At 37.6% G+C, this 576716-nt stretch overlaps 3 protein-coding genes across 9 annotated transcripts; 1 reads left to right on the forward strand and 2 right to left on the reverse strand.

The window, feature by feature from the left end:
• Positions 1 to 172321: 172321 nt before the first annotated feature.
• TMTC2 (transmembrane O-mannosyltransferase targeting cadherins 2) lies at positions 172322 to 426379 on the reverse strand. 2 transcript variants are annotated; one of them, XM_056341389.1, is made up of 12 exons: positions 425920 to 426379; positions 325548 to 326118; positions 282442 to 283270; positions 263493 to 263607; positions 250981 to 251066; positions 249959 to 250143; positions 248181 to 248259; positions 236836 to 236957; positions 219804 to 219885; positions 205894 to 206008; positions 198644 to 198707; positions 172322 to 175002 (listed from the first exon to the last, which is right to left on the reverse strand). In XM_056341389.1, the coding sequence occupies exons 1-12, from the start codon at positions 426000 to 426002 to the stop codon at positions 174823 to 174825; spliced, it is 2511 nt and encodes an 836-aa protein (XP_056197364.1). In that variant the 5' UTR covers positions 426003 to 426379; the 3' UTR covers positions 172322 to 174822. The 2 variants fall into 2 exon arrangements, with proteins under 2 accessions (XP_056197364.1, XP_056197365.1); XM_056341390.1 differs by lacking the exon at positions 325548 to 326118 and having other exon boundaries at positions 425920 to 426024.
• Positions 426380 to 465822: 39443 nt separating this feature from the next.
• METTL25 (methyltransferase like 25) lies at positions 465823 to 555524 on the reverse strand. 6 transcript variants are annotated; one of them, XM_056338983.1, is made up of 12 exons: positions 555266 to 555524; positions 547316 to 547477; positions 542444 to 542544; positions 536226 to 536855; positions 533188 to 533332; positions 514002 to 514096; positions 511465 to 511494; positions 510271 to 510344; positions 507722 to 507815; positions 493260 to 493334; positions 492574 to 492645; positions 490787 to 491056 (listed from the first exon to the last, which is right to left on the reverse strand). In XM_056338983.1, the coding sequence occupies exons 1-12, from the start codon at positions 555522 to 555524 to the stop codon at positions 490958 to 490960; spliced, it is 1836 nt and encodes a 611-aa protein (XP_056194958.1). In that variant the 3' UTR covers positions 490787 to 490957. The 6 variants fall into 6 exon arrangements, with proteins under 6 accessions (XP_056194961.1, XP_056194958.1, XP_056194959.1 ...); XM_056338984.1 differs by lacking the exon at positions 511465 to 511494; XM_056338985.1 differs by lacking the exon at positions 493260 to 493334.
• Positions 555525 to 555663: 139 nt separating this feature from the next.
• On the forward strand, positions 555664 to 562823 carry CCDC59 (coiled-coil domain containing 59). Its single transcript, XM_056338989.1, has 4 exons — positions 555664 to 555798; positions 557166 to 557385; positions 559839 to 559938; positions 562573 to 562823. The coding sequence occupies exons 1-4, from the start codon at positions 555669 to 555671 to the stop codon at positions 562732 to 562734; spliced, it is 612 nt and encodes a 203-aa protein (XP_056194964.1). The 5' UTR covers positions 555664 to 555668; the 3' UTR covers positions 562735 to 562823.
• The last annotated feature ends 13893 nt before the right edge of the window (positions 562824 to 576716 follow it).

Consider the following 576716-nt stretch of genomic DNA (forward strand, 5'->3'; position numbering starts at 1 on the left):
TAGGGATTAAATTCTAAGTGTCTGTTTAGTCAAGGTAAAGAAGAAAGTAAGCCATGATACTTTAAATAATTATCTAGTATAAACCTTTAGCAGTAAATTTTTGGCAAGCACATCGAAGCACCATTCAAAAGGGGTTTTAACAACAGGTGATTTTTTAGTCACATCTGTTTCACTGTGGTAACTATGCTGCAACTGTTATAGGTAAGCATTCTTGCATATTAAGACTGCCTTTTAGTGGTTTTCAGCTTTTCTCTGGAGTTGTGCAGAAAAACGGAAGAGATCATGGTGGAGATCACACAAGACTTTTTAGCAAACATGCAGCAGTGAACAGCTGTAGACTTACAGTCTGGATCGTTCTGCCTTTGCACATCTGGGCCCACAATTAGCAGAAGAACCCAATGCTCAAATACTTGCCTACAGCTACTGTCATTTTCACAACCTAAACTGAAAAATCACAAGTCTGACTTGGATTTTTTTCAGATAAATAGTGTGTTTTGAATGTCTTTTGGCTTCCATTTTAGGAGTTCCTAGGGATATTTTTTTTCCTCAAAAACAGTAAAGACAGACGGATCTTAAAGACAAAACTAAATGTCTTTGGTATATGAAAGGCTTCTTTCTAAACCTTAGGCTCAATTTAGTCAGCAATACAAGCAATTAAGAACCATCAATGACAATGGGTACAGGGCATGTAAATATCTTCGGATTTGGACCCTACCTTCTATGTACCTCAGCTTCCCAGCTGAAAATGGAGATCACCAAACACTGTGAGAAAAAATAATAAATATGTTAATCATTTGTAACTACCATAAAAAGATGTATCAATACCTATACTACCAGAAAAAGATGTATCAATACGTAGGATAACAGAATCATGGGTGACGAAATTTACTGACTGAAATTCTTATGTATTCACAAGACTCCGGAAGCATAAGACCTTAAAAAAAGAAAACTCTACATCATATCCCAAGATTCATGAAAAACTAGTAATAGTAATAGTAGGTAACACAGGCATTGCAACACACAGCTCAACACTTATGTTGAAGAAGTATTGGATTAATTTATAGTAGTAACTCCAGCATAAGCAGATCTGGAACTATTCAGCACATTCCATTTTCTCTCTTATTACAAAAATAAAAACAAAAATTAAATTGCCAGCAACTGATCACAGAAAATACCAGTCTCATAGAGTTACCTTTGTACTTTTTAAGTGTGCATAATATTACAGTGTCACCATGGTTATAGAAATATTTCTTTGCACGGTTCATTTTAGATACACAAATAACATGCAGAGAAAAACAACAGCACAAAGGAAATTCAGCAATGGAATGCAAAAAGAAGACTGAGTGATACCAAAGATACAGGCATAATAACATGCAAGATCCAATTACCAACAGCTGGCCTGTATCCAGGCTGGGTTTGTGAAGGAGGTATGAACGATACAGCCAATACTTTATCACACAGCATTATTTATGAAAGCCACTAAAATTGTAACTTCACATTAAGAAATATTTGACATAAAAATCTAAAAAGAATTGCCTGGGTTTATATACATAGTTTTAAGATCATGCACAGAACTGCTGTATTATAAATGGGGTGTCTTTCAAATGGAGTTCACATCTATGCTAAAGCTTTCAGGTATGTTTTTAAGAAGGGAGATTACAGCGAGTGTATCCATATGTGATAGTTTCAAATTGTGTTTTGTCATTCTGATCTTCTTCTTAATTTAGGTGGCAATAACACAACTGCTGTACCTTTTTGTGTGGTTTCTCCTAAACAGAAAATGAACTTGCAACTAACAAGCTGTGCATATTTGTTCTGTTTCAGTTGCCCCATGATATATTGGTAATAATAATTCAAGTAAGAAGCATCTGCAGCCTTTGTAGGTTTCTTCCACTAGCAAGAGCTTCTGCACTTCATTTGCTTTCCAGTAAGTTGAAGAAACGGTCAAAAATGAAAAATGCTGACCATGGCACTCTCAGTCTTTCACAAGGACGTGAAATCACTCATGAAAATCTTTTCATATAATAGCAAAGGTAGGATCTACAAATTGCTTTCTTCTTTTTCTTTTTCTTCTTTTTTTTTTTTTTTCAAAAATGGTCTCGCTTTTCTTTTTCTGAAGTTACGTTCGTTCTTAATAACCTAAGGAAAGTATTGTAACAGCCTTTCCCTTTCCAATGAGCTGTTGCTACTATGAATGTACTATTGTTTTTGTTATGGTCTACATATGAAACTTGTTTTATTTACGGTCTGCATACGAAATTGAGCTGGCATGTTTCAGTGTAATATTACAGCTTTGAGGAATAAGTTCTGGCTGTTTGAAAACCCTGAAAGAAGGTGAAAGAGTATATGAGGAATAAGTATCAGACTGAAGACTCCAACATTTCTTATTCTGGATATTGGGTTCAGAAATTTAATCTTTTTTTCCATTGGTTATGTCCACTTTGAACTATCCTTTGGATCACAGATGGCTCCACAAGTTCTCTGGCAACCTGTTCCAGTGCTTTACCACCCTCAAGGAGAAAGATTTTTCTCCCTTGTTTCCCTGCACATGTAATAAGCTCTGTCTCCCTGATTGTTTTGGTGGCTTTTCAAATAGTTTGCTCCAGTATACCCATGTCTTTCTTGTACAGGAAACCCAGAACAGGACATTACTCCAGATGTGTCACAATCGATGTCAAGTAGAGAGGAAGGATCACTTTCCTGGACCTCCTGGCAGCAGTCCTGCTAACACATCCCAGGAGGCGGCTGGTCTTTTTTTGCAGTGAGGACAGATGACCTAATCATGTTCAAATTCTTAGGCAGTAGGACCCTCAGATCATTTTCTGTAAAATTGCTTTCCTTCAGTTTCCAGTACAGGTGCATGGCATTATTCCTTACTAGATGCAGACTTTACATTTGTCTTTGTTAAACGTTGTGTTGTCTCTGCTAAGCCATTTCTCCAGCCTGTCAAGGTTTCTCTGAATAACATCCCTATCCTCTACAGCACTGATCTCTCCTCAGTTTGCTGGAGACAGCAAACTTGCTGGTCCCACTCTATCCCATCATCCAGGTCACTAATAGAAGTGTTAAACATTATTGCCCTAGCAGCCATCACTGAAGGACACCAGCTGCAACCAGCCACTGACTGGATCACAACCCTCTGAGCACAATGCTCCAGGCCAGTTTTCCATCCAACCTGCCACTTCTCACTCCATATCTCACTAATTTGCCTGTAACAATATTATGTCAAACAGTGCCAAAGTCCTTGCTAAATCAAGGTACACACAACAGTCAATGCTCTTTCTTTAGCCTTGCAGCCAGTCATCTCATCAGGCAAGACAATCGGGTTTGTAAGGCATAATTTACCCTCGATAAATGGATTCTGCCTGTCCCCAGTCAATCTCTCATACTTCATGTGACTGGAAAACGTAAAGGCTATTTTTGAAATCTGTGTAGGCTTTTCCTGATTGCTCCCAAGGCCTGGATGTGGAGATACAGAAAAGGCTTTGTTCATTGTCTGGGTGCTAGGCTGCAGAGTGATTATGCCTTAAAATGTAGTGAGGGTCTCCGAGCTCACCTGCAAAGCAATTCTGTGCACACCTGTCTGCAATGAGGGGAATGCCCAAAGCCTCCCACAGCTTAAACCCTGATCTGGGAAGAAGAGATCTCCTCCAATGAGCATGGAGGAATTAAACAGCTTGGTGGAGTGTGAACTGGCTGCAAAGGTATTTTGCTGCACGTAGGCACATTCCAGGGCAGAACTTGGATGGATAAGCAATTGTATATAACTAACACTTACGTATGCAGTAAAGGAAAGGATGTCACTTGGGGTCTGTGCCTTCATATGCCACAAGAAAAGATTTTGGGAGTTCTCAGTGACCAGGGTGAGATTGTCCAGCCTGTAGTTCCCTGGATTCTCTTTCTCACCCTTCCTGAAGATGGCTGTGATATCCATGCTGCAAGCAGTCACTTCATGAGAATATGACTGTAGATGGGAACCTTCAGTAGAAATGGATGAACAACAACCATGTCCCAAACAACCTTTATTCAGTGTATGAGTTTGTTTCATGCAACATAAAGTTTAGTTACTATTTGAAAGGGACACAGAAGACACTAGCAGTACTTAAACTTCACAGTCTTGGACAAAAAGAGAAAAAAGAGGTTTCTTCCCACCAAATTGCAGGTCTTAGTAGCAGTTAGACTAAAATGTTCACAAAGTATACAGAAGGGTAGGATTCCAATCCCTAAACAGTCACATGAAGACTTCAGATGATGAGAACATCAATTTTAACATGTTGCTTTAAAACAGTGAGAATAAAGAAATTTGTTATTACTTCTTTACAAAGTTATCATGAGCTTACAATGCAGCATGTCCTCAGCTTCTAGGCCTCATGTCTTGCATGAGTTATACCCACACATTTCACAGTTTTTCAAGGTAGCGTTCACAATATTCTTTTAAATGCTAACTGTTAATAGGATTAAATATTAAAAGGTCCTTTTTTTTTTTTTTCTTTTCAGTAAATTTAGATTGAATACAGACAAGTTGCAGGTAAAATCAAACATTTAATTTGAAATACGTGCTTTGATAACATCCTACAATATGTAGCGGAGTATGTTTAATGTTAGTATATTATCCAAATCTAACATTGTAGTCATTTCCAGTATTCTTTCATGACCCTAGCTGAGCTGCTGTCATGCAAGAATTAGCACTTTACCTCCAGGTTTTCAACTTTATTCCACATGTTTTTCTCTCATATTTTTTTTCAAATATATTTTGGACTAAGTAACTATCCAAGGGTACTTTATGTACAGCAAAGACATGTACTTCCTTCTCGGTGTGCTCACTGATTTCTTATTAGTGCTAATGGAAGATAAGTGCATGCATATTACTCAGAAAGCAGCCCCTGATGAGAGAACAGAATGGCTGGATAGAGCAGGTTTCACTGTTGATATCACAGTCATCATTTGAAAAAACAGAAAATTGAATAAAGAGAGAAATACAATTTCTCTACTTACTCCACACCTATCTTCACTACCCGTGGGAGTTACGCTGCAGTTTAAGTGCTGTCTGAGAGCACAGATTGTGCACACACACTTTAAAGGTGCACTTCGATCTAATAATTCTAACAGAATTCAAATAGACACATTGTCTCAATGATAAAAATTTTGACCATTGATAAAAATGTATTACTTTTGTATGTGCAGTCCAAAAAATTTTCAAGAGGTCTGAGGAGTACTGTTGCCTCTTTCAGCAGATTTTCTCTATGGTTTTGAACAAGTCACTGAAGGATAGATGTGTGCTGCAGCACTCAGTGTTCATGCAGCTGAGGATCCGTTAAAGATTCATAATCCTGAACCTTCTCATAAATTGTTGAGCCCAAGAGTTTTCTGTTTTCAAAACATGAAAACATGCAATAGTACCAAATGGGATAAACAGAGCACCCACGACTGCTGGGTTCAGATTTGAAGGAATCCACACCTACCTTCCAGGACAGTGCTCTATCAGTAAGTAACCTTGTGAGAGGTTTCCATCATTCCTCACAACTATTGTTTTTTAACTAGGCTAACTAATTAGGCTGTCGTCCTTACCATAAGCTTGTAGCAACAACTTTAGGCTTTTTGCCTGAAGCAGTACAATCTCAGGTTTCATTCTCTTCCCCAAAGAATTCTATGGTATGATGCAGTAAAGATTACTGCAGCAGTAGTCTGAACATAGACAGCCCATCTTTTGGAAGGAAGTCTTACATCCAGCTCCTTAGAATCATTTTAACATTCTTCCTTGTCTTTGGAGAAGATACTCAAGCACAGGTGTTTTCCCTGTTTATACCCTGAGTATTATATAAAAAACAACTTGAGGTATATTCCTCCACTGTACTGTTATTCAAGGAAAAACACAAAATGCTAATCAGTATACCACTGTGTCTGTGGTCTTATTTTTACTTTCCTAATAATGGATAGTTACCTTCTATGCTTCGTAAAAAACATGATTTGTTTGGTATGCAAGTGTGAAAGAGCAATGTTTAGTTGGTGAGTTCTTGGGAGACAAGTGAACTACATATCAATCTGCTCAGAGCTGTTGAACCTGAAACTCTACTGAGCACGTCTTAAACCAGAAAGCTGTATGTGTACTCCAGACTCCATTTGGGCTTAAATAGCAGCCAATGGGTACATTCGAGACTAAACTGTCTTCAGATTCCTCCGTATGTCTTATTGTGGATGATCGAATGCAGCAGTCAGTGTATGTGCCTATACCTACATAACTTTTATTGGTTGTGGCCAAATGTGGACTTATATTTACCTATCACATGATGGGGGTGCAGTAGGTGTGTCCATACTGATTAAAGGGAGAGTCTGTAGACGATTCAGCACTCCCTCTCTCAATAATTCTCCTTCCTTTTTGGCTTATTCTGAACTGCAACCATAATGACAGCTACTATGAAGCAATTTGACAATCAGAAAATTTTCAGTTGAGCTCTACAGCTAGAGCTCTAAAGTAACCTCACAGTGTTGCCATTGTTCTTGTGTTTGCTTCAACTGCCCTTAATGAGGAATAAATTAAATAACATCAAGACAATACAGCAATGTGTCAGTGGCAGAGTTGACTAAATATCATACGGGTAGTTTAGATAGATGGGGGCAACTTAAGTGTTGTGACAGTATCCTTCCTGACTTGGATATGAAAGAATTCCCTTGACAGAAGACAACTTGCTAAATGAAAAAAAGCAGAGAAAACCAGTTCCTGCCTTGCCACTCCCTTGTATACAAAAGAACCATGAAGGAATGGAGACATTATCTTGGTAGTAGGAAGAAACAAGATAAAAATCTTGGTTTGCCCATGACAACTGCAGACACACCAACAAAATCATGAAGAAGCAACTGAGAGTGTTTTGCCTACCTTGAGAAAACTTGAGAAGATAGCTGATTTAATAACTGTTTCACCCACTCTTCTTGGATCCAGTGTTAATCCTGGACCTAGACAATCATATTTATGGCCTTGTTATGTCTCCTAGTGTTTGAATTCTGGAATCATGCCTTTGTGCCATTGGCAGCTAGCATTAACAACACATCAAAGGCTGTAAATGGTTCTTTGTAAATCCCTATGTCTCTGCTGTTCCCTGAAATGCACTTTATTTGTACCATGCACCTTCAGGATCTGGGCTATTATCTTCAGGGGAAAAAACTTCTGCATCATATAAAAATGTCATAAGAAAAAAATTAATGTATTTCCTAAGGTTTGTAGAAGGAACACCAGATGTGCACTGAATCACAGGTCTCCATTTAGGATCTTAGTGATCTTTAGAAATACTCTTTTCAACTAATATATTGACCACCTTCCTACAAAATCTGCATAGAAGACTTACAGCTTGTAAAATATGCAGAAAACATGATGTTGCTATGTTTCCCATGGTTTTCTGTAAGACATACTTCAGAAGCAAAAAATATTCTCAGAGGGATATTTAACAGCCATGGTATAGCCACAGCTCATATCACAATGAGTTGCTAGAATACTTCAAATGTGATTTACTTTACAGACCAAAATGGCAAAGTGAGGCGTTCTGTGAGGGGTTCTACCTTTACTAACTTACACTGACTCTTTTAATGAGTTTAGTTTAAAAGAGACATTTTTTTTCTAATTGTCAGTCGTACTTATTAGCCTGTGGATACCTGAAAATACCCTTCTCACTATCTGGAAGCCAAATGATGCTTTCAGTTTTAGTTGTTTAGTCTCATTTTCTTCACTTTATGCCCTCAATTATACACAGGGAAATCTGTAAATGATCAGGGGTGGACTCCTATGTTTGATGGTTTAAATGTCAGCATTTCCATTTTACAAGAAGTCCTGTCTACATGCTCCCAAATTATACCTCAGTTGTACACAAATATGGCATTGATTTAATTGCTTTTTGCTTTTCTGTTTAATGGAATAAGGAAAGCTAAAGAAAGCATTTTCATGACCACACTTGTCATAAGTCAGTAGACAACTAATTTCTGTATGTTCACAGAGTTTTACAGTGGTTTAATTAGACCAACACACTGGAGTTAAAATGGAACGCCTAGCCTTCAAATGACTAAAATATTGTGGCTAAGATCCCTTCCAAAATAGGAATATAATCCTGTTTTAATTTGTTGTGCAAAAGAACTTTGATATATCTACTTATCTGATCTCCATAACTGTGGAAACTAGGAGGCTACCAGTAACACATTTACCCTCTCTGAAGTGGGGAAATACTGTGATTGCCATTTCAGTAATGGAAAGGTAAGAGAGATATAAATTAAGAGCTAGCCCCATAAAGGGATTTTGGCATGCAGCCACCAGAGAGGAACTCAAAGCTCCAACTCAACTTTCTATGCTGTACCTGGAGGAAATCATCCATTCAAGAAAAGGATTCATAGCAGTCAGCATCCTGAACCAGGGATATGCTTAAAAAGGAGAATAGGAAATGATGGAGGAGTACATAATTTGACTCTCACAGCTCTTTTTGACATTGATATATCATCTCTGTAGACTGCAACAGAGTATGGAAGTATATGATCTAGCTCTGTACTGGAAGTATCTCAGTGTGAAAAACAAGCCAATGCTTAGCTCCCTTTGATGATGGTATAGTGCTTAATCTGAATAACTTAGGTCTTTATAAACTTTACATTAGAGTACATTATTTTAGGCTGGAATTTGAAGTCCTGAACCTTTCCCCTGAAGTAAAAAACTGGCTGCTTCCCTGGGAGAAAAGAAGCTAATTTTCCTTTAAAACATGGCCAGTGGTAAAGCTGCATTTCATTTAGAGTGCTTAAACCCAGGGCCTTCCTCAGCATTGGAATATTAAGTCTGATTTTCTCTGTCTCCTAGATATATGTCCTAACCGTAAGCTTAAAGGGCAAGCATTCTGCACCAAAATACAGAAACAACCCTAGAAAAAGCAACTGAAAACCAAGACTCATATTTTCATGGGAGAGCTGTAATCACTAGGCTAGTGTAATAGATCTGTAATTTTTGCTTCGTAGTGGCACCACGTTAACATAATAGGTAGAGTTTTGAGGCCTCATTACTAAACTGCATCCTTTCCTGCATCTGGCAACGTGTTATTTCTATAGTACATGTATATAGAGGGAGAACTTGTTTTTTAGTGTTTTACAGACATGGAGCTCAAAGGAAAATCCTGGCATATATTCCTCATATCTCTCTCTAGGTTTGTGGTAAAGTACTTGGGGTAAGAAAACATCACCAAAAAAACCCCACCAAAAAACCAACCAAACAAACAAAATTATAAAAGCTACCTGTGTTCAGCTTCCTGTATTTGTGATAAACAATATACACGCACATGTACACACACATATACACAGACATATATATAAAAAAATGTATGTTTAAAAACATATGTAGTATGATAACTATATATTATAGCATTCTTCTGTGTTCACATTATACTGGAACTTTGTTTTCAAGAACATGGGTAAAAAAATAAATATTTACTCCTTTTAAACACCCAGTACATACTTGCTGGTCAACAACAGCAATACAGTGAGAGCAACTGGACATAACTCGGGTTTTTATATTTTTCAGGAAGATGCTAAAGTCTGATGGAAACATACAGACTCACTTGCAGGCTTAAGGAAGAGTACTATCATACAGAATCCATAATTCTATTCTTCATAATTCCTAACTGGTTTATGAACTGTTGAGATGAATGCATGTCATTCAGACCTTTAGGTATTAAATTAGATGTGTATTTCCATATGTTTTTATATGCGCATTTGTGTGCTGAAAATATTTGTATACTGCAGTAGAAAATATCTATATTTGCTTCATAACTCTGATTGATTCTTTTAAAATTACACCAGGCAGAAGACATAATTTTATGTATAGGCAAGTACACATGAAAGTGTACAAGGATGACTGCACATCCTTTTCTTTTTTCTGTGGTTAGGGCTTTGAAATTCCCTTGTAAAAGATACAATCCATTCTATTGGTTACAAACATAGGAATGAAAGCAATTACATTTCAAAGTCAAAGACAACTTACAAAAATACATATCTGAATTATCTGTCATAGCATAGTGTATATTATGAATTTGTTATTCTCTGCTATTACAACACAGCTCTTGTATCAGGGACATGGTTATTGTTGATACATCTGTAAAACTATTCGCACAGAGAAATTTTAACCGATGGATAGTACAAATGTGTTTACAGTTTGCTGTTTCCTAATGTTACTGGATTTTTCACCTAGCCATACACAAATAGAAGTAAATTAATGTTTTGATATTTCTTTTTTATTTACTGCATGTAGCTATAATTCAAGTTCTGTTCTCTACTCTAAGGAAGAGGTTTTGATTGACAAAGGGCTTTTTACTGAAGAATGGTGATATCTGGGCTCCCAAAACTGTTGTGTTTCTCAAAGACAGATGGTAAATCTGTCAGCAGTAGCATTCTATACAACAGCAGCCCAGATGCTTTTAAGCTTTCTGTGTGACGCCTCTCCGCCCCTCTAGAGTACCAATGGGCCACTTGCCAAAGAAAGGTCCCCAAAGCAATTAGCTGCCTCTGAATTCAAGTCCAGCTGTCTGAGAAGTCAAATGAAGGCAGCTTGTTTGGTCATACACCATTTAATGTGAAGAGTCTGCTTCTTTATAATTAAAGCAACCTTCTATATATCAGTCCAGCTGTGATCTGAAAAAAAAAAAATAATTCTGTGACCTTGATTGTCCACAATAGGAACTTTTGGTTTACAGTATCTTTTATTTTTTATTTAATGAAAATTATAGTCCTAACAATTATTGGGTTTTAATTTTTCTGCATGTATATTTTTGCCATCCACAGGGTCCTGTAACCACAGTACTTGTGAGTCATTTAGTGCAAACCAAAGGACAAAGAACACTGTGAAACCTCTTTCACAGCATCCTTCACAGCTGAAGGCTTTGCACTTCGGCTTTACTAGATCCCTGGATCCATCTTTAGTATGATTAGAACACATTGTAAATTATTAAAAAGTAGAAATTGATGCTAGCAATTAGAAATTAGATAAAGATTGCATTTTTGGTGAACCTAATTGTCAGACATACCAGAGAAATTGAATTACAGGCTAGATCCCATCTTTTATATGCTATCAGTACAGAATTATTAGATCTTTGCTATGCACCATCTTAAAGTCAACAAAGGAATGTTTCCTTTCAGTGATTGCAGTTTTAGGTTTACATGGCAAGGTTTTGATAGCAGGGGAGCTGCAGTAGTGGTTTCTGTGAGAAAACACTGGGACCTGCCCCCATGTCGGACAGAGCCAGTTCCAGCCAGCTCCAAGGCAGACCCACTGCTGGCAGAAGCTAGGCCCATCAATGAAGTTGGTAGCAGCTCTGTAGTAATGTATTTAAGAAGGGGTAAAAACTGCTGCACAACAAAGGGCAGGAGAGAAGAGTGAGAAAATGTGAGAAAAAAAACCTTGCAGACACCAAGTCTGTGTAGAAGAAGGGGGAGGAGGTGTTACAGGTGCCAGATCAGAGATTCCCCTGCATCCCATGGTGAAGACCATGGTGACACTTGTCCCCCTGAAGCCATGGAGGTCCATGGTGGACCAGATATCCATGCTGCAGCCTGTGGAGTTCCCCACACTGGAGCAGGTGGATGTGCCCTGAAGAAAGCTGTAGCCCATGGAGAGCATCCACAGGAGCAGTCTCTTGGCAGGAAGTGTGGTCTGTGGAGAGGATCCTACATTGGAGAAGGTTTTACGTCAGGACCTGTGACCCCATAGGGGACCCATGCTGGAACAGTCCATTCCTGAAGGACTGCACCCCGTGGAAAGGACCCACGCTGGAGCAGTTTGTGAAGAACTGTAGCCCATGGGAAAGACCCATGCTGGTGAAGGTATTGAAGAACTGTATACCATGGAAGGGACCTTACGCTGGAGTAGGGGAAGAGCATGAGGAGGAAGGAATGGCAAAGGCAAAACATTATGAACTGATCACAACCCCTATTCTCCATCCCTCTACACAGCTCTAAGGGAGGACACAGAAGAGCTGAGATTGAAGTTGAGCCTGGAAAGAAGGGAGGGGTACAGGGTAGGTGTTTTTAGATATCTTCTTATTTCTCATTAACTTACTTTGATTAATTGTCAATAAATTAAATTAATTTCCCTAAGTCAAATCTGTTTTGCCATGATAGTAATTGGTAAGTGATCTCCCTGTCCGTATCTCGAGCCATGTTTTTTTTGTCATATTTTCTCACCTTGTCCTCCTGAGAAGGGGAAGTGATAGAGTGGCTTGGTGGGCACCTGGCAGTCAGACAAGGTCAGCCTACTACAGTTAATGATACAAATGACTATACCAATGTTGTCCTTGAAATATGAATACTTTTATAGAGATATACTGATTTTAACATGCATAGAATAATGCTAATACTTAGACAAGCACTGTGCAGAGTCTCCATACAGTAACATCCTGAAGACATTTCATTGTTTCAAAAGAAATTAATTTGTTCAACCGTTGAGCAGCAGCCATTACTCAAGAAGCATGCTCTTGACTTCAATGACTACTCAAAAACAACAAAAGAAATCATTAATTTCATTGTCTAGTCAGTAGAAAATTTAACATTTTTAATAAAGTTGATGAGTTTAACTTTTCTTTGGTTCCTAAGTAGTGGAAATCTTGTATTTTCCCTCTAACGTATGTGGTTCTACAGCTTCCAGAAGGTGTGATTTCTATGTGAAGACAAACACAATTCAAGGGAACATAAACAAACATGAAAAATATAGAAAGCCTCTGTGCAGGAAACATTGTGCAGAAGCAATGCAGTTCATAAGGACATTTTATATATACATCTGCATATCTGTATCTATCTACATATATATGTATGGTTATACAGATATACATACTGACAACACCAAAAATTAGGATATTTGAATCTATGGGTCAGATCAATTCATTAGTTTGCTGATATTAAGGTATATGTCATTGTATTAATAAAGTATCAGGCAATTTACTTGAATAAAGGGATCCTGTATGGACACTATCTGCCTTACAGCTGGTTAAAGGAATCCCTCATTATGAAAATGCATATCTATATGCAAAAGTTTGATGCTTATCTCTCCTGTTACAGTAATACAACTTCCTAAAAAGGACTAGTCAAAATACCAATTCCATTCAAATAATAGTTATATAGTTTTTTATTCACATGAAAGAAACTAAAAATGTTGTAGAAACTAAAAATACCAGTCCTCTGCTCTCCTCAAATCAGTCATATCCTGCCTTCTCTTTCAAACCACAATGACCTGTAATCAGTTCATGGAAGAGAGAAAATCCATTGCAAGATTATGGAACAAATCCTACTCACATCAAAAATAGTATTAAAACTCTCCTAGTTTTAGAGTAGGGTCAGTACTTGAAAATTTCATCCACAAAATGAGGAGGTTGCTATATGCACAAGTGTAGATGCTACATAAGATCTTCCAAGATACAAACAAGAAGTAGCTAAATTATGGAGGAAACAGGACAATAATTCAATATATAAATTCAATTTAATTCCTTCAAAAACAATAGGAATGCTTTGATTTGATACCAGATGTTTCCACTGCCCAAGATTTTACACAGCTTAATGTCCCCAGAAAAATGTGACCGTTAAGAGAAATGATATTGTAGTTATTTTAAGAGAGTAAGTATTAGTGTTACAGAGAGGAAGAGTTTAAGATGATGAAAATGGTAATGAAGACTGGAAAAAAATGGTAATGCCAAAATCAATGAGCCAGAAGATGTCAAAAAGATCACAGCTAAGAAATAGGGAAGATAAATTATGCAAATAGGGAGCATTCATGAGAATGAATTTTTGGCAGGAAATAACCGGATAAGTAAGTATTCCCTTTCTAGGAATGGAAGGGAGGAAAATAATTCTTAAGGCTTATGAGATAATGGAGTGGCATCAGTCATGCAACAGTGATGTTATCAGGAGCAGAAACAGAAAGCAGAGAACCCCACTGAGCTCGCAGGCGCCCTTCTTTTCCTCTGTTCCTGTTAGGATCAGTACAGCAAAGGCACCGTTAACATGAGTTAGCTTGGCTGCAACCTAACACTTGGTGTGGAGGTAGCACTGAAATTATGGCCTTACGATATAAAAGCCAGTGCCTGAGGCCTGTGCTTCAAACACAGTGCAAGATCAGTCTGAGAACTCTAAAACTAATTTAAAAGAGTGACCACAAAAGTGGCACAAAGAGTAATAAAATGTTACAAAAGGAGCAGCCGCATTTTCTGGAATGTCTAAATCAAATCAACACTGTCACTAGAATTTTCTCCTTTGATTTCAATAAACCTTTGATTATCTTCAGTCCTATCTTGAACTTGCATATTATTTCATTCATCCAGCTACTAGTAGGGTCTGCTGCCCTCGTAACAGGAGACAAAAACAACTAGAAAATCAACTCACAATCACAATTCAATGTGCACTGATCTCAATGAAATATTGATTTTGGAAGCACAAGAAATTTCTGGTCCACAGCAGTCTGGCAAGATATACACCACAAGAAAGTCGGAACCATGCTTTCCAAAGTATTTTATGAAGCATCTACTCCTTTTTTATGCCTTGCATTATGTGCTTTTGCCGAAATGGATTAGTAACTCAGAACGGTGGACATCCACACATACAAATAGATAACAAGTGAAAGAAAAGATTTTTAAAAAAATAAATCTACCTTCTATCCCATCTGTGTAAAGCAGTCAAATCCCATGTACTTCTCCTATGTGTTGACACTAATTCTGCTTTGTTACTGTAAATACAATTCAAACATCTCATCTTTTGTAGAAGATAGAAGGAATACAATGTAAGAGACCCTTATCCCTGTGTTACTGATCAGCTACACTGCAGACATCCATAATGCACTGATTTAACTGAAATCCCTCACTGGTCATGTCAAGGCTGCATGCCCCAGTCATTAGAACTTCCTCAGATGAAAGCTGTAGATTTAAATACTTTAATGGATGGCCATTGGGCTAGTTTAGTCTGTGATGAAAAGATGGAACATAACAGTGTCTTAAAGAATGATGCAACACAAGTGTAACAACACATGTGCTGTTACATACATCCTTCCTCTAACGAAGAACCAGTGCTGTAAAACCGACTCTGCACTCAGCCTTTCAGCAGACCATCAGCATTTATTGCTGGTTATCAAAGCTTCCACTACAACAGAGGATTCATGTCTGTGAAAGAGATGGTGGTAAGTTTGTAGATTTCAGTAGGGAGCTAAATGTGAATCCATGTTGTCAAAGCTGCCTGAACATATAATAAAGCTGATTGATTGCCATCACTCCCCAAAGAAAATCACCTCAGCAAGTCTGTGCAAGTAAGGGGGGGAGGAGGAGAGGAGAAGGCATGCTTCTGGTCAGCTGGATACAAGACAGTGTAAATACTAAAGTCAGCATTCAGATATCAGCAACTGTCACCTAGAATGAATTCTCAGCGCATATCAATACTATGATTTAATCCTTTAAATAAGGGATATTCTTTACAGAATGAAAAATAGGAGCATATTAGCAACTGACCTTAGTTCAAGTTCCATCTCTAGTAATCCCCACCTTCAGTAGGATTTTGCAGAGTATAACTCAGCACAGGATATGATACAATACTTAAGAAACTTGTAAAGCTTGAAGTAAAACAAAAACAAAAAAAACCAACCTAAAACACACACAAATAAAACCCCAACAAAACAAACCATGAAGTCATTAGAAGTCATGTGCCTAATTTCTTCTTTTTTAAACTCACCGACTATCTGCATTTTTATCAAAGGCAAAACTCTTCTTTGAGAGGAATTTAATTTACATATTATGAAAATTAACCAAATGTAGTATTAAAAGTAACTTTACAACAGGACCTGAAAGTTGAAGCAAGCTTGCGGCAAAGTAGAGAAAACTAAGGATCAAGTGAGGCTGGTAATTCTGCTTTGTGCAGAATTTCAAAATAACAAAATTTGTTTTCATTATGAATTAGAACAAAGACAATATTTTTTCATTGTCCTTGAAACCAACATCTAACCAGAAAGGAATTTGAGAACAAAAACTTTGTACTTTCTGTCAAAATGTAAGCAACCAAATAGAAATTGAATGTAGCCAGCTGGCTGCCACGCTGACTGCTAGGGATTCGGATTCCTTTTGTTCACCAGCTCTTTCTAACTCTAGCCTACCAGCTTAGCTGTTAGAAATCAGCATGTTTTTCTCATGAAATACATTTCTAAGAATTAACAAACACCAAAAAGCTATTTATTTCATCAGTGATGCTATTCAAACTCTTGGGAGAATTTGGCACTTTTCAGTGCATACCCTTATGTCACTAGGTATTGGCTAATTGGTTGGAAAAGTGTATGGGTCTTTCTGGTGATTAAGATGTATTACAAAGAAAATAGATAATAATTGGAAAAATTGAATGTGAGGACAGTTTTATTAAAAACAAGATAAGGAAGAAACTGATTAGACCAGCTATCCTGTAGTCCAGCCATGTACAGGTTGTTCGTTATGGTATTTGGTCAAATTTTCTTTGAAGAAGTCAATAGACACACTATTTTTAAAGGTGTTTGCGACGAGCGAGGGAAAGCAAGCAGCCGACTCAATGTGAGTGATAGAGCAAGCTTCGATTTATTACGGCGCGATTATGTCTTATATACAGTTCCAGTTAATTATGCCTACAAATCATCTGCTGATTGGCTAAGCTCTAAAGGGTTACACTTTCATACGTCCTCCTACTTGCGGTTTCTGCGGATAGCTAGCTACATTTTTTTTTTTTTTTCTCTCTTGTCTAGGCAAATTCCTCGAAGTTATTTACAACATTAGGCACAAGGTCAGCATGACCTTATCTCTCTTCCCTTTTTAGCAAGCCTGGTAATTTTCCATTTTTAGCAAGCCTGGTAATTTCCCACTGCGGCCTAGCTTGGTTCACTCCAGACTTATGTCAAAAGCTGTATCACACAGTCCTTCTATGGAACCGTGGCCGTTCTCTTTCATCCATTCTGCAACAATTCCCCCTTTTTCTTTTTGGACAAGGAAAACTGGTCCAGTTACACGCTCAAATAATTTTCGAATACAAGAGAGAGCACAGCTTAAACATATAAATCCAATGATAACAATTATTACTATAAGCAACACACTTTGCAACAGTCTTTTTAACCAGCCTCCTATGCCAAGCCAATTTGTTAAGCCTTCAAGGCCAAAAAATCCAACATCTTGTTGAATTTTTGAGAATGTTCCATCAGTTGTTTGATTTCTTTATGTACGGAGATTGAATTATCTTCAAGGTCCATACAACACGTGCCTTCAAAATCTTCACAGCCATGTCCATGTGCTAATAGTAAAAAGTCAATGGCCATGCGGTTTTGCAAAACAGCATGTTGAACAAAAGTTAAACTATCAGCTAGGTCTGATAAAACTCTGCTGGCGAGGTTGGCTTGTTTAACCACCCAACAAGACAGCGTTTCTAAATTTTTGTGGGCCCGAGCAGCGGCGGCACCTGGGATAAATAACGAAGCAAAAAATACCTCCCATTTGTTCCAAAGTTGAACGTTATCATCACAGGTGTTACCAAGGATCTGGGAAGTGTCTCTTCTCCATCTCACTGGATTTGATTTGTTAGGATGAAAATGTGGTAAGGCTAAACTCAGATGACCGATGGTACATGGACCACCTACAGGCATTGAGGGTATTCCATTCCATGCTCTATTACCACAAATAAAAAACAAACCAGGGGGTAATTTCCTAGGATATAATACTCCAGATGCAGGATTAGACAGATTTCGACGGGTATGGTTACACCAAACACTCCAATTAAACTGATTCTTAATTGGATATACGGGAGTGATAGCAGTTGTACTACAAGGCATGTTAGAGGCTTCACCAGCACAAGGGTACCGGGAAGAATTCAAATATACACAATAAGAGGCATTTAGTGAATCGACTAGTTCGATTTCTTGAGGGCTAGGACCAATAGGGAGTTTGTCATCCCAGTTATCAAATTTTTCAAAAAAGCTGCTCATATTATTACCTCGAGCCAATATGGTAACTTTTGGCATCTGGTTAAGAGACTGGTTAAGGGTGATCCAATCTGAGTCATTTAACGGCACACCTACTAAACAAGTTAAAAAGGGTACGCTAGGGGTTGACAAACTTGCACAAAACGTGGTTGTGTTAACAGCTCTACTTAAAGTTACCCATACATTTTCTCGCAAATCAAACAATGATTTAGGCACAAAAGCTACAACTACGACAACAAAATTAATTAACACAACAATTCTCAACATTATGCTTAAAATATAGCTAAAACAATATTAATAAATCAATCACGAGTTGACATTGGTTACTGGAGCATCAGTCACTGCTGCTTTGGTCCGTTTTGCTGGGATCCACTGCGGCCCCGTGGGGGTAAGTACACACATATAACCTCTTCCAGCATACTTTACTTCTGCTGGCCCTTTCCACAAACCAGTTGAAGGATCCCTATACATAACAAACATTGGAACATCATCTTTACATGTTTTAAGATACCCATGTAACCGTGCAGGTGATTCTTGCTGTTCTGCAAATACACATAGATGATTCAACACAAAACGAACTTTAGCAAGTGTCTCTTGTACATCTGTAATCTTCTCAAACTTTTGTAAATATTGCTTTAATGTCTGATGTGTTCTTTCAATGATTGCTTGTCCCGTGGGAGAGTGAGAAATACCTGTAATATGTCGCACTCCCCATGCTTGACAAAAACGTCTCATTTTTTCACTGACATAAGCAGGGCCATTATCAGTCTTTATTGTCTGTGGCACTCCCATGACAGCAAAACAACTTGTTAAATGCCATATTACATGGAGTGCTCGTTCCCCTGTTTGTGCTGTAGCCCATACAAATTTACTATATGTATCAATTGTAACGTGTACATATTTTAATCTGCCAAATTCAGCAACGTGAGTGACATCCATTTGCCACAACTCTCTGGCTTTAAGTCCTCTGGGGTTCACTCCGATACCTAGTCCTGGTCCATGATGACTGCACGTAGGACAAGCTCATACAATTCCTCTAGCTTCTTCCATTGTAATGTCAAATTGTCGATGCAGTCCCCGCGCGTTTTGGTGAAATGTGTTGTGTGATTCTCGTGCTTTAACAAACTCGCTTAGTGGAGCTGCTACAGACACGAGCTGGTCAGCGTGCGCATTCCCTTCCCCCAAACCTTCAGACCATTTATGACTTCTAACATGTATAACGCAGTAGGGTTGCGTGCGCTGCTGTATTGCTGACAACAGTTGCCTAAGGAGTTCAAACAGCCGTTGACTTTGCACTTCTTTAGGGCGAGCATCTTCAATTCGGCTTACGATTCCTGCAACATACATCGAGTCCGTTACAATGTTTAACCTCGCATGTATCCATTGGGTACATACCCATACAACAGCAGCTAGCTCTAAAGTTTGTAACGAATCTCCTGCTTTCGCAGGAAGGATTTGGTGGTGCCATTGATTGTTCTCGTGCCATGTTGCTGCTGCTTTTCTTGAGCGTTTCCCTGCATCCGTATAAACTGTGATAGCATCCGCTAAGGGTCGCTCACTTCATTTTGGAAGCTTTAACCAGTCATAATTACTAATCCATTTTAATATAGGTGCTTTTAAAGGCTCAACTTTAATCTCCAGAGCTTCACTTAATAAACTTAATTGTAAAGCTGATGAATTCCGCAACCACCACTCCAAGTCTTCTCTGCGTATTGGTAGATACACGACATTTGGCTCCATTCCGGTAATTTGTAAAATTCGCGTTCTTCCTTTTCGAATGATTTCTGCCAAATTTTGTGTTTTTTCTTGGATGGTAGTCTTTGGTTGCATTTTGGTAAAGATCTACTCTAATACTGTCACAGTCTCCCCCTTTTTCTTTTTGCATTGTGTAAGTGCACCAATAAAGCGTGAGGGACCGTTTAACACAGTGAGGTCTACAGGAAGATTAGGGTCAATTCGATCTACTGCACGCTCTACAACCCGCTCACTGAGTTGTTGAATCATAACTTGTTGATCCTTAGAAACAATAACAGGATTAGATGGATCTGTTCCTTTTAATAAAGGTCGTAACACGTCTAGTTCATCATTGGTGATGCCTGCTACTGGGCGTAGCTATTGGAGGTCACCTAATAACTTTTGAGCATCATTGAGGGTATGCAGATCTTTACAAATGGTTAATTTTTGTGGACTCACTTGTGACTGAGTAATATTCCAGCCAAGATATTTCCATGCGAGTGAACGCTGGACCTTTTCAGTTGCTATGACGAGATTTTGCGTCTCTAACTGTCGTAAAAAGGTCTCCTGTTGTTTAGTGAAAGGCTGTTTTTGAGCAAATAGAATATCATCCATATAATGGTAAATAATAACATGAGGCCATGCTTTTCGAATAGGTTGGAGAGCAGCATCAACAAATAGCTGACACAGGGTAGGGCTATTTTTCGTGCCTTGAGGTAACACAGTCCATTCAAATCGCTGGTCAGGTCCCTCTCTGTTAACCGATGGCAATGTAAATGCAAATCGTTGAGTGTCATTGGGGTGTAGCTGAATTGTAAAAAAGCAGTCTTTTAAGTCAATTATTAATAAATGCCATTCGGTGGGCAACATAGCAGGATTAGGAAGACCTGGTTGTAAGGCTCCCATTGCTTGCATTTGTTGATTCACCGCCCGTACATCATGTAAAAGCCGATATTTTCCTGATTTTTTCTGGATTACAAATATCGGTGTATTCCAAGGACTGGTTGACGGTTTAAGATGACCTTGTGTTAACTGGTCTTGAACTAGCAAATGTGCTTGTCGCAGACTTTCCTTTTTCAACGGCCACTGTCGGATCCAAACAGGCTCTTCTGTTAGCCATTTCAAAGGAATCGGGAAAGTCCAATTGACAGTGACCATTCCTAAAAAGGTGAATTTGTGGTAAGTATTACTCCTAATTGATTCAACACATCTCTTCTGATGAGTGCCTTCACTCCACTAGGTAAGGGCATAACAGTAACATGTAGTATCACTGTTTTTCCATCTATGATGATTTGTATTCTTTGTTGACTGCGCTGAACAGGCGCTATTCCCCCTACTCCTTCAACTCCTCCAGGGACGTGTTACAGTGGCCAATAAGAAGGCCACTGACCACGCACAATGATTGTGATATCGGCACCAGTGTCCAAAAGTGCAGTCATGTGTTTTTTATCAGTCCCATGTACAAGAATAATTTGGGCGAGTGGTCGTTGATTCATAGGTACAGTCAACATCGCTAAGCCTCCTGTGGACCCAAAACCATCTGTCCCGTGATCGTGATTGGAGATTGCAGACATTTGGTGAGTTAAGTGTTGGAGTGGTATTAATTGAGCAATGAGACTACCTTTAGGAATATATATAGGCAGAAAACTTGTTTGAACAATTATAAAAATTTCTCCTTTATAGTCACAATCAATAAGTCCTGGTAAAACAAAGAGTCCCTTAAGGCCACTGGAAGAACGACCCAGCAGCAAAGCTCCATGAAGTTGTCCGTTTATCATTATAGGTCCTTTGATTCCTGTGGCAACTTTCTGTGGACGGTTATCAAGTAGAGTAATATCTATTGCTGTTGCCAGATCCAATCCGAGGCTCCCTCGGGTTGCTGGTCGTAAATTTGTGGCTGGTTGGAGGCGGGAGGTGTTGGTTGTTGGTTGGGGAGCTGGTTGGGGACAGTCATCGGCATGCAGGTTGCTGGAGCCGCTATTGGGGTCGGCGCGCCGCGACTCCTGGCGCTCCGCTTCCCGTTTCCCGAACGCCGGCAAGCTGCGGTATTATGATTATTCATTTGACAGTTTCGGCACCATACTTGGCGTTCTTGACACTGCCGGCGCGTATGACCCGAACGTCCACAACGAAAACATGTATAGTCCCTTCGATGGTGTATTCTGTCTCTATGTTCATCCGGAGGTTTCAGTGGAGCGGGGGCTGCAAATGCTTGCTGCTGAGCCTTAACTAAATTGTCCCCTACCTCTCTAAGCGCTTCAACTAACAGAGCTTGGGCTCCTACAGGAACTCTGCTCATTTGCTCTACAATGGTTTCAATAGAGGCATCTAGAGGAAGAGTAACTAAAATGCCTTTTGTATAAGAGTTACAATTTTCCAGCACACATTGTCTTAACAAAGGTCCTTTCATAAACTCAGCCATATCTGCACGATTAATAGCATCTGTAACCCTATCTACAAAAGAGGCAAAAGATTCATCCCTTCCTTGTTTGACTGACATATATGAGGGCGTAGCTGGTGTAGTTTTGACTTTTTGTAAGGCTTCTCGTGCTAGCCTCATAGACTCTAATAAGACATCTGGGCCAGATTGCATCTGCATTTCTACAGAAGCAAAGGGCCCGGTTCCCATCAATTGTTCTACTGTTAAACCCGCTAAACGATCATTCGGTGCGCGAGGCATATGTACAGATAGTTCACAAAGTTTCTGCCAATGGGCTTGCCATAACAACTGTTGCGATTGTTTCAAAATGAGTCTCATTATATTTTTAATGTCTTCTGGACAAAGCATTCCGCTACTCCAAATATAGTTTAACATTTGTCTTGCAGGTTCGCCATGTAAACCTGACTCATTAACTGTACTCCGTAACTGATTTAATATTTTCCAGTCTAAAGTATGATGTTCTCCTGTCATTACTCCTGCATTATCAACAGTATAAATTACTGGATAGGCTTGATGATTAATTTGAGCTACGACATCAAAGTCTTTTTGTTCCATCGCTTCTCGGACTATTTTGTCCCAACCGACTCGAATTAGTCGTGGCTGCGGGTGAAGGCAAGGCGGTTTAAAAGTTTTATTAGCTGAATCAGTTTTTAACTTCCCATCGTCTGCCCTCTCATTTTTGTCACTTGTCTCCTCCTCAGTTTCACTTTCTTGTGATTCTCCCTGCACCTCCTCTTGAGGTGGTGCCAAGGGACAAGCTTTTTCCTCCGGAGGAGGAGGGGGAGGAGGATGGTCCAAGGGTCGGCGAACAACAGGAACAGGGATTCCCGAGGCAGGGGGGGTAAAATAATCACCTCCTGCCGTAAGACGCCCAGCAGCCGGGTCAGACCGTTCGAGTCGGCTGGAAGCAGCTGCTGCCATTTGTTTTTCAACTTTATATCTTTTTAAACAATTAATAACTTCTCTCCAAGGTTTCATTAATTTCTTAGCAGCTTTATCATCATCAATTACTGAATCCCATAAACAATCCCCATAATTACGCCATTCTTCTACTTCAAACATATGCTCAGGATCTGCAAAATATCCTTTTGCTTTACCTAATGCAATTAACCCGGCCAGATCTTTTAAAGGGCCTACTCCTCGCTTTTCTAAAAAGCGTTGTAAAAGTGCTAGCGCTACCTCTTTTTCCATTGCGCACTCGTTAAAGTCCTCTTTGTTGCAGCCTTTTCCCTTGGGTAGCAGCTCACGGACGGCGAACCCCTTCTTTAATTATCCTGGGCTCAAGCATGGATCGGGTACGATGCCAGCATCAGCCGATCTTCTGCTCTCAGGTCGCTGCTACCAGTGCTTCTCCATCCTCGCCGTCCGGTGAAGAACAGGGATTGGGGGTTCCTGTTCGGGTGCCACTTGCGACGAGCGAGGGAAAGCAAGCAGCCGACTCAATGTGAGTGATAGAGCAAGCTTCGATTTATTACGGCGCGATTATGTCTTATATACAGTTCCAGTTAATTATGCCTACAAATCATCTGCTGATTGGCTAAGCTCTAAAGGGTTACACTTTCATACGTCCTCCTACTTGCGGTTTCTGCGGATAGCTAGATACATATTTTTTTTTTTTTTCTCTCTTGTCTAGGCAAATTCCTCGAAGTTATTTACAACATTAGGCACAAGGTCAGCATGACCTTATCTCTCTTCCCTTTTTAGCAAGCCTGGTAATTTTCCATTTTTAGCAAGCCTGGTAATTTCCCACTGCGGCCTAGCTTGGTTCACTCCAGACTTATGTCAAAAGCTGTATCACACAGTCCTTCTATGGAACCGTGGCCGTTCTCTTTCATCCATTCTGCAACAGGTGTTTTGGGGTTTTTTTCAGCTAAAGATGGCAACAAAGAGTGGCATGCATTTCCATCAGAATGCTGACCTGATCTGTTCATAGAATATTTTAATGACTGATTTATACAAATTAAACACACACATTGGATTTCCCCCAGCTCATTTGATTAAAGAACATCATACTGTGGCATAATCAGAATAGTTCCAAAGGTTTCCAATGTACTTTTAGTTAAAGACCACCAGTGTTAATATAACAGTTAAAGATTATAGATTGTTAATAAATAATGTTTCTGCCTTGCATTGCATGCAATGGCAATCTGGAAATTGCCCTGTCATTACAATTCAACTTGTTAGTGGATAAATTGAGATTCGCAAATGACACAACTGAAAGAAACACGTGGTCAAGATATGTGGCTAAACTGCAAAGCTACCTTTGGAAATGTTTTAAATCATCTGTATTGATTAATTGGCCAGACCTTAGGTGGGGTAAATCAAAATAATGCTAATGACTGCAATGCAGCCATGTCTTCTAATAGAAAGAGGAACTTTTCCTTGAAAAGTTATGAAATTTTCACCCATCCCTCAAGGGGGGTACTCAGCTCAAATGTTTCATCCAAAGCAAAGGTGCTTTCCAGACAGTCATCCACCAGCATACTTGGTGGATGGCGTTGTTCCTCCCCAGGTGCAAGACTTTGTACTTCCCTTTATTGAATTTCATGAGGTTCCTGTCAGACTGTCAAGGTCCCTTTGGATGGCAGCATGACCCCCTGGTGTATCAGCCACTCCTCCCAGTTTTGTGTCATCAGCAAACTTGTTGAGGGTACACTCTGGCCCATCATCCAGATCGTTAATAAAGACATTGAATGAGACTGGACCCAGTGTTGGCCCCTAGGTTACATCATTAGCTGCAAGCCTCCAGGTAGACCTTGTTCCACTGATCAACACCCTCTGGGCACATCCATTAGGCCACTTTGCAATCCACACCACTGTCTGTGCATCCAGCCCCATACATCAACAGCTTGTCTATGAGGAAAAACAGTGTCAAAGGCCTTACTCAAGCCCAGGTAGACAATATCTACTGCTTTTCCTTCATCTACTAGGCCAGTCATTTGTTACTATTTACACAGTAGTTTGCACTGTGTATAGTTTGCTGGCCTGCTGAGTCAAAAGAAACTTCCAAAGTTGCAACCACTCTTCATAAACCAAGTATACTTCTCATCTTACAAAACCTCCAAAGTACATTCATTTTTTCCTACACATCCTGTTTTGGATCTGTGCACGAAGGGAATAATCTGTACTCCATTTAGTGGAGAAATGGCAACCACATCTAAGCTACGTGAAAAGCTGTTAGCTTGTATGAGAGACATTTCATGATTTCGCAGCAGAGCTCTATGGTCTTGTTTCCATTCCTTGTGACTCCACATGCTTTATGATGCTGGCTGATCTTTGGCTGACCTACAGCTACCACAGTGTGTCACTGACACCACTGAATCAGATGATATTCAACCTACTGATGAAATGCATCTGGCATACAGGGTCATAGAGTGGAGCCAGAGGCTACAGCATGGCAGTAAGCTGGGGGCTGTGTAACTTACTGGGGTCACTGCAAGGCACAGTCCCTGACCTTGACCCCCACTGCCACCCAGCCCTGGCACACAGCTCATGGTGCTGCCTTCCCTCCCCTCACACCAACACCTTTGCAGGTTTTGGCTAAGCGCAGCTCCTTGAGGAATCGTACCACTGAGAAGGCAGACCTTCCAAAAGTGCACATTAATCAGAAATAATGTGCTTAACATTCTATGAGTATCAGTGTTCTTATTTGTGATATGGTAATACCTAGGAGCTTCCCAGTCATTAACTAGAACTCTGCCATGCAGCAGATGATGGCCTTATTCTGTGTGGGGAAAAAAAAAATAAAAAAAAAGCAAAAAAGGGAAGAGAAATAGGGAAAACAAAGTAAAAAATAGAAAATTAAAAAAGGAAAAAGAAAGAGGAAGAGGAAAAGAAAAGAGAAAAGGAAAAGAAACATTTAAAAAAAGAAAAAATAAAAAAAAAATTAAGGGCAGATTTCATTTAAAATTATAACTTCCAAATCAAACAATGTATTTTTTTCTTAAAGGAAAAAGTGTTCAGATGCAACACAAAATCAAACACCTTCTGAATTTTCTTCTGCACTGTCTTTGTGATAGCTGCCTTTACCCTAACACCAAAAAGAAAACCTCCATCTCAGTAGCAGTTACACAATATATAGCAGAGAATTAATTCTGTTTTAGTAAGTACCAACCTGGCATTCAGCCTTTGTAAATTGAAGTCTTTATGCTACATGCAAGAAGAAAAGATGTTCGCTACAGAAAGTAATGCACAGAGAAGACAGTTATTACTACAAGAGTGCTAGCTACAATTTACCTGTAGTTGTAGTACTGAGAGGGTAAAGAATTGGTCAGAATCATTACATCAATACCAAGGAGGCAAATCTGGATTTATTTCTTTGACTTCTTTGCTGCAGCTGTTGTAATCTATTGATTAATACAACCAACAGAAGATTGTGTCACTGAAATTCCAATCTGCATCAGGGGGAAAAAAACCAACAGACTGAGACTTTCATTCTCTCTGGATTAAGAAAAGTAGTTTCAAAACAAATATTTCTGTTGATGTTCATATTACTGTCACTTAATTAAATTCCCTGCTGGCCAGGAAGGACATCACACTCAGAGTTATGAAAAATTAGACCTTTTAAAAAGATAACATTTCATCCATTAATGTTAATCTCTAAGCACTGGAATTTAGTCTAAATCCTTCACAGACCAGATTATACCATCCCTGCCTTTCAGATATTTTGTCATTGTCTCCGGCACAGAAAACAGATATGGATTATATGAGCCCAAGATCTCATTCAGGATTGCAAGCACTTCATAAATATTTAAGTCACAGATGTGTTTCTTTAAACAGGTATAAACAAATTATCTGTAAGAAAGTTGACTATTTTCCTCTGGTCCAACCCAGATATGTGAAAGCTCCATTGCAGCCGGAGACTAGAAGGACTGGGGAACACACTTAGTGCAATGAAAGTTACACAGTGAGGCAGATACATCAGTAAACTGAATTCAAAGCCAGGTAATTATTTTATTTCCTTCATAAATGACTGACTTATAAGAAAGCATTTCTTTCCTATAGCACACAAGATTTTCCTTCCTTTTTTAAACTTGCAACTGTTTTACCCAAACTGTGTTTCTGTGGCACAAAATTTACCACAATTTCCCTCAGTCACAGGGCAGGTTTCTTTAAAATGCAATCCTACCTTGAAAGTGATTATTTAATTCTCTGTTCATTGTGCCTCAGTAATTCCAGTATTAAAACTGCTAGCAATGAATATGGAAAAAAATAACTACCAGCCACACAGACTCAACCTGAAAGCCAACCTACTTCCTTCCTTTAATAAAGTAATAAAAATTCTTCAAACCAAATTATACTTCAATTACAAATGTATGCCTTCATTGTCTTCTGATTATGTTTTGTGGCACCCCATTGCCATCAATGTTTTTATTCATGTATAATCTTAGGTAACTAACGAATCTGCTTAATCTTTCCCTGCCTGTTGCTCTAGAAGAGATTGCATCATGTTCCTCTTTTTTAATATTTCCTCAAGGTTAGTGTAGAGGAAAATAATTTTAGAAATCCTACACCTATTGTAACTACCTTTTGTGCTGGTTTTGGTTGCAGAAGGGTTAATTTTCTTCATAGTAGGTACTATGGGGCTGTGTTTTGGATTTGTGCTGAAAAGTGATGATAATCCAGGAATGTTGTAGTTATTGCTGAACAGCACTTGCACAGAGTCAAGGCCTTTTCTGCCTCTCACCCCACTGCTCACCAGCGGGCTGGGGGTGCACAAAAATTTGGAAGGAGACACAGCTGGGACAGCTGACCACAACTGACCAAAGGGGTGTGCCATGCCATATGATGTCATGCTCAGCGTATAAAGCTGAGGGAAGAAGAAGAAATGGGGGGACATTTGGGGTTATGGCATTTGTCTTCCCAAGTAATGGTTACCCATGATGGAGGAGCCCTGCTTTCTTGGAGGCAGCTGAACGCCTGCCTGCTGATGGGAAGCAGTGAATGAATTCCTGTTTCTTTCAGATAAGTAATCTAAAATAACATGCTATATTCCTATCAACATTAATGACATGAGGAATAAATATGGTAGTTCTTTAAGAAGAGTGAGTGTATAAAATGCAATAAATTTTGAGGATAAACATTTATTTTGAAAACCACTGTTTCAAATACTGTATATTTTTACTGTTGCTGATCAAAATTTCTCATAAAAACTTTTTTCTAACAAAGCAGTGAAAACAAGTTTGAGGCATGGCATTTTTTAAGTTTATTTTCCTACTGAAACAAGAAAGTTGAAATCATTGTTATTTTCAACAGAACAGTAATTTTTATTTATTTGTGTAGTATTTGTGATGATGTCTGTTCCAGTACTGCTAAGTGTGTGGAACCAGAACAAGATAAAATCCAAATATGCTCCGAATACAGATCATGAAATTTTTCTCCATTGGTAAGACATCTGCTGCTACTCAGGAGGAGGAGAATGACCAGATTGAATTAACTAAAAAATGCTTATAGCTATCCTGAAGAGCTGAAGAAAGTTATAACCTGAAAACTTAATTTAAGAAAAAAAAAATGTGCAAAAATGTTTTTTTAGTATAGAAAAAAACATGCATGTGTCTGTATTAATTTAAGGCTAATTATTTTCGATTGGGTTCTAAATGGTTTCCTATAAATAATTGATAGTATAAAGCATGTGGGAAATAATCTTTTTAAAAAAAACTTGTTTGAGGGATGGTTGAGAAACCTTCAATTATAATAATCATGATATTAAGTTAAAGTTTACAGTCTTAAGCAATCAAATCTGTTCTTCAGATTTCTTTGGAATACCTTCACTGTTATCATGTATCATTCCTTCTGCCAGCCTCTCAAAAAAAAAATATTAGGTTTTCTGCTTCATTAGGTCTTGAACTCATCACTTTAAATATCCTATCAGCTCTAAAGCCCTCTGAAAGTCTAATTTTCTGTCCAGGAATTTTTTTGTCTCATGCCATAAAATCATCTATATCTTATATAATGAAACCTGAAGTGTAGCTGAGGGCAGCTATAAATGTAATGCAGTATAATCAGAATGAAAAAAAAACTTCATTTAGAAAACCACTTTATTAAACTTGGTTTATACAAACAAAACAAATATAAATCAGGAAGAAATTCACATACAGGTATTTTACCCCTCTAAAAGATGAGTTATTGCATACATACAATCTCAGATCAACTCTAGTCCAAGCATCCAATGAATAATCCCCTTTCAAATATCCTAATCTGCACAAAATATTGAAAAAAAAGTGCTGCTGGGATGGGAGGAATTTATGTTAATGAGACATCTGCCAAAGGTTGAACTTGTATGTATGTTGCATTACTACACTTAAACTACTATATCTACTCTTCGTTTACATTGCCATTTGCCAGCTTTAAATGGTTGTCTTGTTGACCTACACTGTCGTTATCGAAAAAAAACTCTCACAGCTTTTTTGCTGTGCACTAACTGTGAATGAAACTTGAATACTCATTGAATTTGATTAAAAAAACCAACATTTTAAATTCATGTATAATAGATATAGGCATAAACTTTCTGTCTTTTAACTCTATTAAATAGCCTTTCACTTGCTACTGTTAAACTTTTTTGTCAGTAAACAAATCAAGTACTACTTCCTAACAATTTCCTAGTTCAATCTCCAAAATAAAGTTATTCAGGTGATCTTATCTGGAATGAACTACTAAGAAAAAATGAAAAGCTGAAACTAGAAAAGTAATGGTAGACTTAGTTGTTAACTCATGTACTTTAGAAGATTTTACCTAAACTTTATATAAATAAAGTGTCCCAAAATAAAAGTGGTCATCATAAGAAACACGAATGCTATTTGAAGATACCTGAGGAAATTAATTTTCTCTTGCTCACTCACTTGCCTCCCTACCACTCCCACCCCCCCACCCCCACCCCCCACCATAAGAATTACAAGGTGTTAAAATGTTATAGTGCTTGAAAGAAAAAAATGTTCACAAAACCATCTTCAGCTTCTGAGCACAAAGAGAAACTCAATTAACTTGCTGCAGCACTCGAAACTCCAAATAAAACAGTGATTCTCAACATTATACAAATAAGATAGCAGCAGGATGCTGTGAGGTAAAGAAGTGCTCCAAAGAAAGAAAAAAAAATTAGAGGTTTTTATATGAAAAACAGGTAGAAGTAATTTTGGAAAGGACTGTAGAAATCCCATACACATAATAGAAGACAACAAATGAAATACAGCAACCATCTTGATCCCTGGAAAAGTTGAGACAGACATTCTTGGAGTTTTAATCAAAGATTTCTGGAAAGCTACCAACTGCGGTACAGCCAGTTGGATACCTCTACAGCTGCAAAGAGGTGTTCAAAAGAAAATTCACACTTATACATCACAACCGTGTATTTCAAATTTGAAAAAACTCATACTTCAGCTTTTCCTCACATGTTTGGACATAATATACAGTGAATAAATAGCCAGTGATCAGTGGAGAAAACTAAGTTTATCAAAGCTGTTAAATAAAAGAATGGAAGTCTATTTACACTTGCGTATTCTGGCTTCGTTGTCTGATTGCTTTTGTTTTATCCTTTCATAAAATGTACTGTTCAACTGTGTGTAATCCTCTCCATGCTTCTAACAAAAGAAAATAAACCACCAGGAACCATTGCAAACTACTAATTTATGTTTTTCAGTGTATCTTTTCCTAGATGTTGTAAAAAATGGCCTCACTGTAAATTTTTTAAATTGTGTTTGAAACATTCAGTATGGTCCCCATTAGAAATGTTACACTTCCAGAGGAAATGAAAGGAAACGTTTCTTCCTGACCCTAATTACTGAACAAGTTGTGTTCTGAAACTTGATTGATAGACCTTAAAATATTATCCTAGAACTACTAGGAGAATGCTTTTCTCATTTATGTGGTGCTGGAATATGCTTTTTAAATTTACTAGGCTGCATACCTAATTCCTATCTTGCATTAATGAGCTCCACACAGCAATTACCTGTGTAAACGTTTTCTTTCCTCTGCATTTTAAAATTAACTGGTTTAACATTGAAAATCCTCTTATGCTTTCTAATGTGGATGGAAGTAAATAGGTGCAATTGACTAACATTTCTCTGTTATGTATCCTTGCTTTGTATATAGCCCTGGAGTGATTTATATATGAAATATTAAGTCAATATGCCTACAGTTCTTGAATCTGAGAACTGAACTCAAAGGAAGTCTGAATACTCAAAAGTGCTTAGTCATTCCTGATCTCTTTTGAAATTGGTTAGGGTTTCACCATTGATTCCTTGGGAGCATACTGAGTATTATTAAAATCCCAGGAACGACACTGTCCAATGGCACTACAAGTCAACGATGAACGCTGACATCAGGTTCTCTACCATGGGCTGTAATAAATAAAATAATTAATTAAATAAAAGTATTTTGTTTGTAGGTTAATTTACAAATTATTTGTATTAATATTTATTATTATTACTTCATCTTTTATGAAGAAATTACTGCCTTTATTACTGATTTTCTAGAGCATTTCAGTATAAACGTTCTGACTTTTTCTTTATGACGCATTTGCAAGAGAAATCAACATGTTTGGACCAGCACACTCACATACTGTAGTCTTTTTTGGTTGTTGTTGCTCAGGAGCACAATAGCTGCATTGTATCTCCCAGCTCACCTGATGCTGTTCATCAAAACAATAATCAGAAATCTTTTGTCTTCTTTCATGTCCTATCTGCAAAGAGACAAGTCCTTCTGCTGTAGTGATGACCACAGACCCAGCTGCAGGAATAGGCAAACGGTATTTGACTCAGAATAAGTAGGCTGTGACAGCACTGCAAAAAGTTCTTTTATTGCCTTACAAACTGAATAAATGGTATCTAAAGATAAGTAGCTAGTTCAATTTCCTTGCTTTTCATTCTCTGGAAACTTTAATCAGATTGCCAGCACTGTTTCTACGTAAAGCTGATGCTAATGGTAATATTTAGTCTACACCTGGGTGCTAGACTGACACAACCAGACGGTGGTATGCTTAATTATCAGAATGATATCTTTTCAGTAAGTGTTACTTAGGGTTTTCCTGTTAAGTCAATTATCTGATGTTTGTAACATGCCTAAATTTCTTAGCAAGAAACTAATACAGGTACAGATACTACATATGGATGTAAAAATTATGTTTATGGATAAGTTTCCCTGACCATTGTTGACATCTTTTTTTGTAAGACTTGTTGTTTGTTTACACATTTAAAACTACTCCAGATATAAATCATCCAAGCTGAAATACTTTCTGTTACACAATGTTTCTTAAAAGTTCAACAAATCCATGCTGCAAAGCCAGAGTACGGTTTCAAATTTCAGCAAGTGGATCAAAATAAGCCCAGGAATACTCCTTTGCCATTCACTTGATAATCCATCCACTGCAGCCTGGACAACATACCAAGGTACAATCTTCTGACTGTCATTGTCACATACTCCACATACACCTAGTTAAGCATTTTGACTCAGTGCAATAATATTGTTTTGAAGCAAATCATCCACTCTTACTATAGGTTGCTCAAGTGCAGATTAGTTTTCATACTCTTGAGGTAGATTCCTGCCAGGGTAAAATCAACCAGAAGCTCCAACACAGATGCACACCAATTGTGCTCAAACCTCTGATAGGTACGTAAGGGTCCAAGCCAAAACCTGGTTCTTTGAAATGGCTTCAAACAGCACACATATAGGCATTCAGTGGATGGAGATATTCCGTTTGAGATCAAACCTTACCTCAGCCTGTGCTGGTTATCTTGCTGTAAAGTCAGTTTAAGCACTGCTGCTTGCATCAGATGATCCTCCCACACCAAATTAGTTCCTAATGATATACCTATATACATAGGTACAACCATAAAATGTCCTAGACTTTGGGAACATAGTTCTAGAAACTTCTGGCATCTGTCTTTCCTTTATGTCTCTTGCTTTCATGAATTTTCTGGTTCACCTTATTTATAACTTACATGCAGGTGGAATAAAGCACTTAGTGTGTCAAAATATTTTTCTTGGTTTTCTTGATTAGTCATTCAAATTCCTCTACTCAAAATTTTGGTTACTTTTTTTTCTAAAAAGCATCATCTCCATTCTAATAATTTACATGCATATTATGAGTTTGGAGGATAACTGTAGGGCTTGTGAACAGTTACTAAAGAATCAAACTAGTAAAAGACAAAAAAGTTTGAGAAGTAGGTGAAAAAGTGAACTTTGAATTTTTTAAAAGAAAACAAGACACAATAATAAAATTAATCTAAACATGGTCTCCCTCATTAACCATGAACTGACCATACTCAATGAATTCCCTTAGACTTAAATAACATTTATGACTTATTATATTGTCCAGTGATTAGTAACAGTTGTGAAGCTTCTTTTTTAGACATCCTACTTCCAAAGTTGATAATTCAGGCATAACCAGAAAACATTGTAAATAAGTTTTGGGGAGTATGAGCAGGAGAATATAGTCTCCAAGGAACACTAAAGAGTTTTAGCTGCAAAAGTACAAGAGGAAAAATAGAAAAAAAACTGTCACATTTTTAGAAAATTAGGGCAACCCGAACTGATTGATTTGCTATATGAAACAAACCATAATAATAAAATAACATAAAGCAAATTCAGTAGGTGTGAGCCTGCTTAGTAAGCTGCTGTCCAACTGCTACTTAGATTTCATTTCTAATTTACAATGACAATTTGGGCTGGCAAGTATCTGCAGTATAATTGTCATATTTTTAAAAGCATTAATAGACAAGAGCTACCACAGTTTCTTACAGTTATGTATTGCAGCAGTAACTTGTAAGAAAATTTTGGCAATGAGCTGCATTATTTTATTACACTGGTATACATTTCTTAGTTACCTGCATCTATGGGTTTGATAAACTTAGCAAGAAGTGTCAAATGACAGGTTTCCTGGCAATCTATTTCTTTGGCTTTGATATAAGTCAAGTCATTAACGTAGTATTTGTAGTATACTTATGAAATGGGCTGGTAATTTGTATTTTTCCTTAACCTTCAGATCTGAGCACTCCAGATTGGTATGGAATCCTTGACATATAAATTATGTAGGATGCATGCTTTCCAAATATTTTTTGCACTGTTTATATAAAAATATGCTTTGAGTTGAATAGCAAATTGGATTTTCACAGAGACTCTTTCAATCACCATGTAGGTAATTATCTATTGTAATTTAAAAAAAATTAAGCAGAACTTTGTATGTAAATTTCTGTAGAATAATATTACTTCCAGTAGCAAAACTATTTTAATACTTAAACTGTTTTACAATTACACATTGCATTTCTGTTTACTGATGTACACAGCTGAACTATTTAGTGATGTCTATTGCATTAGAGTCACATGACTCTTTGAAGGTCACCGAATGTTATTAAGTGACATGGCATATTTTTCCAGCATACATATTTCTGTTCATACACACTTAATTCATCAAGCTGTAATGATGAGTGGAAGTGATACCTCTAAGTATTCATGTCAGGTTATTTTTCAGTATTCCAAACAGGAGTGCAAGCCAATCATCCTGAAAACCATCTGAATAATGTGGACCCTCTAGAGCAAGTCCTGGTACAAGTGGGTGAGTGTCATGTTTGTAGTTCTCCAGGCTGGTCAAGTGCAGCCTCCCTCAGAGCATCCACTGGCTTTGGGGGAGCTTAGCCAGCAACACCTCTATGTGCTCCAGTTTTGGGGAAAGAGAACCGAGTGCTGCAAATATAATTCCCCCAAATAAGTAATTGCTAGAACTAATAATTTAATATGCAATTCCCTTAAAGTTTGGGATTAAAGATCAATCTTATCTGCATGTCACATTTACATATCTGCTATCTCACTTAAGTCTGAGGCTGTTTTTTCTGTTTCCTATCAAGTTACTGTTCTATACTTCTTCACATTACTACACCGTCTGCCTTAATATTTTCCCCTGATGCTAAACTATTGTTTCAGTTTATAGCTGTTGTGGATGTCTTGTTCTCTCTTCTCAGTCAGTGGGCCTGTGAGCCAATTTCAGAAGTGATATGTAAGGTGCTGTAAGACAAATCACATAATATTCACTTGAATTCCCTCAGTATTTCATACACTACTCTTTGTAACGTGAAAGGCAATGTAACACTATGTAATTCTCATACAAAGTAGTTGAAAGGAGTTGGGTAAGCTAAAGCATCTCCTTCCATAAATTATCTTTTCCCCCAGCTGTTTATTATGTGAGTTAACTTTGATTTAAGTACAGGAGGTCTGAGGGAGAAAGTAAGGTAGTAGACACAAGCCTAAGGTAATTCTCTGTTAGTTCTGAGTGCACTGGCAAGTTTATAGATAAACCATGCAAAAAAATAGGCTCTGTGTGGGCTAGTTCAGCTCAAAGGCAGTTTAGCTATGTTAATTACAGATATTCCTGGCTTCATATATTTATGGAGACGTTATGTTCCTAAGTCAGCATAATCAGGCCATCCAAAACCCATTTTTTGTGGGAAACACAAATGAGACACCCACTGCCTCATGCTGACTCAAAGAAGGGAGGTTATATTGAAAAACTGTCTAGATTGTTTCCGTTATTTTCAGTATCTCATCTTCTGAGTCAATAAAATGGAGTTGACTATAAAATATGCTGTCTGCATTATTCCTTGTGTTTACCTCACGTACCATTTCTGAATTCAACTCTACTTCAGTTGAACTATGCACATATGTGTGAGAAACAAAATTAGTTTTATGCCAGTCCTACTTATTAGGTAAAATAAAATATCTGCTGTTTCTCTGCTAATTTTACTTAAAAAAAAAAAAAAAAAAGTTGCTTGTTTTTTAGTTTTTTCTGAAAGAGAAAAAAGGGCTTATTTTTTGTGATGATCTAAGCAAACCAGTCCAAATTCTCAGGACACAGAAGAGACTCTTCTACAGAGCAGCTGGTGACAGACTGAGAATAAAACATGCATCAGAGTGTCCAGAAGCTCTGGACAAAATGCAGAAATAAAGAAAAGTAAATATATGGGGGAGGGGCAGTGGAAACAGGTTGTGAGCATGAAGGCTGAAGAAAAAAAATGAGGCAGGTAGTTCCTCTGAAATATATTGTTATTACCTCTAATGAGAAAAAAAGTTAAAGCTCAGAGAAAACTGCTAGGTACCTCCTGTTTAAAAAGTTATTGGGGGAAGTGGCAGGAAGAAGAAATCTAATTTCAAAAAAAGAGAACAGGTTTGCCAGAGTGAGTTTCTGCACTAGTTTCTGCACTCTCCCTGCTCTAGTGGCTCAATCCTGTCTGCCTGTTTCCCCCAGGTATTCATTGCCTTTCATGACATTTCAGTCTGACAACCCACGTTACATTGCAGAGTAGCTTACAGGAAATGAAGTATACATTAATAGGCTTTCCATATTCATTTTTCACTAAAGGTGAATGTGTTTCCAATAGATCCCATGCATTTAATCTTTTCTGTCACAAGAAGACTGAAAATTGTGTCTTTATAAATTCTAACCCTGTTGTGGAATTTTTAACAAAAATTTCAGCATTGCTGATATGACCATATTATTAAGGAACACATATCAAAGAAAGAAATGGTGCTCTAGATCCCACACAGATTCTCTGTATCTGAGAACTTTGTACCATACATATATATATATATATATAGTCATAGTAATTAATAACAGCAATGCTTTATCATTTGTCTTTAATATAAAGGTATTTGAATGTAAAAGTTATTTGTATCTAAATTAATCTCCATTTTCTGTGCTAGTCAGTTTTCACTCTAGCAGTGTCCATGATAGAGAGCTCCTGCAATACCTGCTTTGTGCAAGCATCCTGTGGACATTGCCTAACTTGGAATTATTGCTAAAGGAGTGGTGGTATATGAATTTAACATGCAGTCTCACTGTTAGAAAACACGATTTTTTTCAAATTTTAAACTTGGATTGAATATAAAAAGGGTGAATATTTGCATCCTACTCAACTTCAGTGCAAGCATCAACATTAAGAATAGTTTTCATGAAGCTTCAGTTTTATATACATTATAGAAAAATGGTATATAGAAATATTTTTATTGTTTTTAAAGGAAAAAAGGAGTCATCCAAGTATTTGGGTTTGGTTTTTGTTTGTTTGTTTTTTTTATAAAAGGCTACACTATTTGTTACCTTTAATAATTCCCAAATAGCCTCTTGTCTGAGAGTAAAAACGTACGAAGTACTAATCTGGAAGCAACATCAGACTAATGAGAGCTGACATTTTGTGTATATTGCAGGTTTAGAACTTTATGGAGTCAAGATGGTGAGAAATTCGATCTCCTTCACTGAATTGATCATGTTGATGTGAAGATTCTACTATCCACATAAATACATGTTTGATTTTAATAGTCCTATCAATATCACTTTTCCCTTGCATGTATATAATCCTTATTCCATAACAAAAAATTAAAGACACTTAATATTTTATGGGATATCCATGGGTATTTGAGGTCTTTAATTCTAGAAGTCCCCTTTCTCCTATGCGGTATTCCCTTAGTGTACCCCAGATTGGGGATTGGAAAAGCCCCATTATATGTTCCAGTTCCTATTCAGTCAATTAGTATATACTTAGGAGTTATTCTTCTGTGACAGACCTACCCATAACTGAATTTATGTCAGATAGGATGTTGTACTTATACATCCACTGGGAGCAGAAATGAAGACATCAGCCATAAAGCACACCAAGATTTCCCTATAATCTCAGTGAAACAGCTTCTGTTTGTTTTCAGACTGTTGTGCAGATGCCTAAATAACCCAGGGACTGATTTAGCTGACTCTTCTTAGAATGCTCAGTCATTGCTCCAGCTGAAAATATATGAGGTCAGGCTATCCCACTGCATGAAGATGATAGCTGGTAATGTTTTGCCAACCTATACCATTATCATTGTTGTAAGAACCACCTATGTACTATTTCAGAAGTGACAAATGTTGGGGTAATTTACAATGGGTTTGGGGCATTGTTAGTGAATTTACACACTTTCAGACTTGAAACTTTAATTAGTATATCTGTATCGGTTTTTCATCTCAGGAGAACTGATATGTTTGCAAAATTACAAGTAATTTTCCAATTCTAAACTGAGGAATATACAGCAGGAAAACAACTTTTTTAATGGTATGGTGTCATTTCTTCTTCTGGATGTAAATATCATTGTGAATATATTCAAAGGGGAAAAAAAATTATTATTAATAAGTTGTATGAGTGCAAGACAGCATCTAATTGCAACATGTTCCATCCACAGGCCTTCCATCTCTAGGCCATACAGACAATGAGGTCACCTGGACAAGTTGACACTGATTCATCCACATGGATTCAGACCAACTCAAGATTCCCTTGTGTCAAGAGGATCATCGCTTGTTTTTTGCTTTGTTTCTTTGCAACCTCTTTATACAACCCTTGTAGTGCAAAAAGGCAATGAACAATATTAGAAGCTTGTCTTTGTTTGTAAGATGATGTGCAACTGAAAGTGAAAAAACTGAAAAACAATCAACTCAGATAAATTAAATTAAATTGTAAGAAAGCTTCCATATCATTATAACAGGACATTCAGTTACTACCTAAACAGGTAAATGATTAACAGTTCCATGTTGTGGGTCAATTTTCTTGCATAAAGACAAAACAATGGAAAATGGCTATGTGCCTTTAATATTTTCAATTTTGAAGAGTTAAAAACTTCCATATTCTGAAGGATTTATTCAATTATGAGAAAAAAACTCGTTAAAATAAATACAGCATTTTAGTTCACCCTGTGAGAAACTCCTATTAAGGACAAATGTTTGAGACAGAAAATGTCTTAAGCTTCAAAAATAAACCATATGACTAAAGGAGATTCTTCAAAATGCACACTGAAAGTGTTTGACTCCTCTTCTGTTTTTACAGATGTAAATTGCATTTCGTTTAAACTGGTAAAAGAAAGCAGAGAATTTGGGCCACGCTGTCTAACCACACAGTACTCCTGTATGAAATTTATAATGCTTTAGTTTTATATTTTTTTTCACTCAACAGAGGTAGCATTTACAATAAGGCACAGCAGTTAGAATCATAAGAAAATACCCTATAGTCAGTGATTGATTGTCCCTTGATTAGATTCTGCTCCAGACTGCATTTGTTCACATCACTTGTTTCTATTTTCAGGATCCACTATTGCAATCAGATCTCAGACATAAACAAATAATCACTGTCTACTTTAGCTGAAAGGAGAGTTCTCTTCACACAGCAGGGAGTCCTACTGTCTTTTCCAAAGCATAGAGAAGGGTTTTTTGCCACACACATAAAGAGTCTGAACCCTTCTTTTTCTTTCTGACTGAGTGCCACAAAGTCTGTAGGGGTATGTTAGATCAAGTGCAGACTGTAATACCCTGCCTTTAATATTACTCAGGGGTGGTCTCTTGGTATCTGACTGATCTGAACTCAGTCTTAGGAAGTATAAACTGCCTTGCCTTATCTAACAATACTACCCAAACCAAACACTCTAAAAGCTATCATGAAAATGATTTTCTTAAAGGAATTGCCTTTCAATTTTTAGTATGCTTCAAATTGCTCTAGACTAATACTAGTCCAAAATAAAAATAAAGGTGCTGACTGATTGTAAATTCTACAAATCCTTTTCCTCTGGCTACAGTATAATCTTAGTGCCTTTGCTTATGGGTAAAATAAAGTGTATTTTAGGATGTGATCATTTTACTTAATCAACACATTTTATTTTCCACATGTTCTGCAGTAACTGTCAAAAGCTGAGACTACTCACTTGCTATGGGATTAATCATGATTAAACACTAAACCATAAGAACATAAAGTAACTTGTCAAACATTAACAATCTCTATAGATTTAGCAGGCATTACCACAGAATCAGTGCGTAGGCCATCTTTAATGGCCACATGTCATTATAAATGTATTCAAATTTCTATGCCCAATCTATGATTGATTCATTTTACAAATGTATTAAATCCACTAAAGTAGCTTGCACAGGAGATTGCCAGAAATTAGATAGCTGAAAAATGAGTTAAGAATTAACTTGTTCATTGAATGTGCTCAAATAAATATGAAGTTGTCATGCTCATAAAATCCATTAACTTTAGTACATAACATAGTTATTCATGGAACACTTCCAAGATTGCTCATTGTGTGGGCCCTGTCCACAGAAAGAAAAAAGACAGAACATCTCTTCTTTCATCCACAGGTTTTCAGACCATGCCCACATTCTGAGGATGATAGATACTTCAGTAGCATGTATAGCATAGCCTACCAGCAAACATTAAAAATGAACTTTAAGGAAATTGCGTTACTTACCTACAGAGTACTGTTACATTTCCCAGGATGCCAATCATCCTTTCTTGTCAAACATACACTACAAGTCAGATTTTTAGCCAAGCTGAAGGCTCCATTTACAGCAGATGCTGAAATTAAATATGTCACATTCTTTCAAGGCCAAAAAAAGGTATGTCAATAGCAACTTATTTGATGAAAGTATCTTGGACAATGATTCCTTTACGGAATAGGGACTATGTGGTGGAAAATACAGAATTTTAGATACAGAACCAAAAATGTGTAACTTCAATGAATAAATTAATTGGAAGAAGACTTCTAGAGCCATAGAGGCAGACCACAAACAGTTTGCTCCCACAGGGAGCAGGGGCAGCCAAGACAATTAGCCACTGTGTGAGGGTGAATACTGACAACGAAAGTGGAAAAAGGACTCCACAATGTGCAGAAGCAAGACATGAACTGAAAGACTCTGGAGATTCAGAGGACATGGATCAAACTGCAATGCAGTGAGAAAAAATATAAGCATACTTTGCCTAGGCCAGTTTACCTCTGCATCTGTTTATCTATGTATAATACTAAAGAAAAAACAATTGGAATCACCAGTGCAAACGTTATGATTAGTATTCAATATTTGCTTCTGAAGAGTTAACCCATACAAGCCAAAATTCAGAGTCAAGGGGTTCATAAACTCCAGAAAGTATTGACAGTCCCAGGTGCCAGTAGCTGGGTTATGGGTTGTCAGCTCTCAGGAAAGTTGCCTCCAAGGTCCCTGACAAAGGGCTGTAGATGCAGGAAAACTTGGTTTGAGAGCAATCACAGTAGCCTCAAAAGTGTCCTGCCATGGAGCACTTGGCTATGGTTCTTGGAGGGTCCTAATAACCCCAGGTACCTTAACACATCACACTCAAGGAAGAAAACAAAGGCAAAGGCTAAGCCTTATATTACAGTAAGAATACAAGATAGCCACAGAGATTATCACAGTGGTGCCCTTTTAAATGTCATTAAATCAAATCTCCACAAATCAATTCTCATTGAAATTACATCCATCTGGCCTTCTGTTCATCCTACTCTGAGCAATAATCCTATTTGCTGCTATCCTCAGTGACCCCTGGGATAATAACATTTCCTTTGCTTGCTCCACACATCTCATGATAGTAATAAGTTGCCCTGTGCATGTGTACTTTTAAACCCAGGTTAATAGGGCAATCACTTGTTTATGAGAGACAATCACATTTGCTCCTCTCACTTGACGTCTTAATGTGGCATATTGCAAGAGACAAATTTTATTTTCTGGGAGTAGGTGGAATTTCAGTACGTTCAAAAGCTCTGAATCACATATATATTTCCCAGTTTTTATTCAAGACCACAGAGAAGGGGCCAAGTAGTATTTATTTTGTTTCCCCAGATCCAGAAGGCTATCTGGTGAAGGTAGTACTTTTTGGGTTAGCAAACAGAAAACTTCATTAAGAGAGAGAGAGAAAACACAGATTGATATTTTATTGGACGTGACAGATAATTTCTTTGTACTGCTGGTTTGTGGATGTGAGACATAAACATTTACATTACAGGTCATATGCATGTTGAGGACAACACATTAGCATTTGATATCAACAACTGTTATGTTAAAACAGGTCTCCTGCCCCATGAATCTTAAAGCTAAAGGACTTTCTGTGCTGCTTTATAATTGTGCCAATTTATTTTAAACTTACCATTTGTTTTCTGAGTTCCCTTTGATAATGATAATTATTTCATAGTCTCCTAGCTTAAGTTGTCAGTCTTATAAAACAGCCTTAGAAAACAAGTAATCATTAATGCAGAGTTCTTTACCTCAGAGTAACCTGAGAAATCAGAAGAGACAATCAACCACTTCCACTGCATGAAAGTTAGTTCCTTTCCATGTAAGCCAGTTTCTATTAAAGAAGAGGACACAATAGTAATACTTACTTTTAATAAATCACTTTTACTGATGTTCTAGCTCAGTTCAACTGGAGACTGTATTAGATGTGCAGAAACAGTTCCCAAAGTCCCTAATCTTTGTTCTGAAAGGTAGAAAAAACATGCAAAATGTTCTTTATCCTATATACTTGGATCACAGATTAGGGCAAGTCTTGCTCAGAAGAGGGTTTCTTTACTGTCTTGTGTGGAACAGTCCAGAATTCAGTCCTTATTAATAGCTATAAAGCACTATATTCATACCTACAAATAATTAAATATTCATATATTTACTGATTTAAGGAGTTTACGTAATAGCAAGAATGTTTCTAACAGAGTTTAAATGCTATCTTATTTAAAATTTATCTATATATTTAAATATATATAGGTAAATGCCTAGAATCCCTAACCTTAAATGTTGCAAGTGTGCTTACTGCTTTAGTGGAAATATTAAGTAATTGGCCAGAGAAAATAAAATATTTGTTCTAAAAACATTTTTTTCCTCTGACTCATTTAAATAGCAAAATTAATTTTTTTTAATATTACAGAAACATACTCCCACACATCTATAAAGTATGTAGCAAAATACAATATTTTCCTGTATTTCAGTGATTAAAGGTGATTTTATTATAAGACTAATAATTTTACCATTGCTAAATTCATAACTAGCACTTCCTCCTACTTTTCCTCTGAAAGACACCACAGAAGAACTGAAATGGTCTTTCTGCAATGGGAATGTTGAAGCTATTACTCAAGCAAAATTCCATCTGAGATCATTTGGAGTTTTCCCTAAAATAAAAATTTAAACATCACCTTAGCTGAAAATCCTGAAAAGAAAATTAACAGATACTTCAGAGTTTTTGGCTTGTGCATTACATCTGTTCATACAATAGAAAACACCATGGAAATTTAAGTCCAAATCTATGCCCTAATGTACAAAATAACCCCATTAGTTTTGTCCTTTTTTTCCTCTTTTCACTAACTCTTGTATGGAGGCCAGTTAGGTTTAAAGGTCCATCTTTAAGGTTGTACTTTTGTAAATTATCTTGCAGTACCAGAACTGACATTCTGGTAAAAGGTTTTTCCCAATGTGTAGCAGACAGCACTTGTATTTCTTTTCCAACCAAAATATCCATCAGTGACAAAATAAGAGATTATTACTGTGCAGAAAGGAGAAGACATATTTTTTTACACTGAAATTTTAGGTGCTTAGTAATTTTGGCAACAGTTCTTTTCTTTATATAAGACTCACATTTATATAATTCACAAAATTCAGCAAATGCAATAGCACAGGTCTCTAAACCTATACAACTAAACGGTGTCATTTACAAAATTTTCACAGAAAATATTTTTTACTAATTCCAGAAGAAGTTTCAACACAAAACTCTCTATTCAGGGTGAGAGCTCAGAGAATATTGTATTGCATGTGGATCGTAAGGGATCATATCCCAGCATTCATTAGTACAGCCTAAAATAAATTTGTATACTACCTAAAATATCCACCCAAAATCAATAGAATTCAAGCCTAAATAATCATACCTTTCTTTATTTTATAACATTTTGTCAGTATTAAATTTTATTTGACTGCATAGCAGAACACAAGCTATATTGGTAACCCATCATAAACACTGTGAACCAGTTTCTTACATTGGCTTTATATAAATAAATTGCTATGCTGTTACTATGTGTTTACTGCTGCTTGACAATAAAGACTTCAGCCCGGCAGAGATAGTTTTAATACCTGATTTGTCTACAAACATCCATCAATCATTGGAAATCTGACCATAAAGAACAATGAAATAAATGAGAGTGAAATATCACCCCAAGTCAAGCTCTGACCTTCTTCCTCAGTTTTCACTCCGCCTTCAATTAGGCAAGCTTCTTCTGAAGACAGTGGAATCCAAAATTAATCACAACCTACAGCTCATAACATGGCTTAGTCTCCAGTATCTACCGGACAGTTTGACTTGCATTGCTGTCCTCCTCGCATTGGAGAGTGGTCAGTAGGACTTACAAGATTATGCACCCAGGATGTTTTTTTCGAGTTTTCTGTATTAAATAATGTTACCCCTGCTCAAGAATGTTACACATTTTAGTCTGAGATCTATCACATTATCAGCAAATGCATTGGCCCCATTAATCTATTCTGAAAATGGCGAGTGTACGTAAATTACCCACAAGGCCACTGCAGCCTCAATCCTGTGATGCAGGAGGGTCAGTCTCAATACTTCCCATAGCTTATATCACAGGATTTGATCCTCTAGGTCTACTGCCAGAATTGGGACAGATGTCTGCTAATAACAGCGGGCCCAAGAGCTAATTGAATGTGTTACCCACCAAGGACGTGATGTAGGATCGCTCGTGGCTTGCACGGTGTCTGTATGGGGATTCAAGGCATCAACAGACCAGGCTTCTGGAAAAACACAGCCAAATGAAACAGGCAGCAGTTATTGAAATAATGGTGAATTATTTTCCAAATCAGCAGACATGGGTATATGCCTCCAAGAATACTCCAGTTAACCTGCCCAAGTGAAATGCAGGAGACACATGGAAACACCTGCTGACTGCTAGATACTGAATGCAGACTGATGTCTGTGAACATCCCTGAGCTGGAGGTGGCACCTGAATGCAGATCTTCTTCATCGCATCTTGTTGGATGTTCTCAGGTGGATCTTCATCCTGGAATTGTCCCAACATGCAGAAATTATTTCAGGTGTACTGCAAGAAGGATCTGAGTCTCAGATTCCAGCACCCTATGTTCACAGCTGTGACCTACAGATTCACTCCCTTTGACCTCAACATTATTTAATTACTTGTGCAGCTCTAAAACCAGAGTTTTTAGAGACAGAAAGGAGAAAAACGGAAGAAGTTGTGAGACTTTCATAAAAATATCTGACTTTAGTGATTTATCAATGTAGGACTGTAAAAAATAGGTATAAATAGGAAATAATAAGGTTTTAAACTAGAATTACCTACAAGCAAACAAGAGATCTATTTTATTGACTGTTACGATGTGGCTTGCTTTTCTGTATGCTGTTTCTCTCCTTTTTGTCAAAACACCTGAGTTTCATGCTTTTTCTCCTTTATTCTCATTATATCTAGTTTGTTTTCTTCACTGAATACCTTGTTCTTTTGAATTCTGTCTTGCATACCTAATACCACCTGTGCACTGTGCAGTGATGGAGATGACCTCATTTAAGACAGGGGCTCCTACTAGACAACAAAGAAACTAGAAATAATAATGGCTGAGCATTCAAGCTCTACCCAGTTAAGCATCTCTCTAACAATGGTGCATAAACCATTAACTGCTGTAAAATGTTTGTATCTTTGGCTCTTTCTGACATCAGTGAGGGGTGCAGGACTCAGCCCTGTGCTAGATAAGATGTTGAATTCCTATTTGTTCAGAAACTGTACTTAATTTCTTCAGTCACCTTTAAGGTATTTGGAAAGGTACACACATTCTAAAGGTCCAAGATGGAGACCAGATCTAACCTCAGTACACAGTAGCTGTGGCACAATGATGGTTGAAAATAAGTTTGTGGGGGGTTTAGCTTCATTGTAGCTTTTTTTTAAAAAAAAAAAAGAAAAAAGAAAAAAAAAGCTACCAGATAACAAAACATTTTATAAGTATTGCTTCCACTACATCTTTCTTATACTACAAATACATCCAACACAACAATCTGCTAAAAGTCCAAGCTACACTGTACCCTTTTCTTCTTTATTTCTTTCTGTTATTGCTCTCACTACTTAACAGGTCAGTTACAGATTTCACCTCACTGAACCACCTGCAAGATTGTTGAAATCTATAAAGCACCACTTGGCTCCATTTCTGTCAAAACTGCTAAGTCACATTTGCCCAAGTTCTAAAAGAGATTATTCATAACAAATGTATTGATCTGTTCATAACTATTTTAGCTGAAAGACTGCTCCATAAAAGGAACCTCCACTGTCTGCAGATTTATAACCCCACAGTAATGAGATGTTTGAACTGCCTTAAAGACAGCCAATGTTTTTTTATGAACCCATTATTTGAAGCTACTGTACTTTAATGCGGTATCCAGAATGGAATGGAATGGTTTAATTTTATTTGTCTTACTTAAAACTTTCCACTTATCTGTGCAACTGGGAGATTCAAATCATGGATTTCCTTACACATCCCACAAAGCAAAGCCACTAGCATAGCCAGCATCTTCCCTCTTTAGTTGAAAAAGCATATATATCATGTCTGTATGTTGCAAAGTCTATTTTCAGCTAAAGTATTTCAGCAAAATTTCATGCCAAGTTCAGTATCTTTATATATTTCTGTATAACTTGAATACCATTTCTTGGAATAGTCAGATGTTATTTTTTTAAATGTTATGACATGCATTTTGAAAACCCTGCATAAGACAAAGTGGTCCAGTCAGAAATCTTCCATTCCCTCTATTACTTTTTCCAAAGAAGAGAAGTGACCACCTGAACAACATGGGCAGCCTCTACAAAGAGTATCTCTTCATTTGCTGAGAGGGCATAGTTAAAGCCCCACACACTTCTGCCTAGCCCCTACGGGAGGATGGGGTGAACAGGAATCCTGCTGTATTAGCAGTTTCACCTCCAACCCACAGCACTGTCAACACCATCTGGGGCAAGGCCTCAAAAGCAGATCAGGTCCCAGTGGTTTATGAGGTTAAGATATGTATAAATGCTTGCGCTGATGCTAAAGAGTAAGAATCTGTTCTGTGCCAGCAGAAATAGTGCCTGGAGATGGAGGGGGGAAGGGCAGTTTTCTTAGAGGAATAGATCTGGAAACATCCCCCACAACTGCAACAAAACTTTGCGTGCCCTGATCTCCACAGGCATTTTAGAGATGTGTGACCATTTGGGGCTTAGCAGTTGAAATCTTTACCCCAATAACTGAGATTTCAATATATTACAGAATTGAATAGCTTCTCCTCTATTTGATTATGGGATGCCAGACTCAATCTGTATTAAACCTTATATGTATTGGATTTGACCTAATATATTTTAGACTAAGCACTTTTAGAAGAGAAATCACAGGCTGCCAATAGAAGACACTGCATCCAGTTGCAATGAGAGAACAAATGTTGTCACTTTAATCACATGTAATCTGGCAACCTAACAGCTGAAACTCTGCTGTAAACTAGAACTATGATTTAAATAAAGAAAAGATAGTTAGCAATTTCTGATATGGGAAGCATCCACAGCTGTTTCAGAGAAGGAATGAAGCATGAAGGACAGAAGGAAAAGAGAGAGAGGTGGCATTCGGTGGGGAATGGTTACAGTGCAGTCCTTCCTTCTACATCTGCTTTCTATGTTTCCCAGCTTGATATCTCCCAAAATGATTCCTGACAACACGGGATGGCGGACAATTTCTTAGATGTCACTAGGCTCAGATTCTACTTTGTTTGCTATGAAGGATATTATTTGGAAGTTCTATGGTTTAGCACTACACAGTGCACACAATATATATTTTGTGGGTTTCTATGGCTCTTGTGATATTCCCTTGTTGAAAGGTTCCATTTGCCTGAAGATTATTCCTCTTCTGTCATCATTTAGTGAACAAAACAAGGCAGAAACCACCCTTGAGTTAAAGGGAAATTTTTAATAGCCCCAGGATAGGTGATAATTGATTTTAATGTATTTTGCTTCAGTTATATACCCAACATACACTCTGTGTATATATAATGAAAAAACAGAAAGACAAGGAAATAAAGAGGAGTTAAGAGAAGGGAAAAAACCAACATCAAAACCAAAAACCCCCAACAACAACAACAAAACCCAAAATCAAAAACCAAAACCACAAACCAACAGGAATGATCCAAGAGTGCAACCATTTAAAAGAGAAATATAATTTCTTACTAATTTCTTTTGTTTACTCTTCCTTTTTCTTCTTCATTCTGCTTTATTTCATTGACCCTTTACTGACTGATCTTTAACTAACAAGCAAGATCAGATCCATCCCCTCTCTTGCATATTAGCTTTGCTAAAACAATCGTCTGCAAAACTGAATAACTGTACCACATTCAAAAGGGCTATTAAAGGATAAATCACTACTTCACATGCATAAACCTATCAGGAATTAGGTTTTCACATTTTGGGTTTAATCTACTCTTAGCCTCCAGGCTCTGAGATCCCTGAAAGAGCAAGAGCATGAAGGTTTTCCCACTGACGCCAGGATTTCCATGTAGCACCTCACCATTCTGCAGCTCCTGAGACAGTTCCACCATCAAGTCTGCCAGACAGACTTGAAATTCTGAATACAGCACATATCTTGCCTGCCAGAAATCAAGATTATACTTTAATCACAGCTGCTAGGCTCCTTCACTTTCTCCATTCTCCCCTCTTCCATGATATATTTCTTCACTGAGTCACTTTAAACATCTGATTACCATTTGTGAGGGTTCTGGTGCTGCAAACAGTTTATTCCACCACAACCAATCACTACTGGCATAGTCAGAAGGGAAACTACGTTGTTGCAGTTGTGCGTTATTATGTGTTAGCTGAAATGACTGCACCTCTTCTCCTCTGGTTTTATGACCTTGTAGGCACAATAGCTAGAAAAATTGACGTACTCACTCTGGAAAGGTGGCAATAGGATTCAATAACTTAATACAAAGAGTTGTTTTATCCTAAAAGGCACATGAGTGTGAATACTTCCAAGATGGAGTGTTACCAGCAACTCCAGTGACTAATGGACCAAATTCCCGACATATCAACATGTGGGGAGCTCTAATGCTGCACTGACAGCTCCACAGCTGTCTACCTGATAGTCTGTGACTTATTGGAATGCTCCCGTCTCCACAGCCCCATCATCAACCCAATGACCACAGCTTTTTTTCTTGTGAATTTGGACTGAAATGGAAAAGAAGGAGAAAAGCAGACAAAGGTTATTGGCAAGCGTAGTCGGTAAAAATATAAGAAGGTTGGAGGGCTTTGTTGAGTTTGGTATTTTTTCTCTTCTGAATTATAAAAAAGTCTCAGAAAAGTTCTATTATTGCCAATTTGGATACATTTGCTGAAATGTTTATGAGATTTATGAATTGAGCTTCTGGCCTTTGACATTCATTTTTCAAAACAAAATCAAGTGGTATTTCACAGAAAGTAAGTGCAAAAGTGAAAAGGGTTGTCTTGTAAGGATTTCTCTTCTTTTTTCTTCCCCTTTTTAGCCAAAGCCTAGTTATGCTCTGAAACGGGAAACCAAGAAGAATACAGAAATGAGTCAGAAGTGGCTTGGCAAAAGGGTTTCTTTTCTACCTTTGATATAGCACAAATATTTATCAGACCCTATCACTATCTCCTCCTCTACAGAAAAGGGAAGTAAGAACTCACTGCCTTCTCCAGGAAGTAGCAGCCAAACTGATACATCATGGCTCCTTCCCAAGCACTGGAGTCCTACCTTCTCGTGGAGATGATCCTCATCATTCTTGCTGGATGATAAAGGAATCGGTCAGTCTGAATCCAGCACATAAATAATTTTTCCATCTTCTCTCAGCCTCTCATGGATGGCTAGCACATAGCCTGGATCTCCATAACTTCTAGAACTACCTAAATGCTCAGAAAGAAATTAGCTGTGTGACACCACCAGCAGATTTCCTCTTGAGTACAATCAGGAGACAAGGGTAACCCTGAATGACAGAGGTTTTCCTGTAGATGCAGCTGGTTTCCTTAGATACTTGGATATCAATGCAAACTGCTTGCTTAGATTTAAGATGATACAGTTCTGTAACCCATTACAAAGATGTTGTCATTGCTAGCAACAGGCCACAGGCTTGTTTTAGCTGTGCCAGGCCTCAGGGCTAGTTAGGGCTTGTTTTAGCTTTGTAATTTAAATGCAACAAATTGGTGGAGAATGCAGTCAAACCTGCCTGCACTGTCTTACAGGGCAATTGTGTGGGACTTTTCTGGTAATGCTTTTTGGGGGTACCAGCCCACCACCATCACAGAAGGCCAGAACATGTTCTTACTGCACTATCAAAAATCTAGGCTGTTAAAATTTATTGTAACAAACTGGTGGAGAATGTAGGCATTATGGGCTCTAATTTGGGTACAACAAAGAAGACTGAGTGTCAGGTTCATTAGCTTTTCCGAAAACTCTGCAATATTCATTAGCTTTTCCCAAAACTCTGCAATATTCTTTGTCTGCTACAGTATTCACATAAACCCAGACCCCAGAGTCCCGATATACCCTCAGAATGTAAAAAAACCTCTACTAATCATAAACTTTCTGTAGGAAGGCCTGGTAGCTTTCAAGACGCGCTCTCAGCACAGAGAGGGCTGCTCCATAGATGAAGGCAACCTGGGAGCCAGGAGTGGCAGCCAGGCAAGGCACTGCCCTCCCTGGTACTCCCACCCTGCCCAAAACAGCAGAGCAGACTCAGTCTGGTGACAATGTCCAAGGCCGGCCACAGCCCAGCCAGCCATGCAGGTCTACAGTGAGAATGCAGGTCCCAGGTAAAGCCAGGGAGCCTGTTCAGGAAGGTTAGGTTGGGCTGTTACCAAAAATAGTAACCAGGAAAACTCTCCAGACCAAATGATAGTTTAAAAAGCTGACAGTGGTTTGTTGCAGCAGTGGGTGTGTGTGTGATCTTTCCTCCTAACATGTGCACCAAGTTACTCAAGGATATGTGTACACAGCATGGTACTTGCATATTCATAGTATGTTACACATTCATTTCTATTCACTAACAGCACAGGATTGCTTACAAGTTTCTCTCTACTAACGCAAATTAGTGCACCTCCTCAGGTAGCACTACTGAAAGTTTTTACCCACTATGCATGCTCCCAAAGCAGGAGTTTATGCTCGTGGCAGCGGGGGGTGGGGGGGGGGGGGTGGGGGGGGGCATTTGAGTTGGAGGCCACGATCTCCCATTACCACAGCTATCTTTGTCCTGCTTGCTACTAATTTTCTGAGGATTGCAACACCTTATCAGCTTATCAGCTGGTCTCCTCTTGGGGCCAGAACTTTTCCACTTGGAGACTTCCTTCTGCATAGTTTACATAATGGTGTTCTTAGCATTATCTGTTCTTTGATCAGGATTGACTCCCTTGATCAAAAGTGCTTTCACTCATCAGTTTTGACTACTTCAGGTGGTGGGTATTTGAGAAGGCAAGTAATTTAACTACTTGAGAGGGTGGGTCAACTTGACCTAAATTTTGTGCACATTCTTGTTTAATAGAATCAGAGCTTGATAACTGGGGACTTTAGGTAAGAAGGTCATGGAGGCAAAAGGCACAGGTGCAGGCACCAGCTGTGACATAGCTCAGGCAGGGACCAAGGATGTAAATCACCATCCAAGCAAGGGGAGGCTCCCCTCAGTTCTTTTCACTACCTCTGTGTTTTCCTAGTGGTTGGATACAAGGTTAACAGGGCTGCACCATAGCAAACCTGGTCTTGAGCACCAGCAACCAAACTCTTAGGAGGGGAATTAAGTTCAGACATTGAAAAGCACTTTTTGTCCTCAGTAAGGACATCCACAAAGATAATCCTTCCAGGAACATGATGATAGCAAACATGACTTTGTTTTCCCAAGCATTTCTTATTTCTTTCATTCCTGAGACTCTCCATCTACGTAGGTATAAAACAGATCATAAATGAAAATGTGCCATCAATTAGCACATCTCACCTGTCTATACAAATGGATATGGAAGTACTGATTTCAATCAACACCTTTGAGAGCAAAAGCTAAGTAAAACACCCTGGAAACTTTGGTGATGCTATCAGTAGATTGACCAACATCTGTTGTCACAGAAACTTCAGCAGTAACAACCTGTTGGCATCTTTCTTGTAAGAAGTAATGTTTCTCGCTATACAGCAGAACTAATAACTATGAATTATTCATCAAAAGTTTGGAAGGTCACCCTTAGCTTGATTAACCCCTAAAATATGAATGTTTATCACAAGCTGATACAAAGCTCCAGTGTCAGCAAAATTTGGCAGAAAAATGCACAGTACAATTCTAATTCTGGCTGTTTCTCAGAATTGCAGAAATATGCGAAAATTATAAATTGGACATGCTAGGCAAGAAAGAAATTCTACACTTCAGAATCTGAAAACATCTAGCTTTAGAATTTGTAGAAATGCTTATGTAAAAGAGTGTTTTCATTTAAACCAGTTTCCTCAGACAAGGTGTGTTTAAGTATTTACATATATGAAACTAGAAAGTAAGATTCAGTGTGTGAATACAAAAATGGAGAGAAAGCACTGCAGAAGTAATCTCAGTTGTGTATATGTTGTTAATTAAATAAGAAAAACTAAAATTATATAAAAAAATTGTCCTCAACAGCAGTTCTCCTGCCAATTTCAAGGTTTTTTTCAGAACTGTATTTCTTCCTAAATGTCCCAAAGGCTCCATGCTGAGGGAAGACAGGAACTTTTGAAAACACCCATTCCTCTCCTTTGAAATCAGAATTGCATCTGAAGTCCTCAAGTACCATTGCAAAATACTGGTTCATCTTTCCCTTATATCTAATCTCCTTTTGCATTTATTTAATAAACAGTCACTTGATAACATACTGTAAAATCATCCACATAAAGTCGCAAACTTGCATGTCTGCTCAACAGCATAGTCTGCTGAAGGTATGAATACTGTCTGTGAAACACAAACTTGACACTTCTCATAGGGCCAAGGAAAGTTCAAGATGCCTCTTATCTTCAGCATTCAAGGATAACCTGGCTACCCACCCGATGCACAATGCTAGACAATAACTGCAATTTGCACTTTCATTCATCTGGCAAATCAGACCTTTCAAACACTAGGGGAAAGTCTCTCTGAACAGGAGGTTGCCCTTTACAGAGCACTGGTTCAAGTCTGTCACATGAAGAAATGAAGGATTCTTATATCTGAAAAATCACACACATCTGGAGTTACTGAATTTTATTAATTTGCCCCTCCTTAGGAAAATTTGGCAAAAATTACATTTAACTCTGTCTCTCAGGAATCTTTCAGGAGGTGATAATATTTAGCAAAAGTTGCAGAACAGCACATGTAAAAAAATGAGAAAAAAGCAAAAAGAGAACACAAAAGGGAAAAAATTTAGAAATCATTTAGAATACCCCTCTCAGCAACCTAAAGGAAAATCAAAGCAGCAAGCACAAAATACCCGTCTTTCATATTATTTTTTAAATGATGTAAAGAAAAACTCATAGCACTCTAATTTAAACCCTGGGGAACAAGACACAACTTTAAAAATTATAAAATTGTTCAAGGGGGTTATGTCTTTTTCTATTTTAACCTGCTCCAGACAGAGTGAAAAATAATCTGAAGCAAATTAGAGTAAAGAGATGTCTCTGGAGAGCAGTTGTCTTTTCTGTGTCTTGTTCATCTCATGGCCAGTACAATGAACCTTTGATTGAAGTTCTTATATGCTTCAATAGTGATAATAGACTGAAAATGCAGAGAAAATTAAAGTGTCCAATGTCATGTCCTCAGATAAAATTTGCCAATAAATTCAAACTCATAATTTATAAAAGTATATAATATTTCTGTGCTGTTTTTATAGTACAAGTAATAGGTTTGGGGATTTTGGGACATTTTTATTGTCTCAAGGATTTCCTTCTCCAATACTTTTGAATCTGTATGTTTGCTGGTAGTTCTACTATTTTCCAGGAAAGCCGTGAATCTTATCTCATTTTATGTGATTCTGGATTTTCCTTTTTTGTCTCACTGCCTTCTGAAGCCACCATTATCCTCAGGTTTTGTCAGTATTCCTAGTCTTAATGTAAGGATAGGGCTCACCCTTAAGAGTTATGACTAGCGTCAAGGTGATGCAAAAACATTGCCCCATCCTCTGGCAAGACCCCAAAACTAAGCCTCCACTGCAACCATACACAATTAAATCCACGCTGTATTCTCAAATGTGTTACCCTTTTCTCCTTTTTGTTTTAGCAGCCATAACACTGAGGCATCATGCCTCCCCTTACTTTTTATGACCTAGGGGGAAAATGTTCTGGAAGCCTCGGATACTCAAATCATCAGGCTATTTCACCCAGCTTTCTACCCTTGAACTTGGCCTCCTGTTTCCATCCAATTGTCCTGGATTTATAGGCTTTGGGCAGTTCAACCAAATCAGTCCCCAGGCTGCTCTGAAACCAGCCAAGCTCCAGGAATTCCATCTACATATTTAAGGTTTCCTACAACAAAGGGGGAAAGGAGGGCAGAGGGGACCCAACAGGTTAGCAGGGCTTCCCTTTATGATTCCTCAGGGGAAGAAAAATAACACTCTAATGATTTAAACAGCCTGATGTCTGTTGTCAAGGGCTGTAAGTCAGCACCAAAGAGTTATACGCAATATACCCCACAGCAGCTAAAAAATGCATTTGCCCTAAAACAATACTGTGTTATTCATCTAATATGCTCCACAAATCCAGCCCAGACCCTTTAGTAGGTGACCAATTTAAATAAGGTAAAGCTCTGGAGATTGGTTATTACTATACACTGTACCTTGCAGAACAACTCTGTACTAATGATCTGCCTGAGAAAAAGCCCCTTTGCATGTACTCCTTTTCTCTGGTCTCAGAAACCTAATTTCCACGGTATCAAGGTATTTTAGAATGTAGCTAATTTTCACTGTAAGCAAAGTAAATACTTCTAATCTGAGGAATCTCCACAGTGTTGAACCTGCAATGAATTTGAATAAAATACTTACCTCAGAGAAAACCGGCAATCAAAATAACAATAGTATTGTGTTTATTAGAATTTAAAAGCAATACAATATATGCACATTGTATTAAGCTTTCTTATCATCAGGAACATCATTGATCTGTTAGTAGAGAGAATTTCAGTGTATCTCCATCCATCTGAAGCTAGCATTTCTGTTCTTTCTGATGCACAACACGTGTTAAGGAGAGAGGAATTTTATTCTTACCCCTTTTTCATGACCTGGCATAAACACATTCCCAAACCTGGGAGTGCAGGTTAGTGTTCTTAGTGTTGCCCAGCAACATGCATCCATGCCAGCCCACCACATATCAGCAAGCTGTGTCTATCCCTCACTGCTGCTGCCTGCAGAAGGCACCTACTATGTCAGTGTGATATTTGCTCCCTGGCCAGCGATGCCTGCCACCACCCAGCACCTCCGCTGGTGCATTCCTCCATCAATCAGGTACCTTTCCCTACCAAAGACCTAGGCTGCTCAGAGTTTGCTGTAAAGTCCCACTGAATTTGGCTCTGATTTGAATGGGACTGCTCTTCATCCTCAAGTGAAGTACCATGTCAGAAGAGGATGTGAGCCAAGGAAGGGTTTGTCCCTAAGCATTTCAGGCTTTCTGAAATCAAATGTGAGCTAGCAGCAGATGCACATCAGTAATAATGCTTTCCATGTAACCAATTATTATTCCTGTTGCTTAGCCAAGCAGAGAAGTTGAGGGTCAGTACATTTTAATACAGGCTCTCTTAACTTTCAGTGTTGTTAAGGCCTTGTGAGTCACTCAAGGTAATAATTCCAAATGGGGGGAAAAAGTAAGGTAGATAATGGAACCTGCAGGCATAGAAGAGATTTTATTATTCCTGGGAGACACTACTCAGAAATGTCAGACTGGACACCTACTGAAAATTGCTGGAACCAGTGTCTTTCTGAAAAAGTGAGTAATGCTCAAAATAAATTAATTAAACTAACATTTATTTTAATAAAAGCCAGGCAGTTTGGCGGGGTGTGTGTGTAGGGGGTGGGGGCGTGAGGGTGGGGGATTATGTGTGGAGATTCTTAGATCTGATATTTACTCTGTTTATTATTTTTCTGTAGATTGAGCTGAATGAAAAGTAATTATATATTGCTTTTACTTTTTGGATCCTAAATCACTATAAAAGTACTATTCATTTAAACTTAGGTATGATGAAGTGCAGCAGCCCTTCTGGTGGAAACAGGTAACTACCATGCTACAGAAGCTCCCACTACCACCAGTCAGAGCCAAGTTTTTTACCCTATTTTGCCTCCTTCCCTATGAAAGCTCTTCCTTACAGTATCAGTTTTGGTTTGGTTTGGTTTGTCTTGTAAATATTAACCAAATTCTAAGAGACGTCATGCAATTTAGGTATCCCCGCCTGGAAAGAAACTCAGTTTCCAGAAGTAGAAAGCAAACCCTATTCTGCCTGCTTTTGTAAGGCAGGAAGTAGTAGCTTAAAACCCCATTAGATTCCTCAGTTTCAAAGACAAAATGCTTAATTAATAAGATATAATCAATATTACTTTTAGTAACAAATCAAAAGTCAGAATCACAGTGCTGAGACATAAGTTGCAGCTTCTTTGAAAGTGTGAGTATATTTGCATGTCCAGCAGAAACTACAATTAAGGACATAATCAGAAACACACTTGCCAGCTCAAGAGGTAATTTGTTAAAATAAAGAAAAGTCTGTTAGAAGTCTGTTAGGTTTAACATTAGAAATTGGAGGTGATGTGTCATAGTCATGGGCAAAGGCCCCAGGATACTTCTGGTAATCATTTGGTCTTTAGTCTTTCCTAGTCAGTGTTCCCTCTAACTGTGATTTGCATGTTAATATTTAGAAAACCTATTAGAAAATACTTTTTTTTTGTCTTTTTTTTTTTTGGTCAGAAGTCCCTTTAATATGCACAGAATAGATAGGACAAGAATTTTTCTGGTTATGATCATCAAGTTGGTTTTCTTTTTTATTTCAGAGACATCTAATTTCCTGTCTTCTACTGATCTATCCAGGGGTGACCTGAAGTTCCAAGAAATCCCCACTTCATCACATTTCATTACAGGTCAGGTTTGTGTTTCTAAACTTTATAGGAGACAATATTAGTCACACAGGTCCTTGTGACTGATTACTTAATATATTCATACTTGAGGATTGTACTTGAGCCAGTCCTGAACAACTGCTGGCAGTTCACTGCACCATTATTTAAAGACATGAACTGTGTCTCCAAAGTCCTGTCTTTACATTTCACGTCCAGTTTACTTTTTATTTATATAAAAGTAGGTAATCTGGCAAGTAGGTTACCAGACTGCTTGTAAAGTTTTTTCTGGTTGGGTTTTTTGTTTTTTTTTCTTTTTTCCTGAATGTTCTCTTCAGGTTTCTGCTTCTTTCTCAGTCAATTTGAGATACCATATTCATGTGCATTAATGTTATTTCAGTAGAAACTACATCTAGTTGATGAACACATGCAATTAGGGTTCGGATTGTTCAGCCTGGTTTAGAATATAAGGATTTTTTTGCCTTATACTCCAATGCAAATTGTTGACAACAAGCCACCAGCTTCAAAAGGCACTTATTTCATTTAATGATGCTTCTTTTTTTTTTTTTAGAATAGGAGACTGTCATTATATATTAATTCACATATCTTCACCAATTCATATATAGCCTTCTCCTATTACTATAGAGCTGGATATCAAAAGTAATGAGAAGACTGTAGGTTTTAGCACTGTTTTCTTCTGTCCCCTCTGAACTGTCTGGGTGCTAAATGATAAACTCCAGTTAATCTCTATCTGCTAATTAAAAAAGTTATCACTTCCTGCTGTTCCCTCCTCCTTCTGCAGGAGGTCACTGTCTCCACAGTAATACAGCTAAAAAAGCACAATGTCCACACAGCCATGTTTTAGGTGGGAAGAAAACATGACCCTGTGGCACCTGTTCACAGAGGGACTAAGAAGAAAGAAAGGAAACACAAGTTTTAATCACTATGGTGTGGATCCCCAGACAGCTCTGTGGTGGTTCACCAGGAGCATCCAGAGCAGCACCAAGCCGCTCACAGAGGTGATGGGCAGAAAGATGACCCCAGGACTCTTTTCTGCTGTTTTGCAGGATATTTGCAGTTCCTCATTATCCAGACTTGTTGTTCATTGCTTTAACTTCACCATTTATATATACAGTTCCCAACATCCAAATAGATATTTGGTTATGTTATTTCTGCAGGTAGATTTCTAAACATCCTTCTCCTCCTCACACTCCTTCCTTTGTTCAGACAGTTGTATAATGTTTCTCTGTTCATTATTGTTATTTTATTTTTCAGTTACAGATTCACTTCTGTATCAAGTAATATTTTGACAAAGTGGACATATATTTCCAAAGCATGATGAGGATTCCGGTTTGGATAGAAGGAACTTCTGGGGTTTATGTCTTATGAGAAGAAGAGATTGAAAGCAATCACTCCCTCAAAGCATGGAGCATTTCCTGAAGAACTCCTATCTTTGTAAGTAGGAACAACCTGGTATGTACCTGATATACACCAAAGCAAAAGGTATAAAATGAGTTTTAACCTGATTAGTCTGGAAACAGAAACACAATGAAAAGCTTGTTGTAGGTACATGAAAGAGGTATTGATGCGTTATGAATCTTTGTAGCCCTCTGTGTACCCACTGTTTTGGGCAGGAGAGAGCATCTCTTTTCAGTTATGAAAAGAATGCAAACCCCTGAATCTGCCTGCCTGTCTTCCCATTTGGCACATGGACTTATCACACAATTGATGGAATTCAGAAAAGGAAGCTCAAAATACTAGTTAACATTTTTATTATTTGTTTACTTGGGAAAGCTGCATCTAACCACAAAGAAGTCTATTTCGACTAGGAACACCCAAAACCTGTGTATCCGAGGAATTTGCTGTTTGTATGACAATTTGCTTTCTACCACAAGGGTGAGCTTGTGCCAGAAACTTGTTATGATTTCCCAACATTTTGTAGCATTTGAGGTAAAAATATGCCCCTTTTCAGAAATTACGGTAAATGCATGTGTTATCTGTATTTGTTTTCTTAAATATGCAAAGTAAGATTAAAACTATTTTCCTTCATATCGATCAAACCCAATAAAGTATAAATAAATACAGAAGTTTCTCAGATAATAAGCACCATAAATCTACAGTTTACTTTTCTTTAAAATGTTCTGTTTACATGTAGAAACCTTACTGAAGGAAATGGTAGGAAATGTGGTATCTTTTCCATAAAAACACAGACATTGCAAAAAGCCATAGTGTCCAAGCGGACCTGAGGGTCAAAGTCAGGGATCACTTACACCTAAACAATGAAGTTCCATTCAATTCCGACTTTATAGTCAATTACAGCTTTCACATTCTCCTGCCACACTACCTTCAGAAATTCTGTAGACTTAAGCAAGCAGAAAAACACTTATGGGAATTGTTAGCGTCAGTGCTTACTTTTTAGTGTTAATAACACCATGAAAATGTTTGATAAATTTTTTAATGAGTATTTTTTGATCTAGTTAAAGACTAGCAATGACTAATACACCAGTTCCTCTGTTACTTGTTTTTCTAATTGCAGCAATAACATTGTATCTTCATGGCCTCCATCTAGTTATGCATTTTTGTACTGACAAGGCCATATTACATCACAGATTTGTTACACAAAAACATCAGGCAGTAATCATACCTATCTGCTTATTCTTAAGGCAAAGATTAACATTAATAAGATTAGTAACTCCCATGACCATTGTTCACATGTATGAAAAATATTGGTTTAGATTGTTGCAGATTCTGAGAAAATAGAATTCCTTAAAATTTTCTGGTGTTTTAGAGGTTTGTATAACAAGGGGAATTGCTAGAACCACAATTTTATTGAATGAATGCTTAGAATTTTGGAACAAAATACGACAGAAGTGAATTTCATTAATCCACTGAGTGTAAAAAAGTAATAAAGCAGTATCAGTAATGGTAAAAAAACCAAAAAGTCTTGTTTCACAATGCACAGTCATGTTACATTTGGAACTGAAATACCTTCCGAGTCATTTTTACAAAGATGGAAATTAATTGACTTTGAGGAAACACACTAACATTACATATAATTTGAGGCCATCAGATCTTCCATGTAGTATTGGACCAAGTTATGTACAAGAAAATAAGCAAGGAACTCTGTCAGAAAAGTACAAATGAAGGTGCTGTTTCAGTCAGAGTGGAGAGCTGTACACAGCGGCAATTTCTATTCACCTCTAGGCTGAGTTGTAGTTAGTTCAGAAAAAGACCTGACACAGGAAGGATCTGAACATATCTACTCTCAGGTCAGAAAAACTCTGAAGGGTTTTAAGGCTGCTACATTCATTTTTTGCATCAGATGCTCAAAAAGACAAATATCACAACTTTTTCTAGGTATTACCTCTATCCTCAAAGATGTCTCTGCATTTGCATCTAACTCATATGGAGAATATATTGCTATTAATCAGAGTACTTCCAGTTACATTTTAGTCTGACTCAAGGGACATGAATAGAAGATATCACATACATTGAGAAATATTCTTTATCCATCCACAAACCACAGAAAAAAAATTAAAAAAAAGGACATCACAAATCTGCAAGGATGTGATTCAAACTAAAATGGGATTCATTTAATATATTTCATTTTGCATTTTGTATTAAGTTGGAAGAAGGCATTACTCTATAACCCAGAGAATACTAAGAGGAGACATTATTGTATAGGAATAAAAACTGAAAATAAGTTTATAAAAAAACCAGAACAAATCTTTGTTTTGTGATAGAAAGTTCAATAAACGGCATGAATATGTATTTTGTAAATAAACATTACCATTGATTTTACAATAAAACACAAACAAAATGCTGAGAAATACCCTGAAGTCTGTGGATAAACAAAGGGATTTTCAGAGGACTGAAATAATGCATAATTTGGAAACACTTCTGTTTTTTAAGTAAAAGCTTACAACTTTTTTAAAATTCCCCTTTTAATAACACCAGTGTACCAGAATAGCCTCCAAAGTTCAAGAGGATGAAGGGATGGCTCACACATTTTTATAGAGATCTTGCTGAACCTACGTCAAGAAGGTTTTGTTTTGTGTGGGGATGTGCTGAGAATATGCGCACAGAAAAAATGAAGATAAAATGATGAGGGAAACAGAGCATCATCTTGCATGTGGTGTTATGTGCATGCCTCAGTTTTGCTGCTGTATAATATTTTCTCTGAATGCATAAGCTCAAGTATAATAGAATGTATTAGGGGGGGCAAGTAGGAAACCAATAGCTAAATGAGAATATCAAGTTCCTGTTCCTCAGTGGTCTGACCTACATGTTTTCAGAAAGACTGCAGGTTAATTTTGCCAAGGCCAGAGAAAAAGATAGAACAAAATGAATCATTCAAGTGCCCTACCATGAGGAAAAAAATGGGGGAAAAATAGTGGCTTATCAGAAAAAGAGACAAGCAGAATTTCCTTAGGATGCTTCTGAGACAGCTGTGCTCATTTAAACTCTGAGCAGGTGACAAGCTGCAGGCAATTGATCTAATAGTTTGAACCTTTTTTTCTCTGACTGCTGTATGCAATTGCTGGGTGAATAGAAAATAGGTCTGTTTGTTCCAAACTTAATCACAGATGCTTGAAAGGTAGAACCTGACAAGCCTTAATTGCAATTTTGCTTCCATGTTGATATGGAGGGAAGAGGTAGGAAGTCTCATTTTAGTGTTTGGTCTAAGAAGCTAAAAGAGATTTCTCTGACAGATGGATACATTTAAAGGGCATATATTCAACTAGCGGCAAGTTGGGGCTGTGGAGAAGGAGAATAAAGGCCTCTCCTGGATTTCTAGCAGGGTGGTAGATACTGGAGGTTTGTGATCTTTGTGGGACTACCTAGGGAATGGAGACCAGTAGACCTTTAGCAGAGAGAAAGGCAAGCAACAGTCTATCACTGGGAAGAACATCTACAGTGAAACACAGGAGAGGGAAAAAAATCACATTCTGCAATTACTGAAGTTTCACTGTGCTCTAAGGAAAACACAAAGATTTCTCTAGGGAAATATTCCTAAGATATATTTTGCCATGTAGAAATTTTGTCAAAAGAGACATTCATCAGAGGACTATCTCCTCTATCAAAAAAGTTAATTTATCATGGTATAACTTTGACAAATTTAAAAGTATGACCTTTATGAACTTCTAGGACTCCTTTGCACATATAGAGCAGATAGTTTATCTTGTACTGCAAATACCTGAGCATATTTTGGTGTTGATGTGAATCATAATTAATTGCATATTCCTAACAGCTTGATGGCACTGTAAGCAGATATTATTTGCTATTACTTTTTTTAAAAAGAGGATGCATTTACATGATTGCAAAACATAACATTCTAACAGGCATAGGATAAAGTCAGCAGGAAGGAAGAGCTGAGGCACATCTCAGTATGGGATTGCTGAGTAACACCACATTACTGCCCTTGCTGTGAGCTAGTGACCAGTGTGTTTAGGTGATCTGTTTAGATGGACCTGGCAGTAACAGATTCCCACTGTGTCTGAGTCAAATAGGGTGAAGATAAACTGCTCTGAACGTTGTTCCATGAATGAAGTGTTTGGCAGTTTGTGGACAAAAGAGATTTTGCTATATTAATGTACTAGATTCATTCCTTTTAATGCTGCTGGTATTTCAGTCCTGTTATCAATTCAGCAAAGGAATTAGTAGTAAAAGTGGACTTGTTTTTTTTTCACTAAAACCAAGAAATCTGCAGAAAGTGGGCAGAAGGGAAGGAAGCCTGAAATGGACATTTTCGAGGTGTTGACAAAACAAATACAAAAATCACTGGAAGTTTCTTTTCAGGGTGTCCTTGAATTATTTAGAGCTCTTTAAACCTCTTGTCTTCTTTTCTGATTTACACATGTAAGTCTGAAATGCCTGATATATCAATAAAAATTAAAATACCAATATTTAAATTTTTGATTATAGCTTAAATGCTTCTATACCTCCAAAGTGAAATATTTTAATGTAATAAAATAAAAAAAAATGTTTTTTTTCTTTATAAAAACTTCTCTTCTACTGTATCTGCTGATTTAAAACAAGCATGCAAACACAGATACTGAATCGATGCCTGATTTCAGTGTCCAGTTACAGCATTTTCCACCAAATGAACTCACTGCCATATAAAATTTTTTCCACTCTAAATGCAAGAGTAATTTTGATTGTCTTTCATGCTTCACTCCCCCTCTCTGAGGCATATCAGTGTTCATGGTTGTCACTTCTAGCCTTGGCTTGTACTGTGTAATGATAAGAGGGGACTATGCTGCAGTGGAAACCTGAATAGGGCAGAAATGTAAATTGGAATGGCAGGTTTGCCACCTGAAGAGGTGCAAAGTGCAGTCTTTTCCTGCACAGTAGTGAGGTGGTGTTAGCTTTTGTAGCACCTTCAGTTTCTGTATGTAGAGATGGTATTAATTCTGAGCAATTATCCCAAATTCGTTGTGGCTGTCTCTGTGTATAGAAGACACACACGTGCAAAAAGATATCTAGCCCTTTCTTTTGCCCCAGAGAGATTCCAGAACAATCTAGCTACAATCTTTGCCCATACAATTTTTGGTAAATTTAGAATTATTCCTCCCCTTTCTCATTAATGTTTTCAACACAGTGACCATCATAACTGCTGTGAGCAGTGCCAGCACAAAAGACAAGTTCTTTACTTTTACTGAGCCAGTAACAGAGAGCACAGGATGTCCAAATCCAGTATGCTGCATGCGAATCCAAATGAGAGCCATCTGTAGACGTACAGCAGGATGCATGTTATCCTGTAAGCCCTAGAGCACATATGAAGTTAATTGTTTCTCAGCACAAAAATACCAGTTTTATAAATGCAGTATTATTTGTTTTGAAGAGAAATGAAAAGAAGAAAACAATAGGTTGTGCAGAACAAAACAATTTAATTAGGAAATAGGCATCAGAAGAGTGAGATATGTGCCATATTGCAAAGCTCATTTACCAACAGGGTATTTGAAAAATTGCAATGAGTATTTCTTTAGTACATATGAGTCTTGAAATAAACAATAGCATCCTGAGGCAGAGGGGAAAGGAGAAATGCTGCCCCCTTCATCGAGGGGTGCATGACTTAGCCAAACCAAATACTCAGAGTGCCAGTTCCTGTACCATGATGCCCTGCCAAGTTCTGGCTATGGACTGGCTTACCTCTGTGGCTGTCTGCCTGCCTCAGCGTTTGTAAAATAATTTATTGAACCAAATACCAAACTGTTTTTTTTAACTTGTTGTAAAACAATGGAGTATTAACAACGCTATTACTTCCTGTGTATACTATCAGTCTGAATAGCTTACTCTGTGCCCTCTCTTAGCCTTTCTACAAGCAATGAGAAGGAAGGGCTTTGCAGATGAAGGAAATGGGGCTCAGATCTTTCCTTAAGAAAACTCCTTAATATTCTTCAGCTATATTTTGTAGGCTGTTAGTTTCCATTTTTCTCTTGACTCAGCTTACAGAAAAATTTACACTGCTGTTTCTCCATCATTAGTAACATTCTGATTTTTTAAGTTTCTCTGCACTATCCAGATGTGGCTGGACTCATAAGTAACAAGAACACAATTAATATAGAAGAAATCAGAATCGTACCTTGGCAACTGTCGTGGTTTAACTGCAGCCAGTAACTAAGTGCCACACAGCCTCTTGTGCGCTCCCTACCACCCAAGGGATGGGGAGAAAAATCAGGAAGGAATGTAAAACCCGAGGGTTGAGATAAAAACAATTAATAATTGAAATAAAATACAAATCATAACAACAATAACAACAACAACTATAATGAAAAGGAGGGTGGAATAAAATCCAAAGGGAAGGGAGAAAAGAAAACAAACGATGCACAATGTAAATTGCTCACCACCCGCTGACTGATGCCCAGCCAGTTCCCAAGCAGCAATTGGCAGAACCCAGCCAACTCCCTTCAGTTCATATACTGAGCATGACACCCTATGGTGTGGAATATCCCCTTGGCTAGTTCAGGTCAGCTGTCCTAGCTGTGTCCCCTCCCAATTTCTTTTGCCACTCCAGCCTTCTTACTGGCAAGGACTGAGAAACTAAAAAGTCCTTGACTTAGTATAAACATTACCTAGCAGCAACTAAAAACATCTGTTATCAACATTATTCTCACACCAAATCCAAAACACAGCACTGCACCAGCTACTAAGAAGAAAATTAACTCTGTCCCAGCTGAAACCAGGACCGCAACTTGCATGAAAATTGGGAGGAAAGCAGAAGCACAGGCTGCAAGAGAAAAGGGCTTTCAGAAGGCAGTAGGAAGTCATGCAAATTTAATGCAAATAAAATTGCTCCCAATTACCCACAGGCATCAAAGCTGGAAGAGATGGATTTTTGCCTGGTGATTAAGACGACTCCTAACCACACTTCCAGCTGCTATTCGCTCCTAAGAAGTTATTTACTGAAGAGCTAGGAAGACAGCCTAGCCTGAGGAGAACTGAAATGCTGTAATGTGATCTAAATTTTACAGGAAATTTAGAGAGCAGAAAGAAGAAAGAATTTGGAGGAATCTGCAAGAAGTAATTCTGGCTTACTTTTTTATTTCATGTTAGCAGGAGATGCAGGACCTACAGAAACATCTTTAAAAATGTCATTATTCTTCATCTTTATATATATACTTACAAACACATGCATACATACATCTTGCAATTATGTTGTTACCTCACATGTGGTGTCAGAAATAAAATTTAAGGTACCTAAGTGTCTTTGGAAGACCAAACACAGCAAAAGGATGATGGCTATATCAATTTGTTAAAAATAGTCTGTGGCAAATGTGTGGCATAACACAAGAGGAAGTAAATTTTTTTCATACAAAACACAGGAATGTTTCTATATATACTTAAATAATATCCTTCATATTTTCAGGCCATGCATAGATCATACAGTTCATCTATCATGAGAGTGGATTCACAAGAGCTTTGTTTAGCTGATGACTTGCAGGAAGAAAAAGCTGTCTGTTCCACACAGGTTCTGTATACCAATGCCAGACAAGAAATTAAATTCCCCAGTATGTGCTTAGTGTGAAGAGGAGGGACACAGAAGAGCTGCTTCACTCAGGTTTGGTACTTCAGATTGCAGGATTTCAAGGCTTCCACTGACTTGTAACAGCAGAGCAGCATCAGCCCTTTCTACATTTTTGCTTTAACTGTCCCCATCCTTCATCTTCCTTGAGTAATCAAGAATAACAATCTAACAGCACTGTGGTCCCTGCAATGCTCCATCCACATAATTTGATACAGATCTGTTCTGATGGCTCTGCTGTTCTGGAAGAACTTTGGATATTTCTAAACTTCTGTTCAGGACTTCTACTAATGACATACATGTGCAATAGGTTCTGCACACCATGGATGCATGAACCTATTAAGACTCTGTATTGCGAGCCCTGTAGCAGCTCTCACAGTGCTGTGCTTTGTAATGGAAGCTAGAAACTTGGTGATAACACACCAGTGTTTTGGCTACTGCTGAGCAGTGCTGGCACAGCATCAAGGCTCTGTCCAACATCCCATCCACCCCCTGCCACCCTCCTCCACCATCACCAGTAGGCTGGGGATGGGCAAGATCTGAGATCTTGGGAGAAGACACAGCCAGAACAGCTGACCCAAAGTGACCAGTGGGATATTCCATACCATATGACACCTGCTCAGATATAAAACTTAGGAGAAAGAAGAAGCATTCATTATTTATGATTTTTGCCTTCCAGAGCAACCATTACATGTACTAAAGCCCTGCTTCCCAGGAAGTGGCCAAACATCACCTGCTGGTGGGAAGCAAAATAACATCTTTTGTTTTCCTCTACTTCTACATGTGCAACTTTTGGCATGGCTTCATTAAACTGGCTTTATCTTGACTCACAAGAGTTTTTTCATCTTATTTCCCACCCCACACCCCCTGTTCTGCTGCAGAGGGAAGTGATAGAGTGGCTTGGTGGGCACCTGGGGTCCAGCCAAGGTCAACTCACCACAGACTCGGCTCTAAGACCCAGAAGTGGATCATTCCAGGCTTTCTAGATACTATACAGCTTGGTGAAAGCAGAAAAGATGCCAAGAAATCATGGGTGAACACATGAAGTCTTACAATACCATCAGCACATGACTTACAGATGGGGAAGGAGGCTTTGTTCCAGGAATAATAGACGTATACAAGCCCTGTATATACTACAAAGACTGTAATCTTCTGCATAATTTGTAAAATTTCAATAAAAGATTAGTCCATTCTTTCTATTTATTACCATTTTATGATAAATATATACAAGAGTATAAAATATGGTCAGTTATTTTGGCATTCTATGGCTAAATGAGAATCTATTCTGCTCATGTAACCCTTAAAAAAAAAATAATGAAATTGCTTTCTGTCTGAACACACAGAAAAGCACCTTATTTTTGGTCCCAACTGTGGCAATAAAATAGGAGAAAAATGCAATTATTGCATAACTGCTTCAGCATCCTCAGATCTCCAATTAGGCATTCTACCAGGTGCTAATCCTGTCAAAGACAGCCATTAATTTCTGCATATGCCCAAATACTTGAGCTGCTGGGTAGGTATGAGGTCTACCCGGTTATTATCACTACAGCACATCTTGAGATCTAAAGTTAGCACAGTGATTTCAGGAAAATGAAAGAAGTCACATTCATCATGCTTCTAATTTCTTTCTGTGAATTGCACGAAAAATTTTCAAGTAGCCACCATAGATTTTGGGAAACTTGTTATACTGCTGAGACATTGACCTTCACATTCATTCTGGCTGCTGCTTTAAACTTGGTTTGCTTTGACAAACTAAAGCAGATTGAAAACAAACAAGGAGTTGATACTTCCAGGTAGACTCCAGCCCTGTATTATAATAAAACAGCATTGTGATAGTGGCAAACCAAGACAGTGGTCAAGGTAGAGTACATACTCTATATCATTATGGCTGAAAATGTTCTGCTCAGTTTATCTAGTGAGACCTGAGCTAAGCTGGTTGTCAAAAAAAAAAAATATAACCCACCAAAAAAAAAAAACCCACCCCCAAAAAAAAAAACAACCCCCCCCCAAAAAAAAAAAAAACAACAAACAACCCAGACAGGAAAAACGTAGTGCTTATCCTCAAAACTTCCCAGAGTGTCGGAGCACTGTGATTCTGTAGTACAGTCCCAACCACTGAACTACAACTCCTCAGCTTCCAAGACAATTTAAATGCCTATGTAGAAGCATTTCAGGAACAAGTGCAAAAGCAAAGACTGAAAAAAAATACTCTCCAGAGAAACAAAGTCCACAAAGTTATCAAATCAAGTCACAGATGGTTCATTATATAGACTTTTTTCCTAATCTTAAAAATATTTACACTCAGTTTACGGTGATTTCTGCAACCTCATCAAGCTCCCTGAAAGCTTCTAATTAGAAGCTTTGACTTCAGTTAATTATGAGTTTGACTTGCGTAACTTTGCTGACCCCATTACACATTTCCTTTCAATAACCATTATTCAAAACAAGTTTATAGATTAAAGTGACTTTTCTTTTACCTTTCACCTGCTTTGAATAATGTATTACTGCATAGGAAGATTCAAGATATCTCTTCCTCCTTCATTTATCATATGCACTGATTGATTTAATTTCAAATTAGGCTGCAGGTTATTCTGGGCAAGTGTCCTTTCCAGCAGGGTATTTGCAGAGCAATAACTGCAAATGGGTCTGCTACAATTGGGTGTTAGCAGAGTACAATAACAGATGTTACTAACAACAACAGCAGCTTTAGGTTCAAAGATCAGGTGAGGTGCCGTCTAAAAAACAAATGAGACAATTTCATTCTGCTGGCTTGTGAATAGTGATCGTTTCACAAAATGAATTCAGTGTTTGCAGCTTCTGCTGAGAATACCTGATTGATGGGAGTCTTGGCTGGTGCTGCTTGTCAGAGCTGTCAGAGCATAACCTTGATATGTACGTTTCAGAGCTGCCTGCTTCTCTTTGTCACTTTCACTATGTGCCAAGCTCTAATTTGTTGACTACAAATTGATGGTCATTTTGGCATTACTGATTTTCTCCATTCTTGATGCTGCTTCTCCACCTCGCTCTTTGTATAAGCACAAGAGAGGTAAAACATAAAAGCTAAGAAACTGCATAAAGAAGCTTCAGATTAATCTGGCATACTTGCAGAATGGTAACTTGAATTAATCTAGGATATGTTTCTTTGTTTTGCGTGCTGATTTTACTTTTTTTTTTTGACTAAGCAGTTTTCTAAATTGAAATAAATTGTTACGAATTCAACACACAATACAATACAAGTAACAAGGCCATTTAAATTTTTAAAGTCTAGAATGGCAGCATATTATCATTTTAAGCCTAATTTATAGTGAACATTAATGAAGAGCTATTTGTGTGAAGATTTTAAAAACATCATGTAATGTGTATGAAATTGCTATCTATAATAGCAGAAGCATGACAACTTATCGCAAATTTACATATTAGTCAGCAAAATGGGCAGTGCAAAATTGCTGGAGAAATTCAAATAATATGATGGGCAAAGTGAGGCAAAACAGATGGGATTATCCAAATGAAATACAACTAGAATTAATATATAAATTTTGTAACATAGTACAATATTGAAAAAGTGAAAATATGCCTTGAAGGTAGAATTCTTAATGCACAGTAATTCTCAGGAACCATAAAGATCTTTAATTCTTCTGATAATAGTATAAACATTTCATATAATTCAAAGAAAAAACTCCTAGGTGAATGGCATAGAAAAGCAGTTTCATAGAAGAAAAATCATAGAAAAGGATGTCATATCATATGTTAATTTTTACAAGCTGTGCATGTAAAGTCCAGTGTGTAAAGCAGTGAAACTTCACATCTTCTGGGAAACTCAGAAAGGTAGACACCTGGAAAGTGTTTCAAATGCCTAACTGTAGGGAATTCATGCTATTTTTGACCCTAGAATAATTGCATGTGTCTAGCTTATATGACTTGACCCACAAGAGACACCTTTATTATCCTTTGAAGAAGCTGCTAAATATCAGGCATGAGACCCTTGCACATCTAAAATGGTACTAGATGACTAAATTTAAGCATGTGAATCCTGTGTTCACCCCTGCTTAGCTGTCTTGCTCAAGCAGCTGACAGACATTGCTGTGACTCATAGCCCTCTGTTCTTCTCAAGCAACTTGCTCTTCAAACAAGTTGAAAGCAAGGGTCCCTCCTCCCTTTAAAACAGGCCAGGAAGAAGGACCTAGGGAACTACGGACCAGTCAGCCTCACCTTGACCCCTGAAAAGGTGATGAAACTACTAATCCTGGAAACCATTTCTGTTCATACAAAGGACTAGATGGTGAGTGGGAGTAGTCAGCATGGATCCACAAAGCAGAGGTCATTCTTTACCAACTTGATAGCCTTCTGTGCTGAAATGAGTGGCTTGGTAGATGAGGGGAGATCAGTGGATGTTTTCTGCCTTCAGGAAGGGTTTCATACAATGTCTCACAAGATCCTCATAGACGAACTGTTGATGTATGGGCTGGATGTAGACAGTGAGATGGATTGAAAACTGGCCAGACGGCTGGGCCCAGAAAGTGGTGATCAGTGCACAAGATCTAGCTGAAGAATAGTAGCTGGCAGCATAATCCAGGGGTCAATACTGGGTCCAGTCCTGTGTAACACCATCATTGATGATCTGGATAACAGGGCAGACTGTACCCTCAGCAAGTTTGCTGATGATACAAAACCAGGAGGAGTGGCTGGTATCCCAGGGGATTTTGCTGTCATCCAGAGGGACCTCAACAGGCTGCAGAAAAGGGATGACAAGAACCTCAGGATGAAGTGCAAAGTTCTGCACCTGGGGAGGAACAGCCCTATGGACAAATATATGCTGGGGGCTACCCATCTGGAAAGCAGCCTTGCTGAAACGGACCTGGGGATCATGGTGTCCCCAAGCTGAGCATAAGCCAGTGATGTGCTGTTGTGGCAAAGGTGGCTAATGGTGTCCTCAGTTGCACTAGGAGGAATATTACCAGCAACTCAAGAGGGATGATTCTTTCCCTCAACTCAGTGGTGGTGAGACTACATCTGGACGTACCGTGCCCAGTTGTGGGTTCCTCCATGCAAAACAGACATTGGAGAGAGTCCAATGAAGGGGCACAAAGATGATTATGGGACTGTAACATCTCTCCTACAAGGAAAGGCTGAGAGAAATCAGCTCTTCAGCTTAGAAAAGAGAAAGCTTGGGGGGAATCTCATAAATGTGAACAAATATCTGAAGGGAAGGTATAAAGAAGACAGAGCCAGGCCATTTTCAGCAGTGCTCAGTGACAGGACAAGAGGCAATGGATGCAAACTGAAACACATATAGCTGCCTCTGAACATGAGAAAATACTTCTTTTACTGTGAGGGTAGGTAAGCATCAGCACAGGTTGCCCAGAGCAGTTGTGGAGTCTCCCACCTTGGAGATATTCCAAAGTTGTCTGACCATGCTTCTGGGCAACTGGCTCTAAGTGACTACTCAAGCAGGAGGTTGGACCAGATCACATCCAGAGGTCCCTTCCAACCTCAACTATCCTGAAGTGTCTTGAAGGGAAATTAAAAGACCTTTTGATACTCCATTCAACCCACATCCCTACACACCTAACAAAAAGCAACACCAATCAAGTTCACAGGTTATGAACATCCTAGTATATGAATTCAGGAGTCTTTAACTCTGAAGTTATTCTCAGCATAGAAGACTGTGTGTAATTTTAAATTATAGAAGAACAACTTTGTGTGACTCCTGAAAATGTTCTCACACACTTGGAGAAACTCATGCATTGCTACAGATATGTACCCATCTATGATTCAGGCATACCTACATAGCAGTACATATATCAAGGACACAATTGCATAAACATGCAAAATACTCACCTGCATGCAGAAAATCAGATTCTTAGGATACAACAGATAGAACTTCTGTTTTGACATGCTTCAAATTGCTTTATGTTTAGGGCTGCTTTCCAGTTTAATAGAGTTCAATGGCTAGGTCCACAAATATTGCTTCAATTACTGTGGGAAAAGTTCCAATATTTTGTTATATATATATGAAGCTGAAAGGAAATTTATAGTATAAAATTCTTTAAATTTAAAAGTTATTGAAGGAAATAGATAAATTATTTTGAAATTTTCTTCAAAAGATTTTTGTTATTGTAGAAACAATCAAGGAAATAAGGTAAAAAAGTTTACTTGATCTGTAATATTTGCAGAAAAATTATAAGCATTTCACACTTCTCCATCAAGAATTTCTAAGAAGTAAAGTCCATGTGACATACCTAAAATTTCTTATCATGCTTCTTGGACTATCCATAAGGCACTATGCTGTCTATATGTCATATAGCAACACACCAGAAAGTTTCTCATTCATTCACTAAGATACGCTTGGTGATGTCTGAAAGTTCTGCCAAATCACTTCATCTGTTCCTGTGGAGCACTTTTCCTCTTCTGTGAGCCTCTAAGAAAGTTATTTTGCAATTAGAAGTGGTAAAACAGTATGTAATCCTATCTTATTTACTTGTGTGTGTGTGACCAAGATGGATTATTTTGCATGTTTTTGAGAAAGTATTCTATGATCACATATTATACCAGTAGGTTTCAGAGATAACTTGTGCAGGCTTCATGTGCTGATTCCAGGTTGGTTGCTTATAAATAGCTCTTTTGTATTTCCATACTGTCTTTTTTACACAAATTTCTTGTGATTTGTAGCTGTATAGTCAAATATATCAGACAATATATGGTATGTAAGTAATAGATAAAGAGGACAGCATAACACAAGCCAGCAAAATTAATCAAGAAAAATAAATGACAGCTGCTCTTATCTCCTGCCAGTGACATACTTTTTTTTTTGTTTTTTTTTTTTCCTTAACTGAACTGTGAAGGAAGAATTTAACAGTAATTTATATGGGTGACGTTTATCCACACCACCATGAACATCTGAAAACTGAAATGTAGTGGGCTTTTTACTAGAACACTTTGCATTACTTGCTGTGTAAGGTATAGGAAAAATAGGACAAAAAATGCATGCTAATCAACTATGTGTTTCATATAAGCAAAATCCTGAATCTTGCACAAATTTCAAGTAAGGACTTGATCTACAGTATGCTTTTGATTAATGACACCTATTTCTAGAGGCTTCAGTGGGCTTTGGATTAGGCCCTAGAAGGGCAGAGCAGGATCTGAGGAACAGAATCAAGCTGTTAAAGCAATACAGCAATAAATGATCCACCAAATACCTCCAGGTAAACCCAGCACTACTGTTTCCTCAGCATCTGTATACTTTCTTGTACAGGATAATGTTTTCAAGGTGGATCCAAATAAACCATTACATTGACATACATATGTTGGTAATAACATGGCCAGGCTCTTCTGTACACAACTTCCATCCCAGAAAAGATGATATATTCTTAGAGCAATGATGTGTTTCATTAGGCTGTGGTAAAATATTCCTGAAGGTATAATAGCATGGATGCTGTACTTGGCTAAGCCAACTCTCAAAAGAAACAGTAGTGATGACAACTTAATTCAAGCCTTCCAACTTTGATATTAGGACAGCTGTAGAGTGCTGCTAGGAACATCTTAAATTTTAAAAGTAGTCTTCAGTGAAGTGACCCACAAATATAGCCCTGGAAATATTGGTGACATTACAGCCACTTTCCTTAGGAAAGCTTCATTAGCTTCTTTCAGACCCATTAAGATATCTTCAGATCCAGCTACAAGGTTTGCCACAGAACAAAAGGTTTAGCACAGCGTACCTGCCACAGAGATCCTGCCACAGCCTATTTCCAAAAGGTTTATAATTTCTATTTTCACATGACAACAAAGATGTGCCTTCTGATACTTGTATTTAACAGTAATAGATGAAAAACCCTAAGAAAAAAATTGATGTATATGCTGCACTACCCAAGGAGAAAGCCAAAAATAGAGGAGCTTGGAATCTAGACTGTTACTCACAGAAACATACAGCTGCCAGTGGAGATGAATAATGCTTATTATTTTGAAATTAAACTTTTGCTTCAGACTGAAAAGTTTGATCTGAATAAAATCTTTCCAAATCTTTGGGGGTTTTTGTCTCCAAAGGATTGGACTGCTTCACCCACTCTTTCTCTGGGCAGTGGATTCAGCATTATGAATTCATACTGAATTCATAATTCATCAGCTCATTTGTGCTGCTTCATGATGCAGAGTTGCAGCTTGAATCAATTAGGGTTAAAAGTAGTGGTTTGCATTTATTGCTTTTTTTTTTTTTTTTTTTCCCTCCTCATGTTAGGCCTGTTCACATGGCAGGTGGTTTTTGTAGTACTTACACTAATTTTTTACCTTGCTGTTATGCATCATGGTCTTCAGTTAAGAATGTCTCATCTATAAAACAGGAAATTAATACCTGGCCTAAAGACACCTTTACTTTTCTAATCACTTAATGATACTCCATTTAGAACATGGCTTTCTCGTCTCTTTAAGTTGATGTAAGTCAGCATTAAGGTCAGAAAAACTGTAATTCTCACTCCTGCCCTCTGTGCGCTAGCACAAGCAACTTTCCTGAATGCTGAATTTTTATTCATCAAGATGATTTTAATTCGGGTTATTTCCCCAAATCTGGTCTGTTATGTAGCTTTGTAAATGCTTATACCAACAGAAGGGAGGGGATAGTGGCAGGTAAGTAGGAAGCTGTGCAAGCAGCAGAATAACAGTACTACTCCCTTACTCATCCTGAAGGTACTGTGACTACAGACTGCAGTATGCAGCTTTTCCTTGGATGCTTTACAAAGGTGGTGTAGAAAGTAAAAGCTGGCAGAATATGTAGTTTTCTCCAAAAGTCTGGATTCTGATACTGACTTTCACATGCATATGGTATGAAAAGGGAGCACTTTGGCTCTTGACTAGGGTTGTGGCTACTTATTACAACTATACGGCAGATTTTCAACTATGGAGTTCAATTTCTACATGAGTTGAAGACTTTGTATACAGATGTAAATCAAATGAAGGAATTTCAGAGAGTTCAAGGGAAAATTCAGGTGTCTGTGTACACTTAGCCTTGCTTAGCTCTGTTCATCTTGGATGAATAGTTAGATCAAGTCATAATCAATTTTGGTCAGAAAGCAATTGTGTGTTCTTACAACCAGATGTGAATCAAAGCACCTAAGTTGAATAGGGCATCCATTACTATGGAAACTCAGTAGAAATGCTCATAACAAAATAATAATATTTTAAGGAAAATGTTTTACTGGCAGCATGAGATTCAATAATGTTTTCTCACATTTTCCCAGTGCTCTACCTTAGGTTTACTAGGATTCAGGCGGTCTCCTTTACAAGTTTTTGGTAATATTTCTGTGAAGGTAATATGAATGTTCAACTGCATATTGAAATAGTTTTGAAATGTTTTGAAGTATAGAGTTTAAAATGGAATTGTAAATAATAAATTTCGTAAAGTTTTTTTGAAAGGCATTTACTACACCCAGACAGAAGAGCTTACCTGCTAGACCTCCTTCTTATCACATAAGCTTAAAGTCAAGAAATATCAAAAGCTAGTATGGTTCTGAGCCTATTTTAATAGCAATATCTCAGTATTATTCTTTTCATAGACTTCAAAGTTATTCTGAGGATCAGTACAGTACAGAGAATGTTTTATTTCAAATACTTGAATTATACTGTCTTCCTAATTGTCTACCTAATTTTTATACAATTATACCTAATTTTATATGAACCAGTTTTAACAGTATGGTGAGAATGAAGATATGCTGCAACACCTTTCGAAAATGAACATGAAATGAAAAAGAAAAATACTGATGTATTTGCCCATGCCACTGACATTTTCACCAAGCACAGAAAGGGCAGAAATCAGAGGGGGTTTTTTGGCAAAATGAGAAGTTACTGTTCTGTTACTGTTTGGGTACCAGAAGTTTTCAAATCCCTTCTCAAACAATGCCTTTAGATGTTTTTTATGCTTGAAATATAACAAAACGAAAGGAGATCTTCATATTTAAAGCACACTAAGTACCTGTTTCAAACATGTGGTTGCACTTAGAAATAATAACGTTCGTATCTTTCATTAGTGGACTCAGACATTATTCAATGGATTCCAGCTCTTACTAAAATTGTACAGCTCCTTTGACCTCCAAGACACCTAGAAAATACCAGATGCCTTTTTAGAGGTTCTAAAAAAACCGTAATTTTGGTGCATAACCACTTTGTCAAATATAGTAATTAGGAATTTTTGTTTGTTTGTTTTAATAACTACTTGCAATAACCTAGCACTTTCATATTAAATCACCACTAACCTGGAAGCATATTATATGCTGTACACATCACCCATTGCACAAACGATCTGGCTTTTCTTGGTAAGAAATGTTTCTCCATACATCCTACCTGTGTTTGACAGATGGCAAGCAAATGATTCAGCTACATGAAAAAATATGCAAAATTACATTCAGCTGCTAATAGAGGGGTTCATTTACAAGAATTAACTGGGAGATTTGGAAATGTATTCAAGTAATTAACTATACAAATTACAAATATATGAGGGAACAGAAAATAACTAAGCTTTTTCAAGACTGTGAAAAATGGTAGATTGGTGACCTAAGTATGCCATTGCCAGATTACTTCAGAGTGTAACAGATCCTTGGGTGAAAATTCCAATACATATGTAATGTATTTGTTTTTCTAAAAGATCCAATACATATGTAATGTATTTGTTTTTCTAGTGGTCATGTTTTTGATCCATGTGTAAAAGAAAAGGAAGGTATATTTTATGACTTGAGATGGCAGAAGACTTGGATAACCCTGGCGTGATCCACAAGAAATGGAAACCATTAAATATATAGTAGCCATACTATTTCCCTCTAAAGTGTTTAGGACTTCTGTATAAACCTTTGAAGGTCAAAAGAAAGAACTGAAAGAAAGAAACCTCAGGATAACAGTCTTCAAGATTTATGGCAGGACTGTGTGAGGTTTCTCACTTGTCATACTTATTTTTATTTCATGGGGTATGTCTGGCAGACAGAAAGGAAACACTTACTTCAAAGAGAACTTTGAGGAACACAATGAAAAGACCAAACAATAATCTTTATCTATCAAATCCATCTTAATTTTTAATAAACCCCTCTGTCATTTTCTTCTTTAAAACATCTACAGCTGACTCAAAAATTTCAGCAGCTACTGCCAAATGGTTTTGATATGTCATCAGATTTGTATCCTGATTAAATGTCAGGTTAACACCCACGAATGAAAAGTCATCAGTTTTATCCTTAGTTCTAATAATTTTCAGACTGATTTCCAGCAAATGACTCATCTATATTTGCTTGAATGTAAAGAGGTCAAAATTATACACTTGGGTCCACAGATTCTCCACTTCGGAACTACTCATAGTGCTCAAAGGTGAGGTTCATGCTTCACCAACCTTTAGCATTGTACCAGAAAGCACATCAAAAAACCATCATGCTCACTGCTTATCCTGAGGGACCATGAACCAAGAGAAAATGTGTCTGGATAGGAAACTTAATCACCCAAAAATGTTTTAGGACTGGTTTAGTAACAAACATCTGAGGCATTTCCCAATACTATGGGATCTAAATTTTGAAAGCTAAACATATTTAAGAAACTGAAATTTTGTGGCTGGGTCCATCAAGACCTGCTCCTGTCTTGGCTGGGCAACTCCGTATCTATCTCATAAGCCTTTTGGAGTTTTAGTAGTTAGGTGTTCTTGCATGTAAATGCCTTGAAGATCCTAAACCCTTTGATATATTTTGCATACCTCTCTCTCTCAAAAAAAAAATAGGAACAATACCAAGCAGAAAAACATTTATTCAAAAATGTGTTGATGTCTGTGACAATAGGTGACTGCATTAAGTTGTGGGTTGTCACCCCAAGGCTTATTCCTTCTTCAGGGAGGTGCTACCTCATTGAAGACTTTACTCCTTATACTAGCATGTAACAATACCTCCCTTCAGAGTAATTTCATTTCTTTTACAGGCAAAAACACCCCAAGTTACAGGCATTCAGAAAGTTAGCTTTCTTACATTTCTGAATTTATTTTATCCAATGAAATAAATCCATTACAGACCGATGATCACCAGAGTTCACTTTAACATGCAATTATATTTAAATATATCTTCTTTTTTTAATAAATTTCAGCAAAATAAAGGTTTAATTCTGATAACAGAAAAATAAGAAAGGGAATAGCTGAAAAGCAAATATATCACTAACATGTGATTCCAAATACTATTAAGAATAAAGTTCATCCTTTGACATTGAAGGAGTGGAATAATTCAGGAATCTGGCTTTGCCTTTCTGAGTTCTGTTAGTCTGTATTTTCTCTGTCACTGTGCTCAAACACAATCCTCCTGTCTCTCATTTGTACAACTTTTGAAAATTTATTCTATTGAAATCACAGTTTTTCTATTTATACTGCCTTAAGCTATGATGTCTCACAATTTATCCATCTCCTGCTTTGTGTAATATGTCACATATCAGATAAGAGCATGAGACAGCATCTGTGCCACCCATACCTCATCTAATTCATCATAGAAACTCTTTCTTCTTATTGTGGAGACCACATATGACATTTTAACAATACAGTGGAAGGAAAAGTTGACATTCTGAAAGCCATCCTCTTCGGTTTCAAAAGTTCCTGTCATCATAAACATCTATTGGGTAGTTAGAATACTTCATGAGATTTTGTTGGGATCTGTGGTATTTTTACCTACATCACCAGTCTTTGAAAAAAATATCTAAATCAACAGACTACACAAAAGGCTAAGTAGGGCATGACACTTTGCAGGTCTCTTGTTTAAGCTGAGATACTGTGCAGCAATGCATGGAAAATGTAGAGGGAGAAGTGCAGACAGAAAGAGAGCAAAAATTTCAAGCAGCTTGATTTAATAACCTACTTATGAATTCACTCAGAATCTAATTATCAAGCTCACAGGATAGAGATTCAAGAATATTAAAAATCAGCCATCCTAATTAAGAAAAATAAGTTTGATTATTTATAATTTATAGATACAATTATGGAAGAATAAGAAAACGTACAAAAATATTACATTGCTGAAGAACAAGTTTGCTGGATAAGATCACAAGTCCATATAGACCTGTGTCTGTCCTTTCAGAGTAACTATTCAGGGATATCATGGAAGGAGTTTAGGTTAGGATATACAGAAAAAAATACACCCTCTACATCTAAAGAAATCACTTCCTTTAACAGTCTGTTCTGGGAAGTGCCAATGTGCTGTCATAATCCTTCCCTTGTAAAGAAAAGTGGTGGTGTCACAAACTGTCTTAATCTCTGTGTGAGACTTATAAGGTTCAGCCCAGAAAGGAAGTTCCAGGTTTGCAACTTAAATTTTGTGTATGTTTCCCTTTGGTCTATGTTGAGACCCACAAAAGCAACTCCAACTGAAGCCTCATAGCTGAAACCACGTCAGCAGAAGTGCTACAATAATGCTCTCTGTACATGAATCTTTGTGGGAACGTTCCAGGCTGAATGTGAAGTAGTATTCTCGCTACTCCACCCCTGGGTGGTTCATGGAATATTTTATTTATGAGACTTTCTGTGTTTGCTTACTGTGCTTTCATTTTTATTATTCAACTGTTTTGATCTGTTGGGATATATTGTCTTTTTTAATTAAACTCTATTTATTTATTATTGTTCGGAACTCATAGTTCTGTTGAGAGAGATACACATTAATAAAAATATCTAAATATTATTCTTTCTAATACTGCCTATTATGTTGGTACATTATATATACTGCCCAAACAGCTTTTCTTTAATAGAAGTATGACCTACCAGAAATGGGGGAAAAAAGGCTGCTCAGTAAAGAGAATAAAAAAAAAAAAAAAAAAAAAAAGAAGAAGAAGGAAATGAAAGAAATAATTCAAAGACAAAAGTTGTAGTATCTGCTAGGAACATGAGAGACAAAGAGCAAACTCCACTGGCGGCATGAAATCAGGAAGAGATATCCTGCGAGTGAGGAAAGATTTGTATTTTCTTTGACCTCAATTCATTGACACAGACAAAGTATGAGGAACAGAAAAAACACTAAGCAAAATGTTTCCATAGATTAAAGAAAGTGGCTTTAATGACTCTAATATTTTTATGCAGAAAGTTGTAATGCATAGCTATTGTTCATAAAAATAGGGGACATTAATCCTAATAAACAACAGAACTTTATTTAGTAATGCACCTTTCATAAAAATTATATTTAAGGCACGTCATACTGTTAAATAATACAGCAACATATCTGAATAATAAATGATACAGCAACTGAGGAAGAGAGAAATTAGACAGTATCAGCAAGTGGTGTGTTGCCTTTTTTTTCCTAAGACATATACAAACTAAAAATAATAAAGAACATAGGCACAGATAGACTGTTTTCTATGACAGGAACTGGACTGAAAGCAATTCCACCTGTGGCCAAGCTGTGCTATGGATAATTGTGTTTGGTGAGTGTTGCATAAAAACATAACATGGTAATATGAAATAAAATACTGCAAATTTCAGAGAATGACTGGGGAGAAGAAAACAGAGTCTGGGGGTTGGGGGTTTTGTTTGTAGCTTGGTATTTTTTTATTTTTATTCTGATACCTGATAAGCCATGTCTTCAGATTAGAACCATGTTACATATGATTTTGGCTGTTAGAGATAAAAAATTCACTTAAGGAATCAATAGTTTGTCACTCAAATCCCCAGTTTAGAGGTCTATCATCATTTAAACATTCAGAACTGGAAAACACCCAAGCTGGTATGAAAAGAGAAAATGGTATTATTACTTCTAGCTCAGATGCCCAGATATACATAAGCGCTCAATGCAGATGGAGATGAAAAATAAAAACTCACATCAGTGCATCCTGCCATCCCTTCCCTGACCTGAGTCCATGTTGGAAGTTGAAGCCAGACTTCCTTTGAATGGAAAACACAACCATGAAGTAATTTGTCATGATATGGAAATATTTTTGTAAAGAATTTATTCAATAAAATTTGTAAGCTGGACAATAGAAGATCCCAGTCACCTAAATGGACAATCATCCTCAGTAACCACTCCTTTGGCTTGCTGTCAGCTGGACTGAAAGAAGTTCCTTTGTGCAGCACTTCAAGTGAATCTGAAGCCATGTTTTTATTATTTTCTGTTTAGAGACATCTCTGCTCTTCTCTGAGTTTAGCAAATAATATATATTTTACAATTGATTTACCATCACATAAAACCTCCAAAACTTTTATTTGCCTGCAAAATCAATCTGATTTTATTTGTTTAATCCTACCAAAAAATATAATTTTTCAGTATTTATATTTTACACTCTGTGGGATGCAAACAACATCCATATAACTTTCAGAAGTTATATCTGTGTAATTCCTCTGCAATCACTTTAAATGGAATCCCCTCTGATTATGATCACTGCTTGTTCACTGTGATGAAACTTAGGCTGGGAATGTACATTATTAATTAGAAGCTATTAGATCTTCTTAACATAAGGGTTTCCAACAGAATATCAAAATAGGTTGTTCTTAGCAGGGATTATGTTGTGAACTATCACTATTTCAATAGTGATTTTATAACAATGTTCAACACTGGTATACTCTATTTTTGTGACAACTACAATTCCTTACACCAAAATTAATGTACTAAAATTAAGTAGATTTGTAAACCTCTAGAATATGCTTGGTCCTCCCTTTTACTGAACTTAAGAATGTATCAGTGTTTTCTTTGGATAAATTTATTAATTTTTACTTTTCAGAACTGAAATTCTTTTTCATTGTAGTGGAAAACAGAGAAATACTCATATTAGAAATGCAGTCCTGCCACAGGCTGCTTTTTATTTAACACTATTTGTCTAGCACTCACTTTTCAGAAATAATTGAGATTGTTTTGCTAAGGTACTTTAAGAGGGTCTCAAATTTGACCAACTGTAATTTTTTTCTTAAGTAGTTAGCTTAATTTCCATCTATTCCCTAAACTTCTTATCCTATAAGGTACAATTGTGTTTTCACTTACCCAGAGGAAAAGAGATGGGAATTTGTATTTACAGAACTATAATATTTTTTAAAAATAATTTTAAATAAAAACAGTAAAATTGATTGCTTTCTTTTTTTTCATTATTTTTAATTTTTTAAGTAAATTAAGTAGGCTTTGTAATTTCCACAGGCAGACTGTCCTAACCAGCTGTTCTTTGAGTGGATTGTTTTAGCTACATTAACCATACATATATGACTATTGTATTTTCAGTTCCAAGTTTCACGTGACCCTTGTATCAAAAATATACTCAAATATTTCACTTTCTTGCCCTTTATTATTTTAGTAAATTCAACCACCCTTAACAGGGAAGCACACTGTGCTTTGTGATCTTCTCTATATCTATCTTAAAAGCAGCAAACAAAATGGGAAGTGGTATCATGGACTTGCTCTGTCTGGATGATAGGATCACTTCAGCTATATGAAGAAGTTTCAGTTTTCCACTAGGAAAAGGCTAAGCATGACAAAACTCAGTAGTCTAAAGGTAGAGCTTTTTAAATGCATGGATGGGAATGCCTGACATGGCTGTTGTTTGGGGCTGTGTTGAGGGAGAATGGTCTCCAGTCCTAAACCCCCATTATGTCAGAAGGAAGTCTTCCCTAAGGAAATCTCCCCTTTTCCACATCAGCAGCCCCAAATTTAATTTCTGTGATATTTCTTTTCTGTGAAGTTCCTTTTAATTTCTGTGATACTCTTTTAGGTTTGGAGCAACTTGCCTCCCTTCCCAGATCATTTTTCTGGGCTTAGCAAGTATATGAAGCCTTGTATCGTTTGCTGGTTTTCCCAGCCATCACTGATTTGACTTATTCCCTCTCCAAGCACACAAACTAGCATTATCAGAGTTCTTCTCTGCAGTCCCACAAAGTACGTATTCCCTCTGGGCTTAGCATGGTCTCAACTTACTGAAGTTATCTGTGATTGCTATAAGTGCAAAACTGAAACCCATGTTTGCATCATAGGGGTAAAAAAGGTAAAGAGCAATTCAAAATAATCATTCTGTTACTAACCAGTCTAGCCAGCTGTGCCACTATTGGGGAATAATTTTTTTCATAACTTACCACAAAACTGTGTTTGCCCTATGTAGTGTCTGACTTGTATATTTTCTCAGCTCATGCATCATCTGCATTTGATAACAAATATCTAATCACATGGATGAAACAGTCAAGCATAGGGAAGGAAAAAAAACACCCTAAAAGATCAAGGAAAAAAACTCAAAGATATTAGGGAATTGTTTAAATGTCAGAGAGATGTATATGTTAGCATATTAGTATGCTGACCCATTCTTAAACCTGGTTCAGATAAAATTCCCCAAATATAGAATGTCTAATCTAATATGCACCAGATGTAGAAGGACACAGCACTCCCCAGTACACACATATTGGTTAATACAGTTGCATCAACTCATAGTACCAGCATCGTATATTGAATAGATCATAATCCACAGTAGAACTCGATACAACAGCACCATGAAGAACATTAAGACCATTCCTTCTTTCTGTGAGTGTTACAGACCTAATCATACAGTCATACCCAGGTCAAAATTGAAGAAATATGTAAGGTTTGATATGGTTTCATTTGGATATAAGTACACTGATCAGGAAACCAGGAAAAAGGAATCCTTTAGGATGAAAATATTAGAAACTTGCTAATAGATTCTACTTTAGAAGAATTTTCCTCAAAATCCTCTTTGACTTTGGAGCCAAGAATTGCCTTCTGGAAGAACACTGTATTTCCCATTGACAACACAAGTAGTCCAGATCCCTAACACAGGGACTTTTATGAAGTTTAATTTGAAATTCACTAATAGGTAATTCAGAAATTTTTGAAATTCAGAAAATAGGTAATATTCAGTTAATGAATTTCTTACCCATTCTTGAGAGTAATTTGTAGTGAGAAATGAAACTTTCCATAATTTGGGTTGCTAGTGTTGCTTATGAATATCTCGTATTTCAAAACAGGTAAATCCTCACAGGAGCAGAGGGAGAGAAAGCAGAATATGACACCCCAGGACTTGCCTTGGTTTTGCAACATCTGCCCCCTGTGCAATACCACTCAGTGGCAGTGATCAAAAGCCATCAATCTGAAATAATTTAGTTTAAGAAGAAGCAGCACGTGCTAATACAGTTCTCTGGACTCTGGAGATCAGTTTGCCTAGTCTGATTTTGTGATGCAAGAAAGGACTGAAAAATTCAGACTCGATATGATATTTTTGGCAATGATGGCTGGATTCAAGGACAATAAAGCATACATTTTATTTATTATGTGATTTATAAGATCGAGTTGGTTAACATTATTTCAGCCCAAAAGCTGTTTGTTCTTATTTTGGATCATGGTTTTGTCAGATAATTGCTAAACAGAATTTTTGGATGATAGGAGATAATTTTTTTCATTAGAAAAATGTAATTTAAAAAAAAATGTTCTATCATCTGACAAACTGCTTGTCTTAGATGGATTTTGTACTTAGATGAGTTTTAAAATGTGATGCATGGTTTCACCAACCACTGCACATTCTGACCATTATGTATAGCAGTTCTGATGCAAATACAGACAGTAACATCTTCCCCAATAATGGTGAATGCTGTACTGAAATTAAGATGGGAAGCTATTTTTCCACAGCACTTTAGATCCACATAGCATATCTCATGGAAAAATATTTTACCTAAGAGAAGTTCTAATGAGGTAGTGATTTTGGGAAAGACTAAGGACAATGTTATGTTTTAAATTCAGTTTTGTTAGCATTTGAGTCATTTTAAGGTGAAGGACAGAGGTATAAGAACTCTAAACACATTGCATTGTCTAAAATATGCTCACATATCAAGCATGAAAAAAAATGGTAATGAAAAAAGTCTCCTACATTGAACTGGGCCCTGATCCTGCCACAAACTTTACCCACACAATGTACCATCAATGTTAAAGTATAAGTGCAGGAGTTCATTCTTGTGGACCAGGTTATAGGATAAGACATTCAATTGTCCAAGACTCACTTGCAGCCCAGAAACCAGAAAATCGGATGTTGCTGCACCTCATGATAAACTTATTTTTTTCTTTGAATTTTGCAAGGTAATTTCTTAATGGAGATACAATAAGCTTAAAACATATCATTAAACAGTCTCTGTCCTTTACCAGCTATTCACCTTCATCCTCTTTTTATCTACCTATGTATCTTCATTGTTGCTCCTGAGAGCTGCCTTTAGCCTGTTTCTGTGGTTGGACAGGAAGTTGAGCAGGAACCTCAAGATGCTTTGATTTTGTAAGCATAAAGAAGAATGGAAAGAAAAAAAAAAAAAAAAAAAGGAAAAAAAACCTGCAGAATTTGTGGGTTTGGTATGACAGCTGATGACTTAAGTGAAAACTTCCACAGGGATTTCCAGACTACCTCTTATCATGAATTCTAAACTGTATTATAGTGAGGTAATACAACACTTGTAACCTAGCTTTAACGGTTGCCACCTAAACTATGTACTCTCTCTCACATGCACATAAAGCTTAGAACTTTTATCTCAGTCTCTCTACAAGAAAATCAGCATAGGTCCCATATTCTCATGAGTAAGAAATAGTTATTTAAACAGCTTGACAATTTAGGCTTAATAGTCAGGTAAAACAGATATCTGAAATGGTGTATAAATCTCTGTAGTGGAGAGTTTATAATTTAATTTCTCTGAAACTGCTAGATGACAGTTCACTTACAGATAGTTATATTTCAGTTTGCTAGTGTTGATCCATCATCTATGCATAATTTTTAAGCATTTTAAATTAAATTTTAATAAACTTATTTAAACTGTTTGCAAATTCAGGACACTGGATACAGGAAATTATCTATATAATTACTTGTGTGTGTAATTGTATATGTATATGTATTTGTATACATTCTGTGTGCGCAGGCTGACTATGGATGGATAGGTATATAAGTCTGTACACATTTGGTAGATACCCAATACCTATGGACAGACTGACAGACACATGGATAAATGGATGGATGGATGGATGAATGAATGAATGAATTTCTTCCCTAGTAGTTTCTCCCAAGTGCAGTGGGAGAGTGTGAAATGTTTCTTTTAAAAAGAGTCATTTAAGTGTCTGCAATCCCTGCAGAGAGAAACAGTCCCCAAAGATTGCATTCTAACCATGCTGGGAACAACCTTTACAATTCTCCATTAATCTTAATTTTGCTTATCATATTAACAAGGAAACATTGTGATAAAGTTACTAAGCAAAGAAAAAGTCCCCCCTGAAGTACCTTACTCTCATTACAGGCTTTCAGAGAAGGAAGTAGTTTCCACTTACCAATTTCATGCCTGTCAGAAGCCCTGGAAAGTGTTTCCTTTTTCTGTTTTGGTTTGGGTTTTGGTTTTGGTTGTTTTTCTCCCCCTTGCTCTGTTATTCTCAACATTATTGAAATGATTTTATTTCTTTCATTCTCCCTAGGGTTTCCTGAAGGTTTGCTGATCCCTAGTATGATAAGGAACTGCTCCCCCACTCCAGCTTCTTCATCCCAGGAGTCCAAGATATGAATTGGTTCTCTTCTTTAGGACTTTGGGTGCCTTTTCAAAGCATTTTCTGATAGTGTTTGCAAATATGCAAAGTGAAATTAAATTGTCAGAAAGAATAAAGAATGCCTTAGAATAGCAGAATAAAACAGGTACTGGAAAAAGGATATTTTTGATATTTCCACTCTTTTCCACTTCCCCTTAGACCCCCTGCGGTAATACAAGGCTCTTCCTGTGAATCCTTACAGCAAGACCAACATTGGCCTTTGTCATATCAAACCCCTATTAATCTGAGCACTAGACAACAGCCAAGAAGTGATTAATATCTGCCTGAATCTAAGAGGGAAAACCTGAGGCAGGCCTGGACACAGTCACAGCTGCAATGTCAGGGTCAAGCATGCAAGAGTGCAGGGTTCTCCACTGCTGGAGGAGGCAGAACTCTACCAGGCAACACTAATGGAAGCAGAGTGATTTTCTTCCTCCGAGTACCTGGAGAGAGTATCTGAAGGTTCCTACCTCCAAATAAACATAGATAACCCCTTGTCATTTAAAACTAAAAATACATGTAAAATGTAATGCAGAAGAGACTTGCTTTGGAATAATGTAATAGACAACTTTACTCAAGCACTGCAGATGTCTTCACATTAATGTCTTGCCAGTAACAGATTTTTTCCATGGTCGCTAACAGAACCATCTGGTTTAACAGTCTTACTCTGTCTGTTTAGACACAGTTTCTTTTCTAACCTTCTTGTGAACCTAAGGGAAAGACACAATTGGCTGGCTTTAATTTACATTCTAAACACATCACATGACAATTCAAGGAGGAAAAGTTATTTCAGACTTATAACTAATATAAATATCTGCAAAATGTATGCATGTGTCTAATTTTCCATGTGTTTGGCTTTGATTGATAAATACATACATGTACATAATTATGTATATACTGAACATAGGTTATATACAAGTTTTTAAATTATTTAATAATTAAAATATTCTTAGGCTAATCACAATAGAAAAATCTCGTATCAAGGCATTCGTATTTCTCCATGGGATATTTTTTCTGCATTGTACCATATCACTGAACCCTTAAGGAATTTTGTAATTAAATGGGGAAAAAAATTTTGATTGAGAATTTGTTTTTCTTATGATTTGTGTATGTTTTCTTTCTCTTTAGAACTTCTGTCCTTGATAGATGAGGGATTTGAACAATTCTTTTTAGAATTATGCCACAGATTCTGAGGTCAAAAGTTTCCAGAGCTTCTGGATAGAAATAGATATCACAGAACAGCAAACGCATGCAAAAATATATAGAAAGTTTAGTGACTATGTACAAGAAAAAATTGGGAGTGCATACCACTTAGCTGTGAGAGCTCACAGAAATATGACATTCTGCTAAAACAATTTCAAGTAATCCAATATTAGAATTATAGTGCCAAGTAAGTATGGAATTTTAAAGGAAGATAACAAGGTTTTCGACACCCCTGTCATAATGTGCTAGGGCAGTATGTGCTATTTTGTCATAGGGCTGATTTATAGTTTCTCCCTTTAAAATTAAGATCAGCACTCTGCCCCAACCAAACCTATTTGCACATGTAGAGTATTGATTAAGACTGCTCTTTTTCTATTAGCAATCAGTAGAAGCAAATGCTTGCTTGTGAAAAAGTCTGGAGGGTACCAATAACTAGCCTTGATCTTCAAGATAGTCTAAACAATTCACATTAGAACACATAGAATATAAAGACATTTTTTCCTCTGGCCATGTCAGTGTGTTCCTGCACCATTTTGCCAAATTATGTAATCCAGGTTCATTGAGATTCATCATTTTGCATCAAGTTTCAGCTACCCAAATTAAAAGCCCTGAAAATAAAAACAAAAACAGCAAGAAGAAAGGGAAACTATGCTCTCATCATGGTGTGGACACCCATCTGCAAAGAAAAACCATGAAGATTAAAACCAGTTGAAAAAAGCTGTCTTCCCTTTTTTTCACCTGATGATATGTATCTCAGCTATAACAGTGGTGGTTAATGGTGGTCCAGCTTTTTAACATCTTGCTTTTTTCCTGGGTAAGAGCAACAATACCTGGCAATCAGTTAATCTGAACCAGGAAGTCCAGGATCCATAAGGATCACTGACTTATCCAAGTTTCATAACACACACACAGAATGACCAGGTTCTTCACTATTCAAAGGAGGCTTGGATGATGTTCAATGGAGTGCATAACTGTACACTTCAGAAAGCATATAAATAAGAAATTCAGCTATAAGCAGTGTTTTCTCTGAGCAATGTAATAAGTTAGAAGGTAGCTACCATGATCAGTATTCAATATCAGTTTTACATCTGTAAAAATTACTAGTTTAAATGTGTGTAATTTTTAAATACTTCCAGAAATATCTCCACCATTAATATTTCTCACATCATCAGTTTATAGCACCTATCTTGCTTCTACTTTGTCTACTAAATCACCCTGAAAAGTAAATATGATTTTAAGGTTGTCCCTGGAAGAACACATGGCATCTGCATTCATTACACTCATCCTTGCAAGTATTAAAAAGAGCAGTGGCTACTTAGTGTTCCAAACTAAGTTCTTCAGCTCACTGTGAGAATAAAACCCTTCAGCTCTGGAGAAAAGAAATTTAAATAATGTGACTTTGCTAAAGTGTGGCCTAATTACACATAATGTTAAATGGCAATTACAGAAGATGAAAAACAAGCTTAAAATTATATTTATCTATGAAGAAGTCCTTCCTTTCTTCCCTCAACTGTCTTCAGCAAATCATGTAAATTAATGATTTCTGAATTTTGGAAATGCTTTCAAGAAAAAAGACCTAAACAGATAAAAACAAGATACCATCTGCCAACTGTGTAACCATAACAACTCTACATCCAGATGCAAAATGGCTTTTCCCCCAGCAAACTTATTAGAAAGAAAGCTATTAGCTGTTTTTAACTTGTAGGTCCGTGGGAAATGAGGTAAAAAAGATAATTAGTACAGATCTATTTTGTTTCAGGAAGTGTTCTTCCTATGTTAGCCAGAGTCTGGTACAAAGTCGAATGGCACTAAACCACATGTAATAGCTAGCAGGTAATACAGATTTATTTCAGAGCCCATGATCCAGTCCAACAGTATTTGCAGAGATCAGAGGGAAATGAAAAAAAGTATGTTACAAGACAGAGTCGATACTGTGTTGAGGAAAAGCTTCTTTGGAAATCTTAAGAGTCTGGGAAGAGATTGCAGCTACACCTAAGTGCCAAGTTCTCCACTTTGGTTACAATAACCCCATGCAACACTACAGGCTGGGAAGTAGTAGCTGGAAAGCTGCCTGGCAGTGAAGGATGTCCAGGTGTTAGGCCAATGGCTGGCTGAGCATGAGCCAGAGGTGTGCCCAGATGTCCAAGAAGGCCAACAGCATCCTGGCTTATATAAAAAATAGTGTGGCCAGCAGGACTAAGGCAGTGATTGTCCCCCTGTACTGGGCACTAGTGAGGCTGCACTTCAAATATTGTGTTCAGTTTGGGGCCTTTCACTACAAGCGGGATGTAGAGGTGCTAGAGTGTGTCCAGAGAAGGGCAACAAAGCTAGTGAAGGATCTGGAGAACAAATCTTATGAGGAGCAGCTGACGGAACTGGGGTTGTTTAGCCTGGAGAAAAGGAGGAGGTTCTAACGAGGTGGGCGTCTGTCTCTTTTCCCAAGTAACAAGTGACAGGACAAGAGGAAATGTCCTCAGGTTGTGCCAGGAGAGGTTTAGATTGGCTATCAGGAAAAATTTCTTCGCTGAAAGGGTTGTCAAGCATTGGAACAGGCTGTCCAGGGATGGGGTAGAATCACCATCCCTGGAGGTGTTTAAAAAACGCATTCATGTGGTACTTAGGGACATGGTTTAGTCTGGTTTAGTCTTGGCAGTCCTGGGTAAATGGTTGGACTTGATCTTAGGGGTCTTTTCCAACCTACATAATGCTATGAGTCTATGATTCTACATTATTCTAAGTCTATATTAACCACAATATTACATATACTACTTCTTTTGATGTCACTTTCTTCTTTATTTTGCCCTCTGGACTCTGGAAACAAGCAGAAATAAGGCAGGATAAGAAAACTGAATGTGGATGCCTAAACTAGACATTGTGTAACATTATTGTAAAAGCAGATGGTCTCTTAGAAATGAATTGGTCTCCTACTGAGAACAAGAACCTACTGATCATGAATTTAGGATAGACAGTTTGGACCCATATGGATCTCTGTGTGCACTGAAGGTCTTAGCCTCTCTTCAGCCCCTGTATGTCAGCTAAATGGATTCTCTTTGGACTGCACACAGGCTAAGTAAAAAGTTCAAATATCTTTTCTTTTTACAAATCTTGTTCGGCCCTGAGAGATATACATGCACTATGGGAAAAGAATTGAAAGCTAAGAAAATAAGAAAATATCTTTTAACGTTCTGAGAAAGACTTTCTAATTTTTATTTAACTTTTGTACAAAGTGTTATCTGAAACTTCAGTGGAAACTTCTTTGTTTTGAGAATGTCAGTGACTAGTAGATATTTGTGAGATTTTACATTGCTTTCATATAAAGTTAGTATAAAATATAAAGAGTATAAATCTGAATTGCCTAAATGGAATTTACCCATAGCTATTGCTAGCAGATACTTATTCTGTCAAGCACAGTCAAGATCTTTCAAAATGTTACTCCAAAATACAATTCCCCTGACTCATCTACTCCATGGGCATTTAAACACCTATAGATGCTGATAAAAAATCTTGTAGCTTTGCATAGGGGCATATGAGAAATGCCTTCAGTTCACTGTGGGAATAACATTCTTCAGTTCTGGAGAAACAAAACTTAAAAAATGTCATTTTACCTCTTCTCTTTAAATTCAGGGTAAACAACTGTCTCATCCTTGACATATCAATATTAAGGTAGGCAACTATTTTATATTGTCTAACGTGTCCATGTAGTGACACTCCTTAGAAGACTCGCTTACTCTAAGCCTCATTTTGTACTTTGAAGATTCTTGACAATATTCTGTTATCAGGTTTCATTTGAAATGGAAAATATATTAAAATATGGAAAAACATTTATATATACATATATATACACATCATGCCAAGAAGTGAAATCTTATTTGTTCTTTCTTTCTGTTTAACAAACGTGTCCCTGATCAGCATTTGACTATGCTGGCAAATATTCTGCCCAGTGAGAACGGAGTACTGACAGACCACAGCAAGGATGCTGATTGACTGCTTCAGTTCAGATCTAGGCTGATTTAATTACTGACAAAGGTTTGTGTCCAGGAATCATGGGCTTGCTTTTTTATATCATCAAACTCTAATTCTTATTCCATTATGTTTAGGAAAATCCAAAGAGAAAACTAATGCAACTAGCAATGAATATATCTGAGGATAAATTTGATTACAATTTACGTATACTATTTATAACAGATCTGTAACAGGTATAAATAATCAGTTTCATGGGTTTTGAGAGTGATGCCTATTTACACAAAGCCAAGATGCCAGGCATCTATGTTCTCATATATGTTTGTGACATATTTGGGATTAAATCACAATTTACTGTTTCTTTGCAGAGACATATTCTGGATAGTTGTAGTGTTTTGACTCAGTGAAATTAATCTGTAATGGATGAGAAAGAAATAAAGCCGAGGGCAGGGGAAAGATGGTTTAATATAAATACCCATCTGCTGATGAAAGCCATTAGCAAATCATGCCAAATGATGATCATATTACCCTAATGAGGAATTAGAAGTATGCCTAATAAGGCACAGAAAGTAACAAAAAAACATCTGGCAGGATTTAAATACTTTGCCCAACAATACCAAAGTTCCTTGAATGAAATGGCTAAGGCATGATCTGATTCATGTGAGCAAAGACAGTGGACATGACATTCTGGATTTTGAGGCCAATGTTCAGTGCACATAACTACTCCTTCAACAGTTCTTCCTCTGAAAACGTTGTCCCTACTGCTGTACAGAAGTTACTTTTATTTTAAGAAGACAGTTTTTGTCACAATTAGTGTGTCACAGTTATAAAAGGGAAGAAATCTACATAACTAAATGCAGATGAATCTCACGAGTATCAGCCATTGATTTACATTGTTCTACAGTCCCAGTGCTCCTATATGAAGCAAGACATTTATGGAATTCCACCTAGGGGTAAGTGAAGAAGTCAGGCATGGTGACGACCAAGAGAATTCAGATAATATAGAGTTAATCCCATTTCTTTTGTGTATTTTTCTTAGCTTTACAAATGTATCTGCAAATAATCCTAGCCTAATTATTATTTCTTTTATATCAGAATACTTAAGAAGGCAGCAATCTCAAATTTCATTAAAATATAAACTAACTCCTGTCTGGGATCTTATTTTTATTTTTTTAATGTCAAAGTCTATTTGACAGTAATTTCTAAAACAGAACTGTGTTTCTGTTTTGATTCTGTTGTACTCCAAATTCTGCTTTAAGGACAGATCTGCATATTGTCACCATAGGGAGCAGAATATCCCTGAATGACATGTCCATTAAAAGAGACAAATCAAAACACAGGGGAATTAAATATTTTCTACACACACGCTGGAATTAACAGTGATTGTGAATTACCTTATCTTAATGAGAACCATCATTAAGATGGATATGGATGTTCTTGACGTTTTTCCTTGTAGTTCAGAGACTCAAAATACTAAGATTAAAATTAGCAACATGAAGTGAATGATGATCACAATAAGCAAACTATATTATTTACCTATAACAGATGGTATATGGAGAACATCATATAATTTAACTTAGCTGTGATAGGTGAATTTCGTTGACTGTGAGGTTCCTTCTGTCCCAGCCCTGTAGATGTGAGACTGTTGCAGTTCCTTGTCCCCAGGCCCAAGCGACTGTTGCAGTTCCTTGTCCCCAGGCCCAGCAGCAGGGAGGCCAAACACACACACACGTTAAAACCGGGATTTATGAAGAATATAGAATTTATTGTGGTGGAGAAGCTCGGGACTCAGAGTCGCGTATGAACAGCCAGTACCTGCATATATGTGGCCATGCACTTCTACTATTTTTCTCTCTATTTTCCCACTTTTGTCCCGCCCCAGTCTTGCTTGATCACTCCTTTTCGCTGCCTTCAAACTGTCTCCCAAACACCCCATAGTAATCTCCCATTTGTCATTGACCCTCTAATCCCAGTCTTTGTATGATTTGCTTAATCTTCATTCAGATAATAATAATATCTGAATTTAGTTTACAAAACAGCATTTACAGCATTTATTTTCATTAACTGTTTCCAGCTAACATGCTGGAGATGATACCGTAACACAAAAATTAGCTAATGAAAATTTACCTGGAAGTTTGGTATACTCTGTTTGGTACTTCAGAGCTCCTTACCAAGACAGAAATTCATGGGATTTTTACTTCATTAAAAGATGTACTGCCTTTTAGGAAATAGTACAAGCCTCCATGAAAACCCTGTATTAGGTAAAGAATTAGCTTTTAGGTTTATATTTTTGAACATGAGAAATTAGGATGTATCTCCGTGTTTATTTATGAAAAGAAAGACTGACGCATTTTCATTTGAATGCTAGTTACCGGCCTATTTGAAGCAACAGTAATGTTAGGCATTTGCAGGACTATTTAAATGACTCTTCTTAAGAAAGAAATTATAGAATATATATATTAGAAATCATGAATGTAATTTAAAACATAACTGAAGGTCAAGCCTTATGCAAGACCTCTCAACCATTGCCCAAATAAAATTTTGCTGTCAGCAAAATTTTCTTTCCATCTATTCTTTCCTTTGATGGTGCCTTTCCAGCTCCATGCCATCCACAGCTCTGTCCTTTTTTCCTTTGATCTAACTCTAGCCTTAAATGAAGCCTGAGCTTTACACAAGGACTACTACTCTTGTTATTTAGTTTAGAACTTCTCACAGTGATGTTCCCCTGAATCCCACATTTTCTTTCGGTAGTCTCTTTTCAGTTCTACTCCAACTTCATCCTTAGGTGCCTTCTTTCTATCAGCCCTAACCTCAACCTAACAGAGGAGAACAATCTTTACCATGCAACTGTAATGAAAATAATGTGATTTCATTTAGGAAATGGAGAGTCTTTATTTTTAAAAAGGAGCCCTCATATTTTTTTCTCAACAAAATCACATAATCACATAACTAGTCCAAGCCCTCAACTAGAACAGGTTGCTTAGGACTTGGTCAGTTGAGTTTTGACTGACTTCACAAGCTGTCTGGACAATCTGACTCCTCTCACAGGAAGTAAGTTGTTTCTATGTTCAAGTGGAGCTTCTTGCCTGCCAGTTTGTGCCCATCGCCTCTTGTCCTGTCACTGGGCACTACTAAGAAAAGTCTGCCTCCCTCTTCTTCAGTCAATCAAGTATTTATAGAGTATTCATGAGATCCCCCTGAGCCTTCTCTTCTCCACGCAGAAGAGCCCCATCTCTCTCAGCACCACCTCATATGAAAGATGTTCCACTCACAGGACCGCTCATGTATTTTTGTAAATAAAACTATACCAACACAGAGCTAAAGTAAATTGATGCAGTAGCAGCAAAAATACCAAATATTTGCAATGAGCTGTTCAAACAGTGAAAGATTTTCCCAACAGCAGAAACTGGGCACAGGTCTCACCTGGAAAAGTCTGAGAGAACTAATGTGAGTTCCTGGGAAATGCTAACACCAAAGATTCCCTAGTGGAGAACAACTCTTTCCCTGTAAGCAGTAAAGAACCAGAGAATGGTGTGTGAAAAAAACAAGGTCCACTTGAACTCTGTTAAACTGTGCCCATGCAAAGCCAAAACCAGTTTGTTCTGGCTTTAAATTCAAAGATATTAGAAACACTTTACTGATGTCATATGAATTCTGAAGGAAAAAGCTTTTCCTAGTTTTGTACATAAATAATACAAATACTTAGTGAGTGTGATGCTCTAGGAATTAAATTTACTTGAAAACCAATTTTCCATACATGTTTAACACTTGACATACATGGTATAGATCTGGCTCCACACAGTGAAAGGAAGAATGAGGACCAAACCTCAATCTGTAACCAAAAGATGCTATTTACCATGTCCTTATTTTTTACCTTAATATAGCTGCAAACATTATTTCAGAAAAAAAAAGGAGCTGGTTATGATTATTTTCCATGAGGCTCATAACATCTCAGAACTTTTTATAGTGTTTCAGACTGAATTACAGCCTGAAGTTTTATGAGATTTTAATTACAGGTTATTCATAAAGATTGCGTTTAAGAATATATTTTTTTTTTAAAGCACCTCTTTAAGACTCTTTAGCCCTTGTTTAATATTTTTTGATCCCCAGTTTTGTTAAGAACCACAGATGGGTTTGGTTCCAATCCCTAACACCGAGCTTTCTGTAGGAGAAAGAAACCTAGTATTTGAACTTTGATCTTTCAGTCCCATCATCCAACTTCAAAATACAATTAGTTATAAAACTATGTTGTTTATTCTAATTTTTCAATTTATCAAAATATCCATACATTTATTATATTCATTTTTTTCTTTCCTTTTTTTTTTTATTTGTCAAAAATCTATTGTCTAATACAAGCTTTCAGAAAAATGACCTTGAAAGTGATTAACTCCATGCTGTCTTAAAGCTAAGAAAGTGTATCACAATTTTCAGAGGATTAAGAAAATACTAATTTAATCCTTGGAAATGTTCCACAGTGTGCCCTGGCAGCCAAGAGGGCAAATCGCATCCCGGGGTGCATCACACACAGTGTAACCAGCTGGTCAAAAGAAGTGATTATCCTGCTGTACTTAGTGCGGTTGTCCTCACCTTGAATGCTGTGTGCAGTTCTGGTCCTCACTTTAAGAAGGATGTGAAGGTCCTTAAATTCATTTAGAGGAAGGCAACAAAACTGGTGAAAAGGCTGGAAGGGATGTCCTATGAGGAGCAGCTGAGGACTTTGGCTTTGTCTGGTTTGGAGAAAATAAGGCTGAGGGAAGACCTCATTGCTCTCTACAGCTTCCCGAGGGAGGGAATTGGAGAGGGGGTGCCAATCTCTTGTCCCTAATACCTAGAGACAGGACACATAAGCATGGTTCAAAGGTGCACCAGGGGAGGTTTAGACTGGATATTAGAAAGTATTTCCTTACCGAGAGGGTAGTCAAACACTAGAATATACTTGGTAGAGAGGTTGTTGATGCCCCAAACCTGTCAATGCTTAAAAGGCATTTGGACAATGCCCTTAACAACGTGCTTTAATTTTTGGTCAGCCTGGAACGGGACAGGCAGTTGGACTAGATGATTGCCGCAGTTCCCTTCCAACTGGAATAGTCTATTCTATTATATTCTGTTTGATTCACCAGAAGTGTTATGCCAAAAGCACTGGCTTGTAGTTTTGCCTGGGCTTCAGGTTCTAAGGAATCAACTGGACAGTTGACTATTCAGTGCAATGGCACTGCATCAGTCCCAGTCTCTTATGATCCTGATGCTGAGCTTGTTCTTTTTTTGTTTGTTTGTTTGGGTTTTTTTACTTTTCATTTAACCTGCAATAAAGCTGTAAAGTATTAGCCTGTATCCTCTTTTTTTTTTTTTTTTTTCTCAGAAATTAATACTTACCAGACAAATGGAATAGGGAATTTCTGTATGACAATCTGAAGTAGAGGAAAGTTAAAAGAAGTTAAAAGTCATATCTGAGAAAAGAAAGTTTTCAACAGCTCACCTGAAAGCTTCCCATCAGCTTCACACAAAGTACAAAGCAGAGGCAACCAGTAATTTGGTTCTAGAGCAACCCAGCTAGAACACATCAGCCAACAAGTAAATTGACTCTCCTATTTTGCTGTTGTTATTTTAATATAAGTGTCTGCTTTCTAATTATAAGAAATTCAAGTAAAAGTTGTGTCCAAGAAGCAGAATAAATGTCAGGATTGTAAACTGGTTGTTCAATTATAGTAGCTGAGAAGCACACAGAGATGGAATCTAATCATGGGTCAAAGACATGTATGAGAATAAGGGGTTTGGCCTTAACAATAAGGAGGAAAAAAAATTATAATTATTGAGAATATAGCCAGTCAACTTCGGGTTTGTTTCAATAAAGCATTTTTGGCTAAGATTTTGGGGGGTAAAAAAAAAAAAGAAAAGGAAAAAGAAGTTACTTTTTAGCTAATCAGTTTCTTAAAGTACAACACAGAAGAATCAGGCCAGAAAAACTTCAGACCTGGTAAATTTCAGTCTTTCTTTTCAATTGTTGCCTGTTTTATTAAATACCTAATTTACTCTTGAAAATGTACTTTTCAAATACCAAACGTTGCACTGAATTTCATCTAAATCAATATAGTTTCCAAAACATCTCACACCTACATAAGCATCTGGAACTCCATATGCGTTCCTGGAAAGTGTGCAATAAAATGTAAGCCAGTGGTAAATCTCATTTCCAATAAGCTATCAAATTTTTATGGAACTTCATTCTGGTGTCACAACCCTGAAGAAACATCCTTACTTAGTCAGTTTCATAAGTACTTCCATTGCAGATAGCACGTTTGTAACGTATTTGCCTTTACATATTACAAGCAATACTTCAGAAATCAGATTCAATAATTATTTTTACATTACATTATATTGATTTTTAGTTTTCCAAACCATAATACAGATACTCAAAAATACTTCAAGTGTTTGTTCTACAATTGTGCATGAAAATGAACACAGGAATGACTAGCAGCTTATTTTGTATTTGATATTATAAAATCTCCCATAGTACAAAATTAGGGTAAAGCCTCAACAACCCAGGAAAACTTGTACTTAAGAAATTCTTGAATACAGTTCCATAGATTCCATATTTTTGTCTTGTATTTGCCTAAAGAAATAGATTCCTTAGTCTTTTACAATAGACAGCTCATGAATATATATTATAGTCAGCCTGTCCACTCGTTCTGTTTCTTCACAAGACTGGAACACTTTTCCACTCATCACTTAATTATTTATATATATTTTTTTCCTAGTGTGTGGTAAGTCTCCCTGGACCTTCAGAATAAGGATCAGGGCTGTAGAAAACTTCAGCACTTCCTTTAGCTGTCTGGAGTCCACAGCTTGCAACCTTCTCATACTTTCTTGGATTTTTTCAAAAGTTCTGGTAGTTACAGTCCTAAGTCTTCCCATGTTAAGAGTAGGAAACCCAGTTCCTTATTAATTTATTGCCTCTTATTAACTGGGATATGAAACAGTAATGGCAGAGGCGTAAGCCATTTCCAGCTGTTAGCAGATCTGAGAAAGATCTGAGTTTCTCACTCTGCCATATCTGTCAGGAAATGCCTGACTCAGATGTCATTACTGCTGTTAAGAATTATGAAAATACAAAAAAAAAAAAAAAAAAACACCAAAAAAACCCAAACAACCAATAAAACAACAACCAAACCAAAAAAAACCAACCACACAACTGAATGTCTTAAAGCATTCATAGTTGCATTTCATGATGCCATAGATATAATACTCTGTTTACAATGTTTTATAATGAAGTTTTTGCCTTAGCCCTTTAATGGCAGACCGGAAAACCTTAACTCAAGGTCTCTTATAGCTATTATGAATAGTGATGGTAAGAGTTAAGATTTGTTCTGAGAGAGATTACCAAACTGGTCTTTAACTTTTCAGCAAAAGGTAGTCCCTCATAATGTGCAATTCAAACTTCTAAACACATAATAAAATATTTTAATTTCCTTTACAAGGCTTTTACTTGGACCTTTAATTCTCTTTGTCACTCATGAGATGCCAGGAACTGTCCTTTCCAGAAGCACTTATAATTTAAAGAGTTCAGCCTCGCAGAGCTATTATTTAATCTTGCCAGAGCCAGCAGCTGATATATCTTCTATGCAATGACAGTCTTCAGTGTATAATGTGAAGCTGGTGGATTCAAGTTTTGAAAAACATCCTCATTTGTTTGGCTTAGAAGATTGATAACAGGATAATCCTTCACCTCTGTTAGTTCTGGTGTTTGACTGAGAACAAATTCACAGAGGCAAGAAACTTTGAGTATGTATCGCTGTTCTTGGAATATCCAATTCTGACAACTGAGTTTTTCAATAGCTTGGTTTCCAGCATGTCTTGAAACTCCAGCTACTCAAAGAACTCTCATGAAAGAGAACCAAAGTAAATATCACGAACATGATCTTTTCAGGTCAGAAAAAGATTAATTACTTTCCATGTGGGACACATTAGCAGTACTTTGCTTTCTATATAGAAGACATTTTCTGTCAGTCTTGAATCTTTTACAAGCATTTGGATAGACAGGTGATGGTATTATAGTGGTTTGAGAAATTATGACAATTTTTAGCTCTCCACAGTAATACAATAATTTACATAATGTTTTTACCAATGTTTAGGAAAAGGTAGCATCAATAATAACTCTTTTCTATTTGAATTTATACAGTTTACATAATACAACAACATCTGGGGATTCGTTTCATGTCTTTAATGTTTTGTAATTTATATAATTTAAACTTAAGTAACCAAAGAATGTTTTATTTGTAATATAAGGAAGAAACACACTATCAATTTTAAAAGGTCTTGGAATAAAATTCCTATGAATGTATTTAAAAATCTGTTAAATACCCGTACCACAAATTCTGTTTGGCCTCTGGGAAGAAAAGAATAATATTTACTGTAATTCAGAGGATCAAATTCTCCCTTGATTTGGACATATTATTTAAGGGAAGTACAGAGCCAAGACAAGAGAAGTGTTAGAACTAGCAGATATTATGCGTCACGTTTTCAGACCCTGATGCATTCACATATGTACTCGTTATAGATATCCACGGGTTTTTAATTTCTCTTCCAGCTTTTTCAGTTTATCAGGATTCAAATGTAATATGCAGTTCTATTTCTGCATAGTTTTTAATCAATGAAGAATAGGTGTGCTACTGGAAATCATAGCTAAGCCTTTTTTGCCAACCTATATTGATGGTTTTCTGTATCTGATTATATTTTCTGCTGTAATTCTGATACATTACTAGTAGTACAAATAACATTAAACACTATACTTTCATATCATAATTCAAAAAGCTGTCTATGTAGACAGATTAATTATGCATGAGACTGTAGAATACGTCTGATATAATTATATATACTTATTAGCAAGCAGATATGAAGCCCTTATCAAAAGTCTTTGCTTTTAAGAAAGGGAAGAATACTGATATTTCCTGTTAGGCAATATTTCACTGCTGCACCAAGACATAGCTAGCTACCCTTGAGTCCACTGAGCCATAGATCCATAGAACCATGACTCCAACACAGCATGACTGCATGATTCCAGCTCATACTTTTTCACTGAGTGTCATGGAGAAGGGATTTGTATCTCACCAACTCTGGGATCAGGCTGGTTGTAACTTCTGCAGAGAAGCTGGATTACTACAGACTGATCCCAGGATCAAAAACTGTCTGAATGGCTCACAGTCAACTTTGAATGCTACAAATTGAAATGGAATGCATAAGCTATAGTGCCACACACTTCACCAGCCAGAGCCTAGAACTCAAGCTTATACTTCAAAGCACATTAAAAACTTGTTTGATTAATTCCTAGAGGTTTATGAGGTTGGAAAAGATGAGCCCCAATTTAGAGATGGAAAAATAGCAAATTTTGTTCTTGTGTAAGAAAAATGGACTCCCACTGATTTTATATTAATATCAGTTTCCAAAGCTATCATAATTAGCAGGAAGATAATAGTATAAAAGGGCTAGTGACCCTTTTTCTTCAAGACTCAAGTTGATCTTTTATTGCTAAAAGCAGAGTTAGATCCATCCATACATCCTATCACCCCCTGAAGGATCAAGGGATTAGCTTATACTACAATTAACAAAAAGCAGCTCAATAGGAAGAAACCTGTCTATTGAAATATTTAATAGTGAGGTTTTAAAATATTTCGGGGATTTTACCTTGTAGGATTGGTCTGGTCCCATAACTGAATAAATTAGCTGCCGAAATACTGCACACCTGGAACACATCTTCCAGTGTCATGTCATCAAAAGGAAACCCAGTTCGTGTCCCCTAGTTTCCTCAGTAGGTGTGTGAGAACAATAGACAGATTTCACACTTAAAACACAGTCCTCACCTAGTGTACATCATAAAAGTAGATAAATTCTTAGGTAGCACAGTAGGGTTGAACAACAATAGAGTGGCAAAAACAAGTCTATGATAAGTCAATGATAGCTATGAGATTTTACATTCTTGAAAGAAAGCATAATTCTAAGATTTAGGAAGAAAATTACTACTTTTAGTTATTACTGCAGGCTAACAGTCTAATCCTTATAGGGAAAAAAAAAAAAAAGGAAAAAAAGCCCTTCATTCTAAAACACTGCTTTCATAACCTGGAATTTTGGGAAGGTCAGAAAAAGGATTAAATCTAAATCTTATACTTCTAAATATGAGCAGCAATGGCATTTCCTATGTGGAGAGAATAGTGTATCCAGAAAGTTACCAGATAGTAATGACTGGCAACAACAGGAAGACCTGAGTATATCTTATTAGCTGAACTCAGCAGAAGTGGAATGGATAAATTGATTGCTGAAGCCCTTTCTGGCCAGGGTCAGTGTTAAGCAAGAAATTAATATGTGTCAGCTATCCGTTAATGAAAAACATGCAGTAATAGAAGGAACTTTGCTAGCTATATAACTGAGGCCACATCTACTACTGATACAAAAAGTAACCACCATGCTGAATTTGTTATACAGTATGAAATTTTGGCATATGGTTACTTTGCAAATATTGAAGTAACCTGAAGCAACTCCATGTAAATCAACACCTGGAGTATGACTGCACCCTGAAACCTGATGAAGTATTCCATGATGAGAATATACCTGGGAATTGCATTCCAAGGTGTGCAGCAGGGATAAAATAAAGGTATGAAGGATCATTTGGACACAGTTAAGCTGAGAGACTTGTAAATCTTTAGAGCTCAATCTCATGATTCAATAATAAAATCAAAATTATTTTTTTAAGCAAGGCTAGTTTTCATATTGAAATTAAATGACTACAGAAAAAACCTATGAAAACAGAACTGGCTCTCTCCTTTATAAATTATGTGAATTTTTATTAATCGCATTGCTGATACCGAGTGTATATTATTGGGATATTCCTTCAGCACTCTGCACACAGTGCAAGCAATTTCATGGGAAAAGAAGGACGGATGACTGGGTAAAAATCCTCAAAAATCTGTATAAAACAAAGTTTTGAGTATGCTGCAGTAAGTGCAACAAGTATCCTACAGTGTGTTAAGGGGAAATGATGTGGCAGAGTCTGTAAAGCTATTCAGTAGATAGTAGCTCATTGTGATACAATTGACATCAGAATTCAGCCCCAGATTCACAAAATATGCATGCTCAGATGGGAAAGCTATCCACCTCCTAACACCTCTCTTTGCCTTTTTTTCCAACAAAGATTTCCTTCTGAGTCACAAAGTATACTTTCTTCTTAGGTTTTTTAAAAATGGCATTTTCTGTTGTATTGATGTTCTTTTACACTCCATTCGACACAAGCCTTTAAACACATTGAGATCACTTAAAGGAAACTTGTTGAATAAGTCACTGTAGATGAGTTATAAAAACTGTCTATTAATTACTGATCTACACATTAGTGTCATGTCAGCTACGCAGAACTAAGAGCCCATTAAAACCTATGGAGCTATGATATTTTCCACCAGGTGACAAAGAAGATTACACATGCATCTCCACTGATATCTGGCCACAAGCAGATATCCTTACTAATCTTTGAGTTTTCAGAGTGAGGTGACAAGTAGCAGAGCTTTGATTTAACTACAGAACAATAGAACGTGATGTGTCCCTTGCTGTTTTTAAGATACTGTGAATAAACAAAACAAAACAAAACAAAACAAAACCCCCTAACAAATAGGAATTCAGCTTTCTCAATATCCACTAGTCAAGTTAAAAATAAATCTATTCTACAGCAGATCATGTGGCAGCACTGTTAGACAAATGATAAATAAATTATTTTTTTTGCTATATATTCAAAGAAAAAAAACCGTTGGTATAAATATCCTTATAATATGCAATTTCAAAGAAACAGAAATGCAAATGTATATTAAATATAATTTAGTTATAGAAAAGCTTAATAATTCTCTACTGCTGCTATTTTTATACAGGTTTGTAGGGCTAATCTCTCAAGGGAATTTTTGCAAGTAGTGCTAGAATTTCCATATTACAAAAAGGAAACACTTACTTCAAACTTAGCTCACGTTCTTAGAACATAATTTTATACAACACAACATTAACATTTACTCCTAGATTTATTCATAATGAAGAATGAGAAAACTTTCAAAAAGAAGTAATATTCTACTTGTGTGTTTAAAATGTTAATTCCAAAATTATTAAAGTAGCTCTTTGTAGATCTGACTTCACAAAAACAAGAAAAGCTTTTCTTTAGGTCTGTGCCATGCTTAATCATCACAGGGACACTGGGCATTGTCTTCTAAATCAAGGCTTTTATGCTTGCCTTTGCTAGGTATTCATTCCAGTTCTTAAAATATAGTGCTATGGCTTCCAGATTTACAAGCCTGAGAAATAATGAAAGCTGCAAACCTTTAGGGCAGGAATATGACTTAGATCAAATTCAAACACACTAGTCAACTCAATGTAAAGCAGCCCTATCAGCTTAACATAGAGTTGATATGGCCCTATCAGCCATATGAACTTTCAGCATAAATTTGATCACAGCTCACAATGATTCAGATGTTTAAATCAGATTATTTTCCTCTGGTTTATAATACCTCAGCTGTGTTATGGATGTCTTCTCCATTTCCAAAATCATGATATGCTCCATCAACATGGTAAGACTGCTGTCACTGCACATTATTTTGACTGTGATATATCATACTGACATCGTCACCTCCTTTTGATTTACACTGACAGGACTTAAAATACATAAGTGGAATATTTGCCAAGGCATATAATCAATAGCATCTGCTGCATTTCTGGTATTTCCTTTGCCCTGTTTATACCATTACTGTCTCTGCTGAAGCTATATTACTATAAATGTTTCCAGGAACATATGTTGGCATCAGCTTACAGCACTGTTTCTAACAATTTAAAACTTGTGAGGAATCTCAGAAGTATTGCTACTTTATTGTTTGGATACTAAAGTTATTGAGATAAATAAGATGGTGAAATATACACACTGAAATCCTCTGTAGCATATTCTTGTTTTGTGCAATACAAGAAATAATGGCAAAGCATTTTCAAGAATAATCAAAGAGTTTTACTAGCTTTGAAAAAATTGTAATTAGGCACCTTTTTACTAGAAAAAAATATAGTATTCATATATTAAAACCAGCTGAATGGGGAAAATGTTGGCATAAAAATAAATATTCTCAAGAACTATTTAGAATAATATGACTAACAAGTGAAAAAATGCTCCCATTTTTAAGGAAATTTATATATGCATTAATTCAATCATATTTTCTGATATTTGTATTCACATGTGATTCAACAGCACAGCTGAAAATGAAAGAGTTACGCTAAAGATTGGAGGGTAGAAAGCAAGCTGTAAAAAATTTTCTGATGAGCTACAAGTCTGTAGCTGAACACTGGAGAGGAAAATCTATGCATAATTTAAATTACACAGCATGGTTTGATTTAGTTTTAATAAATGTATCAAACAGTATTCTAAAATATATTGATTTTGGTAATGTGCTAAGCTTAGACACATGATTTATGAAAATATTTCTGAAAAATATAATCTGTTTAACTATGGGTTAAACTTACAATTGCTCAAAATTATTATATTTTTTTTTAGAAAACTAACATTTAATGTGTTCAAGTGAAGCAAGAGAATAGTCAATGCAACTACTTTAGGCAGGCAAAGAAATACTTTGCTGAATCAATCTAAAAGGTTCTTTCAAGGTCAAATTCTAAGAAAAATTATTACATCTATAAAAGAGATCAAATTAGGATCTTGCTGAACTTTATCATTGGAAGTGGTATCAAGAGCAGTAAGACATAATGAAGAACTGAAGAGTTATTTCTGATCATTTATCAGCTGTGTGCAACTTGTTCATGATAGTACTGAACACGCCATAATCTCAGCTGTACCGTACACTGAAGTGTGTATGTATGGGGCCTGTGAAAGTTCAACACATTAAACCTGTTTTCCTGATTAAAGTACATAATTTGTATTTCTTAAAAATCAACTGTTTTTATAAAAATCTTTATAAAAAGACTGAGGATTTCTTTAGACTAAAAATAAGCCGGTATTAAACTTACTTCATATTAAATTTCAGAAATTATTTAAAAGTCACTTAAATGACAATTTAAACTTATCTTTAAAAGAGGAAAGAGAAAAAATATCATGTTATCACTGTATTAAAAAAGCAAGGATATCAGTATTTTCAAGGTGACAGAACATATTTCTTGAGTAAGAAAGGAAAACGAGCAACTTTTGGATTCAGTGCCTGAATCTGGTCCCTTTTATTGAACTCTTTATTGAGATTATGCTGTCAGTTGTGTCAAAATCGTATTTCTTGGCTGGTTTTAAGTTAATTTCTATGTAGGTAAGAGGGAACGGGCAATGGTCATAAAACAGCGATGATTCTGAAATCTGACATTACATATTTTCTAGGCCTGGTCTCACCATCTAAATGTGATGGACACTTTTGCTGGAAAAAAGTAGGTGCTCCGTGGACAGAGAAACATGTCTCAGAATTGAAGATGCATGGTTAATCACCAGCAGGTTAACTTAAAGGCAGACCTCATGCCCCACGGATGCCCAGCAGTGTCAGGGAGGGCCTGGCTGAAGGTGTACCATACTGCAGACAAAAGCAGAGAGTAGATGAAGGATTCACAAGTAGATGTAGAAGAAGATTAAAAAAAAATTCAACCTTGTAGCCTAGAGCATTAAAGGCAATAAATAGTTTGCCTAAGAACTCTGAAACCTGTTCTCATGCTTTAACTTCTGGCTTTTGTGTTTTATACTAAAGAGAAAAGGAGCAAAAACCTAAAGAGAGTGCTCCTCTCCACAGCTGCTACCTCTTGCTAAGAATGCAGGGCCAGGCATGGCTCATCTTATACTGCATCTCCTTCCCAACAAGATACACACTTTACTGGCCCATTTTCAGTGGAAAAGATGAAGAATATTGTCATCACAGAATACACTGAATCCTAGTGGTTAGGATGATCTCCTTGATGGTAGATCATGACAGAAGAAATGTCCAAAAATATGCAGATGTCATGACTTGTGTTTGGATAGCAGTCCCTAAACACTAGGGTCTTACATAGTAACAGCATCACCAACTGCTATTGCTCCAAGAGAAAGCAGTGAAGAGCTTGTTTTCAGCAAGTTCCCTGAAAGTCTCCTGGACTGCATCTACTCAGAAATGTGAACAAAAGAATACACTGGGTCTTTTAGTCTTTTTCAGATCTCAAGCATCACAAACATGCGATGAAAACTAAAATATTTCAAGGCATGTGGGTGATATACTGCAACAGAGACAAAAAGAAAGTGTCTAGAAACTTTGAGATGTTAAGAAGTGCCAAATGATCTGGTTAGGGAGTTATGTTTTGTCCTTGGGCAATTAGGTGTCACAGAAGTACTTATTGGCTTAAGATACCATTGCAGTGGAGGTATCTACCAATGTTTGGTTGATTGATGGTAAAGAACTGTTTTATACATTCATTTTTGGCAAAGCAATAAGCTAAAATAATCTCCTTTATTAAATCAGTTAAATTATACTCTACCTCTGAGTCAGTTATGTAGAAAGTCTCTTATTTATACACAAGTGGATTTTTTCCTTTGCGTGTTTTAACGATGCAAAATTCCAGCTGTTAACACTTCATGTTAGCAAATTCTAGGTACATATATCAGGTACAATATTCAATATACAATACATAAAAATGGTCTGGGCTTTTTCAAGATTAATTTTGGAATAATGTTTTAAGTCAAAAATACAGTAATTGTTTGGCCTTATCATGAGCAAGATTAGCTTCTTGCTTCAAATACATCGCAGCTTTTTAGATACAATAATGGCTAGATCTAAAATTTTAAAAATCAGAGGACTTTTCATTCCTAGCTCAGTTACACCAGTGAATGATGCCACATTTAATGCATCAGTTACTACAGTTAAATGGAGGCTCCTGCCTGAAGAGAAGCAGTGATCAAAGTAACTCACTCTGAAGAACATGTACATTCAGAATAGAGCTACCCCCTATGTCACCTTCGTTCATAACAGTGGAAGTATTGGTTAAGAGTTGTTAGTCCTGTTCTTCCTTAGAATTAACATTAGAGATAATTCAGAGTACCGTTCAGACTATAAATATATTCTTAAAGCTTACCTCAGACAAATAACTAATTGTCAAAAGATGGGCCTGCCCCCAGGAGGTAGAGTGATACAGGGACAAATCTGAAAATGAGTGCATAAACTCTATAAAAGCCAGATACTAGCAGCTTCTATGGGGCATTTATCTGTATGTCAGACAGCAATAGAGGTGAACCCATCTTCTATTCATAATATAATTCAGCTTCAGATTTCCATCTTCAATTGCTAATTTTTCAAGTGTTTATTTCTAGGGTTTGGGGTATGACTTACTTTTAAAATATGGACTACCTGTTTAAAATTCCTCAAAAGGTATCATTCTTACAAACCTCAATGCTTTCATGTCAAATGTACACTGAAATGTAATACAAATGTACATTGAAATGTAATTCAAATGTGGGTGGGTGCTGTAACAGAGTAACAAGAACATTTGGTCTATATGTTCCCTAGAATTTTAAGGAAAATTAAAAATACAGTAACATAGTGCAAGAACAGTAGATAAAGATGACATTTCCATATTACAAGAATCATGATTTTCCTTTGGAGGGCACACACTTTTCCTTAACTTCTAGAAGAACACAGGGTATTTTTGAGGTATCTCATGAAGTCAGCTTCTGCCACCTACTTTCATTGGCTGTCTGGAAACTAAGCTTTCCAGGTTTCAGGCAAATTACCTGCATTCAAAACCCTCCTTTAAGAAAAGAAATGCAGTCAGGGATGAATGAATTATAAATGCATCACAGGATGCACTAAATAGCAGCCTTACAGTAAAAAAAAAAATCTTCCCAGCACATTGACAGCCACAAAGGGAAGCACAGTAGGTGGAGTATCTACTTACAAGCATTTCCCATACTTTCCATGCATTTCCTTTCCTCATTGTTACGAAATTATGAAAATAGATACTAGCTTTAAAATCATATTTCAAATAGGGAAATGTAAATTATTTGTCTATGATTTTCCCTACTTTTCATGCTATCAAATCGGATTTCATTTTATATTGTGCAAACATCAAGTTAAAATTCCTACAGTGGCTTTGCTGGCAGCTATGCATATTTCTGTATCTTGATTGTCAGGTCTATACTTACAACAATTAAGTAAAGATTATGTTTTAAAGTGGTTATTAAACTTGCCACATAACTTGTCTAGTGTTCTGCAGATTTTTTGACATTATAAATATTCAGAAAATGATTTCTTGATGGGGAAATATCTTTTGAGAACTACCTGAGCACAATTTCTGCAAAAAGTAGAAACAGAATACAGATTATATACTTGAGCTAATAACAAAGAGTATTGAGATTGGCAGTCAGCTATGCATTGGGCATTATAGTATTCATAATGCTTAGCTGGTTCACCCTGGGTCTAGGAGAGTTAACTTTCAGTCCAGAACAAAGACAAATGGCCAGGAACATCTTGTTTTGACAATAAAAATGCAAAGCTGCTTTGAAAGAACCAGGGGGAGACAGATTTCACACAGCTTTATTAGCCACTTAAAGATAGTTATAGCAAGCCTTTTAAATGATGAATTTGAGCATTTCTCCTACATATCAAGTTTTTTAGTGAAATCAGTTGTAAGCCTAAAAGGCATCTCCAGTGGTCTGGATTCTTCTGTATATATATGAGCAGATAAGACCATAGGCCGGTACTTAGTGTCTCATTATAGGTGCTTTAAGGACCAGACAGCCATGATAACGTCCTGGATTGTTTTCTTTGATTTAGGTGCCTTTGATCTACCTAAGTCTAATTTTAAACACTGAAGTAGAAGGCTTATGACCATACTTTATCTTCATATATGACATATGTTAGTGCATCTTGCTATATAAAAAAGAGTTGAAATACAGGTAAAAATGAAAACAAAGTATTCAGTAGGTCTGTATTATACATTCTGTACCATTTTGTATTGGTTTTCGGAATGTCAACTTTTAATTCTAGTTCTGGAAAGGAATGATTTTGAACCCTTCCATGTCACCTTCCCAGTTCCCAGAAGGACAAGAAATCCAGTTTTCATTCCCTCCACCACAAGAATTAATTCAGTCTGAGATACCATTTGCAACCTATATGTTATTTCCTGTGTTTTGTGGTATTATCTTATTTTATTTTTCCTTCTTCTTTAGGCATTTACAGTTATACCAATGTTGAAATACTTTATTCTATTTACCTTTCTTAGGTATTGCTGTTAAGATGTTCTCCTGTCTCTTGGAAAAGTTTCTTGTAGATCAAATATGCACATAAGAAACAAGAAAATATAGTTGCAGGTGAAAGTGGTATAAGTTTAAGTCCTCAGAAAAAGTATGTAGACCACTCCAGGTCTGATTAACATGCAACCTGCCAGAATTTATTGTATAAAACAGAGCTCTAGAACAGTGCTGAATCAGACATAGGTGTATTTTAATGACAAGTCTGACTGTAGAACAGAATTTCTTTTTACAAATACAGTTTAACTTCACAAGTTATCTGCCAGTTTATTTTTTCTTGAATATTTAAATGTCTAAAAGCAACTTTTCAAGAAATTAGGGCCTCCAGATGAAGCATTAAAGTACAAGTAAATCTATTTTGAATTGAAAATGAGGAAGTTTCTACTGAACATGCTTTAGGCTGCTGAGCCTGGAGAGAGATGTAAAAAATAAAACAGAAAGTCAGCTCACCAGGCAGTTCTCCTAATCTCACAAACTATAAATCATGTCTTTTTTAATGAAAAAATTCTATTAACTATCACATTTTAAATGATGTGCAATGACATTGAAACAAGCTTATTTTAATACTATTTAATCTTCAAAATTTTTAATGGAACAATTAGATTCAATACAACATGACTTATAACTCATCGGTGTACAGAGTCCAGGCTCAGTATCTGGGTGACTGGATGTAGATTTGCACACGTATTTGGGCAGTCAGGTTCTGCATTTCTTTTCATTCATAAAGTGACTGTTTCCTTCCACTACATCTCTATTAATCAAACAATATTCTTACAGTTAAAATATTTTTGTACACTGGGAACATGCTCTGCAAAAGAACTGAGATAAATAGCCAGCCTAGGTCACTTATGTCTCAGGTATCCAATCTTTCAGCAACTGAAATCAGTTCCTGAATGGTATCTAAACTGCTATATTTACATTGCAACCAAAAATACAATCTAAATCAGAGTCTGGTCTTGCCACGTTTTAAGTACTTCATTAAATTCTTGGATTCTAAGTCCTTAACGAAACCAAACATATTTAATATTAGCCACTTAAGGTAATTGTGCTATATTATAATTTGTATTCCCCATCTAAATGATGTGAAGCTCTCAATTTTATTCAGGAGACAGAAGGAGCCCTCTGCTCCTCGCTTCCACACAGAATTCAGAAGGACCCTGATGTCTGACATCCCGCATCAAATCAGTTCTGCTAGCAGATACTAACTAGTAATTTCTCCCATTGAAAAGTACTGAAAGCAAAAGTGCAGGTATTGCAAGAAAAGACGTTCCCTGCACCCCCTTCAACAACTGGATGTATATATAGCTGAGTTGCATGTAGCTGACTTAGCCGATTTACAAAAAACTTTATGTGGAAACTTTATGTCTCCTTCCTCTCCTCAATACTGTACACCATTCAAACATCATAAAGCTTTTGGCAAAGGAAACTAGTAGGAAAAGATACTATAGTCATGTTTTGTTTGAGTATATTTCCCAGTCATTCCTTGCAATGCCATTTCTCTCTTTTCCACACATGCAGAAACAAATTCAATGAACAGACAGCCTGTGAGTTGTGGCTCCTGCTTAAACAGTAAGAAATGCTTTGTGGTTGTCTCACTGAGAATAATCACTAGAATGAAACTGAAAAATCTCATTCAATAAATGTGTTTTAGTGGCTTTATTTTTTTTAAAAAAATACACATCTTGTATATAATGCACTTTTTGTTTCATTTTTTTGTTTATGCTAAGCTTTTGATTGAGACACTATGAGAAACTTATAGTGCCATCTCAAATTAACGTTTCCAGTTATGACTTTAACAAGGCTGTTATTGGGCACTACAATCAGTAAATACTAACTGATTGTTAAATACAAATTCAGACATGATTAGCTGTGTAATAGACACATATATAGTATTACTATAAAACCTCAGTTTTATAGTGTTTTACTAACCAACTGCTATTTCAAGTGCTTATAAAAACTAACTACTTTATTAAACCTGGTTCTTTAGCCTGAATGTGATGGGTTATGTACTATTCAGTTACTATTTGTGATTGCTATATGTTGACCTGGATGTTGAGATCTTTAGCATATGCCTGTGTTTTGCTACTGCCAGTTAGATGGGCAGTGTCATTCCTGCTGTGCATCAGTGAACACACACTCTGGTAAATAAAACCAGTAACTGAAAACACAGTGCGCAACAGCCCCTTTAGTCCTCATCACCCAATAAAGGCAACCCTTAGTCTTCTGAAAAGGAGAATTCAATGCCTAACAATCGTAGAATCATATAATGGTTTGGGTTGGAAAAAAAACCTTAAAGATAATCTGGTTCCAACCCCCCTGCCATGGACATGTGTAAGACGACTCATACCACCAGATTTAAGGTAACTGAAATGTAGGGTTTGACTCATGGTTTCAGGGAATTGTTGAGGTTGTAACGGACCTCTAGTGATTGTGCAGTCCAACCACTCTGCTGAAAGCAGTGTCAGCAGATGATGCCTTCTCCTAATACCAGCTACATCAAGGAGCTTACTTGACCATGCAGGGCTGGTTCTTTGAGTAAGACAGCCAGAAGGACCCCCCTGTCATTATAAAGTTGTGCCAAAAGAGGCCATTTAAAAGATGCTTTTCAGTTGTATATAGCCACATGTTTTCAGCCCCACCTAAGCTGTTACATTCTGACAAAAAACAAAGCACAGTTCTCCCTTCATACCCTGCTTGAACTTCAAAACCCATAAATTTCATTAGGAAGACTACCAAATTTCTGTTTTAAAGAAAGTTATCTGGCACATGATTGCATTATTACAACTTTGGGATTTATTCTGCCTGAACTGAACAACACTGGCTAACTGTATAGCTCCAACACAGTGTCAAACGTCAAAAGAACTTCAGTAAAAGAGGTTTAAGTTAACATGTTATAGTTCAAGCTGGAATACATGCTCAGTTAGTAACAAATGCTCAATTGATTCTCAGTAGTGTGTTCATATTTAGTTTTATGTCTGAGCCATAAGAGACAAAGAAAATCCAGCACCCATTGCCACTGGAAGAAGTGTCTAATGGAATCTATGCTAAAAAAAGTTACTGACCCTTCAAAATATACCACATCACCAAAACATGTCCAGAGTTTCCAGATGCTTTTTTCTTTTCAGACTCAAAATGGTGATGACTTGAGACCATCCATATAAATGCTTACACACAGTTAAAAGTGTGTCTAGGGTGAATGCCTGCATAACAACTTGCTAGACTTGAGCTGTGAGTGTGAGGAAAATGCATGAACAATAACTGAATCTCACACATTTCCATTTTTAGTCTGGAACTCCCCATCTCAGTCTATTCAGAAAGGTTTCAAATTTTATTGCCCTGGTAGTAAAAACAATGACCCAATAGCAAGTCCCCATCCAGCCAGTGAAAATTCCAAAACTTAAAAGTCTGATCCAGTAAGATATTTAAACCCATGTGATTCCTTAGCACAGGAGTAGTCCCATTGAAGTCAATTAGAACTACTTCTTTGCTTAAAATAACGCATGGGATAAGTATTCTGCCAAACTGGGACCTAAGAGAAAGTGTGTCATAGAAAAGGAAACAGTTATAATTCCTATTTTCTGTTGGGGACTATCAATTATTTTTTTTCCCTAGGTTTTCACATCTGGGCTCAGACTTGCTTACTTAAATAATTAACTGGCATTAAGAATATGTAGACTTTCCCTTTTTTAAGGAAGGCTAAATTGGAGCAGAAAAAAAAAAAAACCAACTTTGATAATAAAACAACACAGCTGAGGAGGACCAACAAGGAAGTTTTCCCTAACATTCTGAGGCAATTCTCGAAATTATTTGTGTTCCAGTATCACCCATATGCAACAGATCACCACAGTTATGGATAAACAAATTCAAAGACCTGGTGAGCTCAGATTGTTCAAAATAAATTAAACCCAAATTATTTAGCATAGAATCTGGGGGAGGCTTTCCTTGATGGTCTAACACATTCCCTCACTATACCTTCAGTATACACTGCTGTTCAGAGATTTCATATGCTATTTCATATGCTCAGATGGCATCCTTTTCAAACCTCGGTCCATGATGCTAAACACTTTAGCAGAAAGCAAACAACATCTTTCTAGTATTTTCTGTGTTCTTTCTTCAATCAAAAGTCAATTCACAAAAACAAGTCAGCATATAGACTTGCATGCTCCTTGTAACAGAATATACTGGAAATTTACTATCACATTTTGTAGAGAATGAAGCTGAGTTAATTAACATTGATAATATACAGCTGTGGGCTGGCTTCAGGGGCAGTGGGTTGGCTGATGTAGATAAGGTGCAGCTGTGGCTGATGAAGTGGTTGAGAGACAATGAAGAGAGAGTGGACGAGGAAGAAGCAAGAGGAGAGAGAGTGTGTCCTGGGTGAGGTGAGGAGAAGGCAGCAGAGGGACTGCATGAAGATTATGCTGGTGTGAGGTGGTAAAAGACCTTGTTGCAGCTTGATAGTTTGGAGAGTGCTGCAACAATATTTTTGGTAATCTATTACACAATTAGGTGATGTTGGGCTTTGCTTTTTGCCCTATTTATAGTCTTCTGACAAACAAAATAATGAATTATTGCTGGATGTCTAATTAATATTACACATTTTCAGAGAAAGTTTTATTACTTATTAAGACCATTACGTCATTTCTATTAGAAGACTCATCCTATATTACTTTGTCAGAAAATACTCATTTATATATCACCTACTGAAATTCAGTTACTTCAATCTGCTTTTAGTTTTAGCACAAACAGGGAAATGCATTTTGTTTTTACATCCCACCCCACTAGTCATACTGGTCTAATACAAAAATATCCGTAATACCCCTGTACATAGCCTAGCATAAATACAATATTTGGGAACAAACATTGTCCTTATGACGCTGCAATGTGTTTATAACAAATGGATTTTGAAGAGCCTTGACCCTGAGAAGGTAATTATATATTTTGACGGGGTCTGCAGTAGCTGTAATCTAATTGAAGAAATGTTCAAAACCATGAATCTGTCAATATCTTCCTTTTTACTCGCAGTGTTTATTTTAGTATAGCTAGATTATACTTTTAAAAAGATCTATTACAGTAATGTCAATCTGATTGTAATGTGTAAGTTAAGTATTTGTGTCACTAATGTCTTCCTAATGTGTTTGGGTTTTTTTCTTCTTATATTTGTTTGTTTTGATTTATTTGCTTTGTTCTTTCAATTTTTTTGAGCCTGGAGTGATGAGGGAGAGATACTATAAATGTTTTACACTCAAATTGTTGAAATGAAAAGTGAAATTAGGCGGAGTGTTGAAGTGTTATGGCACACTTCTTCATGAGGGAAAAATATAGGCTGTTTTTGAGAACTATGAAAGTCATTCTATGGAATAGCTGATTTAAGACGCCTTGAAATATTTATTAAATAGCATTACTAAAGAACTGTTTGTTTGTTCCTATATTCAAAAATCTGAATATGAAGGAATTTAAAAGTCTTTTGACCTTCTGTTTTTTACAGATGCACCCACAGAGGTCAATTAATTAACTATTAGCTATAGAACTTGTCATCTAAAGTAAATATTCTACTCTCTAGAACATCTAGAACATCGTCTAGAACATTCACCTTGCTGTGTAAAACTTCCTTTGCCTCAAAAAGGCATTTTTACTGTATGCGTATATCTCCTTCTCAATAGTGTGTAAAATTAAAAATTCTCTAACCCTTTAAAGTAAAAAAAAATGTAGGTCAGTTTAGTGAAGAAATCTATACAGAAGTTACATCTTTAACTGAGTGTGAGAATAATAAAAAAGTCACAATTTTTTATTTTATAACCTCCATAATATTGCATATGCAGAAATTTATGTTTGCACATAAAAACTATGCTGCTTGTGCAAAGCACAACATTGAAATGTACGATCAGTATGTACAAATACAGTTTGTGTGTTATTTCCATATTTTTTCCCAAGCAAAGCCTTGACTTTGAAGACATATTCATTAATTGATTAATGTAAAATTATCAAGGTGCAGTTTGACAGACACTATAGATGCAAATATGGCTCTAACCTAAAAGTCAGCAAAGAAGTTGCCACATAAAGTAAGTGGGGGTTTTGCAGAGTTTCTACTGTGAACCTAGATACCCTGTAAGACATGCTGAATTCCTGTCAGCTTCAGGAAAACATGCTGTCATTTTCTGCCTAGAAAGTCAAAGCCATAAGCAGTTTGATGGGGAGTAGTTATTTTGGATGCACAACTCTAGAAACACTGAGTTCCTAATAGATGTTGATAAGAACCTGAAGGAGCCATGCAGTATATCAAATACATTTTCTTCCTTTTCAAGTAAAACACATGATGCGGTCCTTCTTATGTATCTTCAAGATCCACCTTAAAATTATATAGGCATTTTTGGCTTCCACTTCTACATGGTAGTTGTTTCCTCCAAAGCTCACTCATCTGACAGTTAAACATGCTTCTACTAATTTCTGCCCTAGACTTATTCATGACCACTTTGCTTACCTTTGATCACACAACAAACAGTGGTTTTCAGCAAAAATAGTCATATTTTTACTCCTTGGTGCTTAACTTCATTAACTTTTTACAGAAAGGAAAAATATTTTCTGATCTTTTATTTTACTACCGTAATTAAGAAAAGCTGTTCTAGCCTCCTTTCGTAAAACTAGCTCTCCAAATGAGTTATCAGTCAACAGCTTTTTTCTATACTTGCGAGAGTTTGAATTTCTTCTAGACTATGGGGGAGCAGAACTACATGTTACTCCTCCGAGCTGAACCCAATATCTAGCACTACTTTCTGTAGTGGAAAAGCCTCTCTCTGCAATTTCTACTATTTCTATTTGCAGAGCTGCATTATGTTAATAGCTCACAGCAAACATTTCATAAATTAAAATACACATATTCTTTACATGCATGAATATGCACCTTATTTTATGGAATGTCATATTGTTTAAATTATTCCAGTCCACTTGGTCATCCAGTTCTCCTTTATGGAATTGCATTTGATTATGCCTTTTATCTTTGTTTTATTGTCACTTTTCTACTTTTTGTGACAAAGCGTTTCATGAAATTTTGAATCCAGTCAATCGAAAGAATAAACACTGCAAAGCTTTCCAAAGCAGTGTATGTATGCAGGCTTCTTTTCCAGTGCCTTCTCCCCATTACCTTGTTCATCATCTTCTACACAATTTTTCTGAAATACAGTTTAAGTAAAAAGTCTTCAAGTGAAATTTTTACCGGTAAATATATGACATCTCCTTTGCTTAGAAAAAAACTGGAAAAGCTGCCTATGCAAGTACAAATATATCATATCATTTTCAGATACATTTATTTCAATTTGAAATGTCTTTGACAGACCTTATTGAAATAAATGGAAGGTGGTTTTGTAACAAATCTAACTTAGTCTTTGAAAAGTACCAGTTTGTAGCAATGGAGAGCCTAGCACTTTAAGTCACATGTCCAACTTTTAATTAATTGCTTCACTGGAAAAACCTCATATTGGTTTCAACAGAAAAAAAGGCAGAGGATTAGCTAGAAGTATATGTATTCTTTGCATAATACAAGAGGAGAGGAAGAAATCAAAGATGAGGTAAGAAGTGTTCCCTGAAAATTTTTAAAACATATGTTAGTAATTTTGGTGAATATGACCAAATGATTAATATGTATAACTTAAATTGCTGAAAAGGTATTAAAAATAATTCAGCAGCTGTTATTTAAATGCTACTGAAATTTCCTTCTTTCCTTAATGATTGATTTCACCTGTAATGTTTTTTACAATAGAGTACATGAACAACATCGGAAACAGACTGATTTATACTTTGAAAAGTATGTGTAGTATGAAAAGATGAAGCAGTAGCTAATGAGTTACAGGAAACTGAGTGTTCAGGCAGTGAATATATTAAAACTGGGAATAAAAAGCATTTAACTTTTATTTTATTATTGATCTTATTACTATATTGTGATTTTTATTTATTAAAAAATACTATATGAATGTGTTTTACATTATTTTTAATAAAATATACTAACAATATTTTTTCATAGTATCTTATAAAAAAAAGTTCAAAAGATACCTTATGTCAACGTCTCTGGCTTGTTTATAATAAAAAAAGACATCTAAAACTTTCCCTCTGGTAATATCACCTGCTAATTAACCACAAAAATTCCAGTGGTATGTCTGACGATGAAACATTGTTTAACTCTGTGTGACTTTCAGAGGCTTGTTAAAAACTGAACATTTAAAAATAAACATGTTAAAGCCACATCCTTAGTTTAGGGGGTTGAATTTGTCTTTCAAGGATTTTGTTTTCTCTAATTTTATCCCCTTGAGGGGAGAAGGTCCTTCCCTGGTCCCAACAAGCTGCTCTTTCTCCTGGCCTGGAACCCTGCTGGTTCTGGTCCCCTACAGTGATCCTTGTCTGTCTCATTCACCCTCTTCCACCCCCACCTCCCCATCTCCATAGCTGTTCCTTTTCTTAATATGTATTAATAAAGTCCTTCTGTGCACCATATTTACGTGCAAGCTGGATACATATTTATGACTAGTTCTGACTCTTACCACACCATAGCAAGAAATCTAATACAATAATAATTAAATTCTATTAAAAAGGGTGGTATTTTATAACAAGGCACCAAGTGGGCAATGAGTTATTCACTGTCTTCCTGAGACAGCAAAGGCATACTGTTAAGCCAAAGTTGCTTGTTTATTCAAGGATACCCCACATAGCATCTTATCCACGTTCAAAATAGAACAGAACAGCTCAGTCATCAGAACTGAAGTGAAAAGCTATGCAGTATATGTCTTACTGCTCTTGAAATTGGATGCTGATTTTTTTTCAGATTTTTTCTAATATTGTTTCCAAGACTCTTTTCCAGTGCGACATTTCCTTTGAAGACTTACATAGCTTTCAAGTGCCAAACTACACCCTCTTGCAAGGTGTCAGTGGCCTGCTTGTAAAAGATAAGGCAGGAGAGGCTGACACAGTCAATGTATTTTGTTTACAGAAATTTTACCTCAGTGATCAATAACTGTATGTAACAGAAAGACGGTTTCATTCTCCCTTTGACATGATGCTAGCTACATTGCCTAAAGACTTTTTTCACTGTCAAACGTGTTTTATTCTAATATCTATAGCCAGTTTAGCAGTGACATAATGTTTTATAGTCAGAGGTGCCAGCTATGCTTTCACATTTGATTTGTATTTATTCCATCAAAATGTTTATATTTTAATACACTGCAGAGCCTAGCTTTAAATCACTGTCAGCAAAGTAAACCTAAGCAACAAGCTCAGCCCCACAGAGGAGATTTCAGGCAGTGCAGGGTTTTGTTTTCTAGAACCTGATCTTCACAACAGAACCTCAAACATTGTGTCAAAGGTTATTATTATCCTCAATGTATTTAGTAAATACAGCTGCTTGTGGAAGCTAGACGTAAGACAATAAAAGGTGCACATTCTTTCTATTCTCAGTTTAGATTAAAATAAGACAGTGTGAATGTGGTTGTAGGCATGGCATAAAAAAGCCCACACTTTTCTGACTGACAGGCAAATGAGCAATCCATTCACTAATCCATATGTGAGGAAAATCTATTTCAGATTTAAGACTTTTAAAATACTAGAGTGTATTTATTTTCCTTTTGTAAAAGCACTTTATTTTCTCTATTTTCATAACTTAAGTTTATGGACTCACAATTAAATATTACCCTCTTACCCTGACTCAATTATTTGCAAGCTAACAGCTGAGCTGACATAACTGACCGGTTACGCATGCTTCCATCCTGCCCTGTTTGTGAGAGAAAATGCATTAGCTCAGCACTGAGGCATGCTAAAAGTGTGATGGTAGATGGGTAAAACATTTCATTTGTTCAGTAGCTCTAATTCAGTTACGCTCAACAATATTTCTGTGCTTGCAGACTACCAGACGTGGAGGTGTAGTTTTGGTAGTAGTAAGTAAGTTCATGCATAAAAATCTAAGTAGGCAAGAGTTTTTATGTAGAAGAATAATTCTATAGAAACAATAAGTTGTTATACTGAAATGGACATGTAGATGAAAGCTAAATTTCATGATTTAGATTTAACGTGAAGGTCTGAGTTTAAATTTTGGTTCATTAGGACAAAAGTCTTAGAATCCAGTCTACTGATGTTTTTTTTAAGAAACCAGAGCTAAAAAAATCCCGTCAGAAATGGTAATTATGTCTATACAGACATGCCTTTAACCAAATTAGTTCAGATATTTTTTCACGTGGGATCAAGCAGCAAACAGCCCGTTTATTGCTGTCCAGATCCTGATGTTAAGTCCTTATTTTCTTTTCTGTTTCTTTCCCTATTGTAAATTAATGACACTTTTCTTTAAATACAAACTATGTAAAATATGTATAAAATTTTAAAATACGAAGCCATTAAGAAGGGAGGAATTGCAACACAGTTTTTTCTACTTTATTTCCAGTAGAGTAAAACTGTGCCATTTTGAAGCACAGAAACTTACTGCCTGGACAAAATAGACTTTGGGATGTAGGGACCAAAATTTGTATTTTTACCCACTGCGTGGGTCAGTGCTGGAGCAAAAGTGCAGAGAAGAGTATTATTTATACACACCTTAATTCAGTCCACTTTGTTAAACCACTGTGTTAGGGATGAACTGTTACCAAGCAGTAGGAAGAAATAGATCAATCCCCAGCCCAGAATCCGTGGAAGACTGAACTGCAGTGAAAATGGCCTTATCCTGTGATCTTTTTTTACTTCTTTTTTCAGTTTGTTTATTCAGGCCCTTCCACTTCTCTGGTCAAGAAGCCCACCATAAATGCAGTCCAAGTTTCAGCTTTAGTTACTTAAAAACAGCAAACTTTTGGAAAAGAGACAGGAATTTCAGATGACTTAAAATTTTACTCAGTTTTTAAGGTATGTGGGGATTTGGAGATGGGCAAAGAACATGAGTGTCACAGCCTCTCAGGTTTTGAGAGATACATTCTTTTTTTGGACAAGCAAAAATCTCTTGCTGATCTTTTTACAGCATCTGCAGTGGAGAAAGAGTTTCAGTTTTGGATATGACTCAGAAGGAATGTCAGAAACCTTGAGCTGGAATTTCTTGTTTACCAGAGCTTCAAAAAGGTAAGGCAGTGAGATGCATAAGAAGAAGCTAGTTTGTGGTTTTGTTTTTTTCCTTATGCAACATAACAGAAGGAAATGTCAGGGCCTGCAAAAGGAAGAAGTTGATAGCCAGGTGCTTAACAAAAATTAAATAAATAATTAGAAATTGGCTTAGCAATTATAGTGTTGAAAGTGCACGTATGTGCATGAGCACATGGTTCTTTCATAAATTGTTTGGCATGTTTAGTGATTATTAAAAGACACTCAAAGGCAATCAAATGTTTAATACAAATGAACACAAAACCCGATAAGATTATTTAGCAACTATGCAGTGTGGTTTTCTTTTAAAACAAAGTTAACTTATCTCTTGAAAAAGTGATATTGCAGGGTGTTGCACCTTATCTGGTTTAATTTTTATTATCCTGTTGACAAGGTAATGTTAATATTATGCTTGATAATAACAAGGGGATGTTTTCCAGGAAAAGCAGATTTTTTTAAAAAAAATTGTTTCATAAAATAATGCCTGAAAGCCACATCAGCTTTATTTCTGCTTATAATTACTTAGAGCTTAACATTTTTTAGAGATCTTCAGGGAGTTAAAATAGTCTGCTCACATTTTCTCAACAACAGTTTAATTCTGGGGTTTTGTTTATGTTTAATTATTGGAAAATCATCTTCATGCACTAAGAATGAACAGAAGAAATTGTGGGGTTTTTCCAAAGATGCACACAGCTAGGTATTTCCCCTGAGTGGTATTGTGTATGTGAAGTGTATTCCCTAGAAGCTTCTGCAGTTTTGCTTTGGTGTATTCTCTAGGGTGCGCAGAAAAATGTGGAAAGGTTTGTGTATATCCTAAACGCTGAAACTTTTCACAAAGGTGTCCTGATCACAGCAGTAGCTTTAAACCATTTTGCTATTATTTTTGAATGAGACTATGCCATAGAAGCAGTCTAGCTAGTTTATGCTATCTGTTCAAAGTTTTTCATTATGAAACACAATTACAGAGGTGATATGCAGGTCACTGTGAATCATCAATCTAATATTTTTCTCATTCTGATATAGGAGCTGTAATCAGCATGATCACTTTTCTACTTAGCTAGGAAATTATTTGGTTTTTATTACAAGTATTGATATAAACTAATATTAAAGTTACATATTGAACTAGAAAAAGTCTGATGTAAAAAGTTAGGAAGTGAGAGTTAAGGGTCCCAACCTATACATATGAAGCAAAAATACTAGAAAACCCTGTCCAACACACCTAGCTGAAAAGACATGAGTGCTTGGCTGAAAGCAGGTTTGTGATGAAAAAACCACATAGCATTTTTACTGGGATGTGTGTACTTCTGAATACTCTGGAAAATACAGAAGAATTTTCCAATATCCAATAGCCTTTAAACTTCACAAAAACCTTCTTACCTTCCTCACTTTTGTTGGTTTACTTCTCATTCCTCACCCCAAATGTATCAAAGAACTAAAAGCAGTTGTTTAGAGGAAGGACTTAAGCTTACAGGTATAATTTTATTTTTGATAGTTCTTAACCTTTATATTTTACAGTTTTCATATCTTTTTATCAAAGACTTTTGTTTTCCCCTATGACTAGTTTGCTAGGTTGAGAGTGGGAATTTTGTTTTGCTTTCTTCTGCTACTACAAGTTACCTTGTGTAACTGCTGTGATTTAATGTGTGCAACAGAGGAATAACTCTCACCTTGTTCTGTCTCTTTAGCCATAGAAATAATCTCTTCAGGGGTGAAGCCAGGTGCCATTTCCTGAATAACAGAATGAAGTTGTCTGGGACCAAGAACATACTTCAACATTTAAATATCAGTTTGGCAATACCTAAAAATATGGAAGATGGAACTTATCAGTCGCTAACAGTCTTTCTACGTATTCATGTGAATATACAGCTGGTGCAATTTAGATAAGCACAATGCAATTAGCAGAGCTGGAATTTGGATAGAACAATGAAGCTATCCCTCTTCCTCTTCAAAACATCATCAAGAGACTATTTTTAATCACCACAAGTAATGGATATCTTAATTATACTCTTCCACCAAAAAAATTAAATTCCAGCATCACGGGTCATTATGCAGGAACATTAATTTAAGTAATATTGGCTCACAGTGAAGAATATCATCTACTAAAATGCCACCATCACTTGTTTTAGAATCTGGAAATATCCTATTTGATCTAAGTATGTTTTGTACCACTGATGCTCAAGGGCTATTCTGTGATGTGTTTTTTTATAGGCCTGTAGAAAATAGAAGCCTTTTGTTGAAGGATAATTTATGGTTTCTTCCCTAACACTCATAGTTAAAGAAAAAAGGAACAAAAAAATTACAAACCCACATAAAATAAGAAGTATGTAATATACACACCTAAATTCAGAGCAGGAATACTATCTTGCTGCTTCCTTAACTGATAAATTACTCTTTTCATCTACTGTTGATACACTTCATGCAAAGCAGAATAGTTTCCAAAACAAGTTGTTCCTTTCAAAGAAAAAAAATCACTTTAGACCTGCCTGATCACAAGAACACATCCTGTCAACAGCTTTGCAATAAGGTCCAGTGCGATGGATGGTGTCCAAAGAATACTAATCAGATTTCTGTATAAACAAAGTGCGTTCTACACTTCAGTTTCTGGAAGCTTATTGTCCAAACATTTTACTAAAGTACTAAGTGCTTTTAAAAAAGTCTTTCTGCACAACATCAAGAACTATCAAAGTACCTGTGGTAAAAGACAAGATTGCACTTTAACTTCCATGATGTGTTTTTGCGAGTACTAACTCTGTCAAAACGCTATCAAGCAATGGCTCAATTTATGCAGCTTCAGTGTTTCCCCATTCAGGGCCTCTGACTGGGATTCTGCCCTTCTAGTATTTTAGCAGTGGAGGTAGTATGTCCATGTGGGTGGTTGTGGGGCAGAGGGAGAATCACTTCTGTGGTCTGTGTGTTGGCATTTAAAAAGTCAAGGTGGAGTCCAATAAAAATATTAGCAATGAAGGGCTACACACTTAACTCTTGCTCATCTCATTTCTCTAAAGCGTAGGACAAAGGTTGCTGAACACATTTACAGCACAGTCCGCTCGCTGAATTGCTGAATACCTAATCTCAATCCAGCACTAGCAAATGCAGTAAATTCCTCTGAGGCAGCACTTCAGTGTATAGATTCAGCAGCAGGAGGTCCAGCGAGTCCGTTCCGACCTCTGAGCCTTCAGAATCTAAGAGGCATGAAGTCTAAAGCATACAAATTATAGATCAAAGCAGAGCTGTGAAGTTTCAAGGTTTTTGTTGTTTAAATATTGACCTACAGAAACGGATGTTGGAGGCTGTTTGGTTTGTATTTCATCTGATTACTTCTCAAGCTATAAATTAGAGCCTGCAAGAGGAACAAGTTTTCTGCAAAACAGTTTGAGGCTGCTGTGTTTCAGAAAGCAGAGGGAGGAACAGGAAAGGGCAATAGTCCCACTTTCTCATTCCACTCACAAACTAAATGCTGTATGGATTCCCAGTCAGGGAAGGTCAAGCCAGAAGACCTCCAAATCCCAGAACCCTCCTCCAGAAGTTCTTAGCCCTGAACTTTCTCTATCTCCCCACACTTAAAAATTCATTCTGGGTTTTGATCTTTCTAATTCCTTCTAGCAGTAGTCTACAGAAAAGACTGGTAGGGAAGGAGAGAGGGAACCTGAAAGTCTTTGAGAATTTCTTGTCATGAAAACATAGGGATTATTCTCTATTTCTTATCCCCCCTTTTTTTACCATGAGCACCCTCTCTCATCCACTGTTGTCTGTTTTCTCAGTTCTTACAAAAGATCCAAGACCCTGTTTCTTTTCTCCCAGTGGATGACTCCTTAACCCCTGAGTGGTTTAGAATAACTCTAGAAAATCTCCTCTGACATTGCTGTGTCTTCAAAGCACCACACCATTGGATCCCTGGCATAACAAAGATCACCGTACCCTGACCCCTCCAAACACCCTTCCTACCACTATTTCCAGGGCTGAAAATGCCTCACCCTGCCACGATTCCCCACTTTTCTCTATCAGCAGTCCATCAAATAATCCTTCACTACTTTCCCATTTCTTCTTGAAGTTTCTTATTCCAGACCTAGGATTATTCGCAGCCTTATATAAACCACCTAAATTTAAGTGCAGTCATGAGCCTTCTGTTTCAAAGAACATGCTCAAGCAGCCAGATGTAAATTCTTATCTGTTTCCTTCAAATTTGGTCTGTCACACCACCGAATCCCCTAAAGAAAGCTGTAAATGCCTAACTCATCTGTCACCCATCGAATTTTCCACTTGGTTCAAAATCCTCTAAAGCCTCCTGAACCATCCTTACAGAGATTATTGTTCACTAAACCCCTATTCTCATCCAACTATTCACCTAGAACTAAAGTTGCCAACCCTATTTCTCCCAGGGAATTAAAAAATCCAGATATAAATACCGAATAGGGCAGGACCCCTAAAAGGGAAGAGACTATAAAGAACACACTTGAAAAAAAAATCCAGAATGGTCCTATTTTGTCTGCTTAGTCACTAGGGAAGAAATCAGATAGAAGGATGCAAGGTACAGAGGCTCAGGGTGTAGGGGTTTCCCTTCTCTTCCTGTAACATGGGAAACAGGCTCCAGGCAATCACAGCTGTGAGAAGCCTCTCGCTTTGTCTCTGACCTATTAATTTTGTCTCCATCTCAGGTTGCCTGCTGCACTACCTGCAGCTGACAAATCGGGCAGCTTTTTCTTTTGCCCTCTTCAGTCTGCCAATTACTTGCACATGACCTGTGGACTCCATCAGGGAGAAAGGCCAGGAACTGCAGAGCCATGAAAAGCTGTGCTCCTCACTGTGCCAAGCTCTCTCAGTATCCAGTCTAATGCATAAACCCCAGCAGGACCTGGGGGGCGGGGACAGGTGATGGTGGGGTCTGAGTGAGGTCTGACCCGGTAAACTGTGTCAAACACTGGAACAAAGGGAAGCTGGTGGTTTTTCACAAAACCCTGAGTGATTTCAGGCCACAAATACTACGGACTTTAAATAACCCTGCACCTTCACAAGATCCAGGAACACTTGCCAGCTGCTTACCTCAGGGGAAAATGAAGTACCCACCATTTTTCCACACATACTCTAATTGCCGTGACAGGAGACCCCACGGTGGGGCTGGAAGTCTGCCCCAGCCCACTCCAGCCACATGTGCCAACACACCAGCCCAGGGACCACAGTGCATGGCACAGAGCACTGCCTCGGTAGCAGGAGGCACCAGGATCATCTCTAGCTCAGTTTGTCACCCTGTGCCGAGTAGCATTGGTTAGGTATGTACTGTGGAAATGTGTGGAACAAAATTTTGTGCCAGTGAGGTGAAATGAGGAAGTCGGGAGTCTTGAACTGATAGCAATTTCCTTGCAGGAAGGCTGCCACTATCGGAAGATTGTTGACCTTTCACTCACCACTTCTCACTCAGGCACAATTCAAAGAGGTCCCTTCATGCAACTATGGGTTAAAACCCTATTTTCTTACACATCTCAATAAGATCATTTGGACAAAAGCATTGATTTCAGAGTCTTTACAAGACTCTTACAACTCGTTCAGAATAGCTATTGTGCTTTAAATCCATACCAGTCAAATCCACAGTAACTTCCATATGGAGAAGCCTCCTTTGGCCAAGGACCCTCTAAATCTATATTGTCTTGCAGTAATCATAGAAACCTTGAAATAAACATCTGTTGAAGAGTCCAGATACGTTGTACATGCGGTGATTTGCTGCTGCATATCATTAGGTCAATCTTACCTTTAAATGGAAAGTAGGTGGTATTGAAAATATTTTTATCTTGCTGTAAGCTTTGGTCCCATTGATTTAATACTTTTCTGGCAACATGTTACTGGTCCAGGGTTATGTGACCTTCTCACACAGGCCTATGCAGTACCACATGTATGGTAATGCCAAGGTGGTAGCACCTTGAATTAACAGAGACTTGACAGCTTCTTTGGGAAAAATCTTTGCTTTTTTAAGCTTTATCAGAATTGCAATGCAAATAAACCACTTATAATGTCATTGACTTTATTGCAGTATAACTGCTGACAACATGTCTATTTTTCTCAAGACTATCTCCACAGAATTGACAAGAAGTTTTTTTCCCATTAAAAGCTCCATCAAAACCACATCATAATGCTAGTAGAAAATAGTTTTAAAATTACTAAGATAATTTCACAAGAATATTCATTAATGTGACAAAATTTCTTTTAAAGTTGTCATAAAACTCCTTTGTTAGAAATTTAAAAATAATACCTGCCGAATACATGTCTTGCTACAGTAGAACACCACTGCTTAAGAAAATAGTCATGCACATACTTTTAGAAGATTCTGTAGGCATCAGCTGGGCATTCTTCAATTATTTTATAAGTGGTATTTTGAACAGACAAGAATAAGATGTGCTTCTGTGATCTCCTGAATTTGATTTTCAACATTTTAAAATAACGTTAATGAGTGAATGTGTTGGCCCAGTTAAAAATTTATTTGTATTAAGGAAAAGTGGTTTTAAAATGCAATAGTGATCTTTGAAATGCATTTCACTTTCAACGTAAATAACTTTGCAATGTGTTCTCACATGGAATTATAAAAAAATAGCTAATTCCTTCTGCTATCAAGCTCTGATGATATTTCACAGCTCCTATAAGATGCAGGAAGTATGATCACCTTTGCACAGAGGGCAAATTTGAAGAAAAATGCCAAGGGAAAATGAAGCCATTGACATGACTTGAACCAGACCTCCAGACGCTCTTACACAGACATTTGTGATCAGCTGTTCATTTCTCTCCCTTATAGGTATATAATCTTCTGCAAGTGCTGAAACAAACTACAAAATTGTGTGATTGAAATTAACAGATTTCCTATCTGTAGAAAATTGTCATATGGTTATATCAAAATTAATCCTACCAAATTTATTTATTGCTGATTTGTAACTAAAAAGGCGTTTATATTTTAAATAAGTGTTGATTATAAGTAGAAAATTCCACAAAGCATAAAGATTCTGATTTTGATAATCAACCCATCATATACATTCCTGAGACAACAAACCAATAACAACTGTTAACATACATAGCTACATACTTTTACTACTTTAAAAATTAATAATCATGCCATAATCATGCTGTAGCTTGATGTAATAGCTTTCTCCCTTAGATCAGTATTTCCTATCTCCTTTTTGTTAACGTTATCTACATAGAATGAGTAATTGTAAATTATTAAAAAGCGTATTGCAAATGTTTTCCACATAGCAGGCTGCAATGCTATGGTAAATAAATTAAACCACTTACACAACTACAGGTTAACTTAGGTCAAAGAATATTAGAATAAACTGAGAGATTTACCTTAAACAAATGACATTATTAGAACAAAACAAAATATTATTACATACGAATCTCCCACTAGGATTAACAATTTAAAATCCATTTTCATTTCATAACTGAACAAATTCTTCATCCAAAACTCAGAAAATTACCACAAGTTTCTTCAACCCCATTGGTATTAAGATTGTTCTTTTACTTTTCGTTCCAATTAAATATAGATGTGGGTGTCCTCTTTCTTCAGATGACAGTTATTCAGTGTACTTGAGCAAAAGCAACTTCACCAGAGGGGGCACTACAGCAATTTCACTGGCACCATGCAAAACTCCAGCTGCTAAATCTGAAATTCTTTAAAACAGTGAATAACAAATGCAATTTGCATAATAAAATCCTTTTGTGTTCATTGAGATTGCTCATATCATTAAATGATTTCATGGGTGAATGAGGAGTTGAAAATCTGGCCTTGAGAAAAGAAGCCTCATTAAGTTTATTTCTCCTTTCTGAAAAGAGAATGGATGTGAAAATATAATGAAGTATCTCTGTCAATTGTGGAGCCGCAGTACATACACACAAACAAACATTAGCTTCCCTGTCTGCACAAACTGCGAGACATTCACATGTACTGTGGGAATTAATCCTATGCAATTCTTTCCGCAGAGAACATGGAGAAGATGTTCACTCTTGGCTTGAAATTGTATTATTACATGAATGGCAAATAATATTAAAAGATGTGAATGGAGTCACTGATTATGTAATTATATCTTGTTTCCTTGGGGAACTGAGGGGTTGAAGGTACTCTTTGGCACCAGCTATTAGTGGTCTAACTTTTCACCTCTGAAGACATGAATTCAAGTCATGCCAAGAGTAGTTTTTGTCCCTGTGCCCAAGGACACAGTCTGGCATGCATATTTATAAAACTTGATTAGAGCAGGACAAGGAATGCAAGCCTTGCCCTGAGGAAATGAATGGCAGCTCTCCTTTTGGCTTCCACCAGCCAGGCTTTCCCCTAAGGCTGAGAATGTAAAAGTGTCACAAGAGATCTCCCTAAACTTTAGCTTCCTCTTTGGCACCAGCTCATCTTGGCAACGTCTCCATTTTTCTTGGCCAGCTTTCCAAATTTCCAGTAAAGAGAAGACAAAAAAAGAAAAACAAAAAAATTCTCGCCTCTTGACTATTTCAGGATGCTGTTTTTCCCTTAAGTTGCATCTCATTTGTCTATTCTTTTTTGCACCAGCCAGAATAGTCCCTTTAGGACATTCCCCGGCTCAAAAGCCCAGAACATTTTGGGTTCCTTTCCCTTCTGACCTGGCAAGTCCTCTACACCAAAGGGCCAGCAGTAAGTGGCCTCCATCCAGTAATACCATTGTTATGCCACCCAGAGGCTTACGTAATTAGAAAGAACAATGGTACAGGAGCATAGAAATGGAACTACAAGAGATATGGTCCTGCTAACCAGGACCATACTATACCTCTCACAGTTGTTTTTACAGAGGACTGAAAAAGAATACATCAGAAAGATTGTCATTTAATCTCAGGATGCATTTTCCTCATTAGATCTCAACCTAGTTGTTGGCACTTAGCTGTTGTCTTCAAATGGAAGTAAAATAAAACATCTGCAGACTTTGTCATATCCCATTTATTTGCCTATTCTTTAAGGTGAATATTCCTTATCTTTTCATTTCTCTCCCCTCCCCACCCAGGACTATGCATATCTTTTCATGGCCTGTCCAAACTATGCTAAATTTACATGTTATGCAAAAGCCCTTGAGCTCAGGCTGTGTGGATGGGTACACTGAGGCAGCAGAGCCCAGCATCATGCTGAGATATTGAGTTACTTCTAGAAACAGTGTAATTGCACTGGTGACATGCTACATCTAAGCCAATAAGCCCCTCTTCTCAGCTTGGGCTGAACAGAGCACAGCCTTGACATGACCGCTGTTACAAGCTGTGATTCATGCTATTTATGTGTCTCCATAACTGGTTGTTATTTTTCTTTACAACATTGTAGCTACTTCTAAAGACTTTATTTGATTTACTTATACACGTGGGGCTTGTTTTTACTAAACTCCTCCTTTAACTGAAATCTCCTTTTCTAACATATTTTCTGTTTGTGTCACTTGCTGTCTTTTTAGGTGTTGGACTTTATTATGGTGTTCAGTTGCTGCTATGGCTTGAATGAGCTTTTTGGTCAGTTACTTCAGACTAAGCAAGAATAGCCTCTGTCTCCATTCTCTGCAACTATCTATTCTAAGCAGAAACCACTTAAAGTTTCAAGAATTTTTCACAAACACTGTACATTCATACATGATGCGAGTGGGTAGCTGAAGCTCCCTGTTACTAGTCTTGTTAGATTGTTGTGGCCTCTCTGATCACAGTGCTGAGCACTCAAATTCTTCCTCGCTAACCCCCCTGCTTTTTGATTATTTTTTTTTCCCCCAGTAGTGGCTAATGAAGCCTTACCTGACATACGGAATTAGACTCTATTAACTCGAAAGTTATAAAGTAGGTATGTTTATTGTGCGCAGATGCACGGGGGATCGCTCCTCCACAAGCGTGCATACCCGAAGTGACGAACCATCTCACATTTATACAATAAAACAAATGAATATTCAATTAACGCCTATACATATTTGTTACCTAAACCCCGCTTTGTATGTTAATTAGCTTATCAGTCCTTTGCCTGGAATGTGGTGGTCTTGCAGGTTTGTAGGTGATTCATGTCCTTGTGACCATCCGATCTTCTCCAGCAAGGGGACTTAGCACTCCCTCCCTCTAGATAGCATTGGAATATCTCTCATCCTTTTCTCATTCTTTTTTAAATAGCCCCTTTGTTAGAGGAAGAAGGGCAGGCGTCTCCTCAAAACTGTAGTCGTCTCCTCAAAGCTGTGTGCCTATGTGACCAGACACCGCACCCATGACCAGTCACCATACCCGCATTCCTTGAGCAGAGCAGACATATACAATCACAATCGATGTCCATTGTCCCCATTTCACACTATTTCTCCATATCATACCAACAGAGACTATTACAGCTTAGGATTTCTAGTCATATAGATAAAACTTTGATAAGATATGGGAAATAAAATGCAAAAAAGAAATATTGAGGAAAGACATTTACATGACTGAAACAAACTTAGCAGTGTAACTAGATCCATGCTGTCAGGAACAGTAGTGGAGCATCAGGTACCAAACAGGTAGCAGTTACAGCTGAGAAGACATTCATTTGTGCTCACTCAGGGCTTGGGAGCTTTTTGCAGTGGGACAGAGCCGGAGAGGACCAGACCACAGCAGAGAGATTTGGCAACATAAACTTGGTCAGGAACACTTAGTCTTACTCTTAGCCTTATGATGCTCCTATCCTGAAACAGATCCCACAGAAAGAGAGCAAGAACTGAAGAAGTTTTTTTAAAGAAGATAGTACATTTTTTTAAATAAAGAGGGAGGAAACATTTCTAAAGAGACTGTACAAAAGAGGTGACAGCAAACCATCAACTTGTGCAAATTTTAGGACAAATTTCAAATTAGTGAAGTATAAAAGCTAATTTTATGTCAGACCATACATGAAAGAGTAAACCAATCATGTATGTCAAAATTTTACTTAGATTTGATCTAAAAAAATCTAAAAATAATACAAATTGTTACTAACTGATCAGCCTAGAGCGCAGGGTGTGGGAAAATGTATAAAGAAGCTGTACTTTCATGGGAGAGATTCTGTTCTTATTTATATATGGCTGATGCCATTTATCCAGGAAGAATTGTATTTAAGGCTTTTAGAAATAAATAGAATTATAAGTGGATATGTATGAAACTGTGGGAGTGACTGATCTACAGATGGCAGTGATTTTCCTCTGCTTGAAGAATTTAGCATGCCAAACCAAGTAACCATTCTGGAAAATTGAGAGTCTGTTTGTTATTTGCCTACTTCTACAAGCATTACTTCTATCCAACTTGTTTTTAAAGAGCTGTCCATGTTGTTACATTTTTCTTTTTTCATGGGAAACTACAAAGATTCCTCTTCAGATCTTCTCTTCCTCTCAAAAGCAGATTTGTATTGCCAGGCACACATCACGCTCTTCTGAACTTCATTTCACTCCCTGAAGGATTTGGTTCTCTGGCCTGCAAGAAGTACTAAAGACTGACTGAAGGGGAATTCTCTGCTGCTGGTAGATTCTCTGTCTCTACACAAAGCCGATAGTGTTTCTAGAGTCAATGAAAGGTGCAGTGTTGTGTGATCTCAATTCATCTTCATCACAGTATGCAGCCAGGGACAAGATAAAGATATACTCTCAAAAATGGAGCAGAATATCAGAGGGAAAACTCTACCCTTGTTGAGCATGTGATTTGTGTGATTTGTATTAAAGAACACAACAGTACTTTTTCTTTGCATAAATAATTTAAATGCAGCAACTACTGTAGCAGCCACACAGAATATAAATTGCTAATTCCAGAGAATAAATCCTCTGATTTCAATATCAAACCATTAAGAAGTTATATTTGTCAGACCACAGCCAGTGCTTGCATGGCAGAACTCAGAGAAACTAATAACCTTTCTGTATTCAAATGGTAATTACACGAAGCAGAAACCCAACCCACCTTAAATCTTTAGCTATAAATGTTCACTTTTCTCATAAACAAATAAAACATCACCATTCTTAAAAGAGCACTTTTGAAGTGCCTGTACAATTAGTTCTAACCATTTTGCATGCACATTGAGAAATGTCCCTCACACTCTGCCAAATCCATTCTTTTGAGCAAACAGGTCACTGCAGTTTACAGGAGTCCACTTCCCCTGGAGAGCTACTTCTTCCTGCCCACAAAGACTGCTGATTGTTTGCCCTCACATGCATCTGATGTAATAAAGAAAGCCAAAACATGAAAAAAACCCCAACCAAACCCAACAACCAAACAAATTAAAAAAACCCACAGCAAAACTATTGGGTATTAGAGGAATAATGAAAATAAAATATCCACATCTGGAAGTCCACTTTTGTGGATAATTTGAAAAATTCTAAGTATTCCTGAAAATTGCAGATGCCAATGGCAGTACCAGCCCTTTTTCTTTTATTATGTACAGTAACTTTTGACAGGTTTTTTTTAAAGATCATTTCCTTTTAAAGTAAAACTTCCAAAAGCACTGTGTCTGCCTATTCAGCTGTTTGTCCATCCCCAGGTAATAACTGCCATGTAATTTTCATCCAAATTCAGCAGAAGAGGCTTGATTAGCTCCAGCGTTCACCATCCTATCCATTTATTTATTTATTTGATGCCATTTAGGAAAACTCAGTTTTCCACCAAAACATCCTTCCAATATCAACCCCTTACATACCCAAAGGGTTGTCTTTGAAACAGTCTTTTCATCTAGTAATTGGTCTTACTTATACTGAACAGTCTATAAGGAACAAATAAAAAAAAATCCTAAACCAACAAACAAGAACAACAAAAAATATCCAACTTCAAGCAATATTACTTCCACTTAAAAATTCCTTCTTTCTAAAGCTCTGGAAGGAATGTTTTTGTCATTCAGACACATGAGAACGCTGAGAAAGACTTTTCTTGAATCTAATTCTTCTTTTTTTTTTTTTCAGGAAGTCCAAGTATCTTCATGTTTTTGCATTTAACAAGAATGAGATGTAGAAATATTTTACATCCTCTGTAGGCACAGATTTTACTCTAAATCTTATCATTTCATAGTAACATTTCCAAGAGACTGCTTCATTGAGGAGACTTCCACAGATGATTATACAACTGTTTGTAAATAAGAAGTACCTGAAAATCTTCCTCTTGAATACTCCTGAAGACAGCTCAGCAAGGACCAAAAGTTGTTGATGTTCACAGACATCATGGCCTTGATTGCTTTAGTTTTGAAAAAAGGCAATAGTTCTATTCATTTAAAATTAATCTAAAAATTGTTTTTGTTTCTGGTTTAGGATTTTGGTTTTGGGGTATTTTTTTCCCCTAAAGGCTCTGATTTTTATGATATAGGAAAACCCAAACACTTATGCATGTCTATCTTGACACTTGGTACAGTGAGATGGGTGGCACATTGACATAGACTTGAGGAATCATGAACACTAGCTATGACAAAGTTCTCAGCTAAGAAACAGCTTCTCCACTGTGGTCTATAGAAAAAATAAATAGCTATAGCATAACAACATATTACATGGGAAGACAGTCTTTACGAGTTTGAGCAGTTTAATAGGCTTAGATAGTGTTTCTGTTGTATTTCTTATTATACAAACTCACTGTCCCTGATCAAGGAAATATTTTTTGGACCATACAAAGTAATAAAATTATTTTCCAGCTGGCAAATTAAGTAATCAAAAATAGAAGCGTTCCTAATACATCTACATGACATTCCAGGGAAAAGTTGAAAGAAGCAGTTCTTAATGGTTAGTGGGTGTAGCCTGTTTGCACTGGAACAACTCATCTTTTATAGAATGATAAACATTCCTTGACCACTTTGGCTTTTGCATCTGAAAGCTAATAACATGCTACTTCAAATGTATTTGGTCACTTTACAGCTGTACGTTTTTTATAATCTTTTATAGCCTTCTTAAAACCAAGGTAAAGAGGAGATAGAACAAGGAAAAAGATCCTGTGCTGAGAAAAACCCCAAACCAAAACAGAAAAAGCCACTGTATTATAAAGCAGCTTCTGTTATATCCATTTGCACTATTTCTTTTATGCATGTCTAGAGCCTACACTGCATGTCTTAACTGTTTTAGTTACTAATCCATGTTTTTTAAATACATTAAAAACTATTACTTTTGCAAGTTAAAACAAGTGAAGAAGATAGTTATCCCTGTGATGGGAATTCCATAGTTACTCTAAAGCTATATTCCCCTTATTTCTACGGTTTTCCTTGTCTCATCTTTCTTTTTATTTCTGTGATGAGATATATAGGGTAAACACAATAAAGAGTTCTGTGCTGTTATATTCAGGACAATTACAAATGCTTATTCATGTGTACTAAATGTTTTGAAAATAAGATCTACATTCATTTTTTTCCTTACAGCTAAAATTTAGTCTGTCAGTTTTACTGCCTGTTAATAAGAAAAGGTAAGAGAAACAAAACAGGAAAAATGCTATCATCTGCTCTCAACAGATTTTTTAGCATATTTCAACAATCTGAGTTGATATTTCTTTTTCATTTACTATAAGTAATGAAAACAGCTGAAATATTAATGCTGAAAATTCTTATACAGTAGGTTTTTCACTGTCGCAAAACCTATCAAAAAAAAGCCAAATTCTTAGGTGGAGAAGTCTGGAAATTGAGCAAGTGACTGGAGGAGAGAGGTAAATAAAAGTGGAATTCTTTGCAGTAAACACTGCATCAGTGGGATTCTGCTGCAGCAAATGCTGCATCCAGAATTTATTTACATGGGCAGATAAGGAAGATAGGGAAGTGAAGATGATGAACAAGGGAAAAAAGAAATACATAAGAAGAAAATCCAAAATGAGGATGCTATAAGAAACAAATTTTAGAAGAAGCAGTATCATAGTTTAAGCGCAGCAGGCAACTAAGCTCCACACAGCCACTGCTCCCTCGCTCCCCATCAGTGGGATGGAGGAGAGAACTGGAAGAGTAAAAATAAAAAAAACTCATGAGTTGACATAAAGACAATTTAATAGGTAAAGCAAAAGACACATACATAAGCAAATCAAAGCAAGGTCACTTGCTACTTCCCATCAGCATGCAGGTGTTCAGCCACCTCCAGGAAAGCAGGGCTCCATCATGCATAACAGTTACTTGAGAAGACAAACACCATCACTCTGAATGTTCCCCATTCCTTCCACTTCCCTCAGCTTTATATGTTAAATGTGACATCATATGGCATGGCACACCCCTTCGGTCAGTTAGGCATCAGCTGTCCCAGCTATGTCCCCTTCCAACTTCTTGTGCACCCCCAGCCTGCTCGCCAGTGGGGTGGTGTGAGAAGCATTGTGTGGGCACTGCTCAGCAAGAACTAAAACATCCCTGCATTATCAACACAAATTTGAGTTTCCAGCACAAATCCAAAACATAGCCGTATACTAGCCATTATGAAGAAAATTAATTCTACCTCAGCCAAAACCAGCACAAGCAGTCATGAAAGCACAAAGGGTAGTTATAGACTCCTTTTGCTTGTATTCAGGAAAAAAAAAAAAAAAGAAGCTACAAAAAAATCTCAATATCATGGCTAAATCAGAGCCTAAAATACGCAGTAATTTTTTAACTTTATATGCTGAGCATGACATTTCATGGTATGGCATATCCCTTTGACTAGTTTGGGTCAGCTATCCTGGTTATGATCCCTCCCAGCTTCTTGTGCATCTGCTCACCGGCAAAGCATGATCTCCAGCACCAGGCTGAGTAACTCTACAACTACAGTCATGGCTCAGCAGCATAAGCACATACTCTGTTATTGTCTGACATCTTGTTTTCACCTGACAGCTGACTAAACTGATTTCAGTGTTTTTTCCTGATCTGATATGAATATTAAGAAGGAAGGAACAACTCTGTTGACTTTCATCCTCTCTTCTTTATAAAAATTTTAAGTTTAACACACTATTGTGAACTTATAGTAAGGACGTTGTGAGGGCGTTCTGACAGTACCCACCTGTTTCCAACCTGAAAGATTAGGAAAGAAACTTTGCTGTTACTAGTGGCCAGCTATAGGAGACACCTGGAATGACTTAATAATTAATAATTAATACTAGCATAGTATGATTTTATTCAACAGTTTTTAAGATTTACTTAAGTTTAAAGCAGAAAAATAATTAAATGCTACTATCATAGTGTGTGAAGACCATTACATCCTAGATGTGTCCTGGCTGGGTCTGTATTTTCAAAACTGTTTATACTAGATTTGTGCACCCAAAAGTATAAATTAAACCTTGATACCACATCATATTTTCATAGAACTAACCAAAGTATATTTTGGCCAGTATCTCAGCCAGAATAGTGGAACAGACAGACAATACCACTGTTACGTCAAAGCTGATTTGTCAAAAAAATATGTTACAAAATTAGGTCCAGCACAAGTTTATCCTACACCAGCATTTTGAGTTGTGCATGTTTGATCCTGTGTAAACTGTCCCAAAGCTAGATTCACCAAATTTATATTGCAGAACCAGGGTTTTAGAGGTTGCATCAAACTTAACCTCATTTCCATCCACATATGAGATGGGCGTCAAGGAAAGATGTGCAGGAGAAGGACCCACTTGTCTCTTAGTAATGTTTGTAACTAAATGGAAACCAGGACTTAATTCTTTTTCAAAAGTGAAACTTCTCCATTTGTACACCTCAAGGTACAATTTTTGAAAAAGACTACTGTGACTTCCTAGAATTGCCCTTAAACATTGTGGTACTAACCAATAGTACAAATAATGGCAACTCTGCCATAATGTGGTTTCCAGCTTTGTTGCATGACAAAGTGGCTCAGAAGCAACACCACAGTGTCTACTACCAAATTCCTCTGGAGAAACTCTTTCCAAGTAAGACATGCTGTTTTTAAAAAGTGATACAGTAGGCATCTTTGTGGGGTAGATGAGCCTGTCTGCCTTCCAAAATTCATATAATGGCTAACTTCAGCCACATTTCAAGTGTGGAAGATGCTTCAGCAATGGCTTCCTAGAAGTTTCAAATAATTTGACTTTAATTTGAGGCAGAACATTAGCATCTTCAACGGACTCAAAAATCATCATAAATCTTTCAGCACCTAGGGAACTAGTGAACTTCAAAGCACGTTTGTACCTTCTCTGGGGCCTTGACAGTATCAGTAGCAACAGGACTCTGTGGTTCAGAAAAACTCTCAGGAAAACTGGAGTCTACTTGATTTAGTCCCCAATACTGCTAGTTCCAGCTGGAGTCTCCAAAAATGAAGTTCATTATTAAGATCTTTAAAGAGCGTAAAAGTCAGGGTAAATGTCACACTCATTAATCACCTTCCTAAATAGACAAAGCAAATAGCATGATTGTCTTAACTCTAATTTCCTGAGAAAACATCATAGATTATGAAGATCAACGCCACATCTGATAGTTTGCTAAACAAAAAAGAAATATGAATTCTTAAGAAATGCAGTGTGAGGCACAAGCAAGTTATTTGTTCGCACCTTTGATAACCCTGGTGAATCAAGTAATAAACCAAATGTTAGAAAGGCAAGTGACATTTCCTATTTTGCACAAAATGCTGAAAACATCTCTGCTTGGCGAAGGATGAAACTGGAGTTGTGTGTGACATGAAATAAGAAACCATCAGGTTTTCAAACAGGTTTAACCAAGTAAATACATACAAAAATAATCAAGGAAACATAGGCTGCTCCATGCATTTCAGGGAAGTATAAATAAACAGTGCTCTCAGCATAATCTAATCTCCAAAATTGTTGAAATTGCATGGGAAGGATGACTTGGCAGCAACTAGACCCAGTAGCTGGCATGGCATAGATATGGTTCTGATGTCCATTTAATGCATCCCTTTATATCATGCCTAAAGCCACTTAGAAAAAGCAATTTCTATATGAAAAATTGTGGTAGATCAATATAATCTGTTACATTTCACATCAGTAATGAGAAAAATCTGAATGCTCATGTAAGAACCTTCTAAGTATCGGGTTCAGTAGACCAAACTGATAGTACATGCTTCTCACATCATTGCTTTGATTGACAGAAATACAGATCTTTGTGCATATAAGCATGTACTGCACCTCCTGCACCTGTTCTGGTTTCGAAACAATAGCAAATTGGTGATGGATGCATAGCAGAATTTGAGATTTAATTGGAGTTTCTAGAAATATTCACTCATATTAGGAAGCTTCAAATATTTTTAATGCCACACAAATCCACAAACAAATCTTGGTCACTCAGACTCTTTCTCTAACATGAACTCTGAATGTGAAGAACAGAAAGAACCTCTTGTCCTTGCAAATAAAACTCATACATTATTACATGGAGTATATTAGTTCAATTCAGTTAAAGGACAAGAAAAATGTTAGCAGAAAGCCAGAGGGAGAGAAAGGTGAGGTGCTCAAGGTATGAATGACCAGAATATACTGGTGTCCATGGGCTTTCCAAGATCTTGAGTGGAATAATAATTTCTTGCACCCAGCATAGAAGCAATCATGTTAAGGTGAGTAAATTTAAAGTATGTCAGATGTGATATGACGAAGCAGCATTTATTTGGCCCAAGTAAATGTAACCCTAGAAGCCTTACAGTAAAGTAAATTGAGGAGTACTGGTGTCACTTCTGGTGTCATGATATTGACTATGTTAACACTAATTCTTGCAGTACAGATAAAGTAGTGCATATTACACAAATCAAAGTAGTCAGGGTAATGAATAGCATTCTTCAGGCCAATGCAATGTGATAAAGTAACCAGCAGACAAGATATTATCAACACACAGTGCTGTAAAATAGCTTATGTTACTAAAGAAAATATGTTGTCTCTTAGCGCTTCAAATTTTCTGCTTGGCCAAGACTACCAAGTCAAAGCAGAGGGGTTTGTGACTGTGCTGTCTACACAGACTACTTCACGCTAGGCTGCTTTGAATCAAAATTTTCCTCTCAGCTGGTAAATTCTCACAAACGATGTGTTTCAGTGCTTTGACTTTAGTCGTAGCTCATTTATCATAGCAGAGGATTGACTGAAGAATTCCAATCAAATGCCCGCCTGCTTTCTGTGCTGTGTGAAAATCTAAAGCTGCAGTTATATACTCAACACTTTTGTGGCAAGCTTGTAAGATCATCCAGAAAAGATGATCAGTGTGCGACTGAATGTGACCACTGCCAGCTTAGTGGCATGGAAGAATGTAGCCCCTTCCTTTCTCCTGGTGTGCGATATGCACACGTGGGATTGTTTTTACCAGTCCTGCTCTGTTTCGGCTTGCTTAACAGGGTTTGTAGTGCCATCTTCTCTAAATACATTCAATCCCCATTTTGCAAGTAATTTCTTCTAAAAACAAACCAAAAATTATTTTCCTATTATTTCAGATTTACCACCACAACCTCAGGCTGTAAAAGAAGGAATTACTTACAGGACTTAGAAAGCTGCAGCTGCTGAATCCAATGTTTTCTCTTCCATGATTTTCCTGGGTCATTTATCTTCTCATCCTCCTGCTATTGTTAAATATTCCAAGACTAACCTGAAACTGCTGATTGTTGATATCTATAATGTCCTTTTCAGCACTTTTCCCACACATTTCAATATATTAAGCTTTATTTCTCCTTTTTTCTCTCTCTTTCTCTCTCTCTGCCTCTCTTTCTCTCCCCCTCCCCCACCCCCATCCCCACCTTTTTTTTTTTTTTTTTCGGGTAGAAGAAAGTATAATAAATAAAATATATTAATTATACATCTAGAATCCCCACTGGGGCCTTCAAAGTACAAACAAATGCTATTTTCTACCCTGCACAAATAAACTTTCTATAGTGGAAATAGAAGATTTATTTTCCCAGAGAAATATTGATTTAAGCCGAAATAAGTTACAACAGTATTGGAAAAAAGAAATAACTTCTGGCTGCACTAACAGATGTATTCCTTGCCCAACTGAAACTTTACAAAAGTATTTTTAACTCTTTCTCATCCACAGTATTTTGTGACCTGTGAAGCAAAGCAATTTTAAAATAGATGACTGATGATACTCTCCTGACAAAGTTCTCCTTACTGCCCTGTTACATCCCATTTTTGGACACAGCAAAAATGTTTCATTCTGTAATACCACACTGAAAGCTCTGAGTTAGAGGTTCAGTCCAGCATAGTTCCACTTAGACCTAGATCTCAGCCAGATAAAAAACAGAATGGGTTTTGCTTCTTATAAGGGCAAAACCTGCACATGATCTGCACTAAACCCCTTTTTTCCCCCACCTATAAATAGTCAGGAGACTGCCTTGTATGAAATCCAGGCTTTAGTCCTCAGTCTTAATTCAGTAACTCTACTTCACTTGTTTGAACTGTCCCACTTTCCATAAATAATTAAATCTTCTTTGGACTACAAAGAATAAAAACTAAAATAAGGATTTTAATCTATGTCTCCCACATCCTGCCTAACCACTGGACTATTCAAGAATTTTCCTTGACAAGAAACTTCAGGCAGCTTTGATTTTTTTTCTTCAAACATACAATTCCAGTAAAAATATTACTCTTGACAAATTATCATTTTTTAAGAGAAAGCATTTGCTCGAAGATGCCCGCCCAGCTTCTCTCAGAAAGGTGACTTCCTTCAACATCCATCATCTGCTGGTTTTCAGCCCTAAGTGCTGTCCCAAACTGTGTTGTGTGACCAGTGATCCGCCTGTGGGGACAGAACCCTCCGCTGGTGGCAGCCCCGGTCTGAGAACATCTGCCTTAGTGCCCCATGGGGAAGCCTCAGGGCTGTAAAAACCCAACATATTGATTTGGATTTAGCAAAACTCTTTATTTTACCTATAGAACTAACTCATTTGGGTCTGGAAGCTTGCTAGGTTTTCGTTTTTACTACTAGTTTTTAAACAAACAGAGTGTCATTTACTCTTGAAATACCATTCTGAAGTGAAAATGGATTCTGAAGCAAACTCCCAAACAATTCCTTTTTAAATTGACAAAATGAAACACTGTTATTTATTATTGGGGGAGGGGGGGCTTTTTTTTGTTTTTTACTAATATTATTCACCATGTTAAGCATAAATTCTCAAAGTTTTTTCCTTTGACCAACATCTACTTATTGATTCACAAATCTATCAGAGTACCTGCACATGGATAAACACAATAGCTTTGGATTTACATTTTCTGTCATGAAATATTATGGGAAACTGTTGACAATATTAAAAAATCTTAGCCATTTAAAGAAAAAATGTGGATAATTCTTCTTCCTATTGAAAAACCCCAAACATTTATCTTAAATGGTACAAGACTGCAGCTTTTAAATGTCCTTAAATTTGGACCACCCTCCCCTGCATCATTTAGGGCCTGACATTGATATTCAAGCATTATTCCAGTAAAATATCTGCTAGGAACCCTTCAATTGTGCATTCTATGAGAAGGTGTGAGATGTGCTATATTTCATATAACAAATTTCTTGCTGGACTAAGTGTTTCAGAAGAACTCTAGTTTTATGGTCACAATCCTGCACTTGCAATAATTGTAAATATCAATTACATTTACACATTTTCAATGCTCAGACAGACATACAAATGCTGACTTTTGCCCTAACAGTTAGCTTGCAGAGATAAAAGTGTAATCACAGTACAAGAAGCTGGTTTACACTCACTTTAGCAATCAGCACCATTGCATCTTAAAAACTCCTTATTCTGGACAAGACCCTCTTTTCCCTCACAGACTTCTGAAAAGCACAGGAAGGTGATTTGTCCTCCTGCTTTTAGACTGCAAGAATTAATACTTCCTAAATGTCTGAATTGTTTCATTGCAATGTACACCTCAAACAATAATTGGGTTTATGCAATGCTTTTTTTGGCTTGCAGTTGTGTTACAGATGTAGAAGTAAGTATAAAGGGCCCATTTGGGGCTAATCTGGACTAGCCTTGCTCCTTAAAATGCCCCATGCAATGAGTAATCATTCAGTGAGCATCCCTTCAAAAGCTGTAGGAGTACACATGATCAGTGTTCTGCTTAACTCCATTCTGGGAAAAACCTCAGCCATCCCCTCTGACGGTGCTGTTTTCAGCATTCAGTAATGAGTAATATGCAATATTTCTGGCAAAAGCAAATCTGAAATGACAAGTTTATATGTAACTATATATTGTCTTTATTGACAAGTGATACACAGAGTATTAATTCCTAGAGTGTGAACCACAATCATATTAGGCACCTAGTAGAATTTAATTTAATTTAATGTGATTTGATTTAATTTAATTATTTTAGAGTTTTAGACCAAAGATTCTCTAGAAAGGGTTGCCTCACTCAGCGAGTAACTGTTTCATTCATTTTACTTTCATCAAAATGCATATTTACTATCTAAGAAAGCAGAGTATGATACTTAAAATACATTTGACTTTTAACTAAGCTTTTATTCATTTATGATTTAGTTGCATTTGTGACAGTTGCATTTTTTCTAAATCTTTGGTAGTTATTCTTCAGAATGAAAAGTTATAGTGAGAAGTACATAGAAACAGTTTAAAAGAAAAAAATAAAATTATACCAATATAGTTACAGCAGGGGAAACAACCATGCAGTATTGTTTACTATACATTGAAAAAGCAGTAAATTAAAAGCACATACAGAAAATAAACGGTCTTATTTTTTATGTAAATAATGTAAATAATGTATCTAGTTCAGAGGGATAACAGGGAGACTGTTAAGGCACTCTATCAGAGTCCTGCAGAGAGGTAGCAATGAACAGGAGGAAACTCAGATATTTTTCAAGAATAAAAGAGGAAAGAAGGATAAGCTGTTACACAGAAATATCACAGAACCTCTCTTCTCCATTTAATTCTGGCAATATTGCCATTGCACATTGCAGACCTTTTTTTTTTGTACCAGACAGATGATTTTTTTTTCTACTTCAGCACCACCATTATTCAAACTCCAAGTCACTTCTGACACTGAAGTTATTTCTCATTTAATCTCATTACTTTGAACTGTAAAATCTATAAGCTATCTGAAATCATACGCTCCAGTCAAACTGTCTTCCTGAATCTGGGAGTTTATAAGAAGGCAGAGTGGTTACACTTTCTTTGTTGGACTGTTTCCACTATTCCAAACTGTGAATTCTCAACAACTCATAAAATATTCAGGAGTTATTAAGGGAAGAGTCTATTTTTTTAAATTAATTTATGGTGAACCACTGTTTAGGAGTATTTCTGTATCCTACAGCTCTGTAATGTCTCTTATTCTATCCTTTAAATAAAAAAGCAATAGAAAGTAAGAAAGTAAGAATAGTGTACTAGGTTAAATTGAAGTGCCGCCTAGGCCAGTACCCCTCAACAGTAGCCCTATCCATTATCTAGAGATGATTGTAAGAACAAATGAAAATAGTACTTCCCCATAACACTTACAAATTCCTGTCATCTTCAAGTTGGGGACATACTGATCTAGATGGAGTTCCTGTGTAGATAGTAACTATGAATTATTTTTTTTTCTTTGAACTTATCCAGTCCTTCCTTGAGCACCAAGTAAAATTTAACTATCCACATTATACTTAGTAAGAGTCCTTTTGTTTTGAACCCATTGTCATCCGTTTTATTTCATTTGCACTTCCATCTTGTGATAAAGTTAAAGTGGTATGCAAGTTGAACCCTCGCATACCACTAAGGAATCTGTAAATCTGTATTACTTCCCTTGCCATCAATCAAGTATGTCTTTTCTAGATTGATGACTGCTGACTTTGTTGTTTTTCATGCAGGAGTTGTTTCATACACTTGATGGTCTTTGTTGCTCATTTGCTGTTTTCCAGATCGTGATCCAGATCAAAATGATCAAGTGGTTAATTCAGAAGCTTTCTGCAAACCTTCAGCACCATTGCTCGCATTTGCTCTCATCAATCATGTATACATACTGTGAAACAATAATTTAGAAAACACAGAAGATGTGTCGTTTTCATGACAGTCTAGAAAATAAATCATTTAAACGACCCACAAGTGTGAGGCGTTCAAGACTTAAGACAGGCAACTGGATTGCAATATTTTTGATCTGCAAGAATGAACAGTTGATTACTGGTCTATCATAAGAGCTGTGAAAGTATCCCCCGCTCCTGGAGGTCTCACTGCTGGGTCTCAGGGACATCATGGCAAGACCAGAGCCAAGAGCTGCCCCTTCCTGGCTGAGCCCTCCCATTCCATAGTTGGGGGTGAGCAGGGTAGGGTCTTGCCAGCCAGTGTTCATCCCACCACTCTTCAGGAACCTCCACCGATGCTGGCACTCCAAACATGGAAATCAAATGAATAAACAAGAGGTTAAGTAGATGTCTGTCCTGACAGCAAGATAGGGAGAGAGAGGAAGGGAAAAGGAGCTATCTGAAAGTGATCATAGAATCATAGAAACCTTTAGGTTGGAAAAGACCATTGAGATAATCAAGTCCAACCATCAATCTAGGACTGCAAATTCCACCACTAAACCATGTCCCTAAGTATCACATTAACATGTTTTTTAAACTCCTCCAGGGATGCGGATTCTACCACCCCCCTGGGCAGCCTGTTACAATGCTTAACCACCCTTTCAGTGAAGAAAGTTTTTCTAATCTCCAATCTAAACCTCCCCCGGCACAACTTGAGGCCATTTCCTCTTGTCCTGTCCCTGGTTACTTGGAAGAAGAAACCAACCCCCCACCTGGCTACAACCTCCTTTCAGGCAGCTGTAGAGAGCAATAAGGACCCCCTGAGCCTCCTCATCTCCAGGCTCAACAACCCCAGTTCCCTCAGCCACTCCTTGTAAGGCTTTTGCTCTGGACCCTTCACCAGCCTCGTTGCCCTTCTCTGGACATGCTCCAGCACCTCTACATCCCTCCTGAAGTGAAGGGTCCAAAACAGAACACAGAATTCAAGGTGTGGCCTCACCAGTGCCAAGTACAGGGGAGCAATCACTTCCCTTGTCCTGCTGGCCACACTGTTTTGGATACAAGCCAGGATGCTGTTGGCCTTCTTGGCCACCTGGGCACACTGCTGGCTCACGTTCACCCAGCTGTCAGCCAGCACCCCCAGGTCCTTTTCCTCCAGGCAGCTTTCCAGCCACTCTGCCCCAAGCCTGTAGTGTTGCCTGGGGTTGGTGTGACCCAAGTGCAGGACCCAGCACTTCTCCACACAGTTGGCCTCAGCCCATTGATCCAGTCTGTCCAGATCCCTTTGTAGATTCTTGCTACCCTCAAACAGATCAACACTCCCACCCAACATGGTGTCATCTGCAAACTTACTGAGGGTGCACTCAATCTCCTCATCCAGATCGCTGATAAGGGTATTACACAGAACTGGCCCCAGTACTGAGCCCTGGGGAACACCACCTGTGATCAGCCACCAGCTGGATGTAACTCCATTTACTGACACTCTTTGGGCTTGGCGATCCGGACAGATTTTAACCCAGTGTAAAATACACCCGTCCAAGGCATGAGCAGCCAGTTTCTCCAGAAGAATGCTGTAGGACAGTGTCAAAGGCTTTACTAACGTCCAGGCAGGCAACATCCACAGCCTTTCCCTCATCCATTAGGTGGGTCATCTTGTAGAAGGAGACTAGGTTTGCCAAGCAGGACTTGCCTTTCATGAACCCATGCTGGTTGGGCCTGATCCCCTGGTTGTCCTGAACATGCTGTGTGACAGTGATCAAGATGATCTGCTCCATTACTTTCCCTAGCACTGATGTCAGGCTGACAGGCCTTTAGGTCCCCACATGGGAGGGATTTGCCTCAAAGGAAAATTATTTTCATCCCATGGAAAAACAAGGTTTAAATTAAGTACTACTGGATCATAGAGAGGCTGGATGGAAAACATAATTATGTATACAAGAATAAGCTGGACTAAAAATTTAAGTTAGATGGTAATTTTTGTTTGTCTGGTTTCTCACTCAGCTTTTGCAGAGTCTACAACAGCCCATGACTTCATGTAGTGTGTTACACTTACAATAGAGATTGTATACAGAAACTACATGAAACACACAGGTTTACTAATCAATCATGGAACTGTGGTGACTGGCCAGAAGAGCAGATCGAGGAAACAGTTTAGCAGACAGAAAACCAACCACTGTTGTTTAGATTTGCAGCTTATACATGTGCTTCTGTTGTTTGTTTATTCAAAAACTCTGTCAGTACTCCTCTGGAAAACATTACATTTGTCTCGACCTACAGCTCTGTTTTGGAAGAAATTCATACTTGTCCTTAAACAAGTTTTAGGTATAGTCCTCAGCAGCAATAGGAGATGATGGGGTCCATCTTCACGTGAACTTTAAAGCCCCCTGAATCTCTAGGTGTCAATTCCCTGCTGTGCTGAGCATGGTGCCAGACTGGCAGCATTGAGCCTGGCACCACCGGGGATCTGCAGAACAGTCTGGATGCTGCAATAACCTGTGCTGAGGGCAGCGAGGGAGCCCAACCAGGCAAAAAGCTTTAGAGCTGTTCTGAAGATGTAGGTCTTGAATATACAACAGGAAAAGTTACTTTGTTGTCTTTGCCAGGGTCTTTTATCATCCATGTTGCTCACTTAAAACATTGAACTTACTGTTAAGGAAAAAGCAGATGAAATTTTAAGCGAGGGTCCAGACTCCTGCTTGTAAAAAAAAACCAAAACAAAACTTCCTCAGCAACTTCATTTTGGATCTGATACTGCTTTAAAAGCCTGCAGTTGAGCAGTGCCCAGCATTTCCCCTGCCCACACAATTCTCTCCCAAGAAAGGAATGAATTTGAAAGACTTTGCACCAGCATTACTTTCTTATCTTCCTTTACCCAAAAAGCATGAGCACCACCTAGCTCCTTGTAAGAAAGGGCACAAGACCAAACTTCAGGCTGCGGTTGAACAAAGAGAAAAGGAAAGATCTTCCCCACAGCACTGCAGAATGGATGCTCATTCACAAAGCTTTAGGTGTAGGCTGTTCTCTCTATCCTCCCATGTCACAATTCAGGTATTTGGCAGCTTCCCAGTGTCCATGCTGAGTGTTTTGTATGACACAAAGAACTGGACTCTTCCTGTGTGTTTGTTATGGAGACTGGGCACATGAAATGGGGTTCTTCAGTCTATTGCATTGATCAGTCATTTTTTTGTCTACATAGTTTGGCCTGTGCTAGATCTAGATACAGCGGCAAACATGCAAAATCGTACGTAGACATAAAGACCAGAGGGAAAAAAAAAATCAAGTTTATCCAGAGCACAAAATCCAAAAAGAAAACCCCACAGCAATGAAAAATTGGCCTGGCTTTATGAAGTGACAGAATAATGCTGAGGCGCAAGCCAGTTACTATAACAGATGATTCAGATCTCCAAATTGGTGATATTCAGGATAATATTAATTTTGCTGGAAATTTAATAAAAAACAAAGTAGTCTAATGAAGAAATGGTAACTGATTAAAATTGAGAGTGAAGACAACATTCTGTAAAACCAAACTGTCCTAAAAATATGCAGAAAAGACATGTAGAAATAAGAAACAATGCAGGATTGTTAGGTAATCATAATACCTTCTCACTTCCTAATATGAAAGAGAATTTTTTTAAAAAACATACTAGAATGCAATCAAGAAGCATCAATGTGAATGATGTGCCTCCCTTTTTGTTTCACTGCCCATTAAATCAAGCTTAGTACTGTAAGCTGAAAAAAGAGAGAAGAGCAGTATAAAAAGGACAAACTGGGAATGTGTGACTTATCAATGAGAAGTAGATTCCACCACACTGTTGCCAAATATAGCATGCTTTTGTTAAATGAAGATGAATTCCTGGTTTCCTTTTGTGCTTTTTCTTCAACCTTCTATTCTGTCTGTAGGGCATGATTTGTTTTTCCTGACAGTTTGAGATTTCTGAGCTACTGCAATATAGTGCCAACACACACTGTGCACAGTAAGTGAAGAAGAAACAATCTGGCTGTTGTTTCTTGCTTTGCAAATAGCAATTTGCTTCTCATGACTGTATTTTAGATCCTGGTACCAGAGGCCTGATTTTAGAAAGCTTAATGTTTCTCTCCCACTTTTATGTGTCTATTTAAGGTGGTTATTCTGATGTGGAACAAAAATTGGTGTCCAGTTAAAATAATGAACTGTGCAAGTGTTTGGAATATGTTGCAATACAACTTCAGTAATTACACAAGCAAATTAAAGTGGTTGTTGTTTCTACTTACTACTGGCCTTGGTTTTCTTAGGAATTGGGCTTCCGATATTGAAAGGGTTCATCAGGAAGAACAGAGCATCAGCAGTTCATTCAACTAAATTTAAATCAAGAAGAAATTCAAAAGCATTTTTTAATAAATTGTATTTCATTATTACTAGCATTAAAATAATAGTACAACAAAAACTTTATATTTACTACAGATGAAGCAACAAAACTAACAGATTTGCTACTACCACTTACTTACCCTATTTAGACATCCATTGGCTATGGCTGATATGAAGCCAAATTTCCAACAATAAATTTTAGATCTTTTGCCAAATAGTAATGATATCGTGTCAAGAATTTAATAAAACATATAGTGCTATAAATCATATGCCATGTGCAATTAAATATACATTTCATTTAGATTTAATAGGCTACTTACTGCATGATCTTCTTATGTCATAAATTATCATGGCTCTATTGAAGTCAGTGGAGCCTGTTTATACCAGCTGAATCTCTTCTCCTTACTGTTGGACGATTAATGTTGCTTTTTAATGTTCAGTAGAAAAATGTGTTGTGATACTGAGAGACATCAAGAAGAGAACAAGCAAATAAACATTAGAACTGCTTTGGGACTTTCCAAGAGATGCTGAAAGCCAATATTTGGGTAGAAAAATAAAGGCATGAATCTCATGATAATTGGTTTACAAGTTATTCTGATTACTTTATTTGAAAACCTTTAAATTAACTCCCATGTTAAAAGGGGAGAGGGAAAAGAAGTAGTACTGAAAATGAGTCCTGCTTAAAACTAGCCATTAATCACACGTGAAGTAAAATGACTGATTGCCTAGTCTACAGATTATTGAAGATCAGACTGATTCTCCAGTAACAACCATTCTTAAACACTGGATTACATAAAACAATCCAGAACAAACCAGTTTAATTACTTGTACTTTTGTCTGCTCAAGAATGTGACAACTTGGTTTGTAAATCGTCGATCTAATGAAGAAAGTCAGCTGTTCACATATATCAGTATTGGTTGCTCAGTGCCATTTTATGCCTTAAAGTAACCTGTTCTTTTTCTTTTATTCTAATAGCCCGCTTGACTGTGTTTATATTTCTGAAAAAGACTGAAGACATAATGACCTTTACAAAATAATTAAATGTGATAATTCAGGATTATCCCTTAATTAAGCCACAGCTTTGAAACACCCTTTGTGATTCTATCAACAACTGATTGCAGATAATCTTGAGATAAAACAACTAATCTTCTTTCCTTTTTGATTACTTTCCTTGCTTCCTTACCTGAAAACAGTTAGTAACATTATTTGCCTTCATTATCATTCATCTGTGTATTTGGACTTTTAGTTTTATTTATAGGTTTTTGCTCATGTTTTCAAGGGATTTTGCCACAAAAATTCAGGACAAGGGGTTGGGCACCTCCGCTCTGTTTCTGCTATTCACCAATGGCTTTCACAGTAGTAGTGGCTCCACATCATCCACATGGGGTTTTTCTTGTGTTAAACTCTTAGACTGGTTCCTGAGAACATTCAAAGGTCTGCTGTATAGATCCAGTAGTCTCAGTACTCAGTGTGACAATGTCCAAATAGCTCCTGTCAAGTTGCCAAGAGAGTAGTGGTGGGGTTTGGAAAGGACAGAACATGTTAAGGAAACTGGAGCTGACGTGAAATGTAACTTCACAGGATTATTTTAATTGCCCTACTTAATTAATGGAAAACCACACAGAATGTCTTAAAACCCCCAGAGATCAATATAATCCCTGTTACATTCTATATGACCTCATTTTGGGAAACAGCATCTGCCATTGAAGTAGCTTTGCTGGACATAAAGGTTTTCACAATAGTTTAGAAAAACAAGATCTACTTAGACCTTTTCTGAAGAGGCTTACACATTTGTTAGTGGGCTATTTCTCTCTCATCCCTATTAATGCCTGTAACGGTTGTTCATAAAGGCCAACATTACCCTAATAAAGCTAATCTCTCCCTTTATATTCAATTAAAAAAGGCAGAGGGTCATTTAGAAGAGCTACGTCAGGTCTATCTTTCCCATTAAATTGTAGCAAGAGTCTAGGGAGATTTATATCATCACTTGTGAATATCCTTCTCCAAAATTTTCCCATGTAAAAATAACTCACAGTTTCAGGCTGTTTCCTGTAAACTATAAAATAATTACAACTGCCATTTGCCTTTCTTTTCATACATTTCATGTTATTCAGAAACATATTAACAGCAAAACAGCAGTTGATTATTAACAGACAGGTTGCAGAGCAGTTTATAATGAGCTGGAATGTACCGCCAAGGTGAAGACTAAGAAAGAGGAATAGATAGAAATTACAGCTCCAGCAGCAGGCATAGGTAGAAAGCAGTTGTGTTACAACTTTTCGTTAAAACATAGCTGTCAAATTGGTGCACAAATTTTCTTGATGGTAAAAGGAAATAGAATTTTTTTTTACATGATACAGATTTTATAATACCTACACACTGAAAACACCAATCTTTGAGGGGTCCCTGGACTTTAAAATAAATATCTATATTAAGTAATTTGTTAAGATGAGAGCAATATTTGAACCAGTATCTTAAAAATCTCTGAAATATATCTGCATTCTGATTATTATTACCAGGAATACAATAGAGAAATCATCATGTTCCAAATCAGATTTCTGCACATGAAATAATCAAGGAGTTTGTGGACTGCTGAGAAAAACTCAAATGCATAACAGCATTGCTAAGTAGATTTATTGTGCATTAAGTGTTATGTCACCACTGAAAATCAACCTATGATTTTAATGGTAAACTAAATTCATGCAAATATTAAATGCATTATTTCATTCCTATGCTTTATGAGCCATGAATGATACCGAGGAACTTTCCCAAGTTTTAAGAAGAAATTTTCGAAAGGTGTTTCCAAAACAAAGCCCATTTCTGCCATAATTTTTTTCACAACTGTGTTGTCATCTCACACACACATGCAGACACACACATATACCCTTATAATCACAGTAAAATAACAAAGGGATCAGAATTTTCCAACTCCATAAACTGCCAGCTGATGCTTAAAAAATAGCCTCAGATTATATATACAAACTTAGTAGATATTTTAGGTAACAAACACAAACTTACACCTGAAATACAGTGGATCTGCCAGCTGGAATATTCAACAGATCAGACTGGCAAACAGAAGCCATCTATCAAATAAATAGACACAGTTATAAAAATGGCATGAATTCAAATAACAATCCTCTGTGCTTTCAGGTTTGGTTTTTTGTTTGTTTGTTTTTTCAAGAGAAACCATTAGTAATGAGCTAGAAATGCAAGCTAAATTGTAAAGTAGTCACTATATCACAGTAAAAGAGACCTCCTGTATCTTGGACATAAAAGAAGGCAAGATGTTATCTCTCAACAGCTATGATTCCATGTGTGACAAGAAATAATATTATTTTGTGGTCAGCTATATAAAGTTTCAATAAAAAAGTCAATATTACATGACCCTTCAAGAAAACTAAACTGAGACTTATTAGAGAAGTGAGTTTTATGCCTGTGATGTTTTAATCATGATTTTGATATGTATATTGCTGTCTTCTAAAAACCCCATCAAACACAGAACATTATCAATAAACATCTAGACAGGCATAACTTAAACTACTGCATACTAATCAAATACTCTCAGGCTTAATTTTTTTGGTGGTTTCTTTTGTTTTTTGGGTTTGAGTGGGTTTGGGGTTTTTTTGGTCTTGTAACACATAGAGTTGGATTCTGCTGAAGGGTGAGCCCATAAATTGATAAGCTCCACCCAAGAAAGTCAGGTATGGCAGGATACTTTTTGGTTACCCATTGTGGCTTTGAACAATCTACCTGTGAAGGTGGGGTTTTCCTTTTTTCTCCTCCTTGTACATAACATAAAGTACTTTACAGGACTAGAATTTGCTACTGGTTCCACTTTTCCTTACTAAGTCTTCCCAAACCATTGACCGGGATTTCAGACTGGGATTTCTTCTGAATGGCTGAGAGGTGTTTGAACACTGCCGTCTCTTCTAGTTAGCTGTAAACTCCTTACAGAAGAGACTGTATCTTGTCTGTGTGTGAAGAGCACCATGTTACCCTTACTAAGTAACAAATGATGGCATTTCCCTTTGCCTGTCACTTTGCATAGCAACAGCCTGTCCTTCACTGTCTCTTTCTTGGGCTAGAGGATGAAAGCCAATGTAACTAGGAAATGGCACCAGGAGTATCTAGAAGGTGACCAATATGAAGACCTATTCAGATTCAAATTGTTACTCCATTGAGACTGTCCCAAACTGATGGCTGGTGACTCTTTTTTTTTCCCCTAAGCTATCAGTTGATTGGCTCATAAGAGCACAGTCCAACACCGCCGAAGTCAATGACAATACAATAATTTACTTCAGAAGGATGGAAATTGAACTCTGTGTGAGAGAAAATGGTTATCATGTTGCTTAGCTGTTCTTTTCCCAGCTCCCAAATAAATATTTTCTCCTTCATGGATTAAGAATATGGGTGTATGTTATAAGTCTAGTGTGTATACAAATTGTGAGGCTTTAAAAAGAAAGGAAACACAATGAGCCACAGGTGGTTCACAGCTCAAACCAGGTATCTGCAGATATAATACTTTCAAGGTATTCAGTCCCTGGCTCAGAAACTTATATCCAACCCTGCTGCAACTTCCACTCAACATGTATGCATATGTATACACACACAATTAGTGCTCTACTTGAAATATCTTCTATTATAAGCTTACTGTGATGTTCCTCTTTTCTCCACAGCCACAACAAAGCAAGTTGCTGAGCAGTACCCAAACTAGAATCAGAAAAGAATGAGAGAATGAATGCAAAAAATGGCTTTGCATTCTAACTTCAGACGGTAAGTAAAGTAGGCTGTGCCATCTGCTGAACAATTTGCCTCCACACTGTCTTGTCTGCCACTTGTTTAACATGGAATGTTATATGTCACTCTGACAAGAGTGCAACATTAACAGGCCCTAACAGGGTATGTCTCTCAATGGGATGACAGCTGACATCGACTCTGCCTCTGAAATACTGCCAGTTTCATTTCTATCCTTCAGACTAATTTCTCAAGATTATTGATGATAGTTGGAGACTGAGTTTGCAGCACGCTGAGTTTAGCTCCTGACAATTACTCCCTGTTCTTTCCAGAAGGGAGGCCTGTGGATGTTATGACAATATCATTTTATTCTTTTAGTTCACATCTTTTTTTCTCTGTTTTTATCACACTCATTCTGTCATCTTTCCTGCCTTTACAGTGATTTTTTTTTTTTTTGGATTAATGCTGCCTCCTCATAAAGAAACCTCAAGCTCCTATGCTCAGTCTCTTCCTGCCTGCCATCCCTACCCTTGGTGCAGAGGTACTCAGAGGAATTGCTGTGGCAGGGTACAGAATTTTTGGACACTGGGTGGCTGCTCTGACATGCCTGCTGTTAACCCAGTGCACTAAAAGCAGCCATGTCATGCAATGTGCTACGATCCCTCCAGATACTTTAAACAGAAAACTATCTACTATCACTAGCTGTTTACTAGAACTGTCATGGCTGCTAGGTTTGTCTCACTTTTGTACACTCCTATCAGACGAGGCTCTTCCATTAAATTTTCCTTTTTTTTCTTCCACCTGTAGAACCAGAAGCTAATAAAACTTTCCAAATAATAATAACTACTGATCACTTTGCAGATCCAGCAGCATATAAAACATTTCATGCTTTCTCTCTTTGAGAATGTGATTTGTGGTCCTGTTAAAATAGAGTATTTTATATAGCAGTTGGAAAAAACCATGGGAGCAACTTCATTAAAAAAACAGTTATAGAGAGGTTACTGAAACAAAAGTAGCCTTAGCACTGGTAAGGCTTATGAGCTCCAGCACAGCGATGTATTAACATGTCTTTATGGCTTCCAGGCCTGAGCTGGCTTCCATTCAGACAGCTCAGTGTGCAAGCAGATCAAACACATGACTGTCTGCACCCGTCTGTGCAGACAAAGCCTCGGCTGCTTTTTTCTGACTCATCCTGCTTAGGCTGGTTTTGATGCTCCCCAATGAAAACACACTAAAGCCATTAAAAGTATTTATGCATGCTCTCCTAAGGCCCCCAAAGCTAAGTGCTGGTGGTCAGCAGGGCTTCCATCTCTTTTCTTGTTGGAAAGGCTCTGCTGAGTAATCAGACCCATAAGCTGTACTACACAGCACACACAATTAAAATAATACCAGCGACTAATAAAGACTCAGTATTAGCTTTACTAAAGACCAGCTCGTCCTACTGAATTTCATTTACAAATGGAGTTAACTACACTTTTTAGCTCAGTATACACATGGACCATCATAGCTTAGGTTTGATCTGGAAGCAGCAGTCAGAATTGAGCATATCATGAATCAGGCCCGTGACTGAAACACACTATCTAATAAAAGCAGTGCATTTTCTCCAGTTCCCAAACTGCAGGAAAACTCAAGGATCTTTATTTTATTAAAAAGGCTCATTGCCACATGCTGCTATCGTGCCACATCTGAACAGCAACATAATGTTCCTTTGTTCTTCTGTTGTGGAATCACCACCCCTTATGGAAATGTTTACTAATACTAAACATACATCATCTTCTAAGAGCTATAGACTAGCAAAAATATATCAAAGTTGTCCTTGGCTTTCTACATTCTTCTCAGTAGAGAGAGTCAAGTTGCAGATAGAGTCAAGTTGCAGGTCAAAGCAGACAGTATTTGCAAGTTTTCAGATATCTATGGCTAGCACATAAAATGTTTACATAAACCCCTTGATAAAAAACATTGTATACAGCTTTGCTTTACTGCACAAAAGAGCACTTGAAAGTAAGGATAAATCTTGCCCAACCAATAGGTGCCATTTTTCCACAGACTGGTCTGAAACACTTTAACGGGCTTCCTCAGGAGCTGAGGTCCAGAGCCCTCACTGGCTTCCACGCTGAGTATAAGATGCTTTTTTACATCTTTTTTTTGTGGCAAAGATGTCCGGCATAAACACACAACAGGGTATTTGTTAATAATAATATTTTAAAACCTACTAGAACAATAACTATAAAGCAGAGTTTAACTCGAAATGTGAGTCATTCACATACATACATACTCCCTTACCCCCTGAGAAGAAAATAAAAATGAACTACAGGTCAGTTTTTCAGCCCGCAGTTTATGAACTACTGGAACATACTCAGATGCTACTGTGAACAAATTCATATAAAAAAAAAAATCACAGAGTAGCATTGCCAATGCTTAAAACTAGATATAATAAACATAATATTAAATAGCAAGGGTGCATGCTCCCACTGCATTTATGTTTTTGCATCTCCAAAGCAGCTCATAAAATAAGGAGATTCCCATTTTTTATGATTTTAAAGTTTGGGATACATTAAGATGAAAGATACAATGTCAAGGTACTGTATTACTGGGTGGCCAGTTCCTAGTTCACTGCTCTTGACATTTTGTTCCTTGATGTAAGCTTCAAAATACAGTTTCATTTATTGGAGGGTTGTTTTTTTTTTTTTTGTTACAGTACTTTACTCTGCTCCTATGACCTCCCTTGATCTCCAGGAATCCTATATTACAATAGGAAGTGGTAACTAACACTGAGCAAGCAAATATCGCATGGCATGTTGAACATAACACCATCAATCAGTAAACTTCATAGGGACTCTCTCTTTCCAAGAAGAAATAAGACAGAGGGTCTTCTCAGCTGTGGTTTCTAAAAACTTTGTGGATCTCTGGTAGAAGAATACGATGCTAACCTCATTATATTTTAAAATTTCTAGCCAGAGAATTGCATCTTCCTGGCCTATATTCCTCTGGCAGATGCAGTTGGGTTTAGTACCATTTCTCATTGACTATCATAAACTGCTTTTGAGAGTTGCTCTGAAGTGTTAAATACTGCTTTGTTTTGCTTCAAAGGCATTTCTGCCATGGGAAAATTATCGCTGTATGACCCTTTTGTATGTTGCAGCAGTGATGGGACATTAAAATATTCTGATAGCCTCAGGAATAGGTATTAAGGAATACACCAGTATAAATAAAAGAGTGAGTGGTGTTTTAAATCTCTCTTTACATCAGAGCTTCTAATGTGACATTGAAATCTATGGAACACACACTGCATGAGCAGACTGCCAGTATTTCCCAGCTTGTTGTACAAGGAATGGGAGTTTTAGAAATATCAAATGCACAACAATTTAACTCAGTGGAATTTTCCTTTGCTGCCGGAAATCAGGTCCAAAATACCTTATGTCACATACGCCAAAACTATGCACCCAGACTGAAAGTCTCAGAAAAAAAATTGCTTGCACAGCTGAGCCTCTTTACATTAGAAAAACAGTCCTGTGGGCTGCAGAACTAATGAGGCTTGGTTTCCTCTGGGTTGTGTCTAATGGTCAGATCCCCTGATATCTAAAAAGTGCAAGCTCCTGTTTTCCCACATTGAGGTTCTCACTCTCCAATATGGATTTGCTTTCAACATTTCTCTCTCAAAAGGACTGGGGGAGCGGGAGGAATGGGAAAAGCACAGTAATAGAGTCTTTTTCCTGTATGCAGCTGCCTGTTTTCAGGCTACCAACAGGACAGCTGTATGTATGTTGCTCTTGGTAGAATTTGGCCACAAAAGATCACAAGTTGGTACAAGTGAGACTCACAGAGAGACATCATGTAAGCCTCATCTCACTAAAAGAGAAGGCGAATTTCATCCGTATTCTTGTATTTTCAGACAATTCTTTCCAAAACCAGCTGGTTTATGCTGTTCTTCCTTAACTGCTCTTTCCATTTAGACCACTATTATTCATCTTGCTGATCACAACAGCATGTGATTCAGGTATGTCCAAGAAAACACCCACTTGAATATGTAAATATGTTTGCTTATGCTAAACTATTAATGAGACAAGAAAGCAGTTGCTAAACCGCATGCGGGACAGTTGACAAATCTGGTTTTCTACCCTGCTGTAGGTAACCTGTTTCATTTTCTGCAATTTGTAGAGGGTTTTCCTTGTTTGTTTTATATGCTTGTACATCATGTATTTTTTTCCCTTCTCTTTACTTTATATTTCTGTCAACATTTGATAGACTTTGTTTAGGTAAGTTCACTTGTTCTGGGGAAATGTAATTCTTTCAACTTTGTCACTTTAAAAACAAGGTAGCAACAACGAAAGATGTAATCAAACCGTTAAATGTGGAAGCTCAAAGACAGGTTAAGCACAAAGATAAAATAAAATCTACTCTGTCAAAACCATGATTTAGACTCTACTGTTAGAGGCTTCTGAAATAGTAGTAGGAGTAAATTGTTTTCTCAAATGTTTGAAATCAATTAACTTTAATGAAATGGAACAGCATAATGATTAGTAATCTTGGTACTTTAAAGTAATAGAAAGAACATAAACTTCCTAAAAAACCATATTTATTGAGCAATTTTAAATTGAGAATATTTTCAAAGCGTAGTATCTCAGAAATGGATTGCCTCTCAACCAATTGAATAATTCAGTCAAAGTCAAGAGCACTTGGGAAAAAAATCTATCAAGTGAGCAAGAACAGTTTAATAATACACTAAACAGAAAGCATGACAAAATTTCTCAGTGATTTTAAAGACTAAATTAAACATTAAAAAATGAAGTGTCAGTATCTTATATGTGCCAAAAACCACCTAGACCATCTTGGACAAATGGGATCAGGAAAAATCTAGAATATTCAACTCACTTGACAAATCCTATCTGCATTAGAAAACACTGAGGTGTTGCATGCTTTGTCACGGGGACAGCAGTGCTTCATCTCAGCTCTCTTACTATTGAAAATGGCCTGCTTGATGTCCTCCAAGCTGGAGACAGAAGTGAGGTTGTGAAGTACCAGTGTTAGAGCTATTACTAAGACACAACCTTGTAAGTAGAAAAAAAAATTCCATTCTCAGTTCAGAAATAATGTTGATGCATTACCCTTAATCTGAATTGGTTATGTGGAAAGTATGAAGTACAAACAACTTTAAAAAAGAATTAAATCCAATGTTACTCCTCTGAATTGTGTGTTTCTATGTTTGTTTACGGAGAGTTGAAGTCAGGTACCATTAAACCACAGAAGAGGAGCAGACCTGTGGATGAAATCAGATCTGCTCTCACTGTGAAATAAGCACTTTCCTTTAAGGTTAATTTTGACAGACTCATCTTTGTCATAAAGCGCCAGCTCCAGAATGCATTTAGCTAGCAGCAAAGATACAGAGCACTCCAGCTCTGTAGTCTGAATGTCCAGCTTCAGTCAAAACTATCTTGAGTCCAAACATAAGGAAAAGAGGAACCCTCTTGCAACCTAAATGTGTTGCAAGATGCAGTGACTAGTAAAATTAGTGTCTCTAGCCTGCTGTAAGAAGGCAATTAAAGCTAATATTTTCCTTTTTCATCTCTGTGCAGAAATTATGAAACAAGGACTAGCAAGTACAGAATTAAACACAGAGCTGGTAGCTATTCGTATAATTTGGTGTGAGTTTGTCATCACCGATTAATCTGTAGTGAACAACAGATGCCATTAACTTTGTATGTTTTTTGTGAAGGTCTTATTGAAACAAAACCATAGCCTATTTATTAATAGGCTAACTTTAGCATGCTTTCCTTTTCAAGCTTGCTGTAACAAAAAAATAATTATTGCTCTTTGTAATTTTTTTTGTGAATAATAAATGACATGATAAATAACGAGTCTTAGGGCTTGATTGTATTTCTACATATCCTTATGCAACTCCATTTTACTTTGGTGAAATTTCTTTGGAATTACAGCAATGTGCCTGAGTTTGTAGTGGGGCCCTATGATTTTTCCAGTTATGAAAGTGTAGTATGTGGGCATTTTAATAGGATGCAAAGGGTGTGGGAGTTATTCTTTCCTGTAACAGACAGCTAGCTTTCAAAAAGCTTAGGCATCTAATCCTTATTACAGCACTTGGCTGAAAAACATATGGTAGAGGGGTCAATTTTCTTATGTTTCTTTAATATATTCTCATGTGACATTTTCTGTCCTTGATTTATTCCATTCCTCCTCTTCTTTGACCAGTTTCAAATGACCTCTGTATTTCAGTTAGTGTCCTGCTACCCTCTAGCCTTTCCCAGCCTAACTTCTACATGTCCTATTTGGTCTTGCCGGATTTCATTAAGTTCATCTAAAATGGGGATGTTTATTTTAAAATGTGTTTTTCCCAGTACTCTGCTGTATGCAAAAAAATATTTCTATGTTTCTCCCCTAAATATTACATTTTCAAAGGATTAGTGATTACATATTCTGGAGTGAGTACTGCAATCAATTACAATAAGGACCATGAAGGGCCTATCAATAGATCCAATCATTCTGGCTTATCAGATGGAATAATTGTCACCATTTGTGTGCTGTAAGCATGAAACACATCATCTGGTACAATTATAGAAGTTGCTTAGACAAAATGAACTTATGAATTTGTTTTGTTAACCCTCTCAAATATAATTCTAGGCCAGCCTAGGGTCAGGCTTTATCACTTCTACTCATGTTCACTTGCACTTCACCAAAAAGTAGATTTTTGCTTTTAGTGTGGATAATATTACACAAGTATATGTAAGCCAGCTGACATGTACTAAACATCCATGAAAAAAATGTCTAGTCAAACATGAAGTTACTAGCCTTACATTAAGCTTCTTGCATTCTTGCTTAATTAAATCAAATTAAATTAGCCCACATTTGCAGTGACTACTGACAGTGACTGAGCCTCAGCTGACAAATATCCTGTAATAGCCACAGAATTTGAAGGCACATTTGGACACTGCTATTATCTACAAATTTTGTGTGGTTTTGTTGGTTTTGCATTTGTTTGGTATGTTCTTTTAGGAGATGCTCAAAATAATCCAGACATTGTTTTGCCTGTAAGGTGGTCCTGAAAGATAAGCTCTTCTGTGAGCTTCAAGCATCAAAAAGTCCATTCTAAGCCTAACAAGCAAGTTCGTAAACAAAAGGTTTGTCATCATTAATCGGTGTGAGATTTGGAGTGGGAAGTTTTTACGTTTCAGATGTACATGCTTAATCTTTTATACTGCCACAAGAAGGTTAAACCCCGATGCTTTAAACTCCATAAAAGCCCACTCCTGCTGTTGCACAGACCTGCACTGAAGGAAGGAAAAGCTACCGGACTGTGAGAGTCAGGTGCAAGTTAAGCCCCTAAGAAGCTGAGAAGTAATCTACACAAAAAACAATTATTAACCCTTCCAACACTTATTTGAAAAGATAGACTTCATCAATATACAAGGAATATTAAAACTGAAGGGAAGGCAAGGTTAACAAATTGTATTTTATATTTTAAAAAACAAACCTACCTAATAATCAACATGACTCATGAATTTTTAAAAAACTAAGTTTCATGCTTCAGTCATTCCTCAACTGAATCTTTCAACTGAGCTGACAAATTATTTGCTTTGCTGTAGCCTGTAAAAGTGGAATCTGCCAGCTGAATGGTTAGTACTGTAGCAAAAAGTGCTTTGCAAAGAACCCTGAACCTATTAAGCAGAAGGGATGTAAACCTGTTAGAAAAATCAGGGAGGGAGATGATGCTTTTAGAAAAATTAAGTGAGCATGCAATAAATTGCACTTGTGATGTTGAAGGTGGAGTCGAACATAACTGTGAGAATCCAACCACTGAAAAAAATTAAATTAGGAAAGAAATAGACATCCATTACTGAAATTATTTTTGGACTTTCTTTGGTAAATAAATTGAGGTACAATATTTTTGTTAAAAGTTAACATCATGCAGCCCATTAAAGTATTATCATTTCAGAGGAAAAAGTTGTTTCATCAAGTCAGCGACAGAGAAAACTATATACTAATATACAAGAGCTACTGTAACTGGACTTTACAAAAGAAAAACAATAACAGATTAAGTGTACATTTTACCTTTAGCCTCATGAGATAGCATATGTAGAACTAGATTATTTGTTTTATACTAACTAGAATCTGCCCTTCTTAGTATGAACTCAAGGTAACAGAAACCCAAATAATTTCAAGAGGCTTGGGATTTATTAAGCGTGCTGGTGGTATTCTTATTTTTCTCTTTTTCTTTGAGTTTAAAACACCAGTAAAAAAAACCTCACCTAACTTTCAGAAATTACAGGGGTTTATTTCAGTTATATTTTGCTAGATCAAAACGAAATTTTAGGCTGAGATTCCTCCCCCCACCCCTTGATTCCTTGGCTTTGTCCTATCAATCACAATTATGATCCTGTTACAATAATTACATTTTTTAGTCAATTTTCAAACAACATTGCTCAGTGGACTGTGAAGTGCAGTTGAAGTCCATCATAAGAGATGTCATAACGAAAACGACCAGAAATAATGCTTTTTGCAAATTGGGAGGAGAAGTTATACATAGGAACGACAGAGAGATCATCTCTACCAGGCTTTAACAATCATTCATTACAGCACTGAAATAATTACAATTGTGCGCTAGGCAAACAAACATGAATTCGTTTTCAGTTGGATACTCTAGTGGCCCTAGTAAGAAAAGCTTTCCAGGCATTTGGAGGGAATATGACTCGCACTAAATTGTCTTTTCCTAAACATGCAAGAAAAAAAAAACATTTTGCAAAGCATCTCTGTTATAATTTGATAATGTGACCTTGCACGGTAAAACAACTCACTGTTAGTGACCAGCACTCACTCTGCTCCAGCACTGGTGTTTTAAAGCAGCTTCTGTCTTGATGCTCATAATAACATACCTTTACACTGCTCAAGTGAGACAGTAGACTCCAACAGAAAAATAAAGTGTACTTGAGGTGTTTTGCATGTAAAAGTTCCTGAACAGAGTAGATGTAAGAATCATTTTTATATAGCTAGGATATCAGAAAAATCATCAGAGGAGCCAATATATAAATGTAAACAAGTCCTTGTCCAAATAGTTTTCTACAGTGAAATTTTAGCCACTCAGGTCAATAGAAAAACTGTTATTATCTTCAAGTGGGATAGGATTTCTTCCTCACAAGCCAGGCACATTCTCTGAAAAGCAGCAGAAACTGTAGGACAAAAAGATCTGTCGGCTGGGAACAGGCTCTCTAGCGGAAGGACCCTTGAGAAGTTTCCTGATGGAAACAGTATGTTTGTTTATTTTTTCCAGGTTTGTCACATGTAGTACTATGTCATATTCTGTTTGGATTTTGTTAATAATCAAAACTTCTCTCTTCAAAAGTCTGATTTATTGCCCTTTCTGGTTTTCAAAGTACCACTAAGACCAAAATGGCTGGCAGGGGAGATTACTGCCAGAAAAGTGCTAACGTATTAAAGCATTTATTTAAAAGGCATAACTATCTGGACCTTTTCCAACATTTCAGTATTTCACACACAGGATAGACTGTATCTAATATAAAAGGATCAGAGTAAATTGTTGCCGTTGAACTTCACAGTTAGTGAGACTGCACTACCCCTGCCCCTCCCTTCAGTTCTTCTTTTTGGGTATCCAACTTTGTGAATCAAGCAGGCTTAGAGGGCTTGACAATATGCACAGAATTATCATCCCACTTTTAGCAGGTCTGCTCTACATGTTCATAGTAATCATCGATGTTTAATTTAACAGATGGTTGGAACTTACACAATTCCTCTTAAGAGGTATACAGTACGGTTATATCATTCCCAATGTTGAATTAGAATAGAAATCCAACACCAAGTGATGCTGCTTATTCAGTATAAGTCAATCTATAATTTCTACAGATTTCTGAGTCTCTCTGATCTGAAATGTTTGAGGCAATTTTATGTTTTAAGTATTACTGCCTTTTCTTGAAATGTAAAAGGCAAAAAGAGATGCATATTAAAAATCTATTAACCCTGCAAATAATTTATATAAAAGTTAGATTTGCATACCATGTTATTCTTACTTATAGTCCCCTGAATGAGGCAGAAAAACTAATTTACTTTTATTTATTTATACAGTCCCATTAGAGTACAGCACTTTACAGCCAACTAGAAGAAACAAATCACTGCTCTCAGGACCGTGCTGTCTGCAACGAATACAGCAGGGCAAGCAGGGACAAGAGCCAAAGGTAGAAGCAAGGGTATGGGAAGGCTACAGTTAGGGAAGCTCGAGAGATGATCTCTTCATCTTATCACTTCCAGAGGTTCTAAGCACGAAACAGTCAAGATGAGTGTGACAATTTGGGATTTGCCAAAAAATGTCATGTAGTCCCATTCAACCCAAATATCTGAGAGACCAAATATCAGATTGTATTTTTACAATACGAAATAAAAATGGGCAAAGCAATCAGTTGCAGTGCAGTTTCCCACATCATCAGTCTGCCTGTTTTTTCCCCTGAGGTAGTAAGACTTGTCCCCAAGAATGTTAAAAAGATTAAAAAAAAAATAAATTCCTGTATCCTTTATTAAAAGCTGCTCTTCCCCTTGTTTTGCCATTGAATGCCTTCTTTTCTGCAGTTTATGTTGAATTAAATTTTAAAAGCCCACATTTCTCTATCATGACATTTTTGCTAGTTAAATCCATTTCTTACCAGAACTTGCATTAAAATTACTTCTGTTCTCACACCATATTTCATAGTCTTGCTTTCAGAAATGTTTTTGGGTTCTTTTGTTGTTTTGGTTTTTTTTCTTAGAGCTAAGACTGAAATGGGGATTCCCCTCCCTGCTTTCTGTTTAGTTGTTAGTGAGTTCTTATGGCTACATTTTAGGTGAAAATAACCCCCAGAAACGTGTCTTTGAACCCTCTAGCAAATGAGGACAGTACCTGTAAGTGTCTGATCTACTGCAGAGCTTTGCAAGTTAATAATACCTGATACAAAACAAGAGGCCTTTATAATTTGCACACTTTCCTTCTAAATGCTATCAGGATGCTTTGGGTCAGTTTTGTTATCGTTTTGCATTTTGTGTCCCTCAGGCCTACAATAAGGTCACTGGGGGTTCCACCCCTGCAAAGCATAAAATTCACATAATCAAGACAGGTGGTCTTTTTCATATTATAATTTTTAAATAAGGTTGATGGAACCTGTGCATGGTTGCCAACTTGTTTTTGCTTCTCCCTCCTGTCTCACTGACTATTCACTGTGGAATTATCAAGGTGCAGCCTGCTCCTCCCAGCTCGGCTTCTCCCTACGGTCAGTTAAGACTTGTCCAGTTTCTGAATGTATTCACAAAAGAAATCATGATTTTGCAGTCTCTTTATGCCCTTTCCAAGCATGCCTTGCATATCAAAGTTCAAATCACACACATGCAACAAGCTATCAGCCAAGGCAATCACAGAACCCAAGCATATCAGCCATTAGAAGGTGATCTTCACCCTTTGTATGCCAGAAGGCTGTAACAGTTTAAAAGATGCAAAAAAAAGAAAAATTTCTGATGCAATTCCTGCCAGTAGTCCTTTTTGAAACTTGGTGTATTGTATTCTAGGTGTTCCAGGTATGACCTTCATTTAGCTTATGCATTGCTTTCAGAAACAGACTCGATCCTGAGACTCAGATGGACTCACTTGATTTCAGGATTAGCAAAATTATGGTAAACGTCCTGACAAACTGTAGTTGGCATGTGTAGTTTGAAGATCCTGCCTGATATTTTTGTGCCTTTTCCAGGCAAACGTGAGATATGTTCCCACCACTTCGGTCGGAGCTGCCTGGGCCCAGGCACATGCATCATTTTTCTGTGGATCACTGTGGGGTTTGTACAGCTAATTATATGTTTATATGGGAACAAAGCTACAAAAGTAACTAAATACAACCACAAGATTTTTCCTTCCTTGTCCTTATTCCTAAGCTTCCTTCAGAATAAAAGGAGTACTAAGAAGATGGTCTGTTTGAGGATATCTTTTATTAGCAATTTGTGAATTAAATTTGAAAAACTATTTCAGATATACCATAGTTTATAAACACTAGATTAAAAAAATGCACTATAACTGAAATTATGATGAAAAACCCCAAGGTAAATAAACAGTAAAACATGATAAAACCTTAACAAGTATGATTACACTGATAAATATAAAAAGCATGTAAGGAAACTAATCTGTCTGTAAATCTAAATATTAACGATCCTATTTGCAGAGACTAGGATTCCTTCTCTTTTCAAAATCATGAGCTTCATTGAGTCAAACAAAAATTTACTTTTATTTGATCACCTCAAACTGACATTTATATATTGCTACTGAGAGACCACAAAAATCCAAAAATGAGTAAACATTTCACATATGCTGACCTCTTTTTCTTCTTCCCATGCCAAATAGAGCAAAGTTTTAATATCAATCAGAATAAACCTTACAATAAATAATTTATTCAGAATCAACTGGGTAAATATGTGCTGTGCTGACAATGAAGATGATCAAACCAGCTGTGATGGTGCCAACAGGACGTGCACGTGTACACGTATATAAAGCATGTATTTAGCATGTTGAAGTACAAAACCTGTCAACCTGATATCAAGTTACTCTTAGAGTATTGAAGCCAACTGTAAGTCAGACATAATCTCATGAGGTAAGCTTGCAAACAGCACTTGCAAGAAACTTAGAAGAGTTTATACCATCTTTTAGCTTTTCATTCAAGTAGTTTTGTTTGGGTTTTTAAACTTGAAAATCAGCAAGAAAATGTTTGGTGTTTTTTTTAGTCATAACACTGCATGCAGCAAAGCTTAACCCATCTGAAGAATTTGCTGTGTTCTATCTTTGCTTCACTTACCTGTACTTTGATTAAACAATGACAGGCAACAAAGGCAGAAGAGATCCAGATGGAAAGGTGCTCTCTTATTAGGTGAGCTGATATTAGGTGAGTTAGAAAAGGTGGACAAGACTTTCAATTCCTGAATCCATTAAGCATTAAAAAGACTTAAATCTTACATGAATGAGAGACTTAGTGTAGACCGAGATGATCCATAGTTTACGGTCTTTGCAAAAAAGGCAAAACAAGTTTTATTCCGTTTTAACATCTTTGGTTATAAGGCACAAAACAGATGTAGAAGCTCAGCTCACACCCAAAACTGTTCGCTGCCTTTAGTTTCAGGGAAAGCAGTTCCTCTTCTAATCTCTAAATCATTCATAAAGCTAACAAAGGAGAAGAGAGGGGGAAACAATTATTTGATTTTCAATTAATGGGGACAATCAGGACCATTATTCCATTAAATCAAAGAAAAAACCAAAACACACCCCCCCCCAAATTTCCAGAAACACAAGCACATTTACAGTTATTTATCTAAAAGATTAATTGCTACTGAAACTTCATAGAGAAATAGCATTTCAGAGGAAAGAACAGTAATTAAATAATGGATTTTTTATGACAGTGCTCTATCCATGAATTTCAAGGCATAAGTGCCATTCATAGAGCTGTTGTTATGAGTAGTATGTTTATTTTTTAAAATAAATCAATTGTTAAAGATTTTCATTAAGGAGTAGCAAAGGACAAAAAATGCTATGAAATGATGGTGGTTGAGAAGAAAGAAAAGATCCTATTCTACAGCAAGAATAAGACATATTTTCTAATATCCTACATCTTCATGTTGTCATATAAAAATATTCACTGCCACAACAGGAAAATCAAGGCTGGATTCCAGAAACCAGTGGGTGTGCAAGTGACTCTTTGTTGCAGTGATTGGCTTTGCATATTGAATAGAAAACAGAAGAGGGAATTGATTTAATATAAGGAACAATAGACTGTATTATACACTCATGTACTGTAAAGAAAATTATGGTTGTGGTTGCAACAAACATGACAATATATAAATCAATTCTATGTGAATTTAATTTCTCATTGTAATAAAGAAAAATCCTGAGCATGCAGGAACATCTGTTTTAAGATAATTAGAGACAATATAAAATTTAATTTTCTCTAGAAAAGGACAAAAATTGCTTTGCTGACAGGAAAAAAATATCTAGAGAAGAAACAAAGGAAGCCTCTCAAATAATCTCTACTTTCTGGATTACTTGGTGCAGCAAACCACTGTATTATTGGGTTGAAAAATCTGTTCACCTGGGTTAAATCATTCCTGAAATCAAAACTGAACTCAAGTTTAGCCATCAAAGCCAATATCCATTTCTGCTTAGCTTGAAACAGAACCTGTGGCTTAAACTATTCAAACTCTGCAGAGATACTGCTTCATACAATCAGGTTCAGAGTTTCAGAAAAACAAAAATATCCAAACAAAAATAGAATGTCAGCAGCTAAGGGACCGGTGATTCAAGGAAAGGTAGGCTCATGCACAAGCTCTATCAAACAAAAAAACCCAAACCCACAACTGTTCTCACCGCATGTGGCTTCCACACCTGTTTCTTCAAAATGAAATCTTAAAGGTTTATAAAACATTAATTTGTGCTCAAATGCACACAAACTGACAGAAATTTGTGAATATAAACAATAATTTAAACTTCCAGCCTTGCACAGAAATATCTGTAAGCTAAAGAATTTCAGTAAGCAAATGTAATTACACTTTGTCACTGAAACTATATTCAAAATAAATGAATATACAGCAAGCATGCATGATTTAATCTATTTTACCTTACTCCTTTCTAGAAGATCCATTGTGATGTTTCTGCCCTTCTGAAATGCTTCCTCCTATGTAACCTTCAGAGCTGTCTGACTCTAGAACTGTGGCACCACCAGAGCCAGTGCACAAAAGGGTAAATATGATAAAGAATATATGGGGAAGGGAAAAACATCAATTTGAAATATGAACACAAATTCAACTGTAAAAGTTTTCTAACCAAGTGGTGTAACTTGAGGCACACACTCAAGACTTTCAAACCAACTGGCAACTAAGCCCCACACAGCTGCTTGCTCACTGCACCCCCCTGTGGGATGGAAGAGAGAATTGGAGGGGTGAAAGTAAGAAAACTTCTGGGTTGTAATAAGAACAGTATAATAATTTTGATTAAAAATCATAATAGTGATGAAAAGGAAAATAACAACAAAAAAGAGAAGAATAAGCCCCAAGAAAAACAAGTGATGCAAAAGAAAAACAATTGCTCACCACCAACCAACTGATGCTCAACTTGTTCCCCAACAGCAGCTCCCCCCAGCCAGCTTTCCCCCTAGTTTATATGCTGAGCATGACATCATATGGTATGGAATATCCCTTTGGTCAGTCTGGATCAGCTGCCCTGGCTGTGTGCCAGCCCAACTTCCTGTGCACTCCAGCATCCTGGCTGGTAGAGCAGTGTGAGTAGCTGAAAAGTCCTTGACTTGGTGTAAGCACTGCTCAGCAACAACTAAAACATCAGTGTGTTATCAATATTATTTTCATACTAAATCCAAACCACAGCACTATACCAGCTTCTAGGAAGACAATTAACTCTATCCCAGCCAAAACCAGGACAATGGAGAACATATTGTGTCTCCTGTACTCTATTACACTGTCTTCTGAGGCCAGCATTTCCAGTTCATAATGTTTGGTTTTGAATTATTATTATACCAAAAGAACTTAGAATTTTTTCAATTCTGTATTGCTTTTGGGTTGTTTGATTGTTTGTTTTTAATTTACTGATGCATACCCTTTCCCATAGCTGATCCTAGCATAACTTGATCTTGGGATTCCTTCTTTGTTGTCAGAATAAAGTCTGTCCCTCTAAAATTCTTACTCATTTTCATAAACATGACTGCATCTCCTCCCTGACACCTCCCTCCTCACCCACTGTATAACATTGGATGTATTCTATTCCTTTAAACACATTCTTCCAATGTCACACTACTGAATCCCAGGGAGATTAAATGTTCAGTGTCCATGTGAAGCAAGGCAGGGACTTTTCCAAATGCAGGTTCAGCCCAGCTGAGAAAGCCTGTAGAATATCTGAGTGGGGTCTCTATTTTATTTATAAGGACCAGAAACAGAAGTTTCAAAAAGGTAAATGGTTATATAGGATTCCCTTTAGATTTCCCATCGCTTATTTCTAAATCTCCAGGTTCTCTCATTAAAATCTCTCCTTTGCAACCCTTGGGGATGCAGCAAAGTAAACATAGTAATTCCACTCTCAGTGACCGTTCTCACACTTGAACTGGAGGCAAAGTCTCGCTCATGCTGCCTGCGTTCAACCCTGCCAGGCAAAGCTGCTACGGGAATGTCTACAACAAAAAGTCCCAAGCGAGACCCAAGTGAGCTGGTATATTTACAGAGAATAGTTTAGTGCCTTACCTTTACACTAGTCTAAATCTCAGAAGTAATACAGCCATCTGTGCCAGCTACAGAGAGCAAGGTCAGATTGGCCTGTGTAAGATGGCAGGGCTAAAAAGCCACTGCAGAGCCATCGTGTGCCTCCATCAGAAATGGAGAGGTATCAGGTATCTGCTGCCTGAAAAGTGTGATGCTTACAAGAACAGAAACATCGGAAGCACAACACAAGGCAGTGTGGTGAAAATTTATTAAATTGATTCCTGCTTATGAAAAAGTCTTTGCCTTTAACTAGGAATCATTTAACTTGGACATTGAGCTCAAGGAGCTCAAGGACAAATTTAATGTGCAGGTGGTGTTTGTCTTGAGCCCCCAGAACAAGCCAGATGTGGGCAGGACCATCCAGACAATAAATACTGTGTGCAGCTGTGTCATGGCGGTAACTCCATCATGCTCAGGCATCTGTACAACATCCCTGGTGTGTGTGTGAGCCTTACGAACCATGAGATAGTGCATGACTGCACTTAGCATAAACTTAAAAGTTTGCACACACTAGGTCTGTAAACTGGTTTTGTTATTCACTGAGTACAAAGGTGGCAAGTTCCAGGACTGGGCCAGAAGCCTCACCTACAGGTGGACACACCACATAGGAATCTTCCCAGTTATGGAGAGACTCCTGGCGCCAGCTGCAATGGGGCTTCCCAGCCGAAGTGTGGGTCCCAATGATGTTAGGGTGGTAATTGATGATGTATCCTTTTCTTAGTCTCTGTAATGCTTTGAAGTAATGATTTGATGCTTTGCTCTTATTACTTTTTTATCATATTGTGCATAATAACTAGTACTGTTTCCTTTTATCATATTGCACGCTATTTTCCTTTATTGTATTGTAATATAATAAACTGCATTTATTCTTGCATTTGATTTGGAATTAATTTTTGCTTGGTATTAAGTCAATCGGCAAAACAGGCAAGCAGAACAGGATCTTGCAGAGAAGGGTTTAGGGGGAAGATGCTAGAGCAGGCATTCAAGCACATGTTTAGACTATTTCCCTGAGAAAGGAGTGACACAGAACAGCTTATTCTTTGCATACTCTGTGTTCATCGTCTCCCATTTCATCAAAACCTATTTAGGCAAGGAATGACCACATCTGAAGGCAAAGCATGACCTTTGATAAAAATAAGGGATGACAGTTGAGTTTGGAAATCAGTGACCCAAGCTTCTCTAGTGCTCTGCTCATGTCCATGAATGTTTTTCAGCTCTAGAGCAAACCTATCAATGCATAGGACCTGAATGCAACAGAACTAGAAAGGTATAAAAATATTAGTATTAGGTCCACTGAGCTAAGGCGGCTCTGTCCATAGAAGATTAAGAGGAAACTGAAAGGTCAAGTACTTCATGACATCTCCTGCACAGGAAGGCAGCAAATTTGAAACGGATCATGTGACATTGCAGCACAAGAGAAAGGTGATCTCAGACACTAAAAAGGCCACGTACATAAGCGAAGTCTTCTTTCCAGCTTTTGTAGCCAATTAGACATTAGAAATGTTTTTACTGACATCATGTTTGTATGTCAATATAAAAATGATCTATTAATATATCTTATTCATCTGCTTTTATGCCCACAGATTTTAGAAACAAAGATCAAATATAATAGTTTCCATAGTCCTTTGGCTAGATTTAGTGAGCAGAAATATTAAAAAATGCTTCCAGAGAACACTTTCGAAAATATCAGCTGAAGTATAATTGCAATAGAGTACAGAAGAAAGCCAGCTGTGATAGGTTGTACTCTGCTTACAGTGTATAGTTCTCCCATATATAACACAGTCAATATAACTCATTAAATTAGAATAATTTTTTTTAGAAATTGTTGTTACAGTAACAGATAAAGGAATGCACAGTGTATTAGTTATCAATGCTTTATTATTGAAAACAAAATTGAAATTCTCTTATCTGGCACATAAACAATTATTTCTACAAAAAGGAAAGCCTACAAATCTGATAATTTATACAAATAACAGTTTTTCAAAAAATAAAATTTTAATTTAGTAAACTTGTCTTGTGCTCTTTAATTTTCTTTTTAGCACTGTCTGCAATAATCTGCCATAAATCCCTGAGCAGAGAGACATATTTTAAACATGTTTTAAATTTATCCCAAAAGAAGAAAGTTATCAAGCCCAGACCTATATTAAAAAAATGTGTTCAGGGACATTCTTGTTAAATTTGCGCTAGTCCTTTTTTCTTTCTTTTCTTTCTTTTTTTTTTTTTTTAAAGAAACAATAAAAACATTTATCAATGCAAGCTTGACACTGCATCACAGGAGTGCTCCCCCTTTTCCCCCCTTTGTGCAACGAATAAAAATTACTAAACAAGAATGAGTACAGGTTGAAGGAAACAAATAACATAGTGAATGGTTAAGACCAAGAAGCCATCAAAGCTTGATGGCTGTTGAGCAAATAAAGCTGCAGGGTACCACAGTTTTATACTGAATTCAGTTACATTTGCTATCTAATTAATTCTATATTTTTTCCAGAAAATCAGTAAAGCAGGAGAATACTTTCAAGCTACCATTGTATTCTAACACTGGTTTCAATGATAAAGTAGAAATTCAACTTTTGACCCTTCAATTTTGCTTTTCCAGCTATAACATTATTCGAGAAAAACTTGACACACTCCACAAAACCAAACGATCTTGCCCCTCTGGCCCTTCTGGCAGGCCAGTTGTAAACTTAGCAACTTACGGTATTTTAGCGAGCAAGAGGAAAGAAAAAGAAACACACACGACTACAATTTTTTACTATACTGACTTCAAAACAGCTACTCTCCAATCTACGTCAATACAGATTTAAAATCCAGGTGTAAGGGGAGAATGACCAATAAGGTACAGTATAACTCAAGCATCCCCTTTCCCATTAGGTACACACACTAACCACAAAAAATGCAAGGAAAAACAAATAAAAGAATAGTAACACTTACAGACTGTTGTGTTAATGGCAGGTAATGTTGCTGCAATCAAGTAATAAATAAATAAATACAGCAAAGTATTCTTCTCTACGCTTTTGCTGGAATGGTGCTCAACAGTTCAAAAGCAAAAGAAAACGAAAAGAAAAGAAAACAAAAAAAACCCCAAACACAAACCCTTTCTCAGTAATAAAGTTTTTAACAGAAGATCCTGAAGAAGCTTCAGTTCAAGGTGCTCTACCACTTAAACATTGTATCTATCATTATGAAAAGAACACTGAAGCAGATACCAACAGGTCATTAAATGAAATAGTAAATTTTCTTACAAGCAATAATACTTATTCCAAAGAAAGAAAGCTGTTAACAAATGGCCTGGAAAAAACTGACTAAAGCTTCAATACACTGCAATTTAAAATAAATTATTTTTACATTTAAAAACTGAAGACTAAAACAGTAAATAGGCCAAATCATTCTGAAACAAAAATAAATTGAATCTCACCAAAAGCATATTTAGATATTTGACAGCTCTGCTGCTAGCGCATGTCAGAATACAAACAGAATGCTAATATTTGGTTAGAATCTGAATAGGAAATATTTTTTAAAACACCATCACTGTGAAAAGTAACTGACAACCCCCTTTACAGATTTGTCTTGATCTACACTGTTTTAAGCATGATCTAATCAAGTCCCTTCAGTTATTTGCTAGCCTCACCAATGTGTAACATTCCCTTTTCTCAGAGTTGCTCATGAAGTCTCATTTGTAGCATATCCAAGCACTAATATTTTCGAATCTCACTTGGCTGAGTTATTGCAGAAATATTGTAGGCAGACAGTTCAAAGTTTTCAAAGTTGGTCTTATCTGACAGCAATGTAAAGAGAATCAAACACATCATTATATAATACTTGTTGGGGGGGGGGGGTTGTGTTTTTTTTGGTTTTTTTTTTTTTCTGAAGACAGAAGTCTGACCACATCCATTTGATATCAGGGCAAATATCAGTCTTGCTTGTATTGCTAAATCACAACTCCAAACTTTTGGACTTTTTTTTTGTTGTTTTTTAACCGCTCTACATACACACCTGATGTAGAAGAATATGGGTGGTTCCTTGCTCATTCTGTCTAGCCCACAGCCATTTGACTGTGTATCTCAAGAACACTGCATTAAAACTTAACCAGCTGAAATAATATGCATATTCTCAAGTAAACAATTTTTAACGCTGTCATCTAATCACGTGACAGGTTTGAAAAAAAAAAAAAAAGGCTATATAAGCTGTGAAATTGGTAAGCAAGTGGTCCTAAAGTGAGATACAGCAGCATTAAGACAAACTGCAAACACACTGGATTTAGTATACATTTTAATGAGTTACAGTATCAGCAAAATACTTTAACCTACTATTACCACTTTTACTCCCATATGGTTTAATGTATACTGTACAATTTTCCCTTAGTATTTCTATGACAGTATACATTCCAAATACACACCTGAAAGTGAGCAATATGGGATTTGCAATTATCAAATATGCCAAAACACCTTCTCTCAAGTACTATGGTTCTAACTATTTTTTGTGGGGCAACAAGTCCTTCATGAATATCTCAAAGTCTCCCTTTTTCTATTTATCTAGCGAAAAAAACTTATGCCAAAAAAGCAGAATAGCTTCTCTTAGCAGCAATTAAGACCTCTGATCCTTGCAGTCAAGTCCAATGAGTTTTCTGATCGGGTAGCTCTGTGGAAATTCTAGTTCATGGTTTTAATCAACTTAAGAAAAAAAATGTTCAGAGTTTTTATCATCATGGTTTGGATGTCTTCAAACCTTGTTTCTCCATGATATTCCACAGTTTGCGAAGATTGGACTGAGTGATGACATCATCAGGTTTAAGTTGAAGAGCAAGGAGGTAGTTTTCTTCAGCCTCTTTCAGTTTACCATTCAGATGAAGAATGGCTCCAAGATTCATTAGGGCAGCTGGATACTGGTACAAAGAAAAAGGAAGGGGAAATATTAGGAGCATTTTCAGTTTTTCTTTTCAGACTATCTTCTTCCACTTAAGCAAATTATTCCCTTATGTTTGCAGACTTTTCATGGAAGCAATTTACCAATTTAAGCAAATAGAGATAACAAGAAAAAGTTGCTGAACAGCTGCTGTATACTTTATGCTTTAAACAGGGCAAGCTCTGGTGTCTACAGACATAGACTTCTCTATTTAATGAGAAAACACAGACCTCATAAAGCTTTACATGTGGTAATGTCAGCATAGCACAGTTTCCAAGAGAAAATTAAAGTAATCCAAGACTGGATTAAAGACAGGAATTTAGTTTTAATTCAACCCATTGCCAGTAAAGAGTTTATAATCGTTGGGAACAGTTAACACGTTGGAATTCATCCCCTTTTTCTCTTTGTCTTAATTATAACTAGTAGAAAATACAATCTGTTCCCAGATTCAGGGGTCTTACGATATCCATTTAAATTCAGGCCGTGGCAATTATTTCTTAATGAACAACTGAATAAAATTAACAGTGGTGGAAACACATGCTATTTTAATAACAAAGATGTGAAAATTTCATAACAAATATGTTGAAAAGCTTCTTATGTTACTAACAATTTTTCCATCTTTAGTGAAAGCAGACTGTTCCTTGTTTTTAATTTTTCATCTTTAGATTATTTTATTATGAAGTAATAGGTTGTTCATGATAATTAAATATGCCTAGTTACTGGAGTTAACAAATATTACAAGGGCAGAAAAGCAGGTTTATGAAGCTGAAGAGAACAGTCTAACCTACCTTTTTGCAAGTACCTAAGGTATTCACATGCTAGTAAGAGCACAGGAAAGGCATTTGCCAAACCAGTACCTTGCATTTCAAAGAAAAAGAGGGGGAAAGTTCTACACAAAGTTCACTATGGTTCTTCCCTTGGGTCACTATCAATTTCAATGAGCTTCAGGAACGCTCACTTTCCAAGACACATTAATTTTGCCTCAGAGGGTAAGTGTTTCAGGACACTACTCACCAGTGTTCGGATCAAGATGCATTATTCAAAATGTGAAGCCACATGGAAACTTGGCTTCAGACTACTATGTGGGGGCGCTGGTTTGCTTTAGAAGCCCTTCAGTGACAATAACTTCAGAAAAATATGGTAGGTAGAAGGCAAATAAAATACACACTAGAACTGGCCTCCCAGACTGATGTGGTAGTAGGAAGTCATTAGGATGAGGAAGACTTACCTATGTTCCAAGCCTCTCCAACTAGCAAGTTAAACTCATTACTCTTATCCTTCTGAATCAATCTTCAAACCCCCTCCTCCCCTCACAATTCTTGTGTCCAAAACCTAAATTTTGTGATGGAAATGTTGTTCAGAAAAATATCAATTTTTATATCCTAAAAATATTTCTTTTTTTTTTTTCCAGCTTTCTTCCTGATTCTTTTCACCTATTAACACATGCATCACAAAAATTCAAGGAATTGTGACACATTAAATTTTCACAACTGGCTTCCAGACTTTCAAAATCAAGCAAAACAAAACAAGTTCAGCCCTCCCTATTGTAAACTTCATAATGTTAACACAGTGGAATCTGAATATGTTATTTTTAGATTTATTTTTTTCTTGCTTTTATCCTGACAGATTATTTCCACCACCCCTAAATCAGTCACTTCATTCTACTAAGAAATCAGATCAAAACAAAACCAGCTGGATTTTACAAAGTTTTCCCATTTACACACTCTCCAAAATTTCCTTTTCAGTAATATTCCATACAGAGAAGGAAAAACAAGGCCCTGAAAGGTAATCTTTGCTATGGACAACACATATCAGCAGCCACATTACCATAGCTCCACCTTGACAGTGCCAGTCTTGCATACTATTTTATAATGGAATAATACACCCCTTAATTACGGATGTTCTGGGTTTTTTGCAGTGATGTAAGTGAAGAATGATCAGAAAACAGCCCCGCTGTATATGGATGGCTGTCTAAATATCCACATATGTTATTTATTCATTTATTTTTAGACATAAGATTGAGAGAATTTTCTCAAATCATGAGTAAGATGGTTCATTACCCAAATTTGTGCTCCTTATTTGTCTAATGAGAGTTTATGAATCAAACAGCTTTTTTCAAGAGCACAGTTACTGACAGAGAACTGTCTCCTCACTTGAAATATAAACATGTGCGTATTTTTGCATCCAGGCAAAGCTTACAATGATTAAGGACTGAAAAATGTTATACCTAGAATGACTCATACTAAATAAGACACACATTAAAATGTGCTCAGGGCTAATTCTACAGCATCCACAAACTTATTGTGTGGGAAGTAACACAGTTGTTTCATATGGCTTCCAGAATTCCTCTCCACTTCCTTCACACACCCCTGAAAATATGGTATGTGTATGGTACTAATCAAGTACTCTAGAGAACGTCATATATATAAGACTATATGCCTAGCTAAGAAAACTCTTCTGCCACCATGCCTTTAATGTGATATATCATTTCACTAGAGCAAGCAACAAAAACATCTAGAGAAAGAACTCGCTGCACACCTTTTAACCGAACTTGACATTTTCCAACTTCTACATGTCATTCCCGATTTCCTGGAGACTCAAGACATTTTAGGACATTAATGCTTTAAACAAATGTATCCGTGGAATGTGTGAACCGATAACTTATTTCAGGTAGTGCTGAAAGTTCCTTCCAACCCCTTCATGTTTCAAATGAGGAAGTGCACAGGATTTCAGAGACTGCTCTCTAACTTTCTAGGGTATTAGCCACCCCAGTATCTATGGTTTATTGTACCAGTTGCAAGAATTTTGGGTGACTGCAAGATTATATATCAGTGCCATCACTCTCTTGAAAGCTATAGATAATGGTCTGAGGACAAGAGAGCAAGAGACATTTACTACAGGTTTTTTTTTTCACATACATTGTCTTTTATTAAAGACAGCTGATAAAATTTTTCAGTACATTAACAAAGGCAGTCAGCAGCTACCAGCGCAATAACATGGGACTTGTCGCACTGTATAACAAATGACACCACCTACTACTTCAGAGACTTTAAAGGAGAAACAGGCCTGCTTTCATTTCCTGTTGGAGACAGATGCTTTACATCAAAAAAAGCTGACTGGCATTTCTATCGGGGTTACAGATGCTGTCTTTTAAGGTCCATTGGGAATTACTCCCTTTATTAGCATTTTTATTGTGGTGTGCTTATTTCCTTAGTGTTGGGGTTTGGTTTTTTGGTTGGTTTTGGGGTTGATTTTTTTTTTGGGGGGGGGGGGGGGGGGACGGACAGACGACGACAACACAGGGGGATGGGTGGAGGTAGGTGGCCAAGGGGAGGGGGGAGGCATAACAAGAGTAGTTAATGAACTACAAAATAGCAAAAGGCATGCATTTAGTTGCCTGAGGTGGTTTTGGTTTACACTGATGACAATTCTTTCAAACTTTCTCTTTACTATACTGCCAAAATAAAAGGAGGGCCTTGGGGCATGCAAAAATTTTAAGGTAAATTAAAGTGCTCTCTAAAATTAGAGAGCTATGGAATCTCCAAATAATTCAAAACAATTCTGAGCAGTATTTCAGGATTACACTAATGTAACCAAATATGGTTTTGAATCCACAAACAGAATGAATCTTAATGACACAGAAGATGAACTGATTCCTTGTTCATTGTCTCTGGCTCCACATATAGCAAATGTCATATCAAAAGAATAGTCCCAAACCAAAGAAGACAAGTTTACTCCTATACATGCCTAAGAACTTATGGAGAGACAAACAGATACACAAACACTTAACCTAGCTCAAAATGCCTCTTCTATGCAGACAAATATGACCAAACAACAGCCCAAACACAAACAATGAAATCCGAAATTGTTTCTCTCGAAGCTCTGCTTACAGATCACCTTCTCTACCCAACACCACAGAGGCAGCTGCCAGGGCAGCAGGTTCTGAGACAAAAGTGCATTTTCTTGCTGCTTGGCTACTTACAAGGAAAACCATGCCAATTTTTACTCCAGCAGAATCACCAGTGAAAGTTACTTCCCACTTAGCCATTTTCAAAGGTCACTTGAAAAGATATTGCCAATATTTCTCTTGTTCTTAATGAATTACTGTAGTGTGTGATCTTGAAGATGTTTCAAAACAACACCAGGATTCTTTAATGAATACTGTAATCGGCATGGCCAACCCATCAGAAACACAGAGGCTAAATGTTTTGTTTTAAAACAGTGCAATGAAGAAGCAGCTTGTTCTTTTAAGGGTTCCTGTTGAGTAAAGTCCATACTTAAAGAAGGACATGAAATTGCATTCACATGTGAATATTCCATCCCAGCACTTCTAGTTAAATATGGGTGAAGAATTCAGATACTTCTCTTTGATAAGTGAAGAGACATAGGAGGTACAATGACCGAGTAGTGAAGCAGCAGAGCATTATTGTAGAATGGCTCAATAAGCATGACAGCAAAACATGGTGACTGCTTCATTTTATCAGTGACCATCAGATAATGTACTGTCATACCTTTTTTATCCTCCTACAGTGATAGCAAGAATTTTCACTTGAACTTTTATTACTGGTGTTATTGCTGTAGCGCAGCATGGTATTTTCTGAAGCCATCAAAATGTCAACAGCTCCTTTTTTATCGCTAAAGACAACTGCGGGCAACAGAATAATTTCAGAGGTGGCACTTGCTTTTGACAGATCTCACAACTTTTGAGTAAAACCATGACCTAGGAGTTGCCCCAAGAGGTAAGGATACTACTTTAAAGCATGGGGGTGTGAAGAGAAGGTAAAAGGAGAGGCAGGGGGGGGACATGCAGTGAGATGGTTGCTGCCAACTGGATCTTACTCTCCAATGCAATACATTGACAACATCGTAAATTCAGTAGTGACACATGGAAGTAAACTTTTTTATAGGAGTGACCTAGTGTTGCCAGATAAGCCAAGTGCCAGTTATTCCTTCCAGAGACTCACATTTCTGCCTGGTTCTCTATGCTATGAGGCTTCTTAAGAACCGCAGTTTGCATATGCTAGGTCTGGTATTTTGTTCCAAACAGCACATGAATCACAACTAAGACGCTGATCTCCAGTAAGCTGGCTAAGATGACATGAGTAAATTGTCTAGGAACAGAAAACTGGGTGCAAAAAGCATGCTGGAACAAGATGACAGGAAGTATGGCAAAACAGTATGCGTCAGAGAGAATAAAAATGTATAAAATTCAGAGCTGAGAGGGATTTCCTGTGTCATCATCAGTCCAGGCAGCAAAGCATTCAGTTCTGCTGCAAAACCAGAAAAATCAGTATCTTTGCAAACTTTTAAAATGGAAGAATGCTCTGCCACTTTTCCTCTACAACAGTTAAGTACATTATTTAAATTGCAAGTCTGCTCATGAACAATTTCAGTAAGTATGCTTTTGTGTTGACAACAGCTTTCAGCTTAAATAGCGAAGAGGGAAATGGAGAGAAAAACATTCTCCCTGCAAGTGTTAATTTGAATAAACATTGCAAAGAGCAGTTTCCATGGTTGTATTAGTCAGAAATGGACCTAAATGCCTCTGCTGCAAAGGAAGATTGCATCCCTATCTAATTACCTTAAGACTGACTAACATACATAGCTATATAAATCTAATTAACAAGCCTAGGCTCTAGAGAGGAGTGGATCCTTGGGTTCAGTCACCACCTTTAAGAGTACTACACTGTTAACGCTGATGAAGAACAACCTACTAATATGTCACTAAACAGAAAAAGACTTCATTTAGTATGATCTTCATATTTTTTTTCACCAAGCTAGTATCTCTAGTGAAGATGAACACCTTCTAGAAGAAAAAGGATACCAAAAAAGAAACACATAAATAATACAGTAGATAGGAAAAAAATAGGTTGTATTGAAAACTATTTATTTAATAGTCTCCAGTTAGGATAATATATCAAGTTAATAAGGTTGAAGAACTGCACGAGTTAATGCCTGTTCACCTTAACAACTGATGATACTACAGTAGCGTTAGGTCATGTACATTTTTAATTTATATTTTTATTATTATTTTACATTTGGACACTCTCCTCTGGACATTCAAAACAGACGACACTTTAACCTGCCTGGTGAAAGGAGAATACACATGGAAATTGTTTATATGCATCTAATCTTGTGTGCTTTCAAACACTGGAGAGTACCCTGTCTAAAATTGCAAACTATAGGATATGTATATTTAAAACCAGGAATTAAAAAGTGAAGACAGGGTGTTTTACTTTTTTTTTTTTTTTTTAATATTTTTTAAAAATTTATTTATGGGTAGCAGATATGGGAATTTTCATCCACAAGCATAATGTGAAGTTATTCAGTTTACCTGTGGATTCAGACGTGGGTTTCATTAAGGAAACCAACAGCCATGAGTCAGGGAGGAGTTCTTGACTTGGCATGGGAAGGAAGCATCAAGCAGTCTACTTTGTTTCTCAAATTATCACATCAATAGGGGACATTTTAGCATCGATGTTCTCCAGCCAATGGAGATTTTTTTCCTCAACATCTTTTTCATCTTAACCTTCAGAGACTGCTCAGAGTTTTAAAAACATAGTTATCCAAAACCAAACAAGTATGTATACATGTATATATCTTGCTGCTGAAAAGCTATCTACCATTGGCCTTTATATAAGTTCAAAGTACTCTTTTACACATCAGCAAGTTAACAAAAAAGCACGTGTTACAACTGGTAAAGCCTGCAGATCATAACAACAGTTGAAAAAGTCCCACAAAAATGTACTTACATTTGTAATTTCTGTGTATCTAGATTTTTTCCTCAATGACCATGCATCAATTGCTTTGATTTGTGCTTAAAAAACCTCCCAGTAACCACTCTCAGTTTATTTAGAAGCTATGATGGACATTTTTAGATAACATAGTTGTATTAACATAATAAAAGCTAAACAGGAACATACGTTATGCATATTAAATAATTACGGTTATACTATAAAAAATAAACCCCCCAAAAACATTTTCCAGGCCTCAAAGTGTTTTTAATTAAAATTCCTGCTTTCCAACTCAAACGTTGTCATCACTATAGGATATGATAATCTTATCCAATTTTCCTAGCATTTTAGGATTTTATTAAAAAAATCTTCAAATGACTTAATTTTTGTTTATAGAAATCCAACTGTGCTCTGATGTCTGTAATTTGATAATTTTAATACATAGCTATGATTATGGTATAAAACATTTAACAACTCTACCTTACCTAACACAAGTATGCTGCGTGCTAATTAGGAAGTCTGTACTCCCAGCAAGTGAGAAACTTGCTGAATAGAAATGTCATCTGTACTATCATACTGACAAACAGAAATTGTTCTAAATCTTTCAGAAACAAAATTTTGTCCTAGTAAGAAAGTTTTTAAAAAAATTCAATTTAGTTCTGCAAATGTATAATTATAATATATCAAAAATGTATTTTTGCATGCACTTTCTTTCTAAATCATGAAAACCAGAAAAATAAATGGCTTTGTGTTACTGCCTAAAGATAAACCCCACTTTTAAATTAAGAGAAATGTAAAGCATTAAAAAAAAAATAATATACTCTGTGTCACCCAGCAGCACACACACAGAGCTGATTAGAATAGATGTCCATATTAACACAATCAAAACGGGCTAATCTTCAGAGAAAACTCCAATTTACAGATCATCTGAGGTTATGACCATAATCATACTCAAAGTATGTACTACTAAAAAAGCTCACGTTTTTCAATCAAATTAAATGTCATTGGAAAACAAAAATGCCTGCTGAGAATCTGCCTGCTTTTGCCCAGATACTGATCAAATACATCAGTACCCACAGAAGGTTGTATAGTTTTTCAAGATGCTAGTCATAGGCATATGAAGTACTGCATTAGAGCTTCCATTTCTGAGTAGAATAGTCAACTACTGAAATTTCAGAAAGAAGTGTTCACTTCTGGCCTTGAAAATTTAGTGAAGTTCTAATTAAAGGAATCTCAAAATCCACATTTCCAGTATTTTGACTCAAGATGTTCAGATGAATGTTAACTGTGAAACAAGGCTTTGCACCTTTGGCTGACAAGTGTAGTCGGCTCAATTAAATGCTTGAGAACTAGATTAATATTGATATTGCTGTGTGCTTTTGAAAACCGTTTAGGTGTTTGCAGTTGTAAGGTATACCTTTCAGGCACATTGTGTAAACCATTATGCAACTTGACATACTTGCTCTGAGCACAAAGAATGAGAAAACTTGCTAATTTGATCAAGGCTTATATCACACACAATCACTATCAAGCCAACCCACAGAAAACATGTTGTGTTAAAGCTTTAAAGAAACAGGAAAAAAGAAAACACTAGAACATTATGAAGCATTGTAGGATGTATTAGGATGAATTTTAGCCTTCATTTCATCCCTCCATTAATACATTTTCTTTCGGCTAACCCTCCCTAGACAACAGAATCAATCATTATTCCTCTGTTGGTAATAATTTCACCGGCAGGAAAGTACAGTTGACATCTATCACATGAAGTAATAGATTTTCCATAGTAACACGGTTTATCGATAGTGTCTGAAGATATTTTCAAGTTGCTCAAAAAAATGCAAATTCAGGATGTGGAAACATTACCAAGGTAATTTTGCAAATACAAACTAACTCCATAACTTTGGAAATAAATAACAAAACTCTTGAGACAATGTGTTGTTCAAGGATCTACATTTTCATTTCAGAGTAGACACAACTGAAAATGCTTGAAAAAAATCTTGTTCATAAATATTTTCTTTTCTGAAATTTCTGCATGGAAAATCTTAAATTATTTGCATATCAATCTTTTTTTTCCTTCCCTTTTGTCCTTTTTCATCTATCACTGCCATGATCGTTGCACAGTGCAAAGTTTGTGCCCACACAGTGTCTTGATTTCAGTTTTACCCACAGGATGATGAGAGCAGCTGAGAAAAGAGGCACATACTATTGGTCCTTTGCAACGTGCTGAATTACAGTGCTCTGTGTAATTCATAAGAATTCATACCCTACTTTTTGGCAGCCAGCAACCTGCAGGTGTTCCCTATATAGTATTTAGCAATTAAATCTACAGTACATATTAAAATTATTAATTTCCAGAGTAAGCACAAGGATTTAATTTTGATTCTTGTAGCATAAAGATTTTAAGGCTGTAGTTTCTAAAATTTGGTCTTTTGGTCGCTAATAGTAAGACCACTGGGCACTAATTGTTCGCTAGGCTTTTACAATGTTGTGACCTGTAAAAAAATAAAATTACTTTCTGCTAGGGCAGCCTTCTTTACTACATCTGATCAGTGACATATATGTTTACTGAGCTTTGTAAGTAATATCAATAGCAATAAGACAGGTTCAGTGGTAGATCTACACATCCTACTCTGAAGGGTTGTACTTGACACTGCATGTGCTGCTTTTATCAAGCAGAAGCTTTCTGTATTCTGCAAACTACATTTTTAGGAAATGGACACATGAAGCAATGCTGTGAATAATATTTTCCTTTTTTAAAAGGTTTAATTAATTATTTCTAAAAGCAGAAGAAAACAACTAATATTTGCAGGATTAGCACCAAGAAATCAAAGTTCAATTCCTGCCTCTGAAATTCAATGTCAAAAATTACTCAATAAAACCAGATGCTTGCTCCAAATTGCCCCAGAAAAAAACCCTCTGTGATGGGGCAAACTATGATCCAGGGCCACCAGAATTGCTATTCAGTTCTGTAGTCAACAGCTCAAGTTAATTTGCCTTCTCATTAAATATTTTCACTATACATACCATACATTCTATATGAACACCACAGGATCCTACAGAAATTAACTTTGGGTCCTACCTACCAGCAATCTTTTCGTTAAAGCTCATTTTTTGACCCTAAATCAAAAGGTTTGCCTCCTATGCAATTTCCATAATCTCTGTTCAGAAAGAATTTTCTTCTTCTATCGTGGGTAAAACACCCAATTTGTGAACTAATCTGCAAAATAAAGTCCATCAATGCAGCTATCAGAACAGAATTTTTCAAACAGAACTAATGAAGGATCATGTATTGATCTTTCAAAAATAATAAAAAACAAGCTTGGTAATTTTAAGCGTATTTAAATGCAGTTAGAATGTGAAGAAATGAAGCAGAACTACTGAGTTACAATAAAACTCCAACAAATAACTCCGCCATGAATGTATCAATTATTTACACCATAGAATCTAAAGAGACATACAGCAAACCTTCATATGGAATTTAGTTTAGGGTTTTACTGTGGATTTTCATGTTTACTTTTGTTGCTATATTGCAAAAGATTTCTATTTTTTTTCACACAGTAATTGTTTTTAGTAAGTTTGAGTGAGCCAGATGCTGAGGCAACTGGCACTGTTACAAACCATAATGTCAGATTAAAGTTACTTACTGTTACAGAAAAACAATCTTTACTGGAGCACCTGAAGAATTAGTAAAACCGTCTCAGTAACAGAGCTGTTCATTATATGGAAGGCATGTTTCAAAAGTGTAGGTACACTTGAATGTATATTTGCTTTCCAGTATTTGCTTTCCAGATCTCTAGGCTGTAACTTTCCCAGGGAAAAATACATTCTAACTGGTACTGATGTTACACTTAAAGACAAATCCCAAGAAAATTACTTCAGCGAGACACTTGCTATGCATCCCCTTCCTAGCAGTCTGCAAACATAACAGTACTCAGGCAGATCTCAGACCAAAACCACCCTTATTTGTAGGGCATTTTCCGCCTATACAGTCACCTAGATACACACAGAGGTATGGGAGGGTGGGAGAGAATACCAGTAATATCAAAACCATCTTGTGAAACAGAAACCTAACTTCTCCAGAACTTGGGGGGTGGGGGGGTGGGGATTCAAATAGGACTGCCAACCCACAACTAAAAATCATTCCTAGACTGAGAAATACATCAGAACTATAGATTAGGAAGAAAATTAGGAAGTTACTTATTGCAAAACATCCTAATAAGAATGTAATTAGAATATACTGTTGCTGGGCTTATTTAATGCTGGGCTTATTTAACTTTCTTATCAATTCTAATTGCATAATAAATTAATTGCATTGTTTCTAGAATCAGCACTAGAATACTCTATTAGGAAAAACTTTGCTGGATTCTCTTTTAATTGAGTGCAAACGGATTAATTTCTGAAATGCTACTCTACTGCCGAGTTCTATATTTCATGGCACTTTATGTTTGATTGACACTGAGGGCTACATTTACAAGGCAAAGCCAATCTTGTACTCTCCAGGAACTGACGCAGGCAGCATAGTACCCCCTGCTATATTACTATCAGACTGTGAATCACAATCAAGTGCATAGGTCTATCCATACATAATAATACATCATCACTTCCATAATTTCAGCAAAGAGACTGCACCTTTACAAACTACTGCCTCCCATCATCTCAAAGCATGATTCCTTTTATTTGTCAGTAGTACAAATCCACACTGTGACTTCCTATTAATTAGTTTTGCAAAACTATTCTTTTAATTATTCAGTAAATGAAGATCATAGTTAAGTACAAGCACAACTGTTGCAGTTATATTCATACTGAAATGTAATCAGCAAAAAAAGTATGTGTCTACTAAGATGTGGACAAAACCCACTAGTATGCTAGATGAAACAAATCTGTGCTCCAAGAGCCAGACCTAGCTGACCTCACAACATTTTTTGTTCAAATAATTTTGATGGTGGACTGAACATATCCCTATACCAGATAAAGACTCCAGATATCAGAGTCATAGAATGGTTTGGGTTAGAAGGGACCTTAAAGATGATCTAGTTCCAACCCCCCTGCCGTGGGCAGGGACACCTTCCACTAGACCAGGCTGCTCAAAGCCTCATCCAGCCTGGCCTTGAACACTGTCAGGGATGGGGCATCCACAGCTGCTCTGGGCAACCTGTGCCAGTGCCTCACCACCCTCACAGCAGAGAATTTCTTCCTAATATCTAATCTAAATCTACCCTCTTTCAGTTTAAAAGCATTACTTCTTGCCCTATCACCACATGCCATGAAAAAAGTCCCTCTCCAGTTTTCCTGTATGCTCCCTTTAGATTCTGGAAAACTGCTATAAGGTGTGTCCCCCAGCTTCTTCCCCAGGCTGAACAACTGCAATTTTCTCAGCCTGTCTTCACGGGAGAGTTGCTCCCACCCTCTGATCATCTTTGTGGCCCTTCTCTGGACTCACTCCAACAGGCCCATGTCCTTCTTATGTTGGGGGCCCCAGAGCAGAACACAGTACTCCAGGTGGTGTCTCATGAAAGCTGAGTAGAGGAAGAGAATCACCTCTGTCAATCTGCTGGTCATACTTCTTTTGATGCAGCCCAGGATACAGTTGGCTTTGTGGGCTGCAAGCGTACACTGCTGGGTCATGTTGAGCTTCTCATCCACCAACACCCCCAATTCTTTCTCCTCAGGGCGGCTCTCAATCCATTCTCTGCTCAGCCTGTATCTGTGCTTGGGATTGCCCTGGCCCATGTGTGGGCCCTGGCACTTGGCTTTGCTGAACTTCATGAAGTTCGCACAGGCCCAGCTCTCAAGCCTGTCAGGGTCTCTCTGGATGGCATGCCCCCCCATCCAGTGTGTCAACTGCACCATACGTGTTGGTGTCATCCACAAACTTGCTGAGGGTGCACTCCATCCCCCCATCCATGTTGTCGACGAAGATGTTAAACAGTTCTGGTCCCAGTACCAATCCCTGAGGAATGCCACTTGTCACTGGTCTCCACTTGGACATCAAGCTGTTGCCCACAACTCTGAGTGCGACCATCCAGCCAGTTCCTTATCTACTGAGTGGTCCATTTGTCAAATCCATGTCTCTCCAGTTTAGAGATGAGGATGTTGTGTGGGACAGTGTCAAATGCTTTGCACAAGTTCAGGTAGATGACATCAGTTTGTCTTCCCTCATTCACTAACACTGTAACCCCGTTATAGAAGGCCACCAAATTTGCTAGGCATGATTTGCCCTTAGTGAGGCCATGTTGGCTGTCACCAATCACCTCCTGATTTTTCATGTGCCTTAAAACATAGTTTCCAGGAGGATCTACTCCATGATCTTGCCACGCACAGAGGTGACACTGAGTGGCCTGAATTTCCCCAGGTCTTCCTTTTTTCCCTTTTTAAAAGTGGGTTTATGTTTCTCCTTTACCAGTCAGTGGGAATTTCACCAGGCTTAGCCACTTCATCTGCCAGTTCCCTCAGGACCTGCAGATGCACCTCATCAGGTCCCACAGACTTGTACACCTTCAGATTCCTTGGTCTCAAACCTGATCTTCTCTCACAGTGGGTGCTTCTTCATTCTCCCAGTCCCTGCCTTTGCCTTTTGTGATTTGGGCAGTGTGGCCAGAGCACTTACCAGTAAAGACTGAGGTGAAAAAGCCATTCAGTACCTCAGCTTTCTCCATGTCCTGTGTAACCAGGTCTTCTGTTTCCTTCCAGAGAGGACTCACTTTTTCCCTAGTCTTCCTTTTTATCAGTGATGTACCTCCAGAAGCTTTTCTTGTTGCCGTTGATGTCCCTGGCCAGATTTAATTCTATCAGGGCTTTAGCTTTGCTAAACTGATCCCTGGCTGCTCAATTTCTCTGTATTCCTCCCAGGCTACCTGTCCTTGCTTCCACTCTCTGTAGGCTCCCTTTTGTGTTTTATTTTGTTCAGGAGCCTGTTGTTCATCCATGCGTGCCTCCTGGCATTTTTGCCTGACTTCCTCTTTTTGGGACACATTGCTCCTGAGCTTGGAGGAGGTGATCCTTGAATATTAAACAGCTTCCCTGAGCCCCTCTTCCCTCCAGGGCTTTATCCCATGGTATTCTACCAAGCAGATCCCTGAAGAAGCCAGTTTGCTCTCTTGAAGTCCAGGGTAGTGAGCTTGCTGTGCACTCCCCTTGCTGCTCCAAGGATCTTGAACTCCACCATTTCATGGTCACTGCAGCCAAGGCAGCCCTCGAGCTTCATATTCCCCACAAGCCACTCCTTGTTGGTGAGAACAAGGTCCAGCATAGGACCTCTCCTCGTTGGCTCCTCTGTCACTTGGAGAAGGAAACACATTCTAGGAACCTCCTGATTATACCCTGCTGTGTTGTCCCTCCAGCAAATGCTGGGGTGGTTGAAGTCTCCCACAAAGACTAGGGCTTGTGAACATGAGGCTGCTTCTATGCCCAGAGAGGGCCTCATCTTCCCAGTCTTCCTGGTCAGGTGGCCTGTAGCAGGCCCCCACTATAATGTCACCTGTCCCTGCCCTCCCTTTAATCTTGATCTATAAGCTCTTTGTTGCCTCCTCATCCACCCCCAGGCAGAGCTCCATGCGCTCCGGCTGGTCACCCTCTCCTTGTCTCCTCTGCCCACCCTTCCTAAAAAGTCTGTATTCTTCCATTCCAACACTCCAGTCTAGGAGCCATCCCACCACGTCTCCATAATGCCAATAAGATCATAGCCCTGCAGGCAGGCGCACATCTCTAACTCCCCTTGTTTATTCCACATATGAAAAACAGAAAAAGAAATGCGAGAACACTAAGATTTCCGCTCAAGTTAATTGAGGTACAGTCCTATACAATTTTTGAATCAAGGACTTGACAATAAAATAGCTCAAGTATTATTTGGTATGAGAATGTCTTCTCTTTATTTACAACTTATCCATTGATAATTACAATCACCTGATGGGATTGGAAGAACAGTGTTCTGTATCTAGGTAGGTGTCTGGAGAGAAACCAGAACCTATAGCTTAATACCAGGGTGAATATCTTCTTAGGAAACATCACTGAATCATAAGAAACATGCATGATTTTTGTGAAAACATGGTCTTTCACTTTTTAGAGTTTTAGTCACATAAACGTTTTTAACACTGAGGCAATACAGCCTACAATGGAAAATGGGTGCATAAAACAAAATAGTTCGGGGTATTTTTTTTGTGTGAATAAAAGACTTTATGAGGAGCTCCAGGCAGCACAAGGTGTTACCACCTGACATACTGAAAACCTTATATGACCTATGTCCTACGCAAATAGTGCATGAATTATTAGAAAGGTTTTTTTTCTCTCAAATTACATTAAGCATGAAATTACTGTTTCAACTGTTCTTGGTAGGAGTAATTGACAGTTTAATGATGATCTTAGGGTTATTTAAGTTAGAAAAGAGAAGTTAGTATATAGTTGCTTATTTCCAACATTTGTTCCCCCTGTTAAAGAAAAGCATGTCTATACATTTTGCAGTTCAGAAAGATGAATGATTCAGAAAATACATAATGCTAGTAATTAGACCATAGAAGGACTAATATTTATGGGAAATCTGTAAACATTTTCATACCTAAAAATGAAATGAAAAGCACTCCAAATTACTATGGCAATAAGTTTCTGGCTTACTTTGCTAAGTGTTTCTGGGTATGCAGCTTACTCTTTGAAAAACTCCGCTAAGAGTTCAGAGCTGCTTGCATAGTTTCACTTGAAGAAATCAGTAACTACAGAGCTCCATTGACCTCTCACACGCAGGAGAAACAGAAGCAGCTATAAAAAAAGTCAATGGTGTTACTGCAATGCAATATCTATGTAAGCAGAAGAAACTCAGATGTATTTTCTTTTCAGTAATTTAGAACTTGCACAGACAAAATACTTATGTATTGATTAGGATGTCAATGTACAACAAATTATTCTAGATGGGAAATAAACAGCAACTTAAAGGCATTTTAATTCTATTCCAAAGCTCACAAATTACACCAAGTGAGCCAATTGATCTCAGCTATTTGCATATTGAACTGCTTGGATAATCAGAAAAGTACAAATGAACTCCCCATATTCTAACCCTCACAAAACTGAAGCTGAGGACTGTAATGACATGATTTCCAGCTATCTCCTATGCACCTTACATGAAGATGGATCACAATAGAGAGACAGATTTAAGTATTTAATAATCACCCAGAAGCATGTTCAATCTTTGCTTTTACAGAGCTGCCACAGCTCTGTAACACATGTAGAGTTTTCTGGGGTAAAGCTATAAATATTCTCATATTTCCCAAAAGAAATTCAGTGTTTTCGATAGCTGAGTAAATTGGTTTTCAAATTACACAACTCATCCTGATATTGCACTTCAGTATTAGAGGTAAATATCCCCATTCTAATAGTCTGTGTTCTTTCTTTTTCCTCTGGTGGAGATCATAGGGATGCGAAATGCTATATGGGGAGTTTTGTTTGTTTTTCCTGTTGTTTTTTATAAGGTGGGAGGCACTAATCTCTGCTGAAGTAGGAATACTTTAAGATTCAGCACAACAGCCTGTACACCAGCAGGTCTTGAAGCTGACAATTGTGTATGACAAAAACCCTAAATGTGTCTTTAAAATATTTAGGAAGACCATGAACAAATATAATTGCAAATATAGAAAGATAACTTTTAGTTCAAAAGAAGACACAGTTTTCCCCAAATAGCTGGATAGAGAACATATCTGCCTTGCACTTAGCCCCAGACAGGAGAGAGAAACTGAGTGTAAGAACCTGGAAGGGGTGAAACAGCAACGACAACAAAAGAAAATTGAGCTGGGGGCCCAAATTAGATTTAAAAAGCTTTCCAGCTCAGGAGGGGAAGAGAAACTTCATGCATGGAATAAACTTTTCACATGGAGAAATGTTGCTATTTTTGTGCAGACACTGAAGAGCCTTTCTACCTGAAATGAAAGGCAGCTTGCATTTAGTTAATATTAATTTTCTTGAATTTCTCCATTCTGCACAACCTTTAGGCCAGGTCAGCCTTTTGCTAGGCAGGCTGAAAAATTTCACAGCTATTCTCATATCAAATCTCAAGAGTCAGTCCTCTATTGCCTGTCAATGGAGAAGTCTACCCAATTTACAGGAACTAAGAAAGTGCTCTCTCATCCTTTTGAAATCAGAGTGGTGTCCTCTTTTCTCTAAGGGTGTTCCACTATCTCCCCATCCAGTGGAGCAGATTCATGCCTAAGCCTCCCATCCCTGTGTCTGTCTGAAGTCAAACTATTAAAATAATGCCAACTGCAAATAAAGTTCACATCAGTAATGCCGACGTTCTCACTAGAAAGCCACAGTACCCTTTTTAGTACCTAAAAGTCCTGCATGCCCTGTAACAATTGGTTCAGTCTTTAGGATGCAACAGAGTAGGAAAAGAGGAAGAACTAGATCCAGGGAAGTCTTCTTATTCCTCACACCTTTACCAGCAGAGAAGAGAAGAGGCATTTTCAGGAGGCCAAGAGTGTTTCTGGGCTGGAAAGAAACCACAGCCATTCACATCATTGAGGCAGAAAGTTTGGCACACTTGAGAGGAAGCCTTCCACAATGTGAGGCTTAGCAGCAGCCGGTGCTAGTAGTGGGAAGCTGTACAGCCCTGGCATAGGGCAGAAGAATCTAGAAGCAGCTCAGAAGGCAGGCAGGCAATCAGTAGAAGCCCCACCTGCCTCACAAAGCCCACTTTTGTATTTTCTGCAAAGGTAGACACAAGCAATGGAAGACAACTTAACAGGTGAATCTGCTGAATGCTGACTACCTAAAAATAAAGTCCTGTGGTCCATGGCACCAACACATAAAGATAAAAGATTGCCATGTGTTCATTACTTTGAATAAACAGGTAAACAGGCAAAAGAACGTTTTAAAACAAGGATTCTCAGCTGGAAAGTGTCATGCTTTGCTGGCAACAATACATGGTGTAAAAATCACGTATGTACTGTTTCTTTAGAGGGCTATATCAGCTTTATTCATGTTATGCTCTGAAAACCAGGAGCATGATGGCAAGACATTCTAATTGGGTTTGGATAACAGGGACTAGGCAGACCTGCTCAAAGAGCTGCAAGAGCAATGGATTCATCACTGGTGAGGGATCTGCAGCATCCCTGGAGCAATGTGAGGATGACACTGGATCCAGTGAAGCATGGAACAATGCCAGGTTTTTGTCAATTGGGGATCAGCTGCAGACAGTTCAAGAATCATTGTAAACCCATTCATTACTGCCATCAGCAGCAGAACTAACATAGCAGGAGGTCTTAAAACTTTTATGAAAATTCTCCCTGGCAGTAACAGGACATGCCCTTAACAAAGCTGGCAAAATGGATTAAAGCTGTCTCCTTCACAATTACTCCCAGCCTGGTAAAGCTATATGAGAGAATTACTGAATGTTCAGGAGAAAGTCAAATAGGGAAATTTGGCATGGAAGCACCTAAGGAAAAAATACATAATAAAGCAGATCTTGGCTGCATATGTTTCAAGACAAAATCCAACATCTACTTTATTTTTTAAAGATGTATATACTATCGGAAGTATATTCATTTTTAGAGGTCCTGCTATGAATAAACCCCATATATTATGAACACTTCCCATAAGGAGGCACTGAAAGCATGTTATCTATAAGGTGGCTATAAAAATACAGTCAATTATCTGGAAACCACCAGCATTCTTCTTTCTACTGTTAGACAGCTCAAGGTAGAGAGCTTACTACAAGCCTGGAGACTTTGACATGAAATCTGTATTCCAGCATTGGGGAAAAAAATAAAAGCAGCACTTGTAGAAACTGCTTTTTAATATGATATTGTGTTAACTGATTACATAAACCCTTCAAGTCAAGAAATGGTTTAGTCCCCCACATCATGACTAAACCATCTAGTGGAAACTGTATTTATTTTACTTATAAGTACATTTCTCCTTTCCCCCTCATTCTATGTGTGTGTCTTTATATATGTTGTTACAGTAAGACATTTAATCAAGCCCTTTTGAAGTAGTAGAGTGGAAACAGCTGTTTCTGACAATGTGCCGATGACATGGGGCTTAAAGCTGTCATGAGCTCCAGATTGCAAGCAGCACTAATATGTGCTTGGGATGGCAGTGACTTGCAGGTCATGGCACCTCCTGTAGGAATGCTTCTAAGCCAATCAGCTCAAGGTGGTGGCTCAAAGTCTTAAGGCTCTGGTGAGCTCTCTTTCACTTAATACTCTTGAGGTCACACTTCAAAGTGCCCTTTCCTCTCAAAAGCCATTGGACATGTGGGGGTTCTAGAGCAGCTTTTCAAAGATTGGCTGCTTCAGGTTCAGACTTAAAAAATTAGAAATGCAGTTCTATACACAAATGATGTCTTAAAAAGTCGAATAAAAGCTGAAGCCAAAGTCAGTATCTCACATTCTTGTAAAGAATGCCAATTTAAAGAGAGTTTCTAGATGACCAGTTTTTCCACAACAAAGTGAGCTTAAAGCTCACATTTTAGACTGCCTAACAACTCGTTAAAACAATTTCCTGATTTGTGAACAGACATAGGGCACCTAGAAACTATCTCTGAATACAGATTTTCCTCAGCAATACTCCCACTCAGAATAATTACTGCATTGATGTCCTGCTGTCCAAGAAACTTACACTTTCATGTCTTCATGCAACTATATTTGTTAAAATTAGACTACATATAACATATATCCAAGCCAACATTGCTAGAACAAACACATATGTGCTTCTCACTGAGAAGGCTCTAAAATGATTTTGGTTTGATCATGATAAACACACAATGTGGGAATGCATTTTTTGGAAAGTATTCAAAAATATCCAGAGTCTAAGGAAGCTAATCTCTGTAGGTTACCTGTGGAGTTGAAGGAGGAAAAGGGAGTCCTGTAAGAAACAATTTATAGCAAATAAAAGCAGAAACCCTCTCTGAACTGCTTCCTGGATTCCCCTCGCCCCCTTGGCTCTCCAGGGGAAAGTCAAGTCTGTGAAGCCTATTTGGGAATAAATAGACGTAATCTTGAGAATGCTTGTTTCTTCAGTGAAATTTAAGACAAAGGATTCCCATCTCCACAGCAGCACTATATTCTACAGAAAATACTGCTGTTCTGAAATTTGACGCGAAGTTACTTTCACAGAGGATAAAAACACCTACTGCAAATAAGGCCAATCATGAACATTATTAAGAAAACATTAAAGTTTAAAACTGGAATAATAATACTAGCCAGATCTGGTTTTTCTTTGCACCCAAACTGCATTTTAGCTGATGTTGCTATTGTACCAAAGTATTCTAATTTTTTTTGCACTCTGCAGAATGAAGGTGTGTATTCAAAAGCAAAGATGATGTTCAAGGTGTGGATATACATTTTAACACCCTGTACACACAAATGTGCTGTATTCAATTGTTCTTTTACTGGGTATATTTTTTTTGCAAATACTTTATTCATCTAACAAAGCTTTTCATGGAGGAAACAAATGGCATTTTCCATAGTTTTCAGTCCTCTCAGAGTCAGTTCAATGATGAATGAATCACCCCCAATACTAAAAAATTAAAATCTTTCTGTTTGCTTTCTTAAAACCAATGGCTTGCATGTTTCAGAGAAGTTACATCTCCCCTGTAACTGAACACTGTTTTTCTAGGGATGTTTTTAGCCTCCTTAGTCACAACTTTTATAAAAATGGATTAGTTGAATGAGAAAGTGACTCAGACTTGAAGGCATATTGGTTGCTCACTGCTGCTCCCCCGTCTTGAGACACTGAAATAAAAGAAGGCTTGCATGGGAGACAAATGCAAGAGTGGAGAGTGCTGTCTGGAAAAAAACCTGAAATAGCCAAGTAGCTCTGAAAGTTATAACTCAGCTGGCCATTTAAACTGGATTTGGGTTTAGAAGAGCTCAGCAGAGCAGCTTCTGGATCCAAACGACTTATATACGGGGAAACAGGTGAGGAAGTATTGTGTATTCCAAAAGCAACAGGAACAGTTGAGAAACCAAAGGAAGGGATGCAAAAGGAAAACAAAGCAAAAATGCTGAAAACAAAATTGTGTCATGAAAGCTCACTGAGTATACAAATTCACTAACAATCAGTAAAAGATTGAGTTTGTAGCGTTACTAACATCTTATTGCTGCTAAGGATGGCATTTTATAGTAGTGATATTAGAGATATTACACAATATGTAATACTTGTAAAGAAATGGATGCAAGAGAGTGGAAATCTGAGTTTTGTTTCAGGCTGCATTAGCTGAAAACCTCTCAGGAGCCAGGCACAGGTCTAATTCTCAAGAATAACTGACAATTGTCTTGATATAGTTAATAGGAAAGAAGTTGGTAACAGAGAAATGGACCTTCAACTTGGGATCTGGAGGAGGGATTGGGGAACCACAGGAGAAAAAAACCACAACATACTGGAAAAAAAAGCAGAGAGACAGTTTACTTGGGATCCTGATCCATAATCAACTAATGTCAACAGGTATCATCTGAAGCACCAGAGGAAGGAAGGTTCCTGTTAAACAGATGCTTTTAGCACTTAATAGTTCTAGGAACAAGGCTGACCCACTGCACAGAACAAGACTTTAGTGCTGCCACTCAGTATTCTCATCGAGAGGGAATTTGGGAACAGACCTCTTAGCAACTAACATTAAACAAGTGCACACTAATATACATATAGGTATGTGTATATATATATACAGAACTGTATGTGTGCATGCATCTGTACATTATACCATGTTCATACACCTAGTATTTTCAATTTTCTGCAAAAAAATAAAATAAAAATCCTTCAGCACTGTATTTGGCTTAAGGATATTTCTTTAGTATCTTGACTCATACAATTTTGATGATCCTTCATATTCACAAGACAGTGAGAAGATATGAAGGCTATATTCAAAATAATAAATTAAATTATGGGCATTTTCAAGCTGTGAAGATGGTTCCTTCACAGCTGTGGATGGGGCCACTGCAGTCTCTCAGGCAGTACCTGGGTATGCTCTGAGGAGCTGGGTGGATCAACACAAAATAGTCCTGGGTGCATATAATTTACCATTACAGATGTAGCTATGTAGTACCAGGGTTTCCTAATTTACATTCCATACCCCTTTGGAACAATTGGGATCTTCCGTCTTAACATGTCTGCATTATATTGCTTAGTACCTAGAAAATTTCCTCAAGTGGCTTCTTTTCCTTCAACTCTGAAACTATTATGCTAAATTTGAGAGTTAATAATAATAAGAAAGATATGTATGACTATTTCTGTTTTTATTTTCATACTTGAGAGACTGCCCTTGTAGAGTCATCAGACAGTTGATGTTGGCAGTGAAAATGGATACAACTTTCCCACTCTGCATCATTAAAATATTTTTTTAAATTCATGAACCATATGCATACTATGCTTAGCTAAAAAGTTAAACTTTATCATCTTGAATGTAAAAGTTAAATTATCTCTTAAAGAAAGCTGAACAGCAGTGCCTATTAGATTTTCATTTAAACTAATCAAAGTCAGAAGAAAGTTGCTATAATAAACTGTTCTGATGATCTTATCCTGCAAAAGGGATACTTTGGTCTTAACATGTAAAGCTTGTCAGCAATACCTAGAAATACCTAGCTTTAATAGTACCACTGCCATGAGCTAGAAGCCCTCAGCTACTTCCAAAGCTCTCTGAGAAACCTCATGCATACAATAATATTAATATACGGTTATATATTTTTTTATAATCTGAGAAACATTTTGAAAATACAATTAATGGCAGAAAAGAGAAGAGGAACTGTACCAATATTCAGGCAACTGAGGGAATTCTTTCAAAATTAAGGTACCCATTCAAAAAAAAAAAACCCAAGTCTTGCATCTGAAAGCATAAGGAATCACCAAATCTAAATTGCTGTCTCACAAAGTAAGAATTAAAGAAATATATAGATTTCAGAGAGTTCTTCTTAAAAGATTGTGTGAAAGTGTGCAATTTCATATGAATAAGGTATTTTTGTTTTTTTGAATTATATTTTGTTAGCTTGTTTTGAGTCTTAGCTGGTGTTGGTTTTGAATCTTAGGCCTCAAAAAAATTTGGTTTAAGCTTGTATTTTTTTTTTACTTGGGTTTTTTTTGTTTTTGTTTTTGTTTTGTTGTTGTTGTTGTTTTTTGTTGTTTTTTTTTTTTTTTACTTAAAATTGCTGACTTGTATCCTCATATTTGGCACTATAGACTTCTGTGACAGGAGCGTGTTCTAGATTTGATTTATTGCACAAAGTATTAGATATTTAAAACAAAAACTGTCCCATTTATTCATGATTTTTTTATTCCAAAATGTGAAGGTAACTGAAAAGAAATGTAACACTGAATAAAAAATGGTAAAAATAAACTATTTTATTTCTTTAGTTCTTGATGCAATAGGATTGGAAATGAGGTTTTCTTTTTAAAAAGGGTCTGTCAAATACTCCTCCATCTCTCTGCTTCAAGGAATAAGCATTTCTTTGTCAACATACAACTTTAGAGGTAAAATAATCTTTAAATTCGTTGAACAATAATGTTTGTCAGAAGTTCATGGCAGAGGAAAAAGCATAAATGTATCATTTTAAATGCTCTGAACGGATCACAGAGTAGCCTTTCATCCTCTTTTATTAGTGAGAATAGATGGAATTAGGAAAGCTTTCCAAAGTTAACACATTTAAAGGTAAAGAAATCTAAATCTAGAAATCTTTTCCAAGTATGTTAGCCAAGTAAGATTTGTTGCTAGAACCTTCACTGAGGTAACTTGAATGTACAGTGATTGGTTTGACAAATTAACAGCTTTACCTATCCAATAATTAACCATTAAAATAACATATATAATATAGGCCAAGAGATCAAATGCTCCAGCAAGAAGTTTCTCCTCAGCAGAAAGGGTTCAGCACTGCAGCATGTTCATCAACTTCAGTAATGGATAACATTAAAGAAGGTACTTACATTAGGTCTTAATCCTGCTGCCATTTCATAATACTTCTCGGCTTCTTCATTGAGACTGGCTTGTCTATCAGGACAGAAAAACACAGTATACTTCATTTTCCTTGGGTTCAAAAAGAAACTATACCTAAAGAATAGCTAAAAACAAAAAACCACAACTACTTCCCACTGTTTAGGGATATTGTCCTAATAAATGCACAAAATATGTCAATCTATAATACTTTTTATAGTTCAGAATGTTTATTATTATCATAAATCCTCTTTGCCTACCTTTATTTTCTGTTTAGTTCTGAAATTATATTAGTACACAACAGAGAGAAATGCAGAAGGTCAAACACTCATCTGAGGCAAAAACAGAGACATACCCGTCTTTCCCAGAGGAAAATCTGGCTTTTTTTTTTTTTATATATAATTAGCTATACTAACAGTAAATCATGAAGCTGTAGATTATACAATAATGCAGTTTTCTTTCTAAGAACACTGTATTCCAGAAAATATAAGTATCAAATACAAAGGTTTCTCAGAAATAGGTTTCCATGATTTGGGGTATTCATTCAGAAAACAGTTCTGATTCCAACATTTACTCACATCAAACTGATAGGGGATTTAAATTTAGATCTCATATCCCAAGGGAACAAGATGAGTTGCTGGGTACCTGAAGCATTATCAGCTCAACTCTTTTTCTTTTCCTTACTAATATAGATGGCATCTACATTCTTCTAGTAGTTTGATTTTTATTTCTTCTGAGTTTTCACTTTAAAGCTTTCAAATGAAAATGCAAAATATTGCCAAAGAAATCTAAACACATTTTTGTCTCAACGGGCCCTTTTTATCTCTTCTCTCAAACTCGTGTTTTCTCCTTTTGTTTCCACCTTCTTATTTTCCTTCAACTATTGCTTTTGGCTACTAGCCCAATGAATATCAGCTGATCACATACATGTCATGAGCAAGATGGTAAACATTTAAGAACAACAAGGACTATCAGGCAGGCTACATATCTGCTGCTAAAGATACTTTTTTTTTTTTCTATGAAAAGTTAGGTCCTTTCATAGAAGAATTAGGACAGATCTTCAGCATATTTGTGTTATGTGAATACAGATGCACTTCTGTGATACAGAATGGAAAAAATAGAAAATAAGCATAATGCTGAGTAGGGCTGGTTGGTGGGATTTTTTTGTTCTCTTTTCTGCTGCTTCTGAGAGCAGTTACTAGCTCAAAGAATATCAATCAACTGAGCACTTTATCTGGAGATTTAACCTTGTTCATTACATGAGCTTTTACATGCTTTTTTATTCAATGATCAAATTGTGTTCTAATTTTATGTTCCCATCCACCCAAATTTTAAATATTAACCACATAATACATGATAGGCTTTTAATCCCAATCAACACATTTTGACAGTTATTAGTCTTGGGAGGCGAAAGGAAGGAAGGATAATCCCTTTGAAGTTTCTCACATAATTCACATGCAAGCTGAAACCACTTCCTGACTAATAATTTGCCAAGTAGAACCTGGTTTATACCTGTTAACTGTTCTAAATTACTTTGGACATGTATCATTGACTCAGTGGTTGCAGTGGTTAGAAACGACTGAATGTCTAAAAATATAAATTTAACCTGCTTCTGAATCACTCCTGCTGGGCATTAGTAGCACTTGAAACAACTCGGAAAAAAATGATCACATACTTCTGAATTTCAGGATTCACTACAAGGCACATAAAATGAAACATGTCACAGAGGTTCGTGGTTTGGTTTTTTTTCCACTTTACACAAAACTGTCAGGAAACAAAACATTTCTAAACATGGTGAAATTCTGTGCAATAAACAAGGTGCTTTATCCAAGAGGCAGATAGAGACAGTACACTTCACCTCCAGAAAGTGTTGGCATGTGAACATGGAACAAATTAAAATCTCGTCCCCTCTGAGCCTAGTGGTAATACATGGCTTGCTTTCCCCCCACATGTACATCTTGAAACATGGATCATTAATTCCTAAGTTGCAATCAGTTTGAATTTATAGTTCTCCATTAAAAATGGTTTATAGAAATGAATGCACACCACACTAATCTGATCAGGAATATGCCAGTTCCATTTCTGGGGCATTCAGCAGCAGTTCCTTCAGTTAAGATACAGCAGAATTCTGGTTCCCATTTTCACTGGAAATCTAAACTAGAAAATCGCTATGTTAAGCCCTGGAATGGCTTTCCCTCGAGAAAAATTAAAGGCACAGAGGTAGGAAATTGCAGTAACCCTATGCCATTGAGCAGGAAAGGGCCCTGGATCAATGTCAAATAATAGGAGGACACTACTAAAGGTAACAAAATTCACATTAGAGTAAAACATTAGATAAAATGTTTATAATAAAATAGGAAGGAAGAAAAGGAAGCAAAGAGAAGTTCAGAAGATAGTCCTTTCCTAGTTACAAGCTATATTTCAACCTCTATCTTAAATCTTTTCATGAGGACTGACCTTGAAAACGTATCTGATTTCCCCCATTAACACCTAGCATTCAATCTTATTTTAAGGGACAAAAATGCCTCATCTTTTTACTCTCTCATATCTCTTAACCTGAGCCTCCAGACCTACCAGTTCCCTGTATTTTGTTCCAGCTTACTGCCAGTGACACCTCATCGATGTGCTTCACAACACATAGCTCTTAGGTTCTCCTGACACACAGTTATATTCAGCTTGCATTCGTTTTGAATCTTTGTGTTGATCACTGCAAAAAATACTGCTTTAAGAGAGAAACACCACCAATTCTGACTGGTTTAGATACATAAACATGTGAATGGTGTAGGGTTATTTTTAACCTGTCAGTTGCTTGGTTGTTGTGGTTTTGGCTGGGACAGAATTAATTTTCTTCTTTGTAGCTTGTACAGTGCTGTGTTTTGGATTTAGTGTGAGAGTAATGTTGATAACACACTGATGTTTTAGCTGTTGCTAAGTAGTGTTTATCCTAAATCAAGAACTTCTTAGCTTCCCATACTCTGCCAGTGAACAGGTACACACGGAGCAAGGCGGAAGCAGAGCCAGGACAGCTGACCTGAACTAGCCAAACGGATATTCCATACCATGGGATGTCATGCTCAGTATATAAACTGGGGGCAGTTGGCTGGGGGCCACTGATCGCTGCTCGGGAACTGGCTGGGCATCATTCAGTGGGTGGTGAGCAGTTGGATTGTGCATCACTTGGGTTTTTTCCTTGGATTTTATTCCTCTCTCTCCCTCTCCTCTACATTACAATTATTATTGTTACTGTTGTTGTTGCTATTATTAATTATTTACTTTATTTCAACTATTAAACGGTTCTTTTCTCAACCCATGGGTTTTACCTTTTTCCAGTTCTCCTTCCCATCCCACCAGGGGTGGAGGGCAGTGAGTGAGAAGCTGTGTGGTACTGAATTTCTGGCTGGGGTTAAACCATATTGGTATAAGGCTTCAGAGTATCGACTTTTTTTTTTAAAGTAAAATCATGGATGTCAGCCCAGCTATAAAGCAGTTTTTTTTCAAAGAGATTGCTGTTTTAAAATACTGAATACTGATACTTGGCATTCTTAATGGACCTTTTTGTGTCACAACAAAATCATAATCAGATTCCTTACATTAACCATTCATTCACATTTTTTGTTTAAAAAAATTACATAGACTATATGCTTAGCCATACATACATATTTAAACACATGGACAGTAATTCTAGAATGAAGAAAATCTGTTTAGACAGTAACACAGAGTGAACTTGTGCCTATGAGACAGTGCCAGCAGCTATCTGTGGTCAGTCAATGTACTTTCAGGAGCCAAAATACTCTCACAGAAATTCATTGAAAAACAAAGACTATGTCATGTAGTATTGTTCTAATTTAGACTTCTGTTTTCAAATAGGCAACAGACATGCTATAACTTCATGTAATATGAGTATTTACCAGAACAACCCACTTATGGAAGTGTGAAAAAAAAAACCCAATTCTTCCTACAAAATGTGCTTTTATGCAAAGCTCTTCTTCCTATGCTTATTTTCATTTAGAAACAACATAAAGCACTTTTCCTGTTTCCAATTAGTACGGTGGTGTCATTCCTCATTCTAAAAGCAATCACCCCCTAGATCACAGGAAACCCATCTCATGGCAGCTCACCTCAGTACACACAAAGTGAAACTTAGCACTGTTAATACATGACTCAGTCACTGAAGCTACAGCAGCCATATGGCAGTACAAATATATGCTTCACTACATTCCATTAAAATGTACCTAGCTTTGCTGAAAGGCTTCAAACTCTTATAACCAAGAGCATAGCAAATACTACAAAAGTAAAACACATGACCAGTTACTGTTTTAAGAAGAACTATGCAAACAGCTACATGATCCTTGAATGAAGCTGTCTGGAAAACAAATTTCTTGAGAAAACAAATCTTACAGGCAAGTACTATGCAAGTTGAAAGTTACCAGACTGTTGCAAAGAAATTAATTACATTCATCCCACATCCCACTGCTATTACAGATGACTTGATTCATCTGGCACTGCATTATCAGGATCCTACAGAAGTTATCTAGGCAAAAGAATTAATAACTATGTTTGTGTAATTAGGAACAGGGAGGTCTCTCAAGACTGCAAACAGAACTAAATCAGGGTTTTTTTTCTTGATTTCAACTTCAGATTTAGTCACAAGGAGAGGAAGCAAACAGTGTTGGAATACCTGACAGAAGGAGTCTTTCTTGTGACTGCTGAACTGAGAACAGTCTATCTACAAATATTGCTACTACATTTGAACACAATTAACAATTCTGTTGCAAATTTAAGAAAAAAAAACAAAAAACCCCCACAGCATTCCAGTTAAAAATTTTCAAAACTTGGTATTTTTTATTTAGGTTGCATTTTAATTTAAATATTTTTCTCAGGGAGTAAAGGCATTAAGAAAAAGGGAAAAAAAATAGCACTAGAGTAGAAAAAAAAAAAAATTGGACTTGGAGGGAATATTGTGATTTTTTTCTATCCAAAGCAGCTATATCCCAAGTTTGAAAGAATTTGCTGGCAATTATAAATAAATGTCTACACGTTTCTGAAACTCGTGACACCCCTTGGGCTCATGGTGGAAAAAGAAGTATGACTGGAGGGAAAGACGACTCCTTTCTAATTCAACAGTACATAACTGGGTAGAATATTTGGTCTGAAAAAAATATTAGAATTTACACAAAAATCTAAGTTGCTGTTATTACTTCCCAGTCATTTTGGAAACCTTACATCATCCACATTAATATCAATTCCTATCTCTTAGACCACAACACAACTTTCTCACAACAGTCAACTTGCTTCCATGCCCTGTGAACTTTTACAATTTATTTTCTACCTCACAGCTGTGTGGTCCATTCAAAACTCTTACACACTTACCAGGCAGATTTTATAGCTGTCTGCAGTGCCTAAAGAGCAGTTTGTCACCTACATGAAGCTACTATATTTAATAATATCAGCCTTTCATTTATGACTGTCTTTAGCATCCATAGTTTCTAGCTGTATCACTCTATACTAGTCTGAGTACTCCCTCCTTTCCTTCCTCCTTTGTATCTTGGTATCTGCTTTCTTCTTGGAATCACCTCAGCTCTCCATCATTTTAAATATCCTGAAGATCAGCCTCTTCTGAAGTCCCACAGACTCATGACGGATTTGTAGCTGCTCTCTCCTAATGTATGAATGTACATTCCCCTTGTGCAATGCCTATTATGTAAGCAATATACTGAATAAACTGCTAAGTAAAGCAGTGAACAAAGGCAGACAACAGAATCATAACCTTTTAGCAAAAATCAGTCAGATCATAACACATGCAGTTTAACGCAAATACTTGGAAGCACTGAATTTAACTTCGCCACCCTGACTTTTGCTAAATCCTCCAGACCACTTTAGACTCCCAGAGCATATTAGGAAGACATTATGATCTCCCACAAAGAAAGCTGAGTATTTAAGTGAAAAATTAGATCAACTGGGTATCCCAAAGGAGCACAGTTGGATTCCAGCTAAACTAAACCACCAAGCCTTTTTTTTATTTTTTAAACTTGCTATGCTTCTCATTGCTGTGAATTTGTTTCATTAATCTAAATGTTTCAAATTACTGAATTCTGTCTTGAGAGGTATCATTCACAAAATAATCAGGGGGAAGAGAAGGATCCTTAAAATAGCTAATACACCTGCAGCAGGACAAACTGTTGTTTACCGGTGAACCATTTGTCTTGCTTTCCTTTCTAATCTACAAGCAGTTAGGAGTTATTTCTCAAAGTGTGTTTTGGGGCTTATTTCAAAATCCTCTTACATTAAGTCTTCACTCTGAAAGACAGGTCACTTGGCTAGAAGCAGATTTAATCTCTGTAACACTATTTTTTTCCCCTTACATTTCAAATTCTAAATGTTAAAAGTATAAAAAGCCAAGTGAGATATCTTCATCAGAGAAATTATCTCAATAACTGTTTTGTGCTAATGAAGTATATTTTTTATTTCCTTTTTCATGCATTTTCTAAGCATACATATAATCTAAATGAAATCAAGTATCCTCATAGCTGTTAAGTGGACAATAGGCAATAACTAGATAGTTATTCTAGAAATAAGCATGGAGGATACCTATTACAGTAATGCGAGTTTAATGATAATGTTCAGGCAGAAGCTTAATTTTACTGAATATCCAGGTCTGACAGCTTTAAAAGGAAAAAAAAGATGTCTAAAATTTTATTCTATTCAGATAGGAGAACAGAATTAGATATAAGACTACACTTTAAATCACAGATTCTGATAATATCACTAAGTGCTCCTATGAGTCTCAAAGTCATAATTAGCCTGGGAATATTTAGATTTCTAATTATTGTAGCATTCCCTACTGATATTAACAAAAAACTTAATATTCTCAGTATTCTCTAGTTATATCCAGATCAGAAATATGGTCTATATTTTCTGTTGCTATGCATGCTGTTTCTAAAAATCAGGGGAAAGGAAGTCCTGCAGAAGGAACACTTGTTCTTGCATGCAAGCAAAAAGATTACTTGCTTGTGAAAAACAGACTTTTCTAAAAGCAAGAAATTATGAGATAATGCACAGAAAATTAGAAAGTGCTAAATCCTAAAACATCGTCACTCCAATCCTCTTTATCTGATTAGCAATATTTAATTATTCAAAAGAGTTGTTGGGCTTTAAAAAGAATATTGTGTAAGCAAAGGCTGTAAAGACTTTTCCTCTAGAAGAAGGGAGGAAAATCAAGTAAGGTAGATGTAAAAGCACTAACCTGAGCATATGGGCTGCATTGAAAACAACATCAAATTCTGTTCTATCAAGTTCAGCTGCCTTTTTTGCCATCTCAGCTGCTTCTATCAGGCGGGATTCTTCTAGGAGGAACTGTCCTGCAATGAAGTGCATGAAAGTGAGCCCACAGAAAATAACTGATGGATAATACTTCAGACAGTTAGGAAAAGGAATTAAAAAAAAAATAGTCTCATGTATTATATTCAATGTTTAGTTATTTGTTGATCTGCTCTTATTTCAATATCTTTAAAATGTAGTCAATATAGAAAAAATGCAATGAATATGACAGGTAATATAACTGCAATATTTGCAGAACATATTTATGAATAGTGAGAAAGCTACAGTAAAACTCAGCCATCAAGAAACAATACTCCAAATCCCCAAGAAGCCTGCTACTTAAGAACTTTCCCTTCTGCCTGTACAGTGATCTTCACTTCCTAAGAACAAAATGAAATTAAATAAAATAGCATCTAATAATGGAATAAATTCCTATTTTAAAGGCATATCTCAAAATCACATTTTATATATATATATATACATGCAAACATATTTCTTCAGCTTTAGAATTATACATGATACTTTGCTTTAAAATTATTATATATGTGTATACCTTGATGAACTGTTATTTTATCAGGTATTTCAGTAACACTAAGAGAATCACAACAGGTAGCTTTTTACAAATGTACTACACGATACTTACACCTTTCACATAAAAAAAAAGACTGCTAAAATCATATGACTGAATTTTTACAAATGACATTATCATAATCAAGTCAAGCTAAAACTGAAAAGAATGAATACTTTAGCATTAACCAAACTTTAACTAAATTCCAGTAGTTTCAAAACAAAACACATAAGAATTAGTAGAACTCTATAAAAATGCGTTTTCCTTTGAAGAAAAGGAAAAAAAAATAATTTGGAAGGTACTCAAACCACTCTATTTCTACTCCTTATAATGATTTTTTCACACCTAATTTGTAAAATATGTTATTTTTGGATCAACAACTTTTCAAAGGGTTTCAGCTGTCTAGACTCTGTGTCTACATAACTTTATATTTGGAATGCTATCTTACAGTATGGCTATTATACATTCCAGCGTCCCATCCTTCCTGTTTTTTTCTTACTTGGTAAAGTAAGATTACTCAACAAAAAGTCCACCAAGCTATCAAAGGTCACAAGACTCTTCAGGAACAGTAAGCAATGAGCAAATGAATTCCTCTCATGGCAAGGGATTTTATTTTTTTCTTGCTTCCTTTCCTCATTCATTCCCTATTACTTTCATGCTCGTTATATGCTTATGCAGAAAACCCACTTAACCACAGCTAGCAAGGTCTGTAGGGGCACAGTGAATCCAGTGATGCTTTGGCACAATAAATACATTTGCAGAAAAAAATATCTCAATACAAAAAGTGATGAGAGACAGCTTTCCTAGCTTTTTGCTTTCTCTGTGGGTACATTTCAACTGGGCAAGAGATGGAAGATTATTTACGTAGTCAGTCACCTATATCTTAGTTATTCAGATCTGCAAAAATCTTGTAAAAACATTCAGGTGCCTTTCTGGATTCATAGCATACGGTTTACTTGCTTTAGTTACATCTGCACTCTAATATGCACCGTCCTTTCATGCGTTATGATGCTTTGTGTTTACCGTGTGCAGAAACACGATTTCCAAAAAAAGCTTTCTCACATAGAACATTAAGTAAGTAAACAAATAAATAAATAAATATAAAACCATCAAAAGAAAAAAATAGTTTGAGAAGAGTTTGGATCACAAGAAATTAATTAGCCTTCAGAATTAGAGATTGTCACTTGAGCCACTAATGCAAGTCTCCTATGAAGGGAAAAAAAACAATAAATGTTTACAAAAGCTACAAATTTGCTCTTTATTTTTCTTTTTGTTTTTCTTTTCTTTTGGGTACCACATTGGAGTATGCCTTATATGTAGCAGGACAAACTAAAAATATGAATCTGAAAAGTCTCAGACAAGTAGATCCACCAACTGCAATAATCAGTTCATATCTCTTGATTTCAGCTGAGTTACCATTTTCTTTAAAGAGAAATCTGTGAAACAAGCTTCACCAACTAGTATTCAAATTCTCTTTCACAAATTAACTAAAAGAGTATCTCTAATCTTTAGGTTCGTGCTAAAGTAAACCAGCCTCAAACTGTTAACATTAAGATTCTTTTGTTAATGAAAGCACTGGATTAGCAGAATGAGACACTAGTAAGTGCATGTCCTATTGATAATTCCAGCCAGGGGGAAGAAAAAGGACATCACTGTGTCTTGAAATTTAAAAGGTTAACATTCAAGATCATTCTCAACAAAATTCTATACCTAATTTAGGAAAAATATTTTACAGCTTAGAATTCAAAAATAATGTCAACTGGTCATAAGGAGAAAAAAACCTCTCATTATTGTTTTCAATGAAAATTACTCCAGGATTTTTAGAGTCAGATCTTTAGAAACATACTTTCGGTTTTCTGTATGAAACACTTAGCACTGAAGCTCAAGAGAGATACTAACTTATGTGTAACTACCCCAATGTAACAAAATGTAATTGATATATTCTACTTCATGTGACAACAAATTTCTTGACTTTAGATTAATTTTATTAAACAGTAAAATTCTCGCGCTTTATCCATGTAATTTCTAAAAATATAACATTACTGGAAAATATTTCAAACCAATACTAATGATTTACTGGTGCTCTTAAGCAAGGTTAATTCTTTTAATAGGTCCCTACCAACATATACTGAAGATACTATGAAACTCATACATGCTTTAGATTTCTATAAGAAGTCTAATTTAAAACATGACAGCGTTATATATGTTTACTGAAAAGCAAATGTACTGTGCCTTAGCTAAAAGCTTGTTTTTATTAATTGTTTTTTCTGAGACTTTGGCTGCATACATTCCATTTGTTGCTAACATTTTTGGTGTGTCCATGTAGACTACTCTAAACTAATGTTTTAAATTGTTAAAAACAGAATTCACCCTCCATGTACTACTAGGTCTCTAAAAAGTGTCTCTATAATAGGATTATTCTTCTATATAACACATTAAAGCATTATCTTTATTACCAAAGTTAACTAAAACCAATTGCAAGTACTGTATGACACTGGTCCAGTATGAGTAAAACTTTCAGTTCTTCAGAAAAGAAAATTCTAGCACTGTGCATCACCATAAACAAGTCTCTCCCCTGTATGGAGTTGATAATAGCAGCAATAAGTCATGCTGAGTGGGTAGGTAGCAGATGATACACAGCACGCCCTCTTAAAGCCAACTATGGCATCCTTCACACCCAAACCTTTATAGAACACTGAAAACAAACAGGAAAGGGGTACACCCCATAATGGACTTAACTCATTGCCTGAGTAGAGGCGATTTAAGCTGGCTGTTGGTTAAGCATTTCGTTAATTGGATGGGATATAAATATAATTGACTGCTATCTTCCCAATCTAGTGGGAAGTCAATACCTGAGTGTACAGGTGTGTGGTGGGTTGTCCCCCACCAGCATCCAAGCACTCACACAGAGTCTCACTGCCCCCCACCCCAGCAGGGTGAGGGGAGAAAACAGGAAGAACAAAAGCAAGAATACATGTGGGCCAAGATAAAGAATGTTTAATAGATGAAGGAAAGAAAAAAAGAAAAACAGTGAAGGAAATCGCTCACCATTTCCCACATGTAGACTGATGCCCATCCAGCCTTCAAACAAAGGCCACCTCAGAAGCCAAAACTGCTCTTATTCCTCTACCCTAATTTTTACTGCTGAACATGATGTAATATGATCTGGCATATCCCTTTGGCCAGCTTGGATCAGCTGTCCAAGCTGTGTCTTCTCCCAATCACCTGCCTATTCCCAGCCTACTGGCTGAGAGGACAGAAAGGGAAAAAGCCTTGACACTGTTCAAGCACTGTTCAGCAACAGCCAAAGACTGGTGTGTTACCAAGGCTGTTATAGCCCCAAATCCAAAACAGAGCATTATCCAGGCTGCCATGAAGAAATTTAACCCTATCCCAGCCAGACCCATTAGAAGGTGGAAACTTTCAGTTCAGAATTGATTTGCCAAGTTCTTCTGAAAGGCAGACTAATTTTATTCACACATCTAAATTTAATTTAAAGCACCTAAGTAGAGCTATCCTAATTTGAAGTGTTAACCACCATTCCTATTAATATGATATACTAAATTCATACAAGAATGAACTGGATTGGCAGTTTACTGCTGCACTTTCTTCATTAAAAAGCAAACTTCTGAACCTTTCCCTGTCAAAGCCATAAAGATGTGTTTTCCCAAGAGAAAAGCACTAGCAGGGCAGACTATTGCCAAGGTGTTGAAGGTGGATTGGAAGGTCTGATCCACAAGCCTCTGGATCCAGGAACCACTTGTGTGGGTCAAAATTTACATGCAGGATTTTCTACTCTAACAGGCAGCTGGCAAACAGCATGATTTATGAGACGCTGCTCAATATCACATACACGGCTTTCTTATTGCAGGTGTCATGACTCTGACTCTTGCCAACAACATAAATCATGGTAGCCCGATTTGTTTTTTGGAATCAGAACCAGCTTTTGAGAAAACAGCTTTCTAGAAGCTCTTATTCCCAGAGTTTCCTTCTTCTAGGAAAGCATATTTTTTCATTACTGTTCTTCTAAAACAGGAGTGGGAAATCCACAGTCCATGTTCAGGTGTGATCTTCAACACCACTATTCTTTGCCTGGAACAATGTTACTTTTTTAATAGAATTTTCCACATTTCTTGCTAGACAGCACAAAGCTGAGACTCAATGTGGAGTCAAGACTTTGTGAAGACCTTTGACAGCAGAGAACTGATTCAATGCTTCACTATCCTCTTAAGTCATTTTTCCATAAATTAGGCTATCTAAGCATCAAAAATGGCATAGAAGCTGACAAATTCTGTACCTACAGTCTTGTTCAAACACGCTTTTTCTTGCAAATTGTCAACAGTGGTTTTGAGTGTATATTTGGCAAAAAAAATGAGGCAATATATGCAATCTACTGAAAAGTAAAATAAAACTATATATGTAATATAAACAACAACAACAAATAATCCAGTTCCTAGGTAGGAGTTGAAAACCACAACTTTCTTTCATCTTCTGTCAAAATTTGTAACAAATATTTATCCACAGAGGCGGAAGCATACCGCTCTCTACTCTGTATAATTGTCTTTCTAAAATGATCATGAACATTTGCAAAGCTTTTTGTTAAGACATGTGCCAACACCAGTTTAAAAGCCATACATCTGAATTGGTAGTTCTGCTGCTTTATTGTAACATAAATGGTATTAATTGGTTGCAATATGCATGTGTGTGACAATATTTTATGTTTAGAGCACAAATGCATTAGTGCCTTCCTCTAGAATCGGCTCAACTACTCCTTACAGGCACTATACGTTTTTATTTTACTAGGTAAAAGTTAAAGTTGCGCCAATCTTTCTTTAATTGAAATGTTCCCTCTCCTTTGTTCACTGGCAAACATTCAAAGATACTTTGTACCAGAACAGAGGTTTCTGAAATAGCTGGGTTTGCTACTGCCGCCTTTGAAATAAACCATTTGGAACGTTCTCAGCATGTGGTTGGTTCTGCACTTACTCAATCTTCAACAACTTATTATTTTGTCCTGATACCTTTAGTAATTCAAGCAAAACTGAGTAAATTACCTTCTGAATAAGAAGGGAAGAACTTCCATTCCCACCATAATAGGGAACAGTTAGCATTTGCTTGGTTTAATGTATGTTTGTCACCAAGTGTTCTGCACCTTATCCTCTTCAAAAAAGTTTTCTCCTTCCATTGCAGCAATGTAAACAACTATATTAACACGAAAAGAAGCTATATCAAGATCATAGACTCAACTGTCAAATATGTTTATAATAAAATTCACTAGAAGTTCTTTCAGCACATTCATCATTGAGAATGTGAAGCTGAATATTTGTTGGTGCTTTCAAAGCATTTCAAGTTTCAATAGAAACCAGAACAGAGATCAGGTTCTGGCTGACCCAATGCATTCTGTCTTGTCTCTGAAGCACACAGTAAAGCTGCAAGATTGTGACTTGAGAACTGAACTACATTCTCACTGGCATGAGCAGAACCACCACTGAAGTCACTATCAACTTTAACTTTGCTGTGGCAATGCAGAGCAAAAGAGCGGATGCAACCAGATTTCTGAAAGGAAAATTTCAGTAGCACTCTGTGGAAGAAATGAGAGGAGGGACCTTGTCTCCAAGTTGATTTCCAAAGCTTTGCAGGTGATGAATCAATGTTGCAAGATGCCCAGTCAACAGACATGACCTAATATTCTTAAAAATCCCACTTTCCAGTGTGTTTAGACAATTTCTTGGTGAATATGTAGGATGTGGCAGGGGAAGCAAAGAGAACTTACATGATGGTAGCAGCATTCCAGTTTGGTTTGTTGCTCCTTATATCCCATTCTACCTTTATCTAAAGCCGTTCTCTGGCTTTCCTGCTGGAAGAGCTTTTCAGGAGTTTATTTCCTCAGTTGGTTCCCATGGAGAAGATTATTCCGTTGCAAACAAAATATACAGAAAGACTACGCAAGGCAGTGGGTGCCGCAACAACAATATACGCACTGGCTTGGAAAAACCTTTTTTATTAGCTTTTTTTCTTTGTTAGAAATACTCCTCTGTTCCAATTGTGCTAAATATACCATTGGATGTCATCCAGGGAATGACCAGAGATAAGAAAAAAAAAATTAAAAAGCAAGCCTTTGGGACTTGATAACTGAACTTGTGACCACATCTGGATCACTGGAAGCTCTCACTAAACCAAAAGATTAATGATAAAAACATGTAATACAGAGTACCTCACATTTTACAAATAGTAAGAAAGATTCTGGGCCCTATGTCATTCCCCAGATACCTGGTGATGTATAAGGTTTGGAAAAGTGAAATTTGGATGAGAAAGAACTATCCAGTTGCACTTTTCTAGCACCTCCATGCTATCTCTTCAAAAAATCCCCATAATGAGCTGGCACACATAGGTCAAAACGTGATCATTAACAAAGAAGTCTCCAAGGTTGTTCATGCCACAGACTTTTTTCAGTTCCTGCAGAACCTCCAAATTCTGGCAACATGAAAAAGCATAAAGCCACATTTTTAGCCCTGTCTCTAATCTGCAATTTCTATACCACATCTCTTGAGCAGTCTAGTATATTGTGCTGAGGAAGCAGAGTCAACCATGTATTTGGGATGTCAGAATGCTTAGATTTAAGGATAAACTCAAGGGAAGGGAAGAAACATCGAAATTCCACAGCGTTTAGGGTCAGTGACCTAGCTTGTTTGGAAATACTCCACTGCATTCCACTTAAGTGACTGGTTCTACAGGGAGTTTGGAATAAGTAGTTATTATAGTGGTTTGTAATAATCTTCTAATGTTGTGTGATAGCAACAGCCTAGGGAGCAACAAAAAGGACTTGACAATTTATGTACATACGCCTTTGTACACTCATTCACAGCTGCCAAGAAAACCAGAAAGATGACTTCAAATTGGTATATTCTTCGGAATAGCTCTGTTTCTGGTAGTAGCTAAAGATTTTCTTAAATCAAAGTTACTGGAGAGAGTCCTGCAAGCAGAAATGTTGGAAGCTTAATGAAACCTTTCCGTGAGTCCGTTACATCTCTTCCTGTTTTGGGTCTAGGAACCATGTCTTCCTGGAATTGCATTCACTCATATTGTATAAGGAGGTATAAGCCATAGTCCAAAGTCAGGGTCTTAACCTGATGGTACTGTATGCTCAAGAAAGACTGACCATTCCTCCAAAGGGCACCTATATTCTATGAATATGAGTTACTTGAGTATCATAAACTTGCATTATAGTTTCCCTACAAAATCATTATAATGTTAGGATTTCCAAAAGATTTTAAATGGCAAAACCCCTTTTATTTGCTGAAATGTTCATGAGTGCATATTGGGAAGGCTGGCAAAGCGACTTAGTGATGGATATACTACATCTGGTTGGCTTTGACCTCATCTCATCAAGGAATTTAGTTTCTCAATACATAATCATCATGTAGCATCTGGTGTTCCCAATGGAGCAGATGCATGCACTCTGTTTTATTTATCATTTGGCATATACTGTATTTAGCTAAACTGTCAGTCAGAAAGGGACAATTCATTCACCAGAATTAGGGATTGTGAAGTAAGTTTTATTCATTTCATTGACAAAGATAAAACCTGACCTTCCTAAGGACTAAGGTGATATTTCTTCCATTGGCACAAAACTCTCTTGAGTAAGACTTCATTACTGGGTATTCGTTGTTATTTCTCTTACTTGCCAATATAACTTTGACATTTTTCATTATTACACTGTTTTCTTCAAAAGATCTTTTCCTTAAATATATGGGAGAAAAATAAAGCTTTCCTAGGCCGTTCTTCAGATAGTGAAGAACAAAGACACAAAGTTCCAGCACCGTGAACAATGTGACTACACGGAAATATTATAAATACATCATCACATCTAAGAAGAAATCTGAATGTATATCTGTAAACATATGTAAACTCTCACACTCACTAACACATGTAACTATGGCTTAAAAACAGGGTGAAAAATGGTACTTGAAAATCCACTGCTATCATGTTTCAGTGAAATTTATTTTGAAGCTTAAACCACAGTAGTTCCAATCCATTTTCAGGCTGAGACTTAGGAGTGGTAAAGCAGTCATCTTTGGAGGCAAGACAGATACAAAGTGCTCATAGACTCAGGTGAAAATTTAGGCATCAAAAAGGGCTAAAAGTCCTGTCCTGAAACAATGATTAGAAAGACTTAGGATGAAAGTGAAGGAAATAAAAACAGCACTTAACCAGTTAACCTTCTGTAAAAAAACCCACCCAGATAACATGAAGAAAATCTACAAAAACAAGTCCTAAATTATCAAAAATTCAAAAGTGAAATACAATAATAAAAAAGCAACCCACAACCAAAACCTTAGAATGTTTGGGAACATGTTAATTTATTCTTCCTTCAATGACAGTATAGCTAATATGATTCAGTTTTACCTAACCTGACAGCATGGTTTTCAATTTCTTTTATATCTGTAACTGGGAATACACTGAAAAAGGCAGCTGATCAATGTGGATTGCCTAATTAAGTGAATGCATAATTAATCTAATGAGGATAATCCTTTTTTCTAATGAAAAAGGAATCATTAAACAATTTAGAGTTATTAGAAACAATGTATTATTCAAAGGAAACTATTTTAAAAGGCGGTCTCAATGGTGATTAATAAAACAGAATTAATTTGAACATCCTGTTAGGTTCTAGATTTCCCCATTCCAATTAAGCCATTACAAATGTAAGGAAGGAGGGACCTCTGTACAGACATTTATCTGGAAACCTCACTCCTCTTTTCTCTCTCTCTTTATTCCCACTCAATTTTCATTACACTGGAGAAAGGCCACAATACACACTTCAAGAGACATGGTAGCAAAGACTGTTTTTAGCAAACAAGTAGAATAAAACTTGCTTTAGCAGTCATTTTTTGGTTTTGTTTTTAAACAGCAAATTATAAAGGAAATAAGACAGTTTGGGAGGTAAAATGTTTGCACAACTTAAATTTCACAGTAGATTTATGGGGGTTTTTGTTTGTTTACTTGTTTAAGTGAAAGATGTTTCAAAAAGCCTTCCACAACACCAAACTCCTCAATTACACTGCATCCTACTAGCCATCTCAGTGAAAAGCGATTAAAGAATTCATTTTGGTTTCTTTTCTAATAGATGAGCACTTAAGTATTTCACTGTTTGCAATTCCTCTCATCTCTGTGCACTGACAAATTTTATACAGAACCTTTCTTCAACTTCTCCTGAGACAGGCTCAGTGCAGACAGAAACAGATCTTCACTTCCTTAGTGGGTGGTCAATACTCTATCCAAAACCAAATAATCTCTGAGCCATAAATGCACTGGTCTGGCCCAGCTGAACATTCCCATGTTTGGCACACTTATTAACAAATTTGACCTACTGACTATTTAGATGCCAAGATGTTCTTAAAATATTTATATGAAAATTCCTTTTGGACTTGATTAGTCCACAGGTATCTACCTGTGGTTTCAAAGACTGACACTCACATTCATCCCACCTAACCATATGCATAAATTGAGGCAACTAGGTTACAAAAAGAGTCCCCTCTCTGGCCAATGGAGACCATTTCAACTATGTCTTCTATCTTTTGAAGCTACCAAGGTCTTGCAGGACCCCAAATGGCATACTTGAATTAAATGCCTGAAGTGAAGTGGGATGCATGAGAGCCAATATCCTGAGTAGATGTGGGTAAGATACGATGAAGAAAGCCCTCCCAGAGAAAAAAAAAACAACAAACAAACAAGATGGAAATTAAAAAATAAATAAGCATTTATAAAGTTCAACTTTGTTTAGTCAAAACTATTTACTTTAAGTCTTCTTTCAAAAATGTGCATTAAAAATATAAAATTAAAAGCCTCAGACTTTATAGGAGAATTTAAATCTAGTATCTGAAATAATCTCCAGTGTTTTAGTTTAAAAACTTGGAGGTTGTGCCAAAAATAACATATTAATTGCCCGAGAATTAAAAAAAAATATTAAAATAATTTGCACTGGTACTTCTGCACTCTTTCCTCTACCATGTTTTCTTCTTTCTGATTCATATGCATTTTCTCTCTTTCATCTTTAGCTTAGGTGTTTCTGGTAGAGTACTGTGTACCTGAGTAGCTTGTACCAGATCACCCATCAAGACTCTCATATTCATAAGACAACGGTTTTACACAAAGTTCAGATGTTCAAATAACTGGTATAAGAGAAAAGAAAAAGAAGGGGAAAAGAAGTGGGAAAAGGGAAAAGAAATGGAAAATGTGGACAGGCTGAACAGCTGCCTGCATTTCAGCCTGAGAGGGGTCTGCCACCTTCTCTGGTCACTACAGTAAAAGCCACTTCCTCTTATGACCAATGAAGTGGCATCATGTAAGCAGCATGCAGGGATTTATATCTCTTTAGCTTTTCCGCTAGTTCTCCCTTCAGACGTCTCTAAGCATGATGAATTTGAGAAACACTGTTTTAAACCTAAATCTACTGAAATCCTAAACCAGCAAATCACTACACAAAACTGATTAGAAACAATTAGAGAAATATGCTGTGGTGGTATTATCTAAGGAGCAACCATGAAACTGTTCACCTCTCCAAATTTTCATGTGATCAGATAAGCCAACTTCTGCACCAGGTCGTATCTGGGAATAGCTTTGGATTAAAGCTTGAAATAAAGCACATTATAATACAAACCTAAGTCTCTTAAAAGTTACAGTATATTGACAGTTTTCCTGATAGCTCCAAAAAAAAGTCCAAATGATTAGAAGTTAAAAAGAACATCTGCACATCCTAGGAAAAGGAATTATAAGTGTGTGGATCCACATGCATTTGGAAGAAAATCTTGTGTCCATTTATTCCTGCTACTCCATAATGTTGTGTCCCAACTGACCATTCTTTTCATTTGGCTGTTCCATGAGGTATGTGGGTTTTTTAGGGCTGATGCCAACTATCTTATTCTCTGTTCCAACATCTTCATGCTGAGAAAAAAAGTAATCTCTAGATTTACATGTAAAATACAGACAGTTTTTCCCCATAGTTTAACTCTTGGCATATAGGATGTAGACTGTACCTGTGAGAAGGTGCTAAAACAAATTAAGAAAATGTAGAGATAAAGCTTAAAATATTCACTTGGGTTTCCTGTGTAACAGCTGGAACGTCACTGTTAACATACACTACAGAATCCTTATCAATACAAAAAATAGGTGGAAGGGAAAAGGGAAAGACAGCAAAAAACCAGAAGAAATGGAAAAGAGAAAGAAAGAAAAGCAAGGAAAATTTATTTCAATTTTTAAGAAGTCCTGTGCCCAAAATGACAACATTTTGAGAATATCTGTACTATATAGACACATAAGCCAAGCAGAAGTAAACAACATCTTTCTCACAGCTACTTTGATATTAACATGGAGTAACATCACTGAATTTGGTGAGGTGATTGGACGTTATACAATCAAAAGAAAAGGTTTCACCTGCATTCAGTAGACCTCTGTGTATAATACTCCATAACAGAGATCTAGGGACCGGTATAGGGAACTTCTTGTGCCTAGAGCCCTTCAGCAACACATTTTACTATGCCGCTATTCCCATCACTGACTAAATTTTGTCCTTCACTCCTAATCTGCTGAGCAAATCCTCTCTATGTTGCAATAGTGACCTCTGCACATGGACACAGAAACCACTTTTTGAACCTGTGACACAACAAAGGGGGAAAAAATGCTAAAGTTTTTAGGGAATAATCTTAATTAGGAAACAACACACCATTTTAATATTGTAGTCTGGTAATGAGGAAATCAATACATCAGAGGTGAATGATTATTTGAATAACCTTGGTTTTAGTTTATAGGGCACTTGAAAATGACACCGAGGGAATACTGCAGGAAAAGACAGGCAAGTTGATGAAGACTTTTGAGAGACAAAAAGAATAAAGACTAGACCTGTAATAAAATATACACAATCATAACTTCAATTGCCAGAGCAGACTGTTGAGAACTACTTTTGAATTTGAATGCAAATTATAATTCCAGATAACTAAGGATAGATTTCTTAATAACAAAGGATGGAAGGGGCTTGAGCAGGATTTCAGGAAACAATCAGTTCCAACTTTTCCTTATTGAGATATCAACTATGCTTATATCCAATTGAAATAATGGAGCTTATGTGCCCAAATACCCCTATTGGATTTACCTGTACAGGCTTAAGTAGAAGACAAGGTCACTAACTGCAATGACCCATAATGCAAAATAATGCAACACTAGGCTACATACACTGAAATATCATGACATGTTCTAAGTAACAGTGTATGCATTGATTTTGGGAGTCTAACATACAGAATTTTACAGTGCATAGGACCAGACAGAAATACAACGTGCAATTCAGACAAAGATATCACACAAAGTGAAAACATGGTTATGATATGAGATTAATTTTCCCTTTTGGCCACTCATTTTTATTTATTTTACATTTCCCAGTTAGAAGAGGAAATTAAAAAAAAACCCACACAACTAACAAACCAACAAAGAAATATATATATAGTATGTCTGTGGTTCCCTACCTTCTTCCTTAATAAAGATGAAGTTTATTAGTTCTTTCTGTATTTTCCAGTTGGGACTAAACAGCTTGCATTTTTAGATTTGTCTATTACCAGCTTTAAAATACAGTAAGAATTGTCCATAAAGTTAAATATTTTTGCTTCCTTGGGACTAATCACATCTGGAAATATTTTTTGCACATCTAGCAAAACCAAGCCAAAGTTATAAAGATACCTTCAAATTAACTGTGTGCTTTATGCACATGCATGACTTAGTATGACAAAGATATAGCCAACTTGTCAAAATCTCTTGCAATATTTATCCATTTCAAGCCATGAAGATGCAGGGAAGAAGACAGATGTAGAGCTGTAAGTCTTCAACAAAAAGCAGACACTTCAATACATAGAACTCAGACACACTACAGTATAACTTCTAGTTGCCCACCCACCGGCAGCCAGCAAAGTTAGGCCAAAACTGTTAATAATAATATTCCAGGCCATGAAACTTTGACATATGGCAATAGTCACCTTTTTTTCTTTCCCAGAGAGGCAGCAATACTGAAATTCCTCTCACAGGAGGAAGGCTATGCAAAATCTTCACCTCTCCCTCTGCAGTGATTAACAAATTGAAATGGGGATGAAGTTATACATAATAGATTAGTTTCTTTCCCAATATATTTTATATATGTATTTTGCCAGTAGCACTTTTCAAATCCTTAATCACTCAGAGAGATTAACAGCAAGCCTGGAATACGTGTGGAAACTTTATCTGAAACGTACCATAATGCATATAGCAGTTCCCTTTGGTAGGATCCAGGTGAATAGCCTTCATGAAGTACTTTTCTGCCTCACTCTTGCGTCCCTTAACAAAAAAAAATAAAGGGGGGTGAGAGGGAAATTATTTTAACAGTGTGTCACCATGGAGCAATCATGTGCAGTTACAATTCCCACATTCCAGGCACTAAAGAAAAGCAACTACTACTATCACTAGACTTAGCCTAAGTAAATATGAATGTTTAAGTGTTATGGTAAGCTTTATGGTCAGCTACTTTATACTGCAGACCTCCAGACTGAGGAAGAAATGTGTCCAACATCGTCAATGTCCAGGAAGTAAGTAAGGAAGGAAGTGGTAGAAATGTATTGCAAAAACTATTGTAAAGGGCTTTGGGTGAACATCAAGCTCCACTTTTCTGGACAGGCATCAGGATGAGCATTACACAGACCCAAGTTAAAACCAGAAAGGAAGGCAGGAGGGAGCTTCAGTCATGCTCTTAAAAAGATGGAGGAATGGGGAAAGGAAAAAAAAAATGTTTTGGTCCTATGAAATCATAGAATATCACAAGCTGGAAGACCCATACAGACCATCAAGTCCAACTCCCTGCTCCTTGCAGGACTACTTAAAACTAAACCATATGACTAAAAGTGTCATCCAAATGCTCCTTGAGCTCTGAACAGGCTTGGTGCCATGACCGCTTCCTTGGGGATCTTGTTCCAGTGACTAACCACCCTCTCAGTATAGAACCTTTTCTGAATGTCCAGTCTGAACTTCCCCTGATGCAGCTTCATTCCATTTCTTGGTGTCCTAAATAACACTATATACACAGCCAACAGTAAAGTCACCACAAAGGTAGGTAAATAAATAGAAAATATTTCAGATTTCAATGTGGGAAGTAAGATTTCATCAGAAATCAATTCTGTCAACCATAAAACATAACTGAAATAGAAAAGGTAATTTTTAAAGACAATGGTCAATGGTATGACAAAATGGACAGAAAAAACCCAAAACAAAACAACAGAAATTATGGTAAAAAGAACCAGAGATTTTCTTATCACTGAAATTACCAAGCCACTGAAATTGCCTTATGGTATACAAGTGCCCGAGCAGATCCATTAGTGGTCATTACTCGTTTCATGAACAGAGTGATATTGGATTAGCTGAGTGTGATACTCAAACACAAATCACCATCAGTTATTCAGTAAGTTACTTGTGATGTGTTTATCCCTATCCCCATGAAATTAGTTTCTGTGGTTTGTGTTATAAAATAGAAGTCCTCCAGAATAAAGAACAGTTAAGCTTAACCACTGTGGAAGAAAGGCATTGTGGTCTGCACCTCTCCAGGTTGCCTTCAGTGTTATTTCACAGATATAAGTGTATAGGCTTTCTCAAGTTTTGTGGTCTGGAAACAGACATTGCATACATCCTGCACTATCCCACAAATTACCATAGGAATAATACCAAGGTCTGTTCATGATTACAGCTGCTCCAGATTCTCAGTAGGGCCTTAGAAACAACAAAATAAAGAGGGAGAGAGAAGTTGTGCAGCACACCAAGAACTATATCAAGACCAGGTTTCATCAAAACCAACATAGAGGCCTTGTTTCCAAGAGATGATCCTGGCAGAGATACATGCAGGCTTACCATTTACAATATTCTAGTTTCATAAAATGAATGTTCATTGGAGGTAAGTGTTTATCCTTATTATTTAGTAAACTTTCTTTGGTAAACACATATACCTTTAAACCATATCCAGACGGCACAAGGGTCCTATCAACCAAACGGTGCCAATACATGATAAAGTACACTATCTTACACTGCAGTGCCTCTCATCCTGTTTTTTTTTTAAAAAAAAACAACAAAAAAAAACAAAAAACCCAAAAAAAACAACAAACAAAACCAACAAAAACTCCAAACTCCAAACCAAAAAATCGTAAGTCATGTAGCCCAGACTGATTTTCCCTCATCTACTACTGCAGTAAAGACACATCTATAGATTATATGCAATGTCTTTATTTTAAATAGCATACAAACAGTGGAGGACAGGAAGTAAAGAAGAAAATGATCTCTATTTGAAAACACAATGTAAAATCGGGTCAATATAAAATAATTGTTCAAATTTAGCGGGGGTGGGCATGTGTATGAACACTACATTTGCACATTTAACTCCAAGGTTGGCATTCTTAGCCTGGCAAATGTTACCACGACATTTGTAAGTCCAGCCTTGAGGCTTCCAAATGACAGGCACCAAGCATATATATCACTAATACTGACAGTATTAACATCTACAGGTTTTGCATAATTGCTTTTTTTAACAGACTAACATCATTAGTTTTAACTGGTTGCACTCTGTGTCTACTTCTGGAACGTAAATGGACAGTTCATTGCATACAGTCACAAAATACATAGCTTCTGCCTACAGAACTATGACTATAAGGCCACAAACATTTGTCAAACATGATTAATTTTCATTTACTGGGATCACCAAAAACACATGACTGCTCTGCTCTTTTTGGCACTTTCTGAATGGCATATTGCACTCAAGTTCAGGCCAGTCAGGAGACCTGGAGTACATAATGATGACAGGTGCCAGCATACATAGCATCAAAGGAATGACTGTGCTATCAACAGGTTCAAACACTCATGAACAGATAAAGGGGAGAAAATCTTACATTATATGCCCCAAGACAAAAAATGGTCTGACTAAAAAATATTAGCACAGTTCCATTTGTTCATGTTGGCCATCATTTTCATATATCCAAATTTGTCAAAAAAAAAAAAAAAAATGATAATAAATAAAGCATTTTCTTGCAGAATGGCATTCTGAGAAACCTTGCATCACACCATCTAAACCATCCCTTTTGGTGCCACCTGTCTGCTGCTGTAATGTCAATACCTCTGCATAGATGTAATACACATTATTGTTGTGTCAAATGATATAAAATCAAATCACTTGACAGAATCAGGCTATTTCACAACTGAAATTTAGCATTTATCCAATTTTTTCAACTACTTAATGTATACCTTAACTACCCTAACAGAACATACACAACATGTAGTTAGATTAAGATGGCAGTTCTTCTCATTGTCCCTTCCCACAGTATATTTTCAGTGTTATAGAAAACACATGGCAGAAGGGAATAAAATTCTAACTTTTAAAGAAAATTCAAATAATTGTTTAAACAGCTGATAAATACCAGTTTGGGGCAGGAAGGCATTTTGTGTGCATGTTCACTGTTACGTGTATTGACCCATACAAGTGTAGTCATTGACAGCCACTGGAAACCGCCCAGCTTCTAGGAGCAGTGCGTGCAGTTGCATATTCATAATCACATGCTTTGGCAATTTTACAAAGCAAAAAATGTAAGTTTACAACTGCATGACAGCACACTTATTTGAAGGATAAAAAAGTTATTCGTAAGGTTTTAATGAATGACTTGATGGCTCTGAGGATTAATAATGGGATACAAAATACCTTTCACCTGTTGGTCACCAGTTCACATACAGTCCAGGTCGGTAGCTACTGAAAAGGTGCTATCTGGCAGCTACTGGTTTGCTCAGGAGAAATGAGTGGGTGGTCCTAGCCCAAGCCCTAATGGAGATCCTCTGCACAGATGCAATGGCTTTTCAGCATGGAGACCAATGAAACAGAATCACAAAATAACAAATTGCAATCTCATTGCTAGGAAAAAAAACCCAACATAATGAAGACACTTGAATAACTGATTTGGAAGATCGTGCTGATATTCACCTTACTGGATCTGGACCTTACTCCAAAGCCTACAATGAGGACAAACTTTCAGCAGTTTTCCATTAATAAGGAAAACTTAATTCCACGCACCCCGTGCCTACATAAAGATGAATTGTCTGTGATTACCACCTTCCAGCAACACCAGTGAATTTAAAAGGAAAAAAGTGAAGGTAACTGACACATGGTTCTTATAACCTAGCACACTGGTTGTTCTGGCTTTCAGAAACACTCCTCTCTCCACAAATCATGCAGACTTCAAATCAGAACGTCTGGTTGCTTGCAGTTTTGGAAGCCAAACAGTTAACTAATCAAACAGCAAAACTGTTAACTTTTGTTTGAAATGAATTCAGGAGCTTGATTTTTAAGACTGTGAGGGTTTTTTTGTTCGGTTGATTGCTTCTTTCCTACAGACCAGGACAATGGATCTGACCTTGCTAATATGGTCAGACATATTGCTCAGCTGGGCCTTCCGACAAAAGACAGTTAAGATCACCACAAAAAACAAAAAAGAGCTAGCTAAGCACAGCTGATACATTCGTAGCAGACACTGTATTTACCCTTAAAACATTAAAAAAAACTGAGGACAAAACTACTGTTTTTAAATCCATCTCAACTTTTTTCTTCTCTCTGCTGGCAAGCTGTGCCAAATTCATGTTGAGGCAGCTGTTGTACTTCAGGCTGCTGGAGGCCCAAGGACCCTGTGATGCTAGTAAAATTGGAAAAGATTAATACAGCTGAGCAGCTCTGAATAACCCTCTTGTGGAAACTATGATGACACAGTGGCAACCAGTAAGGTGGTTCAGCAAATTAGGTGGTCTCTGTAATTTAAACCAACTTTATATTTTGTAAATATTTATCATTCTTCGAAGCAGGTGAGGGTTTAACCATCAGAGCAGAGACTTCACTCTTCAATATAGTTTTACCAGCTTTAATTGGTAATAATGCATTGCATAAGGAATATTTGTGTCACAAATGCAGTTGACTGTCATTCCCCACATCTGCTCTATTTCTTTCGCAAGCATTCACATTTTTAATAAAACTAATTGAATTATGAAAAGATTTCCTAATGGAAGATGGATTAAACTGCTGACACTGAATACAGAAAAAACTATTATTTTACATATTGCCTTCTTACTCTCTAGGATATGTTAAAGTCACAGAGAGGCTATGCAAGGATATAAAAAGGTCTAAACTGAACTTATGCCTTCCTTGCATATTCCTTTGTTATCACAGACCTGCATACATGTTTCACATCCAGTTTCTCTTGCCTTACAAAACTTGTGACAGGACACACAAAACACAATTTAAATGGTGTGACACTGAGTCAATTAGTGACAAAGTCTTAAAAAGTTTTTACTTAGCTGGACTAAGGGAACAGGAACTAGAGTTGCATCTTACAATGAGGTCACTGACACACAGAAGCTCCCCATCCCTCCTGTAAATATTAATACTTAAGAAAAAAACTTTAATATCTAATCTTTAGTAGCTAAATGGATTCTTCTTTTCCCCTCATTTTGCTGTTATTTCTACAACTCTTCCTTCTTCAGTATGAATTACAATATGAATATCTTGCACGATAATTTGTACATGGAATACTAGTCCCACTGATATACAGGGGACTATTGTTATTAACATCAATGGTCCAAAATTTATCTCAGTCTTTATACTTCCTGCATAGTAAAGAGGTAAATCTTGCCTGTTCATCTCATCTTTATTATAATAAAATAAAATCAACTGAACATGGTAGAACAGCAATGACTTCTAAAGGTTAACATCTGGCCCAGAAAAACACACACAGGAGGAAAGACTTGTAACAAGAAATGATTTGCAATGAGAAGCTCTATGTATTTAGTTAGAAAAACAAATAGCTTAGGGCAGCAGGAGGAGTTTACAGTCATGCAAAGTCCTTCTTTGCCAACTAACATTTGAGAGCTTGTGAAAGATGCTATCTTTTCAAACAAAGCTTTTCTTCTCATATCCTTAGACGATCACAGTGAGAAACAATACTGTTACTAGTACTGTTCCTCTCAGGGTCTGGCTCTCTAATAACTTCATGTACACGAGAATATTATTTCTCTTTAGTGTAATATATTAATCTCAGTGTATGGGAGCAAGAATTGGATAATTCTGGAGGAAATTAAGGTATAAATCTGTATGTAATAATCCATGATAATTTACCATATACTAATCTTTACCTTATCATAAACGTGAAGCAACTTTCTCATTATTGTCCAGTGTGACACAATCACACACCCTTGGCCCTGAGACCATGAGCGATGCTCACCTTCCCAGTCATTTCACTGGACCAACATCCTCACATGCACAAGTATGTACCACTTGTGTAATCCAGTAAATTACTTTCAGAAATAAGCCTTGACAGGATAAATAAAATGCAATGACTTGTTTTACTTTAACCCTCTATTTGCACCTTAAGTTGTTTGCTTCCATTACTTAAATATCACATTAGTCCTCCTTCAACCACAGATGGATTTTTGTTGACTAAAAATCCGTCTGCTAGCCTGACTGATTCTACTGAAGTCAGTGTAATTTTTCTATGAGCCACAGTTATTTTAGTGAGCAATAACATCAACTGGGTTCTTGAGTTTACATCTACAGAGATAATTAATGGCATGATAACCAGAGACCTGAGTTTTAAGCACTGCCCATTGACTTTGGTGGGAATCCACTGGAGCTCAAGCATTTTTAATGTGACACCACAGCTTATATATAGGCTAAGGAATCTAAAGCGCAGCTCTTAACTTTTCTGGCTTGTGGCATATTTCAGAGCCTACTAAAGATATTTTCTTCAAGTAAAGCAATATGTATCTGATTAATCAATATAATATTAGAGCTATTTGACACCTCTTTTCTTGTTTTCTGGGTCTCATATCAAAAAAAGCATTCTTGTTTCATTACAGCATTTAAAATGATATAGGAAAGAAATATAGGCATAGGAATTTTTTTTTCCCTGAAGGTTTTTTGATTGTTTCGGGTTTGGTGTGTTGCGTTTTTTTAAGATATACAAATTTTTTAGTCTTTCTTTTGGGGCAACTTGAAGTCTAAAAGGAATTTACCTCATGTTGCATCATTGTTAACACCAAGAAAGACTGTGTACGGTCTTAAGTAAACTTTTGAAGAATAGATTTCATTCCACACCTTGTGAATTATTTACTGTCTAGACCTATATTGAAATGTTCACTGTGGTCACCAAGCTTCATATTATTTTATATCAAAAATATATAATGAAACATTAAGTAAATTTCCATGTTAGGAGTTTCTTTTCCATTCAGTCTGAAGACACATTTTATATTTTCTGATAAAGTAGTGTGTTAATATCTACTGGTATTTCACTGGCCAGTCAATAGAATATAAATTCACTACCTCCACATACTGTTTTCACTGAGTCCTATGGATTTCTTCTAAGCTAAATGTGGCCTGTATCATGCAGTTTTCTATGATTACTGACAAAATTACTACACAGAGTAATTAAAGGTGACTGGCAGCTATATTCAATCATGCAGCAAAACAAAAAGATCTGTTTCTTTCATGAAAGGAGTTCATCCTGTGTCAGTGATATTTTCTATAACATCTTTAAATTTTTGTATAAGCTTTTAATTTTTGTTGAGTAAAGTGAGAAGGTTAGGGCTCCTCTTTTCCTGTACAGGATGTTAGAAACAAGATACAGAAGATGAGATCCCTAAAGGAGGTTAGTGAGGGGTTATGTGCCTAAATACCTGTTCCAGAGTAATTTGCCAACTAGTTAGATGGATATGTTATATTTAAATAAAAACACTCTGTTTTACAATTAATTCTGTCACATTTGGCATGCAGCCAAACATATGTCCCTAAGGGGGCTGAAAAGTATATCTATGGATGCAATACTTATGGCATGCAGCCAACCTCAAAAGAAATACAAGCTTAATAGATGTCAGCTATTTAATTTTCTGTAGTTCGGAAATCCTGACATTCAGCCTGGAGGTGTTAATGCTCCAGATTCACCAGATAACCAAACCCTAAAAAAATAGGGCTCATGGTTCTGAAGTCAGTAAACATGACTTTCCACAATGAAGAGGGAAACTCATCGCTACCAATCCCTACAAGCAAATTGCTTATAAATTAGAAACAAAAATGAAAAAAACTTCTGACATTTTGCAAATATCAGAATGAAAACCAAATTCATGCTTGGATCAGTTTTAACCCTTAGAGGGATTTCAAGTGGCAAGTAAAATCGTAGTGTCTGTGTCAGACTCCAAAGGCAAATGGAATATATGACAGAAAAGTACCAGTGGCTATTGCTTTGCCTATCTTGCTTTCTTGGGGAGGGCCTTCTCGAGGATTCAGGGTCATTTTCACACTGTTATGATAGGAGTTTAACTGAAATATCTGATTTTCATTCAAAAATTCTCTTTAGAAGCAGTACTAACAGCCAAGGGATTTAGCCTCCCAAAATGGAATATCTAACAGCTTTGCTATCTAATGAAATTGACCCACTCAGAAAATGTCTTTTCATAAATTAAAAATTTCTGTATGTGTAGGCATTTCTTTATCATTCCTAAAAGAGCTACTACTAGAATTATTTTTTGTTTCTTTTAAAGGAATTGATTAGTAAAAGAAGGGATAAACTGTTCTAGGAAATCATACCTAAATTTAACACATAGCATTTCAAATGTTATATCTTAAAAACAGTCATGATTCTTTTGACATCATGACTGTTCTACCTCGTCCCTGCTTTCTTCCAATTTGTTTAAATCTAAAGAGACAGAAAAAGAGTAGCAATCAACCAGTGACCTAAAAAATGACAATGACAGAGATGTCCAACAGAAATGCAAATTTCTATTCTGTGCTGGAACATCATCAGCGAGTAATTACAGAAACAGTAAATGTCAGATTAGTCTACTCATTATTGCACTGTGTTCCCCTTTTCCGCTGCTGTCCCATTTCTTTCTGTTCTACCTACCTTCCATTTATTTCTATGTTGTCATTTATTTATATTTATTTTGAGATGACTTTCAAGGACTACACCAGTTATGAATACAGTAGGGTATTTGATTGTGCCACTCTGAGTAATTTCACAACTAACCAGTCATGGCAGGATATCTCTCTGGCCTTCTGTTTGTCAGGAAAAAAAGCAACAAACAACTGCAGGCAAAAACATGGCCACCCACTGAGGAGGGAGTATTTTGAAACTTAAAGTATTTAACTTCAGTGTTGATACTTGAATGTCACAATCGTGTTTTTTATTTTAATCCAAAACACTGCCAGTCTCTATCATGTCTATTTCTGCTCTCTTCCCATCCCCTTTTGGAGAAAACACATTAAAATAGAATCTTTTTGATTTTAGGGTATCTTCTAGGGTAATTGTTGCTGAATTTAATATGGTTTGGAGCTGTAACACAGAAATTTTACAAGGCAAAGTAAGTTTTTCTTACAGCACTTTGGGTGATTTTCCAAGCCAGTAAAAAATAGGAGATTAACAGCACTGTGTGGTGCCGTGTAAAATGCAAGAAAACAGTGTGCAATTTTTTCCAAAGAAATACAGCAAAGCCTGTAATTCCTAGACGCAACATGCTAAATGTTACAATATGGAGCTGTCCCCAAGTATTTTAGCAATTACAGGCACTACTGGAAGCTATAAGAGGTGGCTTGTGGGCTCAATTTCACTCAAAACAGACACCAAAAAAAAAGCTTCAAAACAGATTTATTTATAATTGAAATAAAGCTTCTCAGACTAGCATGCTACTATAACAACCATCCACTGCCTGATGGCAGGGAGGCCAGCCATTAGGAGGAAGGGTTTGTTAGTCTTCTCTTTAAGACTAAAGTGAGAGGAGAAAAAAATTTTAAAGCCTTACATATAAATGATTTTTTTTTAGCATGATAGCCAACTGTTTCTCTTCTAGAAGGTCTGCTCATAAAATGGAAAACGAATTACAGCACATGCTCAAGGCCTCAGCTGGCACTGTCATTTTTGACAGACTCATTTTTATCTTAGAACTGGGAGCCTTGCAATTTTAAAGCTTTTTACAAAAAATATGCTTTCTTTGTGATATAGAAATAAATTACCTAAGCAAGCGATGAGGCTAAGATGCTGCGGTACCTAACTCCTCTGCTACCAGAAGATTGGCTAGGTCAAGTAACATGTCATATTGACAAGTAAATTTTTCAAGTAATTTACGCAGCTTAACAAGTTAAAGATAGGAAAAGCACATAATGCTAAAGCATTGCAGTCCTAAACAGATACACGTTGTTTCTGAAAAATAATTGAAAAAAGAAAAGCATAAACTTAAGCCCCAGACTGGCTATTTTCCAATTATTCTACTAGCTAAGCTACTAATCATTCTTTTCAACCACTAAATTCTGCTTTTCTAATATATTTTCAGGAAAATTGTAGCTTACTGAGTTGTAATTTTTAGATATGAACATACAACATTATCCAATATAGGGGTGATGTGACTTATGATATTAGGTAGGAAGACTGTAAATTCATTAGCTATTCCTTTGGAGCTCTTAAGTTGGTCTGTTTTTTTCTGCATACCTAGCAGTATGCCCATATCCACCTGGCATTTCTTCCCAAAGGAGCTAACAAGCCTCTAGACAGATATTTGCATTAAAATAAGAGTGAACAGGTTTAGTACTAATAAATAGGCTTTTACTCCAAAGGTTTTATTGCAAGCAAATTAGAACTTGACCAGTTATGTATTTCAAGAATCAATGACAAATTAACAGCTATTTTTTGGTTTGTTTTCGTTTGATCGGTTTGTTGATTTGGGTCAATGCAAATTACAGTTATTACAAGATGAAAAGCCTATTCTGAGCTTTACAAATGTCTCTTTAAAGTTCTTCAGGAAGTACACCTTACTGAGAATGATTTTGTGTAGAAATGCGATGTTTAGTATTTAGAATTATTATTGATGGATAAGAGTGTGTCACGAGCAGGTTTTCAGAAGCAGGGAAGTGAAGCTTGTTTTATCTTGGTTTTTATTCCACTTTTTACTTTATGGGGTTACTCTAGTTTTTCATCTTTCCATATTTCCATATACACACATGCAAAAATTTTTGTAGACTTTGGAGAAGAAAATATTATTTCTTCAGGTTTGTCTAATCACCTGTCAGAGACTGGGCTTGTAACACTCTATACTCTCAATTTTCACATATTTCTAAACTCAGAAAAAATAAAATCCTCTCTCAGGAATTCTCTTGTCATTGAATACATACATTTTTAACTGTTCATTAAAGCATTTCTAGAAGTAGACAAACAAACTACTTATTAACACCCCCAAAGGTTGTCAGTGATGTACATCTCAGAAAAGAATGTTGTACAGAAATAACGAAACTTTGTGCTATCTTTTGAAGGCATTTTCTGGAACATGTTAACTTATGAATTAAATAATTTACAAATTGTATGTGCTTTCATTGAGCATATTTTGTTCAGCATTGGTGTGGCCTCACCTTGAATACTGTGTGCAGCTCTAAGCCCCACAATTTAAGATGGTTGCTAAGGCATCCAGAGGAGGGCAACAAAGCTGCTGAAAGGGCTGGAAGGCATGTCCCATGAAGAGCAGCTGAGGACTTTGGCTTTGTCTGGTTTGGAGAAAATGAGGCTGAGGGGTGACCTCACTTCTCTCTACAGCTTCCCGAGGGGGGGAATTGGAGAGGGGGTGTCAATCTCTTGTCCCTGGTATCTAGAGATAGGACATGTAGGGATGGTTCAAAGCTACACTAGGGGAGGTTTAGACTGGACATTAGGAAGTATTTCTTTACTGAGAGGGTACTCAAACACTGGAATATACTTTCTAGAGAGGTTTTTGATGCCCCAAACCTGTCAATGCTTAAGAGGCATTTGGACACTGCCCTTAACAACGTGCCTTAACTTTTGGTCAACTCTGAACTGGTCAGGCAGTTGGACTAGATGATTGCCGCAGTTCCCTTCCAACTGAAATATTCTGCTCTATTCTGCATACAAACTCAAAAGAATTAGCACAACTGAATAGCATAGATTATGCTTTTGCTTACTATTGTTCATTTAATCTCTTACAAGATGCAATTTTAAAATTTAAATTGCCCTTTGGAACAGTAGTGACATTAGCTATGTGCAACTGAGAAACTAGTAAAGCCAACCTGAGATTATGACACGAATTAGTATTTTTCACTTACAGCATGACTGCAATAATTTTAAATTTATTACAGTAGATGAATTGTGATTTACCTTCTTTACAGTTTTACATGCCACTCATGACTTTGCAAAAGGTAACCCATTCTGGTAGAAGCTAATCCTCCTCTAAAATGCCTTTTCAGTAAGGAAGTATAATAGGTATTAATATTAAAAACATGTCTGTACCTTTATTTTGATTCAAGACATTGTGTTTCAGTAAACTGGAACTAGCTTCAGCATGAAAATAAAGAAAGGTATGTAGAATCCTAGAATGATTCATGTTGGGAGACCTTGAGATAGCATCCTGTCCAATCCCCTGCTCAAAGTTTAGTTAACATTTCATTTTGATCAGATTGCTCATGCAGGTTATTGTTCAAGTTAAAAAGAAAACAAACTAAAACCAAAACATTTTTCATTGCTAAGCTAATAAACCTCACCTAGTATATGGTGTCTTTATTTTAGGCATGCTGTAGAACTCAGCAATAAAATAACAAAGAAAAAGACAGGTCACTGTGGATTTAGAAAACATGCAGAGTTCCTAGTTTGTGTTTGACAAAACCAAGGCCAGACAACACGAACAAAATAAACAGTTTATATGCTAGAACACTAATTTGTCTCTACGTCCCTGTTTATGAAACTCTGAAAAGCTTTTGCTGAAAGCTGGGCAAGGATAGCCTGCTGTAACAAGCAAGCAATTCTGCAAATGTCCAGTCTACGCACTGGGCATAGGTCATCCTCACTGTTCCTTAAGGGAAGGCAAAGAAAACAGAAGGTACAAGGAGGTGGTCCACGTATCCAGATTGGCACTAAGGGATTAAATGAAACATGGTAAAAGGAGTTAAACTCAGTTGGCCACCAGTCACAAGTGGTGTTCCCCAGGGCTCAGTCTTGGGGCCAGTTCTGTTTAACAGCTTTATCAATGACCTGGACAAAGGAATCCTATCCACCCTCATTAAGTTTGCAGATGACACCAGGTTGGGTGGGAGTGTTGATCTGCTTGAGGGTAGGAAGGCTCTGCAAAGGGGTCTGGACAGGCTAGATCAGCAAGCCTAGGCCAATAGTATGAGGTTCAATGAGGAAAAGTGCCGGGTCCTTCCTGCACTTGTGTCACCAACCCCACACAGCACTACAGACCTGGGGCAGAGTGGCTGTAAAGCTGCCTTGGGGAAAGGACCTGGGGGTGCTGGCTGACAGCTGGGTGAACGTGAGCCAGCAGTGTGCCCAGGTGGCCAAGAAGGGCAACAGCATCCCGGCTTGTATCCAAAACAGTGTGGCCAGCAGGACAAGGGCAGTGATTGTCCCCTGTACTTGGCACTGGTGAGGCCCCACCTCGAATATTGTGTTCAGTTTGAGCCCCTCACTGCAAGAAAATCACTGAGGCGCTGGAGTGTGTCCAGAGAAGGGTAATGAAGCTGGTGAATGATCTGGAGAACAAGTCTTATGAGGAGCAGCTGAGGGAACTAGGGTTTTTAGTCTGCAGAAAAGGAGGCTTAGGAGAGGCCCTATCATTCTCTACAGCTGCCTGAAAGGTGGTTGTAGGCAGGTGGGGGTTGGTCTCTTCTCCCAAGTGACAAGGGACAAGACAAGAGGAAATGGCCTCAAGTTGTGCCGGGGGAGGTTTAGATTGGAGATTAGGAAAACTTTCTTCACTGAAAGGGTTGTCAGGCATTGGAACAGGCTGCCCAGGGACGTGGTTCAGTCACCATCCCTAGAGGTATTTAAAAAATGCATTGATGTGGCACTTAGGGACACGGTTTAGTGACATGCTTGGCAGCGTTAGATTTATTGTTGGACTTGATGACCTTAAAGGTCCTTTCCAACTTAAATGATTTTGTGATTCTATGTCAAGCTGCTTTTAGCAAGCAGCAATACCAGTAGAAGGCTTTAGGAGGCAGAAAATCTGGGGTTAACACTAAGCCACTTTATTGGAATTTAAATCATGACGTAAAACATAGCTGGATTTGTTAACTTTAAAGGTTTGACACTACTGCTAGGAGGTTTTATACTAGAATTGCCTTTGGCTGGAACTTAGGAACTTGCCTGAAACCTTCTTCCTCTCCCCTCTTCCCTCCCCCCCCTCCCCGATTTCACAGACAGAAAAAAATTCTATCTATATTAGCACCAGCTTCCATTTTTCACTTCATCAACCATCTCACATTTCTCTCCTGGAAAAGAGATGCAGAGGAGTGCTATCAGTAGTTTTGTCTCAGCACTTACACTCAGAAACAGGATTTCAAAAAGTCTGAAGGTTTGGTTCCAATAGATGAAGGGAAAGAAGCCTCTAAAAACATCTCTCCCCTAATATTTGAAAAATAACTGTAGTTAGCTTTTCTCTCTCTTAAATATACAGGCTGTGAGAAAATGATCATGAGCCCAGGTAGCAAAACAGAAGAATAAATCACAGTGGTACCTTAAGTTAGGTATAGGCTCAAACAATGATGCCAAAGGGAGCAGCTCTAATGCTACTGAACACCTAGGAAGTATATACAGACTTCCAAGAAACATGTCAGTTACAGCAATCATATGTTTGTGATGGGAACTAATGCTGGTGCAGTTCAGTATACTGAAAACCAGACAAAATTCATTTAATGTGAATCATTGAACAGATGGTGGGCTGTGCTACTGATTAAGGGTAAGTGACCAACATGGAGACAAAACCCATATTCTCCTGCCAAATCTCTTCAGCCTCCATTTTCATGTTGAATGTCTTTTCAGACTTTGTAGCTGAAATAATTAAATGAAATAAATGCCAAATTTCAATAGATCAAAGATAGGTGAATATTTTTTTTAATGAATGAAATAACCACCCGAAATATTTTCTCTACTTTGTCATCAACATGTGTCTTATTATGTGTTTATAAAGTCCTATGTCATTACCAGCCATATCTTTCAGCTTATGCTGATGTTAATAGAATGGACATGAACCTTCTCTGTACATATTGCCATGAATATGAGATGAAGCAACAGTAATAAAATACTTTTGTATGAAGAGATGATAAAAAAACTTTACGAGAACAGACTACAATTATGGCACAAAGCAAGCATAAGTAAGCAAGTGTGCATTGAGAAAGGATAGGCAGAGTATCTTACTGCCTAACACAGTGCAGTATTCAGTGTTCAAAGTTGTAGGCAGCTCCTGTCTTTTTTGCTAATGAGACACATTCTTCCACAAATATAGTTCAGATCCTCAAGGCACAATCCACCCCACCTGTATCTTACATTTATACCCCTGGAGAAACGTAAACAGTTAAATTCTACTACGAGTATTCACATACATTTTTCATTGCTTTCTTCCCAAAGTTGGGGTATCCCACTGGTGTTTAATCCTGTACCTGAACTTTCATAATGAGGGAACGAAATTTAAAAAAATTATTTTCAGTGGCTCAGAATGTTCGTACAGAGCTATGGGATTTGGAGATGTTGTAATTTTGAAGAAAACTGTGAGACCATGTTTCCCAGAACAACTGCAATACTTTCCCTAGCAGACCTCATATTTCATATACTCAGCAGTTCAGAAAATGTACAAAATTAACCAGAGGAATACTGGGGAGTGTGTGTGGAATAGGGTGAAATAGAAAAGAAGAAAATAAGAAAAGAAAAAAGACATTGGGATTCTAATGGAGAAAACTCTTTCTTTACCCACAGCAATTCTAATAAATTAGAACTTTCACGTCAAAGATCTGCTAAGAAGAAAGCAATAACATTGACTTTGCCCTGTTATTCTTGGGTGCAAGATATGAAGATATCTGCCAGAAAAGCAAGGTAATTTTGGAAATTTTGCTGTATAACCTACTTGCAGTTCTATCCCAGAGGAAGGTAATCAGTGAGTGCATGTATTTGTCAATATCCAAGAAACTTTAACTGTAACTGTAACTGGAAATTGTAGCTAAAAACCTGCCTTTCCAGGCCTGGAACTGACAGGGAGTGGGGATATAACACTACCATCTTGCTTTCCAGTACAAGCTAAAAATTCCCATTTTTAATACAGAGTTTTTAATCAAATTGTATTTGACATTACATGATAACATGGAAAAAATTTTCTTTCTGTGTTGCCACTTCTTACTCATATAGAAAACTTCTGTTCTAATTTTGCCCCCTTTTCCAAACTCAGATATTTCTAACAGCAATGGATCTGCTGAAATTAATTATGAGCTATTTTTATTCACTGGATCTCTACCCTGTGTCCAAGGACATTTTCTGCTTGAAGACTGGACAGGGCATAAGCAAGGTCAGAGTGAAAGCTTATAGACAGGTGAAAAGTTAAGAAAGATATTCAGTTTGAGGCACAATGATTGAAGAGCCTTACAAAGGTGTATCAGTAGAGCATAGAAAGGAAATATGAAACCACTGGAGGAACTATGAGAACAGATGTAGAAGAGATACACAAGCAAGAGGATATGGTCAGAAAAACGAGAATGAGAAATGGAAAAGAAGTGAAAGGAAGTTTTAAAACAGAAATTTTTTTAGCAAATAAATAGAAATCCATTTCCATCCTCAAAATGTGTGAAAAACAAGGAAGGACTGGCGCTCTGCTATAACCATCATATGGACCTAATTTATCTGGAGCTACAAGCTCATCTATACTAAAAAGGCAAAGTGAATTTTGAAGACATGAGAAAGTCGAACTCTTCTGATTATTTTTAGAACTAGCTCTTAGCTGCTGAGAGTTCTCGTCACACGCTCAAAGAGATACTCCGAATGAAGTGTAAATTGAAACCATGAGACATGTAATTCATAAAGCATAGGTGACACCCCTAGCTCTGCCATAGGCTGCTACAACCCTGGGTCAAACACTGAATATCTTTTTGTATTGGTATCATTACTTGCGATTTCAAGTACTTACAATAAAGGCTTTTTCAACCAGACACTGCTGTTAAGAACTATCTCTTTTAAAGTTTCTGTGCTATTATAATTGTTCTCTTCTGGCACAGAGGGTGATATTTCAGGAATGGATACAATGTTTCACAAAGAAACGAACGACACTGTCAAAATCCTTCATAGAAGGTATAAATGAAATAGCGTGACTAACAGGGCAATAAGCAATTTTCAAGACAAACTCTTCCCATCCCCTTACCTCAAAGGTAACTAGTCAAAGGGCCATGGACCAACATCCAGGACCTGCTAATTAACTCACCGTCAGAGCCAGCAGTTTTCCGTAGGTGAGATGAGCTGGAATGTGGTCATTCTTGGATCGCAGTGACTCCACGTACCAGCGCTCTGCTTCTGGCAGCCGGTTCATTCTCATGTAGGCTTCTCCTACAGGGTGAAAGAAATGCTAGTGAGAATGCCCAGAATTTCTCAAGGTTTCCATAATTTACTATCTCATTTATAATTTGCTTTATATTAAATGGGCAGAGATCTTGAAACAGGTGAAACGCTTTGAACACCTGCAATGACACACACACACAAGTCTTACAGACACTAGAGGAGACTGAGTTATGGCCTTATTAGGCTGAAAGAACATAGTTAAGATGAAAGCCCTGTTAGAACAAAATTGCAAGGGAGTGTTCCACCTGCTTAGTTTCACTCAAAAGTCTCAAAGTAACAGAAATCTTATAAATCTACTGTAGAAAAGTTACTTCTTTTCCACCAGTCTACACAATCTACAGCATGAAATGGCAGGAAGGATATGGAAAGTGTTTGCATTTAATCATAATACATCAAGAGCCTAGATATTTTTTTTTATAACTGGGAAAGGTTAAGAAAACAGTCCTGAAACTATATTGGAGGGAGGGACAAGACATTAAAAAAAATTATCTCTGAATGTAGCTAAATTAGATCATCTGCCACAATTAGTCTAAATTAGAATATAGTATCCATAATTTTAAAATTGCTGGTCTTAAGAAGTCATGTACAAAATGACCAAAATTGGACATATTTCAAAGTGAAATCCTTTACTGTAAGAGACTGAGGCAGGTGATGCTGAAGAACAACAGATGAATGCGATGTCAGAAAGCCATATATTGCGGTAGAGAAAATAGTAGTCTTGACGTTTCTGAGAAAGAATTTAGCATACAGAGAAAGACAAGTGCTTTCTCCAAGAAGCAAACAACCAAATTTCTCAAGGGCTGGAAATAAGCAATATCAAACAAGCATGTAATGGTGAAGAACAGCAGCTTTCAGATTAATACCCTGGATTTCCACAGATCTTTCATGGGGGCTCTAGATATAAAAGTGCCCTTGCCCTACCAATGGCAGACTGAAAATGCCTACAGGAGAGTCAGGATTTCATCACCTCGCAAGTTGATTCATTTCAAATAAATGGCTAAGTATCTTCCCAAAAACATGAAGTCACAGTTTACCCAGTGCCACCACAAGAGGATCAAGAGAGGACTACAGCTGACCCAGGTAGAGGTTGGCTAAGGCTGTCTCCAGGTGAGTCACTGCCCACAGTTCCGAATTACATGGGAATTAATAGCTGTGAGGGCATTCAGGAGAGAGAGATAGACTGATGTTCTTTATTCAAGCTTGAAGCCAACTACCACACCCCCAAAACTCAGACAAAAATGTGCCACCTACATGTTCAAAGAAGTAGAAAAGAAGTAACTCTTACCGTGGGAGCTACTCCATTTTAAGTATTTACAGAAGCTATGAAGGATTTTCTTGATCCAAAAAATTGGACAAGGCCCTGTTTGGTTTGTTTGTTTATTTATTTAGCTTTTTTTTTTTTTCTTGGTGTTTTTTGAGGTTTTTTGTCATCAGAGATTAGGGATCCCAGGCAAATGTGGCACATAAGTTTGAGTTTCAGGACTTAGGGTGCAGTACATGCAAAATGATCAAACCACAGCCCACAGACAAAATGAGTGTGATGGAGTCAGAAGTCAAGCTGAGCCATGGCTAAGGGAAGCCAACATGATTTTTATGAGCAAATAAGAGTTTTTCCAAAAAGGGATGCAAGCCTGTAAATATAGCGGATCAAGACTTCTAATTCAAGGATCTACGAGTATTCTGTACTCATGTGCTGGTTTGGGATATCTGATTGCATACACAGAAGTAGATGATGTTTCAGCATCAGAAGTACTCAAGTCATTCTAACCGCTGGTTAGGGCCAAACTAAAGGAACAATTTTAAAAAAAACTCAGGCCAAATAAAAAAAAAAAATCCAAACAGGAAAGAAAACCCAAAAGAACATGAACATTCCCCAAAACCCATGATCAAATTCAGGGTTATCAATGTCACATGCATTTTTTTCCACTATGTCAGCACTCAGAAATAAGTGACGTATCATCATGCCTTGTTATGCACAAAAAAAAAGCCATGAAGTCAAGTGTGGAAAGGATTGAAGAAGCCAAAAGTCAAGTTATATGTTACCCCCAAGTCCTCTCCCTAGCTGTATACTTTATGGCAGAATGTTTAATTACTTGATTGCATACTGTTTTTCCCACAGGCACCTGCTTCATTCAGCATACAGGAAATGAAGAATCCATATTGCCCTTTTCTTTAAGTGGAAAATTCCAGCCCAACCTGCTACAGCTTGGCAATTTTTCAAGCAATTAACAACAAGATCCTTTAAAAAGTAATGTAAGCAGCCATAAGACATGGAGTTATTATCTGTTGGTAGTATATGCTAAATGCACTGCCAAATTTCAAAAAGATCCAAGGTTCTCATTTATTTTCCATGATGGATTCTGATATAAAAAGAGATTAACAACTTCAGAGTACTGGCAAATTCAATTTTTGATAGGTTTTAAGAGCTCAACTACTTTACAAGCTAGCCTCCTAAAACTTTGAGAGTATTACTGAGTGGCACATCTAGAAATGAAGCTACAATATGTCAATCTAAATGTCAAACTGCAGAGAAAGGAATTTTATTCCCCTAAAGACTTTACCAGGAATTCTCTACAGCTGAACATTTTTTTTTTCTGAAGAGCCTGTTTTCTGCTCATAAGCCCCATATTGTCAAGAATTGCTATATTATACGAAATTAGAACATGTCATTACTATAGAAGGATGAATAGGGAGTCGTATTAATTTCATCTTCTAAACAACTTACAATGACATTCCTATCTAAAAAGAAATGAAAGTAAGTTGAAAACTGCCATGGCCATACTCAAAGACTGGAATAAAATCAAGCAACCATTAACTGAATAATTAATTCAATCAAGTGATTTTATGTGTTAGATGCAATTTTAATAAAAGTTATTCCGGCCTAAGATAGTTTTCAACAAAATGACAGAGAAAACATGTATGGATTGACTTCTGTCATTCAGGATGTATTTGTCTGTCTGAGATTAAAATAAGAAAATAATGTTTGTCATTTACAATCATGTATTTTTATAAATTTGCAACATAAATTATTTAGTCATTAGGAAAACAATAGTGTGTGCACTAGCAGCAAATATGCAAAGCAGTGGTACATGTGCACAGGTTTCTGTATTTACTTTAACAATTCCTTAATTTGTAAAATCTTTCAAAACTCATGCTAAAAATCTGAAAGATCACAGACACACTATTTGCTAATGAAACTTGCCAGACCTATAATATTCAATACAGGTAACAACAACAGAGAAAGAAATTCATTGCAGTGGAAACCTTGAGACATAAATTGACAGTTATTTCAGTTCCCTAATCTGTATCAACACGCAGCCAGGCACAGCATTGCCACACAGTGAATGGTGGTAAGGAATTCAATAGCCAACTGGAGTAAAAGGGCACAAATCAGTAATTCTGAGCTCCTTCCATTTTTACAGGGGTTAGTTCAACTAATATTCCTGGGGTTTGTGCACCCATTTCTTTGCTTATTCTACAAGAACATAAGATTATTAAACTGTAACTCTCATTTACTAATGTAGTGCAAGCAAAAAAATATGCAACTGAAACACTATTTAAAGGAGTGCATATATCATTCATTAACACCTCTATTAATGTTTTATGACAAAGAAATGAGTAACGGGCTACCTTTTAACTAGCTTTACACCACTATAATTAAAACCCTGGTACTCAAGTGGATTTTCTTTGCCATAGAGATAGATCAGTTGCAAGATTACCGTTCTCCAAACAATATTGTTCTATATTTCCCCAGAATCCTCAGAATTGAAAAACAACCTTTCAAAATAAACAAAACAAAAAACCCCCAACAAACTAAAACACCACTGAAAAAATCCCCACTAAGATGATGCCAGGACAAATTAATTAAAAATAATTAAAGAACACTAAAAATCATTAAATATTTACATTATATATATATTACATTAAATATAATATATAACATTAAATATTTACATTAAATAATAATACTAAGGATCAGCTTGCTCACAGCTATTTCCCCTGAAAGGCTAACTTTATAATTGAAAATAAAGTGAAATGTGAACTTTTAGAAATCCTTAAAGAAAAAAAAAAACAGGCAGACATTAAGATTTTCTAATATATATACAAAACATTGTTAAAAAGCAAAATTAGGTAGCATTTAGATGAATATATGTTACATGGTTCTAGATTAACCTTTCATCTGCTAATTTCATATTTGTTCTGTTTCAGATGCACGTTGTCATACCAAGCAAAGGCTGTCTCCTTGCAGGGAGCATGTTTTATCAATGAGCAAGTACAATGAAACTATGGATGTAATAGCACTGTTCCTCTATAGGTGTCATGTACCCATACCTTCAGACTAAGAACATATGTCTCTCCTGTGGTCCTTCTCTTAGGACCCCAAACGATGCTACTGAAAAACTATATCCGTAAAGGATACAATGCAGGGTAAAGCTGCCTTGCATCATGCTTGTATATGTTAATTATCTGCCACTTAAATTTATGGGTGGTAAAAATGTAATATAGAAAATATAGAACTTGGCATTGACAAGAGCAGACATAAAAACAGAAAGAAAGATGGAGATGCACTTTGAAAAGGAAAATCATTAACATACATTCAGTCAGAATTAAAATTTCATTTTTCCATCATTTCTTTGAATTGGGAGGTTGCCTTAGAAAATGATGGACAGGTCTGCATCCTTGCATACCATAATGCCACAAGGGTTTTGTGTCTTTCATAATGCAACCATGAAGCTTCCTTGTGCAAATCAAGGCTGCAGGTGTGCTTACCATAAATGCACCTCCCAGGATATATAACTTCCTTCTCTTTTTCCCTTAGGTACCAGTACATGCAATAAAAATAAATCTAGAAGCATAGTTTGAAATTATACTACACTGATGTTTAAGATATACTGCAAAAGATTAACAGTCTTGGTGATAAATATGCAGTGCATGCACATCTCTGAAACAGCTGAAGCATGTGAACTTAATGAGCATGAAGTTCTGCACAGACTGCATATTTTGTTTGCTTTTTTTCTTTTACACAACAATCTTCTTGAAGATTTCAAGGAATGTGTTGTATTTTAAGAGGGCTTTTGACAGATGGGAGTCAATCCATATTTGGTTGAGTAGATTCTTACAGGCCTCAGTTAGCCACAGCAAAGCCTTCGATCTGATTTAATTGGACCACTAAGCTATTTTTGAAGGAACATACCTAAAGTGGAAAACAGATATAAATGAAGGGCAAAACAAAATCAGTTCCAGCATGGAACTGCATGGACTTTGCACAGCTCTTCTCTGTTGTACAAAGACTTCCAGTGAAAGAAGTGTATTGACACAAATAAAGGCAGTGAACTCACCTGAGATACGTAATTTCATTTTCTTTTTCCAGCAGATGTGCAACCAGCACTAAATCATAAGGGCAAAACCTAGAAATTCATAACTGGCAAATGTTTGTACTCTTTTCTTTCCTTTTACTTTATTTACACACATTTTAAAGATGTTGGTTTTTTTTTTGTCAGTAATACATAGCCATTATGCTAGTATACGTTTCTTTAAAACACTCTTAATAGATGCACTTTCCATTAGAATCATGCCTAACTGGGATCCCTGTAGTCCAATTTCAGTATTGGAATACATTTTTGGTTTACAAATGTAACTATTATACTTACTTTCATACAAAACCCCATATGTTTAAAATGCAAATGCATTTCAGGCTTAGACTCTTAGCTTTTTCAGACTATCACCTAAAAACCCTCAAGAATTTCATGTGAAATTATAGATCAATAGTCTAAATAATTTAAACTAAGAAAACCTGAGAAGTTTTAAAAAGAAAAATCCTGGTCCCTAACATCGCACCCATTACCCCTCAGTAATCCATTGCTGTAACCTTTTTAACCAGCTTGAATCCTTCAAATAAAATGAACAAAGTGAAAAAACAGGACACATTGCATTCAGTCCAGAGATTTATACTCAGCTTAGTAAAGCAGATATAAAGTACCATAGTCTGCAAAGTCTCAGCGGGGTAAGGGTTAAAGGAGGAGGGTGGGGAAAGAAGGAAGCACAGCATTTTGCTCCCATCACCACTAGAGTGGACTCCATTATTTCCCTAGCACATGTAACAAAATGTAAATATGAAAGAAAAAAAGAAATCCCTTGTTTTCAACCAAGCTAGTTTTGAAAGAAAAAAAGTTTTTAATGTACATTTAGTAAGAAATTACCAGTAAAGCTTCATGAGATGCATAGGAAGCACACCGATGACTGGAGCTCAGACAAGCGCAAGTATCATGCTCTGTACAAGTTATGATATGGGATATGTATTTCACAGCTTAATCATCTGTGGCTCTTAAAAAGTAAGTCTTGCACAGCATGAACTGTAAAACTATACCAGCAAAAGTGTTTCTTGGAGTTCTAAACAATATTTTAAAGTAATTCAATAAAAAAGCATTTAATGGGAGCAAGGGGCAAATGGGATAGGAGCCTTAACAATATTAACAGATTTGTACAAACAGCCACATCCTCACAAAAGCATAATCAAATAAAGTGATAGTTATGTTATAATCATCAATAGATAAAGTCTCTCTGCATGCTAAGCCTTTGTATTTACGATACAAACCTCTGCACCAGATATAAAATCTGTCTCCCCTTTCCCGTCTTGTACCTGGCTGCCACTTGCATACGATTTGTTTTCTGTCCATGTGCAATGTAGCAGATTAGGAAGGAGAAATCCAAACTCTAATTTGTGCATCATTAACTGTACTAACTCCTGCAAAGTTAGCTTCTTTTTTAACTTGCATTTCTCATTAAAAATGTTTGGTTTGCATTAACTGTATCTGAAAATAGCCATTCATATATTAGCTGGCAAGGGCAGATGAAGTACAATCAAGACATTTGTCTTTATGACAGTATCTTGCCAATCTAAACCTGAACAATGCCACCCCAACATCTTTCTTGTTACTGCTTGGTACTAAAATAAAGCCTCCATGGTCCACCTCACACCACTTAACTGGCAGGAGTATGAATTACTGTAGCAGGTGGGCCAGTGTGGTTTTAAAAGCAATGTAATACAATCAACTGTATAATATCAGATTTCAAGGAACGCAAAAGACATCTAGAGCAGAGGCTGATCGTTAAGCAATCCTAATATTGGCATTAAAGTGTTCAAGATCCCACAGGGACCATTTTATCTTTTTGACCCTAGGCTTTAATTGAAACTTTAAACAAAATATATTACCTATTTAATGCAGCTGAGCTGGACTCTGGCCTTTGTAGTGCATGTTGCCATGCCAAGCAAATTAATCTGAGTAACCTTAGCACGTACTTTTTAATTTACATCAAAGAAATATGACAGAGAAAATAAATACCAAGCCAATCCTATACAGTTTGTTGAATAATTGTTTTGATTCTAGTTTTAAAGTTTTAATTTTTAGCTGTTTTGTGCTCTTTTGAGAAAAAAATTAAAAAAAATAAAAGGTTTTACTTCTTGGTACAAAGCCAGAGGAACATATGGTTTCCTTAGCTGAGTTGTTGCACACCTGGCAAAATAAATCACAGCAACAGGAGACCAAAATCAACCCTGCAACTTTTCATACGCACAAACTTACAACATCTGATGCTGGTATAGTGGCCCTGCCTTTTGTACCATGAATAAATGCCAAGTCAAATGGATGGCTTGCTTCTTGAGCCCAAATACTTCTTGTTGCTTTAAAAGGCAAGTTACTTAGGATGAGAGTCATCAGGGCAGGCTGGCACACCAGAGGAATGAGTCACTGGGCCTGTCAGAGTGAAAGGCCAATAGAAGCATGCACAGGAAAAGATGCATAACGCATACAGGGAAAGCAGGTGGTGTAAAGGCTTAACACTGCTGGAGCGTTAATGCTACCACACTCAGAGTGCTGGAGTTCAAACCTAATTCAGTTTAAATAGTTCATCTCCTGTTTATTCTCTTTCTAGTATGTCAGGTACTCCACAGAGGGGAAAAAAAGCCTCCATAAAATCTTCAGTGACATGATTGGATAATTATTAAAAATTAGAGGAAGCACTGTTTCTTACATCACATGCCAATATCTGGCAATATATGTACCACTGAACCAAGCAGAGTCATCGCCAGAGACTCGGAATACATTAATTACAATAACGGCAGCAGACAGTCCTCAAACTGTAACTATTCCTGGATTTCATGATAAGCTGTGGAGACCTTTTCCACCTGCAGAGAGACAGGGAAGGACCCCTCCTTCCCAAGCAGATGGGGAGCACTCCCCAGTTTCCACCCCCCACACCCTTCTTCCCCAGCAATGAGCATCCAGTGAGTGGGCACAGCTCAGTGTCAGGTCCATGCAGTTCCAGGCATATGAGACAGGACTGGCCTATTTCAGTTCCTCTAGTCTCTCTTTTAAAGGCAAAAAGTAGGCAGACAAGTTTATGCAATGCTGTTTATCAAAGAAAGTGTTAGAGTGAACATGTTTGTAATTTTATCTTGAACATCAAAACAGAAATAAACAATCGATGCCCAATGACACAGTATGAGCTGCTGATGGGATGCACTCCCGATAATGGATGCGGTTGCCCTGTTCTCCTGCCACACCCAATGCAAAGAGATGACTAAATAGGTGTTTTGGATTTACCTCACAAACTTGAGCTAGTAAGTCTAAGCTAGTCATCTCAGTTCCTTTTACAGGAGAAGTATGCTTGCAGGGGATCATTTTTATAATCTAAAATAGATGTCAAAGTCAGAAGGGCTCAATTACTCCCCAGAGGTATCTTTTTCTCTCCACACTATACAGTGATGCTCACCTAGCTCTGGCTTGTCATCTAACCTTTACACTGTTACAGGTAGGAAAGACTAACCAAAGTAACTGCAGTCAGGTACACTCACATGGACACATCCAGGACAGCTTTAAACAAATTTGTCTGAGTCCTGCTGTTAATATAGCTGCACTGCATTCAATTCACTTCCCTACCCTTTATATAGGCTCTTGGGTTGCCTTTGCAGCACAGCCAACAACTCATACCTCAGCAACTAGTGCGAAGCAAGTTCTGATAACCATGCAACAGCTGCCATCACAACATCACCAAAATACAAATATATGCTATGTTAATGATAAGGTGGACTTTACAGAGCTCTGTAATAGCCGGTTGCTCTTCGCAATAGGCTGAAAGGGGCTAAGGTAAGCTCAGTTGACCCTAACTTGTTACACCACTAGGACCTTCATTTGTGAAGTGCTGATGGTTGCCTAAAGGAAACAGAAGCCAGAGTATGGGTTAAGCAGTGGAGGGGGGAAGTGTAGCAGCAGCCAAGCCCAGGCAAAGGACTGAGCTGGTCTTTGTGTTCACTATCGCTTTGTGAATTAATAAATGCAAATCCCAGGAACAGAGTGAACTTGGACGTCATGGACTGTGCTTATAAAGAAAGCTGAGAAAGGCCTCCTGAACCTAAAAAGTAACTAACGGGCAAAAAAGTAAAAAACTGAAGAATTTTATAGGTCATGGTTGTTCTAAAGGGAGCATCTATTCACAGAAAAAGAAAAAAGGTGGCACAGGCCTGCTTTGTGATGGAGCAACCATCATGCTACAAACAGGGTTGGTTTACTTTTCCAATTTCTGTACTTCTGAAGAGCACTTTTATCAGAATTATGAAATATACAGCTGTACTAAAAAGGGCAGTCAAACTTCAGAGGATCACTGGAGCACTGCAGTACTTCAGCAGTCACTAAAGGACACCAATAGTAAGCACAGGTTTAATTCACAGAGGGTGGTGACCGTTGATAACCCCACCAAATTTATCAGCAAATGTTGATAAATAAAACTGACAAAACAATAGTTCCGCCAATACTCTCTATGAAGAAAAGAACATGCAATAATCAACTTGCATATTTTAGTGATTTTTGCCACTTGCATTAATCTGATAAAGCTCAGCAACCAGGGAGAAGTAACTCTCCACTGAAATGTATGAAGTGTTAAGGAAATGTTTATACTATTATTGGCATTAGATGCTTTGTCACTGTGACAAGAGAAGTACTTAATTTAGCATTTACAGAGATTTGCAAACATGTATATCAGTTACAACTACAATTTTACAGTATTTTTTTCCTATGCCTTAGTACTTCTAGGGAGCTAATAAAAGATGCCTTTCCTGTATAAGTAGAGTGAGTGACGCTTGCTTTCAACAATGTGTCAAACCAACGGGTACAACCAATGCATTCCCTCATATATTAGGCATTGGGGGGCGAGGGTACGGATGACAACACACACCACAAAACCCCACATGCTTCCTGTTGATCCTGATTGTTTCCACATATATTTTTAATTGCTCTACTTCAAACTACTTAAAGTATCTTACATCCTTTTCTGTTCCAGATAGGAAATCAGTGTCTACTGGGCCAGACACTGAGTTTGCTTAGCAGAAATACATGCCCTTTCAGAGAAAAATCCAGTTAAAAGCATCTCTGAAATAATGAGGAACCTGCCCCTTCGTTTACAGATCTGAATATTATAAATAATAATTCATATTATCTTCTTCCTTTTATCTGTTTAGTATATGTTCTATAAAGATGTGATGAAGAATATGAGGAGCTGAAGTTAAAGTGTAAAACCAAAAAAACCATCTCAGCTAAATTAATGTTTCTTGCAGTACTCAAAGCACTCTGCTAAAATTTTGAAGACTTCTATCATTGTAGATGTCTTAACTAACAGTACATCATCTGGGAAATAAGCTTTTGGCACAACCTAAAAAAAAATAAAAAAATCCGATGATCTCTGTGGTCCTGTTTGGACATTTTGTTGTTTCAGAAGGAAACTTAACATTCAAAACCCACGCTAAGTCTTATGTTATAATCAATCTCAGTCCACATTCTATGAAGTTTCGAAGATGACTAAATGGGAGATTTTTTAAAAAAATAATTATTAATTGCACATGAGTTCTCCAGGATAGTGGATGAGAGACTGTGGAGGCAGACAAAAACCCTAATCCACACATTCTAAACTTAAAAGTGCTGTATGGACACTCTTAAAGGTATCTAGTATCTAACTGTCTCATCATTTATTGTGCCCTATCCAGCACTGAAGTTACTGACAATTTAAGCTCTGAACCTGGTTTGCTTGTATCTACTGAAGGCATTTTTTTGTTTGTTTTATTACCTAAATCATTTGAGCACCAGTTGCTTGGCTAAGTTTTTTTGTTTCACCCTGCCTGACTCCTCAAGTATCTTTCTGAAACACTAACAATGCACTTACCCATCATGTTGTATAAGCTCTGTGGTGCAAACTGCCTTGGCATTTTCTGTATTGCTTCTTTGTAAACCATAAGGGCATCCTGAAGAGAGACACACAAGTGGGACAAATAACTAGTAAAGCATTGATTTCAAAAGTAGTCTTTCACAGAGAAAGCAAAGCCAGACTATCTTCCTTCCCCAAGTGAAAGGTGCAGAGAGAAAAAACACATCGGCATCATAAATATCATGGAAAATTCAGATTTCTCATTTACAAATATTTTATCAAATTCAGTGAAGCTTATTGACAAGAGATCAAATTAGTTCCAATATTGCAACTTTTTTACCAATCAGAAGTAAAAGGAACATTTTTTTAAACCCCTCAATGACGCATGAGCTTATAAACATATACAAAATTATACAGGATGTCAGAGAATATCAAACTGCAGACAAAGGACCTTCTGATGACTAAGCTACTATAAGTGACCTAAAAATAAAGAAATCATTGTCTACTGTCAAGTAATAACAAAACATAATCCTTACAACTCAAGTCTGCTCCACACAAAGAATGAGATGTACTACAGTGTCAAGAATGCCAAAACTGGATTCCATTTGCAAATGTGCTGTGCCTTGAGTTACTCGAGCACATACTTATGATTCATTCTGCACTTTGGATGCTTACTGGCCAGTCTGTTAGCTCTGCATCATTTTCTACATCATCCCATCTAACAGTCATAGCTTGTGAAGGCTGAAATATGCTTGACAAAAAAAATATCTTAAGTGTGTGACCCAATCAGGGCTGGCTCAGACTGCAATGACTACCAGGCAGAAACCTGATGGTTCATATTCTTAAAATCCCTTGCACCTCCCAGGCATTGAACTCCAACTCTATACTCTATCAGCCATGCAGACAACATGCTGCTGTTCTCTTACATTCATGGATGTATTAGCTGTCTGTGTTTTAAGCAATTAGTAGCTGCCATCTGACAGAACTCGATTCAGCAGACAGATGCCAGAAAATCCATAAGGCTTGTATGCCTAATCTTAAACAGCTGAGGTAACTGCCGTGGTCAAGAAGAGCTATATGAATCAAAACCATGCATAACTCCTATTCTGAAGTATGCCTGGCAATGCAAAGAAAGAATGACTTTCTTTCAAATACGGCTACAGGTCAAAACTCAAACAAATGTCCAGTTTTAGTAATTTCATCAGGGAGAAGGGAGAGGAATCACAGAAGTCACATTTGTACAAGTAAATGAGATGGGATGGGTTGGGTGCTGTGTACAGTTACATTAAAAATTATCCAACCCACTTCAGCACTTAGGTTAAGTTATCTGAAGAGAGCACACAAGTGGGATGTTTTTAATCACTGAAGTTTTGAATTGTTTCAACTAGGTCTTGATTTTGGAGATGCAGAAATAAACATAATTGCACGTTTTCAGCTGAAGATGGGCTTTATTTTGAATTAAAAAGCCAGTACACTTTAGGTTGGCTGGTCTGTAATCAGGCTATATCCTTTGCATATCAGTGACGGGGACAAAGCCAAGAAGAATGAACTAACACATATCAGATGTGACCACTGCTAATGCTGACTCTGACATCAGAACATCACACTGCTAATTAACATTGTCACACCTGTGGCTGTGGAGAATAAATATTCTCTGTAGAGAATGCTAATCTTGATTAAGTGTAATTCAATCAATTTGTGCCTGTGATGTCTTTTGAAAGTCTGGCTGGAAGCAATAGGTATTATTTATGAATGAAGGTTTTATAATGATATTGTAGACAAATCTGGAGTCTTACCTCATAGTGTCCTTGTTCATGAAAAAGTTTTCCTAAGTTATAAAGACAGCTAGTAACAGAGCTTTTATGAGCATGAGGATCTTTCAGATTTTCATCAGGGATCTCTGAACACTTCAGGAAAGTCCTCCTGGCTTCTTCTGTCTTCCCTTGGTTCATCAGGATGATGCCAGTATTTAAATAGGCAGCTGTGAAGAGGGAAATAATGTTATCTTTAAATGGGGCTCCATGATGTTTTATCTAATCTTTGTTTTACTTCAAATTGATATCTGAAGGAGATCCCATGGTTATCTAATTTGCCTTTTGTATAATACAGTTCACTCACTGACATAAAGAGGAACATATAACAGCTAAAAGTTCAGAGATAAGGAAAGCAGAAAGTGGGTATAAAGGTTAAGGAAGGAGGGAAGAGGACACTGGTTAGGCAGGGTGCTCTAATTAGGACTGTATCGAGTATATAGTGCCATTGTTTGAAATGTTACAAAAATATATACATCTATATTTATATATACATATATAAGACTTAATACTGAAGCTAGAAAGAAGTCAGCAATCTTAAAAAGCACCCACTTAATTTTGGAACCATCCGATTTGGCAACATCCTATGGATTATTCCCCATTTCTCCCAAGTAAGAAAGGAAAAATGAAAGGACTTCAAAAATATTTGTATTATTCACTCACACCACATACCATAAAAATCAGGGACCAGCTCTAAGAAACAGCAAACAGAAGCCTGAAAATTTTGGGTAGTAGCATATATGGCTCACCACCCCAGATCAGATACATTTTAGGTTCTAGCAGTGCCGCCCAATGCTAATTCATCAGCTGCTTCTTCCCTGCACCACAATAAATGTAGTTGTTGACTAATAAACGCTTGCTTTCAACTGAGAAGTGCACAATTTCACCTTTTGCTTTCAGAATGAAAAACTTCTGAAAAAAAAAATAAAGTGTTATTGAAGAGCAGGAAGATTTCCTTAAAAAGCTATAGTCAGTATTATGCAAGCTTGTACAGTTGAAATACTTACAAGCTAGTGTGGGTCTGCTACCAATTGCCAGTTTATAGTAATGCAATGCCTCTGAAAACCTGCTGTTTTCCTGAAGTAGTAATCCTCTGCATAAGGACAAAAAAAAAAAAAAAGAAAAAAAAAGAAAAAAAAAGAAAAAAGAGAGAGGGAGGTTACTGCAAAGAGTAACTTCAAGATAAATATTGAAAACAAAACTAAAGTAAAGAAAAATATGCTGACTGGTATTTCAGAAGTATATCAACTCTGCATGTTACTATCAAATTAGTGGCAAAATTATTTTGTGTGAAAACAGGATTAGTTCAGAGACATCAGGTGCATCCATATGGCTTTAACAAAGCAGATGTTAAATGCAATAGTTTTGGCTTTCTTGGAAACCAAGAAATTCATTTACTCAGTTAAGAAAATGGTAAATTGTGAGTTTTTAAAGCAGATGGAGTATGGTGGAGGTATTTGTAACTAAGACATTCATGTTTAGCCTGTCATCTTTTCTTGACTTGAAAAACCAGATATTTTTGAAACACACAATAAAATTAACCACTTAACACTTCACATGTATCACCTTAACGAGCCCCCTTTGGTTGAGCAATTTCACTACATTATTCACTGTATGGCTAAGCACCTACATTAGTTTAATTTTTTCTGGCCTGAACAAATTTAATAACTGAAGAGATATCAAAAATTATACCAAATACTTCCAGTTCTCAGTTAGTTTCATAATCCATGGGCTTTAATTAAAGCTTTTAAGACAAGCATCTTTGGGAATTACAATTACATCTTTGTGCATTACAAAAGCCACCAATAAAAATGCCTGAAAATCAGTGCTCTGGACATCATTGACATTAATTTAGAATTGCACGCTTAAATGAAAACTCAAAGCGTTATAGCGTTCCCAAAGTTTTAGAAGACTGAAAAAAAAGCATATGTAAATGTATTAAGATCCAAAGGATTTAAAATCCTTAAAAATTAGTCATTTCAGAGTGGAGCCTCAGGCCCTGTTATCCAGGGGTAGATGTCCCTCTTCTTATACCTCAAAGTAACCAGGAAAAAATAAATGTAGCTATTTGTTTTAGGTCAGAAGGTTATCATATCTATTTGTAGTTCCACTAACCTACAGCAATTTTCTCTTCTTCCTCTATGCCTTTATCTGCTGATAGCTTTTTGAATGGTAGAGGAGCTTGGACTTTTTCCATCTCCAGTCTCCAATCAGAAAAGATTTTTTTCCCTCCAAAGTCTCAGGAAAACTTTGTGAATTAAACCAGTAGACTTCAGGAGAAGAAAAGAATAGGGCAGTTAGCTAAAGAAATAACCACCATCTAAGTTGTTTGCTTCCTATCATTGAGTCAGGATTTAAGAGTGGAGGAATATATCCTCTTTTTTCTGTACAGTCTATCAGTCCCACACAGCCTCACTTTTGAAACTGTCCCTCAAGTAACTTCAATTAGGTAGTAAATCACTTAATATTAACAAAAATTACATGTAGTTGGTACTTCCAGTAATGTGAGCAATCAGGAAATAAAATTCAGGATACTTCTTGGCATGGCACGAAGTTTTTTAACTACTGTCAAGTGTCTTGCAGGTGGCAAGGGGTATGATGGTCAGGATACTAACAATGTTTTCTAAATTTTCCAGAACATGAATTTTGTTTACTCTAAAAACTTTTATAGACTGTAATTAGTCCAAGGGAAATTACTATTGTTACGGTATTTTGATCCAGTATCCTATTGATGGCAGTAGAATTAACAAAAAAATGACTTGCATGGTCTGACATTTAAGCTGCTTCTTATTTCTTTTTAAAAAATAATATTCTTACAATTTTTGGACAAATTTGTCAAAGAAATTTGATTCTTATTTTAGTTCTAGAATAAATAATTCATATATTAAGTAATACAGTAATTCCTCAACTTGAACAAAATAAATTACTTTGTAAACTGTAAAACACTTGTGCTTTTTGGATTATAAGAACGTTAAGATCTAATTATTACCAAATCTTCTGTATTCACGACATGCTCTAGTACTGGCACTCTTGATTAATTACTTGATCATTTAAGGTCTTTTTTTCCCCCACTACTCTTCCAGAAGACTTTTTTTTCTTTTAAAAGTTGTTCCATTAGCAGACATATTCTCTCTCTGCCCCCTCTCTTCTTCCTTTGCCTAAAAGCCCAGGCTGCTCAGATGCAAGATTTGAGTGCTGAATTCCAGCAAATAATTAGTGTTTTATTTGTACTTATGAGGTTTTGTAAAATAAAAAGAAGAAAAAGATATAATCAAAAATTCTTGATAAGGCATGAAACTGCTTCTCTCCTTGTGAAACTGGTTCTGATTGATTGCTGGTTTTCCCTGTGGCTTCTGGCAGTACAAAAATGACTAGATTTATGAATGTCTAGGTCTAGTTTCAGATTAAACAAAGTCAAGAAAAGGCTTAAAGGAAAATTAAAAAATAATATTTTTAGTTGAATAAAATTAACACTTAGGAAAGTATGCTTCTGAAAGAGAACTACTTTGGATGTTCACCTATGAAGGGATAAACAGTTTTTTAAATAGATAAAAAGTTAAGATGGTGAACATTGCATTAAACTTGCAAAGCATTCCTGAATTTACAGTGAATATTAGAAGACTTTAAGGAGCAGTTATTTCACTTCCAAGATTAAAAAAAAAAAAAAAATAATCAGATTCTCTTTAGCATTAATCTCAGAAAAATGTAGTCATAAAAACATGCTCACCAACCTCTGATTACTCACAACATGCAACTGAAACTACACCCAAACACTTCAAATTTAGTTTCCGCCAAAATTAATACTGTCTATGAAATGTCCTACTACTTTTTTTAAAGCAAGTATTATAATCCCAGTTTCTAACTTCATTACTCCTCACTGTTACTTCCAGAGGTCTGCTGTCTCATTCTCCACACAGAAGGAATATAAATGAGCAATAGTTCAATATTTGCTTCGGTCTCCAGTTTCTACAAGTAAAACACCACTACCTTCTTATAAATATTTACCTTTTGAGCAAAGAAAAAAATAAGCCCCAGGATCAAATGACAAAACTACTGTTTATTTCAAAATTAGTTCAAGAAAACCTGCAAGTCCTCAGGTCCTATATTCTCCTTTCCATTACTACATTTCACAGCAACTAAGCCATTTCCAAGACAAAAATCATGCTGATTTTCAGCTAGGCACCACATTTGAGAGGCAGACCTGAGGTTCTGAGGAACAGCACAGTTCAGCCTTGATACCACATTGCTAAACCAGTGGACCTGATCAGCAGAGACAGCAGGGCCAGTGAAGGAACAGCAGCCCAAGGCCAGGGCCCTGGGAGCAGAGCAGGGATCTTGTTCTCCAGGCTCTCTGCCAGCTGCTCCAACAACTCCAAGTTGAGGCAACAAGTCCCAGGGTTGCCTCTGAAAGCATCTGACCTTTAAAATTTTTCACTGTTGTCAAGATGAACGTGAAGCAAAGAGATGGGCTCAAGTGAGGAAAATCTGAAGGAAGCATGTCCTTCCTTCATTACATGATTGCAAAGAGGTCATTAGAGAAAATACTAATGAAAGGGTCCATTCAACACTTAAAGCTTTTTTTCCAGAGAAGCTTAGAGGCTGAAAACAATTACCTTTGCAGTCTGCTAAGTTATTATTAACAACTCTTCAACAAGCTTCAGCTGGAAGTTTGATGATATATTCTTTCCTTCTCCTTCAGAAATTGGTGAAGTATGGGTTATTTTGTCACAGAAATGCTTCCTTTTTCACGGGAGTTGACTTTGTAGTCTCCTTCACTTCTTAACAGAGGCCAGTCATGAGAGTAAAGTTTAATAGGTCTCCTATGTCTTATTTTCACATGCTTTAGTATTCACTACATTCCAGCCAGAAAATTTTCATCAAGATACTCAGAATTACTTTAAAATCACTAAAAATAAAACTGAAGTGTCTTTATAAAGATACATAGAGGGCAAAATTTGAAATATTTTTTTTTCTATGCCAATTCACCTAGAGAATTGCAAAATATCCTTCAAGCAAACTGACCATGGTTGAACAGAAAGAAGTTGTGGTATCAAAAGCTGGGAGCTAATAGGTGCATAACTACCATAGTAAGCTAAACCTGCAAGAAACAAGCTGACTTGCTACAGAATAGAGAAACAACAACAGAGGCAGATGAAGTGAAACCCACAGGCTGTAACAATGAAAGTCAGGGACCTCCTTGAAGATCTTAGCATCTGTTTGTTCAGCCACATTTTTATAATCCAAATTCCTTCTTCCTTATACAACCCATCATCTGCCAGCTGACTGCTGGGGTTGAAAAACTGGCAGTGGCTGATTGAATCTGTGGTACCTCATCTACTGACTCTCAAAACTTTTACACAAAAATTAGTTAATTAGTTACTTTCCAATCACCTGGTAAGGAGTGATAATGGATTGATGGTCTGGAAAAAATGGCAAACTCCTAAAAAAGGTTTGGTCTATGCATAATTCCATCTTTTTTTTTTTTTTTTTTTTTTTGGTGGGGGGAAGACTAGATGTTTAGCCAATACTTCCCAAAACTAGTAAACTTATCTAAATGCACAATCAAACAATCTAAAGTTTGCTTGTCATTCTTACTACTATCCTTTATTACATTGACAACATCTTTTAAAAGCTCAGGGTGCATTTGTAAAGCTCAACAAATATATAGTTCTACTCCTTTTTCTGTCAAAGGAGACAGTTTATTTTTATCTCATACCACCACTTCCTTTGGCTATAGTAAATGGGGGGGTGGGGGGTGGAGTTTGCTCTGAATAACCAATTTCTACATGCAGAAGAACGTCCCTTAGCTGGAGTTCACAACTTGCAGGCACTGCTGAGTCTCCAGTAGCTCACCCCTTGCAGTGGCTGGGGCAGACAGCAACATAAAGCTTCTCCCATAGCCAGGAGTGGATCTGTTCTTCCTCTTCTTTGTTTACACTTTGAAATAATAACTGCTCTTTGCAGGTTGCTGGCAGAGGGGAGAAGGAGCAGAGGGAAAGAACACAAAAGCAGCAGTACAGCACAAACATTGAACATAAGCCACTGGGTGGAGAGAAGCAACTGGCACACATTGAGTAAGTACCCATCTTTTGTGGTTATAGAGACCTAAAGCCTTCCTTCTTCCTTACACAATGATGAACAAAGGAAAGCACATTCTTGAAATAAGGATGCTTGATACAGAAGAGTAAGCTCGAGTGATAAACTTGGATGAAGAACTTAAAGTCTTCTGGTACTTTTTAATAAACTTTCTACAGTTGCTAATATACCAAGGTCAATAAATAAAAAAAAGCGTAACCCCAAAATGCCCCCCAAAAAAACAAAACACAGGAGCAGTTGCTTTAAGTTTGAAGTTCCAAAACTCTTTTTTTTTTTCCTCCAGTCCAGCTCCCACCTGCCAGTAAGGCACATAAAACATTAATTGAAAGATGGAACTTCAGTTCAAAGAAAGTTTACTGACATAACTGGAAAAAACTGAATTCTAGCAGATGGAGAGACGGTGAGCAGGAACTCAGTGGCTCCTCTAGCCTAGTAAGACTAGTACTGTGGAAGAATATAGTTTATCCCCAGAAACACAGAGGGATGAAATTAATTAGAAAAGAAAAAGCTACGTAAACCATAGAATACAAAGTAAACAGGTATAAATTGTCCATTAATTAATTTGGGATTAATTAGGAGTCAAGTTCTAACTATCACAGCAGTAAGATTCTGGAACCTTACAACAGGACTTTTTGCCTGCATTGCTTCTACGTAATTTTACAGTGGAGTGTGAATCATTTATAAAATGGAGGATACGTGCCAACTACTTGCAAGAGTAGCAGACTTCACCCAGTGACTTAGAAAGTGTCTCAGAATCCTCTCTAATGGGAAGAAAAATAAAAAGAAGAAAAAAATGAGAAGCAAGCTCTGGCTATCTAGAAATAACGCACGTCTCTTCTATAGATAGACTTGCTTATTTAAATATATGCAGGAAAACATTTCCCTGAAATGAGTTCTTTGCAACCATTCCGAGTTCTTTAAAATGCCAACATTTACTCATCTTGCTTGACCATCAACTTGAAAAATCTTCCTGCCTTCTTTCTCTGCCTTGGTTTTGACCTAAAGTCACTGAATACTAATGCACAAAACCGTTTTTGGGAACTGGAAAGCAGTCACAAAATATAAACAGGGAGTAGACAGTCTACTGTTTTCATCAAGTTACAAACTATTTTCTTCCTGCTGTAGTCCTATTAAAGCCAGCTGGTCTACTTACAAAGCAGACACCTCGGTGACTAAAGCTGGCATAAACTGACCAAGCTCAATCCACATGAAACTGTCATCAATTTTAAAACGTATGTTAGTGAAATATTTATAAAATTTTCAAGCCAGGTACAATATTGAAATAAATTAATCTAATAGTTTAACCAATGTTGTTTACTGGTTGATAACAGCTAATACAGGGCCTGTTACCCATTTTGCCATGACTGCAGTTCATCTATGCCTCAAGCTACATTCATCCCATTGATTTCAGGTGGGATTATCTACAAAGAATTATGTTTACCTGAATGCTATGCTGGCAAAGACAGAAATGGAAGAAAATCCTCTTTTATTCCTCACACAGATGTATCTCCAACCACGCAGCAATAGAAGATGTGCTTTGCCTAAGGCGAGTCTTTTGCTGTCATTTGCAAGACTAGTGGGTAGAAAGCCAGGTACGAATGCTACAGCAGCCCAGTACATGAAACTGTTAAGTTGGGTCATTAATCAAGGCTTTTTTTGTTGGGTTTTGTTTTGGTTGGGTGGGTTTTTTAAGTCAGCCAGCCATTTAGCTACTCAATCAAATGAGTGCTAACATTTTGTAAGAGTCTACAACTAGGTTTTATTAACAAGAAAGCCAATCATTAAGGAACAGTACGAACAAGGAAGATGTTTAATGTTTTCCAGTAACATCTTGTTAGCAAGAATGTAAATGGAAGAAAAATCCTTTTTTAATCAATAAGAACCCAAATATACCCAGTACGCACTAACGCAGAATGAACATTCCCTTTGCAGAACTCACCAAGCGCAGTCATCCATAACCCTATTAGTGTAAAAAAAAAAAAAAAAAAAATCCAAAACAAACACACCCCCCCCCAAACAACCTCTAATCTTTCAGATAGTGCAGTCAAAACTTTGTCATGTTCTTCCATTTGTAGGGAAGAGCTTTCTAATGCAAGCAAATTGGTTGGCAAATCTATTTCTGGTCTTTTCTTTGTTACTGGGGCAGTTTGCTTGACATTACTACCATTTCAGCACTGCATCACCTGACAACCCCCCTTTCCTTGAAAGTGGGAGGGCTGCCATAGGGATGAGGAGTAGCATTGCTCCAGTCTTTCTCCCTCCTCTGGACACCAGGCAGCGGTGTGCGGTGACAGCAAACAAGATCTCTATTCCCCGTCATGTGCCCTGGAAGTCAACATAGGTTGAGAACTGGAGAGAACTTACAAGAGCGGCCTTTTATGAAATTGAATGACAGAGTCCACAATCATTTTCCTAATTTTATAAAATGCATAAAATTTCCCTAAGGACTACGAACCACCACAATTTCCAATATCAAGGAATGTAAATGAATAGCTGGGTCACTGAGTTAATTCTAGCTCTCAATCATACTTACAAAAATATCTGTTCTTCATACAGGCCCTACAAAGAGTCCCAGTGCAGAGTTCTACATTGCAGGATACCAGCAGTCACCCAAGTGACCTTTGGGTTCTACCTCAAAAGCTGGTCTCACAATACAGCAAGATTTTACCAAGACAGCTTCGGTCACAGGAAGACATGGATTTCAGCTACTGTCTTCAATAGAGGAAGAACTAGCTGGCAAAGCAGAGATTAACTCCAAACAGGTTTGTAACAAGTTTGCATTCACAGCTGAGGAAAAAATAATCAAGTACTTAGACAGCAGAGGACACATCCTCTGCTTTTTAACTCAGCATCCTGCATTATAAAAACTATCTGGGCTATCAAGGAAGAGGAACCATAACCTTGACTCATTTCCTACCACAAGAACTGATGCAGCAAACTTGTCTGGGGCAGGTTCAAACACAGTTTAACATAGGTTTGTAGGCTAGTCTGCTTTTAGTGCTTTTCATCTCTGATAGCTCAGAAAAGGAGATTTTTATGCCAGCGCCCTTAAAAGGCAGAAGGAGAGGGAACACAATTTCAGATGTTATATAGGCTAACAATTACAGACAAGAAAAAACTTTGTTCATATTGATTTTTGCCCAAGGATGCAGAGTTAACTTTGTATATTAAACACTCCGGCAATACCAGACTTCACAGAATTAAAATTTCAGCTACTATTGAAGACTTTACCTAACAGAAATCTAAGAAACCCACATTTATTGACATAAAACCCAAAGTAAATTTTATGGAAATTCATGCTTTGAACTTATTCAAAGGAATTATTTTCATAACAAACTTGTATACACAGCCCTATATCACTAAAGGCAAAATGAGAGATTTTGGGAGAGAAGCAAGGGGATAGCTCTTTGGTAGAAATTATCTTTTATAGGGCATTATATACTCCAAAAATACACTATTTAAAGTAATTAGTATCATGTTAAAGGACTATTCAATATTTATGTGAGATAGCAAACATCCCTAAAATCAGCTGAGAAAGTCAAGGAATGAAGACTACTAATATGGATGACAAGAGAATACTTGAAGCACAGCAAAGCCTAAATAAAAGTGAAATAATGTATGCAAAACTGTCTCTTGACTGATAAGCAATTTTACTTCAGGCATTAATTAGAAGCAATTTGAAACAATACAAAAAAACCCATGAGCTTTAAGTAACAGTCATAAAGAAAAAAAAATAATGAAAAGACAAACCAAACTAAAAATAGTTTGGGTTTAATCTGCTGAACGTTGCCTCGTTTGGAAGAACAAAGTACTGGTTTTCTACAGCTCTGTCCTTGGTACCTCACAGTATTAAAATCATGGATTCCCCTGTTCACAGCCAAACAAACAAACAAACAAAAAACACACACACAAAAAAAACAAGCCACCAATCAAAAAAACTTAGAAGAAAATCTCAGTTTATGCTGATTTACTACCCGATGAAATCTAGCTGAAATCAGCAGTACTACGTAGCTTTCAGAGGTTGGCTTTGGGATTTATTTGTAAAAATTACCTGCAATGCAGTGTCAAGATGTCAGAGAAGCTATTTATAGGAAGCCGCTTTATATGTATATTTGAAGTACAAACTACCTTATTAAAGTCATATCATAACACAACACAATCTCCATTTACAGTATAAAACAACAACTTAAATCCTTTCTGCACTTAAACTGCTACAAAAATCTCAAATTATTTTGGAGTTGCCAGGCATTTAGCCTCTGATTTTTTCATGAGACATTCAGAAAACCAGGTTCCAAAGAAGAATTCAAGTCCTTGGCCTGAGCTCAGGTTTTTTCCATTCCAGGCCACAGATCCTATCTTCAAGACAAGCCAGCTTACAAGCTATCCTGAGGTAAAAGCTATGCATAAGTTTCACTTACACTTATTTGGACCTGAAAAAACAGCAACAGAATACACCCATTTTAACCCACATCTACAGAACCTACCCTATATCAATGTTAGCAAGAGCTTCCCCCTCCCCTCTTTTGTTTTGTATAAATAAAATTAATAATAAAAGCATTCTTCTTATCTCTAAAAGTTTAGGAAAATATTTAAGGTTACAGAATTGACACATTTGAACACTATGGGAAATGACATGTTCAGAATCAGATAAACCATCAAATGGAGATTATATAATTATGTAATCCAAATTACTGCAGTTTAAATTGTCTTAAATGGCAAAAGAAGCTGTAACTCAGAGCCATGAGGTGTAACAAACATTAAATAAAAATATAATGCTGAAGTCAGCCATTCATCTAATCTTAAATTCTCTATATTTTAATGCATTAACAGGCAACTGCTAAGCCAATCTCCCATTTTAGTTTCTTGAAAAAGAAGGGAAGAGAGATCATCAGATGCTTCTGTTTATGTAGTTTCTCTCTTTGATTGTTACCCATTAAAACCTGTGAGTTAATCCTTAATAATTTGTTCCTCAATCAGATAGCACTTTGATTTGTTATTGCTGTGTGTGAACACTGTGCTGCATGTGCCAACTGATCGGTATCAAATACTGAGGCATAAGGTCTAAGAAACAATAAAGAGCATGTGAGATTACAATATACTTATGATAATATTATGGCCAAAATATAGTAATTAGAACTGACTTTAAGGGTGGTTTTTTTCTAAATTTCTTTTAAATGACTGTTTCAGTTTCAAATGCACAGACTAAAAACCAGAAACAGAAAATCTAACTGGCCTCTTGTAAGCATGCATAAGACGTCTATGTTCATTACAGTAAAAGGCTTCCATAGTACTGCATGCCAAGGATGGGGATGGGCTGAACGTGCAAGGGAGCCCTTCAGAGTTTAAGCTTAAAATAATAAGATTTGTCTGCGGTCTTGTAATATGCACTCCATTCACTACCTAGTTTTCATGCTGGATGTGGAAGTAGCCAACACAGGGAAAGAATACAAAACCAAAAAAAATATATATATGCAATTTTTCAGTTTCTATTGAATAACTAACAGGTTTGTGAACCTTTAAAAAAAAAAAAAAAAGAAAAGATAAAAGGATTCTATTGCATTCAAGATAATACTAGAAAGGTTAAGAATTAGAGATCCTTTTTTGCATATGCATAAACATACACATAATACAGAGCAAACACTTCCTCTGAATACACCTCCTTTATTTCACAGGTATATGTAAGATAACTTCATACCCTATATATTCCAACTAGCATTTCAGTTAAATTCCTTTTATACAAATTTAGCAGAATTCCAAGAAATTTTCTGTTCAACAGAAATTATATACAATATATATGCCTACAAACCTTCAAGCTGAACCATTATCATCTTGTTCTGAGAACAGCAAAATAACTGAAATCTGATTTCTTTTATATCCCTGTCTTTATTGTTCAACCCCCTTTCATCTTCTTACCCTGGTATTAACTTGTTTCCCTCTATGACACAGCGAGTAAGAGACAAAAGTACTGTATAGGCATACAAAAATTTTAACAGTTATAATTTTCATCCCCAAAATGAATGGCATATGAGAAATTTAGGAGTTTCAATCTTGTCATTTTTTTCCCTACAATCTTCTGCTGGGTTCAGAAGTTATTTTTAAAATGTGAGTAGAAGGAATTTCTTCTTAAAAATATGCTTTTCACACTCTACACTGCCCAACAGAGACAAAAAAAGTTATGTGAATATTTATATAATTGTATACTTATTAAAAATATACATATTTTGAGATATGAATTTGAATTTGGAAGAGAAACTCTATCATTAAAATATTTTGAGTTTCCAGTATGTTTAACGATAAGGCATATTAATGAAATGGGCTACTTATTCCTTGTTAAATAAGGAAAAAAGTAGAAAAAGTCTATATGGCAAACTTCAGTTTCAGATATTACAAATTACTATTTTAAACTGCACCCACAAGCAGAACATTAATTGTTTATTTATTTATTTAAACAGGCTTACTATTTGCATTTCGGTTTTGCACGCATTGTTTCACTCACATACTTTTCTACTGCACACAGGGTATTATTTTCAAACTATTACATAATAAACAGCAGCCAACTGGTTTTTTTTCTCTGCACACTTCATGAAACAACAGCATATGGCTACTGGGGGCGATGAGCCTGCCTCGCAGCAGAGCCCCGCGCCGGGGGTCGGGCTGGATAGGTGATGGCAAGAGGGGAAGGGTGGGTCAGCACCAGCACAACAAGCAGTGCTGAGTGGGGAGCAGGAGAGATGCCCAGCCAGGACACGCAGAGAATCAGCCCTCTCCACGCTGGGGTGCAAGGCATGACCCTGCCTCTGTGAGAAGATCAGCATGATGCTAGTTTCCATGTCCATGATTTGGTCTGTTAATGATGCCTTGCTGTGTAACTACCTTGATGTTCATGGTATTGATTCACTCACCCACCTACAACAGGATTCTAGTAACAAAACTTTCTTGAACCTATGCTGCTCTGAAGTCAGTCACAGGAGAAAAGTGACTTGCTATTTTAACATTTCAGACCTCTGGAGCTAACTGAGGGGTACTGGTTTATGCTACGAAATGCTTATACCCACTCTACATACCAAGTGTTCCTCAGACTTAAAAAAGTAGTCTAAATAACACCTCTATATTTTAGCTGAGTCAGAAACAGATGGAATGCTAATGTTGCCAGCTCATTTATGTGTACTTCGTTCATTGTGGGTTTTTTTTTTCCTTCTTTTAAAGCAAGCAGGTCCGTAAGTTTACTTTCTCCATACCCAATACATGAATATGCAATAACGTTGACTAAGGAAAGGTCCTGTCCACCCTATAGTTTAAGGAGCATGATTAATGAAATGACTATTACAAAGCAACAGCTAACATCACCTCCATTTCCTGCAAGTTAATCAATAGCTCCATTCACAACAGCTTTCACAGATGATCCAACCCCACGCATACTTACAAATTGTAAAGCATATCAGCCATGTTGCTGCGGTAGTACAAGGCATTTCTATAGGCGCTTTCAGCTTCAGAAATCTTGCTCTGGCTCTTCAGAACATTTCCAAGGTTACCCCATGCTGTCAAGAGGAGAAAACAGTATTCAGAAAGAGCTACAATCCAATTACACATGACAGAGTATCCGACTATCAGGAAGTTCCTCAAGGAGACAAACAACAAAGAAACTATTTTCATGGAAGGGGAGGTTGGTTGGGTTTTTTCCCTCAGTTCTCTGGATCTCTTAATCTTACTGTGAGACTCATGTTTCGTAGTGGTGTTTTGCATATATTCTGTATACATAGCTTTTAGGTGGGAAAAGGAACTTTTAAAAAAAGTGTGTCTATGCTTTGGAAACTACTATAGCAAAAGGAAAGGGCCATTTTATTCTGTATCACCTCCAAATAAAATTCCCCAGAGTGAAATATGGAACTGGGACATCTTCATATTTTTTGCCCCCCCCCCCCCCCTTTTTTTTTTTTTTTTTTAGCCTATCTACTCTAAAGAGCAAGAAATCTTCCTAGAGTAGACACAGCACTCACTGAAGTATGAACATTTGACAAATGATGCAGGAGTTGAAAGAACAGTTAGGTAAGTAACCAGGATTAGAAATACGCCATATGGATATAAACACACTACACAGAATACTAAAATGCAGTTTTTCTACTTGGAAAACATGTGGTTCCTCTCCATACAATTTATTATGTTATACAACGTGCTTTTATATCCCATCTATAAAGGACTTGAGGTAAAAAAATATGTAAGGCTCCACATGTGTTCCCTTTGCAGTTTTGTTGAGTGGCACAAAAACTGTACTTACAAAAGAAACGGGAACTAACATTTTATAGAAAACACAGCCCATGTTATTCACAATTTAGGAAGCTAATTTAACCGGCATTATAATCATAGTCTACATGTATACATGAAAAAAAACACATTATACTTATAAATACATCAAAGTTGCTTCATAAAAAAATTCTAATTTCACAATTATTTTTTTTATGAGCAAGAATAATGGAAAGATGATGCATGTCCTTTCCATCAAACATACAATATATGGTAAACTATTCGTCCCTCCAGATGCACTAACCATAAACATTAGCTCAAGTAGCAGTCAAACTCTGCTGCTTCAGTTACTCAAGCCATTTTTTTTACAGGAACTTATATCGATCCTGAGTAATGCAAACCTTCAATGTAGTTTTAACATAACACTGCTAAATAATAATTATTTCAGATATGTGGGTTTTTTCCTCAGAAAGGGCATTGTTTTCAAACTGCTGTGGTTTGCTGCAGAAGCATCCTGCCACAGGGATGGGAACAGCAACAAATAGAGCATTTTCCTCTGAGCAGAATAAACTAATAATTGCTGGGAAAACAACTGATAGAAACCTTTTAGGATTCACAAAAATAATGTCATCTAACTGTGTACAATGTATTCTGTGAAGACAAATAAAAAAATAAATTTAATATTTCCATGAGAAAAGAAGCGATCACTACTGTGAGTCACTTCACTTTAGCACTGTATTTGATAAGATGAGAAATAATTCAAGTTATTTATCACTAAATCGACAAAAGTCACAAAAATATTCCATCATCTCTGGTTTAATGAAATAAAGCTGCTAAAGATATTCTCAGATTCACTCAATATTTATACTCTTTGCTAGCATATATGCAGGATTCTGAATTTATTTCCCCATTACCGGCTACTATTCTTTTTCACATGTAGAAAACATTTCAGAAGTAGCAACTAAGGTGACAAGCCAGCGTGTAAGCATTAACGCTTGTAAGAAAAACACAGATTTAATATTTTTTAAAAAACTCATTTGTGAAAACACATTCTGATGTTGCTTCTGCAGTACATGACCATCCAATTTCCCATAGCTGTATGTTCCATATAATCTGTAGCTACTTTTCCTTCCACTCTAGTCTGCTGTAACCGAGCATTACATAAAATGACCATTTGGACTACTGATAACCATTTCCTGATATATAGTTATTTGCTGTCAACTACTTCGAAGCTCAGTAAATGAAAGTATGTATAGAAGAATGATACAGTTCATCTTTTTATCTGTTAAAAAACCCTATTAACCATTAACTGTAACAGTTTCTCCTCTAAATTTCATTTCATGCTGTATGCTTTATTATTTATTGGAATTAATACAATTTTTAAGGCAATACTTTATTTACATTCTGCAAAATAATCTGTGTTAAGTTTTTAATATCAATCAATATTTAATCTGCGTTATTTCAGTTGAAATGTATTCCACTTAAGCTTCGTCTAAACTTGTAAAACTGCGAATGATTTGCAATGATTAGTGTGATACACTAGATGTAGTGATAGTAGCAGAAAATAGCAAGCATAAAAAACTATAATCTCACAATTTATCATTAAAAGAAACATGAAAACCATGGTCTCTTTACTACCCCAAACTATAAAAGCTTCGTACAAATTTTCACACCTATTTAAACACAGACTTAGTTAGACAAATGACCTAGTGCTGTCTGGAAACTAAGCTACACAGAACAGTTTATTAGAACAAATGCTTATTTTTAGAGATCATACTCATAGCCCTAGAAGTTACAGACACCTATTATCTCCAGCAAACACATCCTCTTGCTTGTGGGCATATGAGAGGGAGAAGACAGAGGATGGTCTACATGGAAAAGAGGCTACATCAGCTACTCAAGGAACTTCACTCCTTTTCTGTCTTAAGTAGTGCAACTAACCTTAGGAAAAACAAAGATTTTAAATTATTAACATCATCTCTGGCATCCAGTTTCTCAATCTATATCTCAAGACAAATTTGTCCTGCAAAATGGTAACAACACTGGTTCAACTATGTGTACATTCAGAAACAGAAACAAAACTATACCTGAATGTAGCCACAACCCTATTAAAAACATACCCTATGACTCCAACTGAATTTCAGCACACAAGTTTTCCATCTGTACATGCTACAAAATTAAAAACTAATATTCTCAAAAGAAAAAGAAACTAGGTCAGTAATTCTGGAATTTAAAATAGATTTCTATGTCACTTATTTTTATGTATTTTTTTTCATATAAAAACTGTAATATCTGAAAATGCAAAAGGGAACACTTAATATTAAGAAGATACTAAGGTATATGTATACCACAATTTAATGGTATTCAATGTTTCCTCTATCAAAGACCCTATGCAGCACAAGAGAAAAAACAAGCTGCGAATGAAACAGCTTTGTAATATATACTTTTTGCCTGCTGCTTAATTCCCTGTGCACCAACAAGGAGACCAAAACAGTCCCAGGTCTTTTAGAAATAATACTCCATCTTAACATGGGAACAAAGGTAACATTCACATATCTCACACACCTACAAAACAGTCAATCCATTCAAATATTAGTTCATTGCCTACTTTTCCATACTCAATGTAAATGAATATATTATCCATACTCAATATACATGTATATATTAAAAACTAATCTTGTTTCCTAAGCCAATTATAAACTGAAAAATTTCCTAATGCTTGAGAATTTCTATGCTAGGTACATTTCTTTGCAGGAGAATGGAATGTTTTAAAGGGGTTTTGTTGCTGTGCTTTTAAATAAATAGCAGGAAAATTACATAGCACTAATTAGGAAAATAAACAATTGTGTTATCATTTTGGCCATATCAAACTAGACGTCTAGTAAACTTTAAAGATTACATCTATGCCACCTTGTAGTGACACAGCAGGTCAAGTTCTCAGGCATTTAATTGCTTTCAAAATGAAAATGAATATGACAAATTTCAACTTCAAATTTAACATGATTAATTTCTCAACTATTGAATTCTCAATCATTGAAACTGAGGATTAAGATTTAACAAGCCTGAAAAATACCAGGTTGGCATATTAAACCTTCTCTAAGAACTTTCATACAGGAAGAGAGCAAGACAAACAGCAGCAAAGCAGGAACAATGTCCAATCTAATCTGCCTGGATTTAAGAAACACATGTTAATAAAGAGAACAGTTGAGCTTTCAGATTGCAATTGAATTATGAAAACAAACGAGAAATGGAAATGAATGTGTGCAAATATCTTCATTTAAATAAATCTTTCCCTTTCTACTGAATCAAGGATCACGCTATGCCATTCAGTGAAATGGCAATAACAAAGCAACAAAGTAAAGTTTCAGACAAAAGCACTCACGTGGTGTGAAAGCATGTATATTGATTACTTGATCCAAGTTTGCTTTAAAAAAAAAATTTTTAAAAAAAATCACAAATCATTAACAAAGATAACCCAAAGTACTAAAGGAGGATTCTCCTTCCTACCAATCACCCACATATAATCCATAAAATATGGGATAATAATCAAATCTATTTTGAAACTCACAACCTATTAACACATCTGTTCTCAAACACCTCTGCTGGAACACTGAGAGGAAAAGAGGGAAAAAAACCAACTAAAATCCCTTATTAAATCACTGAAATGTAACCCTCTAAAATTAAAAAAACAATATAATAAAGAAAAGGAAAATGCTGTCTTTCCCAGTATGTTATGCCAGGGGGCAAACGCTGCCTTTTTTAAACCTTACTAGGAGCAGACATGCTTGAAAACTGATGAAATACAATTTAGGACTCAGAGTTAAATAAATTGATATATGACATTCATAGTTCACATCAACAAATTACTGAAGTTTTGTAATACTGTTCTCACCTTAAACTATCAGATTTATTCACAAAATAGAAGTTAAAATATAAATTGATGAATGCATTAGAAAATGTGAACTAGATTATTACTTGAGTGAAACAAACCACTTGAACAAAGACTGAAGTATTTAGGGAACAGCCAAGTCATTTGTAATCAACTTGTCAACAGTTCCAAAGTAACAACTTTTGTTCATAGAAAAATGTACATCAAGCCAAGAAAACTTCTATGGAGCTTTTGTGATATTTGTGCATTATTTATTATTCTTTAGCTTGTGAAATTAACAACAGCAGTTTCAGGCTACATTCCCTTTCTTTACAATCCTTCTGCATTTCTCCTGACTCATCTATGAAAAAGAAGAGAATGCATAACAATTCTCATCTCTATTTTTTCATAAACAGAGTTTAGAGATCAAGAGATGCTGGTCCAGAAAAAAAATAATTCATCAGTTTTGATTATTATTATTCCGATGACATCTGGTTTTTGGAAGTTCTGGAAGAGGTCTGTTGTTCTCTATTTTCACAACTGCATTTATGCTCCCATGTAACAGCCGTAAAATAGATGCTCCTGGGCAGCATTTATGATAAGGAACACTACCACAGGAATCTCAAAACAGTCGAAGTTCTCAGAAACTAAATCCCCGATTGTAAAAAAAAAAAAACCTCTAGCAGAGATCTGAATCTGGTATTTGAACAAATAACTCATTTCAGAGCTGTAACAATTTCTTTAGCAATGTAAATATTCGCATGTTACCATTACAGAGGGGGGACAGCAAAAGTAATTAAAAAAAAAATAAATCTGTCCTACTTCAAAGTATAAAAAAGTTGTAAATGCCTTTAATGTTCAACTTCAATAGAGAAACAGCATTTGCCTTTTTTTTGTTAATTCCAAGTAGTACTGATCTCTGTCTTCCCTTTTGGAAAGGAAGCCTACCTGCCGTGTATGGCAAAGGACAAGAGAGGGGAGCAAGTATTACCAAGGACATATCAGCCATGGGAGGAGGGGGATATCATTGCACCCTTGCTAAAAATGGAGTGGAAGGAGAACTTTGGTGCTTATCAACATAGTTATCAACACTTTAGAGGTGTTTTTACTTTTACTTTGTGAAAGTAATGTTGATTCGTATCACAACCCTCATCAGGTTGATGAACAGTGCAGCTCCTCCATATTCCCCTACTATTTTACACCTAAACCATCAGTACTCCAGAATTCGTGAAAAAGTTGTTTCTGCTCTCCTGTTTACTTTGCAGAGATTTGATTTCAAGAGTCATCAAAGATGATTAAACATGTGGGTCCAACAGATGCCATAAAGCTTCAAAGAAGCATGCTTCTCAAAACCTGCTGAAATTCCTAGCCATTATCACTGGTAAGACACTTATTTGGATGACTGCATATAACATAACATACATAAAATAGAACTGAAAATAAATAAAATAAAATAAATATTACATAAATATAAAAGAAAATAAAGTGTTCTTGCAATACAGAAGAGAGATGTAAGGAACATTTCCCCATATTATAAGTATTCTCACAAAATGAGGGCCAAGAAAACCAAGTTACTCAGTTTAAACACTGTGGTTATATTGACATTTGTGTTAGCATTTTATATTTTAATCTTAATATTTTGACATTGTTGAAGGCTCACCCTTCCTAAAACACATTTGGGAGCAGACAAAGCTTGCATTTGGTTAAAAAAAAAAAAAAACAAACATTTTTTTAAAAAAAACACCTGTAATATCTGACATCCCTTGGAGTCTTGAGGAATTTTGAGCATGGTCTACGTCATGAGAAATACACAAGAAATAAGTTGAAACATTAAGAAACATCAATATTTCTACTGTAAATAGAAAATTCATCCTACTGAAAAAATAAAAGGAAAAAAAAAAGGCTGAGACTTGCAACAGAGGTCAACAAGTTTCCAATACCCAATATCCACATATTCCAAATTACCTTTGGTGGGTAGCACATGAAGAAAGAGCACAGCACTGGTTCACGTCACACAGCACAGCACATCATTCACATTTGAAAGGTTATAAACATAGCTATAAAGAACAACACCTTTTCCTCCTTGTCGAAAGGTCAGATTCATCAGCAGCTTACAGCTTTTTCTTTTCAAGGATACTACTTGATAAAGCAGAGTGGTGCTCCAGTCTTTAGCATTCACATTTCATCAGGCAATCACTTTGTTATAGAGGGGGAAAGAGTTTCACGAATGGAGGCATGATAGGTTTCCCCAGTAAAAATTCTGAAAGCTCAGCTGCACACTCAGAAAAAGGCAATGAAGAGAGCTCAATATTTTGAATAGTTTTTCTACAGCACAGACACACACTCTCTCATAAAGATATTCAGAAAATCAATCAGAACATGTTTCTTAAGTGGTCTGAGGACAAAACAGTTCATATAAATGATAAAGGTTACTACTTTGAATGTGGAACATGTTTTGCATAAGTTCTGCATTACAGTTTGTACAAGATATTTGTATTTTTCCTATTATTCCAAAGAAATAACGATTCTTTTCAAAATGTTGCAAATTCATTCATATCATTTTTTTCTTGTTTCCCAAAGGGATAAATGGTTTCTATATGCCCATAATTTATTAATCTACTTTACATATTTATTTCCATATATATATATATCAGTGGGTATGCAGTAATGTTAAGACAGACCGTATTAGAGATTCACCACCTCCTTTTATATATTATTATTATTTTCATTAAGAGTGTTATTTATATTGTTTGTTCAACACTTAATTTGTTGATCAATTCCAGGACTTTTGGAATGACAGCAAGTGAAAGAAAAACATAATTGAAAACTATGTAGATTTCCGAAAGCTATCCAACACCATGTCAGCATGGGTACTGAACCAACTGACTTTTGGCAGGCAGTGCTTCAGTTCTGCTTCTTAGTTTTGAAACCCTGATGCAAATGGGTATGAATGCATGACACAATCTACTATGCTCACCATCACTGCCTGATATACCCACTCCCTTTGCTACATTACAGAAAATTAACTGTTCCTCCTCAAAAGATAGCACAGTGTCTCTGTCAGCTCAATGAATGTGAGGGATGAGACTGCGCAGCTGGTAAAGTGTTCTTAGGCTTCACCATTATACCCTGTTTAGTCTAGAGTATGGACTCCTTGTTCTGCCTAGGACATACTTGCAGATTTTTATAATCCCATTATCTTTAATGAACCTAATTTCAAATGTGTGAGCGCTCCACAATCTGGCTGAATATTAAACGTCACATTAACAGAGTCTTTAGTGAGCACTCAGAATAAAACAAGCCGTCAAAGTAAAATGATATGTATGCTCACATACTCCTGCTTCTCCCAGACACCCTGATTCATCACCTCAGTATTCATCAACAGACAAGTTCAGGAAGAACCAAGCTTTCCAACCACTCATCTCTCAGATGGAAGTACCATCTCACATCTCCCAGGAGCTGCCTCAGCGCAGCCAGTGTGCTATATGGACAATCCTTCTACTTCTCCCACAAAAGACAGATAATACTCCAGGCAAAGCTGTCGTGTAAACCACACAGCCCATAAAGTCAGTGCTCATACTGCAGAACCTCTAAAAAGATTCAAACCAGAAATCACAAGCTCACTGCAACTTTGGAGGTGTTCTTTACAAATAAACTCACACCAAAACAACACCCACATTGTTCTGGATACATCCTCCCATTTACTAATCTTTGTACAATTCAGTTTTGTTTAATGTTGCAACTCTGCCAAAGATATTCTGATTAAGCTAAAACTGCAAGATTACAGACACGTCGACAATGCAGCAGTTTTCTGCTTTCCAAGCTGCGCTGGAAATCACAACACATCAGGAAACAGCTTTTCACCTGACAGAAAGGTAGCAACAAAAGACTGATAAACATAGATTATATTTTATTTCAGTGGAAATCCTGTTGTCAAAGTAGATAACTGTCGGAGATTACTTCGAGGCAGTGTTTCATGACACAGCAGCTCTGGTGGAATTACCATTTTAAGGAATTCCTGCACCTGTCACCCTCCAGGCTATTCAGTTTGGCCACCTTGCCACTCACGCTAAAAAGATTTTTGGGAAGGCTATGGTATGAATCAGACAAACTGATCCAGGTTACTAAAAAAAAAGGAAAAAAAAAAAAGGAAAAAAAAAAAAAGGAGGAAAGGTAGACCATAGTACCTGTAACATCTAACCTAGTCACTGTTCTCACAGCAGGACCCCATCACACCTTTGCTGCACAGCTTTGTTAGCTATACCTGCACTGCAAGTGTGTGAACACAATAAGCCATTACTGCCATGAAGTTCCCATATCATGAAACTTCACAAGGGTCAGGAACAAAGCAGTGAACAGAGCTGACCTGAAACTCTCATGATAAAAAGTAGTGTACCTTGTAGAGGCAATGGACTCAAGTCATGCCAGAAAGTGAGAGGAGGCCAAGGGAGCAGAAAAACACAAGTGGAAGAGAGGAGACCTCGGGGTACCCCAGACACTGCAGAATTAACCCTGAGGATCTCTTCAGAGCATCAAACTGACTCAGGCAAGCAGGTGACCATGTACTCAATCTGTCAAATTATGTAACTTTTTAAACAGCAGTTATCACTTTAAGAAACAACGTATCTATGATACATTTCAAAATTATCAGGCACATCCTGAGTGGTGACCTGGTGAACTGTGAGCTAGCCCCCTGCAGAAATGGAAAGGTGCACTTAACTGACTGAAATGACAGCCCTGGTCCTCAAAGCTGAAAGTAGATGGAACCTGTTGGCTCCTTTCCAGGAAAAGGGGAACAGACAGGACAGTCTCCTGGAAATATGCCAGCAGAGCCACGGGGAGGGGGGTGGAAATCAGTACTAGGGTTTGTCAAACCAAGGGAATCGTCAGAGTACTCAAACAACGTATGTCAGACTTGGAAAAGGCAAATTAGTGCATATCCAGGAAGCAGACCTTTAGTGACACTTCAAGTTGTATGGTTTTGTTTGTTTTGTTTTAAATCACTTCTTAAGACAAGACAGAGCCTGTGAAGCTTTGCCAGCCAATACATAACCACACTGCTACGGAAACAGAGGTGACAGGGAAGAAGGTGTGTCATAAAATGACCTCCTTCATTTTTTGCCAGTAGTGAAACTGATTAAAGACACTAGAGTTATTAACTAGCATTTTTAATACTCCATATTATAAACATCTTCTGTGCTTTAAGAACTGAAAGAACAGTTCAGTGTGCTGGAGCATGCAAGAAAAGAGAAGGAAATGACACTGAGCATTCAGTCCCTCTATTTTGTTATCCTTTCTGTAATTTAAAACAAAACTACATGCAAAACTTTTGCGCATACTACAATTACATCAGTCCTCATTTAACTTTTGCATGCATGAGGGCTGGCAATGATGACAGTCCAAACATAAGTGTTAATAAAACTCCCTGTTACAAAGGAAGGGTATCGGAAATCTTAATAAAATACTTGTATTTGTCATTATACCTCTTCTGGCTGTGTAGAAAGAGGCATGTATGTAAATATCTGTCTTGTCCACACTAAAAGTTAGTTTCTCTACCATAGTTATGCAATAGAACCTCAGTGTGTACCGGTATGAAACCCATTATAGATAGGAAATTAAAGACTTGTAACCCATCATAAAAATAATTATGTAAAGAAAAATTTTTCACAGTTCACATATTTTGAAAAAAGGTAAAACCATGAAACACTCGGATGACTATCTAATGCATTTGAACAAACATGCTCAGCTTGAGAATCAACATGAATAATCTCATTTTCTTCTAATTAATAATAACACTTTCCCTCAAAAAAAAAAAAAACCACCAAAAAACCCAAAAAACAAAACAGACTAGTTCCACAGAACACACAATATGGACTGAAGGCCTGATATTTAATTGAGCTGGAAAATAAAATCTACCATTTTCTGGCAAAGAAAATACCAAAGATAATCCATTTCATTTGATATGCTATCAAAAAAATAAAAAAATCTTGCCAAAACGAATCCCTCCTTGACTAAGGGTGGTGGGTTTTTTGCACTGTAGTTTTTAGCATAGATTAGTTTGTTGAGTAATTTTGCAGATCACTTCAGGAAAGGCAGAGGAAGAAATAACAGCGTGATGAGTCCATGTCTCAAAACAGAGTAATAAAGTCCATGTCTCAAATTTGTTTATTTCTTTAAATTCTTAGTATACACAAGGGGGGGGGGGGGGGGGAATCTAGGTAGTAGTTAGTAAGAGATTCTCTTCCTATCCCCCTGCTATTTAGGATTCACAGATTAGAGACGCTCTTGGAATACACTCATGGAAAAAAAAATATTAGTATCCTTGTTTCTGGTTATATATATATGTGTGTGTGTAGGTAAAAAAGAAGAATATGAGGTTTTCTGATATCCTGCTGAAGGAGAAGCAGATATCCTACAGTGACTTGGGTTTCAGAGGAAATTACAGCACGACTGAAGAACTGAGAGAACACTGTCACTGGAGAATAAATTCAGACTTTGAACTGAAGGGTAAAACACTTTCCTTCAGCTCTCCAACACATTTAGCATAACCAGACAGTTTTGCTGAGGCTGCGCTGCCTGTTGATACCCATTCCTTCAACACTTTCTAATCATCCAGGGCAGCAGTACCACTCCTCATTCAGACAGCCCTACACTATTGTCAGAGAGTAGTCTTTTTATTTAACTTTCAAGTAATTCTATGTGGTTCACTTACTAGTTGAGCTTTCTCTTTTAAAGGTGTTACAAGTGGCATATAGAAAAAGTATGTCCTATTTATTTCAAGAACGCTGAAGCATCCTGTACAACATTTATCTTTTGAATTCTGCCATATTTGTCGTGAACGAAGACGCCAATTTTTTTCATGGTATATCCTACATAATTTATATACAGCAATAACAGACTTATATAGCCATATACATTTATATCATCAATTATTTTTAATATACAAGTAAAAAATTTCAAGGTTATAATAAGATAATGTCATTATTGGGTCCATTTCCCTATACAGTAGCTGTTACAAGGGCTATTACTGATGGATGGAAACATTTCATACCACTGACAGAAGGTATACTACGATATTTTCTTCACTTTACAGTAATTTCTTCTTCAAAAAACAGCCAAACTTCAGTTTCTGACCAAAGTTGAAAACTGCAATAGAATTCAAGGGAAACACCCACATAACTTTTAATCAAAAGATTAAATTCTGGAAAGTTCTGGTGAAGGTGTTGGGAAAATTTATATTAGTTGGTGCTATATTTCTTTGACAATTACATCTAAAAAAGTTGACTAAAAACTATGCCAAAAATCACCATAATGACTATGTATCCTGATATTTATTTAGCAACTAGTTTCATAGGGGCATTACACTGTCATAAATGTGGAGAGGTTTTAATACGACAATGAATCACCAAAATTTTTTACAAATGATCCACTGCCCAATAGAAGTAGGTAGTATGAGTTCCATTCCAGAGGGAGAAATTAAGATCGAAGGTGCTTGTTCAAAGGCTAAAGAAGAGTCCATTAGCAAAATTAAAACAAACTCATGAATACCTAATTCCAGATGCTAGGCTTATATCACTTATTTATTAACAGTGATAATTAGGGTTATTTATCAACAGTGACAATAGGCAAAACTTCTATGCATAACTATTAGCAGGTTTTATAGTTTTAAAATCTGCTGGTTTATAACAATCTGTGCACTGAAACTGCTTTCCCTCTTAAGCCTTGTTTTTTGAAAACAGCATCTTCCATTCGCTGCAATGTTATTTGAGTCAGACCTTTACCACTTTTAGAGTGATTTTATTACTGTTGAAGTTAAATGAGCCAAAAGAGCAAGAAATAATTACTGTGCAGAGTAATATTTTGGCCTATTGGCCTAAAGATTAGTTGGAGTTTTACTGCCAAATTGCATATTTAAAAAAAAAGAATATATGCACCAAAACATTGAACTGCAATCCCAAATGCTCAAAGTACTTTTAAATGCCCAATGTGGTGTTTGTTAAAACACACACTATTTAGGAGGCATAAAAGAGTGTGGTGAGCAAGCTGTGTGCCAGAGCAATAGCTATGGAAAATAAAGCTCTAAAGGTATTACAAAAGAACCCAGCTTCTTGTCAATGTATTTTGTTATGTATACTGTATTATATATGATGTGTATATATATGTAATATATACTGTATATATACATTAATAATAATGTAAGCTCCATAATAATAAGCATATTTGAAGAATGTCATACTTTAAAATATTTCTTCTCCTTTTGTCTCCAGTCACTACTAGTGATACAAAAATATTAATAATCATGAAAAATACTGGTTTACTGCATCCTTTTTGAGGGAAGTACAGTTTCTTTACCTAGTTTACTACAAGTATTATAACTGCTTTTCCTCACTGCACTATTAGTTGGTATTTTCATTGTCTGCTGAAGAAGGGACCTCCTACTGACAGCAACTGTTAGCAAAAAATCATTTTCTAAGAGTAGATAAGTTTAACAGCAACAAGCTGTCAAATCAGATGGAAACAGCTTCTAGAATTTACTTCTAACCTGGTACGCAGAACTACAGCATACAATCTCTACAATGACAGAGCCTGAATTTTTTTTTTTTTTTTTTTTTTTTTTAATCAGAGGAGCAACTCCTGGGTGAGAACAAATTTGGGTGCCTTTTTAACAATAACAAATCTATGTAAATGGAACAAAACTAAGTCACGTGATTTTTCCTCCCCCTACACTAACACTTAAAACAGTTTGTATAGCAAATATATTTGCTTGGTGCATTAGCAATGGTAAAATAAAAAGGAAATAAACACTAAAAACTATTCAACAAGGATAACAAAATGAAATTTGGTGTTTTAAAAAATACTAAAAAAAGTAATTTTTTCTGCAGTTCAGTTCAAAAGGCAAGTATTCACTACATAGATGAGCTTAAATAAGCTAAATTCTAAGTTCAGCTTTAAGGATTCCTTCAATTTTATTTAGCAGATAGTATTAGCAAACTAAACAGTACAGTAACTAAATAAAATTGCATTAGAATAAAATGAAACAAAAATGCAATTGCCACTTTCTTATGACTACTCTGATAAGTTACAGGTACTCTGTACATTATTGTTCAACTAAGACTTCACAATTGAACTTCCTATTTGTATTCTGACATTCACATGTTCACAAAGAAGCAGTCTTTACCAAACCTGTGCTAAACTCATGATAAGGGGGAGGGGATAGAAAAAAAATAAAGAAAAAAAAGAAAAAATTAATAAACCATGACGTTCCAGAGAATAAAACTAATAAAGGCTGAATGCTATGCCAAAGGTGCCAAAAAAGCAAAGAGAAGTTCTTCAAATCTTCTACGGGCATAAATACAGCAGAATGAAGCAGGAAGATCTCACAACCCTGTTGCGAAGGAAAAAAAAAAAAAAAAAGAGAAAAGTAGGACAGGGAAAAGGAACATTGTGGTCCAGAAGAGCATTTCAGTATTAGAATATCTTCTGAAAATATTAAGCAAAATTGAATGATTCATACTTGTAAGAACAGGGAGTAGGAGAAAGACTGGAAAGAGAAGGAAAGCAGTTTTCCATATTCATATGAAGCAACTTCTGTATTCTTCTCCGTCAGCACCGTACCTTCGTCTTATTTCTGCCCACTGAGAACAACAGGGTAATCAGCGTTAAGAGACAAGACGCTATGAACAGGGCTTTTAACTCAGCTGGGACTATAACATTTAAAACACAGATGATCTGAATGATTTTCTTAGAAAGAAAAAATATTTTTTTTTAAGTCTTTGTGTCAATCAACTATCAGAAACATCTAAGTAATTTGACTCCAATAATAGAGTTTCTTTGAAACAAGAAACTCAACCCTCTCACTCCAACTTTGTCTTCATGTAATAGACATTAAAGATTACATTTTTTTATTATTGTTTTTTTTCCCCTGCAGAACTGGTTCAGGAAAGGACTAAAGCACATCTCAAGTCCCACTGACCTACCCAAGATGTAATCATGTGATATTTCATTAACACTAATATGTGATGGACAAGGACAAATATCTGAGCAACATGCAGAACTGGTTCTGAAGCCAAAAGCTGTAAGGCCACCTTAAGTCAGTGCCAGGTGCAAGACAGAGCTTATCAGACTGGGTGTAGCACCACAATAATGTGGTAATACTGCTTTTGGAAGCAGCCTAGGTAACTATTTCCTGCTGTACATTCCATTGCGAAAACAGTAGCCACATATATAAATTTAGCGAGACTAGAATGCACGGTTAAAGTTAAGCACCCACTTGATGTAGCAGGTCAACTATTTCCAGGAAGGATCTTCAAAGCTTACTTACAAATGTCACAGCAAACACCAGGAGACTAAAATTTCATCAGTAAATATGACCAAGCAACTAATACTTCTGCAGCAGTCTAACAGTCTAAGCCTCTCCGTGTTATTTTCTACTTCTTTATTCAGTGTCTGTAACAGTACAGCAAATATATGATAATGATCTTTGATGTTCAGATGGGGACTGCAAGGTAGAAAATGTCCTGGAGGAAAAAGATTATGCTTCTTGAAGCCTACCTTTAGTACTACAGAGAAAACTAGAGATAACAAGGCATAACAAGAACAATTACTTTGTGTGTCATTATAATTTTACATTAAACGTAAGTTAGTAATCCCCACAGAATGACTCTCAGTCTAATTGAGAAAGATACAACAGCTACCACCCATTTTAACTTTTTTGTTTGTTTTTACATTTCAGGAGGCTTCCTCCACTATAAAAAAACCACTCAAATGTGAGCTGTTTTATATCAGTTGGGCTGCTCATTAAATTGAAGGCAGCACAGGGAAACACTTGCGCCTTTCCTCCCTGGTGTCAAAACATGTATATGGCCACTTCAGGATGCATAAACTACCATAATCAATCTTGGCAATTTTTCCCTCAAGTGCTGACAAACTGTAATGAGGCAATATTCAGATCACTTTAAAGATATTTGAAATGCTAGCCATAACCAAAACAGCAGAAGAACAAGCCAGTACCAGATGAAGGTAAGGCATCCCAAGTCCTCATTATGACTCCACCAGGCAAGGGCTGGCAGCTGCCTGTCACACAGTGAGGCAGTCAGGAAAGCTGGGATGTGCATAGTGGCTCAGAGGCAGCACCACCAACTTCTACTCACTTGACTCTCCTGCATTGTACTTTGGGGTTTTTTGAGAGATGAGCCATAGACCATGCTTTTGAGTATTTTTTCCACATTGTTAGCGATTGGCAAGAACAGCCTGGAGAAATCGAAATTGCAGAAAGGCTGTGGTTGCCTGCAGGGGTACGGGTTTTCTCACCTGAGGCAGAACATTACTTCTCTGCCTGCACTGCCTGCAAGGTGTCCATGAGAGGGGGAGAAGAAAGTGCTGGTGAGATGCTTATCGCCCATTTCTTCACTGAGGATTGAGGATGGAGAAGCCACTGAATGAGTTTGCCTGGAAGTTCCACAGCAGCAGAGGAGATTATATTTTTACATGTACTACAATGCAGAGGACCTGACCTACATGTGACAACTCCACTTCTGAAGCAGTTTAGCTACATTAGTACACAAATGCACCCATGCGAATAGCTTGCCTCTCAAATGACCTTGTTAGTACAGCACATCAGCTCAATGTTGCCACACAGCATCCAGCCACAGAGTGGCTTTCCTCCTGCTAGGCCAGAATGCAGATGGGTCTGGAACAAAGCACTCCATTCCTTGCTTTAGCAAAGCCGGTCTTCACAGATTTCTACTTCCTTACTGGTTCCCACACAGGCAGTTTTTAAAGGGATGCCTCTTTGGGTTTTAGCCTAGAGCAGAAGCAGCTACTGTTCAGAAGCTCTTTGCAGGAGAAGAGAGGAAAAGCAGAACCATCAGGGAAAATGGTCCTGTTGCTCAAAAATGATCAGAAGTAAGAAAATACTCATGAAGAGAAATGGCTGCAAGTTGAGGAAAACAGAGAAATGAGGAGTGGCAGACTCTTTTTAGCAGCCTAAAAGGAAGGAAAACACTTCTTCACTCTGCCGTTTGACTGAACAGTTCATTGTCTCGCTGTCTGAATAGCCTATTTATCACTAGCATTCATAAAACTAAAAAAAAAAAAAAAGGGGGCAAACAAAAATAAATTGTTTTTCCTACATCAACCTCATTTAATTACTGAAGAGCAGTTTGAATTGTTGATCTTCTAATGCTCTGGTGGGATTAGCAGCCAGTCTAGTCCAGTCAGGCTTGCCTGATTGTATGAGAAATAGAAAATAAAATTAGCATAGTCAAAGCCACGGATAATCTAGGAAGCATTCACAATAGTGTTGGGTGACAGGTCGCTTTAGCTAGGAGTTTCTGATACCCAGCCTTGTTACAATGTGTGTGGGCCAGTAAATATTCAGCAGAAGTTTAACAGGATATTTTAGGGAGATTTACAGTCATCTCAGTCATGTCTATATCACCACACTGACATGCTGGTTTTGCTTTTGCATATCTTACAAGAAACTTGGTATCAGCTTATATGGCAAGAAACCAGACAATCATATGTATGTAAGTCTGTGCATGCTGAGATGTGTATGATGAAAATAGCTTGCCTTGTCTCCTGGGAGCATAATACCCGGTAGTCTAATTTCCAGACAACATTGCAGCCAATCCTACTATTGCACAAAAATCAGAATTTTTGGGGTTGCTTTTTTTATTTAAGCACAAAAACTGGCTCAAAGCAAGCAGGCAACTAACTGTTAATACAGTCCGGGATATCTGTGGATCTCCACCAAGGACAAAAAATGGAACATACATTAACTATTTAATCAAGTGCATGCACACTCTTTTCTTTCCAAGGAATGCCAATATTTTAATTCAAGCTTTCTATCATCACTAAACTGGTCTCACAGCACCATATAATCACTCTGGTATACTGTCTCGCTGCTCAGTTACTTCTCTTTATTTCTTCTCCTCTTGTACCACTTTTGAAAAAAAGAAATGGAATGTGCTTGTTCACTGTTAACAAAAAGTCACTTACTGCAGCAAAAAGTTTAATAAGTTTACCTAGGGCAACAAAGCATGTGAGGAAGAGTTAAAAAAAACCAGCCTGATGATTGACAAGCTATTATAATGCTGCTTTGCAAGGCATCTTATCTGCCAAATCTACTTTGCTCCCTATCAGCTCACAGTAACACCTGCATTTGCCTCCTACTTTCACAGCTTTCAGACTACAGTATGATGTAACTGTCTAACCAAGAAGCGCACCTCTGCCAGCATATGACTCTGTATCGTATAATGGGCTTCTGAGCGCAGAACCTGAAAAACTCACATGCAATATGTTCAAGCACTGACTGTCAATTTTTTCTTTCACAAAGAGGCGAAGCAATCAAGTGATCCCTTCTCACTTCTGATGAACTGTGAGTAACGAAGGCTTAGTCAATGCCTACACTGCACTCACAGGTGGCATTCTGACCATTCTCATATACACTTGCTCATGTGCCAAGAGCAGTACAGCCAGGCAGCGTGGAGTTCAGGTTCCCAGCTGGATCTGCCATATATGCTGAAACCACAGAGCCACAGCTACACATTGTTACTGATCCCTACACTAGCTGGTTTACTGCCTGTTTGAATGTGTTTACACTAGCTGTAGTCACATTTTACAACAGCATAGATACAACCTTTGAGAGAGGTAGCTGGACAATGTTACGAAGAGCTGACATTTATACATTAACAGGAAGGCATAAGTATTTGACAATAACTCTTTACAGTACTTGTATGCAGGAGGAACTACAGTAATTTCCTAGGCTGAATAATATGACCTCATTTCCTCATTTTTATTATGTAGTATTGACGTTATTTGCATCAGATGAAATAAAAAAATCCAGCACCTCCCTGGTGCTGTCCTTTACTATTTCTTATATTTTCTAGTCACAGAGAACAGAACATTCGGTGAACATATGAAAAAACTTCACTAACATGATAGATACCAGATTCCAAATTGAGAATTACCGGAGTGGGGTCTGTAATACTAATAATGCATCTTTAATTCCAAAATACAGAACTAAGATCAACAAAAAATAAATGTATCCTCTTACCTTAGGGTCTCATTTTCTCCACGTTAATGCCAAACCTGTAATACCTAATCAAAACACATTCCTGCTTTTCCTCATTTTTTACTGATGTACACACTACTGCAACTTATCCTAAAGTATCCTCTTTAGATATAGCTGATACAATCAACAATTCAAAGGCAAAGACAGATAGGAACAAATAAAGCATTCAACATAAACAGAAAAAATTACCTTTAGCAGGGTTTACTTTTATCCCTGACCTATACAGCATCTCCTCATTCTGCCAGTCCCCATTCCTGACAACAGTCTTGAGTCCATAGAAAACAATTAATGCAGCAGTGGAACAAAAAACCAAGTTCTTCAGAAAGCGCTTTTGAGCTTTGACGTAAAGGGCCCTGACACCTACTGTAACCAGCAGGCAGAAGCCCATACTAGGAACATACAGCACACGCTCTGCTATTACAAAGCCAACATAGAAAAATAGGTTTGTGGCAGGAACAAAGGGCACTATTAACAAAGACAGAGACAGAATGACAATGTTCTCAGTTGAAGGAAGCTGCAGTTTCTGCATTTCATGCTTTTTTATACCATTCTCTTCTTTTGATGCAAAGCTTGACTTCACCTCCAGTGTCTTGTACTCCGTCTCTGAGTGGCAGCTATGCCCATTAGCATTCTGCTTGCCATTCATTACAGTTTTCCCATTGCATTCGCTCTCATTGCTGGAGCCCTTCAAGCTAAAGTAGGCAAGGAGGAGGAGTCCAGCATAGAAGGCCACAGTGTGTAGATTCCTCCAGTCACTGACTGCTTTCAGAAGAGGCACGGCATCCATAGACCAATCAAAGCTGAGGGTATCTGGGCACAGCAACAGCCAGAGGTTCTTGGTTGGCAGGTAAAAGAAGGTCAGCGTACGTGTGAGAAGACTGTCCGAGTCAGCTGCTGGATTATCAGAATTAGAAAAACTTGGGGGCTTGTTTCCCATCCAGTATAAGCGGACACCCAGCAGTGCAGTCCCCCAGGAGGTCAATAAACCAATGCTGTAAAACAGAGTCAAATTCCTTCTCTGGAGAAAAAAAAAAAAAAAAAAGAAGAAAAAAAAAAATTATCAGCATAAATCAACACCAAGTGTTTATTTCTGTAAATTATAAAACAAAAGGAACTGAGAAATCTCTCATACAACTTTTTTTTTGTAATGGACAAAAGCATTATAGATCTCAGTCTCTGGCATTTGGATCACAAAATGTTGGGTTATGCTGTTGACCATAGACTAAAATAATGGGCTCTTTCATTTAAGTTTTATGAAGCCTGTATCAGTCAAGCCTTTAGAAATCTTAGGGCTGTCAGTTCTTGCCTAAGTTTTAGTTCTGTGACCATTTGAAAACTCTTTATTTTAGAGGAATTTATGGAATATTACAATGATTCCTACATAACCTCCCAAACCCTTTCTTTGCTACTGGCTGTGACCAAAACACCAGTTTGCCTTAACTAGATTTAAACTTTAAAGAAAGTTGCAATTCAGTTTTCCCTAATGAAAGTCTCTCCTAAGGCATCTCACCCAAGAACTAAAATAAACTTTCCAAGAAGGCAAGAGAGGAAAACAGACACAGATTCCATGTTTAGGTCTTCCAGCTCCTACCTATTAGCTACAGTAATCACTTGGAGCCTTCAGATCTGCCTACAACTGAAAGCCCCACTTCATTTTGCATCTCACAGACAAACAATATGTTGGATTTTTTTTCCTTAAAGTACATCATATTAAATAAGCACGCTAAAACCTTTCACATCTTCATACACATCTAAATAATATTATGTGATGCATGCAATTGCCTCCACTTAACCATGCTAGCAACTTGAAGAACCTCCACTTATTTATGGAATAATAAGGCAGCATTTGCCAGCTGGAGCTGCTTGTTGGGCCCCCTGCCTCCCCGGGCCCTGCCGCATCCAAAAGCACGCACTTACTCAAATGCTTGCAGAAATGTACCACTTCTGCCCTAACGAGAATCAGCAAGCAAGATTTTCTCACCTATTTCTAGGACTGATCTTAAGTTCTGCTCTCAGTTACATGGGCGCCTTAAATGAAAAGTGGTTTTGATTACTTTCTCTTTGCAGAAGAATCTGTAAAAGCTAAAAATATGTGTATTTTTGTATTTCAATTTCTCAGATGACTCCTATAAGAAAAGGAAACCTATTTGCCAAATTGTTCCAGATACAGTATAAGCACTTTGATAATAATTCTTTTAAAGATGGGGGAAGGATTTGTCAATCATTTTTTCATTTTATTAGGTCTGTTTTTTCCATTTTACACTACACATTCCTGGGATGGTTATTTGATGTTTCCTCAGCTATTCAGAAGCAGGACCTCACACAAAGTTTTGTCTTACTTCTTTCAAACAGCTCATTTTTCTCCCTTGTGAGGGGATCTTCCCTTGATATCATGAAATACAGATTATTGAGCTGCTCCTTTTTATGTCAATTATTCATAGGTTTCTACCATCAGGTTACAAGAGGTAACTAGTGGTCTAGTCTCAATTAATTTATCTACTTATGAAGAAATTTACTCTTTTTCATATTTCCATAGCATTTTTCCTTGTGAGGCAGATTAATTCATTCAATTTTGAGGCAATATGGAAGCATTAATATATAATAAATTTATAATGAGAATATTTACCTATTTGTATCAGAATCACCTAAAAAATGCTGGTATTTTTTATACGTGACGTAAAGCCTAAGTCCACATATTTCATTTGTCATATTAATTCTGGTTTGATTTATTGGCTTTTGTATATTTCTATATCCTGATAAATCAACATTTTTTTTAATAAATCAATCAAAACCCACATCTACACTTTATGATTAATATATTCCCTGGAAAGTTTACTGCAACAACTTACTTTTATTTGTAAGCTGGATAATACTTCGCAACTCATCTCAAATAATGTTTCATCCCTGACTGCCAGTAATGTTTAAAAACTTTTAACGTTACAAAGCTGTGTAAACTGGTTATCACTGAAACTCCCAACCAAGTTTATATTTGGAATGAAAAGATTATTCAGATTTCATGGATTTGCATAGTAAAACCTTATGTTCCTGGTTCAACTTGTCCTTTTATTCCCATGGTATTTTGCTACATGAAAATGTTTCTGCCCGCCCCTTTGGCTCAATTATCTTCAAACTTGTTTCCTTCAAACATGCATATAGACAACCCTCACTTGTTAAATGTGACCTTTTTTGCTTTTTTTATTCACCCTTCTACAGTCTTTTAAGAGAAGGCTGCTTAGATGGAGAGAGACTGGGAAGTGGAAGAAGGTATTTTTTGTTCATGTGTGTGTGTGTGTTTCAATAAAAAATTCAGAGCAGTTCTTTGCTGGAAGGCTATATACCACTGAAAGATTAAGACATCCCAAATACTAAGCAAGAGAAACTTGATTAACAGAAGGGAGCTTTCATGGATTGTTTAGACTGCTTTTTTATTTTGTTATTACTTAACAATTGGAAGAAAATCTCCCTTTCCAAAAGATCTAACTATTGTGCTTTTCAATTAAATGCTGAGAAATTTCACGTCACTAAGTTCTTTGACAAAACTATGCTAAAGCAGGTATGATTTTCCTTGTGGATAATAGCAAAATGTGCTTAAAACTTTCAGATCTTCCTCATACATCATAAAACAGCAAGAATGAAAAGTCTGCTTCTAGCTCCTAGCCCTAGAAATGCAAACAGTCTGTACCCACCCTGGAGCTAATCCATCCTCCCTGCTGGAGTAACTATTTGCAGCCTCCTTTTTAACCTTAAGATCTGCAAGATCTGGGTCCTCACACTTCCTCGTTCTGCAAAGAACACAACTTACCTATATGCAGTATTGTGTTTCATGCTTTAACAATATTTAAAAAAAAAAAAACCCAAAAAACATTTTACACCAGTGTCAAATGAAATATCTATGCATTCACTCCTGGAGCTCAGAGATACCCAAGCAGGTGTTTTTCCACACCGTCATATCAATTTATTATACTGTAAAATATTAAGTTATCTAGATAAGGAGCTCTGGTGGACTCTTTAGCTTAATTAATGGACTACAGGAGTGGAGTGCAAATACCCTCTTCTCTCAGACACGAACGGCTTGCATCCTTCCCCAGAAACTATTTCAGACATGGACCTTCTCGAAAGCCAGTAGCTTTACATTGTTGTATTGGTTTAATACTTGCTGGCCACAATGTTCTCTTAGATCTCAAAGTTGCTGCTTATGATCTCAGGGTTGTTATGTACTGTACTTCCAGTACGTATCTGGGGGATGTATCTGTATTTTGAAACTAACTACATCTTAACTAGTTACCAATAACCTGTGTAACACTGACATGCCATTGTGAATGTTCAATTTCAGAGGGGATCCTCTGGAATCAGTCTGAAATCAAGACTAAAACTGTCCTTAACAAACTTCTGTCACAACAATTTTAAGTAGGATACCGCGCTTTTTTTTTCCCTTTTTTTTTTTCTGTTCTTTTAAATCACATATAGATAGCATTGGCTGAGAAAGGGAATGAGCAACTCATTTCCCTTCTTCCTCTATCAACATTTATGACTTGTGCACAGCTTTTATCACTCTGTACTAATAGAGTCAGAGATAATTAGAAAGGTTTAGCTCACATTTTGGCTTTACATTCTTCCAGGTTTTGTATAGCAAACCAAAGGGAAAAAAAAACTGGTTACAGCATTTATTAAAATATATAAACAGCTCCCCAGTAGACTTTTGCCTGTGAAGAAAGTGCTTTCAAGATGAACTCTGCTCAGACAAGCACTTTCACTAGCAACTCTTCCTCTGAGCCTCCTGACAGTCTGTGCTCTTTCGACTGTATACATTTAGTGTAGCCCAGCAGCAGGAAGAGATCCTCTGTAATACTTGGCAGAAAGGATTTGGATTACTATACTCATGAGTCCTAAACCAGCCCATCTGCTGTGTGTTTTGACACTCCCATAAATCCTCTAACCTTTCATAAGTAGTCATTTTCATCTGGGGAAAAAATGAGCACTGATTTAGATCAGATTCAACATCTCTCCTGCTGGCTAACAGTCAAGTACCACCAGTGCAATTTTAGCGTTTGTGACTGCAGAAACCTTTTTCATCTCCTACCAAAATCCATCTGCATGACCCACCCACATAGCATATTTCCCTTGCATTAAATTCTAATTTCTCAGTCCATTATACTGCTCTTAAATAAGGCACTGCAGCAGATCTCTTGATTGGGCAACCCCTGCCAAAGCTCAGTCATCACCTAAGCGGTATCCAAAGCATTTTCAAATGACACTATTCTTTTAAACTCACCTTGTCCTTTTCACAAAGAAGCATTAAATATGGCACATGATCAAGACAGTCCAGATATCAAAATCACTGGGGCTAACCACACACAAAATGTTATTTTTAGAATTCAGGAAATGCAGAAAATAAAGTGGGTATGTCACCAGGCATCACACACAGGAGTTTCTTTTCCAACTGAGAGCTTCTTGAAAATATGTTGGCTTGAGAATGGGGACTTCCCAAAGTAGTAGAACGCTGCCAAATCACTAGACTGACAGTATCTTGTTTCCATGGTATGCAGAGTCTCCTGGATCACAGCTCAGCCAAGTTTGAGCTGAATTAGAATTCAGAATGTATCCCCACCAGAGACAAAGCTATTTGCCACAAGCCCTGCTGGGTCGTAGTACTGAGCTGGAAGTGGCCATTACTGCACCATCTCCACCTGTCCAGTTTGCTCCTGCTTGCATGACCCACTAAATGAGGTTCACTCATCTACACTGGTGAAACAACAACTGGCCTGAAGGTTGGCTCTTCCTCTGAGTTAGAACTCTGTCTATAGCTTATCCAATATTGTGACCAACTGTACATATTTAATGACATTGACTTCTAGTGTTATGAACCCACACAATTCTTCCTCAAGAAGGTGATCAGTGCGTTCATAAAACAGCTGAAGATCACATGTACATATTTTTATTATTAGCAAATAGCACAAACTAAGCAGTCCTTATTGTTGTTGACTTGCCTTACTAAAATTTAAATTTGAGTTATAAATACTGGCATTTAAAAATCACCCAAAGTCTTCCTCTAAAATCTTTAATTCTTTAATAAGAATTGTTAAATTAAACAAAACAACAACAAAAAAAGCCCACAACAAAAAACCCTCTAACTTCTCAACTGAAAAAGGTTATAAAGACTACAGGGGAAAAGATAAATTGTATTAAGAGCAGAAACTGTATGAATGACTCAAGGTAGTAGAAAAGCAGAAGAGATTACATTAGCTTCATAAATCTGCGCGCATGATCAGTGCAACAGAGAAGGCTCTTTCTGAGGATAAGTCTACACAGGGAAATGCAGCGTGACAATGGTGACAGTACGGATAGCATCCCAGGGTTAATCCATCTATCTGCAAGAGCACAAAATAAACAGACGAAGTTAGAAACGCACTGGGAGCAAGAGATATTCCTGAACTGCCAGACTGCTCAGCAGTGCTGTCCAGCACTACTGTTACCACTGCACAGGTAGATATGTGGGCCAACAGTCATAGCTGCCTTTCATTTAACAAGCATTGTCTCTTTCAAGAGGTTTTGCAATGAAGGAAGGGCGCTGCACTTTCTGCACTAGCCAAAATGCTGTGAGCTCACTGAATGTGCAAGTATCTTGGAAGGCAGAACTGGAATTCAAAATGATCTTGAAAAAAACAGAAATGCTCAGAAAAATAAACCTATATAAAAGGCAGGGGCAACTCTGCTTAAAGATACACAAGTGCGAGATGTGGAACAAGTACTTGCCTCATCTTCAGAGAACCATCAGGGATTATCACAGATCACAAGCAACTCTTTCAAACCACTGCTAAAGAGGTAAACACTGTACTGAGACTACAGATGAAAGCACACCCTTCAAGATATGTAAAGTAATCCTTCCACTCTTCACCATACTAGTAAATCCTAAATGTGCCTGGTTCCAGCACAGAACTTTCAGAAATAAATGAGGGAACTACACAGAGGAATGTGACAGAGCTATTCATATAAGTTCAAAGGGAACCAAGGAAAATTCCAGCTGTGAAACAGCACCAGTTTACCTCTGCCATTGGGACTACAAGGAAGCAGGATGGTCTCATCCTGCAACTTGATGAGTAGGCCTGCAGAGCCCCAAAAAGAAAGGAAGCTTTGCTCCAGTCCTACTGGAAAGGCAAAGGCTGTACTTGCTGTGTAGCCAGGCTGTCCTCTTGAGTAACAAACACACCTGAAAATGAGTATACAAGGCTGAGTCCCTGTGTTCCCTACTAAATCTGATCTGGCAGTACTTTTGAACTAATCATCCTGTACAAAGTACTGGCAACTTACTAAAGCCCTGCTCATTTGAATGGATAGACATGCATTTTTTTCTTCTAAAGGAAGTTTGTTCTGCTGTCCTGTACAACACACAGGCATTGTTAAGAAAAAGAAAAGCAAAGCATTAAACAGCTCTCTTAAGAGTACATACTGCAATCCCACCTATAAACCCACCACCAAAAATTATGGCAGCACATTTCACGTGTTTCCTAAATTAGTAAGATACAAATCAGGGAAAATTAAAACCTAAGAGCTAGTTTAATATGCAGTGGGAGGAAAACACACGCTGTAAGAACGGAATAGATACACACTTTTTAACTGACTAATGCAAATAGAAATGGATTTTATGAGCAAAAATGTAATTTAATCCCAGATTAAGCCTCTGGCAATGACAAAGCAACTTTATCAATCCAGTAGAAGTCAGTCATCAATAATCGAATTCTGTACAAATAGCAAGCTGGCTCCAGTTTTGACAGAACCTATCTAGGCGTAATAGAAATCCATCAGCTGGAACCCCATCAAGCTACAAAGCCAGTTTCTACAGTGGATAACAAACAGCATTCTATGTGGTTTTTTGTTTTTCCCTTTGCCATCTGAAAAATTGAGGTGCTTTGTTTGTTTTATTTGTACCTCTAAAATATAACAAAAGGACAAGCAGCAAGGTTATCTTGAAGTTATAACAAAGAAAATATCTTATGAATTTAAACACTTAATTGTAAATCTTCTAGTAAAGCTTAAACACCTACAACATTTTCAAAGAGAAACACAGATAATATCAAAAGTCGTGTGAAATACAAAATCTGCTTATCAACTCAGAGGGTGCTGTATATTACCAAGATTCATTTAAGATCATATAAGTAGTCACTTATTTTGTTTGAAAAAAAAATTGAAGCTGCTTTTGGTGCAGATATTTTCAGACCTACTGGTTCAGCAAGACAGGGAAAAGAATTTTTAAGTGATTCAGAACCTATTTGTGTGACAAACTGAACACAGGCTATGTTGTGACTAAAAAAATTATTTAAACAACCCCACACCCTCCTTCTACACCCACCCACAAAATACGTTTATTTATGAGGTGGTACTAGAGGATGGCCAAAAGACACTCACAAGTAGCACGACTGTTATTCTTGAAGTCAGTACCTTTAGAAGCCAGAATATATTTCACAGTATCAGCCACTTATTAGTCATTTACTTCAGATGCAGTGTTTATTATAAATAACAGCCTAAAGGACATCTCCTGTGGTCTGGATGCAATCTGTGTATCATTTCTACTTATTCTATGTTACACTAGCATCACATTTCAAACAGTGGGAACCACAAAGAACTGGAGAAGCTAAAGGCAACACAGCAATGACTACCAGGCACAGAAAGCCTTCAGGAAAGTGACTCAGATTGAGAAATACATACCTTCCAGATTCCAAGTCACTGCCAACAGCAGACAAAAGTTACGAAGAGATTGTTAACAAATAGTAGGTCACCGTGATTGATGAAAAGTTTGGTTTCCAAGCATACTGACAGGAACTCCTCTCATACTCCTAGTCAAAACAAATAGTCTGAAGCACATCTACATATCTGTCATCTAACCTAGTCTTGCCTCCCATGTAGTTAATCGGGTAGCTATGAAACATTGGCAGTAAAACTCTGGAGATATATGCTTGGATGTTTGAAGACTAACACATTGGAGGGGAAATAAAAACCCAACTTATAAAACAAATTAAATTAACAACCTTCGTAAAACCTGACCGGTAAGTACTGCAATGTCAGAGAAGAAAGATTGAGAAAATTAACATTTTAATAACAATTTCATTTGTTCCTGTTTTTTATTAGGCCAAGTTAGCCTCTTATAGAATCAGCTACGCTAAAAGACTAATTTGAAGAAGAGAAAGCTTGCTATGTCCTATGTTAAGTACTGAGGAAGCTTTTGAATTCAATAAATAGAAATGAGAATGAATACCTATTGGAAAATTAAGTGAGAGAACAAATTAAACTTTTTGCAGCAAATAGCACTAGCTACCTACATAAGTAATCACTACCCAATGATAGCAAAGAGTGCTGTAAAGATATTACAGGAGTGGAAATATAAGAACATTTAGCCAATAATAAAAACTGCGAACACTTCAACAGAGAATTGCCACAAAAGTACATTCAATAAAAGTAACAGAATACCTTGAATATAATGTCCTCTATCTTACTTCCCTACACATGAAATATGAATAAAATAATTTTAAAAACAATTTTTTAATTTTTTTCTACCCTTGGTCTGGGTACCTTTTTAAGGGGTAATTAAAAGGATATTTAAGCACAGCCCTTTTAAAAACATGAACTGCATTACTAGGGTCTGAATCAGAGACAGAGAGAGTTAAAGGTAAAGAAATTACTGACCTCAGTAATGCAAAACCAAATACTTAATAATTGAAATAAAGAGAGATGAAAAATGGTGAAGCAGCATATGGATGACAAAACTAACTTCAGATCACAAGATGTCATTACTCTCCATTAAGCTAATGTGAAGAAATGTGGTAGTTAGCAATCTCCTGTGAACCAATACCAAGATACCACTCAACCAAACTATTAGGGGGTGAAGTAGTTAAAAGAGGTCAATTACTGGTACTGTAAGAGTTATGCTGAAGCCCCTTAAACGATTACATTAAACATATTTGAAAGCCTGCACAGTTGTCTTGTTTAGCTTACAATAAGATCTTTAATATTTCCCGCTACGTAATGGTCTCTGATCAAATCCATTTAGCTGTAAAACAATTCAGCTTCTCTGAAGGAAATTAAAAAGTATATATTCTTTCAGAAGAAACTAAGAAATTTATTTTTGGTTAAATACATTCAGTACCATTATCAAAACATTTTTCTCAGCTTTTTGGACAAAACAGAGGGGGAAGAAATAAAAATTGTGCAAATGGAAATGCACACACTCATCCATATTCACACACACACACACACAGCCTTCCTTAGCAATTCCTGGTTTGTAGGTCCAATGCATTGCAAGCTTGTTCAGGGCATCAAAGAAGTAAACGCAACAGTCTTTCCTTAGCATGGTCCCAGTGCCAACAGCCAGCCATTATGAAATTCATTCCAGTCTCCTTAACGAGTGAAGTTTGGAACCACAGTGTTTTGGAGCCATAAAGAAATGATTTATAAGGAGACTTCACTCAGTGGGAAGGGCGAAGTACGGCAGTTCTCTCTCCAAGTTATCATAATAGAAAGCTATTTAATGAGTGTGGGATTTCTTCAAGAATTTAAAAAAGGCAGGATTTGGAAGAGGATGTGTTACATTATGCAGACACCCACATCACTGAACGTTTCTGCTACAGTAAAACCATCAAAATAAAAATCCTCAAAGTTGTTCCTATTTTGAACTTTTGGCTTGTTTTTAATAAGCGTTTTCAAATGTAAACCACAGATTTCTAGAGATTATAAGATAGACATAATTCAGTATAAACAAGTTAGAAAGATTTAGTGAACTAAACTAGGTTGCCTAAGGTCAAGCACTCCATACTGCAAACAAGAAAAAAATCGTGCCCTGAAGCAAGACACTGTCTGGCAAAACAGCAACAAAAGAGCAGAGAGGTAACTTTCCTCAACAAATTCAGCAGAAGCCTGTGGCAGTTACCTGCCTCCTTAAAGCACTCTCCCCTTCAGGGCACCACGATGTGTGCTGATGACTCAAATTCAATTACACACAAACTTGAGTCCTCCCCATAATCCAAGTGCAGATCAAAGCTAAATCCAGCCCCCAGTAACGATTTACAAATAAAAAAATTTCAGTAACCCATATGACAATCTTCATGCATGATACAGGGACATATGGGCCTTGCGTGGCAGAAATTAATCACCTTGCTTTCAGATTACGCTGGTGTTTGCTAATGAAGGACGGCAGTGGGAAGGTGAGAAGACTACACCGGACCAGTGTATGCCAGAATTCTTTAAGTCAAAATGCAGGCATAAGTGACTCAAATCACATTTGTTTTCTATTTCTAAATTCTGTAAATTTAGACTGTGGCTTCTTCATAGTATGAGAACTGAGATAGCAATGATGCTTTAGGAATTTTTTTATTGATTTATTTTCTGTTCTTTTCAGTGTTACCAGGTTTTTTTGCACAAAATGACACTGTGTAAGCCCAATGGAGAGAACAACGTATGGGGGTGGAAAGCTGAAGGAAGTGTTGTGACTTTGTTAAACCATGACTGCTACCAAAAATGCCTATCAAACCATGGCTCCCAAGCATATCATTAGGACAGCTGTGCTCTTGCCATGCATTGCAGCAAAACACACACAGAGCCCTGCTTCTTCAGCAAACAGACTTGTAATGGCAATGCGTATGTAACAGCAGTTACAACTATTATACCTTAAGTAGCAAGTTTTCATTTTTTTAAGTCTTGGGAAAAAAAAAAAACCACACAACGTTCCACTAAACATAAGATACATAGCTTCCATTAAAACAAGAAGTCTTTGAGCTGTCATGCACAGTGGATTATATGACCACAAAATGCCCTCCTACCTGGCAGTCTTAAGAACGTCCACTCTACACAAGCTGCTTGTTTTCAAGGTCAGTACATAAATTACCTAGATGTCATGCTAGTAAAGGCCCAAACTCCCTATTCCTGCAGAAAGCTGTGTGACATATTTCCTTGTCCCTTGGAAGGATGCACATCTTCAGCTCCTGGACAGTCTTCAGATAGTAAGATGAACTTCACTGCCAGTGTTTTGTCTGTGCTTCAAACCATCTGCCCAACCCACAGATTCATCACCCACAGCTCATTGCTCTCCTGTCAAAAGCACCTTAAGACTCCCTCTGAAATCTTCTACATCTCTCCCTCATGGATGAAATAGCTATCTTCAAATCACTCCAAAAAATTTTCCTACAAGTAGTATAATGAAATGCACCTGATAGCAGATCAAGATGCTTCTTCTGACACAAATATGCTGAATTACATCAAGCAGATAGCTTAACCACCTTCTGTCTCCTTTTGTTCTAATCCTTCCCTACTGCCTCTAAATTCAGATGCTATATTTGTAAAAGTACCAGGAGTTTGTAATGATGTTCTCTATGGTGCACGTGAAGGTTCTGCTCCCTCATGTCAATTATACAAATAATTAAGCACTACAGACTGTAGTGACCTCTTTTACTAAGCAATCTGGAAACTTTCTTCTAACATGCTTCTGCTGCACATATATCCAACCTAAGTAACAACTTTTGATTATTTTAATCTTTCTTCACCAGTAACTCTTTTTACTATTTGCACTTGGTCCTGTTGAACCTCATGAGGTTCACATGGGCCTACTTTTCAAGCTTGCCCAGGTCCCTCTGGATGGCATCTCAACCCATACTGCCTACCACTTACTCTTCAAGAGTATTATCGTTTAAGTATTCAGGTAGACAGATACAGAGCAAGTCCAGACAAACTGGGCTTGAAGCCCTTAGATGACAAATCCAGCTACTACTTTGCTACAAAAATAACCAAACCAAAAAAAATTAATTAGTTTTGAACCATCACCAGTGAACTTCTCTGCCAGAATCTCACTAAGAAAAAAAGACAAGACTTATTGTTCTTACATATGAGGGAGGCAAGGTATGGAGGAAGAGCTCGCAATGTTTTATTAGAGCAATCAGCATAGCCAGAAAAACACACAAGCTACAATTGGAAAAAAATAGGCCAAAAATGGCCAGCTAGTCTGATAAAAGATATTACACCCTTCCAATCAAGTTTGTTTTATTTTTTACCATCACAATGACAATTACACTAGTGCTTTTTGCTATTAAGGAAGAAAAAAGCGTGGAGAAGTGAAGGCAATTCTAGCTATGAAAAAAGTCTCTTCATTGTTGCATCGTTTTCAGCTGAAGTGTGCAAAGCAGAAATGAGGTTTTTAGCACAATACAACTGAAGGACATGAGGAATTTCCTCTCTTTTTAATACACAGCACTTCTAACAAATTCTTGCCTCACACAGAAATGGCCTAAATAATACCAGAATTCTCTCCTTTAACGTAAAATAATGCTGAATTGAGAACTTTTGGCAACTAGTTTTTCTTTAGCGAGGGGAAGATATGGGGTAAAAAGCTATAAATGTAATGGGAATGGAAGGAAATCTCACAAGCAAGAGAAATTAGTAATTTAAAAGAGAAAAACAAAGATCATAAACCAAGAGAAGAGCACACAGGCATAAAGGAGAACAGTAATGGGTTAAAGTAAGCAGACATTCAAGTTTTGCCTTTATTTTCCCAAAGAGGAAGGTATGGATTTCAAAAAGAAAAAGGAAAAGAAAGGGCGGGGGGTGGGGGTGTAGCAGAAGGATGCACAACAGTCTTCAATTGTAGAGCTATTCAAAATGAATCACAAAGTAAAGGAAGAGAGACTGAAATATATTTGAATACGGGAACAAAACCAGAAAAACAACTTTCTTGGTTTGAGAATCTCTTCCATGACTCCTCTTCCTTCTGTCTTCTCCTTTCTCCTTGTCTTTGAACTTGCAAATACCTGCTCTCAGAGTGGTTGCCAGCAATTGCAGTTTGGCTAGCTCTGACTCTTTTAACATAGACCCAAACTCTGCTTATCCTGAGTGAGTACAACAGAAGTTACTGCAGCACTTAACATGTTCAGATCCTCCTACTGCCAGTCCTCTCCACCTACAAAGCTGTAAACCTGCACAGTCACTAAAACAGTGGTTCCAGAAGACACTAAAGAGGATCTAGGGGTAAAAAAGTAAGACTTGAGGACTACTACAATTTGTACTAAAATGCCAAGACTCCTAGTGAAGACTGCACTACATACACACAAACACACATACATATACACACACCTCCCTCTGTGAGTGGGGCAGATGCAGTGCCACTTACATCACTTGGCATGTCAAGGGTTTTTATTCTGTTCTTTTTTTCCCCAATTGCCTAATCAGGACATAACTAATTTCCACGTAACAAATTTCAAACCTCCTTCTCTGCATAGAATTCTGGCTCAGGAGGAATCAGCGTGGCAGGCTACCTGGGATTTTTTTATCATTACCCACCCTGGGTTGTCACAGAAAGGGTCTGACCACACTTAATTGATTTCCAAGATAGTAAATACACTGCAAAAAAGTCAGAAGTTGTTAGTCATTTATGTACTTCTCAACTTTGCCAATCAATGCAGCAAATATGTTTCCTGACCTTGCTTAGAGAAAAAATGAGGATAACCTTTAAAGAGTAGGAATAGTCATGCATTATGGATTTATCTATCTGGCTAACAATATTCATTTCAGTGATGAAAAAATTTAACTGAAAAGGCTAACAGTTTTAATTACATACCTCCAAATTATATTATTTCTTATCTGCACAAGAACATAAAAATAATTAACCAAAATACATGCAGGGACAGAAATAACTGCTAAATTTTTCAGGAGTCCCTCTGAAGGGACCTTGACAATTTTCCAGTTTTTAAAAATTACATCTTCCACAATTCACATATTTAGATAGGAACTAAGCTGTAAAGACTACTCTGTAGTTGTATTTGTACTTCTCTGAAACAAACTGTTTCAGTATTGCTGGGTTGTTTGTCTGAGGTGGTTCCTGAGATTAATGTTTCTAACATTAAACGATGAGAATTCTAAAAATAGCACAATGCTGAAAACTCCAATGACTCCATTTTTCAGCATCAACATCTTAAATACTTGAAAGTTAAATGCCTTAAAGCATGGGCTCCACAGAAACCAGCACTTTGGGTGAAGTTACATCTAGGCTAGTCTCCAAGTTCCTTAGAAAACTTACTCCACCCTCAACACAAATGGAAGAATTAGGCAATTGGACCTTTTTTTTTTTATAAGGCAATATATTTTCCTTCCTTTTGTTCACTGACTTTCCAGAAACATGGAAAAGCCCTCCTTTTCAAAAGAAAACTAGAATTTCCACATTTCAGTCCGTATCTGTCATCTATGACAGACCCCAGACTACACAGACATTCTCTTCCTAAGACTGTCCTTTTCTTCTCTCAAAGTTGATTGATTCTGCATGCAATCCACTGATTAAGTTCCCAGTTGACAACAACGAGCATGACTAAGCATGACTTGAGTCCTTTGTTTTGCAGGAGCCCGGAGCTCTGGTATCTCATTGAATAAGTATTTAATTTAATATCTATTTGAGCACATACTCATTGCTCAGACCTCACAGTGCATATGGTAGCCCTAGTGTGCTAAAGCACAAGCGCGACGAAGCACTCCGAAATCCCGATGGCACAAAAGCAAAGGTATATGCAGACCTGGATAGGCTTTACAAGTGCTCTGCATACTGTTGTCAGCGTATGCCTAAAAGCAGCTGCTGAAGGACTTACAGATGGTGTCTAGAGACCCTGTTCAACTGCACACAACAGATGAACAGGACCTGAAGACCCACCTTTCGGACTTGGTCAAACATGACAGTTTAGAATCAGCTGTGCCCCTGCCTCCTTCTTTGCATCTTGGCCCAAGTGCTCCTGTGAAAGGTTTACATACTTTCCACATACTGCAAGTATAAATGAAGTGGGGTTTAAACCAAGTGAAGTTATGAAGAACAGCTACTGTCTGCAACAGACCTCCCTCAGGCAAGAACGTTAACAGCTGGGACTGACCTCACTCCTGTTAAAACCCACACTCAGCCTTTGAATCTTATCACAGAAATAACTGGAAGACAAGAAAATCCACTTCATTTCATTTTTTGTTATTTGCTTTCTGAAATCCCAGATTAAAAAGGTTTACATTCTTAAGCACTGGCCAAAACCATGAGGACCATGTGTATTGGTTTGGGTTGGTTTTTTTTCTGTGAAAGCTGAGATCCTCACTGGGACAGATGTAAGAAGTGTATAATTCATTGCTCACAGTTTAAAGTATGCATATGCTTTGTTAAAGGGCTGCGGCTTGTCAGAAGAGCATTGAGATGACCGCTTGTCTTACCAGGCAGCTGTGCAGTGGTTCAAGAGGAGCAAGGAGATCTCTCTCAGAGAGCACCTAAGTGGGAAATGCTGCTGCAGTGCAGGGGACAACAGGGAAAGCTGTGGGAAGCAACAAGCCATGAGGATGAGAACAGGAGGCTTGAGAAAAGTAGAGAACCAGCTCTCAGAGACAACAGGAAGACTTTTCTGGAGACCTATGAGAGACCACAAAGATCCATCTAAACAAGGGAAAAATAAGATGCCTTGCCCTTGCAAGGACAAAAGTAGGCAAGGCCAAAACCTACTTTGAAACACAACTATCTGAGTATATGTCGCCCAGCAAATCTGTTCTCTCTCTCTTTCATGAGATTGTTTTATTTTAGCATTTGTATTAAAAAAAACATAGAAGTTTTAATGATTCTTGGCGTATTCTCTTTAAGGAAAAGGTCCAAACAGGACTTACCTCAGAGCTCTGTCTCTGTCAGAGACAACCTTACCTGCCTAAGACATAAGACTTAAAATGCTGAGAAAACTGATACACCAATTGGAACTATATGAGATGCCTTCTTGAAAGTACTGTCTTTGCATATAGAGGTTCATCTTTGCTCTAGAAAATGTCACTGATCCTGACAGAAAGAAAGAAAAGGGCAACTTCTCTTTGCATTAACTTTGATTTTCCAAATGGAAAAGATCAACCAACAAACATTTTGCAACGAACAGCAAAAATCTAGCATTTCTCTAAGGTCAGCAGCAAAATCAACCTAGGAGGAAATTTGGCTCCAAACGGAGTAGAGAAAAGATTAAAAAGCATCCCCATAAAGCTGGGCTGTCTTGGCCAGGGATCTAAGCTAGGGTACAGTCCAGGAGGGGTTTACTCCTGCCCAGGGCTGCAACGTGAGCATATAGGGTGTGAAGTACACTTGCTCATGACCTGCCACTTCCCCACCAGATTCAATTATTGCTTTTTAATCAGTTCCTTTCAGGACAGGAACCTGATAAACAATTTGGCTGTGTAGAATCCAACTTCAATTAAAAAATAATTCTAAAAAAGTACAACTAGAAAGATCTTTAAGTAAATATCTGTTTACAAATGGTTCAGCATATCAGAGGATTAGTTCAAAAAATGCAAGAGTGACTACAGTGGCAGCTTGACAAGGTGGTAAGTGGTGAGACAGCAGAAATGGGCATTAAGGTCCTTTAAGTCACTGTGGATGAGTACAGAATAATGCAGGATGTCTAAGGATTTTGCAGAAATAGAAGTTATTTCCTGAAAAGAAACACAAACAAGGAAAATGTGGTTTAACTTTGCTTTTTGAATGCTATAATTTGTTCAATTTTACCATGAAGCCACCCAAAAGCAGTATTTTATATCAGTTCACCTGCCCTGAGTATTTTTTAACCATTTACAAAGCTAGACAGCAGTGGACTCCCAGCAGGGTAGTATCTGACCATTTCTGATGATGCAGCTAGCATTGCTGGAACATCTGCTCTCAGAAAGTATTTTTTCTCTTTTATCCCACAATTGCAATTCATGCAGAATTTGTATTTTAAAATGTCGTTAATACTAAGCATGATGACCTTCTATAGCTGTAAGCCTGGAAAAAGTAATTTTACAATCAGTGAGAAAGAAAAAAGGTATCCCTTTTTATGTTAAAATATGGACTTTCAAATCCTGACGAGAAATAAAAATCAAAAAATATAATATAGCTTGCAAAAATTCCAGCATTGTTTATCTCATTTTGTCTTTCTGTGACAACATAATTAGTTGATATGAAAAGGCTTGTGAAATCGGGAATATGCTTTAAAGAAAAATACATACAGATGAAGACTTATAGATATACATGTATGGTGAGAAAAGGAGAAGCAGCTAAGAGATACTTGATTCCTGAAATTTCATTTAACAAAGACTGTGCTCCAAACAAGTCACTTTAATACAGCAGCACAAGCATGTTTCAGTGCCATCTAGCTAACACTCAAGGTAACTTGCATCACTACAGAGAAATTTTTCCCTGCAAATATCCTTTGTTCAATAAAAAACAAATGGAGAAGTGGCACATTGGTTTTGCTTCAGACCCATCAGTGTGTTAAAGCATAAAAAATTTGGGTTGTTCTTGGAATACTTGTGCTTTGATGTATTATATGAGGAATGTTAAAAACGTCACCCCAAAACCCTTTATGCTGCGACTGAGTTCTTGATCTGGACAGATCCACATGACTGAATACTTTAAATACTATTCTTTCAAGTATTAACATATTAGGTGTCATTATGCAACCATTCTGCTCAATTCTTTTGTGCCATACATTAACGGAAGGGTTGAGACAAATTAAAAAAGAAGAGTAAAGAAGGAAGACCATTTCAGCTTGTTTTAATAAATGGAAAGTGTATTGCTTTCTAAAGAAATCTGTACAAGCAAGTGAAGAACACATTTTCAAGAATGGAACACTACGCTTTAAATCTTCTGAAACTTCATTTTGCCTCCTTCATAGAATAGGTTTCCAGATAATAAAAGACATTCGCAGTCCTGACCATGTCACTGTGACTGTGTTAACACCAACTAAAAATGTGCAAGCTCTTTCTGAACTTTAATCAAAATTCTCCAGATTAAAATAATTTGACACACTAACACTTCTGCCTCCAGCCCAAAATAGATGGGAGGAAAAATGGTTTCTTTTGACTCAGCAATGTGATTTTATATCCTCTAAAACCCATAACTGAATCATAATGGCCCAGCTTTAAATCTTTCTGGCTTGAAAATGTACCATTCAACTCTCTTCAGAACTACCTGAATAGCCAACATATACCTGCTATGTCATGCCATTGAAAATCTCAGAAAATACACAACTAAAATCATGCTAATTGTCCCCTACACAGTAACTGCATTTTAGATTGCAGATTGTAAGAGCATGCAAAACGAATACTGTTACTAAAAAACCCAGCAATCCCAAAACTCAGCTAGTCAAGCAAAGAAAAAAAAAAAAAGAAAACCCAACAACCCCCCAAAAAATCAAGTAGCAGCAAAAAAAGTAGAAAGTTGCAGAACACTGTACCAAGGCCAAATGTAGATACTAGATAATTCTGCAGTAAAGTTACCCTTTACTTCTCCTGCTACATAACCTTTTGCATTTTAATACTTTTGTTCCTATGTTCTTTTTTGCTAACATTTAACTAATTCCCCTCCAAATACCTAGTAAAACTTTTCACCAGTAGTTTAATAGTCAGGTTCCTCAAAGGGCATTGCAAAATGTTTCAGGAAGGGTGTTCTGAAGAAATGTCACTGAACAAAGCATGGGTGGGATTAAGACATCATACAGGAACTTCTCCTGAGACCCATTGCATTTGCTCCAGCTGAGCAGAAGCAGCAGCTAAAAGCTTGCTCCAGCAAACTCCCTGACCTCCCACATCAGCCCCAGCTCTTCCTCCCATGCCCACCTTGAATCTCAGTGCAATACAGACCCCTTTTCTCTCCTCACCCTTCCCACCAGCTGCCCCACCTGAAAACTCCCTCTTTAGCAGCTGGCTGGGATAACTCTTCTGGTTGCAGATCAATAGGGAGTAAGGGAAGAGCAGAGCAGGGCAGCTGTAAGCAAGACAAGGCAGGAGGAGCTTTGCAAGGCACCTGTGTGACAGTGAAGCAACACTGCCTAAAGCAAGGCTGATGAAAAATGAGCCGGTAAGTGGAGTAAAGGTGAGGTGTTTAGAGCAGTGACATTTGTGATAGATTATATCCTTGTTCAGACTGGAGAAAAATTTCAGATACTGAAGGCAGAGAAAGCACACTCATACAATGCATTGGCAAGAACTTGGCTGGAAGTGCTGCTAGAAAAACTATTTAAACACTATCCCATCCTGCTAGACATAGAGACAGTCTCTGTAACACAAAGAGAATGCATCTTTTTTTGTAATTTGAGAGGTTTGGTATTTTTCTTCGGTTTTGTTTTTTTCTTCCCCCCCCCTTTTAACATTACAATGATAAATTTACTTGGCTGAATACATCAACTGTTCTTCAGACAATCATGATGCTTTCCAGCTGACAATAACCACCAGCTTACACAAACTGATCTCCTTTTGTGAATTAGCTACCTTCATTGTTTCATTAACTACTTAGGGATAAGCCTGAAAGTTTCTAGTAGAGTCTAAAGATAGTTAAAACAGCTTTGAGAAATCCAAGCTTATTTTTTTGGGGTGGATAAACAAATGAAGAATGAAGGAAGCTACTTTGAGGTATTTTTGGTTGGCTAATCGTCTTTATGTTATCCAAAGTCAAAAACTTCCCCCTAAGCCTTCACTGGTTTGTGTCTGAACTGTAAACAGACAGATAAATGAAAAGTATTACTGAATATGCCTAACTGCTGTTTTCACAGCCATAATCACATGTCTTTTCAACAGTGTCACCCATAAAAAAAGCAGATACTGGCGAATATGAGCAACTGGAAAACCAGAGCAGTCTAAATAATTCACCCACACATATAACTGATTTCAAATTCCCCCCCCCACATTCCTCCACTGCATCTAGAAGAAACTGGACAGTGAACATGAAGAGCAAAATGTGTACAGTTAATGTGTGTTTGATCCATAAACATTGAAAGTTACTGAATGTCTACAAGAGTTCCACTTTGTAAGGCAGCATCTCTCTTCTCCATGTAAGCTGTTGATACAGGCCAAGACCTCTGGGACAGCAGTGGGTCCACCTTTATACCAAGACAGAGATGTGGACATTCTGCTTGGTCATGAAGCAATGTTCAAAGGCAACTTATACAGTGCTTTATCCTGGAAGCAAAGTTCAAATAGGAATATGAGCCTGAAAAAAGTTACATATACATCTCTGGGAATGTAAAGCCTATGTTAGGAATTAGCTTAGTTTTTCTTACCTTCTTATGTCAGTCTTGGATGCTACTTTGTACAGCCATGGGGCTACTAGAAATAGCTTGTACAAGAAGTTGCTACCTTCCAAAAATTGATCCTAACAGTCTGCTATCAATGATGAGTAACTTAAAGCAATGGTATACGTGTTTGTTTCTACATCATGTAAAAAGCACTTTATATAGGCTAAACAAGGTATTGTACAAAAGCCTAAAAATTATTAACAAATAATTTTCAGAAATTTAGAAAGTGATCTCCTGCCCTCACACAATTTTTCCACAATGATTGCAAATCATCAATTTGTGTTAATTGCACTGCCAATGCTGACACTCATACAGACAACCTGTTCAATGGACTAGTCTAATTGTATTAATGCCTAGATAAATACATCTAGTGGGAATTTTGCCTGGTTTGGCCATCGTGGTCCAGCTGAGGCACTTCCATCAAGCTGTCAATCATCTACTAATGGGCTTTCAGCACTCATGACCCTGCTGAGAAATGCCGGGTGGTGCTTTATCAGGTGTAGCACTCATACAGACAGCAGGAGGAGGGAAGCAGCAGGGGAGGAGCCGGTCAAACCTGTGGAATCTGACCTTTTGCTTTGGGTACCTCCTCAGATTTTTAGCCTTGTCCCAGGAGGCCAACAGTCATGCTATTTTATGGAAGTTTTTTAAGTAAGTGTGAAGCATTCAGTGCAACTTCCTAACAGATTGCACATCTGGCGTAACAGGCAAACAAGAGCCACGTGAGGCCACAAATGTGCAGGCCAGCAAGGAAGCCTATACAGGTGGGAAATGTCCACCTCTAAGAGAAGATGTCCATTGCACCTAACTAACTTAGCTGCAGTGAACCGTTGAACTTGCAGTGAACGGCATGACTGAGCAATACTGAGATAGAGCAGGTTTTCATACTGCTACAGTAGCCAGTGCAGCAGACAAAGCACGAATGAAGAAACTTGCCACTTTAACAGCATAGATTATCTCCTCCATAAACTGTAAGAACTGTAATCACCTTTCTCTAACGACTAAAGGTATTTCAAATCTTTATACTGCCACGTTCACAGCCATTGTAGATCATACAACTTTGCAGAACTGATTAGAGTCTGATAAAGTTACCATGCTTAAGGGGAAGATCCACCACTTAACTGGCATTCCTCCTAAGGTAGATAAGAAAAGTTACTGAATATCTCTACTGATGGAGTTCAATTCAGGATGTAAAATTACAAATTGAAGAACTGCAATTTTACCACTAGACAAAATGATCATATTCTGAAAAATCTTCTAACACCAGGCATTTTCTTGACACAAATTAATCTTCAAAATTTTAAGACTATATTCCATACATCTTTGTTCTGATCAAGACTTATTTTGGAAGGTTTCTCAGTGAAAGAATCTCACAGACAAAAAAGATTATCTTCCAAAATTGCTGGTCTCTCAGAAACTTTATAAAAGGATCCCATTCACAGTTAAAACCTGAAACCACAAATAGAGTGTGTCTTTCGAAGAGGAAGAATTTACAACAAATATAATTTACAGACAATCCCATTATTCCTTTATACTTCTCATTTGAAATCTTCTGAGCTAAGTGCACTACTTACAAAAATTGATCATTAAAGTTATAGCAAACCAGCCTATAAAAATTAAGCTTTTTAGAGGACAGTTGCACATGGAAATAAAGGGAACTGTCTAATACTATTATTCTTAATCCATAGAAAAAGAATTTAGAATAATGAACTTGTCTATGGTAATACTGGCTCAATGGTAGAGCCTGCCAGTCCCCAAGATACTTAAGCTCCTCCTTGTCTTGCCACACCAGGAACTTAATAAATGTTGGTAGACATAGCACATAGGAACTCCTTTAGGAGAGAATACTAACTAATAGCAAAAAACCAAAACCAAATATTGTCAGATTTCTGGGGACAAAATCTGGACATTGAGGCATTGTCCTGTAAGATAATATTTTATTCCTTGTTCTGACATATGTCTGAATAACCAGTTACAAGAATAGTAATCACATTATATTGTCCTTTCCTAGTCACATTTTGCAGGTGATACGAAACCTTCTGTAACTACTGAGGAAGAAAACAAAATGAAATATTTTTATTTGTAAATATTAAAGCATTTAAATTGTTGCAGACCATTTTCAAGAATCATTTTCTGCAACTACAACCACTGATTTTATTTTTTAAAAAAATAAGAAATAAACATTCTTCAAAAGGTCTGAAGTAGCTTTAGAAAACCTGTAAGGGATTGAGGGCTTTGATCAAGTAGCCACAGAGAATATAATCTCTTAAGTATTATGAATAGGGGAAGAAAAAGAGGAAAAAAACCCAGTTGCCATTATCATCTTGGCAACATTTTTAAAGAGACAGGCAAAACCAAATGGTTAAGCAACTCAGTGTCAAACAAAAGATGCAGTATCACTCCTTTAGAAAAGCTAAGGAATATTTTTTGAACAGCTACTCTGGCCACAAACTGGAGAATCTTTCAGCTAATTGAAGAGCATTTCTCTACATACTGCATTAAAATGAACTTTTTTGTACATGCATACCATCCAGACTCTCCTAAAAACTGTACACAGTATTGTTTTGGAATCCCCACTGCAAAAGCAAGGGAAATTAAAATGACAAGAGAAAATAACATGACATGCATCACAGTGGACACAGTTCTATATGGAGAGGACTAGACTGGTAGCAATCCTTTTCCAGTGTCGCTTTATAATAAATAAATAAATAAAATCACACTGAAAACACACCTTCTGACAAATCCTATTCTACTATTTGTTTCCGAATATGAGAAGGGTTTTCATATCAGCTGATACTGTGCTACATAAGAACTGCTCCCACATAAGTGATGAGAAGATGGAAAGAAAATTTTGTTTTGAATTTAGATGTTCCTACAGAATACCTTCCTACTTCTGCCTGATAGAACATAGCGGGTAGGAATATATATCAGTATTATAAGAAGTTTAAAGCTTATCTATTTCTGGAGGACTGAGAAAGAAAGAACACAAAAAAAGATTTTAAGCCATCCACATATAATCAGCTTGCAAGCATTAGCACTAACGAAGCCTACTTTCCACTGAATGCACACTCCACAACCAGATTCTTTGTGCCTGAAACAACGCAATTTTTCAGAACTCATTATGTTCCTGCTACTTGGATTTTTGGTATATAACAAGGTGCTACTGAGGTATTTCTCTTTGAGGGCAACTTGAAGTCTCTTCTCTATTCTGAGTCCAATTTTAATGAACCTTATGAGACTCCACCTTTGCAAACATTTTTCCTCTGTCAATTTCCCTTCTCCTTGACTGATGGACTCTAAAGTAAATGAGTAGAAAGGTGAGCAGAAATACCAAGCATGGTAATATAAGCTGTGTGTCTCAAAACAAGCCTACACTAAAACACCGCTACTAATTTCTGGCACAACACCATCTAAAGACTGTTGATTTGCTAAAAGCATCAGCTAAAATGTGCTGATTTTATACCTACAATGTTAAGAATACCAAACCTGTTTTTCGACACTTTCCAAAGAATCATATTTTATGCTCTGTGCTGAATTTTGATGTAGGCAAATTTTTATAGTTGGGTTATAAATTCTAGAAATAAGATTAGAAGTAGCATGTGCCTGCTGAAGCCACTTTAGAATGATACTGTGAGGAAAGCATCAACAATGTTATTTTGTTGAAAGAGTGGGGAGAATTTAATGCTAAGATGGTCAAAAATGCTGAGGTTCATGTATTATCAGGAAGAGTTCTGAAATTTAATTCCCTCTGGAGTACAAAATAGAACTTGAAGAATTAGAAAAGGAATATACACAGAAAAAAAAACCAGTTGCACTAATTACCTGTAACTGTCAGGCATGGGTTTCAGTGTATTTCTACTTCTCTGATTCACAACAATCTACCTCCAAGTACCTGGCATCAGGTCTTTGTCTCTGAACAACCCCCAAAATGTGTTGTCCCCTTGCCCCTCTACAGAAGGGACAATGCTGCCGAACCAGCCCATTCCCTTGGTTCCTGCAGCCCCTTATGCCATGGTTGTGACAGATAGCTTGGTACCCCCTACAACATTGGGCTGATGAGATTGTACTTCCATGGTTCATGCCTGGAATGTGCTACTAGCAGTCATCTGTGCAGTTACGGATTAAATGCAAAAACTGTCAGCTTAAGACTTATCTGTTCCCAATGGCTTTTTCCTAAGCCATCGCAGTGATCCGGATCTCAATAAGCTTTATTCTTGCTTAATAATTAAGAAGCACCCTGGGGTCTGAAGATTATAAATATACTGACTGATCAACTTTCATTAGTGATGTTACCTTCAGACTGACAAGTTTGGCTTTAAGTGGCATCATACATAAAGCAGTTCATAAAATAGAAGGCAAGGGACTTTAGCTTTCTGTAAAAATGTATCATAACGTTCACTAATTTGGAGAAAAGGTGTTTTCCCTTTTAGGTTTGATGGGTGGAGGAAGTGAGGACCCCCTTGTGCTTCACACACATTTTTACTACCATTTACTTGACAGGGGAGAGACATGACAGCATAACCTTCTGAGAGGTTGGTATTTTCCAGAGACACACAATAAAATTTTGAAATACACTAAAATCTCTTCTGCTTATACCATGAAATCATAATATCTGCTGTCACTCAGATGTCTTGGCTTTCTAATCAGTATAACACTTACCTAAACAATAGTTGACAACAAAAAGTAAGTTTGGTCAAATGCATTTTCAATTCTTACTTCATAATAAAGATTTCTACTAGACCTAGACACCCTCATGCACACCACTCAATCTCACTGGCAAAGTATCTCCTCAACATGGTTGATAGAGATTCATGGAAAATTAGCAAGTCTTTCATGCTCAGTGATTTTTTGCTACTTTATTTTCATGCTGTAATATTGAAAATTATATATTTATATAAGACTGAAGTTTTCACCTTTAGGTTATTATTGATCACATTAACACAACAATAAACAGTTGTGTCCTTGGGACAGCACATAGCTTAGATGAGAGCATTTATTTTTTTTTTGCTAAAAAAACATTCTAAGACAAATTTACTGTCTTGGTATGCATAAATGAATTATGTCTAGATTCAGTGCGTATGACATTATTCTTCTAAAGCAGAGGGCTATTTCACAGAAACACAGGTGAAAAAAAGTCTTGTTCAGGCCTTGGCCCGATCTGTTGTGTGGTTATGGCAGAGTCTGGGCTGACCTGTCTTGCCAATGAGCTTATACAGCCAACTTGTGTTTTCCCTTCTCTCTTTTTAAGAATTACATTTTCATAGTATATGTTTCTTCTGACAAAGCATGAAGGTAAAGAGAAGATTTTAAGATACCAGACAATTCACTGTGAATTACTGACACATTCCGCTTCCATAATTTATGTACCTTTTCCCTCCTGTTTATAATCTTTTCCAATCTGGCTCTTTTCATACCATATAATAGGCTTCCAACTCTAACTTGAAGGAGTATTCCTACAATTTGGTATAAGAAAGGCTCAGTCTTTGCTAGAGGACAAAAAAAAAATCCTTCATGCAATATATTTTTATTATTCAATTATTTTTAAATTAACAGTCAACTCAGTCATCACTATGTTGAACTTGTACACTTTCTTTTCGGGCTTCCCTTATTAAAATAAAAAATAAAGATCAAAGCATCTAGCCCCTGACTTCCTGTTGTTCTTGTCAGGTTTCTAACTTTTCTTACCCATAATTATCTCAAGTGGAGAAAATTCTGGTAAAGTTTTGGCTTTCAAATATTAAAACATTACAAACAGGGATTAACTATATTCTTGTATTATAGAAGAATGACATAGTCTACAGAATCTATTTCAGTGATTGTTTCTCTCCTACCGCAACACACAAACATTCAGGTTGAATTAACTGAAGATACAGTAGAATGCTCTTTCAGAATTATTATCTTCAGATTATTTCTCTCCTAAAAACTGATTTGTCTTTTGTAATACCACCACCCACAATTTATTTACACAGCTGGCTTTTTTTCAAACAAATCCACTGCATTAAGTACTACTTTTTCAAACAAATGTTCATATTTTCTAATCCATTCTTGGCAGTAATTCCTAAATGGTTAAATTACAGGACTACAAAGCCTCTCTAATTCAGTCCCAAAGGCACTCTTCTGAAGTAATAGTTAACAGAATGAATTAGCAATATTTTGAAATAAGTGGAAGATAGGAAGGGCAAAGATGTATTCTAACTTTAGGTATGTTAATTATTTCTTTTACCTGAGTGAACACCAGTGATCATTATTTTTAGATTATCATTTCTTACAAGCAAATGCATTCTAATCTCTTAAAGCCACTTTGAAACTTCACATCGTTAAGTCTAGGTGTCCCCCTCCAGTTCCAAACATACACTTGAGCACAAGAGAGTACCTATTATAGAAACACTTGCTAACAAAAATCTCAGCAGATGGGCAAGGTGCAAAAAGGCACCTGGGGTTGACTTTAGTAGGCCAAAACCAAAATAAAAGCACCCTTTTCAGATCCTCTGTTGTAATAAATGGGCAACATACATAAAAGAGATATCTGGAACAGTCATCTGGAAATGTTTAACGTTACCTCAAAAGCTTACCTCAGAGAGCTTGAGAGCTGTCATTTGTGTTACCTCCCCTCACTTGTGGTATACTTCAGTCCCTTAATTTCAAAATCTGCTACAGATTTCCTTAGTGTATTTTAAGGACTCTTACAAAATATTTACAAAGACATAGTATAGTACGGACCCAAACATAAGCCTCTAACATCCTAGTTATTTGTGGCAAAGTCATTTATCCCTCTGGTTTGTCTGCCAGCTACCTAGGTTTTCATTCATGTGGTAATAGCCTTAAAAAAAAACAATATGAATTATTTCTAAAGTAAAACTGTGAAGGAAAATAAGTATACTCAAGTGCAGGATTCAAAATTCTGACAACAAATTTTTGAAACCACTGGAAAGAATTCATGTATTTTTTTAAGTGAATAATTTACATTTTAAATTCAGAACTTCCAGATAAGATGAACCACCATCCCTTCAGAACTTTATTATTAGCATAGTGTATGATCTACCTACTAAATGAATGCATATCAAAATACAAATGCACACACATTTCTCTGTACTATGATTTCTGCCGAGTGTGAAACTAAAACATTAAAGCCTGAGCTGTAATTTAAACTATGAACTCGATTCAATGTCATGATGAAATCTTATTTCTTTTATTACATTCCATTATATTAATAATCTTGGTTTACTTTACAATCTTTATTTAAAAAATTAAATAAATTAAGGGGTTTTTTTGTTCAGGTTTTGGGGTTATTTCACCCCCTCCTCATTATCACAGTTATTCTCTTTTGCTATTGCTAACAGTCTCTCTTACTTCACCCTCTTTTGCAACCATTAAATTGTACTGGTGGTCACTGACCTTGGGTTTCTTTTGAAAGACTTATCTGTTCATTTACTCTTTCATTTCTCTTTTACAAAAGTAATGTTGTTTGCTATTAAAACCTTTGTTAACTTTATGAGAAAAAGTTACTTGGGCACAAAATCATGTCTCACGATCCTGGTCGTTCCAACCACTTGCCCACAACTTTCATATTTAAGCAGCCCCATGAATATCTTGTATTCTTTTCTGCAACATATCAAATCTGTAGGCCCTTGATACGCAGTTCAAATAGGCTAAAGATTAGTTGTGATTCAGCAATAGGAATTCTTCATCAAGCATCTGAATGTGATCTTTATCCAAATAATTGTTTGTATGTTTTGAAAAAATACCACAACTTGTTGTAGATAGGGATAAACCTTGAAAAACAAATCTAAACTCCCAGATTAAGGCATATGTACAATCACCCCACACTTGGATATCAGAGAAGTCTTCTAGTAAAGCAATAATCCTTTGCAGTTCATTGCTGCTGTTAATTTCAGATGGCAAGTCCTTAGTGTCCAGTGGGGTCCTAAAGACTATGCTTAATGGGGAAATTGATTAACCAGACTTCAGTGGCAGCCATAGCTGCATTAACATTTCCTATCTGAAGTAGCTGTGGGTAAACATTTAGGACTTAATTTACCAGTATTACCCACTGTTGAATTTTTACTATCCAAAAGGACACAACTGTTTCCAACAAATGAAAGATTTTCTTTCTGCATGATAAATAGTCCTCTCTCCTTCTCCTGCCTTTTCTCCAGTAACCCAAGATATATCAAGAGAACTTTGTTGCAGATGGACTTTGAAAACCATGTATTACCTTTTCAGAAAACAAAACGCCTTTTTACCCATGCCTTGACAGTTTAGACCTTGTTTAATCGGACTCTCAGTCTGGGGGGAGTATCTCTAGATATTCCCCCTTCAGGCCCAGTCCTTTGTGGCCTACACACTGAGAAAATATGGTCAAATAGTGACCAAACCAAGATTTGTGGAGCAAATCTTAACTAAGAAATTTCCTGATCTTGCAAACAAGTTTGTTAAAAAAAAATAATTCAGCATTAGATACATCAGAACTAGATTTTGAACTATTTTCACAGTGAGGAAGAACATTACTATTTCCTACATACAAGTCGAGTTGCACCCATGATGGCTTGAGAGTATCATAAAGGCACCTTCTACAAGATGATCAAATATCTCAAAGAAAAAAAACAAAAAAAAACACAAAACCAAAATTTGAACAAGCAGCCCTTCTTCAGGGTTCCATAAGGTCTTCACAGGACACTGCACCCAGAAAAAGCCAACAGTCCCATGCTAAAAATATGTGGCCTTCACTCCTAAGAACATCACATAGAATAAAGGATATGACATTCAAGTGCAGAACTGCTGAAGTTGTAGTAATTTTAACTGAACATTTAAATTTAATTAAGCTTTCATGAGGAGTCTATGTTTCTGCAAACAGCCTATGTAATTCACAATTGGCTGTACCTGCCAGCTAATGGTAGAATAGCAGATTATGAAAAAACTATATATAGACAACATGATGTCCTTAGAGTTCCACAGCCCCTGACATTATCAACAAGGGGAAGAAGACTGAAAACAATTTACTTCTTTCCTTTATTGCACTGGAAATTTAGCTTCCTGAAGGATTCAATAAAAACTTAAGCTATATTATGATTCAAGATGCCAATGCATATTATTTTAAAAAAGCCACTCTAAGATTTTTAGTAAGAAAATTTCTAAGCCATTTTGCTGCATCTCTATGTTGACAGCGCTTTGAAGAAGTCTGCTGATGCCGAGCAGCATGGTTTTGGAACTCACAAAAAGGTTAAGTCTGCAGTGAGTTTTTAGACATGTATGTTTGGGGGTATTTTAAATACCGTTTTTTAAAGCAAACCTTGAGTATTTCAAATTGTTTGTGAATCACAGTAATGTAACATTTAATCAAATTACTGTAACCAAGCCCAGAGAAAGAAACAGCAAAGCTGACCATCTGACAGACAGGCTTAAAAAACTCGCCCTGAGGGTTTAAAGCTGTCCGCTACACTACAAGTAAAACAAATAACCATAGTAAAACATGAATTTATTACCCCAGTGAGGCAGTATGTTGGTTGCTAACCACCAAGTGTGATAGAATGCAAGGTCACATATCAAATAAGACTTTATAAAATTTCACTTTCCATTAGTCCACCAAAAACCTATAAGAAAACATCAACTGCCTACAATAAGGATAAAAGGACAGGTGCTGTACCCTCTGCTGATAAGATCAGCTCTCCTGATTAATATAGGAATAGTTAGCTTGCATAGATTCCCAAATTTTGGCTTCTATATCATACGCTTAGCTTTTCAATCAGTTCTTCAGGTTATGTCATCATTACTGATTTCTCCCTTTCTTCCTTACACTTTAGGCAGCTAACCCATAAAGTTGAACTTCAGCAGGCACTGCAATTCTTTCATTCAAATACAGGGGTGGGGTGGGGGGAAGTACTTAAATCAGGATTGGTATAGACCTGAAGCTAAAAACACTGCACATTAAGGACTATGTCAAAGACCACTGTCTTCATTAATAAGCCTACTAAATCACTGCTGCTTCAGAATAAGGGTATCATTTCAGACTAAATTTATTTCTAGTAGGAAACCAGAGTATAACTGAAAGAGAGATCTATTCCATGTAGCTGTTACATGAATATATCACTTCCTTACTGGATGTAGATTTGCAGATATGAATAAGGCAGATGTTAGTGAAGAGCCGCACTTGACACCTGTATCTTCATTATTTCACCTGATGATGGCAGAGGTTATTATCAGATTATCAGAGCACAGAGGAGCCATCTGGGTACAGCAGAGCCTTGGAGACCAACCAGAGAGCACAAGGACACATCAACCTTTTTACTACTGTGCAATCACAGACTGCTGACAACACACCAAATCATGAGCAGGGCAGTGCCAAGGTAGAAATGTATTTGCAAGGATACAGAGCTAATATAGTACCGTATATATCATGGTCTATGATGGAGTGAAAACAATCTTACAGACTGAAAACTGATAGATGTGAAAGAGGCATGTTTTTTTTACAGTTGTGGTTAGAAACTATACATCTTCAAAATACATCAACACAGACTACTAAAACAATAATTAAAATATGAACAGAGATTAATTGTGCAGCATTGTTTTCTGTTGTGTTGGGGTTTCTTGTTTTGTTTTTTTTGTTGTTGTTGTTTTTTTTTAACTTGCATTACATATAATACGTAAAGTGTAACTGCAGGTAAAAAGTGGGACTGTTTAGAGTAATCTGATAACTGCAGCCAGCTCAGTTTTGTCATGGAGTACCCTAACATCAAGTAAGAAGCACAATTCTCATTATGTAAGGAATTTTTCTTCCCTTTTTTCAAACTTCTTGGATTACAGATTAAATCCTGAAAAGATTTACTCTACAGATTTGCAAAGCAGAAAGCAAATGAAAACTTTCCAGAGTTAATGTTTATTCTCTCAATTATTAACACTTCCTTCTGATTGTGGAAGGCCTGAGATGATGACAACACTAACTTATTTTGACTACTGAGTGTCCTGATAAACACAGAGCTCATAAATACTCAGGTCAAATAAACAGTAGGTATGTATCTGCCTGGCCACCTTCAAACTTTGTGCACTAATACCAATCTAGTATCAGGCAGCTAAGGAACCCATCTACTTACCTTGCCTTTTGACCCATTTTTGCAGTGCGTAACAAGGTCTCTTAAATTAGCTAGCTTGGATACTTTCACATTATACCATTACCCCTAACTGCGTAAGTAAAGTAGAGGTTTACCTTGAGATAAGCATTTCTTACCACTAAGATCTTTTACAGAAGTTGATTGAAATAATCAATTGAATTCCTCTTCCAAGGAGAGATATCACTGACAGAACAAAGATGCATGAAGAGAAGGCAGGGTGGGTTGTGGGTGGGTTTGTTTGGTTTTTGTTTTGGGTTTTTTTGTTTGGTTTTTGTTTTGGGTTTGTTTGGTTGTTTTTTTGGGTTTTGGGGTGGTGGGGTTTTTTTGACAGGGATTTTTTGATTTTGGTTTTGTTTGGGCAGGTTTTTTGTTTGGGTGGTTTTGTTTGTTTCTGTTGAGGGGGAGTGTTTAGCTTGTTTGGTTGGTTGGGTTGGTTGGTTTGGGTTGGTTTCCACATAGGTATGTTGACTTAGTAAGAGATCAAAGAAGGTGCAAAGGAAGCAAGGTAAAAATATGTATTATGCAGGTCACCTCTCCCTGAATAAGATGCAAGAGGGAGCTCCACAACGCTAGCTGAAAGGGATTTAGAACTGGGATAAAGATATATAGTTTGATACTTTTTGTTCTGGAAAAAATTATACTTGGGACTCTTTGTAAATAAACAGGATTGCAGAATCATGGAACTAGGTATATTTTTAATCCATATTCTCAAGCAGAATTTCACAAAATAAGTCAAGTTCTTGTTTAACAGCTCAGGTCAGAGGAGAGATAAAAATATGTAATGATTAAAAAAAAAATAAAAAAATTCACCCTGCAAAATTGCTAATGCTGACTTTCCACAGATTTCAAATTACAAGAAGCCAAAAATGCTGTATATGAAGTGGTCCAAAGAGGCAAGAACTAAAGTTTAAAAAATTGGCATTGCTTCTACCTTAAAACTCATGAGAGCTATTTTGTGGTGGAGTTGTGCCACTTCTAATAATGTCTTTTCAGGACAAGTCTCCAAGTAAGAGATAGAACTACAATAAACATATATTTAAAAAATAAACTGTAATCTCACAGTCCCAACTAAATAAACACCGCTGTTGATGCAAGCTTCATTGTGCTCTACAGCAGTACAAGCTGCCCAGGATACTTTTAAAATGTGCAGACTAAAACATGCAAAAAATTTATCCATAACCCCCAAAGTCCTGTTTTCTGGGAGAGAAAGAATTTACAGAGACTCAGTACAATTCTACCCTCTCTCTTCCCCAGCTCCCTCATTGCCTTTATTAACTCAATATGCCCCTATACTCACTTTAAAGACTTCATTGCTATGGGAATTTATTTCCATATTTTATTGTCAAGCAGAAAAACAAGATTTTGATGATTAAATATCATAGAAGCTCCGACTTTTGCACAACTTAATCAAATCTGCAGCCTTAGAAGCAATCTCTGTGTGTGTGTCTGAAAGTCTTAACATTCTGATCGTAAAAAGGTACCTTAGGAGCCAGGTACACAAATTCTCCCCTCAAAAGCTTCTGGATAATTTTAACGTCATTTCCTCATATGCACTTTCAATTAGTTTCCTAGAAACTTAGGAACAAGAAATATTTTGTGTTCCCCCTGCTCCCAATGTGGACTATCCACAGCATCAAGGGACTCTTTTCTAAGAGACATTCAACATTAGTGAGGCTAGAAATTTACCTCCTAACAACTGACCCATAAAGTCAGCTGCAGAAGCGCAAGCCTGGGTTCCTTCCCTCACCATACCTAATCTGCACTGCACTGGAAAAAGAAGTACAGACATATGTACAAACATCGTTCAGTTCCTCCAGTAAATATGCTAGAAAATGTCTGCTGCCTTCTATCACAACTGGCTGTTTCCACTGTAAATCTCACACACCTGTATTTTCCCCCTTTTTAATATTATAACTGTCTACATAGGTTAGTGTTCAGAATCACTATAGCTTGGAAAAATCATGCATATAAACATTAAATCATTAGGATGTAAATTAAAACGAGCATAAACAAGGAAATTCAAAAAGAGAAAAAAAAGTCTCCCTCGCAGCTCAGGGTTTGCATATGTTCCCGCTCCTTCAAAATATATTCTCCCAGGTCTGGAACCAGAGCTCATGCTCGTGTACCAGGAATGGCTCGCTCTTGAGTAGGACTCTAGAAAGACAACTGTCTTTGAGAATACAGTTCTATCAAACAGACTCAGGCAATGCTTTCTGAGCACTACAGTTCTGAAACTTAGGTGACTGCAGTGAAGATGCTCAAAAAATCAGGAGCCTGATCTTCAAACACTCTCAGCAGTGTTACCTTTCCCAAAGGTACTGCAACGCACTGCTAGGAGTCAGAACTCACAGCATCCACAAGCTGCACCTGCTCCTTAATGTATTTGATTCTGACTAGGGACATACGAGTTTTTCTCTTCTGACACTATTATTGTGTGCCCTGACTCCTGGGAGCAGAGTCTAGCTTGCTATTTAGCTGTGATCAACCAAGTGCAACAGGTTCATTCAGTAAAACTCACCAGGAGCTGCAAGCATTCAGCACTTCAACAAATCAGGACATTTAGGTGCCTACCCATGACAGTAGGAGGCTAATGTAAAGTACTCATGATTGAACACTTGTGCACAAAGCACAGGTATAAACTTTCTGTACGGCATTTAACAAACACAAGGAATACATACCTGATGAATACAATCATGAATGCATGCATTTTAACCAAGACACCAAACAGGTTTAAGCAGAAAGGCTAACTTCTACAGCAAATCTACAGGAAACACGAAACTAATTACACCAGGAGACATTAACTCTTGAAGGCACTGCTTTGCTTTAACACTGTATGTTGGTTTTCCCATTTTGTGGCCAGTATCCAAACAACTGACTCATGGGAGAAGCAGAGCTAGAGGGGAAAGGCTTTCTAGCTCATAAACAAACAGATAATTGAAAATGGATAAAAGCTGCATGTATTTTCTTATCCCTCAAATTTCACAGGTACCCAAGTCCCCTTATCTCAGCATAAAATATTTAATATGTTTGACCATCCCTACCAAAAAGCATGAAATTTAACTCTTCTTTAATACTGATATTTTAAACAGGAAAATTGCCAGTTGTTAGAAAAACATTTTTATAAAGCTTCTTCAATTAGGGAGCTAAAGTAATCACTAAGATGAAGAAAAAAACACCACCTGTAAATATTCCTAATGTTCTGAAACACAGTTGTTACACACTATGGTAAGTCTGGTGCTTTCACTTGATTTGTTAAATATTTTTAAAACCTTAAAAGCTAAGTGAGTTACCATTGTCAGATTGATATTATTTGCAAAGGTTTTGTAAACTGGAACATAGCAAGCCCACCAATGCCCTGTAATTAAACAGCACAATGAAAAAGTTACGCTTGATGTTATTAATTGGCATATAACCTCAGAACAAAAAATAAGTGCTAACACCAGCCATGCAAAGCTCTTTTCCATCCTGTGCCTCAAAAAAGATCCCTTTTAAGCCCGGGGGGAGAATGGAAGAGCTCTGCATATTTTGCATGCTATCATGCAGTATCAAACTTACGCGTCTGAAGACAGTGACAAATTTTCTCTAGCAAACTAACATCTCTTGTATAAACTGAAGGTACTTCATGTCTTCACAGACTCTGCAAATAAGAAAAGCCTTCTCTTTTTCTTCACTTACTTATTTACTAAAGAATCATATGCCTTCTCCACCTTTCCAGAGAGGTGTTCTCAACTATATGCTCCAAGATACCACTGTAGACTTCAAGTGGGCAGAATAAAGTAATGCAGATTTTAGTAGCAATTCCAATTTACTATTAAAATATAATCCACTTTAAGCCAGTGACTTCAGCAAGCTAGCTTCTGATTCCTCATTTAAAAAAAAAAAAAAAATTACAAAATTTGCCTTTGGATGCTCTATTTCTGTCCTATGTGATCCATTTCAGTGGTTCAAATCACCCCACAAAAATATTTTCATGAAATAACAGCTATTTATACATATTGATGTTCAGTTCAGCGCCACTCCACTGACACCACAGGGATCTGCAGGAGATCACCATCTCTGAGAAGAAAGATAGCAGCAGCCAATCTTGCTTTTCTTATTTCAGGATCAAAAGGAAAAGCAGCAAGGAGCTGTGGGTACTACAGGAGTATTAGCTACTTGAAATTGTCAAGAAAGAAGTAAATTGCAAAAAGCTTCTTTTGTCTATAAAATATCTGCTGAAGGGAGGGGGAGCAACGGTCTTGACCGTACAGGCCTCATGCTGCTGCCATCCAGCAGAGTGAAAAGCACCAGACTGGCTCATCCACAAACATGAGCAATGTATGTGCAGGCACATTTGTCTCAGCATTTCCACAACTTTGTACAGGCTTAAAGCTGCTAGGAAAATTAACCCCCAGCTGACCATCACATAATGAGAGATCACAGCCAGGGAAGAAACTGGGCCCCAGCTGGCAAGAGAGCTCCCAATCTTTTCCACAGCTCTTGAAATGCTAAAGGTTACCTGGCCCACAAATACAACATTTAACAGCTTAGTGCATTTGAATATGCAGCTTTTGTTAGGCAAAATGAACCTGCAAGAGGCATGTCATGTTTTGAAGATGTAAGCTATTGATTACTTTTAATTGGAACAAAAGTAGTCTCAAGGAAGAGTATGTTTACTAAATATCTGACTTCGAGGATGAAGTCCGTCCTGTGAGGGAGCAGCTACTGCCCTAACAGTCTAAACACTGCATTACAAAGACACTGGACTAAGGGCTGGACCATACCCACACAAGTGTTTGAGAGAAACAGCTTACAAAATAACAGCTTACTGATCAGACCTGCCAAAATATGCAGCCCTCTGGGTAAATTCAAGCGTAACAGAACTCCTCAGATTGTAGAAAATGAGCAGAAAATAAACTATGAAGCTAGATTTTTAAATAGTGATAAAACACTACTGCAAAATGGCATAACTTGTAGATGCGGAAGGAGTAAAAAACCAGCAAGACTGACTACTGCATTGCTAAGGCTTTAGAACTCCCTTAGATGAGAAGAATAAAACTGTAAATTTAAATCAAGAGCACCATTTTATTTTAAAATTGCTTTCCAAAGCACGACGGTTCTAAAAGTAGTTGACTTCAAAGAGTAAAGAATGTAGAAAGTGGCTTATTTCAAGTTAAGAGCGTTCCTAAAAATCAGTAGCTTTACCTAATACCCAGCAGGAATCATATATATTACCCACAACTAAGGCTGATCCAAGACCATAAAAGAAAGCAGTGTTTTATAAAACTTGGTTTGGTGGTTGACCATGTCATCCATGGAGGCCCCAGGTTTACATCATTGCCTTAAGTAAAATATAGGCCTCCAATAAAATCACTTTTTATAAAACCAATACTGTTTAATAGCACGGAAGGTTAGATAATGCATCCTGAAATCCAATTTGTGGTTCATGTTAAGCTATTGATACCAATACCTAATTCCATATGTGAGACAGACCTCCCGGAGGGAGATTTTAATCAAATAAGTGATGGGAAAAGAGAGGTTTCCTTATTTTAGTATAACAAACCCCCTGTACTAACAATATGTTGATCTGGTAAAATGTTACCATACTGCAGCAGTTGAATATTAGTAGAACATACATCTGGTTTAGTTATTTCTGTAAAGGAGTTTGTATACAAAAATCACAGAGCAATAAATATTTTATCATTACCATTATATTAAAAATGAGCTTTAAATGTATTTGCCCCATCTTTTTAACTTCTAGTGCTCTCCAGCTCCATTACCACTATAAAAAAAAATAAAAAAAGAAAAAGAAAAAAAAGAGGAAAAAAAGGAAAAAAGGCAGCACAGTAGGGTACATATTCGCTTTGTACTACTAATTGGACAGAAGACTATGTACGGCAATGTTGATTAACGGTTCTGCTCTCAAGCAGGAGATTGCAAGTACAAAAGAATTAGGCCTCTGCATTTGCATATTTTCTATAACTACAAACTTAATCACAGCTCTCTCCCGTATTCAGGTTCCCCCCCTCCCACCCCTACACTTTTGGTGGTTTAACTTGCACAAGTCTAGCTGCTGACAGGTACAATCATCTGATACCTGATACATGACAACTCAATCAATCTGCATACCTGCTATGCAACTTACACTGGAAATGATTCAAGGTGTAAAATGCTGAAAAAAAATCAAACAAAAGCCTAACTTTCTTCCATAAGGAATGCTTTGCCCCGGTAGAGCACCCACTTTTTTTTTTTTTTTTAATTCCTCCTTATTTCAGACAACTCATTTATGACCACAATAAGTACACTTCCATCAAAAAGTCCTGACAAGACAGCGAATACACTCTTGTCAGCCAGTCAGACAGAATAAAATAGAGCTAACCAAATGAAATGGGGTCCAGACTGACAACTTCACCAGCCAGAGAGAGCGCATCACAGGCTGATGGGAATAAAAAGTCTTGGCAAAAGAAAAAAAAATCAGCAGCCAAGTTCTACTGAATAACCAATATGCGGATGACAGGGAAAAGAACTGGATAGTTTAATAAGTAGCTACGATGTACAATTTTAAAGTGCATTAAGAATAGCTTCTAAATAAGGGGTAATACTCATCTGCTCTGCTGGTGGTCCTGCTCTGCAGCTGCCTTGTTCAGAAGTCCTGCCAGTCCACTCAGATTGCACTGGGACAATGTCATGTACTTGATCTGACAAACTGGGACTCACATGATAAAAGGCATGAGCCCAGTAAACAGCTACTGGCCTTGTGCAGTAGCCACCATTTTGTATTTATTGGACACTCAGACCAAAGATAAAATGGGGAAAAAAACCAGGGTTGTCACTCCAATGCCATCTCCTGGAGCATTTTTAAAGCTGCTTTTACCAGCTCATCCTGCAGTGACCATCCCGAAGAAGGTCAGTGGTTTTACTGTTCTTTAAACAATTAATTGTGTCTCAGTTTCCCCGTGTATATTCTGAAAAAGGTTACAGAAGCCAAAAGACATATAGTCTGGGAGAAAGCCAGCCTAGGTCCTTAACCACCCACTCCCCCAAACCCCTTGCTCTCCACTCCTTGTTTCTGCTGCTGCACCTCTGCTTTCCTCTCAGTATTTGCCAGTACAGCTGTTTGTAGGGCAATGATGAAGAGTAGATATAACTGATTTGATTCAGGTTTAAAATAACTCCTAAAGATATACCTGGAATACTGGGGGTAGTGATGGTGGTTAAGGGGTATTTTTAACCTGCATTTCCTCTCAGTTCCAGTTTGCAGCACAGCCCAGGAAACAGTTGTGTCAGCTCAGCTGGACAGCATTTAGCTTAAGGTAGGTAGCCTGAAAGGCATAGCTCCTTTCTACCAGTCCATTACAAAGCATTCTGTTTCATATCATTATTGCTTACCTATTTAATATAGATTTGAGCTAACCACTTCTTAAAATGATTTTCCTTTCTTCCTTGACACCATTCTACACTTTCCCCCTCCAACACACTACAGAAGACCATAACATTTTCCTAAACTGCCCCTTTCAATGTCTTTTTTCCCCCCTTTCTACTGCAGATGCCCTCTCCCAGTATTTACACTGGGAAAACACAAAGGAGAAATTCCTGAACAGGTAAATAGACACAATTATTTCTAATTACCCAGACATTCTAATAGGGAGTTCTTTGATGAGAAGGAGTTTGGTGGGAGTTTTTTTGTTTTGGCTTAAACCATACTCCAGTTTTTTAAATGCTCAAGCCAATTAGCTAACGTATCTGTAGATGGCTACTTTGGTCTCATGCCATTTGCAATGCAGGAATGCCTTTTCAAGCAAGAAAAAGTGTAGGCAACAATATTTAAAAAAATAGTAATCCAAAAATTGATTTTGTTTGCTTAAGGAGATTTTACTGATTGTTCTAGGAAAAACTAATTTGTCAGTTCTTAATAAGGATATATTTCATTTAAGGCCAAAGCAGCAGCAAAAAAAAGGCAACACCCAAATGATCCCAGAGAAATGCAGACCTGAAAGCTTTCTTAATTTTTATTTGAGTCTGTGCTTTAATTCTGTATAATGCAAAAATGAATCTGTTGGCTACATACTTTGGGGGGTTACTTTGTTTATTTTAAAAACAAAGCATATGAAAAGCAAAGCAAAAGCCTCACCTATCTTTATCATTCCATGTATAAACATACAGAACCAAAAATCAAAGCTTTTAGTAAGAAAACTTAGCTCTGTTCTTATTAATGATTTCTGAAGAGCCAGGTTATCAATTTAAAATGGCAATCTTACACCATAATAATCTTGCAATTCTTTGAAAATACATCTAAAACGTAATTTCAAATCAGCAGGACAGGACAGCATCTAACATACCTTCATGGTCAGGAGTTGTCAAACATTGGTCAGACATGCTACAGTCAAAATCCAGATTTCTCAACTCCATGTGCATTGGCCATTCTCAAATTCTCCATTGATATCAGCTAAATAGCATTCTCCAAAATGAATTTGCAGTCTTTGGATGGAGCAGGCCAGTGACAGTCTCACTATCCTGAACACTCTCTAAACAGTGTTTTAAGTGAAAGGGTAAAACTCAAAGAAAGTGCTTCGGAAAATACTGACTGAAAAAGGCGGCAATGCACTAGAATAATTATTTTCAGTTTCTTTTTTAGTAAATTGCAGTGGTTTTATTGCCCTAGAACATTTCTATCATACAGTGTAAAGCTCTCCAGAAGACTGAAGCATTTGCTTTAATTTGCTTTTAAGGTGCTACCTTTGTTTCTCTGTAACACACCTATCTTTACTTATTTTGTAATTACAGTGATTATCCTTACAAAAGGTTTGTATTTCACAGTGTTACTTCCCATGCTTAGGAGCAGGAAACTGCAATGCTAAAGGTAGAGGCTATGCAAAGTTGGACTACAAAGGAGTATACAGACAAGCCACTCAAAAAGAAACACTTCTCATAACAAGCTAGGCCAATGAAGATATTTCCTGGCATCTCAAGCCCTATAGAATGATACATTCTTACAAAACATTATGTAATTTGTGAATGATTTTTCAAAAACTTCAGTAAGAAAGAAGCCTTACTTAAAATAGTTTGTAACTGAAGCTTCCAGCTGAGTTCCTCATCACTGTAAATGAATGAACAGAGGCATCCCTAGTATTGAAGAAAAACTTGGACAGCAGTGCTGACCAAGGAAAAAGGTAGCCTTGTAAGTTAGTGAATTAGGAAATGCATTTCTGGCAGATTAATAAAAATGCTCATGTTTTGTTTACTGTGGTCTCTCCCCATAAAATTCCCTCCAGCTAAAATCCAATCTCCATGAAGATCTGTAATCTACAAAGCACAGAATTATTATTTCTATTGTTACAGATGGGAAAAAATATTGAGGCTTTGACAAGAGTTTGCTGTCCAAGAGAAGTCCAGTACTGGGTGAAAAACCACGCACAAGCCAGGCGTCCCATCTAGGAAGACAGGCATTCTAGGATGTGGAAGCTCAGACTTCACCTGTGTCACTTAGGTCTTTTCTGGAACAACTTCACCCTGGCCCTGAAGCACAAAAGGAGGGGAAAAAAAAAAGGGGGGGGGGGGGGGGGGGGGGGGGATCACAAATGTTTGCAAATGTTTTGGTTTTGAGCAAGGAGTGTTCTGCAACAAAAAAATTCCTAGCTCCATGACTGCATCTTCGTCATTAGAGGTTGCAATGAGGAGAGGCTGTGCAGAACACAGTTTAGATTTGTGTAAAGTCATGCACAAGGTCTTCAGAATTTCATATATGCCAGATAAATGTTTTTACCACTGTTTAATTCTGTAGGATAGTACTTGAATTATGAACCAAACTGCTTGAAGCACTTTACAGAATCTCACCCTATATCTTTCAGAACAAACCTTGCTGGTACAGATGCACTTCAAAAAAAAAACCCACCCAAACTTAATTAGCTTACTGTTTGCTTCTGCTTAATATTAGGTGCAAAATGTAACATACAATATTTGGCTACTGACAACAAGAGGTCTTACATACGTCAATATACATAAGTAATATATACACACACAAGAAATTATTCTTTCCTTTCCAGTTTTGTCAGAAAACAGCATAACTAAGCCAACATGTCACAGCAGTTTAAGAGGACACTATCAGAAACCACTTAATTTTTGTTTTACTCTTACTGTTTTCCTTGTATAGTCTATACATCTGTAGTGTACAAGCAGAAATTATCGCTTTACCAAAATCTACATTTTTTTTCTCAATTCATGTGAGTGAGAAATCAAAATTTTAAAATCACAGTGTTTGAGATAGATTGCACAACTGTATTTTGTATTATTGCTTTATTTTGGTTATGTCTCACTGAAAAATGTGATATAACATGTCCCTATGAAACACACTCCTTTTGTTATGTCAGTATTTTTCTGAAAGAAATCCATTTCACTGAAAATAAAATTAGAAATACTTAGCTTACTCATTTGTACAGCAACTGATTTAAATGAGTCTTGATTTTGGCTGGCGTTTCTGGGTACCACTAAAATACATGTAGTTTTGGGAGAGGGAGGTTAGGGGGTTTTGGTCAGCATGTTTGTTTGCTTATTTTATGTGTTTGTTCTTGGGCAAGAAGTTAAAAAATGATAAATATTTATTTTGTTAAGGCAATAATACATTGGAGTCAGTTCCTACCAGGGGGGAGAAAAAATACCTGCCAAAGGCATGCACCCTGTTCCTATGCATCTCTGTAAAACTAGACCAATAAGAGCTCTATTTTTGCCTCAGGGAGCCTGTAGATGATATCAGCTGCCACACTTGCACGCCCAACCAAACTAAGCTGACTTTGCAAGATACAAGAGGATAAGAGCATGAATGAATTCTTTGCAAAATGCAGCCAGCAATCCAGTGCTAGACAGTAAACAGAATCTAAGGAGAGCACTGCTGGAAGCAAGGAAAGTAATTGAAAAAAATACATCCCCAGCGTCAAGTAATGGCAATGGATAACAACACATTGTTTAAACAAAATGCAAAACCCCCATACTAAACTGCTTTAAATGTTCTTTCAGCATTAGACATCTGTGCTTATTTTGGGGAGTTGACTAAACTACTAAGAATTATTGTGTACTTAAACTCATTTAGCACCTGTTTAACAGTGATTGGTGCCTTATGAACAAATAGCTTACAAGAAAGAAGACTCACCTTATATAAAGCAGGAATGATCTGATGCATTTTCAGTCGATGAAATACAAAGATATCATACACCGCTGAAATGGCCAGAACAGTCACTCCTTGCTCCTTCCACAGCATGCTGCATCCTGCACACAGCCCTGCTCCCAAGATCCAGCCCCAAGTACTCAGTGAGGAACCTCTAGTAGAGCAGTGCTTCATGTAACACATCAGGGAAAGCAGAAAGAAGAGGCAAGCTCCGATGTCTGCCCTCCCTACAATCCCTGCTACGGCTTCTGTGTGGATCGGGTGAGATGCAAACAGGAGGCCTGCTATCAAGGTCCAGTACCCATCCCCAAACAGGATCCTGGAGAAGTTTGTGAAAAGGCCTGTGACTGCAGCATGTAACAGGACATTTACAAGGTGGTAGCCCCATGGGTCCATCCCTCCAACGGCATGGTTAATGCGGAAGGAGAGCGTGCAGAGAGGTCTGTAGGACTTGTGGCTCCCACTGTGAGTAAGCAGTGTCCCCCAAAAGTCATTGTAGAAGATATGGGTCCACGGCGTCTCAGGCAGAAGGTCCTGGTTTGTCTTGATAGCTCGACTACAAAAGACAAATAAAAACCTCATTTCAACAGATGGAAAAGGGTACAAATGAAAGGCTGTCAAAATGCAATCATATTGCTACCACAAAAAAGAATGGCATTGCTTTGGTGCTGCTTTAATTCAAGTTTTGAATTTTTACATGTGATGTTAGAAAGCTACGTATCTATTGACTTCCCACTAAAGCAAAATTTCCATATAAATTGGCTTTTAAAACATTAGAAACAGATGTTACGTTGCTTCCATTAAATTAAAACACCCTTCAGTGACATTCTTCAGAGTCTAACCCAGGAATAATCGGTTAAGATTTGATGAGTTTTAATTAAAATGGAAAAGAAATATGAAAAACTGACAAATATTATTGTTGAAACAACAGATCCTCCAGTAATTCAGAACTAAAACCCCAACCGGCCTTTTATACTGAAATTTTAATTTAGATGTTGGAATGAATCTCACTGACATGGATGAACAATAAATACAGGAGTTCGTAGGAGCATGCAAATCTCTGGTGCTGTACGGAGCACTCCCACAACTGTCTCATACATATTTTGACTGACAACATTTTCTGCTAACGCCTTGCTGGAGGCAGACAGCAGAATATTTTACAGGTGAAAATATACCTTCTCTTTAAATTTCTTAGATTTACAACTGAAGAAAAAACATTTTTGTGTTGTATTAGCTTATGAATTCAAATCTGTGTCAGCTTGGTTGGAAAAAAAAACAATGCTGCAGCTTTCAGCATTTATGTTTCCAACCACCCCAGCAAGGACTGGTGCCAGCCATTAGCAGTCTCCATGTCTAATTTGGTACTGTAAAAATCTGTCCCCTATAGTGTTCGTACAAATGCAATCATTTGCATTTAAAATTTATGCTGTGGGAGAAGGTGTGAGACCTGCTTAGTGCAAAAAGATGACTAGAATTTAATTAGTTACTTGCCTTCGTAGCCAAAGCGTATTTAAGCAATTATTTAAAGATGCATTGCTGTTACTACTGAGCTTAACTTAGCATTTATTTTACCAGCGTAATTAAGGCTCCAGCCAGCTCAAGACTCTTCTATTAAAAATACTAAAGAGGTATGATTTATATTTAATTCTTTACTCATTCTCTCTTTCTGCTTTTCCAATAAATATCTTCCCATGATTAACAATTCTTCAATTCAGATGACGAATAAAAAAAAATGGTGTGAAACTAAGGCCTGCATTTCAAATGCACTACTCTCATTCATCCTCCAAGACTCCCCTCATATTCTCCATTCCCTTGGAACCTATATCCAAAACCCATTTTTTATGGTATTAGTTTCAGGAATGTTGTCTTGTTCTGTAAAGAAAACTGCTCAAAGGCTGATACACTATGCCACAGAATCTCCATGCAAATAACACGCAGATCAGCAATTCCATTGTCCAGAGCACATTGCTGTAATGCTTTCAGACAGGCTTCCTCTCAGCATGTCCTTTTGTCTCTGAGCATATGGAGGTTATGGAGAGGTCAGCTTAAATCCTTTAAAGATCTGATGATGCTTTCTAGTACATTTGAAAATTTTAATTTTGACTTCCGCTTATGCAGTGGATCAGGTTGCTTGTATTTGTTTTCCCAACCCCACACACATTTTTCTCATTTTAGTCCAGTCACAAAAGAACATTGGAAGAAAACAAGATCTTTGTTTTCACTTTATCTTGTCCTTCTGTGTAGTCCTTTCCTGAAATCCAGTTCCTCTGTGATTCCAGTTTGTAGTATCACTCTCAGAAGTACTATCAGAAAAACTAGGAATTCAGCAAGAATAAAGCAGGTGTTAATCTAGAAAGAGTCCAGTCCTTTCTCTGAGAAAAAAAAATTTTAGACTACAGGCTCCCAAATGCTAAGAATGTTTATCAAATGTCAGGGTTTAGAGTTGAGAACTTGAACCGCAAGCCTGCTTTTTTCTTGGGGAAATACTGAGAAAATAAGTGGTGGTAATATTGCCAGCACAGTTACCTTCTCCTGAGGCAGAGAGTTCTGCTGCAGCCTAGATGGTGCACAGGTTGTTCCCAGGAAATGGTAGCTTTTCATGTATCTTTTGCAAACGTCACCATTTCCAATACTTGAAGCCATGTAACCAATTTAAAAAAAAGACGGAACTACAGCTATCAGTACATATGTATAAAACAACTCCACACTATGCTGCTACACTCGTTAAAAAGAGACCAGCCTTCTCCCTCTAAGCCTATCATTTTCATGCAGTATAGTCAAATACGAGTATTCCACACAAAAGTAAACTGCTTTTCTCCATATCCTACAGAAACTTGTTGTACATTCTGAAGGCATTAATTCAGCTAAATTTTATTTACAGCCTTAGCAACAAATTTGATGCAACCCTGATCCTTTCCTGTTCAGTCTACGTGAAATTTTAAAAAAAAAAAAAAAAACAAAAACACCAAAAAAAAAAACCACACCACACCACCACCACAACAAAAAATATCTAAAGGAAGCCCTGAAGACACAGTATTGATCACTAAGTATGTGGGTACAGAATTCAGCAGGCAATTCTGAAATACTCCTAGCTTCTCATGTGTGTAAAGGCAACAGATTCTAGTCCCTGCCAGTCAGCATGAAAAATACAGAAGCTGCCAGTTCCAGCTTTCTCAGTGGTTCAGTCAGGTCAAATGTTGCATTCTCTATGAGTTAAAATTTTAAATAAAGTTAACAGTTCTTTCCATATGTTTTCTTTTTCTTTTTCCCTAAACATTTAAAAGTAAAAGAAAAAAGAAATCTAGCTAATGCTTTGGGATATTAGAAAAGCCTAATACAAGAGCAAAGGTAGACGTCCTACAGCAAAGAAGCAAGTCTCGGGTAGGTTGCTTGCTAATTGTATAAAAAAACCACACTCAGACAACATTAGACTTGACTGTGCAGGAGGATGCAGGAATACAAGCACCTGAGATACTGGTGCCAGGCAGTTCTGTGTCATTTTGCCCTCAAAAGTTAAAGTGAGCAAGGTCTCATAACACTGAGGACAACACCCCGAGCACCTCTGCTGCAGGTCAGACAGATACAGCCCGTGGGCAGCCCACACATAACCATGGCTGTGTCCACCCACACCCCCAGACTGGCTGGCAAGAAAAACATTAAGTGAAATGTCTACCTTTGTGAAGGGGAGAGAAATAGAAGTTCTGTACCTAATAAAATAAAAGAATAAATACAAATAGTACTAAATTGCTCTTCAGGGCCCTGAGAGTAGTAACAAGCCTTGACAGGCCTGAACTCCCTCCCAAGGCTCCCCCACCCTGCCCATGGCCCAGGACCCCATGGCAGCCCCCCGGGGCCATCAGCCCCTGCCCCAGCGATGCCCCAGCAGGGCCGGTCTCCAGCTCCCACAGCCCGGCCTGGCCATGGGCCCACTGAGCCAGGGCCACCCGTGGGCCCCTGTCCCGGCCTGGCTTCAGCCCCAAAAAGGTGCCCAATTCCCCTGGACTGCTGCTCCCTGCCCCTGGCTGCCCTGCTCCCAGATGGAACAAGGCCCTGATTTTCTTTAATTACTGAATTAACATGCTGTTAACTCTGCTGCAGCATTGATGCTCAGTCGCCAATTTCAATGGTGACTTTGAAAGCAGTCCCTCTTCGCAGCCTGGCAGGTAGTGCTGATGTCTCCTTTGTAAAGCCTCCTGCGCTGGCAGCTACCCGGGCTCTCCGCAGACAGAAAATAATATTAATTGCTGGCTCTGGGAAAGACTCTAGGATAAAGGAAACTACAAAATGCCTTATTAGCCTTGTCTTCTCCTTCACTCACAGTTTACCTTTAGGTTACATCCCACAGATTAGTCCAATCTTGCTAATGGGCATAACAAGAGAAACTCTGCAACTGCACTCACCACTCTTAAACAGAGCTGTAAACTCTGCTCTCACTAAAAGGCAGCGGGTCACCAGGGAAAGCCATTTTTCAAAGCTCCAACAGGATTGGCATTTTTACTTTCAAGCAGCCTCAGATAACAGTTGCAGACTCAGCCAGGGAACTTGCTTTCTTCAATTTTTAATGCCTGCCCATTTCACGCATACCAGAGAGCAGAGTATCTTACAAATGGATGGGTTTGAGAGGGGGAGGAAAAAGGAATCAGAGTCACCTATCAGTTCTTCAGAAATGGAGTCTGGAGAAAGACAAAAGCTGTAAAGGCACAATCACAATTTCTATTCCATTTGAAAGAATCTTTCTGCCTCCTGCCATAAACCACTTGGTTGCCTAGGTCAGTACACATCTTGAGTGCAATTCAGTAAGATTTTTTTTCATCAAACTCAATAATACCAGAGATCCAGCAGTTCACGCATGCACATATAGATGCATACACACACAAAAAATCCCAGATGTTTTTAAAATTAACAGCTATATATGTCCTAAACTTCTGCACTAGTGCTAAACTGATCCAGGTGTTAACAATAGGAAAAAAAAAAAAAAACAGATGCAACATTCTAAAGTGATTTAACACGTTAAGCCTTGTGTCCAGCTTCAGTATTGCTAATGGTCCCCATATGCTGAAAATGAACATCAGCATTTGAAGTAGAGAACATATTTTAAAGAAAAAGGAGAACTCCCAAATGTGTATACAGGAAGCCATTGACCAGCCCCATCTCACACAAAATAGACAGGCAGTGATGGACTGGCAAGTCTCTACTTGGAGGTTCTTTGTTGTTTCTCTCAAGATCATTTTTGAATACTACCCATTTACTCCTTTTTCATAAATAGCAATGGGAAAGCACTCTAGAATATTTTTACCATGGATCTTAGTGAGTCATCCTAAGGATGCTTTGAAGATTATATGTTACTTGTAGGGACAACAAGCCTAAAAACATAGACAGAGCCTAATTTTGAAGTACAAACGTCCCCAAAATGTACAGCAGCTGAGTCAGCCCTCCAAACAAATTACAAGCTATCTTTTAGGCAGGTGTGTGGTCAGAAAGCAGGCAAGTAGAGTTTGTCATACTGTGGACAACTCTCATACTTGCCCACACACTGCAATGTACATGTAGTCTGTATTGATAGGATAAGGAAAAAATCAGAAAATACTATCTAGTGCATAGAGATGTCTTCAGAAAGTAATAAGCTTAAGTACATGAGAACACATTCATTTAAATGTTTAATTATAGACTCAAGGGAACTATTAGCCATTTTAGTAGATTTCTGGTGGCAATTATGTCTTACATGTTCTGTATTAAAGTTCACTCGTCTCAACTGTTATGAAAGTGGAATTTATCTACAAATCTAGCAGGCAGTAGTTTTATTCATGCCACTTCTCAAAAAAAAAAAAAAGATCTCTATATTGTATATCAACTAGGGACACCTGCAGGAGACCAAATTCTGCACATCCTCTGGGTTTCAAGTTGCAGCTTTCAGTTTTCTCTCAAGAACAAATTGTCTTAGGTGAATCTCTAAGGAATAGCTAATAACTCAGCTGTCTTCAGATAGGAAATACTGGGTAATAACTAGCTAAATGATACATGGGATCTTGAGTTGCTAGCTAGGCTCTGAGAACAGAACTATATGCATCAGATTGAATCAAAAACCTAGGTTCAAATCGTATTTTAAATTAATGACAGGTAAGCCTAATACTACATAAGGCAAATAAAGATCTAGTAAACTAGTGCCTAGTTAATTTCTGCCAGTAGTATGGTCCTTTTCAAACTGTATAGAAATACCTGAATGCATCAAACTCAGAGCTCAAACATTGAAGACAATATGTATTTTTAATATGATATTCCTAGCCTATGTAACTGCTAGTGAAAGCTTTTAACTGAATACGTAGTTAGTACAGGGCCTCAGGAAAATATATTAACAAATGATAATATTTATAGCTTTCAGACTATTACTGTCCTATAGCAGTAATTTCATAATCAACTTCAATTTATTACCAGAACAAACAGGAACCATAAGGAACAGAAGTGTAAGTAGCATTTTACTCATAAAACTTTCTTGGGTGATACTTTCATTAATTAAGTACAACCAGAGTGAAAAGATGGATGAGTGAGACAATAGTAACTATACCCTCACATGACTGCAACCATTGCCAAAAATGAAGAGACAAAGAAATAAACAACAATAAAAAACCTCCAGAAAACAAACAACAACAAAAAACCTCTAGAAAACAAACAACAAAATCACAGAGAAAGGTTATGGTCTTGTACCACAGTATAAAGATACACTGACTTTCTCAGATTTTCTAAGCTGCACAATTTCTTTAAAAGGAATTAAAAAAAAAAGCAACAAATTTGCAGAATGGAAGGGGGGGGGGGGGGGGGGGAGATATATAAGCAAGGTAACTTGTTTCTTTTTTGTTTCCATGCATGACTATAAGCTGTGGTTTGACTTCCTCCATCAGTAGGCTATGATCCAGAAGCCCATCAGCTACAGACTTCTACACTTCACACCTTTATAACTGAAGATGCACAGTGTTATTTGAAATAAGGAAGCAGTGGCAGTAGTTACATAAAACACTGAATGCTGTTGAGCATTGCCTTAACCACAATGAAGTATGCTGTATGTATTGATTTTCTTATTGACTAAAAGAGCTTTGAAAACTTTAAGTAACTAAAGGTTCAAAACATTTTGGTTGCAAGAAGGTTGAGATGGCCTGAAAAATCTTTTCCACCTGGAACATAAATATTTGAACAGCTAACTATAAAAGCTTTCAACTGTATCTTTCTCTTTAGTATAAGCCTTTTTCATTTCGAAGTATGTCCTCACACGCAGAAAGAATCTGGCCTTAATATTAACCCTAAGTGTACCTCACCCCCTCTCAGTTTAAGCTTTACCCTGATACAAACACAACTAAAAGATGGACTACCTGAAATTTGAAACCCTAATTAAGAGCAACTGCCTGGCATAGTACTATTTGATTATTCATGCACAGGTGAAAAAATGCACCCTGGAGGGAAGTGAGAGAAATAATTAATATTTTCTGATGCTGAACAATGGGATACCATCAGTTTCCTCTCAGGAGGGAGCAGATAAAAACAAGAGGGAGAAAGGCTCCTGTGTTTCTGTCTGCTCCTTAAGTTTCTTCACCACAGCATGTACAGTAAGCCTGTGAAAAAAAAAAATTTTGTGAAAAAAATACTTAAATACCTAAACCAGAAAATGCTTTCTGCTATTCTCACAGCTGTTTCATAAGCTAGCTTCTCTCCTGACTACACTAGACAACATAAAATTGCTAATTCTGTTCCTTTAAGACTTCAAAATACTTCATATTTACCTGATAAAATATTCTTTCAATTACCTATTCAAAGTTATTCTTTAAAATGTTCTTCAGTGCCGAACTACTGCCTGCCAAAAATACACAATTTTTTTATTTTATATGTATGTGTGTGTATATTATATATCTACACACATAATACCAGCTTCTGAAGCATGGTCAGAACTCATAGTCAGAACCTCTGCTGCCCTTTTCAAATCTATTTTTGATTATAAAAGTAGGCCCAGCAGGCCTTATTAGATTTACTGTTCTGCAGTAGAATGCTATTTCTCTTCCCCACTCTCCTTTGAATAAATAAAAAAAATAATTTTTGCCATTTCAACATAAAGCATCCTACAACAGTACAAGGACAGAAATTTTAAGGCTAAGAATACAGTAGTTAGACAAGTTGAGTTTCTTAACCAGATTAATAGTGTGGATATTAAACCTTTTTTGACAAGTCACCTTCTGAATATACATAAAGCCTTTCCAAGGCACACACATATTAAGCCATTATCTGCAAATGGAGGCAACGCATACTGTACCACTATAAAACAGGGTTTATCAGTCATATATCAGTCCCATGACTATCCACTTCTCTGTTCTTTTTAGCATGTGACAAACTATACTGAGGAAAAAAAGCTGAATAGTTAAAAAAATAGCCTTTTTTTCCTCTCCATTCAATCTGTTCTTTGACAGAATTTTCAGAAAGTTCAAGGAGATTATACATAATTATGCCTAAACTCATGTCTCTTGTGCATTCTAAATTTAAAAGCCTGAAAGAATTTTTAGGTGGCACTCTGGCTTTTATTTTTGGTGAAGCATCGAAGAGAATATGCAGTAACACATACACATACAAATATAGAAATAATGCATAGAGGAGAAACTACTGAACCACAGCATAACATGCAAACACTTTTTTTTTTTTTTGGGGGGGGTAGTGGGGGAGGATAAAGAAAAGCATTGAGTTATTTTGTGTAAGTTCCTTTCTTCAAGCCTTCTATTTAAGCACCAAAAAAACCCTTCATTAAAAAAGGTCTGGCTAAATTTAAAAGTTTTACTGGTTTAACTGAATGGTGTTATTCAAAATCTATTTAGTGCAAACAATTTGGTATATGCATATCCACAGAGGTCAACTTAACCATTATACTTGCTTTAGAACTCGTATCAAATGTCCTTCTGGGGGAGAAAGGAAAAAACCCTGACAACCCTGCACACCCCACCCACCTCACCCCAAAAAAAAAACAAACAAAAAAACAACAAACCATAAACCAAAAACAATCCCACACCCAGCTATCATTGATCATGTTCAAGTGATTCAGAAAGCAGACCCCACCCTGGATTTCGTGATCCACAGAACTACCAAGCACAGACCCCATCGCACTACAGACTGGAATTTCTGCCCACTCAAAATTCTCCTGTCTCAAATCTCCTCTCCCCTTCCTTCAGCCCCACCATAAGATGCATAAATGCATAAAAATAATGTTCTGATACACACCAATTTTACAAGCCTCATTGGTTTTCTAAACCAAAGGATATCACACTAGTAGATTTGTGGGGTGGGCTTTTATTTAAGACAATATTGTACAGAAAAAGAATTTTCCATTTAGGTTAAGTGTATTTTGATATTTTACAAATATTGATGCTGAGGCCTTAAAAGACTATTTTGTATGGCAAAAAACTAGAACTCTTGGGTATTTCTTTCTTGTAGTATTGCCCATTTTTAGTATACCTGCCTTCAAACATTGCCCAGTTATGTACATGCAAGATTGCCCACAAACACAGTAACAGACTACAAAAGGTACCATTTTCAAACAGCAACTTCCAAATAAAGTGGTAAGTGAAAATACAGTGCTTAAAATTTTTCTTTCCTGAAATCAGTCTGGTCTAAGGAACCAGACAGATGCCACTGGTGTTCAAAGTCATTACTATCTTCCTAGTCCAGTTTACCAATTTCTCTAATACGTAGTCACAGGTGATTGTGGTCATAGCCCTGTTTATAGTCAGATACTAAATAATATTAGCAGGGCAAGGGAATCCTCCCTGAGGATTAAAAAAAACTAATTTATTCTGAGTCAGCTCCAAAGTCCAACTACACGATTAAGAACCAAAGATGATGTACTGCCATTGCAGTGAAATGGTCTGAGAAAACACAAACCAAAGCAAGCTTAACATGATGAGAAAAGCAGCAAGAAACGTCAACATACACTTGAGATAAAACTCAAGGCTTGCATTTCTCTGTGGTGATCTTTTACTCACCAGTGGATCAACAAAATATTTAAAGTATCTTTTCAGAGGACTTGAAATTTAAAAATACTGCAGCACTTATCCTTCTCAGATTCTTAAAAAGCAAAATTCCTACAGAATATATAGAGGGTCTAAGATCTGGCTACAAAGCATTTGTGATGGACAGTCAGACTTTATCCTCAGGCCTTGCCATAAGCATGTCAGACAAATTCCTGGAAGCATTTTTATAATCTGAATTTTTTTCTCACAGAGAAAAAAGGTGGGTTTTTTTTTTAAAAAAAAACAGAAAAAAAAACAAAAAAACACACACAAGAGGAGCTTGCTAAGACTTATGCCAAAACCAATTTTTATGAAAACTAAATTCTACCAAAAAGTAAAACAACTCAAAATAATTAAAAGCAGTATTTGGCCCCCACAGTGTGTCACCATTTCTAGTGAATAGAGTGACTGTTCAGCATAGTCCTGGATGAATGAACTATGCCCTTTCCAGCTCTTCAACTTCACAGGAGCACTGTGGGATGCCCATCATAAACATACTTTAATAGAGCAGACTAGCACTCACCCATTTGGAAGGTGTTGATACTACTGAAAAAGGTTGAAACAAGTTTTATTGATTTGTTTCATTCATCTTTGTGCCTCGGTAGCTTATTCAGATGCAGAGACCTACTAGAATAAACCGAGTTTTGTGACATGCCGAAGCAACTGTGAAACATTCAAAATTTGAGACCACAGCAGTATTTAAAATATTTTTTTCCTCTTAATTCCTTGGTTAAGAGCATCTGGTTAGTAGGCAACAGTTTGGGTTTGACATTGAAAGGACTGATCACAGTTGTTTTGAAAAAAAATAATGGGCTTTACAGTTGCCATTATATGCAAGTCCACACCAAGCATACTCTCAAGGATTTTACTGGATGCTGTCAAAGATTAAACTAAAAAGCCAGGAAATGACAAATTAGTTGAATTATATTATCAGAACACACAGGATCAAATTCTGATTTCTGCTATATTAACATTAGTCCACAGTAGTATTGGAATAACCTCCAATTTATGTCACTGAAACCAGCAGGGTTTTATAAACAACTGCAATTGGCATAAGCTTTTATAGCCTTTCAGTAGACTTTTTAGACATCCAAGCATAAAAGCAAAACAAACAGAAACCGTTCCTTTCTATGTTTTAGAGCAGCTGTTGGGAGACAGGCAGTAAGTAAAAACGATCTCAGACAGCAATTCAGGTCAACTGAAGCCATTACCAGAATCACATACCTGATCACCCTTCCTGACAATACCATTACAGCTAAGACCAGTCAAGATGAAGTACACTGAACCGAAACTGCCAGACTTGCAAGTCTCTCCAATTCTAAGCTAGCCAACCGCATGCTCTTTTCTCCACTAGTCATTTGCATGGCATTATGGTTCTTTTAATTTTTTTAAGCAGCTTTAACTTTCCTAAGTACCATCATGAAGGTATGAAGATCTACAGGAAGATCAAACCAATATTTAACTGCTAGGCTTAACATTCCTACTGTAACATTTAAGCCCAACCATCCCTGACAGCAGCACAACAGAGGACTGCATTTTTCCTGGTAGCTGAGAAACTTGAGTGCCACAAAAGGTTATGGTATTTCATAACTCTGGCCTTTAGACAACGACAGCTGTAACTTCTGCCTAAAAAGACCTGCAGAGGAAAGCTGTTTAAACACAAAGCTTTAAAAAAGTTGTTTGCTTCTTTCAGCAGTTACGTCAAACACAAAAATGGTCTGTGGGCAAACAATTCATGAGTATTTTTATTAAGACAGAAATTGTAAGTCATCTCTCAAAATTCCAGCACTGCTAATGGACAGTGCTAACTTTGCCTTCTCTATTCAACGGAGGACTGGTTGAGGTCACAGTAGGAAGAAACTTCAAGCATATGGGGGGGGGGGGAATCATGGGTAGATTAAGAGAAACAGCTGCAACTCAGTGCAATGAAGGTGACCCAATTGAACCAGAGAACAGACTGACTGGAGAGGTCAGTCAGCACTTTCAGACTGAAAGAAAGACTAAAAAAAGGAGAAAAACAGCAGGTATTTGTGTGTTGCATTCATTGGCAAGGCAAATGTATTATCTTCAAATATCTCAGCTTCTCAAATAAGGATAGAAGAAAAATGCACCTTGGAGAGAAGAAGGTTCAACTTCATGTGGCTGAGCCTGAACCAAGCCTGTTTTCTACTATGCATCTGTATGTATTTTTTATATGTCATTTAAGAAAGAGCAGTATAATGCCTTTTTTTTTCCCCACCAAAGAGCAACAGTCCATCTGAGTCTTCACATAAACTACAGTGCATACCTATTACCTACAAAGCTGGGGAAGGTTACTTCTTCAGAGCTCAGGCTCCCTCTTTGCTGTCTCCCATGGCATTACAAGCCACTGAAAGTTTAATGAAGAAAATTATAGTTTGCCAGACCATATAAAACAGCAGGATGTATTTATTTCTGCATAATAAAATGAACCTAGGGTAACATAAGGAATAAGCAGTTTCTGCTCTGTAAGACGTGCTTCTTTTTCTACAGGTCTACACTGATCTTGCTACAAAGTAATTGGGAATTTAAGATTTATTTCTTGCCACAGGAAATTAGTTGTTTAGAATAATACAGTGCTGTATATGCATCATAAATTTCCCAAGTTGCTAAAATGGTGTAGTACACAGAAAGACACTGAGAAATGAATTATGACATATAGCAAATAAGTAATACAGCTATCCAGCTTGCACATCCCATCCACTAAGACAATGTAGCACCAAAGGTGTATGAAGATTCCAATGTAGACTGCCATGCTATTTTAATGAAATCTGAAGAAATACTGAGCTAGTAAGATATTGCTATCCAACTATTCTAGAAAAACTTACCCAGATGTTATATGTAATCAGTCATACATACCTCATTCAAATCAACTTCAGCACCCCCTCTAGTTCCTTCTCAATTCTAAGCTTGTAGGATAAAAGTCTGTAGAAATCAGTGTGGAACAGAGGCAGCTCCTGGCTCATGAGAGGCACTGTGAGTCTACAGCAGGGGTCCTCAAACTACAGCCCGCGGGCCGGATACAGCCCCCCAGGGTCCTCAATCCGGCCCCCAGTATTTACAGAACCCCCTCGCCAGGGGTTGGGGGGGAAACCAAGCAGCCGCAGATGACTGGCTGCCACTGCATCCGCGCGCCGCCCCCCTGGTTAAAAAGTTTGAGGACCCCTGGTCTACAGAAACTCAAAAACTTACTATCATGTTTTCAAACTCACTGGAAGTCCCACCCCTGGAAACTGGACTGAGTCGAACTGCAGCCGTGCTGAATATGAGGATCATTTCACATGAAGACATTCAACTTGAATCCCAAACTTACTCTTAATGCTTAATCACCAACTACTGAGAAAAATAAAATAGTATTTCTAGAGACACAAGCTGCTGATATTTTAATATGACAGGCCAACAAAACAGATGAAAGTTTTAAGTTAAAGGTCATTTCTGTGGGCTGATATTCTACAGTTTTATGTATAAATCAAGCCAGGTGACTTATTTCCAATAGCTATGAAAATAATAAAATTGGTTTCAATGACCTCAGAGATATATATGCTTATTTGTGGTTGTGGCCCCAGGCAACCCTGAAATCAGCCATTCCATTAAGTCAGAAGCATGGCACACAGCCAAGCTCCTGTAAGAGTTAAAGGTCTTGCACATACTTTCTTTGTGTGTTTATTTGAACAGAATAGTGACTTTGGGTTTTGGGCCACCCATCAGTTATAGACCTCCCATAACATTTAAAGGAACTGTTCAGACAAATCTTAGCATACACCAGTCAGCCTTGGGATATTAACTCTTTAAACAAGATGTAAGAACATAAAAAATTGAAGTAATGGGGGGAAAACATCAAAACAGAGTTTATCTAGAGATATTTTAAAGTGTATTTTCCTCCACAGATGAGTCATGCAACATTTTGGGTGCAGTTTAAGTACAATAATAAGATAAAGAACCTAAATGTTGTTACAAAGCCAAAAGAAATACACACTAAAACACAAACTGTCCAATATAATAAAACAAGAAATAACGGTGACAATTATTGGAAAACAAAGAAAGTACTTCAGGTCACCATACTATAAAATAATGTAAAAAAAAAATAAAAACTTTTTTTTTTGTCCTTACTTCTCCAAGATCACAAAAAGAAGCTGTAACAGCCAACTCATACAATCAGGAATACCACAATGATGTGGGGACATTAGAAACAAATTATTTTTTGAATGTTCAAATCAGAACTGGCATTTGCCAGTAGTCCCAAGGACAATCAGTTTCTCAATCTGGACTCCAGAGCTGCAAAAGTAATCACGAATTACACATTCACTCAGAAGCATCAAACTTTGTTTGTTTGGTTTGTTTTAAATTGTGGGAGGTTTCCATAGGACGAGAAAACATCAATGTGTCCTATTTCTACCTGTATAGCTGAGCTCTCTCAAATAAGACGCATTCACAAGGAAAAAATGCTATGCCTAATGATGAGCAGGGTAAAATAGGAGTCAAACTTGCTACCATACATAACACAAAAGCTATGCTTACTGCTCTATTTTCTTGCTGGTGGTACTGCTCTTTACCATAAAAGGTTGCCCTCAAAGACAGCAAGTGTTAAATTGATACAGGTAAAGAGAACAAAGTTTTTAGAACTTGCTAATAGCTGTCAACCAGATCTATTCTGGAATCCATGGCCTCATCTCTATATTTTAGACTGTAAACATTCAACAAAAGTAAGTAGCAAGGAAAGTGTTCTACAATAGGGACTGAATTTGGATCATTTTTTATTTAACCACGTACCATGATAAAGGCTGGCAGGCCAATTCCAGCACTACCAGTTTCAGCCTGGCCAGCTACCACTTTCAACAGTCATAAATTACACAAGTGCGTATATACGTATACTGCAGTTTAGGAGCTGCTGCTTTAGAAAGTTGATTAAGTGCTAACAATCTAAAGCTTTAAATTTGGCTCCTGCAGCAGAAAAGGGTACAAAAGCATGACTGCTCACTAAATGTCAAGGAAGAAATCCAGTGGACCTCTCAGCAATAATAAAAATCAATTAATAGAACAGAATTATTGTTTATTTATTGGTAAAAAAATTTTAAGTGCTCATTTCTTTATGGTCTTAAAGAAAGAAAGCAAAGCATTGCCAAGAACAGCAGGAACTCTGAGTTCTGCCACTCCACCTTTCCTGCACCCAAACGATTGCTAAAAGAAGATAACAGTTGCTCTAAACTGATTTTCACCCAGCTCTTATTACTAAATGGACTAACTCAGAAAGGACAGTTGTTCATTAAACACAGGATAAAGGCAACACATCCAACCAGTTGGAACCTGTGATTTGAAAGACTGCATCTGAATTAATCCTGAAAAGTAAAAGCAGATAGAAATATACAAAAATGTTTAGGTTGCATACATAAATCAATGTTTTAATGGCAAGCTCAGTTTAAACTCTTTAAAAAAAAAAAAGAAGAAGAAAAAAAACCACCATCAACAAACCAAACCTGCAGTAGGGTACCTACTACCTAAGGTAGAGTGGTAAATACTGCAGCTTACAGCATACCTGCCAGTTTGTCGTGTTCCTTTCTTGACACTAGCACAAGAACTGTTTGCAGATACCTCACTCCACTATGACACCTCACTGTGCAGGCAACACAAGGCTTCCTCCCCACCAGGCATGTTTTGTCTTTGTGGAATTAACTTAAAGCCAGGAACAACAATCCACCCTTCCTCTTGGTATTTATTACATGGCTTCTTACTGTCTGAAGGATGCTAATGTCTCTTGGATACATTTTTGTAATTCTTCAGAACTTCTTTTAGATGCTGTGTAATTACTTTTAAACTGAAGTTTCATGGTGATGTTTTTCAAGCTCAACTGATTAAAGCTTGTTTAATGGATCTTGAAGAAAGTATATTATTCACCTTAATGAGAATTTATGCAAATCACTGCCACTAGCTTCTGCAGAAAACCTTTTCAATTAATTATAATTAGGCTTTTTAGTTTTACACTTTAGATTTTTTTCTCTACTAGGAAATTATAAGCATCGTTGTTGGTGTGGGTTGGTAGGGTGTTTGTTGGGTTTTTTTCAATTCTGGGAGGTGAACTTCATTGGTATGATCTACAAAGTCCTATACAAATGGACTTGTAAGTGCAGAGCCCTTTTCATCCCTGCCATTCAGATCAGGTCTAAGTATATACTTCTAGACAACCATGACTGGAAAGAAGACAAAGGTGATCATTGGTGTTGAAATACACATAAATTAGTCCTTGGCTTTAGGAGAATTATTTTATAGGAAAAATAAACAGTATTCAAATATTGTCATGTTCCCCCCAGCACTTCTGAAACTCACAAATACAGAAAGAGCTCTAAACATAATACTGTACAAGTATTTTCTGTACATATTTCATGGGCATTTCAGTGGCTTGCCTGCTTAGCATTAATATAAAAAAACCTTGCTTAAGTGGATAAGCTGTTGTTTGAATATAGCCGGAAACGTTCCAGTAGAGAAGTTGCAACAACTCAGAAAGAACAATGCACTCGCCAATAATAACATTTGAACTACTTTTACAATGAAGATGGTGCAAAGCTCTATTATTGCAGAGATAAAGAAGTTAGAGGTTATTGTATTTAATTAGATCGTATATGAAGAAGTTCCTCACACAAAAGTGAAAATCTCACTGTATTAGAACTGATTTCCTAAAACCAGGTGCTTTTAGCTCTCCTGAACAAAGAGCTATGTAGCACCAGTTCGGTATTCATTTTATCAGCTGAGGCCAGGAAGGGAAAGCGGGAGATTTTTCTTAGGAGTCTTTCTAATGGAGAGTCTTAATTTTGGAGAACAGCACAAGTGCAATGAATCTTGCACGTTCCCATCAGGCTGGACCAGGGCAGAACCCAGCCACTGGTTAGTTTCCACACTCTTACTTGAAATCCCATCCCTGATCCCAGAACTAATCCTGAATCACTCAAATGTCATCTATTCCCTTCATCGAATACATGATTAATTTGTGAGGAAAACGAAACACAAAATGGGAAGGGATTGTGAGGTTGTTACCTAAAATTACAGTTCAGGGAAACCACTTTCTGTCTGCCCCTGTTTGTCTCGTGGAGCTGCTGGATCCCAGTCCTAGAACATCTGTGTTATGACAGCATCTCTCTTCAAAAGCAGTCTAACATACTTTTCATTGTTCTTGCCTTTCCGTTAAGATTTCCCATGCTGCAGCCCAATAGAGACAGAAATTAGGTGAAAAACAAATGACTGCCTCAAGCAATCCATGTTCTACAAACACAGCCACCCACTGATGGCAACTCCCTCCATGTCCCTTTCTCAGGTCCTTGGCCATGGCCTGTTTTCTGCTACAGAATGCAAGTTCTAATCTATACTGATGGCTGCAATCATAGCTCCTATTCATGAAACAGAGGAATTCATAATTGGACATAGATATATTCCCTCATATGTAACAACTGTTAATTACGTGCCAGTTAACCAGCATTGAAAGAGTGCTTTCTCTTGGAAAATCAAATGTGAAAACGACTCATTCTAGGTTTATAGTCTTCTAATCTAGATCAAATGTGCTCACAAAACAAACAAACAAAAAAAAAGGTTACCACTCTCCAGCTGTTAGCTTCACAAAGTCAACCAGGGATCTGCAAATCAAGCTATTCACCTTTGAAGCCTGTATCACCATGACTTAGGAGCAAAAGTTAGGTAGGCTAATTTCCAACTGCAGTGACATTTTATATAAGGAAGTGCTAAACATTACAGATCTCAACAAGATATGCATAGGAGTACATCTACTGTGCTCAAAACACTAACACTCAAAATTAATGTACAGGACAACCATCTTGAGTCAAACATAAAAACAAGAGTGAAGCTTTGAAGCAGCAGTCATTAGAAATTAAGAAGGCAAAGCAGAATATTAAATAGCCACATAAACAAGGCGAAACCATGCTATGCTTTCAATTTGCAGGCCGAATTTAGCAGCTGGAACTTCATTAGCAATTCTCTACGTGATGTATGAACCAGTTCAGCCTCCCATGACTGTACCTGTTCTGCAGGGCTAGCAGTAGTAAAACTGACATAATATCTAGAATCATAAAGACAGAGAACACTTTTCAACACCCTCAAAGTGACACGGTTTATTTTTTTAAGCAGCCACTTAGCCCTTTTGGAAGTGTGGTTACGGTCAGATGACAGAAGTCATCTTTTGAACTTCAATATGCACTGCCAAGGGGATATTATGATGCAAACTCACATCTCCCTGTTTTGCCAATAACACTGTCTAATGTGTCAAGCCCTCTCTAAGAGTAAGAGAGATCTTGTCTTACAGAAAAATAACTTAGATGCATCTGCTGGGGATTTGTTGGTGGTTGGGGCTTTTTGTTTGTTTGTTTGTTCATTTGTTGTTTTTTTTTTAATCCAAACAACAATATTTACCAATAGCCTAGTTCTGATTTCTAGGGAAAGGTACAATAACATAAAAGCCACTAGAAACTAATGTTCAGGAGAAAAAGGCCAACTGATTAGGTTTCTGGGGCATCTTCAGCTCATGGGATAAAGTGTTAAGTATAAATAAAATCTCAGGCATTCCAAGACAAATATCCCTATGAATAATTTGTTTCATATGAATGATGTTTTATTGGCTGGTTTTCTTCTTTTAAGAGTCATCTAGCCAAACAAAAATTATCTAAAAAGATAATTACAGCAGCAGGAGGAATCTAACATTCAGTAACATTTTTCTCTTATAACTGACGCTTTCATGCACAAAAACATTCAATACTATAATGGCACAGATTGGCTTTCAGCACCGTAATTTCAAGAATTACAGTTGCAGAGCCTCAAGTATTTCGTAGCTGTAAGTTTTCAGATTTGTTCTGCTTTAAGTAGCCAAACCTTTTAGCATTTCTCCAGTTCTATATCAGATTAGAAGACATTTTTCCTTCCTCCAGTTTTTCTAGTTGCAATTTTTTTCCCCTCCTGGCTTTTGTGTTCTCCTATTTCCATCTAAGTATGCAGGATTACAAAACCATATTGGAGAAAATAAAAATCACACAGTAACTAATAGAATTACTTCTCTCTGCTAAAGAAATGAAATTTCAATACAAATTTGTTAATTTGTCCAAATATAAGATGGTCCTTGTCAGAAACATCAACTCCATCGGATAAATGTTTTGGATTTACTTTTTTTCAATTTACTTTTAAAAGAAAGTTTCCACGTCCCTTTTTCAGCTTTGATTACCTTACTTAGTGGAATTAGCTGGTCTAAGAGAAAAGCCACACACATGTATGTAGCCACAGATCCACAGATTTCTTCCCCTGAGCACGATTTCCCAGTTTAGCCATTCTGCATAAGCCCTTAGGTTCTGATGGCTCTCATAAAGCTAAAGCTTTCTCTTAAAATGAGCAAAATTAAGTAGAGGAAGATGCCTTTATTCCATTTTCTTCCCTTGCAAAACCATTCAGAAATAACTATGTATAAACTTCCTTTTAGTCAACAAAATGATGTTACAGTTCATGGCTTTCCTGTGCACTTTTAGAAACAGAGGAGGAAGTGGCTCCAAACGTCACAAGACTAGCTCAGAAGGAAAAGAAATTACGTGTCAGAAAACCTTTCCCTGATAAATTACATAGTGACTTCCTCAGCCCAAGAGGTTGGGCAATCTAAACAAAAATACCAGTACCTAACAGTCTTTGATATTCACTACTATTATCACCTTGCTCTGCAGAGAGTTAACAGGTATAATAACTTTTTAATATTTATAGGAAGTCTTCATTTTAGAAAGAGTGTAGTTTAAGAAGAGTAAGGGCCTGACTAGTTCAAACTAAATGTTGAACAGTTTTTCCTTTCCACTCCTAAAACAGAGGAATATTTTGCCCCATGTTTCCTTAATAGCAACAACAACAACAAAAAAATTTAGTATAACTAAAAGGAATAGGACTTTTTAAAATTTTATTCATTTTTTTCTTTTTACCCTGCTTTGTGCTAGTGGTGGGTTTATGGACAACTGAAGGTGGTGTAAGGATTGGTTGTTTTTTAACAGATGCCATAATAATTTAGAAATTAATCCATCTACAGGAAAACAATGTTTTTTCCTTGTTGACAGTTGAAGTGAGTGATAAAGGTTCTGCCCTCTCTCACCAAGTCTTGATTTACAATGCAGCATTGACTGCTAGAAACTTAATCACTCTCTTAAGCAAGCAATCAAAATTTCAAATGATCTGTCCTTTTGGGTGATGTCAGCTTTTAATGGTCTGACTAAGAATTTCTTCATGCCAAGTCCTGAAATCTTGCTCCTAAATGCAGATCAGTAAACTTCTAAATCTGACTGTGAGCTGTTGTGTTTTTCTCCAATTACATCAACAGGTCTATCACCAAGTACGTTGTTGTTTTATGCTTTTTAATGTATGTATGAACTTCACACTTTCTAATGTACCTCTCTAAACACCACACACCCATTAAATATATTTGTGAAAAAAAAAAAGGGGGGGAGGGGGACGGGGGAGCAAAGAAACGTAGAATTGTTTCTTTCATATTACTGTCCCGTTATGCCCAGGAGGGCCAGGAGTCTTACAGGCAAACACAGTCATCTACTGTTCTGCATGAACAAAATTTAGAGGTAGCGAATTAGGTTAAAGTAAATCAAGCTTATTTTTAATTTAGAACATCCTCATTCAGTCATTTTGTTATACCCTTGTGGGGACATTCTCACTACTGCTGATAGGTATTTAGCCACAAAGTTTCCCACCTACAGTACTGTACAGGGGTGTTTTGAAAATTAATTAATGTTAGTACAGCACTTCAAAAATATAAAATACAATGTAAATACTAAAGGCATTCAGTTAATGTTAGTAAGAGTAGATTAGCTAAATCCCCATTCACCACACTGAATGTAAGCATTTTATATTTTTAAATCCTGACAAACACTTAATAGGCACTAAATAGCGCACTAAATGGCACACTAAAAGCACAGACAGCCTCGACTTGTTCCTGTAATCGATTTTGAATGAAGTCAACTCAGAGCAATCATCTCACAGGAACAGGAAGCCCACATGAAATCAAAGCTCCTAAATGAAAGGGCAAAGAGTCTGAGTGCCTTTTCTGCTGCTGTGATCCCAAAAGCCGGAGAGGACAGTGAGATTGCTTTAACTACTGTGTACTTCAAAATCATATTGTAAAGGTCAGTAATTATCATTTGAGTAACAAAAAACCCAAAAACCAAACCAGCTAGCATCTTCATTACCCGAAAAATTCATTGCAATAGAAAAAGCAGTTCCTGTCACAGCTCCTCAGTACTTCTTCCTTTCTATCCCCAGTCTCTGTACATCATGATGTTGTTTTATTTTCATACTGTGCTGTAAAAAAAGTCTAGGTTCTAAAGTGTGAAAGGCCACGTGGAAAAAGTAGAAGTGGTGTTGTACCTACTCTGATATACGCAACTCACATAACCATTACCAATGTGAAAAATAGATACCTGTATCCATAACCAAATCAAGAACAGAATTAAGATTATCAACCTTTCATTAAACGGTACAGTTAGAGAACAATATAACTTCTAGGTGGCACTGCCAATCCTTTAACAGAAGAAATTGTTCTGGCCAATAGGACCAACACTGGGTGTTATACACACTGTCCCGTTTTCTTGTCAATGGCCCTCCACATGGCCATGTTTCCCAACAGAGACAGGTTAAAAACCAACACTCCGCTCCGCACTATTTACACATGGGGATTTTTAACCCTCTGGCAGGGTAATTTATTCCATTCCAATAGAAAATAGTCTCCATTAAAATCTACATGGTCTACTAAAACCAGGTGAACATAAGAGTAGATATCTGAATCTAACTACTTTGCTGGAGCAATGAAGGGGAAGATTCATACTAATACCTGTGGAACCAAAAAGGCCTAAAATTATTTATTTTGTCTTATAGATACATATATAGAAGTTAGAGGTTTTATGGGTCTTTGCCATTGTATTTCCTAAAGAAATCAGTAAATGTATTTGTAGTCTGCACAGAAACATACCCAAATTTAAACCTCTCAGAGCTGTGTATTAATCAGCTTCATTAAACAAGCTGGTCTGAAGCTATGCTAAACAGTTCACATTTTCAAATCAGCATTAAAAAAAAAAGAAAAAAATCTTACCTTGCATATGCATTCCTAAGATCAGTAGGAAATCAGCACAATTCTCTTTGCTACCACTTCCAGACTACACAAATAGGCCCTTTTACACTCTGCAGTTGATACATTTCAGAGTTCAAGTGTCTGGTACTACCTACAGTAATGTCAAAGTTTGGTGCAACATGCACGAGACAAGGGTTCCTGGCATTCACGTTTCACTTAAATCTCTAGTTCCAGATGCTTGGCTTCAACAGCAATACTAAGAGTCGTCATGACTTCATTTCAGACCATCATTTCTGTTCTTAAGACTTTAGTAGCAACTTTCACCACTACCGAGTTTTATATTCCTAAGAGGCAACAGTGGCCTATCAGATGTTGGTTTAGGGGCCCGTACCTAAAAAGACATCTGAATACACACTGGAGTGCTGCCATCACTACTCAGATAACCCATGCACACCACTACCTGTTCCCAATAGCAATGTTACTTATGCACCTGATTTGTACAGCCCAAATAAGTCCACTACTTCTGATGGGTCCCATTTTATTGGCACCTCCAAGTCTCCAGGGACATTTAAGTCCAAATCAGTCTGTCAAAAGGAACTCTGCTAACTATAGCCAGGATAGAGCACCAAAAATGGCAAATAACAGCACTGAATATAGCCAAATTAATTTTCAGAGTAAAATTTCCCTCAAAAAAGGATGAATAGAGTAAATTGCCAATCTAAAAAATTTGAGAATGCAGAGTGGTTACCGTATTCCAATGGCAATTAGACTACTCGTAGAATACTACAGCTAGAATACTCCTCACAATACTCAATTGCTTTCCATCGTCATTCCACACACGTATAATTTAAAAAATATAAAATACTTGAAAAATTGAAGATATTTGAACCCAAAAAGCTAGCTGTTCACTGATGAGGCTTTTCTTTTATGCTATTAAGCTAAAAATAAGTTTACTTTACAACGTCATTTAAAGAAACCCACATTTTAAAATCTCTACAGAGTCCCTGCATTTTAATGTAAATTTTTCTTTTAACTAAAATTGATTGAGTAATGCTACTGTTCTGACAGTAGCAATAGTGTAGCGCATCAGCCCCAGGCTTTTTGCAAGGCCTGCCCCAAAGAGACAAGTCAAAAAGCTTCAGACCCTTTCATTGAAGCAGTTTATCTCTCTTCAGTCAATGCTTACTTTACCGTCAGTCTCCTTTTAAAAATAACAACAGGCATGGAATAAAGCAGCAAGCAACCAGAGGGGATAAATAAAACCGCTATGAGTTGCAGACAGAAAGAACAATGTGGACAACACTTTAGAACACAATAATACAGTATTTCTTCCTTCCTCTGTAAGTTTTCACTGTAAGTTTTCAGACTCTCAGGATTCTTGAAAGCAAGAACAAAATCCCAGGACCAAAAACATAATAATCATAGTAACAACAACATATGAAAAAAGTTACCATCATTCTTTCAAATATCTAATCACAATGATGTGCCTAGGGGCAGGCTTGCTCACTTTGAGTCAGATTTTATTAATTAAGGTTCCATGACAAATGGTACAACTATTCAATTTGCTGCTGGTTCACTGCTCAGCTAACATGTGCTGTACATTTTGTTAGAGAGATGGGTAATAAGGTTGTCGCTTAACATCAGCTGATTGCTGCAGCTCCAGGTCACATTGAAACATCTAGAAAAGCAGGAAATTATGCCTCACAAACTGGAGGAATTTTTGGAACTGGCTTTGCCAAAGACTAACTCTATGGTCTAAAGAAACACAGATTACAGGATCAGTACCCATCAGTACTGTTTGTCTCACCTCAAGCAAAGAAGATGCAGCTCTAGCCTTGGTGGTGTCACGTAACTCAGATTACCAGTATTATAACACCTACTGAAATCACTGAAATACACAGAGAAATTATTTAGGCGGTTTAACTTTAAAAAACTTCTTGTTCCATAATTCCTTGTCTGTAGAAGATAAACTAAAAAAAAAAAAGTTATTTACCTTGCTGTAAGGATGAATACTGCAAAGACTGTGAGGAGCTCCAATAATAGTCATGTGGATACACATACACCGTTAATGGAGAACTCTGTTTCAAGCACAATAATAAAGGACAAACAGGCACTAAATTGCTTGACAAATGAAAATAATTACAAACAGTCCTACCTCCTCCCTTTTTCCTTTATATATTTTCTTAGAAAGACATTAGTTTGATGGAATGGAGAGGGATTACATCACTAGTGGGAAGTGTACAAGTAATATCACTAAGACATTATATGTTTTTCTCCAGCTGAAAAGAAAAATAGCAGCACAGTGTTTGGGCCTCCACTTGAGCTCTGTGCTGAAGGCACTCATCACCATAGAGGATCCCATTTGGGTATTTTCTTTTTTCCATTGTATGTGGAAGGGAATAAAATTCTACTTATTACCTAAGTAAACATAATAGTCCTTGAAGAAAAATATTAGGTGTTAATATTTTCTTTGAGCAACCTTTCGGGGCAGAAAAACTGAAAAGAGATGCAAAAGAGCTTTTAAGATTTAAGTGGAAACTCATATCTGGATCTTGCTTCACTGACAGAAATGGGACTTTGACAATGAATTAGCTTCAGAAAGATCTAGATTTATCTGAACAGCCTAGCAGTATGAAAAATTAAAGATCAGCAATGAATCAGTTAGCTTTGCAAACAATCACATTTCACGCCAAATTTTCCTTTTAGACTCTTTGCATCCTCCTAGCTCATGAAGTAGGTTATAGGCTTTAAAAATACCATATATAATACAAGACCAAGACTTCCTGCTCTATGATTATGGCTAATACAGTAACAAAATATCAGTCAGTATGTTACACACAAATTTCTTCAAACTCTGGTTTACTTGATAAAAGTTTGGAAGTGGTTGGTACTAAGCAAATACGTCCAGTGCCTGTCTGTATGTACACAAGCCCTATATGTACAGAAGAATTCTTTATTCCCACATATACACCTCATTTGTAAATATTGGACTGTAAATTACTTAGAATACCAAAATGTCACCACTATTGTTAGAAAAACAAATCTTGTTTGCCCCTCTCCATGCCAACTATCTGAAACGTTCACATTTCATCACTTAAATTGAAGTCTTCATTTATTTCAAGTATCAAGATGCTAACATTTTTATGGCAGTCCAAGTGAGATGGCATGCAAAAATCTTTTTAAGCATGGAACAAGACACCTGCATTTTTCATGATGTTTAAGACTGTCTGTAAAAAGCAGGAAGTGGTGGAATGCAAAAGCTCTCCAGTCATCAAAATTAAATGTACTGAAAGCAATTCAGAGTGGGTGCAGACAGCACCTATCCTAATGATCTGCAATTGTAAGCAGAAGCTATAGGTACTAGCTCTCAATTTCTCAAATTATTTTTTTAGCTAATCCACTTGAATTATGCTTGTAACTTCCGAAAATTCCTGCTTTGTTTTCTCAGACTTTCTCTAAAGTTTATTCCCTACCTTTCTATTCAGACTATGAAATGAGTTGCAGCTCAGTACTTTCTGAATAAGCAGCAAATACACCTCTGTTCAACTCCTTCAGAGATTATTAGCTCCAAAGGACTTTTACTCAAATTTTGTACAAAAGTAAGTGTCTCCAGTTTTTAAAAGTCTGACATATAAGTCTTAACACATCATTCCATGGAAGCAGCATCCAGGGAAAAAGGCATCTATTCACATGACAAACAAGCACTTACGCATGGGTTCACAACACAACTAATGCAGAGGGTTGTGAGGCTGTTCTGCCAAAGGCAAATTAGACTCTATGAAAGGGAATGCCTATTTTATAAAGCTGGTAATGAGAATCTGTTCCTTATAACACATATTCCAAAGCATAACAGAGCTCCTCTGTCCCTCCCACACTTCTGGACTACGCACCAGCAGATCAGTGAAAGGTCACAGATCTGTGAATCAGCTGTGTTTGATACGAGGCGGAAGCAGGGCTGTGTAGCCAGCATATGAAACATTTGGACCACAGCAGGAGAGCACATAGCCAGGGCCAAAAGAGTAAGCTTATGCTGAGCACATAAGACATAACAGGTCTGTAAAAGTAATGACTTCCAGCCTTCAAGAAATACTCTGTGGCATTCCAAATCAATATAGCAGCAGCAGCTCTTTTCCTGGCCTGACCTCTAAAATGTCATCCTCTAACAAATGACCCAGAGGACCTCTTTTTTTTTTTTTTTTTTTATTATGAGGATGCAGAATTACTTTTTGGACAGAAAGATGGGATGATTTAGGTGTGAACGAGCAACCCCTACTGAGAACTTCCAGCAGAAACAGAAGTATGAAGCACATTTTACAGCAACAGAAGGTGAACAACAGCAGACAAAGGCTTTGCAGAAAGCACGTCCATCATGGAAGCTTTTAACAGCTGAGCAAATGAAGCACTGTGCCACCTCCCAACACACCTCACCACATCCAGATAAGTCACCACTTAGTTGGAGCTACATGTGCCCAATTATCTTCCTTCAACAAGGACTACCCCGACAATCGGAAAGACCCGCACAGCCACGTTTCCTTGCTACCAAAGCCACAGAAGGTGAGGAAGGGAAAAAAAATCAGAAACTATGAACAGGTCTTAAATAAAGGAAGAAGGGAGAGAAATAGATTTGTTTGTAATTGTGATGAAGGAAGAACATAAGCTAAAATCCCCTTCATGTCTTAAGCAGTGCAAACGGGCCTGTCTGGAAGGACAGGGTGACCCAGGCTGATCGTTCACAGGTTACAGCTCAGCAGCCACAGGCCTACAGGGATTCTCAAACCTATTGTTAAGCTCCCACTAAAGAGGGAACAAAACCTCTCATGACCCTTCTCTAGCTTACCTCTGGGGTCTTCTGAAGGAGCGTTTGAAAGAATCGATGCTTACACCTAACATTCACATCTTCCATGCACACCTACCTAACTGAAGGACATGCTCACGCACCAGCTCCCCTGCAAGGTGAGCCCCTTTCCTGACTGCCCCCAGAGGGTGAAGATGGCAGCCTGTCATCTCTGAATGCTGGGGAATAGCACTGTGTTCCGGAGGGGGGGGGGGGGGGTGCGGGGAAGGAATTTGGTTTGCCCTAATCCCTTTGTCTATTAGGATAATGTCTTCAGCACAAGGTCTCTCTCTCCTGTGTGACCACACAAGATGTTACACAACAAAGCCTGCTCTCAACTGCTCAACTGGAACCCCTCACAACTCCACAGCAAGAACTAGTGACATAAGACCCACCACCTATTTTCATCTTAACTAGTGATAAAATCAGATGTTTTCAGGCTGGAACATGGTACCTCACTTGAGAGGAGGCAAGGAAGGGTAACATTCTCCTGTAAAGGAACAAGCTACATATCTCTGTCCATCTCACTGCTGAAGCAGATCATGATAAAAAGCGGTAGCACTCTATCAGTCAAAGCAGTCTGCTATGAATTGCTTACTTTGTTACCTCCAACACCCTAAATAAATGGTATCACCTAAGTATTCCCCAATGAACAGTCTTTATGAAGAATTAAGCAAATGTGGCCAAAAGAGAAGATCTTTGGCTTCCCAGCAGCCTTCTAACATTTAAATTTATTATCAGGTTAACAGAACTAGACACCCCCCTCCTCAAAGCTGTTTTTCTCCTCACACTCTTCAGGGAGGAATTCATCATAATGGTTAGTATACAATCATTTTTCTTCTGCTTTTGAAGTAGTTTTCTAAATAAAAGCAAGCTCTGAGTGATCCACACACTTGTATCCCCATATATACCCATGTAATTAGTGCAACAATGCACTTAAATACTAAAACACAAATACACCAGTACATGATTTTGCTGCACCTAATCTTCCTTTCATCCACATTAAATTTTTCTTACTTCAAAAAGTTTATAATCTAAATAACATCAGTTGAGAAAATAAAGTATGTAACACATGCATCATGCTTTAAAATATCCACAGACTGCCCCAAAATAATCCAAATTTCCAAATATTAAACCAGTAAGGGGTTTCCATATGGCAACATTTGGTCTATGCATACACAAATCCTGTGACAGCAGAGCTCCCACCCATGATCTCTGAAATACTAATGTGACAGATGTCATTGTAATTTTATTTTTTGTAAAACAAAGTTTACATTAAATTAGAACAGATTGAAGACAGAATTTTGATTATTTTTTTTTAATTTAAAGTGACAGTGGCAATGCCCTGAAATGTTTTAGACAATGGTAAACCCAGCTTCGCTTTTCTACACACCAGCTACAGAACTTACTACATCTACGCCTGCAGCTAAACAAAAAGCTTTTCCTTTTATAAATGGCAATGCAGCTAAAACAAACACCCCACTTAGCTCTCATATTTCAGAGAATCAGGAGCAAGTGTGAAATGGGGCAATGAAACCAAAATTAAAAAAAAACCAAAACCCAACAAAACACCTATGTTAACTGTTGAAAGAAGTGAAAAGCAGAGAAGGTAAACTGGAAGCCAAAAGGATGATACCATTCAAGAGTTAATACTACATAAAAGAAACATTGAAATAACATCAAATTAAAAATAAACTATTTTACAGTTCCTAATATGCTGAATTAATTATGGTATATAGGAAGAAGGAGGCTTTTTTATTCAGTAAGAATAAAATCCTGTAAATTACCTTCAGGATACAATTGCAGTCTTATTTCAAGTAATCAAATCTATATGCTTTACAGAGAAGGTAACTAAAAAAAACCTTCATACTATGTAGATAAAATTCCACTATCTTTGCTAGTAGGCATCAGAATAAAGGGACAGAGTGCTACACATTCACTGGAAAACATCTAGCTGCATCATTCATAACCACACACCATCAACTTGAATTACGATTTTCTGCTTACTCTCTTTTACTGAAGGGTAAGCTGTTGCATACTCAGAAGTGAAAAATAACTGGATTTTGAGGACCATGAGGTCGAATCTACATGGAGATATAAAGCATTTTGATGAGCATTACAGGGATGAAAAGAAGTACAGCCCTTACAAGTGAAATATTGCCTCTCTCCGCTGTTAGAACTCTTTGGGAGAGTTAAGAAAACAGCGGATAAGGAAGAAGCACTGAATGTAGGCTACATGTCCTACATCAGAAGCTGTTTAAAAAAGACAGAACAAAACACAACCTTGGTAACCACAGAGTGAGTAGTAAAGTCCTGTCACGGCCTGAAAGCTGGCCAACAGGTAGGAAGCAAAGGAGTATTAATAAATGGCCAACTCTCAGCACAGAAAGAAGTTAACAGTGGTGTGCCCTGGGGACCTGTGCTGAGAGTTACACTGTTCCATGTATTTATTAATGACCTAGACGAGATGGAAAAAAATGCTGATGGCAGGAAATTATGTAGGTTAGCCAGGACGAAACAGCACTGTGAGAAGTTCCCCAGCAGCCTAGCAAAACTAAGTTGGAGGTAAATCTTCCTGCATGCTTAAATAAAGCACATGTAACTTAATGAAGGATAAACCGCCTGTACTTTTCTCTGCTTTATATCACAAAAATCTGTTCACTACATGTCTGGTGCAACCAAGATGCTGAGTCTTCTCATTTTAATTTGTATAAAATGGGAGCAGCCATTTATGTTGGTGAGATTTCTGATACAAAAATTCAACAAAACAAGAATCAGATCTTCTCATACTTTCAAATGGAGCTAAATGCAGTAGAATTAAGATTAAAATACAAAACCAGATGTAAAATAGTGCTACTACGTAAATCAAAGGTTTGCTTTCATCCTAGCAGATTCAATTTTCTTGATTTCTTCTAAAAAGACAAGTGTATTTCCACCACCTTTCACTGGTTTTGATAAAAAGCTTTAAAGCTCAATGCTGACACGTAAGGCTGGAATTGAAAGAAAATAGTGTTTTCATTTAAAACATGGCAGCTAGAACAAACATGTAAACCAAAGGCCCAGAATAAATTCTTAACACTCATTACAAGCTCTTCAGAAAGATCCAGAAATGACCTCTGCTGTTCTCCATACTAATTACTGAAAATTTGAAGTAGGCGAAGAAAGGAGTAATGAAACTACAGTTTACTGTTATTAACCCAATAGTAAAAATCAATGCCAACTTTGAAGAGCTGCAGAAACCCTAATGATACTTGGCAATCAGGCAATAAATTACATTACAAAATTCAATATTAGTAAATCTTAATATATTCTATAGATGTGCATATAGTCAGGCAGAACATATCCTCAGTACACCTACGCAGAAAGTAATGGACTTTGATTCAGCTATTGTACATGAAGAAACAAATCTCAGGAGTTATAAAGCAGTCTTAAACCTGAGTTTTAATGTTCATTTGTTTTAACGTTCAAGTAGAATATAAGGATTTTTAAAACAAAAAAAATAATCAGACTCATGCTATATACTTACGGGTACACCCATTTATTTATTTATTCTGAGGCCCCATGCTCAGCTTTGTTTTCCTTTACTTAAAAAGGGAACTAGAAATCCTACAGATAGGAAAAAGCCGAACATATTCCACACAAGGAGCAACAAAACAGAATGGGATCCTTCAGACTGGAAAAAAGGATCACAAGAAAAGCCACAAGACAGAGAAGTATAAACACTCAATGGTATGTGGAAAGTGAAATACAAAGTGAGATTTTTTGCTTTTTTTAGAGCATGTTTTTAACACATGCTCTAATGGGTATTCAGTGCAGATCCAACACACAGATTTTTGATATTAAGGTTCCAGGGAGGTATCACAGTGTTTTCCTGTCCTCTCATACACACTGCTACTCACCTGCTATTCACACCTGTGAACAAAATAGTAAGCTAGACGGATAAGCAATTTGATCTACTAGGACCACTCACACATTTTTATTAGAGAGAAAAAAATGTTATAATCAAAGAACACTGGGAAAATTAAAGAAACAACTTCAGAGTTAGAATCTGTATGAGCTAGAATTAAAAAACTATAAACTACCACATGCAAGAGCCTTTCTGTTTTTTAAGTGCCATAAAGTGAAAATCAGTGTCAACATGGGAAACGTTTAAAAGTAAAACTGACAGAACTTGCTGTCCTTAACTTAAAAGGTTTATTGATAATTTTAAACACAGCCATAAAAAAGGCATCACCTACAACAACTTGAAGACACAGACACTGTAGCAAGAGATGCACATCTAGAAATTTAATATTAAAGAAAAGGTTCTGTTATACCTTGAGTTTGATTCTTCTTTGCCTTCCATAATACAGACATTTATACCAATAGCAGAAGTGTCTGTAGAAAAGGCAACAGAGAAATTCTAAAATACTGCCAAATTTGAATGTAGTCGTTTATACCTACTCTGCAATAGCCTGAATAGCTGCAGAGTAATTGAGCATTAAGACCTGATTTACTGTGAGAAAAAGGGGATGGAAAATGCCCAATTATTTAATGACCTTTTCCAACCCCACTCCACTGGAGAAATACATAAATAAATAAAACATTCAGAATGCAGCAGGAATAATGAAACAATGCTCTTACACAAAACTAGTGGGGGAAGACAGCTCTCTAATTGAGAAGGGAAAAAAAAAGCATTCACAGTAGAAGCAAGAAAGTGGAGTAGGTGGAATTAACACTTGACTCAATTAGTGCAGTAAGACTATAAAACATCATGAACATAGATAAGAACAACATCCACAGTTGCAGTAAAATAAAATAAAATGACAAAGGCTATCAGTACTCAAGCTCCAGTTGTTTTTTTAAAAAACTCTAGGCAGGCTATCTTTATATTTAGCTCATAAAACCAGAGATTTTCACGCCAGTCTTCACATAGCTTTGCTCATTTTTAGAGGGAAAAATATTTGAGTACATTTCCCCCATAAGTAGAACATTAACTTTTAAAATTAATTATTAAGCTAGCCCTTACATCTAATGGTACAAGCATACTAGTTTTGAAACCAACATTTAAAGGTATTTTATGTTTTATAAAAATGTTCAGGTAATAGAAAACAAAACCAAGTTCAGCGAGTCATGGGTTCTAAGCAGAGAGGAGTCTAGCTCTGCTTTTTGATTTAATAGAGGAAAAATGAAGCTGTTTGGAAGCAAAGTACATTCAGGAAGCTATCTGTAAACCAGAGTACTGAAGGGGTAAAGCACTCCATACAGCTTTAGAAAGAGGAAAGCAGTGCTGTGATTAAAAACACCTGAAGAGACCTTGTGTGTCATGACATTTTTCAATATTACAGTTCTTCCTCTTGTTCACTTAATAATATCTTATAACTATAGTCACAGACAAGGTACATGCCAAATACATCAGCCAAAGCACTCTTTTTTTAAAAAACAATCAGACAAAGTTTCCTGTTTAAGAGCAATTTGGGGCTGTGATAGGATCACAGAGAGCTCAACAGTAATCACTCACAGCGAAGATACTGGAAACAAAATGCACACATATGAAATCCACGTTCCTATACTACAAACCACAGATACAGGCACTAAAAAGCTTTTGCTCCTGTAATTTTTCTTCTAGGTAGAGATTTTTCAATCTGATGAACAAACAAGATGACTCAAGACCAGGACATGGTGGCTTTTTTTCCCCTCCCATTGGCAATCTACTTGTTACAGTACTTCACTAAATATTCAAACACACCAACAAACTTTTGACACAATAATGATGACCCTTAGCCTGATGCATTCTAGGTTGCTACCTGCAATCTTTAAAAATATACAGTCAGAAAGTCTTCCATCTTAGCTGGCTGTCTAATCAGTTCTAAATAAGGCCCACAGCTCCCAATTAAGAAGTGACTGTGCACAGTCCTCTTTGCTCACAATCTTCACTCAAAAAAGCACTGAGGACTCGCTAACAAAAATTTCTGTAAGTAAAACTTGTAACATTTTTCAAGTTTTTGCAGACTCTTATTTCCTTGACCAAGTAAACTTCACACACCTGTAAATACACATATAAAACCCTGTTTCAGCTGGTTTTGAGTATAAGTATTCTGAAAAGTAGCTTGGATTTTACAAACGGTTCTCAATTTATAATGGACTAATAAGCAAATTTTATCACATCATTCCTCGTACTACTGACCATTAACTATAAAAGAACAACAAAAAAAACACAGGGGGGGAAGGGGGGGGAGGGGAAAGAAAGCATCTGCAGTTTCTGAACACCACCATCATCAACCCTCCTCAAATTATTATGAAATCATGACACTGCAAAAAAGCCAGAAAACTATATGCAGAAGTTTTAGTTCGTATGTTTTCCAAGCCACCCTAGCTATGTCAGGACATACTTATAAAGACTATACTTTTCTTCCTGAGATGGACTTGCGCAAATCTGTTTTCTACCAAACTATTTGACAATATAGTGACAGGATAATCTAGCGGATTGGTGCAACACATCAATGTTATAGTAATTATTCATAAATCAAAAATTCTATTGGCATTAGTTTTAACCAAGTCCACCACAGCGAAGAAAGAACAAAAACAGATCATCAAGGCTAATTCATACATTAGTTTTGGCTCTATTCATCAGTTGCTGCAAAATATTCCATTTGTTCTGTGAAGCCCTGACACCAAATGCCTATTAGTTCCTCTGTACTACTTTTGGGAGGAATGCAAAGACAGCCCAGCACACACAAAGTCTTGCACTATTTGAATCTCCAGTATAACAGTCTTTTATCTAGCACCCTCAGTGTTTTGAATCAACAGCTACATTTAGAAGAAATTAAACCAGAATTTGACTGCAAAGAGGCAAGACACCAGCATACTCCTTTGTGAATATGTTTTATCTTGCCAGTCAGGGAGCACACCAATACTACAGGGTTTGAGCACTTGGTATCTTAACCTCATTGCTTAATAACGACATAATGTGTCTTGTATGGTAAATGCTGAGAGTGCAGGCAGTTAGGGCAACTGGGAAAATGCATTGCATCACTCTGCTTGGGACCACCAATGCAGTCTTTGGACAAGATCCTGCTTTCAGGAGGACACAGCTGAAAACAGCTCTCTAATTAGCATCAGACAGGCACAAGCTTGAGCAGAAAGACAAGGGTCAACAGACTGAAGAGCAGGTCAAGCTACCAAAACTCTATGGGACAATACACAAGCTACAGGGCAGCAAAGCTTCTCATCTGTATAGACAATAAGCTATGCTAAAAACCTCAAAACCCCTCCTCTTCCTTCTCACTCCCCCTTCCAAAGAGGGAGAACAAAATTAAATGGCTCTGTTGTCAGTGTGACATGATCACTAATTAGCAGTTACAATTTTCTGAATAAACACAAATAAACAGAGGCCAAGTCCACATCACTTGCAGCCAAAAATGTTTAAGTTTTATATAAAGGCCCAATTATCCAAGCCTTATTAAAGCACAAACATTCCCTCACAAAATTTCATACTTCCTATCACATACAGGACAGAAAATATACAGAAATAATTCTGGAAAAGAAACAATTGTACCTATTTGACCACTCTAACTTACTTTATTACAAGGTCTGATGCTTAAAAAAAAAAAAGAAAAAAAAAGCAGTAATTAGAGATCAGAAGGTTTGTTTCTCAAAAACAAAATTACCATTGATTGTTGCTCCAGAGAAAATGCTCAGCATCCCTGAAGGGATTCTTCAGTGAGATAACACACTCCAAACTTTAGATGTCTACCTTTGAGAAATAAGCACTCATCTGATCATTTCTGACACTGGCTTTAAATGAGTCATGCCCAGGGTGCCTGTTTTCATCCACTGGCTTTGAAGGGAGCCAGAACACTAGCTTATACATATATGGTGGACTTGGTGGTGGTAGATTTCTTTCTCCTTTTCAAATTTCATCTAAGAGTGGGGTAAACACACCACTGTCTGTTTTTACTAAGTTGTTACTATCAGGGCATTGTATAAACTTCACGTCTTCCTTTAACTTTGACAACATGTTTGTCCTTTCTCAAAAATATCCACTTTCCCAACAAAAAAAAAAAAAAAAGAAAGAAAGAAAAAAAAAGGGGGGGAGGTGCTCTCATCAGAGAGCCAAATTCACCTGCAGGTGCTTCGCTCAGGAACAAGCTGTCAGCAGCCAGCAGGACCATTGCTTCTCATGGCTTCCCTGGCATCACGCCAAACTACATTAAGCCCAGTGGGCCAAACCTTGATATACTGCATAGCACAGGCAGGAAATGGCAGTAGGAAATAAGCGTACACTGGGGAGATCTGGAGGGCAAAAACCAGGTTTACACATAGGAGAGGAGAAGGGAGCTGAGGCAGTAGCAGACCAAGGGGAGAGCTGGACCAGTGAAGGGCAGAGGAATGCAAGGCAGCAAAAAAAAAAGAAAGAAAAAGTGGATGGGAAACCAAATGACATCCAAAAGAGGTTATGAGTCCTGTCATATTCAGTGTTTCATATTGATTATAAAATAAGTCAGTATAAAAATTATCATCCTTTTATTAAAAGAAGAAAGAAAATACTTCCCAGGACTCAAATCTTCCTAATAGGTTCAGGAACTTTGCTTAAATGCAATGACTAACTAGCAAGCCATCACATAATTATTTTATTTAAGGAGGTATACGTTACATTGCTAATCCTGTAAGCCACGCATTTGTAAACAAACGGGTAAACATGATTTTAGGTTAAAAAGAATTAAAATGATGCTTTTAAAAAAATATTTCCACATTTTTGGAGACTTCAAGAGTTACCACTCAGCATGTTTTTCAAAATATCCATGTAACTGAATGATGAGACTCCTGAAAATACAATGAGAGCACCACTAAGAGTAAACAGGTAATCACTGTTTCAAAGACAGTAGAAGGATACCCAGGAACAGAGCCAGAGCTGAGTGACCAAGAGGAACAGGCCAAAACACTGAGATAATTCTGAAACTCTGAATTCTCAAGGGGAGGTGGGAAATGGACTGAAACCTTGGGACAATAAAAGACAGACTTGTTTTAAGAGTCAAATCTGAAGTCATCATGGAAGAAAAATGAACGTGAAAAAGGAATTTCAGACAAACTCAATACAAGACCTGACTATACTGTAGGCTTCAGACTACTTCAAAACCTAAACATTTAGGGCAACAGATGTTCCAGAATAATACAGGTCAGGAACAGCAGTTCAGCATGTTAAAATAAATCAGTGCTTTCATATCTGAGCGTTGTTTACAGATAGATGAATTGGAAAGGGAATAACCTTGCCAAAGGAACAATGCAATGGGGCCTCTTCTAAAATAACACCTGTACATTAACTGTTTATTAACTGGCATATTTCACATATTACTTATTTTAACTTAACTACAATGAATGCTCTGAAGATTGTAACATTTAAATGCAGATCTACATTCCTATTGGTTCAAGTTAAGAATTTAAGAAATACCTCATACAATGTCTAAGAGTGATTACTAATATAGTGTGTTGAATCTTTCAGGAAATTTTCTCCCAAGGAGGAGAAAAAAATCCAACTTGCTCTCACAGTACTATATATGCCTAATACATGCCATATGTATAATATATTAAACATGCATTCAGTCCTCATTTCAGTCATAGATAAGAATTAAGAAAAAATACAAATGTCGCTAAGATTTCAGATTTTGGAGCACAGTCTTTTGTCTTGGAAAACAAAGTTGTTTTTCTTAAATGCATTTTTTTTAATAGCTTCTCCTCAAGGAGCAGTTTTGAATGTAATGGGGCAAAAAGATATGCTTTTTCTGGTTGCTTACATGCAACATCATACTATTCTGCTTAAAGGATGGAGCAGATTTTAAAATTCAGGGAAAGCCCATTTAAGTCCCTTTCTTAAAGTCTATCATTAAAGTCAAAAAAATATTTTGAAGCTTCAGGAGAGATTTACTTGCATGAAAGTTAAGCAAAGGTGAGGTGGGAGGAAAGTCAAAGTACAGAGGTGGCAATTAATTGCAACATTATCTATGATAAGCAAGGAGCAAGTTGTGTTAAATATTTCAATTAAAAAATTAAGGAACAAACATTATAACAACAAAATAGCCATTCTGTGGTTTTAGCAATTCATCAGCACCTTTCAAACAGTAGTTTGGAATATGATTGAAAAGGAAGACCATAGATTTTAAAATTAATTTCAGAAACAAGCTTATCAATATGAAGGAAAACAATTTTTCCTCGTTTTCTTTATAGCAGTTTTTCCTATTTTCCATTACTTGACATAAGAAGTGACCGTCTTTATAATTAAGCATAATTTATAAACTTACAAACTTGCTCTATTTTTGTTGATTAACTCAGTCAGTTCAGTCAGTTACACCACCTTCATACTAAAACACTACAGAACATCCAAATTCTGATCTGCAGTTCCATCTTTTTTAGTTTTTTGCATTTGGAGAAATTCATACCAATGTATTATTTTATGCTGAGCTAAAGTTTCACTACACAGCACCTACATTTAATATGTCTAACCAAACTTCAGTATTTTAGAAAAAAAAAAACGTTTGTTAAACATTTTTGAGATAACATAAAGACCTTAATGCAATTCATTGTTTTTTTGAGAAGGATTCATTTAGAACAAGTCTTTTCTCTACCTAAGGGATTCCTCACCTAATCACACAAAATAAAATGCAACCTTTCTGCTTTCTAAGTTACATACAAAAACTTATTTGCTATATTACTGCACAAGGGCACAGACTGTACAAGAGTTCAGAGTATTGCTAAACTAGCTTTGATTACTTCAGTATTCACACACAAAAATCATAGGTAGTGCTGTACCCCAACTTCAACAACAGCTTGACCCCATAAGGCCATTCCTCACTGGCTTCAGTGTAGAAAAGCTCTGAGGCACTAAGGAATAAGTGGCCAAAATTATTCCACACCTGTAGAGTTACAGGATCCCTGCTTTTTTATGAAATTGCAAAATATGGATTTATTCATCTCCTTTTCCTTCCTCCTTCCCAAATGAGACAGTTAATCGTGACCTGGCACATCACAACCAGCTGGAAATTTGATGCTATTCCCAGCACTGATCAATCAGGACCTCGAAGTTAGATGGATGCATTAAGGCCCAGAAGATTTTAAAGCGCAGGCTTCAGTTTGTATGGAGCTGGCAATGGTTTCATTCCCCCCTATTGTTCAGCAATCCACAGAGAATTCTTACAGATGCTGAAAGTTATACTGCAGTGAAACCAAACCTTTAAAAGAGCAAAACCAGAATGTGATTGAATGAAGCTGCAAACCAGAGTGAAGACAGCCTTTAGCAAGATTCTCTAAAAAGGAAAACCAGGCTTAGTATTTTGCAATAACATAAAAAACCCTCTGCAAGTCTGACACTTTTCTTCCAAAAGACTTCATGAATCTGGACAGAAGTCTGCTTTGCACAAGCAAATTAAGTATCAGAATACTGATCATAGCACTACTTTACCCCTCACTCGCTAGTTTGCTGACTACCAATATCAAAAGTTCTCCTGAAACATAGCTCTGGTTGCAAAACACAATTCTAATTACCATTTACTGCAAGGGCTGCCTGTCTTTCAGAGAAGTTGTCACATACTGTAATAGCTATCTACGCTGGCCTCTACAATACTATTTCATTAGCATTGACATATTAAGGTAAGGGGGAAATGGATTCCTAGATGCCACTTAGAAACTTAATCAGACTATCTGCTTGACTGTGCTGTTCAAGCTATCCTTACAGTGTTTTCATCAGGGCACTCACACTGCACGTTAGGTGCCTAGAGATTTAACTCTGGAAGTCACCAGCGGAGCTTTGTAGCTGAGTTTAAAAGCACTATGCAATAATTACTCAGTTCTCTCCTCCCTCACGCGAAGCAGAGTGTGAATTTGGTTCCTATACTGCTCTTGTGATTAAGGGCCTGGGACAGATCAAAGCACAGTAAAGGCAGGTGCTGCATTAGCATGAGAAAGCTTTGCCAATTTTCCTCACTCCTGATCTATGATTACCCACTGGCTCCAGTGCTGACCTGCAGAAGACAGGCAGCCAATGCTGCGACAATGTGTGATGCTTCTCTGATGCAGACAAACGTCCCTGAAGGAACAGAATGAATCCCATGAACTCTATCTCACTTGTGAGTCATGCCAGAATGCACATGTAAGAATGAACAAATAATAATAAATTTTAAAGCAGCTATTCAATGTTAAAAACTGTAATAACAAGAATATTTCTTTTCCTTCTCCTCCTGCACTGCTCCAGAAACCAGAGAGAAGCCAAACTGGAGGGAGAAGAAAGGACTTCCCTCTTCTCACTCTTTTTTTTGAACTACCCGAACAACTTCTAGCCAGTAGGGGTACAAGAAGCTAAATCACACAGTCAAAAGTCAAAAATATCTACACTTCAAAGACAACACAAGCCATTAATATAAAAAAAAAATAATAAAGTTCTTATACTTTCAAGAAAAGATTAGTCCTGTACCAGAGTCATATGCGGTTAGGGATATTAAAAATTTGTTTTTCAGAGAATCCCTAGGGGAACAAGCAAGCACTCCAACAGCTAGCAGTATTTGCTGTCTTCCCCCCAAGAAGAAATTGGCCTTCCACAGAAAATGTTGCATCACACTATTTTTGCCCATACCTGGGGGAAATACACATTACCCCCCTCCTTTTCAATCCTTATCCCACAAGGCTACTTCAAGCTACTGAGCAGTTCCAACATAAGCACTGTCTTAAGTGCTTCAGTTGCTCAACAACTTCAGTTTAAAAAGAAAACAAATACATGAGGCAAAACTCTTGTTAAGGCTCCTGAGAAAAAGAAATTTTGTTTCACTTCAAGGAGGAATCATCAAAATACAAAAATTTTACTTTGAGTCTCAGATGCCAAGGTATACAAGGAAGACCATAGCTTAGCATCCTCACGTCCAGATAAAAATTTCCTTTTCTTCCTGCTCTAGTTCTTGGGTCTCCCCAGGTACCTCAGCTTGAGCTCTCAGTTTTACACAAAGAACAGAAATGATGATGTACTTCTTCAGCACCATGAATCTTTAAGGTGGTTATCGTAACACCATCTTCTCCGGCCTGGATGAGCACAGCTTCCAAAAGCAAGAGACTTTGGAAACAACACTCAACTTTGCTCAAACTCCAGCTTTTCCTCAAACGAGCAAGACAGGGCTGGTGCTGGCTACTGCAATGGCAGATAAGTGGGAAATGTTGACACTACCAGTGTACATTTTAATGAGTATATTACAGAGGGGTTTTAACTTTCTGGGAGGTCTACGCCTCAAACCTGGAAACAGAGATCCAGAGCTGAAATACTGAAGAACTGTAGGACCATTCTGTCAGGCTCTTCTCCATCTGACAAGCCCTCCCCTTTCCTCCCCTCCTCTCTTAGGAGACTAACATGCACCACAAGTATCTGAAGTTCACTTACATGAGTAGTTTCAGGAGGAACTCTCTCCCATTTTACTCAAACAATCATCTTAGTGCAGTGAGAGAACTGATCATTTTCAACTTTCCATTCTGTAAGTAGCTTCAGAAAACTCGGGCAAACATTACTCTCTCCTTGCTCTCATAATTAAGTGGCACACAATAGCAACAGCAGTGCTATATATAGCTTCAGCTATATGATGCTTTTTACACTTAGAATCATAATTTCTATGGATCAGTTCAATAGAGTAGAAAAATCAATAAGCATTCGTACATTAGAAAAAGTTTCTACAAAGTTTTTTTTAATATGTTAGCATCAATTTTCCTTTATCTCCCATTCCCCAGAATGCCACTTCTCACAGGAAAAAAATTAGAACATTAGTTGCACATGACATCACTGAACAACTAAGACATAGTAACTATCAAAACAAAATAATGAATGTCTTCAGTAGTACATCATGAGACAGACAATAGGATGACAGATGTTTTATTTCTGGAATATGGATTTTTTTTTTTATAAACTTTGGAGTTTGGTTCATATTTTCCAAGCAAATTCTTACATTTGCACATCGCCTGAGCTAGGGAGACCAACCAAACAAGACAACAAGGAACACATCCAGTGATACTGTGAAAGTGGGCAATTTTGCAGGTAACACCACAGCTAAGAGACTATTGACCACACAGAACAAGTATGCATGTGAAGTCCCACCAAGACACTGTCAAACTTGCAAGTGTTGAAATGCCAGAGGTGGAGCAAAAAGCAAGAGCACGCTATCAGCCGATTAAAAGTTAAAGCCACTGCTGTGGCAGAAAATGCAGGGGCTCAACTTTTGAGAGCAGCTTGAGAAGCGCTTCCACTGCTAAAAAAAAAAGTCAACAATTAGAATTTGGAAACACTTAATATCCTGTGCAATTGGCAGATGGTATATCATCAGGGGGTGGGGGGGTTTATTTAATTTGTATTAACATGTTTCTCTTAGTTAAGTTAAATTTTCCCTAGAGGTCTACACAGGAAAAATAGCACACAACATTCAGTTAATGAAGAGCACTCAAAATTATGAGAGGCAAATAAGCTGGAGGTGAATCACGTTTTGAGTGCTCCTCTTGAAAATGTTTCCTCTAATCTTAAGTAGTAGGTAGTCCTTACTGTTCTTCAATTCAGCGCGCACAAAGAAGAAAAATGCATCTACAGCAATGGCTGTGAGGCACAAGAAAGCAACAATATTAAGTATGAAGCTGCAGACCTGCCCGGATCTGTTCTTGATCTCCATCGCAGTAACAGCACCAGCACAAGGTGCCAGGATTCACTCTCTGGGGTAATGGGTTTGAATCAGGCTCTGGTTACAGTTGAAACAAATCTGTTGGCCACTGCTCAGGTACTGTAAAACAACATGTTCTACACCACAAAACCACCAAGCATTTCTGCAAAAGCCAGCGGCGTAACAGACCCACCAGTACAAATCACACAGATGACAAATGTTAAGCCACTAGCACTGCTGGACACCAAGGTTATCTGTTATTTTGGGAGAGGAAGGTGCAGGAAAAGCATGTAAGACAGGAGATTAGGGATACAGACGATCATGATGCGTAATATTACCTTGCATGGTTTCTACTTTACATTATGAATTATCCTTACTCTTCAAGTACCCCTAGTAAATGAGACAGCTCCACTGCTGGCACACAAACACAACCCCCATGCGAAAGAGTTCATAGCTCATCACACTGCAAATATGTCTTGCAACACACTGAAGCCTCTCCAAAAACTTCTTAAATATGCAGTTCTGCCCATTTCACCCAAATAGCTACTAAGAACAGAGTACGTCTGAATTTGCTGTGTGTGTCTATAGCAATTCAGGCAATAAATATACACACCAAACCCATCACAAGTGGGGGAAAAAAAGAGTACCAAAACAACTTTTATCTGAAAAAAGGCAATTCTGTATATTTTCTTGGAAACACAACTTTACGTGGTTTGAGAAGCTGAAATGTTTCACCGCTTTCTAGAAGAACTCAAGTTCAGCTACAGCTGGACTTTGAGGGAATTTTACTAACTGGCCAATTAACACAGTATTGTAAAATCCCTTTCTATTTTTGAAGTGCTTTATACTTATTATCAAAACAATTTATATACTGGTAGCTACAGAAAGCAACTGTTAGATAGCACTACATCTTTAGGTCCTAAATTGTCTTGCTTTATTATGTATGATTATACATTCACTCCAATATGACAAGATTACTGCCTGGGACCACAGAATATCATACTGGAGGAGTTACTTCCAGAGGTTCGGCAATGCCTTTCCTTTACGCAGTACAAATTCTGCATTAGTCCCACCCAGCCACTTAATGGGAGAAAATGGACAATTTATTTTTTCTAGTGTGCCAGGACTGAGAGCTGCGATGGACAGTGCTGAGCAGTGAGGGATCTTCATCAGAGGTGCAACACGACCCTGCTCTACCTCCAACTTACCTGCAAGGAAATGCTTGTGTCTACTTCTTTGAACAAGCGATTTTGCTTGCAGTTGGCAGAGCTTTCTCAACACATTCCTTTCTTAAAGAAACTGGATTACAAAAGAACATCCATAAACAGAATTTAATTAACCTATTTAACAAACATGACCTCCTGACTGCTCACAACCCACCTCCGCCTTTTGCTGAACCCATATTTAGCATCTTATGGCCCACAAACAGACAGAACACAGTCTAGGGTTTCACTCATGTTTTCCTTCTGGACAATGTAGGGTCCACTTCTGAAATCACAGTATTTGCTTAAATTCCTGAGGCCTGATTTTGATTAAGCAAAATCAGCCTCACTGTATGGGAAGTCTCTAGGGAGGAAGTAAATAGTTTCAATTCTCTGTCCTTGTAAATTAAATTCAGACTAGGTGAGTGTGATCACAAGGAAGTCTGAAAGACAAACTGCAATCCTGAGAAGGAAAATTAATTGGCAAGTTTCTTATGCATCCAGGTAGCCCAGGTCCATAAGAAAGCTATAAAATAAGAAATGTTTGCATGACCAGATTACAGACCATATCCAGAATTCCCAAGATATCTTGAAAAACAGATTATATCAAGGTAAGGCATAAGAAGGTTTTGGTTTTGTTGAGTTTGGGGGTTTGTTTGGTTTTGTGGGTTGTTTTTTTTCCCTTTTTTGCAAGTAGGCAAGATTTTTATTTTCTTTCACCGAAAGTCCTAAGTGTATTTGCAGCTGCTTATATTTCATTACACCATCCTCAAAGAGAGGAAAAAGACCCCACCACTATACCAATATGTTCAGTTTTTGATTTAACTGATAGCTCTTCTGCATACAGGAAGAAGTTTTGATTCATATTGTTTATGCAAAGCAGTTCCTCTGGACAGATGAATTTAGACTGAAGACATGAAGATGCTAATTGCTTTTATGTTCATTCCTTCTTATTAGTTTAGTAACAGCAAGGAGTGTAACATTTCTATTCGAAGTTTCAGATACTCTGTATATAGATCAAAAGACATCCCTGTAACATGCAATATGCATTGAAGTTTAAGTATCAGCATAAATTTTATTTATTTCCCTAAACAAGAGAGACTGTGCCAACTTGTAGGGAATTCCGCATCATCAACATCAGGCTTCAAAATTTTTATTTCCTCTACCATCAAAATCATTATCATAAATTTCTCCTTTTCCAGGTATTACCAGTGTTTCTGACCCTTACCTCCTCTTCAAGGTCTGACATTTCTTTTAACCTTGTGAGCCCTAATGAGGTTGATCTAAGCAATTTACAGACCAAGGAAGAGTGGTGAATACAGCCAGCTCACAATTCTCCATGGCACCTGCCCTTTTGTTTGAGTTTTTTTAACCAACAAAACAAAGGGAAAAGGTTACCACTCAGTCTAGAAATATTGACAAGACACAGAAACTCCTTCTCTCTCTGCTTTACTCAAAGTCAAGCCACAAGGAGGCAACAACATGAGTCTTTCAGGCAGCCTGGCCTGGCCCAACCTGGCCTGAAGGACATCTACCTCTCAGAAAGCTCATTCAACACTCACCCCTCTCTGCAAAGTGCACGCAATGAAGACTCAAAACCTTTGGACTTGCACCCAAGCTCTGCTGAGATCCTCCCAGACAATATGATATTACTCTTCATCCGACTAAAATAACATAATTGTTCAGATGTATAACAAATAGCAGTTGTGACACACTCCAGATCATTACTGCAACAAACTTAAACTTGAAATGAGCTACCTCTGCTGGAGCAATCTTCCTCTGGAATATGACTGCTCCCTCTGTTTACAATATTTTAACATCAATTCTGAGCCCTGCAAGACTTTTTCCCTGAAACAAATTCAAAAAAGTTTAACCCATTTTTTCTGATATCTAACATAATTCATGAGGTCAACAGGCATTTAACCTGTTTCTTGGACTTACATGAAAGTTTAACACATTTAATAAAGTATAATACAATACAGATTAGTATTTAATCATGACAAGCAGCAAAGAAATGAGAACTCTTTTCTCTGTCTGAATGAGGTTACAAAAAAGCAAATTTAAACTTTTTTTTAAGAAATTGTACCATCCCCAGAGGGAAAACATTCTGCACACTCATTACATTATCTGTTCCCACCGTATCTTTTTTCCATTACAATTCATTATATATTCTTTTAAAACCTACTGTACACAAGCACCTCATTATAGCATGCAAATTCTTTGGCTGCCAACTTCATTAGCACGAGTAAGCTGTATTAAGTAATGCTACTTTCCTTACTTGCTAAATGAAAAGTATTAAAATAATCCATAGAAAGAGAGAAAGCAGGAATCTTAAACTAAACAACTTGACTCTCCTTTTGCAATACATAAATTTAGCATCACCTCTCAACCATCTAACTGCTAATAAGGCAGGTTTGCATACCTGGACACAGCAATAAAATTAAAATTGTTCCAAATACTACATAAGTTTTAATGGCTTTGTAAAAGTACACATACAGGAATGTATGTGCACCCATGCACGTGTACATGCATTTTAATTATTCTGCCCTAATTTGCACACATGTAGTTTGAAAAAGACAAGCATAAAGGCTTGCAAGGTTTGCAAAGGCTAGGATTGAACTGCACACATAAGAAACCTGCGCACGCATGCTCCAGCAGTGTCTGCAGGATTAATTATTTCCTAGCCTCTTACTCCTGGATCCTAAAATCCTGTGGAGAGCCTGTTCACACAATGTACACCAGAAGCTGACCAAACTAAGTTTAAGCCTCAAAACTTCTGCATCTGCCTATTGGGTGTTCACATAATAAATGCGAATTTTTCCCCCGATCTTAAATACAAAGCTAAAATTGCTACATGATTTAACATAGACAGCTAATGGTAACAAGACCTGTACATTCAAATCAATTTTCAACTTTAAATACATTTTTAACTTGGAGAAGATCGTATTTTCCTATTTTTCATTTAACAGATTTTGCTTTCACTCTCAGGCATGGCCATTATCAAGGGTAGTGGGTTTGGGGGGGGGGGGGGGGGAGTGGGGATAGGGGGTTACAAGCATGCTTGCAGATCTTTCTTTACAACAGAAAAGAACAGCTTAATCTGTGGACTCTTGGCATCAGCAGGCCAACAGCTGTAGAAAACTAATTTCATTTGAAACCCTATAGGCAAATATTCCTGCAGTCTCCAAAAGCTACATCAATTCATGCAAACTATGAGCAAGCTGTTGCAGACAAAGGAAACCTGCTTATACTCACAAAAGCTCAATGCATGTGATTCAAGTCACGTGTCAAAGTGAAACAATCCAATTAATATTCCATTCAATATTTTCAGGAAGAATTAGTATACACAAATTTTTGAAGTAATTACTTAACAAAGCTGTTTATGCAATTCATGCAAAATGAAGAGGAATTACAGGAAGCTCAGACCTCTGGTTAGTTCAGAACATTATTAGAATACATTACATGATAGCATGGAATATAGCATGAAACTTTTAGGAAGTCAAGCACTGTAGGAATCCATGATTTGCTTCTATTTTTTCCATTTAAAAAAAACAAAATACTACAGGTATCTTACTGCAGAAACATGCTATAAGAAGACATAGCAAAGTCTACTAGCTTGATCTAGAGGAATAGCTTCAGTCCATCAGGAGGCACATCGCGGTTAGTTACATTTTAGGGGTGATTACGCAGATTCTGTGACCTGAAGAAACAGGAGATAGGGCATTTGATTTTTTTAAGCATTGAGATTAGCTTACTTGAGTATATAAATCTTATATATATACTTGAGTATACATATAATATATATATTATCTTACTTACTAGAGTATATAAAAATGAAAAGTTGTTGAGTTAGGAAGTCAGCGACTCTTGCACAGTTTCTACTAAATAAATTAATTATTCTGGAAAAAAATTACCTCAATGGGTAACCAAATCACCATCATTTTACTGAAAAAAATTAATGACATTTTATGAGAATAGCAAATTTTAAAATACTGTATTGTCACCTCTGGCGTGAAAATACCCTTTAGTATTCTGAGGCAAGTAAAAATGTGTATTTCTGTATTTCAGAAGACAAAGTATATACTAGGCAAATTTTATGCTTGCACCTGCAATTAGAAAAATCTTAAACTAAGATGGCAAGTCAAGGGGAAAATAGGAGCATCTGTAAGACAGGAACTGATTGTCAGGGTAGCAATGACAGCCTTGAATAACAGACCGATGCTTTGTGTACTTACCCTCTGGTAAACTAAAATAGGTTTTCACTGAAAAGTGTCTAAATACAATACATTGCTTACCTAATTAAATAACAAATTATATTTTACCAACAAAATGCAGCCGACTGGTCAAACCTCCATTCGTAACAGTACCTTTTTAGTAAGGCAGATTTTTCAAAACTGCCTGAGACTTGCCAAGTTTTAATATACTGAAGCTCAACACTTACATTCTGAAATGGTTTAGTGTTCAAGAATCTTCAAAAAAAAAAGTCTCTTCCAAGCCCACTTATACTGATTAAAAATCTGGCAGTATAAAAGATTAATTCATAAACTGCACTGCCAAAAATGGTCACTTTTATGGTCTGTTGTGCTGTTATCTCTCAGAACCCCGGATTCAAACAAAGCCTGCACAGCTCTTCACCAGCCACTCAGCTCCAGCAATCCCCCAGCTTTCATTGTCTCTTTTGGTTGAGACAATGTAAAAACACATTCCTTCCTCACTTCTAGAAATCACATTAAAAAACAGCAACCGCTTCCAGAAGAGTTACAAATGTATTACTCAGGAGACAACAGCTATCAGCACCTGTTTACATATAATGAGTATGCTTTCAGTTCTTCAAAATTTTAAAATTAAGCTGTGATTTTAGCATCCATTAAACATAATTTAAGGACTCCAAGTATTTTACTGTATTAACAAACTTTAAGCTCATCTCCCCAACCTTTCATTCTCCTTGCCACCCCTTTTAAGAACTACTTTCACAGATTAGCTTATTTTAAAAGCTCTAGCCCAATGAGTAGTACTGATAGGCATTCACACAGGCTACTGCTTTCCATTGTCAGCTTTGGGTCAAATGCTTATTTTATTGCTCATCTTCAAATATCTACAAAATACCAAGAATCAGTAGCCCTAGCTTGCTACAGATATCAGATTGCAACCTCTAATATTTGTTTCCTGCAGTCATTCCATCCAGGTGTTTTTTCCTGGATTTATCTGACAGTCATTTACAAATCTTGACACATTATCAGTGACCATGTTGACAAAGTCTGATAATCACAATGACATTACATTTTACACAGAAGCAGGATTTTGAAGTCAAAAAACAAGAATAGATATTCCCACAGAACAACAAAGGTAATTCAGTCTTGGTCCAGGGTAACCAATAGCATATACTGTGAGCATTTGAGAAAGGAACAAAAGAAGTTAAATATCCTGGGTTTGCACAGTAACAGGAAAAGGCTGATTGAGCACAAGAACTCTCAGCTATTTTTGTTCCATCTATATTTAATTTTATCAAATTATGTATGCTACTAGGCCACCCCATTCTGATGTTGAATGGGGGGGGGGGGGGGGGGGGGGAACAGAAGCCTCTAATCGTTCTTCCTTCTGCCCCATGCTGAGCGCAAATCTGCAAAATTATGCCAGGAAGAGTTTAGGCCAGGAACAGTAAGGTGCAACACTTGTACAATTCAGAGACAGGTTTCATTCACCATGAGGCAGACCATAATCTGGCCCTATGAAGACAAACCTTTCACTTCTCTGCCATCTGTCAAGGCTTTGTTTTTACCAGTAGGTTTGTCTGACAGCTGACCCTGAGGTACAATTTTGTCTGTAAGTTCTTTTTTTAATACAACTGTATATCTATGCCTTACTGCACCTGTGAACTACAGATCACATTCAAAAATATTTAAATGGGTGAAGTCACATCTATTTTTCTCTCTTCCACACAGGCCAAGCTACTCCGCTGACCACCAGGAAGACTAAGGAAGATACTAGGAGAAGTTCAGACCACTTCCTCTGAAGGGTATCTCTTGCTATATGGAGCCCTTTTTGCCTCTCCTAAGCTGTACAGTAAAGAAAAGAGCAGCTCACCTGTCCTGGACTTACTAGCAGGTTTAATAATGGGAACGAAGGAGGATTTTGGGGTATACACAGCAATATGAGCCCCAAGCAGCCAGCACACAAGAGAGGGGATAATTAGAGAAGGAGCAAATCAGAATTTAAAGGCAATGAAAACTGCTAACCATGACATTAAAGAAGGTGGCAACCTTCCACACTCCACTATTCCTCTTACTAACAGGCCAGGAAGATTAATTAATTTAGGTTAATGGGGACAGGGGAGATTCTAACTTCTTCTGAATCATCAGCAATCTATCACAACTATAGAGAGGATGCCTTAATGTTTCTACTTAAAATAAATTTTCAGGCTGATGTGGCCTGCTCAAACAATATCTGACCAAATCACCATGGCTGAGTCATGATAAAACTCTTCCCCAAGTCAGACTAGCAGTAAGCCATTGAGATTTATAGGTACATATTTTCCCACATCCTTATTTAACATGGTATGAATGCTTACTAAGCAAAACCTCCTGATGAAGCAGACAATTGCAGAGACATTTGCCCCCCAGCTCTGACTCATTTTTTGAGGCTAACAATTCCTTCCCAACTCCCAAAACCCATAAGACATGTACTGAACAACTAAGAGCATATGGCTTGTGGTTGCACACTGGTACGCAAAGCAGAATAATACCTTTAAACCAGCCATGTACCACGCACTGTTGTAGTAAACATGATTCTACCCCAACATTTCCAGCAAGAAAAAGAGAGTCATGAACAGTGGAGGTCATTTCACTGCAACTGCAAATTGAATGGCTCGGCTTGTAAGACTCAGCTGCTCTGGCCTCTGCGGGCTTTAATCAGCCCTGCTTCTTCCTCTTTTGGAGGATGCATTGTCCAGCTCACATTGAATCAGAGTGCTTCCATGCCACATTGCAACCTCACAGCATATATCAGCTATGGACTAAAAGTTACTGTCAACTGAAAAATAAATCCATCACTAAAGCATTTTGAAGGTACTCGGCAAGTTGCTGCAGCCGGTAGCCACATATTGATCCATCCAACCAAGTTATAAAGCGAGAAGGAAACCTGGCAGCAGCTACTTACTCACTGCCATGTGGGAAAATAATAATAATTCTTAAAAAACAAATAAATCATGGGATGAATTTAAGCACATTTTCTTAATTAAGGATTAAAAATAGGAACTCATTTCAGAACTTTATTTTTTAAGAGTACTACTCAGAAACATTATTTTTATCATATTTTCCAGTGTTCCTGTGTCCAAAGACTGAGATAAATTATGTGGTAGAATGTTTAGGACAGCATAATGGTCAAAAAGCCTTCAGTAACACTACTGATACTGGAAGTTATGCTTGATAGTTGAGTGGCATCTTAACCAGCCCTGTTAGCAAACTGCACAGCAAAGGGTAACAACATACTCCATCACTGACTTCTAACAGTCCTTCACTCTTGTTTGTTACCACTTTGCAAACCTCTAAAATGCAGTAAGTTACAGAAGCGTTTCAGAGGTTTGCTACAATGTATTTTTTAGAAGAACTAAATGTTTCCTATGCTTGTTTTCATCTCAGCCACTACAGAATTTCTGCACCCAGACTACAGTATCATGTTTAAGAGCTGATTTAGGATTGATGATGATTTAAGAGTAATTCCCAGGCTTTATCCTGTCATCCTCTAAGTGCTACCCTTCAGAGGGCCACAGTTTCCAAGGCAAATACCTCTAAACCACACTTTAAAGCAAAGCTCCTAAACAAGCTCTGAGCAGGCATCCTTCACAAGAAGAAATGTCAACCAAACTAGCCAAAGGTCACCGAGGGGGCATCTCAAATTAGACGGGTGAAATATCACACAAGAAGGTAACCAGGAATTTCTGCCTGGTCTTGCAGCGACCACATACTTAAGCATACCTACAGAACACTGCAAATATTCAAAACCAAAGGAGTAGTACATAGGCTATATGAGGGTAGCAAGGGTAGATATCAACAAACCAAAGACCCTGCCCACTCTAAAATCGATTTTGATTGATTCAGTCTCACCCACCCAAGGCTTCTCTATACCCTCCTGAATAGCAGCACAACATCTATTTTTACAGCTCTTGTTGTCACAGATCTTGTTAAGGGTACAAGAGTACATGAAAAAGAAACTTGAAACCAGTAAGTCCCATGAATCAATTCCAGCAAGTGGTTCAGGCAGAGTTGTTCTGCTCGTTAGTGATTCGTTCTAGAAAAGCTCTCTGGCAGCTAAACTCCCTCTAAACATACCAACCGAAGTCATCTGCTACAAAGAGCTGTATTCGCTTTTTCTTTTTTCATCTGCTTAAACAAACAGTAGAAGCTGAGAAAGGAAATGATCACATTGTGATTCCGTGCTAATTTGAAGGAGGAAAGGCTTTCAGTGCTACAGAGAGAACTTGGACTGAAATGGGGAGTGGATGAATAAAAGGCTTATTCACCTTTGTGTTGTTTTTTTTTTTTAACTAAAAAGATTTTATACCAGAAGTTCTGTTCTGTTCATATCATGTGAAGTGTCACAGAGGTACAAACTAGTGAACTAGGAAGTGCCAAACAGATTTTTCAGGATGTTAGACAAATCCTGTCTAAATGATCTCACAAATACCCAAGAAACCCATTCCTAAGTCCCTGCTTTTTCTTTTCTGTTTACAGAAATCTTTTCAGAGACTGGTTGCTATTAGCTGTCTTGAATTCCTTTCTTGGTATACGTATTTTAATGAAATATTTTTCATTCCATTCTGTACTAAATCAAACTACAAGTCAGATACATTGAGCAGTTTTAAGTTCCTTGACCAGCCAAAACAAATGAAGAATTTGCTCTAAACAGCCAGTACTGACTTGCAACCACTGCCATGATTTGCACCATTTCAACTACCATCAGTGGAAAGATGCTTTGAATGTAGGTAGTCTTAATGGTGTTTTCATTTGTTCTTCCCAGCTTGGAGGTTAAGAATACCATTTATGTTTACAACCAAGAAGCCAAATGTCTTAAGTGATTAGCAGTACTTCATAATGGGACTACCTTCTATATAAACTTACTAAGTAGAATAACACTGGACTCTAAAGAAACTTCAGAATATGGTTTAACATTGAATTCTATGCAAGAATAAATTTTAAAGAATCACCACATCATCTTTACAACTCAAAGTTTCCTGAAGTATAAAAAAAGCTCCATTAAAAATTCTGATCTCACACCACAGATATATGGATCGCAGTTTGGCTACTGACAGCTTCCACTTCAGAAATGAATTGCAAAGAACCAGAAGTATTTTCATCCACAATGAACAGAGATGATAAGGTATTGCTCTCAGGTAACAGGCATTCCAATGCCAAGAAAAAATATAAAATGTTATTTTAAATTCTTTGTAACTGTAGGCACTTTTATGCACTTGCTGTCATATACAACCAATACTTCAGCGCGTACATGCAAGTTTTGTTATTTAGGTTTAAACTAAGAATAGATTTTCAAGATAAGAAATGCCAAAGCTAAAGGATTTGTACTTGCTAAAACACCAGAGCAAAAATAGCAGTCCGTCCTCACTTCTCCCACAAGGAGTTTTGCAAAAACACTTTCAAACTCAGTTCTTTAACTGTTATCCTGCCTACTCTACTTTACCTCTGGAAATATTTATTACAAAAATTGTAGGTTGCAAGACTGATTTTCTCTAAGTGATTCCCACCCCCGTCCTGAAGGATACCTCTCTCATCTGGTCTCTTCCTATCCTAAGGCCCCAGCTATAGGAAATTCATTTCCTTCCCACACTGGTTATTTTTCTTCCTAATAGATGCAAAGACTGATCTCTGATAAGACATTTAGTCATTGGGAATGGGAGGGGGGCAGAGGGGAACAGAATCCCTTTAAGTTGAGAGATTAAAGGAAAATGCTGATTCAGGCCAGGCCAGCTGTCACACAATTTGATTGAGCAGGAATTTTAACATTCTTTACGTCATCTCATTGATACTCTCTACAATCACTACATATTCTCTTATATGAGAAAGAAAATACCTGTTATATTAAGTTATAATCATGGAAAATACTCCAAAATCATAAATTTCATTGGCCAATATTAAGTACTTTATTAACTTGGTATTTCCTCTGTATTTTGTCAAGATAGCCTTTTAAGTAAGGCAACTGAACATCTCCATGAACATCATTCACCACATGGTAGAGCTGAAAAATGCACTTTTGCACAGGTTTCTTAAAAGCTATCAATGTGTTTATCGCCATCGATTTGCTGCATCCAATAATATTAGCCAACGCATGACTGATACAAAGTATCGAAGGAGAAGCATTTCACTGCGAGACAGTTAATAACACTGCATGAAGCCTGGGGATGCCTGCTCAATGCAGGTGTCACTTTTCTCCCACCCCTGGCAGAGGGAGAAGAACTGCAAAGGGAACAGAAGATGCAGCCTAACATCAAAGCTAGATGTTGCCTATGCTGTACCTACACACAGTAACTCCAAGGAACTACAAGCACCTTAGAAATTCTTCATAAAAAGGGATGGGCCTTTCTCCCCCTATACATACGATTTTTAAATAATTCATTAGATCCCCAACGTTCCTGCACAATGCCGACACAATCCTGTTTTTCAAAGTTACAGCAGAAAATGTAATTGGCTTTAAGCTTTCAAGAAATGAAGCAATTTTATTTAAAGATGAAGAGCACCATGTATGGTCAGACTCACTGACTGCATCTTTGAACTTATTTTGCCAGTTTTGCATCATTTCTGCACCACAAAAACATTACTCCCATTTTCCAGATGAGGCTGGAACAAAGCCAGATTTGCCATCCATTCATATTACACAATATAATGAAATCTATTTAACCTCAGGGCTAAACAACAGCAACACATACTGAAAAGTATTATTACCACCATTTCAGTTTCATATGGAAGACAAAAATACTGTTCACCTTTGCTTGAGAAGGATTTTGAACACCACAGTATCAAAAATAGGTCAAAGCAGCTTCTCAATAATCTAAAAATCGGCTACAAGTCGTATCAACACTTAGTAACTTTTTACCTACTATTTCCAATGTCACCATGTAGGAATGGAAGTTTCACTTAATGTTGACAGTGCAAAAGCAGGTCTTCTTATTTCAAATATGTTCAAGGGTTCCCTAAGCTTTTTAAGATAAACCAGCAAGGCAGTCCATTTCAGTTTTATCCTCCTTTGCCAAAGGAAGTCACAGTATCCTTGGCTACAACCTGCACTCCTGTAGACTATGCAGAAGATTTCCTACAACAGATCTTATCTAAACTTCTTTGATGTAGCCCAAAGAAATATGTCATTAGATGATGCACAGCATTTCTTGTTTCTACTAATCCAAGGTTACACAGTCCACAGCTTAAGGGATCAAAGAGATGAAAAGGTCACACGTTACAACAAAGGAAAAAAATGTTAAGTTTCTAAAACTGCTATCTATAGCCCTTTCTAATGATTATATGGTACTGCATCAAGGCTATTGTCCAAACTTACAGAGCAAAATGAAAAACAGGTATTTTTTTTTCTTTCCTCTTCCCTCATATGTACAGCAAACAGCCATAAAGAACAGAGTAATTATGATATGTGTGCGTGTTAATACACAAAATCAAAATATTGATAACGAAAGCTATTGACAATCCTTATGTATTATCATCAGCTTTGGACAAAAAGCTCAGCAGTAATTATGAGGCAGTAAAATAGGAGACCAGCAAAGATGATCAATACAAATCACCTCAAAAGCACTACTCTGCATCTGGTGCCATCATTTTAGCCATTATGGGATAAAAATGACTTTTGATTAAACTAACATTTCCAGCAGATTGCATCTTTCTCAGCTGACCTTCAGCTACAACATTATCCCCCACCCCCATCATCACTGCCTAAGAAAGGAAGACTTAACAGTGGTGGAGCTAGAGACAAATCTCACAACACCACAGCTGCACCTGCCACCACTGCTGGCCCCTAAAGCCAGAACAGAGGCCAATGAAATTAACTTCATATCCCACAGACACCTGCAAAGGCCAATAAAACATACCTTGTTTCTAACCCATTTCTTGCTACAGAATAGCATTGGCTTGATTTCACTTGTAAACGACATACATTGAAGCATCTGAAATACATAATTGTAGTTGTGATGATTCCCATTTTGCTGTGAAGCTACATACTGAAAAAACACTATTACTAATGCATTAAATTGTTTATACGCTTTATAACCTAAATTGCATTGCTTCTGAGCTTGTGGTCTGATCTTTCCCTAGAAATACAGTTTATTTTCCTTCACAAGAAAAGAACAATCCTGTGAATCTGTTTCAGAAGCAGATAAAACAAAACAGAACTCTATTCCTAATTATATTAAGAGGAAATAGGACAGATTGTCTGAGACAAAAAAACGTTACGTAAGATCTTGCTAAAGCAGTGCTGGGTGAAATGGCTGGCCTGTCCTCTCCTTAAGATGTTTCATCCACATTTAAGCCTTACCTTCTAACAGTAAAGAGTATTTCTGACCAACAGCCCTGAACAAATCACTGGGTAGGAACAGAGGGCAAAACATGCTGCTGAAACAGTCCACAACATACATGCATAGCTGGGAGGAGTGTGACCACACACATCAGTACATAGCCAAACCCTTCCTCCTACACACTCTTCTCAACAGACTGTGAACCCTCTGGACATGCACAATATGACTACTCAGAGGTTTGGTGTTGGGCTTTTTGTTTGGGGTTTCTAGAAGGTTTGGTGGAGTTTGAGATTTTGTTGTGGTTTTTTGGGGGGTTGGTTTGGGGGTTTTTCCTCCCAATAAAGCACAGTAGCTGAAGGGTACATATGGCAATAGCCTGACTAGAAAGAAATGAGATAGGGCTTTATGATATTGCCCAGTGTTCTCTATCCATGTTAAGACAGAAAGGAGTGATTCTTACATTTCTACTAGGTACACCCCAATGCTTCTAAAGACCCATCTTACACTCCATGTAAGAAAGTGGCACAGCGAGGGCTGCTGTTTGCACCAGCTCTCCCCAAATTCGATCCCTGAAACACATAAGGTGCAAATGGAATAAGGAAGAAAAATAAACCAATGAATACTCATTCCTGAGGAACTATTTCCCACTATGCATGCCTCTTAATTTCCACCACCCGTGGAAACTGCATGTAATGAGGAATGGATGTTTAAGCCATAGTATATAGTTTGAGCTACATACAAAGTCTATGATTAGCATTTCAGAGAAAGACAGTGACTCAGACCCAGGAGAGGTAAGAAGAAGGTGGAAGATGGAAATGAAAGGACATTAAGCCCTAGTTTGGGACAATCAGAGACACCAGCAGGGATGCCAGGTAAAAGACAAGAGAGAAAAACTTGGGGAACGGAGATGACACTAAAATAATTAATGAGTTTTTTTTTTTTTCTCCAGTCCTATCCCTCACTCCCCTCCACACAGCCCAAAAAGAGTCCCATTTCTTTCCTTAATATTCTGTATTCCTGCCAGGGAGTTGTGAAAAGGTAAGATTTGGGATAGATGAAAACAATCCCAATTACAAACAGTTAATTTGAGATGATGTTCAGCCCTATCGGTTTTCAAAGGTGATGTGCTGCTGAACAAATGCTGTCCCAGGGCATTTCCCAGCTTTGTTTCTCTACATTTAGTTAGCAGTCAACTGAAAAACAAAACAGCTCTATCGATGCGGCACAACTTCACTCGAGCAACTTCAACTTTGCTTGTGTCACTCACTTAAAACTTTCCCTCCATGTCAGCAAACATTCAACCCAAAAGCGAAGAGCTACACAGAGAGAACAACATAATAATAATAATACAGGAAAACAGCCCAAGTTAAATAGTTTACAGGCCGACTACACTAGCTGCTAGAAATTTTCAGAAAAAAGAATCCTGTATTTGAAGCTCCTTTTCCTCTGAAGAGTCCTTTCCACCCTTTTTATTCTTTATACTTCTGTTCTACATACATAGAGCACCTGGTCTGCCTGGCAAAGAGGTAAGACCAAGACAGATGAATTTTTATGCATGCAAAAATGTACTAACACTCTCAAGAGCATTCTCTGCACGGTGATGCAAGAGTGCAAACTTTATACTGAGCTCTTAAAAAACCCACATAATATGTTTGTCTGTCTAAGCATGCGTAGTTCGTTAAAGAGATAAACCAGCTTTGACAGCTATAGCATGTTCTATGAATACAGCAGGGCTATATATATATATTTTTTTAAGCATGGTTCATGCAAATAGCTCCATTCAGTTACTAATTTATTCAAAACTGATGAATCCACAGGGAGCTGCAGGAACAGGAGAGCTTATTTTCCAGTCCATCTGTAAAATGAAGGTGTGATCTCTTCTAGTACCACAAACGTATCTGGAGGGACGTGGGTAAGCAAAATCAATTAGATCCAGTCCCTTCACTAAAAATACCTCCTTTGGTAAGTAGACTTTAGGAGCAAAGTTCTGATAAATGTATTTTTTCTTAGTTATTCAGTATATACAAGCCAACTGGAACTCAAAAAATAAATTCCATCATTCATATGGATATTCACTGAATCATCAAGTACTCTAGGTTGGAAGAGACCTTTGGAGGCCGTCTTGTCCAAGTTAATTTCAAAGAAAGATCAGTTTGCTCCCTACCTTTATCAGCATACTTATTAAAGACTCCAAGAACAGAGGAACTGGGAAGCCTCTTCCAGTGCTGCCTTTTTGTGCTATTTTTCTTCATATTAGCTGCACTAGATACACCCACATCCCCAAAACAGACAGAGGATTAAGCTTTCAAAGAGACCGCCTGACCACCCAGAGCAACAGCACCCGTGGAACCAATGTCCTGTCAGCCAAACAGGCTTCGCTCTGAAAGGCAACACAGCTGTGGTCTCCATTCATGAGTCTGAGGATCAGCAGTGAAACCCTCCTGACAAACATCACAAAAAAGCTAATTATATTCTTACAGACCCACGAAGCACAGCAAACTCAAACATCACAAGACACAAAATATTTCTGACAAGGCATTTCCTTATGGACTCTTTGAGAAGACTTAGTCATCTGCTTACTCAAAAATCAATCCAAATGAGATTACATGAAATGGAACAGTATTGCATGAGATTACAAGAATAGCACTTAGGTGTTGTAGAGCAGTGTTTTGCCAATGGTTGAGCTCAGGATGATAGAATTCACTACAAAAATTATGCATTTATCACCATCAATGAGAAGTTGAGATCATAATTTAGAATACTGTCCCAGGAGAGAAAGCAGATGAAAAGAAGTGGAGAAATCCTTTAAAGCTGCTTTTTAGCAAGTGACAGAAAGCATCTCTGCTAGTTTTACAGAAAATACTTATCTGGCAAGATAATAAAGCAGTCTGTTTACTCATCTGCAAATCACATGAGTATGTACCAGTGGACTAGCTTGGGGTTTGATAAAGACAATGCAACACCTCAGTGATTTTCTGGAATCTCAGCACATCAAAACAAATATGTTTATCCACAATCAAACTTATATTCTAAGCATTATCAGTAAAATCCAAGTGTTGTAAAATCCCAGTGTTGTGCTACAGCAACATTTATTCAACAACTCAGACAAAAAAAGATTTACAATGTCTTTCTGACAACAAACGTTTCTAGACATTTTTTTGGTATTGCTCATTGTACAAAAAAAATAACATTTCTACCCCTTAGATGTAAATTATTTTGGACATTTGGGAGGATAAGACACTGGACTATGTGACAGTTGCAAATGCTGCCTTCGACATTTTGAAAGATCTGTATGCTCTCATTCAATATTTCTCAAATATTTTTTTTCATGAAACATGAAGTATCAAGCACTGATTCTGTTCTGTGGCTGCTTCCGGCCAAAACCCTGTTAAAATAGATATTCTAGTTCTCACCTAAAATTACAAGTGATTTTAACAGACTCTTGTTTCAGAACAGAGAGATGAGAGGCAGTATCAGGTCAGTGTCTTTGACAAGCTGCATTGTCAAGAACTAAAAATGTATCTTGTAACAAAAAGCTCTATACAGAATTACATGGCAAAACAGCATAGGAAGCTCCCTCCCTGCTTCATACGTGTCTTCAACTTTAGTTCTTCTGTTTTATTTTCCCTTACCTATTGCATATTATTTGATGTGCCCTTATTTCTGTGTGATTAAAAGTGAAGGCTAGTCAGTAACCACAGAGAAATGTACTTTACTCAAAACCAAGCAAAAAACCCCACTGCAGTGCCTGCTTACGCAGCAATGCTGGATCTCATCACTGAGAGATTCCCTTCAACTTCTAAAAAGGCATACTGATTTTAAAACCCAGTTAAAAAAATATATATATATGTAAAACAAGCTAGAAATTAGTTCAGCTGGTAACACCTGCCTTTGATTTCCTCCACCAATTTGTGTAGTTCAACACATATCTATTTTCCCAGTCCTTCAAAGGCTCCTCATCTTTATTCCCAAGAAACACCCTAGTGAGGAAGCTGACCAGAGGTCTCCTGACCAGCCTCACCCACCGGGTGCCCATGTGCCCTGACAGAGCCAGGACACATCCCGTAGGCCCACAGACCCCCCCTCAGGCATACGCTCACTGCTCTGCCCTCCAGCAGCAAAAGCTGAGAAGGACCCAGGCAGGAGGTCACGAACACTGTCCTCTACAGCTGACCTGGAAACAGCCTTGAGAGCAGCACTGACAAAAGCCACTAAGCTTCCCACTCTATGGCTGTATATTTAAAAAAAAAAAAATTAGTAACTAAATGCAAATAAAATACTACATTTTTCCTTCTCAAGATTCAGTAGATTATTGCATTTTGCAACACCATGGAAGTCTAGAAATAGTCTGAAGTCAAAAACTCCTATGGCGACAAGACACTGCAAGCACAGAGGCAACAAAACTACACAAGAGCTCTGCTTTGCGAGTCTGACACTTTTATGGAAACCAGACTTAGGCTTGGGTTTTGGCCATAAATAAACTGCAAGTGTCATTAGGACTTAATAATCTGATGCACAGATTGTTTGTTACCTGTGATTGGTTTGTTACCTGATGTACTTATTCTCCCCTATAGAGTCAGAATGTGAAATTTTGCCCTAATTGTATTGTTTAGCTTCAGCTATTATTGTTAATGAATTACTTGTGCTATAGATATTGCAACTCTAACGTCAACTAAATAGAAATTTGCTGGACTTATTAGGCAATCTAACTCCCCTGCTCCCCCTCCCCTAAGAAAGCTGATGAAGTGAACACCGAGTAGCTCTTCAAGAGAAGTAGAGGAAAGACAATTTGGTCTTCACCTTTTTGCATGGCACAAGCTGATCCTTCTCTCTGGAACAAAATTTGACCTTCCTCTGGAGGACAGAATGGTAGGGAGAGCCCTCATAAGCATAACCCACCACCTCCTAAACTCACTTCACACTCTCTCAAGACACTTCCCTGACCACCACTGTCCCTTAGCATGGGTGTAGAGCTCATCTAAAACCCCAAGAAACAGAAAAATGTTCAAGAAACCAACTCCCCTCTTTTATACTCTATAGGAAGGAAGATGAAGAGTGAGATGGGTGTAAAGGGTCGTAACTGCAGAAATAATGCATTAGGTGAGGTAGTGAATGTTTCTGTCTTCAGCTTTCTAGCAGTCAGATGCACAGACTGCAAATCTTGATTAAAAATACTGGGAAAAATAGCAAAGTACTCAAGCAGCAGTGTTGTATAAACCAAGATCACATTTTTATCCAGAAATTTAATGTCTTACAAAAGGGATAATTGAGTGAAAGTTAATAGTGTTTAATATACTTCAGATCATAGGACATCCTAAAAATCCTTTCTTGCCTTACACTGTGAATTTATGTGAAAATATATCTGTATTCTGATTTTACTCAGATAGTCCTTCTTGGCTTTGAGAGTGCTTCAGTTTAATATTTTCTAGCAGAACATGCAGGCTACAACATACCTGCCTCCCCTTTTCTTTATATACACTAGATCTCCATAACATTTTTTTGTCATACAACCTTTTGCAGCTGGTAGTCCGAGAACAGTTCTCCTGTATCTGTGTATCACCTTCTTCCAGAAAATATCATCTGGGGACTTACAGAATGACAAAAGCTTTTCCCCCTGGGGGCTAGATTTCGGCACTAAAAAGCAATTGCTGAGCCAGAAGTTTCCCTTCACTAACACAAATTCAAATTCAACTCTGCCACCCCTCAAAATAAACTTAATTTACAGCAGTAGAACTCAACGTCAGAACCAGACCATCTATCACCAGCTAACTAGTGACCCTGTGTTTAAATGCACTCAGCATCCCTACATGCTCAAATGCAGAAAGGTGACCTTTTCCATCTCAAATACACAAATTTGTGGCTGCTCCCACACACTCCCATTTTTATGCAGCTTTGAACTGATGCCACTGTGAAAGCATAACCAGCCTTATAGTCCCCTTTATTTGACTTACATTGCTACAGAAGCATCTGCCTCTTTTTTCTATGTAGGTTAAGATGAGGTTTTTGGTTTACTTTTAAGGAAATAATAGCACAGCCATTTTTGAAGACTAGAGTTTCTCAGCACAGTTTTTTTAATTGAGTGTGGGTTCAAACCAACTTCAAAACAGTGTTTCAGAAAGACTTTAATTATTAATACTACTCTTATATTAGCATCAGTTTTGTATGAACGAATGTATTTTAAGTGTTAGTTGTCATGCCTACCAGGATTATTGTGTTACCTGCACAGGATTCCCTGTACAGCTAAATCAATGAAATGTCACTTTGACTTGTTCAGAGTTGAAGAGGAAGAAGCAGGGGAACCAACACAGGCAAACAGACAAGATTATGTGAAATACCAGGTGGAAGCGGAATCACCTCATGCACACCCCCGAACAGAGAAGAATGCTTGCTCAGTAAAAAGCCTTTGTTAGTCATTTTATTTCTAAATATTCACCTGACCTGTTTCTTGTTTCCATTCTGTGCAAGAGACTTCAAAGGTATCAGAAGACAGAGTTACAAGTATAGCACTGCTATCAAAAGCTTTTAAAACCTATTATTCCAAAGGAGCTCAAGTTTTTTCAAAGAATGGGACAGAGGCCCTATCATACCTCAAGTCCAACAGCAGAGCCATACTGAAAATGAAGAACAGATTATTTTTGCCCGCCTTCTCCAATTTTATTTTAAGTTAGCATAAACTGGATGCCTCCTCCACGCTTTTGATAAATGTAAATTGGGGGCTAAATAGAATACTGTGTCTCACTCCTTCAGTTCATGCAAAAAGTAATCCTTTCAGAGAACCACCAGTGGCTTCCTAGCCCACGGAGGCTGAGACATGCAAGGGAGGATGTGGTATCACAGGGCTGCATATTATTTGATGTACCCTTACTTCTGTGTGATTAAAAGTGTGATCTTCCCAGATCATAGCTGGACTCCAGCCCCCTTTTTTCAGTTTTGAAATATGACCTCTCACCTTTCAGCGAAGAGCTCTAACTACCAGCTTCGAAGGCTTCCCAGGGGTCAGCAGGGGATAGACTCTTTCCTAGTGTGTTTTGGCAACAGTTTCAGAAAAATGCAGAGTCAGAGGAGAGAAAGAAAAGGAGGAAAGAGAGCCAGGAAGGCTCCCTGGGAGAGCTGTATCCTTGCCCACAGGACAGGCACCTTTGCTCTGAAAATACAAATAATTTTGTTAATCATTTTAGATAGCTGTGTTTCCAAGCAGTATTACAGGACTAAAATATGCAGTCCAGACCTGCAAATTCTGTTATAGTTAAAAATCATGTTACATTACAACTGCACAGACATTAATAAGGGTAATGCAATTGTATAGCTGAATTTCTGAAGTTAAATACATCTTTCACAAGAAAAAATTAAAATAGTTCAAAAGGGTTAAATAAGAAATACGTAAGATGTCAGAGCCAAAGACACTGTAAACAGCACACATTTATATCTTACTACCAGGCCTTCCCCACAGCCCCAGAGAGTAACATCTGCACACAAAAGAAACAACATAAATGTCAACAGACCACTTCAGGAAAGAAATAAACAGCAACACTAGGTCCTAAATTCTTGCTACCTGAGTTACGAAGTACCATTATTTCTGCTGGATTTCACTGTGGATCAGATGCCTTGGGATGCTGAAGCCTATCTGACAGGCTATGGCTTTCTCTGGTGTCTCCCAGGGCCAGTTATTCTCATATCCTCCACACTGCTTTGCCTAAAGCCTGGAGGCATTATCCCCTGTAAACAGTCATGCTGTTACCAGGCTTAGTAACTATTCCAAAGACAACAATGTACTTCTGTCCTTTAGAATGCACTCTGTTTCCTATCAGGTGTAAATCCTTAGAACATAAGGCTCAGAGCCCAGTTTCTGCCTGCTAGTATAAAAAGCCAGGGTAAAAAAAAGCCCATCAAGGCCTTCTTTTGTATTTTTGTTCTTCTGCATGTTTGTATTCTGAACACATATCAAAAAATTTTGATACTGTTTTGTGAACATTACAGAGAAAAAAAATTGCTACTTCTACTTCTTCTGTTTATGAAAAAAACAATCCTCTTCCCAACATCATGTTTTTAAACCACTTAACCACTTCAGAGGATTTTACAAGAAATACTACAGTTGCAGAGAGCAACTTTATTTCAAAAACATGGTAGAAAGTTAGGCAATAGGTGAGCACGGAGTAAACTCAGTCAAGAAATCAGGGGCAAGATTTTCAAGAACTACTGACCTGCTAAAACTGCCTTTGAAAAGCGTAAAATAAACAGGTCTACTTTGAAAGAGTGCCAAACTATCAAAATGTTTTCTAATAAGCAATACAATAGAATTTCAAAGCCATAAATGATGACCTAAATACTGATTATAAATTTGTTTTCAAAAATTTATCATTAAGTACATGAATTCACTTTTTTTTTGTGTGTATGGCAATAGCAAGCTAAAGACCAGATTAATTATGTGAGACCATGAGAAAGCAGGGAAAGATTTGTTTTCTCTTATCTGAACAGGCTGCAAGACCGCCATGAAAGGTTTCTCAATTAGTAAAGCAGGACTGAACCAACCATAGTATGATTATATAAAATAAATATTTCATTTACATAATTCTGTCACATGACTGACCCTCATAACCCTTACATGGGCAAAACTTAACAACTCAAGTAATGCCACCACTTCAAAGCCCCCAAAATGTATTCAGAAACAGCCTTTGACCCTCACTCAAGCAAAACCAGCCAGAAGGGCAGGTTCATGTCACCCATGGGACACACTATAATCCCTCCCTTCACTTTCTGGTCACAGGCAGCTGAAGACATTTAGCAAAATCTTTCTGAACATCTTGATAAATGTTGCCCGCCCTTGTCAGAAACTCAACTGTTTATTTAAATATAAGCAGGACCCTGCTGAAGCCACATCTGCATCTCCCATCAACCCCAGGAGGAACCAAGCTAGTTACAACTACTTATAGACAGATGCTGACAGCCTAAATGCTAGTAGCTGGGAACAAGGAGCGATCAGGGTGGAATCACGGTGTTTTAGGAGATTGTCCCAGCTGATAGTTGCATATTAATGTAACTGCATCTGCTCTTTCTAATGGAGAAATGTGGCTTGTACAAGCTCTACCACCTCTGTTTCCCTCATGCTGTAGTCACAGGTTCAAATGGGAAAAACATCCTCCATAGGAGGAAAACACCTTTTACTAGCATCCCTCCTCTTTCCTCCACCAACTCTAAAAACAATATAGTAACAAAAAAGTCATAGTTCCTGCTCGGTTATCATCTCCGGTGTAAATGTGCTCTCCATAACCTTAAGTGCCAGAGGACTCTGGGAACAAAGGGTTTCTTCCGGAGCGTCTCCTCTCCACCTGCCCTCTTTAACCCGCAGAAAGTAAACATCACCAGAAGTGGCCACAAGCCATCACCTCCGACACATCAGAAAAAAAAACAGATAGCTTTCAGATTCATCCTTCAGTGATCACCACCCTCCCACTTATAGGACTGCCATTAAGGCTGTGCTAGCTATTATTGTTGTTTTTAAATGGTGACTATGGCACTGATCCCTTTCTTGAGTGCTGGGAAGCACCTGCTGTTTCACAAAACATGAAAGATGCCCCCACCTTCCACACTGGAGTTCAAGGACTGCAGGAGAAGACTCAGATTACACTGTGCTAGAAGATGTCAAGTACTCAGTCCAAATACAATTTTAAAGACAGTTTCCTGACAAATATGGAGTGCCAACCACTAAAAACAAACATGTGCAAGAAAACGTCTGGTATAGCAAAGATATAAATTTCTGATCAAATAAAGATGAGAGAGATTTGAACGGAGGCCAAATGGGGCTCCTGACAAAATCTGAAGCCAGCTCTTCTAAGTGGATGCCCGTGAAGGGGAATAAAAAGCCCCACACAAAAAAAAAAACCCACCATAAAAAATGCTTGGCAAACAGCTCCCAAGCTTGAGTTGTATCTGCACCTCCATCCATCCCCATCCATTACCACCTGAAGCTGAGAAGACTGCTGCTTTAGGGGGGGACCTTAGCTACACCAGGATAACCTTTATTATTAAAGAATCTGAGCTGCATGACCAGGAGGGAAGAACACACCATGACTTTCTGCCCCCCCACCCCCAATTGTTATAAAAAGCTAAAAAATGACAATTCTTTCAGCTGGGCACCTCTCCTGACTCTGTAAGTGAATCAACACTTCCTAATTCAACTGTAGTTGTAGGCAGACCTCCATTACGTTGTCATTGCAAGCTCCAAATGGAAGCACTTTAACTCAAAACAGCCCGGAAGAGCTGGAAGCACCACGAAATTAAAAAGTATTTTGGGGAATCATAAGAGGAGGAGGGGGAAAATCAGTTTTCATAAATTTTTAGATACATTTTTAGTGAACTTTTAAAGCCAGACCTGTTCAATCTCCTTCTGTTTTTTATTTACTACCTGTGTTAAGAAGCTGAAATGTAGAATAGCCAGCTGTTGGATACACAAAAGCAAACTGCAATTATCCCAAGTATTTTTTAAATCACTATTTTAAGTACAAATTTTGAATAGAAGATTCCTTTAAACCAAAAGAAGCTTTTAATTTTCTTAGCTACATATTGTAGAAAAGAAAAATTTTTTTTAAAAAAAAAACACTCCTTCATGGGCAATGACTGCAACAATAGTGACAATTCTAAAGAAAAAAAGGTAAATAGGGTCAAATTTATTATGCATATTCTCAACATTGGATTGTTTACTATGCCTCTCAAATTTTATTGCAACAAAATCAGCACTCATACTTACATCTTTACCACGAAAGAAAACATTATACCCTCCTATTCAAGGTCAGGAAACTTTTTATTAGCCCCAGACTTTTACTCCCAGAAGGAGAGAAGAAAAATGCAGCATATGTTAATCAGATTGTAAGCACCTCCATATTATCAAAACATCAGCGCAATCACAAACGCCTCAACCAAGTTTGCAGTAATTCAGATACAGAACCTATTACAGAGGGAATATTAGAGACTTGATCAGTCCTCACTTCGCTTGTTTAACTGATACAGGAAAAATTATGGTACAAGAGGACTTAGACAACCCACAGTCTCATATCATTCTAATGCTGAAATCTTAAAATAAGAGGCAGAAGGAGAATGCAGGAAGAATACCACTCCTCTGGATTAATTTTTCATTTCATTTGACAGTTTAAAGTTCTACATTCTTTTCCCTTCAATATAATTTGCTTTCTATTATCACCAAAACCAGATTCAGTGAGCAGTAACATTTCCACCACCACTCCCCCGCCCTCTCCCCCCCCCGCCCCCCCCCCCCCCCCCCCCCCGTTAATTTTCAGACAGACATTGCCCCAGGTGGGATAAAGTATGGGGATATAGATTTATACACAGCCAGAGGCTCAGTGCTTCATGAAAAAGGTTACTGGCTAAATAAATTCTCTTCCATAAGGGTGCTGCTTGCTGGAAACCCACAGAATATACTGACCATGGATGAGAACAGAGGTTAAGGAGAACAAAGACAACATAACTGTCTCTTCCTAAAGTCTGGGAACACAGAAGGACTTCACAGCTTACTTCAGAGCGAACTCTAGTTTGGACTATTTCACATTGGTCAAATGGAAGAAGACATAAGTAAATTCCAAAGTGAAAAAAACCTCAAACAGCCTGAAACATAAATAAAATAAAAATAAAAATAAAATTAAAAAAACCAAACCCAAAACCACCCAATCAAAACCCCTTGCAAGCAGACTGATTTTTAGGTGCTTCTCCTGGAGACATGCTCAATGTAACAGCTAGCAGAAGACACCCTGCTTCTGAGAATCGATTTCCGGATTCTCTTGCAGACACACACAAGCTATTTTTTGCACTCACACATAGTGGTAGGGACCACCTAACAACGGTAAGGAATACTGTTAACAAATAAATCACTCTATACTTGTAGTAACTCCATTCTTTCAAGGGATTTTAAGGAGTTACTGTACTGTTGTACTGAGTCACACAGAGGTCAAGACCAAATTCTAGATCTTGATTAAACTTGATGACCAAAACATGAAGTGCAGCTGAAAGGTCACCAATCAAAAGCAAAGGCCATAACTCCCTAACCCAAAGCAAAGGAAAAGAAAATACATAACCACAGCTACTTCTCTTTGCTGTTCTCAGCGTAGCTTGGAAAACCAGTTAACTATCCATCCATACTTTTGATGTGCTTTTTTCTTATTTCCAAACTCTACCAGAGAAGTGTCTTAATCTGTTATGTTCCAAGCATACACCAGACAAGTTAATCAGACTTTTTCTTAGCCAATACAAAATTAAAAAGGAAAAAAAAACAGGGGGGAAAGGGGTGGGGGGATATCAATCTAGAGACAGCACTGTACTCTACTCTTAATATTTCTATGCACTGGCCATTAATAGTGAAAATTCCACACTAGTTTCATAATGTAATTTCAAATTGGAACAGTAAATAAAATTGTTATAAACAAACAAATATGATTTGAAACTTGAAGATTCAGCATGGAACCCATGCCAACTGAAGGGGTAGGCATATAATCCTCCAGGGGAAGTATGCTGTTATCCTTTGCAGATTAGGCACTAAGGGGTGCAGCACACTTCACTTCTGCTTTACATTCTACTTATCTACTTATATGATTTATACATACGATAGCTATTCATTCTTTTAATGCCTTTGATAAAAGCCTACCCTAAGAATGTTAAAACCCTACATGAACCATGATATAGTTATTCATTATGTACTTTAATGCAATGTGTACTGGAGCAGTCAGATAAATGAGTCTATAATCATTTTTGTACATTTTTAAGTACAACCTTATCTCCTCATTTGTTGGCTTCCTTCATAGGAACTTCTAACTGTGACTAACATGTGGAGTACACAGTACCTTAAGTACCATGTCCATGATAGGTAAGATCTTACGTTCATCAGCTGAGAGGCAACAGCAAGAGTTGTTACTTTACAAAATTGGGACAAAATATTTAACAGTTTTGAGAAGCAGTGTTTCTTTTCCCTCTTGGAGGGAAAAAAAACCCCAAAAAAACCCAGTTTGGTCCTTTACAGTCTTAAACAGAAACATTCCTAAATTTCTTGCCAAGAATTTCCCTCTCTCTACAATTTGTATATGGTAATACTATACACTTTGCTTCAGTTATTTCCTGATAGCATGTTATTTCTCCTCACCAAGAACATTATTGTACTTAGTAAACACAATTTCCAGAGGATGACTGAGACACAACACCACACCAACTAATTCCTAGTGAGAGACTTCCCAATTTTTCCACACGGAACAGCTGCATTGTTACAGATACGCTGGCAAGGACTTGGCTTGCCTATCAATGCAAAATGCTGATAAAGGTTAACTTTTAAATCACTTTCAAGGACTTATCCCCAAACATCAGATTTTAGCAATTACAAGATTTCTTTAAGCACATAAACCTTTGATGTACCTACCTTAACTAAAACTTGCCACTTAATTTGCCAAGTTACCTTTGAAGCAATCGTGAAACTATCCATTTCCAAAGCTGATCCCTGTGCTTGCAGCTCAGAACAATTCCCGGAAGCCTAGCTTGATGGACAGTGTGATATAAATCTCTTTGCTAAAGAACTATGCAAGGCTTCCTGTATCAAGGAGGTTAACACATTTTTTTCTGATTAAATCTGCATAATTATTAAGCTGTGTTCAAGCAGCTCTGCAAAGTATTTTAAAGGTAATTAACATTCTAGGAGATCATGTCTTCTTTCAGAAAAGGCTGTATTTTCCCTGTGTTCAGAACAAAAATGGATTAGCTCCTCACATTCAAATTGGATCCACTACCCACTGACATAGTACAGATGTAATTTCAAATCAAACTCACATTCCTGGTGGTGACAATACTGTCAAAATAGCAGAAGCCTATAAAAACATAATATGCAACAGATCTATGCCTAGCATTTCACAAAGCATGAATGCATCAATTAACAGTCTTGTAAAACAAAATGAAATTGGGGGAAAAATGCTACTATCATTTACCAAGGACACCAAGTCTTATGTGCTAAAGATGAAATTATCTTCAGATAACTAAGCTGGGAACACAGTCCCTCTAGAAATGTTCTCTTTGTCTTTGGTCTTTAAGCATTCTTCTATACCAACAAGACCTGAATGAAGCATACCTGGAGGTCACCTGGAAGTACAAATTAGTATTTACAGACAAGTTTTTCAATTAAGCAATATTCTTACTGAAGAAGGAACGATTCTTTAAATACTAGAAGCTGCTTTCACTGAGAAAGAGGTTCTGATGTCAGGTAAAATAAAGGTTTTAACTCTAAAGTGCTAAGAGTACTCAAGGGAGCATAGAAAATTGGCGATTTATGTGGAACAAGAAACACAGATGGAAATCACATTTAACTTGTTTATCCATGAATCCAACTCAATTACATCCCCTAAAAAAATCTTTCACTATCAAATATTAAACATAAATGTCATATAATATTTAAAACCAGCCTCTCTCACTGTGAGGCAAGAAATCCATTTGATTTACACATGTTAATGTAATTATGCAAATGTTGAAACTTTCATCATGTCCTGCAAATAGTTTCACTCTTTTGGGAGTTTTATCTACTCAGTTGATTTTTAAAAGTGCTTTTCATGTCTTAATTGATCCTATTCTGTCCCACCTCACCTCCAGGAGGCAGCAAGTAGGAATCGGGCTGATACCTTCTCTGCTACCCAAGCACACCTCTACTGACAACAGAGGGTACAGATTGCAGCTGTAATAAAGGATGCCTTCAGTCACCAAAAGCAAAGACAAGGCAGGAGGAGAAAACAAAAAGCCAGCCTGGCCTTCTAATCTCTAGTTTGGTTTCCTGATGCTGTGATGAAGATGAAGAGAACAGAGTCACCACTTCTGATAACCTGGGCATCCACACAACACATGTAACACAGATGCTATAGACAAGCTGAAGCCCAGCCTTGACGTTTGAGACAGGTAAGAGCATCCTTCAGGCTGTCACTCACTGTTAGTGCTCAACAATAAATCAAGGATAGAAGTCGCAATTACATTCTCTGCTAATTAAGCAGCCACATGCAGCTTCCTCTTTTTCCCCCCAGCTTTCAAGAGAAAGATGCTTACATCAAAAAGGGCATCTTTGCCTTACTCTGTAACAACACAAGCACCATGAAGGTCAAGTGCTCTCTCCCTGCTATACACTGCAACCTTTCATTTCCTTCACCACAGAACACAAACACTTAAGGGCCTTTGCCTATCCTCATCTCTTCTGCAGCACACATCCTCATCCCGTCTTCCCACAGCAGAAAGGCAGAGGCCTCACCACAAAACCCATTGCCTCATTACATCTTTGTTCTCCAGGAGAGGACAACCTTTACCTGCTTTCACCTAGTAAGAGATACAAGGCCACCTTCTTTAAAAGAAATCATTTCCAGGAAAAAAAAAAGATCAAAGACCATATGGCCACACTGTACCCTACAGGAATTCCCTCACAGAAAACCATTCCATAGCATACTCAGAGAATGCTGGAACTGTTGTACATCCACCTCAGCTGCTAAAACCACCGTGCTTCTGATCCACTGTCAACAAGGATTTATGGTAAGACTTGTTATCTGAATGAATAATAAAATTGCTTTAGGAGTCTCAGTTTTATGTTATCATACACAATTATATGAGAGTAATGGCAAAATAGATGTTATCTAATTCGTAGAGGGGTTCCCAAATCCTTTGAAGACAGACTGTCCATAAACCATAAAATTAAGTAGGCCATGCAATTGCACAGCTACACAGAACAGCAATGAATTGGAAACAAAAGATCACATTTATAGAGGAGATTGGTTAAATTACTAACCAAGAATATTAGATATGGAAGTATGGTTTTAGAAAAATTACTGGAGGCAACAGTATCACAATACAGAAATACACGCACAGCATGGCAATGCATTCAAAAAGATTGCTCAGCTGCTAGTGACATACAGTTGTTCATGGAGGGATCAGACCAAAGGCTATTCAAATTCAGGAAACTGATATACTGCAGGTGAAATGTTATCACCATTTAAAAGGAAACATTTTAGATAGTGCTCAAATGTGTGTTTCCAAAGCATTTTTAATGTTTCCCTTATCTTTTAGCTTAGCCAACACATCCTTTAAATAGCAATGATGATATCTTTAAAAATTATTGAATTATCTCTGAATTGTTAAAAAAAGTCACTAGGAGTGTTTTTGTTAACACTACAAGCACACTGACAAAGTTACTTCAAGCTTTTGCACCAAGTATCAAACCAAGTGATTACAACAGCATCTGCGGACTGAGCACTGCATTATACCTCTGAACTCAGTTTTTTATATGCACAAGCACAAACACATGCAACGGCATACTGGAACTGCATCTGCACAGAACAGACTAGTCCAGCAACACCATCTTTGAAAGTGGTCTTTGCATATTAAATATTTTTTTTCCTCAGACCACTAATGTTGCAGAATAAAAAAAACTAATACACCCAAAAGGCAGTAAGTGCAAGTCAAGCTGTACTTCAGCTTCTTTGAAGATGGGTGTTCTCTTAGATTTTATTCCTCCTTTGAATAGTGATTAAGTGATAATTCTTTCATTCCCATGCAGCACTACTGAGGCTTGTAGCTGCTGTGATAACACATGCTTGAGAAACAGATGTGTCTCAGGCACAGAGACTTCAGCAACAACTCACTTAACGTCTGGTTGTTCTGATGCAATTTGATTTCTGCCACCGTGGTGTAAGAGACATGCCAGGCTTCTTATATTGTATAGCAAAAGCCAAGCCCAATGACATACATGCATACAGTTGAAAGCTCTGGAGATGGGAAACTTGTCATTTAAAAACAAACTGTTAAGGGCAATTAGCAGTTGCTAACCACTTCAATAGACTAGAAACAGAATCTATAACTGTCCCAACAATATTAACTGTAAGGCACAAATTCCTTTTTCATTATAGCTCAAAGACTTAGCTTCCTACTCCACTACTTGAAATAAAGAGAAAAGCTCTGCAACTGTAGTGCTTACTTGGCACTACTTACTCTCCAATTTCCTTTTTTTTTTTTTTTTTTCATCTGGCAAGTATTTCAAAATTTAGCATGCAAGTTACACAGCCTCAATTAAATTCCTAGATTAGATCATGAACATGAGTTGTATGGCACACTTTCAATCCAGGCTCAAATATGAGGGATTTATGCACCTTGCACGACTTTGGCCCTTGCTGATTTCAAGAAATGCAGGGTCAAATCTGAAAAACTAGGATCTTGCCCCTTCTCCTAAAAGGCCGGCATTCCCTCCCCCCTCCTCCTTCCCACCCACTGACCCTTCATGTATCTTTTCTCTGGGGCAGGGCTATGTTGTCTTGGTATGCCCCCAGGGAGGCAGAGGAAGAGCCTGAAGAGGCCAGAAATGCCATGAAAAAAGCTTTTGAAAAAAGCTTGCCCATTATCTCCAGCTGATTATATAATGGTACCACTGGATAATTGTTTCAAAAGGTTTTCTGGGTCCCCTACAATCATGCAAATTCAGTTCAAAATGATTCACAAAGGAGTTACTAAATGAGCACTGACAGTCCTTGTTTGCTAGATTTCATCCAAGCATCTTTCTCTCAATCTCACAAGAATGATAATTGCTGAAGCCCCTGGTATTTCCCCATGAAAAAAAAAAAAAATTGGCTTTAATGAAAAACACCATCTCATTCCAACGTACTGAGGCAGATTTGCCCCTGCTTAATATTCCACAACTAACACCAGGCAGCTCCTGGAAGCCGGCAGAGCCTGGCCTGATGATGCTTCCCCAGCAGTACATGTTCGTCCGCCTCCTGCTCCATGTCGGGGATGGTCAGCACGCATGTGAACACGTGTGTTCAACTGCAGCAAGGCGACCTGTCTAGCACAAGCCGTGGGCTGTCAGTAACCCATGTAATTGCACTTACTAATAGGGCTGGAGAGTCAAAAGCCTCATCGCTGCTATGTTTTTAATCACTGTCATTTAATTCTGAATTTTTGATTCCTGAGCTCATCAACAAATATAACAAAGTATTAATTAGGCTACAGTACCACAATTTCAGAGAAATGAAATGAGACTGTGAAACTACAATAGGTGTAAATAGGCAGTCTGCCAATAATCCTGTAAACTTGCCTTGAAACACTAAATTTCAGTTGACTCCTGATGAAAGCTTATCCCGTTTCACTTCTTCTAAGTCCTCCAGACTTTGAAGGCAGAAATCAAGCACACTTTTAAAGAGGCATAGATTACAAAAGGAGAGACTTTCGTACTTTAGCCTTCAGCTACTAAAACTGGACTGAATTTCTAAGCAATTCCACAAGCTGCATTAGATGAGACAAGCTGATTTCCAAAGACTGAGTGCTAGCATTAGAATTGATTATGATTTTTTTCAAGATAGGCCAGTGGTATCACTTCACATGCATGCCCCCTCCCTTCCTCTTTTTTCTCTTAGGCAAGGTAAATGCATAAAACTGATGTATTCATCTCCTTCCCAACAGCTAAATTAAGAGTATAAGAAAGAACTCCTTACTTCATTTGTCTTCTATTAAGGCAGCACAATCCTAAACAACTTCTGGATGCATTTTTCTAAACAATGAAGTCACGATGCTTTAACAGGTTGATGTGACACTTCATATTTTCATAACTGACCTCTGAAATCACACCATGGTTCTTGCAGTAGCAGAAACAGCAACACAAAAACCCGAGAAAAGTGTCTCCCAAGTAAGACTGCAGTGGGAAAGCATGTATTCCTGTAGAAGAATGCTGCTATATCGCATTTCCAAACAGCTTTGTAAAACGAAGCCAGACAGAATTAGCTATTATCCAAACACTACTTACTCCCAAAGCACTGTATATTTCTCATTCAGAGTGCTGCCCAAAGGGGCAGAGGGGTCCCTGGTCTGACAATAGCCTGCTACCAGGTGGAAACAATTAAGGAAGGAAGCTCTCCTCCACTGTGCAAATTATTTACTAGCAATCCCCACTGAAGCTCATGCCATGACCTAATTTAACCACATCACTTGCATCATGTCTCTCTCTTCCTGCACGCCTAGGACAAGACAACCCCATGAATTCTCCATGTTTCTACAAAATATTTTGATTTCTCTAATTTTTCATGATTGTAGTTTTTTTTTTAAAAAAGTCAGTCTGCCTTCTTTCTGCATCTAAAGCTGAAATAAGGAATATCTTTCTTTTCTGTGAGTCAGCCTAATTCTGTTTACTAGCTATATATTAACTTACGTCAGCTGAAACTCTAGCTCAAAGCTAACAGCACTGGGGTTTGGGGTTGTTGTTGTTTTAGGGGGGGAGGGGGGTGGGGTGTTGTTTTTTTAAAAAAAAACAAAAACCGGGAGAAAGTAAGTAGGATAAAAGATGTGTCTCATTTGATGATATTTTTTCTAGTAATCCTGCTTAAAAAGAGACTGGTATTTGTATATACAGTCAATCAGCAATAATGCTAGCCTCTCTATCATCTTCTACATGATAGTCTTCTAATGAAATATTAGAGGCAAAGGAAGATTTTTTTAAAAAAACCTAAAGGTTAACTTGATATATTCTGCATATTTTAGCCACAGTATTTCATCATCTTTGATATCTTGTTCGTCTACACCAAGAAGTCAGTATCCACTCCTTTACCACAAGATGATTATTTCCAAAGGTTATTAATAACAGCTATGCTCAAGATAAAGGAGGGAATCCTATTATATACGTAGGAGAAGTAAACCTTTTAGACATTTGATTTAAATTGATACTTAACCATTATAAATGGAGACAAAGAAGGAGAGAAGTTTTTCTTGGAAGGAAATTCACTGAGACTGCAGGAGCTGCCTGTCTTTGCTCTCCCTGAGCAACGTTCTCACAACGATAACTACCTTCAACTAGACCTTAAATATTTTAAGAAAAAGTTAAGCAAAATAAATCTTGCTCATATGACTAGTATGTCATCCAGGCTCAATTTCTTAAATCAGAAATGGGCTACACAGCAAGACAATGCAGTTGGTGGTAGCTTCAAAAGCAGCATTGTGGTACAGCCTGGCATCATCCATAATGAAACAAAGGCTCCCTCTTGCCTCGCACAGCCACAGATAACATGCTTTGCTGAGATAGTTTCATACCTTTGAAACTTTTTTTTTCCATTAACCTCAAAAGCTCCTGGAATTTGATACCACTGAGGACCACCTACCCAAACGCGCACCAAGAACAAGCACAGCAGGAAAAAACTAGAATTCAGACTGCCTCCACTTGGGCTTCCTCTTTATTCAATAAAATAGCCATCACTAACTTTGCCAACTTCAAAAGCAAGGAAAAATATCACTTCCTCTCTTTCTCAGAAGCAGCTGGAGGAAGAGGATGCTCACTCCCGAGTCTTACACTGATGTTCTGAATTAGAATAGGGAGGAAAAGGGACCAATATATGAGTCAACATCATTTTGCCATGAATGCAGATACCCATTTGCTTCCTCCTCTTCCCCAGTCCACGTAGTAAAACTAAGTCCAATGCCCTTAAAAAATCATCAGTAACTGCAACAGAGAGAAAATAGTCTCTGTACCTTATTTCCTAAGTACATGGACCAATGGAAAAGAGAGAGGGATGAAAATAACACCTCCCACTATGAAGAGATAAAGTAGGAACAAGATGGTTATGTATGGGGCATGAGTAACAGCTCCTCCTACCAGCAAAGACCTACAACACTGAAGGAACAGTAAAAAGCAGCAGCAGGGAGAATCCCCAACGCACTTAATCCTCAGTAAAGGCAGCCCAGCTTAGAGTCTGTGGAGCTCTTTCCATCACCGGGGGGGGGGGGGGGGGGGGGGGGCGGGGGGGGGAGAGGGGGGCGGGGGGGTGTGCACAGAGGGAGCCTAATTACTTGCTACAATTACCAAAATCCATAAAATAGGGGGGACCTTCCTTCTATCCCCTTGAGAAATGGGTTGGGGGGGGAGGGGAATTTATAGTTCAGTCCCATCAAAAACCTTAATAGGAGTCCTTGAATTTTACATCATCCTCAACAGTTTAACAACATTAGCCTTGTGCTGGGAATATGAATCATTAGCCCTATAACATAATCATTGCTTTATTTCCTTGGCAACAAAGGAAACTTTTAATGGAAAGAGATTTAAAGTACAGAGTGGACATTCCTCTCCAGACTGTAACCTTTTCCAACAGAGTCTAGTTACAATACATCTGCCGAATATCTCTTCTAGAAGGGATTTGAAAGACCAAATAGATCATACACAGTTTAAGAGCTTACAACAACACTCAGTTCAAAGTACAACATCACTCTGAAACCAGTAGTTCACCTCCTGGTTCTTCTACACACCTATTTGGGAAAGAAACACCACAGTTAGAAAGAAGGCCTTTAAATAGAAGCAGAATTTGAAACAAAGCTCCAACTAAGCAAATGGAAACGTGACTTCTACTTACACACATCTGTACTGGGGGAACACCCGCCCTGAAGCAGCAGGCACACAATAGTTTTTCTCCATCCATGCATTCAGCTGGCACTGGTTTAAAGCTGACCATGCGCTTAGCCTGTTGTCTTGGTAGGTAAAACAAATAAATACAGAAATGGAGGTGCTCTGCAAAAGGCTGATCTGCAAATACATAGTCAACTATTACAAAAATACTTCAAAACCTAAGCAGAACTCTTCAGGCATTGCATTGTCAGTAACAACGCTCAGCAATCCAAAATTACGACCACTACAAAGAATATCTGAATAAATATCAAAACTAGAAAACACCTGGAGAAAAAAACCCAACAAAACAACATATAGTCCTTGAAGCATTTGCCAGCAGATTTGCCTCCATTAAAGCCAGCAGTGCCCAGCCCCACCAATGCAAAGACTCAGGTAAAGCTGCCTGACCAACAGCACATTTTCATCATTTGTGTCATTTGTTCCAGGGTAATTTTCAAAACTGTTGTAGAAAAGAGGGAATTACCAGTTAGTTTTTCCACAATAAAGGAGAAAAATCTGAGGAAGGTAAAAAAAACAAAATGCAATGCAATTGAAAAATCTGGATGAACTCAACACCCACATCAGGAAAACAAAACAAAACCCCAAAAAGCCCAACAACCAGACATCAAAAACTATGGAATATCAGATGGGAACCAGAAAGTAAAGCTTCTGAGAAACTGCTTTTTACTGAGGCTAAACAGACCTTCTTCCCCACTGTACATTATCTCCCCAGACAGAAGGAATATAAAAATCTAACATTTCGGTAACAGACTTTTTTTTTTTTTTCCTTTTTAAGGGAATACCACAACTGGAACTCCTGAAACTTGCTCTGGATTAGGGGCTTTAACTCTGAAAGACCTGCAGAGAGCCACTGGCACAGCGGAGTAAAGCTTCACTAAGGCTGAGTAAAGAATGGTCAAAGGAGGATTTGATTTGAGCCCCCATCCAGCACTCCCACAGTCACTGTATGGTACCCTATAAGTTACACACACAACATCCTTTTTCAAAGCACAAACTACAGCCAATAGGTAAGAAAAGCCTTTTTCAAAAACAGCAAAAGTGAATTCAAATACTGCATTTGAATTTCCTTCTTTCCAACCATTTTCGGAGATGAAAAAGGAAAGGAATAAGAGACAGACTGCTCTTTCCAATGTATAAATCCACATTTCTGACTGCTTATTTAAAAGCAGAAAGAACAGACACATTAAGGGCCTTTTTTATTAGGAAGCCATGAGGCACGTGAAGGACCGACACAATCACGAAGGGCTCTGTTTCACACCAGTACAATGGTATTCATAACACTTTGTGCAAAAAGCACTTGGGTACTAACCTTTCTGGGGTGCACCAGCAGCTCAGGTACCTCTAAGCAGATTCCCACGCCCACCGCTGGGTTGTGGATCGGCCTCGGGCAACCCGAGTGGAAGGGAGCGGGGCTGCCCAAAGGCCCCAGCCACACTGTGAACCGGGACCCTCTGGCTGCTGCCTTCACCCACAGCTTGTCAGATCAGCACTGCCAGCATCGGACCACGAAACGCTTCAGAGCTCAAAACATTTTCAGAAAGGAATTTGTGACACCTCGCGGAAGGGTCGCAGCCAAGCTTGCACCACCCGCATAGTAACAAAGCCACAACCTTGACATTTTGATAGTGGCAAAAAAAATGGGGAGAAATATACATTTTTAATCTCATGACATCACGAGTCTGCAAGTAAATACATTTTTAAGTCTTTTACACATACTCTTCAGCAGTTATGCTGGAATTAATATTGCATGTTAGCAGGTTAGAAGTGCTGTAGGGTGGGGGGGGGGTTATTGCAACGTTCAGCTTCTCAAAGAACAGTGTTTGTAGGTTGAAATAATAAGAGATAACCTTTGTATCACCTTTCTATGTTTCCAGGCATTACAAAACATTATTATTAAACAGTGACAAGGAAGCTCTAGGAAGGCAAATCAGCAATACCTATACACTTCAAAAGGTCTCACGCACCAGGTTCAAATGTTGAAACCTGATTTGAAACATGAGTTGAACATGATGTTAAAACAAAAGTAGACTGGGCTAATAAAAAGTAATCCAAATAAATTTAGAATTAGAACATTATTTTTTTTTACCTTTAGGAAAACAAATTATTGTAACAGATAATCAGGTACATGTATAAAGTAGAGGCAGTTACTTCAAGCTGTATATGTTCAAACTTTCTATCACTGTTTAGGGAATGATTTAATCACCTGAAATGACCCTTACCCTTCCCACTACCAACCTCCTCACATTGCAGATTCTACACTAAACCATTTCCAAAGCAGTTATTGGGGTTGCTTTATAGGAAAAGAACTGAATCAACTGCAGAGCAACCTTCCTAAGCACTGGTAGTTTGCAAATCCATGCCGAATCTAAAAAGAAGAAAAGTTAAGAGACATATTTACTTCAAGGACAGTGAGACGCCATCTAAAATAAAGGATGTTTGTTCCACTGGGCTTGATAAAACAGCCCCAAATAACACACGACCAACTTGGCAGCTCTGTGTTTTTGATCTTGTTGCTGACTAGCCCCCATCTCCCCCACAGAGATCCACGAACACCACTTTTTACAGTAGATCACAACACAGGTTCCAATCAAATTTGAGCATAATCTGATCTACAAACACCCACTTTCCTCCTTCCAGCTCTCCCAAGAAGGAATGCAATGACACAGAACTGCTGACAGCGCATCACTAATCCACACCCCACCCATGGGGACACTGAGGATGGGGTACATGCAGCTGGCATCACTGGGTCCAGCAGCGCAAGGGAAAGGAGTGCCTGTCACTCATCCTTGGAAAACAAATCCCTAGCGTTCACTTAGTTTAAAAGGCACATAGGTTTCACTGGGGATGATGTTGCTCTTATCGCTATCAGCTCAGCAGGGGTCAGGGCCAGGTTTCTAGTGTTCCTGCAGCTTTGCTGAAGCCAGAGGAATCAAAGGTAAACTCCGACAGCTGCTGCAGGATTATCTGAGCAAAGCAGCCAGAGGAGGAAAAGCCAGGGGCCCTCAGAGAGGCATCGTGCCCACCCTGCAGCAACTGCTCTCACGAAACAAGCTTGTCCTCAGGGCTGCTGTGATGATGCTCCAAATCCAAAGGTGGCCCTGACCCCTGAGAAAAGGAAGGCCCACAGATTTGCCCTGCTGGCAAAGGTATCCTTTGAGTGTACTGCAGCTCATAAGCAAAATTAATGATAGCATGTATTTTATATAAATGCTATTTCTTCCCATTATTGTTCTGTCTTACGCTCTTTTAGTGTAAAAGAAGCATAGGTATGATGTGCAAGAACTTCACATAATATATAGAAGAGACATTGTTACCGGCATTCACCAACGTAAAATCCTGACACTCAACCTTACCAAATACTAATTACATGAATTATGAGACTCAACAAGACATAATAAAACAAAATAAAAAGATCAGGTTCAGAGAACAATGTAACAACATTTAAAAAATCCAACCCATCGGTGAATACATCTTCCTGCAAGGCACTGCACCAGCTCCAAGCAGGTTTTTCCTCAGCCCACAGGAGGTGCTATCTCAGGGCGAGGCAGAAAAGAATAAGATATAGACAAAGCAAACAGCAACAAAAAAACCCAACAAACCAACAGTAGACAGAACAAATTTAATATTGACATGCAAGAAGATTAGTTGAGCTTGCACCACTTTCACAGTTCATGGTCTGTGATGATATGAAACTGCTTTTTTTCCCAACATTTTTTCCTGGTAGGGTTTGTGTTTTGTTTGATATTGAAAACAACAATTTTCCTAATACTAGATGCACGGGACTGAAGATTTAAAAAAAAAAAAAAAAGAGAGAGAAAAAAAGAGAAAAAACTCAACACAGAAAAACGTAATGTTAACACAATTAAAAAATACTTTGTAAAATATCAATTCAAAACATGCATTAAATTATCTAGCTAGCCTAGACTATAGGCAAGTCTTTGTTAAAGGTGCAAATTTTATTCACTAAATCAACAAATGAGTGCAACTTCAAATATATCATTCTGAAGGCTCACAACATCATCTCAGGCAATTCCACAGATTAGCCTGTGGCACTGCTGATCATTCCAAGCTTAAAACCAAAGTAAATATTTATTAGCGTTAACCATTGCATTTTGGTTCAGTGATTTAAGAAATATAACTACCTTCAGAGAGTACTGAATCCCCTTTTCTCCTAGAGACGAGCATGCTGAAGAAACAAAATACAATTTTCCAACAGCTTTCTGAAACACGAAGGGGAAGCTATGAGAGTGTGATTTGGATATCTTACCAAAAAAAAGCAAGGAATCCTTTATTAAATGCAATTAATTTTGATTGTAACAGTCATTCCTTTAATTAGGGTTGATGAAAAACATTGAATGTAATTTGTTTGCCCCACACCAACATTCCAGATACAGATTTCCATTACCTCATCAATACCCACAGCATGAAGTAATCAGAAATAAAACACAAGCAAAATCTCTAAGATTTTTATGTTCTTAAAAAAATAAGACAGCCATACCAATGTTTAGGTTTATACAAGCAAACGTACTGAGTAAAACAAAAAATGGGCAGGAGTAGATATGAAGTATGTTGGTTTTGGGTGGGATTTTTTTGTTCCAGAAAAAAGGGCTGAACAACAAGCACTTCAGGACTGAGACAGTTTCTATTTGTATAGTCTCTCAGATAGTGAAGACCCAACTCCAGAAAGATCTGACTACTTCAAAAGTTATGTTATGGTAATAAATTAGAAAGGATATAATTGATACTTTTGAACCGCCCATATTACAGATAAGCCATTTACTAAGTCAGTACTGGTCTCCATCTCAGTTTTCTGGCTACATCTGCCCTGAAGACAGAGCCACAACTCTAGCATATGCCAGAAATATCTAAATCCAAGTAACTCGGATTAACATTGAGGCAAAAATAAAATGATGCTTCAGCTCAGACTCTGCAAGTACATTTAGACCTCAGAGGAACTCAAGAGAATGTGCTGCCCATATGTCAGCCCTTAGATGATTTCCTGCTTTTGGTCCTGTTACATTGGACAGAGATTGCAGTTGCCCCTCGTTTTCAGGACTGTCAAAACTCCAATTAAATCCCCTTGAAAATCCCCTTTTTGCCACATGGACTTAACATAGTTAACCAAAGCAAGCAATGAAATCGTACTATGAAAAGTATCAGCATCCCTGAATGCTCACAATATATTTTTTCACTTTTGCATATAACAGGTCTTATTATTGCCTTCTGAATGTTACCATTATATACCTACAACTTGAATAGGCTTTGTAGTATCACCCTGACGGATAGCTATGCTGAGAGCAGTACTGCCAAGGCGCAAGGCAACCTTCTCTGTAGTTGTTACCAGCTCACCTGTGTGCGCAGGCTGCTCTCACCCCTGTCAGACCAGTCCCGCCACTGCACACAGAGCCCAACCTCACCATGCACAGAACATGGATGTGTTATAAGAAATGCCGTAACACAGGCCACAGCCATTAGCACTTCTAAAGCATTTCTCCTGTCTAAGAAAAAGGTATATTAAAAAAAAAAAAAGCGCTAACATGAAAAATCTCAGAGTATTTTCTTCCTGTTACAGGATGAGAGAGGGAGATGTATGAACCAGCAAGTGGGGATGGGGAGAACTATTGCTATTCTGTTTTTCATGATAAATTGATAGCAGTCTAATTAAATAATGCATTTCTACCAAGCTCATGCCAGCAACAAAAGTCAGGCAATATGTAGGGAAATGCAGCAAACCTTTTAAAGCTTCATTCAACATTCTTGAGAGCATCCACCAAACACTTCAATAAAAGCCCACATTGAGCTGGTCTCAGAATACGTTAGTTGTGGGTACATTTCCAGTTTCGGCCCACAAGTGACCTGGGAGTATAATGAGTCTTTACAAATTATTTCTTCTTTAATGTAAAAATTAACTTTTCCTTTGTCCTTTAAGACAAGGCATGGTAGAAAAGAAGTCGTCCAAAATTAAAAGAGAAAAGCCTATTTACTCGGAATTAAAGACGTATGCTTGTCTTCTATAACAATAACCTAAGCAAACACAGGGAAAAGAATACTTGTTTAATTCATAACATTTAATCTAATAATGGGGTAATAAATGAATGCCACATGCTGTGCAAAGCTATGTTTGAAACTCACAGTCAGTTCTCATGTTGAGCAGGATTTGAAAACTTCTTCAGAGTGAAGTATTCAAAGCACAAGGCACAGTGCCACTTCCCAAGAGTTTCTATAGCTTTATATCATCAACTATTTCTTCACATACACAGTCCTAAAAATAGTATTGTCTCTGCTGATACTTCAGCTTGGCCTTCCACCCGAACTGCTAAAGCCAAGACTAGGTTAAAAATCTAGCGCTTCTTTAGCCACGCAGCAGCCTTGGCAAGGACCAGCTTGGAGCAGCAGTGCTTCGCATAGCGCCGTCTGTCCCAAACTAGGGCTCAGTGTGAGGAACAGCCAAACAAGGCAGCCACAAAGCTGTAGCTCCCGCAGCGATCTAGTTTATGCACAGCAACAGCTAAGCCCCTGTCTTCAAGCCACATTGTTTTATCCCTTTTCCTTTCCCACACAATTTATCTCTTTTTTTAGTGCACATGGTGTCTTTCTCCTTGAATGGGCCTAACACTGTTAACTAAGCCATTGCTCATTTTTCCTACTTTGGTTCCAGTGCCTGTTTTCTGTATATGTCTTATTAGCTTTCCATTGTAGGAAACATGAGGAGAAAACCACCCAGGGAGATGGAGGGAACAGGTTGGAAGAACAAGCTGAAAATTTGTGAAAGGCAGGAGTGGAATCCACAGAGCCCTGCCTGGATAGGCTTCCCAGGTACCCTCTGACCAGATCACCACCACTGACTGCTTATCCCCACTGACACTACCAGCAGTTACCCCTTTCGGACCCGTTGGCCATGCCGATGGTGCAACTGATTTCAGGTTTGTTTTCAGTGAGGCTTTCCTGGGCTTAAGGAGTTTGACCCAGCCTGGCTCGCTACAACAGAAACAGTTGAGACTGCCAAAGTCTAGGGCTAATGTCTCTTCCAGTGAACGCAGTAGCAGCATTCACACGCTGAGAGAAATTTTTCTCCCATTTTGTGTACTGGGTATGGATCCTCTGCATCCCATACACCTAAGAACCATCATGGGCTATATCTCATTTTACCCTTCTCTATTATGTCTTCTGTCTTGCCTTCTCCTTTCTCTAAACCTTTCCTTACCGTCACCATAACATTTAGATAGTGCTCGTACCTGCAAACACAACACAGTCTCTAACACACAGGACTACTATGCACACACTGACTTTTCCATGCACTGCTCTTCTCATACCTTTCACTCCTGAGCTCCTTGGGGCAGAAAATCCCTTCTCAAGTGCTCCTGAAAACCGCCTAAGGTACCCCTCCCTACCCCCTGGGATAATGTAACAAGTGAAAGGAACTGCATCAGCATCTTATCAGACTGAAACAAAAACCCCTTAAACCTTAAAAATTACAAACACTGAGTGAGAAGCAAGGACCCATTTGCCCCAGACATTTGTGCACGAAACAGCTGAAGAGATCTGTACCAGTGCTGAACCTCCTACTGCCTTGCTGCTTTACTTTTTTTCCTACTTGACCACTTACGCCAAGTCTTCCCTGTCTATTCCCCAATAACTGGACTGCACAACCAGCAGATGACGGAGCTGGTATGTTTGCCTTCATTCTCAAAGCACCCAGGCAATATTAGTCGCCAATCTGGAGAGGAGACACGGTTCTGAACCCACCCGTAAGGAGACAGAATAAAGACAAGGAAAGTTTGCAGTCTGAATCTAACTTCACTGAGGAGGTCATGTTCCTCCCATCACTGGCATTTAAAGCCACGCACAAAAGAAAAAATAGCCTCAACAGCATGCCAAACTGAAGTCTTTAAAAGAACAAGCAGTAGGTATTATTAAGACTTCAATGCTTCTCTCTTTACACAAGTTCATTGTACAATAGAGTAGGTTGAGTTTAAGTGAGAATTAGGCTGCGGCTTTTTCATATGCTCCAGGTAAAACAGGCGAGCACACACAAAGGGCATCTGATAATATTATTTGCACATGCAATATCATGTAACTGTTTCCATAGGCACAAAGGACTGTCAGGCTGCCATAAGACTTCATGCTAATTGCTTGGTTGCATGTGTTATAAAATATAAATTAGGACTCCATCAAAAACCTGGAAAACCACACTTAGCTAAATCTCACAGGATTAAGGAGGCAATCGTTCAAATAATATTTCTCACCAAGAAACATGAAACTATGCTCTGCAAAACGTTCTGCACAAAGAGAGAGACAGATACCTGCTAGTGTATGAAAAGATGTTCTGCACAAAGAGACACCGAGTCCTGCTAGTGTACATGACAGTCATTTTGCTGCACATGCAACTCCAAATCAAATTTGCAAACCAGTGAAACATCTGGAGGGGATAGCCTCAGACGACGAGAACCATCACAGTTATGATAACACCCACAGTGTTTCTTTACCAGGCGTAATATGAAACTAAGTAGTTAATATACACTATGATTACAATAGTTGACAATTATCAAACATTGCGTGACTCCTATGATTGAGTAGTAGACTGAGGGGGCAGGGGGGGTTGGCCTGTAACTGCTATTTTACCTCCGCCTTCCAAAAGAAAGTATCTCTCACTACTAAGTTCTTCTGAATAACAAAAAATAATAATGATACCAATGCCTTACATGCGTTTGTGCCAAAAAATATAAAATAAAAATATATTACAAGAACAAGCACAGCCCATAAACATTTTCACTGCTTCATTATTTAGGACCAACCAAGCGTTTTATGAATTGTAGTTATTTATGATGTTTTACATACTCTGTGTTTGTTTATGCCCAAAAGGTTCACCTACTTCCTCACCGTAGCTCTCCATCGTGCAACGGCAAGACAGGTCAGACTCCAAACTGCCTCGCAAGGGTCTTATTCTCGTACCCTTGCAGGCCCTCCATCCTGCAAACACTTCGCCATGTGTTCAACTTTATGTATACAAGTAGTCTCACTGAACTCATTCATGAAATTCTAGCCTTATTTAAATTGCCACAGGTTTTACCATTGACTCCAGTTGGACCCAGATTTCATCTAATGGGACTATTTACATCTGAAAAGCTGAACACATGTCCAAGTGTTTGTGAAACTGAAGTCTTAGCTGCAAAGCCAAGGCATATGCTGCCATTTTATCTCTTACTGGCATGTAGGACCTACAAAATAATTTACTTTTATCTTGACCTTAACTAAGTTAGGACACAATAAACAGATCATCACTAAAGCATATTATTAGGTTGTCGTTTTCATTTTTTTTTGGACATTATTAAGCAGGCTATTCATCCTTTCCAATCTGTTCACCCTTTCCATTCCAGTAAGCATGAAATAGTTAATGCATAATCATCTAGGCACAAACACTGACTTTGCTTAGCTAGAGAGTTCATGTGCTCGTTTCTGCTTCAAGAAAGAATAGATTTCAGCCAGGTACAACAGACATGCAGAAACACAGATTAGTAAACTGCAGTCTTCTTTCTTTAATTACAACAGCAGTAATATTCAACCAATCTAAATTGAATTCAATTAAATCAAGGTTTAGTCAGTTCCTGAAGCAATAGCTGAAATACAATCTCTGCACTTGCTTCCTCATTTAGTTTTATTTAGTATGTATAGTGCAAGGTGACTCAAGTACCTAACTTCTAACCTTCAGCAGGGAAAAAACAATTAAAAAAAAAAGGAAACCCCAAAATTGCAAAGTCAACAGAGATCCTCTGCTGCAGAAAGTAAAACCATACCAGCTCCTGCTGTACAAGAGCTCCTGCTGAAATTCAGAGCAATGACTAAAGAAATAAAGACCCTCGGAGTACAACAAACAACTTGCTTTTTCTGATTACCATACTGCTTATATTTATGAGCTTAGAAATTCCCAAGGGCATAATTTGATACTAATTTAATCACTCTGTTGGAAGATTCCCTGATTGCAGGGTCCATCCCTTCACTCCCTCCCTGATCTGCATTGCTGGTGCAGACACAAGATAACATTGCAAGAACAGATAAAATGCAAAATTATGTCTGTTATTATATACATATATATACAATTAAATATGCATATTAAATGCAACTGTCCTGTTATGAAGAGTTCTGCATTTTACAATACCAAACACAGCAGGGTAAGCAGTATACCTTGAGCAGCTTATTGTGCAAGTGTGCTCACTTACTCTTGGCGAAGGACTAACTGTACGATTTCAGGTTCATGCTAAAAATTATCGCAATATCTGCTCTTCCTTAACAGGACTGTGCTCTGCTACCTCACACATTTTATATAGGATTTCAGTCCACAAAAAAATGAGGATGGAAAACAAATACTCTCCACTCACTAGTATCTTTTCAGCAGTACAGCAGCATATAATGTGCATTTTCATACCTTACACGCAGATGTTTCCCCACCACTTCTTATCTTGAAAGAGGTACGCAAAATAAAGTGCTCTCAGTGCCCTTGTTCAAGCAAACACATTCAACCATCACCCCCATTGTGCTACACAATGAACAGATGCCACTACACCCTTGCCCACACTCAGATCCAGAACAATTTAAACTTTTAAGCAGAATTGTTTAAATACACTAGACCAGAAGGAAATAAAATTTCAATAAACCGATTTTAATCCCACCCATTACTGAACATTCTCATCCACATAATTCAGATTTTTCCTTGAATATTTACAGAAAAAATGAGGCATAGACATTAATAAACCACTCTCTACTCTGGAATCCTGTAATCTTTTCCGTATTTACATTTACCTGTCTTAATTCTTTATTTTCATACTTCAGAGCCATTTTACTTGTTCAGAAAAAAACCATACTATAATGTTAGGATTCAGTAGTAGGAAACTGAGTTTTAAACCTTTTAGCTGTAAAGTAAGCTCATATACTTTCTCACATCATTAAGAATTAGCATAGTGCAAACATAAACTGAAACTCCTTGACTATAATAAGCTACAATACAGGGAGCCTCAACAAATTCTACAAATTTCAGTCTGCAAGACGTTCAGAACAAGCCAAGCACAGAGCCAAGTTGGTAGATTTAAATATCACACACAGCATGTGATTTCTGAAAACTGTGCACAACAGGGTGGTACCTTGCTTCAAGCTACTGCTTCAGAGCCTTTCAAGATATGTGTATCATACTCATCACCATGGTACCTGCAGACCTGTATTATCCAATTTTCCTGCTTAGACAAGACCCCTTTTCCAACACTATCCCCAAGGAGCACCAAGATCTAGAGCTGTGAACCTTCTCTTTCCATGCAAAACTAGCCGATTTCCATACACATCAAGCCAGCAGCTCAGAATTACAAAAGGTTGAGCATGTGTCTTAAACATCAGATAGATAGAACGTTACAGATATTCTATAAAATCTGTATTTTATCATTTTTCAAAAGAGTAAAATACCAATTATTAATACCTAATTTGCTGGCTTGAAATACTAAGTATGCAGCACACAACCAGGTGAGAGCCAATATTCCTTAAGGACTTTCTTCTTTGTGGGATCCTTTCTTCACCTCACCAGACACTCTCCCAGCCCCTGAAGGAGGTGGCTTTAAATGGGTTTTGTAAAGGATTGCACACTGATTGAAACTGGAGCATTTAGAAAAAAAAATGAAAGAGCTGACTGTCCCCAAGAGGAGAATTCCCTGTGAAATCTCTGACAGGTTTACTGTTTCTCAGCAGATCAGTTTTGTTTGCTTATAAATATCAACTTTTTTATTCATATCCTCGCATTATTTTCTTTGTCAAGTGCCAGAAGCAGGCTCTAAATTCCAGAGGACCAACTAGTTTCCTGCTCCCTGGACATTCAATCCTTCCGTTTGCTTTTAACACTGTATCAGCCAGGCTTGAAGCTCCAAGTACCTAAGTCCATCATAAATCAGGGTAATTCAGGGTTCTGCTTTGAACGTATACAAACCTACCCATTCAACATTAACCAAAACCGAATTAGTGACACTTTTTTTAAAAAAACAAATACACTGCTACAGGAGATCACACACAAGAGAAACCACGGCCAACGTGCTTTAGCTAAGCAGCATCTTGACATCTAGCAATTCAGTGGAAAGGGGAAAGTATATAAAGCAACTGTCATTAAACTTCCCCTCTGTAAGCCCAAGCCACCTTTTCAAAATAGATGCCCACAGCCAGATGCCTTTATCAAGGCTTGAGCCACGCTGAACCAGCCAGTGCAACAGACCTTTTAAAGATGCTGTTTTGGCTGCCAAGAGCTTGCAATCACATTACGAGCAGGAACAGGGAGAGAGGAAGCAGAAGCAGTAAGAGATGCAATGACGTGCACAGTGGCTCAGGGCACAACCAGGCACAGAGCCTGAGGCCCATTCAGGTGGAGAAGGCTTTCATCTCAGACTCCACCTGCCAGCAATACTCCAGAAGCCACACCACCACAGCCATCTCCACAAAGATAGCTGAAGCTACGCGGCACTGATGCAGAGCTGCTTTCAGCAGTCATTTCAAAGCCCAGGAAGAGCATGAACATGTCTGGCAGCAAAGAGCAGCATCAACTGTACTCTGGGGTGATCCAACTTGGGGTTTGCTTTTTTAGCATGAGGCCAACAATGTGAGAAACCATTTTCTTTGTGGCTTTTCCCCATACTTAAGTCTTTCATCTTCTAAAAAAAGTGCATCCTGAGAATTCTGCAGAAATACGATGTTTATTAAAGAAAAATACTAACATTTTTAACAAGCCAAGTGATTTACATACAAGAGATGAGTAATGTACTGTGAAATGGAATAGAACATACAGCTATGTCTTTTCACACAAACAGAAAATTTATTCAAGTATACTGGTGTTACAAAGAAGCTATAAAGAACTGTTTGTGCTACAAAATGAAAGCTGCTACATATAAAAATGCTATTTGACATGATTAAATTTTTTCATCATTCTCTTAGTACTTTTTATTTCAGCAAGTTTTATTTATACAGTCATGCAGCACTTAAATTATTTTTTTGGCGCTGGAACCTTAATTCAGATCAAAGTGCTTTTGAAAAGCCTAAGTTTTCTTCTGCTTTAATTATAAAAATGTAAAAGATCAGAAGTTTAATTACAAATAATTAAATTAAAAAAGGAAAGCTTTCTTCTGCAAGTAGCATTAATTTTGCAAGACCAATCCTCCTTTTCCTCCTGAAAAAAAATCAAACCAAAAAACTCACCAAAAAAGCCCTTTAAAAGCTTCCTCAAGTACAACTGAAATTGTTTGAAGAAAATGAAGCACATACACTAAAGCTTCATGGAATTTATTACAAGGAAATTCTTGTTAAAATTCAAGATTTTTGCAGCAAGAAAATGCACAGATAGATGCATACCATATCTAGAAGTATGTATCTTCCCAAGAACCATACGGTATTTCTTTTTGGCGTGGGAACTGGGACGAGGCATGGAAGTCTAAAGAAAGGACAGCAGAATGAGCGAGACCTTGCTAGAGAATCACAAACCAAACTCCCAAACAAAGCTGCACAAATCATTTCAGAGAATTGCCCAAGGTGATTCACTGCTGAAATTCTGGCACCAACAAGGACAGCCAGGCCAATACAGAAAGGCTTAACTGAAGAAACAAATATTTTTCTTATTTTAGTGGTACCTAGAGGACTGATGTATAACACACAGAATAAGGCTTCTTAAGATCCTGCCTCACTTCTGAGCCTTATTTCTTTATCTTCTTATTAAAATAATTAAAACACTGTTGTCACGCTAAGCAGTCAAATCAAATAAATACAGCATCAAGCACAAGAGGAGGCATGACAGCACCTTCATTTTCACATAACTGTTGGAAATGAGAGGATGTGACAAGGCAGTGTTCCTTCAAATGTATTTTTATTTGAAAAGAAAAAAATATCTATTTTTAAAAAGTATATGAAGCATGAACAAACTCTATAGCAGAAGGCTCATAACCTACAGAGTAACAGCTACAAGTGGATTCTTCCACCCACAGTCACACTCAAGGCAGCGTGTGCTCCCTCCACATTAGTAAGAAAAATCCCCAGTGTTATTTGGGGTTAGGTAAGCTACTCTTACAGCCAGAGGTGACTGCAGGCATCTCATCTGGATTTCCAACTGGACCTAAAACCCTTCTCAAAGTAGCCCAGTACAAGTCCACTCAAACAAAGGAGCCAGCCAAATACAACGGATCCTGACCCAGGAATGTTGTCAGTCTGAAAAACAAAACCAAGAACATTCCTGCCTTACTGTAGTGCTACAGTATCATATAAAGGCTAAAAGCACCAACAGGATCAGCCTGCAGAAGAGAAATGACAGTATTAAACAACCCATAAAGGCACAGGCATCATGTGCTTTAAAAAGCAGATTTTTAAGTGTATCACTTACACTGCTTTGCACATTGGGCAGCAAGATCCTCCAGTGCCCTCTGAAAGGCCTATCACCAAAAACACACTCTGTAAATGACAAAAATCAATATACACACACACACACCACTTCAAGACACAGCATCAAAGTCCCAGAAGCAGCTATTTTCAAAATGAACTCCCACTTCAAGGTTTCACGTTAGAAACCTGGAACAAATTAGTCATTTGCAGAAAATAAATTTATTCTGGATTAGGAGTTCTAGTTCTCCCCATGCTGCCCTATTACTTTATAATCCAACAAACTGCATCTTTCATTTCAAAGTGACTACTAAATGCCTGTCAAACGTATAAAGAACTGGACAACTCACGTCCTTACTTACAGCAGCTTGAAGTCTCAGCATGCTAAAACACACCCCAGAGAAACACCGCAGGGCTGGAAGGCAGGCACGGGAATCACCACCAGACACATGGGTCCAAAACAGCGACCAGCCACACACTGAATATTTAAATGACAGGGCAGACCACCTCTGCCTACCTTCTAGATGCAACTTCAGCACACTAATTTTTTAATTGTTCTTTTTTTGTTTGGTTTGGGTTTTGTTTGTTTTTGTTGGGTTTTTTTGTTTGGTTGGTTGTTTTTTTTTTTTTACACAGGTGCTTGTCTCCTCCTGAAGTCTTACAGCTCCTATTGGAACCTGGATGAAGCCATATCTAGGCTCTTTGATAAAACCGAACAGTTTGGTGCTGGTTGAGCAGACTTGGGGGTTTAGTTTTAAATGTGATACTCCACAAGAAGGAGCTTGGCTGACCCCTATGTACAGGCAGGTTTATTTTCCTGATACCAGTGTTAATTCTTAAAGATCTTTATAATGGACAACATCCAGTGCCTTGGGGTTTTTTTCCCCACTAAGTAATTCTATCACATTAAAACCACTGTAAACATCAACTTAAGGAGACTATTTTCAGTGGAAGAGTATTTCTTAGTGCTTTACTCATACACTGGAACTCATACGTGCTGGGTTTTTTAATACCAAAGTAAATAACCATTACCAGCTTCAGTAGTTCCTGAGCAAAACCTAAGAGCTATTTTAAACAGCATTGACTGAGAAATACTCCTGCATAGAAGTTGGCAGCTAGATGCTGTAAAGGCACTCCTGATGCACCACGATGTTGGGAGCCTATGCACTTATCAGCCAGGCATTGCCTCCTAAAGAAAAGTATCTGATTCACAGCAAGCCATCCAACTCTGCGCTACATTCCCTTGCATCAGAAAGAAAGAAAATTCTCAGAAAAAAACAACTAAAAAACGAAAGTTGCACTTACTCAGAGCCAGTAGCCAAGCAACTGGAAACACTACGTACAGAAATGAAATGCTATCTCTAAGTTGGGAACTGCAGACAAACACTTGTGTATCTGCCTTTCATTAAGGTATTTGAGAGGGTTCAAAGACTGGTTTCCCACTAGAAGGGTACCTAAGCACAGGGTGCAGGTCAGCCCGCAGCGATGATTGGTGATGTGGCACACTGGAGCGTGGGTCTAGCACCAGTTATTATTTGTTACATGTAAAAAGCCACAGAGGTGAGAAGACAGGACAAAGATCTAGGAATGGTTTAGGCTGCTGCTGAGCAGGTTTGTTTCCATGACAATTTTGGTCACTGAATCATGACCCTATTTCAAATGTTTAGGTCCTTTTTTTAACATTTAAGTATGCAAATTACCAAGCTGCATGAAAATAGCATCCAGACACTGGCAGAGACTTTACAGCAATAGTTCTGCTATCAATTACTGTGTTGTTCCTCTGAACTAATATACTGGACTAGCCGCCTAAAACACATGGGAGTTAAAATCATACAATCCTCTCATCAGCAAAATAGCCTAGAGTAATGCTAAGTTCAGAAAAACCTGTCCTCCCTTGAACCACAGGCCAGAGGGCAGGGCAGGATTTTTGGGGGTCTACTAACAGGCTGGTGAATAATAGGGAATGCCATAGACCAGTTCAGTCATCTAGCAGTAATGGTTTGTACCATCATGTGGAAAATCCTCGTTCAATTACCTGTCAGTCTCTGGCTTCTCGGGCCAGCTGGGACCAGAAGCACTGTGAAGGCCAATGTGCTTAAGTCCTGGAGAGAAGGAAGTGCTCCAAGGCAGTCAGCAGTGACCCCCACAAATAAATTAAGCCTTTGTGGCAGACTAATGGGAAGCCTGTCCAGCTCTCTGCTGGAAGACAGATGCCAAAAAAGACTTGGTCTCAAGTTTTAGACATACAATAAAAATCTGCTATCCTATTTACTGTAGCGATGGTATACACCTACATGTTTTTTTAGAGGTTACCCTGATTTTTAACAGCTTTTGAAGAATGAATATGGGCCATTTGAATAAACCACTGGAAAAAATTATCAAAAGAATTACAGACAAAACGGCTTATGCTGAAAGCATAGTATTTCAAATAAAACAAACGGCAATTAAAAAGTTGAAGAGATGAAGGAAAAAAAGAGATATGAAGACAGTAAATAAGTACTATTTACCTCCAATTGAAACCTCCTGCTATTCTTGAAAAATGTCCTCATGAAGCCAATAAGACAACGAAGACTAGCAGAGTAATTCACAGTGTCCTAGGGAACGCAAGGATTAGTATTCAAGGAAGCCACTTGTACTTTCCCCCCCCCCCTTGAAGCTTAACAAGGCCAGAAATGGCTGGGGTGGCAGAGCACTAGAGCACATCGACTAGCCACCCCTGATTACAGAAGCAGGGTGGCCAAGTTTCATCAGCTTCAAATGGTCTGATTTTCTGGGATTATTTTTTCCTTGAAGTAAAACAGAGATTGACACATTACTTGATCCTTAGCTGCTGCCCCAGTGATCCAGGATGTTTCTTTGTTTCACAATCAGCTGTCATATACGAACAAAAACAACCCTGTGCCAGGCTGAAGCATCCTCCAAAAACAGAGCCAAAGGCATACCACTGCCTTTGCAGATGCCTGTTATGAGCCATTCACAGGTCCACGAGATATTTCAACTGTCCTGAAGCAGCAAACTGAGTAGTAGAGTCGACATGTTAAGTGATATTTAGGGTGCAATTCCAAAGAAACAATTTCCTCTGGCTCTTTGAGTTTCATTCCAATGGGCTGGCCCTTCAGGGAAAAACGGTTTAGTATGGAGTTCTGCAGAGGGTGAAACTGGGAAAGGAATTACAGTATTTATACCCTCTCCCTCCTACTGGGGAGGGACTGCCTGTGCAAGCAAAACCACAAGTATCTCAAGTCTAAAGGACTATACAGAGACTGCAGGAATACAACCTAAGAACCTGATCTAGCAGAAGTGAAATGAAATCTTACTGCCATCCTGACTTAACCTATCCACAGAACAAGCTCCCACTTCAAAGGAAGATAAGGAGAATCTATATGATCAGTCATTCCAAGCAGGAAAGCACAGGGAGTTCAAAGGTTGCCAAAGCTCAAAGGCAAACAATAGGCTTCCACAATCAAGAAAAATTCCAGAATTAGTTTAAAACCTGAGGGCTGAATTATTGGAGAACAAAGAACTTTCAGCATAAGGTTTGGGTCTCCAGATAAAATGCTTCCATCTTTCAAACAAACATTTCAGACAATAATCAGTGATGAAAAAAGTACTGAGTGAAATGGACAGTTTAAAAAGGTTTCTTTCCCAAAAAAAGACAATTAGCCCAAGAGCTGTGTAAAGCCTGTAAAATATTTAGAAATAAAGATGAAAAAAATCCAACCTAAAACACTGGCCCAAAGAACAGATTCACTTTTACGTCAGTTAAGAATAAGTATCTCGCCTTCAGATATAGTCTGTTTCTCCAACTGTATATTTGGAGCAGCTTTCACTGCAGGTTGCCAGCAGACTTGCATCTACAGCTCAGCATCAAATATTTCAGCTAAAGAAAGAAATTCCATAAACAAACAGTAAGGTCTGCTTCAGTCAACTTCACAGAAAGAAAGAAAAAAAAAAATTCCTAGCAGCCAATGAGGGAAAGGCAAACTTCCAGATGAGGGAGGCAAAGGAGCACTAATTCATCGCTCTTGCAGCTATCAGATGGTTAACAAATTGAGATGAGACACTTCTGAGCAACTTTCACTCTGGCAAACTTAAAGGATTCAGAAGTGCAGCTGGAATACATATGGGAGACTCTGGAGAAAGTGGATCATCTGAATTTGTAACTCCATTGTGTGCTGGAAGAACTTCCTGCAAATGAGGCGCATCCCGTCACTGACTCAGGGAGACTCTCCGTCTGCTAACAGTCATGAATTTATTCTCCCAACCAGCTACCAGAAGTGACATGGTTTATGTTAGCGTTATATATGCAACAAGAATCTTAAAATAAAACCTGCAGGGACATGTTTTCTTTTTTGCTTCCAAAAATCTCTCTACTACAGCATCTCCACCGCAAAAAAAAAAAAAAAAACCAAAACAAAAAAAAACTATTTTGATGAAACTAAGATTTCACATTTTGATTAAAGTGTTTCATTCAACACAACTTTTTATGCAAAAATGCTTTTTAAAAATCAAAAAACAAATATATTTTTAGGTGACATTCAGCATTTAAAAATGGAACCAGTATCGTATTAATAGAAAGCTATCATGCCAGATTCATCCCATTAGATAACCAGTTACTGATTCCCTAGGTTGATACTCAGCTACAGTACCTGAAAACTACACAGCCTCCATCACTCAGGCATCTTCTCCCAGTTACATTGTTCCTTAACAACATGTTAAAATCCCTGTTTCATATATATATATTATCTTTATGGTGATTTGAGTATCACACAGAAGACACAACAGGAGGGACAAAGGGAAAACACTACAGAGAAAGCATACAAGTCCCCATTCTCCCCACCCTTCCCCACCACCAGCCTCACTGCTGGAATTCAGAAGACTGCAGCCACCTGCAAACTGGAGCTACCGAAAGCTACTGGAGTACAAGAAAGCACTTGGATCTCAGAATTGAGAGAGATGACAAAAAGGGGCCATAAAAATCACAGATGTAAATTAATAATCAAATATACAGACACACAACAAGGAGACAGATGGCAAGCAATTTTCCCCAGTGTATTTATACTTGTTCTTCTAGTGCACGTATTTGGGTCACTTGCTAGATTAAATCTCATGTGGCAGACCCAACAGAGGTACCATCAAATGTTTATGGGCTCGGCCTATTCTTAAATGATGCAAGTCTGACACTACCAGGTGAACGCATTTATCAGGATTTCTTCAATGCAGTTTGCAATATTGCCCTGCAACTTTGCAACAAGGCTGTTGGATATTTTCCACCACCAGTAAGGCTGCCACACTCAGGACTGCTAAAATATAACGCAGCACAAACTAGAGAAAGCCGGTCAGTGCTCCTAAATCTCACAGAAGAGTCCTGCACAGAGACAAACAAATCCATACATATTTTCCAGAGCACCAATTTTATCCATGTGCCACAGAGAAAATACATCACCCAAGGTTAAAGATCCCTACTAATACTGTCCTTAAAATACACCTTTCTTCTGACACTTGGGAAGAGAAAAGAACACCTCAATGGGTAAGTTGCTTTTGACATGTTCGCTGTAGTAACACATGACCTCAGATACACAGACCACTAAATCTTCCACACCCGAGCTACAGTGACCCATCTTTCTTAGCACAGGTCACATGAAGGACTACAACTTCAATGCAAGGTACTCACAGGTCAAATTGCCTGCTTTTGGTGGGGCTAAATGGCAGGGAAAAATAATTACACAGATGTGTAAGCCTAACTGCCGCAGTGGGTCTCCCTCCTGTCATACTGGGAGATATTAGCGTGAAACACAAACTGCATGTGCAGATTAGCCCCCTTTAGTCTGGCAAGAAGCTGGATTTAACACAGCGCAACAAGCAAGACCTTCAATACATCCACAGGAACAGACACTGCATTTCTCCCTACCCCTTGCTATGAGTTCCAAGATGATCTTGCTCAGCAATAAATAAACCTTTATTAACAAGCAATGTAAGCTCACTGTGGCATTAGGCCAAGACCTGAATATTTCCCCCTCCCCTTCCCACATTCATCTCTTCTTTTGGGCTTCTGCATGACACAACCAGCTTCAAATAAAACAAGCAAAAAGAGGGTAAAAATATATATTTATTTGTTCCTAGATGAACAAGGAGGTTTTGAGTTGGGGAGGAGAATTTCCCCCTAATAATCTACAGGTGTAACTAGGAAATATCACAGCTGCCTGTGATAACTACAGTAGCAGGGAACAGAGTGGCAAAAGCTTGTGTTTTCTAGGCCTACAGAAAAATAAAAATGAAGTATCATTTCTTCTTTATACTGGCTCTTGGGTTTAGAGGCTGTTACTTTCCCTTAAAGTAATCAATAAGCTAATTGATCAAAAAGATTACGTTTGCACTATGTGCGTGCCACGTATCTGTCAAGCCTGAAAGAAACAAGTTAGGCAGACTAATGATGAAAGTAAGAATGTATACATTTGCTTGCTCAACTTCCTCAGGCTTTAAGTTCCTTCAATTTCAGTTTAATTGGGTGAAGGGTGGGAAATAAAATATTGAATCCTTTGATATAGAGTCATAAAGCCCAGACTACAAGCAAGTTTGTTATATCACTGTCCATACAGTCTTTGGTTTGGTGCCGTGCTGCTGCTAAAATATTAAGTTTTACCATTGGGAAATTGATTTTGCTATAAGAACTTTTTATGATGCCACTTAATCTTACCCAACCTACATAAAAAAAATACAGAAAGCAATTACACACACCCTTTATATAGTAAGCTTGATCACTATATTAAAAAAAGAACAGTCTGATGTAATTTCAATATAATGGCAAAGGAAGCAGAAAAAGCTATGGCAATATGCTGCCCTCCTGAAACAAAACATTGCAGGTTCCAAGCTTAAATGCACAATCTTGATTCACTTAAAGTTAGTAGCATGATCCATCTCCCACATGGAGGGCTGTGTCCTGCAGCTCCAGCATCGACCTCCTTTTCTAGTGTTACATTTCAAGCCAGCTCCTGCAGGGCAGCAAGATTCTGTGATTACAGTTAAAAGAATACTTTAGGTCTGGGAGCCTGCCTTTTTGAATAGATAACCCTTTCTAGTTCAGCAATTACTAGCATGCAACAACCATTTCTGCCTTGCCCCTTCCAGTGCTGCAGTTGAAAAACATCCTAATTAGATGACCCTGCATACAGAAATCCCATTAACTGGCTTTCAGAGCACTGTAGTGAATGTCTAAATCTTGGCTACAATGATGAGAAGTACGTTGTTTAGTTGGGAGGTAAACACACAAACAAAGCGGTATTTTAGAACACTTTTTAAATAGTCTGGGATTAGTACTAGCAAAGAGAGCATGCGACCATCTCCTCTACCCCTTCTGAGATGACACTCAAATATCACTATTTTCTAACTGCATTAAAGCACATGAAGGCAAAAACCAAAAGTAACCTCAACTTCCACATCAGTAACACCAGGTAGTACCTCAGATTGCTTTCTGTGCCTAGCCACTCTGAACTGGCCTGCAGGACAGGCTTATAAGCATGTCCTTAAACAACCCAGTTCTGCCTAAATACTGCAACATATGCTACTTACGATTATGTAAATATTCCACAACTCCTGCAGTTCTTAACCATAACAAGTGGGTTTAAAACAGTGTCAGTGTATCAAAATATTCACTGCTTTCTATCGATCCACCTCAGACCTTACATTTCAGAGTAACAACATAATTTTTTTTTCTTTTACTCTTTGTGAATGAAGTTGCGAAATGTTCAAATAGGTTCAAGAAAAATCATTGTAGGTAACTGGAAGACTCACAGAAACCTTAGAACACTGAACTGTTTCAGAGGGCTTCAAGTGCATGTAAATGACCCAAAGGACTGAAGCCTGGATCTCCACATTCTGCAGCCGACACTGTTCCCAGCAGGAGACCCAGACCAGGACTAACACTTGGCATTTGCTTCCAGTATAATAGGTTTACTAGTAGCAGCCCTTGGGAATAAAAAAAATAAAAAAATAAAAAAAGGAGGGGGGCGTGTTCTGGAAGTGGTGACAGCTCCTTAAACACGGCAGGTGCACAGTGATACAGCTTAAGGGAGGCAAATTCCGGGCTGAGTAACTGACTGCCTGCAGGACAGCCAGGCTACTTCCCAAGGCAAACGCCTGATCCAAGACATCACCGACCCCTTCGCACCCCATCCGCCCGCCGGGAAGTTCAGCGGGAAGTTCGGGTCACATCCCCGGCCGCCCCCCGCCGCGCCCCCGCCCCCCGCTCACGCAGGGCGCCCCCCGGCACTAACGCCGCCTGACAGCCGCTGGGAGAGTCTGCTCCTGCGGCGAAGCCCGGCCACCAAGCGGGGACCCGCAGCTCGCACGCAGGGTCACCTACCCCTCCGCCCCCCGCCGGGCCGCGCAGGCGGCAGGGCCGGCCGCTGCCACCGGAGGATGAGGCCGGCGCCGCCCGGCAGATGGAGCCGCGCCGCGGGCAGCGGCCCGCCCGCACCCGGGGCAGCCGGCGGCTCGCCGGAGAGAGGAGCGAGAGGCTGATGACTGATGAAAAGCTGTCAAAGTCAATCCGTGCTCACTTTTTGGATGGTTTAATTCCAATGGAGCATGAAACACTCCAGGACGGTTAATAAGTTTAGCCAGCCGTGCTGCTCTCCATAATACATTTTAATTATGAATCTGTTTTAATTGTGATCCGATTAAGTCACCGGAAAAGGCACAAAGGGGAATTTTCCCCGACCGCTAACAGCGCCCGTCGGCAGCTTCCCGAGGCAGGTACGCTCGGGAGGGCAGGGAGCCGCTCGGGAGCCCAGCCCAGCGACGGCTGCTCCCCTCCCCGTCGGCGGAGCTCCGGTCCCCGCGGCCACCCGGAGGTGCCCGACAGCGCACGGCAACTTCCCGCACGGGGCTCGGTCCCGGCGGAGCGGGAGGCGGCCGGGCTCGCCGCCGCCACCGCGCATCTGGGATCAGCCCGGGACACGCCAAGTTGAGGCAGCGGGTCCCTTCCCGCCGGGAAGGGCTGGGGGGGACCGAGCCCGCGTGGAAGCTGTCAAAGCCCCGGGAGCGGCCGGCGCCGCGGCGGCCACCCGGTGCCAAGGAGCCGCCGGGACCCTCCGGCGCCGCCCCGGATACCCCGAGGGGGGCGGCCACCGCCCCGCTCCCGGCAGGTGGGCAGCCCCCCGCCCGGCCCCGCCGCTCCCGCCCTACCTGTCATCGTAGCAGAAGTCGGCGCCCAGGGTGTTGAGGTACAGGGCGAGCCCCAGGGCGCTGCTCAACAACTCCGCGATCATCGCTCCGCCTGCCGCCGCCGCCGCCGCCGCGCTCGCACCGGGGCAGCCCCCGCTGCCCGGCCTCCCGCGCCAGCCCCGCCGCGGCTGCCCCCCGCGCCCCCCGGCACCGCGGGGCGCCGCTCCGCGTTCCGCCGGCGGCCGCAGCCTGACGGCGTTCCCCCGCGCCTCCGCCGCCCCCTACCCCATGGCAGCGGGGCGAGCGGCGGAGAGAGCGGAGCGGGGCGCGGCGGCTGCCGCCCTCCTCCCGCGGCGCCTCGGCGCTGCCGCTGCTGCCGCCGCTGCCGCGGGTCCGGCTCCCGCCCGCCCCGGCCCGCGCCCCCCTCGCTGCCGAGCCGGGCGCCGCCGCCGAGGCTCTGGGAGCGCCCGCGTGGGGCGCCCCGGGCTCCCACCGCGCCTGCGTGCGGGCCCGCCCCGCGCCCGCCCCTCCGCAACCGCCCCGCCCCGCCCCGCGCCCCCGCCCCGCGCCCCCCGCCCCGGGCCGTGTGCGCCGGCGGCGGCGGCGGCGGCGGCGCGGGGAGATCGGGCGCTGGGCAGGGCTTGCCCCGACGCTGCCGTTGGCCTGGCGCAACCATCTTCTTCAGGGCCTTTTTCTCTTTCTCCTTTTCCCTTCCTCCGCGCTCCTCTTTCCCTCCTTTTCCTTTCTGACTTCTCTCTTTCCGTTTTCTGGCTGTTTTCTTTCTTTTCACTTTCCTTTTCTCTCTTTTCAGTTTTTAACGGTCTTTTCTTTTCCTCTTCCCCGTTTCCCTGTTCCTCTTTTCTTCCCTCTCCCATCTCTCTTCTCCTTCTCCTGTTACCTTCCCCCTCCCCCCCCTTTTCTTCTTTTTACCCCAGCCTAGGGCAGATGGAAGCTCAGTAGGAAAGAAGGGGCCCGGACCGCTGCGGGTGGGATGCCTGAGCAGGGGGCTCCAGGCTCCCACTTGCTCTGAGCTCTGCATTTCCCTCACGGCCGGTGTGGACATCCACGGGGAGCCCCTAGCTCAGCTTCCCCTTAAGCAAAACCAAACCAAAACCACTGAAACCTGGCAGAGAGGGGCTGAAACCAACGCACCCCAGGGCAGGCGGCGCTGCCAGCTGGGGCTCCCCCGGGGCAGCCCCTCAGCGGGGTGCTGCCGGCAAGAGGCGAGGTGGGCACAGTCTGCACTGCGCTCCGAGTGGGGCAAACAAACGGCCCAGGCAGAAACCCCAGCTGGGGGGTATAATGTGCTGAAACCATCTTCCAGAATTCACGGGATATAGAGGCACGAAGTTAAGGGAAGGGTTTGGGTCCATCAAGCTGATTGTTTCCTTTCTTAAGAGAGTTTTTAAAATGTTGCCTGCCTTTTTCTGCTAGCCAGCCCATTATCTAACTGTTTCCTCATGATTTCCATCAAGTGGCACAACATGCTGTCCCAGAAGAATGGGAATCTGTACATCAAGCTGTGTCTAATAAATTGGGGAGCTTTTAACAAGTTTCTTTCTCCCCTATGTGATTATTTAATGCTGCTCTTTGTAACCTCAAAGTATATTAAGTGCATTAAGACCTCTTTTAAGCGATGCTTGAAGTGCTTCTGTGAAGTCCGCCCCAAGTGTCACAAACATCTCAGCTGCTTTCACTTAGGTTCAGGGGGTGTGTTATCACCATCAGTGGCAGTAATTGCAGACATGGGGGGAGGGTGCATTTTGTTCAGAATATTAAAGCTTTCAGGGGCCTTATTGAACCCATTAGTGATCACATTGATCTGGCACTAAACTTTTCAGCCTGAAGCACAGAACACAGTAACCTCGATTTTAAAGAGTTGGTACACTTTGTCAGAAGAACTGTGACCCTTGCTTTCGAACACAGATTCTCAACATGTTTCTGGACCTACTGCCAAGATCCCAATCACCATGACTTAGTCCTTGATGCAGTGGGATTGCTGAGCTTACACATTAGGTTTGCACAGCTCCTTCTCTGGAACATCCTAATAAACTCTGTATAAAAGGCAGTATAATTGCTGCTGAGTCACGGTGGCAGAAGTCTCTCATTCTCCATCAAAAGTCTATGGATTTTTTTCTTCAAAGAGGCAGAACTACTGGTTGGGGTAGATGAGGGCTGGCAGAAATGCTTTAGAAACAAAACAAATCCTCCAGGTAAAAAAAATTAACAAAGCCTGACCTTGGCTGATAAAACCGAATGTCAAGAAAGAGTGGGATGAAGCGTGGAGACTGTGCAGAGAATGCCTACTCTGCTGGGCATCCCCAGTGCTCCAGGGTGTCTGGAGGTAGCATTAGGGCTCTGCCAGCCTGTCCAAGCGAATTTAGCTACACTCACAAGAGCCTACAAACCCTGCATCTTGCAGAAATGTTTCTTTGTATAAACAAAGGATGTGTCCTCCCAACAGCAAAAGCTTTCTCTGATGGAGAAACCCTGCTTTGTAGAAAGAAATAGATGGCAATGTATGCATGTACCACCCCACCTGTCAGCTCTGGGACCCCACACACCAGGCTAAGCTGGGGACAGCAGGTGGAAAGAGCCAGTGCAGAAAGCTGGAGACAAGTTCAACGTAAAAAGTATTGTCCTTGTTAAGCAAACAACACTGCAGGAGAAAACAAGAGGGTAGAAATCAAAGCGTGGTAAGAGAATTCCTTCTCTTCCTTGGTTAGTTAAAAGCAATAAATGCACTAGAGTTATGAACAACATTCTCTTTTACTATATCATCCAGAGATGTCAGATAACATTCTGACTCATAGCAGATTAACAGTGTGACGTACAATAATCACAAGGTATCAAAGAGGTGATTTAGAAGTTCACTAAGCAGACATTTCCAAAATAACCTTCACTTCCAGAAGGTCATTGTCACAGACTCTGGTATCAGGAAAAAGGGAAGAGGTGGAGGGTTGTAACAACACATAATAATAACAGTAATCTTAAAGATAACTAGCATTATGCAGTCTAACAGCTGATCTATTTTTTGTGTACAGCTTAGTAGACAAATTCACATGCTTTATTGTGAGTATGGCAATCAAAAGTGATCTGTTTTAATACCAGTCTGGAAATTTCCTCATTAAAGACATTATAGATTCCAAGTCACTGTGCTATAGCATTCTTCACTTAAACTGTGCCTAAAAGATTAAGTTGTGGCGCAGCATGTAGAAATGCATGCCAGCCACAGTGACAGATTTGGTTAAAAGATCACTGGCTATGAGACCTTAAGTGTCAGGGTAATGCATGTGGTACAGATCCCTCAACAGATTAGATGAGACACTTTAATTTCTATACACGGGGTTCATTTGCTGGAACTTGTAGAAAGTATTTGTGCTGACTTCCTCAAAGCATCTGAGAAGAGAAAGGCTAACCCCCTGAAAGCTGCTGGGATTTTTTATTAGAATGAGGTAACTGGATATTAAATGTTACTATAGGAATAATCAAGTGGGATTTATTGATTTTTTGCCAGTTCTCACACTCAGATACCATCAAATGTATGTATTAACATACTGTGCCTATTTTTGAGCAACCTAAATTACATCCAAAGATGTGACTTAATGAGCCTCAGAAATGTTAACTTTGGTGCATCGCAAAACACCCACACAGTTGCTGTTGTTAGCAGTCAAGGATAAGCTGGTGTTATCTAAGGAGGGAAATCAAGTTAGTTAAATACATGCATGAACAAGTGACCTTACTTTATCAAAAGTGGAGAAAGTGGAGTAGAGAAGAATGTATTAGCCAAGTGCCTCTCTCAGAATTACTCACTGATTCATAAAGGTTGAGTTGTTTGGTTCTGTGGGCTAGGATCTAAGTTGTTTTCCTGTCATGCTGACCAGATCATATTAATTCTCATAGAGACCAGTATTTCTGCTTTGTCTAAGAAATTGCTTGGGCTTTGTTTGTTTCTTTCTTTCGCTGGTGCTATGATAATATCAGCAATGACAACCAAAGTAAAAATAAGTTGCAACTGCAAAACAGTAAAATCTCATGGAAATCAGCACAAAATAGGACAGTAAAAACTAAACACATGCAGAAAAACCAAGCACATGCAGGACTTGCATCAGTACTTGGAAGAGATTTTAACTGAACAGATTTCCTAAGGAACTACATTTCCAGGAGGCACCAGTTCCTGCTTTAGATCAGTCAGTGGAGCTAGAGTATTGCTGCAGAGCTGGAGAGAGAGAGAGAGAGAGAAACCAATGCATTTTTAGCTTGACCTGATTTAATTATGCAGACTCTCTCTAGGAAGAAAAAAGATAATTATAGGCAAGTTTTTTGTACACAGAAAACATACAAGAGCATTTGTGTAACGCACAGGTGAGCGTATCTCAAGAAAGATGATACTCCAAATGGCTGTGATTAAAAATTGTAACACATTTCATGGAAAATTTTAGGACTAAAACCTAAAGCTGTGAAGGGACTTGGTCATCTCATTCTTCATAAAATTCTTCTATGCCTTAGATGTAGGTGCCAGTGTGTTTTTTGTCTTCAGCTGACATCAAACAACCTAAAGTTTCAAAGTACCTAATTCTACACAAAGTCCCTATGCATCTAGATTGTCACTTGATGTTTTCAGAACCACCCAAAAAAAGGCACTGTCAAGTCACTTAAAGCTTTAACACATGCTGTAGCTGTATCATAGTTACCAAAGCAATCCTTTGCTTGCCTCTCAGCGCCTGTGAGATCTGAGACAGGCGTGTGCAAAACGACAGGCATGATTTTCTTTCAACTGGAGCCTGAACAGGACACAGGAGACACAAGGTATCTTTGCCTAATCTGGAAGGCGGATTTGAGCTGTAATGTTGAACTCTGAAGTTCCTGCGTCAACACCAGGCAGTCTATTACTGGACACTTTCCCATCCAAACTATTCCATTTTAATACAATATTCATTTATTCATTGCAAGAGTGATTGCTTCTACACTGGCAATTAGAACATTCATGTAGCATTTGTCCAATCTGGAATCAGATGACTACTCCAAATCAAGAAGAAAAGGACAGACTGTGAACCCTGACAGCTCTGGTAAAGAGCTTCAAATTATAAAGTATTTGTAATGAGGGTTAAGGGAGCTCCCTCCTAGCTGGTTATTTTTACAAAAACAAATTTATTTAAGTCACCTGCCTCCAAAATATGTTGACTGATAAAAATTGTAAGGAAAAGGGGTTAGTTCCTTGGAGCTGAATTCTTGGATGAGAACTAACATATATTTCCACCATTTTTGTGAAGATTTTGGTTTAAGATGAAAACGGTCAGGTTAGGTTCTGCTCCCCTGTGATTAAAAACCTCCAAATATTTAATGGAAGAACTGGATTATTTTTTTCCTACCCAGTACGCCAGGTGTCTCCATACCAGACTTGCTGTCCTCTGCCAATTCAATCCTCAGGTGCTTGAGCCTTCCCATTTAGGAATACCTACTAAACTGGCTATTTGTGTCCTCTTCACTCATGTGCAGCAGGGAACAATGATGCATCTCACATCTCAGAAAGATGCTCCCATTTTCTGTACTGTACCAAAAGTCAATTAAATTGCTGCAGGATACTGTTGACTCATTTGCCGATTTCTGGTGGTATGCTCATTACCACTTGAAGTAAAAGAACAATGGCATAGCAGAAAGTAGGATTTAGTCTCTTCTGAAGTTTCAAGGATGATTTTCTTAATGTTACTCCATTCTAGACTAATCCTAGTCTGCTTTACATATTTATCTCCCTTGTCTTTTGAGATAGCTCAAAGTGAGATCAAAAAGAGGTTTTAATCCTTCTTGTTCAGAGTAAGTTGACAGTGCAAACTTACTAATTGCAGATATGTCAACTTGTCATCTCCCAGAATATGAGCCTCTTTACTGTTTGTTTTTTCATACTTTATAAAAATAGCAATATACCAGTTTTCTTTTTTTGTAGTCTCTTTTATCAAAACAGCTCAAAGAAATGCACATCCTTAAAAGATGGCTCTGAAAGTAAATTACAATTAACCCCATTTTATGCAGATAAAACTTGAGGCAACTGGCATTTTGGAGGGTTTATCCAGACCATATGGGAACTCTACAGCAGCATAGAAATCTATCTGAGATCCCAGCCATGATTCCCAGTCATTCATTTGCTTTCATCATGAGATCATCCTTCCATTCACAGTAATTGATACTTTCTTAGACAAAACACAATGGAATAATCCCAGGGATTAATTTGGCCTAAGACATTAATTCTGAGAAAAGTCCTACTTGACAGATGGATGCTTGCAACAGAACCAAGAAGTCTGTGGAGCACAGCCTGGATTTTGTGCAGGTGGAGGATAGGGAGTACAAGTGGTATATCATATCCTGCCTCTCATCATTTCTTGGCAGTTGTATTGCCCAGTAGATGGAAAAGCTTCATCAACAGCTGAAAATCTGTTTCTTGTCATCTTCCTTCCCATAGAAAGAAGTGAGTCATCGTGCTGTCCATCAGCCCCCTATTTTTCAGGGTACTGACATTTCCCCTGTGAAGCAGATGTTGAAAGACAGTTTAATTTTAGTCTAGATCTGTCTACTTCTACTTCATTTGTCCTTCAAATGTACAACCTGGGACATGGGCTGTGAAAACTGGACAAAAAATGATACGTCTCTATGGCAGCAACATCAGACCTTTGTCCCACAGCAGAGCAAAACCAGCCAAAGATGCAAGTGTAATTTCCACCTCAATCCCTGCAGATTTTCTATGGAATAACCTAATTTACTTCTTTACTTCAGTACAATCTTGGCTTCCTGCTGTACAAGCATGAAGTAAAGCCAGGAAAACCATGATTTCTCTTATTTTAGAGAGAACGTGTCAACATTACCAAAACATATGTAACACTAACACAAGCACAATTCTCAGGAGTTAAATAAACAAGGGAAAATTATTATAAGGAGTAAACCTTTGAATCGCTCTTAACAGAGTCAGTTTGATTTTTCATAATAATGTTGGAACAAAATGATATTTTGTACTGTAATGTAGACAAGTCCAGAGAGGATAGTCAAGGAGTTCTAGGTTCTTAATGAACAATAAAGCAGAAACAGCAACTAAATTAGCAGGAACTAAATTGTTTCATCTCCTCTGCTTGCTCAGTTTGAGAAATATCTTCTCTGTGTACATGAAATCCTGAATGGAAATCTCAGATGGCCTCTGTCTCCATACTTTAAAATATAATTAACATATGCCAGCAATAAAGTCACATTAAATTTAATTTTTAATGGATTAAAGACATTACTACTTTTTTTTAGCAGGTTAGAGACATTGCTACTTTGATTTAGAGCTAAGACAATTGCTTCTCTTATTTGCAAATGTAGAAAAATACAAAACACAAACAGGGGTTTTTTGTGCACAAGGTTTGTAGCAGAAGTTTGATCAGTTCAGTGGAGCATTCACAGCTTTTAACTGACTGCAGTGACTCAGGATATGCAGGTGACCCAGTTTTCTCTCCTGCTGTGTCACACAAACAGACAGATGAAGAAATGTATACTTTATGCGATCAGTGAGTCAACCGGTTGGCTACAGGCTATTATGTATAGATACTGGATTCCAGTTACATTGGTGTGTGCCATAGGATGCAATGAAGTAGAGGGTTATAATCTCCAGTGTGCACACCAAAACCAAAATTCTTTGGAGACCCTACTCAGGCAATTTTTTTCTCCTATCTACACTGGCACAGGGGAGAGAATTCCCTGTGTTTTGCCAAGTAGCAGCATTCTAATTTGTTTATTCTTTCCTTAATTGTTTTTCTAGTTATGTTTGCTTACTTTGTTTGCTTGGGAAAATATATCTAGCTTTAAGACCCATAAACTTTACCATCACCAAACTGGCCCATATATACCAAAGTCTTTGTCCACTGATAACAGAAAGCTTGGGCTTTGATCAGTCCGTAATGATGTTTAGGAGAATTTAGCATTGTGAGGTTGTTTTCCATTATAGTTTATAGATAAAGTTGGCAAACAGAATGTTGTGCTTTCCATTTCCATTAGGAATTTTTGGAAAATTAAGATATCTTTCTGAATACATCCCAAGGAAAATACTGACTTTCTGTGTTAAACCTTTAAATTGGTTTCCTGAATCTGCTAACAAGTGAAAGATGCAACCTGCTCAGTCAACAAAAGGGTTTTTCCATATGCTAGCTACCATGTGGTTAAAACCGTATTTTCTAGCGTAGGTACATTGTCAGAGATTTTGGATTATATTTGCAGCTGGTATAACTTGTCAGAGCTTCAGCAGAACTGTCACAGTTTCTATCATCTAGTGTCTATTCCTGTACTTAATACAGAGGGAGGCATGAAAAGAGATAAACAGGTCTAGGGAATGTTGATATTTTAAATTCCTTCCGACCCTATTTTACACAAGAAAGAGCATTACATTTGGCTATGTAAATAGATCCCAGATTTTAAAATAGCCAGGTTCTTTTCTGCCTCAAGGAGAGAGAAAGATATAAACCAGAATTATTGGCTTTCTGTAATATTTTATATTCAATTTTCTCTTGTTACGTTCATGCCATGTAATTGTGTGCACATGTGTACATGCGTGGTCCTTGTTGTACAGGGTTACAGATTCTTGTCCATGTGCCAGAGCTCTACCGGGGGTTCAGGGAGTTGCTGCACACTCTCCTTTTTTCTGTGTACAACAATGAATACTCCATCCTAGATCTGCCAAACGCATGGTTTGATCCCATTGATATCCATTTGGCATCAGGCTGTTATTCACTAACCCTTCACCACAGCTATTAATCACATGCACATGCAAAGTGCTGTTTGCAAGGGGTGTGTCCCCATGCCTGCTCTGCTGTCTCGTGTTATTCAAGGCTCTAATACCCCTGCTCTGGCCTAGTATTTCTCACCAGTCCATCACTGAAATACATATCCCCAAGTGATTCCTGACTCTCCACCCAGTTCCCAGCACCCACCACATACAGACCCATCCAAAGCACAGGGCATATTCCAACTGTTTCCAGGAAACTGCCTTTTCCATTACCTCGCAGTTATCCCTCTGTCCCTGGACTCACCCTCAACACTGCACTGTTGTACGTTGCGTCATATTTTAGCGGGGGTCTTTGGAGAAAACCAGCCATTTTAGAATGACATTTTGAACATTTAACTGGCTGCAAATTCTTCATTCTTCATCTGGTTTGGTCTCAGCAACTTGCCTAATTTGGGCTGATTTGGACAGTTTCCATTAGCAGCAGCAGATGGTAGTTGGCTGAAACGTTCCTGTGACACAATCCTCTATGTGTACAAATAACCCACAAACAACCCACAAAGTACTTTTTTTTCCCCCTCTAGTCACAGCTGAAATCAGATAAGAAAAGGTTTCTTCATTTGCAATTCCAACCCTCCTTCAATAAAAATTTCTCTTTAACTTTGAAAGAGTCCTGACAAAAGTGTAGTCTGAATTCTGCCAGATAAGCAGTGCCCCAGGGCTATAAAGCAGCACCAGCCAGGCAAAAGAGCTACCAAAGGAGACTCCAAAAAAGTTGATAGCAACCCAAGAGCTTTACCAGCAAAAAGGAACTGAGTCATGAGCCTGAGTTTGTGAACATGGGATCAAATCCATTGTTCTCTTAAGACAGCATTGCTTTCGTACAAAGGCACAGCAATTAGGCCAGCTGAGTGTCTCACATAGGATGTCTGTAAATGTATCTCTTTCCATCTTTACCATACACTCTATGGGGAAACTGCTATAATGCTGTTTACACAAAAAAAAAAAAAAAAAAAAAAAAAAAAAAAAAGATAAATGTCTCATTTTTGCATATATTCGAACTCAGATTCAGAGAAAATTTCTGATAGTCTCTATAATGTCCATTCTAAAAGCAAACCTTCAGTGGCAAAACATATAAATAATAAATTATTTTTCACTAGAAAAAATAAACTCTTGTCACAGGGACATATTTATCTGATTCATATTCTCCAGTGATCACTTTTATTGCAACTTTTTAAGCCAAATGGTTTAGTTGGAGTTTTTAAGTTTTCTGATGTTCAAAGTTTGGCAATGGATAGACAAAAATACACACAGAGCAGATGAAGTGATGGAAAAAAAAAGGGAGCACAGGGCTGGAGTGGGCTTCCTGAGACACTGCGATCAAGGACCTTCAGCTGCAGGCAACTGTGGATGGGGCCAGTACCCATTATTCCCAGTACCCAGTTTCCCAATTATATTCCTCTTGGGGTACTTCTGGTGTTCCTATCACAGAACCTAGTGCTTCTGGATGCTTTTGAGAGCATTTAGGGAGCTCAGAATTACAGAAATAGATGTCAAACATCCCTAATTTGCTGTGTAACTATTAGAAATCATGTTTTCTTAATCCCGTTGTCAAAACGGAGCCAGGAAGACCTTTGCCACATCTAGTGTCTAGCATTTTCCTCCCATCCTATTTTCCTTATGAGGTGAAGTGGTGGAGTGTTTGAGAAGGCCTGCAAAGCTGAGCAGCAGGATCAGCTATTCATCCCTAGATATGCACTCACCACCACCAAAAAAAGGAGTTACTTGCTGCTGTACTTCTAGAAGACCTTAAATGCCCATAGCACTGCACTGCAACAACAACCTTTTTCTCCTTTACATGAGAAATAAGTATGTGTGGCTGCACAACTTTAGAAAGGAGGAAAACTTAGCTAGGTTTGTTAGAAAGAGTTTGAGGAACTTAAAAATAACACAGAAAAATAATTATATAAAAATCCATTGGTATTGCTGTCAAAACTAACCTTTATTCTAAATGAAGAGAAGTGACTACACAGAGGTGAGAGCATGGCTGCCTACCCTTTGCATTAATCACTTCTGCTGGAAAGGTGCAGAGGGGAGAATACAGTGATTAATCCAAAAGCAGTGGGAGGATTGCATTCTAGGAAGGGCACAAAAGTCTCGGGTCCAGAAGTCCCTGGTATACAATGGAGGACGATATCACTTCAGTAGAGAGTTGCAGTTCAATGACGCATTGTCAAATCTTATTCTGTAAGTATATAATACAACAGATCAAGAAAGAAGCCTGTTATTCTTTCTAAATCACAGGGATTGAAAGGTAATAATTTCCTCTGTCTGTCTGTCTTTCTTTCTTTCTGATTGCAGCATTCTCTCTCCTCAAATCCTAAATAAAGCCACAATAAAGCCAATGGTTTAGAGAGACTTCCAAAACGCCTTTGAAGAATTTGTGATGAATTGATGAAGGAGTTTACGTTCAGGCAGTATTTTAAGTTCGAGACATTTCATAACAAAAAGGGTCTGTGTTTGTTAGCAGGTGCAGAGGATAACTGTCTCTTTTCACTTAGAGACACCCCATCTATTTTCAATTGGCTTTCAAGTTTGTTTGAGATTATTTTACCTGTGCAGAGACTTAGGAGGCTTTAGAAAGTCTGTGTTCCTGCACTTTAGAATATATGCTCTTGGTTTTGGGTTTGGTTTCAGTGGAATTTGCAGTTGTATTTCTTCCCTTTTGCTGTTTATCCTGTTCTTAATCTGCATTGATTTTCCCCCTATAAAGCAGAAAAAAATCAATTTTCCATTATGTTTTTTAATCAGTCATAGTAAGAGTTAAACAGTCCTGGGCATTGCAGGTAAAACAGCTGATAATCAGTTGTGGAGTTATCTCATTTATTACTCTGAGTTGACAGGGGGTTAAATCCTTCCCTTAGCATCATGGCTAAGGCAAGCAGAGAAGTGGTGCCTTGCATCCAGGTACAGTGCTTGCCAGAGGCTGTGCCAGGTCATGTTAGAGACAGTTCTGCCATCCTGGGAGCACCTGGGGTAGCTCGTACTGATGACTGCAACATCTAGAAAGAAAGAAACAGCTAGAAAGAGGCGGCAGCCTGCTGTCAGCAGACTTTAGGGTCGGGAAGTGATTCTCCAATCTTAGCATTTGTTAGCCACTGGCTGGGAGACCTTGATCTGCTGCCACATTACAGAGGCAAGACAAGAAGTGCTGAGATCGGAGCTGCCCATGCAGTGACTCACCCAGGGCCTGAAGCAGCTTTCCTTAGAAATCAACGGGAGCCTTTCAATTGGTTTTACAGCAGGAGTTTTTTCAACAGTCACCATCTCATGCTGGGAATTATTTGTCCAGTGGAAAGTGCAATGAAAAAAAATAATTTTCCCATATTCATCATCCTCGATTGACAAGAAATGAAAGGACCTTGGTAAAATAATGTGGTTTCAACCTGAAAAAGACACTTCAGGAGTCTGAAGACTGGGATAAGTAGATCTTTCCCTTCCCTCATTATTAAAGTGCAGGGTCGGGAGACTGCTCTATGTAATAACTCTCTGTGGTCACAGCTTCAGTTTCACTACTATGACTCACCCTTGATTGCTGTTAGGTAAGTGCCAGATGCCTTCTTATTGCTCTCAAGCTTCAGTTCAGCAAAACATATATGCACACGCCTAAACACTTTTCTGAATAACAATGGTCTTCACACATAATTAAAATTCAGCACACACTTCAATGCATTGCTGAATCGGGGCCTTAATGCTCAATATGGGTGATTAAAGGATCAGAATCTAATATTTTTGGCTGACAATATGACAATTTTTCACCGTACCTCTGTAAAATTGGGATAAAAGCTCAAAATGAAATTAAGGAGTACCTTTAAACTAGCTAAACGTTATGGTACTGAAAAAAAACCCCTGAAAACGCAGAGACCTGAACCAAGGGAATTTAATTGCCTCATTAATCACACTTTTACACTTCATCACATTTAAGTATAAAATATTGATCAGTGGTACTCTCCATTGCTCGAACTTCACAGTGTTGGTTGCGGCACTTAATCTTCTCCAGACTGTGACTTCTTCATTGTGTCCTACCCCAAGAGAAGAGACCACTACTGAGCACTCCCATGTTGACTGGCATCTACATACCCTCAGGGCCATTTTCACAACTGCCACTTTACTTTCAGATATCTGAATGGTGATGTAGGAATGGTAGGGCAGCAGTTCTTAGAAACAACATGGCAAAACTATTAGGAAAATGCTGCCCCTTGGTGGTCACTCCTTCCTTTTCACTGCTGGCTGGCACGGGACTGGATACAAGTGCCTGTCTCCATTTCCACCTTGTTTTTTTCAGCCAAATCCAGCCAGCTTCCACCACTTTTCAGTGTCAGTCTCCTCTATGACTCACATACAGATTTTGCTTTTGCCTCCATGGCACTCTGGGTACATTGTCGAGGTATGCATGAACCACAGAGAGAGGTAAATTCTTCCAAGCAGTTTGGGTATAACACCCCTTCCTTTTTGGTTTGGCAAAATACCAAATGCTTCTGCTGTGCATGGTTTCAGGCAAGCCTAAATTGATAGTGACAACCAAAAAAAGCAATGCTTCTCTGTAGGGATGTTCTAAAAGATCCCACTCTACACTCAGAGAAGATGACTAGAAGTTATACCATTAGATTAGCTGCATGTACCACATATACCAGGAACAGCAGGATTCTCTAAGACTGTACAACAAGGTAACATGTTCCTCAACTTTGCAATATGTCAGTTTTTACCAAAAAAGCACACAACACTCATATGTGCTATAAGTTTGTCTTGTGCTGGTCCACCTAACGATTCCTTCCATTCAGCCCTGAGCAGCTGTTAGATGGCTCCAGTCTGTGAACATCTTGGGAAGGGTCACTCTTTCCTCAGGCATTGGGTCCTCAGGCTCACCTGAAGTCATGTGCAGTTGGACCACTCTGGCTCACAGCCAGTGTGACCCCCGGATTTTCCTCTTCATCATTGGGTGAAGGTGCTCCAGGGGTGAACATCTACAGACTCGACACTTTTTGTCATAATCCCAAGGACTACTGTTTTCCTTAACTGACAGAGATCCCTCAGCCAGCTGTTCTCCTTCATAAGGTTATTTGCAGGACAAGCTGTTTTCAGTCCCCAATTGATCTTACAGACCATTTTGTGTGATGGGAGCTAGGTATGGATATTTGTGTCTAGTTCCGACTTTCCCTTCTGCTACTCTGCTTTTCCCCTCTCATACACTCCTCCAGGGATGCTGCTTTCACTGCTGGCACCTTTCCTGATCCATCCTTGAGCACACAGAGCCAGGGTCGCCCACACAATTCTTGGTGCTATGTGAGGAAGTGTCTGAGTACCTCCTGGATAAGGCTTGGCTGTCACAGCCAGTTCCCACTCTCAGGCACTTCTTCCTCTCTGCCAGCTTCTGCTCAAGCAAGCAAACATTGCGGTTTCCTATATTTGGCCATTGGTCTAGACCACATGAACTCTTGCTATTGTTTCTTGCCTGTTTTAAGACCTTCTGCTTGGATGAACTTTCACCACACCCAGATTTTGTTGACGCTTTTTCAAGTCTTCTCATATGATCCTAAACCATAATAAATCATCCCCCCAGGCTTTGTTCGTGGTTCTTACCTCATGCTTCCTGCTCTTGCACTGCTCTGCCTTCATAAGGAACATAAAATGACCAGCTATGAAACTATCTTTATTTCTATTACTTGAATCCATCTTTGTAACTCTGCAGCTCAGCACCTGCTACTGGGTAGGCTGGGGGTGCCACAGGCATAGACTAAACTGTCACTGTGAGATAGCAATCCAAACTGTCAGAACTTCATTTTTCAGGCCAGAATTAATTTCCCTGTTCCATGGGCAGTTTTCCTAAGGAGAACCACATGACTCATGGTTTGTTTCCAGCATAGTTCAGAGAATACCCATAGTCTCAGACAGTCCAGTGAAATTCGGTCCTTCTTAATTTACATGTCCTGTCTGACTTGCAGGCTAAATGTCTTCTTCAGCTACACTAGACAGAGGGACCTTATCTTGAAACACTCTAAGAACTGATAGACAGAGGTATTCCAGCTTCCAGACTTTGCTGGTGGAATGGCTAAATCGTGCAAGCTTCTTGGTCCTGGCCCGTCTACAGTAGATTTTCACCTACTGTGACACCTCACCTCCCACTGCATGCTGGTCCTGTCCTACCCAGTCTGGGTCATCCTTGCACAAGACTGCAAGAACTTCTCTCAGGTAATCATCACACCAGCACTGTAAAACAGGGGGAGAAGATGATGGTGATGTAGGCAGAGAAAAATTACTTACTTCAGTGCCAACTGTCACAGGTCAGTAGTTCCAATGGGATATACCTGGGCATCCCTCACTGCTCGGCACAGTGCAGCATTGTTCCCTTTTATCTCCTTCCAGGCCCTTTAGCTGATTCATCCAAATATCACTATCTTCCAGAGTGGGCTGGTCATGTAAAAGTTATAGTTACTTTAATATTAATTTAGTCACATGCACTCACAAAAAAGCTTCTGCCATCTCTCCTGGATTGAATTCCCTGAACACTTTTTATTTCCTCATACTAATAATGCAGAAAAAAAAAAAAAAAAGTGTGTTTTTTTAAATTGACAGCCAAGAAAAGCAAACACCAGCTCCCAGGTCTGTTCTTCCACAGTGAGGTCTGATAGACAGCAGCCCTTTTGAGTTTTAGCCACTGAGTTGTTCGGCTGTCAGCTAGAGAGGAGAAGTTTAACCCAGATCTGTTTTCTCCATGTTCAGATTTCTTCTGGGTAAGCATAAGCATGGGCACAACAACTAACTGAAAGTGGTTCTTACGAGATGTGGATACTGTGAGAGCTGGGCTCTCCCTTTTTTAGGAGACATCTTTTCTGATGTGTATGGCTTGCACACATCTCCTTACATCTAAAACACCACAGACTTAGTATGTATGCATTTAGTATGTGAGGACTGACAAAAAAACCAACCTGGACCAACTGTCCAGGGTTGCTTTCTCCACGAGGATTATCAAGGCAAGAAACAAGAAACAAGGAGTTGAATATTGAAGTGTGGTTGTAGAGGCTTTATGGACCTCTGAAACATGGCTAGTTCTGCATTTCCTGAGGTTAGTCCATATCTAGCAAAACTGTACTGTGAAGTGTACAGCCTGGCAACTCACTGTCTCTATTAAAAAGCAAGTAGCTAGAGTATTTCCTCCTGCACACCCAGATCTGCTGGCAGTAATGAAAGATACCATGTTTCCAAAGACTTGTGCAATGTAGTAGTAGCAGTAATAGTAGTGGTATCATTATTATAATTTTTATTGTATTTTCTACCATATACTATATCTAAAATATCAGATATAATAATTTGCACTTACATATCATTTTTCAGCTAATATCGTCAAGATTTTACTGCATTGGTTCAAAGGCAGTTATTAGTAATACACTATTTTATAGACTGACAAGTGGAAAAGCAGATCAATTAAATGACTTGTGCAAAAATTCTCATAATTTCTCAGTCTTAACTCTAATATTGGTTTAACTTAACAGAACAAACCACATGCTATGCCGTATTAAAATCTTTCAAACTTAGCTGCACTGTGAGAGGGGAAGACGGCACCCTCTAAAAGTCCAAATCTTGTCTATTTTACACTGCCTATTTCAATTAGAAAGATCAAATTCCCACATTTCCAAAGGTAATAAAATGCATATCAAAGCCCTATCATCAGTGTTTATCAGTAAATCTATAGCTTTATAATTTACATGAAAATAAAATACGCAGTTTATGAAGTTATAATATCTGTAGTATCCCTTATATTCTTGTATGATAAACTTTATCTCAATTGTTTTCTCATGGGATGATTACATGGGCAGAGGAATTACAGCGTATTCTATAAAAAGTTGAATGAAACTCTAGCAATAACATTCTGAAAGTGGTGAGGAAATGTAAGAATACGGTGATTTTACTGAATTTATGTAACATAAATTCCAGATGCTTGTCATATGAACAGTCTTTTATGTTGAACACACACATAGTACATTATCCCTGATTCAAATAGAGATTCCACACTCTAGCTTGCACTTTAGGTTTTAAAATCAAAGAAACTATTTAGTGTGATGATGAATTAAATTAATAATTACTACTAGACTTGTTAAGTGAACAAATGTGTTAATAATAGGTCTGCCATGCATAAACTTATGTCATTTTGTCAGTTACTGTAAGAGTTATTTATGATAAAACAAAAGCCAATTCCTGCTAAAAAGATTTGACAACTGATTAAGTACACACACAAGAAAAGCCTGGAAGAAGCTCTATACTGTATATTTCCCAACAGAAAATTTATCTTTCCTTTGGACTTGTCTGCCAGTTACACTTGCCCACCAATTTGGTTCTGCTATAGGAAACCTCATCTCCATCCATTGTATTAGGAACAACTGTATTCTTACAGTACAGAATCCCATTTTTATGATCATGGAGTCAAATCTGAAGTTGCTGTTAACAGAAGAGAAGTCTTGTCTGAGCAGGACCTCAGTAAGGCCAGGATTTTGGATATGGCCCAGTTTCTTTTAGCAATTAATAAAGTACTATAGCTACAGTACTTATTTACAAAAGAGTCAGCAGGCGTCAGCAGGCAGCTGTGTGGAAAAGAGGATGGGGAGAATCAGTACTGGCAGTACTCATTTTCCATCTCTCTGGCCCTGATTCAGCAAAGCACTTAACCACATGTTTAATTTTAGGCGCATGAGTAATCCCATCTCTGCAGAGCAAAGTGTGTGTTTCGTTCTCATTGACTTTAATGGGGCTACTCATAGACCTGTCAAATCTTGCGTGCCGTGCGTGACACTTTCACAACTGCTTCCACCTCGCTCACACCTGCAGCATGGCCTTTGGTCTGAATCTTTGCAAAATGCCAGAGCTTCTTTTGCTCTGCGACCCCATGAGCCTTATGATCTTGTTCCACCTAATCATGTTCTGGTAGCTGTATGTGGCATCTGAGAAAACGGATTGGGAGTAACTGGGAACCATGTTACATATTCAGAGCATTCCCAGACCAACACCAACCTCATTTTATTCTCCAACTTGTGGAGTCATGCTCAAGTAGTCTGCTGAGTCAGGCTTTATCATCCTAATCAGATGAGATGTCTAGTAAGGATATTCCTTGATCCATTAACTAGCCCAAAGCTCAATAGGTATATATTGCTGATGGACAGGACATCCTCCACTCAGGAAGGATGCTTAGAGCAAAATAGATGAACTACTAAGGCCCAGGTCCACGGTTCTGCAAGTCCAGTTTAAGGGTCTAATTCTGCAGTCATGGAAGTCAGTGGATGTATCCAATAAAAATGGGATCAAGGCAGTAGGCCCTCATTCAGCTAAACATTTAAGCAGATGCTTACTTTAAGAACAAGATTAAGTCTCTTTGAACTCACTGGGAACGAAACACATGCTTAAGTACTTCAATGAATCAGGGACCTATTCCAGCTTTGGATCTACAACACTGGAAGGTATCTACGGAGGCAGTCCAGCAATTTCCTGTTGCTGCCTACGTCTCTGGCTGCAGCTATACTCTGCTTATTTTGATAAATTCAATATTCTTCCCACTTCAGTAATTATTTTTTGCTTTAATATGCAGGGCCTAGAAGTATGTAATTGTTTCTGGACTGATGTTTTGAATTGATTGTGCACAGAACCTGAAGCTGTTTTATTCTGCTGCAGTCTTTCTTTAGATTTCTGTTCTGACCCATTGATTGAATCATGACAAATGATTTCTTGAGCATGCTGACTGCATTCAACTCTGGTGACATTTCCAAAAGCCTGCTTGTGATGGCTGATTTCATTTTCAAAACTTGCAGGGGTTATTTATGGGAAAACAAAAGCCCTTTAACAGATACCTAACAATACATTTGGCTAGTTGGTTCATTTACTGTGCAAGAGGGGAAAACACTCAGCAGCTCTTCCTGCATATGTTCTCTTATGAAATACCACATCTGGTTTTAAGTCATCTGCTTATCAATCTTTCATGCCAAATTGGCTTTAGAGGTAAAGACTAAAATCTTTACCACCCTTATTATGCAGTGCCAGTCAGGAAAGAGCCAGCATGGGATGCATAATTTGGCAGTCTGCTGCCACAGAAGGAAGTGCTTTTCTCCCACCAGAATCAAAAGTAGATTTTTTGACTAGAGCCTGGGGGGCCCTTGAAATGTCCAGAATCAACAGTCACAAAAGCCACTTTTTGTTGGATCAAGGCCAGTGTGCATTATTCTAATGTCAGATGTATAGGAGTGCAAAACTGTACCTAGTACATTGAAAAACTCTTCCTGCATAGTTGGACAATAGCTTGACATTGAAATTAGATCTCCTGATGAACATAAAAAATACTTGACATTTTGTTTGGAAAGTTATTGTGTATGGACATACACAAGAGGCAATTTCTTAAAGTAAATACAAGTGACTTAAAGTCAATAAGTAGTATTTTCAAGGCTGACAAGGACTCAAGTTTTATAAAAGTAAAGCTGTCTAGTAGGCATAGAAAAGGCACTAAAAATTAGGGATGGATGAGATCATTCTGTTTCACTTTAAGCACTGCATTTTTGGTTTGAAAGTTCCTTCACAGGATCTCTCTTTCAGCTTATTAAAGTTTGTGGGTACAAAAGGAGCAGAGACTGGGAGAGATTAAGAAAATTACCAAAATCAATACCTTGTGTACTCTATGGGCAGCCATACACACATTCATGCCAGCCTAGCCAGGGCATAAGGCCTCCTTCTAACAAAACTGAAGTACATTTTATATAAAGAAAAGGAGTTTTTCAGCAGTAACATTCTTCTCCTGTCAGAAGATGTTTCAGCTATGTGAGAAAAGATTATAAATGTAAACAAATTCTGCAATCCGTTTGTGAGATTAGTTACACTGCAGACAAACAAACTGTTCAAAATACTTAAACATTAAAAAAGCTAACAACTGGCAGACAAATTTTTGGTAAAGACAGGCAGCCTGTGAATAAAAGTACACAACAACAAAACCACAAGCTGAAGCTCCGTTTTCAGAGCTAATACAAATTTGAGAACTTACACACTTTGTGTGCCTCATAGCCTGTGACATTAAAGGGAATCAGGAACCTGAACACTTCTAAAATATTGCACAGCATTCAAAGATATTTAAATGGCATTTAAATTACATTATATGGACACTTCCAAATAAGGATTTCAGGTTCCTCTGTTATTCATTCAGGTACCTTTTAAAACAGTGTCTGATTAGTAATTTTTTCCAAGGTGTGTATTCTTACATAGATTTTATTCACATAAACCAATTCATATATTCAATAAATACTGATTTTATCCATTCTAAAGACGTGCAAATGTCACATTTGTCCTTATCAAGTCCAGGGCTAGCTTTTGATACAAACAAAAAAGGCAGCTCCCTATCGCATCAGAACCACTATTGTATTTTTACTAGAGGGCAATGCATTGGCTGTTCCAGAGCCAGATGTAGCTCAAGCCACCACCTCATGGAGAATCAGTTTCTGCTTTTGCTTCCTCACCCCATTTCTGTGTGGCAGCAGGAACAGGAAACCTTGAAGTTCAAGTATTTTGTTTCAGTGTTTTATATGGGGTCTGTGAATGCTGATAGTCTAAGGGTGAAAGTGCATTGCCAAAATGAATGGAGAAGGAAGAAAGATCCTTGAAGGAGAGCCAGCTGGAAGACAGGGAGAGATCCACAATTCTCCCCGAAGTGTCCTAGGATATCCCAGATTACCATAACTGCTCCTTTCCTGTTGGCATGTCTATGCCAATACACGTCATGCATATGCTGAGCTCATTCTTAGCTCATGGGCTTTGTTTAGAGAAAGCTGGCAGGACTCAGAATATCTTATTTTAAATTGTCTTCTGGTGGAGGATGATACAGTATGAATACCAGAGGAGAGGACTTTCCAAAAGTGCACTGAGTCAAGAGACACAGAAATTGTCAAATGCAAAGTTTTATACTGTCTCCTTACAAAAAAAAGCTGTTTGTAATATGCAATCTCTGAAAGCCGGACCAAAAATAACTATAATACATAGACCCTCTGGCCACAGAATACTCTCGGAAATATAGAGAACATAAATACTAACATTCCTGCTTGGGCTAGGCAAAATGCTGAAAGATATACTGAGACCGTAAAGACTGCCCCTTTCCTCTTACTCTTTAAAGTAATGTGATGAATAAAAAGTGCGCTTAAAACAATAGGATTTTTTTGGAAACAAAGCAAGGCTTGGTAAGTGACTCTAGTCCACTGTGTCCTCCAGGGTAGGAATGAAGATTCAGGAATGAGGGCTGCACACCTCCTAAAATTGAACCTTCAAAATTTAGGGCTTCAGCTTGCAATCTTCAGGTAATGGATATTTCCACACTTACCCCATTTCTGTATTGTGTCCCCCTCAGTTTAGACATGTTTGCAGCAGTGCAATATGTATGGCTGCTCACTCAGCATCTGTAGGTGCAGGATGGTGAGAATCTAGGGAGACGAGAAGACAGGTGAAGAGTACCCCAGTGGCATGTGGAGTTGCAGGCAGTGGGGGAAGGACAGAAAAATGTGGACGTAAAGATGCAAATATTTTCACAGTTTTAGTTGTTTGTTAACCTTTTGTGACAGGAACACCTGATCGTCCTTGGTGAAACATATAGTACACCAGCCTTGCACCTCCATCATGAAGAGGGCCTATGTGCCACGGTGAAAGTTCTCAGAGCTTGTCCTCACTGCAGAACCTGATATTTTTGTTCCTTCTTCACAGTCCTCTGTCTGAGGCACGGAGATAGGTCAATAGCTGTAGAAGAATTGCAGAGGAATGAAGCTGGGTTAATTAACATTGATAATATACAGCTGTGGGCTGGCTTCAGGGGCAGTGGGTTGGCTGATGTGGATAATGTGCAGCTGTGGCTGGTTCCTGCTAAGTAGTTAAATAGCTCTAAGGGGTATGAAAGAGGAGTCCTAGATGAAGAGAGACCTGGAAGAAGCAGAGGGAGGAGAGAGAGTGGACCCTGGATGTAGGATAGACAAGAATGAAGCAGAGGGACTAACTTGAAGAGTATGAAGAAACCACATGAACAGTAGTAGATGAGCTGTTGAAACCTTGTGGGGGATTGGTAGCTGTGTTGGGGCAAGGTGTGCTAACTACTTATTGAGGTTAACCTGGTATGGGATGGTAAAATGCCTTGTTGCAGCCAGCTAGTTTTGAGAGTGCTGTAATAATTGGTTCCCTGTGTGAGGAGAGATGAGGAGAAGGCAACAGAGGGACTGGCATGAAGAGTATGCTGGTATGAGATGGTAAAAGACCTTGTTGCAGCTTGATAGTTTGGAGAGTGCTGTGTCACAGAGCAAGCCTAAGAGGGGAGCCCATGTGGAGCAGACTCTGAGCAGAAAATAAGTAACACAAGTCTAGATTTATAGACACTTTGGACCTCCTAGTCTTTATAGAAGAGTCTTCTTATCCGCTACCCTTGAAATTGTTCTTGTGGACAAGACCTGTGAACTGATATCCATATTCTGAACACATTCATCCAGGAAGCAGCATCTGAAAGAAACATTTAATTATTGTGCTGATCTCTGCATATATTGAAAAGGAGAGTGATCAGGTCTGATAAGAGGGGGCATGGACTTGGATCACAGGGAATGATCTGTAGACTTTAGTAGCTTGTCTGATGAAGGTGGTGGTGGGGATTGATGGAAGGGGGAGAAGACAGAAATATTTGTGGATAAGGAGATAGCCATTGGCATGCTACTGCCTGCTTATGGCCTCCATCGTACTTCTCTCTCCCCAGAGTGGGCAGCCAAGCAGGGCTTCGCCAGGGTTCTTAATTGTTGTGATGCCAGAATGATTGTGGGACTTGGTTTTCCAGGCAAGGCTTGGTGTACCTTCCTCATTCACAGTAAAGTTGCTCTGGCATTTTATGCCCTTGCTTGAGCTCCCATGGAGTGAGAGCTGGGTGTGTTTTAATGAGTCTCAGCCTCATTACAAGCTTTCAGGAATGTGCAGGAACCGCTAAAGTTCCTGCTACACGAAACATTTTCCTATGTCCCTGCCCAGGAGTGGGTGAACATCTGGATAGTGACAGTTTGTTCAACCAGGGTGTTGGGCTCTTGGGCCCTGTAATGGAGGGTGGAGAAAAAGAAGCCTTCTGGCTTTGGCATGGAGCAATGATGGGAACTAACATTTCAGGGCATTGGTATACTCAGTAAAGACTCTTCCTGCCTGTTTTAGGTGGCTCCTTGTCAGGACTTTTTCCTTAGCTGGGCTGTCAGCTTCTCATAGACGATACTAGCCCCTGTGCACCATTCTCCCATGGGAGCAACCTTCCTATGGAGTAAGAGACATAGAAGAAGCCAGTTAGGATAGGCCCATGAGGGAACTAAGCAGGTGGACAGGTATGAGAGTCTGTCCTGGAGTCTGGGGATGGATATCTGCAGGTCCAAGTCCTGTCAGAGCCGAGGGCAGAGGATAACAGGACTGCTCTCGGTACTGGGTGTTGTGTTATGGACCGAAAGTGTGCAAGCGGCTGCCTCAACACATCACTTCTGCCTTGCCACTGCAGCTACTCCAGCATGGCCCTAGCAAGAGTGGTGAAAGATGAACTAGAGCTTTGGAGACAAGGATCCTTATGGCAGTTTGGTTAGAGATTGTTCTAAAAACATACTTAAAAAAAATAATCTACAGTAAATTAAAAAATTTACCAGTTATTCCTATACTGACAATCCTGACTGGTAAGAGAAGAATATCACTGGCTCTTCCAGTGGGATTCTTGCAGAGCTGGGACATGGGATGACCCTGGTAGCCCTGACAGAGAATGGTTGTATGTGATGATAGAAGAAAATTCCTGTTTGCTGCAGCTGGAGAGTGACAATAATGGGTCAGGGACATCCCAGGTTCATCTGCAGGTGATCCCTGGGCAGATATTTTGCATCCAATAAATACAAATGATTGCTCAGAAGGTGAATGCACCTTGGGAGCTCACAGAAAGAGGGGAGGGGAGTCTGTGACTGTGCAAAAAATACTGAGGCCTAATCACTGTAAGGCACTTCAGCCTGTACCCTTGCCCAAAGAGGTCTGCAATGAAGACCCCACAGCAGAAATTCCTGTAAAAACTAATGGTGGATATCAGGGGTAGGAGCAATGAATCAGAAGTATTTTATTGCCAGATTAAGCCTTTATATAATGCAAACCAAGACAGCTGTCAATCAAATAAGAATGTTATTCGTTTATTATATTTCATGATATAATGATAAGGTGTTAGTGGTGTGACTTCAGAAGGCTGCAAGTGAGAAATGCAGCCTAAAGCCAGTAATGTGCAAACTAAGGTATATAAAGGAATCCATTCAAAATGCTAATCAGAGGGCTTTGAGAACTGGGGACAAGGAAGAAAAGTAAAATGAAAAAGAGGCAGGATAATCCTTTGCAATCTCTTGGTGTGCCCTACAGTCTAATTATAAGAAATAAAAAAGCCAGGTCTTGAGAGGGATGTATCAAAAGTGCCTGCCAGGTACAGAAACAACCAAAGAGCTGCAGGTCATCTGGAAGAGAACTGCATCTAGAAGAAAAGTTATTTGCCCTCCTAGAGTGAAACTGGCTGAAACAGCTCCCCACTAATCTGCACAGAGTCCACAATGGTCGCAGGTGGTCACATAGTGGTTTTTTTGTCCAAACTGGTTTTGAGACAGTTTTGATGGCAGCTCCAATACTCCCTAGCAGTAATCCTGAAGGCATGATCCACAAATCCCTGTTAGGCTTTGAGTACACAGTTGGTTTCCTGATGATCATGCCCTTAACTGGCCAAAGTCAGTAGATGCACAAAACCAGTACTTAACAGCAGTGCAGGTGGACACTTGCCCTCCCCTTCCCCCCAGACAAAGATGGTCAAGTCACTGAAAAAGGAAGGAGTGCAGAAGTCCACCAAGAGCAAAACCACTTTAAGCTGGAGCAGAATCAGGGCTAGAACTACTAATATGGCTACAAGACATGCACCAAACAGGACCTGATATGCTTAAATTCATTCTCAAGTTCTGCAGTTTTGATACAGATTATGATTCTGGGACTCTGTCCTTCCTGAATAGCCTGGACAGGTACTCAGTGAATAATAATAAGGTTTCCTTGCAGAGGTGTAACTTTGGCTTTGCAATACCTGGATAACGCAGAGGTTTTTGCAATTTCTCTGTGAAGCACTGACTTTCTGATGCTCTTTGAGGTTGCAGAGCTCTCCAATACCTCTCACAGTAATTCTTTTCTCAATAGAATAGTATTATTCTGTACTGTGTGAATTGCCTGAGGCTATGCAGACTGAAAATACAAGACTGCCCTTTGTGCGAGGAAAAACAGAAATGAAAGAAGGAATTTTTAAGACAGTTCTTTCACTGCAAATTCTCTTATAACAATTTCTTGACAAACCATAACTGACCATGAACATTGGAGACCTGAGATGTGTACGTACATCTACACTGGCGTTACAGATGAGGCTGCAATGTAATGTTGAGGTAGGCAAGCTAACTTTAAATTAAACAGCTCAGATACTGCAGTAGCATTGAAAGCAAAGCATCACCAGCTTCTGAACGAATCCTTAGTCAAGAACCACCAGACTCAGAGAAGGCTGGAATAAAATTAAAATAACGGACCAGTTTTGCATATCAGTTGCTTCACTAATTTACACTCATAGAGGTGCAACCCAGTTTTCTAACCTCTATTTCTCAACAGTCAGTGGAGCTACTTCAGTGTAGATGAAGGATTGATTTTCAGGGGGGACCAATGGGTCTATCCCTCCTCCTCCATGGCCCCATTTCCTGCTTCTTTGCATGGGATTCTCACTGGGCCCTTAAAGCTGCTTTCTGTAGTCCTAAATATGTACCAGGCCAGGCCTGTGCCTAGGGAAATCTGGTGATCTGTGGCTGGCATAACCCAGCCGTGACTGGTACTGCAGTGTGAAATCACAGTATCAGGTTATGCCATCCACATCAGGTCAGTGTACATTGTTCTGTGTCAGCCCTTGTCACTTTGTGGTTACTCCTATAACTAAGGCTTTTAATTGAGAACACAGGACAGGCTTGAACACTGAGAACAAAGCACATTTGTTTCATTATATATAAATAGTGTCATGTAATAATCAGATAAGGGGTATAATAATGACATTAATATCATTTGAGAAACTAATTTTTCAGCACAGCTGTGCACTTTAGCTCAGTTGCTTTACTGGACTTTGCTAGAGTTATCATTAATTTGTCATTTCTTAAGATGACTGCAATGACGCAGGAGTGGATAGCTAGGTCAGGCCCAGGTCAGAGGAAATTGGTTCCCTAGAGACTATGAGAAAGTGACTGTGGAGTCACACTTAGCAACTAACGCAGCTCATGGCTTCCAGACTGTAATAGCTTCACCGGGGAAGATGTGAATTAATGCCTCACACTAGTCTCCACATGTTCAGAAAAGGATCATTCATGCAACTTATCTAAGTTTGGCTCCTTGCTCTCCAGGATCACTATTGCATGTGGAAAGGGACACACGGTCATAAATGCCATTCCACATATACTTCCCTGCCATTGTTCGAAACACATTGCTGTGTTCTGCTTCTCAGCTGGAAAAGGCTTGCCTCAGGAAATGTCTGAATATAGCCAAACAGAAACCAAAAGGGGGGTGGAAGTCAGGTCTATGTCAAGGAACTTTTCAACTACCTTTCCTATAGCTCATCAGCCTGACAACCAAAACTTTAGAATAAAGACTAAGATAATCACAGAAACTTTATAAGGTCTATTAACACAGCAACTCAGTCAGATCTGCTGACATGAAACAGCTGGAGGTGCTGAAGCCCTTAATAAATGGACCCTCCTGATGAGATTTACAAGAGCTCTTGATCTGTCATCATGCTGGTTGCATCTGTCACTTGCAGCTGGTATGAATATCTTAGTTAGCTATCACATATCACTTTCATGTGGTCCAGCATGACAGCTGGAATTATTTCACCTTTGTGTCAAGGCCTTTAACAGTAAAATGTGTTTTATAAGATTCATTTGTGCCATTGCTAGCATTGTTTAGTGCTGGAGTCTCCTAAAACAACAGTAGGTCTACAGTGGTTTCATCTGCTGGTGATGCTCAGCTCACAACGAGCATTGTAAAAATCCTCATGTGTTTCTTTTCTCCCTTTTACGGGTTGTCACATTCAGAGTTGGTTCTAGGAAAGCGGATCCTCTGGGGACCTATTTCAGCCATTATCTGAACCCTGTATTTTGATTTAAGCATTTTATATGCATCTCTTTGTGGACCACCGGCTTTTCACAGGAGGCTATTGCTTTACAGGTGTTAGGCTAGATCAGCATGTGACCTGAGATTTCCATTCTATGTTCTCTCTTTATTCTGATGCTACTGTCACTACAAATGTGTGATTGCTGAGGTGCTTTTTATCACATATCAGTACCCTGAAGCAACACCACCTCTTTGTTTCAAAACCATAGCTCAGCCTGTGTCAGCTTGGTCCCCTTCCTCAGCAACAGCTCTGTCTCCTAAAGGCTATCAATGTCTGTATGAAAGTCAGGAGATTGATGAGGTGCCTCTCACTCAGACATGATCCAAAGGAGAGCAGTACAGACAGGAGCAGTTGCATAACTTAATGAAGACCAGTAATTAGCATTATTGGGGCAGCTTTCTGTAAATGGAACAGCACACAGTTGTCAACATGGCCCAAGATTTGGACCTCTCCGTTCAAGGCTTTTATACATTGTTTTGGAGATTCTCTACAAGCACAGTCAGGCTGTCGAGCTTGTAACACAGAACAATACTGTGTACTGCCCACATTAGTTTAAGCAGATTTAAATGGAAGAGCTTTCATTTCCACATGAAAAGTAAAGGTATTCACCTGTAAATCATAACTTCTCACTGAAGTTATTTGCTGCAATGTATGATCAACCCATTTTTAATATTTGATGCAGACCCTCAAAAAAGCAACTTTTACAGATTTTTAGCAAGTTTCCCAGTCTATGATTTTGGGACAGTGACATTACCATGACTCACTCCCCCAATTCATGAAGCACAGTTTAAGATAACAAAACTACCAGGCATGTCACTTGCAATTGAGTAATAAATACAATTATCTATAAAGTGCAAAAGATGGATGTAAATCACAAGCAGATTTCTTCACTTCCCTTTGAAAGCTGTATTTCAGATATAACATTTACAACCTTGCAAAAAGGCTATTGAAACTCTTTGTCTAGAAATATTCTCAGAGAAATAATTTTCCTGTAATGTGTTTCCTGTAATGTTCAGGTCAGAGTCTAATGGCAGAAGATTAAAGGCATTATTCTTCCAGGTGAATAATGCCCTTATCATGTCCCCTTTTCCCATATACATATGCCCTTAATAATATTCCTTTACTTTTACATTCCCTCAACATAAATTCCTGGTTCAGTCCACTACTCTGTGACAATGAAGTGCTGAAATTTTCCCCTCACATTGAGCTTTTTCTCCTATTGCTCCCCCGTTTGAATTATTTCACTGTCTCCTGTCTTCCTCCACACTAGCTTTGTGAAGTCAGAAGGAGGATTTAGAGAGTAGTTTTGCTTCTGTCATGCCTTGTTCTAGCTTTCCTTGTCCTTTACTTGTCTCTTTCTCCTCTCACTGTGTCTCATGTACATGCATTCAGGTATTCATTTTTATTCACACAGTGAATCCTTTATTTTGCCAGGGGAAATGTAAAGAAGAGTTTGTGTCAATGAGAACTACAACTGGTGAAAACAAATCACAGGGCAAACAGAATGGGAGGAAGAAGCAACTGAAGAAAGGGGCACCCTGAAGCAAAGGGTGAGCTGTGCAGGGAGGCAGCACTCCACAGGGGTGATGGTGCACGTGGGCCAAGGCAGAGTGAGGACAACCAGAAGGGCAAACACGCCTAAGGCTTGCTGGCTTCTGCTGCTTGAGAAAAAGGTGGTAGTGGCTGGAAAGAGCCCAAGGAAAAAGGGATAGCAGGAGGAGGTTGGGAGAGGGAAGAGTGATGACAGTGGGCGTGAAAATCTCCCACTAAAGATCTTGGCTGTGGAAGGGACTGACTAACCCCTTCCATCTTCCCACTCGCATGGGCTAATCCTGGCTCTCTCTTCCAGCTGGCCCTTTGCATTGGCCAGAAGTTTCACTGAGATGAGTAGTCTGAAGCTTAAGCCTTTTCATGAGTAATTTAAATTTAATTTTCAAGATATGTTCCCCTTATCTCTCTAAAGAACATCCGTGAGTGAATGAACTCTTTGATGTACATTTCATTAGGAACCCTACTCATCTCACAGTCATCATCAAAGGAAAACATCCATAAAATACAAATGTCAGTGTAATGAGGCCAAACAAAAGTGCATCAAATTGAGCCACAGGTGAACTAAAGGAGGAAAAAGGAAGAGAAGGAAATGCAATAAAGCACTTGAGCATCCATAGAAAACATGTCCAGCTTGAGAACCTGCGTCCAGTAAGTCTTCGAAAAAGGGATATTGTGCAGCTTTACTGAGTGCTTCCAAAACATTTGGAAATGCTACATGATAAAATAGAAAGGAGGAAGAGGCATCCATGCTCAAAATGGTTATAAAGCTGACAGTGTTAGATCACTACACTGTTGAGAACAGGAGGAAAAGAAAGAAAAAAAAATTTTTCAAAGAAGATATACCGACTACTCTTAAACTACCCATGCCCAGTTTGCAAAAGTGGAGAAAATGAAAGAACCAGGACTATTTTCATGTTTAGGATTCAAGCAGGATATTGCAGTAACCTGCAAGTTTATCTCATAACTAACAAGAATTGTAGGAAAAGAGGAAACACATGACCCTAGAAAACCTAATGAAAAAACATTAACAATGGACAGTTAGAAAAATTAGCATGACAACATGCTTCATTTGAATAAAATAAGAGATATTCACATACTGGAAACACTAATAAAATACCATTAAACAATCACCTGTATTTTTGGCATGTCATACTGAAATTCTCCAGAATGCATATATAGCAATTTTTATATCCTTTTCTCGAAAAGATGAAAAATTCCTAACAGGGTCACTTCTAAAATGTAGCTATAAGATATCAGTTTGTGGGGATCAAGCAAGTGGAACAGAAGCATAGTTACTGACGAATTGAAAGTATTTTGAGTAAGGCTGTATTTGAAAATACATAAAAACTGTTGTTACATGAGCAAATTAACCCTTAAATTGTATCGACTGCATAAATCAGGAAAAGTATATCAGTCTCCTTGCCTTTGACCATGTTTGTCTGTCACATCCCTTTTCCTCTGGCTCTTCGTCACTCAAAGTACTGTAGGTATCTCAATTGACAGCAGTTTTGCACACTATAAATTTCTATAGTGTATAAGTTATCTATATAGCCAGTGTAAATAATAGTCACAACAAGCAAGGGTAATAATAATTATAATAAATTAATTAAGCTTTTAAACTTAGATGGAATTTTGCCTTTGAAAGACAGAGGATAAACGGAGAAATAATGACTTTTTTACTGAGCTGAGTGGGAGTGGTCACTTATTAAAGCAACATGTTCAACAGCTCTTGCTGAACTGGTAAGCCTGGCAAACTTTAAGCAAAGCATATTTTCCCCAGCCCTCACAAATCTAGTTAACTTGTTAAAAATGCTTTCTATAAAACACGTATAGCTTCTTATCAAAATTATTTCAAAATGAATACAATCTCCAGAGCTTTGCTTAGTATCTAAGTAGAAGAATACTTATGGTCCTAAGAGATTCCAGTTTAAGCTCCTTTATCCATGATTTCAGCTAGCGGATAAGAGCTCTTCTATATGCTGTTTTCCTGCCATAGAAACTCAATGATGAAATGTGATGGCAGGGAGGGTGGTTCTGTTGTGTCGGAAAAGATTAAAATGTGGAAAGCATAACTATCCTGAAGTCTTTTGAAATCTAGGTCTCTCTCAGATTTCTTTTTACTATTGCCAGGAGATACTTCCTCTCTGCGTAGCTGGCTTTGACATGGGATTTACGTGATATTTTGGCTCATGCTTTTTAGGGCTTACACTTAATGCAGCATACCTTCTCTTAGAGCGATACTGTGGGAAATTAGCATAAAAATCTGATACCTGTAAAGTATTGTATTCCAGCATTAGAACATTGCTGACAGGTTTGCTCACGGTCTACAAGGAAAGTATTTTTTACAAAATGCTGGCATTATGGAGAGCCAGGCTTCTGGATGGTGGAGTTACCTTTTTTTCAGCCACATCTTGTGGGCTGCTAAAAGGGAAAAGGCACCTTCCATGCCCAGTGAAGAGGTTTGTTCTTTTTAATGACCTCTCTCCAAAGTGCTGTAAGGGGATTGGGTTCACAGGATTTCAGAAAGGAAACTCCAGCACTATCTAGTAAAGTCTCCCTTAGATCTTACATTTCATGTGCTTATCCCTGGTCAAACCAAGTAACTGCAGCTTAACACAAGCCTAACTCACAGACACCACTTTCTCTTGTGTTTACTACTTCAGTTTTCCTGTGGCTTGCTTCAGACCAGAAGAACCACAAGTAAAAGTAGATTTCCATATGACTCTTGCCTCCCTTTCCTAACTAGAAAATGTCATAAAATGACAGCCATGTTGAAAACCACAGATGAAGAGATGATAATTTTTAAAGTGTGGTTTAAGGAAGTATCTCTCTTCTAATTCTACTCACAGACTTGCCTAGCACTAAACCTACCCATGTGAATCTGAATTAAAGCAGACTAAGTCCAGGGACTTCATAGAGTTCTTCCATAATACAAGTGATTTGTTTTCTATTTAATTTTGCAGAACTGTTTTATAGTACCAATCAAAAAGGGAGTAAGTGTGAAAGAGAGGAGCACTGTAATGCATGCAAACAGCACAAATGGAGCAAACACGAATTATTATTTTTGTGATTCTATTCTAGACAGGACTAGAGAGAGGACCTAAGTATGTCCCATAGAAATGGACGTGGAAGAAATTGCCAACAAAATCAAAATCAAGTCACTACAGGGCTGCAATTAAAAGACACAATCAAGAAACTGTTGAATAAATAACCACTGTTTCTAAACAAGTGAACACAGATAAATAAGCCCTTTTTCTGTCTAGTGCACATATTTGGTGTTGTCAAGAATACCGTTTTTATTTCCAAGGTCTAATGAACTGCAAGGGTTACGAGACTAGGTTCACACTGTTATTCTGTTTGCCCTGAGTAGTTAATATAGAGGATTCTCTGGGATATTTTCACTAGAAAAACAAACTCATGATGGAACCAGACATTTTTTTATAAACAGTAGCTAGTAGCAAGGAACATGCTGTCACCCAGGTTTGCTCAAAAGGCTTTTTTTCTCTCTTCTCTTCCAGTTTTTCCTCAAAGCTCTGCACTTGAGCCTATTTCATCTTCAGATTTGACCCTCGACTGACTCTTTGGTATTTATTGTGCTTCTTTCTTCCTTTTTCCTCTCTCTCATTACAAAGACACAGGCAGACCAACACATGACAAACAGGTACACAGGGTGGTAATCTGTCCTGTGTCTCTCCATTCTCTCCCTCCCCTTCTTGCACTTCTTAAATTTGTGGTCTCCTGGACTTGCCCAAATAGTTTCTCATTGTTTCTTTGCTAAAGGAAAAAAAGAGGCAGCTGTTGCACCTCTCATTTACTCAGAAGAGGACACAGTTTTCCTTCCTGAGGGTCTCAGTACAGCAATGTGCTGTGTGCTGCCCAGCATCCCTCAGTGCTGAATGCCATTGCTTCACTTCTGCAAGGTAGCTGTAACCTGAGGAATCTTAACTGGACTGCAGTTTCTTGTCTGCTGCTAATTTATTAAAATCATTAAGAAATAGGGTTTTTTAAATAAACCTTGTTATATATTTAAAAAGAATACATTTAATCTTACAGAATAAGCTGATTTAAGATAATGTGATAATATTAAGATAACTTTATTTCAGTTAGAAAGAACCAGAAGCCACCATGTCCTTATCTTATGTAAATGCTACATTGTGAAAATCCTCTCAGGCTTAGTCTGACTTAGCCTGTGTAACATTTCAGCTGTTATATTTCAACTGTAATAACAAGCAAAATGTAATCTTAACAGATCTTATCAAATCACCACAATCCTTCCACACTCAAGGACAAAATAACTCCTCATCAGTGTTAATGTACTCTATACGTAAGGGGTTCTTTTGGGGTTTGGGACTTCTGTCTTCTCTTTCCGAAGAAACAAGAAGAATATTTGCTAAAAAATAGCCCAGTCTATGTTCCTAGGAGCCTAAGAACACTGTCTCCTTGTGGATTACAGCTGGCAGCTGAAAGGTGTAAAGTTTTACAATTTACAGTTCTGGGATTTCTTCTTCTTTTTAATCTCTGCTACTCAAAAACCTTTTGTTTTCTTGGCGAGCTGTGAAACTTTAGATTGCTAGTTAAATAGAATGTTCTGCCTGCAAATATTATAAAGTCTATATGGGCTAGATGGAATGTATAGTAAATGAATACAGAATGCATTAATATTGTCTAGTTTGGGGAGAAAGGGTGAAACTATAGGAAATTTTAAGCAGTACAAGAACTGTCATAAGGATGAAGGATAATTTGTGAATTAGCCTTTTTTCTCTATTTACAGAAAAGTCCTGCTATAGTCAGTACGGAATTAGCATACATTTTTAGCAGAATGGGCATATTTCTCCATTAAATTCTTTAGACTGATTTTAGGTACCTTTACAATTAATTCTATAATTTTTTAAAATATTGATTTTATCAGAAAGATTAATTTAATTTCTGTGGCATTCCACTGCATTTGTCCCATCAGATTAGTTATCAATATTTTTTTATTATTATGTTTTACAACAGCTGGACCACATCATCCCCTTCCATGCTACAGTCCTCAAAAGAGAGTTCTAGAAGAAGACTTGATGAGGACCTCTGTAGAGATGCAGCCTCTCCCACTGGAGGGCCAGGGTTTTCCTCAGTCCAAAAAGGGCACTGCACTATTAATTTGTTCAAATCCTTAAGAAGCTGACTGTGTCTATTCCTGCTTGCTTTGGCCTCAGGCAAGCTTTCTGGCTTATTGGCAACGTTGCTGTATTGTACCTGCACTGTATGGGATTTCCTCTGGCTCTGCGTGACCTTAATAAAAGCCCAAAGAGGCAGAGCAGAAATAATAATACCAGAACCCTAAAGCAATTGTGGCTGGAATGGATGCTTGCCATTTCCCTAAGCCCCATCCAATTCACTTCTCCTTTAGCTTGTCCTATCTTTCTTTAATCCCCTTCTAGGAACCATGTCTCCTCCTGTCAACCCTGTCAGCAAATGAGCGTGTAGGACAGCCTATCACTTAAAGAAGAGAACCTCTGTGTGGAGATCCCATGTGCATATAGCAGATATCCAATCAGAGTTTTTCAGTGGAAAAATAGATGTGTTCTCCCTCACCTTTCTTTTTTAGGAGAGAGATCCCACTAGCTAATTTCTACAAGTTTAAACTGATTGTTAACAGACTTTGTGCTGATCCCAGCTTTACCTTCATTTAAAGGAATGTTTCAGCAGTGTGCAACCTGGGGTTGCTGCTATGGCCAAAGGAAAACCACTGGAGACAGGAGTTCAGAGAGGGTGGAACCAAACTGTTACCAGCCATTAGGTGTTGCATCCTTCTGCTCTCAGCCACAGAACAGATATGAAGCAGTCACTCTCTTTCTTAAAACGCCTCACATGCAAATAGTTTTTAAAAATAACTTTCATAAATTAGCTACAAATCTCAAAGTTAATCTCCGCATCTCTGCAACTACTCCCTCAAGGCTCCTCACTGCTTGGTCAGTGCTTGGTCACTCCCTCTCCTTCAGCCTGACTGCTGTGCTTCTGTGCCAGTGGCAAAACACAACATAGCCTAAGGACAGAATTGCAGCTGCACTTGCAATTTCATCATGTTTATGAGATGAAGCCACACCTTGACTTCAGTCAAGCTTGATCTTTCATCTTATGTCTGTTTAAAAAAACACGGAAAAGCCTCTTCAATCAAAAGAATTAGAAGAGATTACATACAAAATGCTTCAGTATTTTCAGAAAACATAAGACCTGGACAACTTAGTGTTAACAACATTTTCATGGCTATTGCATTTAAATCATTGAGTTCCCCCCTTTAAACAAAACATAATGAAAACAGTATATTGGACACTATACTTTGAAACTGGCATAATATCAAAATCAGGAATTATTTTCTAACATAACACTAAGGGAAATAAAGTGCAACTACAGTGATTTAACCTTCCTTTTCTACTCACAGTTTCTTAAAATTGCCAAGCTCATTTTACCTAATTTTATGGGGCAAATTCTCTCTATGCTCAAACTGGCTCAAAGTTACTCAAAATTGAGTATGTGTTTCAGTCCATTTACATGGTACCACAAAAAAATGTTCTAATGTTGAAATAATGACTTTAAAAAGGGAATAATAAAGGTTTAATACAAATGTATCATCCATGGAAAGAATAAGGTAGAAACTGCAGTTCTGTTAAGTCAATATAGCTTCTATTGGCTTCAGAGGAATTCCAGATGCCATCCTATCCATTTTATAAATAAAACTACATGCTTTTGCCATTGTTATGGATGTAACAGCATCAAAACACAATTTATAGTGGAAGATATGAAGGCATGAATTTTCCATATAATATGTAGATATATTAAAGTCCTATGGTCGCTGTTGTCCTTAGCCTGAGAACAATTGTTCTACAAACACTCCATGGAAATATCCAAACAAGGCTGAGTACATCATGGTATGAGCAGGAAGTTGTACACTGTTCAGAAGGCAAGATACAATAGAATTCATAGGTTTTCAACTTTGTGAGTGTATGTGCTAGTAAACATAGTTTACCCTCTTCTTCACCAGCTGGACATCTGTGCTTAACATCATGCTAGTTCACATATTTGTAATCCCACTCAGCATGGAGCTTGAGCTCTACTTCAGAGCTAAAATGAACACATTTGGATTTCACTTCATTATTAATGAGTTTTAAAGGGTGTGGATCAGTCACTTTACAATTTCTTTCAGAGGCACTGGAGAAATTACATGGACTAGTATAGGATGATTAGTTAAGCAAGTACTTTTAAAAAAAAGTTTTAAATTCATGGCAAGCATCCTGAAATGATCGTTAATTGCAATCACTTTAATGTTTGTATTCTTTTTCCTGAAGTCACTTATTGCTGCAGCACTTAAAATGTTCCTCCCACCATACGAGGCCATTTGCTGTCTGTAACTCTTGGAGGTTTGGATTAATTTGAGCCAACGTTAGGGGCTCAGCTGCTAGCTGAAGGCTTGGAGGCTGGTGGAGCTCGGTGCGCGGTGACCCCTGCTGCCTGTTCAGCGCTACAGACGCAGCAAGCTCAGCAAAAGCAGGGCACCACAACAACCGCATGTGTGTTGTTGCAGAAACATAGAATACTTTTTCTGCAATGATAGCTTGGACTACTTCAGGGCAGTCTCAGATAACTAGCTGTACAATAAGCGACTTGAGTCCAGAAAAAACAGTGTATCAAAGCGTATGTGTGTCTTTCACAGATTTATAATGGCGCTGTATAATTTCAGCTGAAATGTTATGTAACTCCAGATGTTTGGCTGCATCTACTCTTTACCAGGATGAACATTGTGCATATTAATTGAAATATACTATCTGTCATTTAATTTCATGCAAAAAATATTATTAATTTCTGAATTATAAATGCCAGGACTTAACATGCAACAAGATACAGAAGCATGCTAGAAAGTATTTTCTCTATGCAAAATGCTATCAACACCTTAGCAGCAACCCACAGATCCTCCATACAACCCTCCCTCTCACTTCACAATCTTACCATGGATTGAAAACTGTATTGGTACAATATTAGAACACCAAGGACTAATGCAAAGTTTGACATAAAGTAAGATGATGCTTGCTAGATTCATGATTTGCACTCACATATTTTGCAACTTTCAGACTTTTTTAGTTTTTATAAAAAACTGAAATGACAGTTGTATTAGGTGATGGGAGTACTCTAGTCAATATAAACAGTAATATCATTTTCACCCTCTTACTGGACAAAAGACTTTTCCCAAGCTACCTTTCTTTTTTCTTGTCCAATCAGTAAAGTTATTTATATCCTTTCCCAGAAGGTATGACACCACCCAATGGTGAGCCAGATTCAGTAGCTGGGACTGTGACATTTGTCTAGGATCCTTTGATAGACTCAAGATTAAAAACATCTTCTCATATGCTGTACATTTTCCAGGCACATTTTATGTCATGCAAGGTCTGGGTAATGTTATTTGGTGTTGGTAGAGCCCCAGGAATAAAAAGAATTAAATAAAATTTTGTTCAAATCAAAATATTGTGAAGAATTGATGTTCCCTTTACATTCCTAGCTCTGACATTTGCCAGCTTTCTTCTCCTGCCTGTTCCTTTCCCCTTTCTAAGTGACAAAACAGAAAATCAAGGGAGCCAGGGAAAGAAGGGGGGAAAAGCAAGCCCATTTCTAAATCCTGAAACTCCCAGCCCATCTAAGAGCTTGAGGTGCATGAATGTTTCCATAGCTTGGCTGCAGGTTAGCCCTTCAACTGTGCTTTACCTCCAACCCCGTTTCATTCAGTATAAAATAATCCTCAAAGATTACAACAAGGACACCTCCTCAAGATTCTTGTAAGACCTCAAAGGAGATTTCAAATATGCAGCACTTCTAAAGAGCTAATAAATGTTGTCTGGGACAAAGCTGCATCCACATGATTCCAGGCTGCACCATGGTTCATGAGAAAGACTGGCCCAGGAGCCCTGGCCCTGTGTGCGCTGTGACGTGGCCTACTCAAACTGTGTGCTCTATGGCATAACGGAGTGTTGACAGCACAAAAAGACAAAATTTCAAGGTTTGTGCTGTACATAGAGTTTGCTTGTGCATTTGTCTGTTTTGTTTTCTTTTCTTAAAAAGAGAATGTTCACAATAAGGGAGAGATAAGGAAATATTTCCTTTAAAGAACCAGAAAGCAGGCTTTAGTGAAAGAAAGGAGTGTTTTTACAGCACTTCTTTCTGTCCACAGATTGGGCATGCACCGGGTATATCACATTGTAAGAGGTACAGAGGGAAAAAAAGGCATGTTGTGTTGGTACAAAGGTATAACTAGGAAGACACCACTCACATCAAAATACTGCCTGAGCAACAACTGAAAATGAAAACTAACCAAAAAAACTTGTAGTCAAACTTACTACAAACATTCCATACCACTACTAGAGGACAGTTTAACCAGGATAGTAAGCAAAATTATGTATGACTGTTATTACCTCTGTCTTTCAGAATACAACTCAAAGTTCTTCAGGGCTTTCCATGAAATGTTGTACAAGTTAGTGCAAAAGCACTGCCCTAAGATACTGCAGTTACTTTTTATTAATAGTCTGCACTTAAATAAGGAAAAAACCTCAATAACATCCAATAATTAAAAAAAATAATAAAAGTGTTCACAGTTAAACTCAACAAAGACATTTTCTTAAGGAAAATTTTAAGTCACTTTTAAAATAATAATTAAAATAAAATTATAGCAAGACTGTTCCTGTTAAGCTTCCCGTTCAGACTTCCTCCTGCCTGCTACTGTTTAGGCAATGAATATTCATGAACATAAACATGATTTGTAACATCTGTATACCAGTGGTAGAGAATTAGCAAGACATTTACACACCTTTGTTTGGGATATGTACATGTATACAAAAAGAGAAACTTTCCCTTATGATCTTTTCCAGAGATATTTCATGGTCCAGAGTCTGGCCTTAAAACACTATAATGTCTATCATATGATTCTGCAAGAACAGAAATAGAAGCAGCGTCTCTCAGCCCACAGCCAAATCCTTCTACCTTTCAAGAAAACAGAAGTAAAAGTTTAAAAGTTTAGTCTGTGAATCCCTTCCATAGCCTTTACTCCTTTATAAATAAAAAAAATAAAAAAAAAAAAAGGAAAAAAGTAGACTGCATCTCTGTTTGTCGGCATATACAAAACCCCATCTTCTGAGCTAAAATTCCCCTTCTATATGGCATTTCTTTATTCCAGTTAACCCGGCTGAGTTAGGTGAGGCAGCAGTGCTTGTCACATGAGAAAGTCACACTTGATTTGCTCACCCATTTTTCCTTCAACAACCACTTGTAACCCATGCAAAGTCTATTATGTCAGCTTCCCATTCCTTGTTTTGGTTCATCTTAAATTAACTCAAAATTGTGAAATTCATTCACCATTTTAAATTAAGACCAATCTTTTTGTGACAGGTCCCACAGGTTAAAATTTTGTACTTTCAGTTAAACTAAGAGTTTATCTAAATGGAATGTTCATCGAGGTAGAAATCTAATCTAAACCAATTAGTTAACAATAGCTAGGAGTGGTGGAATAACACTTCAAGTTGAGAGGTGTGTTTGGTGATGAGCACTTCTAATAAAGACTAAGAAAACAACCATCTGTGACCTGACCACAGTATCTTTTTGGGGATCTGGTTCCCAGCTAAACCTTTCAGAAAGTTTTATCAGCTAGACAATATCCTTCCCAAATGTAGGTGTGCATACACATACCTGAACATCTCATCTGCTGATGAGTTATCTAAAGCTACCTGTCTTGAACAACAGAACAGCATCTCAGTGGCTTCAACACACTTTCTTACCTTCTGATTACTTTTTTCCTCAGCACTGTTTGCATGCAAAAACATAAATACTCTTGATAATTCTTTTCCTTCAGTTTACCACCTCCCAATTTTTCTTTTCTGGGCTATAATAGAAAGCAAACAATTGCATATTCATGCAACACCCAAGTTTCATAACTGGAAGTTAAACTGGTCCTGAATAAGCTGCATGTCTCAGGTTCCTAGCCTTTATGGAATTCTTTACATGTAGGTCACCCAGCAGTTCAAAAGAAGCTCTAATTTGTCTATTGACTTTTAGCAGTTCAGTTGCTAACGTGAAGTGAGTCCGTAATTAAAGGTCAGTCACTCAGCTGGCAACCTTTCCTGACTCAGAAGTGAGAGAGAACTCAGAAATTCAGGATTCATGGAAACTGAAATGTACGGTAATAAAACACTGATGGCAGAAGGCACAGTATTACAGAATAGTGAAACACTTTTTATCACTTGCCTGTGTAGAATGAAATATAGTCTGTGATACGCCAAAAGGCTTCCATGAGCAATTTGAAGTTTTACAGCATATGTATGTCCACGAGATAAAAAGCAGCCTTCCTGTATTGTTTTTTTATTTTTTAAAACCAAACTGTGCCTTGTGTTACTGTGGTCTATTACGTGTTTCTGCAGACAGCATATCCAATGGTCTATCCAATTTCCTTGGAAAGAGAATTTTTATTGAGCATTAATCTTTAATTGGTATCTGAAGCATTCCTCTTCTGGGATGAGGGCTGTTGCCAGTGTGCTGAAAAATGCCATTAAAAATGTCATCTGTCATATTCCTAAATCTTAATCTGAGAAACTGTCACATTCAGATTTCTCAGTCAGCATGAAAACAGTCCATCTCAGCCTCTGCATAGATAAGGTAGGCTCGAGTGGAACATTACATCTTTTTCTGGTCCTTAAGTGTTGCTACATACAAAATACAGATTCCTTGCTAGGTATAACTACATGCTATGAACAGTCAAATGGCTCCAGTTATCCCACTGTGTCCACATTTCAGATTGACTCAGACCTCTTCTTCTGGAAAGTCTGTAAAAGAAAGATTAATGACAAATAAAAAGCTTTAGAAAACACAGACATCTGGAAGTAAAGATATCATAGTGGTGTAAGCCACAGTAGAATAAAACATTTGTTTAATTCAACCTTTAGTCTCTAAAGCCAGTCAATAGGGAAAGAGAGCCAACAATTTAGTGGCACACAACTCTTTATATAAGGTCTGCTGTGCAGTAGAGCCATCCAATTTAGTTTGCAAACTCTCCAAAACAGCAGGTGCAGGGTGTGCTGACCTGTCAGAGCACCCAGTTCCCATGGGCAAATACATGTTGTCACCGACATAATCCTTAAACCTCTTCTGTCTAGCTGATAATCTTCGTCACCTGCATGAGACCCTTCTTGTTCAGCCTTTTGCAGCAGTGCAGAGCCAGAGAGGGGCTGGGAGGAAACCAGCAGCACCGATTCCATAGGGATGGCCCACATCTACTCTCCACTCCTGCCCAACACAAATCCTACAGCATATCTCATCCAGATGTGCAGCTGCTGCACTATGGGAATAGTTGGCATAGATTGTTGCAAAAATTCAATTGCAGATATGCAATAGTGTTAATATAAAAAGTTAATAGTTTTGAATATTGTGATCTATTTTGCTGGTGATGTTTACATTGTGCTGATTTTAATTTCCCACTCAGCAGGTTGAAATATTTTCTTCAAGACTGTCTTTCTCCTTAATGATGTAGGTCTGTTTCTAATTGAAACTGATAGTAAAATAAAGCTACTTTTTCCCTTAATGTCATTTCATGCAGCGCATCAGTATTCTCAAACATCTTTGCCTGTGTAGTAGCATTGTCAATAGGTAATAGAACAGTTACAAGCACAATATTTCTTAGTATGCTGGTTTGTAACCAACACTGCAACATGAGAAGAATCTCCAAATTCATTTACACTGTGTGATCCTTGAGTGAAGAGAGGTTCAGCTCAGTATTTTGTAAAATCTTTCTAAAAATGAAAAGACTTTATCTAGTAGATGACTTGGTGGTAGAAAGTACATTAGAATATCAATAAATCAGACTGATGGATGGAACCTTGTCAGCTACTGAATTTAACTTGTGTTAAAGTTAAATCCAATTTAACTGTGTGCATAGGCAAGGTTTGGGAGACCAACTGTGAATTACCAAATATTGGTCACAATTCTGTAATGCAGTGAGTCACTTCCATTTTCATTCAAGTCAGTATAAGTCAAGAGTATTTAGCTCTTTGCAGAACGAAGTGATAAAAGGAAGGATATTCTATGAGGAAAGAAAATTAACTGTTGTATAATAAACATATAACGAGTTTCAGGGGTTCAAAACTTATGAGTCTTTTCAAGAATACGCAAGACTACCTTGCATCTTCACTTTGATAACCCCTTTGATTAGGACATATTCCTAAAAAAAATAAAGTCTTTATTTACTGTTAGAGAAATAGAAATACTCTTTCCTAATTCCAAGTCAAGAGTGAGAACAGCAACTCTTTTAGCCATTGCTACTGGGTACTATAAGACTATGGATCAAAATATTATGGCCATTCTGTCAGCCTTATATAAAGAAATAGAGAAGTAACTGTGGAGTATGGTGCAATAAATGAACCAAAAAATCTCTTTGCAAGGCATCTTTTACATACGTCCAAGAACCACAACAGAGTCTATTTCTTTTTGAGATGAAGGCTGAGGAACTAGAATTATCCAAGGTTTCCTCTTGCAAAAGGTGTGTCACACAATCAAGCATTTGTATTTGTATGAAATCCTACAGCATTCAGGGAGTCATAAAGCTAATTGCAAACTCGTGATTAATTAAGCTAAACTGTAATGTGTATATTCAGGTTGGGAGGGAGAGAGGGTACAAATATGCAAAAAGAGCAAGGATGCAACAAAACTGCATGGGGGGAATACTGGATAGGCAGCAATTTTCTAGCCTGAAGCTTGCAACAGAAGTTAACGTATTTCCCATGTAAAGCGTAAGAGTGCAATGTAGACATAAAATCTCATTTCCTTTGTTCAAAATCTTCGCATGTGATCTGACAGCTTTCCTCTTGTTAATTTAATAAGAAGGAAAAAAAAATTAGACTATTAATAGCAATTAAACAATTTAGCATCCTAAACAAGTTCTACTTTATCTCAAAGCATGATTTTTTTTTGTTTGAGAATAATATTTCGTTTCAGAATATGACAGAAGCAGCAAGTGGCAAAAAACAAAGTTCAAAATGTATTAGGATGGACTGTAAAAGTTTTGTTATTTTACATTGAGCAATGACAGGTTTCTCAAAAGCATTGAGAAACGCCTAGCAATAAAAGCCAAATATCATGCACACTGAAACAAATGTTTCATATCTTGCACCTCTTGGTCAGCATGTTTTAAACCATGCATTGAGCCAATTTAGTAGAATTTCTGAAAGACTGAAACAACCTCTTCCTGACACTTCATGTACACTGCACATTTCTAGGGTAGCACATGGTTAAGCTATGTCTCAGTGTTTTCCATTTCTTTGAGAAACATTGCTAGAAGGGATGTGATATATATTCATTTTAAATCTCTTTGGTTTTTACTTTTCTGAAAGGACAGTTCTTACCCTCACAGTGAGACTGTGAGACCCAGCCTGCAAGGAATGAGTTGCTTTCCCTTCTAGTGTTAAGCAGTCAGAAATATTCTCTTGGAAGGAAGTCAAAAGTGAAATTGCTAAACAGATAATTTCATGATAAAGCAGGATCTCAGCAGAAATGTTATCACTGTCTTCTCTGCTGAGGAAAAAGTCCTCTTGTACCTCATTACACAAAGACATAGTAAGTAGATTCTCCCCCCCCCCCCCCCAACACTTTTGTTACAGAAGTGCAGCTAAGACTGCTGTAAACTAGAAAATGTAGGGAATACATTTAGACATTATTTTTAAACTTCCTTTTGCTTCATTCCCCTTCTTTCTCTAGCATTTCTATCTGCATGAAAGTCTTCCACCATCTCTTGAGAGCTATTCTTGGGCTTTATCTTTCCAGAAGTGCTTATATCACATGCTAATTGGCTTAATTAACTACAAGTCATAGCTCCAACAAAAGTATTTCCTATCTAGTCAATGTGACCATTAAAAAGAGATTTGCATTACATTTGGAACAGCAGACACTTAGCTTGTGAAAGGGCTAATGAAGCATGTGTTCTGGGCACACAAATCAGGTGCTAGAGGTATAGAAAGCAATACACAATTCCTTTGCAGAAGCAATTTAAAATATTTTAACTAGTGGTTTTCCAATAAAGACTGACATATTCTTTTGTAATGATAAAATAATTAGGAGAAATTGAGAACTTCATCCTCAAGCAATTTGACAATTATAAGAAAACCTGAAGTCTTTATTTGTAGTAATTCACAGAAGGGATTCAACGTTTCAATTTCAAATCAGAAAGATATTCTGTAAATTATGTTTTGAAAACAGAAATTGGAAGGGCAAGTGCAGCATTCGAGTGTTGCTAATGACCTGCAGAGACAAACCTGCACAAACACAGGGCTCTGCTCTTAAATTTAGTAACAATGCAGCACCGCAGGCACCAAAAAAGGTCACAATTTTAAGTGAAATTTAGGACATACATAAGTGCCAATATACAAAAATATAATCCTGTAAATCTCTGCACAGCTGCTAACAGACCTTGCACTTGCTTAAGCTCCATAGGCACTCTTGTTTTCAACACAGACTTACATCAATAACTGTAGCTCTTATTCTTGGCATGTGCATATGTATCTCCTGTTGGCAGGGTTTGGCAGCACTGTCTGTGCCTGGTGCTAGATCTAAATTAGGATTAGAGGGATGGGCTTCAGACCCTCTGCCCTAGGCTCTGGCACTGGTCTGGGAGGCATTCTCAGAGCACATAAGAAATGCCTGCATTCCACACAGCACACAGACGAAGCAGGAAACTTCTTCAGAATACGGCCAGGAGAAAGAAGTGTTTGATTGTCTCCCTCTCCTCTTCTTTTGCCACTGTTTGGTGGTTGCTGCAGCCTCGCAGATATGAGGAAGGCTAGACTGAATTCCCAGAACCCCCTGTGGGACTTAAGCATTCTGGCTACTCACTCACTTTATAAATGGAGACTGCTGCGTCTTCTTCATCTTTTGTCTAACTTTGGAGCTTTGGGGGCTGACCTCCAGAGGTCCCTTCCAGCCTAAATTATTATGCGACTGTATCATCTGCTACTTGAATTTTAAAAGATGGCAGTAGTACTTGCTAATTTTCTGCAAGAAAAACTGCAGACCTATTTTGGGAACTCCAGAATGAATAAGGGGTAAGTATGGATAAAGAATAAGAAAGTAAGGAAAGTAAACCCTGCCTGCACGGTTTTCACACTGGCGAGCTGTAGATGGTTCACTGTGATATGGGTGTATGATCCTGGCATCCCTTAACTTTCTCAGGGCACCCAGACCTCCTAAATTTGCTCACAAGCCAAAAATTTCAGTCCCTAAAACTTAGATGTGACACCAAAGGATTGCCTCTGGGGAAAGGGAACTCCACCTGCTCTGCTACTAGCTAATGCAGCTCAGTTTCTCACAGAGAACCATTATTGAGCAACTTTTTTCCTGATTTTGCAGTGGACAAGTCTGGCAGTGAGCTCTTTCACCCCTGCCCAACTTTGAGCCAAGCAACAAGCCATGAACCAAGTCCCCATGCCCAGAGGTTATGGCTCAGGTTATAAAAGGACTTCTTGAAGTTTCAAAACCTCACCTCTTCCCCAGCTGAACGTAAACTGAAATTCAATAACTGAAAATCATGTTAATGCAGTAGAAAATTTAAAATTATTGTCGAATCTATCTGTAAGCTACCAGCAGAGTGCAACTAGGCCTGAGGCCATGTTTGTATTCATAGGCAGCAATAAGAGGACATAGGTTCAAGCTAAACTCTTAATGAAGCAGCCCAGGAGCAGTGTCTGCGTCAGCTGTCCTGGTTTCAGATGCTGCTCAGGGTGTGAGGGTGCAGTGGGGCCTGGGACTCCTGGGGGCTGCAGGGCAGGGCCTGGCACCAGGCCCCATCCTTCTGCCACAGCCAGGAACAGCCCCAGCCCCAGGCATCAGGCTCTGGTCGGGACAGGGGCCCACGGGTGGCCCTGGCTCAGTGGGCCCATGGCCGGGCCGGGCTGTGGGAGCTGGAGACCGGCCCTGCTGGGGCATCGCTGGGGCAGGGGCTGATGGCCCCGGGGGGCTGCCATGGGGTCCTGGGCCATGGGCGGGGGGGGGGGCAGTGTTGGGGAGGGGGTCAGGACCCTGAGGACCCTGGTGCTCTCAGGACTCTGAGGCAGGGCTGTGGACCATTCCAAATAGGAAAGGATGCATAAGGCCATCTCTTTTGCTTCCTGGCTACAGGCCTGGCAAACCACCTTCCCCCCAGGTCTGAGCTCTCCCTTTTCAGTAGAATGAACAATAAACAGTCATAGTTTGAGGTATCAGGTGGATGCGTCCCATTACAACAGCTGTTGTCTGTTGTAAGTTTATCTCTCATACATATAAACAAATGACCTTCTCTTAATCATCTATGGGAAATCCAAAGGTTTTTGCCCCGAGTCTCACAGCATCTTAGGCTGGGGACTTCAACAGTTTTTCTTAACTCATTACTCTTAGACAGCCACCTCAAACACCGTGCTTTTAATCGCTGCTGCTGAAAGGATCAGATTTTTGCTTGGCCTTCGAGTGGTGTGGCACAGCTGCACCCTCAGCTGCTGGCTCCGGGTGGCTGAGCAGGAACAGCCTCCTCCTTCCATCCCTGCAGGACTCTGGGAGCTACAGGAGACCATGGTGCCTCACAAGGCCTTGCAAGGGGCTGCCCGTGTGCTTCACTGCTTTCGTTCCTGGCTTCTGTTCCTTATACTCAATTTAAATTGGGAGGGTTTAGATCAGTATCTTTGGTACTGTCTGGAATAATACGAAGCTTCTGGTCTTGCTCACATGTTTATTTCTGCCAGCTAAGATGTCTTGTGTGGATCCCTAATAGTAAGCAGAATTTTGCTGGAGGTGTGAACTGTCAGTTCTGTCAGTCCTTACATCTGTATACCTTTCAGAAATATGTTATCTCCTGGAAAGCATCCTTAAACTCTTCCTGAGTATTTTGTTTTGCTAAACAGTGCATCTTCTCAAGAAGATGACTTAAAAAAAGGAAAAAAATATTCCCTCCCCCAGAAATTGTGAAGTTTCCAAGTTATTTTTACCTACATACTTAGGTTTTTTTCCTTTCTTAATAGGGGAAAGATCACTCCTGTAAAACCCTGAATCTAATATTTATCTTCCACTAACTGTGGCTTTCCTTTCAGTGATAATATCATGGTTTCTGGCAGCACACAGGCTTGTGCACCTGCGTCCAACTGAAAATGAATAAATGTTTCATTTGCTTTTGGATGGTTGTTAATTCATCTTATGTTGCAATAGTGTCCAAAAATTCCTGTTTCTTCATTCTCTCTTCAGACTCTCCTGGCACCAGTAAACTCTTAGAAAGTGATGTAATTACTTACAGTTTTTGCATTTTCTTCTGAAGGCCAGGCATTGCGTTGTTTATTACAATGCATGGAACCGTTTCGTGTACGCTGATTTTCATCTCCACATGCTTTCCTTATTTCCTTATTGCAGTAATTCATCTTCTTTTGCATCTTCCATGTCAAAATTGTCTTCACTTCTTCGAAGTAACAATCTAAGTACATTTTTATAGAGTTGAAAATGGATCTCCTATTAATTACTGTCTTCTAATTTAGATTTCAAACATCATTTGCTATTCAGAAACTTAGCCTCCAAGATTTCAGGTGTTTCAACCCTCTGTAAGTCAGAAAGTTTTGTACCTTCTCTTTTTATTCTGTGGTTAAGAACACCTCTCTCTCATTTAATATAACATGAAATAGAGTATTCCTCCATTTCTGTGAGAGCTTCAGAGCCTGCATTCTCTGTCCTGGTGTTTATGAAGACAATCGAGTTTTGCTCAAAGTACTCCACTTCTCTCTAGGATTCCAGGCATTTTTAAATCATTTTGTTTATTATTAAGCATATTTTTTTTTTAGTTTGCTTCCCTCCCAGCATCCTGCATTGATTAGGGGTATTGTAAATATCAAAGTGCTTGACAAATGTCTGGTTTAGGAATATCCCAGTCATTAACACTTGATTGATGCATTTCCAGATCACCCAGTAATAATAAATTTTTGGTCCAGATCAGGTGTGGTCATGCAAACACTATTTCATAAAATTAAGAGCATGCAACATGGTGTTAATGCTGTCTTTACACTGCGGGATTTTTGATCTTGCACTGTAGGGTTAAACCTGACTTTAAAGTGTAGTCAGAGCATGACCTCAGCACCTGAGTTGTAAGCTAACAGCACGGTGTAATGTGAGCCGCAGCAGAACACAATGCACTCCCTGTGGCTTTTGCAAGGGCATCTGAAGTGTGCTACTCCCCAATAGCTTAGGTGAGTTACACAAAGGAACCATGGTCAAAGATGAAGATGTGTAATAGTAGAGTTTTGTCCATACATAATGATACAGGACTTCTTGATACTAATTTTAACCCTTTTAAAAATGTTTGCACTTTCTACTATTTGACATTAGTCTGTCAATTTTTTCCCTGCCTGCATGTTTCAGAGTCCAGAACTGCATATTGCAATAGCTTTTGGTCTCAATGCCAATTTAAATATACATTTAATTAATATCAGTATATATTTAAATTGACTTTCAAACCCAAATAATTAAAATGGTCTTTGTATATTACTGATTTACTCTGTCCTGTGAGGTATGCCTTTAACTAACATTGTAGTTTTAATCCATGAATTCACTGCTGTAGATGGGGAGAAGGTTGCATATTAAAAAAAGAATATTTTACCTCAGAAATCCTGTCATGAAAAGGTGAACACAATTGTTCTCAAAGTGAGCAAGCTGACATGCAAGAGGAGAGCCTCTCTTTCCACTTTGTCTCTTCTGCAGAACACAGTTTATTTGTCTTCATTCTCTCATTTACAAAATAGGTGTGGAGATGTATTTGAATATGTTTAGGGTCAGAAACTGGGAAGAAACACCTATGAACATATTCTTTATGTGACTATGAATTCTAGTAGTAACCTTATTTCATAATTTGCAAACATTCTCAGTGGTTGACTAAACAATTAGTAAGATTTGAAACCTGACATTGTGGAAATTGCCATTTCCAGCTTTGACAAGGAAAGTAAAACTTTTGGAAGGTGATACACTGGGATACAGGCATAAAAACATGGGTCTGGAAAGGCTCTCAAGGTCATCATTTAGCTTATTTGTTTCTAGTGGATGAAGGTCACCTATTAGACTGATTATCAAGATTTCCAAGAGTTGTATTGGCTCTGTGCCAACTTATCACCTTCTGTGCCATCATGTTTGCATAAAAGCATCCTAATGCAGTGAAGCCTGAGTTCCCTTGGATGCATAGGCAATGAATTCAGTTCAGGGACTAAGGATGAAGGGGTGGTAGTCTCATGAGTGGATATAAAGTGGCAAGCAGGATGCAGAAACAATGCTGAACTGGGATAAGCTGAAGTGCACACTCATCCTATATTAATGCTCATCTTCCCACCAACTTCATGCTCATTACTATATTTGTTGAAAGGCTGTATGCTGTGAGTTAGTGTGGACATGGCTGGAAGACAAACTTATAAAATATGGGATGGGAAGTGTGGAACCCTGTGCCTTTGGAGCCAGATTGTAAATACAGACATGGGAGGCCTAGGGGTTAGGATAGAAAAAATCTGAATACATATGATGATCAATGATCTACTGCACACATCACTATAAAAACAATTATTTACATCCCTTGTTAGATGGTCCTGTAACATCTCCCTCACTCTCAGAGGAAAGCTCTTCAGATTTTCTCTGAACCTTCACAAGTATTCTGCCTGGATTTGGTGGAGAGAATTTGTGGATTTTCAACAGGAAACTTTCAGTTGTGAACTAAATCCATGTGCAAATGCTAAAATTTATATTCTGTGGGGAGCTAAATGGATTTCCAAGGTCTGCAAGCTTAGAAGACTGGAAAATTGCCAGAAACCTGGCAAGGTGATGTTGTCATCATTCTGCAATTACTGTGGTATAACATAAGCTAAGTTTTCTTGAGGGGAAAACAATCCATACTGAGCTTGTACAATAAGCCTCTGTCAAGCACTTCCATTTTTGAGAAGCAACAGTTTAGACAGTGCTTTGAACTGGAGTAAGTCATGGGGTTAACAGAGGGCTCCGTGGAACATGAGACCATAGTTGAACAAATTCCAGTGGACCAAGAGCAACCTCTAGTTCAACACTTTGAATTCATAGTTTTCCTTTTCAGTAATACTTTTAAGGTCCAGGTAGGACTTTAAAAATACATAATAATACACATACATAGGCACAAATGTGAAGTCTGAAAGAAGGGAAACCTAGCAGACAGAATCTAAACTTCTTTTCTTGGCATATGTAAGGATTTTACTTCTAAGATAAGTGTAACATTCCTTAGTTAATGTGTGGTGGTGACTTTAAAAGTTGATGCCTTGAAGGCTTGATACTCTGACATTCAGAATTTGTTTTATATGGTGAAAAAGATATTGTGCCAATGGGTTGATTTTCTAGATTTTTATGCTTATTACTACAATAAAAGAAGCATTTGTATTAAATATATATATATATATATTCTTAATTTAACTTCCTGGGAAAAAAGTATGAGAACTAGACTAGAAGGCTGATATTTGTAATAGAAAATGTACTGGTGTTCTTGCTACATGCCATATAAAAGGAATTAAGATCAGGAAAATTCCTTATATTTTCCACTGACTAAAGGAGATTTTATTTATAGGTCACACTGAGAAGAACTATGTCCTCATCAATTAACTTTTTCCTTTGGCTGCACAAAAAATCCTAGACTGGTAGGAATACAGGTAGGAATGCTAATTATTTGGCTGGTGATCAATTATTATCCTAACAAGGGGAAATCTGAAAATATTTCAAGAAAACTAAGAAATTCTTGAAGAAGAACATGCACACAAAACTACATTAAATTAACATCTTTCATAAGGTTCAGAAAATCTCCTTTCAGTAGTTATCTAACTTCAGGAAGAACCTCAGCTAAGGAATTCAACCACTTCTCTCTATTTCCTCAAAAATTACAAAAATCTTTGTAACTAGTCAAAACTTTGAAACTAACTTGCATCCTTCATGTATCCTTGGTGGAAGTGGTTATAAGACAATTACCACAAACATTTTTGTCTACAAGTTGCTAACATGCAACACTTCATCCATCAGGAAAATAAAGGTGAGGCGACTTTCCTGGTGCACGGAAGTTGTTTAGGAGAAGATAGAGCCATAGACCTTACAAACTCCAACCTTTTCTTCCTCTGTCAGTGTTTTCTGCATTAAGATACAGCATTATGAAATCACGTTTGGAAGGTTTCCTTGAAACACCAGTACTTGGAGTCAAGCAATTAGAAAATATCTTCTACTTTTTTAAAAAGTATTACCCTACTTAAGCAGTCACTGAGGTGAACCATGCCATCAAGAGAGCAGAAGGTACATTAAAATAAACAATGCTGACTTCTGAATGCCTGATAGAAAGAGAGGACAGGATAAAGCAACCTTTGCTCAGATGTAAGTAGGAACAATTCCTCTGTAGATGTTCCACACTGTTAGTGCAGGAGGGCAACTTTCTCATGCCCAATAAGTAGAAAAAAGTGTGTTCAGACACTAGCCCTGGATTTGTCACAGGAGTTATAAGGAAAAACAGCAGACAGAAAATACAGTCTAAGAAAACCCAACAAGAATTTTCAATACTGCTCCTTCTCTGAACATTCCAGTATTAAAATAGGCTTGCATAAGGGAATGGGAAATGGGAACAAAACAGCTCTTGGGGTTACTATGTAATGACTTTTAGATTCATATTAATGATTGATATAATGGATTGAAATTGAGAAGATATTCCTTGCATGGCAGTATTACCTCATCTCATATTCAATAGAGAGCAGTGGGAATGTTTACTAAAGAAAATACAAAAAGACAAGGTGACTTTCTTTTCCAGAAATGAAAAAATGAAATTGAAGATTAAAATAGAGAAACATGGGAAAACTTAATGGAAACATTACTATGGCTTTGCCTAAACTGCAAATTTCATCAAATCCTGACATATTTGTAAAAACTGTGAAATATACATCTAGACACAGTAGAATCAATGACAGAAATTCATTACTTTGTGCTATTCAAATCACCACACCGCAAGGTATATGTTTATACACCATGACAGTACAAGCACAATAAATTTTGTAAATCAAATAGAATCAGAGAATCAGAGAATCATTTAGGTTGGAAAAAACCTTTAAGTTCATTGAGCCCAACCGCAAACCTAACACTGCCAAGTCCACCGCTAAACCATGTCCCTAAAATGCACAGTTATATTCAAGCAGATCTGAGTCAAACATGTTGCCTTGTATCGTTAACGCCCACTGAGCTGGCTTAGAATTTTCCTATTAGAGATAATTATTTATAAAACTTTGTGTGTGTTGAGCATACAATGTGTAAAAATAGATACACTAACTGGAAACAAATCTCCTTTCCGTTCCGCTCAATTATTTTGGTTTACATTTGCTGTGTTCCAAATGGTCAACATCTTTTTTTCATTAATTAATTAAATTGGTCTTGCTTTTGTTTTCTGTTCTGGTTTAACAAAGTTTAAAAAGTTTCCATTGTTGCCGTTGCTGTGTTTCCAAAACATCCTGTGGTATGTCCGATTCACTATATATTTGGCTATTTTTCATGCGCTTGCTTTGAATGTTCAGTCTGCATATCGTGCAGTGTTCTTTCTGGCATCAAATCTCTGAATTTCCTTCCTAGACTTGGTTCATGGCATACTAATTTGATCATTATATGAATATAAATATTAAATGTGTATATCATGCATACCAAATTTATCTTGCAGAGAAGTCTGGGATAAATATGTTTCAGAAATGTTTACTTTAACTATCCATTTGATTTTTAAAACATATTTATTTGGCTTTGTTTGTGCCTATTTTCTGTATATGTTCCATAAATACTTTCATAGAAGATCTTCATTAAATAAGTAATTACAAGTGCTAATTTTGATCAGATGCCCTAATAGGTGCCAGAAATATCATTCATAATTTATATTCCATCATTAATCCCCTCCTTCAATTTACCATTCTTGCTGTTTTAGCTCATGATCCTCTAAGATATTCCCCACCTATTTTTACTACAATGAAGTGCCTCATGACCTAAACAGGACTAGAGTAGTGAGCCTAAGCAGATGAACCAATGTCTGTAGAAACAGATCTTGCTTTGCTGCAGAAATTACCCAGTCAGAAAACAAAGCAATGAAAGATGTAAATAATAATTCTACCATTTGTGAACCATCTGCAGGCCAACAGTTATTCCCTGAAGATATTAATGTATATTTCAAGGCAACAAATATGAGAGATAAATATGATCTGCAAGTACGAGTCATGTCTAGGGGAATTCAGCAGCAAGTAATGAGACAGAATCAAGCAGGTATCTTGCAGGTTGATTTTTAGGTTTAAATTACATATAGATAGTTCATGTATTTTACACTCAGGAGCAGAATTCACATAAGTATTCACTAAGTAAAAAGTCTCAATCAAAAAGAATCAATTAATGTCACATCTTTCTGTTCTTCTGTGTAGCACATACACACTCAATGAAAAATACTCTTTTTACAAAGAAAGATTACATTCAGTCCAGAAAATGGAAATGCTTTGTAGTATTCTTTTGGTAGTGTTTACTGAAGCATGCTTGTTTTGTTATGGGAAGTAATTTATTACCTGTGTGCATTTTGGGGCATTTTCTTAGCAACAAATTGCAGAGGTAAAAAACCCTGGCATTTTAAGACCACAGACAAATACAGATTTTTTCGGGAACTGAATGTAAACACTTCTAAGATCACTTTCAACAGAAGATACATTGATTATACACAAAAAGAATGAAAGAGAACTTTAAAATATTAATAGGGCTGTAGCTAACTTTCATAACAAACATTAGGGATTTCAGGTTTTCATTGATGAGTTGTGTCTTAGATAAAAATACCTGTCTAGAACAATTTGCCTTGTTTTGGGGAGTGCAGACCACTGGAGTACATGTTGCTTAGTACGTCACTGTTTTGTTTTCATAAGCCATTCAGACTGAAGGAAGTGACTGCATGTTGTCATTGGAACTTTGTAAGTCTAAAACTGTTTGTAATAGGCACAGACATTCTCATCATCTACAAAACACAGTCCGGTTTTCTTCTTTATATGAAAACTTATTTAGATTACTTGAAAATATATGTTGCAAACTTTTACTTCAATGGTAAAATGGTACTTCTCTTTAACACTCCATTATTACACAACTGAAGAAAACAAACCAGCAAGAACAGGTGAAAAAGTCCATAGAATTTAAATATTAAAGATAAAAATTACATTTCTGACACAAAAGGATAGTTTCCCTGAGGAGATGTTTCAAGACTGAAGGTCAATTTTTGAAAAGCACTTTAAAGAACATTTCATTTTGAAGAGGACTGTCAGAATGCAAATGTAGTGATAATGTAGGTAGTGTACATTCAAGGTGCTTTTCTGCCAACAAAGGGGGATGTTTATGATTTATCACACATAATAATCCTCACCTGTCTGAACAAAAATTGGGTTGGTGGGGTTTTTTTTGTTGTTGTTGTTCATTTTAATAATGTCCTCTAGGCAACCTGGGAATGAAAATATGCATTGCAATGTTCAATGGCAAGCCTGTGAATACCTGCTCAAGGGAAGCACTCTAGTTCAATAAAAAAAACGTTCAGAACAACCTGGAATAGTACACCCCACCATGTTGTAAAGCACTGTGTCACTTCTCCTCGAAGAGAAAGTAAGTCCTGCAACAATATTCTTGGGAAGGAAAAAGACAATTAGGGAAAATGAAAATCATCCGTTCTTTGCAGTGAAAACTTAGCAGATTTTAGACAGTATTCTGATTTCACTCCTAGAAGAGGTCACATAGTTTTGATAATACATGATACATGTTCCTTTCCAGAAAACATCACTGTATTTTGCATACTGAGCTCTGGCTGTCACTGCTGATACACAGTAGTGCTCACATCCTTCCCCAGTCTTTCATGAAGGCACAAGAACAAAGTAGAATAAATATGAAGGAAGCAAGAAGAGGAGAATAAATGAGAAGTCATTTCCAAAATGAAAACTGGAATTAAGATTTCTCAGACCCTTATTTTTAGATGGATACACTGAAACATGTATATTCAGTCTGAATTCCACCCACTTATTCCAAGAACAGGATTGTTTTCTGATATAACACTTTGTTTTACTTCTAGTGATAGAAAATAGATCTGATACTCTGATCTGGAAAGTGTTCTAATTGAAGGTATTTGAGTAAGACAAGGAGCCTTTACATCACCAGATTTTTTGATTATGCTGTAATTGTGTTTCTGTCTACAGTGTTTAACTATTCTTTCACCAGCTGGACCCAATCCCTTGCATGCATAAAAAGAAAATACAGAAAAAAATATTAGCAGGTGAGTATGTGAGGGCCTCAGTCTTCAGGATCTTAACAACTGCATGCCAACACTTTCCTGGAGCTGATACACACAAAACCAAAAACATCCTTGGCATGATCTGAGGACAGGTGTAGCCTGGAGAAGTTCACTGTAGAAGAGAATAGTTCCCTAATTGACTAAGCACTCCACTGCATTAATAAGGCTACTCACTGCAATGACTGAATATGTCAGGTACAAACCAGGCTGACTTCCACAACTGGAATTAGCCAGTATTTGGTGGCAGCATGTCCCTGGCACTAATTTCATGAAACAGCTCTACAGGAGCCGTGCTTGACCTGCTCATCAGCTACAAGCGTCGTGCAAGCTGTTCATTGCTACCCTTAGATGGTAAGAGAAAACTCTTAACCCAAAGTGCTTGAAGGCGTAGCAAAAGCAGTGGGGGGCAGAACAGAAATAATAACGTTCTCCCTTATATATTCCTCTAGACCACACTCCTGTCTCAAACTCTGACTTGATCCTCAGAGGATACACCTGCTCCTCCCCTGAACTATGCAGAAGTACAGCCATATCAGGGCATCACTTCACCACAGTCAACTGGCGATGTTGCAAAGCATAGAATTAATTTGGGGTAATACCACACTAACAGGCTGATGTGGCCTCTAGGACATAATGTAATAACATTGGTTTTACATGGTGAAAAGCAGATCTGTCTTTCCTTTCCTGAACTGGAGAATCAGAATGTAAAGCTGGTCTCAAATCTTAACTGACTAAAAAGCAGTGAATTAAGTTGCCATTAACTTCTGATGAAAAACTGGTAAAGAAACTAAGTGCTTACTGTAAACTGTAATCTTCTCTTGCATGTATTCAGATTTGTTTTGGCAGCTGTTTTAATGGAGAAACACTACATTATTTACCATACCACAACACTCCTATTTCATTCAATAAAACTGTAAAACACTAATGCATAAAAACACGAATGTTCCTAGATTTGCCTTTCCAGAAACTTAGGTACAGTCTGCCAAGGAAAAATAAATTAGCAACATATGAAACTGCAATATTTCAATAATAAACAAGAAGTGAATGAATAATTGTGACACATTAGACAATTAATTAATGTCATCTTAAAGCTAAATGCTAAATCATAACAAACAGCAAAATTTAAAAAAATATGATTCTCACTGACATAACTAAGTAATAACTAAGTTATTAATTACCATTAACACATAGTTCATGATAAGGGATGCACTGCCTGCAAAGTGCTGACTCAGGTGGCTAATTAGGGAAACATACCATTTATATAAATTCAGTTCTTTGTTTTACAGTGTTCTATAAAATTTCTGCACAGAGGAAGGGAAAGAAGAGAAATACAGTTTTATAGTGAAATCTTGCTATGAAGATATTCTGTTAGAGTATTGTAACAAATGTTGCTTTTTGAAGAATTAAGGTTAAATCTTGCTTTCCTTATTCATATAAACAGTTATAATAGAGTTCACGGGAACTTTACCATTGGCTTCAGTGACACTTGAGTTCTTCTTAGGAACAGTAAGTGCCATTTAACTCTGTATTACTGTAATCAGTGCTCTCATTGTTAAAGGACCAGTGAGCGGAGAAAAGAAAATCCTGAGAGTTTTAATGCATTAAAATAATGTTAACTGAAATAAAAAATAATAATTAAAAAAAACCAACACAAAAAGCCATTTGAACCTTCTCTTACTGTCAGGAAGAGATGAAACAGTGTTCACAATCATTTCTATACTGTTCAATATGTATAGATAAAGGACTCTTTGCCTTCACAAATGTAAATTTGGAACTGTCTTTGTACAAAAGATATTTGATCATCCACACTGTTTGTCTTCATGCTTTTGTATCCAAGCCTGCTCCCATGGAAATCAATGGAAAGCTGCCAGTGACTCAGATGAAGACGACCCAGATCTTCACTACATAACTGTATGTAACATTGTTTCGTATTAATATCTGTTAATGTTTTATCTATTGACTTTTTGTATAAACTGAATGCTTGGATTTGTCCTTTTCTATATAGACAAATTACAATTATTCAAAGGATGTGCATATCTTTTGAAAAGTGATTATTTCGATTTCAATGCTATTTAAATGTCTGATTTAGGAAATTAAATTTTCTCCATAAGTCATTATTTCAATAACTCATGTTTAGATGGATGGCATTAAACTTGATTCAAGTGATTAACTAGTGCAAATGGAATAGTTATCAAAAAAATCACCTCTTAACGCTTATTACATTTTCTCTCAAATCTGCAGCACTGTGGATAAGCACAGAAACAAAGTAGCACTTCTCAGAAACAAAGTAGCACTTCTCAATGTGTTTTGTTTGAATACCTTCCTTTTGTAAATAAACTCAATCTAATCTTATTAAAAAAAAAAAAAAGTTCAGCATCACTACAGAACTGTGATTTTAGAAAGAAGTGTGACTTTTAAAAAAAGTAAATGAGCACTTCTCTAAAGCCCTTGTTGGGCAGACTTTGTTTTACTTAAAAGAAGAATATGACTAGGAGTAATCTTAATTATATGCATTTTTATCGCATGACTCTATACCATTATTCCTGTTCCCAAATTAAAACTAAAATTTCTGGGAAAGTAAGGGTTTCAAATTTTTTTATTTGCTTTTTAAAAAAATTCTTAATCATAAACAGCAGAGCAACAATTTTGCTGAAATCACCCTTATAACTCTTGTTAGCTAATAATAACCTACCAATAAATAATGAAGACCTTACAATTGATAAAACTTGGTTTATATGCTGTCCATTGAGTATTTTGTGAGTTGTGTTCTTTGAATTGATACCCATGCCTTAGAGTATAAAAAGGTTAGCAAACAGCACATTTATCCAAGTAATGTACAGCTCATTCTACACTTTTTAACATCTGTGTGTCCTCTTGATGACTTCAGCCTTTCTAAGACTAACAAGTGAGTTTAGGATTTATAGTTGAGAAACAGCATGGCTACTTCTGCTGTCAGTCTTTATTCATTACTCTAATAATAGGAGGTGTAATAAACAACACAGATTTACAACTGTACATTTTAATTATTGTTTCTGAAGGTTTACATAATCAGGAGAGGTGATCACTGCTCCTTCTTATTTAGAATTTTCTCTTTTGGTGCCAGACACTACAGAGTTATTCAGTAAGCTGACAGCTTTGCTCTTTTCATCAGTGATTCATGAAAGAGTTGACAGTTGGTGTGTTAAAGCAATCTGAGCTTCAGTCTAGCAATCTGATTTGTTGGCTCAGTAGATTTACTGCATCTGCATCTTGATTTTCTTGATAAATTCCATGTGAAACCCAATACTAGCTGCCCTGACAACATCTTCATCTACATGAATAAATTCATATTGGTCCAGCTGCAAGGAGAAAGAGATTACATAAACCTGAAAATTTCGTAATGAAAAGTTAAAAGCTTGCACAGGTTTCACATGCAGAATTTTTTAATCCAGAGATAAACTATAGTTAAATTTAAAAGTGATATTTTGCTTTTGGACAGTCTTTGTTAATTTTAAACAAAGATATTAAAAAACTGTACCTTGTTAGCATGTGTTACATACAAGAGGAAATGGGAACTCCTTTCTTACTGAACATAGCCACTATGACTGCAATTGTGAAAGACTGAAAAGAGATATTTTATTGATAATGTATTATTAAAAAAAAAACAAGCACCACCACCCCCCCCTAAACAAAACAAACAAACAAAAAACCCCAAGCACCATAGACCAAAACTATGGATTATACAACAGCTACAGCTTGATTTCCTGGGGTGAACAGAGTATCAGATGTTGCCCTACATTTTTTTTTAGCTAATTCCTAGATTGTTAAGCAAGTTTAAAATCTGAATCTCCTGTTTGCTTGCTGAAAGTTCATGTTTTCCTGTATTTTCATTGAGTAATTACATTTTTTCCTACAGTTTATAAAGAATAATAATATACTTTACAGTAACTGCAAATCTTTGAGATATTTTGCCCATATAATCTTGCCTGTGTGCTTTGTATTTGAGTTTAACAGGGTGCCTTATGATGTAGCCTGTACATACGCTGTGCTTTACTACCCAAGTGCACACTTATGCAGTACAATTTCAATTTCTTCTAAATTTCATTAGTAATATAGAAACCATTTTCTGATTTCCTCCGAATCCACACTTCTGAGGAAATGATAGTATGTAGTAGGATTCCACTTGGATAAAACAACTTAGAATTACTGTAAAATCAATAAATAAATACATCTAGAAGAAGCTCCCACTCATAGCAATTAGTTGAAGTCATGACCTGTAGCAATTAGTTGAAGTCATGACCTTTTTTGATGAATAACAAAACTGTATTATGAGAAAGGTCCACTCGTGGAACTAAAACCATGTGGAACTAAAACTACTAAATTTTGTAGACCTATTAACAAGTCAGTGCTGACTGAAGTAACTAACAGACTGAACTGACTGAAGAAGTCTGTTAAATGGATTTCAATAATGACATCTAAAGAAATCTTTGGATGTTGGAAATACATACCCATTCTAAGAGTTCTGTTGCCTTTATACACAAAGCAGAGAGTAGTGTCATTCTCTTGCAGATTTCATGAACAGCATCACTGGGATGGTGAGACAAGTGTCTATTCTTCTCCAGTTTGACACAGACATTACAGACAGCTTTGAGGAAGATGCAGGTATATACCAGGAACACTGGTGTGCAGCAGCATGTTCTAACAGTTTGAGGCAGTTGGTGGGTTTCCTTGGACTTTTTAGTCTAATGATAATGTGCGCTGAAATTTCTGTGAAGAAAATGCCTCAGAGCTCTTGAATCAAAAAAGGCTCCTGGAGATGTCCTTGCATCTGAAGAGAGAGAGCCTATGACTCTCAGGCTGTCTGGTGCTTATTAATCTGTCTGACCATCAGGAATTAATTTCAAGGCTTTAAGGAAGAAAGCAATAAGAAGCATAACAGTGGTGCAACTTCTCCGAGGCATCCCAAGTCTCAGAAGGATTTTACTCCTTTTCTTACAGTATGCTGAATACAATGTTGACAAAGATAACAACCAGGGATAAGCAAATTCAGGGAAACAAATTTATTCAGCAGTTGCCTGGAGATACAGACTATAGAACCACTAAACTAAATTGGTTATTTCAGACGGTGAGGGAATTGCAGCTAGATCTCAGAGAATTAGGCCATGTTCCCATCTGGCAGGAAGTATGGGAATTTTGGAAGATACAAAATTTGAATGGATCTCAGAAACTAAGGAAGCTAAAATTGCAGTTCTAAGGGTTAGGTGGCCAATTTAAATGTCTATTTGAGCAACTATACTTCAGTTCTTATTTGATTACAGACAATGAAAATTCTTCATGGCTCACAGCCTAGCATGGGTTTCTCTCCTTTCACAGCACTAGGATATATATCAGCAAGAAGGACATACATCAGAAAGACTTATAAGACACACAGGATAAAGAGATTTAAAGAAGCTAACAAAAATTGGGTATTCAGCTACTTCCCAGAGAAAAGTCTGAAACACCATGCTAAGTTGGCTATTTTGCACACAAGCAGGGAAGACTTTCTTGGTGCTGGTCCTGTTTTACCACTTGTCCTTTGTATCAGTGATCTCTGGCAATAGAATCACAGAATCATTTAGGTTGGAAAAGACCCTTAAGATCATTGAGTCCAACTGTTAACCCAGGACTGCCAAGTCCATCACTAAACCATGTCCCTAAGCATGACATCTATGCATTTTTTCAACACCTCCAGGGTTGGTAATTCCAGCACATCTCTGGGCAGCCTGTTCCAATGCTTGACAACCCTTTCAGTGAAGAAATTTTTCCTAATATTCAATTTAAACCTCCCCTGGTGTAACTTGAGGCCATTTCGTCTTGTCCTGTCTCTTGTTACTTGGGAGAACAGACCAACCCCCACCTGCCTACAACCTCCTTTCAGACAGTTGTAGAGAGTGATAAGGTCCCCCCTGAGCCTCCTGCTCTCCAAGCTAAACAACCCCAGTTCCCTCAGATGTTTCTCATCAGATTTGTGCTCCAGACCCTTCACCAGCTCCATTGCCCTTCTCTGGACACGCTCCAGCACCTCAGGACCTTTCTTGCAGCGAGGGGCCCCAAAACTGAACACAGTATTCAAGGTGGGGCCTCACCAGTGCCAAGTACAGGGGACAATCACTGCCCTTGTCCTGCTGGCCACACTGTTTTGGATACAAGCCAGGATGCTGTTGGCCTTCTTGGCCACCTGGGCACACTGCTGGCTCACGTTCACCCAGCTGTCAGCCAGCACCCCCAGGTCCTTTCCCCAAGGCAGCTTTACAGCCACTCTGCCCCAGGTCTGTAGTGCTGTGTGGGGTTGGTGACACAAGTGCAGGAAGGACCCGGCACTTTTCCTCATTGAACCTCTTACTGTTGGCCTAGGCTTGCTGATCCAGCCTGCCCAGACCCCTTTGCAGAGCCTTCCTACCCTCAAGCAGATCAACACTCCCACCCAACCTGGTGTCATCTGCAAACTTAATGAGGGTGGATAGGATTCCTTTGTCCAGGTCATTGATAAAGCTGTTAAACAGAACTGGCCCCAAGACTGAGCCCTGGGGAACACCACCTGTGACCAGCCACCAGCTGGATGTAACCCCATTTACTACCACTCTTTGAGCTGAGCCATCCAGGCAGCTTTTAACTCAGAGTACAACCCTCCAAGCCACGAGCAGCCAGTTTCTCCAGAAGAATGCTGTGAGAGATGGTGCCAAAGGCTTTACTAAGGTCCGGGTAGACAACATCCTCAGCCTCTCCCTCATCCACTATGTGGGAATGACATACTTAGGATGGTTTTTAGGAAAAAAGCAGATCTGAACCAATAAGTACTGATAGGAAAGAACACTCCAATCATAAAAAAACATATAGCTGCCACCAAGCCAAATACATTTTACAGAATCACAGAATCACAGAATGGTCGGGGTTGGAAGGGACCTCTGGAGATCATCTAGTCCAACCCCCTGCTAAAGCAGGTTCACCTACAGCAGGTCACACAGAGTCATGTCCAGGCGAGTTGTCAATGTCCAGAGAACAACCTCTCAGGGTAATTGGCATGATTTACCTGTGTAGCTTTTACACCATCATAGGACGTACAGATTTTGAGTCTCAAGATTTTTAAGTCCATCATGACATAGCAAAAGCATTTTAACTCGAAGCAGACAGTTGTTATTTTAACAGCAAATTAAAGAATAATGTCAATGAAGAAGGTAATTTGTATCAAAAAATACTTAATATTTTATCAGAAAAAAACTTTAAATTCCAGAAACTAAAACAGTGCAATTTTTCTTTTGTGGTGTGATGTTCTAAGGAATGAATTAGAACTGCATAATTAAAGTTTATTGTCACAAAAGCAGGCTTGGAGATCTTAGAGCTACAACGTACTCCTGGATACTCAGGCTGTGCACATATCCTGCATATACTCTTGTTCCTCTGTTGAAGAACAGGTTTCAGCCCCAAGAAAAATAAACAAACCACTCCAAATCTGCTACAGAATGCATAGGTGTTCCATGAACAGAATCAGACAAACACCTGAGGGAAAGCAGATATATCCACTATTCCTTAGGGAGCGTAACAAGAAAGATAGCTTTCTGTTACACTGAAAGAAAGTGGAGATTCTTTTCTATCAGAAGTCTTCATTATATTTAGGATATGGTTTACATTATGGAAGAACTTCTGGCAATAACCATGAAGAAAAATTATTTTATTAATCTTGATTAGTTACCGATTTTTCCATTATATAAACAATAGCTCACAGGTATTCAGGCATCAAAAGCATCGAAACAGCTTTGAGAGCAGACAGAAACTGACTTTGCTGAATGCAAACTCGTCATATAAACCTCTTGATAGTTATTATTCCAAGAGGCACATCGCCTCTGTCTTTGCCTGCAAAGACTACAAAGTACGTGAAAAGTACTGAAAGAGCCTGAGAAGTTGCTGGGGGGACATGCAAATCTATTCAGACATTTTTGAATCGGTGGAAAAGCACTTGGGCTAATCCTAGAAATATGCTTGTTATTCTAAACTGTTGCAAACGACCTCATTAGATAGTAATAAGAATTTAACTTTGAATTCAGATAGCATTTCACACATTGAAATACCACATAAAATCAGCACTAGTCTGATTAACCTATGACATTTCAACTGTGTTCAAATTAAACCAGGTGGGGCTTGCTGAAACTGGTATTTTGGGACCAGAACAGGGTACTTTTAAGCACTTGCTCATGGTGAGAAACTGTGCTTTCTTTGTTTGTACATCATATATGCCCAGTTTTTAGTATTTGATCTGAAAAAGAAGAATCAATTCATAACACAAAAAAGCCCATTTCATCCCCAAGTAAATTTTTCCAACAGCGCATAAGATTGGAATGACAACACTCTAAAACTTCACTAATAATAAGTTATCATGTCTTAGAAGAACATAATATGATAACCCAAATTTTTGTAAGATTTTTGTTCATCTTTTTTCTTTTTAACGTCAGATACTTTAGATTGCCTCTTTATTTGTATCAGATATTACTGGGTTTTTTTTCTTCCAGATGCTTAGAGGTTAGGAAGTGATTTTATTTCTTTTGATTCCTCTCCTGGGAATAGAATTTACCTGCTTGTTAGTTTCTGCAGTATTCCCTGTATAACAAAAAGTTATGGACGGCCTCATTTTCTCTTCTTAGCTCTACTGCAAAGATGCTGTGAGCACCTGCAACTTTTATTAATTTCCTTGGGTACTGCAAGTGTTCAGTAGCTCTAAGGACTGGAATGTACTGGGACCAAACAAATGTGAGAAGCTCATACTGGATCCGTGGAGCTAATAAGGACTGTGAGTCCTGAAGTAGACAGCAGTGAACTTACAGCACCAAAAAAAGTATTTCTTCCAAGTGAACACATCAAGAGTGATGTGACCTGTTAGAAAAATACTTTACTTTTCTTTTCTTGAATGGCCATGTTCACAAGCTCTCATTATATTTTGCAGACTGAAACAGAGTAAGATTTGTTCCTACTCACATCTGAAACTCAGTCTTATTGCCATGACTATTACTGTCACTATACAATTAATATAAAAATATTTTGTTATTCTCATCTTCTCCCCACCAACGTTGTATTCTCCCTTTTTCTTCTTTAATGTTGAATTATTTATTTGTTGTACTTTTTTCTGTGCACTGGTAGTTAATTATGTTTTATATATGCTGGAAAATTCTAATAAAAAGCACTAGGACTTAGAATAGAAACTTTTCTCTTTTTTAATTGATGGAAAATCTGCAAGTTTAATTAGGCAACCCACTGAGATAAATGCATCAACAAATAAATTTCCCACTCATGAATGCAGTATAGCCAACAAGAAACTGCCTAGCAAGTTTCAATTCACTTGGGTACCAAAGTATTTATACCCAACACATTTGGGCCAGATAATAGCTTTCTGATACAACCCAAGGATTACAGAGTGAATCCCAGCAGGGCAGCTGATTCTCAAGCACTGGGAAATCTCCCACTAGATTAGAGCACACACATTTTTTTCTTTCAGAGCGAAAGGCAAACAAGTGCATGCCAGGAACATGCCTGAAGGAAGAAGGGGTTAATACAAAACTGCTCTTTGCAGGTAGTCACTGCCTAGGCTTTTCTAGATTGCTCTATAAATAAGCTGGTCCTGATGACCTGAGAACAGAGAAGTATAAAGATCCTACTCAGTCCATGAAGCTCTCGTTTACAGTGCAGGTTATTTTTCTGTTTATACTGTGCACCATCTGAATTAAAAAAAAAAAAAAAAAAAGGCAAGGCCAGTCTGAGACTGCTGATGCCAGGCACTGGTGAAAACTGAGAAGGTATGAGCTTGTGATTAGAAATACCAAGAGAAGGAGTATTGACACATAGTGTAATGTCTTAAAAAGAAGAATCATCAAGATTATTTAAAAATAATAATCACATAATATGGGTCATAAATTTTATAATAAAGTCAGATGATCAACATTTTAAAATAACTGACATAAGGAAGCAATGGTAGTTTTAAAGGAGGTGTTTATTTCTTATGATTCCAAGAGGCACTGCACTTTTTACTTTTGTAGCTGAAAAGCAAACGGTATACTTGAGGATCAGTTAAAAATAACAGAATGAAAGGAGGAAACAGCAGTATCAGTTCAGAGTTTTCAAGCTATCTGCAATTTGCTTCCACTTAAAAACGTGACTGTTTCTTCAGAGCAATAACTGCATAGCATCTGGGGGATTTCACAGGATCAAATAACTTCACAAGTCCAGACCAGGCAATGTTGTCCTGTAAAATGATATATGATTGAAGTACGTAAGAATGTGTTTGACTTAAAAGCTAAGATATGGTAATAGGTCCACATTTTGAAATACAAAATTGAAAAAAAAGATTACCCTTAATGCAAAGCAGGGAAAACACTTATCTAACAAGAAAACGGAAAGTTTGTGTGAGAAAAAGGACACCCAAACCAGGATATATTTTAAAGTCATTAAATTATTTCTTGCATTACCAAATGATAGCTTACCACCCCCTTCCTCAAGTCCTACTCATTTTATGCAGCGCATTCTACTATTGAAGCTAATTAACTGAGTTTTCAAATGAATCAGACCAGCTGGATCTGGTCTTCAAGTTGCATATGGCTTTTATCATTTCTATTTTTTCTTCCTAAACACATTTTGTGAATCAACCAGTACAAGATTAAATCAATGCGTATATTACATTTAGAAAAGGTAAATTAGTGCTAAATGCAGCAAGTCTGATCTCCTGTCTTGGAAATCATACAGATCTCTAAATGATTTACAACTGGTTGGCATTTAGGAAAATACATCATTATTTAAATATTTCAAATTGCCTCTCTGTAAAAATACCAGTTAGAACAAAAGCATACATTACTACAACTCAGTTGTTCCAAGTGCACTGTGGCAGAGAATAAAGTGAATTTTACTTATGATAAAATGGAACTGTTAAAATGGAAGGTTTATGGTGGAAAAACAGAGCTATTCACATGAATGTCTTCAAACCTTATTTTAAAATCTTATTTTGACTGTGGCCCAGAGCAGAAGCTGGAAGATGCTACCATTTCCTCCTAGTAAATTATTATTTGTCTGAAAAATGTTTACTGGTGCAGAGAAAAGTATGACTGCTGCTTCTGAGTTAATCAGGCCAAGCTCAAAATTAGTGTTAGAAGAAATACTGTAATATAAATCATTATGGAGTAAATGTAGTAGCATTTGCTTATTATATCCCAGGTCTATACTTGTAAAATATATCCAGGCTGCATGTTAGTCAAACGTACCTCAGCTGACCCATACAGTTGGAAAAAGTATACCCTCCCTCATCATTAATCTTAATTAAGGAAGAATAAAAGGAAATCATAAACATTTTGGATCTAAATAAAAATTTCTTGAATTATACATTTTAGAACACAGTCATTGGAAGCTCTAGCATGTACAGCACAGTATTTGTTTAGCATTTCCAAAATTCTCATTAATTATTAAATATCTCAGTATGTTGTATAAAATGAGATTTGTTGCATATTTAATTAATTTTTCACTGTCTATTGACTAGCAATTACCATACAATTAAAGGAACATAAACTTTACTGTTGCTGCTCTGCTGAAAATAAAAACATCTGCTGGGCATATGTTTATACTAAATGGAATGAATGCTTATACTTTTGCAAATATGATGAGAATAATAATTCTGCAACAGAGACTTTTGGCCTGCACAGTAATAAATTGGCTGAAATAGTCTTATTTTACTGATGTAGCCTTTAGGTATCATAAAATATAATACAAAAATACCTGCTCCTTGAGGTAGCAAAGACGATCCAGAAGTATCAAAACTTCTATGCAGGGAGCCAGAACAACCTTCAACTGAAAGAAAGATTAGCTACTATAATGATTTTGGGAAAGAGAGGCAATACACTTCCAAATGGCTACACTTCCACAGAACAGTTCCAGGAAGGTCAATCATTTTGTAGTTGTTCTCTTGTACAAATGTCACCTTGCCAATTTTCCCCGTGGGACGGACATCTTCAAAACAGATTATTTTAAAGATCAAAAATACATGGAATAAAGCTAGGAAACTATGTTATTTAGTTGGTTTCAAGACATTGTCCAACAAGAAAATGATATTATATGAAGCAGAACAATTTTAAAGAGGGAAATAATGAATTTCAATAAAAAGAATTTTTATGAAATAACTGCACGGAGACCAGTCTAGGTTTAAAAGGAGACTGACATTTCATTTTCCAGGGTAATAGTCCCTCTTGAAAAAGAATCTTCCATGTGTTCACTTTATTATTTTACTGACACCTAATATAGTTTTGGAATAGAATATGCTCCAAAGTTTGGAAGGGGGAGCTGCTTTGTTTTTGAGATTGCATACCACAGCATAGGACAGTCCACCTCCACATAAAACTTAACAGGGCTTTGTTCTACACTAGCACATATATACAAGGTAATAGTATTAATCCTGCAGCTTTTACCATATTAAATGCTTCAAGCTCACTCATTCTGTGCTTGTATTTTTCATAGTAATCCATTATACAGCTGTCTGGGAGCTGCAAGGGATCAAAAAAAAAAAAAAAAAGATATGAGAGTTATTCTAGTTACTTTTTCAAGAGAACTTTAAAATGAAATACTTTTTTCCTAATTGAAAGTCACACTACAAAATGAAATCCGTGTTTTGTTTTTGAAATTAGCACTTTCCTAAGGTTTATAATAATTTTCCAATAGCACTTTCTCAGTTCTCATTTACAATAACTGTTCTTCAGACAGCATTTTGCACTGACATGAAATACTGAGATACATTCATTATTCAGAAAGCTCTAGACATTCTTAAATGAGTATTATGCAGTAAAGTGGAGATAACATTCTCATTTCCTTTCCCATATATCTTATCCCCTCCTCACCCCCATCCCCAAGAGGTTTATTTAAATAGCTGAGTAGATGCTCGTGTAAGACTAACATGCTTCAGTCAGGACTCCTGGATGGTATTTCATGTTACTACTATCAGATTCTAGAAATAATACTTTGTTTCTCTGTGCCTCAAGCTACCCAACTTTAAAATAAAACTTTTTCTAGTTACTTTGAATTGCTAAATATTCCCCTCTTCTTTTCCCAGTCACCTGATGTAAACACGGCCAGCACTGCCACTGTGACTGTAAATGTTGCAGTTTGGCGCTGAATTTGATACAAAGACAGCTCCAGAACTTGACTCAACCAAATACCCCTTCCCTTTTTAGCCCTTAGCAGGCAGTACACCAGAGCCGGTAGCTAAAGTTATGACCGTAAGTGCTCTTCACAAAGCATGTTCTCTATAGGGCAGCCAGACCACAACATTTTCCAGTTTTTGAAGGTTGTGATGTCGCTGTTCTGTAGAGTAGACCGTCCACAGTCCTGGACACTAAAGACAGTTGAGCTGGCCACTTACGGAATCTGTCAGAGCAGTGGGAAGTAGGTTTGCAAGGGTATTGCTATAAGGTGATGGAGGCTGCTGGGAAGAGCAGAGCTGAAAGAGCCTGATGTACTTCTCCCATATCGGGAGTCTGCAGTATGGCTACTCTGTTGTGGCTATGGCAACAGCTAGACCACAACCTAGCAGAAAAGTAATGGTACTGATAGACATGTAGATGTGGCACTCGGGGACATGGTTTAGCGATGGACTTGGCAGTGTCAGGTTTACAGTGGACTTGATGATCTTAAAAGTCTTTTCCAACCTTAATGATTCTACGCCAAAAGACTAGGAAAGCTGAAGTGTTTAATATTAGTTTTTGCACACTTTCATTAGAAGAGTCATCTAAGAGCATATGGTTAATCTAGTTGCAAAGAAGTAAAATCGCAATCTAAAATAGGGAAATAAACCAGAGAATATTTCCAGAAATTTTAAGTTTTCAAAATCATGTATGCATTATGAACTTCATCCTCAGACAGCCAAGAAGGGAATGAAGTGACCTCAGAACTGTTATTCATTGTCACTGAGAAGTTCTCAAAGATGGCATGTCAGATGGCTAGTAGATGTGTGTCTTTAATTATAGAGCAGTTCGTTCGATTTCAAGGCACTGAAAAAAATGGACCAAATAAAGAATTTTAAAACACTGAAAGATAAGCAGATGTGTAATAGACAAAATGAATTCGTCAAGAACAAATCACAAGTCAGCCTACTTTGCTTGTAAGGAGGGCGAGCGGATTCACAACAGCGAAAAACAACTGGTCGTTATATATTTTGATTTCAGCAAGTTTTCTGATTTCAAAATTTCACAAGAAAATTTATGAAACAATGCTTAGATTTAAGCAAATGAAAACTGTTTGAATGACCATAACCATACAGTAGTTATTAATGAGTCTCTGAATAACTGCAAAGACCTGCAGACTGAAGGTCCATTACAAAATGCAATGTTTTCCTTAAGAACCCAGACAACAGAACAGAAACTGCATTTACTAGGTCTGTAAATGTGCAACAGGAAGGCATTGCTTGAACCTAAAATAATTTTCAGCAATTGGAGCATTGGTTAGAAAAGAAGTTTGAAATGCTGTACGGAAAAGCAGAAAGGCCTACATTCAGGCAGCAATAATCAGCTGTTCAGGATGAGGAATACAACATGACAGTCTGGGAGATATAGCAGATCACAAGCTGAGCAAGAATCACAGTTATGCTACTGCAAAAAAAAAAGCAATCACCATTCTGCGACATGTATGGGAGAGCAGCCTGCAAAGTGCAGGAAGTAATCCTTCAACTCTGCTTGGCAGCAGCAAAGCTGTAGCTGGAATACTGCATCCATTTCTGGGCATCAGATCTCAAAGATAGACATGAACAGTCTGAAAAAGCCCTCGGTGAGAAAAGAGATCAGAGATCTAGAAAACATGACCTATGAAGAAAGACCAAGAGAACTGGAACTGATCAGGCTAAATTAGAGAAAATTGAGAGTGGGCATAATAACAGTTTTTACAAGGCTATCACCAAGAAACAGGGAACAGTTTGTTCACTCTGTCTACAGCGGATAGGATAAGAACTAATGGGCTTGCATTACAGCAAAAAATTTCAGCCAAAAACTTGAAGAAACTTTCTCTCTTTGAAGCTGATTAAGGACCAGGGAGGTTGTCATTCTGCATCACAGGAATCTTGGAGAAGATTTGACAAGTATTTTTCAGGAATGATGCAAAATTCTAACTCTCCCTTAAAACAAGGAGATGGGTTAGAAAAACTTTGCAGTCTTTCAGTCATATTTTTTTAATTCAGAAAGCACTTTTTCCCAACTACAGAGGCAAGGTTAAGTAGCAGATCTGGCAGTACTAATGTGGACTAACAGGAGTTTTTTGGTCTTGTGCAATTTCGTTTTCAGTAAAACTGTGCAAATATCTGAGGGTTTTTTTCTTCTCTCTCCCCGCTAAAGAGTCAAACCGACTAAAAAATATCAGTCAGGAGATAAAAACCCCACCAGTTTAGTTAACCCCTGCCCTATAAGGTTTTAATTCAACTGAGACTTAAAAGGGCTTTAGTGTAATGGGGTTTTGAAATTACAGGCTATTTGGAATTAAAACACAAAGATCTGTGTTTGTAAAAATGTGAACATGAAATCTTTCTGCTTTTGCTTCCTTTATGTTCTTGATTGTTCAACAAGCAATCAATTAACAAGCTGTGAAGTGTCTGGCAAATAAAAAGCTGGGTCACACGTGTCTCTTGGATGTTGCCATACCTGAGTACTGAGCCCAAATGCTTTTCCACTCCCTTCTTGCTAACTGCACATTCCAACTGAATGCATCCTGCTGCCATGGATAAATTAGGTACTATTTAAAACTGTGCCTCAGTTAAAAGTTTGGTGAGTTAACTGATTCAGTGCAACAGCCCAGCTGGAAAAGAAAGAAAGCATCCAACAAAAAGCATTGATAGAAAAGGCCATGAAAAGGTTAACTGGTAGCTAGCTATGTGTCCAATTTACTAGAAGAAGACTAAAACCCAGATACCACTGGCTTTGTCTGAAACTGCAACAGCTTGCCACCTGGCCTCAGTTCTTAGAAAGTACCGAACACAATCTTCAGCTGTCCTTCCAAAGTGAAGCAGGAGTAAATCATTGATTGCATCTTCAGGAACAGAATTGTACTTACACATGCAAAGCAAGCCCCATTTAGCCACTGGAGTTGTCCACACAACTGTTCTCTACACAGGGTTGCCACAGATTTGTGTATCCCCCAAAATTTCTTTAAATGTATGCACTGAACTTTTTTCTTACGTTATGATGTTGATACCATGAACTTACGGCCTGAGTGAAAATGCATGAAAAAACCCAAATATGTATATCATGCACTTGTCTTAATAATGATTCTACACTCAAAGATCTAGCTTATGGTACTGAAACTCAAGTAACCTTGAATACATACAGAAAGGTTTTGGCCAGAATTTCTTTGCTGATTTAGCTACAATGTCTCTTGGTCTTTGCACTGTGATGGTGGTGCAGGCTTTCTTTTAAACTAATTTCTTTGTGGACTGGTGTGGTCACTCAAATAGCTGAAACAACCAAGAGGAACTAGAGGGCAGCAAGGTCTCTACTGACATAGTTACAATTATACCATATGCTGGAGGTGATACTAAAACTATACCAAAGGCCAGGTTCATCTGTTGTGAACACATGAGATACCACACACCCAAGCACACCCAAGTTAGACTGTGATCCAACAAACATGCTGATTGAGCATGGACAGAAAAGAAAACATTCAGGCACAAGGTGTGTGACAATTAGTGATACCACACTTATCATTTCTCCAGAGAGTATTCTGTATTTTTTCAGAACTGTGTCTTTCCCTAGACTAAGAGTATTTTGATTGAATGAAAGTCTCTTTTACTGTCTAATGCTGCACACGCCCTACAAAGGAGAGACAGAGCCTAAGGATGCTGTTTCACAGTCTGTTTAAACAGATGTAATTCCTCTTTGCTGCCTCAAAGGGACTGCTTTCCCTGGCACTGACTGCACATTTCCATGTTTCCTCTCTCTTCTTGTACCAGCGTTATTATGAACGTTAGCAAGAGTACAAGAAAGCAGTAAGGCAGCCCTTTTAGCAGAGCAGTGTCTTAGACCAGTTCAAAACACTTGGGAGACCATAACATATAGCAACTTTTTACAATTTTTCCCATGACTAAGGTAGTTAATATTAATGCCATATAATTTAACACAGTGTAAAATATGTAAAACAGGTAATGAAATTACTGAGAGAAATAAGTTTATTTAGAACTTGGTTTAAAATGCATTTCAAATGAAAGCAATCTATATTATTTATAATTGAAGTAAAAGTCCCATCTCTTTAAGATTCCTTGTCAGACTAAAATCTTATGCTATCATAACTGGAATAGCATTTTGTCTGTTTGAAAAACAATTATACTTGAAAACAGCATTATGTGCATATACTTTATAGGCTGTAATACTAGTGTTACCTGAGCCTTAATTCAGTATTCCCCTAACAAAGGAATCAGGAAATCTGTGAGCCGAAATTCCTTCTGTCCAAAAAAACAGTTGAGAAAGTCAACCTTTCAACAATTGTAAAATGCATTAAGTGTGTAAACTCACTTAGTGCCTTCATTTTCTGACTGTTTAGACTCCATTCATTACCATGTTAGAGTTCATGGGAAAGTGGAAAATATAGTTTTGGCTTTGGCTCCATGTTTGCCCAATGGCTGTACACAATAAAAAGCATAAAAATTAGAAATAAATTTAGCAAAGACAAACCAGTTTGAGGTATTCCCTGTCATTTAAAGGTATCAACACTAAATTTGATGCGGATCAAGATCACAACAAATCTCAGGGTAAGAGTCCCTCTCCCAATTTCTGCAAAAATTCTCCTTTTTAGTTCCCAGTATAGTTGTATATATTCAGGCTAGTTCACGTCTTAACATATTACACAATACCACAACTGACAGTTCCTCAGTATTAAGTGTGTGGTTTTTCAACACTTTTTAAAACAACAGTAAAATTAAGCCACACGGAAAGATTCTTCCTTTTATTTCCCTTCATTCACAAACTGCGTTTTATGACATTCCACTAGTCATTGCTGAGGAGACACTCTATGGTAAGCTAAGAGAGGCACATGTCCATTTGCCCAATGTCCTCTTCTCTGTCTTATTAAAATAACTTGTAAAAAATTGTCCTGTATGAAAATGACCAAACTGATGGCTCCTTTTTTTCTCATTCAGCATATTGATCATTGGCTCACATTATATCAGTATTCAAATTTTCAGGCAAGCATGGAAATAGGATGCACTACATGACCTACATAAGCTCAGAAAGGTCCAGTGCAGATCCTACAGGACACACGGCACAGTCTTACTACATCACCAGTTACCAGATGTATCTTTTTCTCTTTCAGTATGACCTTGGGATGACTTTCTATAAGCATGGTAGTTTGGGAGGATTAAAGAGGTGAGGGTTGCAACATATTAAGTCAAAATGGGCATTTTATTAACTTCATAAGAGAACAGAGTGCAATGACGTTCTTAAAAGTCACTGACAAATGCCAAAGAAAGGGAGAAGGTGCTCTTGAGTGTTTTGTCATAGCGAAAGAGCCAGCCAGTCACATCCTTTCCACAGCAGCAACAGTGTTGTCTACTTTAATATTAAACTTCCAAGCAAGTAGCTTCTTTAAATGCAATTTAGCTGACAGAAATGGAGGGGGAAAAAAAAAAAAAAAAAGAAAAAAAGAGAGAGACTGTAACAAAACCCACCAAGTTCTCAGAAAACATTGTGGTGGCACTTAATATTCTTCCATGAAAACTATTTGAAAACAAAACTGGTTTAGCCCGCTGGTGTCTCAAATAGCACAACACACTAAAACTTAAATTATGAATGTGCCAGTAGTAATTCTCTAGTTAAGACTCAATTTTCGGAACAGATGAGAAATGAATAACATATTAAGCCATTTGAATTTAGGAAGTAAAAGAAATCCATTTGGTTAAAGAGTTCGTATCGGTGCTGAATATAAGCTTAAAAATTCTTCACTCAACTAATCCCTTGGGATAGGTTAAGAGAACGGCATACTGCTTTTGTCAAAATCTTGTAAGATCAGTAAATCAGAAATTCTTATGAAAAACTACTTTTGCCTGCAAAAATTTAAACATATCACCTGTACTAGATGTGGAAGAAGTAAAGACCAGTCTATTACTTTAGAATGTTCTCACATGGCCATGAAAACCTCATTACACATTTTCTAGGAAGGATGGAACTGCTCAAACCCTCATTTTTTAAAAACATGCTGCTTTCTAAATACTGTAATGCGGCTTATCCTGACAAGCTCCATAAGGACAGAGACTTTTTGTCTTGTCCCAGGCTCACCTGCTCATTTAACCACAATATTGCCTGTCAATGATGTGTATAGAGCAGTGTCCCTTCATTATATGGTTTAAAATTATGAAAAAACACGTGAAATGTTCCATTCAACACATTTTGACATAGTTTTGTTCAATGAATCAGATGAACATTAGAACATCTGAAGCGCAGCTGGTGTAGGACCAACCTAAGAAATATATGTGATTAAATTGCAAATAGTATTGTACAAGAAGCACAGATGTGGAAATAGGAATGAATATCTCCAAGTCTACCCACCATTACATGAGTAGAACATGATTAGAGACTAAAACCAGGGCAGCTCATGACACAGGTTGGACTGAGACCCAACATGGCAGGGGGGGACAGGGCTTCCACTTGCACGTTCCTCAGAGGGACTACAAAGTTTGTAAAGGCTTGTCAGATGGCTCCTGGTTTGGTCTGGAAAAGGGGAAAACATGATCTTAGGGATGGATCCCAAGAAACTTGAGGTGTTTCCAAACGTTTCCCCAGCCACATACTGTGAAGTTATCTGAAATGTACATTTACCACTGCATTGTCACAAAGCATTTATGGAATCAGGACATCTGAGTCCCTTAGCAGGAGTCTTTGAAAGCCCCATCTTTAACTTCTTAGCTTTGCAGTGCTTTAACTAAAGTGTTTTTATCCAATACTACAGGAATCTGTACAAAGTAAATTGGAACTATTTTTTGTATTAATTTCAAAAAGAGCAATACTATAATATAAATAAATGCAAGCAAGCACAGCATATTTTTTCTGCTGAATATATAAAATATAAGCACAATATATTAAATATAGATTTAGCTAACATGAATAACTATCTCATCTTAAAATAAGAGAAGACACCTTCTTAATCCGTGTTCACTCTGCCATCTGAGCAATTATAAAAGGAAATACATATTAAAGCTGCGGTTCTAAAATAGTGATAAATCACTGAAACCTGTAACACAACTGTCCTAGTTTTGGCTGGGATAGAGTTAATTTCCTTCTCAGTAGCTGGAACAGTGCTGTGTTTTCAATTGAGTATGAGAAAAATGTTGGTAACACCTTGATGTTTTAGCTGTTGCTAAGTAGTGCCTACTCTAAATCAAGGCATTTGCAAGGTCCCCATGCTCTGCCGGTGAGCAGGGGCACATGGAGCCAGGAGGGAGCAGAGCCAGGACAGCTGACCCGATCTAGCCAGAGGGATATTCCATAGCATAGAACATCATGCTCAGCATACAAATGGGGGGACTTGACTGGGACATCAGGGACTGGCTGGGCATCTGTCAGCAGGTGGTGAGCAATTGTATTGTGCATCACTTGTTTTTTTTTTTTTTCCCTTGGATTTTATTCCTCTGTCTCCCTCTCCTCCTTATTACAATTATTGTTGGTTTTGGGGTGGAGGTTTTTTGGTGGGTTTTTTTTGTTGTTTTGTTTTGTTTTAATTTTATTTCAATTATTAAACTGCTTTATTCTCAACCCATGGGTTTTACGTTTCCCCAGTTCTCCTCCCCATCCCCCTGGAGTGGTGGTGAGGGAGGGGAGTGAGCAAGCAGCCATGTGGTACTTAGTTGCTGGCTGGGGTTAAACCACGACACCACTTCACCAGCTTCTCTGCCCTTCTCTGGACATGCTCTAGCACCTCAGGACCTTTCTTGCAGCGAGGGGCCCCAAAACTGAACACAATATTCGAGATGTGGCCTCACCACTGCCAAGTACAAAGGGATAACCACTTCCCAAGTCCTGCTGGCCACACTGTTTTGGATACAAGCCGGGATGCTGTTGCCCTTCTTGGCCACCTGGGCACACTGCTGGCTCACGTTCACCCAGCTGTCAGCCAGCACCCCCAGGTCCTTTTCCTCCAGGCAGCTTTCCAGCCACTCTGCCCCAGGTCTGTAGTGTTGCCTGGGGTTGGTGTGACCCAAGTGCAGGACCCAGTGCTTTGCCTTGTTGAATATCATGCAATTGGCATCAGACCACTGATGAAACATATATCAACTTTTCACATTAACTATATAAAAAGTGTCCAAAGACAAAAAAAATTCTGACAAAAATCAACGAAGTAGTGAAAAAAAATTATATTTCTACACAAATTCTGATTTCAGTATTATCTACTGGTTTTACCACTCAAAATTAGTCTGGAGTTTGCAAAAACACAAAGTAAATGCACCAAAGGGAAGTAATTGAGGAATACCAGTAAAACTGAACTAGTAGGCCCAATGTATATCAGATACTTTTGGATTTATTTAGTGATATTAAAAATGCAAGCATAATTAATATAGGAAAAGGATTATTTATAAATGAATTATATGTAATATTTTCAGAGATTCTTATAAAAATAAGGTAAAATTACAGAAAATTAATTATTAATTATAAGCAAACCTAAAAGTTTTGGTTATTGTAGAGAAGGAAAGCACTAATATGCTTATTTAAATATACTTTTAAATACATAACATTTGCAGAATATACAGATATGCAGAACAAGCACAATATGACTTGTACCTAAGTTTAGCTACATAGCTACATCAAGGCCTTGAAATATTTTGAGTCTACCATTGACAGACAAAATATATCAAGACCAAAGTTGTTTAGATTACTTAAGATGATAAATGAACTTTGTACAGGACATGAGTTTCTCTTACTGTGTTATTAAGTTAAATGCTACTGTGATGGGTACTATGCCTCACAGAAGGCTCTGGTGCCCTTTACTGACCTGCCAGTTGAGACTTGACAGCTCTAAACCTTTTTGGGATGTACCTGAAGCATAGGATCAGAGAAAGACAAATGAGCAGCAGCTGTTTTTAAGAGGTCTGGTCAGAGTTAGAGCAAAGTGGGATGGTGGAAATCCAGCATTACCCACCTGTCTGTTGCAGATCTCATCTCAGGTTAGATGGGGCACCCACCAAGTAAATTAATTTTTCCAGGGGAACAGCCCTAGAAATTTCAGGTTATGTGCAGATATTAGACTGTTTGTTGTTGAAATACATCAGCCAGGGGGAACCTGGAAGCTCAGTTAAACAAAACCAAGTAAATCTGCAACAACACACCTGTTGACAGGCACATAAACTCCTCCTTGTGTGTGAAAGCTTAAGGTGACCCAGCCTCTGAAACTGCTATTGTATCTTTCCAGCATGTGTCTGAATCCGAAAGGGTTAAGTGATTTGTGAAGCATTTTGACTAAGACAACGTAACTACCTTACATGCTATTAGCCCATAGCTGTAACTATAGTGTGACTATAGTAAGAGATGAAATCAAAGTGACTAATAGCTTTCCTTTGCAGATGTGTCAGGAGTGTTTCCAGCTCTGTATATCTTCCTGCAATCAGATATGGCATTAAATAGCATTTTCTCTTTATTCCCAGACCTGCACTTTACATGAATCCTGGCCAGCTTCTCTTTGTTAAACAGCTCCACCCACTGAGGCTCTCACCAGCAGAAATGGATCTTAGCTGGGTCATAGATCACAAAGTCTGCCAGACACACATCCAAGCCTTAGCCTTGTAAGCACTTTCTCCCTTTAATCACCTTAAAGCTAGGCCCTATGAAAGATCTTTTGCTAATCTACCCCAATAAGTACAGGACACCAGGCAATTTTAAAAAGTTTTGGGTTTTTTTCTTCAAAGATTCTAGAAATACATAAAAACTTATACAAGGATTTTTTGCTGTTACAATGCCATTTGTAGCACTTGTCTGAAGCAGCACTCAAAAGTATTAAAAAAGTAATAAAAGTAATAAAGAGGCTTTGTTTTAAATCCATCTGCAAGGTGGCTACAAACAGAGCAGAAACGTGCTGCTGAAGAGGAAGGAGCAATTGCTCTTGCTGTTTGAAAGAAGCAAGGCTAACAAGTGTAAGAGCAGCCAGCTACCCTAAGAGAAAGAACAGGGATGAATGCTTCATTCTCTGAAGTGGGAGTCATACAATCATGTCAAATTAGGTAAAACAGTGAATAAAAGGGAAAAGAAATCTGATAGAAACAATTTTTCCTATCTATGTGACAGTGAACGCTCTGGCCATACAACATGGAGTGTATAGGAACAGAGTGAGCTATGACAAAGAAAACAATCAGGAATTAAATACTGCTTCAGTGTTTATCCAGACCAATTATTGAAGCCCTCTGCAGGGATCCATGGCCCACAAAGCAGTTCCATCTGTTCTTAAGCTAGAAGCAATATAACCATACCTGTGAAATATCAAGCTCACACTAAAAGATCTCTCTGCCCTCACAAAATGAGACTATTTTGTCAGACATTCAGTAGTCATGGAGTAAATCTCAGCTTTACTACTGAGGTGGAGAGATGTGTGAAAGGAATGGTCCTGTACCAAAAGGCAGAAAAAAAAATAGTTCATTTGCATCTGTTTAATTTGGACTTGACAGGCTCTTCCCCACTGAAAAGAAACACAAGAGAGGAAACCATTTTGGCTAAGGTAATACGAAACTTCAGTCCCTGAACAGTAATTTGTCACAATGAATGGCTCTAGGTGATTGATAAATGCTACTTTTTTTGGTAGAAAAACTATTTTACTATGTTGTCTCACTCTCACTTCTGGTTGACAATTTTTTCATAAAGGGTCTGGCTCTTACTTCAAATAAGCAAAGATGTTCACATTATTTCACAAATGAAAGAGGCAGAGGGGCTTGTTCACATGAATAATTGGCAGGATTGAAGAACTTACCTTCACTGAAAAACAACAGCAAAAATGAACTCATTGTTTGGATATATATACCTGATAAAGGTCTTCACCAGTTCTATATTTAGCAAAAGGCGTACACTTACAAAAATGAGTATCAAAGCAAGTTAGGTGTTTCATGCACTTTCGCTCTTTATCCTGCCTCCACATTTGTCCACAGTGGAAAATAACTGGACTGCACCAGGGCTACCCCTTAACCAGGAGCAGAATGTGTAAAGGAAGCAGCTGTGATGCTCATCATGAACCACAAGTTTGGAAGGATGTTTATGTCCCACAGTCCAGATTCAGCCACAGTGATCAACATCCATGACTTTACTATACCTGTCCAACTATCAAAAACAGGCGGTGACTCCTAAAAAATTGGTGCTGTTACCGCACTACTTCCCAGTACATCTATTATCATGCAGAGATTAAACTCTCTTCAGGTTTCTGATAAGCATAGTAAAAGACCTGAGACTGGCAGTTTTCTGACTTCTTTTCTTTAGAAAATATTTTTGCACATGTAAAACAGAGACTCGTATGCAAACAATTTTTTTCTCTCGCAGTTCCTGGTTGTATTACACAGCATTACTAAGTTTTAGCTGGTTTTCTAACATCACTTAAATTTATGCATGAAGACAATGATTGCCTCCTTTTTTTGTGAATGGCAGGTACGTTTTGGATTATTCTGCAAGTATCATCCTTCATATATGCTTACTCTTGCCTTACATTCTTCCCAAGGCATCAGTTTTGGCCACTGCCAGAGACAGACTAGATATTTGGTCTACGCAGTACAGCTGCTCTTTTGTTCATTTTTAAAAACAGAGCTAGAAAATTCTGCATAAATTTCTCTTTGATTTTTGTTGTCTTTGACAGCAAGTGTTTAAGCTTCATCACATTTTAGCTATGTAAGTATTTTTTTTCTGAAGAGAGGAATTTAACACATTCTCCAATATTGTGTAGTTATAGTGCTGACTCCACTGTGAAAACTGCAGTGTCAGAACCACTGTTGAGGGAGCAGTAACAACTTTCCCCTCAGTAGTATCAAAATAGCACTGTTCTTGTGCTGCTGCAGATTTCAACATAGCTGGGAAATAAAAAATAATACTGTTTACATCAGCATAAAATTCAGTCTTCAGTATGCAGCCAGCTGTACATAAAAATGAGGAGAATTATAAGCGAAAATGAACATTTACTTGAATCAGGTCTTTAGCAACCACACAAACACGCACAGCCTGAAGTAGTGTTGACACAGACACCCTTTCAGTGCAACCCGCATTTGTTCAGACCCTTTCTAGCAAAAGGCAGCTAGTCTAAAATCAGACATACCGACACAAAGTTTCTGTGCTGACTGGTTTTAAAGAAAAGAACGTATAACTCTATACCAGCAGAGTTTAATCATTGATTTAGTAAACTGATTACTGCACAAACTACCCACTATTGCTTTTGGGTGATTATATGCATACTGAGGAAGACGCCATTTTACTTTCAGCTGGGGTAAATGCATAATGTTAGTGCCTATTTATACAGAAAAGCAAATAGGCAACTCGATTTATGAACAAAATTAAATATAATACTTTTAAAACACAGTGAACTTCAGGCATAAGTGTTTTTCTTATTCCAATGTCTTCATTCCAAAGTAATTTGCATTTTCTTGCTTATTGCTTTTGCTCTTTTCCCCTAGTTTATGGTTTGATGTACCCAGAAAATTTTAAGTGATTTGACATTTTGACTACAGATTTTAAGCGTTGCTTTACCAAAGACTAAAACAACATTTAACTGAAATATTTTACATACTTGCAACTCCTACTTTTTCTTTGATTTATACTAAATTTGCTAATAATTTGTCTAATACTCTTTAGGTTCTCCATCATACATACAACTTGCTCTCACAGCACGGTTGTGATCTTTACCTAGTCACATTCCATGCCTAATGCTATATTGCCATCTGTTGACCAATTTAGCAGTTGTAGTACTAAGACAAGACACTCAAGAACATAAAAAAAAAAGCTCCTGAAGATTTCGTAAGTTTAAATCTCAATTTTGTCATTTTGTCTTTACTTCTTTTTCTCTATCAAGGAAAAATATTTTTAAATCTTAATATTTATCCTCAACATTTATTAATTTAAAGAAAGAAAAGCATTAGGCCTTCAAAGATCTTCAAAAGGCTACTTAAGGAGACTGTTTGAAATAAATTGGAAATAGTTTGGGAATTAAATTGCAAGAGAAACATACTACTACAATGTCACATTTTTCAGTTTCAAAAGGTGTCCAAAGGGATCAAGAAAATATTGCTGCAGAAAAAATGAAAATAAAAAGAGGTCAAAGTGTTTACTATGTGATTCATTATTCATGTGTTTTTGGATCACTTTCAGTTTAAACTTAAGTACAGATGAAAAAGCAACATGTTTGTATAGGATAGTATTTCAGCTGGATTTAAAAGGGTGCAAGAGTTACCTTTATCAAAATGTACAATATCGGCACAGGCAATAAGTCCTTCATGCCTGCTTCACTGGGCATCTGAAAAGTGTATTTACCTCTAAATGACAGCATGTATAAAATAGAGTACGTATTACATTTTTATGCCTCAAAGGAGATCTGTAGGATTAACCTCAGAAATAGTGGAAAGCCTTGAAAAAATCGTGATCATGAGCACCATATATGAAAAAGGATTATACGAAGTCCTTAGAATAAAGTAATTTAAAACCAAAACTATTTAAAGAATTTATACGTGGAAGTCTATTTCCGAAAAACATGAAAAAAACAACTTTGATATAGCTTATTTTTTAATATACAAGAAAAGTATGCATGGTCTCTATTAATATAAATAAAAGTGAGAATACTTTATATTTTATACAGCAATATACAAACTAAATGAACTCAGTGGCTTAAATATTGCATTGTGGTGCTGACTTCAAGAACTTACATGGATATAAGGGTTTCACACAGTCTCTGTTTAGTGACTCACCTTTGAATCATCCAGTTCCAGCTTTTTCAGAGACTTTCTGACATAATCTATGAAGGAGGACGATTTGGAAAAAGTTTTTCCAACATGTCGATCACTGCAAATACAGCATTGACATGCAGGCTTTTATACATCGAACAACAGAAATTTACACATTTTTAATTTAATATTTTATTCAGGAGAAATAAATCAGCTAGATGGCTACTACTGCTAAGTTAGTGACAATTTTCCTTTTTTCCCCTTCTACTTAAACCAAAACAAGCAGGCTAATACTTGAGGAAATTTCCAGATACAGCAACTGTACGATTATGGTTATAGTATGATTATTATTTTACCTAAATATTTAAGACTTAGTTGAAGGCTGCTTTTAATTTCTTCCCTAGTATTTTTACTTCCCTATATGAATAACAGAATTCTTATTTCTGCTGACAGATATTTCCTTCTATAATACTTCTATAATTTTCTATAATACTGCAGTAATTTATTTACCACCAACCACTGGACTGAGCAAATGCCAAGTTGGAGTAAAATTTCACATTTGCTTGTTACTTTATGTTCTTACCCTCACAATTTTTTTGTCACTAAATGATGCCAGAATTTTCTCCTGTTTACAGCTCAGTTGCTTGCTTTTGAAGCCAGCCAAAAATGCGGATAGTTCCAGAAAATACGTTAAAATAATGCACAAAAACTTAGAAAAAACATATAGGAAGACTGAATCTTAACAGACTACTTACATTCGTTCTCTTCTTTGTGTTTAAAATATCTTGGCGAAAAAGCACGCGATTTTTTTGTTAGTTTGAATTTGCTTTCTTGACTGTGTCCTAACGTAATTCCTCTTCCAGCCATGCAGCAGGGGAGTTAAATTTTCAGCTACAGAATTTTCAGGTACTGAATTACTTGAGAAGAAATACACTCCCCCCTTATCAGTGGAATACTGAATAGAAATACCGTAGTTTAAAACTTTTTCCCCTCTCTATTTTTAGCAAACCCCCTTTCTCCTTATTTAAAGATCAGAATTAACAACTCCAAGTCAACAGAAAGACGCCACTCAGTGTGCAGTTCTAACGCTGTTTAACTGGCAAGGACCCCAGGGGGACACATCAAGAATCATTTCTAGCGTTGTATTTAATAATTTAATAAACAAAATTAATATGTAATTAAAATGTACTTACCCATTTGGGCTGATGGAGTCTGAAAACCAGTTAACGATTACGCTATTCAGATAACAATTATGTTATTCTTTGGAAGATGGGCATCTGCCTCATAATCACAAGTCACCGGGATAAAGATACTGTCTGGGTCTGGCTGGGATGGAGCTACTTCAGAGCCCATATAGTGCTGTGCTTTGGATTTGTGACTAAAACAGTGCTGGTAGCACACCAGTTTCAGGTATTGCCCAACAGTGACTGCACAGCATCAAGACCTTCTCTTTCTTCCTCTGCCCCCAGGAAGTAAGCTGAGGGTGCAAAAGAAGTGTGGGAGGACACGGCCAGAACAGCTGACCCAAATGGACCACAGGGATATTCCACACCACACAACATCATGCTCTGCAATAAAACTGTGTGTGTTTGTGTGTGTCCTTCCATTGCTTTTATTTCAAAAGTATAACTTTAATTACTTCCTCCAAATTACACTTCCTTTAACAAATGAAACATATTATCATCTATCTCACAGTTTTTTTTTCCTTCAGAGTTTAGTAGACATGATTTTATGTGTGGTATTTTATATAATTTTAAAATAAATAAGCATTTCTTTCAGGAGTTTGACCTTCCAAAGGGTCAGCTGTCTGACTCTACATTTAGCAAAAGATTTGGGGATATCTGCATTAGCACTTATTTTAGATTAGAAGAGTACTTCTGAAGTGAATTTTCTGGGTTTCCCCACCTCTCATGCTTTGGTTCACACCGTGGAATAGCATCAGAGCTCAAAAAATGGGTTATTTTCAAATTAAACTGGAATGTGTGCTTCTGGATATGATCCAAGTGCTAACAGGCAGACATCCCACAGAATTAGACAAAATCTAACCCAACTGCAACTCCAGAAAAAGAGTACAGTGCACATGTCAGGTCCTCAGCACCAGCTCCCCAGATCCCATCCTACAAGGGCACAGTACTTGCCTGCGCAGGTATAGAGGCAGTAAGTTCTTTACAGCCGTGATGGCCATTGAGCTTTCAGCAGTTTTTCTCAGGACAAACAGAAATGTATTTTTGTCCTCTGCAGTATTAAAGCTGCCAGGACCTCTGCATAACAGGGTAGCCCGGGATTGTGTTGACTTTTTAGTAAATTTGCTGTCACTTCTCTGGTGAAGATACGTTTTACCCAGGTATCCAGTACCAAAGAGGACCAGCTCTGGGTTAAAGGAAAGGCAATACCCTTGTGCTGTGAATTTAGGACGAAGAAATCTATCCTGCGTATTAATACCAATACGTACATAAGTCTGATGAGACTGACTCTTACACCCTTCTGCTTTCTAAGAAATGGTTTCTCTACAGAATAGAGGTGGAAGAGAATCAAATCTTTGGTTCATATGCTATGAATTCAGAGCTTCCTACCTTTTGATGACACCATAAATTTCTTCTATAATAACCTGAAGAACAGCTCGATAAAACAATGATTCTGTAGGTAGCTGCAAAAAAATTTACAACAGCAAGGATTTAAAATTGGCATTGAAATTAAGATCAGAATAACAAAACCGGCATTGGCTTCCTTAACAACTTATTGGCTTGCATGCTTTACGACCAGTCATAACAGGTTTAAAAGGACAATTTATTAATGTTCTTGCATCCAGTTAAAACTACTTTTTTGGGTCAGACTCTAACATAACCACGAATGCAAGAAAAGAAAAGAAACCCAAACTCTAAAGTAATAGTTCAAAGGTTGGCAGAGGGAAAAAGAACAGAGGAAAAATGTAATGATCATGATCCAAATTCTACTACGCAAAATAAATATAACAATTTACCTAAGCTGTTTTAAAGACAAAAGAAGTAATTCCCTAACTGACTCACCATACACTGTAGTCTAAACCATGCAGAAAGTACTGTGCTCATAAAACCAGAACACACTGAAAACTTCGTACCTTTGTGTATGAAAAATATGTTTGTTTAAAAATAGTTAATGCTTGCCAATTAAAAATTCACAGCAAAATGCATTTCCAGTAAAAGACTACTAGGGTCAGTGGGTTTATATATGGAAAGAGGAGGTCTCAGCCTTGCCTTTTAAATATTTGCACAGTCGGTGTCCACCATACCCAAAAAGATAACTTGCACAACAGTAAGTCAAAGTATTCACAGGGAAAAAATACACAGGGATTAAAAATGAGAATGATGATGTTTCTAACAGGTTCAAGCTTTTGTCATAACAATTTCTATTTTTACATTAGCTGATAAAACACTAGGATAGAGTGATCCAAACCAGGGATATCTGAAGGACATTTCTACTGAATTTATGTATTAGCTGAAAGACAGTGAAAGAAGTTAGGAAGGGTAGTTTAATGCCTTAAATTTTAAGCGGTGCCTTTTTTCCAGACTCTTAATTGCCAAAAGAAAACAGATTCACTATGTACAATCAAAGCGATAAAAATGTGATTTCATGATGACACATGCTATCTATCAGGATTTGATGTTGTGTATGCTAGTATTTTAGACTCCAGAAATGCACAAGTTCAATAAAAGGTCATGGATTAAGAGCATTCAAGGGGGAAAAACATATTTTATCTTAGAATGGCTAAAATAAACAATATTACTTACCATTTGGCCAACTGCAACTCGCTCCAAAGCCTTTAAGAGTGAAGGAATTAAATTGCTGATATGTTTATTCTTTATCAGAATATTTTACAAAACACATTGTATAAAAGTCAGAGGAGACGACATTTTAAAAGATTAATGGTGTGACATAACATGAGCTTGCACACTTTAAAGTGATAAAGGGACTTATAATCAGCTCGCTCCTGTTATTTTAGTTTATTTATAGCAGAAACATGACAACTGACTGTATAGAAATAGATGCATGCAAAATTTTCTTGTTCTTCTTAGTATTGCAAAAGAATTTCAGAGGTTTACTTTCTGTGAAAGTGCTAAAAAGAAATGCATTTTTCTTGAGTCTGTTCCTACCAAAATACAAATAATTCACTTTGCATATTCAACTATTTTAAAGTAAATATTAGTTCAACAAACAATATCTTTAAATATTTAGTCCTTAGTACTCAGACAAATTGACCTACTGTATGTAAAGTTAAATAAAATAAAAACTTCAGAGAGACTGCCGTTTAAGATACTGCACATTATCTTTCACTAGATTCTTCATACCATAAATCCTGATGTAGGTGTGAGAGTACTTGATTTTTATGATCCACAGTGACAAAGAATGACAAATAATTAAAAGCATGGAATATTTTTCCACAGTTGAAAAGATACTTTTGAAAAGTGCCTACAAAAATTTCAACCACATATTAAAGACTGCAGTAGAAAGGAAGATAAAAATTCAGTAAATTATCTGACACTATCACAAATCAGACAGCAAACCAAAAATGCCACACCACTTACAAGTCATTGTCACCTTTAGTCCCCAAACTCCACTACAATAAGTAAGACTGCTTGTCTCTCAATCACTCACTTCTTCTCTAGTTTTAGAACTGATCCTCTATTTCAGACTGTTCTTCAAACATGGTCCAGGTAGCCGCAGTTCCTCTGTTCATGGCTTTGGCCGACTATGAGGTTTGGCTTCTGCTGTATAAGCTATAGCTCTCATTCCAGCACATATCTGCTGCTGCTTAGAAGATGGATGTGTGTTCTAACATGTATTATAAGGGTCTGAAACTGAAAGTCTTGTCCGGAACCTTTGGCCCTTGGCACTTCAACCAATTTGAATGACAAGTAATAATGAGCATCAGCAATAATGCTGAGTGTCATTGTTCAGCAGACTCAGTTTCTCTTAGCCAGCCATTACCCCTAGGAAGATGGGCACCTAGCTGCATTGTGCTGTCTCCCTTATATCTCCTAGAACGCAGGGAAAATCCTAGTCATAAAAAATGCACAGAGAGAATTACAAACATAATAACAGTATAAGTGCTTGGTGACACAGAAGAACTCTTTGCCTTCTGTGACTGTTTAAACAACAAAAAAAAATTAATTGCCAAATCTCTGTGATTTCTGAGAAATCTAAAGTAGATATATATGGCACGATCAGTACTGTCTCTTAGGGGTCATTTGCTCACAAAATTTATCTTGCAACCATTGTTGAAAAACAGCCCAAGATTTTTCTTTCTATAAGAAATGGAATGGGAAAGGAAATAGCTAATGTGTCAGCTGAGGAAGAATCAGTATTGCATGACACTGACAAGAAAAAGACAAAAAGCAAATCCCTTTTAGAAAGCACTTTTTATAATACATTTTGCAGCAACGTCTCTAAAATGAACAATTTTTTTCTTGTACCTTGCCAGGGTAATACATTTAAGCCTTACAAATACTAAACTGTCCTCCTATACTTTCTCCTGATAGCATTAAATTATCATGTTAGTTCAAGTTTACATAACCTTGATACATTAGCCTATACTGAGTCTTTCATCTATACTGTTTTCCATAACACAGGTACAGAGCTAGCAGCAGAGGTTAGCCAGAACCTGATGTGATTCATCTTGGTATCAGAAATTAAAAGTTAATAGAGGAAAGGGATAGTGGTCTTCTGACTGAAAAACTGGTTGAAATTTTCAGTACCTATGTGGGTTTTTTTTTGAATTGGACAACAGTTCATTGTCCTGTCTTGATGTTAGGTCTTTAAAAGCACTTAATCTCTTGGTGCAATGTTAAAAAGATGTTTCTAGTCTCTTAAGCCATATAGATTTTACAGCTCTTCTAGTTTTTGGAATAGGCAGGTTTGTTTAGGTATTAAACAGTCAGAACATTCAATATTATGAATCATGAAGGCATTGGGGGAGTTACTGATTGCAATCCTTCTACAGTTACCTTGTTCCCCTCTAAGTCCTTGGCCAGGAACTATTACCCTGAGGTTTTTGTTTCAACAAAGGTTTGGCCTTTCTGTCCACTCTTAAAATACATTTCTGTCAATACTCATTTTTTCATGCCTTCAGCAGGTATAAAATATATAAAGCTGGAAGGTCACTACTATTTTTTTCAGATATAATTCATCATGCTTACAACATTAGTGATGTTATTCTGTAAAGTCTTGGATTAAAGTCATGGCTTTAAGATTAGAAGCCAAAAACAATGAAACCTATAACATCTGGATAAAGCTCTCAGCAGGAAAAAGAAAAGAAGGTGAATCATACCAAGCATGCTGACATTCTAGCATTGCGACCACAGCACCAGCCCTCCTCCTTCAAGTACTGACACATGGGAAATCCCCACACTTCATCGGGGCATTCTGCAAAACAGAGGGGAAAAATATCCCAAAAATCACAGCTTTCATAGGCTATTTTTCTCCTACTTTCAGAATAAACAATGTATTGAGCAAGATGAACAGTAGGTAATGGTAACAAAAACACTTAACTGTCCTAGTCCAGGACCAAAACTCATGGTCATGCTATAAAACATGTATTTTCCCCATAACAGATGTTTTTGGTTTATGCTGGATTTCTGATAATTTCACATTTTCCAAAATGATTTTAAGTGAGTGTCTTTTACAAAAATCCACACAAAAAAAAGTGCCAAGGGACAAGATAAGATTTTGCAAATACTCATGGCACCCCATCCCATCCCATGAGTCACAAGCTGTAAGCTGGGAAGTCATTCAGTGTAGCAGGACTTCAGTATCTCTTCTCACTGGGTTCTTCTTTTATCATAAACAGCTTTTAGGCATCACACAGAACAATATGTATTTGTTTATTTCAGTTCTGAAGGCCCACGCTTTGCTGCGAGGCAGAATGTTTGTTTTCCAGAAAAGAGCAGCTGCAAAGGCTCTTGTTGTTTCTTCAAAAACACAGAGAAGCATTTGCATCACAATCTGTGCTCAGTTTGTTTCAGTATCATTTATATTTTGAATAACAATGCAATTCCTCATGTTCAAAACTAATGCAAATGTGGGAAAACTGAAGTACAGAGATTACTTTATAGATGTTCACAATACCCATTTTTAAGTGTAGACAAATCCTACAATGTTTCGAACTTTCATTAGCACATTTATCAGCTGATATTTTAGAATGCTGAATAAGAATTACTACTTTCTGTAAAAAAACAAAACCCCAAATTGGCTAGGATCCTGGCTTTTTTAGCATAGAAAGATGACTGGCGCATACTTAAAGATAAATCATGTAACAGGGTTAAAAAAAGGACAGCAGAAATACAACTCTTCAAATTTACCAACAGTCTGAGATACATACATGTAAGCAAAATTCATTTCATGAAAGTTAAGCAAAGAAAAAGGGAAATAGGAATCTAACTATAAAGATGACCGTCCTTCCCACAGGAAAAACCATCGGTTTTCTAGCAGTAGTCTCCAGTCTTTGCTGATCTCTAGAGAGTAACAGCAAGCAGGTAATCTTCTACATGCAGCCTCACACTCTGCTCTTTTACCCTTAGAAATGTCAGATGCTCTTAGGGGATGAATACTGGTTTTAGGACCATGATTTTTAAAATAGGTTTTTAATTCTGGATAATCAGCAAAAGGAGAAAGGAAATTCCTTTAGATATAAAGATGAAATTTGACAAAACAGACTGCAACTCATTTCAGCACTAGCTACGTACTAAGAATTTGTAAGTTCCTCATGACAAGCTATAAAACATTAATTAACTTCAAGTCTAATTATTAAGTACATGGAATAAACCTTAGTATTCACACTGCAGGGATGGTAACAAGAACTTACTACATACATTTTTTGCAAAGGAAGGAGTGACTGCCATGGTTCCACTGTATGATTCACACACTTATAAGTCTTTCCAATACCTGTGTTACATTATTTCAAAATAAAACTTTTCAAACTGAATTAGAAAGATTAAATAATTTATCTTTTCAAGTAATCCCTTCTACTTTACACCCTGTCCTCTAGGCAAACTAATCATCCATGCAAGTTAAAGTGGCTACCCGCTGAGCTACAATCTCAATATTAGTGCACTGTACTCATGCATAATTCCGAAGATTTTATGACACCTGTGAAAAAGGTAATCAGACAAAGCACCATCTTCATTTAAATTACTGAAACTAAAGTAGGAGAAAAAGAGAGGGAAAACAATGCCCTAACTTAGATTTTTTTGTGTATATCCAAAGTTGACCACATATCTACAGTATTGTCTTGAATTCTATTTATTTTTCCACATTCAGGCCACTCTCAAGCACACTGCTAATTAAAAAAAAAAGCAAACAAAACCGAATTAATATATTGCTAAAAAGTTCATATATTTATCAGCTACATTTTAAATATCTGGAATTTCTTTTAATATCTGCAACTATTTTCAGATATACTTAATATTATATAGCTCACTAATTACCATATTGTGCTTCTATCTGAAAATACAGCAGCTGTTCTAAACTGTATAAATCTCCAAAACCATTCAAGCAACATTTTAAGTAGGGGTATTCTATGGAAGGTGTCACAGCAAACAGTTCAAGTGTTCAACAGCGCATATTCAGCGTAGAGGAGTCAATCAGACAGAATTCCTTCCACAAAAAGCAAACAAAAAGGGGAATTCCAGGAAATCATTTGATGAGCTGAACTGAAGCTATGATAGGATATAATCCTAGAACCTATCAATTAAAAAACTATGACTTTACCACTAAGCTAACTTCTTAAAAAGACTAAATTACACATTTAATAAAACAAATTGCTACCAATATTGCACCAAAATAAATCATTGGAAAAAATATTCTGTTACATTCTAGAACAAATCTATAAACCAAACTATAATTTTAATGTGAATCACAGAGGAAGAGAACGTAGGATAATGTTACAGCAGTAGCATGAACAACATGCAAAGTTCCACCCTAGTTCAGCTTTGTGAAACAGGATGGTTCTTTGGAAAACCTACACATAAAATACTAATTAAGGTAGCTTGAGGATACTTGCTGTCCCCATAAATTTGATACATCTGGTAGAAGAAAACATTCTCATCCAAAGCACCCAGTTACACACAGCAGGGTAAGACAAAGTGCAGATTACACAAAAATATATAATGCTGACTAAAACAGAAAAGAACAATTCCAGCCATTAGCCAAGGCACAAATTCCTATTATTTCTCTCTGACTGAATTTAGTAACATTCATAGTTTCATGGAAGAGTTGCTTAAAAAAAATAAATATTTTATATATATATATATATATAAAAAAAATATACACACACATACACTAATCCTGTTCTTACCATTCTTTTTTGATAGTAAAGAACATTTTTCTGGTAGCCATAACACCCCCTCTCCTTGAAAAGTATTTTAATAGGAACTTTCCAAATTTTCACCACCTATTACCATTACAATTTTTTCATCTCTTTTGAAAAACAAAGGAACTTTATGGATTTTGAAAAACAGGTGGGACAATCTTCTTAAATATCCTCATAGGTTAAGCAATCCTTCAATGGATTTACTGACTCTTCATAAGACCACACAGATGTCTCATGATTAACTCTTCAGCAGCTAATTTCTCACACACCTCTAACAGGCAGAAATGTTATACCCTTTGAAGAGAACATGAAGAATCTGTTTTTGGTTTACTACATACTTGAAATCCTGTGGAGGAGATTAACATTTTGGGAAACAAGTGCAAATACATCCAGAAGCCATCCACAACTGAAAACTATTCATAGAATTTTTCACTCAACACTGTCTAGCAAAGAATACAAAGCTTCAGGTCTACATTGGTCAAAAAGTTTAAATTTAAGTAAAATGTAGTGTCTCATACTTTATCATCAACTGAACAAGACTAAATTTTCTCTAAAGTATGTCAGATTACCTTTCCACTTCTGGGAACCCAATACTACTATTGGTTTTAATATTTTGGCAGAATTAAATTCTTAATTCTTACCTTAGTCCTGGAAGTCATGTGTTATTTCCTGTCCTCTATTTATTTAGACCTTTTTGTAAGACCTTCAGTGAATTGCTCTTAAGTTCTGTAGAGGAATTGGATTTCCATTTTGTGTAATTTTTTTAACACTGCAATAGTAGTGGCATATACCATTTGGAGCACTGGTACGACTTTGAACTTTGTTTGTATAGGATTTTTTTCCCTCTCTATTCAACTTCCAAATGAAAAAAATGGCAATACATATGGACATTTGGTACACGGAAAACATTATACTGAGTAGTAAAAAAAGTATAAATTACAGCAAATATATATTTATAATTAGATCAAGTACAAATTCTCTCGTTGTGATTCAATTCTGACTGGATACGGAGAAAAGCTTCAGGCGAGCCTTATTGTTGTTACTGTCCTATTCACAGACGCATTAAGACTCTTACTGGCTCAGCGGCATTTCAAAGAAATTTTTTTAAGAGTTGTTTAACTAACAAAACAATTAAGTGCCACTAGGAAACAGGATTTTCAAAGTATAGAACACTGAATGTTTTCTATTTATGTTTCCTTTTTTTGGTAGTTACAGAAAAAATATCTGGCAGCAGAAGTAAGATGAAAGGATTTTACTAGCTAATCCTTCTGTATGTGCACAGAGGTTTCCAAGGAAGTTCAAGAGAACAGGACAAGCTCTCCACTATTGTTAATATTAGGTCTTCCATAGTTCTTAATCTCTAAGTAAGATACTACAGTTACCAGTGTGTCAACATTTAAAATTCACTTTGCACAGCTTTACAGCACTATACAGTTTCTATGAAACAAGAGGATTGACAGGTTTTATTCTTACTAGACAAATAAGCTTAACTAGGGTTCCACGTGGTCTTGCAGTTTCTAGTTTATCTTCCTTTGCTAACATTTCATGAAAACATATTTGCATTTATGCTTCTCATCTTTTTACTTTCTTGCAACTCCCAACTGTTATGAACTGCAGTTCCCAATAATACAATTTAAGTTTTCTGCTTTACCTCCTGGAAGAGATAGTTTTATTGAAATAATATATTGAACACTATTTGTTAAACTCATCCTGGCAGAAACAATCCAAATTTTGTCATGAAACAATGCCTATCCCAATGGTTAATGGGTAATTTATGAAAAAGAAGAAAAATGAAATCAGGGATTTGTTTCACTTCCGTGGTACAGTATAAATGACTATAACGTTTGTTTTGAAATTCTTAATCTGCTCTTTAAAAAAAAAAGTAACACAACTAAGTTATGAAAAATGGCAAAGTACTACAAAATAGAGGATTCTGACTTTCTTGAAATGCAATTTATCTTCCTATTCTATTTTTAAGATTTTAAGATATTCTAGTATATACATAACAACAATAGAAGATACTTATTTTCTAGTAATAAAGGTCATCAGATTGTAAATAGCATGTGGCAAAGAGAAGGCAGAAATATCCTTTTAGTGCACAGGCTGAAGTTCCTCCTCTTCTCATTGTATTTTGTTTAAGAAATCACATTCTCCTTCAAAAAACAAACATTGCTTATTTCATTCTTAAACTTTATCTTAGGCAATTTATTATTGAAATGTTGTGAAACACCAGACTCTTGATTTTTTCAGTGTGAGAACATAATTCAAGAGAAAAAAAGCTTATTCTAACTTAGCACAGTTATGCTGACAGTACACCCACAGCTAGTGCTGTAAGAAACCACTCACATGGTAGTTTTTAGTGGCAGGTATCTTACAACTTCCTTTAAAAATTGCCATTAAGACTGAAATCAGTTTCTGTACTGAACTTCACCTATCATTTTTTGTTGTTTGCTTTAATACAGAAATATATTAATGATTTGAGATGATAATATAAAAATGTTTAAGAATTTGGAATGTATTTCAAAATGCTGTAAGCATTATCAGTAGTTCCTAAGAATACCATTCGATGAGTTGTCATTGCAATATAATCTTGTCAATGCTAAAAGCTTAAATATATCTTTGTCTCTTACAACTTAAAAACTGCATTAGATAAAAACAACTACCTCTACATTTATTTATGAAGTGTGATCAGTATCAGACCATATTCCAGGTAGCAATATAATCACTCAGTGTAGAAGTAGTCTTAAGAGAACTTAAATTTCCTTTCTATATATATATTTTTTTTTTTTTTACTACATTAAAAGTCATATCTCCTACTCATTTGCTATTATTTTGATATTAACATGTATCTCAGCCGATTCCTTCCTGATGTCTTAGGGTCTCAACTTTGTCCATCCTCCCAGTCTATACCCCCCAGTTTCCAGATTCCACTACAGTTATAAAGTATAATTCCTCAATTTGCCTCTCTACTTCAGTGTATGGTTTAGGTATTTAAGATGGTAATTCCCACAGCTTTCAAAGGTTTTATTGGTTTGGGTTTTTTTGGGTTGGGTTGGTTTTTTTGGTTTGTTTGGTTTTGGGTTTTTTTTTCCCCCCTCCCATTTTCTCAGTTTTAAAGCATGAGAAACCTGGAGTTCAGACAGTTAACTTCAATTAATTTCCAATTAATTTTAATTAACTTCAGTTGCCTTTTTGCACTTCACATCCAGTGCACTTCAGTGTCTATGATTTCCTTATGTGACAGTGAAAGAAAAAGAAATAAGTAAAAGAAATGCAAGACTATGTGAAGGATCCATTTTAAACCACTCCTGAGCAGTTAGAGAATACTCAAGGCAAAAATAAGAGAGCAAATTGTACAAAAAAGCCACAACTGAAGATCAGGCACAGCTGTTAGTGTGAGGTACTTGTGCAAGGACTGCCAAGCACATTGAAAAATCACTGTATTAATCATATACCAGTTGCCCCACAATGATTTGGGATTCTCGCCAAAGACAAGTGGATAAGGGTAACGTGACACGGCACCTAAAACCTGTACAGGCCTGAATCCGCAAGGCGGGCACTCAGATCTGCTCTTCAGCTATCTACTTCAAAAAGCAACACTTGACAGATAACCATAGGAATCATGTCCTTGCTTGGGTAGTTCCTGGCATATTGATGGCCAGATTAAAGAAAAAAGCTGTAATAGACAGGACTAAATTACTCCCTTTCCCCTTGTGCCTATTTATTCTCTGTCCCATCATTCCTATTTTAGTATTTGAAGTTGTTAGAAAATCAATGTATCTTTGAGTGTATGGTAAATGTCTAAAATGCATCTTTACCCATATAAAAAGCTGTGATCTAATAAGTGTTGGGAGGATCTCCCTTCTGTCTAACTAGAGCCTTCCTTCTTCCAAGGAATATAGCCAGCATGCCTAGAAATGTAAAACTAAAGGGGGGGGGGGGGGGGAGAAGCAGGGCATGTGAGAACTGTAAATGGCATTAAAAAATGTAAATTCATTTCCTTTCCTCTCTTCGATTTTTTTTATTTCAGATTCATCATAGAATCACAGAGTCATTTAAGTTGGAAAGGACCTTTAAGGTCATCGAGTCCAACCATTAACCTAGCACTGCCAAGCACATGTCCCTAAGCACCATATCTACAAGCCTTTTAAATACCTTCAGGGATGGTGACTCAACCACTTCCCTGGGCAGCCTGTTCCAGTGCTTAATAACCCTTTCAGTGAAGAACTTTTACCTAATATACAATCTAAACCTCCCCTGGCACAACTTGAGGCCGTTTCCTCTTGTCCTGTCTCTTGTTACTTGGGAGAACAGACCAACCCCCACCTGCCTACAGCCTCCTTTCAGACAGTTGTAGAGAGCGATAAGGTCCCCCCTGAGCCTCCTGCTCTCCAGACTAAACAACCCCAGTTCTCTCAACTGCTCTTCACAGAACTTTTGCTCCAGACCCTTCACCAGCTCTGTTGCCCTTCTCTGGATATGCTCCAGCACCTCAGTGTCTGTCTTGCTGCGAGGGGCCCCAAAACTGAACACAGTATTTGAGGTGCAGCCTCACCAGTGCTGAGTACAGGGGTACAATCACTGCCCTTGTCCTGCTGGCCACACTGTTCCTTTATGTTCTTCATTTTTTTAATGAATCAGATTCTTTAAAAATATTCGTACTAAAACGTTCTTTGTAGAGAGAGGGATATTCGCATCTATTACGTTGAACACAGTAACACATGATTAATAACAGAAATACATTACTGAAAACTAAAGGAAAACTTGAAGGGCAACACCAAGTACAAGATGAACAAATGGTTACCGACAGCTTTATGTCGGTACTGGCATCTCAGCATGGGCCACAGCAAGGTAGGGAGGGAACCCCATCCTTCCTGACTTGTTACTTCTTGAAAGGCCCTGCATGCCTCCTAATCTAGGCAGATCACAGAACCAGCGCGAGGATGGAGACAAAGAGCTAAGGCTCAGAACTGGCTCAGTGAAGAAGCGGCCTGGTCTCCCCAGAGAAAACATAGTTCATGCTAGTACTACCAACGGACCCAGGAATTGCTGTAGAAGTTGAGAGTAGTAGCTGTGACAGGAAATTAGAGTAAGTTCTTTGCTAACGCTATCTTAAAATATTGCTTTTTAGACCTATTGCTTAATTCTAGGAACTTAGCACTAGTTATACTAAAAATCAACACGGAAACATGAAACTCCATTTCAAACACCCAGTGAATAAGAAATAAACATGGCCTTTGATTTAGATATATAGTGTATTAAATATGATGCCATTTCCATTTATATGATGATTCAAGAGACAGTAGCAATTTTTCAAAATGCACAAACCAAAATATTTACTACTAAAAAGAACACTATATTCTGCTACTCAAAAATTTAACTTTTAAAATAATTTATTTAATCATATTAAAAATTTTACATTTTAGCAAAGTGCTGATTACAACTGTATCAACTGGAAGGGAAAACAACCCCTAATTTTTAAGTTAAATTACCTGGAAAGAATCTCATATTTACTGGTAAACATGGTAAATTTATAAAGTCTTTTTAGCACAAAAATAAAATGAAATTACAGGATACAGAATCCATAAACTGCCCTAAAAATGTATAAGCTAAAGGAAGAGTATTTTTATATTTAAATTCTTTATACTGTGATCGAATATTTTTCTCAACTTCTTATGTATAAAAATCTATTTTCTCAAACTAGAAAATGGAATATCCTGCAGTTGCCTTTAATAAACTCCAAACAAAAGGGAGATGAATTTCAACACTGGCAAAGTCTGTTTTAGACACTAGACTCGTCTACCTTTTTCACTTAGAGAAAACTCCCACTGAAGCCAATTACCACTTTCTCATACTACTGGACATCTCTCATAGCACTCAGGTAGCAATGCCTGACACAAATTTAAAAAAGCAAAAGAACTGATATCCTAAATCAGACAAATCCCATTTGCAAAGTAGGAGAAAGAGATATAATATATGCACAGACACAGTATGTAGCTATCCTTATATATCTTTTAATGTAACCAGTAACATTAACAGAAGTATATTTTTTACCATCTACTTCTAATTCTCCTCATCCCAGTCATCATTAACTGCCAAATTTATGTATTATCTTAGTGGAAATAAGTCTTCTGTAACAAACACGAGATGTGCCCATGTAAGAACTGTAGGAGTGGATTACCATTATTATAATACATCACAAGTCTTCTGCACAACAAACTCTGTAACGTCCAAGTTGGAATTAACACTCAAAGGTCACACCAGACATTAGATTTTTCTCACCGAGGCCTTGAAATTGCAATACTCAGTGCAGAATATTATGCTTAAAAGGAACCCTGCTGAAGTAATTCAAATACTACGAATTGTATAGCCTACTTAGATGCTATAGACTGAAGGATTCGAACATGCACAATTGTGTATTTACACTGACATTATGCTACAAAGACGTGTAAAAAGGCAGTATCCTAAAGTGTATAAAAAATCAGTAATCTTCACTAAAACTGGAAGACATATCAAATAACTTTGCAGAAACTGTATTTCAAGATGGACAAAGTTCTCTGAAGTTCTGTATTTGAAAATGGCTTGTACTTTCAAAAGCAAACTTTTTTCTGTCTTATTTCAGTTTGAAAGATCTTTTCTATTTGCTCTCCCTTGTCAAATAAGACAATGTGTTTATTTGCCTAGTTCGGTATAAAATGCAGAACGTAAGAGATTTTATGTTGAAACAATCCATTTTTTTCTGTTTCAAAAAAGGTAAATAGACAATTGTCTGATACTTTTTTTTTTTCAGAATACTATTATTACATTCCTATAGATGTTACTGAAATAAGTGGTATATTGAACATATGTAGTTCATCATCTTCATGATATTTTGTTTCCAGAGGATTCATGTTAGAGTCCTTAATAACTGCTGGAGAAACAGGCATTAGTTCACATACCATAAGCTCTCTGCTCTTGACAAACAAAGGCTGTCACTATGCACAGACTCTGTTCTTACAGAAGTCAGGGAAGGAATTACCTTGTTCACACCAGCAGAAAATATACACTGACATTATGCCTCCACAATGTTATAAATACTACCATCCAAACAGGAGATTAATCTTGTTTACCAAGGATTTATAGCTTTAGTAATCCTTCTGCTCTCAGGATAATTAGTCTTTTTGCACTTGACCTCAATAATAGTCATTATAAAAAAACCAAACCTGACTCTTTTCTTTCAGCTATGTAATTTTAATTACATTCTAACATTGTGACTCCATTCCAGAGCATGAAAATGTTAAGGTATTTATATACATTATTCCTCCTTGAGAAAGCACAAGCTTTCTCAACTGTGTTCTGCATGGTGACAGAAGAAAAAAGGTTATTAACAGATAACTTTCTTAGATCCATAGTGTAACTGGCACAGGCAAACAAAATGTTTTTCTTTCAATGTTTATAAAAGTAAAAATAATTCTGAATGTTTTTTGATAATAATTTGCATAGACCTCAATTTTTCTTTAATCTCAAATCTCTTTGACCTCTTGCAGATATCTCAGTGTCTACAGTATTTCTTATAAATAGATAGTAGTTATAGGACTATCATTGTGATAAAGCTATAAAGGATTGCTCAAGGAGACAAAGCATGGAAGGAAAGCTAAATGGAGTTCTAAAGCCACAGTCCTGTTTCATAAAAGAAACTCATCAGATGAAATACCTAAAAGTGAAGGATGCCTAGCAGTTATAGAAAAAGACGTTGTAAACAGCAAAAAATTGCCAAGGCCATATGGCATTCATCCAAAACCTAAAATCAGGTTCAAATTGCCAAACTGCAGTGTGTAACTTCTTGATTATAACTCTTCGGTTCTAAAGATCTGAAAAGCAGGTAATGTGCCATTAATGCTTAAGAAGACTTCAAAGGAAGGTCCAGGGAGCTTCCAAACAGGAAGCCTCACATTTATATGAAAATATTTTAAAGAATAGAGTCATTTGATATATAAGCAAATATAACGTTTGGGACAAGTCAACGTGAGTTTCTTACGGGAAGTCGTATCTCACAAACATATTGGATTTTTTTTTGAAGGCTTCAAGTAACGCTTAGACAAGAAAGACAGAGTGGGTTTCCAAATGGCATTCACCAAGACCATTAGGGAAACTATCAAAGCACAGAACAAGATAAAAAGTATTCCTATGGGTAAGTAATTGACAGAAACAAAGGATGGGAATAAAATACCATTTTTCACACAGGACAGAGATCACCAGCAGAGGCTTAAAGAGACTTGTGCTGGAACAGGTTGTTGATCAAATTCACAAATGACCTGAAAAAGTTAATGAAGCGTAGGACAAAATTTGCTGATGATACTAAGGGTAATAAAAATTAAAGCCACTTCTAATAAAAATTAGAGATGAATTGGCATACAAAATTGAAGCTAGATGAAAGTGATTCAAATTGGGGGAAACAGTACCTTTAAATATACAATGAATGGCTTTGAACTGAGAACTGACAGTTTGATGAAAAGATCATCCCAGGACTTAGACAAGGAAAAAGAAAGCCATTAAAATTATTAAGAAAAAAAAAAAAACACCAGAAAACACTATTATGCTACCATATAAATCCATGCTGCACCTGAATCTTGAATTCTGTGTTTGGATTTGTTTTTCTCACCTCAGATAATAAGTAACACCACCCAAAAAGGTTCAAAGAACAGACACAGAATAGTCCTAAGTAAAGGAACATTTTAATAACAGGACTAAGTAATTAAAAAAAATTAAAGCTGTAGAACAGATAAAAGGGGAATGAAAAGTCTGCAAAATCATGAATGGGCTGGAGAAAATAAATAGGGACAGAAGTATACTGGCTTTTAAACCAGAAATTAAGGGGCATAAAAGAACTCCATGCAGTAAAGCAGCATTAAGACAATTAAAAGGAAATGCTTCTTCATAAAACATGCAGTTGATTCCTTACTGTAGCATGCTATAGATACTAAAAGTTCACGTATGTTCAAAAGCAACCTGAAGGATTCAAGGAATAAAAATCCATCAAGGGTTATTTAATGCAAATATATCACTTTGTTCCAAGAAGTTCATGAGCCAAAACACGCTGGAAGCAAAGAGAATATTTGGGGGAAGTATTGGTATGTACTCCCTATGGTTTTATACTCTTCTCTGTATGCCTGCTATTGACCTCTGTGGAAGACAGATAATGAAATAGAGGAACCTTTTTGTTAATGGATTGCATGATTTCCATATCTCTGTTACGGATACTGAAGCCAGGCTGCATGTTTATTTTGCAGCTTCATTCTACTTTGTTATCAAAATATTATTTTCTATAAAAATATATTAATCTTCTTTCATATACTGATGCCACATATTTAAAAAAAAAGGCCTGACAATGTGATATAAGTAATACAGATTTTAAAACTATATTCTCAGGTCTAACAACGTAGTAGATGGTGTGAAAGCAAGCTAATTCATTAACATATGTAATCATACTTTAATAGCAAAATGAAGAATTATAGATATTAATTACCTGTAGAAGTGGAGACAGAAGTCTGCAAAATTCTCAGCAATTTCAGGTATTCAAGTACCTTGAATAAATCAGCTAAAGACATTTCTAATATAACATCATGAATATGATGAAAGTTTGGTGCTTATTTTAAAGTTGGGACCATCTCCGTAGATTTAATCCAACTTAGATGAACTGTTTCAATCACAGAAATAAAACAGAAATTATGTCACTAAACTTTCGTTTCTTCATTAATATTAATGAAAATACAGCAAATCTGTATTCACAAATGTTAAGCCTGGATCATAACCAAGGGACAATTATTTATCTTTAGGGATTCTGGAATCCTAAAGGATTCATATTAAAAAGTGATAGCAAAGTCTTGCATGTACTTTTCAGTACTAGGAAAAAGACAGAATTATTCTTGAGTGAAGATCATTTAAGATGAATAAGTAATTCCAAATACTGATACAAAATTCTTGACAGCATCTTCTGAGATCATAATTAAATGGAATTAAATGTCATTTTTCCCTCAGCTGACATTTTTCAGTGGAAAGTAATCTTCATTATCCTCATCAAAATCCTTCATGCACAGCCTACTTTGTATCTTTGTATACACTGCCAGACTCAGTGAAGGCAGTACTGAAACACAAATAACCCAACTTGTTTCAGGTCTTCCACAGCATCTATCTTCCATGACTTCATAGTATCTCAGTCTATTGGTAGGACTCCAAACAAAGGAGAGGAACTACTTAAACTGCCTTTTTTCTTCATGGGAAAGACTAAATCTTCCTTGACTAAAGACTTCACCTTGAGTTTTTATTTTTCCTAAAAATTCCATCACTAAACAGGATTTTGCCAGGGGGAGCAGAGGGCAGGGGGGAAGAAAAGTTTTCCTCCATTTCGGGAAATAAATCAAAATAATTTTCAAACCCCAAATCTAAGATATGCTTTAGTTACTGTGCATTATAGAAACCTTGGCTTTCTCAATTATAATCTGTTACTGTGTTCATAAACACAAAATTATAAATTTAAGATAGTTTCAGGTTTTAATATATTTTTGCTGCATTTATTAATGAAAAATACTTCAATAAACTGTCATTTAACATCTGTAAAACTTACCTAGTTAATATTCTTTTCAAGTTTCGTATTTTTTTCAGGATAAATTTTGATAGAAAACATCTGGGTTTTAGTGACTAGTTAGCTCTGTCACAAATTCATGGAACTGTGCCCTATGTAGCAATATCTAAAGATGCCTTGGAAAGGAAATCAAGCTTTTTGATCTTTTGCTTGGAAGTGTTTTCCTGTGTTGCCATGGTATCAGTGATAGCTATTTTAAGACATTGGCTGTGGAATATCTTCGAAAATATACTTAGGCAACACATAAATCATCTGTACTCTAATGCTTCTAAAACACTGACTAATCTTTCCTTATTTCAGTGAAACAGAGTGATATGAAGCCATTATGTTCATGTAAGGAATCATTTAGAAAATCCAGTTTTGAAGTTTTTGTCAGCTGATTCCACTTTATTCAAGGCCTTTTCAGTTTCCACAAATCTGATAAAATTCTATATGTGAATTTTTACTGTTTTGCATCTCTTTTGATTCCCTTAATTATGTTCACTAGCTTCTAAAAGTTAGAACTTAACAATTGTAGCCAAAGTTTATATTTATGTAGCTTGAGAGTCCAAGGCTCTTACTCTTGCGCAAAAGGTTTGCTGACTTCTTTCAGAGTGCCTTATTGAGAAGCTGTTCTCCACAGCTTCCAGGATGTCTCTAGAACTCCTCCACTCAGCATGTATCTTCTTCCTCGAGCAGTGCCCTGACACTGGAAATCCTTACAGAAGCTGGAGTTCATGATTTGTAGTACTCAAGCTAACCTCAAAAAGAGTTTCTATACGACAGCTATCACTGAAACAACCTATACAACTACTTATACATAAGTAGCTCCTTAGTGATAGCAATGTTTTTTCCTCAAAGCAGAGGATATCATATTGAAGAATTTCACTGGCTCCTCGACTAGTACTGATGTGTTTAGCTGTATGGAGGATGGAAGGAAGAGAACTAGAATACAGAAACACATCAAAACCTTCTTAAGGAAAGTCAAGTCTTTTGGAAATATCTTACACTTGCAGTTACCATCTGTTAAGGGATAATCATAGTCCAGCTGTTACATTGCCCCAGAAATGTATTAGCTGAATGTAAGATAAAACGGCTCCCCAAAATCCTAAGAATAGCTCCTCAACAAAGGCACAGGGTTTGTTTTAACCTAAAAATCATTAGCAAACTATTTTTTTCCAGAAAATCTGCCATAATGGCTCATTATGTAAATAGGTTCATGTAAAAAGTCTGTAATAAACAGTGAAATCCTTACTACTGTGATGTAATTGACTATTTGATGCAGTAACAGTAAAGAAAAACCCCAAAGGAATCAATTATACTAATGGCTAAGTGCGTTTTATCCATAGAAGAATCTCTGTATAAACAATCAATTCTCATTAGAGGAAGTCAAAGTAAAACTACTTAGAATTTTTCAAGAGCTGTCATAATATTCCTTACTAACTGAAATTTAGTATTTGGTACTGCTTAAAACAGCACTGAAATTTAAAGACAGGTGCTAAAAGTTACTGGCTTAAACTTTTTTTAATTGAAAAGAAAATTGACATTACACAGCACTTCTTGGTTGTTGTAGTTACTAAAAATCAAAACAAGGGCTTTCATGATCTTAAGAGTTCAAAGTTATTCCCAGCATAACTGGAAATGTGGTCCCATGACAAAAAATTCCAGATGAATTTAGGTTATTTATAGACACATAGACAATGTATACTGATTGCAATACGCGAGACCGTGACTACTGGCACCTACTTTCATCAGAAATCAGCATTCACAGCAGGTCCAATGGCAAACTGAATCAGGCAATCTTGCAATATCTTTACTATTTTTAGAATATATGAGAAATGTTAAGGCATTATTCTCTGTAGTTAGCAACTCAGAGACAAAAAAACCCAAACTGCGATGACCAAGGCAATTCAATAGCCTGCCAAAACCAGCACAGTAACATTTTGTTATTTTCTCAACTCACCACCTCAGGCTTAGCAACACTACATTAAGCATCAAAACAGGTAAAACTTCTTCCCCTGAATATCACCTAATTCCAGTTAATATGAAGTGAAAAAGCAGATTTTCACTGGCCTCAAACAACACTGATCTAAAACTTAACTGCCGAACACACGGCCCGGCCATCTCACATTATGACAACCATCAGGCCACAGCAGCTTTTTTTGTGAGTTGCCACATCTGCTTCAACTCGGCTTATGAGAACAACCATCTGCATTTACATTAAAGTAGCAAAGATGGCAAATGGGGGAAAGAGCTTTGAGATGGACTTGCCTCAACCTTGTCCTTAAAGGTATGCACATCAAGAAAATAAAAAAGCTTTTAAACTGGGGAAAAAAATAAATAAAATAGAGCAATGAAAAAAAAATAAAAAAAGAAATTAAAACATTTTTAAAAACTTCAGAGCCTTGAAGTTACTAAGTCAAGAAAATAAGTATAAAATCCTTTATAAAAGAACTTCCCGCTGCATCCTTGCAGGCAAGCCCTTGCTTACTGGACTGATTTTAAACAGATGAAAGATTTCCTGTGTTGCAGCAAATTCTGCCCAGTTCTCCCTGCTGCTTAGGAAGATCTCCTATACATCACCACAGAGATCTAGCTCTAAGTCTGTATCCTAATACTCAAAGTAGTCTTTCCATGTAAGGTTTCTACAGGTCTCTGCAATCTCTGCTTGATGCCTAGATTAGCCACTAGCTTCCTTGAGTTTAGTGTCAGAGCCCGAGCAAGTGAAGGACTACCTACAGTAGAGATTATATTGGCTTGGAGCACACAAGCAAACTGGAAATACACCCATGCATGTGGACAGATAGCATGCATTTCAGGAAGCTGAGGCAACTGGCTGATGTCACACAAAAGCCACACTCTTATCACCTTTGAAAGGTCACCTCCATCAAGAGAAGCTCCTGATGACAGGAAAAAGGCAAACAACACACCCATCTTCAGTCTAACCTCAGTTCTCAATAAGTTTCTGGAGCAACATTTTCCTGGAAACCATGCCCAGGCCCATGAAGAGCAAGAAAGAGACTGAGAATTTACCAGGGACTAACAAACTGTATTGACTTCTGTGATGCAGTGACTGACTTCATGAACTAGGGGAGAGCACAGTAATAGTTTACCTTGACTTTAGCAAGGCTTTCAGCAAGGTTTCCTTAGTATCTATACAGACAAATTGGAACGATATGACTCAGACAGGAGGACTCTAAGGTGGGTAGAAAATGGATAGGATTCTGAAGCTTAACTGAAGCCTGCAAGATAAGGGACGTGATTATTCCTTGTTTTTAGCACTTGTGAGAGTAAGAGTACCTAAAGTGCTTCTTTGGGCTCTCTAGCCCACCACACTGACTTAATGGAATGAGTTCAGTGATTGCAAGAGGACTACAGGGCTGCAAAGAAGGTCAAGGAGAGATCTAACTGCTGTCTTCACCTAAAGGAAAAGGAACAGAAAAGATTAAGCCAGGCTCTTGGAGGTGCACAATGAAAAAACAATAGATAATGCACAAGAGCTGCAAATTCTGAATGGATAAGTGAGAAAAAATTTCCTGTTGAAGGCAAACATTGGAATGGGCTGTTGAATCGCTGGCCTTGGGGATATTCAAAACATCACTGGACATGGCCCAGAACAATTTGCTGTAAGCTAGCCCTGCCGTGCACCGTGATCTCGACCAGATGACCTTCAGAAGGCACTTTAAAATTAAAATATTTCATCACGATTCTATGATTTGGCCCATTTTGGAAGCAGTACCAAAATTCATTTGCCTCAGACAGCTGCAAGAATTAGTTTACTTCTTGTACAACGGAATTGTTGGAGCCATACCATTTGTTTAGTTACAGAGTGCTCTAGCATCCTCTAGAATGCTTTGTTAGGTTGAAATCCATGCATAGGAAGTGCAGACACAAGCTGTGGTCCTAATTCTTTCCCCTTTTCCCTTTAAAGAAATTTTAGCTTTTAGATATTGTTGGTCCTTGCGCTCTTATGAAGAAGCCATATAGTAGATCACTCTTCCAGGGGAATACAACAGCACGATTGATTTTAGAATATATACCCTCATAGTAATAGTAAAAAAAAAAATAATCAATTTTTTGAGCATCACTGGAACTACTTATGTGTTCTTTCCCCAAAAAAGAATATTGTCATTTCCTTTTGTTCTGCTTAAAGGTTCTTCTTTGAGAATAATTTTTAGCCTTCAAGCTGAGAAAAATCAAACTGCTAGAAATTCCAACATGCAATTTGGCTTCATTTCCATACTGCTATGAAACTGCAGTATCTCTTACCACCATGCATGTACATGTTTGCTGGAACTCAGAATACGTTATCATACCTGATCCTTTGGTGGTGTGTGAATAACAACAATTTAGTAAAACCTTATGCACTGGTCTGGAAAAAATAATCCTACAGCTAGAACAGGAAGTCGTGTCCTTTTTGCAAAAATAAGAAACAATGAAATTTTTCAGACACACAAACTTAATGACAAATGCCTGAAATTTTTTTTTTTTTTTTAAATCTGTTGTAATAGGAATTGTATCTTTTTTACTAATTGCATTTCTATAACTCAAGAAATTTTTATTGTATTTTCTTTCTCTTTGTTTTTTTCAGGCAACCTGAACTATTGCAAAATAACTGAAAATAATCTACAGCAAAAACTCTTGAAATTGTTCCAGAGGAAGATAAAAACAACATGAAAAGATCATTAAAGCAAGAAAGAGCTAGCATGTGTCATGGTCAGTCTGGAGCTGTGCCTTAGCTGCATGAGCAGCCAAACTGTTAAAGAACAGCAGCTGGGTTCCACCTGCCTTTCTGTCCATAAAGTTCCCTGAAAGAGCTGAAATAAACTTTGCCAGTCCACTCCTCTCTCAAATTTGGTTGATACAATGATCAGATTCTAGGACTCTGGCAGACAGCATCTAGACAGCTCAGCTACATAGCACTTGTCTCAGTAAATTCAGCTACTTAATGTTTTTCATTATGCAGAATTTACCTTTCAAGTAAAGATAACTTTTTATCAAAACTGAAAAAAACCACATATGAAGGAAAATTTGCCTACAGAAAAACTGTTATATATGTACTGTTCCATAATGTTCTAAACATTATGGCCCACAGCACAGCACTCAGATGAATGTTTTTTTGAGTAACAACTTACATTACAAGGACTTAATTCTGCTCATAGTTGTATATGTACAACTCAGCATAAATGGATGTTGCATGCAGACAGCCAAGAGCAAAATCTGGTGCAAAATATTTCAAAAGGATGAAAACATATTGGAACAAAAAAGCCTCCACATTTTACAAGTGAAGTAAAGGCAGAAAACCAGCTGTATTCATAACTACATAAAAACATTCTACATTAATGTCCCTAATTTCAGTAAGAATATTAGGAATATTGGCATAATAGGAAAGCTACAGGACTTCCAGAAGTGAATGACCCACATAACATAATCAAAATCAGTACTAAATAAGCCACTGGAAAGGAACAAACACAAGGAGGTTATTAATGAAAAGATATACTCTCAACATGCAAGCTGGCAGCCACAAGTTAAGCTCAGAAGAATTACCTTCTTGGTTTTCAAACTGTTCTGACAATAGATGGTAGCAGCAGCCTACACTGCAAACTGCTTTGATTTCAGGCTTGGCAGTAAAAATTCGTAGAGTATTTGCAGCAAGATCACCACATGTATGTAGACCCACCATCACACAGTCCTAAGAAAAAGGAAAAAAAGCAACAATAAAACATCTTTCTCTTCAACTGAAAGAGCAAAAATAACAACGAACACCAGAACTCAGACATGCTGCAAATGGTTATGGAGCTGTAAGGTTTAAATACACAACTCCATGAGGACTCCTGCTGTTCCACTCTAGAATTTCTCAATATAATAAAAGCTCTTCAGTGCTAAGAGAACGTGGTGCTTTCCCTCTGTGGAGGGACTGCTCATCACTTTATTCAGGGAGGAAACTGTCCATCTCTGCACTCCACCTTCACTGGCCCTAAGGAAACAGAAGTTCAAGACTACGAATAGCAACTCATTTACCTGCCTAGAAGAGAACATGGGGTATTTTCTCTTGCCTTTCCTAGCTTTCCTGTTTTCATTATTACTACCACTGCTACTTCCTTTTCTTTAGATTTGCAGCTGTAAGTCTGGCTGGACTGACCTATAGCATTTCTGCTACTTTAAATTGCTGAAATCAAACCCACTTCCTAATGACAGCTATAATGTGAAGAGCAGGCTTTGTTATTTCCAAAACTGTAGCACTGCCACAGTTTTGCAGTGTGCCTACTACTATTCAACAACAAATGGGCATTTTATTCCACAGGACAAGGTCAGAACTTCAGCTTCAGATACTCTTTTGTTCTGTGCATTCTATTTCCTGCTTTACTTCTTCCTCAATGTCCCTTTTCTCTCAATTTCTCCATCCAAATTATCCCTCTTCTCACCATTCACAACAATGTATTTCCTTCTGGCATTATTAGTTGGAATCTACATGGTAAACATAGTGTGACTTTGAATTTCAGCCTTATTCATTAACAGGGTTATCAACAAGAAATTAGCTCAGAGACATGCAACTGGGATACCTTTCTATAATCATTCTGACTTTATAAGCACATCTATTTTTGCTGCTTCATATCTGATTTTCTCACCCATGTGTACTATATAGTATATGTACATGCAAAACAGTAAAACGTCCCCTTTCCTCTTTTAATTCTTCCTGTCTCTCTTCTCACCTTCCACTTTGTGCTGCTTGTCTGTGCTTGCCCTCTCCTTGTCTTAAGATCCAAAACTTAAGCAGCAAAAGTTTAGTTTCAGTCCAGCTTAATTTTTGAAGACTTTTTTCCTATCAGTCAGCTTCAGCTCACCATTCCACAAAGCCTTTTTTCCAGTTTGGAAAAGTATGGAAGCTAAGGGAAGATGTGCACTTCCAAGGGCAGCATTTAAACCCCAGGACAGAAAAAGTTAGAGAGATTCTTTGAGGAGGAGGCTAGTGGTAGATGGCTACCACATGCAAGACAGAGGAAACATATTACAGTGCTCAAAACTTCTGAAAAATCCAAGGGCAGTCCGTCTGTGTCAGGTACACTTTTGGACCATCATTGACTTCAGTGAGGTTGCCTGCGTGTAACAGAAAGTACTTTTTGGATCATTGGCTTAAGTGTACCAAAATTTCATATCTCAGTATTAGTCCTGGGCTATATACAAACATGCAACCCTATACCCATATTTCATCAGCTGATTAAATTCAGACCTTAGGACATAAATCAGTAAATACTAACTTTACACATTTGTCCCACATTTCAGAAAAAAAATAATCAATTTATGGTTACAATAAAAATTGTAAATATTTGTAAAACTATTTCTAAAAACTCTCAAAGTACTTTTAAAACATGTAAATGATAGTACATTTTAAAGTTTTATAATTTCACACATACACATAATGTGCAGTTTGGTTATTACTATTTTTTAATACAATGAAGCTTTTACCCTTTCTGAAGCTTTTTTTTTTAATAAAAAAAGGCAGTGATAGAGCATTTCTTCCACCTTTTACACCATACAAATTACATGCTAAGATAATACAGAATCCAACTATACAAATGTAAAGGCATATGCTTCATAAACAAACCCTGCTGCTCAGGCTGTCTTTCACAGATAGAAATGAGCTTGCTCCACATATTGTCAGATATTCAGTAAGATTCATTACCTCAAGTTACAGGGCCATCAGCCCAAACCTATGGTCTTGCATCAGAGATGAATTATACCCTTGAATATAATTGTTCAGTTACTACTGAATGCAGACAAGTTTTTATCTTTCCATAAAAGGCTGAATGTATCTACCCAATCAATGTACATTAGCTCAGGCATAGGAATTAACAGCCATACAGCTTCAAGACTTCTGTCACTGTATTTGGGCAGCTGAATTTGGGTTTGTTTGTGTAGACACAATCCCTGCCAGCTGGTAAATTACTAAAGAAACTTAAAGTAACTCTGAAAAGTCAAAATATAAAAACATTATTTGCAAATAGGGCTCTTTACAAACTCTTTATGTTGAGTACTATACACAATATATTATCCTATGCTGTCAAAGTTTAAATGAAATTGCAAAAATATAAAACTTTAAAAATAAGACATTTCAGGAAAATTGAAATTCCAGTGCTTAACACATCCCTCTACCTGGTAAATATAACTCTTTTCATAATAATTAGTTGTTATCTATCACCACACTTGTAAAACATCCAAATGTGCTAATATGTAAGCTGTTACCTTTGACAACTGATTAGTACCTACCCCATAAATTCTAAAATTTATATTTTAAATATATTATATTTATATATACATGTATTATAAAAATATAATATATATTCTCTATATATATAATATGCTGCTTTACATATTCAAAATAATCCCAACTCATACATTAAAATATAAAAAGAATCAGTATCTGCTAGACATACTTCTGCTAACTGGCTGACAAACATTACTGAGCTAGAATATTCTTTTACACCACTGACAGCACTTGATGTGCACTAAGTAAGCATTATGCATGTATGGAAATAGCAATATAAAGACAACAGACAAACTACTTCAAGTATTAGTAATATAACCTCCAGATCTGTTATGATGTCACTGAGTTCTGTTTCTGCAGTGATGCAAGAGGTCACTGGAAAATACAGGTTTGATTCACTTGACTTGCTTGCTTTAGCCTTGAGAGATGCCATCTTTCTTTGTGCTTTTTCCTCTTCACAGAGTTCCCCATAGTTACACTCAGATGAAGAAAAAACTTCTACAGCATCAGCAGGCAGAAAATTTAGAATAGCAAGAACCTCTTCAGAAAGTTTGCTCTCATCAGATTGTGTCTGAGCCACCATATCAACTTCAGTTTGTTTGCTGGTTTCAGATGTAGCTATTTCTGTGAAACCACAAGGAACTAAATCTTGGATAGTCATTTGGTCCTGACTTTGAAGACTACTGTAATCATTTAAGGGCTGTTCATTGATTGCTTTACATTTAATTTCACTTTCCGCTGGCCTGTCATTTGCTTTTTCCAACCTCTGGCTTTTGAGGTTTTCTCGTCCTCGACTCTGATACGCTCTCCAGTGTTTCTTCAATTTTCTGTTCCTTTCATGAGCACCATCAGTGTTGCTGTTTGAAGAGTCAATTCCATAAACTTTTAAGTTATATTGCATGGACAAAAATGAACTCAGGTAGCCTTTTCCAGAGCCTATATCAATCACCTAGATAATGGGGAAAAAAAGAAAATAAAATTTACTCTATTAATGAGCAACAAGACACACTTCAATCAAATGAAAAACAATTCTCTAAAAATTTAAGCATGGATTTAATAGCTACCTTATCAGTATCATCCCTCCTAATACACTTAGTTCTTTTGCTTTGTTGGTCCACCTTCTCACTTTAAAACACAGAATTAAGTCTTAACTGATTTGCTCCAGAAAACAGCCATCACAATGCTTATGCAATGCACATAAGTCCTGACTCTTCTGGGAAAGACTTCACAACATATTTTTTGACACAGAACTTCCTTCTGCTAAAGAAAATAACCATAAACCACCAACAACACTCCCCGCCCTTGCTGACCTGGCTTAGGATATACAGGTAGCAAAGAAAGTGTTCACAGTATTTAGCTTTAGGCACCTAACTCCCATACTGAGAAGCCTACTACCACTAGGTGTACAGAAATAAGCATCTTCAGATTCGGTGCCTAAATTAATCACTTCAGATGTGACCTAAAGACAGGTGATATTGATACCTGCTTTTAAGTCAGAACGCTTATTTATATTGCTTTCCCATTCTGTGGAAATGATCCATACAGCTTTGATTAACATGACGATGCTTGTGTAATGAAACAAAGGGACCCCTGTGCTTTCCACTGCCTGTTCTGGAGGAAGGAGTGAATAGAAAGGGTAACTTTAGCTGATAGTTTAGTTTGTCTCATAGTTGATAGCATGTGCTAGTTCAGTGACTGATACAGCACAGAAAGGAAAACAGTATACAGAGTAGTAGCAGAAGCAAGGGTAACCTAAGACCTTTAAGTACATAACCACAGCTTTGTATCATGTGGGTTTTTAATTTGTAATAAATAACAGAAAATTTTGCAAGAATAGGCAGAGTGACTTTAAGGGAAGAGAATGATAACTTTCACTTCTGTTCAGGTATCCACTAAAAATTATATTGATCAGATATAATGACTTTGTAGATGTTCCTGAAAGTGTTTGATTCAAGAACATCTATGTGTTGCTGGTCTGTACAGATTCATAAGAAAACTTACACTGATATTGTAAAGTCCAAATAGGAGCATAAACTATGTGGATCCATTTTAAACTCAACTGCATAGTTTTTTAGCAAGTAGGAAAATTCAGTACAGCAATACTCTTACTGAAATGAAAAAGAAAGATTTATTCCTTGTTCTAAGAAATTTAAAGATTTGTACAGCCGTGGAATTAGAAAGAAAAAAAATGAACCAATGTCACTAAAGACTACGTAAAGCAGTGAGGAATACACACTACTAGGTAAAAGTTGTTTACCTAGACTGCATGTGGCTTTCTCATCTGCACTTGTCATGTGATATTGTTGCATATTTGCCATCTAGGTATGCTCAAATTTCTTGAATGAAATCAGTACAGGAGTGGATTTAGTGAAATAGAATTGATATAATCTAAGGATACTTTTTGAAAATGTCATTTGTCACATTTATCACCAATATTCTCCTAGACTATTTAGAAGTGAAGGAAAGAAAAGTGTTCAAGGAATAATTTTACCCACTATTTTATGTAACAGATACTACTATTATGCAGAATACGCACACCTCCACTTCTACAAGGTTTTAAATTGTTTCTGTGAAAGGCAGCATCTGGACACAAGAGTCAGTCGGTGTGAATAGTTAGGAATAATTATTAGAATAATTATTAATTAGAATTATAATTATTAGAATAATTATTCCTGACTCCTATGTGTGACCTCTAGTGGCTGTAAAGACAAGCTGATGTTTGGGTAAGGTTTTAGTTGTTTCCAAGTAAAAAGAAAACAGTAATACATTGTTAAATTAGCACTGGGAGAATAGTTTTAAAACTAAAGGAAAATTTGACTAAAAATAAGCAGTCAATGATCTTGTGCTAAACAAATAGACTGCATTAAATTAATCCCTGCCTTACCTTCCCTTGATTACATAAGGAAAGGTAATCAGCAATCCATAGCATATCTGCCAAGCATGAACTTTTAAAATGAAATTTCCATGATATCATGAACTCCAAAGGCCTTGTCCACAGTGATTTGGGTACTATGTTTAAACACAGTTTCTGGCACAGTGCAATCAAGAACTCAATTTCCAGAAGTATTCCAACATTTCCCAGCACCAAATCACAAATTTAATGGATGCTGAATGCAGGATTATATCATACTTACATTACACATTGCAACTCTTGCTGCACAGGCTGCAATTTCCAAGGAAAACTTTCACATATACATTAAAGAAAACAAATGTGCGTTTAAGCAAAGAGGAATCATCACTGGCTTCTTTTCAGAGCTGTATCAAGAACTTCTTTATAAAATAAAGTTCCACTTGTACAATAAGAACAATGTTTAAAAGGGGCAGTAAACAACTGAAAAAAAACCTTTAGCTGGTTTGCTTTAATGTTTTAATTCAAATCATTAACCTAGAAGTGATTACACTCATAATAAATTTTTTGCTTTTATTCTTATTTTACCATTTATTATATTACATTATAAAATAACACAAGAGAGCAATATCCTCTACCACCCATTATACCTCATGGGCATGGAGGTGAATTGGAGGGCATTTTTCAAGCCGTCAGTGATCTATAATATCTGACAGAAACACCCTGAGGACATGTGCTGTTATAAAACATGTGTTGTGTTTTCATAGCTCTAGATTTTTTAATTAAATGCTGCATATATTTTGTTTTGCGAGAAGGACAGAAAAAATCAATAAGGAAAAACTCTCCTAAAACTTTACAATTCCTATGTTTTTTTAAAGTTGAAAGGTAACCAAAACATAAGGACTTGCTTTTTAATAACTGAGAAGGAGGCTTTTGTTTTCTTTTTTTTCCCATTGTAACCGGAAAGCTCTTTTCATATATTAGGGATTTGTAACTTTGCACAAATAAATTTTTCAGTATATGACTAAAATGGAAAAAAGTTAATATAGAGCGGTTGTCATTTCATATTCAGTGATATACTGCAATAATATTTTTCATTAAATGTTACAATTTTTTCAAAAAATAAACAGAAAATAATACTTTGTATAAAGATACTCCAAGCCATCTGATAAAAGTGCATAAACATTGGATGAAATTGCAGCATATTGACAGATACTTAATCATGATTGGTTTGAGATTTTATTAGTAACCAGCTACATCAGGACTTAGGTTAGGTCATTAAAGTGGCTCTAATTTTTACCCTCCTTTCCTTTTATTCCTGAATCTCACAGGAACTATTTAAAATATAAATGAAAGGGCTATATGAAACACCACCTTCCAGAAAACACAGAACATTTAGTATTGCATTATAAGCAAACTACAGCTTTTTCAGTACGTGAAAGTCTTCAACACTTGAACCACTTACACTTGCCTTGAGCAAAAGGTAATTAAGGCAAAAGACATGCTAATGATAGAACAAATTACTTTCACAAATCTGCTGCTACTGCATTTCTATTCTTTAAAGAGTGTATCCACTTTATAGCTGTTGAGGGCACCTACACTTGTCACTGTGGCTGGCTCTTGAAAGAGCTGCTGGAGAGATTGCTTTCCATTGCTGTAAGCAATCGCAGATGCCTACAAATTGAATGTGTCTCATCCAATAACATTTGGCCTTAACTGCAGCCCTTTATTTACTTGGTAATCCCAGCTGTAAGGAGAAGACTACCTAAAACGTTGCCTTCGTCAATTGTTCCTCACAAAACAGATGGTCAGGATTCAGTTTTAACTTCTGTTTCCAAGGTCACCACAGCACTGACCCAAACCTATCAAGAGCACTGCATCATTTACGGTATCTAAATTAAACTTTGTCTGAGCCAAATAACTTCCTAATCAAAGTTCAGCTTCAGCAACCCAGAGCTGAATCCAAGTTTTGGGTCTTGCCCTTCAGTCTACGGCAGCAGTAGCAGCAGCACCTCAGGATGCTGCAGTTACAGCTCTACCACAAAACTGAACAGAGCATGGCTGTAAGGACTCTACCCCCAGCACCACTCATTTTTAGCCACACCATTCATTTTTAGCAACCCCCCTGGTGCAGGTATGAAGCAGGTCAACTAGCACTTTCCCATTACAAAGGCCAGGCACAATATGGGGGTCAAGATATGCCAGAGACCAGAGTAATACAGACTCAGACTGCCCAACTGCAGCTGTCCCGTCCCCCTTACCCACACCTGACACATTAATTTAAAATTATCCTCAGAGATATTTACTTAGGAATAAAAATAAAGGCTCAGAGGGAATATGTTCAGCATAAAATCTGGTCAGATACTTTATTAATCTTTGATTTTAAACAAATAGAGTTTGTTTTCCACAAATCTTTGTGGGAATGAATATTAGGCTGGAGGAAATTAGTCTCCACTTACACTTCCAGCCCCTTTCACAGAAAGCAAGTGCACCTCAGATGTAAAAAGCAATCAAATACAGTGTCCAGAGACACTAGACATCTACAGTTTAAAGCGAGGATGAAGCTACATTAGCCAGTTACTAGCACCACAGAGATTAAAATGATTAAACCAACTCAGTTTACCCAGATACTTAAAAATTTAGTGTTGCCGCAACAAAGGTCTAAGATGTGGAATCTAACAGAAAGTTTAGCATTGAAAAAGCTTACAGAAGAATTACATGTACGTAACCAAGGCAATGGTATTGATGTACTTTTGTCTAACAGAATGTGAAATACACTACTCAAAAAATGTCAGGTATTCAGGTATTGTTGTGATGCTTGTGTTTTGTCAACAGATCCATAAGTAAACATGTATGAGGTTTTAATGCAACAGTGATCTAGTGCACTGTGCAATCATCATTACATGTAAAAAAAAAAGGTAAGTTACAATCAAATTTGAGAAAGGAATCCTGCAATTCTTCTCCATCCAAGGATGAACTTGCCATATGATGTATGAAACAGCCAATTCATAGCGTAATCACTGCGTGATAATGGTATTTGGTGTCCAGATCTCATACACGTTCTACTAAATGTACTTCATGTACACTCTGTTACATAAATCTCTGCTTAATCTTGTCTGTCTTCAAACTAAAAACATCATAACTAAATTCCTAATTGATAGATCTCAATCCATGTTAATTAAATGTGAACAGCACTAAACAATAGGAAACAATTTAAATTCCTTGTGCCAGAATAAGATGAGCTTTCAAAATGTCTCAGATTTTCTGCTTTGGTCTCTATGTGGCACTCCTGCGTGCCTGACAGAAGAAGACTGAAGTTTTGCTCTCCTACCATAAGCATCATTATGGTAAATTGCCAGCAATATACTGATAAACAAGGCAGTACCCACGTATAGCAAAAAGCAGCACAACTTTTAGCTGCTCAACATATAGAGGACAATTATAATTTCTTAAAATTTTTCATGAGTCATAAAATGATTATGAATCACTGAAAGGCAGCTCCTTTGGAATGATACATTTGTAATCAAAATCGTCCTCAACTTGGCCCTAAAGGGTCTTCTTTACCTACAATTATTTCCGGAAAAACTAGAATAGCAGTGACAGACATACATCAAAATTATGTATTTGAACACAATAAGAGAACAATTTGGAAGATACGTGGTAATATATAACAAGAAATGCTTTCTTACCTGCTTTATACCACAATAGTTCGCCATGTGGACTACCAGCTCTGACATCACCTGCACTTCATGTGATTTCTTATTATTCATAAACTCATCAGTTTTGATACCTGTATCAGATTAAGAAATACACATTAACACTACCCATAATAATAAAGATTTGTGATCAATCAGAAAAAATACCTACCTAAAAATATGCTACAGTATTTTTATATTTTAAGGATAGCAATTTTTAACTAAAAACTCACTAATTACAAGATTGAACTACTGAATTACAGATGAGTTAGTAAAATACAACAGTGTAAAACTTAGTAGTTGGTGTAGTTTTTTTAAGATGTAGCATATGTAATACCTGACCAGATATTAGACAATAGTTACTACTATAAAACTACTATTTCTTCCTAGTCATAAAAAATATTTATTTTTGTGTCATTTATCACATTTACATATGTGAAATATAAGGGCAGGGACAATCAATAATCACACAGTACAGCTTCTTAATTCTGCAGATTTGCTCACAATCTCAAGTGGCAGATTATCTCAAAAAATTTTTATGAGTGATACTAGGGAAATTCAAAGGCAGAGCACTTTAATTTTCTTTTTTTACCCTATGGATGGGTTATAGAACTGTTACATCTTTATGGTAGAAGATCACTCATTTCGGTGTTGCTGGAGGGTGTGTTAATGAGATGGAGTCAATCTCTATCACAGATTTACTGGTTGTGGAGAATACCAAGCACCCACTTGCTAATCTTTACATCCCCCAACCAAAGGAGGAGCTCAGAACTCGCTGCTTTGGGAGAAACCCACACATTTCTCTCAGGGGGCCAACACTACAATACACTTGGCTCCAGTTAAATTGATGGAAATTTTTGTAAGTCTGAGTGATGGTAGAAGAAACCAGATCATTATTGATGAGCATGTTCCTAGAAAACAAACCTTTTCTACATGACTAGGCAGATTAATATACTTTCCCATTCTCTGTTTTCTGCACAGTATTCTGTTCATCTGTCCAGAAACTGATCATTAAGCAAAAAGCTATGTTCATTCCTTGATCAGATCATGCTGGGAACAGAGCCAAGAGTGTTACTTCTTTAAAAGAGAGTGGGGAATTGAACTGAGCTCATGAGAAACCCAGTGTTTTCTCTATTTTTCCCCAAACCCACAGGATTTCTCTATTCCTTAAACATCTGTTTTTTTATAATAAACTGTTATGACAATACTTAAAATCTAATATAATGTCTATGACCTGACAAAAGAAAAAATAGACTAAAATACTTTTAAGCAAAACAAACAGCAGAAACAAGTGTTTGTCATTTCACTAAAGACTCTTCTTAACTTTAAAATTGTGAAGATCCACATAGTGTTTCTAAAAACTCTTAATTTGTAAACATTCCAAATGAAAGAAAAAAAGACAGAAAAAGTCTTTTTGTTTATATTTGAACATTTTTGCGTCTAGATAGGCTCATGAGTCAAAGAAGCAGAACAGGAACAGGAAGAAACAGACATTTAACTTCTTGACAGAAATAAAAGATGTTTGACTTCTCCAAAGCAGCACTGTCACTTTGAACTATCACCACATATTGCACCTTTTACTCTTTGCTATATTATCAAGTCAAAAGACTGAATTGGGTAATCCTGTGTGAAGCACCATTTCAGACAGTACTTGAGCCAAATTAAGTATTTCAAACATGGAAGAAATCAAGAAATCCAGACACAAGACCCAACATACAAAAGTTGAGGTTCCAGGTAGAAAAACCATAGTTTTCTTATACCTACATATAAAAAGTATTTATCACCTTAGCTACTAAAGTTTCTTAACCATTTTTATACTACTTTTCCTGCTTTTTGCAGAATCAACACTGAGCTTATATTTCAGCTCAGGGAAAACGATACTGTTCACAGAAAATTATGGATTTTTAATAAATTTTACTGTTGCTACATTTTCTGCAGAACTCTGATAGATTTTTTTACGTTATTTTGAAAACCAAGACATATTACAACCTAAGAGAAAAACTGTATTTGGAGACTGTTTTATATTGCCAAGACAACGGCAAATTTGAAAAAAATATGTATACTACTTTTAAACAAACTGTAAGTTCACTGTTACCACAAAACTACTTTCTTAAAACATGTAATTATACACGTAGATCTCCTTACTATGTGTACAACTGATGCAAGCAGAACAAATACTAACTTCAAAAACTGCAAGAAATTTAAAGATCTATCTCCTTTTGTGATGAAAAGAGAAACTGGGGTTTGAATACTTCACAGAAGTACCCTGGATATGATACAGTAACAGAAAGCTTAATGTTGCTAGTTTTAGCTGGTACCAAAATGTTGTTTGTTTTCCATTGTGAACCCCTAGCACAGGTAGCTGTCTTCCATTTGAAAAACTGCTTCAACTTTATGCCATTTACAGCTACATCTTTAATTGTGAAGCTGAACAAATTGAGGAAAGACTGTCTTATACAGGGCTAATGCAGATCTTCCTAAGATCTCCTATGGCAGGATGCAGGAGTTTTATACCCCAGTTACCTGTGGAAATTCAGATACACCAAGTAAAAAAAGAAGCCATTCAAAGTCCACACCAGTCAACACCAGCTATACAGAAGTTACACTACTATGATTTAATTCCATAAACCAGAGTGAGGGACTGGGATAACCCTATACTAAAAAAAGACTGAGGCACAGCGATATTCCAGTACATGGAATTTAAAGATGGATTCATTAACAGTCACTGCACGACTACTACCTTGGCCATAAACACATTGAAAAGGTAGAGAGTACTCTTAATCCAGTACCCCAGCAACCCTCACTTTTTATATCAGGTATGTGTAAGAGAAATACTCCCTGATGACTTTCTCCCCTTGGGCCAGGCTCTTCTGGACCCTATGTGCTCAGTGCAAGCAACCTGACGGTGCAGTAAGGAGCACAGTGACCTTCCTCAGGAAGCAATAAAGCCCTTTAGACTCAGAACTTCATTCTGAGTAGCTGTGTCCACAATACGCTTAAAATGTTTCTGCTTACCAGTTATTCCAAGGAAGGATAGCAATATGTCTAAGTTAAGATGGTGCAGAAGTTAGAGAACTATGCAAGTATGCAAACTGTGGGAATAGGCTCCTAAGCATGTTTGTCTTAGAAAAAGAAAATATATTAAAAACATCTGAAACATAAATGGAATTATCCTGATACATACTTTTCAGAATATGAGCAAGGCCATCATAAAGTTGCCAGTTTTCTCAGACTTACACTTCTCTTAACTTGCAAGCTTTAGTATGTCAGGAAATGAATATATTTTCTGAACTACAGAATTAAGTCCAAAATATCTAAAATAGCTTAAAGTTAAAAGATCACAACTTTCATTTGGCAACTTGCATGTTACAGTTCGATAATTTGGTGTTTTGTTTCTGCCAAATGATTACCAGGAACTTCAATTAAGTTAATTTAACTGATATGTACTGCCAACTCAACACAAAGGTTTTGAATTATAATACTATTCTATACATTTGGAACATGTTTTATTTTTTCTGTGAAGTACAGTTTAGAATTACTGCATCACAAACCCAGGCCCCAGTTACCCAACTGAGCAACAACACACAGAACAAAATATTCAGCGAATGCCTTATTCCTGATGCTCCATTCTGCATGACAAGAAGATGACAGAATCCTTGTAGTTTTGCCTATAAAAGCTAACCCAGGTATGAACTCAAGTATGAGTATAACAAGGTAGAAGTAGAGAATTACAGAAAATTAAGCAGAGCACAGGGAATGAGGGCATAATAAAAATGAAAAGAGCTAAAATGCAGAGAGAGGAAAGGCAGCATACAGTTATCAAACAAGAAAGAAGGGTTTCAGATGAACAAAGAGCAGAAGGAAAGAAGTCAGAAAGTAAGCCCAAAGCACAACAAACCATTAAGACTATCTCAGCTACAGCATTTTAGTATTTCTGAAGAAATTAAAAACTGGGGAGCCAGCTATGAAAAATGGCAACACTGGAAGATCACTGTCGAAAATGGGAGAAATGCCCAAACTACACATAATAGTGCTATCACTTAAGATAACAAACATCAGAATTTTAACATCTTATAGAGAGAAAACATGCTAGAAGGCAAAGGCAGAGAGCTGCTGAGTCTGTCCCTGAAATACTAATGAGAAATCTAGAAGACAGTGACAAATCTGTAAAGACTAAGGACTCCATGAAGAGCACATTTTCAGTGAAAACAACAGCAGTCCAAGTAAACGTAACTGCCTGTTTATCATCTGATACAAAAAATATAATCAGGAGTAGGACTTCCAGTGTCCAACTTGATGCCAACTTGAGAGTGTTTTAATTTAATTTCTTTAACTACAGAAAATGAAATTACTCTAGTTTTATGACATATAATCAGTACTGGTCCAAAATATACATAATTAATAAAATCTTTTTTTCTGAGACATCACACACTTATCAGGCCATATTCAGCTAAATGCCAAAGCACGTATTTAATACCAAACACAAGATGGAACAAGAAAACCCATTTGCCAGATTTTATAAAAACCGCAAGAATAATGGCCATGATTCCTGCCGCTGAGGAAGAAGACAAAGGGAATTAACAAGGTATCTCCAACAGTGATGTACCTGCTTGTCTATCTCACCTCATCCCCTTCACAACTGAATCTCAGGAAAGGTCTATAGGTACTGAATTCTGTGACCCCTTTGCTCAAATTTTAGCAAGATAACCCATTTCCTCAACGAAGGCAATGAAGAAACTATCTAGGAACAAATGAAAATCAAAATGAGAATGTAGGAAAAAAACTCCAACAAACCACCCCCCAAAAACAAAACTCTGCAAGTCCTGTAGTGAGTAAGTAAAAATCTAAATACAAATGTAAATATACCTGTTGTTCCTTGACTGTCTCCCCTCAGTGCTTCAAGTACATCTTTTAATGGGGTACATACTCCAAGGTTGGATAAAGAATAGTATTTAGCAGCCAGGGCAAACAAATGTACATTGATAAGCTTCTTGGAGTTTTCACAAAACACATTGGAAAACATGTCATCTGCGGTACAGAAAAGAAAAAGAAAATATTTATTTAAACAGTGCTTATTATCTCTGTAATAGGGCTGACAGAGAACTACAAGCAATAAATACTTAGTATCAAGCAGAAGTAACCATTTATTTTGCTTTCATTAAGTGGGCAAACTTTATTTTTCTTCAGCTGTATTCCCCCTTCAGAACTGAGGTCAAATTTTGCTCTTAGCTGAATTAGTGTAAATGTGGAAAAATCCATTGTTTTAGCAAAGCTACTTCAGTATAATTGACAAGAGAATTCAGTCAACATTATCACTTTTCTTTTGTTTACAAATTTGCTCATTATACATTTCCTAGTCACCCCATCTAACAATACATACTACCAGATTTTTTCAGAAATGCAGCTGTTCAATATATGAAATGTTTTGATTTACAGGCACTATATTCACATACTTTCCAAGCTGCTTTGTAACTCCTGAATCTGCTGGGAGAATTACATTAATTTTTATTACCAATCAGGTGTGAGCCAAAGTTAGATTCCAATGCCTATTTTGTTTGACTCAGGATGAAATGCTTCAGTTTGTTATTACTTAATTCTTAGTTTCAAAAATGTATGTTTGTTTTTAAGTGAAACATATTGGTATGAACCATTTAGTAATTTTGCAATTGTTGTGTATTGTCTAATTCCTCTCTATTTTAGCTAAAACTATTTGTGAATTCTACATAGTTTTGCTAATAATTTTAAAATATCTATAATTTGTAAAACTGTTAATAAAGATTTAGAAAATATCTGCTGATTTGCCTTTTGTCTCACGGGTAGATATTGAACAAGTACATATCTAGGACGGCAGCTTTCCTGAATCTGGACTACCCACCTGCATAACAGATACAGCTGTTTTTATTGACCTCACTCTAATGCTCTTAATTTGCCTCCATGACCACAATTAAAAGTCATCCATATATTACAACAGTGTCAAAATATCAATTTTAATGATATTACAGTATTACAGTATAATATTACAGATATTAGCATGAGTCCAGGAAACAAACCTTGGACTAAGAAAGGATAAATATTGTCTAAGCTATGACCAGCTTTAGTAATATTTCAGTATCTGCATGGCGCCTCTTACTCCACTTCTCTCTACTACAGCATAAAAAAAGCAAGCCACGTTCTCTATCATCTATGTTGTTACTTGAACTTCTGAAGATCCAGTAACTTCTAGTTAGCGAACCCTCATGGATAAGGGTGTAATAGGATACTAGAGAACAGAAATAAAGAGAAACAACAAACCGGAATGAAGACTGCGATTTTTAGGGAGAAGGGATAATTTTGCTTTCCAATGTCTCTGTAAGATATGTTACAGAAAGACGAGAAATTAGACGTGTGCATTTTGAAATGACTAAAGAAAAATACATTTCCTTTCTCAATGCCTTCAAATCAAGCAAATAATGGAAGAGATTAATATAATGGGATAAGATAATCAAATGCTTTTGGACAATGTACAGAATTACCCTTTTTTTCCTCCCCCCAAAAAGTTTCAACAACCATAAAAGGAGGTGAGTATCTACACATAAAGAGAATTTTTGCTTTCTGACAGGTAATGTTATACAAGGAGTTATTACAAGAAACTGTCACAGTTTCAGTTACTGCTGAAGAAGAAAAAATTCATTTTCTTTTTAAGAGAGGTTCACTCATTTAACATTTTCTGGGAATGAACAGCATTCCAGAAAATTTATAGACATTCACAAAATGAATGTAGTATGAATCAGTAAAAATGCACAGAAATTTCTAGGTATGATGCAGTGGGAAGAAATCACTAGTCTGTCAAGAAAGAGAACAATGCCTAAGAGACTCAACAAGCAATTATATGCCAACAATTACTGAGAAAGCAATAGACACGAGACATTAAGTCAAAAGGTGCAGAGGGATATTTTGACCAGCCAGCTGTTCAGCAGTTTTGCCAGGTGAAGAAGAAATCTAATTTTCTTGATGAGAAGTGGGTGTTCCACTTTGTTTCACACACGTTATGACCTCTTTGAATTAGTATAGTATTTAGTATCTCATACTGGGGAAAAGTGCAGCCCATTCTAATATACATTTATGTTGTTCTTAACCTCCAAATTTGATTTCCTCAATGACCAGCATGGTTTGGCTTTTTTTTTTTTTTTTTTTTTTTGTTAGAAAACAATGGAACATACAATCTTTTTATCAACTGGCACACATTTTTAAATACATTGGCCAATCTTGTATGACAAGACAAAACAAAAATCGGTAAAGCAAAAACATTTTCCCCAAAATCTACTTCTTTTCTTCATGAAATAACAGAGATTTGAGAATACATTGGAATGTCACCCTGTTACAAAATATTTAACATATGTGAGATGAGAAACATCTGAATAAAATTTGATTTTTGTAATTTCCATTTGCATACATGTATATTACATATCTATCAAAATATTTTGGTTTATAAGCAGTATTTTTTCAAAACGTCTGGCTAGATATTGGGTGTTTTTAATTGACTTTTGTATTTTAAATACACTTAACTGTATTGTTAGTGGGGAAAAAAAGTGCTTTCTATCATTACAGTAGCATCAGACACTTGGGGGCGCAAGAAGAAATACTGCCATTCTACCTCCATAGTAAAGTATAGCAATAAAACTCATGAAAACAACTCATTTTCACATAACAAGTCTATTAGAAGATGATTTTCTTGACTCCAAGTGTACCAATATAGGCACTCTTTCAGTAATATTAAGCAGCTTAGAATTGTTCTTAATGTAAGCTTTCTAGTGGTATTAGCAGAAATAAACAGAAAAAACCCCTGAAATACTCTATAGGTGTCATAAACATTACACTTCTATATTTGCTTCAGATCAAAAGGCAGAAATTAATGCAAATGTTCCTGAAAAATTGGGTACCTATATGTTGTTTATAAACATGATCTATTTCGATATTTGAGACATGCTTATTTCACTACAATGGGCAGGATCTTTAAGTACATTTGTTTCCTTTATTGAAAACAAACTCAGTATGCCAATGTTAATACATGGTACAGAACAGATACTGGAAAACATTTATTTCAACATTAAAATATTTTGTTTAGCTAATTACATCAATGCTGTACTGAAGCTAAATGCGGAGTGAAAGCTAGTGCGCTCTCATCAGTTTCTACTGCAAGGTCTACAGTCACCTTTTTTCAAACTGGATCAACATCAACTTCTTGGATACTGTAATAGCCATAGCGTTAAATCTACCTATCACTAAACGCAAGAATGCCATTGACCTAAGACACTTTGCTTCTACACCACCAGCCATTACCCAAAACACAGCAAAACCAGCATCTTACCTCCTCTGTAAAGCATATATATTATATACCTCATTGGCAATTTTCACCCAACAATCACTGTGGAAATAAACATCATGTGAATTACATATACAAACTTGCCACAACACAAAAGGTGGGATACATCAACCATGCATATACCCATCTCACACCACGCTACCCTGATGCTGATACAGAAAAGCATTTAACTTTCAAATAGCTCACCAAGATCAACAGCATAAGCAAATACTCTGCAGATTAGAGTTCGCAGTATTTAGCAACCTGTAAGGGCCCTTTCTGAGAAAAGGCTTTGTTCATTGTCCGGGTACCAGGTTGTAGAGTTATTATGTCCTAAAATGTAGTGAGGAAGCACCTAACATTAAACCTGGCTCTCTGAGCTCACCTGCAAAGCAATTCTGTGCACACCTGTCTGCAATGAGGGGAATGCCCAAAGCCTCCCACAGCTTAAATCCTGATCTGGGAAGAAGAGGTCTCCTCAGATGAGCATAGGGGGAGTAAACAACTTAGTGGAGTATGAACTAGCTGCAAAAGTGTTTTCCTGCATGTAGGTATGTTCCAGGGCAGAACTCGGGTGGTTAAGTGATTGTATATAGCCAGCACTTATGTATGCAATGGGGGATCTCACTTGGGGTCTATGCTTTCATATACCACAGCAACCCAATCTTACTTTCACCTTATTTCATGCTGATCTCACTGTATTACACAAATACAATTTACCTTGAAACTTTGTAACTTTCCTAGGTTAAAGACTGATTGTTGAAACCTGGAATTTTCTGCTTCTTTGTCAGAACTGGTGAAAAGCTTGTAAACTTGCTGCTTACCTGCTTTTGCTTTTCTACCACCTGACATAAAATACATTAACTCTCCTTACAAATCTCACTCAACTGAAATTAAATGCGGTAATACCCCTGTTCCATAACTTCCCTGAATTTTGTCATATGATGGAAGAACATGAACAGAACCAGTAGGATGTCATACAAGATCACTAGTATACCATCTGTAATAGCATTCCTACCAAATTTAAATTGTTGTCCCAGCTTGCCAACTAGAAGAAAAAGAACCCCAACTATATTAAGGTATCTGAAGCATGACTTCAAGCAATGGAAGGGCATTTGTTGTACTAAGTGTTATTTATGAATACTAAAAATATTAGGTTTCTCAAATGTTTCTACTGTGGCTGCGCAGATGAAACCTAGTATGTCTTTTAACTAGTCAGTCTATACAATTGCAAATAAATCTTCAGAAGATAGAAACATATGCCAAAAAAGTGGAATTATAGTACAAACAGTAATTTACAGTAAAATATGAAAATACTTAAACCAGATTTTTCTATGCCTGTGTCCAATTTACAGCAATGACGTGATAAACAAGATGCAATACGGCAAATGTCAGTTTTTTGATGTATAAAAATACAAACCAGTTTTCTATAATCTAAAAATGGAGCTGAAATTTTCCTGTGGGGTACAACTGAAAAGAAGGGTTCCACCCTTCATATGGTCATTATAATGAAATATCTTCTGATGAGTATCTGGAAATATTCTTTGAAACTGATTTACAGAACATGTAATGTAATGTTCTGTAACATGATTATCTTGCATATAGTACTGTGCAACAGAATTATAATTTCTTGCTTGCTGGCTTCTAAAACTACAATTCGGCACATGTATTTGTCAAAATCCCTATAGCAGCATAAAATATTGTGCAGAACAACATTTTTTTGCCAATCTGCAATAATGTTACTTTTTAGTTTGCAGAGCTATGCGAGTATGAACAGACAACTTCACATTTTCAGATCAATTCTGTCAAATGGAGCTTGTGTTTCCCTATAATTTAATTTGGGATCCCTATCAGAACAGACTCTAGAAAACTTTTCATAATAGTTTGGCGATTGTGAATGTATAGATGTAAAACTTCTCAAACTCTTAGGAAGCAAAGGTTTTACCACGTGAAATCAAACTTAATTTTACCCATATTTTGAGTAAGGTGTTAGGGGTACATGATGCTATCATTTGAGCATGCAAAATAAATCTATTCTCATAGTCACACTCCAAAAAAAGGCAGTCCTATGAATGACAGCATGTTCTGAGAGCTTTTTAGTACTCACTTCAACGCAAATATAAATAACTAACACTTAAATACCTGATAATTTTGAAGAAAACCATACATAGAGTTACTATTCTAGAGGAATATAAGGATGAGTCATTTCTGTTTATGTTGGGTTTCAACATCTCTAATGGTTGGTTTCTGATTTCTAATGTTATTAAGTTGTAATAATGCACTCAAATAAGCTATGATATTCAGTTTCTCAATCCTAATTTTAATACAGGCTAACAGTGCATTCATTTTCAGATATAGGTAGAAGTTTGAAGGTATATTCACTGAGAAAGTCATATTCTACTATGACGTATTTTCATCATTTGCCTGGAAGGACAGATATCATGCAGTCAAACCAGCCAGGCATGAACCACTAAATCAAATCAGCAAGCACATGCCCGTTCCATTACAGTGCCTCCAGTTTTGTCACGATACTAGAGAACCGTTGAGTCTCTCAAAACCTTCCAAATGTTAAACAGCGTATTATAATTTTGATGCTAGAAAAAAAGAGCAATTCTCTCTCTTTTTTTTTTTTTTTTTTTTTTAACGAGCAGAAATAATCCTTGCAGAAACCAAAGAAGAAATATTTTAGCCACAGCATGAGGGCTTCATACCTTTCTAAAACGCGTGTTTCATTTTACCCATTTTGTTCCATTGATTTCTGTATAAGATTCTGTAACATATATTTTGAATACAGATCATTAAATGATTTTCCAATTTTTAAATCTGCAAAACAATATTCTGCCTTCCCGATTGTCTTTCTGTTCTATGGGCCACCACTTCGATGTCTGAATCATTTTGTGGGCTTTCCCATGAAAACAATAAGATCAGGGTAAAATTTCCTTTAATGGTTTTTTTTTTTTGATGACTTCACCTAATAATTAGTCTTGTTCCAGCCTCTATTTACATTTAATTTTATGTCCCATTGCTCAAAGTCAATTTTGACTCTGACATCATATGTCAAAAACATTGAAAGTTTTTCCTCACTGCTTCCCAGCACATTTGCTTGCTGACTGGACCACTCTCTTGCTTCCATCTGGCGCTCGAAGTTAATTCATTATCCAGTGTCTTTTTCATGCACAAATAAATTCTGTGGGTTTTTTTTCCCAGATATCTCAACCTTCTAAAAATGAGTCTTACAGTTAATATTTTGAAGGTCTTTAGATCCAAGAGAGAAATGTTACACATGATGTAGCAATTCATAGTTCTTCAATTTCTTTCCAAATCCAAATCATTATCTTAGCTTGTTTTCTATGCCAAAAAGTATACAGCTCCACACGCTACTTTCTGTGGACCCTTTCATGACACTCAACATGCTTTCCTGTCTCACATGTAATTTAATGTAGCATTTCAGAGCTAACACTATGAGAGTTATCTGTGCCCCATAAGCTTTGGCATGATGCAGGTCTTTCTTGGCTAAGTGCTTTGTCAGAAATTTTACCTCAGTTTTGAAACTGATCTCTTTGCTTCGACTCAGCCCCCCAAACACCATACCTTTCAGATGCTTTATCTTAATTTCTGTGCTTTGCCTTAAAGTGTATTACTGGTATGTTTCCCTTCTACTTGGACTGCAGTAAATTCTGTAACAGTTTCATCACTGGCTTCTTATTGAGTTACTTGAAAATTACTAAAAATATGAAGTGCTTCTTAAATAGGTCTTGTCAGAAATAAAACTGCTCTCTGTCTTCCTCTGCCAGGCACTCGTTATTACAGATACATAGGAAAGCAGTGTTTAAGCCTTTTCCAGCTGTCCTCCACATTTCCAGAGGTTCAACATTTGGCGGACTTTTAACTGTTACATCTTTCCACTCATGTGGAAAAGGGAATTTTTTGGTTCATTTTACTTATGTTCTTCGGAACTTTGTCAGTGAAGGCATCTGACAGGAGCTTCATCTCATCTCTCTATGGACAGGATGAAATTTGTAAGACGAGCCCGTCACCACAACTGCCGCTACCCAGAGCCCCCCGCCCACCCCAACCGCGGCGGTCCCCGGGCGCCGGGGGAAGGTGACGGAGCGGGAGGGGCTGCGGCCGGAGGCGGCGACCAGACGGGAGCGGAGGCCCGAGGGCGGCGGGTGGAGACGCAGGGGAAAGAAAGGCAGCTCGGCAGAGTGCTGTGAAACGCTCCCGGTTTATTACTGGAAGGAAAATGATTCCGGACGCAGACAGGAGGCCCATGGGGGGGGGGCTTCAGAGGGACACCGGTGCCACCTGCGGGGCGAGAGGCGGCCTAACGGGGCCGCGTGCCTCACCGGTGTCCCGGCAGCCCGCGCACGAGCGAGGCCGCCGCGCTGCCACCTCCCCTTCGCGAGCCGCCGCCCCGCCCCGCCGGCACCCGCCCTTACGGGTGCGCCCCCCCGCCCCCCGCCCCGACTCACCCCACGGCGCTGCCGCGGCGCCGGAGGCCTCCCCCAGGGGGCGCCGCAGCGCCAGCGGCCCGGCGGAGCCCAGCGCCTCCAGCACGGCGACGGGGCGCGGCGCCACCAGCCGGTCCCACAGCCCGCGCGTGTAGAACTCCACCGTGTGGGCGCGGCACAGCGGCAGCGCGCGCGCCAGGAACTGCGCCACGCGCCGCAGCGTCCCCGCCGCCTCCGCCGGCGACAGCTGGGGCGGCAGCGCGCCGGGCGGCCGCGACATGGTACAGCGCGCGGCCCGGGCCTGCGCTCGGCTCGCCGGGGCTCAGCCGCCGCCGCCGGCGGCTACGCAGGCGAGAGAGTCGAGCGCCGAGAGGCGGCGGTGCAGCTCGGTGACGTCGTCTCGCTGCGCGGCGCCGCGGGCGCGATGGCGGGGGCACGGCGCGGCGGGCCCGGGCCGGCGGCGCAAAATGCGGGCGGCGCGGCCCGCGGCTCCCGCCGAAAGCGGGTGTGGAGGCCCGTGTTGCTGCGCGACGTCGTGGGTAGCGTCCGGGAGGGTGAGTCGGGGGGCGGGGCAGCCGTGACTGGCCCCCGTGGGGCCTGGGGAGGCGGCGCGCAGGGGGTCCCGGCCCAGCCCGGCCCCGACGGTCGCGGCCCTCGGCCTCCCGCCGCGCGTCCGAGCTGGTTCGGCCCCGGCGGAGGCCAGCCCTGCCTGCCGTAGTGAGGGGCTGCGCCCCGCCGAGCCCCGGGCCCCGTCCTCGCCCGCTGCCCGGGGGGTGGCTGAGCGCACGTTCCGCGGAGGGCCCGGCGTGGGCGCGGGGGCTGCGTGGCGGCTCGGGGCCGGCGGCCGCAGGGCGGGCTGGGGGCGGCCCGGGTGCGCTGGAGCTCCCGGGCCCTGGGACTGCAGAGTCTGTTTGGGTGATGCACTTAGACCGGGTAGTGATGGGTCTCTGTCGTAGGACTCGTTTTACTGTGGAGCTGTATATTTAAAGTAGACGTATACTTGGAAACGGGTTCCGACTATTGACAGGTTAGTTATGCAAATGTAAAAATGAATAGGGAGAAGAGCATCGGCTTTTGCAGCACTTCTCTGAAATTTCAGCTTTGGAAAATGATTCACAAGAGAAGCTGGGACTAATTTGCACTTGCTGCCTTCAGAAACTGTTTTGTTAATGTTACAAAAGTCAGTAGCTTTTAAAACTAATGCAATAAAGGGTAAAATTAGCATATTGGAGATTAATGAGCAGTTATGTAATGACTGACACTGAAACAAGCATTATCAGATGTTTCCTGCCTTCCATCATTTAATGATGTAGCATACCTTTGAAGTTGTAGAAAAGCTCTTCGTGGACAGCTGTAGAAAGAAAGCAGCAATAAAAAAAAAAAACTATTTGCTTGAAAAGATATGATGGAATATTAATATAGTATAATACAGTGACAGTGATTCTCTCTTTCCTATGGCATTGCAGCTGCAGACTGCTTAAGGAGCTGGTATTACTATTACCAGTGTCTTCGTGAGACTGTCTTTAGCAGTCTGTCTTGAAATCTATTTTGATGTTGTTTATGAAGCTGTCAAAGGTAGAAGTGAAACATTAACGTTTCTTTTCACTGGATTTGAAAAGCATTAGCAAAGGTGTGTAACGCCAAGTGTGCATTAAGTAGTATGTTGACAATGGCATGTTTTCTCAAGGTTTTAGGTGATAATTTTCAGTAAATCTGTACCAGCTGCAGGTCTAAAGTAGGGAGCAGATTTATAACGGTGTTTTTTCCTTGAATTTTTGACTGCTCCTTATTAAAATTAACACAAGCCGTGGCCTTTTCTGGTTTGGAAAGAAAATGGATTGAAGTGGTCCTGGCAACAATTGAATGGTTTGGTATTACTTCAGTGCATGTGTATTTAAATGCTTTTTTCTTATGTTTTCAGGACGAGGATTTGCATTTCGGAGAAAACAAGTGATCGAAAGACAATACAGGAAATATCTGAAGAGAAGAAAGGTCCATTCGCAACAGGATGATCAGTTTACTGATACTTATCCAGAGCACTTGAAACATCTGTACCTAGCTGAGGAAGAAATGCTCAAGAAAAGGCGTAGGGCTCCAGATGATTCAGTTTTATCAGAAGAAAGACTTAATAAAGCAGTAGAGTAAGTTTTGTAAAATATATCTCTAAAAACAAGTAATTGTTTCCATCATTAAAGAAGTATTTTAGATTTTACACTTTATATGGACTTCAGTATGGTGATTTGCTTGACAAAAAAAGTACCATTAGGTCTGAAATATTTTTTCTAATTGTTAGAAAATGTAAATGTACAGGTTTGTGGTGTTTGCATCAGAATCAGAAAGCAAAATTGGTGATGTTTAGGGCTTGATTCCACAGAAATAATGTGACAGTTACTGTTGTACTTTAAGGAGAAAGTTCAGTCCATGAGCAGTTAAATTTTTGGCCGATTTCTTACTGTATCTACGAAGATAAGAGCCTGCTTTCCAGGTAGTGTGCTTTCGAGTCTACAGAATTTTCCTTTGAATTGATTTTAAGTATTTTTTAATTAATGCCACTTTTCAGAAACATTTTTTGCATTATCTTTCTTTTCCAAGTTTGAGAAGTTGTTGTTGTGATATTGCACTGTTTTTCTGCTAGAATGAGCAATATTGTGTGCAGTTATCCTTTTGTGGTATGGTTAGTTTTGAGGGGATTTTAACGATGAACTTAAAAAAATAATGGAGGATTTAGTAAAACCTTAGGGCAGTAAAGCGTTTGTGATCAAAGGAATAAATTTAAATAATAGAGATGGAATAGCAGTTTGCCAGTGGTGTTTGGATTTTTTGGGGTTTTGGTTTATTTTAAAGTTACATATAATAACTGGGAGAAGTCAAATTGAGTTTCTCATTTGCAGTCTAATAAATGTCAGACAACTCTTTTTTTCCTGACAGTAATTCCCCCTGAAATCTTGGTTAGGTATGTCAGTAAAATGGGAAGTATAGTCATTCAGGTCTAATACTGTCATAGCAGTGTTTTTAAACAGCATTCAAATATGATTATTAAGATAATGCCCTTTTGTCCTCAGTACAAGGAGTGTCCTAAGTCTTTGAATTCCAAGGTGTATCTACATTAGACTTCCCTAGGAGGAATGCTCAAGAGAGGGGGGAAAGGTATTCAGGTCTGAGCCCAGCAGTGGGAGAAAGGTTGTAATTTTGTCCAAAATAGGCAGCTGATTTTTGGGGATGTCTGAAATATGACTGATGTTTTTCTTTAAACTAGAGTATTTTTAAATGTTGTTTAAACTGTGGTCATTGTGATTCTAAACCAGAATTAATAACTCTGAAAAAATGTGACTGCTAATCTGTGAGGAGGTGTGATGTGTAAGGTCTATTAGATAGAATTCAGTGTTCTATGGGAGTATAAAATAAGATTTTGGTTAGCTAATTCTATTTTTAGCATATATTGCAGTTGATAAATAGTTTTGTACTGGAGACAATGAGGTGTCATTACACAGTATTGCCACAAGATGGAGATGAGAATGAGGCAAAGTTGGGGTTTTTTTCCCCTCCAGAAGAGAATTGTGTTTCTAGATGAAAGTATGAGCAAATAGCTTCTCTTTCCTTCTTGATCAAATGTCTGAAATCTCCTAAATGATGATGGCTAGTTTTTAACTTTTTGTAGTGTAATAGAGTAATCAAAACTTACTTTGTGAACAGTTGTTAAATATTTGGCAAGGCTTATATTTTTCAAGTGTGAAATGTCTTTGCTACCACGCTCTGTATGTGTGTAATGGCTTTATTGTGACCCAGAAAAAAAAATAATTTAGAACTAACCAGAAACATCCACTCAAAGTAGTGTGACAGGAAATGCCAGACAAATGGCACTGGTTTTCTTGTACTGTTTCCTCTGGTGAAAGATACCTGGACAGTTTCTTAAATTGAGATTTGGAAGGAAGATAATTTGGGTTCCTAATTTCAGAACATTAAGGACAATAATATGCCGCCATCTTCAAGAAGAAACTTGTAGAAAGGCATTTTTACTACTGTGCTTTTTCACCTTGCAATGTCAGCCTGATTTCTCTGGCAGGCAGTCTGCTAACAGCTGGCTGTCCTCTTACCTCTGCAGTTGCATCCATATGTCGGAAGTAGAAATAGATAATAGATCTTTAAGATAGTACATTCAATTTTTCTAGCTCTGAGGAGCTCATATGATGGGGGAAAAAAACCCGGCTTTTAGGCACTCTTTAAACTTCATGAAACAACAATCATGTGAAGATCCAGCAGAGAAGGTATATTTGTTACTAAAAGTTGTGTGCGGTCCAGTCTTTGGTACAGTCGGCATTGAAGGAGTTTAGTTTGCTGTGTTGTCATGCCAGCTGCTCATTACGTGACTTGTAATAGTGTTGGGTATCATGTAAGAGTGGTGCAAATAGGTAGTCCATTCAGGGTAGAAGGATGAGCCTTCTGAAATCTGTATTTCTAATTAGCTTCCCCAGATATGCAAAAAGCAGTAGAAGAGTGGAAAACCATGTTCTGATTCTGCAGTGGCTATGAGATATATGATTATGTCTGCTTTGTGGATAGTCTGTACCAGAAGTACATGTACTTTTTCTTACAGGCCAGTTATGACTGAAGGGAAGTTTAAGAAGAAGACATCCAGTCAGAAGGCAAAAGAAGAGTATGAGAAAATACTGACTGAGCGTGCTAGAAAGAAAGAGGTAAATCTTAAAGAGATCTTTTTGACTGTAGACAAGGACTAGATTAATACCATTTCTACGGTCAGTCTTCCATATAGACCCAAATAGGACCATAGCAGAGGAACACAGGTATTGGTATTCTTTCAGTCTTTTTCAACTTGACAGTAATATTCAGGCATTCAAGTGTTCAAAGTTATCATTCTCTTTGTTCTTACTGTTTTTGTCTTCCAGTTGCCATTAGCAAGATTTTATTTTGTCAGTTGGTACATCAAGACAAATTTAGAGCATGATTTGCATATCCCAGTGGATTATACTAGACCTCTTAAATATTGTAGAATGGGAAGTAATAACCACCATCATCTTGTGATGAAAAATGAAATATCCATCCTATTTCTTATGGTGTCACCATAATGCATTCTTCATTTTACCTTTTTATGTGGTTTGCCCAACAGTGGAACAATTAACAGTAATAATATCCACAGCCAAAATCTTTAGTAATTTTTTCCCTTGCTCTAATTTAATGGGACCTATTCTTATAGGGCATATCTTAATATTACCATTGTTGAATAACTCAGCCGAGTTACTAATTTGAGATGTACTTATTTAACTGCTTTTGTTCTCCCAGTACATTGTTCATTGCACTGTAAAATGGCACATACCGTAACATTGTAGAAGTTGTGTAACCTCCTGCTGACTAAATTTCAGTAACTACTGTAAATATTACTTAAATGTACAGCTGGAATAAACATTATTTCTTCAGTTTAGCTGTGTTGAAAACTGGAGTAGTTTTATGGAAGCTAATCCCTGATTCTGGATGAGTTACATGGTTGTTCAGCTGAGAGCTGCTTTTTTGAATATTAGGTACGGATCATGCTGAAAGAAATGCATGTTATGACCAGCTTATTTAGAGGAAATAGGAACAAAGAAAAACCCAGCAAGACTGCAAGAAATTTTCTTTGAGCAGCATACAAGAGTTGCTTGAGGGGATATATAAGCATTTTTAGTTATCTTCAACATATTTAGGCAAAACAAACAGTAGCCAAGTACCACAGTAACAGTAATCACTTCTGTGGAATACTGGTGTGATGGTCACATACTTTACCGTTGCTATGTTAGCAAACACTGGATTTGCTGTTATCTATTTGGGGGAAAAAATAAGCTTAAAGGCACAGTTTTGGCCACCACACTCTATAGAAAAGGTGCAATTTAGTAGAGATCAGAAAATGTACAAACATAAGTAACAACTACCTACCTAAGATGAATGTTCTTATTCTGAGTAAGCTTTGGGTTGGTAGCTTAAATGGATGTTGTTTACAACAGTGCTAAAGAGTAGTAAAATTATTATCCAGGGAGTGAGTTACAGGTAAGTTAGTGTTGATGCTACTCTGGTTTTAAAAAAAAATAAAAATAAAGGAAATATATTAATCAGTGTTACAATAAAATAAGTGAACCATTCTGAATGGAGAGACATTACCTTTGCAAGTTGTTGTCCAACCCCCCAGCCCCCCAAGCCTCATACATTTATTTATAGATATTTTCTTGGGTTATTTCTGGTTAATTTTATATTCTGCATCACAGAGCATTCTTACTAATTTTTGTACATCACAGAAGCTATCTGTGCCATGGAAAACAAAACCATAATAAATCATCATCTGTTTGGGCATTCTGCAGAAGCACCTGCCTTTGTGGTCAGCATGGCAGCGCATTTCAAAGAATAAGCTTTATGAGAAGAAATCATCCAAATGAACTGCAGTAGTCCTTCAGTCTGATTTGTGATGTCTTGCATTTTTTGGTAGGGCACGATAGAAGTGAAGAAGCTAGTTAACTTGCTTGATATGGATGTTTGCCGGAATTACTTACTAAAATTACAGCACTAGAGAAGGGGGTGTAAGCTGTTTGATAAATACTGAACATAATATGATAATTATCCATATAGTGTCCCTCTATTAGTGTTTTGGTTGCATTTGTGCAGTCCCTTCAACACAGAAAGTTTGCACAGTTGAAAATTTGGTTTGTTTTGTTTTTCCTCCCCTCTCTCTTAGTAAAGACGGCAGTCTGTGTTGCTTCAAAGAGGACAGGTCACTAATATTTTGGTCTTGATTAAGGTGCCCTAGGTAATGCTGCTTGTGGTGCCATCCTAGTATCACAAACCTGCCCCAACTCCCAGGCCCAGGTATGTCCCATATCCTATATGCCAGTTCCATGCAGATGCGTCCAGTATCCTAGCACATCTGGATTGGCAAGACATTTACACGGGCACCGCTGGATCAGACTCTTTCCTTCTTGCACTCAAGAGGAGAAAGTGGGAAATTTTTGCCACTTTGTCATTTAAGGACAAAAGTGAGGAGCTCATGTCACAGAAAGGAAGTATAGTACATATTTTAGCGACAAGCCTTATCATAGGATGTTCTGCTGAAGGAAATTTGGCAATTCTCTTGTCTCTTGAAGCTTTAGGCAGTATAATACATTTTGATTGCAGTATGCACTGAAAAAGCGTCTTCATTAAGGATTTAAGAGTAATGGTGCTTCTACTGTCAGTACAATACCTAATTGCCAGTATCTTTACAAAAAGACGTTTTCCTGCTTATGGATAGCTTCATAGTTATAGAAGTTGTAATTATTTTATAATTATTTTAAAAAATTATTTAATTTCAGGAAGCAGAAAAAAGAAAACAACAAAGAGAAGAAGCTCAACGGTTGTACAAGCAAAAGAAAATGGAAGCTTATAAAATATTGAGTAAGAGGACAAAAAGAGGACAGCCAAATCTCAACTTGCAAATGGAGTTTCTTCTTCAGAAAATACAGCAAAAAACATAAACCTCTGCATATATCTGAATTGCAGGTTTTGAGTTACCTGTGGATGTTTTATTAAATTACTTGTAATAAAGAATGTCTTTTTGCTTCTATGCGACTTCTGTTATTGGCTTGATTTATCTCATCAGTCCAATAGTGGAGGATACTCATCCTGAAAATATGTATTCTATGCCGAGAGAGAGATCTGGTACCTCAAAAATAAATGGCCTGTATTTCTAAGCTGTAATGTTGTTAGCTATGTAATATCCTGAATTCCAAATCATTAGAGCTGAGTACCATCTGAACATGAATTTGCATAGTGTAAGGCATTTGTTTTCTAGCTCTAACACTTCCTGCAATTGTGACTACTAAAATTTTGTTTACTTGAGAGGAGTATAGTGATACACATGATATAGATCTCTCATGAACTGCCAAGGCTAGGAGTGTGTTTTGTGTGCAGTTGGGATAAGGTTTGGCACGTGAAAGCAAAGAACATGAACTATACTTGGATGGCTATTATTTACCATTCTTCACAAAGACTAAAACTTGCCAAAGGTCCAGTATGGTTTGAATGTAATGATCTTATAGACTTAAATCACCAAGCATAAAGTGTATGTTATCCTTCAGTGATTTATTTTGTTCATATACTTAAGTAAGACTTTCTAACTATGCTGTATCAGGTAGGTGGGTTGAGGCTTTGGTATGCCGAGTGTATCAAGTTTCTAATCTTTGTTCTTTGGAACATCTTTTGAAAAAGAATTCTTTTAAACCTTGATTTTGAGATGCAGTTAGTGGTCTTTGGCCTAATAAAATGAAAGCATTCTTAGTAAGACTAAGAAGTTTACAACAAAACGATTCAACTATTTTCGTTACGTTTATACAGGAGACTACTATTATACTTTTACCCTTATGTCCGTCTACTTTGGCAGTCAAATAGTACTGGGGTTTTCTGCATATAATGAAGACTAGTGAGACATTAAAGGAATGTCTTGGAAAAGATTCTCAGGACATGCTTCATAAGATTTACAGTACCCCTACACTATTATAGTACTAAATTATTTACAGCTTTAAATTATTTAGAAGTTGATGTCAATTGCAAAAATTTCTTATTTAAAATACATGTGAAAAAGAAATAGTTTTGAATTGTATGACAAGCCCTGTTAAATGAGGAATAGTTTAGTAGTTCAGTTTGTTAAAATGTTTCTTCTATCAGTATCCTGGGGCTTTTTTCACCCATCGTGTTATTTGTGAGGCTTTGAGTCCTTGTGCTGTGATGTCATTCAGGAAAAAATGAACACAAGTCATAAGGTAGTACACCCACAGAAAGTATCAGAGCTTTTAATGAAGTGGGAGTGTAAGTTAGGCAAGCTTATTCTTAGAATTGCCGTAATTGCCATTTTTGAATGATTTTGAGGTGAAAAATTAAAGAGCAGAAATCTGCAAAGTGCCTAAAAAGTGGGAAAAGCAAGTTTTGGCATACAGAGTTTGTTTTGATTCTTGTCATTCTAGGCTGTTAAGCTTTTGTTTGAAGAATGCAAATATTTGCAATTTTTATGGTTTTTCATAAGTGGTGTGAAAGAGTTAAACACTAGTTTCATGTAACTTGTAAGTAACGGAAACATCTTCCACGTGAATTCATGGTTGAAGTTACTTCCATTTTTTGTTTGCATGTGTCTGTTACCCTATATGAACTTTTATCATTCTTTGGCCAAGGAAATGTTAAAACAGAAGTATTCTGAATTGGCATCTTAAAAAGCCCTCTTCTGGGTTTGCCATCATTTCACTTACTTACCTCCTGGGCAGATATTTGCCATGATGTCAGCTGTCTGGAAAGGTTTCAGAAAACTAAGTCTTAGACCAGTAATTCCATTGGTCAGTGGGCATCCTGAATTACTGGTATCAGTTATAGATACTGCTATACAGTGTAAATACCAGTGCATTTTTAGATAGGCTGCTTAAAAGCATTTGGATAAAGTTTGATGCATTTGAAATCCAGATTTTTTTCTCGTGTTGAGTGAAAGCTCTACTATCAAAATACTCCACATGCTTGATTCTTCCTGGAGAACAGACTAGATAATATGAGCTAGTAAGTGAATTTTTAAATTTTATTTTAGGATTTGTGATACAAGTTTCCTGTATAAACTGTTTTGCAAATAAACTTAATGTACATCATGTAACTCGTTTGCATTCTTAGTCCACTCAAGTCATTTAATGGCTTCATATCAATCCTCATTAGCAACAAGAAGTCTCAGTTATTGATCAGTGGAAAAAAACAGTTCTGCTCTGAAAAGAAATCTCCATAATTTAATTTTTTTATCTTGTGTTATTCTCTGGTTTTGTGTAAGAATTAGGAATTCAGGATTCATAATACCTGTTCTACAGTTGGTCATTAAAATGTAATCTTACCTCATTCTAACTTTTAATTGTTGCCCATCTCTCTAGTCTTGTTATTCCGTGTTCTTGGTGATGGTTGATATGAAACAGACCAGGTTTATCTGATTTTTCTGAAAAGGCATCTGAAAATGCTTCTTTTTCCCCAGTGCTTCGGATAACTTGATCAGGCAGAGCACTTAATCAATAACCAGTGCGGTATCTGACCTTAGCACCAGCATTGCTGGTTTTGAGGAGGAGAGGGAGTTTCTGTCATTTACCCCTATCACTTTCTTCCATAGCTTTATTTGATTTGGAGATAAAAAGGGGCTATTACTAATCCGAGCTTCTCACAGATTCTCATATGAGAGCACTTCTCTCCCCCAAAGTTAATTTTTGATGTAACAGTTCTAAAAGGAAGAAGTTCAAATTCATGTTTTTCCTCATAACTGTCCTTTGCTCATTACTGTGAAATAGCCCCGGATAGTTGTCACGAGAGGCTAGTGCAGTCCAGTGTCTTAGCTGCTCCCTGAAGCCTGGGTTTCTGCACTGTCAAGCCTCTTAAATTATTTAATTTGGCACCCCTGGAAGGCAGCGACACAGCAGTGATGGTGCTGGGTGGCTCAAGGTCAGACAGGCAGAGAAGGGAATTGAACCTTTGAGTTCATATAGAGAGTAGCGCTGTAACAACTGACCCAGCATCTCTTCATGGAGAAAAGTGTGGAGAATGGAGGGAAGGAATGTTTTGAGGAAGGAAATAAAAATCTAATTACTGGTTTTGGTCTGGTGATCATCAGGAAAATAGTCCAATAGCAATTATATGAGTTTATGGAGACTGCCTGTAAAAGCTGCTGCTTTCAGCTGTGTCTTTTAATTTGAAAAATATGAGAAGTTAGTCCAAAGGGTTATTAAACTTGTACTGTCTTTTGTTAAACTTTGCTGTGAATATGTATTGAAGATGTTGGAATGTGAAAAGAGAAGTCCTGTTGCCGTGTTTTTTTTTCCTAGTCACACAACTTCTCTAGCAGTTTGTTTTCTGTTCTCTGAAAGCCTGCAGATCTTAAGTAGTTACGTCTTTCCAGGGCATCATCTGAGTAAGATGAAGTGGAAGGGATAGAGCTGCACAGTAGAAATTTTATTCTTTAAGTTGCAAAGTCGGTGAATGCTGAATGCAGGCAACTTCAGACATCTCTTTTTTTTTTTTTTTTTTCCTCTCATTATAGACCAGTGCAGCTGGGAATCAGAAATAAGGGAGGCAAGAAAGCATCAGGTACAATACATTCATTTTCTCTTTTGGCTCTGAGGAACAGAATGTGAAGCTTCTCTTGCTCCTTTGCAGGTGACTTCTTGGGAAATCATAATACTAATTTAAATGGATTATCTGATCAAGCTGGCTTTGGCAGTACAGGGATGTTCTCACCTCCTACCCATCTCAAAATATTTTTTTTTCTTGCCACTACTAGGAAAAACGAAACAAAAGCTTCCATCTCTTAAGATACTAAGGCTTTGGAAATGTCAGACAATGTAGACTCTGGGTTTTTTTTAATCTTTACAGTCTGATAAATTATGCCTGCACTAAGGATTAGGTAACGAACATGAAGTTAAAAACCTGATTATAATTTTAGTGTCTATTTCTGCTTTCACAAAGTAATATTTTAAATCATTAAAGAGTTTAGAAGCTGTTCTAAATGGATTAATGGACAGAAGTGGCATAAGCATAAGAAATGTAGAAGTGTACGTTATTTAATAAAATCAGTAAGGACAGGTCAGAGCTCTGAAATATCAATTTTCCATAGAATTTTTATTAACTCATGCATGCCTTCTGGAAATTGCTGAGTGGGTAGTTAACAATGAACTAAAAGCCTTGCAGCTAGTTTGCTGACTTTCCTCCAAAGAAAACTATGGGATGTGAAAAAGAAAAAAAAGTCTACAGTAATTCATTCTGACCTCTTGGTAAAATAATTATTGGTCTGTTCATAAAGTTGCTGTGTAACTGGACCTACAACATGCTGATTGCTCTACCTTTTGTGTATAGCTTTGCCATGAACTTTGTGGTCTTCTGTGTATCTTTTAATTAATAGAAATTTGGATCATTATTTTCAAGCCTAGATTTATCTATATATTTTCCCAAAAGAGATTATCCCCACATTTGTATCTATTTTTTTAAATATCTTGATATCAACCTGGTTGAAGAAACACGTATGCTTGTTGAGAAACTATATTTGAGGATCCCACTTTGGAAATTAAAAAATAAAATAAAAAATATAAACATTAACTAAGCCAGGTTAATGTTTTACTAACAGATTCAGTCCATGTTTGCTCAGCAGATAAGTGGCACGTAGATTTAAACTATATATATATATGCAAAAATGCTGACTTTCATTTTGTTTTCTAACTGCCATGAGACAATTGGTGTTACAAAACCTCAAGTACTAAAAGCAGAAAGACTGTTTCCATGAGCAGAGTCTCTATTTTCTGGTCGTGGTGGGTGCTCTGGTGCTGGAATCCAGGATCTGTAGATTAAATGGTTATGGCTGTGCTGCACCAATGTGCTTATGGGGTATCAGAGTGGGCTGAACTCCCTGTTGATGTGTTCCATGCTGCATAAATGCTGTTCTTTGCACCTGAATGAGAAACAAATACCTCTGGTTTTGATGCTCAGTAGTTACCAGGTTATGAAAGCTGATACTGTGTGTTTAGACTATCCCTTTAATCTAAGAAACAATTTATTTTGAAACAAAAAAAAAAAAAGAAAAAAGAAGGAAGGAAGGTGCCCATTGTTACATATATACACAGCATTAAACATCAATATCTAGCTACAAGGACAGAAGGACAGTGCCAAGAGAAGTGATAAGTTCATCTAGATAAAGTTATTAACTCACGTAGTTTGTTTTCCTCTGCATTAATGGAAACCTGTAGTCAAAAGTAACAGGAGGCTACAGCTGACTGGTTATTTTACATACTTTTTAGCATGGTGTTTGCTTTTCTCAATCATGTTTGGATATTTTAGGGATTAAGGAAAATTCTAGAGATTAGTAGTTGGAGTCTGACCTTTTAATTTACAACCTGTGCTTATATTTATTGTAGCCATAGTGACTAAATCCTTTTCTTCCTGAGAGCTATGCAGTAGCTAGAAATTTTTAGTGGTAAATGTGCCCTGTGTCATGAAATCATACAGAAGTGCACAGAAAGGGAATAATTTGTTTAATCCAAAGTGACTTCAGACAATACTGAAGATGATAGAAACTAAAAATGGGTATGAATAAGAGTAGTGGTTCAGTAGCTACCTGCAGGATTTCACTTAGAAGTAGCTGTCACTAATAATTTGGGAAGCAGTGAACAAACAAAAACATTATGGAAATAAATGCAGGTATGTGCATTCAGGAACTATAGTTGCTAATTCTGTAATGCCCATAAACAGTACAAGTGTTGAGACATAACAACATACAGGGGTGACAGCAAATAATAGTTTCATGCATTGAGGATTTAACTCCATGGGAGGTCTCAAAAACAAGCGTGTGGTGCAGTATGGGCTTAGGTTGCCCGATGACGCTGGTGTACTTTTTTGTTGTTCTTGTGTGTTACTTGAAAAAAAACCCTAACAAACCACCCAACCCCCCTCAAAAAAACCCCAACACATAAGGGAGCTACAAGAGTGTTGTTTATTATTTTTGTGTATTTTAGAGATCGCAGTTTTACACCTGATGACCTTGCTGTGTAGTGAAAGGTGTTCTGAGACACAAAAAGTAGTAAACAAAAACAACAGTTAGGGTATTCCTGAAATATTTTTTGAAAAACTGAAGGTAGTTTTATTTTTCCTGTTTTAAGAATATATATGTAACATTGTAACTCTAATGTTCTTGAAGTTTTTCTGTAATCAGTGAATATATCATCAATGGGAAAATAACCTCATCTGAATGTAAATCTCTGGTCTCACTCCCAGAGATACATACCTATCCATAGGGAGTTTGTGGTGACTAGTTCTAGGTGAGATGAACCCTCTCTTGTGTCTTGAAGAAGCCTTTGCAAGGGTCATTTGGCAACAACGCTTAATTCAAGTCCATCATTCACAGTGCAGTTCTGTTGAGATTTAGACACAGTGAAAAAAGTTTTGTGGCAATAGAACAGTAAAACAGTCCTTAACGTTTCACATGCTGCTGACCAGACAAGGGCAGCAGGGTACTGCCTTCTGCAGCTCCTTGGAGTAGCAAAGAGATGTTAATTCTGTTATGATAGTTTTTCAATTTTCAATTTGTTCCTAGGCTTTTTTTTTTTTTTTTTTTAAGTTAAACAGTAATACAGTAATGATTTTCTACAAGGTAGGTTTGGGATTTTTTTTCCTTTTTTTTTTTTTCGTTCCTTATGTGATATAATAAAGTATTAGGGCTTGAATTAGCTGCCAATAGCAGATGGAAAGTACATGTCCTACAACTGTTTTAAATTTAAACTGTATTGTAATATATAGTATGTTTTAAGTCAATGGCCAACATAAACCAGTTACACATATGGCTTAGATTGCTTTAAGGAGACCCAGGTGGTGAAACATGTACAGTAGCAAGATAATGCCAGATTATGGTGAGCCTTTCATGTTTTACCATTCAGTTGTTAATATTTATGTTCAACTTCTTTTATTGTCCAGTTAAGTTAGATCAAATTTAAGGTGAAATACACTTTTTTTCAGACTCCTAAGTTGGCTACGTAACAATTAATTTTTTTAATTTGTTCTTATTTTCAAGGACCAGTTGTAGTTTCTTAGGTAGAAGTATCCACCAGACTAGTCAGGCTGGTGTTGATGCTGTTGAGTATTCTTTCCCCAAGAGCTGCATATACCAGTTGAGTGTTTATAATTAAAACAGCCTTCAGGCTGATAAAATTTGTTTCCTACCTACACCAGTTTTAGGTTTACTCCTTGGTGACAAGACTGCTGCATTTTTGTTGAGGATTTTCCAGGGAGGAATGGAAATAGCTGCCCTCCACAGATGGCTGTCTCATTGGCAGGAAATTCATCTGGTCTCAGGATTTAGGATTTACTGTGCACATACAAACTCTGCATTCAGTGCACACACAGTATGTCTGATCTGGCCCAGACTCATCAGAATTATGGCAGGAAGCTTTACAGCTGATCTGTACAGATATTGAGCATCTGAAGCTTCTAGAGACTTTACTGCATGTTTACATACATGGCACAAAACTAGCTTGTTCAGCATCCCTGACAGCTGGCAACACACTGTTCAAGTCTGCATCCATGGCACTGGGTATTTCAAAGTTATGTGAAAATGTTAGGTCATTAGACTTCATCAGATAACATTACTGGATACAAAAACTCCACTGACACCAAATATTTCATAAGTCTGTTAATAAATTAAAGACAAGCTTATTTTTCATAAATGCAGTTTCTTGTGTCCTTTTTCAGTTTGCATCTTATTTTCTGATGATAGCTGAAAAACTGCAACATTCTGCACTTAGGGTCATGGAGCATATATCTGCTGGAGGTGGGATGTCTCTTTTCAGATATAAAGCTGTAATATATGAGATTTTCTATTCCACTGTTATCATTAATGTGTTTTTTTGTCATCTGAGATAAATGTGCTATAATATAATTTCTGCTTTTGAATATAGCACATACATTTCATTCTCCAAAGGCAATGCAGTAAAAGCTTCTTCGTATGCTGTTTTGTTCTCCAAATAATGGTCTATCTGTAGAAATTATAGGTATAAAAAGCATGAATTCATGCTGTGTCACAATTCCTACTGATATTTATGATTTTTTTATCTACTTATTTAATTTTGGGGTTCTTTTTCTATTTTTTCCCCCATATAGATAGTATAAATAAAACTGGTACCTTAGGTGGAAAGTGATATTTGGGTTTAATGAGCTAGACAGAGTTCCTTTTAAAATGATCTGGTATGCATTAAAATACATTTAGTGGTTGATAATCAAATACACATTATAATACAAATGTATTCAAAGTATGATTTTTGTAATTGTTGTATAGGTGTCAACATGTTGAATTGCACTGCGGATCTGAAAACCAATAATAGTATTTCATATACACTAGGGGTCCTCAAACTACGGCCCGCGGGCTGGATACAGCCCCCCAGGGTCCTCAATCCAGCCCCCAGTATTTACAGACCCCACCCGCCCCCCCCTCCCTGCTGGGGGTTGGGGGGAAACCAAGCAGCCTCAGATGACTGCCTGCCACTGCATCTGCACCGGCCCCCTGTTTAAAAAGTTTGAGGACCCCTGAATACACTGTGCTCAAGATTAAAGCAAAGGAAAGGGGATATAAATTACATATCCATACCCACACGTAAGTATTTGTAAACACTAGTCTGATTTTCGGGCAATTCCTTAAGATGGTATTTTTTTATTTTAAAAGGTTGTCTTATTGTCCAGGTAGCTATTGCTGTTGTCAGTGTTATTTTAAAACCCATTATATATATAATTTTTTTGATAATTTCTCTTTCTGAACCTGCAAGTATATGAACCCTTACTCCTCGATCCTTTTTTACAGTATTGTGCTCTGAAGGCAGTGGAGGCACACTGATAAATTGCCTTTCCACTAAGAGCAATAAATCATGCCAAAAATGGCACAAATATTTTCATTGGGAGCCCACAAAGGGACAAAACACAGCCATACCACACACAGGAGCACCGTCCACTTCTGCATCGTACTGAGTAGTAGAACAAGTTGTCAAATTTTCAGCTGCATACGTGGGGGCACGACAGCTTTTCCATCCAGTGCACTGACTTCCCACCTCTGCTCGCAACGAGCGCACACAGGAGTGGGTTTCATCTTAAATTGGTGGGGCTTAAGCCCATGCTTGAAGTTAATCATACAAAGTAAGAGAAACTTAGGTGGCAAATAAAAGGCTATCTCGTATATCCTCTGACCTCCTATGTTGTTTGGCTGGTTGTTTGGGGTTTTTTGCCCTGAAGTTGGAACCTAAATCTTATGATTTGTAATTATTTCTGCCAGGGAACTTTTCATTACACCACAGCTGACTGCACCATGAAGGGAAATGAGCAGTTAGGTGGTGGGGGGCAGCACAGCAGGAGCTCCCTGAGAGCAGTGCTGTGCTGGAAGCTTTCTGGAACACCAGATTTGTGAGTGCATTGGCAGAAGATGTCAGAATTAAGCAAGTTTCTGTGGGAATTCTGAGCTAGCATAGGCAGCAAATAGCATGCAGGGGGACTTTGTCATGAAAGTTTTAAATGTCAAGTATATTCTGAATATTGCTCATACCTTCGACCTTGACAACTGATTAAATCCTAAAGTTTTTTGACTAGAAGGTGGACGTACATTTAATACTCCACATTGATGACAATGAAAATTGTTTGCCAGCTTCCTTGGTTCTGAAAGGTAGAGGTATTTTGCAAAAGTAATAGATAAGCACAACTTTCACAGTAGCACCCTTCTTTTTAAAATATTTTTAATTTCCTGAAGATTCTTGGGTTGTATTGTAAACTCTTTTACAATAGGTCATCGCCTTCCTTGGATTTGGCTTAGCAAAACAAAAACATGGGTATGGTGAAGCTCGAGTATTTACTATTTAAGGAAATCTTGTAACTGAAAAGCAAAAAAAAGTAAAAGAATTAATCAGAAGTGAACTTAACCTGAAACTATAATGTGCAGGTAAGACTGTCATAGTTTTTTATTTCCTCAGATTGTCCTTTGGCAAGTGTGAAATTAAGCTACCACAGACCTTAGGCAGCTGTAAAAAAACCCGCAACACCACAACACAAAAGAAGAAACCACTCCCACCCCCACTCCTACCCGAGCAAAAAGCAGGAACAGCTAGAAGCATCTGTGTTAGTCAGTTTGCATTAGGTGTCTCTCAAAAAAGTGTAGTCTCCTGAAAATTATGAACCTGATATAGAAATTATTCTTTGACCTGTGCTATAAAAAAATGTCAGAGTAAATGATTAGTGTATGACTTGTTTGCAGTTTGGACTATTATCTAGTATGTTTGGGGTGTTATTCCTACTCCACCAAAATCCAGTTTGTACTGAAGACTGCAGACTTTTGCATCTGTTAACAGCTGCAGATTAATTACAGACTGAAAAGCTTTCCATTAGCCTTTGATTTCACTGTCTTTTAGTTCCCGTTCTATGGTCATATTAAGAAGTCAGAAACAGTTCTTTGCAGATAGTAGCAGGGTGATTATATGTGAAAGAGGAGATTTGTTCTGGAGTGGTTTTGGTATTAGATGATGGTATCATTAAAGTGATGGGGTATCAGAGAAGTGTATTTTTTACTTTCTAACCAGCATGAAGACATCCTCTTCTTGCTGGCTTGGGACAAAAGCATTTCCCTAAATTGTTTCTTCTTCTTTGATGTATGAGTACACTTCCTCGTAAGCCTGTATTTTTTAATGGAAAGTGACATCACACTAAAGTTGGGGGCTCAATAGAAAAGAAAGTTACGGAAGGCACAGACAGTTGGGAGAACGGGTAACAACTGTGTGTTTCTTAATATAAACAATATTCAGTGTATAGGTTCATATGAACTGCTCCTTTACAAACCCAATGCAAAAATGTAATGAAATAGCTTATGTAATTTGGCAGAGAAGTTCATATTTAAAGAATTTATTTTATTATAAAATTTTTAGGGTATATATCCAGGACATTTCTTTTGGTTTTAAACAGAGATGCCATTCCAAATAGCTAAATAATCTCAAGGGGAACAAAAAATTTAGAAAATGTTTTTCCTTAGTTTAAGTGTGGCAAATAAATACTACAAAGCAAAGGGTTATTTGTGACCAAAATCCAGTGTTGTAATCTGCTTTGTATTTATTTTAAACCTTGAAACTAATTTCAGGTTTTCAGAGTTAAAAAAAAATACACACTGAAATTGAAGTTTTCCCTGGTGCCAACTGGATTCGGATGTTTCCCAATGGCTGTTTCTATAGCAACAGCAAACATGTTATGAAGAGAGTTTTAAAACATTTTTAAACATCTCACATTTGTGGTTATCTAGCTGCAGAAGATCATATCAAATACCTGTCTACATTTCAGCTGAGCCACTCCACAGAAAAGATGAAAAGAAATAATTTGCAGCACTCTTGCTTCTGCTAGTGCTGCATGTATGCAAGCACTTTTTAGGGGCTCCTTTTGTTCTTGGTTAAGAAAAGCCCACTGGGTGGAAGCATGGAGCTGAATTTTATCAGGAGACAGCAATTCATAGTTTAATAAATATAAGAAAAAGAAGGGGCATTAAGATCAAAACCTGGTTGTTTTGTTTAATGAATTCTGCAAGACCTGATTGTTATTTGAAGTTGTGCAAACCTTCTTTAAAACCTACTGGTTATAATTTGAAATTCTAGCATTAGAAAATCCATGGCAAACTTTTGTGAACTGCTCAGATGTATCCCTTATTTTTAATTTTATGCTGTCCAGTTACAATTTTGGCTATAACCTGCTCTAGCTTTGCTGGTTACATGAACAATACTGTAACAGTCGCATAAGTATTTACACTTCCTAATCTACACAGAAGGAAACCCAGAAGTCTTGCAGTATAGGGCCTACTTCCGCAGCTTTTTGGCTGTTCTGAGAGCTAACTGCCAGTTTATCAACATTTTTCTCTCAACAGAGGCACAAAAGCTGAACAAGGCTGACTGTTCCACAGGCCATTGTAGGTTGCACAGCACCTTGTTTTTCACTACATTATACACTTACTCCATGCTAAATAAGTTAGCCGCAATCCCTTAGTTTCCCACCTGAACTTGCAGCCCAGCTAATAGTATCAACAACTCTTCTTGCAACAGAAGCGGAGAGCAGCAGCAAAAGCTAGCCACAGCTCCACAGCTTCCCTGGGCTCAGCTTTCTCTCACAGGTGCTGCCAGCTGTGGCTGCATGTTCTCGTGGCCCAGTGTCACAGGCAGCTCACGTGCTTTTAGCTGAGTGAGCCTCTGCTCCTGGGGACCAACCTGAAATGACCCAGAGGGTGTGGTGTGCCTGCATCCCCCTGCAGTGGTTCAGCTGGAGGAGTTGCTTCAACAGGGCTCACAGACAGAACAGGGAGTGGAGGACCAGAAGCAATCTATTGACATCCATTTCATACAAATATAGGGATTTTTATTGGTGTGGTGTGAGGTCCTGGGATTTGCTAATCTCTGCCTAATCTGCTTTCCTTGGACACAATTTCAGCCCAGGTCCTCTATCGGTCAGCTTTAATGATAGTGACATCTGCCATTGACTGTTCTTCTGCTGATGTATCTCAAAGCAACTTTATACAAAGTCTTCTCTGTTGAACTGTGTGGGAATTAAAAACAAAGTCAAATGAGACCTAGTCAGAGGCTTGGCAAATATCCTCATAGTCAGCTCTAGTTAATAAAGGCACAAGTGCCACAAGGTCAGACTTCATGGCTCTTCTTTGGTTTGGTTCACTTGGACATATTCAGCCAGGCAAGTAGTCTGCAGTCAGGATATATGCACCTTTAAAGTACAAAAGCAAAAATTTATTGGCTCACATAGAAGAGATGACTAGGATTTAATGAGCTGTCAGGCTAAGCATCAGTCTGCCCACCACCTCTGATATGAAGAATCTTTGCTGCGTGGCTGGCATCAGTCAGGAGGGGGGAAGGGTTGGACACCACCAGGCATCCTCCGTGCTTCAAGTTGCTGTCTGCCACCAGCTGCATCAACCCTGAGGACACTGGCAACCTGACCCAATGCTTCCCAGCTAGTTCCCAACTGAACAGACCATCCTGACTAGCCTTCCTGCCTTTTTTTCCAATTAGGACTTTAAACCTTTCCATGTTGATGTTTTCTCTCTCATGTCTTTGAGCTACTAAAAATGCTGTTTTAACAGTCCTACCCCTGGGTGAGACTTTTGTTTTCTCTGTCTCTTTACAGACCTTCTCACAGCACTTTCATGGCAGTCTGGGCTCAAGGTATTCTGCTGTGTCACATGAAAGCTGAGGTTTAGATGCCCAGTCCACTGGGGAGAGTGGGGACAGCCTCTGGATGGTGTTACGGAGGGAGGATTTCAGCCTGTGCACTCGCCCAGGGAAATGTGGGCATGAGTTAATTCCTCTGGACGACTAAAGTAATTATATTACTGGTTCTACTCTGCTGCTGCTTTTCATAGCCCAGTGTAAATTACAAAAAGGCTAGGAATTTCTTGTTTGAAGTCACTCTGAATCACAGAAGTAGCATTTTCATCCAGGTCAGAGTGCCCTGCACCCAAATTCAGGAAAGGATCATATGGTGTGGTATCAGGTTCTTCCAGCCCAGGTCTGGGATTCCCATTTCCCCTTGCCCCTAGCATTCCCATTTGCCCATTCCTCCAGCCTGTCTAGATCTGAATCCCAGTCCTGCCTCTGAGCATGTTGATTGGTATCCCGTTTGGTGTTCAGGTCTTTAATAAAGATGTTAGACATGACAGACCCCAGGAAAGACCCTTGTGGTACACCATGTGTCACCAGCCACAGGTGGTATCCCACGACCTATGACTGCAGTCGTCCAGCAGCTTTTTACCCACCTAGTAACCTGTGTAGTAATCATCCTTTGAATGGGGAATATGCAATGTATATCCCATTTTGCTTTTCCCAAGGTAGTGAGTAAAATATTTATCGAACATTTGGGCCCTTTATGTTTTGGGTTTTTTTTAATCAGTTTGTTCCTGAAATAG

This window comes from Falco biarmicus, chromosome 5 (assembly GCF_023638135.1).
Source record: "Falco biarmicus isolate bFalBia1 chromosome 5, bFalBia1.pri, whole genome shotgun sequence".
In the NCBI taxonomy this organism is placed as follows: domain Eukaryota; kingdom Metazoa; phylum Chordata; class Aves; order Falconiformes; family Falconidae; genus Falco; species Falco biarmicus.

Excerpts from the sequence above, each read along its gene's own strand:
- TMTC2 (XM_056341389.1), bottom strand. The coding sequence starts at position 426,002 with ATGATCGCGGAGTTGTTGAGCAGCGCCCTGGGGCTCGCCCTGTACCTC. Across the intron at positions 326,119-425,919 it reads GACTTCTGCTACGATGACAG|TCGAGCTATCAAGACAAACC; the intron begins GTAGGGCGGGAG and ends TGTCTTTTGTAG. Across the intron at positions 219,886-236,835 it reads GAAAACTGCTGGCTCTGACG|GGACGCAAGAGTGAGGCAGA; the intron begins GTGAGTTAATTA and ends TTTTTTGTTAAG.
- METTL25 (XM_056338983.1), bottom strand. The coding sequence starts at position 555,524 with ATGTCGCGGCCGCCCGGCGCGCTGCCGCCCCAGCTGTCGCCGGCGGAG. Across the intron at positions 510,345-511,464 it reads GAGTTGCAGTTGGCCAAATG|CTACCTACAGAATCATTGTT; the intron begins GTAAGTAATATT and ends ATTTTTTTGCAG. Across the intron at positions 492,646-493,259 it reads AGCTTGAAGCATTTAATATG|TTGAAGGTTGTTCTGGCTCC; the intron begins GTAAAAGCTGCA and ends TCTTTCTTTCAG.
- CCDC59 (XM_056338989.1), top strand. The coding sequence starts at position 555,669 with ATGGCGGGGGCACGGCGCGGCGGGCCCGGGCCGGCGGCGCAAAATGCG. Across the intron at positions 555,799-557,165 it reads CGTGGGTAGCGTCCGGGAGG|GACGAGGATTTGCATTTCGG; the intron begins GTGAGTCGGGGG and ends TTATGTTTTCAG. Across the intron at positions 557,386-559,838 it reads AGACTTAATAAAGCAGTAGA|GCCAGTTATGACTGAAGGGA; the intron begins GTAAGTTTTGTA and ends TTTTTCTTACAG.